This window comes from Giraffa tippelskirchi, chromosome 1 (assembly GCF_054371585.1).
Source record: "Giraffa tippelskirchi isolate mGirTip1 chromosome 1, T2T-mGirTip1v1.2.pri, whole genome shotgun sequence".
Classification (NCBI taxonomy): Eukaryota; Metazoa; Chordata; class Mammalia; order Artiodactyla; family Giraffidae; genus Giraffa; species Giraffa tippelskirchi.
Window position 1 is genome coordinate 182,453,314 of NC_137275.1, and position 576,716 is coordinate 183,030,029.

The window sequence follows — 576,716 nt, forward strand, 5'->3', positions numbered from 1 at the left end:
AGTAACAGTTCCAAGCCTGAATAAGGTTGGGGAAAAAAAGCAAGATGGAGAACACCACCAGAGGACATCCCCTAGGAGGGCAGGAAAATTCCTGAGTCCAGATGTGGCATTACCCAACTCCAGGGGGCGCTCTTCATATGAAATACAACGTGCATGGTGCCCATGGAGTTGTGTAACGTGGAATCCTCCCCACAGAGTCTGGTTTTGTCTTCCCCATCACACTAACTGAGGTGTATAGAGGGTATCTATGTTGGGGACTGTCAAGAGAACTGGGGACTCTCAAGATTTCTAACTCATGTGATGGTTTGGTGCCTGGCACTTTTATTTCGTTTTATGGCTTTCTATAACTTTGTATTAAAGACGTCTGTGAGGGGGCACGATGAGATTCTGTGGACAAGCTGATCAGGATTGTGAAAGCCAGGTGTCATGTCCAATGTGTGATTCATCCTACAGAAACTCAGGCACCTTGTGGCAAAGATTTCTCTGGGAAAAAAAGGTCAATTTCACTCAAACTGTGTGGCCCCATTCCTTTTTTTTTTTTTTTTTTAAATTTCTGGGAAAAGCATCAGCATATGTGAATTAGAAATTATTCTAGTTCACATATGGGGACTGGTAACTATTTCTCACATGCCCTTTAAGTCTATGATCCTCAAAATCAACCACACTTCAGAATTATCCAGAGAACTTTAAAAAACATATAGATGTCTGGTTCCCACGTCTGCCCAATTAAATCAGAATCTCCAAAGGTGAGACCCAGGAAATTATATTTTTTAAAGATCCCCAAGTGACTTTGTTGTGTGCCTCAGGTGGTGTTCTTATTCTTCCTCTGATCTCACCCTCAGTTACAAACTGAGCTTTAAGAAAATTTGCCCAGCTGGGCAAACTCAGTTGTGAAACTGGAGAAGACCAATGAGATCACAAAGGCGATGAGACAAACATGTTGTGTTTAAAACAAACAATTGTCAAACACCACATTCCAGGGCGTGTGCTGGGAACACACAATTAATGACACAGGTGCCTGCCTTCGGTAAGTTTCTGCTCTAGATGGAAAGACAGATATGTGAGGGACTCTACTGCAGAGTGAAATTAAATCAAGGTACTGTGGGCACAAGAGCGGGGAATAAGAGAAGGTTTCTGGGGCGAGAAGAGATTTGACGTGGGTCTTCAGGAAGAAGTCAGTTTTTGATAAATGGAAAGGAAGCAGAGGGACTTCCCTGGTAGTATAGTGATAGTTCGGGAGTCTGGTATCGACATGTACACACAGCTGTATTTAAAATGGATAACTAACAAGGACCTGTTGTAAAGCACTTGGAACTCTGCTCAATGTTATGTGGTAGTCTAGATGGCAAGGGAATTTGGGGGAGAATGGATACCATGTATATGTATGGCTTAGTTCCTTTGCTGTCCACCAACATTGTTAATCAGCTATACTCCAATATAAAATTAAAAGTTAGAAAAAAACACCCCCCCCCAAAAAAAAAGACTTTGCCTTCCAATGCAGGGGTTGTAGTTTTGACCCCTGGCCAGGGAGCTAGAATTGCACATGTCTTACAGCCAAAAAACCAAAACATAAAACAGAAACAATGTTGTAACAAATTCAATAAAGACTGTAAAAATGGTCCACATCAAAAAAAAAAAAATCTAAGAAAAAAAAGGAAAGAAGCAGAAAACATTTCAAAGAAATGAAGAGCTTGAACAAAGGCATAGAAGCAAGAAAGCGGATGGCATTTTAGGAAATTATAGGAACTTCATGGAACTTCAGGAAATGCTGGGCTATGAAGCTGGAAATTTAAATGAAAACGTGGAGGGCCACAGAAGCTCCCCTAAGAAATCAGCAAGTGTTGTGTGAGTCTGTATGATGTATGTCTCAGAAGGAGGGGCCACAGCAAAGGTTTAAAACTAACTGGTGCCATGAGCAGATCTGAAACAAATACGGACACGATCAACATGAACTTTGGTAAATATATCTGAGGTGGTTACTCATACCACCCTCTGGCAACCTTGTCCCTGCTTCTCTGCCCCTACACTCTGGGGAACTGGACACACCTTTGTTTCATCCTGTGTACCTTTTACATATGTTCTCTCTGTACAGAATGCCCTATCCACTTTTCTTTTTTTTGAAGATCTAATTGTTTTTTTCTGATGATGGATGAATTTGAGCAGCATCACATCCAGTGAACAGAAGGGCTTTCCTAGGGGTTTTACAAAATGGAAGGCTTTTCTAGACAGAAGGAGAGTGGGACCAGTATTTTATTAGCTTGAAAAAAAAAATCATTCCAGGCCAGGTCTTTTTTTTTTTTTTTCTTTTTTGGCACTTCAAGATGAATTTTTGTTTTAATTGGAGTATAACTGTTTTACAATGTTACATTAGTTTCTACTGTACAATAAGATGAATCAGCTATATGTACAAATATATCCCAAACTTCTTATTCTCCTTTCTTTAAAATTTCTATGTATTAACCAAACACTGAAGTTGCCTTCTCTGTGCTTCTTTCTGTAGCACTTGTGTAGGGATAGCTAATAATAGTGCTTGTTAATTGTATTGTATTTATTGACATGTCTGTCTTTCCCTCTGGGTTGTGAGCCCCCAGAAGACAGAAATGAGATATTTTTAAACTTTCAGTCACCAAGACTCAGTGCAGTGGCTGGCATATTGGTTGTGCAGACTAACTGATTGAATGAATGGGAAAGCATTTATCAGATGTTAGAAAGATTCAAACTTACCAATTATGTCTTGTAATGTTTAAGTACAGGGATTCGGGACATTTTTTCCATATTTAAAACCATTTGCTCAGGCTTGAAACATTTATCTTCTGAGGCATTCACTTATACAAGCAAAGTGACAGTTCCTGAACCTATCAATTTATTTCCATGGAGCAAGCAACATTTCTTTCTTTAGTAGTAATCTGCCAAAAAAATATTACAGTTAATGTGTCTTTGGCTAGAGGAAATATAAACACCATTCAAAAAACTCCTGTAATCCATTGAGGCCTACAGAAGGGAAAAATCCCCTAAAGGGTGTGACAATGAGATTTGGGCACTTGGTGAGAAGAGGGAGGGTGGCCTCTTTGTGAATTTTGTGGATTTCCAATCCCTTAAATGTATTTCACTAGTTGGAGGATTAAAAGGTTTACTGGTGAGAGTGTCAGTTGTCAAAGGATTGAGGATAGATTCTATGATCCTGTAAAAGAGAGCCCCAGCAGCTTCTCCAACAGGAATCTAGAAATATTTGGTGTCTTGGAAACCCTTTTGCCCTGTTATATTCTCTTAGTTCTTCTGTGACAATCCTGCTGCCCCTAAAAGATATGGCAACTTTCATGGACTTAATTTTTGCACTGTTGCTCTCATATGCTACTTATAAGGCATTGTATTTTTCCCTGCCTTTCTGTCAGGCTTTTGTCTCATGTATTTTGGTGCTCCATTTTTAGGTGCATACACATTAAGGACTGTAAAGAATTGACCCCTTATCATTAGGTAAAGTGCCTCTTTTTATTCCTGATAATTTTCCTTGTCCTGAGGTCCGCTTTGTCTGAAATTAATATAGCTACTCTTTGTTAGCATTAGTGTGGTGTATCTTTCTCCATTCCCTTGCTTTTAACCTTTCTGCTTCTTTACATTTAAAGCAGGTTTCTTGCAGAAAACATATAGATGGGTCATGTTTTTTTTTGTTTGTTTGTTTACTTGGACAATTATACTGACAGAAAACTGGATGTATTCAGAGCATTCATATTCAAAGTGGTTTCTGGGACTTTGCAGGTGGTCCAGTGGTTAAGACTCCAAACTTCCAATGCAGGGGCCCCAGATTCCATCCTTAGTTAGGGAACTAGATCCTGCATGCCCAACTAAGACCTGGTGCAGGCAAAACCAAAATAAAACAAACAAACAAACAAACAAAAAGAGTAGATTTAAAAGGTAAAGTGGTTAATAAAATAGTTGGTTGACCCTTTACCATGTTTATAACTGTTTTCCCTCTGTACTTGTTCTTTGTTTCTCTACTGCTACCTTTTCACCCTCTCTGGTATATCAATTACATTTTTTTTTAAGCTTTTAAAATAATTTTTCTAGAGTTTATAATACATATTCACAACTATATATTTCCTAAAGGAAATCAACCTTGAATATTCTTTGGAAGGATGATACTGAAGCTCCAGTACTTTGGCCACCTGATGCAAAGAGCTGACTCATTGGAAAAGACCCTGATGCTGGGGAAGGTCGAGGGTAGGAAGAGAAGGGGGCCACAGGGGATGAGGTGGTTGGTTGGATGGCATCATTGACTCAATGGACAAGGGTTTGAGCAGACTCCAGGAGAGAGTGAGGAAAGCCTGGTGCATTGCAGTCCATGGTGTCGCAAAGAGCTGGACACCACTTGGTGACTAACATGTTGCATCAGATATTGTGAACTGAGATGAACAGGCTTTTGGTGTGAGGTTTTACATTAATCTGGCTAGGAGCTGGGCTGCGTTTAATGTTTGCTGTACTGGTGGGTATAAGGCTTCAATTTCCTCCAGGGTCTTTGTTGTCTGAATTTCACTAAAAATTCCTTTAGAAATTGCACTTGCAGTTCTTTCAACTCTAATCTGCTGTTATTATTCTGGAGAACTATAGATGTGGTAGTAAGGCTGGGGGAGTGGAAGCATTCTATAATTATGATTTACCTATAATTGATTTTCAGCCTTTTAGTTGTCTCCAGTACTCTTGCCTGGAAAATCCCATGGACAGAGGAGCCTGGTAGGCTGCAGTCCATGGGGTCGCTAAGAGTTGGATGCAACTGAGTGACTTCACTTTCACTTTTCACTTTCATGCATTGGAGAAGGAAATTGCAACCCACTCCAGTGTTCTTGCTTGGAGAATCCCAGGGACGGGGGAGCCTGGTGGGCTGCCGTCTATGGGGTTGCACAGAGTCGGACACGACTGAAGCGACTTAGCAGCAGCAGTTGTCTTGTGTCCTTGGGCTTTGATCTTCACAAGTTTTTCTCAGCCCCTTCCCCAATTTAGGAGAGACAGGAAGGCTAGAAGACTTGGGAGATGGATAATGCAAACGACCCCGCCCCCAGCCCACCACCACTTTAAGCCTCTGGCTATAGAGAAGGTTTCATATGTTTCAAAATAGTTTATTTTCCCCTCCTCTACCAGAAACAGGAGGATTTTATCTTGGCTTTTCACCATGAGAACCTGATGAGTTTCCTGGAGGTAAAACTCATGAATCTATGTGGCTCCCCCTTAAGACTGCAAGCCCCAACAGTTTCTAACTCTCATTCTAGTCCACACTCCACCTCCAAGGATTTGTCAAAGTTACTATTTAAAGGCTTCCAGCAGCATAAGGCTCCAGGGGCTTCTGTTTCAGGTAAGCTAATCTTAGTTGAGGAGAAGGCAATGGCACCCCACCCTAGTACTCATGCCTGGAAAATCCCATGGACAGAGGAGCCTGGTAGGCTGCAGTACATGGGGTTATGAAGAGTCAGACACAACGGAGCGACTTCACTTTCACTTTTCACTTTCATGCATTGGAGAAGGAAATGGCAACCCACTCCAGCATTCTTACCTGGAGAATCCCAGGGACAGGGGAGCCTGGTGGGCTGCTGTCTATGGGGTTGCACAGAGTAGGACACGACTGAAGCGACTTAGCAGCAGCAGCAGCAGCAATCTTAGTTGTGATTATCTGTATTTTCCTGTCTCTCCAGATTTGGTGGGGGAGGGGCAGTTTGCCCTGAACCTCAATTCTCTTATGAGTCCAAGAAAGGTAATTTACTAAGTTTATTCACCTTTTTTTCTTGTTGTAAGGATGGAAGTAATGACCTTTAAGTTCTTTACATGTCAGAGCTGAAACTGGAAGCCCTCAGAACTCTGTAAAAGAAAATTTACATCTATTCAATTATTCATTCATTACAGGTACGAGGCATTGAACTGGAATCTGTAGGTGGAGACTGTGATAAGCAAACATGGAAACTATCCTCAGGGACCTTATGTTCTAACATGGGACAGTTCAAGACAGCTTTTCAACCCCTGTGCTTGAATATGTCATAGGTGTACAGAAGTATTAACTTTTCCAGCTCCCAGTGCAACTGAGCCAGTGGCAGAGGCTGAGAGTAGCTTTCTCTCTCAGTTTTGCTTTATAAATATCATTTTCTATTTGTGTCATGACAGTGAAAAGGGTGAAAAACACTGGAGGTGGCAACAAGATACCAGATTACTATAATAAAATGAAGACAGTGATGTGTCAAAAAAGGATCAGATTATAAGCTGGATGTTTAGTGGGTAGAGGCCTTAAATCTAGAAGTTCTAGAAAAATTAGGAGAGGTCACATTTGGAGGGACTATAGGAAATGAGTGGATTTCCTTTGGAGGGAAAGGAAATTAGTATAGAATATTTCAGGTGAAAAGCACAGAGTAGGACTGGGAAAAAGACTGGGATGAAGAATTCTAAGGAGTTCATTTTGGTTAGAACAGAGTATGCTTGAAGAGGAATAATGAGAGATAAAGTCAGAAAGCAAGGTTGGGTTCATGTGGAATATCTATCAAGTAATAACTAAAGTACTACAAAATCCAAGGTGCCTTGCAAAATGCCAAATGTTAAGGGGTCTGCCTGTAGACCCTGGTTCAGTCCCTGGGTTGGGAAGATCCCCTGGAGAAGGAAATGGCAACCCACTCCAGTATTCCTGCCTGGAAAATCCAATGGATGGAGGAGCCTGGCAGGCTACAGTCCATGGCATCACAAAGAGTTGGACATGACTGAGTGACTTCACTTCTCCACTTCTAATATGATTTTAATGCTAAGTAAGTTTACTGTGTTTTAGTTGTGAGCATAGTATAAATTTGCATCTTGAAAGTGAGTTGGATGGTAAGGGGTGTGCATATAAGGAATTAAAGTCATTGATAAAGCAAAAATGATGATGTTAAAACTACCCTTGAAATTTGTTTAAATTGCCCCTAAAGTTCCTTAAGCACAGTTTTATAAATACTACCTTGTGCAACAATTGTTGGATGCACTAAGTTCTGCGAATAATTAAGATAGCTAAAAGAACAAAAAAGTAGGGAAGGAGTCTTTAGACAGGTGTCTGGGCATTTAAGCTATTCTACATGTGAAATAATTATCAAATTCCTAAGTAGTTGAACTGTGGTGTTGGAGAAGACTCTTGAGAGTCCCTTGGACTGCAAGGAGATCCAATCAATCCATCCTAAAGGAGATCAATCCTGGGTGTTCATTGGAAGGACTGATGTTGAAGCTGAAACTCAATACTTTGGACACCTCATGCGAAGAGTTGACTCACTGGAAAAGACTCTAATGCTGGGTAGGATTGGGGGCAGGAGGAGAAGGGGACGACAGAGGATGAGATGGTTGGATGGCATCACTGACTCGATGGACATGGGTTTGGGTAGACTCCGGGAGTTGGTGATGGACAGAGAGGCCTGGTGTGCTGCAATTCATGGGGTCGCAAAGAGTCGGACATGACTGAGCGACTGAACTGAACTGAACTGAATAGCTGAAACCTGGAGAATCCTAATGTTGTTCTTTGCCTGCAGAGTTCACTCCTTTTGGTTTGCTGCAAGGTCTCTATTGGGTTTCCCCGGTAGCTCAGTGGTAAAGAATCCGCCTGCCAAGCAGGAGACATGGGTTCGATCCTTGGGTCAGAAAGATCCCCTGGAGAAGGAAATGACAACCCATTCCAATATTGTTGCCTGGGAAATCCCATGGACAGAGGAGCCTGGCTATAGTCTATGGTGTTGCAAAAGAGTTGGACACAACTTAGCGACTTATAACAACAAAAACAAGGTCCCTATAGTCTTAATGTTTATGGACAGATTGTTGGGTGACAGTGTGTGGATGGGGGGCAGGGGGAGATGCTAAAGCAGAAAGTGAAAAGATTTAAGTACTAAAGCTGGTGAACACTGTATATAAGTTTAAGATGATATTATAAGATAATAGAAACAAATGGAATTTTGTGTTTACAACAGAACTCTCTTGTCTGACAGTAGTTCACTTGAGCTAGTTTAAGCAATTAAAGAAAAAAAAAAAAAAAACCAGGCATGAAAGCTGGAGTCTGGCAGGGTATTAGGAGGCTTGGGGGTGTAACCAGACCTAAGTGATGGGGTTAAACTAAGCCTCAGGATTGAGCTGTATGTAACTAGAAATTTGAATGTGCTGCAAACTGTTTCTTTTTTGTGTATCTAATCATTGTCACCCACCTCTCTTTCAATCTCTTTTGTGGCTTTTCATTTTATATTCTAAGGGGTGAAGGTTTCTAAAGAGGGTGAGGATTACTGCTGCTATTTCACCACTATTTCAAAGAGAGATAATAGAAATGATATTAAGGAAGTATCGTTGACTACCTTTTGTTTGTTTTAAATCAAAGATTGGTAGCTCTTTCTATTTTATTGTGGTATAACTCACACAAAATAGACACATCTTTGATGAATTTTCACACATGTAATCACAACAGATCAATATACAGAACCTTGCCAGCACCCCAGAAAGTTACTTATGTTCTCTCCCAGCTAATCTCAGGCTAAGTGAAAGTGAAAGTCGCTCAGTCGTTTCTGACTCTTCGCGACCCCATGGACTATACAGTCCATGGAATTCTCCAGGCCAGAATACTGGAGTGGGTAGCCTTTCCCTTCTCCAGGGTATCTTTTCAACCCAGGGATCGAACCCAGGTCTCCCACATTGCAGCAAGATTCTTTACCAGCTGAGCCGCAAGGGAAGCCCAAGAATACCGGAGTGGGTAGCCTATCCCTTCTCCAGCGGATCTTCCTGACCCAGGAATCAAACCAGGGTCTCCTGGATTGCAGGCCAATTCTTCACCAACTGAGCTGTGAGGGAAGCCCCAATGTAACGCTAAAGGTAGCCACTATTATCACTTTATTTTTAACCTTTTTTCATCTCAGTTCACAAGATGGTTGGAATGTTAGAATGCACCAAGAAGTAGAATACATTTAGAACTGCAGTAGATAGTTCAGTAGTTCATGGCTAGAGAAAAAACTTAGTGAAGGTAATGGCTTCAAATGTTTTTTTGCACATGACCTACAGTTAAAAAAATCTTTTTAAACAACATGACCTAGGATATGCATACAATCATCTCTCCACAATTTTAAATGGACTCTATGAGCAGCATGGCTTCCTCTGATTCAGCAGTCTGTGGAGTCAAAAACACAGCCACCAGGAGCTCCTCTGTGAGCATTTTCTCCGTTCAAGACACAAACCATAGTGAAGCTAGAATCCTAGTCCCAATTCCGGATTCTTATTGTTCCAGTTTGGGTCAGGGGTCTGCTTCTGGGCCAATTTGCTATGGTCAGGAGCATATAGTCACCTGTATAAAGTGACCGCCAGATCTGCTGATGGCCTGCAGACCTGGGGTTGGGGGAGAAGCAGTTCCCAGAAAAGAAATGGGCTAGGAAGATAACCTAGGAGGTCTATATTACTGTGCCAAATCTGAATTTGATTCTCAGTTTCTCCATATACTTGCTCTATGATACTAGAAAAATTATGTGGTGGTGGTTTAGATGCTAAGTCGTGTTAGACTCTTTGTGACCCCACAGACTGTAGCCCCCGAGGCTCCTCTGTCCATGGGATTTTCTAGACAAGAATACTGGAGTGGGTTGCCATTTCCTTCTCCAGGGGATCTTACTTCATATAGTGTATATACATTGTTTCCTTAGTCTGTTTCAAGAAAGGTGCTAGGTTCTAAGTAAATGAAAATACACAACTTGCCTCAAGAAACAGCCTTATTCAGGTATAGTTGACAAGCCGTAAACACACATATAAAGTGGACAATTTGGTAAGTTTCAGCACATGTATACACCCATGCAGCCAGTACCACAAGCAAGGTAATGAACATATCCGTTACCCCCAGAGTTTCCTCAGGCCTTTTGGAAATTCCTCCCTTCTTCACTCTTACCCCATTTAGCCATTATTAATTCTTTAAATAGCTCCTGTAATTTCTTACAAATACAAACTAAATTCTGGTATTTGATCTTTTCTCTCATTACATTTTTAAATAGGTGATTGTTATTTAGGAAAGCTATTTTTCTAGCCACTTTACTTGTTTCAGTTAATTCCTTGGGTTTTCCAAGTAAGCAATCATAATACCTAAAAAGAATATTTTTCTTCTTTTCTGTTTATTTATTGCTGTTTTGTTTTGTTTGTCCTTCCTGGTTAAATTAAGACCTTAGGAAAATGTTGGCTAATAGCAGCAGGCCTGCTCCTAACAATTTCAGGGCCCAGGCAAGAGTACAAAAAGAGGTCCACACACCATATGTCTAAATATTTAAAGATCGTAAATCAAGCTAACAAACCGTTAGATTAAAAAGTTCTATCCAAGAAAAACAAATACTGTATATTAACACATATATATGGAGTCTGGAGAAGACTCCGGAGAGTCACTTGGACAGCAAGGGGATCAAACCAGTCAATCTTAAGGGAAATCAACCCTGAATACTTGTTGGAAGGACTCTTGCTGAAGCTGAAACTCCAGTATTTTGGTCATCTGATGCGAACAGCTGACTCATTGGAAAAGTCCCTGATGCTGGGAAAGATTGAGCGCAGAAGGAGAAGAGGGCATCAGAGGATGAGATGGCTGGATGGCATCACCAATGCAATCGATATGAACTTGGGCAAACTTCAGCAGACAGTGAGGGACAGACAGGCCTGGCGTGCTTCAGTCCATGGGATCGCAAAGAGTTGGACATGACTGGGCGACTGAACAACAACAACATGGAATCTAGAAAGATGTACTGATGAACCTATTTGCAGGGCAGCAGTGGAGACATAGACATAGAGAACAGACTTATGGACACGGGGCAGGGTAGAGGAAGGAGAAGGTGCAATGTATGGAAAGAGTAAAATGGAAACATATACATTACCATATGTAAAATAGCCAATGGGAATTTGCTGTGTGACTCGGGGAATTCAAACCAGTGCTCTGTAACAACCTAGAGGGGTGGATGGAGAGCGAGGTGGGAGGGAAGTTCCAGAGAGGGGACATAGGTATATGTATGGCTGATTCATGTTGATGTTTGACAGAAACTAACACATTATTACAGAGCAATTATCCTTCAATTAAAAATAAATTTAATTATATAAAAATTCTATCCAGCTACTCTGACATACCTGACTTATAGCAAACATATACATAAAAACCTAGAAGGCTAGGTTCAAGTTTACAATCCTTGTGTGTCACACCTCCCTAGCGTGCTTGAGGTAGCTGTTGCAGAACTTAACGCAAATGACCTTTACTTCAGTAGCTCTTGTTTAACTGACCCTTGCATAAAAAACAAATGAAAACATTTTCCCATGGTATTGCCTAAAATACTTTAATTTTTCTCTTTAGAATTAAAATCTTATAAGCACCCCATTCCTAGAGTAAAAACAACAACAACAAAAATCAGCATTCATGATACCCTCAAAGAAAACCTGAAATGCTTAGCAGATTTTCTGCTTTATTTTAGAAATGCCTTTCAAGGCAATTCTTACAGAGCCCTAATAGTCATTGGTCCCCAATTTCTACCTGTATCCTCACTCCACTAGAATATCCTAAAAGCTCTTTCCTAAGCTATGGCTTCTGAGGACGATATAATCAGTGGGTACATTCTGAGCAACTCATTTGAATATTCAAATACATATTGAAAAGGCTCGATCTGGAAGTCAGGAGATCCAGGGAGGAGGACCTGTGACCCGGACAGGGCTTCAAAGCCGACCATCTGCTTGTTCATTGGTAGCAGCTGGTATAACTGGAAGAACTTAAGAAGGAAATTAGGAAACACAGTTGAAGTTCCAACTCTGTCACTAACTGGCTGAACTGGAATGAGTCACTTTGTTGAGTCTCAGTCAACAAACTCTTTGTTGAGCCTCAGTCTCATTATCTATAAAATTGGAACAAGGAGGTTGGCATTAAGGGCCTAACCTATTTGGCAGAAAAAACACGACTAGTCTGAACTTCAGTTTCTGTTCCTTTTACATTTAAACTTGTGCCCTGTCCACCTCAGAGGGTTTGGGGGTTGGGGGTTGGGGGAAGAGCAACAGGGAGAAGGTACAACCTCTCTGAGCTTCAGTTTCTGTATGTGTAAAGAGGTAAAAACATCCGGCCAGCCCACCAGTAAATTCCTGCTGCTGCTGCTGCTAAGTCGCTTCAGTCGTGTCCGACTCTGTGCGACCCCGTAGACGGCAGCCCAACAGGCTCCGCCGCCGTCCCTGGGATTCTCCAGGCAAGAACACTGGAGTGGGTTGCCATTTCCTTCCCCAATGCATGTAAGTAAAAGTGAAAGTGAAGTCGCTCAGTCTTAGCGACCCCATGGACTGCAGCCTACCAGGCTCCTCCGTCCATGGGATTTTCCAGGCTAGAGTACTGGAGTGGGTTGCCATTGCCTAGACGAGCGTTAAAATGGGACAGAAAAAGATTGCAAAATGTAAAAGGCTATACATATGCGACTTGTCTCACACTTAAAACACAACAAACAGACTTAAAAAGCAATTGTGCTTCTCCTTCCTCCTAGCTCCAGTGTTAACAACACCACAACATAAATAAAGACCAGCTTGTAAGACAGTCCAGCTTTGCGACCGCGTTTGTACACTCTGGAGTGCCGGCCACACCCCGCAAGGCAGGACCTGGGCGGGAGGGGGAGTGGCGGAGCCCCTTCCGTCTATCGCGGCGCCCCGCCCCCGTCGCCCCCGCGCCTGCGCCCTGCGTACCTACCAGCCTCCAGCGCCCCGGCGGGAGGTAAGGGGCTCCTGGGAGGCCGCCTCGGGGGTGTCAGGCCGTGACTGAAGTGGTGGGCAGGGTGCCAGCACCGGGCGCGGGAGGGACACCCCGCAGGAAGCGGGTCGGAAGTGCGAGCGCTGTGGGGGCTCTACTCGACTTCTAGAAGTGGCGTTTTCGGTTGTGGAGGCGCTGTTCGAAGCGAGTGTAAGGAGGCGGCCGACCGGGCGAGCTTGACGGCCTCCCGGGTCTCGGGTGGAAAAGTTTCCGTCTTCTGCTCTGCCCGTTGACGCATTGTGGGTCCCAAATCATCAGGGTAGCCGGAGTCTCGGTCCAGAGGCTGGCGCGGGCACCCGTTCCTGGGCAGGGGTGAGGGGAGACGGCGTTTGGTTTCTGTGGCCCAGGTGCGCGGTGGATGTCACTGCGAGGGACGGTATGAGGCTCGAGGGAAGTGAGGCGAGGTCCTGGGGCTCGAGGTGGGAGCCAGCCTCCTGTCAGCCAGACCGGCGAGAGGGCGGTGGATCGCAAAAAGCCCCACATCTAAGTTTACCCCTTTTTAAAATTCGGAATCGGAGGCTCAGAAAACAGACCATATGGGAGGTCGGTCCAAGGGCCTCGACTTTTCTTTCCAAAGTCAGTACCCCTTCCCCCAGTCAGAAACACTAGGCGACGTGCTTGAGGGAATTTGGTGCCACCGGTGTGGGCAAATGTTGGAAGGTGTTCATCACTTTTTTGGAAGGGGGCATTGCCTGCAATTTTGGACTTTTCCTGAGAAACGGGACTTTTCGCTGATAAATAACCTTAAGTAATTTGGTTAATCTCCTAGTACTTTTTCCTTATTGATTAGTATGATACTCAGCTGGTAATAGTTGTAAGCACTCAAGGTTAAGTTTGTAAAGCACCTGGCACCCCCACCTCACCCCCACCGAAGTGTTAAGTGCAGTGAATACGGTTGCAGTTCTTTGACTTCTAGATGTTTGACCTGTCTTATGTGAAACAGTTCACATATTATTTTAAAAGACTTTTTACTTTGAAATAATTTTACAATTACAGAAAAGTTACAAAAGTATCTGAGTTGTCTACAGTTTCCTTTAATGTTAACATCTTATGTAACTATAATACAATTAGTTACCAAAAGGAGGAAATTAATTTTGGTACAACACTGTTAACTAAATCACCAACTTTCTTCAGACTTCATCACTTTTTATACTAAAGGCCTTTTTCTGTTCCAGAATCCAGTCTAAGATCCTGTGTTGCATTTAGTTGGCATGCCTCCTTAGTCGTCTCCAATCTGTGACAACTTGGAAGTCTTTTTCTGTCTTTCATGACCATTGCACTTTTGAAGAGTCCTGGTCAGTTATTTGTAGTGTGTCCTTCGGTTGGGCTTTGTCTTATGTTTTCTCAGAATGAGATTAAGGTTGTATATTTTTGTTGATACCACAGAAGTGTATTTGCCCTTCTCAATAGTTTATCATAAGGGAGTGCATGAAATAATACTGTTGATCACTTGGTTAAGGTGGTATCTGCTGGGATTCTCTAATGTAAAATAACTATTTTCCCCTTTGTATTTAATTAGTATCTTGGGGTAGAACTTTTAAACCATTCAGATATCCTGTTTCCCCTCAAACTTTAATTTGCTGATTTTAGCATCCATTAATGGATCTTGCCTTCAGTAATTATTACTGTGATGTTTTGTTTCCTCCATTCCTTCTCAATTTATTAATTGGAATTTTTTGGTAAGGAAGAGCTGTCACTTTATCCTATTTATTTATTAATTTTTTTTATCAGTATGGACTCATTTATTTTTCTATTGGTTATTTTCCTACACTTTTGTTATTTATTTTATGTCTCAAGTTGTTCCAGCTTCATCCATTGAAAGTTTTTTTCAGATTGCTTCCTGTGCTCTTTAAATAGACCCTCATCCCCTGCCTTTTTTTTTTTGAAAACTGCCTTACTTTTTGGCATCATAAGATGCTCCAGGCTTCTCTTAACGTTTTCCCTATTTGGAATCCACCAGTTCTCCAAAGACCCCTGGTTTCTCTTTTGGAGAGGACTATTTAAACACCAAAGGATCTGGGCTCTAGGCGTGCTCATTGCTACTGGCGTATCATTGCTTCTAGTACCTGGCAGAAGACATCTAGGAAGGGGTGTGTGTGTGTGTTTTATATATATGCACGCTTAGTCCTTCAGTCATGTCCAACATCTTGCAACCCTATAGACTCTAGCCCACCAGACTCCTCTGTCCATGGGATTCTCCGAGCAAGAATAGTGGCCTGGGTTGCCATTTCCTCCTCTAGGGGATCTTCCTGACCCAGGGATTAAACCAGCATTTCCTGTGTCTCTTGCATTGGTAGACATATTCTTTACCACTAGTGCCACCTAACGAAGCCTATTTTATATGTATTAATATATATATTTCTAGCTATCTAAACAATCATCCCTTAGTATCCAAGAGAATGGTTCTAGGACATGCAGCAGATACCAAAATCTGAAGTCACTCAGGTTCCATAGTTGACTTTTTGTATCTGCAGTTCTATATCTGCAGAATCAAGTAACTGTAGATCATGTAGTATTTATTGAAAAAATTCCACTGTGGGTAGATCTTTGCAGTTCAAATCCATATTGTTCAAAGGTCAACTGTATATCTGTATATGTCATGGAGATACAGGCATACACACACACACGCACACACACACCCATGCATCTACAAAGATTTTTATTTTATTTTTGTATTTATATGTGTATATATATATATATACACACACACATGTAATATATATACACACACACATGATATATATATATATATATATGTCTGTATATATGTATGTTTTTAAACTGGAGTTTATTCTGATACTTCTAGCAAAATACCACATTCTTCATTATAGTCTTGCCCCTCATTTGTAACTTCTCTCTTCAACAGTGAGAAATCTGGCTTTTGTGTTCTACAAAATGTTTTTTATTTGTTCAGTCCTAGTAATACACATAATGTATTGTTAGTTTAGAATTCCTAACCCATAGTCCTATGAGAAACATTTACGAACTAGAGAACAGTAGAGTTGTGTGTAGTTTTTTTTTTTTTTTTGTCTTTAACCTTGTGTTATCCAGTTTGTGCTGTGCTGTGCTAAGTCATTTCACTCGTGTCCGACTCTTTGTGACCCTATGGAGTGTAGCCCACCAGGCTCCTCTGTTCATGGGATTCTCCAGGCAAGAATACCGGAGTGGGTTGCCATGCCCTCCTCCAGGGATCTTCTTGACCCAGGTACCGAACCTGTGTCTCTTACATCTTCTGCATTGGCAGGCAGATTCTTTACTACTAGCGCCACCTGGGAAGCCCAGTATCTCATATCTAGACACTAGTGTCCAGCATCTGTTTTCCAAAGTTACCTATATTAGTTATTTTCTTCCACCACTTCTTTCAGTGTGGCTATGCTCATTTGTAATACAGTTTATTTTTTATAGCTTGTATTTCATTGTGGGTTCCCCCACATTTTGTTTTTTTGTTTTCTAATGTACAAAATTTCACCTTTTGTGGTATACACTTCTGTAAGTTTTGATAAATGTATTTAATTGTGTATCCACCATCATTGTCATGATACAATTCTGTTGCCCCACATATTCCATTACACTTGGAAAAAAAATCAAAAGTAATGCAACTCTGCAGAAGTTTGGGAAATTAGTAATTTTTGTGTTCCCACTAGCTTTTTCATAGGCATATTTTAAATATTTGTGATATTAATGTAAATATATTTTGTATCCTGTTTGAATTATACCAGAAATATTTCCCAGTTTTGTGACTGAAAAATCAAGAAATGCTGAAAATATTTTCAACTTGTTATTTAGTCAGACTCTTAAACCACATTTTGTATTGAATTAAGACCTTCCCTTAATAGCTTATAAATATTATTTGAGCTACTTTGTGATTAGAGTCACTGTTGGACAATTTTGTTGCGGTAACACCATACCTTATGCAGTTGTTTGAATGTTATGTTCTCTTCTTAGTTTTATATAGACATTTTATTATACTTTTATAGAAATGGAAATGGTGGAGAGAAGAAAAAAATACTCTCTAGAAGGAAACCAGGAGATAGAAAAGTTTCTTGGGGAGCTCTTGGGCCAGAACGTCTGCCCTGAAAGATGGCCCTTATGAGGCAGCAGGTTTTTCCTTCAGCACAAAATGCTAAGGGGCAAAGTCACGTACTCTGACCTGGAAATAGCACTTTTTGAATTCAAAAAAGAAAGCTGTCATCATAGTGTAGGGGAACAGTGAAAACAAGCCAAATAGTCAATAACTGGGGTTTGTCAAGTACACCGAAAACTGATTAATGGAAGAGAAAGCAGAATCATTTGAGTTGTATCTCAAATGCTACATACAGTTGAGAGGCAGATGGGCTATAAAAGAGTGACTAGACAGAGGGAGCACATTGCAAAGCCAAAAGTAGAGATTGGGTGATATTTCAATAGCGTGGGTGGACTACTTACAAACATTGTATTTTCTTGCTCAGATAATAGGGAACTGTTGGAAGTGTTTGTTCGAAGGAGGAGCATATTGCCTTTGGTGTTTCAGATATATTAATTGGTGGTAATCTATGGGGGGAAATTGGAGAGGGGAAAGAGACTAAAGAAAGGCCAAATAAGACACTTGTAATATGCTATGCATATTGTGACTAGAGTGATAGGATTAGAAGTAGTGTAGAAGAGACATGTGAAGACATGTTTTGGTTCCTTTAGCACTGGAATATCAGTTTGAATACCAGGTACTTTCAAAACCATTTTGATAAGAATAATAGTATATATAAAGATAGCTTCTTAAATAATCTGCATACTGAAAGAAAACACAAGAGGCAATGTGATAAACTAGGAAACGATGTTAGACAAGTAATAGATAATTTATGAGACTATTATGTGTTATATATAATAAGAGAAAGACATTCCTTATAGCACAAGCAGACAGTTGATGAAAGAAGACATGCAAATAGATAGTAAATCAATCTTAGTAATTGAAAGAATGCAAAATAAAACAATAAGGAGACACTATTTTTGTCACCAGTTGAATGTCTAAGAAGAATGATAATATGAGGTATTGGTTGGAGTATGGATAAATGGACATTTAAAATTTTTTTTAATTGAAGTATAGTTGACATAAAATGCTGTATTTGTTTCTGGTGTACAACGTAATGATTTGACAGTTGTATCCATTATGAATTTAACATCATGATAAGTCTAGTAACCATCTGTCATCCTGCAAGGTAGTTACAATATTATTGACTAAATTCTCTGTGCTGTACCTTCATCCCTATGACTTCATAACTGTAAATTTTACCCATTTCACCCACCATACTTCCTGCTTTCTGATGACCACCAATTTGTTTTCTGTATCTGTGTATCTGTCTCTGTTCCGTTTTGTTTTTAAAATTCCAGGTATTTGTGAAGTTGTATGGTGTTTGTCTTTCTCTGACTTATTTCACTTAACAGAATACCCTCTAGGTCCATCCATGTTGTTGCGAGTGGCAAGATTTCATTCTTTTTTTGTGGCTGAGTAATAGTCCATTGTGTGTGTGTGTGTGTGTGTGTGTATCACATCTTCTTTAGCCATTCATTTATCTTCGAACACTTAATGGTTGCTTCAATATCTTGCTAATGTGAATAATGCTCTATGAACATAGGGGTGCATATATCTTTTCAATTACTGTTTTCATTTTCTTCAGATAAACACCCAGAATTAGAATTGCTAAATCATATGACAGTTCTATTTTTAATTTTTTGAGTAACTTCCATGCTGTTTTCTGTAGTGGTTGCACCAATTTATATTCCCACCACAGTGCATAAGGGTTCCCTTTTTTCCACATCCTTGCCAACAACTGGCATTCATTATTTCTTGTCTTTTTTGATGATAGTCATTTTGACAGGAGTGGGGTGGTTTTGACTTACTTTTCCCTGATGATTAGTGATATTGACAATCTTTTCATGTGTCTATTTCCCATCTGCATATCTTTCCTAGAAAAAATGTCTATTTAGATCCTCTACCAATTTTTTAATTGGATTATTTTTTGATATTGAGTTGTGTGAATTCTTTGTATATTTTGAGACTTTCCTGGTGGCTCAGACAGTAAAAGCGTCTGCCTACAATGCGGGAGACCCGGGTTCGTTCCCTGGTTTGGAAAGATCCCCTGGAGAAGGAAATGGCAACCCACTCCAGTACTCTTGCCTGGAAAATCCCATGGACGGAGGAGTCTGGTAGGCTACAGTCCATGGGGTCGCAAAGAGTCGGACACGACTGTGTGACTTCACTTTCACTTTCTTTTCACTTTTGTATATTTTGGATATTAATGCCTTATCAGATATATTATTTGCAAATATCTTTTCTCATTTAGTAGGTACCTTTTTGTTTTGTTGATGGGCTTCTTCACTGAGAAAGCTTTTTAGTTTAATGTACTCCTATTTGTTTGTTTGCTTTTGTTGCCCTTTCCTGAGGAGAAAGATCTAGAAACATTGCCGAGACCAGTGTCAAAGGGTGTATTGTTTGTGTTTTCTTCTAGGAGCTTTATGGCTTCAGGTCTTTCATTTAAGTCTTTAATCCAGATAAATGGATACTTTGATATGTCCTTCTCCAGATATGTTGCTAGTGGGAATGTAAATAGGCACAACTGTTTTTGGGACTTCTAATATTAAAAGCCTTAAAAAAATGTGTCTACCTGTTAATTCTACTTCCAGGTATTTATTTTAAAGAAATAATCATAGATGGTTTTATGGACTTATGTGTAAGGAGGGTAATTACACTGTGGTGTAGTTTATAATAGGGGAAAATTGGAAACATCCTAAATAGCCAACATTAGATGATTAAATCATTGAACATCTATATAATGTGATACTATGCTGCTATAGAAAACATTATGGAAAAATAATTACATGGAAACATTATTATATTTAATCAGGTTGTTCAAAATGAATCTTATTTGTTGTTTTATTCATGCCTTCCTTTGTTCACCCAGTAAAGTATACTTTATTATATTTTTTTGCTCCTTGACATTCCTTTCCTTTGGGTTTATTTTCTTTGTTGTTAAATCATGCCTTTTAGTAGTTCTTTTAATAAAGGGCTTGGTAATAAAATCGGTCTTTGTAGATCTGAAAATGATTATTTTACTCTCACTTCTAAATAATAATTAATCTGGATATATATCACATCACCACTTTGAAGATATTTCTGTCATTTGCTATGTTGCTTTGATGAAAAGTTTGCTGCTTTTGTTGTTTTAGTTTGCATTTTAAAGTAGTTTTTCTTTTTCTATAATGTTCTGAAATTTCCCATCTATGTATTTTGGTAAATTTGTTTTTTTTTAATGCTACTTGGTGCTTATATGCATTTTCAATTTGAAATTTTACATCTTAATTCTCAGCATATTCTCTTTGAATAGTGCCTTTTCAGTTCAGTTCAGTTCACTCAGTCGTGTCTGACTCTTTGTGACCCCATGGTCAGTACGCCAGGCTTCCCTGTCCAACTCCATCACCAACTCCTGGAGCCTACTCAGACTCATGTCCATCGAGTCAGTGATGCCATCCAACCATCTCATCCTCTGTCGTCCCCTTCTCCTCCAGCTTTCAATCTTTCCCAGCATCAGGGTCTTTTCCAGTGAGTTGGTTCTTCGCATCAAGTGGTCAAAGTATTGGAATTTCAGCTTCAGCATCAGTCCTCCCAGTGAATATTCAGGACTGATTTCCTTTAGGATGGACTGGTTGGATCTCCTTGTAGTTCAAGGGACTCTCAAGAGTCTTCTCCAACACCACAGTTCAAAAGCATCAAATCTTTGGTGCTCAGCTTTCTTTATAGTCCAACTCTCACATGCATACATGACCACTGGAATGTGACTTCTACTTGTTATTGAGCTTCTCATTTTATCCTTTATGTTGCTTATTTTCTTTTTCCTTTGTTCTGACTGATAGCTTACAGCTAATGGTTCTCTTTTCAGTTACAAAATTTACTGTTTAACCCACCTTTGGAGGTTTTTATTTGTAAAATTTTCACTTGGTGTAGTTTCAGATTGACCTGTTAGTGTTTCATAATGTTATTGAATTTTTTAAAAAAATTCAGTTTCTTTCTTTATATTTTTATTTTAAAATATACCAATTTTAATTTCTTTTTTAGATTACTTTATTATCTCTAGACCCTGAGCTATGAATTTTCCCATTTTGTTGGGTCTGTTGACCAGCTCTTTCAGCAGTGAACTTCCCTGTGCACTCCAATGTCCACTAATCACTGTAGCTGTTAGACTCTTTATTTGTGGTGGCTCGAGATTTTCCTTTTCTGCTTTCAAGCTTAGATCAAATGTAAAGACCAAGTTTCTGGTGGATAAGATAATTTGTATAACCAACACTTCAAAGAGAGAAACATTATTTAAAGTAATAGTTTTTAATGTTTGTGGAGTGATAGAGTGTTTTGATAATTTCATGAAAGCAATTGACTCTATCTTCTGAAATAATTAAAAAATAGTCCTAGTTTTTTGTTAAGATTCAGTGACCCCTCCAAGTCCTGAATTCTTATCTCTATGCACCCCAGTCTAAGATACCATGACACAATGGGATTAACATAGTCAACTTATTTATTTTTAATACAGGAGAGGTTGTGGCTAATTAGATAGCATGAAAACATGATGTACAGCAGTGGTTTTCAACCTTGCTTAGGCAGTGGAGACCTTTATTTACATGAAATCAAATAAGTTCAAATTTATGGAATTAATGAAACAAAATTTTTTCAAGCTGAAGCAGGTGTGGGGTCCTGGAGCCTGCCCACTTGACAGCTTTTGTCATCACCTACCCTGACCCCAAAGACATAAGCCTAGACTCTGCAACACTGGTAGAAAAACTACTGGTAATTTAGAAAGAGCTTTTGATTGTACTCTCAGGAATACTGGGTTCTTATTCCATCTCTGTCACTGGTTACTTGTATTGATAATAGACAATGTTGATTACTCTGTAAGAAAGGGAAGAGGCAATTTAAAGAACATCAATGAGAAGAGTTCCATTTTATATTTCAAGTGTATAATTAGATATGATATTGGAAATAGAGTTTGATACAGCAGAAATGTTAAGAATAAAATTTTTTCTTCCAGTTTTGCAATTTGACACCTATTTAGAAAACATTATTCGCTGTCAGAGATACATTGGGAGATGAATACTTGAACAGTATGCTTCTGGTTTTCTGAAAAATGTTATTTAAATTTATGCATACATTATATTAAAAAGACCTGGAAAGACATACATCAAAATGGAAAGAATAGGAGGGTGGGAGGGGGAAAAAATGGAAAGAGTAGCTAACTATAAGTGAGATGATTGTTGATTTTGTTTTATTCTCTATTTCCTAGTTTCTAAACATTCTAAAGTGAATATACCTGACTTGTAGGAGGGATGGAGTGGGAGGGGGGTTCAGGAGGGAGGGGACACATGTATGCATATGGCTGAGTCATGTTGATGTATGGCAGAGGCCATCACAATATTGTGAAGTAATTATCCTCTAATTAATATAAATTAATTGAAAAACTTTTTAAAGTTTGTTAACAAGTTACTCAAGTTCAGCATCAAGTTGAGTATGTGTTCAGAATATATTATAAAATTACCTAATTGTTGCTTTTTAAAAATAATGGAAATTAATTTTTAAAATTCTTAAATATTTCCCTTTTAGGTTTTACTACATGACTGGAGAAGATAATTGTTGCAAGTAGGAGAGACACAGCATTTTTTTAGGATGTCTGAAGATGAAGAAAAAGTGAAATTACGGCGTCTTGAACCAGCTATCCAGAAATTTACTAAGATAGTAATTCCAACAGATCTGGAGAGGTTAAGAAAGCACCAGATAAATATCGAGAAGGTGAGTTTTTTCATTTTCTTTCTTTTTTTCCAGTTTTTTCTTTTTCTATTAAAGAAACAGTTACATATTCTGATTTATATTTGTTGTGCATTTCACCTACATTGAAAATACCAGATAAGAGACTTTGCTAAAACATATAGCTCCTGTTGATTTAACAACATTGTTCATTTTTTCTGTTCTACAAATACTCCTCTCATATTATTCCTTTTTTAATGAAAAGATATAAGAATAGAATCTATGCCTTTTTAGTTGTACATAGTGATGAATTAAGCAGCTAATAATTAGAATTTGTTTGATAGTTGACTATAATGTGAAGGTGATGGATTTCTGCTAAAGGGCTTGCCTTAATTTCATTCACCCAGTGGCAAGTTTCAGAGAAGGCAGTGGCAACCCACTGCAGTACTCTTGCCTGGAAAATCCCATGGACGGAGGAGCCTGGTAGGCTGCAGTCCAAGGGGCTGCTAAGAGTCGGATATGACTGAGCGACTTCACTTTCACTTCTCACTTTCACGCATTGGAGAAGGACATGGCAACCCACTCCAGTGTTCTTGCCTGGAGAATCCCAGGGACGGCGGAGCCTGGTGGGCTGCTGTCTATGGGGTCGCACAGAGTCGGACACGACTGAAGCGACTTAGCAGCAGCAGCAGCAGCAGTGGCAAGTTTTCTGAACTGTGAGGGTGTGTTCATCAATAACTCCTATCCTCTTCAAGTGCTGTTGGATTAAAGAGGTAAATCATTGTTTGATATGAGAGAATTTCCCGGCTTCATGGCTTCCCTTTGAGGAAACCCCAAAACCCAAATATTAGCTAGAGGTCAGCTTAGAAGATAGGTAGGGGGAAGTAGGGGGAAGAACTAGTGTTGAGGACTGTGGTGAAGGTTGCATAGAACCTGGCCTGGCTAGGGTCTGATGGAGTGGTTGTGGCATTTATGGGAACATGAAGTTTACTGTGTACTGAGCATGGATTTGGCAGGTTGTGTTGTCTTATTTGCTGTGGGACAAATCAGTGGTATTTGATCTCTCAGGAGAAACTCCCCCAGTACAAATTTTAAGTTGTGAGGTCCTCCATTAAATGTTTTTTGGCTGGGGGTGGGTGGGAGGCGGAAGTGGTCATTAAGCCTTTCAGTATAAACAGTATTTATCACCCTCAACTGTGTACCTTATACAAGTAAGAAGAGTGCCAGCTTTTTCTCCCATGGATACCAACTGTCTTTCTAGTACTTAAGTTTTTTGTAAAAGTTTAGAAAATAAGTGCCAAGAAAAATAAGGTGAAAATTTCAATGCAAATACAAATAGAATTCAAGATTAACATTTCATAATCTTTTAGTTTCTTTCTTCCTTCTCCATGATTAGTACTATGACTTTTAAGGATGAAGGGGTTGTCTGGTAAACTGGTTATTCTTGTCCTGAGCAGAAATAAAGATTCCATGCTTTGATTAATAAGGAAGGCTTGTTCTTTTAGCACTGTAACAATATAGAAATGGAGTTGTTTGCTTTTGATCAATCGTATCTGGGTGGGAGGTTTGATAAGGTGTGTTTCAAAGTCCTGAGCTTATGTTGAAGTGTTCAGTTAACAAGATGATAAGAATTTGGCAAATGAATTGATTCTGAAAGGAAGAAATAAGTGAACTATGGTCTATTAAGACTCTTTCTTTCTTTCATTGTCCTATTTTGCCTTTGACATTTTTCCCTTTGGCAAATTTCCCCTTTCTTGTATTTGTTCTACACAAACATGCCTGCTATCATTACCCTCAGACCCTAGCCACATGTACCATCTAATAATCTATGGAAAGGCCAGAACCCTGGGAAAAAGGTAGGTGGGGATAGAAACAGGTCTATTACTGATTTAATTAGCTATGCCAGACTTCAGGAAAAAATTATTCTAGAGTTATATAGATCTTTTTCTGCCAGAACATTTTTCCTCTAGTATTTTCTGAAAATTTTACTTTTTGAGAAACTTTTAGATGATATCAGAATAATTGTAACTTACTGTATAGGTGACGTCTGAAGCTAAGCTGTTAGACTTATACTGAGCTATGTTTTAGTCCATAATCTTGATCATTCTATCTCTAGGACTTCTAGTTTAGTTTTAAAGGTGATTTTTTTTGTCTATATAGGTTTGAATAGCATATTTTAGTGAATACTTTATGGCAGTGTAAAAACATTAAAAAGCCACTGCCTTTACTGTGGACAATAGAGTTAACTAGAGTCCAGGTGTCTAATAGTGCCCCATTTTCAAAAAGAGATAGTCTTCTTGAGGGAAGGGTGTAGAAAGATAAAATATTTATTATGTTAGCCATCAGTCATCCAATATGAATTTAAAAGAAAGTCAGACTGAAGGGAAATTGAAGGTAAGCCTTAGTACAGTGATTGTGCAACATCTGAAAACAATGGGAGTAGTGTGCTGTGGACACCTGGGACTATATTCCATAGGTCCTTCAGCATTATGTTTTATTACACATGATAGACTTGATTAGAATGTAATCCTGAAATTTGAAATGTTAGCATTTGGGCTTTCTTATCTAATATAGAATAGACTTAAGCTTAGTTAATAGGAACAACAACATAATAAGCTTAGAACATAATTTTCTTTGTTTCATTTTATAGAATTTTTGGGGGAAACTTACTGTGTAACATGCCCCACCATACACATCCTCCTGATTACCTGGTTGTGGTACCTCTAGTTACTGAGTCTTTCTGGAATAGTGCTGTTCCTTTGGCTTACTTCTCACTGCCTTTCTCTCCCACTTCCACCCCTTCTGCAACCCTGGGTTTCAACTTCTCTGCTCTACTAAGTCAGCTGCAACATGTCCATCCTCTTTCCAGCTTCCAAAATGTTGTTAAAGTTTCTCGTCAGTTAATATCTCCTGTTGTATTCTCATTATTCTTGTGGGTTGACACTTTTTAAAGTTCTTTACTGTCATTTTGGTTAAATTTTGAAAAAGGGCAGAGATGAGTATTTGTTCTATCTGCCAGGTTTAATGAGAAGGGAAATTATTACAGGATATAAATATATGTTAGCTTTTCATAAATGTTGGTGTTTGCTGTTTCTTATATTTTTAGCGTTGAAAGTTATGTAAAAACTTAGGTCTCTAATCTGCAAAAAGAGTACCCTCCAGTTAAAGAAATAAGATAGGAAATACTCAGATATGAGGCAACATATAATTAGGTGTGAAAATGAGTGGTATGCACTATTTAGGCAGTATGAAGCCTGAACTATGTGGTACAAAATCAGATATAATCAGTCTTGTTGATTTGTTACTTTTGATTTGGTTTCATTTATTTGTTTTTTTAACTTGTGATTACAACAAAAACTGTTCCCATTTCTCTTTTTAGTATGAGAATGTTTGTTTCAATCTTACAGTCACATTTCCCCCCTCATTGTTTTTTTCTGCTGGACCCCTGATTCAGTTTGCTTTCTCCTGTGTTACAGGATAGGAAAGCCTCAGCACAGATGGTGATGATAATGGGTCTAATGGTGATAATTTCATGCTTGTCAGTGTTTGGTTAGCAATGAAAAATAGACATATCCTGACATATCTGACTAATGAGACTTGAGGGAAAAGCCTGTTTGGGATATGGAACTTCTGGAAAAGACTTTTCTACTGTATAAAGATGTACACAGGAGGAAGCAGTTCTGCTGGTTTTATGTCTCCCTGTAGCGTATGTATCTATAGCCAGGAGAGGATAAGTATGAGAATGAAAACTCTCTGTTCTAATAAAGCAGACAGAACTTGGGTGCTTGACAACCTTGTAAGCTTCTGAACTAAACTACCCTTGAATTTATCATCCCACTTTTAGGGTGCTGTTTATGTGAGGTAATAAATATCTTTATTAGTAAAGACATTTCTTTAAACTTTGAGTTTTCTGTTATTTGCAACCAAAAACATCCTAATTGCATCAAGTTATAGCACAACTTTAACTTATCTATCTAGCGTCACTGTGCAAATAGACAATACAAAAAAATGACATTTTGTAAAACCAGTGCATTTTAGAAATGTTTGTCAGTGGTCCCAACTTAACTAATTCTTTAGGGGGTTATTTCTTGTAATTTCCCCCCCAACACACATTAAACCATTTAAAGCTTTTTCTCCTCTGCAAGTGTTTGGAATGATAGCCTTTAATAATGTAACCAAATTTAGGTTTAACATTGTGTAGCAAACATAGAGTCTGAGCTGTTTTCTTTTTCTTAGAATTTTATTGTGAGACATAAGGTTTCATCTATTCAATCTTCATCCAAGACACTAATCTCTTCTACAACTTACTTGACACGTGAGCAAATAATAATAATAATAGTAAAGACAGTAGCTATTGTGTTTATCTGTTGAATGCTGTATAAAGTTTTTGTATTTATCATATTTAATCTCACAACATCCTTATAGGTTAGCCTTATTATTGTCTTCCTTTTTTATGTGGGGAAGCAGACTTGGAGTGGTTAAATTACTTTCTTGAAATCACCATGCTGCTAAATATATTAATCTTCTAATATTGTGCCTGAAATATAGCATGATTTAAGTTTGTTTTCACTCTTTTTTGGTTTTTGCTTTCCTCTTAGTCTTGTCTATTGTGGACTGTTCTATTTTTAATGCTCATTTTCCAGTGAAGAAGGAAAATGGAAAAAATAGAATTGAATACTCTGGCTTTCCTACATTAATTAGCAGTATCCACTCCATTTGCTCACCTTTCAAACTTTGTTTTTTTGTTCAAATCCCAACTTAGTTACATCCTGTGGAACATTACCTGGTTGACTCCATCCTGGGTCACATACAAATAAACCATCCCCACACAGCACTGTGCAGGAGACGTTCAGGTTCACCACCATTTTAACCATTCATGGGGAACCTGCAGAGGCCCATGATTGATCTCTAGAGAGTTTTAAAGGTAACATTAAAATCTTTCTCATAGTGTTATTCTGAAGATTGAGATATTATATAAAGAATCCCTGAATGCAAGTTTGATACTTGGAAATGAGTTACTTAACAAGTAAGTTATTGTTTTCAGGTACTCAACATTGGTGCTGTCAGTTAATTGTTTATAATCATTAGGAGAGTCACAACATTCCTGAGATCCTTTGTGTTTGTTTTGAGTTTTACATTTTTCATATATGCTAAGATGAATTACTTTTAACCTCACTATAGGGTGGATATTATTTATCTTCATTACATGAGTAATCCTAATTTTATGGCTTACGCTCATTGGACTATCTGTTAATATTATATAGCTTTACTTTTTGAGTCTTTGATTTTTTTCTCTTTTATTGAGTTTAATAATTTATTTGAATTGAATACTTAAAACTTTTCATCATCTACAGTACTATCATCCTACCTGGTTAATCCTCCATAAAGCCATCATCTTCCCTACAAGGGGTTCTGATCATTTTGATCATTGAGATATCCTCTGATATCTGGCAAAAGAAGCTTTCATCTACTTTCTCTGCTGCTTTCTCATCACTCTTACCATCATACATCATACCACAAACACATTGATCTTACGTCAGTCCTTTGGATACCACGTATAATTTTACAACTCCATAGAATTTCTGGGTCTTTTTCTCTCCAACTGAAGCATCTTTTTTTTCCTACTATGTCTGTAAATTTAAATAAATCTTTTAAGTGTCAGCATAAGGTTTAAATTAAAGTGCTTTTATACCCTAAACTCCTAAATCCTGAACATTCTCTCTGTTACGCTGCTGCTAAGTTGCTTCAGTCATGCCCAACTCTGTGTGACCCCATAGACGGCAGCCCACCAGGCTCCTCCGTCCCTGGGATTCTCCAGGCAAGAACACTGGAGTGGGTTGCCATTTCCTTCTTCAATGCAGGAAAGTGAAAAGTGAAAGGGAAGTCGCTCAGTTGTGTCTGACTCTTAGCAACCCCATGGACTGCAGCCTACCAGGCTCCTCCGTCCATGGGATTTTCCAGGCAAGAGTACTGGAGTGGGTTGCCATTGCCTTCTCCATCTCTGTGTTATATCATCATAAAATTTCCCAAACCTATAATAAATAACTTGGGCTTCCCTGGTGATTCAGATGGTAAAGAATCCCTCTGCAATGTGGGAGACTTGGGTTCGATCCCTTGGTCGGGAAGATCCTCTGGAGGAGGGAACGGCTACCCACTCCAGTATTCTTACCTGGAGAATCCCCGTGGACAGAGGAGCTTGGCAGCCTATACAGTCCATGGGGTCGCGAAGAGTCAGATATGACTGAGTGACTGAGCACATAGTGAAAACATTATATAATTTTGGAAAATCGTTTTTAATGATTAAGATTAGCTTTTATGTTTTTATACTCTATGCAGTATGAGGCAGAATTACCATTGTTTTTCAATTTTGAATCAAAATATTCCAGAAGATGAAATGATATAAAATGTGAGCCTACAAATGTATAAAGTTGTTTAAGTAAATGGTGAGGCTTTCTAGAGAGAACTCTTAGCCAGGGTACTACTCTTAGAATATTTGTTCTCCTTGCCCAGCAGGCAAAGCGAAACTGAGAGACCTGGTGTCACTGCCAAAGAGCACAAAGGGATTAATGTTGGGAAGTCTGAAAACACCTGTGCAGAGGCATTCATCACACGGTGGTGTGGGTTCATAATCAGGGTTATCCAAATGATAAACTAGAAGAGAGGGTAAAAGGAGACAAGGTATTCACCAGAATGAGAATGGTGGACATGGCTTTTGTCTCACCAGGATAAGAATGTGCTTTGGTCTCTCTTGGGAAAGTCTAGGGGAAAGGCTGTTTCTGTGAATGTTGGATTCTCTGCTTGTGCCTGTTCCACTGGTATACCGTGAGGCCATAAGACATATGAAGAACAACATGAATGCATGTGGTGAGAGAAAACATCTTCCTGAAATGACTGAAAAACAGTATCTATATTTTTTTTCTGTAGTTGTTTTTCCTCTTTCTTGGTCCAGTTTATTCATAGCATTTAAAGGTATTTATTAGAAGTTGCAGTATCCATCAGAGGAAAATAGCAGAATCTAAATCACATTGGGGATGTCATTCTGAGTTCCACCCACCTTGAAATATTGGGGCAAAGCCTAGTGGCCTGGAAGCCACATAAGAGCAAATAGTGCTGAGACAAATCCTGCCCACTCTGTGAAGATAAAAGTGTATATCCAATAGCATCTAGAAAATATCTCCTTCCAAAGTTGCTATGTTTAAAAACCTTTTAGAGAGAAGCCCTAAGGAGAAGCCCTTGGCAAAGACAAACTGTTTTATCCAATCTCTTGACAGATAATCTCCCCATCATTCCTTTTCCGTATCTTTGAATAGAGTCTTTGATATTTTCTATGTAGACAGTCAGGATGACAGACTGTTTTATTTTTTCCCTTCTAATCTTTGCCTGCCTACTTCCTTCTTTCTTTTCTCTCTTCTGTTTCCTCTCTTTCCCCTCTCCTCCTCCCTTCCTTCCCTCCCTCCTTTGCTTTCTTCTCTCACTTCCTTTCTTACCTTATTGTCCTAGCTATGGCCTCCAGTGCAAGATCAGAACTCCTTACCTTGTTCCCAATATTAGGGAATGATCTTTTACCACCAAGCATGATGTTAACTGTAGAGTTTTTGTAGATGCTTCTATGAGGTTGAGGATGTTAACTTCTCTGTTAAGTTTCTGATAAGTTTTATAATGAATAGATGTTTATCAAATGGTTGTCTTTAAATCTACTGTCTTGCTCTTTTTGTCTATTTGTTCCGTCTATTCTTTCTCCTCTTTTTTTCATGTTTTACTCCCTTTTGGATTAATTGCATATTTTTAAGATTCCATTTTTTTTCTCTTTTATTGGCTTATTAATTTTACCTCTTTGTTTTATTTTTAAATGGTTGCTTTACAGTTCAGAGTATTCATCTTTAACTTATAATAGTCTACCTTCAAGTAATGTGTTTTATATATATCACTTCACATGTGAAAACTTTATGACTATACACTTCAGTTTCCTCTCTCAGAGTCTATGTAGTATTATTGTAATATAATTTTACTTCTGTGTAATAAAAATTATTTTTTATGTTTATATATTTACCATTTTCAGTGCTCTCACTTTTTTGTAGACCCCGGTTTCTGTCTGGTATCGTTTTCTCATCAACCTGAAGGACTTCCTTTAACATTTCTTGTAGTGCAGTTTTGCTGGTGATAATGAATTCTGCTTGCTTTTTTGTTTTTGGAAAAATATCTTATTTTGTCTTCACTTGAAAAAAATATTTTCTCTGGGTATAGAATTCTAGGTTGACTTTTCGATTGTTGTAGTACTTTCAAGATGTTGCTTCATTGTTTTCTGGTTTGCACTGTTTCTCACAAGAAGTCTTCTGTCATTCTTATCTGTGTTCCTCTGCACTTCACATCTTTTTTCCTCTTACTCTTTTTTAGATTTTACTATCACTTATTGTAAGTAATTTTGTGTGATATGCATTAGTATAATTTTCTTCATTTTTCTTATTTTTGGTATTCCTTGAGTTTCTTTTTTTTGAGGATCTGTGGGTTTATAGTTTTTACCAAATTTGGAAAAGATTTGGCCATTCATTTTTCTTTTTTTCCTCCCTTGTTGAGATATAACTGACATGCAGAACTGTATAAGTTTAAGGTGTACAACATAATGATTTGACTTACATACATCCTGAAATGATTATCACAAAGAAATAGTGAATGTCCATCATCTCATACAGAGATAAAATGAAAGGAAAAAAAATAGATTAGGATTTACTCTCTGTTTAACAACTTTTGTATGTAACATACAGCAGTGGTAATTATCTTAATCATGTTATACATTATCTCCCTAGTGCTTATATATCTTATGACTGAAAGTTTCTATCTTTTGTCCATAAACTATATGGTTCCTTCTTTATATCTTTAGTTGTGGAAAATCTCTTCTGGTAGCCTTTAAATTGTTCTCATCCATACTTGCTCTGAAAATAGTTGTAATTTCAGTGCACTTGTGGGAGGAGGTGAGCTCAGGGTCTTCTCACTCTACCATCTCAGCCACTGTCTCATTAATTTTTCACATATTTTTTTCTCTCCTTCAGGGAGTTCAACTGCATACATAACAATGTTGCTTTCAATCGGCCTTTGATTATTGATACTGTATTCATTTATTGGCCATCTTTTTTCTCTGTTTCATTTTGGATCATTTCTGTTTTACATCTTTAAATTTACTAATCTTTTCTTTGCGTGTCTTAACCTTCTGTTCAATCCATGCATTGCATTTTTCATTTCTGCTACCTTTATAATTTTAGGAATTGAATTTTTAAAAGTATCTTTCATATCTCCATATCTTCAGTTTTCTTCAGCTTTCTTAAACATGGAATACATCGTAACTTTTAATATCCTTGTCTATTAATTCTGTTATCTCTATCATATCTAAATCTGTTTCTGTTGATTGGTTTTTCTTATTACAGATCTTATTTTCCTGCTTTTTTTTTTGCATGCATGGTAATTGTTTATTGGATGCCAGACATTCTGAATTTGTCGGATACTGAATATTCCAAAATGTCTTTGAGTACTTTTGAACTTTATTTATTCTGAGACACATTTAAGTTATTTAGGAACAGTTTGATCCTTTTGAGACTCTTTTAAGCTTGCAGAGGATCAGAACAGCCTTTGTTCCAGGCCTAACTTTCCCTCACACAGTATAGTACTTTGGAGTACTCTGCCTGATTCCAGTATGTTGAGAGATTTTTCTGCTCTGACTGGTGGTCACATGAACTGTTTCTGGGCTTGTGTGATTTGGGAGGATGAGCCTACCCGGTATTTTCCAGTGATTCTTTTTCTGACTTCAGGTAGTTTCCTTATGTACTTGTGCTGCTCTGTACTCAGCTGAAGACTCAAAAGCAAAACCCTGCAGATCTCTGGAGCTCTCTCTCTGTATAGTCCTCTCCTCTTAATGTAGTTATATCCTCACATGCAGCTTTTTCTTCTCTGATACTCTGCTTCGTGAATTCTTGCAGCCCTGACTTCTCTGGATTCTCTGTTTCCTTAACATTAATTTTTATTAAAAATATCATGACAGATTAGTATTAAGTAATAAATTTTAAAGTGACTTGTTTTCAGATGTGTATCTTTGGCTTCCATTCCCTTCTTTTTATTAATATAACACTATCTTGCTAAGTTGCTAAGTCACTTCAGTCGTGTCCGACTCTGTGCGACCCCACAGATGGCAGCCCACCAGGCTCCCCCGTCCCTGGGATTCTCCAGGCAAGAACACTGGAGTGGGTTGCCATTTCCTTCTCCAGTGTATGAAAGGGAAAAGTGAAAGTGAAGTCACTCAGTCTTGTCCGACTCTTCGCGACCCCATGGACCACAGCCTACCAGGCTCCTCCGTCCATGAGATTTTCCAGGCAAGAGTACTGGAGTGGGGTGCCATTGCCTTCTCCAATAACACTATCTAAAAGAGCATTTATACTGAATCTGCTGGCATCATTCAATTTTAATTAGAAGTGAAAGTAGTAGATTTTAAATTTATTTGATTGGGTAGTCATTTTAAGTTTATGTTTGGCAAATATATTTTCAATGTAGTCTAGTTATTTTTAAGCTTAATGGCTATTGTTTAGTTCTTAGATGATGTAAAAAAATTCAGGAGTTATCAAGAGATTTTTTTTTTTTTGCTGCGTTGTGAACAATAGAGAATATAAAATACCCTGGAAAATATTTTAGTGCTCTACTTTTATAATCTGTTAGGCCTTCTATATATATATGGGACATTTTCGTGTTTATGTGCTTTCAGAATATTTCTAGGTTGATTTTGTGTGTGTGTGTGTGGGTGATATACCAAAAATATGTTTAATGTCATTATTCACATCTACTGAAATCTTAATTATTTGGATTTTTTTTATTTCAACCAAAAATAATATGTGATGTTTGACATTGTTTATATTTTGTGCAAATATTGTCATGATGTTCCCATATTTTGCTATGGTTCTTGTCAAATGAAAAATTTTCCATTATGCTCATTAAGTTTCTTAGATGAAACTCTGAAAAGTAAACATTATCTAGGTAAAAAGCTAAAATATAAAATGTTCATTCTCATTTTTACATACTTTCTAGTCTGTGATATCAATGTTCCTTTTTCTCAAATGAGGTTTTAGTTTTCAGTACTTGACTCTTTTTTTTTTTTTTTAGTACTTGACTCTTATCATTAACAGACATTTCAAAATCTTCATGTATAGTAAGAATATCTGATGAATGCTGTTAATCTCTTCATTTTTCACATTCTTTTACATTCTCAATCTTTATTTTTTTCACCTCCAAGGAGTATGCATTATAGACAAAATACATACTCTTTTTCAGTAAAAGAAAGTTAATAGTATTTAATGGGTTTTGTTTGTTTTACTGTGTGCCAGAATTTTGTGTGTAATGTTTTTGAAAACTTCCTACCTGTATGGTCTTTGGACAGTTAATTTCCACTACTAAGTCAGTAACTTTTTTAGCTGGCATGTTTAAGTTTGGGTGGGTGAGTGGGGATTTTTGTGGTAAACTGGGAATAATTACTTAGTGATTAAAAAAAAAATTCAGTACCTTTCCTTTTCTTTCGTACAGTATCAGAGGTGCAGAATATGGGACAAGTTGCATGAAGAGCATATCAATGCAGGACGTACAGTTCAGGTAAGTCTATTTTATTGTTTCAGGTAAATCAATATGGAAAAGACAGTCTTAAGGAAATTTTGCTAAAATAAATACTCTTGTAGCTGAATCCTTTTATTATATTTGTAACTATTTCCTTAAAGATGCATTTTTAGCAGGAATTATTGAATCAGATGTCAGACATATTTTTAAGGTTTTGATTAACATTACCAAAATTTTCTCCAGAAATGATATATTAACTTACACTTTCACTATGAATCCATTTTACAACATTAATACTACTCATTCCTCAAATTTTTGCTAATTAGTAGGTTAAAATAATGCTGCTTTGTTGTTTTAATCTGGACTTTTTCTTTCATTGCTTTGAAAGGTGAAACTTTTTATATGTACCTTGGATAGTAAATATTTTTTTAATGAATTGTCTGTTCATGTCCCTTGCATATATTATGTTGCCTTCTGTCCGAGTTCCTTATAATTTTAAGATAATTGATCTTTTTATAAGACTGTAATATAGGGTAATATAGGGTTACAAATATTGTTTGCCAGTTATTGGCTTTTTGATAAATGTTAATTATTTTAAATTAATTTTTGAAATTCATATATTTACATAGTTAAAAGCCAAGTAAAAAGACATAGCACCTACCCTTCTACATCTCCAGGTCCTTCTTTTAAGAAACTACTTTTAATACTTTTGGCCATGTTCCCTGGTATTTAGCTCTTTATTCCTAAATACCATGTGTAGACTGTTACCTCTTAATCAGGTTTAGACATAGTCTCTTCACTTCTTGCTATATGAGGTGCAGATCTAGCTTTCCACCCTACTCTTCTATTTCCTTCCCCCATAATTATATTATTATAATTTTTGGTTAAATTAGTGATTAGTATCTCATTGTTTTGATTACAAAGACATTGTTTCTTGCTAAGCCAAATAGTTATAAACAGTACAGACTTTTGCTTTGTTTTCTTTAAAATGTCGGTTTTACTCTAATGACTTCTAAAATGTGTTTAGTGTTCTTGCCTGGAGAATCCCAGGGATGGGAGAGCCTGGTGGGCTGCCGTCTATGGGGTTGCACAGAGTTGGACACGACTGAAGCGAATTAGCAGCAGCAGCAGTGTTTATTTTTAATTGAGATATAGTTGATATACAGTATTATATGTTATAGGTATATAACATAGTGATTCACATTTTTAAAGGTTATATTCCATTTATAGTTATTATAAAATATTCGCTATATTCCCTGTATTGTACAAGAATATATTTATCCTTGTAGCTTATCTATTTTCTACGTAATAGTTTGTATCTCTTAGTCACCTACCCCTATCTTGCCCCACCTCCTTTCCCTGTCCCTAATGGTAGTCATCAATTTGTTCTCTATATCTGTGAGTCTGCTTAGGTCTTCTGCACATTTTTTAGTTGGGTTGTTTGGTGATTTTGCTGTTGAGGTATACGAGTCGTTTATATATTTTGGGTATAAACCCCTTCTTGGTCATATCATTAGCACATATTTTCTCCCATCCAGTAGGTTGTCTTTTTGTTTTGCCAGTGGTTTCTTTTGCTGTGAAAAAGCTTTTAAGTTTGATTAGGTCCCATTTGTTTATGTTTGCTTCTGTTTCCTTTTCTGTAGAAGACAGGTCCAAAAGAAATATTGCTAAGATTTATGTCAGAGTGTTCTGCCTGTGTTTTCTTCTAGAAGCTTTTTGTTTTCTGGTGTTACATTTAGGTCTTTAATCCATTTTGAGTTTATTTTTGTATATGGTTTTAGAGAATTTTCTAATTGCATTCTTTTACATGTAACTGTCCCGGCACTACTTATTGAAGAGACTGCTTTTTTCCATCGTATATTCTAGCCTCTTTTGTTGTAGATTTATTGACCATGAGAAGGTGGATTTATTTCTCAGCTCTCTATTCTGTTCCACTTATCTATGTGTCTGTTTTTGTGCCAGTACCATACTGTTTTGATTACTGTAGCTTTGTAGTGTAGTCAGAAGTCAGGGAGCATGATTCCTCCAGCTCTGTTATTTCTCAAGATTGTTTTGGCTATTCAGGATCTTTTTTGTTTCCATACAAGTTTTAAAATTATTTGTTCTAGTACTATGAAAAATGCCCTTGGCATATTGGTAGGGTTTGCACTGAATCTATAGATCGCTTTGGGGAGTATGGTCATTTTAAGGATATTAACTCTTCCAATCCATGTACATGGTATATCTTTCCGTCTGTTTGTGTCATCTTCATTTCTTTCATTAGTGTTTTATAGTTTTCCAGGTATAGGTCTTTTACCTCCTTGGGTAGGTTTATTCCTAGATATTTTAATCTTTTTGATGCAGTGGTGAATGGATTATTTACTTAATTTCTGTTTCTGATTACTTGGTTGTAGTATATAGAAATGCAACAGATTTCTGTATATTAATTTTGCATCCTGCAAATTTACCAAATTCATTGAGCTCTAGTAGTTTGCTGGTGGTATGTTTAGGATTTTCTAAGTATCATGTCACCTGCAAACAGTGACAGTTTTTCTTCTTTCTTTTCAGTTTGGATTCCTTTTATTTCCTTTTCTCATCTGATTGCTGTGGCTGGGACTTCCAATACTATGTTGAATAAAAGTGCTAAGAGTGGACATTCTTATCTTGTTCCTGACCTTAGAGGAAATACTTTCTCCTTTTTACCATTAAATATGATGTTAACTGTCCTTTTGCTTCTTTTGAAGTTAATAATCTTTTTATTTAAAAAAATTTCCTATTTTTTTGTATATTTTTAGTTAATTTTTAAAAAATGCTCCACATTTCTGCCACAATGCTGTCAATATTTTTCATATGCTCAAATATGTCACTTCAATTCTCTATACTAAAGACTATCTCCTGAAACCCTTCTTCTGCCATTTCCAATCTGAACTCCTTTTCTAGGTTTGTTGCACAGCTGTTTTTCTGGGACTTCCCTCAGTTGTTCCTGTGTTGGGTTCCTGTTTTTTCTGGATATCATGTCTTCCTCATTTTTGGCTTATTCCATTGTTCTGTTGGAATATATCTTTCAATAGCTCTCAAATAAGGGTACCTTAGAGGTAAAATTTTAATTTATTATGTGTCTGATAAATACCTTTATTCTCCCCTCACATGTGATTGCTAATTTCAGTAGGTGTAGAATTCTCTGTCAATTTTGAAGGCTTTCTAGTTTAGTGTTGCTCTTAAAAAGTAAATATCATCTAGTTTCCCATTCTTTGTATAGGACCAACTTTTTTTTCCTCTTTGGGAACCTTTGTGATCTGTTTACCCTGGTGTTCTGAAATTTGATAATGTGATGTGCTTTGTGTTGGACCCTTTCAATTTAAAAACTCATGATTTTAGTTCTGTGAATTTTTCTTGCCTTTTTGTAAAATATATTTTTTAAAATAATTTACTTATTTTTGGCTGCACTGGGTCTTCATTGCTGCTCTAGGACTTTCTCTAGTTATGGTGAGCAGGGGCTACTCTAGTTGCACTGTGTTGGTTTCTCATTGCAGTGGCTTCTCTTGTTTTGGAGCACGGGCTTCAGGGCATGCAAGCTTCAGTTGTTGCAGCTTGAGGGCTCTAGAGTGCAGGTTCAGTATTTGTGGTGCACGGGCTTAGTTGTCTCATAGCATGTGTAATCTTCCTGGATCGGGGATTAAACCTGTGTGCCCTGAATTGGCAGATGGATTCTTAACCACTGGACCACCAAGGAAGCCCCTGGGAATTTTTCTTACTTATTGATTATTTATTCCTCTGTGTTTTCTCTTGTCCTCTCTTTTAAAAATATCCTTTTACCGCAAGGGTCAGCAATCTATAGCTCACAGGCCAAATTTTGCCTGATGTGGGCCCCATTTGTTTATTACTGTATTTGGCTGCTTTCATACTACAACAGCAGAATTGAATGGTTGCATCAAGAGACCACATGGCCTGCAAAGCCTAACTATTTACTGTCCGATCCTTTGCAGAAAAAGTTTGCTGATTTCTATTCGGTTGAATGGAAGACTCTTGGATTGCTTTTCTAATTTTCTGTTCTGTTTTCTGAGAGATTTCCTCAGCTTTATTTTCAATTCTTTCTGCTGAATTCTTTGTTTCTACTATTATGACATTTATTTCCCAAGAACTTTTTCTTATTATTTTTTATAGCATTTTACCTTTGGACATAATAATTCTTTCTGCTTTTCTGAGACAATAAAGAGCTGATTGCTTGTCTCCTGGTGGACTTCACTTAAATATTCTTTGATAGGCTGGCATTTTCCTTGGAACAACCTCCAAGTATCAGTGTCTAGAGGTTGTTGTGGTTTAGTTTTCTGAAGAAGAATCCTTGTTTTCCTCCTAGGGTAAGTAGGCACTTATTTCCTAATTACAGAAGCAGCATAGGTGTATTCTGCTATGCTTCCATTGTTCAGTCATGTGAGCCCTGCTGCCTCCCTTTTTTAGCCCTGTGCCAAATGTTTCTGAATTTGAAGTCTCACCAAAAAAGGCATCTTTAGTCCTCTTACATTTCAAAAAAGGTTACTATGGCTGCAGTATAGTCAGTAGATTGGGATAGAATATAATCAATGCAAGAGATTATTTAGGGAGTGGTTACAGAGATGGTGAAGGTATAGAAAAAAAGATTGATTTGAGACTTAGGTGGAAATTTAACTTGCCTCTCATATATATGTATTTTATCAGTATTTCTTGCTGCCTAGATTATAGCCCTAATATCAGTGACACTGTCTCCACTAATTATGTATCTCAGAGTGCCAGCTGCTCAGCAAGATTCAGAGTTTATGGAATGGTAGTGTGCATGTTAATGTCAATGAGGTTATTATGACTTTCATTTCTTACCATCTTCACTGTTTAACATGTCATTAAAAATCACTTATGACTTTCTTGAGACAGTGGTAGGGTCAAAGTGTTTGTTTACTGATTTTTTAAAGTATATATATATATTTACATTATCGATCTCCATCTGGCATAGAAGTTTTATGTGTACCATTAAAATAATGAGATTGAAACTGTTTTTGGATAGGTATTGGCTTAGTTTTATTCATATATGCCCTGAATTTTTTGTATAAGCTTATTCTTTGCTAGTTTGTGTAAAACATTTTTAGATAAACAGTTTCATGAACAGTTATTATGAATTTTCAGGATTTATCATTATTAGATTTGTGCAGTAAGAACTATCTTTTTACTTTTGTTACAATGTCTTTGTTGAAAAGGAGCTCTTAATTTAAATGTCAGTCTTTATTTATCAGTCTTTTCTCTTGTCGGTCATGCTTTTGGTATCTTCATCAGGGAATGTTCTGTGTCCTAAGATCAAGAAGATATTCCCCTATATTTTCTATTGAATATTTTAAATATTTTGCTTTTAACATTTAAGTTGTTAATCCACCTGGTATGAGATAGATATAAGTAAAATATTATCCCATTTGGAAAACCAGTTGTCTTTCATTATTAACAGATTTCTGCAGTGTTACTTACATACTGCAGTTCCATATATGCATGAGTCTGCCTCTGGTCTTTCTCTTCTGTTTGTCTATTTCTCCATCAAGGTCCACACTATGTTAAGACAACCTTGTTATAAGGCTTGATATCTAGTAGGACAATACTGTTACCTTATTTTTTCTTCCCATGAGTGTTTTGGCTATACTTGGCCATTTGGTAATGCATATAAAATTTGGAATCTGCTTTTCAAAGTTTATACACAATCTTGTTGGAAATAGGGGAATCACATTAGATTTATTCATCTATTTAGAGAAAATTGACATATTTACAATGTCCAGTTTTCCTACCTATGAATATATGATATTCTTGTACTTGTTTACAACTTCTCTATTATATGTGTATCTTTATAGTTTTATGCATAAGATTGTGGTAGATTGTACAATTTACCAAAATATCTACCAAGGTTTTTATCATCCTACATGGTCTTCTACAGTATGACCTTCTACAGTTACTCCCCATCAACAGGTGGAGTCTCATTCCCCTCCCTTTGAATCCGAACTGAGACAGAAGTAATGTCACTAGACTTCTGAGGCTAGATTAGAAAAAGCCAAATAGCTCCTAGTGGTTCTCTGAGGATGCTTGCACTGGAGGAAGTTAGCCATATGCGAAACATCCAAATATCTGAAGACCTCCATGCAGGAGATATCCACAGCCACAACTGAGCTCTTAGGAATTTCCAGCCTCAAGTGCTAGCCACATGAGTGAGCCATCTTGGACATCAGTGCAGCTGAGCCTTCAAATGAACACAACTTCAGCCAATGCCTGACTCAATCACATGAGTGACCCCAAGGAAGAACTCTTCAGCTGATTTCTTCAATGTCTGGTCTGCAAAATCATTAGCAAAATTAAGTGGTGGTTTTAGGCCTTTAAGTTTTGGAGGAATTTGTTATGCAGCAACAGATGACTGGAATACAGGACTTACACTTAATTTTATCTATTTCAATCTACTTCATTAATTTGTTCTTAAATACTTTATTGTTTTAGGGTGTGTCTTTGTGTTTGAGGGAGGTGTGAAACATTGTCCTTCTTTTAAATTATGTTTTCTAACTTTTGGTGGTATATATAGAAATAGTTAATTTTCATATATAGGTCTTATGGCCAATTATATTAAATAATAACTTAAAGCTTTAGGAAAAGAAGTATCATAAGTCAGTATGTGACTAATAGTCAAATATATTATGGAGACCAGTAAGCGATAGAGTGCCAGCTATTTGGATGCTGGATAAGGGCAGTATTATTCTCATTTTTCAGATTAAAGAAGGTTGAAGAACAGAGAAACTGGTGTTTGTCTAAAGCACAAGGCTGTCATAAGTTGAAGGACAGGGGTCCAATCTGGAATTATTTTTAATATTAACTCAGGTGGATAGACTAATCCAGGAATATTCTCAGAAATTCTGCACTTAATACCTAGATAGTAGGTCTTCATTAGATATTTGTTGAGTAAATGAGTGGAGGCCCTTTTCTCCTTTGGTTTTTATTCCTTTTGGTAGTTCATGTAATATATTTTAAGCTATATGTAATCTTTTTGGTGCCTTTTGATATTGAAATACGTGTGAAGTCATTAACTACTATTAATACCTTAGTGTAATACTTAGGTAATACAAGCAAGGGATAGTCCAGATTTATTTTAATTAAATAGTTATGGCTCTGGGGTCCTTAATAATAAATTGTATGACATCTAGAATGTGTTTACTCTAAGTTGTTTAAATGTTTCCCAGTGGACTTGTGCTTTATGTTTGCAAAGAAATCAGATTAATTATTATGATACCAAATGTTTTCTGCTGTGTACAATTTGCTCTCAAAATTACATGTTGTAAAAACACATTAGAAATCCTTAAATCAATATTTAACAAAGGCAAATATATGCATAGCCTCTCTTGTTTTAATCATTAAATACATAATTAGCCATTTTTCAGAATTTTAATTAACTCAGAATAATTACTTTTTACAATTATCAGTATAGATAAGTATACATTTAAATATATCTTTTAATCTATAGGCAGAAATTTCAGGATATTTCTGGAATAAAGGAAAAAGCCATAACTAGTTACTAAATTTAGATGCAGAACTAGAGAGAGAGGGATGTCACCTTTACTTTACTGAAAATTTGGCCATAGTTTGCAGTTTACTACTTGCTTATGCAAAATGTTTTAATTACTGAGTTGGTATACTTTTTGAAAAACTTATTTCCTTGATTATAGTACCATTTGTCAAACTTGATAGTTTTGCATATTTTCAGAACTTGGCATAATATTATTTATTACATTTTCAGGAGATTGTTGGGAGAACCTGATTATTAGGAGGACAGAAACACTTGAACATTTACTATGTCCTGGATACTGTTCTAGGGCTTCCCTGGTGGCTCAGCAGTAAAGAATCCGCCTGTAATGCAGGAGATGCGGGTTCGATCCCTAGGTTGGAAAGATCCCTTGGAGAAGGAAATGGCAACTCACTCCAATATTCTTGCCTGGGAAATCCCATGGACAGAGGAACCTGGCGGGCTACAGTCCATGCGGTTACAAGACATGACTTAGCCACTAAACCACCACCACAGATACTATTCTAGCCACTAGAGATACAGCTGTGAGCAAAACAGAAGAAACTTCTTTTCTCATTGAACTTATATTTTGGGGGTAGGAATGAAGACATATTTTTAAAATAAATATTTAGATGATTATAAGTACCTTGAAGTAAAAGCAAAATCAGGTTAAAAGGAACAAAGAATTGCTGGAGATGATGAGTGTTCTTTTGTATGAAGGATGGTTGTGGAAGGTTTCTAATGACATTTGAGCTGAGACCTGAAGGAAGTAAAGGCATAAGGGAAACCCAGTGTGAAGACTTTGAGGTGAGAGCATGTGTGGCATATTCAGGGAGTAATAAGGAGGTCAGTGTGATAGATGTGAGCCCAAGAGATGAGGTCAGAGAGATCAGCTGTCTCTAATTAGGGAAGGCCTTGCAGGATGTGGTAACTTAAAGTTGGATAGAAAACCTTTGGAAGGTTCTGAGCATATAATAATGTGATACGATTTAAAAGATCACCTTGACTATTATGAAAAGGATAGATTCTAAGGGAGCAAGGATTGAAGCAAGAATGCCAGATAGGTGGCTAATATAATAATCAGGGTACTATGGGTCTGCTTTTTAGAAAAATGCAGGAACACCCATGTACAGACAATTTGTATAGAACATCAGGGGCCTGGTATGTTAATTTTTACATACTTTCTGTAGCCCTGGGAAGTGGTTCTGGACTTAAAAGCTTGACAGAGGAATAAGGAACTATCCTGACAACAAATTTAACATTGAAGTACCATTTTGAGAAGTTACATACGCTTCAAATATACAAAATATACAAAAATGTAGTAAAGGAAATAATGAAAATATAACATTTATGTACTCATCACTCAACTTCGTCAACTCTTAACATTTTGCCCCAATTTCTTCCCATTTTTTTTTTTGAAAGAAAAATTTAGAAATACCACTGAAGTCAATTGTGTACCCTTCCTTGATTCCATTTGCTTTGTTCCTGTCTGCATCTGAAGGAAGTCTTTTCCCTTGTTTTAAGTATTTGTCATTTTTCTGCATATAACTGTATATAAATACCTGGAGAAGGAAATGGCAACCCACTCCAGTATTCTTGCCTGGGAAAATCCCATGGACAGAGGAGCCTGGAGGGCTGCAGTCCATGGGGTTGCAGAGAGTTGGATACAACTGAGCACTTGTCAGCAGCATATATAAATAATATGATATTGTTTTGCATCTTTGTTTCTGCTTTTTTTGCAAACAGCTTTCTTGAGGTGTAATTGACATATGATAAAGTACACAATTTGATAAGTTTTGATATATATACACACCATGAGACCATCACCACAATCAAGATACCATGAACCCTTCACCACAGTCCAGATAATGAAAATACATCCATTGCTCCCAAAAGTTTCCTTATACCCCCCTTGTAACCCTCTTTCTGACTTCCTCCTTCTCCATCCTCTCACATGTACATATACACTCCTACTACCCAAGCAACCACTGACCTGCTTTCTGTCACTATGCATTAGTTTGAATTTTCTAGAATTTTCTATAAATAGAAGCATATAGTATATACTTCTTTTTCGTGTGGTTTCTTTCACTTTCACTTTGCATGTATATTTTGAAGTTCATCCATGTTTTATTGTGTATCAGTACTTCATCACTTTTTATTTTCAATTATATATCTTTATTAACAAAAGATAAATAAAATACAAAATAGACGCTAATATCAGATTTTATGTTGAACCAGTCTATGTTAAGGTAGTAATATGAAAACATAAAATTTGACATTCTTAAAATAGTTAAGAATTAGATCTGTTTGCATCACTTTTAATTTCATACTGGTCTGAATTTAGATACAATGTATATCCACAGTACTTGACAGTTTGATTTAGTTACTTTCCCATCAGCAGTATTTCTGAGATGTTAACTTAATGCATTATTCTAGTGGGTTTTGGTAGTTTGGAAAAGCCAGTGAACTGTTCAAAGTTAATGTACTTGTGTCAGGGGTTTTAAACAGGCTGTTTTCACTGATCCCATTCTGTCAGTATTATCTTCACAATGTTATTAGAAGAAGCTAAAAAATCATGTCATTCTGAGTTACTAATAGCCCTACAGGCTATACTTGTAATATTTTGAAGAAACCTTCAACTTCAGGTTTCACTTTTTGCAAATTTTACCAAGAGACCCCTGCTGGCTATAAAGATTAGGTACAACAGATACTCTACAATCTTTAAAAAATCTAATATTCATGATTGTTATATAAAGGCAATCACAATTAAAATAGCAATTAGCATCACAAACCATATCCTCTGTGATAAAGGAGAGGATTTCGGTGTCTGAATATCCCTGTCCAGAATTGTAAAAGACCTAGGACTGATCAGTCAACACTGACTCAAGGGTGAAAAACATTTTTTTTCCCCCATTCAAAGGCTAACACATTTAGTTCTGAGTATAAGATACAAGGAAATGTTTTGAAAATCAAACTTTTATAACCAAGTGGAAAACAGAATTGTTACTACACAGATTGACATCAGGGATAAAATTATTCACATGTTCTACAGATTTCCTTCCGGTAACCCAAAGCTCAAGATAGGTTATCAGCTTTAGATCAGAAAAATCTGAGAAGGCAAAAAGAAATGATTATCAAAAACTACAGTTATAGTTACTACTAATTAAAAATAATTAAAAAAAAAACGAAGCCCTTGTTTCAAGAAAGAGTAACTAATTGCCTTCACAATGAGTCCTAACACTAGATAAAGGGCCATAAAAATTGAGGAAATAAAGTTTGAAACAATAAATAAATGTTGAGAAGATATTCATGATAGGTGGAGAACTAAGACCTTTTCCCACATCACTAATATAAAATCTCAAATAAAATCTTAATCTGCACTTAGTGTACCACTTTATTTCTTCTTCTTTGTTCTTCACTGTGTAAAGGAATGAATTTACTATGAGACTCCTGAATGCTTTATTAAAGTCAGGCAGTCTCCTTGCTTCCTGACTTTAACGAGAATAGATATGGATTTTTCCATCGATAATTAACAGCAAGAATCGACAAGAATGTATCAGCAGAGTTTATCTTGGGTCACCGTCAGTGATGAGTTACTACTGTCCAAGGAAGGAGGCCATGGGGTCATCTGGCCTCTGACATTTCATTCTGTAGGCCTCCATTTCCTCTTCAGTGGGTTCCCGAGTTTCATATATGCTGTTGTAAGGTTGCTTCCTCTCATCTATCTGCATAATCTCCTTGACGTAAAGACGGGCCTCCTCTGCATTCACTGCCTTTTTCAACTTTTCATGTTTCTTTTCTTCATCATCACTCTCAGCTGCTCTTTTGATGCTTCCTCTTCTTCTTTTTCTCCTCTTTTAGTTTTTCCTGATGCATCTCCATGAGAGTTTGAGGTTTTTTTCACAGATTCTTCTCCATTTGCATCATTTATAATACATTCCTGTGAATTAGCAATCTCCTTCTCAGCTTCTGCAGTACAATAGGAATACTTGAAAAAAGAGTGACAGCATTTGTATCCCCATTGGCCTTCTTTCCAGTAAGATCTCCGGATATGTGTATGATTGTTGATCTTCACGTCTTCCTCGTACTTGGAGCAGGCGACAGCCCACTCCTGTCCTTTGATGACTGTCCAGTGTCTTGAGTATTCCACATAGTCTTCAGTCTGAGCTAAAAGCAATGCGGCTGGAAGAGCATCCAAGTGTTCTTGACTGCCGTACTTTTCCAGGATGCTTTCTTTCTGCTGTTCTTTGAAGTCTTCTTTCTTGACTTTGAAGGACTCATACAATAGCTCTAGTTTTGTAGGATCTGCTTGTAGATGCACTTCACACCCCTTGTCATAGGCTTCCCAAGGAAACAGTTGTGTCTGAGCCATTGAAATGGTATCACCTGTGTATCTAACGAAGTTTATCCCCTGCATAGCTGACTTCATCTGGATTCTTTCCTGCATTCGCATAGGGATTCTCTCTCATTGCTCCAGTTTTGGGATCATAGTAAGCAGAATTTGGATCTAAATTCCACAAATATTTTGCGATATCTTCTTGAATCCTGAGATTCCGGACAGTAATTCATCTCTTAAAGTCAAAATTCTGTCCAGGCATGTCAATATCATCTGCATATTTATCTTCATCCTCATCTTCACTGTTATGATCTTTTTCCATCTGAGAATTCATTTCTTCTTCTCCCCACTGATGTTTTAGAGAATTAGCCTGTTCCACTAATTTTCCTGAGGCTAATTCTTCTTGGAGTTTTTGGGCTTTCAGCGTTCGCTTTGCTAGGTCAAGTTTGGCATCAGTTCAGTTCAGTTGCTCAGTCATGTCTGATTCTTTGTGACCCCACGAACCGCAGCATGCCAGGCCTCCCTGTCCATCACCAACTGCCAGAGTCCCCATACCCATGTCCACTGAGTTGGTGATGCCATCCAACCATTTCATCCTCTGTCGTCCCCTTCTCCTCCTGTCCTCAATCTTTCCCAGCATCAGGGTCTTTTCCAACAAGTCAGTTCTTCACATCAGGTGGCCGAAGTATTAGAGTCTGAGCTTCAACATTGGTCCTTCCAATGAACACCCAGGACTGATCTCCTTTAGGATGGACTGGTTGGATCTCCTTGCAGTCCAAGGGACTCTCAAGAGTCTTCTCCAACACCACAGTTCAAAAGCATCAATTCCTCGGCGCTCAGCTTTCTTTATGGTCCGACTCTCATATCCATACCTGACTACTGGAAAAACCATAGCCTTGACTAGACAGACCTTTGTTGACAAAGTGATGCCTCTGCTTTTTAATATGCTGTCTAGGTTGGTCATAACTTTCCTTCCAAGGAATAAGTGTCTTTTAATTTCATGGCTGCAGTCACCATCTGCAGTGATTTTGGAGCCTCCCAAAATAAACTTTTCTTAATTTTCGTATGTTCTTCTGGATTATAGCCATTCCACCAATCCCTGTTCCCATCATAGTCAAACATCAGCTGAGGCTGGACATGTTCATCTGGAGCTATATTAGTCTCTGTAAATTTTGCTCCAACTCACCTAGGTCTGTCAAAACAGTCTTTCTTTTTGTGTGTCATGGCTCCACAGTTTTCACATGCTCCTTTTTGGTATTTAGTAGTTATGGAATTCTCTTTTACGCCCCTCTTGTACCATTCTCCAGATGAGCCTATACTACTTTTATTTCTCTGGCTGTGGTCTCTGGTGTTTTAAAGTAGGCATTTTTGATGGATCAACATACCATGACACTGAAGAAATATACTGAGGAATATGAGGATTGATGTCTTTTCCTTCTTCATCAACTTCTGCAGGGGCATTACCCATTTTTCACTGTTCTTCTAGATCCTTCTTCTTTCTCCAGTCCTCTCTAGTCATCTTTGGTTTCTCCAAACTCATTTCTTTGGACCCTGACAAGGGGGCCACATTGGATCCACAGCTACAGCTGACATGGTTATCTGGCCTCCTGGTCCCAATGCTGCTGACCCTAGGACAGTTCGACATGAATAAACTTCACCACTTTTTATTGTTGAGTAGATACTATATTGTATGGATCTACCACAGTCTGTTTATCTATTCATCTGTTGATGAACATTTGGGTATTTGTAGTTTTTGGCTACTACAAATAAGTCTACTATGAGTGTTTGAATATAAGACTTTGTATGTACAAAGAATTTCATTTCTCTTGGATAAATACTTATGAATGGAATGACTGGGTCATATACTTTACCTTTTTAAGAACCACCAAAGTGTTTTCAAAAATAATTGTAGCATTTTATACTCCTACCAGTTCCTTCATATGCTTGCCAATACTTGATATGGTTAACCTTTTTAATTTTAGCCACTTTTTATAGGTCTGTAGTGGAATCTCATTGTCATTTTAATTTCATTTGACTAATGATGTTTACATTGTAAATTTCTTAAGTAGTAGAATCTTACTTGAAGATAAACTATAATAAGCAGTATACTATAAACCCTAAAATAACAGACTTATAGCTAGCAAGACAAGAAAGAAGATAAATGGAATGAAAAATACTGAGTTAATTCAATACAAAACAGAAACAGAATCTCCGTACTGTTCTCCATAGTGGCTGCACCAATTTACATTCCCACTAACAGTGTAGGCAAGTTCTCTTTTCTCCACATCCTCTCCAGCATTTAATGTTTGTAGATTTTTTAATGATGGCCTCCCCTCCCTGTCTTTATGCTACTGTTGTCATATATTTTACTTATACTGATACATGTGTTATATATTTGTTTAAATAGTTATCTTTTTCAAGTGATTTAGATATTAAGCAGGGGTGGTAAATCTTATCTATTTACTTCTGTTTTTTCCATTTTTGGTGTGCTTAATGCCTTTATGTAAACCCATATTTTTATATGATGTAATTTTCCTTTTGCCTGAAAGGCTTCCTTTAACATTTTTTAGAGTGCAGTTTTGCTGTTGTTAAATTCCTTTGTGTATATATCTGAAGAGTCTTCATCTGGCCTTTGTTTTCAGAAGGAATTTTGCTGTATATAGAATTCTGCACTGTGTTTTTCCTTCAGTACTTCAAAGATGTTCAACTGTCTTTTCAGTTGCATTGTTTCCAATGAGAAATCTGTTTTATTTTTATCTTTATTCCTCTATATGTAATATGTGTCTTTTCTCTCAATACTTTTACAACATTCATTTTATCAGTGGTTTTGAGCACTTTGATTATAATGAGCCTTGGTGGAGTTTTCTTCATGTTTCTTGTGCTTCAAATTTGTTGACCTACTTGCATCTCCTAGTTTATAGTTTACATCAAATTTGGAAATTTTTTGGCCATTATGTCTTAAAATAGTTTTCTGTCCCCTCCTATCTCTGTTCTCCTTCAGGGACTCTAATTACATATATACCATGTTACTTGAAGTTAGCTCACAGCTCACTGATGCTCTTTTAAATTTTTTGCATCCTGTTTTCTCTGTGTGTTTCATTTTATATATTTTCTATTTCTATGCCTTCATGTTCACTAGTATTAGCAGCAGCCATGTCTAATCTACTGTTAATCCATTCAGTGTATTTTTCATCTCATTATAATTTTCTACTCTAGAATTTTGATTTGGGTTTAATATCTTCCACGTCTCTACTTAACTTTTTGAACATATGGAATACAATTATAATAACTTTCTATATACTTCTCTGCTAATTGTCATGTCTGTGTCAATTCTGGGTCAGTTTCACCTGATTATTATCTTCTTTATTGGCCATATTTTTCTTCCTCTTTGTATGTATAGTGATCTTTGCTTGGGTTACCTTTGCATGACTGGATGCTAGATATTTTTATATTCCTGTAACTCCTCTGAGCTTTGTTATGGCACATAGTTAGGTTACTTGGAAAGAGTTTGATCCTTTTGGATCAAAAGGATCCTCACTTGGTGATTTATTATAAACTTGATTGGAACAATGCTTGGTCTAGGGGTACTTATTTCCCCATGACTGAAGTAAAAACTTTTCTGAGTATTCTACCCAATGCCCTATGAATTAAGAGTTCTTCCAGTTTATCTGGTGGGACACTTTCCAGCTTTGAAATGAGTGCTGAGCACTGTTCCTTCTAATCTTTTTAGATAGTATTTTTCTCCAACCTTGGGTAGTTTCCCCACATACATGTTCTAATTAGTTCTTTGCCAAATGCTTGAGGGTTACCCTTCTTCATATCTCCAGCATTCTTTTTCTGTACAGCTCTCTCCTCTTTAGTACTCTGTTTGACAAACTCTGCAGGGACAGAAGTCTGTCTGTTATTATGTTTTGAAACTGCAGGTATTGGGGTTGGCCAAACCAATAGAATAGGTTTAACAGTTTCATTCTTTGGAATAAGAAATCATTAAGAATAAGAAAGATTTTGTGATCAAATTTTGAAACTAAGTGAAAAGTTGAAATTGTTACTACTCTAATAATTCAATGAAGAACATTAACTTGGCTTTTATAGAAACTTGGTCAGCAGTGATGATGCAGAGCTTTTTGAGAACACAGATTTCTGAGACTCACCTTAAAAATTCTGATTCAGTAGATGTCAGACCACATTTGGAAAGAAACTGCTCTACGGAGAATCTGTCCCAGTTCCATAGGTAGCATAAATACAAAGAAAGTCAGGCATGGAACTGGTAGAAGTAAAATATGGCTTTCATGATTTTATTAATACTAGGAGAAATACAGGATACTTGAGCTACTTTTTAATTTTTTTAAGGCAAAATTACAAGGGAAAAGCAGTAGAAGAGAGAGGGAATGAGGAAGATATAGGGAGAAATGAGGATAGTAGATAAAAGCTAGGAAAAAAAAAAAAGATTAGGCAGAAGCAAGGCCAGGTATGTTAAGGGAGAGAAAGAAGTGTAGACTCCAAAATGAATGCGATTAGGAGGTAAATTCTTTTTAGGTTATTATGAGTTTAGAGGAATTTAAACTTAAATTTTGACTTGAAATATTTGTGAGCTGATTAGTCAGGATTTAGGATTCCTGCCCACTCCACCCTCCCCCCCCTTTTTTTTTTTAATACGTTTGGTACCTATGCTTCTACTCTGATTGGAATAGGTACTGTAGAACCTTAGGGAGGAAATTAAATCTAAGGCACCATTGCTTGTAAGATACACCAGTATTTTCCTCTAAGAGGGATAAAGTGCTGCCAGTTAAATACGCTTTCTTTTTTTAAAACCATCTGTTTTTAAGATATATTCCAGTTTCAGAGATGTTGGAAAGATGTGCCCTAAAAGTGATGAAATACAGTATTTCCACTCCACCTTTATCTTTTTCTGATTTATTCTGTTTTATTTTATTTTATTTTTTATTCTGTTTTTTAATATTAGTTATCAAGAATGGCGCAAATCTCACCTCTGTCATGAAGCCTGTGTAGATCCTTACAGTGAGATGTTTCAAGTTTCCTTTGAGCATGTTTCTTATGCCCCTTTCAGTTTTGAATATTTTTCTTAATGGAGAATCAAAAGCAAAATAGGAGTTAAGTAGTTCTGCTTTCTCTGTATCATCTGCTAACATGATACCATCTGCCCCAAGCAGTAGGCCTAAACCTTCTTTCTTGTTCCTCTTACTCTACATGTTTTTTAAATCTTTTTTATCATTCTTAACATTTTTCACCAGCCTCCGCTCATTCTGGGCTCTTACATACATGGTTCTTCTCTTTTCGCATCACTCTTGTGTTCATCCTTATTCACATGCCTTTCTTTTCATTCTTTTTTTTTTTAAAACAACTATCTTAAAATTCTGAACTTACAGCACACCTTACGCAGTCATATTGGATTTTTAAAGATGTCTCCCTTAACGTTTTCCCTTCACCCATAGTAATAGAATTCTTAAAGTCTGGCACTGTATTTTTGGCTGGGGATGTAACATCGTACAAGTTCTATAGAAGAGGGAGAAGTCACAGGCAAATGTTCATTAGCTGCAGAAACTTCTTAAAGCTTCTCCAAACTAATATTACCTAAAATACTTCTGTGAACCATGTAGCTGGTATGTAACCAAGCTTTGTTACTGTAGTGTAGAAAAAAATCACACAGCCAAGAGATGGTGTGTAGTGAACAATATTGTTCCAGGGTTTGAGAATTCTGCCTAATTCTAATTCTGCCTAATTCCAATTCTAATTAGAGTCCTAATTCTGCCACTGTGTTCAGCTGGACTCTGGTTTCCCTACTGTAAAATTGTGAGGTTGAATGAATGATATTATAAGCCCCTTAGAGTTCTATGATTTTTACATATAAAATGCTTAATATCATATACCTTTACTTTTTCCAGTTCATATTGGAATGGTAAGAGTGGACATCAAAGAAATATAAAGTCATGATAGGATAGAGGTACAACTTTTTGATTCACCCACAAAATCTTACAAGATGCTTTAGTGTAGCTAAACTGTTTTTTTTCCAGGATTGGCTTTAATTTTAATATAGTGCAATAGATACTTTAGATTGTATTAAGGTGCCATATAGCTAGGAATTATGTGTACAGTTTAATGGAAAGGTTGCTGACCTATAAGAATACCTGAGCTTTAACCTCAGCTATACATGAACCGTGAACTTCCAGATGTTCAAGCTGGTTTTAGAGAAGGCAGAGGAACCAGAGATCAAATTGCCAATATCCGCTGGATCATCGAAAAAGCAAGAGAGTTCCAGAAAAATATCTATTTCTGCTTTATTGACTATGCCAAAGCCTTTGACTGTGTGGATCACAATAAACTGTGGAAAATTCTGAAAGAGATGGGAATACCAGACCATCTGACCTGTCTCTTGAGAAACCTGTATGCAGGTCAGGAAGCAACAGTTAGAACTGGACATGGAACAACAGACTGGTTCCAAATAGGAAAAGGAGTATGTCAAGGCTGTATATTGTCACCCTGCTTATTTAACTTATATGCAGAGTACATCATGAGAAACGCTGGGCTGGAAGAAACACAAGCTGGAATCAAGATTGCCGGGAGAAATATCAATAACCTCAGATGTGCAGATGACACCACCCTTATGGCAGAAAGTGACGAAGAACTAAAGAGCCTCTTGATGAAGGTGAAAGAGGAGAGTGAAAAAGTGGCTTAAAGCTCAACATTCAGAAAACTAAGATCATGGCATCTGGTCCCATCACTTCATGGGAAATAGATGGGGAAACAGTGGAAACAGTGTCAGACTTTGTTTTTTTGGGCTCCAGAATCACTGCTGATGGTGACTGCAGCCATGAAATTAAAAGACGCTTACTCCTTGGAAGGAAGGTTATGGCCAACCTAAATAGCATTTTTAAAAGCAGAGACATTACTTTGCCAACAAAAGTCCATCTAGTCAAGGCTATGGTTTTTCCAGTGGTCATGTGTGGAAGTGAGAGTTGGATGGTGAAGAAAGCTGAGCGCCGAAGAATTGATGCTTTTGAACTGTGCTGTTGGAGAAGACTCTTGAGAGTCCCTTGGACTGCAAGGAGATCCAATCAATCCATCCTAAAGGAGATCAATCCTGGGTGTTCATTGGAAGGTCTGATGTTGAAGCTGAAACTCCAATACTTTGGCCACCTCATTGGTTGACTCATTGGAAAAGACCCTAATGCTGGGTAGGATTGGCGGCAGGAGAAGGGGACGACAGAGGATGAGATGGTTGGATGGCATCACCGACTCGATGGACATGGGTTTGGGTGGACTCCGGGAGTTGGTGATGGACAGAGAGGCTTGGCGTGCTGCAATTCATGGAGTCGCAAAGAGTCGGACATGACTGAGCGACTGAACTGAACTGAACTGATGCTGGTAGATAATTAAGTAAATCCTGAACAAATTTTATTTTGATTTCTCTGTGTGTAATAATGTGAAATGTAATTATATGGACTATATCACCTCACTGAAAGTAGGCACTTGGAACATTAAAAGAATCAATATGTTTTGTTCTGTCTACTGTGCAGGATTTGCATTAGTGTCTGTCAAAGTACATTAGGGGAAAATAATTTAAAATATATGAATAGAGATCTGCAGTTTTAAAATAAGCATCATATATAGATCATTCCAGTATTCTTGCCTGGGAAATTCCATGGACAGAGGAGCCTGCCAGACTATAGTCCATGGGGTTGCAAAGAGTCAGACACAATTGAGCTGTTGAGCACACATGCACAAATAGATCATTCTTACAAGTTCTGTTTAATTGTAAAAGAAAAATTGGATTTTATGTTTTCTAAGTATAGACCATTGAAAAAGATTAAAAGCTCCCTAGTTTACTTTATGAAGGTAGCACTTACCTGTTAGAGTAAGTTTAAACCTAGTGAAGTTAGTATAGACAAACACACTGGTCATGTATGCATCTGTGGACACATATACACATTCACATACTCAACACATACTAAAAATCCAAATACAGTATTAGCAAATAGAATCCTACAGTGTATTAAAAAATTGTATGTATTGACCAGGGAGGGTCTATCTCAGAAATATTCAAATGGCTCTATACCATGAAATTTGCCCATAATTCATTATATCAACACATTAGAGAAAAATTTATGATTATGCCAATAGGCGATTTTTAAAAGAGAGAAAAGCATTTCATAAAAATCCAGCAACTTCACTCAGAAATTCAAATAAAACAGCAACATAACACATAGTACTTGCAGTATATGGCGAAATGGAAACGCAGACATTAGTGGTAGTGTGAATTGTTAAGCCTTCCAGGGAAAAAGTGGTAATAGCTTTTGAAATAAAAGTGCATATTATCCTTTGAATAAGTAGTCTAACTTTGGGGAATCATTCCTAAAAAATATAGTATAATAGTATATACTAGAATACTAATATATACTGTTACTGTTTATTAGGATTTATGTGCATGCATCCGCAGTCACGTCTGACTCTGCGACCCCATGGACTGTGCCTGCCAGGCTCCTCCGTCCATGGGATTATCCTGGCAAGGATACTGGTTCAGTTCGGTTCAGTTCAGTCTCTCAGTCGTGTCCAAAACTTTGCGACGCCATGAACCACAGCACACCAGGCCTCCCTGTCCATCACCAACTCCCGGAGTCCACCCAAACCCATGTCCATCGAGTCGGTGATGCCATCCAACCATCTCATCCTCTGTCGTCCCCTTCTCCTCCTTCCCTCAATCTTTCCCAGCATCAGGGTCTTTTCCAATGAGTCAGCTCTTCACATCAGGTGGCCAAAGTATTAGAGTTGGAGCTTCAACATCAGTCCTTCCAATGAACACCCAGGACTGATCTCCTTTAGGATGGACTGGTTGGGTCTCCTTGCAGTCCAAGGGACTCTCAAGAGTCTTCTCCAACACCACAGTTCAAAAGCATCAATTCTTCGGCACTCAGCTTTTTTTATAGTCCAACTCTCACATCCATACATGACTAATGGAAAAACTATAGCCTTGACTAGACAGACCTTTGTTGACAAAGTAATGTCTCTGCTTTTTAATATGCTGTCTAGGTTGGTCATAACTTTCCTTCCAAGGAGGAAGTGTCTTTTAATTTCATGGCTGCAGTCACCATCTGCAGTGGTTTTGGAGCCCAGAAAAATAGTCAGCCACTGTTTCCACTGTTTCCCCATCTATTTCCCATGAAGTGATGGGACCAGATGCCATGATTTTAGTTTTCTGAATGTTGAGCTTTAAGCCAGCTTTTCACTCTCCTCTTTCACTTTCATCAAGGGGCCCTTTAGTTCTTCTTCGCTTTCTGCCATAAGGGTGGTATCATCTGCATATCTGAGGTTATTGATATTTCTCCCGGCAATCTTGATTCCAGCTTGTGCTTCTTCCAGCCCAGCATTTCTCATGATGTACTCTGCATATAAGTTAAATAAGCAGGGTGACAATATAAGCCTTGACGTACTCCTTTTCCTATTTGGAACCAGTCTGTTGTTCCATGTCCAGTTCTAACTGTTGCTTCCTGACCTGCATACAGGTTTCTCAAGAGGCAGGTCAGATGGTCTGGTATTCCCATCTCTTTAAGAATTTTCCAGAGTTTATTGTGATCCACACAGTCAAAGGCTTTGGCATAGTCAATAAAGCAGAAATAGATGTTTTTCTGGAACTCTCTTGCTTTTTTGATGATCCAGCAGATGTTGGCAATTTGATCTCTGCTTCCTCTGCCTTTTCTAAATCCAGCTTGAACATCTAGAAGTTCACCGTTCACATATTGCTGAAGCCTGGCTTGGAGAATTTTGAGCGTGACTTTACTAGTGTGTGAGATGAGTGCAATTGTGCAGTAGTTTGAGCATTCTTTGGCATTGCCTTTCTTTGGGATTGGAATGAAAACTGACCTTTTTTCAGTCCTGTCGCCACTGCTGAGTTTCCAAATTTGCTGACATATTGAGTGCAGCACTTTCACAGCATCATCTGGAGTGGGTATCCATTCCCTTCTTGAGGGGATCTTCCCGACCCAGGAATCAAAGTCATGTCTCCTGCGATCAGGATTTATAGTCTAGTACATTTGTTTCATAGTTTGTAATAGCTAAAAACTGGAAACAACATGAAAGACTGTTGATCACTGGAAGAGTGACTGAGTAAATTATATTCTATCAGTACTATGGAATATGGTATGACCAGGAAGGATATCCATTATAATATTGTTAAGTTGGGGTGTGAAAGTTTGTCAGTTATAGATTATTCTGCATAATCTACAATTCATTTTTTTGTGAAAAGAAGGTCTATATATGCTAATATTTGTATGAGCAGAGAGAAGTATGCAGAAGGACTGGGTTAAGAGAAGTTGTAGGCTTGATGAAGTGAGGAAATCATTGTTTTTCTTGATGTGTTTCTGCAGTGTTTCTTTTTTTTATGAAGACCATTTGTTACCTTTGTAATAATCACATTTAATGAAGGAAAAATGCTAAATTCAGAATATGAGGATGTGAGTTCTAAAGAAGCTGGATTTGGCCAGAGATATAGAAAAGTACTAATGCATACTGTCTGCTCTAGAGAATACTTGTAATCATTTCCATTCAAAGCCATTATCACAGGTTGGCTCTGAATGTAAAGATATTTTATATTAAGAGATGGTAGCTTTAACGATTTTTTTTTTCTTTTACAGCAACTCCGCTCCAATATCCGAGAAATGGAGAAGCTTTGCTTGAAAGTGCGAAAGGATGACCTAGGACTTCTGAAGAGAATGATAGATCCTGTTAAAGAAGAAGCATCAGAGGCAACAGCAGAATTTCTCCAACTCCATCTGGAATCTGTAGAAGAACTAAAGAAACAATTTAATGATGAAGAAACTTTTTTACAGCCTTCTTTGACCAGATCCATGACTGTTGGCGGTAATGTACTAAGTGTTACTCTTGATCATAGTATTGTAATGCAGCTAATTAAGTTCACTTCCTTTTACTGATATTGCAGATTTTCAAATTATATATAAATCTCCAGGGATACCTCCTAGTTCAGAATGCTGAATTCTTGGACCCTAAGTGTGACTGGAAATGCATACCCTAAACATTTCATGTGTATTAGTTGCTCAGTCGTGTCCGACTCTTTGTGACCCCGTAGACTGTAGCCCGTCAGGCTCCTCTGTCCATGGAATTCTCCAGACAAGAATACTGGAGTGGGTTGCTTTTCTCTTCTCCAAAACATTTTGTAGGATTAAAAAAAATAGAGGCTATGCTGTATAGTGTGAAACATAAAGGCTTCAAGTACCTCCTTGTTCATATATTAAAAATACGTTTTAAAATATTTCCTAAGGAGAATGTCGTCCTGGTGTGCAGAGTACTTCTCCCTCATCTCCAGGTGCAGGGGCAGCCTAGCCAGGCGTGCTTCTTGCTGAGGCATTCTAGTTTTCAGAGGGCATGTCAGGTCTATCTCCCATAAAAATCTGCATTGGGGAGTCACACCATTAATTGTTATGAAGTGATACTCTTAAGGAAGAGGCCAGTAAAACCTGTAATTATAGCTCCTCTAAGGATGTAATTGATAATTGTTGATTACATTAAACAATGTATGTATAAGGAAACCTGAAAAAAATTCTCGGTTTAATTAGTAGTACTTCAAAGCAGTTAATCTTTTTTATTCTTAGAGATACTGAATGGCATAACTAACAAAATTTCTCTGCTTGAGTTGTTTACTAGAATGTGAAAGTTGCTGTTGTGTCTGACTCTTGGTGACCCCATGGACTATAGCCTGCCAGGCTCCTCTGTCTGTGGAATTCTCCAGGCCAGAACACTGGAGTGCGTAGCCGTTCCCTTCTCCAAGGGATCTTCCTGACCCAGGGATAGAACCCAGGCCTCCCGCATTGCAGGTGGATTCTTTACTGACTGAGCCATCAGGGAAACCCAAGAATACTGGAGTGGGTAGCCTATCCCTCTCCAGTGGATCTTCCTGATGCAGGAATCGAAATGGGGTCTCTTGCATTGCAGGCGGATTCTTTATCAGCTGCACTACCAGGAAAGTTTACTAGAATACTTAAATATAAATTTTTTAACTGCCAAAAGCCTAAATTTTGAACTTTCCCGCTTGATTTTGTAGTTACTGCCCTTGTTTTTCCTTTGAATTTCTCTTTTTAATTTATGCATCCTGTTATATTTTATATATGTTCTAAGCCACCTTAAAACTTTATGGAAAAGATGGGGTATAAATTAATTGCTGTTGTTCAGTTGCTAAGTAATGTCCAACTCTTTGCAACCCCAGGGACTTCAGCAGCCCAGGCTCCTCTGTCTTCCACTATCTCCTGGAATTTGTTCAAATTGATGTCCTTTGAGTCAGTGATGCTTTCTAACCATCTCATCCTCTTCCACCCTCTTCTCCTTTTGTCTTCTATCTTTCCCAGCATCAGGGTCTTTTCCAGTGAGTGGGTCTTTTCCAGTGAGTGGGTCTTTTCCATTGAGTTGGCTCTTTGCATCAGGTGGCCAAAGTATTGGATCTTTAACTTCAGCATCAGTCCTCTCAATGATATTCAGGGTTGATGTCCTTTAAGACTGACTGGTTTGATCTCTTTGCAGTCCAAGAGTCTCTCAAGAGTCTTCTACAGCACCATAGTTCGAAAGCATCAATTTTTCATTGTTCAGCCTTCTCTATGGTCCAACTCTCACATTTGTATATAACTACTGGAAAAAGTGATGTCACTGCTTTTTAATATGCTGTCTAGGTTTGTCATATATATATATATGTTAGTCACTTAGTTGTGTCTGACTCTGCAACCCCGTGGACTGTGGTCTACCAGGCTCCTCTGTCCATGGAATTCTCTAGGCAAGAATACTAGAGTGGGTTGTCATTCCCTTCTCCAGGGGATGTTCCCAACCCAGGGATTGAACCCAGGTTTCCCACATAGCAGGCAGAATCTTAACCATCTGAGCCATCAGGGAAGCCCCGGTTTGTCATAGCTTTCCTTCTAAGGAGCAAGCATCATAATTTCATGGCTCCGATCACCATTTGCAGTGATTTTTGAGCCCAAGAAAATAAAATCTGTCACTGCTTCCACTTTTTCCCCCTTCTATTTGCCAGGAAGTGATGGGACTGGATGCCATGATATTAGTTTTTCTAATGTTGAGTTTCCCAGGTGGCTTTAGTAGTAAAGAATCCACCTGCCAATGCAGGAGATGTAAGAGATGTGGGTTCAGACCCTGGGTTGGGAAGATCCTCTGCAGGCGGGCATGGCAACCCAAACTAGTATTCTTGCCTGGAGAATACCATGGACATAGGAGCCTGGCCGTTTATAGTTCATAGGGTCGCAAAGAGTCAGACATGACTGAAGCAACTTAACATGCAGGCATGTCAGTATTCTTGCCGGGAGAATCTTATGGGCAGTGGAGCCTGGCAATCTGCAATCCATGGTGTTGCAAAGCATCTGAGGACAACAATAAATAAATTACAAATTAGAATACAATCCGAGAGATGTTACATCTGACCAGTTTTCCTCTTTTTATTTACCTAGAAGGTAGGAGGCTCCTGTATCACTCCCTGGCTCCAAAACCTGATTGTTTTAATGCTATATTTTCAGTGCTAATGATCCAATTTTACAGGACTTTTTTTTTTTTTTTAAGTAGAAGAAACATTTAGGCAATCATCCAGAGTTTCTGGATAATCTTACTTTTATTGTCTCCTCAGTACTTAAGCATATAGTACATAGAACTTGGCACATAGTGGACCATTAATAAATGTGTTATAAGTATGAATGAATAAAAATCTTTTTAGAGACAATTTTGTAATTTCAGATGTGCTCTAGTCACTTCACTGTGTAGATAAACCACTGTCTAAGAACACTACCCAAAGTATTGTTTTGGGTAGAAAGAAATCTTAGCACTCAACTTTGGTTGAAGAGTATTTAGGAAGAATTCTTTTTACTGTTTATATCATTGTGTTCATATCGAATTATCACCTCCATAATGATGTGGCTAAATGCTGTTCTAACACTGAGGTACAAAGCTATGCTTTCTGTTTATGTATAGAGAAACTGGACATTATGAGTTCCATGAGATTAAGGAGTCATCTTATTTACCAGACCCTGTGAGACAGTTGTGATTGTAGTAATAACAGTGAAGATGCTGGATTTTCTGGAAAGAATCACTGATATCAGTCTCTTCTGTTATTTAGTTTTCAATTCCCATCACCAGGAATTCCCTCACAAACAAAAATTTTGAGTTCTATTTAAGTATTTTAGCCTTAATTTGCATTTTAGTATTGCATTGTTTGTGTTTTTACTAGTAGAATTGTTTGGGCTCAACAAATTTGGTTTTACATGTCATCAGAGGAATTGGGTGATTATTAGAAAAAGGCAGTTTACCCAGTTTGCTGGCAATTAACTTTCTCTGTAGGTAGCTGACTGGTACTAAAAAAAAAAAAGTGATGGGAAAATTTGAGGAAGCATGTATATCTAGAAAGTGAGGAAGACTGAAGCAGAGCCAGAGAGTGAGGGAGAGGAAATAGCAGGTGAAATTTGTTTTCCAACTCGGTTGATTCTCAAACTTCTCAATTCATGGAGCACCAGATTAGCTAAAGAACTAATCACTTGCCACTGAGAGAAACTATGAAATTAAATCTCTGCGTCTAGTCCAGATTTGATTGAAGCAGTCATTCCATTTATGAGATCAGATACCTGAATGTCATAATGTAAAACATCTAAAAAAACTCATAATCTAAAACTGTGTAGAGTTTCAAATTCTGAACAATCTGCTGGTCGGATTGTGCTTTGACTTTGTATCCATTGCCAACATTAAGCAGTTAAAATTAACTGTCTCACTCAGTGCCTGAGTATTTCACCAAACATGAAGTTTCTACTAGGTTGTGTTAAATCCATAAATATTAACAAGTAATTGAGAGGGTGGGAAAGGAGAAGAATAATGAAAAGGAAATAACTAATTTACATAAGACTTGAATAGTGGGGAAAGAACTGGGTTTGCTTTATGTGTGGTCTTCTGCTGTAGACTCTTTTCTGTCATCTTACATGTTTTTATCCTGTGCTCTCTGGGTTTTTTTTTTCTTTTTTCCTATTTTTGCTTTTGGTATTCATAACACTAGTGACAGCTTATACAGAAAAAAAAAGTGATTTGCACAGAAATTTAAGTGCCTTAAAATGCTTTTTCCTTTAAAAATTCAATCCTATTATAAATAAATTGGTTGGAAACATGAGAGCAGAAATTCAGGAGCAATGCCACATTTCCATGACTGAGATCAAAATACAAAAATAGTTTTTCATTTACAGATAGAAATAACAAGTAGAATAGAATGTTATATGTTCTCTGGAGAATGAAAGAAGCCTATTACGTTTAGGGGGAAGCTGTGATGATTTTGCTGTATCTTTTGTCCAGATTCTGAGAGTTTCTAAAGCACATCTTCTCTGCCAATCTTGCTTGATCTGAGAAACTCCCTTCTGTCTCAGTTGTGTATCTAGTTTCATTTTTAGCATATTGCTTCCCACCAAGAGAAGTGATGAGCCTTCAAATTTGATTTGTATTTAGCAAGGTGTATCAAGTCATATAGAGCAAATCAGTGCTTCTCTCTGTCTTTGTCTTTCTTACTTCCCATCCAGCTGACACACTTCACCAGTGCAATAGGAACAGAATCTTATTACATTTTAAACAATATTCAACAAATAACAAATACTTATTACATTTTAAACATAAGAAAAGAGTCCAACATTAAAATTGCTGGGAACTTCAGACCAGCATTGAATTTGATGAAATACTAGATTTTATCACAAGTATATGTACACTTGTATTGAACACGTTGTGAATCATGTAGATGTTTTTATATATTATTTAGAAGGTGTCTTTTGAATTGGCTTTAATTTTCTTAAAAATGCTCCTTTGCAGCTAAGTTAAGCTGTGACTCCAAAGTCACTTTATCTTGATAGGTAGGTTTATGTAGATGATCAGTAAAATAATTTCACTATGATAAAGCTGTTAGAACATGAAAGAATTCAGGAAATGCTTTTGAATTAGATTTAAAATGGAAATTTTCCTAATGTAAAGTGTAGTGGAAGTTCCTTAAATATTGTGTTGTAATTCTTACTGGAATCGTTGCCCTTCCTGATATGTGGAGAAAGATGGGGGAGGGTACAGAGAGAATAGTTTAGACGCATAGAAGGAAAAAGTCTTATGTCCATGTTACTAAGCTTATTTTTCACATCAACTAAAAATATCTTAATGTTTGAGTTTATAGTCAATAATGTTTTAAAAAAATAGAATCTGAATAACATTGCTAAGTGATAACCATATTCCGCATGCACTTTACACTTTCATTTGTTTGCAAGTGAGTGAAACTGAGATTGTTATACAACGATAGCAGTTTTGACTTCAGTGGATAGGGTAAGAATTCTTTGGCCGTCTTTCCTGCAGCTGTAATCTCTCTGTGTTTTGCCTCATTATGTCTGTAGTAGTTTGTAAAAGTTCAAAGTCAGTGGATGAACACTGAGGTAGTGATTTTTAATACAAGCTGGAATAAATGAATTATGGAAGTTGTAGAAATTAAGAGGTTCCTTTCTTAATTGTTAGTCATGCCTTGAATTGATTAGCAATGTTCTGAGTTGTAAGTTTACAGCAGGATTTTCCATGGAAGAGAACAGATTTCTTTGTTCTAAGACTCCATTTGAACTAAGATGCATACGCAGTTTGGTTTCAAGTGAAACGTAAATGACTTAAACATTTAATTATTTTTTTCATTGAGGGAAATCTTTTATGTTTGCTTAAAATGTCAAACATTTCCCATCCCTTCATTTTTAGATCAAGAATTTTTGTATGATAATCTCTCCTCATTTTGTTATACATCCTGGCATACTGCATTGGAATCTTCTCTAATAGTACAATAATTATGGCTTTAAAAAGTCTTTTGAGTGATATTTACAAAGTTTTGCTTTACATTTGATCTGTTAATGAAAAGAGATATCATTATTTATCATCCTATTAAGGAAGTTGGAGTTCTTATTACAAATGGAATATTAAGTAGAAGAAAGACCTTAGAGTAATTAATTACTTTGACTGAAGTAAAAAGTTTTTTTATGTGATAACTTAGGACATGGAGTAAATAACTCTCCTAAACATTTGTAAAAATCAGAGCTTTTAATATGTTGGATATTTGCCATATGTTGTATGTGTTGTTTTTGCTCTTCCTTTAAGGTTGGGAAATATATTCATTTCAGTTAAGATTCAAAATTAAAAGAACACTGTCAATTCTGATAAACCTACAAATTAACTTTTTATCAACTGACTGCCCTTCCTAAACAATTCAAATAGGTTTTATTTCTTAAGAGGTAAAACATTCACAAACTTTGAAAGTAAAATAGTAATGCAGTTTTATAAAATACCATTCAGAGGGGGTTCCCTGATAGCTCAGATGGTAAAGAGTCCATCAGCAATCCAGGAGACCTGGGTTCAATTCCTGGGTCAGTAAGACTCCCTGGAGAAGGGAATGGCAACCCACTCCAGCATTCTTGCCTGGAGAATCCCATGGACAGAGGAGCCTGGTGGGCTACCGCCCATGGGATCGCAAATAGTTGAACATGACTGAGCGACTAACACAACCACATAGGCTTAGATGAAAAGAGAAATTGATAGAAAAGATGAACTTAAGAGTCATAATGACTTACTTTTAGGAATATATCGGGTCACATCACTATGTCACTTTCCTGCTTACAACCTTGAGTAGATTTCCACGGTCTTCCAAATAAAGTCCAAAGCCTTTAACTGGGCTGCAAGGTCTCTCCTAACCATCTGTAATGTCTTATACTTGTAGCTGTATGTTTTCAACTTTATGATTTGGCAAGACCGGACTGCTGATTTTATGTTAAGCTATTTTGGGTATTTTTTGAGGACATTTTTCATGTTGGTCTCTCTATTTAGAATTTATATTCCTGTCTTCCTAGCCTAGTAAGAAAAAATTAACCTCTTTTAGTAAGTTGTTCCATAAATTGCACACCACACCAAACTGGGTCAGATGCCATGCCCGGCTTGAAACTCCCATAAACACTGTAGATATCTGTATCTATTTATCTAGATATCAGTGCAGTCTATTATTGTTTTAGGATTGTGTGTTTGTATGTTTACTTTTTCTAGAATGTAAGTTCTTTGAGAACAGCTACTTTGTACTGTTCACTTTTTTATCCTTGATGCTCAACCCAATACATAATAGATGCTCAAAAATATTAAAGTGCTAGATGTTTTGAGCTTTCAGTAGGGAAGACAAAGGGAAGTAGACCTTCAGATCTCATCTTTCCATTTCCACTGCCACTTTTCTAGAGCACACCGTCATCATTTAGCACTAGACACATTGAAAAGCCTCCCAACTGGTTTTCACTCTCTAATTTTTTGCCTTTCAATTCCATCCTTAATCTGTTCTTCACACTACAGCTGTGGTTACCTTTCTAAATCTGAAATCTGATTATGGCACCCTCAATTTCCCAGTAGTCTCCAAATCCTTTTAAAAGTTCCATATTGATCTTAAGAGAAAGACAAAACTCTTTAATTTACAGTGCCATAAATGATGTCACCTTAGATTTCTAGTCTCAACTGTTGCTTTCTCTTGTCATAGTCTGTGCTTCAGCTATACTGACTGGTTTCAGTTCCTAAACTTATGCATGTTAGTCTTTCTGACCTGAATATTCTCTCCTTCCCCCTTCACGCTTGCCCCGGTTCAGCACTATAATTTCTGTTCATCCCCAGGCTTTAGCTTCACAACCTTGTCAGATCACTCTTTCTCTACAAGTCTCAGTTAAATACCTCTCTTCTGTGCTCACATAGCATACCATACTTACCCATATCATAGTTCTTTTCAGACTGTACTGAACTTGCCTGTAAACATGTCTATATCACACATTATATAGTAAACTCCATTAACAGTAACAGCAGTGACAGTATTCTTAATAGATAAGCCAGGCACCATATAAAATACACATCACCTTATTTTACAAATGAGGGAAATAAGCCAAAGAAACCAAAGAGCTAGTAAATAGGCAAACAAGGATTCTAACCCAGGTCTTTCTAACTAGGCCCATACTCCTAACCACTATGACTTCTTGGAATTGATTTACTTTAGCACATTAATTGGCATATAGTAGGCATTTTATAAATATCAGTTTAATGACATTGGTAAAACCAAAGAGGGAGGTAATAAGAAAGACTTGAAGGTCGAGTTTGGAGTATAAATTCATCTTTATAGCAGTGTTAATGAGGAAAAGCTTAAAGGGTTGATGAGTTTTTAAAATTCAGAAAAGACATAGAAGAATGAAGGCACAGGCCAGAAAAATTACTCTGAGGAGAAGGATGACAGTATGTGTAAAAAGATACATATGGTAAGAGATGTTTGATAACAAATTTACTATTACCAAAAATGATTGATTTTTCATTGCTAAAAATGCATCATTTCCCTACTTTTAAAATCTTGTGAATCTGATGTTTATTACTAAAATAGCCAAAGAAAATGTTAATGATTTAGCAATGAAAAATGTTATTTCTACTAGGTTATCTCTTCACAGAACATTGGCCAAATAGAATAGTTCTACTTTATGCTACTTCAGCATCTAGCCCTAGTTGTTCAGATTGGGTAAGTAGTATTTGTAGTAATTTTCTTAGATAATTTTGTAGAATAATTAAAGAAGTAGTGTTTGTTAACTAACCTCCCCATAGATAATCAATTTACTTTTAGCCTGAACTTAATTAGTAAGCATTTCACATGGTAATTGTTTCATGGAATTGATTCATGCTACCATCTTTCTAACAAAGCAGATATACTCTAAACATGAGGCTATGTTCATCCAGGAACATTTCACAGTACTGAAGATGAAGCTGATCCTCAGAGTATGACTCAGATATATGCATTGCCTGAAATTCCTCGAGATCAAAATGCTGCAGAATCATGGGAGACCTTAGAAGCGGTATGTTAGAAATGATTTTCCTTTTGGCAGCTGTGAGGAGTGAAAGTTAGTAACTTCCTCTTTCTCTCTCTTTTTAAGGACTTAATTGAGCTTAGCCAACTGGTCACTGATTTCTCTCTCCTAGTGAATGTAAGTATATAATTGTTTTTGACTCAGAGATGTTGGATTAATAGAATAAGAGGCTTTTATCAATTACTAGACTTCTGATTAGAATTTTAATAGAATTTACAATTTCTAAGACTGATATTGAGCCATGGACCGAAGGCTTAATTGTCCTCAAATCTCACTTCAATTTAAAAAAATTTATTAAGTGTTTTTTATATAGAATATACTGGGTATTGGGGTTCTGACAAGATTGGATATAGAAATAAATGAATCCTGCTCTCTGCCTTCAGGGATTTACAGTGGGTGGCCATAAACTTGGACCCCACCAAAACTGAAATTTCAAGAATTATTGTTAAATGCAAAAATAAGGTATGAAAAGTATTATTGGCTCCAAAGAGAAGTGTTTAATTCCAAGGGAAAGTTGCAGGTGTCGTGGCATATTAAGAATAGCGTAATAAGATAGGTAGCATTTGCTTGAGCCTTGGAAACTGAGTAAAATTTCCACAAGCAGGAATGAGGGGTGCAGTTGAAGATATCTAAACAAAAACATAGATTAGAAAAGTGTATGGGCTTCCTGGGTGGCTCAGCTGGTAAAGAATCCGTCTGCAATGCAGGAGACCTGGGTTTGATCCCTGGGTTGAGAAGATCCCCTGGAGGGAGGGCATGGCAACCCACTCTAGTATTCTTGCCTGGAGAATCCCCATGGACAGAGGAGCCTGGCGGGCTGCAGTCCATGGGGTCACAAAGAGTTGGACACAACTGTCCTTTCAGGAATAACAAGTGTTAACAATGTGACTAATGCATAAGGTACCATGGGCAAACTAAGCAAGGAGATTGAGATGCCATTGAAAGCCATACTGGAGAATTTGAACTTTACTTTGTAGATATTAAAGAGCCAGTAGATTTTTGAGCAGATAGAGCGATGTGATAGTCTGTGCTTCAGAAAGATCACTATTAGCAGTGTGAATAATTGCCCTGGGTGGGAGGAGATTATAGATGGAAGGACCTTTGGAATCAACTACAAGAGTTTCACTGAGTGCATGGCAATACAAATATTAATACAAAGGTAAAAGGCAGCCTAGAGGCATTTCTGGGGTTGACTTATGAGAAATTGAAGAAAGGTGGAAGAGTCAAAATAAATTAAGGCTTCATTCTATATAATTGGGTGGCCAGTGATACTGTTAACAAAGATTGGGAAACAAAAGTAGATTTGGTGGGAAAGATAGAACAGATTTTCTGTCATTATTTTTGTAAGTTACTCTAATTTTTCCTTCCCAGGAATTATGGGAAGGGGTGTGTGTGTGTGTACACAGGTGCATGTCTGTTTCTGCATATGCTACTGTCTGGGTTTAGTTCATTGTTCTTGATCAAACCATGAGTTAGGGGTTGTACATCTTTGAGTTACTGTTTCCCTGACATCTGGCTTTAAATTATAGGAAGTTCTAGGTCACACAATCTCAGGTTTGGAATTGGAAAGGACTTATGAGGCCTATTAATCTGATGCTTCTACTCTTGCTCCAGCTTCTCAAATAGATGATCTTTTGCCTCCTTTTGAACAATCACAAGAAAAACATCTATTTCTGCTTTATTGACTATGCCAAAGCCTTTGACTGTGTGGATCACAATAAACTGTGGAAAATTCCGAAAGAGATGGGAGTACCAGACCATCTGACCTGTCTCTTGAGAAACCTGTATTCAGGTCAGGAAGCAACAGTTAGAACTGGACATGGAACAACAGACTGGTTCCAAATAGGAAAAGGAGTACGTCAAGGCTGTATATTGTCACCCTGCTTGTTTAACTTATATGCAGAGTACATCATGAGAAATGCTGGGCTGGAAGAAACACAAGCTGGAATCAAGATTGCTGGGAGAAATATCAATAACCTCAGATATGCGGATGACACCACCCTTATGGCAGAGAGTGAAGAAGAACTAAAGAGCCTCTTGATGAAGGTGAAGGAGGAGAGTGAAAAAGTTGGCTTAAAGCTCAACGTTCAGAAAACTAAGATCATGGCATCTGGTCCCATCACTTCATGGGAAATAGATGGGGAAACAGTGTCAAACTTTATTTTTTTGGGCTCCAGAATCACTGCTGATGGTGACTGCAGCCATGAAATTAAAAGACGCTTACTCCTTGGAAGGAAGGTTATGGCCAACCTAGATAGCATATTTAAAAGCAGAGACATTACTTTGCCAACAAAAGTCCGTCTAGTCAAGGCTATGGTTTTTCCAGTGGTCATGTATGGATGTGAGAGTTGGACGGTGAAGAAAGCTGAGCGCCGCAGAATTGATGCTTTTGAGCTGTGCTGTTGGAGAAGACTCTTGAGAGTCCCTTGGACTGCAAGGAGATCCAGTCAATCCATCCTAAAAGAGATCAATCCTGGGTGTTCATTGGAAGGTCTGATGTTGAAGCTGAAATTCCAATACTTTGGCCACCTCATGCGAAGGGTTGACTCATTGGAAAAGACCCTAATGCTGGGTAGGATTGGGGGCGGGAGGAGAAGGGGACGACAGAGGATGAGATGGTTGTATGGCATCACTGACTCGATGGACATGGGTTTGGGTAGACTCCGGGAGTTGGTGATGGACAGGGAGGCCTGGCGTGCTGCAATTCATGGGGTCGCAAAGAGTCGGACACGACTGAGCGACTGAACTGGAACTGGAACAATCACAGTGCAGAGATACACTCATTCCACTTGGAGGCTCTAACCTGTAGAAGTTTTTTTCTTATGTAAAGTAAACTTTGCGCTTAATAACTTCCCTCTGGTACTTTTGCCCTCTGAAACCCTGTCCTGAAAAAGTCTTTTTTCCTTATAAAAGTTTTTCACCACAACCAACATAATACTCAACAGTGAAAAGCTGAAAGACTTCCCACTAAAATCTGGAGCAAGACAGGGAGGCCCACTCTCACCACTTCTATTCACCACAGAATTGGAAGTCCCAACCATGGGAATCAGACAAGAAAAAGAAAGGTATCCAAATTGGAAGAGAAGAGGTAAAATTGTCAGTGTATGTAAATGACATAATTCTGTGTTGATGGACATTTAGGGTGCTCGCATGTCTTGGCTATTGTAAAGAGTGCTGCTATGAACATTGGGGTGAATGTGTCTTTTCAAATTATAGTTTTCTCCAGATATATGCCCAGGAGTGGTATTGTTGGATCATATGGGAACTCTGTTTTTAGTGTTTTGAGGAACTTCCATACTGTTTTCCAGAATGACTGTACTAATTTACATTCTCATCAACAGTGTAGGAGGATTCCCTTTTCTCTACACCCCCTCTAGCATTTGTTATTTGTAGACCTTTTAATGATGGCCATTCTGACTGGTGGGAGGTGGTACCCCATAATAGTTTTGATTTGCATTTCTCTAATAATTAGAGATATTGAGCATCTTTTCGCATGCCTATTGGCTATCTGTATGTTTATTTCAGTCTTCTGCCCATTTTTAGATTGGATTGTTTGTCTTTTTTGTTACTGAGTTGTATGCACTGTTTGTATATATTGGAAATTAATCTCTTGTTGGTCACATCATTTGCAGATATTTTCTCCCAGTCTGTAGGTTTTCTTTTTTTTTTAAGTGATTTTCTTTGCTGTGCAAAAACATATAGGTTTGATTAGACCCCACTTGTTTATTTTTGCTTCTATTTCTATTACCTTGGGAGCCTGATCTAAGGAAACATTGCTGTAATTTATGTCAGAGAATGTTTTGCCTATGTTCACTTTATGGTGTCTGTCTTACATTTAAGTCTTTATGCCATTTTGAGTTTATGTTCGTGCGTGGTGAGAGAATGTGTTCTAACTTCATTGATTTACATATGGCTCTCCACCACCACTTGCTGAAGAGACTGTCTTTTTCTCATTGTGTATTCTTGCCTCCTTTGTGTGAGTTTATTTCTGGGCTCTCTAATCTGTGCCATTGATCCATGTGTCTGTTTTTGTGCCAATAGGTGCTGTTTTTGTTACTGTAGCTTTGTAGTATTGTCTGAAGTCTGGGAGAGTTGTGCCTCCTGCTTTGTTCTTTTTTTTTCGGCCCTGCTAGGTCTTCTTTGTAGCAAACAGTCTTTCTCTAGTTGCAGCCAGCAGAGGCTATTCTCTAGCTGTGGTGTGTGGGCTTCTCATTGTGGTGGCTTCTCTTGTTGAGGAGCATAGGCTCTAGGGTGCTCAGGCTTCAGTAGTTGTGGCACCAGGCTTAGTTGCCCCACTGCATTTGGGATCTTCTCAGAACAGGGATCGAACCTGCACTGCAAGCCAAATTCTTAACCACTGGACCACCAGAGAAGCCCTCTTGCTTTGTTCTTTTTCTTCTGGATTGTTTTGGCAATTCTGGGTCTTTTATGGTTCCATATAAATTTTAGGATTATTTGTTGTAGTTCTGTGAAAAATGTTATGGGTAGTTTGATAGCATTAAATCTGTAGATTGGTTTGGGTAGAATGACCATTTTAACAATATTAATTCCTTCAATCCAAGAGCATGAGATATCTTTCTGTTTCTTTGAATCATCTTTCCTTTACCAATGTTTTATAGTTCTCATCTCCTTGGTCAAGTCTATGCCTAAGTATTTTTTAATATGATTAAAAGGAATTTTTAAATTTTAATCTTATATCCTGCTACCTTCATGAATTCATTTGTCAATTCTAGTAGTTTTTATGTGGAGTTATTAGGGTTTTCTATATACTACTCAGCTATAAAGAAGAATGAAATAATGCCATTTGCAGCTACATATATGAACCTCGAGATTATACTAAGTGAAGTCAGAAGGAGAAAGACAAATACCATATGATATCCCTTATACTTGAAACTAAAATATAACACAAATGAACTTATTTACAGAATAGAAGCAGACTCACAGACATAGAGAACAGACTTGTGGTTGCCACAGGGGCAGGGGGTGAGGAAGGGATAGACTGGGAATTTGTGATGAGCAGATGCAAATAATATTATGTATAGAATAAATAAACAATAAAGTCTTACCCAATCACACAGGGAAATATTCAATATTCTTGTAATTGAAATATTCAATATTCTTGTAATAAAACATAATGAAAAGGGAAAAAATTGTTCAGCTTTTTGAGATCAATATTATCCTTCCTCACCCAACCACACCTCAGCATATTTTCTTCTCTTAAGAACCCTTGATTCTCTAATGTTTTTTCTAGAGTCTAATTTCTCAGCTTTTCAGTACTAGTTATTTACTCTAGTTTGTGAATTTATTTCTCGAAATGTGACATCTAAAATTGAGTACAGTAAATTGTTCGAAGCATTTTCCTTTTTTATGCTTCTGAATCAGAAGCAGCAAAATGCTTGAAATTTCTGAGGTATCTGTACAATCTGTTAATATAGTTGTGTATGAAAGAGAATTATAAAAATCCAAAAATATTTGTTTTTATAATCATGATTTATTCAATTTTTATAACTCATAATCTGATCTAATGCAGTTTGTAAAATCTGTACATGTCTGGTTATACAAATATTTACATTTGCTGAAAATCATCAATATTTACACAATAAAATGGATGAGTTACAATGTATGTAAGTTATACCTCAAAGTTGATATAAAAAGAAAACTAAACATGTGCAAGTTCTCATTCAAAATGAATGCATTTCTCTTCCACTGAGATAGGCACATGAAAGGGAAATTAAGGGTGTGTGGCCATTTAACAAGTTATATTTCCTATTAGGTTATGTAAGCAGCTCCTAACCCCTAATCTAAGGAAAATTTGTACAAGAAAACTTTGGGTATAGCCATGGCTCTATACAAATGTCCTATTTATTAATAGTCTGTGTAAGGACATGAGACGAATGCTATTAGGCGAAAGCTCAAAGGAGAACCCCTGATTACTGTTCCCAGGGTGACTGAGTTCTCATGACCACATGGTCAAGGACTCAACAGAAACTCCATTTAGACACGATATGATTTGGAAACATAACTAGAGTGACCACATCCTTTCATTATCATCACATGGACATGATAGTATTTAGGCTAATTAACCATGTATTTATGGAATGCTTTCTGTGTGCATAGTATTGTGCTAACCTCAGTACAATGAAGAATAGAGAATAATATTAAAAAAGAACCTATAGGACAGTCAAGATAGTTACACAAAATTGTGAAGGTGCTAATACCATAGAATTATACACTTAAAAATTCTAGATTTTATATATACTTTTACCATAATAAATAAGTACTTGCAAAGCCATTAAGAGATCCATGTATATTTCAGTAAATGTTAATTAATATCTACTAGGCACCCTGTTTTTTTTTCTTCAGCCTTATTTCTCAAGTGCCTTCTTCTGTTCCTGTAACTGTGGAACCAGCCCTGTTTCTAGTCAAGAGGAATTAGGAATACTCTGGGCCATTTGCTCAATAGCTTGTCACTATTGCTGCTCATCCAGTTTTGTCTCTACCTTTTGCCATATCCTGTATGGCTTTTATACTTAAGTTTTACTCCCAATGCATAAAAACTGAGTTGTAATTGATTAGATCAGATTCTTCCATTTATTTTTTATGTGACCTTCGTAATGTTAACAACACTTAGCTTTGTAAATTGATGGGAGGACTCCATGAGATATTGTCTTATTTCCCACTCCCTTCCCTACCCTTGGAGTAGGAAATGCCAACCCCCTCCAGTATTCTTGCCTGGAGAATTCCATGGACAGAGGAACCTGGAAGGCTATAGTTCATGGGGTCGCAAAGAGTTGGACACGACTGTGAAGTCAAGTGGGCCTTAGAAAGCATCACTACGAACAAAGCTAGTGGAGGTGATGGAATTCCAGTTGAGCTATTTCAAATCCTGAAAGATGATGCTGTGAAAGTGCTGCACTCAATATGCCAGCAAATCTGGAAAACTCAGCAGTGGCCACAGGACTGGAAAAGGTCAGTTTTCATTCCAATCCCAAAGAAAGGCAATGCCAAAGAATGCTCAAACTACTGCACAGTTGCACTCATCTCACATACTAGTAAAGTAATGCTCAAAATTCTCCAAGCCAGGCTTCAGCAATACGTGAACCATGAACTTCCAGATGTTCAAGCTGGTTTTAGAAAAGGCAGAGGAACCAGAGATCAAATTGCCAACATCCACTGGATCATCGAAAAAGCAAGAGAGTTCCAGAAAAACATCTATTTCTGCTTTATTGACTATGCCAAAGCCTTTGACTGTGTGGATCACCATAAACTATGGAAAATTCTGAAAGAGATGGGAATACCAGACCTCTTGAGAAACCTGTATGCAGGTCAGGAAGCAACAGTTAGAACTGGACATGGAACAACAGACTTTTTCCAAATAGGAAAGGGAGTACGTCAAGGCTGTATATTGTCACCCTGCTTATTTAACTTATATGCAGAGTACATCATGAGAAATGCTGGGCTGGAAGAAGCACAAGCTGGAATCAAGATTGCCAGGAGAAGTATCAATAACCTCAGATATGCAGATGACACCATCCTTATGGCAGAAAGCGAAGAAGAACCAAAGAGCCTCTTGATGAAAGTGAAAGGGGGGAGAGAAAAAATTGGCTTAAAGCTCAACATTCAGAAAACTAAGATCATGGCATCTGGTCCCATCACTTCATGGGAAATAGATGGGGAAACAGTGGAAACAGTGTCAGACTTTATTTTTTTGGGCTCCAAAATCACTGCTGATGGTGATTGCAGCCATGAAGTTAAAAGACGCTTACTCCTTGGAAGGAAAGTTATGACCAACCTAGATAGCATATTTAAAAGCAGAGACATTACTTTGCCAACAAAGGTCCGTCTAGTCAAGGCTATGGTTTTTCCAGTGGTCATGTATGGATGTGAGAGTTAGACAGTGAAGAAAGCTGAGCACTGAAGAATTGATGCTTTTGAACTGTGGTGTTGGAGAAGGCTCTTGAGAGTCCCTTGGACTGCAAGAAGATCCAACCAATCCACCCTAAAGGAGATCAGTCCTGGGTGTTCATTGGAAGGACTGATGTTTAGGCTGAAACTCCAATACTTTGGCCACCTCATGCGAAAAGTTGACTCATTGGAAAAGACCCTGATGCTGGGAAGGATTGGGATGCAGGAGGAGAAGGGGACGACAGAGGATGAGATGGTTGGATGGCATCACTGACTCGATGGACATGGGTTTGGGTAAACTCCAGGAGTTGGTGATGGACAGGGACGCCTGGCGTGCTGTGATTCATGGGGTCGCAAAGAGTCAGACATGACTGAGCGACTGAACTGAAGTGAACTGAAGCGACTAACACATACACACCATTCCCTACCCTGACCCACTGCATTCTTGCCTTTGTCCCTCCCTGTTTGATTCCCTCTTTGCTTAGAATTCTACTTTTGCCACCACAAATACCTTTAGACATTTTAGTACTATAGTTCCTATAGTCCCTTTCCTATTACTGGAATCCCCTAATGTCAACACCATTCTTACCCACCCTGCTTATTGCCTGCTCTAGGCCAGTAGAGTCTGCCTGTGTATCATAGCGTTTGTGTGTTTGTTTCTGGGCTTTTCTGTGTATATGAGTGCATATAATTAAGGTGAATATATTATCTATCTTTGGAGCTCAGAACCAAGATAGCTTCGTTGGTTGGGATCTAAGACTAAAGCTGGCCTTGAAAGCTGGCTGGAATTTAGAGAGAGAAGAATAGAGGAACATACTTGGAATTTTGGCATTAGTTTCTTAAACCTGTATCTTTCCAGGCACATTAATAAAACTGTACAACTACCAACAAGGGGAAAACAGTTCTTCATCGTTTTGACTTCAGATGCCCAAATTGCATTCTATTTGACAAATACTAACTTAATAAATCACATTTTCCCCCAGAATCTTAGGTGCTCTTATAACTGCTTATTAAGATTCTGTTATTTTTTTCAGGCAGGTAAGGAAACCTAAGTCAGTGTTAAATCCATAAACCTATTCTTAGATTCTTTGGAGAATTGTTTTCCTTTAAAAAGGAAAAGTCTATTCATTACTCTAGTTTGAGAAAACTACAGTGATCCTCATAAATGATTTAAATCATTGTTAAAGGGATGCTGAGAACAATATGAAGTGCCAGTGTTAAGTTGATGGTTGTCAGATTTGGGAGGCCTAGATCAATGAAAGCAAACATAAGTAAATCAGAAGCAAAAGGGAAGGTTGGTAGATAGAGATGAGGAGGCTTTCTTGTTTGGGGCTTGGTGTCCTGTAGTAGAATAAAGTTGTGTATGTATGTTTGGCCCAGCATAAAGAGCCAAGGTCACAGTGGACAAATAGGGTCCAGATTGAGCTCTGAATGGAGTCTTAGTTTGGCATTTAGCTGGGTTTGAAGAGGGATTCTCTTCTTTTTTCTGTGAATTAAAAAAAAACCGTCCAAACTAAACAGTATATATGTTGATGTGATCGTGCTTACATAGGTTTATACATGCGTGAGAACTAATCAAAGGATATGCCCTAAGAATTGGTTGTATATTATATGTAAATTCCATATAAATAAAGTTTTCTAAAAATGGGAATATGTTCCTCTGTCAAGTTGTTAGTTCTTGTCACTGGAGATGTTTGAGCTGAGATTCAGTGGCCACTTGTCAGAAGTGGTATAGTGGGGCTTCACACAGCCGAGGGGAAAATTGCACTTCCACCCAGAGATTCCGTGTTTCTGTTGTGTCAGCACAGGTGTTGCCATTTTATGTAGAAGGCTTTATTAATATGTTTGATCTGAAACATTTTAACTTGTCATGATTTTTAAATGTATTAAAGTGTACAGGTGTAAAACATGGGACAATAAATTCACTCACTGCTCCCTAGTGCATATCACAAATGGAACAATTTTATGGCAGATCAAGTCATATTATATTTTTATTCCCAAAACATAATAACTTGTGTTTATTGGATCAAGGGCATTTAACTCCTGAGACAGATTTGTCTGTTTTAAACTGAATCTTCAAAGAAGGTAAGTTAGAAAGGCTTTTTGGTTTGATTTTGTTTTTTTCCATCAAACATCACATGACATGTAAATGCAAATAAGCATTTGTTTATGTTTTTCCTCCTGGAAAGTAGATTCATTTGGAGAATAATATGTTTGTATGTTAGAATGGATTTTAGTGTGAGATGCTTTTTCCTATAAAGGTGTCACCCTTTTCTTGTCTAATAATTAAGTCACCCTCTTTTTTTCATACAAGTGAATTTGTACTTTCAACATGGTTTATCAGATGCTATTAATGAACCGCTATTAAGACGGCAAGGCTGCAGTACCCAGGGCTCTGATTACAGGAATTAAAATAGTGTGTATTGGCTGACTGCTGCTCCCCAGCAGGAACGTTCACTCATAATTCCTTTGCATCTAGTCTCAGCAGGAGAAGATTGACAGCATTGAAGACCATGTCAACAGTGCTGCTGTGAATGTTGAAGAGGGAACCAAAAACTTGGGGAAGGTAAGATTCTGCTCCTGCTGACAAATCAATGGTACTCTGGCTCTCAGGAATCCCTAGTATTAACCCAATTGATCTGCTCTCTTTAATGTTGAGGGAACCAGCAATTAAGAAAATCAGGAAGAAATGACACATAGGTAGTGCAGGAAATCAATGGCTGTTGTAATATTCTACTCTAAGATTTGTTCTGTTGGGAGAGAAATTTTTTCAGAGAGAGAGTAAACTGAAGCCCTGCTATATGGCACTTGGTGTTACAAGAGAATATTTTCAGGGGTTCAGGGAGAGGAGTAGAGAGGGTTGCCAGAATCCAGTAGGGGCCACAGTGTAGGGACATGACAGCACACATGGTGTGGGTCCATCTATTTCCCATAGAACGTGGCGTTTAACCCCAGGTACATAGCATGGAATAATCCGTGTGCAGCATAAAAGCTTTGGGAGTATCTGTGGCTACTGAAACTATTTAAATAATCAAGCTAGATAGTTAGTGGATTGACTGTTTTGCAAGTACAATCAATCTATAGCAGTCCACTCTTTGTAGCTCATTTCTCTAAGTTCTGAGATCTGGAGCAATTAGAGTACCTGTGGAATACTTTCTCTCCTCCCCCGACCCCAGAACAATCTCTAAGGTTAATTATGTACCACGAGTTAAAGAGGCATTGCCAGGAGTAATGAGAGGAAAATGCACATCACCACAGGGAGATATTCTCAACTCAGTTTCTAAATTGAATTTTTTTTTTTTTTACAGGCTGCAAAATACAAGCTGGCAGCTCTGCCTGTGGCAGGTGCACTCATCGGAGGAGTGGTGGGGGGTCCGATTGGCCTCCTTGCAGGCTTCAAAGTGGCAGGAATTGCAGCTGCACTTGGTGGTGGGGTGTTGGGCTTCACAGGTGGAAAATTGATACAAAGAAGGAAACAGAAAATGATGGAGAAGCTCACTTCCAGCTGTCCACATCTCCCCAGCCAAACTGACAAAAAATGTAGTTAAAAACCAAACTTCAGTATTATTGGCGCCAACATGTCTATCCTAATGACGACCTTTGCTGCTGTTGGACACCCAGTCAGCTTTCAGAATGTGATTATATCAAAATACTGGCTGTAGATGCTCAAGTGGGATTGAACTGTGATAAGAGGATATATTTTGTTGTTTGCTGGGGTATTAATGGGGATGTGAGAAATTGAGGAGCCTGGACTGAGGGTGTACAATATTTGTCAGGTAAAGTTTAAGAACTACCAGGGAGCAGATTTTCTACTTGGAAATGTGAAAACCGAACCTGTAACTTTGATCAGGACTTGTGACCTGTGGACATGTTGGGTTACGGAAGGACCGTTTTCAGAATAGTTTCTTCCATGACCCTGACCTGGAGACTCCAAGGCTAAGCATATTGTAAATATGCTGCTTTAACTCCTAAATATACATTAGACAGTTTAGCAGAGAAAAGAATGGAAGTTCAGGAGCTTTTCATACCAAATAGGGAAATCAGGATCTAGCAAGGGGCCCAAGTGAACTACACAATGGAGTCCATTTGGTGAGCCCTATTGCCGTTTGGTCTAACAATATTTTCCAGTAAAGGAAATAAATATTGTAAGAAAATGGAAAAAGAGGCCCAATTTCTCCTTCAGATATCTTAATCTGTGACACTAGCTTCTTCTCTGAACTCTTTCTTCTGCCTCTCTGTAAATAAAGAACACAGAGTCTCAAGTCAGCCTATCTCTTAACACCTCAGATATCTAGTCCCCTCTATCTTCCCACCTTCGTAATTTTGAAAAGTTCTTTGACTTATGGGATGAATTCTACCCATGTGTAATGAAGACTTTTCTCATAGTCGGTTTTTTTTTTTTTTTTTGTATTGTTTCCTATCTCTATTCATCCTCTCCTGTAACCTCTAGATAAAAAAGAGAGAGAGGTGTCAATCTCCAAACATTGTTAGAGTTTGAGCTAAAAAGTAAGCAAGGGGGGAATAACCAGATCATTTCTTGGGGCATCTTACAATTTCAAGGGGCTCATGTACTTGCCATGCAGCGAGTCTTTGACCCTATTTCTTTTGTCTTTTCAGCTGGCAATTGGAGGAGCTAAGAACTAGCTTTCTACCTCACTTTCATTACTACCATCCTTTTCCCTAGGTTTTACTATCTCCTGTGCTTTCCTTCACTTTGCACAGCTGCATTTCTTCCTGAGAATAGCATTCATGCTTGCCTTTTCTCACATTCAAGATTGATGATGGACAAGGCCTGGCACCAAGACTCAGTCCTGGTGGAGGATTTGTGGTGCTAATTTCAACATTTGACATTGATAGCAAGCATGACCCAGCCCAACCCAATGTCTGTCTCAAATAGCAGGGAAATTTTAAATTTAGGGAAAAAGAATTTAAGATTATGGGCAGCCTCATCCTGTGCCCTCAACTCATCTGAAGTAGGAAGGAACCACCTTTTGCCTTGTTCTTTATTCTTTTCTGAGGACAGAGGAAAGAGCACCTATACCACAAAAGAAGTGAGCTCTCTGCTCAGGAACCAGATGGATTCATCAGGTGGTTGAATGGTTTATCACTTCTCTCTTGCTGAGTTTAGTCTTAATAACTTTCAGTGATTGCTGCCTTTTACTTGTATGTCTAATCTAAAGAGACCTTTCTCTTTCATACTTTTTGCTTCTCACCAATGAATTCCAATGAGGCAACACACCATTTATTATCGTTATTGAATAACTGGAAAACATATTGCTCCCTGCTGACTTGTATCTTTAGTATAATACCAAGAAGGGAGTACTTTGAATAAGCGTCAGATTCTGATCCAGTATTTGATATTAGATACCTGTGAGGTTGGGATAATTACTTTTGAGCTCCACCTTTTTATGTTTTCTGATCATTGCTGTCCCTTTAACACAGGATGTTCAAGCCAGAATGAGGATCAGAATTGCCCAGGGTGCTAATTTAAAACAATTCCTATACTTCAATCCCATGAGTTCTAATAATAGCCATTCTGACCCTGTCAGCTAAAATTATAAATTTAAGATATAGTTACATCAAGATTCAGCTGAACTGCTGAATTCTGTAATTCAGCATAATTCTACCCTTCAGCGCAGCCCAGTCTTCATCACTGCATATTATTCCTATTCTGCCAATCTAAAATTGGTTAGCTCACCATCTTAACAGCACTAGGGATTCATTAACTGTCAGGCTGGTTTTACTCAAGACCTAGTGGAGGAGAGAAGCCTATTGTTGACCCTCACATTTTGTTTTGGGATCTTTCCTTTTCACTGAGCCAGTGTGGGACATCAATGTATGTGCTCATATAGGCCTTGATTTTTTTTTTTTTTTTGCTGCTCATCAGGATGGGAATATTACTCTAGCTAGAGTAATATTTTATGCTTAGGTAAGTTACAGTCCTTTTTTAAAGTTTTATAATTTAAAATTATTTAGAAATTATATCTAATTTCCTCATTAAGAGAGCCTAATAGCCAACTTTTTGTGGAAATTTCTATAAGTGTTTAATCAACTATGAATGATATACCCATAAACTGTAATGTGTTAGAAGTATAAATTAGTCAGTATGACATAGAAACCAGTCTTAAAATTGAATTTAATGCCCTGTAGTATCAGATTAAATTTATCTTCTATATGATTCATGTATTATTTTTACTGCAGCAAGTTAGAAGTAAGGAACATTTTAAGTTCTTAAAATTTACAGAGGCTTTTTTGGATACAGGCAGCATTCCTAAAGCCTTTTTAATATAATAATCTGAGAATTTCTCTGTAAAGCAGAGACTGACTTTTTGGTTGTAATCCATAGTTAAAAAAATGCATTTATATGAAAACTCAGCATATGCATTATGGAACAATACTTTATGTGCAGTGTACTTTGTTTTTTATTGTTTTGGTTTTTAAAATATGCTAGTTGTAACCTATGAAATTGATTTCATAATCTACCATAGGTGTTGACATTTAGTTTCTAAAAAGAAAAAAAAAAACCCTTATAGAGGAACTGATACTTATGGAATATTTTCTGTTGGTCAGGCACTTCACTAGGCATTTTATAGGTAAGGTAACTGGATCTTAGAGAAACTAAATAATTTGCAGACGGTTATTCAACTGCAAAAAGTTGAAGCCAGGATGTAAACTAGGTCTGTTGAACTGCAAAAACTTCTGTACTCTCATACTGTGCTGCTTCTGTATATAAAATTGTGATGGGCTAGTCACTCTACTTTACCCAAACACCCATATATTCTGTAAGATAGGCTTGGTTTGAAATTACATGTGCCATTCATTTACACTTTTCTTAAAATCTTCTTTTTCCTCACCAAGTGTCCAGCAACCTCAGAGTTTTTAATGGTTCAGACAGTAAAGAATCTGCCTTCAGTGTAGGAGACCATGGTTCGATTCCTGGGTTGTGAAGATCCCCTGGAGAAGGGAATGGCTACCCACTCCAGTATTCTTGCTTGGAGAATTCCGTGGATAGAGGAGCCAGGTGAGGCTGCTGTCCTTAGGGTCGCAAAGAGTTGGACACAACTGAGCGATTAACACACACACACACACACACACACACACACACACACATGTAATGCAGAAGTACATGGTGCTGAATCTGGTCCTTAGACTATAAAGTGTTTCCATCCCACACGTATCCTACATATTTCCTTATCTTTGTGGGTCATAGTCATCACTTAGTGTTTTTTATATTGAATTTTTAAATAAACTCTGAAGTAATATTTTAAAACAATTATAACTCATAGAGTCAAGTTATTATCCTTTACCATGGTACCCTTGGGAGGCCATGTACTTACTGTAGTGATACTAGTATTACTTAGAATATTTTTGAAACTTTTCTTTTGGAATTGGCTTTAAAGACATTTTACAAATCACGTAAAAAAGCCACCTCAGTGTTTATTAGTCACAGATTATGCTCCTTTATGCTTATGATGTCTTCTTTCCTTAGTTTTGCTTTTCTTCTGCTGATTTAGCTCTTCTACCCACCTGTGCAGGAGCCAATAACCTAAGAAACCCCAGAAGATGAGTGTGTTGGCTAGAGTTCCAGGAGCAAGAATTTTAGGTTATACAGAAACTGAGTGCTGTATAGGAAGAATTCTGTGAATCCAAAAACCATGCTCTGTTTGCTGCATGAGTGCCATAAGTAATTTGCACAGAAGTAAGGACTGAAGTATCTATGAATCACAAGAGGCTGTGGAAACTTAAATATAAACAATAGTGTACAACATTTTTCTCCGGTGAAAGTCACAGAAGCCAAACCAAGCCATTCTTTGTTCTCAGGGTCCCCTTTGCCCTTCATTGCTGCCACTCAAAATCTCTGGGAAGAAGGATGAAAAAGAACTTGGGGAAATGGTCCTCCTGTAAAACAGGGCATTTTCTTCTCTTGTGGTGAAGTATGACATGGTGGTGGCTATCAGTGCTCGAAACTTTAATTAGTGAGAGGCCTAATAAAAAATAGGGATGCTTCCCCACTAGCCTAAATTAATGTAAACAGGTTTTGTTTGTGTTTTTATCAACATGTCATGTTTCTAACAGGAGTTTCTTACTATTTATACTGGTTAGTTTGACACCATTTTACAAAGACACTTCTTGGGTATTATAAACAGTCAATGGTAAAAGATCCATATATTATCTATATTACTGCCCTCAGAAAGTATTGGTATAGACAAGAAAAACATATATGCAATATTAACAAAAATAAGTTTATTTAAAAACAAGAAAGGTGTCAAAGGCAAGTGATTTCACCAAGGTTAAAGCTAGTTAACACAAAAGTTAGAATTATAACCATGGTCCAAGAAAAAAAAATCCTCAAATAATTTAACTGAGTTTCTGTTATGCCATATCAACTTGCTTGCTGAAGTTTGTGGTGTTTCAGACCAACATTAACATTCCAAATCAGTCTACAGCTCTAGTGGAAAGCGAATTTGCTGGGGAATCAGGTCAGAGTTCTAGTTTTGTCTTTGTCTATTGTAGTAAGCTTTTTACTCAGGGTGGCTGCTTTCTCCCATTCTCTAGCCAGGGATTCCCCCAACCTGACATTCTCCATTCTTTGTATTTAGCCTCCTCCTGGGTCTTGTCAACTGTTTGAATGTTAGTTTTTTTTCATTTCTTAGATCTATTCATAGCCATCACTCTAGTAAAAGACTATATTACCTCACATCCCCTACCTCATCCTCCCCAACTTTAGACCATTCCTCACATCACCACCACAAAAGTCATCTTTTATTTTTCTGCTGAAATATTTTCAGCAGCTCCTATTGAATACCCGATCAAGTTTTTGCCTGCCGTATTTTGGCCCCAGCTTGTCTCTTCAGACTCACTACTCACCATATGACAGTGCCACTGAAAACCAGACATTCTATAAGAATGATTTTAAGGTTTTTCTATGGTGAAGGGACAAAATGGTTATAAACTATGTTTACATTTTTTCCAGACTAATTTCTGTAACATTACATTTTACAAAACTAGCCAGCTGAGTTTTGTTTAAGCTCTTGAACAAGCCTAAAAGTTGTTTCCTAAGGAGAAGAAATCTTTTGTCCACCCTCCTCCCTAAGAAGAAAGTATATTCAATTTCTTAACCTTCAAACAATGTCAGTCTTGCCACCTGTGCATTGGATAGCCAAAGCCGTGAGGATTTTAATTTAGCAGTATAGATACTCCAGACTGGAATTGACTATTGTCAAGCTCTTGTGAGAAACTTGACTGATCAATATTTGAGGAAAGCACTCAAGAGTACATTTCTCAAGTACTAGAGATTGGTTAATCACTAAAAAAGATGTTTACCTGGGTTTCATTAATTAACCCCCCAATGATGTCTTCCATTTTATTATTAAAACTTTTGGTGTTAGCAAGGGTCAGCACAAGAAAAGGCCCAACAGTAAGAATTTCTACAATTCTGTAAAGCCTCCTGAATTCACTTATTATGTTGCTGAGTGGTGCTTATATAAGGAAACATGCAATAAATTTACTTATTCAACAAACATTTAACTGAACGCCTGTTGTATGTTGGGTGCCAGTGCCATATGTAGAAAAACATTAGACCTATAGAATCTACCCTCGTAAACCATTCAGGCTAATGAATTTGGACACTCAAAGCAAGTAAATCACCGTAAAACATGGTAAGTACCCTAAAAGAGGAGAGCCAAGTATGAAGATACAGAGAATGGAGTGACTTGTTCTGCCTGGAAAAGAAGGGGAAGACTTTGTAGAGCATGTGGTATTTGAGCAGTGCTCCGAAGAAGAATATGCCTGACTGAAGACCGGATTTGTAAGCTTTCAAATGGCGAAGGAATTGCAGGTACAAAGGGTTCAAAACATGAACAAGTATAGTGTGCTTAGAGAAAATGAAGGAGTTAAATGTGAGTGATGAAGCTGGTTAGATAAGTATACAGACCAGGGTAGTTTTTATATGTGTGTGTGTGTATGTATTTAATATATACATTTAATAATTATTTGTTTAAATGGATTCTTTGTATCAGAGAAGACTGTTACAACCCTCTAAGTTCTTTGTTTTGCCTTTGTTGCCAGAGAAGTTAGTAATAAAACTCACATTTGCCTGGGCTCTTGGTACATTCAGCATATTTGCTTTTCTTCCCCACATGTAAAATGATTTGTGCTTTCTTGCCTGTGTTGTGAGATCCCCTGCTTGACACACAATGCCTGCTTTCTTCCTATCCTGTTATTCATTCCGTAAATATTTATTGAAAACCCACTGAGAAAATAGTCATGAAATTTACTTTTGCCTTTTAGTGTCCAAGACCTTCATGTTCCAGTTTCCCTTCTCTATGTGAATATTTCTTGACAACTGCAATTCATTTGGCTTTCATTTTCACTTGGGGCTAATTCTGTAGTGTTTTATACTTAATAGGTATAAAATTCTTTCATTTGTGGTAGTGTGATCTCTCCAACTAGAATGCTAGCTTCTTACAGGGCAGGGACTGTATCATCTGCTTCTTAAGAGTATTTTACAACACAAAGTACAGTGATGAGAAGGGGAAAAGAAGCTATACCCTTGTTAGTGACTTCTTGATGATGAGTAATGAGGTCATGGCATGTGTGTTTTGCTGTTTACAGAGATGTGTATTGAAATGTTAAAAAGCTTTCTAAGACATACCAAGCCTTTGCTCAGCCCTCACTTTTGTATATTAACATAGGAATGAATGATGAAACAGAAGAAATCTGGAAAACATCTCTGGGACTTGGATATCATGAACTGAAAATTTCAGAATTTGGAGGTAAAGGTATTTCTCTTTTTCCAATTAAAAGTCATGAGTTGGAAGAGAGAAGATAGAAATCACTGAAGGAATGATGTGGAAGAATTCGGTTATTTTCTGTCTTACCATAGCATTAGTGGTGTCAGAATAGTAGAAACCCAAGAATTTATAATCTGATGGTCTAGTATTGAAACAGAATAGTGGCAGGAATTTAATTGCTCTCTCCAGCAAGCAGAAATTGGAATTAGGTAAGGGCAAGGTTCAAGTTAGGAAATAGGCATTTGACAGTATTTGAACCAAGGTTTCTAGTACTGAGTCATGCCTCTCAGTTAACAGGAATGAAGAGGAATGAAGTGCTCCTCACTTACTAATTCTCCATAGGTCTTAGTTCCTTTTCTTTCCTCTCTAGGTTTTATTGTTTGTAACAGATTGCTGCCTCTTTTCTGGGTTACGGTGGGGGTCAACAATTCAGGACTTCCTTAGTGATCCTCTCCTTGCATCCCCAACTCCCCATTGGTAACTTAACCACCTTACAGTGTGGTTATGAAGATTTTAACATTTATACATATCGAGTGCCTAAATGGAGCCTGGCTCATAGTAACTACAAATGTTAGTTGCTACTGTTATTGTTGTAACTATTATTATTTTTCCCTGAAGTTTAAAAGAAAGGCAAATTAATGAAAAATTAATGTGAATAGTGTTAGGGAGACACCTAAAATGAGTGGAAAGTGGAAATGTTAGTCACTCAGTCGTGTCCGACTCTTTATGATCCTGCCAGGCTCCTCTGTCAATGGAATTCTCTAGACAAGAATACTGAGTGGGTAGCCATTTCTTTCTCCAGGGGATGAATTCTTAAAATAACTTTTTTAAAGGGCTTAGTTATTAAGAAGTGGTATAATGATGACAGATGCTTGATAGAAAGTAAATCTTAATCTCAATTAAGAATGATACCCAAACATGAAAAGGTGTGGCTCAGACGGTAAAGAACCTGCCTCCTATGTGGGAGGCCCAGGTTTGATCCTGGGGTCAGGCAGATCCCCTGGAGAAGGAAATGGTAACCCACTCTAGTATTCTTGCCTGGGAAATCCCACGGACAGAGGAGCCTGGCAGGCTGCAATCCATGCGTCACAAAGAGTCGGACTGAGCAACTGACACACACTTAGTAACCGGGTAATCATCTATTCCAATTTGTCTGGGACAGTCTTGATTTACATTGCTTGTCGTGGTGAAATTATTGCTTAATGCTCCCTTTCACTCTCAGATGATCTCAGTTGGATAAAAACATTACACTGTCAACCTAGTTACACCGGCAGTGGAAATAAGTGTGAGGTTACCAACAACAACAACAACAACAGCAACAACTGTGTTTTGAAAGAATTTATAGTTTATAGGCTCAGATTTAAAAAAATAAAAGGCATCCTAAGGTTAGTGGGAACCTGTATATGTGATCGTGAAGTACTACCAGCAGTCTGAGGAACTAGGAAATAAAACATGCCAGAACACTGAGCTTGGGCAAGTCTAAAATTTAAGGCATAAAACTGGATTCCAGAGAGCAGGGAATTTACCTCCTAATCCTAGGAAATTTCTGAAGTGGACTATTCAGCATTGTTTTAAATCAGAAAGCCATGCTCATCATGAAAGCATGAAGAATTATGAAGAACTGATTAAGTCAGAATAGAGGCCTTGTTTTTTTCCCTATGTACATAGCCAGGGATGCCCTGCGCTATCCCTCTTCTTGGGCAATGGTTAGGGCAAGATAACAATCACAGTGTCAGGCTTCCAAGACTGATCTGATCTTACTTAGGCAAGTATACACGTAGCGTCAGGAGAATGGGCATACAGCTTTCTGCCTGGAACTTATCCCAATAAGTAAAACACATGAGACACAGCACAGATGGGCTGTTATCTCTTACCTGAGTGGCCGAGTTGGGAAGGAAACAACAGGGCAGTAATTACTAGTAATACTTTGCTACTGAAGTAAGATACTAATAGAAAATAACAGCAGCCTCTATTAATGTAATGGGGCTTCCCAGGTGGCACAAAGAATCCTCCTGCCAATGCAGGAGACTTAAGAGATATAAGTTTGATCCGTGGGTTGGGAAGATCCCCTGGAGTAGGAAATCGCAACCCATTCCAGTATTCTTGCTTGGAGAATCCCATGGACAGTCCATGGGGTTGCAAAGAGTTGGACACCATTGAGCATGCACGTACATATTAATGTAATTCTCCTAGAGGGGAGAAGTTTAGGAAAGTATAGTTCTTTCTGTTCCTAGGCAAGAAAACCACTTCTTGTGGGAAGACTCCCTTGACCCCCAAGGCTGCACACACACCTCCAAGCACCGTGGTTAACTCAGAACAGCACCTAAAACATTCTAATTTTTACTTATCTGTTTTGCTCCTTCATTCAACTTGGAAGTCTGTGACAGTAGGGGCAGTCTCTTATTCACTGTTGTATCCTTATCCTGGCAACAGTAGATTCAGTTCAGTTCAGTTGCTCAGTCGTACCTGACTCTTTGCGACCCTATGAATCGCAGCACGCCAGGCCTCCCTGTCCATCACCAACTCCAGGAGTTTACCCAAACTCATGTCCATTGAGTCGGTGATGCCATCCAGCCATCTCATCCTCTGTTGTCCCCTTCTCCTCCTGCCCCCAATCCTTCCCAGCACCAGGGTCTTTTCCAATGAGTCAACTCTTTGCATCAGGTGGCGAAAGTATTGGAGTTTCAGCTTCAACATCAGTCCTTCCAGTGAACACGCAGGACTGATCTCCTTTAGGATGGACTGGTTGGATCTCCTTGCAGTCCAAGGGACTCTCAAGAGTCTTCTCCAACACCACAGTTCAAAAGCATCAATTCTTCGGTGCTCAGCTTTCTTCACAGTCCAACTCTCAAAACCATAGCCTTGACTAGATGGACCTTTGTTGACCAAGTAATGTCGCTGCTTTTTAATTTGCTGTCTAGGTTGGTTATAACTTTCCTTCCAAGGAGTAAGCGTCTTTTAATTTCATGGCTGCAATCACCACCTGCAGTGATTTTGGAGCCCCCAAAAATAAAGTCAGCCAGTTTCCACTGTTTCCCCATCTATTTCCCATGAAGTGATGGGACCAGATGCCATGATTTTAGTTTTCTGAATGTTGAGCTTTAAGCCAACTTTTTCACTCTCCTCTTTCACTTTCATCAAGAGGCTTTTTAGTTCGTCTTCACTTTCTGCCATAAGGGTGGGTCATATGCCTATCTGAGGTTATTGATATTTCTCCCGGCAATCTTGATTCCAGCTTGTGCTTCTTCCAGCCCAGCGTTTCTCATGATGTACTCTGCATATAAGTTAAATAAGCAGGGTGACAATATACAGCCTTGACGTACTCCTTTTCCTATTTGGAACCAGTCTGTTGTTCCATTAATGCTTGCCAAGTCGTATATCTATGTTTTGTAAACCACATGTGGTATTTCGTCAATTCATTCTAGTCTGTCCTTCCACAAGGCTGAGTGACTGAGCTAGGGGTCAAATCCACCTCACAGAACATTTGTCATGTTCATGGAAAAGTTTCCAGCACTTCTGCACGACTCTACACTGCCGAAATGGGCACTCCAGTGTCATTCTGAAAGTTATGTATCTGTGGGTTGGTGTAAGATTTTAATCTCTTCTAGAATGAAACTCTTAAGACTCCATAATCAATTTAGGATATAGGATGAAATGTGACTAGGTATCAGATAATTGGGATTCACAGATGATGCAACCAAGTCCATTCCAGTTATGGGGATGCTTTCTTGTCCCTTATTCATTCATTTATTATGTAATTTGACTTTTTTTTCCCCCATCACATAGTAATCACTTAACAGAGCTCTAGGGTGCTGGGAATCAAAGATGGAGCAGTTTGTGCTTCCAGAGCCTTCACATGGTGATCAGGAAAATGGATACATATACTTCCAACTTCTTTTATACTGGGTATTCTAAAACACGTAAGGGCTGTGGGACCACAACAGGTGGTAATGGTCCTGGGCATTGAAGGATGGATAGAAGGATTTACTAGGTGAGGTGGGGAAAGGGAGGGAGGGAGTAAAGGGAGCACTTTTGGGGCACAATTTGCAAGCTGCACTCTTCCTCCTCCAGTGTCTCCAAAACCTATTCTCTGAAGACAGGCTGGCCCTTCCCCAGTGTGCCCTGCAAGTGGGAGCTTTGACACTTTAGCTAAAGGCTAGGTCTGTTACCAGCACATGGATTCATACAGCTTCCCATGCTGAGTCAGGTACAATTAAATAATCTAAAAAATAACTGTAAAACTGGACCATCTTGTGACTCTGGTCATCTGAATTTTGAGTCAAATATTCATGACAAATTAGAAGTCTCAAACAGAAATATTTTAGAAATATAGTTTTATTACTTGGAAATACATACAAAAATTCAAACACAGCTAAAAAACAGTTGCCAAGCAGCAGTCCTATCCAACCTGTTTTAATGAACACATAAAACAGTTACAATCAGCATAAGACAATTTAAGTTCTAAAACAACTTACTGTCTTCAGGGTCTTTAAATATTGGGCTTAAAACTGATTATTCTTTACAGCTATTTAATTATTCCCCCAACTATAAACTACTAAGTGTAATGGTTTTGAAAACTGGAATATTGTTTGTCCATTTCTAGTCTTCTGTTACCTTATGATCTCCACTGTGTCTCAAAAATTCCCAGCAGTTGCTGACAGAAAGCATTTGCAACATCCAGCAGCTTTCTGTGATGCTGGAGTTGGGGCCTAAGAGCCCTAAAACTATTCAAGGTGGCAAAATTTTTACTTCCTATTTTTGCAGTTTTGCTTATGTCACTTTATTTTTTGTCCAAGCAGACTAGGTCTCTTTGTCAGAGAAAAAAAAAAAAGTGAGTTACTCTGTTTTTCCTGATTGTTGATCCAGTATACTCCTTTATCTATTTTTCTTTTTGCCATGATTCAGGTTTTAAAATCTTTTTTGGCAGTGTTAGCATTTTCTGCAAATTTAAGCTCATTCTGAGCTTTAACATATCTAACACTTTTTTATATTTCACTTTGCGCTTTTTGGGCCTTATCATGCCGATTTTTCCTTCTTTTATATGTAATCTTTGACAAGTTGACTTCATCAGAGAGCTCTCCATGAGATGCTTTAGTTGCCCATTCTCTGCCTTCTTCTCTAGGTTCATTTAACTTTTAAAACATGTTCAGAATTTCATCTAAATTAAGTTCACCCTTAAGTAAGTTCACCCTTTTATGGTTCCCCTCACTACTGTAACTATTAAAAAAAACAACCAAAACTGGAAAAGGTAGTGGGCTGACAAGCAGTAGGGCCTGCTTTTAATTTTGGTTTTACAACTTGACTGTGTTCTTCAGTCTAGTCTAGCATCCTTTCTTTCACAGCTGAGGAGCCTGAGGCCTGGAGTAGACTGGATATCCTCTGATTCACTGAGATTCAGAGGGGAAGAAGTCTAAATTTTAAGTTCTAGATGCCTGAAGTTCTCTCTCTACATCCAGCTGGTGACAAATCCCTATGGGACCTCTTGTATTTGTTCCTCTCCATGTCTGCTGTCCCTGTCTTAGCTCTGCCTTTCTCCTCCACTGAACTCGTTTAATTATCTTGAGACCTCTGCTACAGTGTTATGAACATACTGACTTGCTTAAATTTGTTGATGGCTCTCTACTGGCTGGAAGATACAGTAAAAACCTCTTCCTTAGCTTGGCATACAAGGCCCTACACAATCAGCTTCAACTTACTTTTCCATTGTCCTAGCCACAGGCCGCCTCCCCACCCCAACCCTGCACTATCCCTGTGGCAAGAACTTACTTTCTCTAATGCATTTCTGCTATTTTGCACTTGAGCTTGTTAGTGACTTTATAAAACTGGGCACCAAATCCTGATGAGTGCTGAGCATTTCAGGTATAAAAATTACCCAATGTCACTGCATATCTCATTTGTTCAGTAAACATTTATTGATGTTTATTGTCCGGATACAGGCATAAAATTTAGTATCCTTGCATGCCCTCAGTGGCTTCACACTCTGCAGAAGACAGTGACAGTGGCAGGGCTACAGTCTAATAAGCCCCCATATGCATAAATGCTAAATAAAGCCTCAAATCCACTTTAACAAGCCACTTAGATCACATTGTGTTATCTTAGATCACATTGAACATGTGTTCTTCGGGCCTTTATCATGACTACTCTCAAACCAATTCTATGCAACCCAATTCTTAAGTGTTATCTTCTGTTGACTGTTTTTTAAAAGCCAATTACAGGATTACAAATTTATCCCAGTCAATTGCAGATGCTGCTTTTGGTTTTGTATGCTTGCTTGTTTAATGTTTCTGAATTTTCATTCTGACCACCTCACATTTGGTCCATCTTCTGACCTGAAGGCTAGCTCTGATTTCAAAGTTACTGATTAAAAGCAATGGAGAGAACAGAACTAAGGCCCAAACTTTAGGAAGCTCTGTCCTGCTTTTCTAGCATTTTCTATTAAACATGCCCCATACTACCTTATTAACATTTATTAATCTAAATGAAATGATGGGTAAGTCATGCATAACAAAGAATTTTAGACTGATTTTTAAAAATAACAATCATTAAATATCTATTATAAATATTTATTTTAAAAGAATTGAAAGATGTTACATATATTACATACTACATATAATGGCACATGTCAGCCTTTTAAGCTTAAAAATAATCTTTCCCCAAACTGGGATTGACTTAGACTCCAAGTATAAAATGACTCTTGGCCTATAGCACCAACCCAGGCTCAGAGGAAAGCCAATTTTGAACCTATCCTCTGGCATTGGGCTTCCTGATATGACACCGAGGGTCTTCTCCCTCTGGTTTTGCTCCCTGGCAGTATTGAGGCCTGGCACAGGGACCCATTTGACTGAACGCTGCAGGCCTAGGAAATCAGGGAATCTAGAGGACGTAGGGTCCTCCTTAACAATTTTGCAATGAAAAAACAATGTGCCTTATTGTCTTTGCTTTTGATCTATACAACTAGAACAAGACTACATGATGGAAGAAGGTTAGAATTACTGAAATACATTTTCCTTGCTGGTTTTTCTCTTTGGAAATTTAAGTGTCATGATAGGAGGAGCCTTAAAAGTCATCAAGTTCAATACTGGTAATCTGTTCCACTAGTATCTCCTTTTCCTCAGATTTAGGTATAATTCAAAGTTTTAAATGCCATCCATATGCCACTTTGTTAGACAAACACACAGAAATTTAATAACACTTTTCATTTTTTTTCTTAATTCATAAGGACAATTCCTGCCAAATGTTCTGGCTTATGGCTCTCCTCCTCTTCATAGTATGTTTAAGTTGCACATTGAGAATCCAAAAAATACCACTATGGAATTTTCATAAGCAATATCCAACTAATCAGTAAAACACAGTACACAGTGTGAAAATTTTAATTTATTCCCCCTCCCCCCCGCCATCCAGAATATATACCCCTTTAGCTTTGAGAAATGTGAGAACTAAAAATACCAACAGAGTTGATCATATATAGAGAAAAGAATGAAAAACACATACTACACAGGAAACATCCCTAAGTCCTCCCTAGCCTAGTAGTGCAAGTTAATGGTATATATCTGGCAATCTCACCTTTCACTTGATTTATAAAAATTTTACAGGACAGATTTAAAGTAAAGATAGGCCTCTGATTTTTACTTTATTTTTTTAACCCTAGCAGGTTTTTTAAAAGAGGCTATATTAAATGACAATACATTTTGAGTCGGGGAGAAAAAAAATTTAAAAACCCAAAACTTCTTTCAGTTTATTCAAAATAAAAATACACATAGAATTATGAAAATATAGGTTTACTATTTCCACCATGTAAGTTGATGCTGCTGTTTGAAAGGCTTGCAAATTGTTTTTCCAAGTTTTTAAAGCTCATCTCGATCCCTCAATAGAGTATACCTATATTCACTGGGTGCTAGTTTCTGGAAGGAGCTCTCAGGTGGACTGCTTGCTACATCCTGGACTTCCTACATGGGAAAGAATGAAACATTTTTATATCAATATATTTTATAGTTATATTTTAATAGGAGTATTAGATGCATGGTAATTGCCCTATAATTATTTATTAGTAATAAACTATAGCTACTATGTGCCAAAGACAAAAGTTGAGTTTGAAATCTTGCTTTCCCTGTTTCAAATGTCCTTACTCAGATTCTCCAAGGCAGGGATGCCACAGAGCCATTAACCATTGATCTGATGACAGTTACTGAGGTGTGGTGGAGAAGCAAAACATCTGACACCTGGGTGCTTTCCTAGAATATTCTGTAGAGGCAGTAAAATCTTGAGTTGGCCAAAATCCATTTTACAAACGGCCTCTAAGATTATTAAAGGTACCTGCAGCCTGGCAGGCAACAGTCCATGGCATTGCAAAAGAGTTGGACACAACTTAGCAACTAAACAACAACAATTCTGCAGATAGAGATCTGGACGTCAGCAATTACAAAAACCTAGTTGACGTAATGAAGAAAACCACTTCAATACTGTTAAGAAATTTCTTTAGTATTTTACTTGTATACCAACGGTGCGTAAAAATATCCAGTGGAAATATAAGAGTGACGCCCAAGAATTTCAAAAGGACAGTGCAGTCTATCCTTTACATTGTGAGCTCCTCAAGAGTAAACATGATTATTATTGTTTTAATATTCCCTGTAGTTTACACAGGCACATAGTACATGTAGTACATGGGAAGCAGGCACATGGGAAGCAGTGTATCCACAGACTTCACTTTTTATGCTTAGTCACATTCCCCTTCCCCAATACATTTGTTATTTTTTGCTGAGATATGTTTGGTTTAATTAATCTGAAGCTATATTACTATGAAATGAACATGTATTTGGTGCCTACTATGTATTAGTATGCAAAGATAAATAAATACAAGAAGCTGAATGTCTAATATTGAAACAAATCAGGATAATACAATAATGGCAAGCCACATCTTTTCTTAATCTGATAAAATACTAAGCAGGCCTACTTTGGGTTACAGCCAACAAAGTTTTCCTGCATCTATAGTTGCTTAATTATCAAAGAAAATCTGATCTCAGATTGCAAGGAAAAATGCATGTTGTTAGATTCCTAAAAGTAACTTGTAACTCTGAACTTAATTTGACTCTTAAAAATTCACTTAGTTTTTATTTTTCTTCAATACTTGGTGGTTTTTCAGCAAAAACAGTGGATTGAAGTTCTGGGCATATGCAGTAAGTGTTTTGGTGTATATCATCTTCCCTCTCAATATAATGGTAACAGACATGATATAAATCAATAATGCATCAAAATGCAAATTAGAGGCGTTTAACAAAGCAGGTACTTATACAGAATTTACAAGGTAACTTGGAACAGAAGAAAATTCTCAGGTTAAAAATATGTATCTGTATATCAAGCAAATATAAAATTGTATTGGTAAATAGTTGTCAAGCATTCTACATCTCAAACAGAAAAGCTGCATTAAACTGTAAGTTTTGAGCATTATGAATACCATGGTGATGAAGGCTCTTAAGATATCAAATCATTATTTTCTTTATTAGTGTGGTGGTCACTCTCTCAGCCACAGAGTAAGGCTTAAGCAATTAATGCAAGCCACTGATTTCTTTGCTAGTCTACCTGCTTCTAATTCCTACCTCCTACTTCTATATGAAGCTAACTGTATTTAACTCTTTTATGGCTATTTCCCACCAAGGACTTACCAGACAACCTTTGTTTATATGATCAAGGAACTATATTGTAATGTTCTTGCAACTTTTCTGAAGGTTTAAAATTTTTAAATGAACATAATTTGTATATTATCTAGTTTGTTCAGAATTTCTTTACAAAAATATTCAGGCAGGACTGGAAACTCAAGCTTATACAAGAGCTTCAGAGTCTTTTCAAGACTAATTGAAAAAGAAAGAGTTCCCACTGGGAAACAAACAAGAGTCCTACCTGTCCTGGGGCTGTATCAGTTGGGTCAGGACCATGATGGAATTCTCTGTGTAGTTTTCCAGAATGTAAGTCAAATACAAACTGCTTGAGTTTTCCAGGAATTCTAAAACCAAAGTAAAACAAAAATTTAGCTTAAACTATTTAGATGGACTTATTTCTATTTTACCAACTGCACAACAATTTTTAAAAAATCTTACCTACAATCCCACCAACCCACCATAACTAGTAACACACAGGCTAGGTGCATCTCAAACACTTTTATACAGTTGTAAATCGTGATGTCTAGTACTCAATTTTGTGTTCCAATGCTTGCACTTGTTTTACAGAAATTTTTCTACACTTACTGGAACACATGCTTCAGAATCTTATCAAGATGGTGTCCTAAGACTTATTCCCTTATGTTGGGCATTTATAAATTTTCCTTAATATATATAACTGCAAAATCTTATGTTCTGCAAAATTACACTAAAAATAATAGAAGCTCAAGGGAAAAATAATGTTAGGGACTAATCACTTAAAACTATGTAGGTCTGTCCTGATTTAACTGAAGGAAGATTATATCACAAAGCTCCACATCCATTTGGCAAAGTATTTGGAAGGCAGAATTTTAAGCCATGGGAAATACAGAGAATCACACAGAAAACAGAGACTGATGTGAGCACTTCAGAATGACATGGTGCTTCCAAATATGTAAGGCTTCTCCACCATTCTACACGTTCATGACAAAGGAAATGAGACAAAGACTACGAAATAGAAAAAAATAAATTGGTTACAAGTCATAGCTGTGTAGGTTTGTAACCAGATTACTACTAAGAGCCTAGAACAAAAATATTAGCGCCCTTCAGCCTCCTCCGGCATTTGATCCCTGTGTCATTTGATCCCTGTGTCATTTGATCCCTGTGTCGGCCAGATGACGCCTTAACCTGGAGCTTAGCAGTCTTTTTTTTTTTTTTTGAGATGCAGGGCATTCACTGCCAGCATAACAAATTTTATCAAAATAATCTAAACCAGGGTGTAGCTCTTTCATGTTCTTAAACAGAGGGGGAACTTTCTTCACAACTTAAACCACACAGGCAGTTTCACTGGCTACCTTAACATTGTGAAAAGCAAAGCACTTCCCAAGGCCATCAAAGTGGCCTTTTTTTTTTTAAATGTCCTCATACATCACAAAGACAAAGACATTGTCTTTTATGGTGAAAAAGCTTTCCTTAGTGGCTTCAAACTATTCTGAGGAAAATAACATGAACCAACATCAGTTCAGTTCAGTCGCTCAGTTGTGTCCGACTCTTAGTGACCCCATGGACAGCAGCAGGCCAGGCTTCCCTGTCCATCACCAACTCCCAGAGCTTGCTCAAACTCATGTCCATTGAGTCGGTGATGCCCTCCATCCATATAACTCACTGTATATTTGACATCATTCCTGTAATTACCAATTATGGTATGAGCACATCTGCAGGACAGAAACATGCACTGTAGCAAAACAGACCAGTATAAAGCTAAGCAGATTTACACAGTACCAGCCTTTTCCTTCACAGTTATTTCCCTGAGATGTATCTGATAAAGAAGGAGTGATGAGTTAATGTGTAAGAACTTTAAACAAAGTGGGCAAATTATGGTTATAGAACATCAGTATTGACTACTGCTTGTCTACCTGTTTGTTCTCTGAGGTCTTGCCAGCACTTTTGTCTTTAATATTAAAATCTGTTTTGCTAATTGGATAAGTAAAAGACATCGGCATTTTGATTTCCATCTCTTCAGAAATTAAGCATTTTTTCCATTGTTTTAATTTCTATTTCTGCTCATATGAATTGTTTGTCCTCTGCTGAGATCCTGGTAGAGATCTGGCCTCTACTGAGATCAATTAAAATTCATTATATTTTTAAATAGAAACCTGTTTCTCCCCCTCCCCTCAATCCATTGCATTAATTAAAATGCAGGTCTACAAACATTTTATTTCCTTCAGTAGAACTGATTTTTTAAATCACTGTTTTGGTAGCATACCTGGCTTGTGTTAATATTACCAGTTTTTCTTTTTATCCTCTCCTGAGGTCCTGCAAGTGCTGTTTCTTCTCTTCAATAACTCCCACTGAGATTAACAGCCAATAACTTCATTGTACACCCATTTTGGCTCCCCACTAGCTCCAATGCAACAGAGGCCAGCAGGTGCCAAATGCACAGTTTAAAAATACAAATGGCTGTCAGGTAGCTGTATTGACAGAATGCCTCTGAAAGGGTCTCTGGTACAGAAGAAATTGCACATGCACCAGACACAAACATTGAGAGGCTATCAATTTAATCTGACACCATCTATTGTCACCCAGAGCAAAGTGCTCAAATATATTCAAAGAATTACAAATCTATAATGTTTAAGATAAAGCCCTTGCTAGTTTGTTATTTAAAAATGTTCAGATGGTCACACCAATACAATGTGAATTGCTTCTGCTAGTCAAGAAATAATTTATAATTAAATCTTAAGTGTAACAGATTCATAGAGGACACTCAAAGCAGATTTTTCCCCTACTTGATTTTTTCCCCTTTGTCAACATATGAGAGAACTGTGAGCAAAAGCAAAGACGAGAGAGAGGATGAATCTGAATTGATGTGGTAGAAAAACAGATGACAAAGAGCTCTTATCTAGCTTGTGGCTAGAAATTATCCAGTTATTAGGTAACAATCAGTGAATCAACAATACATTGTCAAGAAAACAGACTACACAGTTATCTGCTAAAAAGGAAGATAAATAGACCCTTACTATAATAAATTCAATTAAATTTTCATACTTAGGGTATACTTTTTCTAATTAGAACCCCTAAGTGTTTCTCTCTCATCCTCCACTTTTTTGTTTGCTTACAGTATTTATTTTTAGGTGATGCAAAATTTAGACATGGTGAAATGTACAAAACATAAGTGTATCATTTAAATAAGCTTTGACAAATGCATATGAGGTGAGAAGTATTTTTATTAAAAAATCTACATACAACAGAATTCATTTTTTAGGCTTAAGTTATATGAGTTTTAACATAAGCATGTAGCATCTTGTTACCATCTACACAAACAAGGAATAGAACAATTCCAACACTCACTCCTATCTTCCTCTTCCCTTTAACTTGCTGATCTGATCTATTCCCACAATTTGTCTTTTCCAGAATGTCATGGATATGAAATCGTGAGACTAGCTTCTTTTACTTAACACCCTGCATTTGAGATTCATCCACTCTGCTGCATGCATAAAAATGTCTGTTCTTTTATTCACTGAATAGCATTCAATTGAGTGGATGTACCACAACTGGTTTATCCATTCACCCACTGAAAGACACTGGTTCTTTCAAGACTTTGGTGATTGTAAACGATGCTACCACAAATGTCTGGGCATAGGTTTTTGTGTGAACATAAGTTTATTTCTCTAGGTAAAATACTAGGTTATATGCATGGTGTATGTTTGCATTTTTAAGAAACTGCCAAATTGTCTTCCAGAGTAGCTGTATCATTTTGCAGTCCCACCAGCAATGTATGAGAGTTCCATTTGCTCCATATGTCAATTATACCTCAAGCTGGAAAAAAATGGGGGGACATATAATTTGGAGTGGAGAGGGAATCGATTTATGTGGGTTGAGCCAATCAGATGTCTAGAGAATGTAGGCCAAGGGGTTTAAGGAATGCAATCAGATGATTTGATGAGAGTTAAAAAGTCATAGAGAGTTCAGGCTAAGTCCTGTCATGGTACATCAGAACCACGTCCAGGCAGAAGTTACAGCAGGGCAGAGGAAAACCTGCTCTCCAGAGAGGAGGATGGAGAAGATGTGAAGTGAGCCCAGAGAAGAGCTTCTGGGCCCCAGAGTAAGGGAAGAAGAGAGCAGCTGCCCAGCACTCGCAGTGGTGCAGCCTAGCTCCCTTCAAGCAGTTCCATTCCTTGTCATTTTCTTAATAGTTTTTCAGCATAAACCCCTTGGTTTTGAGCTTTGCGGGGTGAGTTTTTTGTTCCTTGAAACTGCAAATACTTAACAGCAGAACTATCCAACAGAACTTGTGTGATGACCAAAAAATACTGTATATCTATGCTGTCAAATACAGGAACCACTACCTGCATGTGGCCACTGAGTACTTGAAATGGGTTTAGAGTACCTGAGAAACTAAATTTTAAATTTATATCATTTAAATTAATGTAAACTTCAGTATCCATATAGGGCTATTAACTATCATATTGGATAGCACAGCACTATGACTTTTGACAAAGGGTCAAGAACAAGAAGCACAATCAGTAAAAGACAATGAAAGAGCCATTTCCCCCCTACCAACAAAGGGAAAGTCACGATGGGGAAAGTGTCCCATAGCACCGAAACTACAAGGATGCTAATGAGGATGAATCAAGTAAAGTCCCGTTAGTAGCAGTGTTATTTTTTCGTGGGAAAAACCTGGACTTCAAACAACAGAAGTTATTTAGACAAATCATGAAACAATCCATTCAAAGGCAAGCTATCTGGCCACTAGAAATAATGGAAAAATACTGATGAATAGGAAGATGTTTATAATGTGTGGATAAGTTAAAAAGAAAATTTATAAAATAGCATGGTTCCAATTTTATAACACATACATATATCTAGATCTCTTTTGTGGATTTATAGGTGATTTTTATTCTTTGGTATTTTATCAACTTTAAGAATTATCCACAAAGAAAATATTTTTATAATCAGAAATAAGGGACAAATTATATGCTTAACAGATACATAGAGAGCAGACATCTTTGCCTGGTTCTTGATGTTAAGAGGAAAGCATTCAGTCTTTTACCATTAAATATGGTATTAACTGTAGGTTCTCTGTAAATGTCCTTTATGAGATTGAGGAAGTTTCCATATATTCCTAGTTTCTTAAGCATTTTTGTCGTGATGGATATTGAATTTTGTCAAATGCTTCTTGCGTATGTTGATGTAATCAGTATATGCCTAATTACTTATTGATTTTTGAAGGCTGCACCAGCCTTACATACTTGGGATAAAGCCCACTTGGTTGTGATATATTATTCTTTTTTCACTAATTGCTGGATTCAATTTCCTAATATTGTTTACTACTTTTTAACTCTACTTATACAATAGTTAGAACTCATTCAATGTATTACAGTGTAAAAACACTGTATCTTGTCATTTAAGTTACTTAACTTCCTTGAGCTTCAGCTTTCTGATATGTGAAGTGAGAACAACTGCTTTATTTATCTAACTGTATTGTTTATAGTCACAGACTTGGATTTAAATCCAAATATATTAGTGCCTCGGAGAAGGCAATGGCATCCCACTCCAGTACTCTTGCCTGGAAAATCCCATGGACGGAGGAGCCTGGTAGGCTACAGTCCATGGGGTCGCTAGGAGTCGGATACGACTGAGCGACTTCACTTTCACTTTTCCCTTTCATGCACTGGAGAAGGAAATGGCAACCCACTCCAGTATTCTTGCCTGGAGAATCCCAGGGACGGGGGAGCCTGGTGGGCTGCCGTCTATGGGGTCGCACAGAGTCGGACACGACTGAAGCGACTTAGCAGCAGCAGCAGCATATTAGTGCCTATAATAATCATAGCTAGCCTTCTAAACACTAGCCATGTATCAGACACTGTTCTGAGAGTTATACACATTCATTTAATACTCACAACAACACTGTTAACTAGGTAAAATTATTATCATTCCTGTTTCACAGAGGCATAAAGGTCTTAGGAAACTGCCCAGGGTGATATAACTAATAGATAACTGACTGGGTCCAGAGTCTGTGCACGTAACCACTGTACTCCACTGCCTCTTTAGTGACTCCACTTTAGTGAAGTTTCTAAATCTTTCAGAGCTTAACTTCTTGATTGTAAAGTAGAAATAATATCTACCTTCTAAGCTTGTTATAGATTAACTGAAAACACATATAAAAGTATAAAGTAGGGCTGGTACAGTGCCTGGCTCTGTCAGTGCTTGATGTCTGTTTTGCTGGCAAAACCAAATAAGGTAAGAATATTTTGGAATGATCTGTAAAATAAAAAGTACTTACAAATACTACATATCAAGATCAGTTGTACAAAAAGTTTGTTACAGGAATATAAAAATGGTATTTAGGGACCTGGACCACTGTATATGTATCAGCCCAGTGGCTGATAAGAGAGACACATTCAGAGAATTAAAACTACAGAGATGAACAGGAGAGGTAGAGAACAGGGCAGATGAGTAACTGATAAATATTAGGATATATTCCAGATATATACATTCAGAATAGTCAAACTCAATCTTATAACAAGTGATGAAACTAAAAGCAAATTAAAAGCATTTAATGAACATCTACTAATGCCACCACAAAGCACTTACTTAGTATAGCAAAAGATAATGAAAACTAAATATTTGTCTTTTAAAATAAAAAAACTACACACACACGTATATATATATGTGTATATATATATACATATATATATATATATACACACATACATATATAAATACACATAAAAGATTTCGCAGCACCATTTTTTTTTCAATCAAGAAAAGCCTGATTTGGGTTAAAAAAAAAAGAACCCCTAGATAATGAAGAATGAAACCAGGTTGTCAGGGTTACAAGGGTAAACATTTATTTTACCTATCCCTCCAAGTTCTTTATCATCTCATTCAATTCCTGGTTTGTTCCCTCTAAGTTGAAGGAGACAGGCTAGTTCATCATAGTAGCAACCAAACTGCTAAATTAGGGAGATACCCACCCCTGTAGTTTTAGTTTCACATTGCCTCTCTCATCTCCTCACAACCATGCCCCCTGAGTAGTTTAAGGAATTATGATTATAATTTTCAGTGATGCAGTGATTTGGAATAAACGACCTAGATCCCAGAGTTGGGGAACTCCTTAGCCTTAGAGTAGCTTATTCATTTCCCTAGGAGTGATCTGACATCTGTCCTGCTGCTTTTTCCCGTCACTGGGGCTCTGGCAAGAGCTTACATAAGAACCCCTGAGCAAAGGAACAGATGGTGGGGATTTGCAGGCCACAATTTTTAGAAGGTAAGTTTCTCCTGAAAGCCCTTCAACAGTCTTGACGCTAGACCCCATCATTTATTCTCTTCTCTCAGGGCTGGCTAACATTTCCTAGACCTACCCCTATGTGCTTAGGCTTCAAAACTTCCCCCGATTCCACCTCCATATAAAATCTTTTCCTTTACGTTTGGCAAGAAATGAATCTGGTCAAACTACATATATATATGTGTGTGTGTGTATATATATATATATATACATACAACTAAGGATTCAGAGATGTGTGATTCAGTTTCAGGTATTAACAGTGCCTCTTCAAAGATCTTTCACATTCATGCTCACTGCTTTTGTATGTACTGAAAATGTAACTGTTTTGGTATCAAGTGTTATGAGCTTGAGGTTTGGGGGTTCAATATACTCTGACATGACTTCTAGCCCTGGCAGTGATTAGTGGTGTGGCCCTTCTGGTTATGTTACATCCCTAAACCTCAGTTTCTCTGAAATAAGACACGAACAGAACACTGGATAGCAGCTCCCCGCACCACTCTGCGATGCCTGCCTTTAGCATGGGAGGAGACTGTGCATCATATATCTGCTTTCCCTCTCCTTACCACCACATACTTCCACCAGTTGACTCCAGAACTGCTGAGTTATTAAGTAAAAGTAATAGTAATTACAGTAATTTATGGAAACGGCTTATCATTTAAGCGTTAATTACCATGCAGCACAATAACAATTACACAAGCCATTAAATGTGTCAGATTCACTTTGCTGCATGTCTTTTATTTTTTAACACTAACATCTATTCACATAGGCTCAGTTTGTAGCTCACACAGCATGTGCCTTCTTATAATTAAAAAAATATTAGAGGAAACAGTGCCCAGGAGGGGAAATCAGGCACCTAAGGGAGAAATTAAAAGTAGTTTGTTTCAGAGCTTCAAATATAATCACTTCTCTTATCTCCCTCCCTGCTCACAGGACTCAACACTTTCAGGATGGGAAAGTATCATTTCCCATTTCCATGTTTCTTTGAGGAATTTTACTGACTCAGTATCTTTTTGCACCAGGGCACAAGCAGAGAGAGTGCTGCCAGCTGAGAAATTAGCTTTCCTTGGTAACATGCCCATCTCTTGGTCCAGTGAACTATGGCTGGAGGATAGGGGGACTGGGTCATGTGATAAATAATATGACCATGGATCTTAGTTTGGGTACTCTAACAGACACCAAGATGGGATTGGAAAGGCTAGAGTGTTTTTAATCTGACTTCAGAACTGGAGGAGAAAACTTACAAGACAGCCAAGGTGAAATTTGTCACAGGTTTCCCTTCATGTGTAACAACGTTCCTGGGAATAAAAGCCAAAGCTGGGCATAGTTTGGTTTCTGACTAGTAAACCTAACCTGAGTCAGCATCCTCTTGACTTCAGCTAACTTGAGACTTCATAATTAGGGCTGTAAATTTACAGTGAAAGGAAGAAGTAAATAATCAACCCAAGATTTGCCCACTACCAGAGGTAGGGAAATATAAAACTTCATGCAAATAACCCATGAAAAGGGCAGCATTTTAATACCAAACATTGTCACTGCCTGGAAGCTCTTGAAGTGAACTCAGCCACTACGACAGCTGCCACCTCTCCTAAAAGGTCTGTACTTTTAGCTAGAGTTTACAGCCTCTGGAGGCAAGCCAATGAAGTAAGAGGAAGAGGATACGCAACCAGCTAAGACATTTCTGTCTAGCACAACAGTCAATGCTCACACAGTGCTCAGCCATTTCGATGTTTTCACTTTACCTACACTCGGAAGAATACTACTTAGCATATTAACTCACTGAATATTTATCTGGGTCTTCTATATGACAGTTGTATAATATAAACCATTGGTTTATATATAAAATAAACCAATGGTTTATATATAATATAAAAAGTTTACTAAGACTGGATCCCCGTCCTCCAAGAACTCACAACCAGGTAGAAAAAGGAGATAAGCTGGGAATAGGCAATTGGGTTTTATAATGTGGTTAAGTGCTCTGATAGGGTTCAGCAGAGGGGCACTGATTCAAGATTTCTGGAGATGTTAACACCTAAGGTAGGACCTAATGTTCTGGAGAAGTTTTTCATGGAGGAGAGGACACGGGGCTTGGAAAAAGGCGATGTTGGCAGGAACAAGTACAGATACTGTGGGCTGAATATAAGTGGACAGGAGGGGGATTGCTGAGGTAAAATAAAAACAACTAATATTTTTAAGTACTTAATGGTTCATAACACAACCATCATCTCTCATTCATTTTTATAACAATCTCATTAGGAAGGTTGTATCACCAACCACATGTTAAGTGTAAAGGAACAAGTAAAGAGAAGTGACCTGCCTGAAAGTGAAAGTGAAAGTCGCTCAGTCGTGTCCGACTCTTTGCGACCCCATGACTTGCCTGAGGGAGGACCCCAAATGGAGACCTCCTCTATGTGAAGACTGAGAATCTTCTATCAAACAACTATATCTCTATTAAAATATTTAGAAGTGAGTGAGGTAATTCATTCTGCAATAGGACTTCAAATCACCCTCAAACTGTGAAATTTAATCTTTAAACATTAAAATGGGGGATATTTAAATTAATTTTGAAAAGAAAAGGTCTATTTTGAATCAATCCCTGTATTGCTTAAATTTTTCATACATGAAGAAACATTTCCACTTTAACTGTTGTATCTAACATCTCAGAAAGCTGATATAAATAGTAATATCTGTGGTAGTTACTAGGTTTATGTTTATTAACACTATGGACTGGTGAGAACAGAGTCAGAAAGCATATCTGTTCTTGGAAAGGTTCTTAGCTGTATGCTTTTATAAATGCCTTGTCATAGCCATCTTATGGTCTTAAATACCAGTGACATTCTTGATACACAGTCACAAATGAGCACCAATATTATTCATTTTCTTTAACCTACCTACTCCCTTGATGTGCTGACAAAGACCAAACTCAATTCAAAACAAATTTCTCATAGGTCAAAAATTTTCTTTCGGAAATTAATTCCCAAGCATTTAAGATTACCTAATGCTGGCATTTTCTATAGGGATATATTATAATTCTCATTGTCATTTAACATTTTCTTTTTTTTATCCTTGGCTATGCTGGGACCTTAGTTCCCTGACCAGGAATTGAACCCAGGGCCACAGCAGTGAAAGCACCAAGTCCTAACCACGGAACCACCAGGGAAATTCCCCACAGTCATTCATACTACAGTCTGGAGTTCAAAACAAAACAAAACTCTTCCTTCCAAACAACAAAGCGTTACTGTTTCAACATAGGATTATTTAAAATATCCAGTCATTTTAAGTTCATTTTTGAGACACATATCAGTAATTTTAAAAAACCAAAATGAATACTTACAATACATCCCTGAAGTCTCCAAACACATACATATGCCTAAAGCTGTCGATAGCTATTACAGGACAATCTGCTGGAGTTTTCTGTATGTGCAGAAGAGGATGTCTAAATTTGTCACAGTCAGCATGTAAAAAGTTTATTGTACCTTAAAAAGAAATAGAATTTGGAGAGGTAGATTAGAATATTCTTGGTTATATTTTCATAAGTTTGCAAGTTCATAAACAGTGATATACTAAAAACTTCCCAACATGCTTTAGAGTAATATAGACCACAAACACTAAAACCTAAATATTACAACACTTCAAAGAGGTAGGATTTTAATTCTTAAGGCAGAGAGTATAATTTCTTTAGAAATGCAATAGTGAATTTTAAATTTTTCTGGGCAATCATTTGCCCTGCAGATTATCCTGGTCTGTTCTCATGGGAACATCTTCATTTCATCAAGGATGCCCTTCCAGTCCCTACAGATAGATTTTTAATCTAATGCAGCCCCCAAAATATTTACAGAGACTGATATGGGCATGGCTCTATACAAAGCCTTCAGTCTATTTTGTTTGACTTTCTTCTCCAACTATAGAGGGAAAGCTGGTGATAACTCAAATTCCCTTTTGATGCTTTGGAGAAGTTTGCCAAGAACTACTCAACTTACTTTCATTCAGAAATACAGTAAATGAAAAAAAAAAAAGAAATACAGTAAATGTTAATCAGGCTGTCTAAGTCCTCTCAGCAATATCTCTGGAACTATTAGAAAAGGACTAGACAAGCATCAAAGGTGCTGGAAGAAAGTGCCTAAAACACACTGTCCACCCATGACCCCACTTTTCATGCTACTTGATTTTAAAGAGCTAAGAAAATCGTGTTTTTTTTTGTTTTTTAAAGCTACTGCTTTGCATTATCTCTACTCATACCTCCCTTCCCCATATTTTCATGTAATTTTAGGAGTTGTGTTAAAATAACTTACGTTTTTAATCCAAATATGCTTATGTCAATATTAATGTAATGGAAAGGGGGGAAAGTAAACAGAGAAAAGAAGGATATAAACACCTTAATCTGTCTACCTTTTTCACTTATTAATTGTCGGGCTACTTCATTCTGGAATATTTCTAAACTTTCTGTATCTTCTTTCATGTGGAAGAGTATGAGAAAAGGCAGTCCTTCTTCTGTCAGTTCCTGTATAGAGAAGTATTCAATGAGAATTATCAGGCCTCTCCATTCAGCTCTAGCTATTTTCTAGGTAGGAACAATTTTAACTTCAGCCCATGCAACATAAAGCAGCTGCAACATTCCAGGAAAAAGAGACCAACAGTGTAAATAAATGCCTCAGTGGAAGAAGGAAGCACTGAGGATGGTCCCATGTGTCCTGCTGTACCTCGGGAACTGACCTACCTTAAGGTAACCACTGGGCTGACCTGTGACCTAGTACTGGATGAAGCCATGATATTTAAAAAATGAGCTGACCAAAGGAAGAACTGTGCTGTTCTTTTTCAAGATGTTGATTTTTATAAGGATAAACACTCTTCACAGATAACACTGGAAAACTGAGTGTGCAGCAATAAATAAATCTAACTGATTTGCAAACTTACGTTTATTCTAAGGTTTATTGCAAAAACCACTCCACTTACATGAGACCTACCAACAGCCGAAAAGTGTGATATAGAGCAAAAGACAAAAACCTCATAATATAGCCAGTTTTTAATCAATATACAATTTATCAACATTATTAACAAATACTTCCACTATATGTGTGTTTATATATATACCTTGTGCATACACACACACAAAATACCTTGAATCTGTTCTGAATTCTCAGAACATTTTCTCAGTGCCTCACATGTGGCATGGTACTTTTTAGAAAATTTAAGAGCTAAAAAGTTAAAAGTAGAAACAAATACATTACTTTATTAGTAATAAACAAAATTGCTAATTTTGTAACTAAACAAAATTTTTTGTTTAAACAAAACAAAAAACCCCCCTACAAATATAGATGAACTAACAACTGTTAAGAGAGAAGTAATAAATTATTAGTTTGAAAATATCTATGTGAATTAGTTTGCTAAACTAATTTACATACATTAACATAGTAGTTGGTAGTTTAATCTACTAGAGCCTCCAATGTACCCATGTCCAGATCTGTACCACTATATTCTTTACAAGTGGGTAGTCAAGAATTCAGGAGAAAGCAAGACAACCAGATTTACAGGTTAACAAATCTTTCCTCATATTTTAAAGGATTTGTGGGTAATTGGTTATGAAATGTAACAAGTCTAAAGAATTTCATTAAATGTGTCAACTACTACAGGACAAGAGGCAGGGTTGGGGGAGGAAGGCCAGACCTCTGTTTAACTGTTTAATATTTTCCAGGTCTATACCTTTAAATTCTTTTGAAACTAACCCTGTAAGAACTGCCAAAGCAGGTGAATAATCGTGACAGGTTACTAGATCTTTCTGAGTCTCTAAGGTCTAAATGAGCTGCTACCATAAAAATATTAATTAATTCAGATAAACATACCTGAAGCCCAGGGAACTGAGAAAGTAGAAAGGATGTTCACTTGATAAAAACTATGACAATAACCAAGCAAGCAAGCTTTACTGCAACACAACCACACTTATTTATGTACTGTCTAAGGCTGCAAGTTGAATAGTTGCAACACAGACTGTGTGAGCTGCAAAGCCTTAAAATACTGACTTTTTACAGAATTGCCAACTTCTGACTTGGTGGGAATTATATGAGAGTGTTTACTCTGTGATAATTTCTTGAGTTGTATATTTAATACCTGAGCTATGCACCTATAATTCCTTTGAAGCATATATACATATTGAAAGTTTTAACTTAAAAAATATTTTTTTTAAATTACATTCTTAGGCTGTGGGTTTTGAAAATGAAGGAGTAAAATGAAATGAAAGCCATGTTTCAAATACAGTAAAAAAACAGAGATGTTTTTTAAAAACAGAGATGTCTATTTAAAAACAGACACAGCTCTTTGTATTTGCTCCTCCAGCCTCCTAGGTTTTTATGGGAGTTGTTAAGAATTGGAGATGGGCTTTATTTCAGGCACATGGGATCACTGAGGATAGTTACATGGTAATAATAATTGCTTTCATTATTTACAATGGAAAGAGAACACAGTTTCATTCTTTTAGGAGAGAAATCAGAAAAACCTTTCAAAGCAAAGGATTATTCACTGTATATAATTAATTGTAACTAAAATCTGAAGAACATTGCTTCTAAAGGAATCTCCTTAAATAAGAATCTTCAACCAAGGGAGGGATAGGAATCACCTTCAAACTCATTTCCAAGGTGGTCATGAAACACTGCTGTTGCAGGAAATAAGACAGTGGGGTTCTGGGACAGCAGAAGTGGAGAACCACTGGCCTGTATTATGGAAATAGCTATGATGTGTTCACTGTAACAATAAGTTCTGTGTTAAAACAGTAAGATGGGTAGAAGAAGCTTGCTCTTTCGGAAATCTTAATTAAAAATAACAACATACACTAGAAAGCCCATACCTCTCCATTTTCAAATGTTATTTCTCTGACAAGAGGAACGCATTTATCTTGAATCCAATTGTAAGTCCCATCAAAATTTGTCATAGATCCCAAGTACACCATATCTGGAGCAGAATGCTGTTACAAAAACAAAGAAAAAAGTAAACATCTAACCTGTGCTAGCAAAACTGCATTCTTAAAGCCATCTATGAGCTCAGAAAATCTACACGGGATATAAAAGAAGCAAAAAATCGTGGAACTTCTGAGAAAGAGGACTACTGATGATAATAAGCTGCTAACTTTGATTATGAGGGACCTGATTATCCAATCTGTGATGCCTAAGCCTTCCGCTTTCCCTTGGATTTGCATCAAGTAAATGCTTATCAGTATCTTCATCAATAGCCGGCAGGTGTTGGGAAAAGAATTATCCTAATGATTTAATTGAGCTATCTCACCCTTCAAAAATGTCAGAAGAAAATTTGGAGACTTCCGGTGAAAGAGCCTTGAAAAATACAGGATACTATATAAATCTAAGGTATGGCTATCTCTAAAATTAACTGCTGTTATCTGTTTCCACATTCACTCAAAACAAGTACCTATGAAGTGCCTAAAATGATGATAAATTGCTAACATTACCTAAGCCAACTACTGTGACCAAGCATTGTTTTATCACCTGGTATGTGTTTTAAGCACCTTGTATGTGTTGACTCAATTAATCCTCCAAACATCCCCATAAAGCAGGTACTAGTATTATCATGGCTATTTTTACTAATGAACAAACTAAAGCACAGAGAAGCTCATGAACTTTCCCAGAGTTTTACATCTAGGAAGGTAGCTGATTGTATTATTTTAGTGAAGTATAGTTGATTTATGGGCTTCCCTGCTAACTGGAGACCCTGGTTCGATTCCTGGGTTGGGAAGATCCACTGGAGAAGGGATAGGCTACCCACTCTAGTATTCTGGCCTGGAGAATTCTATGGACTGTATAGTCCATGGGGTCACAAAGAGTTGGACATGACTGAGTGACTTTCACACACAGTTGATTTACAATGTTGTGTTAATTTTTTCTGTATAGTAAAATAACTCAGTTATACATACATACATATCTATATAAACGTATATAGATATGTATGTATGTATTTTGTTGTTGTTGTTGTTCAGTCACTAAGTCGTGTCCATCTTTTTGTGACCCCCGTGGACTGCAGCATGCCAGACATCCCTGTCCTTCACCATCTCTCAGAGTTCACTCAAGTTCATGTCCAGTGAGTCAGTGATGCTATCAAACCATTTCATCCTCTGTCATGCCCTTCTCCTCCTATCCTCAATCTTTCCCAGCATCAGGGTCTTTTTCAATGAGTCAGCTCATTGCATCAGGTGGCCAAAGCATTGGAGCTTCGCTTCAGCATCAGTACTTCTAATAAGTAGTCAGAACTGATTTCCTTTAGGATTGAGTGGTTTGATCTCCTTGCTGTCCAAGGGACTCTCAAGGGTCGTCTCTAGCACCACAATTCAAAACATTAGTTCTTCAGCACTCAGACTTCTTTATGGTCCAAATCTCACACCCATATATGACTACTGGAAAAGCCACAGCTCTGACTATATGGACCTTTGTTGGCAAAATGATGTCTCTGCTTTTTAATACATTTTCTAGGTTTGTCACAGTTTTTCTTCCAAGGAGGAAGCGTCTTTTAATTTCATGGCTACAGTCACTGACCACAGTGATTTTGGAGCCCAAGAAAGGAAAATCTGTCACTGCCTCCAGCTTTCCCCCATCTATTTGCCACGAAGTGGTGGGACCAGATGCCATGATCTTAGCTTTTTGAATGCTGAGTTTTAAGCCAGCTTTTTCAGACTGTTAGGTCAATTTGGGGTAATAATAACTGTGAGTTTTGCCATTCTTATTTGTGGTTACCATCACCTGGGCCTAAACAGCTACTTCTAAGTTCAGATACACTTAACTTCTTAGCCAAGGGTTAAAAGCAACCTAGCGCTCCTTAGTAGCTGGCAAGTACCAGATGAACGTGTATCCCAGGAGACGTAAGAGTTTGGCTAGAGTGATGACCACAGACCTCTGAAACATTGTTTTGAATATGAGTCCCAGACTGAAGATGAAATAGAAGTGGGAAAGGCCTGGGGATCAGGGGGGTCTCTAGTCCCAGCTCTGCCACTAAATGCCTATGTGACTTTAAGCTTGTGTCTTCATCTTTACTTTGAAAGGTTTGGATTAGCACAAAATGATGTTTTCAGGTTCCTTTCCATGCAAAAACTTTATGAATCTGTGAATATTAACGTACAAAACTACAAATTATAGTATACATATATTTACATTTTAAATTATCCACACTAAGAAATAGCAACTTACCCCTGGTGGCTTATAGATTATGTTGTCTCCACTGTATCTTTCTGGTTTTGAAACAACCCTAACAGAAAGAGCGAAACAGTGATAATTTTTTTTAAGAAAAATAATAGCAGTAATATGCCTAAAGTATCCCAGGTGGCACAGTGGTAAAGAATCTGCCTGCCAAGGAGATGCAAGAGATGCGGGTTTGATCCCTGGGTTGGGAAGATCCCCTGGAATAAGAAATGGCAACCTACTCCAGTATTCTTGCCTGGGAAATCCCATGGACAGAGGAGCCTGGCTAGCTCCATGGAGTCATAAAGATTTAGACATGACTGAGCATGGATGCATAGGAAATATGCTAGTTGTTCTGCAACAGATGAACTATAACTTGAAATACATACTTTTCCATCTTTCCTACTTATAAGATTATGCAACACCAATAAAAGCATACATTTGAAGGAAAAGTTTAGTACAAGGCAGATTTTTTTTAAGGGACATTTTAGTTAGCTGTTTTTGTGACTCAGTATGTTATCTTTGGATTAGAAGTTTTGGCAGTAAATGGCTGTTTTTGACCCCAGACTGTTTCTAGTAACTGAGGTGATATCTGGACAAAGCCCTTTGGATAGAGGCAGTAAGGATAAATGCTCTGCTCTGAAGTGTGATTGCAGTGTTAGAGGAATAGTGAGGGGCCTGCATGGCTAGAAACAGGAATGCAAAAAGCATAAAGGAGAAGTTCCTTCATTATTTTCTCTGTACAACTATCCTCATAAAACACTGATAATGTTTACAATAGAACACACATACAAACCTACAGAAGCATTTAAAATAAGGGAAAAGGTCACAAACTGGAGAGGAAATACTATGCGTGAAATCTGGGCTTTACTCAAGACTACAATTGTACTAGTCAAGGTACTACAATTGAATCTTATCAGTTGCAGGTCAAAGAAAACAGATAATATTGCAAAACATCAAAGGATGGTGGAGATAATTTTCAGTGAGAAGAGACTCAAGGACAGAACCATAAGAATGATTCCATTTTGAAAGAGAAAGAAAAAAAAAAAAGAAGATAAAGCCAGGGAAATCAGAAATATAAGGATCAAACCAGGGAAATTCAATGTGAAGTACAGACATAGCAGAAGGAGAGGGTAGTTCAGGGTCACATCCTTCAGAGAAACTGTAGAGAACTAAGACTGGAAAAAAGACCACTGGATTTGCTAATTAAGAAGTCACTTTGTGACTGCAGAGAGAAATTTCTTTAGGATAATGGAGGTAAAAGTTTTCAGGAGGTTAACATATTTGAACCGTTAGAGTATGAGAAATTCAGGGTAGTCAAGCATAACTAATCTTTGAAAAAAATTTAAGAATGAAAAGAAAGAGATGAGTTAATAGTTCAAGAGACAGAAGAGACAGATTAGGAATGAGAGAATCATGATTTTGGAAAAGGAAAACAGTTCATGAAAAGGGTCAGACTGAAAACATGAGAAAGCAAGGATAACTGATGGATCAAAGCCCCAGAGGATTTTGAAGGGACAATTGTAAGGCCACTAGTAGAGAGGTTAGCTGTGGAATGGAGCATTGTTCCTCTGAGGCAGGGAAAAGACAGAAGAAAAGTTGGTCCATCCTTTTCCTCTTACATACATTTTGAAAAATATAGTACAGAAAGAATAATTAACAGACTTTTAAACTCCTAAAAAGAGAGGTCAGAGATAGGCATAAAAACTTGTCAGTGACTTTAAGAGGACTGAGATAATCTTTATGAGAGGTCATCTTCAAAAAACCACCACACACAACAAGAATTTAACATGGCAGCTGAGCTGACCCAACCACCAACACACTATACCAATTAGGCTACTTACCCAAATGCAGCTAGGAAGGCACAATCATCATGCAAAATATTTGCTACTCTTTCAAAAACTCTATAGTTTTCTGAATCCTTCTGCTCAAAATATCCAATGATATTTCTTTTGCTGCGCTGTAAAATAAAGTAATGTAATTACTTTATAAACATATGTAGTTCTTTAAAAAACATTTTATTTCATTTACCTAGCTGCTGTTGAGTTATCTCCAAATGAAGTGCAACCGGCTTTTAACACCTAATCCAAAACTATTAAAGATTACATTAGGTTGAAAATAGTCCTAACTATCATCTAATGTAATAATTTCCTAATAACATTTTAAAATTTCAAGAAATAATAACTGTTTAATCGGTGACAGCTTTTTCTTAAATAAGATGACTAATTCTAAGGTGTGTTAAAATAATACATCAATTTGTAATGTGTGGCTGTTGGCAGAGACTCCATCATGGGTCTCTCACACTTCTACACATTTAGGTATACCCAAGATCCAAGAGTCTGACCATTCTCCATCCAGGTCTTCTCTCAAGATTGTGCTTATAGGGAGCGAGGCTCAAGTATGAGGTGATGTCTCCCTCCAGGACAGAGAGCAGGCTTACTGCTGGCTCTGAGACAGATATTTCCCAAGCCCAGAGTTCTCCTGTCACAACCCCCTGAGTGAGCAGAGATCCATCTGGGCCCTCTTTCACCTCCAGAGGACTTGGGGGACAAGGAAACAAATGCAATCATGCTCACACTGTTCGCTCTGATGTGAGCAAGAAAACCGTTGTCTCTGACCCAGGAGCCTTATGTCTTCTAACACCATCCATGAAATGAACTGGCTAACCTGTTCATTTGTAAGCAGAGTAAGAATTAAGTTGCAATGACAATTTAGCAATAACAATCTGAAGCCCAAATTCAATTGTTCTCGTTTGCTTTTAAAACACTTCTTGGTGTACAACGAAAAAGACCTGTTAATGTATCATTAAGGGCGGTTAGGTCAGAGGATACTAAAATTTATACAAATTGCTGCTACAGGAGTAATGAGAGGAGAGACCCTGAGGGTTACCACTAAGCAGAAAAAGGAAACTATGGTTGTGTGTGCCTGACATTAACTTCTATTTCTTTGTAATTCAGGCTACCCTTTGCCCTCAATTAAATTGAATTAGTGCAACTTTACTGTATTGCTTTATACATTTTATTCAAAGGTTCAGTAAAACATTAGCATTTCCCTTGAGAATTAATTCAAGAAAAATTCAACTTGTTATGTATATGTACACATCAAAATCCACTGCAGTGAACTTTAAGAAAATGTCTAGATTTTTTGATTTCCTAAGAATCTGTTTACATGAATCAAGCAGGCAATGCTCATTTGATCCAGCAAAAGTCAATGTCTTACGTCAAGAGTGGTGATTTCTGCCAAGTCATGAAGTTCTTGAATGGGGTCACTTTTTTGTTGCCTGATGTAATCTGCAAGTGCTTTCACTGATCGCTGACCCCTGTATTCTCTCTTCATCATCATCCCATTACGAAACAACTTGAGGGTTGGGTATTTGCTTATCCTATATCTCTGGGCTATATCAGCTAAAAGAACGAAAACAACAATTAAATTTACCTTCAAACTTAGTCTCAATGGGCCCTTTACCCCAGCTGTAAAAATCTTACAATTATTTAGGGAGAACATTTTGGTTCATGTAATACTTTTCCAGCATTAGAAACAAGAAACTAATCATGACAAGGTTCATATTGGTTAAGAGGCTAGGTTCCAGATGTATACTGCCTGGTTTAAACCCCAAAGCTATTTTACTGGGTGTTGAATTCGCAAGGTGCATCAACTCCTCATGCCTTATTTCTTATCTGTTATATAGGGATAATAATTTCTACCACACAGAATTATTTTAAGGACTATGTGAGACAATTCAAATGCATAAAAGAGTAAACTCTTAATAAATGTCAGTATTATTGTAGATGCAATCTAGAAAAAAAATTGGAATATGCAAAATTCCAATTTTGAAAATAGTCATTCAAGTTACTTTATATTATAAGGATCTTATAGTATTTAGTAAAAGAAAATTAAATTTAAATCACTCTCAAAGGCTAAAACTATTAGATTCATGGCTAGTAGGAGAACTTATAATCCCACATATGAAAATTTTGTGTAAGCTAATGCAATTAAAAGCAAAACTCAGAGTATACACCCCCAAAAAAAAAATCCCTTTACTATGACCTAAGGGTATATTCTCACACAAATCACTAAAATTAGTATTCAGTTTCAAAAGAAGAAACTGAGTAAAAATGTATGCTGATCTCACTTTTAGGAATCACAATACTAAGATACAGACTCAATCAGAATGGAAAAGCCTTTAAATTTTTCTGCTGTTACTTCTAAGAGGTAGCAAATAGGAGAAATCAATGGTTTCTAGACACTTGTTTTAATTCCTAAGTCGTCTCCAACTCTTTCTGTGACCCCCATGGACTACTACTTGCCATGGTTTCTCTGTCCATGGGATTTCTCAGGCAAGAATAATGGAGTGCGTTGCCATTTCCTTCTCCAGGGGATCTTCCTGACCCAGGGATCAAACCCACATCTCCTGTATTCGCATGGGGATTCTTCACTGCTGAGCCACCAGGGAAGTGCTAGTAAAGCTCAAATGCCATACTAGTCACATGTATGAGAATGTTAAAAGATGCACTACATTTTTAGACTGACGGACCTGAGAGAGCATAAGTGGCTTAGTTCAGTTCAGTCGCTCAGTCGTGTCCGACTCTTAGCGACCCCATGAATTGCAGCACGCCAGGCCTCTCTGTCCATCACCAACTCCTGGAGTCTACCCAAACCCATGTCCATCGAGTCAGTGATGCCATCCAATCATCTCATCCTCTGTCGTCCCCTTCTCCTCCTGCCCCCAATACTTCCCAGCATTAGGGTCTTTCCCAATTAGTCAACTCCTCGCATGAGGTGGCCAAAGTACTGGAGTTTCAGCTTCAACATCAGTCCTTCCAATGAACACCCAAGATTGATCTCCTTTAGGATGGATTGATTGGATCTCCTTGCAGTCCAAGGAACTCTCAAGAGTCTTCTCCAACACCACAGTTCAAAAGCATCAATTCTGTGGCACTCAGCTTTCTTCACTGTCCAACTCTCACATCCATACATGACCACTGGAAAAACCATAGCCTTGACTAGACGGACTTTTGTTGGCAAAGTAATGTCTCTGCTTTTAAATACACTATCTAGGTTAGCCATAAACTTCCTTCCAAGGAGTAAGCGTCTTTTAATTTCATGGCTGCAATCACCATCCACAGTGATTTTGGAGCCCAAAAAAATAAAGTCTGACACTGCTTCCACTGTTTCCCCATCTATTTCCCATGAAGTGATGGGACCAGATGCCATGATCTTAGTTTTCTGAACGTTGAGCTTTAAGCCAACTTTTTCACTCTCCTCTTTCACTTTCATCAAGAGGCGCTTTAGTTCTTCTTCACTCTCTGCCATAAAGGTGGTGTCATCCGCGTATCTGAGGTTATTGATATTTCTCCCAGCAATCTTGATTCCAGCTTGTGTTTCTTCCAGCCCAGTGTTTCTCATGATGTACTCTGCATATAAGTTAAATAAGCAGGGTGGCAATATACAGCCTTGACGTACTCCTTTTCCTATTTGGAACCAGTCTGTTGTTCCATGTCCAGTTCTAACTGTTGCTTCCTGACCTGCATACAGGTTTCTCAAGAGACAGGTCAGATGGTCTGGTATTCCCATCTCTTTCAGAATTTTCCACAGTTTATTGTGATCCACACAGTCAAAGGCTTTAAGACAGGTGGAAAAAAATTTTTTTAACTGAGTTCTAAAATTAAAGAATTTTAAAATAGCACAAAAACCATGAAAATTCTCTAGCACTACCTCCATTCCTAGCAATTACAAAACAAAACAGAATTGCAATAAACTGTTAACTATCTTAATTTTCTAGGAGATTAGATGGTAGAAACAACAGCACCAGAGGATATATACACGGATGAGTGCTGACAGTTTCATGCGTGTACACATAGGGCAAAACTTAATTTGTATGTTTTAGATATGTGCAGTTAAGTCATACCTCCATAAAATTTTTTAAAAATTAAAATGACCATTGACTTTACAAAACAACAATTATGCCTTGTGGAGTATGACATAAAATACATAAAATAAAAACAGCAACATATAAACTGGGGGGAGGGGAGGTAAGCAGAAGGTTAATGACTCTATATAAGCATTCTAATGTCTTTGCACTGCCTTGGAAGAGGTAAAAATACACTATTTTGGTAAGTCAAAGTTGCATTTTTTTTCTAAGATCAGTTCAGTTCAGCTCAGTCGTGTCCGACTCTTTGCGACCCCATGAAATTGCAGCACGCCAGGCCTCCCTGTCCATCACCAACTCCCGGAGTCCACCCAAACCCATGTCCATCAAGTTGGTGATGCCATCCAACCATCTCATCCTCTGTCGTCCCCTTCTCCTCCCACCCCCAATCCTACCCAGCATTAGGGTCTTTTCCAATGTTTCTAAGATCAAAGAATGTTAAAATGGTGTATTAGAAGTTAAGGATGGAATATAGGTTCTCAGAAGTAGGTTTGGAGAAGAGATTATGTAATTAAGATCATAAAACACTTCGTTAAACTCCATGGAGGATTTATAAAGGAGTAAATATGCTTGACTATTATTAATATAGACATCCCTTGTGGCTCAGCTGGTAAAGAATCTGCCTGCAATGCAGGAGACCTGGGTTCAATCCCTGGATTGGGAAGATCCCCTGAAGAAGGGAACCGCTTACCCACTCCAGTGTTCTGGCCTAGAGAATTCTCACGAAGAGTCGGACATGACTGAGCAGCTTTCACTTATTATTAATATAATTCTGAAAAAAGAAGACAAATATGAGCAAACAGAACCACTGGTTATATAAGACTGAGAAGAATATTTTATTCACCAAATCACAGATATTTGAAATAATATTAAGATATCTTAACATGCACATCTTTACTAGACATTAATCTGTTTGGCTTAGGAGTCAATACTTTCTGAAGCAGAATACTACAGGATGTATCAGCCATAAGCCCTTTATCAACCTGATAAATTAATGAGAAAACATGTCTTTAAGGTGTTATAAAAATGGTGGGTTTTACTACCTGATCAAAGAATTAATTAGACTAAATTAGTACTATAAATTGAGGGGTAAGTTCAGCTCAGTCGCTCAGTTATATCCGACTCTTTGCAACCCCATAGACTGCAGCATGCCAGGCTTCCCTGTCCATCATCAACTCCCAGAGCTTGCTCAAACTCATGTCCATCAACTCAGTGATGGCATCCAACCATCTATTCTCTGTTCTCCCCTTCTCCTCCTGGCTTCTATCTTTCCCAGCATCAGGGTCTTTTCCAATGAGTCAGTTCTTTGCATCAGGTGGCCAAAGTATTGGAGTTTCAGCTTCAGCATCAGTCCTTTCAATGAATATTCAGGACTGATTTCCTTTAGGATTGACTGATTTGATCTTCTTGCAGTCCAAGGGACTCTCAAGAGTCTTCTCTAGCACCACAGTTCAAAAGCATCAATTCTTCAGCACTCAGCTTTCTTTATGGTCCAACTCTCACATCCACACATTACTACTGGAAAAACCATAGCTCTGACTAGATGGACATTTGCTGGCAAAGTAATGTCTCTGCTTTTTAATATTATGCTGTCTAGGTTGGTCATAGATTTTCTTCCAAGGAGCAAGCATCTTTTAATTTCATGGCTGCAGTCACCATCTGCAGTGATTCTGGAACACCAAAAAATAACTGTTTTCTGTCACTGTTTCCATTGTTTCTGCAAGTATTTGCCATGAAGTGATGGAATTGGATGCCATGATCTTAGTTTTCTGAATGTTGAGCTTTAAGCCAACTTTTTCACTTTCCTCTTTCACTTTCATCAAGAGCTCTTTGCTTTCTGCCATAACGGTGGTGTCATCTGTGTATCTAAGGTTATTGATATTTCTCCCGGCAATCTTGATTACAGCTTGTGCTTCCTCCAGCCCAGCGTTTCTCATGATGTACTCTGCATAGAAGTTAAATAAGCAGGGTGACAATATACAGCCTTGACGTATTCCTTTCCCAATTTGGAACCAGTTTGTTGTTCCATGTCCAGATCTAACTGTTGCTTCTTAACCTGGATACAGATTTCTCAGGATGCAGGTTAGGTGGTCTGGTATTCCCATCTCTTTCAGAATTTTCTGCAGTTTGTTTTGATCCACAAAGTCAAAGGCTTTGGCGTAGTCAATAAAGCAAAAGTAAATTTTTTCTGGCACTCTCTTGCTTTTTTGATGATCCAATGGATGCTGGCAATCTGATATCTGGTTCCTCTGGCTTTTCTAAATCCAACTTGAACATCTGGAAGTTCACAGTTCACGTACTGTTGAAGCCTGGCTTGGAGAATTTTGAGCATTAACTTTGCTAGTGGTTGAAATGAGTGCAATTGTGCGGTAGTTTGAGCATTCTTTGGAATTGCCTTTCTTTGGGACTGGAATGAAAACTGACCTTTTCCAGTCCTGTGGCCACTGCTGAGTTTTCCAAATTTGCTGGCATATTGAGTGCCGCATTTTTATGGCATCATATTTTAGGACTGAAATAGCTCAACTGGAATTCCATCACCTCCACTAGCTTTGTTCGTAGTGATGCTTCCTAAAGCCCATTTGACTTTGCATTCCAGGAAGTCTGGCTCTAGGTGAGTGATCATACCATCACTCACCTAGATGAGGGGTAAGAGTGGTTGTATAAGAAAGAAGAAGTCTTTTAAGATAAACAGAAGCATTTGCTATAAGGAAAAGGCTACAGAGTCTTACGCTTACCCTAATACAAGAAAACCAGTCCAAAGAAATAATAAAAAGTACAGAACTTTACCTTTCCTAACTAAAAAACTCATTCAGTTCTCATCATACCACACAGTAAACCTAGCATACTGTAAAATGAATTTTTGCAGTAATACATAAATGAACAAGTTTTTAATAAAACTGCTGTTAAAATTAGGCTAAATAGTTCTACTACTCAATGCTACAATGCAGTGGACTGGAATGTGGAAAACACCTTTTTAAAAGTTACTGTTTTTCCTGAATATCCATCAGTAGGAGATTGGTTAAATAAAGTATTGTTATCACCCATACAACAAAGTACTAGGCTGTTATATAAAAGAATGAAAAAGATTCCTTTGTGCTTCTGAGGAACAATCTCTAAGACACACTGTTCAGTGAAAAAAGCCAGGTGCAGAGAAGATGAAAGAAATATGGAGAAGAAACTTAGAAAGTAAGTAGGACTAGATATATATATGTATCTTTGCCCCCTTACCTCCTCCAAAAAACAACATCAAAGAACAAAGATGCAAGGTGAGGTCAGGAATGGAATTTATAGTTCCCTGACTTTACCGTGGTTTTATAGTTTTGATTTGGGATCAAGAAAATATTTAATAGTAAAACAATTATATTAAGATGTTGAATACTGTAATTATTATTTTGAACTAAACATACACACACATTATAGATAAAGCCATGAGTAATCATGCTAATGCTATTAAAAATCAAGATTTTCAGCATAAGATACAATATAAAATTGAGGAAATTAAATAAAAATCCTATATTATTTAGTTGGAGTTGAAACCACTACCAAAAATTCATGTGTTTTTTCCCTTTCAAAAATATGTACTTCTAAGCACTTTCCACTGATAGCTTCATTGGCTAATTCTACCAAATATTTAAAGAAGAAATAATTCTATTTCCACACAAACTTTTCCCAAAAATTGAAGAGATTACTTTCCAATTATGATTACTTGCAGTAATTACTTTCCAATTACTTTCCACCATTATCCTTATATCAAAGCCAGATAATATTTGGGCATTTCTTATAATACCCAAACATCATTAAAAAAGTTACAGATCAATATACCCAATAAACAAAATTAGAGGACCTACACTAGTGGACTTTAACACTTAATGTAGGCCTCCAGTAATTTAGACATTGTGATACTGACATAAAGATAGATGAAAAGATCAATGGAAGAGTCCAGAATCAGACCCATATAGCCATGTAGAACTGACATTTGGCAAAGATACAATAGTAAAGTCTAACTAGACACTACTTACAAAATACATATCTAAACATAAGGATGCAAAAACCTTGAAATTAAAAGGATGAGGAAAAATATACCATATAACACTAATCAAAAGAAATCTCATATAGCTATAGTAATAGTAAATATGTATACATTAAAGCAAAAACCAAGAAGGACCCTTCATACTAATAAAAAGTTCAGTTTCCCAGGTAGATGTAACAATTCTGAATTTGTACGTGTCAAATAAAAACCTAAACATACATAAAGTAAAAAATGACAGAACTACAAAGACAAACCTGTAATTGTGGTGGGACACCATTATCACCTATTGTAGCAACTAATATAATAAAATCAATAAAATACAGAGAATTTGAACAACACAACTAAGAAACCTGAATTATTTGACACACAAACATTATTTACTATCCCAAAACTGCAACATACATATTTTTTTGCAGATACATGTATCATATAAAAAGCAAACATATAATGAATCACAGAAAAAGTCTCAACAACTTTCAAATGATTCAACTCATAATGAGAATAAAGTAACTTCTAAATGCCATGGATTAAAGATGAAATTGCAAAGGGAAACTGGAAATATTTTGAAATGAATGATAATGAAAATACATATCAGAACTTGCCGCATGCAGCCTAAGCAATACTTAGAATGAAATCTATAATACTAAAATGGATATGTTGGGGGAAATTCTACCAAACATTAAGGACACAATAATACTATTTATACAACCATTCCAGAAAAAAAAAACAACAAAAAAGGGACATTTCCCAAGTAATTTTACAAAACAAATTATTCATATTCAGAATATATAAAGAGCAGTAACAAAAGGACCATCAAAAAAGATAAGTGGGCTAAGATATCAATTTATGAAAGCAACCAATTTCTTTCATAAAGAAAGAATGACCAATAAAAATATGCTCAGTTGTAATCAAGAAGTAACAAATTAAAACTACCAGAGAATACATTTCGTCTATCCTATCAGCAAAATAGCAGTAACAAAAAAACCTTTTTAATCAATAATATCAAGTCCTAGGAAGGGAAAATATATCCTACTAGGATCAATTTAGGTGCACATTCAATGTTAAGCCTAATGTGCCAAGAAATTAAATCCCCAAAGGATTTGGCAAAAAGGATATGAGACAGATTCAGAAAGAAATGAACTAGTCTAATACAAAACATCTATTTTAAAAAAAAAAAAAACATCTATTTTCTATTTGTGGCCTAATGATCAGTATGAAGATGGATAGCAAGAGGCACTGCTTGAGATAGTATAATGCTTTCAACTTCCTTAACTTGGTGAATTAGTGGGCATAATGGGAAAAGAGTGTTTTGATAGCAAATACACATATACTAGAAGTAAAATAAATAAGGCTAGAGATGGACTCCAGAGTGTATTAAGTGCTAAATTAATGGAATTTGAATTTTATCCTACTTGTGATAAGCAGTCACTGAGCAGCAGAGCTGGGCTTTGAAAATATTCACCTGACAGTGTAGAGAACCAGGAAGATTAGTAAGGAAGCCACTACAGCAATCCCAGCAGAAATAAAGAGTGTTTTTACCAACTTAAACAGTACAACCTTTAGGCTGCCTTAAAATCCTAGTTACATATTTAAAAAAAAAGATTCAACAACACTTAAAGACAATTAGAGGGATAGACACTTGCTTGCTTAATTCTCAAACAACATCATGGCAGCAGGTATACAACATAACGAGGTGGCGTTTAATTATTAATAAGTAATAACCTTAAAATTGCATTGATCAATAATCTCAGACAAAAAGGTGACTTTTTACAAGCTTTGGTCAAAAGTGATTTTAGGATAATTACAAGGTGACATCTGACAGTACAATAAAGAATGACTTAAGGGGTATAATAAATAGAGGGTTTCAAAAAAAATTATTATTAACTGGATGGATCAAATGTTAAAATGGATGTCAAAGGAATTATAAACTTAAGAAGGTTAACAGCTTGCTGATTGGAAAATTAGCACATACTTCTGCTTCAATGGTCACTTACTGCTCCTTGATGTGTTCTGCCTGCCAGCCTCATGCCCAGCAAGGTTCCAAAAGGGGAAGTGCTCTTTGCTCTCGTCTAAGCAATGTCCCTGCCTGCTATGATTATCCATGTCAGAGAGTAAAAGAGGCAAATGATTTCAATAGAAAGGTCTTACTGTTCTGGTTCCAGGATAAGGAGCACTGCTGCCTGTGTGTTTTTCTATTCCCAAACTACGCCCTCCCACGATGTGGTAAAAAAATCCAAAACAAAACAGAACAAAACCACAACAATAAAATAAAACCCTAAACGTAAAAATCAGAAACAGCCTATAAGCTTACTCGGGATTTGGACTAAACCTGCTCATACAAGTTCTATTTTATGCACATGAATCCTTCACTGTATATCTTTTTTTCAGAACTGAAATACAGCTGACATATGACATGTTGACTTGATTCATTTCTGTACTGCAATATTACAGCATGATCCTCCTCACTGTAGTGTTAGCTAGTATTCCTAAATTTACATAATTATGATTCCTTTTTTGTGGTGGGAATAATTAAGATCCAGTCTCTTAGCAAGTTTGATGTTAATACAATATTGTTGTCTATAATTATTTTCCTATTCTTAATGTCTGACTTGTTTATAGCTCTTATAAAAACTTCTCAATTTCTTATGTGGAAGGTTCAAGTTGCACTGGAAGGCACACAGGTGGCAGTGACCCTGGTATTTGGGAGAGAGTGCTGCCTACTTCAAAAACAATCACAAAGCACTTTCCTAAAAGTGCTAGTGGGAATCTGAATGATCTGCACTGACCAGCAAATAATACACTCAACAAGACTATCTCTTGCTTGGAGAAGGAAATGGCAGCCCAATCCACTATTCTTGCTTGGAGAATCCCATGGGCAGAGGAGCCTGGTGAGTTATAGTCCATGGGGTAGCAAAGAGTCGGACATGACTAAGCTACTGACCCATCTCTTGCTCAGTGCCATACAGCCTACAGCCACTGGAGGTCAGCAGAGAACCTGGTCCCATCAGGGGCAGATGAACGAACTTCCTACATCTTAAGGCAGCATGACCACCAGGGAAAGTGATTCATTTTATCCCCAGTCTCCCCAAAAGAGGTTGAATAAGATGAGACCAAGTGATATCATGATCTGTAATTGAAGAAAAGGCAAGTTTTAATTGTGCATGTATATACAAATTTTGGAAGACAGACAATTACAAACAAAAGCATATGAGAATATTTTGTAATCCAGCTACCACTGGGGAAAATCACTATTAACATTTTGATTATATCTTGCTGAATTTGAATGAAAGTTGCTTAACTAGCAGTGACATGTTTCAACTGAGAAAAAAACAAAAAACAAAACTCTGAGGTTAGTCAAACAATAAACTGCCAGCATCAGTACTTACAGAACTGAGAATTAACAGATTGGAAGAAAATCCTAGAAACACTCAAAGTGGCACAGAAGTCGACATTGTGTGGAAAAACACAAGAATCAATGACAGAATTGGAAAGTGATTGCACAGGAGTCAGATTCTGAATGTGAAACTGTTTCAGGATTACTTGAATAAATTTGTTTCCCTTTTTAGGTACATAAATAAACGATGTGACAAATCTGGAAGTAATTCTAAAATAGCTCCTAGGATAGACATAAAAATCCTAAGTGGTAAGAAAACACTGTGCTATAGTTCTATTTTTGTTTTTCTGGTTTTTTTTCAGTTACAGATAGAAGTGTGCTTTATAATCAGTGACAAGTAAACTTGATAAAATACAGAAAAAAATACATTATCATATTGTTGAGAGGTAATGAGAGAACCTATCTGAAGTATTTAACAAAGTACCTACAAAGGAACAGTTCATAAATGCTGGCTATTATTTATCCATCCATCTATTCAGCAACTATAAATAAACACTGGCTGTGTGCTAGGTGTCAATCCAGTGCTAGACATACAAGGGTTTAGACAAGATACTTGCTCTTATAGAGCTTCCACTTTACCATTACTATTGTTGTAATTAATATTACTACTGCTGCTACTATTTCTCCCCACTCCAGTACTCTTGCCTGGAAAATCCCATGGATGGAGGAGACTGGTGGGCTACAGTCCATGGGGTCGCTAAGAGTCAGACACGACTGAGTGACTTCACTTTCACTTTTCCCGTTCGTGCACTGGAGAAGGAAATGGCAACCCACTCCAGTATTCTTGCCTGGAGAATCCCAGGGACGGCAGAGCCTGGTGGGCTGCCGTCTATGGGGTCGCACAGAGTCGGACACGACTGAAGCGACTTAGCAGCAGCAGCAGCAGCTACTATTTCTAATTGTTTCCACCCACTAGAATCTTTTTTTTTTTCCTAACATTTATTTATTCATTTGGCTATGCCAGGTCTTAGTTGCAGCCTGGGATCTTTGATCTTCGTTGCAGCATGTGGAATCTTTAGTTGTAGCATGTGGGATTTATTTCCCTGACCAGGGATTGAACCCGGGCCCTCTGCACTGGGAGCTCAGAGTCCTAGCGACTGGACAACCAGGGAAGTCCCCAGACTAGAACCCTAAATGAAATTCTTAAAACTCTTCATATATAACACAGGTAACAAAAAGATGTACCAGTCTGAACTTTCTAAGATCAGTATAAAAGAAATCCTCTAATAAGTCAATAATAAATATATCTTCACCAGAGATGTAGCAACCAGATGGGAGAAATTAAAAGGCAATTGTCAGATCTGTGAGAAATATGAACCCAGTCTCCCAGTCCTCTGCAGGACGAGTGAGGACACAGTGACCATCACAAGACATCAATGCCCTCTGGGTTGTGGGAAGAGATTGTTTCTCTATCTGTATCTTCCATCTCTCTTCAATTGCCCTGACGTCCTTTTCCTTTTCCTCTACTTCTATTCTACTTAAATACAACAAATGGAGAAGTTAGGGGATTAGCAGGAGAACTAAATTCTACCACTAGATGAGGGTTTTTCAAGCTACAAGCTTTACATTGGGATTTCAAAAAAAATATAGCTAAGCTTAAACAAAGTTGGAAGCTTCCTGATGTCACCCCAGCATCACTCTGAGTTTAAAATTCTCTAACAGTTGCAGGAAGAAAGTAGAGTCGGGAAGGGAAATCAAAGTTGCTATATCCAGCTTATACACAGGAACAAAAGGGAAGACGGAGTGAAATTAGCCTGTTACATCACTCTTGCCTTGTCTCCTTCTCTAGTTTCAGATTCTCAACCTATTTACCTGATCCTTTCAACCTTCAAATTAAGTCCTAAAAGGGCATACAAAGAGGTGAGATAAAGGTAAGAGAGAAAGCACTCCATGGGATGCTGCTAGGTGGAAAAGACAGACATAGAAAGAAATGTGGGCAGCAGACCTATAATTATGCCCTGAGATGGGTTTTCCTGACCAACTAGTAAACCGGAGTAGAGGACAACTCCAAACTAAGGGCGTCCACCAGGTTCTAAGGAATGAGTATGTGCACTGCCTCCCATAGGGACTACTTTGAAAATACTCACTTGGCATGTTTTTTGAAAATTAGTGCCATTACATTTTTGTATTATTATATAATTATGTTGTTTCTTAACTTTACGGTATCTCTTGTCCTCAGCTCTTAAGCAGGGCTGATAAAGAAAAAATACGTAACACCACATTGGCAGAAATTCCCAAATGCAAGACAATATACAAGATTTGTGGTTAAGATAAATAGGTAAGTTTTGACATGCCACACCTCAATTTAAGCTTGCAAAAATGTTACGAAGCAATACACAGTCCCTAAGATTTTAAAAATTCAATGCAAGCAAAGCGTGGCTCATTCATTTTGCCACATTAATTTCTTCCAATAATCTATCTTGAGTTTTATCAAGTCTTTCAGCATTTATTGATAGGATAAGTTGGCTTTCCCCATTTTAGATATTGATGGGATTTATTCTATTTCCTAACATTAAGCCATCTTTGTGTCACTGGCATAAACTCTTTTTTTTTTTTTTTTTGGCCGCATAGCACATGGGATCTTGGTTCCCTAACCAGGGACTGAACCTGCACTCTCTGTATTGGAAGCACAGAGTCTTAATCACTGGAATGCCAGGGAAGTCCACATAAGCTCTACTTGGTAATGGAAGAATGTTCACAAAGGGCACATCAACCTTCCACTGTACCTGGTGGTAACGCAGAGATGCTACCATCCAGGAGAAGGCAGTTCATGACCCACAAAATACCTTCAACTACCATCCCTGCACACAGGTTTTCACTGAGAAAGAGACAGCTACTAAGAGAACTTGGGCTTGGATTCCAAAAGCCATCGAGTGGCTCTAAGTATTCCTCGAAATGCCAGTAAATGTCTATTCAAGGACATCCTTTTTAAATTCAATCATCATGTTGAAAGTTACTTATCACAGTGAAAATAAACAGAAATTACAATTAACAGTATCACAGAACACCTGTAGAGTGCAGATTTCAAGCTGCTTTTACACATATTTTCTCAAAAAGTCTAAATCAACAAGGCTCTCCTCTCTCTTTTCTAAACTAGACAAATTATAGGTTCAGTGACTTTTTATAACCGCTTTCTATCTTGAAAATTTTCAAACTTCTAGAAAAGATGAGAAAGTAATATAGTGAGTACCTGTACTCCCTCACCTGGATTTAACATTTAACCTCACCCACCCCTCCTCACCCCTACACACACTTTTTATGGCAGCTCCTGAATCAAGTTCAGTGATTTTTTTGTTTTTTAAAGATAACTTGCCCAACTATATATGACTTAGTAAGTAGCAGGCCACTGGTACCACAACAAAGGCTTCTACCTTAGTAGAGGGTTGGGCCACATAGTACAGAAACAATAATAGAAACAATATCATATGTAAGTAAATACATTTTTATGTACACACTGACCAGCATAGATTATTTAAACAGACTATTGCATTATTCATAACAAACATTTTAAGTCATTTTAATATAGGAACTGGGTGAATTCTCAGTTTCTTTGAGAAATCTCAATTTAAATTACTTTACTTTGATTTTCAAAATCGAATAGTTACCTGATAAAAGCTGTATACTCCTGGGGACAGTCTGGCTCCCTCCATATACCATGTAACCTCGGTAAATCACTCACTCTCTCTAAGTCCTTCAGTGTCTTTATCTATATAGTAATATACTCCAGCTCTCTGGAAGTCCAATGTTCATTACCACCTCAGAAACTTCACACTTACTGCTCCTCTTGTCTGAAACACTCTTCTTCCTCTATTTCCCTTAAAAACTCCTACTCTTCCTTCTTTCCTTTTCCAAGGGGACCTCTGTATACCCTTAGACTAAGTTGGACTTATTATCTCATAGTACCTAAAACCTTCCCTTCAAAACAGTTATCCTGATGAGCAAATGTGTGTGTATTGCTCTTGCCTTTCTGGGTGTATCTGGCTCATTGCTGTATCTCTAGAACCTCCCACACTGCACTACAAAGGGCAGGCATATAGAAAAAAATGCTGAATAAGTAAACAACACTATCTAACTCAACGGGCTGTGGTGAAGATAACTGAAATAATACATGCAAAAAGCACGCCTAACTCCAAGTAGGTTTTTCCTAACAATTTGACTAGAATTTTTTACAAGATTTTTTTCCAAGAAATAACACTATTATTTTGAATGGAAGTTCTGGGTGACACACTGAGCCAGAAGCAAGACAGACTTAAGTATCCGAAGGTAGGACAGAGCAGGCTGCCACAGCACCAGACAGGTGATTAATAAGAACACCTATGTGGACAGGATGGTATTTTGATTCTGAGGTCACCTTCTGGTTTTGATAGGAAACTTTACATCCAACGTCTGCCTGACAGAAACTAATCCGAAAGCACCAAGTAGGTACACTTGGCTGGAAAAACTACTGTAAGGAAACAAAGACTGTAAGAAGTAAAACTTTTTATTTGCATACAGCATAACTGTCTAAGTAAAAACTCCTAAGGGATCTACATAAGACTTATTAGAACTAATAAGTACCAGTATACAAGATCATTATACAAAAATCAATTGCATTTCTATATACCAGCAACAAACATCAGAAATTAAATTTTAGTTTTGACAAACGTACCATGGAAAGGTAAAATATCAATCAACATTAGGACAAACTGGGTAAGGGGTAGAAGGAAGGTCACTGTATTATCTTCACAATTTTTCTACAATATATCTCTACATTTGTTCCAAAAATAAAGAGGTTATTTGAAAAATATCATTTACAATAGCATCAAAAAATAAATACTTATTGATAAATCTGACAGAGATGAGAAAGACATGTAGACTAAAACATTGCTGAAAACTGCAAAATACTAAGAGAAACAGAAAAAACCTAAATAAATGGGAAGGTATACAATGTTCATGGATTAAAAGATTCAATATCGTCAAAATGACAATTCTCCACAAAGTGGTCTGAGGATTCAAAGCCATCCTAGTCAAAACCCCAGTGCCTCCTTCAAGTGCCCTTTGGCTGAAAATTAACAAGTTGATTCTAAAAGTCTTACAGAAGTCCAAAGCAACTAGAGTAACCTAACCACTGTGAAAAACATTACAAACTTAGAAGATTTACACTACTTACTTTGAGACTTACTACAAATCTAAAGTAATCTAGAAAGTGAGGTATTGATATTAAGATAAACAGACAAATATATCCAGTACAGAATAGAGACTAGAAATAAATCCATATATATATGGTCAGAGGATTCTACCGCTGCTGCTGCTAAGTCACTTCAGTCGTGTCCGACTCTGTGCGACCCCATAGACAGCAGCCCACCAGGCTCCCCCGTCCCTGGGATTCTCCAGGCAAGAACACTGGAGTGGGTTGCCATTTCCTTCTCCAATGCATGAAAGTGAAAAGTGAAAGTGAAGCTGCTCAGTTGTGTCCAACTCGTAGCGACCCCCTGGACTGCAGCCTACCAGGCTCCTCCATCCATGGGATTTTCTAGGCAAGAGTACTGGAGTGGGTTGCCATTGCCTTCTCCTCACATGATTCTGACAAAGATGCAAAGTTAGTGAAGAAAGGATTGTCTTTTCAACAAATAATGTCAGAACAACTTGGCAACTATTTGTAAAAAAAAAAAAAAAAAAGGCATTCTAATCCAAACATTGTGCCACATATAAAAATTAAGTCTAAATGCATCACAGACTTAAATGTAAACTTCATACATAAAATTTATGAAAGAAAAAATAGCAGAAAATCTCTGTGATCATGGGTGAGGCAAAGATTTCTTAGATTGAGAATTAAAAAGTATAGTCCATTTTTTAAAAGGATAAATTAGACTCCATCAAAATTAAGAGTCTATATGCCTTTCAGAAGATACTCTCAAACAAAATTGGAGATCTCATACTCCTAACTTCAAACCTTATTACAATGCTACAATAATTTAAAAAACACCGTGTGATACTGACATAAACACAGACATATTGACCAATGGAACACAACAGATTATCCAAAAATAAACCCTCATATATATGGTCAAATGATTTTTGACAAGGGTGTCAAGATCATTCAACAGGGAAAAGATAGTCTCATCAACAAATGGTGTTAGAAAAGCTGAATGTCTACCTGCAAAAGAATGAAACTGGATCCTTACCTTGAATCATACACAAATTAATTCAAAATGAGTAAAAACCTAAACTTACCACCTAAATGATAATACTCTAAAAAGAAAATATAGGAGAAAAGATTCATGACATTGGATTTGCAATAATTTCTTGGCTATAACACCAAAGAAATTATTGCAAATCCAAATGTTGGCAGTTCCATGGTCACCTGAGGAAGGACAGGAGGAGAGACACATGACAAAGGAGCACAAGCAAAATTTGGGGGATGACAGTTATGTTGATATCTTGACTATGATCATAGTTTCACAGCTGTACATGTGTCAAAATATTAAATTTTTATAATTTAAGCTTGTGCAGTTTACTATATGTCAATTATACTTCAATAAATCTTATAAAAAAAAAAAGGCAAATCCTACCAAGGAATAATCTGCCTAACAGGCATTTTTCTCCAGACTACAGGACTCTTAAGGTCCTTGCAGATGAAAACCTCTGCAATTCAACTAGCATGTGAGGGATTACCCAAAGTACAGTCTATTGTACAATCGCTAAAGAGAGAGTGGAAAATATGAACAAATCATTAATAAGGATTTCATGATGTCACTTTAAAAAGGGAAGAATTGGGCTTCCCTGGTGACACAGTGGATAAGAATCCACCAGCCACTGCAGGAGACACAGGTTTGTTTTCTGGTCTGGGAAGATTCCAAATGCTGTGGAGCAACAAAGCCTGTGAGCTGCAACTACTGAGCCTGAGCTTGTGTGCTGCAAATACTGAAGCCCATGCACCCTAGAGCCTACATGCTACAACTACTGAGGCCCACAAGCTGCAACCACTGAGCCCACATGCTGCAGCTACTGAAGCCCAGGCACCTAGACTGTGCTCAGCAACAGAAACGATTGCAATGAGGAGCCTGCAAACTGCAACGAAGAGTATCCCTCCGCTCACTCCAACTACAGAAAGCCTGTGTAAAGCAATGAAGACCCAGCGCAGCCAAAAAAGGGGGAAGAGCTACACAGAAGGAAAAAAAATACTTAAATAAAACATACAATGTCTCGCACTAGTAAGAAACTAATTCTGTAGATGTCTCTGGTGGATCAAAAAAAATCTTAATTATGGCTATTTACTCCCATAAAAAGATTACTAGCAATGATGTTAATCTATGTTCACTAATCTGTTAGAATTAATGATATGTATTGCTCAACAAGTTAATTTTTCTTTCTAATGACTGTAAGCTTGAGAGCAGAATTTCAGATCTTATAGTCCAAATTCAATCAAAGTAGGGACTGTTGTCTGTTCTAATTAAATACATAAAGAATAGAAAATTCTGAAATGAGAGCCCACACCAAAAACCTCATGTTCTGTCAGGGAAAGGTAGGAGGAAAGATCCAAAAAGCAGTGTGGGAATGCAGGCCATGCTTGCACTCACAACCTTTTATTGCTCCCTTCCTCCTATACAGTTATGAACCTCAGCAGACAGATATGTGGGGCATGGTTTAGGAGATTTTGAAATACTTTGCTGTCAGCTGTTTCTGCCTAGCACAGGGCTTTACCAGAAAATCCCCAAACTGTTTGTTGAACTGAACGGAAAAGAAGTAAATGGGTCTGGGAAGGCATTTGGTCAGGAGATCTGGATTTGAATTCTGCCCTGACTAGACAGTAAGCTATATGACATTGGTTAAGTCACTTTTTAATTTCCATTTCCTCATCAGCAAAGTGAAAAGTTAGTGTATACAAACATGTGCACAGACACACACACACACACACACACACACACACACACACACACACACACACACACACACACACACACACACACAAAGTCTTGTCAGGTGAAATGTAAAGGATAGGAAATTTGCAGAATGGGAATGTTCTGTAATTCAGGCCAACTTACCAATAGCTCAACGCAACAAGCTTTTTTTAATGAGCTATCTTTGTCACCCAAAAACACTCAGATGCTTGAGATTCAAAGAATTAGTTTGGTCTCCACTTATTAACAAAAGGGAGATTTAAAAACAAAGCAAATAGTTCCTGCCTTTTAAGAACTGATATTACAATTGGTGAAACAACCAAGACACAGTGAAGCAGAACTATAAAGCACAATGACTTTGGCACTATGAGAGAGTTAAATTCACGGATAATGGGAGCACTCAGGACGAAACCTTAAAGTAAGCTCACTGGCTCACATTGGAGAAATCTGTCATGTATACAGAAAATTATAAGGATTTTTACAAAGAAAGCACCAGTGAGACAAATGAAATCCAAGAGGTTTGGTTCTAAGTAGGACTAACCTAAGTTTCTCAAAATTAATCAGTAACTAGAGCAAATTACACCTCAAAGATAGTTTAAGACATCTTAGTAGAATCTTTTATATAAGAGAAACCACACAAATACCTGAGACTGTTTTATTTGAAATGACTACAAATGGTATTTTTGCATGATTCTAAAACTAACAGAAATCATTTTCCTTCCTAAACCTATATATCAATTTTATTTATTGGTTTTGGTACTTGCTTTGGTAGAAAACCACAATGATTTACTACCTGCATGCTTGCCCTACTATAGTTTAATGAAAAAAAAATTTTTTTAATCCTTCACACAGGCAAATGGAAAGTAGTGTTGTATCAATACATAAAGATTAAATATTAATATTTTAACCAAAGTCAAGAGCATTTTTGGCTTGTTCTCTACTTAAAACAGAGCATTAAAAAAATAGTGCATGCCTGTGTGTGTGTGTGTAGGAGAGGTGGGGACAGAACAGTTTCTTCCAGACTTCCTATGAGGTACTTACAGTGCTGATCACAATCAACTCTGGCAAAGACTACTTGATTTGCATTTGGGTATTCTTCCTTAATGACATTGGAAGCTTCCTCAAAAATTGGGTGCAACATCTGGCTGAAACGACACCTACGCACAGAAAAGGATACCAATTAAAACTAAAAAGTAGAAGCAATGAAATTTTATTTTTGTTGTTATCTGTTTATATTTAGTATTTACTGTATGTACAATATACAGAGTTAACAATCACACTGTTAATTCAGGATTCCTGATGTCATTCACTGGAGATGAAAACAATTTGGAATTCAAAGACTATTCTATTTCAGACTGTACAAATAATTTAAAGATGGATCTCTCAGAGGCAAGGAAACAAGTGTGAAATAAGTCCTCTAAAATGTATCTACTTGGATCTGTAATTACTAAGTCTCAGGCATTTATAAAGGAAATTAGGTCCTCTAAATAATGAACATATTTTCAGACTACAAAATCTTTAAAATGATGTTTATTGCAAATATTAGACTGATTCACCTGACAAGTTCAAGCAAATCTCATAGGCAAGTTAATATGAAAATGGCATATGGTGTAGACTGAACTGCTTCCTCTCACAATTTAACCTCTTGTTCAAACAGGCTTTTGTATGTATAAGCTATTAAACATACTAAGTTCAGGAGCAAAATTTTTTAATTCTCAAAGGTGACTTCCTGTCCATGTTTCCTCTGTCTGTAGTTTTTTGCTCTGCTTTTACTTTTAAAAGGGGCCACAAACCCCACAATATTTTAGAAACATGAGACTTCTAATTCTGATTGCCCCTTGATCAAGCCAACTACTTTACAAATGTATTCTTTGAGTCATTAAAGGCACCTGATGAGAAAGAGAAGAATCAGAATCAGCACACAAGCAGCTGGGCTAGAATGGTCATTTTCATATGAAAAAGGTATTGAACATTTGTTAACAACAACAACAACAAGAACACAACTACAATTCCTACTATTGCTTCCAGAGCCCTTTTCCATCAAGAAATGTACCTAAATGAAGCCTGTGAACTCTAATCCACATGTAATTAGGTCAAAGAAAGAAAATGTTAGTCACTCAGTCATGTCTGCCTCTTTGTGACCCCATGGACTGTAGCCTACCAGGCTCCTCTGTCCATGGAATTCTCCAGGCAAGAATACTGGAGTGAGTAACCATTCCCTTCTCCAGGGGATCTTCCCAACCCAGGGATTGAACCCACATCTCCTGCACTGCAAGCAGATTCTTTACTGTCTGAGCCAGGGAAGCCCAATTAGGTCATACATATTAATTATAATTTAAGAAAAGTATAAAGTCTATGACAGGATACAAACTTTATACTTCCTCCCTATTTCTCTTTGTATGTAACTCTTCTAGCCCACTCACCTGACTTCCTAAGGAGATGTCCTAGAAAATACCAAGGAGACACAATCTGTATCTTCAATCTCTCGCTTTCAAGTGGCTCTTTCCTCTTTTAGCATTCTTAAATCTCTCCCATCTGGGATAGGTGGGTGGGGTCTGCGGACATCAGGGACCGTGTCTTATTCTTAGACTACATATTCTAATAAGCATTTCAGTAGATTTCTGTTAAATGAATAAACTGGTAGAATGGAGGAACTGGACAGGCTAGGGTCACAGGTTTCTGGGTTCCCACAGCTTGCTAAAGATAAGGGTTCTAGAGGGCCAGGGAGGTAAGGGGTAAGGATTGAATGATGATTTCTTGAAGAAATTAGGATATGGCTTAGTAAAGAATCCTGACTTAAGGGCAAGAAAAGAGAGATATTAAGGGCTCCTTTCTGGATTGTCCAGTTTGCTGCTCAATAAGCACTTATGCACAGATTCATGTTTAAAACAGGATCAGTTATAATACCAAAAGGTGAAAGGGGAAGATAAAATAAAACTTCAATTGCAATATAAAGTTACATTTATAAAAGTGACACAATCAAAGCAAACAGATCTATTAACAGGGCCTTAAGAGTCATCTGAACCCAATCTCCATATCTAGTACTTGAAATCAACCCTTTACAAATCAACCAAATGGGGCAAAAGTCTTTGAGGGGACAATTTAAGGACACTTACTGGTATAACCTAGTGGGGAAAAAAAATAAGCTTCAGAGTCAGACATACCTGAGGTTAAATCCCAGTTCCACCACTTACTAGCCGTATGACCTTTCTGAGCCTCAATTTCCTCAACCTAAAATGGAAATTATAATACCTACCTGGAGGGTAGTTCTGAGCATTAAAAACAATATATGTAAAGAACCTGGCACATAACAGCATTATTAAGTTCTACTGTGGTTTACTGTCCTTTCAGGTATATTTTTAGGCAACTCTATCAGAGAATTCTTCCTTAAACTGTGCCACATCCATAACTCCCAGAGGGAACTCAGAATCCTGACTTTGAGGCCACACAGTGTAAGTCTAAGTCCTATGTCAAGTTATCCATGTTTTTTTCCATTGAATAAAACAGCATTAATTTATGTACAACTCCAAGTATTCTTTGGTAATATGTTTCTCAAATAACTGCAGTTAGTCCACATTTCCAATCTGCTTTTTCTCAACAAGGTTGGTGGCATGTTCTATTATTTCTCTTTCTTACAACACACAAAACCCCTCCATCAAGGCAATTGCATTCTACTGGGTTAGCCAAAAAGTTAATTCGGGTTTTTCTGCAACATCTTATGGAAAAAACCCGAATGAACTTTTTGGCCAACCCAACAGTTTTAACTTTGCCACAGTCTAGTCATGTAAGTATGGCAAAATATTCCTCTGGATCTGTTTACTTTTAAAATGGACTGAATTCAATAATTTTCTACCACATTCTGTGGCTAATGTTACATCTGGACAATCCTAATTTACTTTGGAAACTGCTATCTTCTGTTGTACATTTTATAAATGGTATTTTTCTCTGTATATCTTCAACATTCTACTGAAGTTCTTCAAATGTGGATACTACACATTGTTGATCCGGTAAATATTTATCATGCACTTATCTATCAACTGTCATGCAAAGTGCTTGGTGATTCATGTTGAAAAAAAAGATAGATATGGTAACTTTTCACAAAGCTAATGATATAGGAGGGAGGCACCAACTAAACCATGGCACACAAGTGTTATGATTGGATAAGTATGCAGGGTTATGAGCAGATATAGAAAGGGTTCCTAACTGTACTTGAGAGTAGGGGTAGGGGTATGATGTAGGAAGGTGGCCTGGAGAAAATGGCATCTAATTTAAGACTTGAAGGATGGTTCAGACTTAATGAAGTAAATAAACAAGTGGGTGAGAGAAGAGAGATCCATTCAGACAGAGAAATACCATGATTAAAGGTCAGTGATGAAAGAATATAGAATATTACAGAAGCATAACAGAACAGAGTGTGGGAATGGAGAGAGGCAAGAGATAGAGCGGCAGAGGTAGGAAGGAACCGGGTCACCAGGGGCCTTCCAGGTCAAGGTAAGGGAGTTACCCAAAAGTAATGGAAAGCATTTAAGGTTTTTAAGATGAGGTGTAAACTAATCTAATCTGCACTTTAGGAAAGACTACTCTGGCTTACTTTGTAGAGAAAAGAATGGAGACATATAAGACCAGAAGCAGAGGAAATAAACTAAGACTGTTAGTAGATATCTAGGTAAACTGCAGAACTATGTGTGGCCTGAAGTAGGGGTAGAGGCACCTGCTAGGTGGTAAGCCTAAAAGGGTCATAGAAGATACAGACTGTCTAGGAATAAGGATGATGTGAGTTGTTTCAAACTTCTCTCCAGCTGAAGCGCCCCTCTTCCTATCCCCATGCCACATTCTTTAACATCTGCAATATACTGTGCCCTTGTGCTCAATGCTGGGAAAACTAAGAAAAACTTTATCTCTGCCCTCAAAATTGGTTTGCTGGAACAGAGATTGAAGACAAAACAATGTAGTAAGAAAAGAAATGTGGGGCATAGGGAACTATATGAACACACAAGACAGAATCCGATTCAGACAGGGAAAGGAGTAAATGGCTTCCTAGAAGTAGTAGTAGATGGTATGTGTTATAAAATATCAACATTATTTTTCCTTCTAAATCTGCCACACCCATATCCTCACCTCCAAACACTGCCCTACTTCCTCAGTAAGGAAAAATAGAGAACTGCAATATGTATGTGTGTGTGTGCATGTGTGAGTGAGAGACTGAGAGACAAAGAGAGACAGACAGACTGAGTAAGAGAGAAATCTGAGTTATTCTGTAACCTGCTTTTATTTTAAAATGTGGGATGATGGAATCAGGTATATTTTCTCTCTTAAAACAAATGCTCACCAAATTAAGTTGCTTCATCTGTGAATGAATGAACCTGAATTATGATTTTGTTTATGGAGCATTGTCTCACAGAAGAAAGAGGCTTCCCTACTTAGTCCTTTCTAGCAAAGAAAGATAACCTCTAGAAAGTTAAAAGCAAAAAACAAAATAACCCCAAAACCCTTAATGATGCACCCCTCCCCCCCAAAATAAGATACTACTTACCAATCAGCATAAAAATTTACTAAAGCAACATCAGCATTGTCTGAAATTGAAAAACAAAACCAAACAACCTAAGTTACTTGTGTCTACATAATTATGACATAATTCAAGATAATGGTTTTCATCATAACCTTTTCTATTTTAAAGGCTCACTAAAAATACACAGTAACTATTAAGTTATCTCTCACTTAGAAACCTGTACATAGCATCAAAAATGGCTTACATAATTTGTGGGAGACCCTATTCCTTTTCTCTACATCCTCCATCTTAATACTGTCACTGAATGAATATAAAATAAACAGAGAATCAAGCCCAGATCAGGCAAGTAAGCTACTAAATAGCCTACTCTCATAAAAAGTGACGTGGAGTGATCTGGATTTTATTAACCCATTTTTTGACCTTCCATATTCATGAATAACTGGGAATTAGCTCTGCAAATATTGCATTGGCCAAAAAGTTCATTTGGTTTTTCCTTAAGATGTTACCGAAAAACCCAAACAAACTTTTTCGCCAACCAATAAAATCCTATTTTAGAGAACAGACTTGTATAACTAAGCTATTTCTAAAACTCAGATGCCACCTAGTAGCAACAAGTAATCTACAAATAACAGTGTTGCATAAGATGTACCTTTTCTGGTTCCTACCCGTTTAACATGTATTCTCTGGTGCAAAATATAACTCGGTATTATTTGCATATCCAGATGTGAAGACAGAAGAAAGATATCTGTTCCTTTTGCCTAAATCTAGCAAAAACTCAGTACTCAGTAAACTGCACGCACACAAACACACACACACAAATCATACCCACAAATATATTCTAGAATGTGAAAGATGAAAGGAGTGAAGATGATTTGTGAGTTTCAATTCTCTTTTTCCTTTCTTATTTAATATCTTTGAAGCACTTTTTATCCACGTACTATTCACTAATGCAGTGTGATTCTTGAACTGTGATTCCTGGGACCAGAAGCACCAGCATCACACAGGAACTTGTAGAAATGCAAATTCTTAGGTTGGGTCTAGCGATTTCTATCAGAAACTGGGGGCAGGCCTATCAATACTGATATTAATAAGTCCTCCATGTGACACTGATACAGGCTAAAGTTTCCCCCAAGAAATCCCACAATGTGGGAATAGACTTTCTAGCGTTTAAAACCAGTTCCAAGGACACAAAACAACATATGATGGTCAGTGAATAACCCTTTTATCTCTCATTATTTTTAGTTTTGCTCAAACCAGTGAGTGAAATGCTTAAAAAAAAAAAAAAGACACCATTTATCCACAGTACATTTTCTTAAATCTCCTAAGTTGTGATTTTCCTATTAACCACGTCTTCACCTTCTCTCTACTTCTTTTAAAAACAAGAAGAAATGTCTTCCCCCAAATTAATTGACTCTACAATCACATTGTCAGCAAACAAGCAAAAACACTAAACTTAATTGGATCAATGACAAAAAAGAGCTCAGAGTATGTGATATAGTTAAAAACTAAAAAAGACACATACAAAAAAACTGTAGACTGTGTCCTAAGGTCATTAACATAATACTGCACAGTGGAAACTGTTGGTCTTTAAGCAACAAAATACACTAAGAGTGGTATTTTATGAAAAGGCAAAGAAACAAAACAAGACTAAAAGTTTACCTGTAACACAGGAAAGCAGACTTAAACATTTTAAGAAATTTTACTAAAAACTAAAATGAAAAGTGCTTAGTTAAATACATATGCACACACACACATACACACACACACAGAGACACCATGGAATTAATCAGAATGCTGGCTCCTCAACTGTTTTAGGTAACTGAGATATTATTTTGTTTTTGTATATAAAATAATTCTTAATAGAAAAGAAAGTATACTTTAAAAATATCAAGGTACTTACTTAAAATGTCATCTATATTCTCTGTATCAAGACTTGTTATTTCGGCTGTTACAGGAGTAAAAACCCAAGTTACCTGGAAATTTAAAAAACGTGAAATTAATAAATGTTTCTACAAAAGGCAAATGATGCTAAAAGTCTAAAAAGAAAATTTACGAACTAAGCTGGTTCCACTAGTTACAAAATTACCAGTTGGTTTTAATCTTCATTATCTACTCTTAACTCTTCATGGGTCACTGAAATAGGAGCAGTACAACTTCTCAAGCCTGGAAACAGGGTTTAACAGATTTCCTATACTTCTTTCTAAATACATAAAAGAAACTGTTTCTAAACAATTTTCAAAATTAAAAATGTACTCACTCTTTTAAATTAATATTCTCAACAACTTTATCTCTGCTGCCACTAGAAAAATTTTGCCAGATTATTAACAGTCTTGAAAGAATATAAAACCAAGGCTAAGTTTCCCGATTCTAACCCACATGCTTCTAAGATAGAACAAAATACTGAAAAGAAGAATTCAAGAAAGACTTTTCAAATTGTTAACCAAAAGCCCTTCTTGCCTGGTCTTCACATGCAGATGGTAACAATGTGAAGGTGAGAGGCTAATACAGAAGAGAGTAACAGTAGGTAAAATAAGTGTGTCCACTTTCACGTGTCTAAGACACTAAATTCAAAGAAAATTTCAGATTGCCATCTACAAAACAAAGAAAAGGCATGATTTTAAACTAAACTAACAACTGCTTACTTATTTTAAAAAGTTGTATTATTTAAAAAGTAATGTTTAGTGTACTTCATTTTTAGGTTCCATCTTTAATACACTATGTGTTTTTTTCTTTGTTTCTGCACTCAGAAAATTTACTGTCTAATGGAGAAACAAGCATTAAGTAACAAAGACAAAATCAAATAAATCAGGTATGGTCTCAAATGCAATAAGTAATTTGATAATATACAATGAGTGAAAGAGAGATGTTTCAGCATCATATTTGGTGGGATTGGTGAACAAGGCCATGAAAAATAAACTCAACCAAGGAATGAATACATATAAACATCAGCATAGAGGATAAAGGGAGAAACTGAGTATTTGATTTCAAAAAGAGACACACATCTACTTTGGCAGCAAGCTGTAAGAAAAAGTTTGAAACATTACATACGGCCCAAAAGTACAAACAGAGGACTGTGCATGTTGATGTGCATCAGTCTTTCCAATGAGTATTCAGGACTGATTTCCTTTAGGATTGACCAGTTTGATCTCCTTGCAGTCCAAGGGACTCTCAGGAGTCTTCTCCAGCACCACAATTTTTTTTTAAATTGATTTATTTATTTTAGTTGGAGGCTAATTACTTTACAATATTGTAGTGGTTTTTGCCATACATTGACATGATCAGCCATGGGTTTCCATGTGTTCCCCGTCCTGAACCCCCCTCCCACCCCCCTCCCCCCTCCCTCCCCATCCCATCCCTCTGGGTCATCCCAGTGCACCAGCCCTGGGCACCTGTCTCATGCATCGAACCTGGACTGGTGATCTGTTTCACATATGATAATATACATATTTCAGTGCTATTCTCTCAGATCATCCCACCCTCGCCTTCTCCCACAGAGTCCAAAAGACTGTTTTATACATCTCTGTCTCTTTTTCTGTGTCACATATAGGGTTATTGTTATTATCCTTCTAAATTCCATATATATGCGTTAGTATACTGTATTGGTCCAGCACCACAATTTGAAAGCATCAATTTTTTGGCACTTCGCCTTCTTTATCTCACAAACATACATAACTACTGGAAAAACCACAGTTTTGACTATATGGAACTTTGTTGGCAAAGTGATGTCTCTGTTTTTTAATATACTGTCTAGGTTTGTAATAGTTTTCTTTTCAAGGAGAAAGTGTCTTTTAATTTCATGGCTGCCGTAACCATCCACAATGATTCTGGAGCCCAAAATAATTAAATCTGTCACTGCTTTCATTTTTTCCCCCATCTATTTGGCATGAAGTGATGGGACCAGATGCGACAATCTTAGTTTTCTGAATGTTGAGTTTTAAGCCAGCTTTTTCACTCTCTTCTTTCACTCTCATCAAGAGGCCCTTTAGTTCCTCTTCACTTTCTGCCTTTAGAGTGATACCATCTGCATATTTGAGGTTGTTGATATTCCTCCCGACAGTCTTAATTCCAGCTTAAGCTTCATCCACCCTAGCATTTTGCATGATGTACTCTGCATATAAGTTAAATAAGCAGGATTGACAATAAATAGTCTTGACATACTCCTTTCCCAATTTTGAACCAGTCTGTTGTTCCATGTCTGGTTCTAACTGTTGCTTCTTGACCTGCATACAGGTTTCTTAGGAGGCAGGGAAGGTGGTCTGGTATTTCCACCTCTTTAATAATTTTCCACAGTTTGTTGTGATCCACACAGTCAAAGACTTTAGTGTAGTCAATGAAGCAGATGTAGATGTTTTTCTGGAACTTCCTGGCTTTCTCCATGATCCAACGAATTGTTGGCAATTTGATTTCTGGTTCCTCTGCCTCCTTGAAATCAGCTTATACATCTGGAAGTTCTTGGTGCACGTACTGCAAAAACCTAGCTTGAAGGATCTTGAGCATAACCTTGCTAGCATGTGAATGCTCATTTCACATGCTCTGAACATTCTTCAGCATTGGAATGTAAACTGCCTTTTTCCAGTCCTGTGGCTACTGCTGAATTTTCCAAATTTGCTGATGTACTGAGGGTAACACTGTAACAGCATCATCTTTTAGGATTTGAAATAGCTCAGCTTGAATTCCATCACCTCCACTAGCTTTGTTCGTAGTAATGCTTCCTAAGGCCCACTTGACTTCATACTCCAGGATGTCTGGCTCAAGGTGAGTGACCACACCATCATGGTTATCCAGTTATCATTAAGACCTTTTTTGCATAGTTCTTCTGTGTATTCTTATCATTTTTTCTTAATCTCTTTTGCTTCTGTTAGGTCCTTAACATTTCTCTTCTTTACCATGCCTATCCTTGCATGAATTATTTATTACCTTGATATCTCCAATTTTCTTGAAGAGATCTCTAGTCTTTCCCTGTTTCAGATTCTTTTTCCATATAAGCCATTACAGAGTATTGAGTAGAGTTCCCTGTGCTATGCATTAGGTACTTATTTGTTATCTATTTTTTTTTTTTTCCAATTCTTTTTTGGTTTTTTTGGCCATGCAGTGTGGCATGTGGGATTCTTAGTTTCCTCATCAGAGATCAAACCCATGTCCCCTGCAGTGGAAGTGGAGCATCCTAACCACTGTACCAGCAGGAAATTCCCTTAGTTATCTATTTTACATATATAGTAATAATGACAAAGAAAGGCAATGCCAAAGAATGCTCAAACTACCGCACAATTGCACTCATATCACACGCTAGTAAAGTAATGCTCAAAATTCTCCAAGCCAGGCTTCAACAATACATGAACGGTGAACTTCCAGATGTTCAAGATGGTTTTAGAAAAGGCAGAGGAACCAGAGATCAAATTGCCACTATCCGCTGGATCATCGAAAAAGCAAGAGAGTTCCAGAAAAACATCTATTTCTGCTTTATTGACTATGACAAAGCCTTTGACTGTGTGATCACAATAAACTGTGGAAAATTCTGAAAGAGAGGGGAATACCAGACCATCTGACCTGTCTCTTGAGAAACCTGTATGCAGGTCAGGAAGCAACAGTTAGAACTGGACACGGAACAACAGACTGGTTCCAAATAGGAAAAGGAGTACGTCAAGGCTGTATATTGTCACCTTGCTTATTTAACTTATATGCAGAGTACATCACGAGAAATGCTGGGCTGGAAGAAACACAAGCGGGAATCAAGATTGCCGGGAGAAATATCAATAACCTCAGATATGCAGATGACACCACCCTTTTGGCAGAAAATGAAGAACTAAAGCGCCTCTTGATGAAAGTGAAAGAGGAGAGTGAAAAAGTTGGCTTAAAGCTCAACATTCAGAAAACTAAGATCATGGCATCTGGTCCCATCACTTCATGGCAAATAGATGGGAAAACAGTGCAAACAGTGTCAGACTTTATTTTTTGGGGCTCCAAAATCACTGCAGATGGTGATTGCAGCCATGAAATTAAAAGACGCTTACTCCTTGGAAGGAAGGTTATGACCAACCTCGATAGCATATTTAAAAGCAGAGACATTACTCTGCCAACAAAGGTCCGTCTAGTCAAGGTATGGTTTTTCTAGTAGTCATGTATGGATGTGAGAGTTGGACGGTGAAGAAAGCTGAGTGCCGAAAAATTGATGCTTTTGAGCTGTGGTGTTGGAGAAGACTCTTGAGAGTCTCTTGGACTGCAAGGAGATCCAACAATCCATCCTAAAGGAGATCAGTCCTGGATGTTCATTGGAAGGACTGATGTTGAAGCTGAAACTCCAATACTTTGGCCACCTCATGCGAAGAGCTGACTCATGGGAAAAGACCCTGATGCTGGGAAGGATTGGGGGCAGGAGGAGAAGGGGATGACAGAGGATGAGATGGCTGGATGGCATCACCGACTCGATAGATATGGGTTTGGGCAGACTCCAGGAGTTGGTGATGGACAGGGAGGCCTGGCGTGCTGTGATTCATGGGGTCGCAACAAGTCAGACACGACTGAGCGACTGAACTGAACTGAACTGAGTATGTATATGTCAACCCCAATCTCCCAATTATCTTCCCCCACCCTCCTGGTAACCATAAGTTTGTTTTCTACATCTGTGACTCTATTTCTGTTTTGTAAATAAGTTCCATTTGTACCATTTTAGGTTTCACATATAAGTGATACCATATGATCTTCATCTTTCTCTGTCTGACTTACTTTACTTAGTGTGACAATCTCTAGGTCCATCCATGTTGCTGCAATTGGCACTGCTTCATTCTTTTTCATGGCTGAGTAATATTCCATTGTATACATGTACCACATCTTTATCCATTCCTCTGTCAATGGATATTTAAATTGCTTCCATTTGATATCTGGACAGCTTTTTGTTCAATCCTGTTTATGTATGGAAATCCATTCACTGAACCACTGCTCTTTATCAAATGACAACTAACATTAGACCCTGATCAAGGTACCAAAGACATTCTTCTCCCCACTCATTTCATGGATGCTTTTGGTACTCACAACAGTTACAATTTAAAATTTTATAACTCACCAACAACTCAATTTCTAAGTAATATAAAGATACATATTGATGTAGCTAAATAAGCCCATAATTATTTGAAATACTTCTATAAATTCTACATATTCTTTCCTTAGAAAAGCCTGAGGATAACACTAGTCTTATTTTCAAGTTACCATAACAGTAGTCAATAGCTGACATGACTTCTGTTAGCAACCAATAAATTAACCCTCCTGAAAGCAAGCCAGATAATTTAAATTCCCCGAATATTTTATTTTTATACTAATTTCACTATTTTCAATACCTTGAAAATCAACTGGAAAGCTCAGATTTCCCTCACTATTCGTTGCTTACTACCCATACCCCAATTAACAAATCTTTTCCCACATCAATGTATGACTAGCTCTAGACAACTATATGAACTTTCTCAAGATAAACTGAGGCACATTAAAATGTTTAAGGGTTTATTTTAGCAGAAATAAATTTGAATCATATAGCATCCAATCTAGCAGACAGAAAAGAGCTTCAAGGAGCTGTACAAAATGAAAGACTTTTATAGGCAGAGGGGAGAAGGCACAAGGACATTATACTAGGCAAAGGGAAAAAAAGTTGGGTTGGTTATTGCAAATTTACTTTCCTTTAGAGGATGGCAGGGGGTCTATCTGGCAGATCACCTAACAATTGCTGATCAGGTGACTCCTGATTGACTGGTTTAGAGTTCATTTCTGGAAGAGCCTCAACTGCAATTAAGTGAAGCCATGGTTTGGTGATGTGGAGCTTAGCATAAGTAACTCTACTTGGGATCTGTTGTCTTGTTTCTAACAACAGTATTGATACAGCAAGATTTTAGAATGGATTGTATGTTGAAAAAAATTAAAAATCACATAAAAATATCATAAAGCAACAAAGCTGGTCATTATCAAAGTCAAGTCATTAAATAACTCAACAGTCATTGACAGTGTCTGCTAGGTACTGAGGGCACAAAAGCATAAGGCATAGCATGCATGCTGTATCTCAGGAGCTCTCAAACTAGTGGTGGTGGTAAGGAGTGGAGAAAAAAGTGATTCATACAGATATGATCATGATCTTCAGCTGTATAAGCCAAGGAAGCCCATTTTTGAAGTTAGTCATTGCCTATCAAAACACATGTTTACAAAGAAGCATATTCTAAACTTAATTGCTTTTACAAGCTAGACAGTGACAAAAATTAGGCACTATCAATTTGGCTGTATTAAATAGATAACTATTACATAAGAAACATAGTGCTAATGAGCATGCAACTGCTAAGACAGATTCCGCTAACAGCTGTGTTTAAGGGAGCCCAAAGCAAAAACACTGTCTCTGACCCAGTAATCTTTCCTCACTGCAGGGTGTAAAGGAGGCAATTTATCATTAACATTTCTATTAATTAATACACAGTATGAAGGGAAAGACAGGTTGTTTATTTGAATTGTTAGCAAGCACCACTAGTCCTACAAATTGTTTCTTTTCATGTCAGCCATGGGCAGAAACAAGATTCTCTTGGGGAAACATCTTTATGTGTCAAATGCTATAGTGCTTAAGTAAAATATAAACTAGTAGCTCTAAATCAGGAAGGAAGGAGGGAAATCACTTTTTAAAATTTACACTTGAAGTTAACTTTTAATTTTTTCTTAAAGAAGCAACAAAAGCCTACATAGAAATCTTCACTAGATCTTAATAGTCTGGAGAATTTAGCCTCTGATGATGAAATATTACAACATATGTAAATATACAGACACAAATTTCTGAAATATTTTACAAATTCGTCATTCTCTCCAGTTCATTAGCTCATTTTCTTGCCAAGAAAATTAAGAAGCATTGCCAATCATCTTATATTGGTTGTAAGCTCAAGCTTAAGCAAGTTCAAGGACATATTGTACAACACAGGAAACACAGCCAGTATTTTGCAGTAACTGTAAATGGAAAGTAACCTCTCAAACTGTCTAAAATTTTTTTAAATTAATAAATAGGAGATTCTTCTTCAGCAAGTAAAGAATATTTTCTTCATTAGATGGTTTTTAAATACTGAGATATCTTTGGGAACTAAAAAAGCTAAAATCTTGCCTTTCCTTTAATGTCTCTGTACTCTTTATGACCACCTAACTGGCTGGTAAAACCAGTGCACCAGCTGTATTTCCAAAGCAATTTTTAAGCCACTCAGTAGCCAGTTACTTTTCTCTTTTCCACTACTGCATAATCAGTCCTTCAAAGATTAATTCCTTCTTCCATATTGCTTTGGCTGGTTTTCCTGGCAGAAAATGTCTTTTTTTCCCCCTGCAAAGCCAAACCTGCTCTGCAAGCACAGAAAAAGGAAAAATGTAGGTTAGGGAAATGGAAGTTACTGCAAAATTAAAATTCTGTGTAGATTAGATATCAATTTTTAAAAAGATACAACGAAAAGTTAGTTACATGATTTTAAAAAAGTATTTTAGAAATAAATCTTGGGAAGATTTATTATTTACCTTCTCTCAATGTGAGGTCAAACTTACTGTTACAGTGTTAACATGTAAACATGCTATAATACTAACACGTATAAAATGCTCTGGCACTCACTGCTAAGCCCCAATGCAATTCCTCTTTCGAAAAAAACATAAACTGAACAAGATGTCAACCCTACAGGATCTTCTTTAGAAGTACAACTAACATCAATAATAACACATGTTGGAAGTGAATTATTAAAATTCTCAGCGTAATTTTTAAAATAAATAAATACATTTTCCTAGTACATTAAGACCACTTGAGTGGTTACCATTTGAAAAGAGCCTTAAATGACACTTCCTGAATCAATATCTCCCTTCAATCCAACCTACCACAGAGTCCAGACTAATCTTTGTGCATTCTGCTTTGCATATATCGATTCCTCTGCCCCTAAAAAAAAAAATCTCCAATGTTTTTTCACTGTCTACAGCATAAAAGCCTAACTCCTTAGCTTGCATTTAGGACCATTCACAAAGTACCCACACTAGCATTCCTAAATCACATCGTACTGCTTCCTATTCATATTCTATACTCCAGGTAACATGAAGTATAGTTAACAGTGACCACACGTTCTAGTTGGTCATATACTCTAGGTTGCTTGAGACAAACCCAGTATATGCTTTTTGCCCTGGAATATTATTAATAGCACCACTCTCTTTCAGAAGGGTCCCAGTTTGGGCAATAAATTATATATTATATATGGTCAGCCTATTTGTAGTAGACTCTTGGTAATTGGGAGCACCTGTAACTATCTCTTCACAAATCCTAAACTATTAATAAGCATTAATAATGTCCTCCCATATAACATGTGGTAAAATGAGAGTGGAATGAGAGATGAATAGGGAAAAATAAAGATGGACCAAGATATGAATGCTAAGCTAAACCAATCACTAGCCTTAGGCACTGACTTGAAACACTGGGTTCTTAGGAAGGGAGTAAAATTAATAACTTAGAAAAATTATTATATTACTGTTCAAGGATCATTCACAAATGGTCCAAATCCTCTAAGCTACAAATCCAAGAATGCAAAGGGTCTTCAGTATTTGCAACTCCTAAAATGTGACATCTTAGTCTCTTGCTTCCATCCTTTGCACATGTAGTTTCCTCTGCTTGAAACAGCTAGGAAAGCATTTAGTTTTCAAGACCCAGTGCAAATGCTATCTTTTCTATGAAGACTTTGCTGATGATCCCAGACAAGAGTAATTAATTTCTCTCTCCTCTGAAGCTCCAGAGCACTTTCTTAGGGTGTTAACATATTAATTTTTCACACAGATTTGTCCTACCTTACCTCCTGTTAGGAGGCTTTCAGTACCTTGAAAGTAGAGATTGTACCTTATTCCATTTTGTACCCCACACATCACCTACTACAGTACCTACCAGTACATAATGATTACTCATATATGTACTAAGTGAATGAATGGGCAGATCGTGGTAATAAACTGAGAATTCAGAGGTAGGGTGTTAGAAGTGAGAACCAAGGAAAAGGGGTTCACAAATGGGAATAGTCAATAAATATTTTTAACATGTTGAAGGAAAACAAGGTTATCAAATAAGTCTATTTTAAAATTTGTTTTTAATAATGTAATGATGAAAAGCACAACACTAGGTGATGACACACACACTCAGATTTAGAAGAACGCTCAGAAGTGATCTTTCTAGTCACTACAGAAACCCCTCGCTATTGCTGTCTTCGAGCTGCACAAATCCCTAGTAATACCTTCTTCCAGTTCCCTCAGCTATTCCCTGGCATGACTTCCAGACACTTCAGCACAGAGAATGCTCACACTTACGAACAGCTCTGCTACAATAGTGGATAAAAATCCAGTATGTCTTGTATTTTAATTTTAAGGCTGTAAATTCAGTCATGAAAATAAATGATTTGGGACTTTCAGAACCAGAAGCTAATACAGTTTAATACCAGGAAGAAGAGGTTATTAAATATTATTTCTGTTGGCAAGATTTACAGTCACAAAAGCATTTCCTCGGCCTTACTGTGTTTTATTAGAATATTTTAGTAAATGAGTTTAGAAAACAGAAAGTATTTCCAGTGAGTGAGTTTGTCTTATAGCCCAGTGACTTCAAACTTTGCATTCAAATAGTGGTCCCTGAACCAACAGCAGTGGCATCATGGAAGAGCTAGGGAGAAATGCAGGCCCCATCCCACCTACTGAAGCATAATCTCCATTTTTATAAGATCTCCAAGTGACTCCTGTTCATATAAAAGTTGAAGTACCATGGCCTTAGAGAACAAAAGTTTTGACTCTGCAAACAAGCATGTAAATTCATTTTAAACTGTACAACATTTTTTGGCCCTCAAATATGAATACAGTAAGCTCATTCATGAGAATTTTGTATTCACATGCAAATTACCAATTTTAGAGAAACGGGGAACTAAAATCTCATTAGAAATCTACATTGATGTTAATTTTTAAAAGTATGTTCTGCTTGAATAGATACTTCTACACAAAAAATTGAAGCTTCAGTAGAGGATGTATCTTCTCTATGGCATTACTGTTCTCAACTGCCATTACATGTGCAAGGAGTTCTGCAGTAACAGCTTCTTGTATTTTTGCTGAATCTTTCATTTACCCGCCTTTCTTTTGGGAGATTCTCAAAGCCCTTCACAAACTACGTGTCTCCTATGCGTGCTAAGTCGCTTCAGTCATGTCCAACTCTGTGTGACCCCATGGACTGTAGCCCACCAGGTTCCTCTGTCCATAGGATTCTCAAGGCAAGAATACTGGAATGGGTTGCCATTTCCTCCTCCAGGGGATCTTCCCGAACCAGGGATCGAACCCGCGTCTCTTAAGTCTCCTGCTTTGGCAGGCAGGTTCTTTACTACTGGCACCACCAAGGACACCTGTGTGTCTCCTATTACAAGAAACAAGTAATGTACCAGGCACAAGGTTCCTTCCATTTATGATCCAGATTGACAAATCAGCCTCCCACCCGAAGTCCCAATGCCACGGGAGCAGAGTGCTTCTCCTCCCTGGGGCCAGTGCTCTCACTCTCAGTTTTGCATTAAGCTGGCAGGCAACAGAAACACAGAGGTCTGCAGTTAGCTGCCAGGAGCTAAGAGATATGAAAGATCCCCAGAGAAAATAAGCTGAGGCTGACAGGCACTGTAAGAGCCTTGAAGCTGAGTATCAATCAAGGCACATCTCACTGTTAGTATTCCCAGAAGCATTATAATGAACCACAAGTTCAAAGAGAGGGGAAAAACAGGCCTAAGTATAGAATAGCACTGGGAAGCTACTAACCCCTAACTCGCTCAGATACAACCTTCCTATAACATCAGTGCAACCCATTTTGGACAAGCCAGAACCAATCCGCTTTTATAAAGAAACACTAAAACAGTCACAACCTTCTTCATTAAATAACTCACAATATGGTGGGTGCAGACATGTTTGAGAAAACAAATTCTATGCAAAAACAAAGAATTCAAATATAAATAATACAATCCCTTAAATCAAATTGTCAGTAAAAACAACCAAAGAAGATAAAAAGAAAAAAAATGCTGTAATTCATACTTTTTCTTACATATTAGTTATTTGATCATGCAAGAATTTCCATTAAAAATTGATGTCATCTGTGTTTTGTTCTTCACTGTATCCTAAAAATGGATAAATCAATTTACCTGGAATAGACAATGCACTTCTCTGACCTTCAGAGAATACTCTTATTACAAACAATTCTTCAGGACTGAGAATGAGCTTATCTTTGTGTGGAAAGGGTTTTTTGATAAAACCACCACCTCTCTAAAACCCAGATTTCCAGAAATGAAAGTACCAACAGAGGATAGGAACTGGAAGAAAATTCAAAATGAGAATTGTTTTCTTCCTTTTCTGTACACCCTCTGGGACCAGGGGCAGGGGGAAATGTGTGAGAGAACGTTCCATTCATCACCATCTCCTGATTAGTACCTAGCACTGGATCTGGCAAGTAACAGTCCAGAACAAATATTCATACATATATGCCCAGAGAAAATTATGACTGCCCTCCCTGTGCTAAACTGTAATTCTTCCCCAGGATGTCTTATGAAAGAATATGCCCTTAAGAGAGTCTACAAACATGCGGTCCAAACATTCTTTTGTTAGGTCACTCATTCAATCCACAAATGTTTCACTGAGTCATTTATTACATGCTAGGCACTGTCCGAGGTGCTGGGGAAAGAGATGTGAATAACACTATATTGATATTTATATTATATCTGGCAAGATCAAACTTAACAATTTCACTTTCATATTTAAAAAGAGAAAGAGAATATTTTCTCTTAAGTATTTTAAGAGTCACCATAATTCCTGCAAAAAAAAAGTGTTAGTCGTTAAGTTGTGTCTGACTCTTTGCCACCCCATGGACTGTAACCCACCAGGCTCCTCTGTCCATGGAATCCTCCAAGCAAGAATACTGGAGTGGGTAGCAATTCCCTTCTCCAGGGGATCTTCTTGACCCAGGGATCAAACCCATGTCTCTTGCATTGCAGGTGGATTCTTTACTGTCTTAGCCATCAAGGAAGCCTAGATAACTGCTGGGCACTGAGCAATGAGTATTACACAGTAAGTCATAGTCCCTTTTTGCCTAGGCTATCCGGAAGCTTTGAATTAATCTTAATGTGAAACAACTGCATTGACACTGTTACTGAACAATCTTAACATCTCTACAAGTGGGACAACCACATATTGCTTTTTTCTACCTGTTTTCTTGGGGTATAATTGACACATAGCACCATATAAGTGTAACGGGTAAGCATAATCACTCAATGTATACACTCATGAAATGATCATCAAAGTTTAATAAACATCCATGATCTCATGTAGAAACAAAATGAACAAAATATGTATTTTCCCTGTGATGCGAACTCTTAGGATTCCCCCTCACAACAACTCTCATCTATAGCATACAGCAGCGTTAACTATATACTAATGTTTCTTGAAAGAATGCAATAGGAAATAAAAAGCAGCACTTATGAAGTAATCTTAATCCCCTAAAACTGAACCTGATTTCAATCTAATCAAGCCCAAGAACTCGTGTACAGGAAACAATTGTAGTTCAGTCACTCAATCATGTCTAACTCTTTGTGACCCCACGGACTGTAGCCCACCAGGCTCCTGTGTCCAAGGGATTTCCCAGGCAGGAATAACGGAGTGGGTTGCCATTTCCTTCTCCAGGGGATACTCCTGACCCAGAGATTGAACCTGCATCAGCAGGCAGATTCTTGACCACTGAGTTGCCCGAGAAGCCCACATAGGAAACAATGAATACACGTAATATGATACCATGAGGATGCAAGCAGTTATGTCAAAATAAAGGAAATTTTAGAGGAAAATGATAGCTTATCTGCATTTGGGCTCCTGCCAAAAGTAGATCCCTGAGACAAGCAGTTTATTTGGGAGAAAAAGTTAAGAACCCATAGATAAGTGGGGAATTAAGATGGGAAAGACAGACAGTACACAATATAATATAGTGAACTAAACACCAATGTTTTCACTTACATAATCTAAAGTTTTTAATTCTCTTATTTACAAGGTTCTTCTGGTAGCCCATGTATTCCTACAATGCAGAATATGAATATGAAGCAAATATCTCCTACATGTCAAAAAATGACTTTATTTCACTATTAAACATGTGAACTTGACTTTTTTTTGACAAGTCAACAGCCTTCAATGAAAAACTGTTCTTCAGTGAAACTTTTGGTTTCCTATTTTCTACCTTCACTCAGTTTTAGAATGAAATCAGGTTTTCTAGCTTCTTATTCTTCAGTACTATGTTTTAAGGTAAAAATATTTTTATTACCAAATCCAAGCATGATTCCATTATTATACAAGCCTAACATATTAATCCACTACTAACTTAAAAAATCTGTTACCTTCATAACGTCCTGTTACCTTCATAACGTCCTGTTACTTCTAACCAAACCAATTCTAGATGTCAGTCACATCCTTGAAAGGCCATATACTAGCTAAGATATCTAACCTAATTAAATAATCATTAGAAGAGAGACTCTTTAATGCTGCCTCATATGCTCCATAATATTTTAATTAACTTTTGTAAAGCAAATGGGTTTGTCTTTCTCTTATTTGGTCTAAAAGCCCCCCCAGAGATGGTCTCAAAGCTCTCATATATATTAAGGGTTATTATCTTATAACCTCCATCACCACCATGTAGTTTTTGTTTACTAAAATATTAATCAGGAAATGACTGTGGTTTGCTAAAAGGAAATTTGAATTTAAGAATCTATCTCCTTTGTACATTTTTGTCTCCTTTTTCTTAACTGCCATGAGATAGAGGTAAAGAAAGAAGGATAAAAGAATTGGCATAATTAGGAATTACTAACATCAGAAGTGAATGAGGGCACATCACTACAGATCTCACGGACATTAAAAGGATAATCAGGGAATACTAAGAACAACCCTATGCTCAGTTCAGTTCAGTTCAGATGCTCAGTCGCATCCGACTCTTTGCGACCCCATGAACTGCAGCACGCCAGGCCTCTCTCTCCATCACCAACTCCCTGAGTCCACCCAAACCCATGTCCATCGAGTTGGTGATGTCATCCAGCCATTTCATCCTCCGTCATCCCTTCTCCTCCTGCCCTCAATCTTTCCCAGCATCAGGGTCTTTTCCAGTGATTCAGCTCTTCACATCAGGTGGCCAAAATACTGGAGTTTCAGCGTCAGCATCAGTCCTTCCAATGAACACCCAGGACTGATCTCCTTTAGGATGGACTGGTTGGATCTCTTTGCAGTCCAAGGGACTCTCAAGAGTCTTCTCCAACACCACAGTTCAAAACCATCAATTCTTCAGTGCTCAGCTTTCTTTACAGTCCAACTCTCACATCCATACATGACTGCTGGTAAAACCATAGCCTTGACTAGACGGACTTCTGTTGGCAAAGTAATGTCTCTGCTTTTTAATATGCTGTCTAGGTTGGTCATAACTTTCCTTCCAAGGAGTAAGCGTCTTTTAATTTCATGACCCTATGCTCACCTAGATGAAACAGACCAATTCCTCAAATGATACAATCTACCAAAACTCACACACAAAGAAACAGACTATCTAAACAGACTGGTACCTATTAAAGAAACTGAATCAATAACTAATAACCTTCCAAAACAGAAAGCACCAGGCTCAGATGGGTTCACTGGTGAATTTAACCAAACATTTAATAAAGGAAAAAAAAACTATATCTATTCTCTACAATCTCAGAAGACAGAAGCAAAGGAAATATTTCCTAACACATTCTATGAAGCCAGCATTACCTTAATACCAAAGCAGACAAGTCATCACAAGAAAATACAAACCAATATCTTTCATGAAGACAGATGCATAAGTCCTCCAAAAGATATCAGTGAACCGAATCTAACAGTAAATAGAAAGAATTATACACAATGACCAAGTGGGATTTATTACAGGTATGCAAGACCAGTTCAACATTTGAAAATCATTTAAGGTAATCCATCACAACAACAGGCTAGAGAAGAAAAGTCATAAGATTATATAAATACATGCAGAAAATGCAATTTGACAAAATCTAACACCTACTCATGTAAATGAGGAACAGGGGAAGTTCTACAACTTGTTAATGAACATTTTGAAAAGTCTACAGCAAACATCATACTTAACGGTGAAAAACTTGAGCATTACCACTAAGATCAGTTTTAAGGCAAGGATGTCTCCTCACACCATTGTTTTTTAAGATCACACTGGACATCCTAGCTAATACAATAAGACAAGAAACGGAAATAAAACATATGCAGATTGGGAAGGAAAAAATAAAACTGTCTTTGTTTACAGACAACTTGATAATCCATGCAGAAATTCAAAACAAATGACAAAAAGCTGCTAGAACTAATAAACGATTACAGCAATACTGCAGAATACAATGTTAATACACAAAAGTCAATTGCTTTCCTAAATAAACAATAAACAAGTTAAACATGAAATTCAAAATACACCATCCAAAATAAAAATACTTAGTATAAATCTAACAAAACGTATACAAGATCTATATGAGGAAAACTACAAAATTTTGATGCATGAAATCAAAGAAGAACTAAGTACATATTCATGTACCAGAAAACTCAAAAAATTGTCTAGAGGTGAATTCTTGCCAACCTGATCTATACAGTTAATGCAAACCCAGTCAAATTCCCAGCAAGTTCTTATCTGGATATTAAGAAACTAATTCTAAAGTTTACGTAGAAAGACAAACGATACAGACTAGCCAACACAACACTGAGAACAAGAACAAAATTGGAGGACTGACACCACCGACTTCAAGACTAACTATAAAGTCACAATAATCAAGACAGTGTGGTACTGGTAAAAGATCAGTGGAAATACAGAAACAGATCAGTGGAAAAGAATAGACAGTCCAGAGACAGACCAAGAAAAACAGAACCAACTGACTGATCCTTGATGAAGGAATAAAGGCAATACAATGGAGCAAAGACAGTCTTTTCCAATAATGGTGCTGTAACAAACTGCACATGCAAAAACATGAATGTAGATATAGACCATGCACCTTTCACAAAAACTAACTCAAAATAGATCACTGACCTAAACGTAAAACACAAAACTATAAAATTCCTAGAAGATAACACAGGAGAAAATCAAGATGGTCTTAAGTTGATGACTTTTTAGATATAGCACCCAAGGCATGATCCATGAAAGAATGAATTGACAGGTTGGATATAATTAAAAATAAAATGTTCTGCTCTAAAAAATTTTACTTTTTTTTAGTAAAATTTTACTTTTGCCAATGAAGCGTAGCTTTTATACTGTTTTGTTCATTTATTTCCTTAGTACTTAGTATGTGCTTGACACGTGGTAGAGACTCCACAATATTTGCTTAATGAGCAAAGAGATCAACCAAATAACTTTAAAATTCTTCCATGTTTAGACATTCTACAATTCTTTGAGACCTCAAAAGAAGCCCATCTACTTAAAAGCTGGAAGAGGACATGAATGACATTTACCTGACTGTTAAAACAGAAGGCATTTTCTGAAACGTTTGCTTGGGGACTAGAACTCAAATTATGACAGTGAAAGGATCACTTTTAAGTAGGAAAAAGAAACATAATTCATCATACAGCAATAATTCTAGAGACCTCCCACTCACAAAAAGACTTGAGAAGAATATCTGGCCTGCCTTAGGACAAGCAGCAAGTAAAAAAGTGACAAGTCAATTCACAATCAAATGAAGAGAATGAATTTTAAAAATACTGTACTCACCACTGGATTTTATTTTAAAAGAGAGAGGAAAGCAAGTTTCAATCAGCTGAAGTTCACATTCTCTAGCCTTGTGGGGAGGAGTATAATTTTTCTATTTATCATAAACAAAATTAACATAGCAATTCCAATGAACATTTTGTTTTTAGTAATTCAAAACAAAGTTTTTGGATAAAGAGTAGGCTAAATAGTCTTCTAAATGGAAGTCTCTCAGTTGAGACTTCATAAGTTGAGACTTATAAGTTGAACAAATAATCAAATGTGAAGGTCACAAAAACGTATATGTAATTTTGAATTTTGTTTTCAACATCATGAGATGTAAACAGAACACTGAAAAACAGGTCCAAAACCTACAAAGATTACTCAGCTATAAATTATTAGTATTACTGTTTAACATCTTATTACCTTTGTCAATTCCTAAATTCCCATCAGTCTCCCTGGCCTCTTCTTTATTAGGTCAAAACAGTACTTATTTAGAATTACAAAGCTGAAGGGGACATTAATTTATCTGATTGAATAATACCCTCCCCTCCTAGGTCATGCACAACTCTGCTTAACAGCATCCTTGGCAGAATGGCCATTTAGCCTCCAACTGGAACACTAGATATGACAGAGAACTCACAGGATGAACCAATACACTTTAGAGTACAAAGTTTTACCCTACCAGGCTGAACATCTCCTCACCTTTTCCTTCCACACATTTATCAGACAACTCTATTATGTACAGCTCACCAAGAACATATCCGCCTGCTCTCCCACAAGCTCACTGAAGTTCTTCGATTATAGTCTATGGGGATGGAAGCACTGAACCGGTAGGGCCTACAGGGAATTCAATTAAAGGCACATTCTGTCCTTCAAGAGATTCATGATCATGCATGAAAGGTTAGCACACAAGACATACGATACCAAGTACTGTAAGGCTTACAGAAAAATTTAGGAGAAGGCAGAGAGCACAGGATGGGTAAAATGAGCAGAACAGTTTCCATGGATGAAGTAAGTGAAGAGAAAGCCTGGCTATGGAAGTTCACATAGTGCAGTACTGGGAGATGAACCTGGAAGCTAGAATGTCAAGGAAAAAAAAACCCACCAAGGTGTTAGGAGAGTAAGTATGTGCTGTGCTGTGTGATAAGCCGCTTCAATTGTGTCCGACCTCTTTGCAACCCTATGGACCAAAGCCTGCCAGGCTCCTCTGTCCATGGGATTCTCCAGGCAATACTGGAGTGAGTTGCCATACCTTCCTCCAGGAGATCTTCCCAACCCAGGGATCGAACTCGCTTCTCTTAAGTCTTCTTCACTTGCAGGGGAATTCCTTACCACCAGTGCCAACTGGGAAGCCCAGAGTATAATACTCTTGAAAGCTTGACAGAGGGACTGATATTCACTACAGCAGAAGTAAGAAGTCATGGTAGACTTCTCAGTAAGGAAGGAGCCCTAATCTTTACGTTCTGAAATCACTGTGCTCCTCTCTTTACTGGAGAGAAGTAAGATAATACAGCTAATTGAGTGAAATGGTAATACAAAGAAGAAAGGGAAATGAGGGCCTGGACTGGGGTGGGGGAGATTTGTAGAACTTTCAAAAGAAAGACAAACAGGTCATGGTGACAAACTAAAGGGATGCAAAAGTCAATGTGGCAAAGCTATAAATCCAAGTAGCTAGAGGTAATGAAAGTAAGACTATTTTAGAAAAGCAATTACTATGCAATCACTGATTTACTTCAATTTCACTAGGTATATGTCTTGCCTAGTCAATGAGGAAAACAGCTGACAGAAGATGAAGTGCCTTCTACCAACTAGCAGGAAGAGTCTGGAAACTGAATTTGACTACTTTTCACACCAGGACTAAAACACCAAGAAACTAACTGAGTCCAAGGCACTAACAAAACACTAATAGACGCCCAAGTCCCTCCAATCTTTAGAAGCAATAGGTAAAGCTGTGAGTTAGAATCACTGGATAACAAGATCTGATGAGAAGGGAGAAAAGCAGCTCTTCAACAGTACATTTATCTCCTTACTGTTCTCCTGTAACTTATATGAAGGCCTTTTCCCTTTCCCCAACCAGTGAGGTGGAGGGGGAGACAGAAAGAGGGACAGAGAGAGAAAACAGAGTGAACCACTGGAGCATAAAAAAAGCAGGGGAAACAGACTATGATTTCAGTACCTTCAACCATGAAATTTTTGCACCTAGTCTTATGTCCTTGGATACGTTCCATTGTCTCTTAGTTTACAGTCTATGGGAAGCTGAATAGAAGTCGTATTCTACTGTTATGTGAAACCTGTATAAATCTTAATTATGTTGAATTGGTTCATAGTGCTTTCAGGTCTACTATATCCTTCTACTTCTCTGTATAGTCATTCTGTCAATTTTTGAGAGTTCGATATTGAAACTCCAACTAAAAAACCTTAGTTTATCTACTTAAAAAGATAATTGTAATATATCATGGAACTATATATGTAACTTTGTTCTGTATTTTCCAAGTCTCCTGTAAATGTGATACCATATTTTCATAATTTGAAAAAAAATAAAGATGTAGGAGGAGAAAAGAGAAAAAAAGAAGTAAGGGGCATACTACTTCAAGAAGAAACAGGGTAGCTGACAGAATAAAATGTTATCAGGGTATGAGTGATAGGCTTACTAAAGGGTAGTCTAAAAACATCACAATTATCTTTTTTAAAAAGTTAAACCATGTCTGGTGCCACTAGTAAGGCAGACACAAACTCCTCTACTTATATACTTTCAGTCTATAAGCTTAAAATTTGTTTACACGGACGCAAATCAACAGAACCATACAGACTCTGCCTGCCACCAACAGATAATATTAGCCAACCGTTGTATGAGGTGTCACTGTAGACTTAGAAAGAAGTGAAGTGAAGTGAAAGTCGCTCAGTCGTGTCCGACTCTTTGCAACCCCATGGACTATACAGTCCATAGAATTCTCCAGATCAGAATACTGGAGTAGGTAGCCTTTCCCTTCTCCAGGGAATCTTCCCAGCCCAGGGATCGAACCCAGGTCTCCCACATTGTGGGCAGGTTCTTTACCAGTTGAGCCACAAGGAAAGCCCTAGACTTAGGAACTAAGGCATTAACAATATCATTTCAAAAGCCAAACAGAAATAGAAATGCTTCTTTATATTTTTTAATGATTTGCAGAAAAAAAGGAAAAACAAAGACACACTCGCACATATTTGGCTTGTGTGCATGGAATTGACTTAAATTACCTAAAACAACTTACTGATAGGAAATACGTCAGTCCTGACAAAGGGATGATAAACTTTGATAGTAATACTAGTATCATGCATTTCTCTTAGAAGAAAATGTGCCCAGAAGATACCCTTGTTCGTTCCTTAAACTAAAGACCATTTAAACAACCTGAATAAAAGTGCATTTTAAGCCATTAAGAAAATATCTTCTATCCCATTTTTAGACTATTCAGGGATATTTATTAACTTAGTCTTCAAAGTAATATTCCAGAATAAATAGTATACTCTTAGAAAATCAATTCATGTTGGAATATATACAACTTTCTGGTAATGTCTTCATATATCACCGCCTATTTTGTATAAGAAATAACAGCTGAAGATGATCAAGGGAAGTCAGTACCACTGTACATGTAAGTATTCCCCAAATAAGGTAAGCTAAGAATGACTTCTACTTAGGCATCCAACACTACACTGTAAGTACAGTTAACTACTTCCTGGATGGTTTCCCTTGCTCATGGGCCAAATGAGAAAAAGAAGACTTAAAATCTGATTATTCTGCTACAGAATATTGAATATTTCGCAGAATTAAAAGCTATTTCTTGAAGGCTCATCTTATATACCTTAAACCACCCTTTTGTTCAAGACAATGACCAGTGTATATTAAGGAGGTCTTTACAACTTAGTGTTGTGAACTGGGAAACATAATTTACCCTTCTCTTCTGACCAAGTACCCATCTTCCCAACTGGAAGGGTTTGAAGATGTATTCATGAGATTAGAAAAGGAAAACCATATGATGAGTTTTTCTTGATCCAACTTGAAATACTCTTTATAAACTATCTTAAATGCCAATAGGTTCTTACCGAGTACCTTCCTCACAGTTTCTAAACTCAAAAAGATCTGTTATATCCTCAGTTTTCATCAAATCTATAAGCAGATCTAGCTTAATGGCCAAAACTTACTAAAAGTGGTATATATTATACATGCTTATGTGTAAATAACTTCACATGGTGCTGGAAGCAATGTTTAAGGGATAACTACGGCATATGCAAGATAAGCTTATGGGAACATATGAAACTGTATAACCAGCAATTTGAAATCTTCCACACTTACACAAATAGGATTTTTATATTTATATCTTTTCAGTGACCAAAATATGCTGCAATAATCTTCTATTCTCTAGATTCTACTAGAGAAAGATTATATATTTCTAAGGAATCATCATCATTTTCCAAATATCTCATCAACTACAACAGTCAGGGATGTATTTTTTGAATGATTTTGAGAGTACAAAGTACTAGAAACGATGCCTTTCTGTGTGGAGCAAATGATACCTTTCTAACAGCAAAGCGTAAAGCATGTTTCCCACTTTCATTTAAACCACTTAAGGAATTTATTTGCTTTGTAGTAAAAGCAGAAATGCATATCAAGTGAGATTTTTATTTCTATCAATCATAGTTACATTTGTCAGGGGAAAGAGACAAGTTGATAAGCACTTTGAGAAACCAGTGTTTAGAATCAGACTTTTGAAATAAAAAGCCTCAGCCATTTGCTCATTTCAGAAGGTTGGAAAGGTAGCACAAGCACCGAAAGTTTATCAGGACAGGCACAATCCTGCTCCAAGGTACTTCCTCCATTTCATAAGCACGACTCTATCTTCCTCCTCCATTCATTACCTTACAGAACAAAAATCTCTTCTATATGCCAGACATGATGCAAAGTACTTTATATACACTATACCTTAAACACACAACCTTGGAAAATAATTATCCTCATTTTCAAAATATGAAACTTGAGGGTCAGAAAGATAAAGAAATTTGCTTAATTTCACACAACTACAAAGAGGGGTAGAGCTGAGAATGAACTAGGACTTTCAGTTATCCTGGAATTTCAGATCTTAGAACTACTTCCATAATGCATCAGCGCTCCTTGAAAGGGATGTACCACACTGTATACCTAGGCAGGAGGGGAAAATATAAGTAACAAATATATGTTTGAAGCACACAAGAATATTTCAATGTTACAACATGTAGATTTACTATTTACAAACACACAGCTCTTTTACATCATAGCAACTCCTGAAGTAGGAATTATCTCTGGTTTATAAAAGGAAAATGAAAGTTTGCAGTATATGACATACAATAAGTGCAAATAGCTGCTGAAGGATTAAGACTCAAATAGACTAAGTGACTTGTGCAAACTAGTGGTGGGACAGGGTTCAAACCCAAGTCTCTTTTAATTCTAAAACCAGTGGTCTGTGCAACAAAATACCACTTTTAATCCTAAAACCAGCAGTCTGTACAACAAAATACCACTGTTTCCACAAACTGTTTTCATCATTATATACTGAATTTAAGTACAAATCTAAGTATAGTTATAAAACAGAACTAGGCAATAATTTATTCACTGTATGGTCACATTTTTAAGTTTTTTTTTTTAGTATAATACTGACAGTGCAATCAGCATCAGAAGACCACAGGGGCTGGAAGCTTGTCATGCCAGCTCATTACTTCAATGCACACAATTGTAATACCACAGGACGGACAACTTGAAAGTTACCCAAAAGAGAAAATATACTCAATCATTCATTCATTCATTCACTGATTCCTTAAACTAAACAACATTTGTGGAGCACTTACAACATGACAGAAATCAAAAAATTTAAATGCCTACGATGTACCATGGACACACTCATAAACAGTCTCATTTTGCCTTCCCAGAACTCTTCAAAAGAGAGGACTGTATTCTATTTGATAGGCAAGAAAAAGGAAGCTCTTAAAAGCTAACTAACTTTCTAAAGTTAAGTGGTCAAGCTCAATGCCGTTTCCAAGTTCCATGGGCAGAAACGCATGTACACACGTGGGCAGCTTCTGTTCTCAGGTAGCCAGTAATGGTGACTACAGCAGGACCAAACAAGAGCAAGAGCCCAACACTACATTGTTCAAAACACACATTTCACTGTTAAAAAGTCCTTTCAAATATGCACACAAAAAAACTGGAAGGATGGGTATACACTAAAATGTTTTAGTGGTAGGAGTATGTACTTTTTTCCTTCATTATGCTTTTCTGTACTGTGAAAGTATATTGCATTTAGGAATCAAAAAAAAATATGTCAGGAAATCTTTTGTCTTAACAGCTTGAATTATTACAACTTCAAGTTGTGACCTGTTCTGTTACACACAGAGAATCTTTTCAATTTAGCAAACTGGGGGAACACTGGGGTAAACAGCCAAGGCTACTCCCAGCAGAGCCACCTGGGCCATGGGTGAGATCAATATTACCAGCAAGCCTGTTAGGGAGTTCTACCTTCTTGGGTCATGTCAGCAATTTTTAAAAAAATAAAGCACAGAATAGAAAATAAGAAAAAAGAAAATGTCAGCAATAAAGACAGCTTTGCAAAACGTGTTTAGGTACATGATTTAATCTTCTAATGCACTGCACCTTCTTCACAGCATGACACACACACTGTCCTTCTTGCTGCTCCTTCAATATGCCTGTGACACTCTCACATTAGGGACTGCTCTGGCTAATGCCCTTGCCTGGAAGGCTCTTCCCCTCAAGAAATTGCAAAGACTAACTCCCTCACCCAGTTCAAAGCTCACCTTCTTGGTGATGCTTACAAACTCCTACTCCTCTGGGCATTCCTATCCTCCTTACCCTAGACCTACCTTTTCTTTGTATCATACACTCAACAAAATTATTATTGAGCACTTAATCTGTGTAAGGTATTGTACCAGAAACTGATATCTGAGAATAAAAAAGTATGATACCTTTTTAGCACTTTTCCTTCCACAGAATCGTAGAACCATGCAAATAACACCTCCTATGACTCAGACACAAAACCTGTATTATTCCTCAGAAGTTAATAGGCAAGATAACAAAAGGTGAAAAGCAGCAGATCCAAGATTTGAGACCAAATCTCTGACTCCTGAATCAAATATTCTCCTAGAAATTTTCTCTTTAGTTGATATACTTTCAAGTTATTATTAAGGAAAAAATACTTCACTTTGCTTCTGGAAGATACTCAAGATCAGAGTGCAGGCACAATTAAATAATAAACAAACTGGACAGTTTCTGAAACAAATAAATAGAATGTGTTTAAAATGCAGCACAATTTTTACAGTTCTAAAGCAAAATTAGGGTACCTGAAACTGTTCATTCAAAGATTAAATTAAGAACCAAATATTCTGCAACACTGTGGTACTTGTGTTAATTGTGAACAAATCACAAGACTTCCTATGAGAATCAGAATCCATTTTAATAGTAAAAACTGGTGCTAGAAAAATTGAGGAATGAGTCAATTTGAGTAGCTGTTTTCAAAGAATTATTTTGACTACCAAAAAAAGTGTAGCTCTTCTTTATCTCAGCTCTTTCAGAATGTGAAGTCATTACAGAAATATGAGCTTTTACCAGCTAGCTGGGGTTTTACTGCAATTGGGTCAGATTCTCTCCTAGGGAATCCTCTACTGGTTATACTAGGGAATCTACTGGTTAGGGCTCTTCCACTGCAGGGGGCACAGGTTTGATCCCTGGTCAGTGAACTAAGATCCTGCATGCTGTCTGGCACAGCCAAAAAAAAAAAAAAAAAACCTGTCTCTTAGATCACACACACAATTGAAACCACTCTTCACTCACAAATAGACTTCCATATTGTTTCAGTAATATTTCAACAGTTGGCATTTTCCCCTACAAAACTTCAAAAAAAAAAAACCGGCTAAACAGCAGGCATGTAAATATGAGAGTATCTTGTCCAAAGGACCAAGAAATTTTAACTCCATTTACTATTTCACTTTATAAAGTTATTCATGATCTCTACTCCATCACTGGGCTCCCCTGGTGGCTCAGATGGTAAAGAATTCACCTGCAATGCAGGAAGACACAGGAGATGCTGGTTCGATCCCTGGGTTGGAAAGATCCCCTGGAGAAGGCAGATGGTAACCCACTCCAGTATTCTTGCCTGAAAAATCCCAAGGACAGAGAAGTCTGGCAGGCTACAGTCCAAAGGTTCGCAAGGAGTCAGACACACTGAGTGACTGAGCACACACACACGTGACCACTGTGCCCTTGAGAAACGGCTACTGTCACTGAGGAATGGAATTTTATATTTTATTCCATTTTAATGAATTTATGGTAGTTATAGATAATTAAACCTTCAGTCATTCTACTGCATGTGACCTACCTACTGAACTGAGCAAAACACTAATGGTAGAGTCCCACAGAAACTCCTTTTTTCCAGTGTTAAAAATTCTTCTGATGCCTAAAGAGCCTTTTCTAAAATCTCTTAAGTCCAATTACAACAGCTTCCTTCCACTAATAGACTCTTCTAATCTTAAGGAAGAAATGGGAAAAGTATTGGCACTCTACCTAACTTGACAGTTTTCTTTAGCTCCAATAAGCAAATATTTTTCGGAGATGATTTCTTCCTTCTTTTCCCCTTTTTTCTATTATTTTAGTAATGTTCATGTCTACAAATTCAGGTGACTAAAAATTAGATACATTAAAATATAATGTTCAAGGTTCTACATAATGAGAAAATCACACAAGTAGAGGAATCAGAGATCTTGATCACAACATCACTGAGGGAACCAAAGCAGTTAGAATCTGATTGCAGTCTACAAGAACAGAACCAAGACCTGAGATCCATGGCATTACATAAGAAATTTCTCCAAAGTCACGTTTTTGTCCTTCTCCTCCTGAGTGGAGTAATTGGAATGCTACTGAGAATCCACTAAAGACCATGATTTTTATTTTGGCTAAGATAATAATGAGCTGTTCTAATGGAAAGTGGCCAAAGCGTTTGCTAGCTTCTTTAGGGCCAATTCTGACATCTGGCCATGTCAGTGAGCCACACAGCAAGACTCCTTAAAAAAAGAAAAGGAAAGAAAACCCCCAAAACAGGTATCCAATTCATGATGCAGATTTATTAAGTCATTGAAGGATATAAGCTTTCTTCTTCATTCCACTCAAGACTGAAAATTAACTCATCAATTTAACCTTTTAGGCTCTGTTCTCATCTTCCTTCAAGTCTTCTGATTCTGCCAATGAGAAGAAATTTGCTTCTTTTTAGATGTCTACAGCTGTACTTCTCATACTTAATGGGCATATATGAATCAGCAAGGTACACTATTAAAGTACAGATTCTGAATCAGTATGCCTGGGGTGAAGACACTGGAAGAAGCAAGATCTACAACTCACTTTAACAAATACCTTAAGGGCACCTAACATTCTCATTTTGAAATTCTAATTATTTACATATAGGTTTTCTCTCCCTCACTGAACTATAAATTCCTTGAAAGCATGATATGAATTTCAATTATCTTTCTTTTCCATAGCAGACAGTAAACAGGCTCTCAAACGACAGGATGAAAGGAAAGAATAATACCAAGGAAATAAATTTGCTGCAGCCTGAAACCCAGGTAGATCCTCTCTATGGGATCAAAGGTAGGCTAACGAGCACTGAATGCTGTAAAAAGCCGAACTGTGTTTTTTCATTTAGTTAGTTAAGTGACACCGAGTACAGTAATATAAGAAAAGCTGTGACCAAAGTGTGCTCTTCCTCCCACTGTATAGCAGAGTGAGGGGGCCATAGACCTGCAAAGCCAGCAGATTTTTTTAGGAACTACCCAGTCAAATAAGAAATTTACTAATTAGAGAAGTCAGAGGAATATCCTTTTAAAAAACAAGATAGCCTACCAAAGAATCACTGAATTATCAAATCTGGAGTGCTTACCTTAGAGACTAAAAAATTTAGTTAGGTGATTTATCCAAGGATACAGTGTTAAGGATATGGAAGAGGTGGAACTTGGACATAGAGGCCCTGACAGCTAACCCTGTATTTTTTGCACTCTGCTACCTTGAGAAACCTGTATGCAGGTCAGGAAGCAACAGTTAGAACTGGACATGGTACAACAGACTGGTTCCAAATAGGAAAAGGAGTACGTCAAGGCTGTATATTGTCACCCTGCTTATTTAACTTATATGCAGAGTACATGATGAGAAACACTGGGCTGGAAGAAACACAAGCTGGAATCAAGATTGCCAGGAGAAATATCAATAACCTCAGATATGCGGATAACACCACCCTTATGGCAGAAAGTAAAGAAGAACTAAAAAGCCTCTTGATGAAGGTGAAGGAGGAGAGTGAAAAAGTTGGCTTAAAGCTCAACATTCAGAAAACTAAGATCGTGGCATCTGGTCCCATCACTTCATGGGAAATAGATGGGGAAACAGTGGAAACAGTGTCAGACTTTATTTTTTTGGGCTCCAGAATCACTGCTGATGGTGACTGCAGCCATGAAATTAAAAGACGCTTACTCCTTGGAAGGAAGGTTATGGCCAACCTAGATAGCATATTTAAAAGCAGAGACATTACTTTGCCAAGAGAAGTCCGTCTAGTCAAGGCTATGGTTTTTCCAGTGGTCATGTATGGATGTGAGAGTTGGACGGTGAAGAAAGCTGAGCGCCGAAGAATTGATGCTTTTGAACTGTGGTGTTGGAGAAGACTCTTGAGAGTCCCTTGGACTGCAAGGAGATCCAATCAATCCATCCTAAAAGAGATCAATCCTGGGTGTTCATTGGAAGGTCTGATGTTGAAGCTGAAACTCCAATACTTTGGCCACGTCATGCGAAGGGTTGACTCATTGGAAAAGACCCTGATGCTGAGTAGGATTGGGGGCGGGAGGAGAAGGGGACGACAGAGGATGAGATGGTTGGATGGCATCACCGACTCGATGGACATGGGTTTGGGTAGAATCCGGGAGTTGGTGATGAACAGAGAGGCCTGGCGTGCTGCAATTCATGGGGTCGCAGAGAGTCGGACGCGACTGAGCGACTGAACTGAACTGACCTTGTGAATGGATGCTAAATGAAGAAAGAACACTTTCTGTCATTCTTAAACTGTATCTTGTGAGCACATCTATTCTGAATTACTGCAATGAGTAAACAAGGTTTTGAAAAGGGGTAAATAACAAACACATAAAAACATATTCAATCAGGACTATAAATAGTCATTAATTATGAAGAAAACAAACCTTTGGTTGTAATCAAATAAATGTACATTTAAACCACATAATATTGTTGGTCTACTAAATTGGCACAGACTACAAAAACACCCATTGTAACTAGAGTGTGAGGAAGTAGGTATACTCATACACTGTTCACAGAAATAAACATCTGTACAACTTTACAGTAGGACAAATCTATACAATGTATCTGAAATCCTAAATAAAAGACATACCATAAAAGAAAAAAAAAAAGGATCTAAGATATACAATTCTAGAGAATTAACCTGAGAATATATTTGCAGATCTATAGTGAATATCACTGAATGTGAATCATCTGCACATTTTTTAAACAACTGTGGAAAACTGGAGATGACCAATAATCATATTTTATATTAAAAATATCATTTATATTAAAATAGTAATATTTTAACAAATGATGAAGTAAAATATAGTGCATCTAAAAGTTGAGTTATTACAAAGCTATTAAAAGTCAGAGTCTACAGAGTGGAACATGTTGTCAGTAATTGTGAGAATTAGACATTTTTTACAAGGCTTTTACAAGTTTTAACCCATCCAAAATATTACTGAGTTGAATAGTATGCTCCAGTGCTTCTCAATCTGACTGTATTCGAGAATCAACTAAGGTGATAAAGAGTTAAAAATCCCATGGCAAAGAATGCAAATATGAGAAAAGTCTGTTACCTTGTTGGTGAGAACTCAAAATGGAAAAACTCCTGTGGAACTTCCACTATTTAGCAACATCTACAAAGTTACAAATACATTTTTATTTGCCTGAGCAACTTCAATTACAGGAATCTGTTAATATCTCAAAGATACACTAGCAAAAGTAGTTCTGAAAGTAGTTTAACATATTTGTTAAAGCAAAAGAATGGGAACAATAGTAGCCACATCTACCCAGAGGAAAAATAAACAGTTTAAAAGAAATAAGGAATATTTCTATCCTGAGTACACTTTACACTCTAGGATACACTTTATAGAGTTTAAGAGGGGAGAGGGTGAGGTGGGCAGAGAAAGTATGAATAATATGCCAGAGTTTACGAAGGGGATGGAGAAACAGATACACAGATACAAGTAGGCTGCTTACATTTCTTTTTAAAAGAAAGAATTAAAAATTAAAAATTTTTTTAAAGGTTTCTTATATTAGGAGGAAGTTAAGAGAATAGAATAGACCAGGGATAGAAGTTAGCCTTCTTCCAGAGGGATGGGAGGGGGAGGGAGGTGGGTGGGGGGTTCGGGAAGGGGAACACATGTAAACCCATGGCTGATTCTTGTCAATGTATGGCAAAAACTATTACAATATTGTAAAGTAATTAGCCCCCAAGTAAAATAAATAAATTTATAAAAAAAAAAAAAAAAAAAAAAAAGAATTCCTTGAGTCAGATGTAAAGTTAAAAAAAAAAAAAAAAAAAAAAAGAAGTTAGCCTTCTGTAAATACAGTTTGTTTTATAGATTGCTTTGGAAGCAGGAAACCTTATATATCGATAATTATATATTAGAAAATAACTTTTTAAAAACTGAAAAACAAATGAACCTAACCTCTGAATTGGTGGTTAAGCCCACATAAAGTTAACTACAAATGTATAGGGAATAAATGGAACAGAGAAACATGAAAGCACACCACAAGGACACAATCAGCAATATTCAGAAAGTAAGAAATAATATAGGACAGAGGACCCAGTTTTCTCAACAATAAATTACAAGGGGAAAAAAAAATTGAGATTGAGAGAGAAGCCATAGATTTACAAGTTTTACAAGAGATGTATAATCCAACTGGGATGTATGGACCTTACACAGTTCCTGCTTTGAACATTCAATTTGTTAAAAAATTTTTTTCTCTTTGAAACAGGAAAATCTTAACACTAAGTGTTTGATGATATAAAGAAATTTCTGTTACTTTTTCTACTTGTGACAATGGTATTCTGTTTTTTGCTTTGTTGTTTAATTCTTATCTTTTAGAGAGACATACTAAAGAAAAAACAAGTGACCTGGGAATTAAAAACAAAGCAAACAAACAAAAAGCAATGTTTGGGTCCCCCAGATATAACTATCCTGGTAGAGGGCTTACACAGAATTGTATTAAAATTGGCCCAGATGGTTCTAACGAGCAACCAGGTTTTGTAAACCAGTGATCTGGAGCAAGCCATATCAATAGGATAAATAACCCACAAAGTTATAAATGGAACCACATGTATCCAGAAGTACTCTTTTTGATGACAGGAATCAGTATTTATAATAGCCACAAATGGCTAAAACTGACATCTCTGAATTCTACTGTACTTATTTTTTAAGGTACTTAAAGAGTTTAGTTAAATAAATATTTAATAATACTTGGCTCTCTGATTTACTTAGCTCCCTAAGCAAACACTTCTTGGCTTCTTATACATATTGAACAAACCAGGAGAACAATAATGTCAAAACCTTAATGTCCAGGCACAAAGCAATTAGGGCTAGTAACAACTTATGATCTATAAACATAACCATCAAGAGATTAATGAGAAAGCCTTTTCCATATGGTAACTGGAGCAGAATGTTATAAACCTGTGAACCACAGAAAAGGTGGTTTAGGCTATATCAGACAACTTCATTCCAACTTAGTCTTATTTCACTTATCTCACATTCTCAAAACTCACGTACAAAACCAATGCAGGAAGAACTATTAAGAAATAAATAATTTAAGGGGAAAATGATCACTTTTAATCCTGAGTAAACCCGTCTCAGAAAGATAAGCAGCAAAGAGCTAATTGATAAGTAACCGATTCTTTGGTTAGTGATAAATGAAACATCCCCTTAACTTAGCCTATGAGCTGCCAAGTAAAGATTGTCACATAGCAAAATGAAAAGATACTGCCATGATACATCTGGCCAGATGCCTTTTCTCTGCTTCAGGTAGCTCTCCTTAAAAGCACACACAACTGAGAAGGAATTTCCCAATCCAGACATTATATACATGGAGCTTTAGTAGAGAAATGTAGCTTCAGCATTCAAATCATCCACAAAATACGATAAACAGTTATAGAGGCAGAGATTATACAGTTTAGGACCTAAAGTTGTAATCGCACATCTAATGGATCAATTCAAACCATAACAGTAATAATATAATGAGGTACAGTAAAGGTATCAGGAGGATTATGCCTTTTTTGCATTTGCCAGGTGACTCAAATACTTTTCTGATTTACCCAAAATCAGTGTGCCTATAATACCTGACTTTGCCTAAGACATGTGGCAAATTCGGTGGAGTTTAAAAATAGTTTAAAGGCAAAGGGTGTGTTTCAAAAAGCAAGCCCAAAATAAAAGAACTCATTGTTTAAGACCCTGACTTTAAAGCTATCTATACATAAAAGCTCAGGGAAGAAAAAGTTGTCACATTGAACTTTTACGTTTAGTTACCCATCCCAGAAGGGCTTTTAAGGCATAGAATGATATATCCCAAAATGATTTTGAGATGGAGGTGGGGGTGAACTACCTGCCTACAGAAGTTTAGGATTTTATGTTTTAGCTGTTATCTCATGACCACCACTAAACAGATCTAGTTCTTTAGGGTTGAGGTATAGTTTGCCTGAAAAAATAATCATTGTGGTAAGAGAATATATAGCTTTTTAGAGCATGCCATTTAAGGGAGAGAAAAAAATGACCTCAGCTAAGTGAGAACTTGAGATATTCAATGGCTGAACGTGGGAGGGAATAAACTTGAAGTCTGAGAGGGGAAGTTGGAAGGAGGAGGAAGAAAGTACACTAGAGAAGATAAAGGATATATTTTTAGACAGGTGGGTTTCTGAGTAAGCAGGTTCCATCACAAGAACAGAACTGCCAATTAGATAAGTAATTCAAATTGTGATCAGACAGATGTTCTATAAATATTTGCTAACTGGCATATGATTATTAAAACTACTTTGGCAAACACTGTGTTCGAACTGAATTTAGCTCTACTTGTAACTCTGGCTTACTAAACCTTTTCTTGGGTTTTATTTTCCAGCCTATTAATCTTTACAGGTATTCTCTAAAATACCTTCTATTCTGCTACATTTATTTAGACAGATAAGCATACAAAATGTTAACTAGATTTTAAAAGTATTAGAAAAAAATGTTTTATGCTTAACAAGGTTTGTAGGCTTTCTGTAAAAAGCGTTGAGTTATTTCAAAACAAATTCTTTTTTCTTAAATTTAGCTCTACAGCCAAACAGTGAATCTGATACAGTTTCCCTAATCAGTATTTCACCTGTTCTTTCCAATCTCTTATGATTTTTGCCCTTCATATTTTTTGTAACCTAGAAGTAATTTCTGGCAAACAACTCATAATTCTGGCCATTTTTATGGATATGGAAAGATTAGTATCTATTACCCTTAAAGACAGAGTGGTCTTTGAGTATTATTCCAGTACTCCAGAAAAAAACAGACCCACAGGGTATGATGCAATTACCAAGAAACAGTTCTCTACAGAATATTTTCCTCTATAGAGAAGCCACTTGTTACTCTATGATTATAAGAAGTGACAACAGGACACTTCATCATGTAACATTACCATGTTTATGCAACTTTTAGTTCTCAAAAGTATTTTGACATACCCTTTAGTTTTTTAATAGCAGTTTTCCTCTGAAAAAGTCCAAGTACTGGGTATGGCCTTTGAATATGACTTGAAAATCACAGAGAAAAGAGGGAGGAGAGAGGAAGGAGAGGGGAGAGAAGAGAAAACAGGAAGAGAGGGGACAGGCAGAGAGAAACTATTTCAAACACAAACATTAAAAACTTAACATGATATGGCAGAATAAGCACTGTGAGTCAAGAGACCTGTTTCAAATCCCAGTTCTGCCAACAACTAGCTATATGACTTCCTGTGAGCCACTGAATTATATTTCTCACATTGTCAAGAGTGATTTTAACTTAATGTTCAACTTAAATTTAGCTTTATAAAAATCTACTACAATTAAAGTACTTTCAAATATCGTGTTATAACAACAGTTCAGTTAAAAATACATCCTTTTGCCACATGGAGTTACTCCTTCACTTTTGTCTCAATTTGACCTGCAGCCTGGATTACTCAGGTTGCACACTCAAGATGTACTTTGGAGGAAGACGGAGTGGGGAAGATTCCTTTGCAAGATGGGATGGTGCTGAGCCGGTGAGGGAGTTAAGGAATAAGTGCATATGTATGCAGAAAACCTGGTCATTCACCAATCAGGAGCCTGAAGAACTCTGCTTAAATTTCGGGGTGGAGAGGGGCAGTATAACCAGATGTGAGGGAGGCTCTGAGCTGAGGCTTTCTGGTAATCACAGCCTCCACCCTTCAAACCTTTCCTCCCCCAGTGGACACCAAACCAGCTTCCAGTTCCGGGTTCCCAACCAATCGTATCAAGCCACAACAGAGGGCTCCGCCGACCCGGGCACCGTTTCAGGGCTCAAGAGCGAGATTCACAAGACCCCAGCACCTGTCGGCCTCACACTGTTTCCAAAAGAAGGGGGTGGGAGGGAACAGAAGGTCTACGCCCCGACCTTGTGGACACAGACTACCACCAAGTTCATGAGCCCTCTGGACCGAAACAACCTCCGAAAGCCGGGGGAAGGGGCGCTGCTCGCCGTGACTCTCCCACAGACTCTTCTCCCAGGGCTAATTCTCGGGTTTACAGGTCTCACTCTCCGTCCGTGGTTTCTCAGGCCTCAGGAACCCGGGGCCTGGGAAGAGGACAGACGGATGCCGAGAATGAAGGCAGCGGGGGAGGGTACACTCCTCGCCACCAGGAGAAAAAATAGGAAAGCAAGGGTAGGAGCAGCTCTGTCCCCCGCGGCAAGGGCGGGAGCCCGACAGACCATCTATCGAAGGGTCTGTCATTCTTTCACTCACTCACCAGGAGCAGCAGGGAGCATCTGAGGTCGGGTAAGGATAGGAAGATGGCAGGAATCATGGTAACGCCGGAGTCCGCGGCAGGGACAGGAGCTGGCGGCTGGGACTGGAGAAGGTTGGGTTAGGATAGGAAAGGGCTGGGCTCCGGGCGCCTGCGGCAGTGGAGGATTCTCCCGGCAGCGGCACCTCGTCCTCTCGACCCGGAGCTCCAGCGGCGAACACCCGGGACAACTTCCAGAGAGGCCTCGCACACCCTCACTTCCGGGTCCTGCCTCTCTCAGAGCACGTCGGAAAATGTAGTCCTGCGCCATTCTCAAAGAGCACGTCATCAAGCTCACGGAACTCTTTTCCCATCAAGCTCTCGGGCCTGGTCCACCAAGTCGGCCGCGCGCGGGGCCTTGTGGGATAGAAAGGGCGTGGGCAGAGTTACTAGAGGACGCGAACTACAATTCCCAGAAAGCTGTGCCGTCAAGAGCCTCGCTCAGCCTTCCGAGGGGTTCCACTAGTTTTCAGCTCGGTGGGCTCTGTCCCAGTCGGATGTAGTGGCCTGGCCTGGCAGGAGGGGCGGCCCAGCGGGGGTCGTGCCTCCTGGAGCCGCCCCCAGGACTTGAGTCCTGGAGGAGGCGACGGTGAGTAAGAGGGGGCCTGGCTGGGGAGGCTCCTATCGGTCTGCAGTGCTTAGCCCCTGCCTCAAACTCTCGGCCCTCCTGGCCTGAGCTCTGGCCTGAACCTCCAAGCACTGGCCTCCTTGCCTACTTGCTCTTCTCTCTGCGTTAGTTCTAGCATTATAAAGTCAGAGCCACCCCCTTGGTGGGTTTCAGTAGAAGGTGTTAATGACTTACCCGTAATTGTCACTTTGGACTCCTGTAAGGAATAGTTATGGGATAGACTGGGGAAGCCCGCTGTAAACTGAAAAGCTCAGTGCGAGAGTGATTGCTACTGATGCATGGATCACTCCTACTGGATAATTACAACACTTGCTAGCCAAGCAGTTAAGGAACTTAACCTGGGCGCGGTTAAGCTCTCCAGATTCATTTACGAACACCTAGCCAGATCGCCGTGCCCCCAATTGTAGCCAAGCAATCTCAGCTGAGCTTGCCTGGTAGCTCAGCTGCTAAAGAATCTACCTGCAATGCAGGAGACCCCGGTTTGATGTCAGTCACCATCTCTGAGAACTTCCCAAACAACCAATCCTTTGGTCCTTATCACAATTACTCTTCCTTTGCTTGTGACTACAGCACCACTTTGGGCTTCCCTGGTGTCTCAAATGGTAGAGAATTCGCCTGCAATGCAGGAGACCTGGGTTCTATCTCTGAGTCGGGAAGAACCCCTGAAGAAGGGAATGGCTACCCACTCCAGTATTCTTGCCTGGAGAATTCCATAGACGGAGGAGCCTGGCGTGCTATAGGCCATAGAGTTGCAAAGAGTCAGTCATGGCTGAGCCACTAACAGTACTACTACTACAGCACCGCTAGTTTTCTGTAGTTGTTATTAGAGCGTTTATTACACTGGCTTGTTTTATAGTTAATGATGATGATACCTTTGCGTTTTATAGAATTTCATAACTAAGAGGTTTTGATCTATAAAAATTTATGAAAAACATTAGCGCTAAAAATTTTTTGTATACATTCGAGTTTTTGTTTTTTTTTTAAGATTTCTTAGACTGACAAAATTAAATACTGATGGAGTCAAGATTTTTATTTAGGTCTCCTCTCTCCTAGTTTGGTGTTCTGATCTCTTTACCACTCATCGATCTCTCTGGTAAATAGAAATGAGTTAATTACTCCAAGAAACTAAACTTTGACCCTGGTCACCCTCTGGACTTAGTACTCAGCCTATCACTGATTTTTCATTCAACAAGCATTCACTGAAAACCACCTATCTACCTGTTTCTGTACTAAGTTGCTAAGAATTATGAGATGAGATATATATAAATATATATAACTGAGATAAAATTTTTAGTTTATTTTCCAAAAGTTTTTTTGTGATTCTGATGTGTCCAAAACTCTGATCACCTGGAGTGATCTAAAGTGCAGAACAATGTCTAGAGTTCAGAACAGTGCCTAGCACATAGTTGGCACTCAACCTGTTGAATGAATCAGCACGGTGTACTGATTTCATGTTTCATATTTTACGGGAAGGCAGAGCTGAGGTAGCCTGCGTTTACACTGCATATTATTAAAGAACTGGACCTTGAGCCCAAGTACAATTACTCTTCTGTGTTTTAACCTCCAACCCTGTTTTGCAGCTTCTGTAAGTCACTTTAATTTAATCCTGCATATAACTGGTTTTTCTGACATGACAGACTTGCTCAGACATGACAGAAGTCTCTCAAAAGGCCCATAATTTCTGCCAACACGTTAGCTGAAATTGTCAGCAAAATAAAGCCATGAAGAGCTAAACTTTACAAAATTAAGAAAATACTTTCACTTTAAAATAACCAATAATCCTTGTCAACGACAGTCAAGCTCATGAACTGTAATAAATTTATTTTACAAAAGAGAGTCACAGGGATTGGAGTTTCACTTTTTGTTAAAATCTGAAGAGGCCTACTTACCCTTATGGTAGATATTAGCTGTAGCTAATTAACAGCTGCTCCCTTTAGATAGGTACACATGCTCCAGTTTGCCGTGTTACTTACCACTCCCCATGTTTCTTGTACTCATTATCTCCCTTATCCTTGTAGGTTCAAGTTTGAAACTTTGATAGGACATCTTAAGTTTAGGATGCAAGTTTATGATCATTGATGAAACTACTCCTCTTTCTTTCCATCTGGTGCTTGAATTCTTTCTGCTCCTTTTCTGATATAATCCAGTCTCTGCTTAAGCACTCTTATGATAGGGAATGTACTATTTTCCTATGCAGGTAATGCATTTCTAGAAGAGTCTATCAAACCATGTCAAATGACCAGTCAGCAAAATTTTCCTTAATGAAACACGGTTTATCCTAATGGTGTGATTTCCAAGTTAAGTTCCTGACGTCAAGATCTTTAACTAGGTATATTTCCCTGGTGGACACAAGAAGAGAACAAATAAAAATGCCTCCTTTTGTGGGCAAGAAAGAATGAGGTACCTTCTAATTTAGCACTTAAATCTAGGTAATTCTAACCTGACAAGTTTATATCATTATCTATTTTGTGACTTGGTCGTCACCTTTAGTCCCAATATCAGTTCTAATATTTAGTATTACGTGGAATCAAATCACTTGTATTAACTTAGCCAGTCACTGTGCCCTTTGAATCCTGGGTCTAATGTTAAATACTCAGCCTTTTTTTTTTTCCCCCTCACCCCCTGATAAGTGTCTTAGAAGCATCTAATCCTTTTATTTTACAGATGAGCAACTTGTACAGAAGTTCAGCTGATTTGCTCCTTATGTCTCTTCTAAAACTAGGACTGTAGATATTTTGAATCCTGGTGAAGTGTTTCTAGTAAGCCATATTTATAACATACCCATTTAGAACTGGTGAGATGGATTTCAAAAGTGTTTCCTACAGATATTTATTGGTTGCATCATCATTTCAGGTTGTTTCAGTTGTTGAGAAGACTATGAACAGGTCAGAGAACTTGTCCTTTCCTGGTTCTTCATTAGCATCCCAAGTTCATGCTGCTGCTATTAATGGAGATAAGGGTGCTCTTCACAAGCTTATTGTAGGTAAGCTCCAAGCTCCTCTTTAAGTACAGAAACTTTAAAAAATAACTCTTTTGTCCTAAGGAAATTTGTTCATTTTAGTTTTAATTTGCAGTTTACTTACACATTTTAGTGGAAATACATTGTTGTTTATATTTGGTTTCAAGACTTGGACAAGAAAGAAATTAAGTGCTGAAACTTAAAACTGTGGTTAAGATTAGATGAAGAGTACTTGAGAAATATCTGTGTATTTGGCATTGAATCTAGATAGGTACTCTAAGGTGCTAAAATAATTAATTTGTCTTTTAATAATTCATCTGTTATTAGAGATCTCTGTAAGTACAGAGATCTGGAATGAGATATTAGATAATGATCTATAACATGTAATATATTCCCAAAGTAATGTTTACAAATGATTTAAACTTCAGTGATTTTAAATTGATTAAGTGTTCTTATCATTGATTCAGCTGATTGAAGTTGATAGTGTTCACCCTGTCTTATATAGAGAGAAAGGTCCAACGTGGAGGTTCCAGAAGAACTTCTAGAGAAGTTCTAGAGAATAAAGTGAACAGGAAAAAGACAGTGGCTGAGAATTTTCCAGGACTGCAAAAACCACAAATCTACATAGTCACAAGTCATTAGTCCCAAAGAAAATAAATAATATAAAAATCTCTGTTATTTGTAATCTCGATACATACCACTAAATGTCTAGTGACATCATGATTGACAACCTAGTCTTTAAAGTCAACACTACTTGAACCTCCATACCTATTCCTTTAGAATTTATTTTCACTCTAAATGTCTTGTTTTTCTAGGAATTTCTACCCATGCACCCTAACTGATGACTAGGCTTTCTGTTCCTCAATATGACATAAATTTTGTCTTTGTTTCCTCTATACATCTATTCCCTCTGCCCTTTTTTACCTTCTACCCCATTACCTTTGCTAAGCAAACTCCAACTCATGTTCAAAGACAAAGTTCTTTTTACCACATTCTCTGTAAAGATTTCTCTTCTCTGTCAGAGATGTGATCCTCACTTCACCTCAGCTATCTACATTCAGTTTCTCTTCGAATTTGACGTCTTCCACCACTTCTGAATCTCTCACTCAGACACCCACCATTCAACTAAAACTCTTAGTTCCAGCTCATTTACTAATGAGAATGATAGTTTTTCAGTGTCACTGAGTCCTCCAATCTATCATCTTTTCCACTTTTGACTGTCATCCTTCTGTTATTACTTGCCTTTCTACTCAGCCCTGATTCCACAGTCTATTATTAAAATCCTTCTCTTGGAAAAGCTCCCTTTTCTTCTCACCTGTGACACCTGGCTGTTGCAATCCCAACTCTGGATGAACCTAATCCATCTACCTCTGTCAAGCCCTTGAACAATTTAACCTGTCTGGAAGATTGGTAACACCTTAAATTCATGCCTACCCACTTCAGAAAGGCACTCAAAACTCTCTGCTCATCATATTTCTCCATATGACTGTCCCATACCCTTTTACTCCACTGAAACTGACTACTGCCATATCTCCCTCCCTCCCTTTCTCAGCTAATGCGTTATGCTTCTTACTGAAAGTGAAAACACTAAATAGGAACTCTCCCAACTTTCAGCCCAATAACTACGTCAGCCTACAACTTCGCCCATCTTCTTCTCTCTTCCTGCTAAAACAGAGCAAATATCCCTTTCTGTCAAAGATAGTTTCTTCCTATGTCCTGTCTTCTCAGGGATCTTGTTTCATTTTTTTAACCTCCGATTACTGCATCATCAACCTTTTCTTCTATTCTAAGTTCTTTTATCAACATTGAAGATAAACATGCTCTGTTAGCTCCATTATTTAAAAATCCCTTCTCTGTTCCTTCTAGGTATCCCCCTCTAGGTATTGCCATATCTGTCAGCCTTCCTTTAGTAAATGTATGAGTACATGGGCTAAACTGCTTTAACAATGACTTAAATAAGATAGAGGTATATTTCATTCTCATAATAGAACAAAGGTTAAGTGGGCAGTCTAGGGTGGAGAGACATCTCTGCTTTACAAAATCATCATCCAGGGATGTTGCTAGGGCTTTACTTTGCCATTCTCAACACGTGGCTTCCATCTTTGGGTCAAAGGCAGATTCTTTCGCTGTTGTCAGAGCCCAGCCAGCAGGAAGAGGGAAGGAGAGAGTGCAGGGTAGCAATTTGTCATCCTGGAAGTGGGTGGAGTTAGAGCCACACCTAGGACAAAGAGGCTAAAAAAATTTCTCTCTCCCTGAATGGCATCACACCTAGCTAAAACTCAGGGTGCTCAGTTTCTAGAAAGAAAGAATGAGAGAGTGGTATGGGGGCAATTATCAACCCCTGTCACCAAAACCAAGCTTCTTGAGCCATCTGCACTCTTTATCCCCACTTCTTTATCTCCATCTATATTTTACTGAAAGGAAAGAAAATATACTTTCTTATTTTGAAATATATGTATAGAGAAGTCCATAGAACTTAAGTGTTCAATTTAACGAATAAATATGAAGCAAAAGTGCATGTAGTCAACATTAAGTCAGAGAACAGGACATTGTTCTTCCAGAAGCCCCAGTTCATCCTTCCTTCCCTCTTGGTGTAATATGCTGTCTTGACGTTTATGTGATAATTATATTGTGGTTTTGCCACCTAGTCATATGTCTTATACTCTATAGTTTAGTTTTGCCTTTTTTGAACTTTTCTCCTAAATGTTCCATGTTTACTTGTACTAAAAATTGTATATTCAGTTATGTCACTTTCGAGCTCAAAACACTTGAATTGCTTCCCATTGTATTTGGAACAAAATTTTGAAACTATACCTCTTTATCTCTCCAACCTCACATTTCACCACTCTCTTCCTAGAAAAACCTGCTTTATTTTCATTTCTCAAATCTGTAAGCCCTTTTCCATCTCAAAGCTTTTGCCTAAAATACTATTCTCCTCATTCTCTGTCTGGCTGACCTTTACTCATCCTTCAGATCTCATCATTGAGGTCACTTCTTCATAAAAGCCTGCTCTGCCCATTGAATCTCAGTGAAGTCTGTTCACTGTGTCTGCTCTTGGAATTCTTCAGTTTTCTTCATAGAATTTATCTCAGGTCATAACTATGTATGTGTATGTTTGACTATTTTAATGTCTCTCTCCTCTCTAATTTAATAGCCTCCATGAGTATAGACTAGGTCTGTTGAAGTCATCATTATACACACAAAATCCAGCAAAGTGCTTGGCACATAGTAGGCACATAAGAAATGTTTGTTGAAGAAGTGAATGAAAATTATTATCATTGTTTTAAGTATCTTTCCTGCCAATAAGTCTATAATCATTTAGAGGGCTGAGATTAAATCTGAATTGTGTTAAATTGAATTAAGAGACAAGTTAGGGCTAAATTTCACTGGAAAAAAAATTTTAAATCAGAATTCCTCAAGAAAACTTATTTTATAACTCATTATTTTAACATGAAATATAATTATCAAGGGGAACAAAGTGTGCAGTATGTTGTAAATTAAAAACACTTAAATAGGCTCAATCGTATAAATTAATGTGTAATGTAATAAAACTTGAAATATTTCTATAATTTTATATCTCCAAAGGAAAAAATTCCTTAAAGAAGCAATCATGATATGAAACAAATACAGAACTGATAAATGTAGTTATAAGTCGGTTCTATGTATTTGATCGTGTTGTCTAAGGAATCCCTTACTTATTACTGACTTTGAGCTGTAATATTGTTCACCTTTTAAGAATTCTGCCATTTTTGTCTTCTGTTCAAAGACAATAATACCTTTGCTATGTGGTATTTCCTAACATTTGTATATTCCCACCAAATAATATGTTATTTTTTAGTATTAAGATACATATTACATTTCAGTGTATCTTATATGTTCTTTTATATAGCATGAATGATGATCTCTTAAGTATATGCTGTTTCTCTTTTCTAAACTAGTAACATGAATTATTAACAGATGAATTATTTTTTTCCTTCAATCTTTGCTCACCAACTGCTTGGTGAATTCATTCACTTTAGCATTTTCTGTTTTCCCTTCTCTGTTTCCATGGAGAAGTGTGTCGTGATGTATTTGACTCCATGGAAACAGATGAGCATCTCTTTCTACATACACAGCTAATTAAATCGAACACTTTCTGTGCTGCCCATTGTCCTGGAGGAGGAGTGAAGAGGCTTTCCCTGAATGAGACATCATTTTAGTAGCGATTCTTAGTGTTTAACCTAATACAGTGGATTAATGTTTTAACATAGCTTATTACGTCCTAGATTCAGATGAATTATGACTCAGTACTGGGGCCTAAAAACATAAACATACATAGTAAAATCTTTTCATGCTATGACTATCATTTATAGATGTGTAGATTTTTCTATTAACATTAAGCTCAAATAATTTAATACCAGAGGTATTGTGGATAATGTATTTTAGTCGATTCATTTTAATACTGTACAGTGCAATATAGTAAAAAGGATACAGATTTTAGAGTCAGATAAACCTGGGATTTTAATTCTGGTCTTGTCTTTTTTTTAAATTAAGTAATCTGTTTATTTGGCTGCACTGGGTCGTAGTTGCAGCCGCAGGACTTTGATCTTTGTTGAGGCATGTGGGGTCTTTCAGTTGCCCAATTCTCATTGCAGCATGTGGGATCTAGTTCCTTGACCAAGGATGGAACCCGGACCCCCTGCACTGGAAACATGGAGTCTTAGCCACTGACGCACCAAAGAAGGCCCTGGCTTTGTTATTTATTAATTATATTACCTTGGCTTAAACCACTTAACCTTTTTGAGCCTCTTTCCTCATCTATAAACTGTAGATTATAATACTGTGCCTGTGGGACAGTTAAATTAGATAAGGAATGTAAAATATCTAGCATCACACATGGCAGACAATAGATATAAACTTGTTCTTGTTATATCAGGTTGAGCTTACAGTAAAATGATCAAATCTTGTGTAGTCTCAGAAATGTCTCAAAATGAAAAATCTCTAAATGCTAACAAAGAATGATCCTGCTTTCTTTGTAAAAACCAAACAAAATAATTTGTAAATACTCGCTGTGTGTAATGATGGATGCTGGCATCATTGCTAAAAGTGTTTAGGGTATTTGCAGTGGTAAGGTAGCCAGGCAGCACCATTTCTGATTCTTCTATAACTTTTGTTGACCTGTCCATGCTCTGAACTTACATAAATCTCTTTGAATCGTTGTTTCTCTTTGTTTATAACATCTCCCAACACAGTAGTTAGGTGTGGCAGGGAGCCTCATAAGTCGTAGAGCAGTGACATTATTTCAGGTTACTTCTTCCTTTACCCTGACTCTAAATGTTATGGTCATTAAAGGTTTTATAAATGGTTGCTTACATACATGAAAGTGAAAATGTTAGTCGCTCAGTCATGTCTGACTCTTTGCGACCCCATGGACTGTAACCTGCCAGGCTTCTCTGTCAATAGGATTCTCCAGGCAAGAATACTGGAGTGGGTAACCGTTCCCTTCTCCAGGGGATCTTCCCAACTCAGGGATCAAACCTGCGCCTCCTACGTTGCAGGCAGATTCTTTACCGTCCGAGCCACCAGGGAAGCCTACACACATATGTATTTACAAATGTACTTATAGGCATATGCATCTATACTAATAATGATAATAAAATTAGCCATCATTCATAAAGTTATGTTATATAAGCACCGTCTTAAATGTTTTGTAACACGTGAACTCATTTAATAGCAAAACACCACGAAGAGTTTGGGGTATTCTTACTTCCCTCATTTTATAGGTCAGGATACTGAGATGTGGAGAGATTAAGTAACTTGTCTAATAAAGAACTGAGATTGAAGCCTGCAAGACTGATTGTAAAGTCCATGCCTTTAAATACTAAACTATAGGGCCTCCATATATAGGTAGATATATCTACGTATACATGCACATTCTTGTGTATGAGAACGTAGAGAAAGACAAGCATAAGAGGAAGACAAGAAAGTTGATTAGTTCTAAACCTTGACTCATGAAATTAATGGTTATCTAGTTCAGACTTTTCTGAACATTTTTGTGCTATGAGCTCTTTTGGCAATCTGGTGAACTTTGTGAACCCCCTTCTCAGAAACATGTATTTTAAGAGCTTAAATATTATGTAATAAGAATTGAAAGAAAATAAGCTGTATCAAAATACAGTTATCAAAAAATTATGATGTAGCAATATACTTACATTCATTTTTTAACCAAATAGCAAGATCTAGTGGCAGATGTAGCAATTATGATAATTTGAAAATAGCAATGAGTGTAAATAATATTTTAAGATAGCTCAACAATGATAATGAGATCATATGTAAAAATATTTTATAAAATCTCAAGTGCCCTCAAAATATATGTCCCTCCCATATTGTTATTCTCATTTTATATCAGGACACTCAGACTCAGCAGTTAAGCAGTTTAGTTGCATAGCTAATAACTACAAAGTTGAAACTCAAACTAAGTCATTGGATTATGGATCCTATCTTTTTTCCATTGTTCCCATGTGGCCTCTATAAAAATAAGCAGATAGTTTTTAAATCACCACAAATGTCTTCCCAAGATTGTGACAATCTGAAAGGTATGAAGTAAGAAGAAGGTGAATAGAGATAAATACATCTTTGATGCCACACAAAGGTAATATTTTAGAACAAGCAAATAAGATATCTATAGAGAATGCTGAAGTCACTTGTGTTGGACAGTATGGCGCCATAGCTGTTGTGTAGAGTGGCACGACTGTCACTATGTGTAACAGTCATTGCCTCCAAATGCTGGAGTTGGAGCTCTGGCTTCTGCACGTACCAGTCTATACAGAGACTCTCCTGTTTCAGCTAGCCTTAAAATAACCGACTGCAGCAGAGCAGTGGGTTTCCAATCATGGTTCCGGCTCAGCTTCCTGAACTGTGTATAGACTGAGCACATGCAGAATGCCAGCCGCAGTTGGTGGTGGATTAGAGGCTACCTCCACAGTTGCCAGAATAATTAAAACAACACAGCACACTAGCCAGCTGCATCCTATATTAGCTGTCCCTGATAGGAATGCAAATTTAAGTGACTGCTGTCCATTGAATACTAGTTTACATCATAAGCCCTACATTTGTACAACATGTTGCAGTTACCAAACACTTCCAAACAATGAATCATCTCAATTGTTCATCAGAAGAAGCTGTGGTGGAGACTGGACAGGTATTAGCTGAATGTTGTAACTGAGGAAATGAAGGAAAGGAGTAGGGTAGCTAGATAAAGGAACAGGCCCTTTCTCAGCTACTCTTATTTAGCAGGAAGCTCAGAACCTAATGGGCTGCTCACCACTTGGAAACTAGCCATAGAGCCTCTATCCCCTTAAAGCAACTCAAAACAGGACCCAGGTGAGGAGGCTAAGAGCTGCTTTTTCTAGTCATACTAAGGGATACATGCTTTCAGCTGTCTCAGATGCAGAAATGTTCCTTATAGGCACAGCATATTGGATGGTGGTGACACAACCAAATTAAATCTTCCCTGTTGGGAAGTATAAATATCAACGACACAAAACCAAAGTATGTCAGGGGTTGAAGAGAAGGCTTGAAGTTTCCCTGTATCTTACAGCTGACTTTCTAAGAGCAAAGAGGCTGCCCTGGGATGCAGAGTGGCCTGTTAACCCTGTGGTTCTAACTCTACTTTGGCCCCGTGAAATCTAATCAGTCAGGATTACCCCGATGTGTGCCGATTGCCTCCATTTCTCACGTTCATTCTTATGACCACTGGTCCTGAATCCTCTCCCTCATTCAAACTTCTGAGGAAGGATGCTACTCTAGGAGGAAATTATTACATGAATTACCATTATCTGGCTAACAGTAAGTACTACTGTCTTTGCTTAATACTAACAAATAAGATGCAGATTGAGAGTGTCGGTCAATTATGAAAGACAATAAGCTAGAGACTAGCATTTTTTCTAGTAGTCATGTATGGATGTGAGAGTTGGACTATTTGAGCAGTGAAGAATTGATGCTTTTGAACTGTGGTATTGGAGAAGACTCTTGAGAGTCCCTTGGACTGCAAGGAGATCCAACCAGTCCATCCTAAAGGAAATCAGTCCTGAATATTCATTGAAAGGACTGATGGTGAAGCTGAAACTCCAATACTTTGGCCACTTGATGCAAAGAACTGACTCATTTGAAAAGACCCTGATGCTGGGAAAGATTGAAGGCGGGAGGAGAAGGGGAAAACAGAGGATGAGATGGTTGGATAGCATCACCAACTCAATGGACATGAGTTTGAGTAAGCTCCGAGAGTTGGTGATGGACAGGGAGGCCTGGCGTGCTGCAGTCCATGGGGTCGCATAGAGTCAGACATGACTGAGCAACTGAACTGAACTGATTCTCTGTAAGTGTCATTTTTCACTCTAGAGGGACTCAAATGATAAAAGGAACATGCTCTACCTGTAATACATTTCAGTTCTGTTAATGAATTTGGGTTTAAATGAGTCACAAGGAGATCCATCCAGTCCATCCTAAAGGAGATCAGTCCTGGGTGTTCATTGGAAGGACTGATGTTGAAGCTGAAACTCCAGTACTTTGGCCACCTGATGCGAAGAGCTGACTCATTGGAAAAGACCCTTATGATGGGAAAGATTGAGGGCAGGAGAAGAAGGGGACGACAGAGGATGAGATGGCTGGATGGTATCACCGACTCAGTGGACATGGGTTTGGGTGGACTCTAGGAGTTGGTGATGGACAAGGAGGCCTGGTGTGCTGCGGTTCATGGGGTCACAGAGAGTCGGACACAGCTGAGCAACTGAACTGAACTGGTATCTGTAAATGCAGTGATATAATCTCTGGAATCTTCTGGATTAGATATTGGAGGTCTTTGTATAGAGAATAATACCTAGCACTCCGTGACCACTCAGAAGACTTTTGCATAGAGGCTTCTATTATCAGATATGTTGAGTCAAATTCAAAACTTACCTCCATCTTCAAAACCAAGATTCTAAAACAGAACAAAAACCTGCCTCTTCCCGGAGTTGAGCTTCCCTGGTGGCTCAGCTGGTAAAGAATCTGCCTGTAATGTGGGACACCTGGGTTCAATCCCTGAATTGGGAAGATCCCCACTCCAGCATCCTGGCCTGGAGAAGTCCATGGACTGTATAGTCCATGGGATCGCAAAGAGTCAGACATGACTGAGCGACTTACACTTCACTTCTAGGAGTTACTGTACATGACCTGAGTATTTTGTAGTGAGTGAAGTGAAGTCACTCAGTCGTGTCCAACTCTTTGAGACCCCATGGACTGTAGCCTAACAGGCTCCTCCGTCCATGGGATTTTCCAGGCAAGAGTACTGAAGTGGGTTGCCATTTCCTTCTCCAGGGGATCTTCCCGACCCAGGGATTGAACCTGGGTCTCCCAGGATTAACCCTGGGTCTCCTGGGTCTCTCCCCTATTATTGTAGGCAGACGCTTTACCATCTGAACCACCAGGAAAGACGAGTATTTTGTAAGGCTCTTTCAAATTGCAAGAGCAGTTACTTTTCTTGCTTTATTAGCAGCATACGTGGAAACATGGTTCAACAAAATGAGTTATCAGAGAAGGTGTGAAGTACTTCTGGGTCCCAATACCTCCAAGATTCAAATATATATTGAAATATTTAGAGCTCAAACAGGTTAGTTTCAGGCAAAAATAACTCAGACCAAAGCATGACATGTTCTCTTTCTTCATTTAGCAATTGTATTTCCCCAAAGCAAATATTTCATGTGGTCATTTTTCTTGCTCCGTTAGCAGTTCATGCTAAAACACCTGAAAAATAACTGCCTTCCCTCATGCTCAACTCATATATGATTACCCTCAGCCAGTACGTGGATATCTGATTGTTTGTCATTAAAGTAAATTTTTTTCACTTAAAGGGTTTTGGTATCTTTTTTTGTTATTTTAAAGTAAAGTTTATGGAGTTTTAATACAGTAAATACAGTCAATTTTATGCTTTTTCACTCTGTAGTTACTTAATTTTAGCAAACATGAAATTACCACCACAGTCAAAATGTAGAACAGGTCCATCACACCCCAAAATTTCCCATGTCCCTTCGTCATTAATCCCTCCCCACATCTCAGCCCCTGGATGCCCCTGTATACCACTAGTCTGTCTTCTGTCCCATAGTTTTACCTTTTCTAGAAACCCATGTAAATGAATCATACACTATGTACCCTTTGAGACTGTTTTCTTTAACTTAGCATAATACATTTGAGGTTTTTCCATGTTATTGAGTAGATTAGTACTTCATTCCTTTTTATTGCTGAGCAGTATTCTGTTGTATAGGTGTACTTCAATTTCTTTTGTCATTTTCCAGTTGAAGGACAATTCAGATATTTCCAGTTTTTAGTTCTAATAAATGAAGCTTTCATAAACATCCACATGCAGGTTTTTATGTGAACATAAGCCTTCATGCTTTTATGTCTTCTGTGTACTAAACACTTGATGAAATTATTGGGCCATGTAGTAAGTGTATATTTAACTTACTATGCAACTGGCAAACAGTTTTCCATAGTGGCTGTACCGTTTATGGTTCCAATCTTACCAACAAAATCTGAGTTCTAGTTTTTCCACATCCTCACCAAGAATTTGGTATTGAGAGATTTGTTTTGGTTTTGGTTTAGCGTTTCTAATAGATGCGTAGTAGTATCACATTGTGGTTTGAATGTGTTATTTTCCTGTGTATTAATGATGTCGAGCATCTTTTCATATGCTTAATTGGTGAAATGTCTATTCAGACCGTTTGGCCATCTTATAATTTCATTATCAGCTTTATTATTCACTCATAAGAGTTCTTTATTCTGGATAGAAGACTTTATCAGATATGTGTTTTACAAATATTTTCTCCAACCTTTTGTGACTCGTGTTTTTATTAACAGTGTCTTTCAAATAGAATTTTAAGTTTGGGTGAAATTCAATCTATCGATTTTGTAAAGGACTATTCTTTGGTATCATCTCTAAGAAATTTTCGCCTACTCAAGGTTGCAAATATCTTCTTTCACCTTTGTTTGCTTCTAAAAGTTTTATGTAGTTACAGAGATTTTACATTTACATTTATTATTGATTTTTAGATAATTTTTGTATATGGTAAAAAGTATAGGTCGGGAGGTTTTGTGGGTTTTTTTTGTTTTTATATGTGGATGTCCAGTATTTTTAGTACCATTTGTTTAAAAAATTATCTATTGATTTGCCTTCACACCTTTATCGAAAACCAGTTGATCAGGGAGGGATAAATTAGGAGTTTGGGATTAAAATATACACAGTACTATATATAAAATAAATAACCCACAAGCATATAGTTAAGTCCTCTTTCTTTTTTTAAAAATCTTTTTATTGGTGTGCTTATACCATTTACCTATGTGTATGTATATGTGTTCAGTCACTGAGGCATGTCCAACTCTTTTCGACCTTATGGACTGTAGCCTGCCAGGCTCCTCTGTCCATGGAATGTTCCCAGCAAGAATACTATTTCCTCCTCCTGGGGATTTTCCCAATCCAGGGATTGAACCTGGATCTCCTGCATTGCAGGCAGATTCTTTATTACTGCATCACTGGGGAAGCCCCATTTACCTATTAGGTAATCATTAGAATTCTAATGTTAGAATTTAAGATTTCCAACTTATTATGTATTGTTTTCTGTTTTTCATTCCTCTTTTTTCCCATTCCTATCTTCCTCTACATTTCCTGAATGTTTTTAACCTTCATTTTAATGTGTATGTAGTGGAAAGTATTTATTGAGATCCACCATATCAGCATACATACCAATTTAAAATGTGCAATTCAGTAGTTTTTTTTCATATTCACAGAGTTGTATTGTACAAACATCACAACAATTGACTTTAGAACAATTTCATCGTACCCCCTGTATCCCCTATATCCTTTAGCTGGCCTCAAACACTTCTCTTTCTTTTTACTCCCAGTGTATGCAAGCACTTGATGTAGAATTCTGGGTTGACATTCTTTCACCTCCCCCTCAACACTTAGAAAATGTTGTGCCATTGCCTTCTGGCCTCCATGGTTTCTTATGAGAAATACACTATAATTTGAATTTAGTCTTCAGAAATTTGATTTTGACTGACTCAGTATGGATTTCTTTGGGTTTATTTTGTTGAGCTTTGCTCAACTATTTAAATTTGTAAGTCTGTGTCTTTCACCAGATTTGGGCCATTTCTAGTCATTATTCCTTCAAATATGTTTTTAGCTTCTCTTTTTCCTCTCTTTCTGGGGCTCTGATGATATGAATGGTAGAAATTTTGTTATTGTCCCACAGAGCCCCGAGACTCTGTTGATTCTTTCTCTATCTTTTCTATCAGTTGTTCAGACTGAATAATTTCTGTTGGTCTGTCATCAAGTTCTGTGATTCTTTTTCTTCTGTCATTTCCATTCTGCTATTGTGCCTATTTAATGTGATTTTTTATTTTGGTTATTTTATTTGGTTTTTTACTTATTTTAAAAATATTATTGTGATATTTTCATTGGGTTCATCTCTTTTTTATTTTTAGTTCTTTCTTTTTTTTTTTTTGGCTGCACTGGGGCTTTGTTGCTGCATGTAGGTTTTCTCTAGCTGTGGTGCACAGGCTTCTTATTACAGTGGCTTTTCTTGTTGCACAGCATGGGCTCCATGGCACACGGGCTCTAGTAGTTGCAGCATGCTGGCTCTAGAGTGTAGGCTTAGTAGTTGTGGTACACGGGCTTAGTTGCCCCACAACCTGTGGGATTTTCCTGGACCAGGTGTTGAACCTGTGTTCCCTGCATTGGCAGATGGATTCTTAACCACTGAACCACCAGAGAAGTCCCACTGGGTTCATCTTTATGTTTTCTCTCATTGCTGAGGCTTTGGATTTTTCCATTTGCTTCAAGAGCATTCATAGTTGCTTATCAGACTTTTTATGACAGCTGCTTTAAAATCTTTGTCAGCTAATTCTAATACCTGTACCATCACAATTTTGGTGCCTGTTTATTATCTTATTTAATATTTTCCTGATGTTTGGTTTGTCTAGTAATTTTGGATTATATCTTGAACATTTTGTGTATTATGGTAAAGACTCTGAATCCTATTTAAATCTCCTATTTTAGTAAACTGATAATCTGTTTAGGTTAGAATGAACATTTTGTTCCAATTTTGTGGACTGTGGTTCAAATGTCAAACTTTTTCAAAGCTCTTGCAAGTTATTTTCTGATCTGCCCCACTTTTGTAATACCCTGGCCAATTTAGAACCTGGGCAGTATTCCACCAAGAGTTCAATTCTCAAAGCTTTTTCTATTTTAACTTTGGTCTGTTCCATACATGGTCTGCTAAAAGTTATCCATGGCATTATGCATTGATATAAAGAATTGCTTTTTCTAGCTTCCTCCTTCCTTTTCTTCACTGTCTGTCTAGTTGAGAAGGGATAAGGTAACACCTCATTGCTATCCTTTGCCTAATTCAGGGCATAATACTTCATAGGGCTCCTCCCCCAGAGTCTCTGCAGTATCAGATGGAAAGGAAAAGAGGTTCAGTTTGTTGTCACATGTGCTTTGAATAGAGGCTGCTGCTGCTGCTGCTAAGTCGCTTCAGTCGTGTCCGACTCTGCGCGACTCCATAGATGGCAGCCCACCAGGCTCCCCCGTCCCTGGGATTCTCCAGGCAAGAACACTGGAGTGGGTTGCCATTTCCTTCTCCAATGCATGAAAGTGAAGTCGCTCAGTCGTGTCCGAATCTTTGCGACCCCATGGACTGCAGCCTACCAGGCTCCTCTGTCCATGGGATTTTCTAGGCAAGAGTACTGGAGTGGGTTCCCATTGCCTTCTCCGTTAAATGGAGGAAGTTAGTTAAAAGATTTCAGTGCTGCAGAGCTACTGTCGTCCTGATGTTTTGACTGGAGAGAACAGGCTTCTTGGGAAATTTTGTGAATGTGCCTCTTGGTGTTTCTGGTGTTCTGGCTACTTTAGCACCCAGGCTGTCTATATATATAGGAGGCAAAAAAACCCCAAATCTGAGAACTCAACACTAGGTTGTTCCTGGAGTTTCATTGTTCTCTAACCAATTTGCCTTCCTTTCACCACCTTTCATTTATTTTTCCTGGGGTGTTTAGTTTTAATTAGCAGGAGGATCATGGTATTATGTGCTTGTTCCTTATTGTCTAGAACAGGAAGTCAATCATGATTCATTTTTGTAGTTCTTAGAAACATACCACAATGCCTAGTGTATGGTCTACATTAAATAAATTTTTTTTTTTTTGACAAAGAGTAAGGGAGGAAAAAATAACCTCATATCTCAAAATGTTAATTTAGTAAATAACATAGTAGTTAAGAACATACTGCTTAAAGTCAACAATCAGTTTGAATTTTAGCTTCACCATTTACTTTCAGTGTAAGGTGAAAAAGTGACCCAACTCCTCTGAGTCTCAATTTCCTGTAATATAGGTGTGGTACTATCTCTCTCATAGGGTGAGTAAAATTGAGGTAGTATATTTAATGCATTTACCCCAGTACTTGATAAGAAACAGCTAGTAAATATAGTTCCTAGTTATATTAGTGATAACAACAATAATTATCAAATATCACTATTTGTTTCTTATCCTCACAGGGAACTCTGCACTTAAAGACAAAGAAGATCAATTTGGGAGAACACCACTTATGTATTGTGTGTTGGCTGACAGACTGGATTGTGCAGATACCCTGCTGAAGGCAGGAGCAGATGTTAATAAAACTGACCATAGCCAGAGAACTGCCCTCCATCTTGCAGCTCAAAAGGTGAGAAGTCAAATTACTGTGAAGAATAAACCTTTTTTGTGGTATTTGTAAATTGATTAGTGGAACTGTGTGATGAACAGATGGTAAAGAAATCTCAGGTTTATAACTTTATTTTCATATGTTTTCTCAAAAACTGCAGTCTTTAAACTTCAGAGAGTAAGCACAGATAACCATCACTTATTCAAGTTCCTCAAGCAATGAAGTTTATTTTCTTATCTAAGATAAAGCTGGGGAAAAGGAAATAAAATTATATGGATAGTATGATTGAACTATATTAAACTATATTACAAGTCAGTTTATGCATTGGAAAAGGCAAAGAAAGAAAGAAAACTACCACACACTGAATTGTCAGTAGTGGTTGGGTTTGGGAATTTCCTGGTGGTTCAGTGGCTAGGACTCTGAGCTTCCATTGCAGGGAGCATGGGTTTGATCCTTGGTCAGGAGCTAAGATCCCAGAAGCCATACACATGAAGCACAGCCAAAAATAATAATCGTCACTAGTGGTTGGATTGAAATAATGGGAATATATATGAATTTTAATACTTCTCATTGTTTAAAATGTTTTCCTTAGTGTTACTTTTACAATAAAAAGCTGTAATCTTGTAAAATATGTGGCATTAGAAGCATAAAAGAAATTTATTTTCTGAAATGTATTTTCAAACTTTTTAAAATCTAAAACTATATTGCTAGTATAAATTATTTCAAATTTTTAAAGGCTTGTTAAGAGCTCAGTTTTTTTAGGATTAAACATATCAAAAATTTTTTAAATGGGAAGCTTCTAAACTTATTTGAAGATTTTATTTACCTGAAAACAGGTTTTCTCACCATGAAATTTTGGTCTATAAAATGTATTTCTGGTGCCTGGTATTTTTCTCTTTGTTATTTTAGATACGTATTTTTGGAACAAAAAGCAATGAAAATTAGTTAGATCCAGCAGAAACTATTAGTTATTTCCCATTAAAAAAAAATGTGAACCAGATATAGCTGATTAATTGAGGGGTTAGAAAAATACCTTTTCATTAGTTGAAAGCATAAAAAGAGATTGACATTAAGATGTACTTCTGAATATGCTAGTTATATGCTCTTATCAATTGGGTCTGTCAGGTTATTTCCAAAGTTATTGCTCTTGAATTTGCTTTTCATTACAGTAATTTAAAAGAATTCTCCCTCATTTTCAATCTCTCTTTTAACTACTGCTAAGGTATCTATAACCTTTCACCTAAGCTTGTCAGCTGTTAAAAGTATTCAGTCAGAAAGGGTAACTCTATTTAACTTGTTATCATAAAAAAGTAAACATTTCGGAATGGGAATAGCCCCAGTATTAAGAATTTAATACACTTTAGATTTTTTTTCATTGTGATTCATTTAGGTTTAAAACTCAACTTCAAAAATGTAAGTTGGGGGAAACTAATTGCACATCAAATGGATCATGCGAGAAAAAAAGAGAGTTTAAGTTGATGATCCGCTCATAAGACATTTTTGTAGAGGTATAATGTAAAAAAAGTTGAAAGGGGAGTGCACAACCAGACGTGTGAATTGTTAAGTCTCTCAGTGAGATGCAGTACATTGTTTCCATTTGCTTTTTGTTTCTCCTTTATTTTTTTTAAGTAGTGATTTCTTTAGTGTCAAAGAATAAATAGAACTGTGATTTACATGTCACAGTTTACATAACTGATTTTATGAATAACAACTTTCACGGTCTCGTAGCTATCTCATAAGTATGCATTTCCCCCGTCTCTGTGTTGCTGTGTGTTTTTGTGTGTTTGCCAAAAGCCGTAAATCATCTTTGTTATACTAGTTTTAGTAGAATACTAGTTAAGTTACACTAGTATTAGTAGAATTTCCAGAACAAGGGTGATAATCATTCTTTAATACTCTACTCTGCCCACATTAAACCTGGGTATTGTGTTTGGTTTTGTGTGTCATGCAAAAGCACCGTTATTTAGAATCAGAGATAGTATAGTTCAAGCAGGAATAAGATGGTGGAGGATCTAGAAATAATTTTTCAAAAATGGCTGGAGATGTCCCAGGTCTGTAGCCCACCCTGCCTTTCAGCAGACACAGACACAAATTCTCTTTAGAGAAAATAGCTTCACCTTAAACTTCCCATATATATTCAGTTCAGTTCAGTCGCTCAGTCATGTCCGACTCTTTGTGACTCCGTGGACTGCAGCACGCCAGGCCTCCCTGTGCATCACCAACTCCCAGAGTTGACTCAAACTCATGTCCATTGAGTCGGTGGTGCCATCCAACCATCTCGTCCTCTGTCATCCCCTTCTCCTCCTGCCTTCAATCTTTCCGAGCTTGAGGGTCTTTTCTAATGAATCAGATCTTTGCATCAGGTGGCCAAAGTATTGGAGCTTCAGCTTCAGCATCAGTCCTTCCAATGAATATTCAGGACTGATTTCCTTTAGGATTGGCTGGTTTTATCTTGCAGTTCAAGGGACTCTCAAGAGTCTTCTCCAACACCACAGTTCAAAATCATCAATTCTTTGATTCTCAGCCTTCTTTATGATCCAACTCTCACATCCAAACATGACTACTGGAAAAACCATAGTTTTGACTATACGGACCTTTGTGGGCAAAGAAATGTCTCTGTTTTTTAATATGCTGTCTAGGTTGGCCATAGCTTTTCTTCCAAGGAGTAAGTGTCTTTTAATTTCATGGCTGCAGTCACCATCTGCAGTGATTTTGGAGCTCAAGAAAAGAAAGTCTGTCACTGTTTCCATTGTTTCCCCATCTATTTGCCATGAAGTCATGGGACCAGTTGCCATGATCTTAGTTTTTTGAATGTTGAGTTTTAAGCCAGTTTTTCACTCTCCTCTTTCACCTTCATCAAGAGACTCTAGTTCCTCTTCGCTTTGTGACATTAAGGTGTTGTCATCTACATATCTGAAGTTATTGATATTTTTCCCGGCAATCTTGATTCCAGCTTGTGCTTCATCCAGCCTGGCATTTCTCATGATGTACTCTGCATAGAAGTTAAATGAGCAGGGTGACAATATACAGCCTTGATGTACTCCTTTCCCAGTTTGGAACCAGTCCCTTGTTCCATGTCTGGTTCTAACTGTTGCTTCTTGACCTGCATATAGATTTCTCAGGAGGCAGGTCAGGTGGTCTGGTATCCCCATCTTTTTAAGAATGTTCCACAGTTTGTTGCGATCCACACAAGTCAAAGGCTTTAGCGTAGTCAATGAAGCAGAAGTAGATATTTTCCTGGAATTCTCTTACTTTTTCTGTGATCCAGCAAGTGTTGGCAATTTGATATCTGGTTCCTTTGCCTTTTCTAAGTCTATCTTGAACATCTGGAAGTTCTCAGTTCACGTACTGTTTGAAGCCTACCTTGGAGAATTTTGAGCACTACTGTGCTAGCATGTGAAATGATGGCAATCGTATGGTAGTTTGAACATTCTTTGGCATTGTCTTTCTTTGGGATTGGAATGAAAACTGACCTTTTCCAGTCCTGTGGCCACTGCATGTGAGATGAGTGCAATTGTATGGTAGTTTGAACATTCTTTGACATTGCCTTTCTTTGGGATTGGAATGAAAACTGACCTTTTCCAGTCCTGTGGCCACTGCTGAGTTTTTCAAATTTGCTGGAATTTTGAGTGCAGCGTTCTAACAGCATCATCTAGGGAGAATATTAAACAATGAATAATATGTCTGCTATAAATAAGTATTGTCAATACTGAGCCCTGTTAAACTTCACATCCCTTTGTTTAGTGAAGTTCTCTGATATTTTGGATACTAAATATTCTTTTCAACTATTGTCTGTCTTACTTAATTCTGTTATCTGTGAACTCAAAAGTGCTACTTATGTAACATTGATATTCATATATATGTGCATGCATGCATATGTTCAACATATGTTAAAAACTTACTGTGTAACAGGTACTGTGCTAGGCCTTGGAATGCAAAGATGAAAGACATGATTCCTGCTCTTAAATTGCTCACAAACACCATGGATAAAGATATTAAATAACAAAAAAAAAGATATTAAGTAACAAAGTTGGCCTATCTACTGTAAAGTACATATACTTACATGTGATGTTAATTTACCTAAGTGTTCTGTAAATCTCAACAACCATAACATGTAAGTGGTCATTGCTATTATCACTGATCCGAAGATTAACCATTTTCATATATTATTTATTATGGTTTTGGGTTTTTTGTGATAATGAACTATGTTATGGTATCTTAGGTTGATTAATAGGAAAAACTCATGTTTGCATAGCATTTCGTTCATATCTCTGTTGGAGCCCCACTGTCTCATATGTATGATAATTACTACTTACTTGCATCTTTCCCCCCAGATTGGAGTTCCAGATGAGAGACTTGTTTTATTTATTTTTGAATACCCCAGAATCTAGCACAGTGTCTGATTTGTCTAGGTTGAATGAATGAATACATTTTGTGTTACTTATATAGAAAGTCATTATTAATACAAATGCTAGCCGTTTTATTAGAAACATTTATCCAATTTCAAAATACATATATGGGAAAAGCTTTTGAACGGTGTTGATTGACTTAGTTATTCTGACACATACTCACTTCTTGGAAACAAATTACTATTAGTCCAAGCAGCTAAGGAAATGATACACATAAGAATAAAATTAATCTCAATATACTGTATGTCTGAACCTAGTTTGTTTTTCATTTAGCACACTCAGTTTAATCCAAGAAAGAAATCAATCATACCTTTTCTGGATTTCTCACAAAAGATATCTAACTGTTAGAAATGTTTTGCTTCAGGGAAGCTACTGTTTCTCTGATTTCAACAGATACATTTGTTTGTTGATAAGGATAAAAAAAACTTTAGCAATCTCACTAAATGTCAATAATTATGCATTTTTAATCTTCCAGGAGGTTATTAATTTGGCTTCAAGAAGATGAAGATTACCCACCCATTTTGAAAAATTACATCATGTTAAATACACAAATTAAAGACGCCTCAGGTTGTGGTTGAGTGTTCCTTTTTTATTCACAAAGAGAATTCTCAATTCATCTATGCAAACTAAATATTAATTTTCAGTTTTAAAAATATGTTTGCATGTTAATGATTTAAAAAGTAAAGGAGAAGAGTAGAATACCTCTGAAACTTTTCTGGAAAACTTAACACCAACCAACAGCATTTGGTTTCCTTATCTTACACTCATATACACATGTCTCTGTATACTTGAGACGTATGCACTATATGTGTTTTACCTCAATAAAAATCTTATTTTTAGTTCCTTAAGGAATCTCCATACTGTTCTCCATAGCAACTGTACCAATTCACATTCCCACCAATGGTGTAGGAGGGTTCCATTTTCTTCATACCCTCTCTATCATTTATTGTTTGTAGACTTTTTGATGATGGCCATTCTGCTCAATGTGAGGTGATTATCTCATTGTAGTTTTGATTTGCATGTCTCTAATAATTAGTGATGTTGAGCATCTTCTCATGTGCCTCTTGGCCATATGTATGTCTTCCCTGGAGAAGTATCTGTTTAGATGTTCTGTCCATTTGTTGACTGGGTTATTTGTTTCTGGCCTAGGCTTTTAAGCACTCAGGTCACATTTCCCCAGCCTTCACCTCAGGAACTATTTGGAAGCCTTGTATCTATGCTGTAATCCAGTGGTTCTTTAATTTGAGCACACATCAAGATGACCTGGAGTGTTGAGTGGGTACTTCCAGACATCTCTGTGGCTGTATTCACTCAGTCTGTTTAAAACCAATTTAGTAAGTGCTCACTCTCCCACAAACTGTAGCCAGTGGATATCTGAAGTGTAAGCAAATGGGGTTTTAGCTCTTGGTGTGCTTCAGGTGGCTCAGTGGTAAAAGAATCCGCCTGCCAGTGCAGGAGACACAGGTTCAATCTCTGGGTCAGGAAGATCCCCTGGAGGAGGAAATGGCAGCCCACTCCAGTATTCTTGCCTGGAAAAATTCCATGGAGAGAGGAATCTAGTGGGCTCCAGTCCATAGGGTTGCACAGAGTCGGACACTGCTGAGCCACTAAGTACATGCTTCTAAAAGAAGGCACCAAAAGACATTTGCAATGCCCACATTACCTAGAAAGTCTGAGCTTATAAAACCCTTATATTTTAATGAATTTTAATGATCGCTCAAGACTACCTCTGGACTGAGATGGGCTACGTTAACAACCTTTACGTTTTATTCCATTTGACTTCAGCCTTAGCTAAGCTGCCTTTTTTGGGCAGAGAGTCTTAACCTGAAAAATCTTTGCTTCATTACATTCTAACTTCTTAGGTTTCCAAGCCAGTATCAAGTTTGTCCTCTTCTGAGTATTTAGAAACTATATTTAAACCTGTCTGCTGGTTTTCCAGTTTAGAACGTTATTTCAAATAATTAGGGTCTTTGAATTGAGTTTTCCAACCAAATGATGTTTCAACCAAAACCAAGATTGGTCTATTTTTAAACAAATCTGAGAATTGAAATAAAAACCTATACATTCTTTAATACTTTGACTATAGTTAATGTATTTCTACTTTTATAGTTAAAAGGAACAAAATGTCAGCAAATCTTGATACATATCACTACTTCTGAGTTGTTCTAACATAGTACAGCTCCAATACTTTGGCCACCTGATGTGAAGAGCTGACTCATTGGAAAAGACCCTGACGCTGGGAAAGATTGAGGGCAGGAAGAAAAGGGGGTGACAGAGGATGAGATGGTTGGATGGCATCATCGACTCAGTGGATGTGACTTTGAGCAAGTTCCAGGAAATAGTGAAGGACAGGGAAGCTTGGCATGCTGCAGTTCATGGGGTTGCAAAGAGTTGGACAGGACTTAGCAACTGAACAACCATAACAACATAGTTCTAGTAAGAAAAAAAAAATTTGTAGTAGCTTCTTAGCAATTAGAATAGTTGAATATTAACTGTTTTCTATAGAAGTAAACTGAGGTCTGGTTTGAGCTCTTCAAGGTCACTTTTCACTTGCAGATTCAGGAATTATCTTGTTTTTCTGACTCCCAGCTCAGTGCTCCTGGTAATGCACCACTGAAGGAGAACTCACTCTTCTGCAGCTTACACTCTTCTGCAGCTTACTTTCTCAGACCTCTGGTTCTTCTGTCACAGAGAAATTCTAAAATCCAGCTTCACAGTCAACTCCCCCCAAAAGTACCTAAGTCTTTCCGTCTCTCTTCCTTCCTTCCTTTCTTTCTCGTGTCACAAAGCAAAAGACTTTATTGGAAAGGAGTGCTCAAGCAGAGAACCATGAAGTAAGGAAACCCAGGAGAACTGCTCTCCAACGGGCTTCTTTCTTATGGGCCAGATTCAGAATTTAAACCCAGAGCTAATGCCTGTACATTAATGTTTTTATTTTCTTCTTCTTTATGTTGTAATACCTCTCAAACACAGAACGGCCTTACAGATTGTGTTTTGAAAACTATGTCTCTTGTAGCATTTTGTTTTGAACATGATCGTGTTTCCTACGACCATATTCATTTTCTAATCATCTTTATCTCTTCACTGACCTCCACTTTTACTAAGCCATAAAAATTCAGGCATCTGCTTTCCACGACTAGATTAGAGATCCCCACAAACCTAGATTCCCATGGAAACCAATCAGAAACTAAAAGGAAAAGAAAGAGTATATATTGAATTTCCCTGAGACCTACAGCTTGTTTTTCATTAGACTCATGCTGATTTCTTTTAAACTCTGGGCACGGGGCCAGTGAATATTTTTACAGCTGATAAAAAGGAACTTCAGATCCATTTACTTTCATTTAAACTTCTAAAAATTAATTTTGTGTATAACATCGATTCCAAAGAAAATGTGATCATTAATTTGCTAATTACCTTCTTGTGTCATAGAACTGTATTTGTTCATATAATTTCCTCTTCTTGTTTTTTGTACATTTTACTGTTCAGAATTGAAATGAGAAGGAATCAGGGGGCTCATTATTCCCATAATATGAATATTCTCAGCCCCTGGACACAGCATTTTCCTTGTGACCAATCATAGACCTCTTTATAGCTCTTCTGACTATGAAGCTTTTCCAAAGCCCATATGATCATTTACTAATATAATAAGAGAAATATAACCAAAATGCTAAACTAAGGGGTATCAAGAAAACCAGGGAAGAGGCACCTGGGGAGAGCAAATTAGAACTGTAAATAAGGCAGTCAGAATAGTCTTCACTGAGGTGAAAGCAGTCACATTGGAAGCAAGACTTGTAGAAGGTGAGGAAGTAAGCCTTGTAAATGACTGAGGGAAGAACTTTCTTTCATTCCAGGCTGGAGGAACGGTCAGAACAAAGACTTAAAGTGGGAGCATGCCTGGAATACTGGAGGAGTAACAAAGAGGCTAGTGTGGTGATAATGAGTGAGCAAGGGGAGAGCAAGTCCGTCATGAGGACAAGACAGAAATGAGTGCTGGATCCACTAGGCCTTTCGACCATTGTCGGGAATATGTTTTTATTCTGAACCAGATGAAGGAGGCGTTGGAGGGTTTTGAGGAAGGAAGTGATATGATCCAACACGTCTTAAAAATAATCATTATGGTACTTCCTCTAGCGACCTAGTGGTTAAAACTCACTTCTTCCACTGCAAGGGACACAGGTTCAATCCTTGATCGGGGAACTAAGATCCCGCATGCCACGGGGCATGGCCAGCAACGTAATAATAATAATTATGATGGCCAAGTGAAGAAATTTTCCTCCAGTTTTGCTGTTCCTTCACTCCTTCTTCATAGAATGTTTTCAAGTCTCTGTTCCATCCTGAATCTTTCACCATATATGTATTTGGAGACCACAATCTAAAGGCTAGGGGTGCTTACTGTTACTGGGTTGATTGTTTCTAAGCCATAGCAGTAGACACTACTTGGAAATATTTTTTAAATAAAAATACAGTTTTATCATTTCCTGTTCTAATTCAGGACTGAGTTTGGTTGTTTGTGTGTGTGTGTGTGGTTTTTTTAGACTTACCTGCTTTTATCTTACACTTCTACTCCTTTTTCTTATCCAGCTGAGAATGATGGAATATCACATCATAAACACACACACACACACATACATACATACACACAGACATGTTTTATTTTTTACCTTGTTTATTGTCTTATACTCTACTGCAATGTAAACTCCATAAAGTTATGGCTTCTTTTGGTCTGTTTTATTCACCATTTTCTTCCTATTGCCTAGAACAGTGCCTGGTACATTGTTCATGCTCAAAAAATGTTCATTAAATGAATGAGTGTGTTTCTAAAGTTACAGCTTCATTAGCTTTCCAGCATTCCCTACATTATGTATGCATTCTCAACTAAAAACATGTACTGACTTTCCAGTTGTCTAACTTTAGAATATTTTTTAAAGGAACAATAGATCTGCTATCTTTCTTTTTCTCATGCAACCCTCCAACCCCACCCCAATGATTCTTGCTTGTTCTTCATAGAATACTTCCTCTCTTGAGACTGTACTTCTTTTTTCTTTTTTTTCCCTCTTCTGGTTAAATAGCCATAGACTGTCCATTTGAGCTGACTATCGTTGGAAAGTGAGTCAGTGTAGCCTAGTAGAGAGCGGAGGACTGAGTATTTGCATCTCCAGAATGTTTGTATTGACAAATGGTAGTCAGTTATTGACATTTATGTCCCTTGGTGATACTTCAATTGGCTTATCTTTGCTGGTCAAATGCCTTAATTGTTCTGGCCTTTAATTCAGTCAACGTTGGAGTTAGAGCAGAGGGGAAAGAGAAGGAGCAAGCCTAACAGAACATCAAGCTTGAGCTAGGAGGCTGCTGGCAACGATCAGCCTGTCATAATGTTATGATTTGTTCATTTTTATACCATTTATTAGCCTTTACTTGTTGTGCCATTTGGCCTCCAGGGCAGATAAAGTGCTGTCTAATTTGGTAGGTTTGCTTCTGTCAGAGCAGCCTCGACAGGGAAGGTGTTAGCTGCAGTGACAAGTAATCAATAGCTGTCGTTGTCATGAGGAACGTGAGCAGTTGGGCCTTTCATCTGGAGGATTAGAGGTCTAATTGGATTGAGAATAGGGAGGGTGGGCTGTTGGGTAACCCTGTCAGCCTTGTGAAGCTGTCAAATGTCGGCCTTATTCATGGTGAAGGGAATAAGGAACGTGTGCTTTCAGAATTGAGGGGGAAGGCATGTGAAAGCCCTTTATACAAAGGAACGGATCTTGAAGTCGACTTAGCTAACATAGGCTCCCTTTTTTATTTAATTAGAGATCCCTTTGGATAATAAATCTATGTAACTTTAAACGATATCTTCAAGCCTGGATGTGCAAACACACACACATACACACAATACAAATCTACATTGATTCTTTTTGTCTTTGATCACACTAGAAGGTAAACTGCTTAAGTGGAGATTAGAAATGAAACTATATTTACAATGCATAAATTGTCATCACATTGTCAGAACTAACAAGTGATAAAGATTTTAAAGTGTTATTAAAAGAAAATGACAGAGACATTAAAGGATAGATGAGTTAATAATGAAGTATGGATATTTGATAATATTTTTCTCCCATACTCATTTAGAAATATTGTTCCTTGTAAAACAAAATCTTTCATTTGCTCCTACATGAACTAACCCAAAAAATGAAGTTATGAATTAGCTAAATTGTTCCTTTCAAATAATATACAATTTTTTATTTCTTAGTGAATTAGAACAGGTGCTAGAATTGGATTTAAATGATACCAATGCTATCGTGTCAAATCAGGCTCAAAATCACTTCTCTTCTATATCTCTATATACTTATGCTATTCTTCTATATGTATCATACATTTGTAGTATGAATGGAGAAGGTATTTAGAAAAAATGAGTTTATTCTCTAATGTAGAGAGATCGTATTACCACCTCTTCAAGGCCAAGTGAATGATTTTAAATTTCAATAACGAACTATGAAATGCACTTAACAGTGATAAATGGTAAACATTTATGTTTCCTTATATGTACACTACGTACAAATTAAAGTCAATGCATTTTTGTCATTCAAAAGCATATATAATTTTTAAAAATGCTTTTGTAGTATACTAAGTACTGAGAGCATTTGTAAGCGTCATTTATACAGTATATCTTCATGAAAGCTTGAATAAAGGTGTGTTGACAGTAATGTCAAGAGTGTGTGAATAAGCATTTGTAAGTTATGGAATATGTCCTCAGCCCATCCCTATAGCTCCATGGTCTCTTTGCTATAGTCATTCAAAGCTCTGCTAACTAATTTGAAATGACTCAAAAAAGTATGCCAAAAGAACTGAATGATGTACAAACTAGACACCGGATAGATGAACCCAGTGACCCCACTGAGCCCTTCAAACTCTGAGAGTCATTATCATCATAAATATTTTGTTAAGTTTTTCCTGTGTAAGTGCTATCTTGAAGAGTCTGTTATAGTCCATAAAGATTCTATTCTTTATAGTCCATAATGAATATTAGCAAAATTCTCAATACTGTTGACTAAGCATTTAGAATTATTATCAAAAGTACTTGTTTTGTTTGATGTAAGTTAGGAAAATTTTTAAGTTTCAAAGCAACTCTCCAAAGGTTGCAGAAATCTCTCAGATTTCATGCAATTCTTCTATAGTTACATCTGTGAGAGTATAATTGTGACCACATTTTCTTAAGCGAAATTGGTCACAGGAAATGGTAGAAGCAAACTTGATGTCCTTGCAAAAGAAGTGTAACATTTAAGTAGCTAGATTCACATTAGGGTGTTTGATCAAAACACACTGTCTGTGACTTATAAGTGGCGTCTTTGCTGTTGAAGTCACATTAGATTACTTTGTTGCCTTGTAACTCCTTATGATCTTATTGATTCTTTCATTTAACAAGTGTTTATGCAAAAGCCTCTATGCTAAGTTTCAGAAATAAACCATGAACAGGACATGATCCTGCCCTCAAAGACTTCATAGTTTAATGGGAAAAACAGACAAGGTAAATAAATGGTACTTAGACTATATAATATGCTCAAAATTCTCCAAACTAAGCTTCAACAGTACATGAACCGAGAAATTCCAGATCATCAAGTTGGACTTAGAAAAGGCAGAGGAAAGTGAAAGTGAAAAGTGAAAGTGAAAGTCGCTCAGTCCTGTCTGACTCTTTGTGACCCCATGGATGGAATTCTCTAGGCCAGAATACTGGAGTGGGTAGCCATTCCCTTCTCCAGGGGATCTTCCCAACCCAGAGATGGAACCCAGGTCTCCCGCATCGCAGGCAGATTCTTTCCAGCTGAGCCACAAGGGAAGCCCAAGAACACTGGAGTGGGTAGCCTTTCCCTTCTCCAGGGGATCTTCCCAACCCAGGGATGGAACTCTCCTGCATTGCAGGCGGAGTCTTTCCAGCTGAGCCACAGGGGAAGCCCAAGGATGCTGGAGTGGGTAGCCTATCCCTTCTCCAGTGGATGTTCCCGACCCAGGAATCAAACTGGGATCTCTTGCATTGCAGGCGGATTCTTTACCAACTGAGCTATAAGGGAAGCCCTTAAAGGCAGAGGAACCAGAGATCAAATTGCCAACATCCATTGAATCATAGATAAAGCAAGAGAATTCCAGAAAAATATGTACTTCTGCTTTATTGACTACGCTAAAGCCTTTGACTGTGTGGATCACAACAAACTGTGGAAGATTCTTAAAGAGATGGGAATATCAGACCACCTGACCTGCCTCCTGGGAAATCTATATGCAGGTCAAGAAGCAAGTTAGAACCAGACATGGAACAACAGACTGGTTCCAAATTGGGAAAGGAGTATGTCAAGGCTGTATATTATCACCTTGCTTATTTAACTTCTATGCAGAGTACATCATGTGAAATGCTGGGCTGGATGAAGCACAAGCTGGAATCAAGATTGCTGGGAGAAATATCAATAACCTCAGATATGCAGATGACACCACCCTAATGTCACAAAGCAAAGAGGAACTAAAGAGTCTTGTGATGAAGGTGAAAGAGGAGAGTGAAAAAACTGGCTTAAAACTCAACATTCAAAAAACTAAAATCATGGCATCCGGTCCCATGACTTCATGGCAAATAGATGGGAAACAATGGAAACAGAGACTTTCTTTTCTTGAGCTCCAAAATCACTGCAGATGGTGACTGCAACCATGAAATTAAAAGACGCTTGCTCCTTGGAAGAAAAGCTATGACCAACCTAGACAGCATATTATAAAGCAGAGACATTACTTTGCCCACAAAGGTCCATCTAGTCAAAGCTATGGTTTTTCTAGTAGTCATGTATGGATGTGAGAGTTGGACCATAAAGAAGGCTGAGCATTGAAGAATTGATGCTTTTGAACTGTGGTGTTGGAGAAGACTCTTGAGAGTCCCTTGAACTGCAAGATCAAACCAGCCAATCCTAAAGGAGATCAGTCCTGGGTGTTCATTGGAAGGAGTGATGCTGAAGCTGAATACTTTGGCCACCTGATGAGAAGAACTGACTCATTGGAAATGACCCTGATGTTGAGAAAGATTGAAGGCAGGAGGAAAAGGGGACAACAGAGGATAACATGGTTGGATGGCATTACCGACTTGATGGACATGAGTTTGAGCAAGTTCTTGGAATTGGTAATGGACAGGAAGGCCTGGTGTACTGCAGTCCATGGGGTCGCAAACACTCAGACACGACTGAGCGACTGAACTGAATTGAGACTATAATATTCTTGCATTAAATGCTAGAAGAGGAATAAGCTTAGGGATATTGTGGAGAAAAGTGAGGGCACCTAAGCCCCCATGGTGTGTAAACAAATAGCAACTGTGCTAAGTGGAGAGAGAAAAGAGGTAGGGAGACCACTTCAAGAATATCTTGGAGTGTTCTTATAATACTCTCAAGGAGAGAAAGAATATATAGTCTAATGTATATAGATCATTGACTATGAGGTATAAAATATGGACAGATGATATTGGGCAAGTAAAATGGAGTGACCCTACATGGAGAACTGTGAAAGGACTTGAAATTTTATTGAAGGGTTACATTTAAAACTCAAACGTTGATTATATTGGGCTGAAGGAAATGGATTTGCGGCTAACTCACCAATGCCTTTCTAATCACCAAATTCAAATACCTTTCCTAAGTCCTCATCTTCTTTGACTTCACTGGTACATTTCACCTTCTTCATAACCCTCTCCATGAATTCCTTTCCTTTCCCTGAGTTGTATTACCTGCAACAGTGGCAAAAATATTGCACTAGACTCAGAAGTCAGAAAACCTAGATTTGTGACTAAGGTTCTACTCCTTTATAACTAAGTGATTTGGGGCAAGTTTTAAGCATGAACGCTCTGGGCTTCTGTTTCATATTCTGTAAATTTGTGATAATACTAATCTCAAATGATTCTGCTACTGCTAAATCACTTCAGTCGTGTCCGACTCTGTGCGACCCCATAGATGGCAGCTCACCAGGCTCCGCCATCCCTAGGATTCTCCAGGCAAGAATACTGGAGTGGGTTGCCATTTCCCTCTCCAGTACATGAAAGGGAAAAGTGAAAGTGAAGTCGCTCAGTCGTGTCCGACTCTTAGCGACCCCATGGACTGTAGCCTACAAGGCTCTTCCATCCATGGGATTTTCCAGGCAAGAGTACTGGAGTGGGGTGCCATTGCCTTCTCCCAAATTGTTCTAATGCGGGTTAAATCATGAATTTGAAAGGACCCTTTGTTTCTGTTAAGGGATATATAGTCTGAAGAGACCTGACTTGAATCCCAAAATGATAAGCCTGTTGAGTTAAGAAAAGCATGTATTCAAGCACATTAAATGAGTCACTTCGAAGCTAAAATTAAGAAACAACAACCAGAATAATCAGGTAACAGTTCTGAGAATCTTTTATTAGATCTTCCCTTATGAACCTTAGCACTTTTTATCCTGTATTGTGATTATTTATGAACAAATCATGTTCTGGACTACTCTCAAAGTTATCTTTGTATCCCCTTGCAATCATTTCACTAAATAAATAAGTATTAAATATTTGTGTATTGGGAGGAATGAAACAAAGAATTATTGTGTTAGTATAATAAGAATTCATTCTGGATACAGTATCATATTCAAATCCTTGAATCTATTTGTTCTTTAATTTTCAGTTTTGCAGACATATTTAAAATAGCATTTACTCTGTACAACCTTTTATTACCCAAACTTTAGGATTTGTTAACAGAATATAGCATACCCCCTTTGGCAGCACATATATGAAACAAAATGTAGCATTTGACTTACAGTGAGAGAGGAAAGGACAGAACCATGATACTGACCTCACCTGCTTGGTCAAGGAAAACTAAGAGAAGTTGTGTTACCCAGTTTGTTGTAAGGGTTCAGCATGAGGGGATGTTGTATTGTGTAGAGATTATAATTGATCTTTAATCAAGGATAGCTATTGTCTGCACAAGATCCAAAATAAAATAGTTAAGTGGTACTTATGTGAATGGTCAAGACTACCTAAATGTGTCTTCCATCATCAGGTTGGTACAGTGTCTGTCAACCATCTAGAGAGCTTTTTAAACGTACCAACGCCTTTGCCATTTGCAGCAACATGGATTATCGTACTAAGCAAAGTAAGTCAGAAGAAGAAAGACAAATACCATATGATATCATTTATATTGGAATCTAAAATATGACACAAATTAGCATATCTCCAAAACAGAAACAGACTTACAGAGATAAAGAACAGACTTATGGTTGCCAAGTGGGAGGAAGGGAGATTAGCACATGGATGAATAAACAACAAAATCCTACTGTATAGCACAGGAAACTAATATATTCAATATCCGGTGATAAACCATAATGGAAAAGAATATGAAAAAGAATATATATGTATATATAACTGAATCACTTTACTGTATATCAGAAATTAACACTTTACTGTACAGCAGAAATTAACATTATAAATTATACTTCAATAAAAATATTTTTAAAAAGGAAATGAAAAATAACAACACCTTCTGTTAATGATGGTATAGCTCATTTTGGATCATCCTTCCCACAAAATTAATTTTAATACTCTGGACAAAATTTAAAAACAACTACCTAGAGGAAGTGAAGAGTGAACAGAAGCAGGCTGAAGTTGGAGAGGAATAAACTCTTGGAATAAGAAAAGACAAGGAGGCTTTGAATGGGTTTCCGCTTTTATCACTGGGCCTAGTCAGTTCTTTAAGGAAGAGGAAAATTGAATACAAGTCTGCACTGCTACTTGTGAGGAATCACAGGACAACATTTATGATGATGGCTCCAAATCAAGAAAGGTATTACAGAATAAAGCGTTCGTTGCTCAGTCATGTCCGACTCTTTGTGACTCCACAGACCATAGCCCACCAGGCCTCTCCACCCGTGGAATTCTCCAGGCAAGAATATTGGAGTGGGTTGCAATTTCCTTCTCCAATTAGAGAATAAAGGTACCCACAGAAGTGGGGCTCTGAATTCTACATATAAGCTGCCAAAATCTTCAGCTGACCTGTTATCAAAACATATGTGGGGAAAACTTCAGGCACTCAAGTTAAGGCTAAAATAACTCATCAGAGATTTTTAATTGCTACCTGCCTATGCAAGAGAAATAGTTTAGAGTTTGAATTCAGACAAGTTAACTGCCTGCTTAAAAAAGAAATCAGAAAAAAAAAAAAAAAAAGAAATCAGTACAGGTGTACCTTGAAGATATTGCAGGTTCAAAGACCACTGAAATAAAGTGAATATCATAATAAAGCAAATCATGTGTATATTTTGATTTCCCAGTGCATACAAAAATTATGTTTACACTATACTATAATCTGTTAAGTGTTCAGTAGCATTGTATCTTAAAAAAAAAGTATATACCTTAATTAAAAAACAATTTATTGCTGAAAGATGCTAACCATCTTCTGACAACACAGAATTGCCACAAACCTTTTCTTTTTTAAAACACACAATATCTGATAAGCACAAAAAAGTGAAGTGCAATAAAATGTTATGTCTATAATATTTCACTAGTGGTAAAGAACCTGCCTGCCAGTGTAGGAGATGTAAGAGATGTGGGTTTGATCCCTGCATTGGGAAGATCCCCTGGGGGAGGATATGGCAACCCACTCGAGTATTCTTGCCTGGAGAATCCCATGGACAGAGGAGCCTGGTGGGCTGTAGTCCATAGGGTCACAAAGAGTCGATCATGACTGAAACGACTTAGCATGCACACACAGAATCCAGAGTTTCATTTACAGTGTGTAAAATGTTATCTAAAATTATTAGACATGTGGACAAATGAAAACTGTGATCCATACTCAGGAGAAAAGGAAATCTTTGAGAGCAACCAAAGATGATCCAGGTGTTGTAATTAGCAGATGAGGATTTTTAAAGCAGCTATTTTAACTCTGTTTATAAAAAATATACTCATAATTAATAAGCACAGAAAGTAGAAGCTGTAAAAAAAAAAAAGAACTAAATGGAAATTCTAGAACTGAAAAATATATAAATAAAAATTTTATTGTAAGAAATTATTGGTAGGTCAGAGATGACAGAGAGTCAGTGGGCTTGAAGATAGATCAATATAAATTTTATAAGCTAGAATAAGGAATATATTAAGGAAAAAGTTGTGTCTCAATGATTTGTTGGGCAATATTAAAAGATGTAACATACTTGTAATGAGATTACAAGTGTAATTATAAGAGGTGAGAGAAGAGGAAATGGGGCAGAGAAATAAAATTTTCTCAATGATGACCAAAACTTGCCCAAACTTGGTGAAAGACATGAATTTAAAGATTCAAGAGGCCTGGTGAACCCCAAAGATAAATACACAGAAAACCTTGCCTATAAATACTATAGTCAGTCTACTAAAAACCAAAGATAAAGAGAAAATCTTGAAAGCATCCAGAGAAAAAGACACAACCCAATAGAGGAAACCATGAATACAAATGACAGCATACATCTCAGAAGCAATAGACATAAGAGGACATTAGAATGATAGCATTAAAATGCTTGGGGGAAGAAACTGTCAACCTAGAATTCTATATGTAGTGAAACTATCTTAACATACTAAAAATAAGGACAAACAAAAACTAAGAATTTATCTTAAACAAACCCACATTATAAGAAATACTAGAGGAAGTTCTTTGAGCTGAAAGGAAATGGTATCAGATAGGAACTTACAGTGTTCCTGCTGCACCATCTACTGTTAAAGCCAAATTTTATGGCAGCTGGCAAAGGAGAAATGGTTATAAAGTCTAGCTCCAGTATCACTGTGTTTGTTCAGTCACTCAGTCATGTCTGACACTGCGAGCCCATGGACTGCAGCACACCAGGCTTCCCTGTCCTTCACCATCTCCCGGAGTTTGCTCAAACTCATATCCATTGAGTCAGTGATGCCACCCAACCATTTCACCCTCTGTTGTCCCCTTCTCCTCCTGCCTTCAGTCTTTCCCAGTATCAGAGTCTTTTCTAATGAATCAGTGCTTTGCATCAGGTGGCCAAAGTATTAGAGCTTCAGCATTGGTCCCAGTCCTTCCAGTGAATATTCAGGATTGATTTCCTTTAGGATTGGCTGGTTTAACAAGATAAAGAAGAGTTTATTTGGAGTTATAAGGCAAATAATTGGCAACTGCTACAATGATTGAGGAAATTTGTTTTGATTCTAGTTTGCTGAGAATGTGTACCAAGAGTGGGTGTTGAATATTGTCAGATGTCTTTCCCTCATCTTTTTGTTCAATATGACCATTTTTTCTGTTGTTACTGTTGTTGTTTAGATGCTAAATTGTGTCCAACTCTTTTGCAACCCTAGAGTAGCCCACCAAGCTCCTCTATCCAAGAGATTTTTCCGGACAAGAATATGGGAGTGGGTTGCCTTCTCCTTCTCCAGGGGATCTTCCTGATACAGGGATCAAACCTACCTCTCCTGCATTGGCCTTTACCCCTGAGGCACCAGGGAAACCCATTTTTTTTCTGTTAGGCTGTTATAATAGCTGCTCTAAAGTCCTTGTGTGTTAATTCCAACATCTGAGTCTTCTTGTTCAGTTCAGTTTAGTCACTCAGTCATGTCCAACTCTTTGCAACTCCATGGACTGTAGCACACCAAACTTTCCAGTCCATCATCAAATCCTGGAACTTACTCAAACTCATGTCCATCGAGTCGGTGATGCCATCCAACCATCTCATCCTCTGTCGTCCCCTTCTCCTCCTGCCTTCAATCATTCCCAGCATCAAGGTCTTTTCCAATGAGTTAGTTCTTTGCATCAGGTGGCCAAAGAGTCATCTTGAGGTCTGTATTAATTGTTTTTTTTCTATTTTATCCCAAATTTTTTTGTTTCTTTGCATGTGTAGTAATTTTTTATCATGTCCTCAGAGTTTTAGGTAGTATGTTATAGGGACTCCTCATTCTGTTGTCTTCCTCTAGAGAGTGTTGATTTTTTTGTTTTATCAGGTAGTTAAAACTGGTTAATCACACTGAACTTAAATGTTTTACTTTTTCCTATAGTCTTTTGTTGAATCTTTCAGACCTGATCCATAGCCCTGGTACATAATCTATGCTTTTAAGGCATGGCTCTTCGGCGATTTCAGTGGAAACCCTGAGAAGTGTATCAAGCCCTCTAACTAAGTGAGACTCAAAACTCCAAATTCCATCTCTGTGCTGGGTAGTAGCTGAAATCTCTGATCAACTTTTTCAGCCTTCAGTTTATTAGTTTCTGCAGACTTCTTGGAGTTTCTCCATGCATTTGCATTTCAGGGGTCAGCCAAGGATTTTAGATGAATCTGTGTGCATATCTGAGGTCTCCCCACTTTGGCTCTTTTTTCCATTCCTGTTATTCCATCATTGAATCCCATCCATCGTAATTTAATGTCTAAAGAACTAAAGTAGCCCATCAGCATTCTGGATTCAGTTCTTCCTTCTCAAACCATTCTCCATGCTGCAACCAGTTTTTGTTCATTCATTAACTCATTTGTCAAATAATTCATGAGCACACACTCGAAAGACAGTACAGTCAAGCAGGCAAGCTATTGCAGCTATAAGGTTGGCTTGCCTCATAAATTCAGCAGGTGAAGAGACCATAAGATCAAATTTATTTAGATAGTTTTTTATTTATGATACAGCAGGCAGCGTTGATTGTTCTTGCCCCCAAGTTCTGCGGTGATGCAGAAGCAAGTCCAGGTAGATGCTGCACAGGCAGTGGGACTGTGTCACATTTGAGGAAGCTTGAGCTTAGAAATCTTACATCAGGAATGTGAGCACACCTGCCCAAACTTTTCCCTCAAACAAGACGTTATCTTTGTTGTCCTTGGGCAGCAAGCAGATTCATCCTCATGCCTGAAGGGAGACACTATCTCTAGATTCCAAGGCCACTTACTGTGCAGACATCTTTGAAAAGACAGTCTAAGTAACCAGACAGGTAGAAAGACTATGAAGAGTCACCTCCAAACAAGTCCAGAAGCAAACCAAACTTACCTTAGGTTGAACTTTCAGAGTGATTTCAGAGATGATAGAAATGTGTCCATCTGTTCCCCTAAGTCCTTCCTCCTTCTTTTCATCTGCAAAGGAAAAAAGAAATCTCAGGGAGGTGATAGGTTTAAATTTACACAATATATATATATTTTTTAATAAATTTATTTATTTTAGTTGGGGGCTAATTACTTTACAATATTGTAGTGGTTTTTGCCATACATTGACATGAATCATCCATGGGTTTACATGTGTTCCCCATCCTGAACCCCCCTCCCACCTCCCTCCCCATACCATCCCTCTGGGTCATCCCATTGCCCCAGCCCTGAGCCTTTTTCTCATGCATTGAACCTGGAATGGTGTTTGTTTCATATATGATAATATACATGTTTCCATGCTATTTTCCCAGAACGTCCCACCCTCACCTTCTCCCTCAGAGTCCATAAGACTGTTCTATGCATCTGTGTCTCTTATTCTGTCTCACATATAGGGTTATCGTTACCATCTTTCAAATTCCATATATATGCATTAGTATACTGTAGTGGTGTTTTTCTTTCTGGCTTACTTCACTCTGTATAATGGGCTCCAGTTTCATCCATCTCAATAGAACCGATTCAAATGTATTTTTTTTTTAATGGCTGAGTAATATTCCATTGTGTATATGTACCACAGCTTCCTTATCCATTCGTCTGCTGATGGACATCTAGGTTGCTTCCATGTCCTGGCTATTGTAAACAGTGCTGCAATGAACATTGGGGTACACGCGTCTCTTTCAATTCTGGTTTCCTCGGTGTGTATGCCCAGCATCCACAATATATTTTAAATCTTTTATCCCACCACAAAATATAAGGCTGAAAATTTTAATTACCTTGGAAGTCTTAGACTTATTTTCTTTTACACTAAATTGGAAAGGTGTCTGCAAAGGCAGAATTTGTTTATAATTAGCAATTTATTAATCCTTTGAACAACTATATAAAGGAATTGGGTTAGATTTTATTGAAGAAGAAAGAATATATGTTGTGATTCTACCTGCAAGAGCCCTTTACCCAAGATGAGGAGAATGGGCCTATACTTGAAGAGGGTATCTTTCTTATAAGACAGTGTCAGTATACTGAGCGTCCCTTCTAAAGAACCCAGGCCATAAGGGTTTCTCGGATGGTAACAACTATCAAGGGAAGCTTCTGTGGCACATTCCAGTTTCCAGTGTTCTTCCTGCTAGGTACTGAGAGGCAGTTATTGGAGCAGTCCCCCCCTCCACCCCGCACCACCACTTCCTGATGTACGTACAGACTTGCATTGAACTTAATACTGTCGTCACAATGGCAACTTTGCATTGTTCGAGGAATCATTACTTGAAGCCTAGTTAGAGTCCTTCTGATTATTTTATAAGTATATAAATCCCTGTATGAAAAATTCTTCCTGCCTAAAATGACTAAAGGCAGTGGCACCCCACTCCAGTACTCCTGCCTGGAAAATCCCATGGACGGAGGAGCCTGGTAGGCTTCAGTCCATGGGGTCGCTACGAGTGAGACATGACTGAGCGATTTCACTTTCACTTTTCACTTTCACGCATTAGAGAAGGAAATGGCAACCCACTCCGGTGTTCTTGCCTGGAGAATCCCAGGGACGGCGGAGCCTGGTGGGCTGCTGTCTATGGGGTCGCACAGAGTCAGACACGACTGAAGCTACTTAGCAGCAGCAGCAGCAAAATAACTAAAATAGCTGTTTCCTATACTGGATAAACCTAATATATGGAGGGCCTGAAATTTCAGGTGGGCCTAGTGAAATGGTCAAACTTAGATAAAGATCAGAAATGAGGGATAGAATTTCAGATAGAAGGAATTGAGTGAGCCAAGACTGAACAGCAGAAATGGCCTTAGCATTTTTTTTTTTAAAGAAACACTAAGGAAGTTAATTATAGAAGAGAATGAGAGATGGATTCGTTTCCTGTAAGTTTCTTTCTTATTTAATCCTAATTCTTTTTGTATTTCACTTCCTTTCTGTCTGGTTTCCCCATACTTTTTTCCCCTATTTTACTTGTCTATAGCATAAACCTTTCAGTTTCATACATCTATAGGCATTATTTACTTATTTTGGGTGGCCTCCAGAATTAAAGTTGCCACACGTCCAGAGCTTGTCCTTTCCATTGAATATTCTACTCTTAAGTCATCAGAGTCATTCTTGAACTTGGCTGTATTACTGAGCAGACTCATTCATAAATTTAGTCTCCTTGGACTAACTAGATTTATTGTGGGCTACCAGAAATCCCCTTCAGATGTGCATGACTGCACTTGGAAGCTCTGAGCTTTACAGCCCTCTTTACTGCCATCTCTTCTAACCAGAGCAATATCTCTTATCCACTGGCCGAGGAGAGTTAAGGATGTGATTGGGAGTTTGAGCATGAAAGTAACGTGATGGGCTTGGAGAGCGTGAATGCAAGGTGTGTTGGAGGTAATAAGATAAGTACTTCAACACAGCTATAGGCAAATTCTGTCTCCCAAGGTATTAATACAAAACATAAAGCCCAATATATAGTTAATGTTTAGCATCTATTGCATTTGCTGAAGCATTATGAAGAACATATTGGTTACTCTGATAAATTAGGGTGAAAGGAGACTTGATTGGAAACACTCTCTGCTTCAAGTATTTTGTGGTTTGGGTGATTTTTATTTCTTGCTGCATTTCCTGGCATTTATTCCCAATGTTTTACATTACCCAGTAGCTTGATTTTTATTGTTGACAATTACAGTCTCAAGTGACTTTCTCCTTGACTTTGTGAGAGTTTTTTTCCCCCCAAGCATATTTCCCAGGTTTATTCTATCCAAGAAAAATGAGTGTAGTTAATAACCTGCTCTATGTTTCTTATTAAAAAAAACAATAAAAATTATAAAAGCTTAAAAAGGACCTTGAAAATCATTATGTACAGCATTTCCCAAAGCTCTTTCCTTAGGACAGGTAGTCTCATGAAATGTTGTGTGAAAAATGCATCCCATCGTCAGAGAAGTTTGGGAAATACTGAATGTTCTTTCTTGGAAATTCACAATACACACTAGCATCTTAAAGGCTCTGAAAAATGATACAGTAAAGAAACCTGTGTATTTTTTTTGAATCCAGGATTTTTCAAAATCATTTGATCTCAACAATTTTTAAGGCATAAACTGATAGCATCTTAACTGAAAGTGAAAGTCACTCAGTCGATTACTGACTCTTTGTGATCCCATGGACTATATAATCCATGGAATTTTGTAGGCCAGAATACTGGAGTGGATAGCCTTTCCCTTCTCCAGGGGATCTTCCCAACCCAGGGGATCAAACCCAGGTCTCCCACATTGCAGGTGGATTCTTTCCAGCTGAGCCACAAGGGAAACCCAAGAATGCTGGAGTGGGTAGCCTATCCCTTCTCCAGCAGATCTTCCTGACCAGGAATTGAACCTTGGTCTCCTGCATTGCAGGCGAATTCTTTACCAACTGAGCTGTCAGGGAAGCAACTTAAGGAATTGGTCAAAGACTTGGTAAATACAAGTTTATAACTTAATTGAATATCTTTATTTCAGAGCTGACGAAACGTGGGCCCTGTCTTAATCATCACATCTAAAAATAATATAAAAAGGCAAACTAAAAAGTGAATATTTTGCTGATGTTTGAAATAGTTTTAGACTATTGCTCTCTGTCTCTAGTCTATAACAATGTCAAATGTTGGTCCCTTGAAATTGGTTAGAGTGCTCTGGGTTTTGAAAAAACAGTTCAAGTCTGTTTAAAGCCATCTGAAAGGGGAATTTTCTGAAGCTTTTTCTATTCCCATGATTCTCACAAAATTCTCCAGTTCTTCCTAGTATAGAAAGTAATGGATCTTCCCTTAAAGAAGTGCTAATCCCAGAGTGATCATGTAAGACAGATTTTCCCACCTCTGATCAGGTTTTTTTTTTTTTTTTGCTATATGTGTGTGTGTGTGTATATATATATATATATATATATATTTTAGCATGCTTGGTGTTTTATACTCAAGGTGTTTCTTTTTCATGAAAATAGTGTACTGTATATAGGAAACACTCTTGGAATTTTTATTTTTCAGGACTCTATTTTGGTATATTTTTTGATCATTACCATACTTAGCTAAGTCAGATTTCACTATCATCAAAGAATATATCTTAGAATTAAAATCTCAAATTGCACTTGACCTTCCTGATTTGCAGTCAGTTTAAATTCGATAGTATCTCCCATCGTCTTAAAACAAGTGACCTCTTAGAATGCTACCATTTGTGGAGAAAGCAACTATAACAATAGGAAAAGGATGTGAAGTGAAGTAAAAGCCTGTATCATTTGTTTTAGCATCAAAAAAATCTATGAATAGTTTTTAATGCTAGAAATAAACAGGTATCGTAAATGGTGTATGGGGGTTCACATTAGTGTATCAGAAGTTTTTATGGGCACTCTTGCTGATTACTTGATGCAACCCTGTATATATTGTGCTGTGTTTTCTCAACTGCCTTTGTAAACACTGTGGCCTTAATAGATCATTTTGAAAGAAGCTACCATCCCACTGTATCTGTTGGTAGCCTTCTTTCAGGTTTCTGACATATCCTTAATCTGATGCTCAGCCTTGTCATTTGGATCAATAGTAAACCAGATAAGATGTCTTCTACTTGCAAGACTATGGCTATAAAAGGTATCTGAAAAATAAATTCACTTTTTATGTCCATGCCACAAACCTTGGGGGTACTAATTTGTCATTTGTCTCTCCATCTATCTGTAAACAGTCAGTTAAATTGGTTATTGATGAGAATAAGGTGAATTATACTTGAAACGAGTAATATAGAAATAAACTTCATAGTAAATTTCTTAGATTCCTACAAAAAGGTGACATCTTTTTAAGAGGTGGCATATCTTAACTTTAATCTCTATTTTAGAATGAGCAATTTGTTTTCTATATTGTTTTCTATTGTACATCAGCAATAATAATAATTATAATAATGTTGTACTTTGTAAAGCACTTTTAAATACATGATCTTATCTTCATAACCTCATAATGTATTACCAATTTTATAATTTGTAATGCATTTGTCAGTCATTCAGAAATTTTTATCTAGTACCTATTAATGCTATATGTATAATATATATATTATATGGCACCATGCTAGGCACTGCACATTCTGTATACAAAAAAATGTTGGTGATAATAGAAGAAATTACAATTGTAACGTTTTAGTATTAGAAGGAATTCCCCAAATCATCTCGAAACTTATTGCTTTACAGGAAGCTAACTTGCAGCTGGTTTGTGAATCATAGTCAACCAGCCATCCAGTAGCACTGGTTTTTTTCCTGTTATGTAAACTAATAATCTTTCTAAAGTCAACCCATAGTTTAAGTTTTTGAATCTGTGTTTCTTCGTCTATGAACTGACAATGATTCTGGCCTTCATGAAAGGGATATTATGAATATTAATAAAGGTATGATTATGGAGCATTTCAAAATGTAAATGCTCATTTGAGGATAAGAAACATGTCCCTTAGGGAAGAGACAGGGAGCGAGTGAATCAAAATGTAAGCCATGGTTCCCTCATGTTTGTGACGTGCAGGCTGCTCATTGTTTTTCTTTATATTTTTCTTCATCTTTGAAGTTTCTTTAATGAACATCTTGCTACTTTTATAATAAAATTAAGTTTTTTTCACTTGCTTCCCCTTCTAACTTTATATTTTGGAATAATTTCAGATTTACAGAAGAATTGCAAGAATACTGCAAAGAATTCTCATGTACCCTTCACCCAAATTCCCCAGATGTGCACATTTAACCACACGCACAGTGGTTTACTCTCAGTGTATATGAGTGTGAGACATTGTCTTCTCAACCATCTGGAGTAGGTTGTAGACACGAGCCTCCTTTGCTCTCACATCTTTAGTGCATATTTCCTATTAACAAGGACATCCTCTTAAATAACCACAGTTCAATTATTAAAACCAAGCAACTAACATAAATACTATTATCAAATCTTATTTAGATTTTTCCAGTGATCCAAATAATATCATCTATCTAAGAGAAAATCCAGGATTAGGCATTTCATTTGATTATTATATCTTTTTAATTTTCATTAATCTGAAACAGTTCCCTAATCTTCTCTCTGTGTGTTTGTGAGTGTGTATGTGTGACCACATATGACATTACATTCTAAGTGTACAGACCAATTATATTGTCTTTCATTTTGAATTTGTCTGATGTTTCCTCATAATCTAGATTATACATTTTTGGTAAAAATGTCACAGAAATGATGTATGGTATTCTTAGTGCACCATAGCAGAAACGCATTATGTTATTTGTCCCATTACTGGTGAAGACTTTGATCATTTGGATAAAGTGACATCTGCCAGGTTGCTCCAGTGTAACCTTACTTGCTTTCTTTTTGTGATTAATATGTATTTTGTGGAGAGCTCATTTGAAACTGTAAATATCTTCTTACTCCTCAAACTTTCACCCACAAGTATTAGCCTCCTCTGGCCACTCCACCTGAGTCAGTTATTATTATGATAGCTGCCAATAATAGTTTTTTTTCCATAGGCAAGAAGTGGATTTATTTAGAGAGAAACACACTCTGCAGACAGAGAGGAGCCCCTAAAATGTTATTTTTAATCAGTCACTGCTTGTTTCACATATGAAATTAGGTGTATAGTCTGATGGAAACTATAAAATGACCTCTCACGTTAAACAAAAAAGCTAAAAATAAGTGGAAGAGATTGTACCAAGAGGCTAAAAAAAAGCTTATATTAGACTTAGGGTAATGGAATTGTAGGTGATCTTTTTTCTTATTTTCCAAATTTTTAATAATTTTCCAAAGTTTTCAATACATATGCAATATGTAATTCATAATTTTTGAATTGCTTTCTAAAATGTGTATTTGTTTATATCTAATTGGTCCACAAAGAGCTTGACTGCTGCTGCTGCTGCTGCTGCTAAGTCGCTTCAGTTGTGTCCAACTCTGTGCGACCCCATAGACAGCAGCCCACCAGGCTCCGCCATTCATGGGATTCTCCAGGCAAGAATACTGGAGTGGGTTGCCATTTCCTTCTCCAGTGCGTGAAAGGGAAAAGTGAAAGTGAAGTCGCTCAGTCGTGTCCGACTCTTAGCGACCCCATGGACTATAGCCTACCAGGCTCCTCCGTCCATGGGATTTTCCAGGCAAGAGTACTGGAGTGGGGTGCCATTGCCTTCTCCGAGGGCAGTACTAAAATGTTGATTTAAGAATTGTGATGTGCTTGAATTTAGAAGGACTGTTAAACTAGAATTAAAACATAGCTGTGGCAAACAGGACACTTATCCTGGGATAAGTTATCAAATGGAACAATGAAAATAGTCTTTGATCTGCTGATGTTTCTTCCCCACTCTAACTGCTAAACTGCAGTATTATTTTTTTTTTTACCAACTCAGTTGCCTCTTTCTTAGTTTCAAGAGAAAAGGTCCCAGAACAGTGGAAGAAAGGTGAGGAACAGTACAGAGTTCAGGGGTTGATCTGTAGATGGAGGTGGTGTGTGATACGATATTTTGAAGATGGCTTAGATTTGAGACTAGAAGGCACATGTTTGAATTCAGGTATCACCATTCATTGTTGGAACCTTGGCTACTATTTTGAAGATGGGTCATAGTTATGAAGTCAGATAACTACTTAGTGCTCAGCATTTAATGAAACCCTTTAATGTGAAGCCTGAATGAGGTTCATTAAGGATTTCTGAGTGTAATTGAATTTATTTACATATTTATCTGTCATTTGTCTTTCCCACTATCTAAGAAATGCATCCATAGTGTGGGACTGAAGTAGAGAAGGCAACAGATGGATTCAATCAGTTGTTTGAAACAGTTTCCCCAAAGGAACATATCTTAGCCAAATAGATGAATTGATTTTTTTTTCAAACTGCATGTTAGGATCAATAGAAGGTATGTTGTTGAAAAACTAAAGATGGAGCCTACTACAAGACTTGGGGTGCTTCAAAGGAACCAGACTTAAGCAAGATTTGTTTGGATTTAGCTTCTAAATTTTGTACTAAAACAAGATTTTTTAAAAGTAACTGCTTTCAGTGCAACTCAGAAGACTGGTCAGGGTCAGTGAGAACAGACTAGGCAGATTATAGTGTTCATCAAACAATGAGAACACTAGGAGTAAATTCTTTCCTCCTTTGAAGGTTGTCATCCAACCTTCCTGGTATATTTTTGTATTTTTTATGCACTTGCCCCTCCTTGCTTGTACTACATTGTAATGTATAATGACTGTGCATATGTATTTTAAGTATTTTTAAAGCTTCCAAACCCCTTAGCAGAGTGTCTGATTCATAGTAATTACATAGTAAGGAACTGTTGAGTATCGAATGAATTATTGAATTAGCAAGTCTCACTCTTGATACCATTTTCAAATCACCTGCAGAGCATTTAGGAAATACTAATCCCAGAGTCTCAAATTCTGACTTCATTGACCTAGAATGAGACAGGCATTCTTTTTTGGTGGTTGTGGGTGCTTTTTTAAGTTCTTCATGGTTGAGAACTCTGATAATTAGGTTATTTGTTTAAACAATGATTCTCAAAGTGTGAACTCCTGGACCTAGCAGCACTGGTATCTCCCATAAACTTGTTGGAAATGTAAATTCTTACACCTCACACCAGAGCTAGTGAATGAAAAACTCTGAGGAAAGTCCCCAAGCAGTCTGTTTTCCAGCCCTTCAGAGATCCTGATGCATGCTAGAGTTTGAGAACTACTGATTTAAGATGAAATCAATATTTTCCTGTAAATAAAATGTCAACTATGAGAAACAAAATACATTTTATAATCAGCCCAAAAGGTTGTGCCAACTTAAAGCACCACTCTAAACAAATGAGGGTAGCTCACAAGCATGAGGGAATTGTACTTGTGGAAATAAGCATCACAGCATTTTACAGTTTTTTAATATTCATGTTTTTGTATGAAATGCTGTATACTGAAGGGACTAACTTTCACACTAATCTTAAAAAATTGTCCCTATCAAGCAGAAAAATCACATGAAAAATCCAGCATTGTATAAGGAAGCCTCAGAGTCAAGGATACCTTTCTATAGTTTCTTTTCTTAGAGAAAAGTCTGTCAACTTTTTTCTTGACAGTAACATTTTTTCTGTTGTGCTGTTTGACTATGTGCCACTTGATAGTTCTGTCTATTCCTATGGAAACCAAGTTAGTGGATGGAGCCAAGGCTTGGAGGAGGCATTGAAGAGAAATATTAGTAGAGTTCAGCCACAGAGCAACTAAAGATGTTGCCTTTCCTTCAGTCAAATCCTTCTTGAGAGCCAGAATCTGTTTTAAGCCAGAGAGATGTTCTTGGCTGATGTATTGTCTAGCTGCTCTGCCAGATGGATGAACATCTTAAACTTGAAAAGCGACAAATAGAGCTCCCATTCTGCCTTTGAAGTGCCATTCTTAGCCTTTGCTTAGAGGATTGTCAAATAGCTTTTTTTTAAAAAAAAATCAAGATTTGCTTAAGTTGACAGGTTAGTGATGTGGTTACCATCATAGGTGTTGAGTAATTAGAGATTTTATCTGTAAAACACTGTATTTAGGCTTGAAATCAGAAATTTAAAGAAAGAAGGAGAATGTCTGTGACTGGAAAAAGCAACACGGATTTCATTTCATTTCTGTAGCTCAGTAATTCCTGTAATCATTTCTGTAGCTCAGTCATTCAAAAACTTGGTTTTTAAAACTGTTTCCTGTAAGGATTCACATTAAATTAAAAAAAAAAAATGCATGAAACCAGAGTACAGTGAGACACCTAACTGGAGCCAAAAAATTATCCAAGCAGGCAATAATAATAAGGAAAGGCCCATCTTTTTTCCAGTTCACTTACACCCTGTATTTGATATGGTAGCAGTATCTCCTGGTCTAGGAAAAAGAACAGTATGGATCGCATTATACTAAGCTAAGCTATTTATATGGATACTTAAATTATGTTTATATTTTAGTTAGGATGTATAGATTGATTTTTCCAGTTTTATGTGCTTTCATTTGTGTGAGAAATTATGTTGATAAAACAGTTGACATAGCTATTAATATAGATGATTTATAACCTTGTATCTTGAATCCTAGCTGTCTCTTCCAATCTTCAGATGCGTATAGATTCTTTTCTTTTTCTACTTTTCTTTTTTGTTAGACGTCTCTGTATAGATTTCCCTCAGACACCCTAAACGCCACATGTTAAAAAAACAGAACTCAAAATCTACATCCTGAATCCTACTGTTCCTTCTGTCTTTTTAGTTGTTGACACCACTCTCCATTGGACCCATTCAGGAGTCCTCTTACATATCTCACAGCCCATCCTCTAATTTCCGCTTAGCTGCCAACATTTCTATTCTGATCGCTGCTGTAACCCCCTAACCAGTTGCACTGCCAAAGATTTGTTTGCCTCAAATCAATGCTTCACACTGCCTCCAGGGCATTTTCTAAAAACATAAATTTACTCACATCATTTCCTTAAACTCTTCATTGGTGCCCCATTACCTATATGATAAGTTTTAGACTCCATGTTGCTGTATTAGACTGTCCATTTTCTAGCCCCTACTCACCTCTCTAATCACATTTCACTTCTTATACTTCATTCATGTTGCAATAATATAGAACTATTTTCAAGGCCTAAGGTTTTATTTTACCCTATATACAAGATAAGAAGTTAGTCTGTTACTGCTTCATGGATGTTGACAATAGACACAAGCCTCCAGGTCAGGGACAAAGAAACTTATTATTCACGGCGTAGGAAAAAAGCAAGAGCACCCATCTGTTTGCACTGATTTCCCTTTCCCCAAAGAACCATGAGGGGGTTGCTGAAGGCCCAGATTGGTGCTGTACATGCAGTAGGTTTCCATCACAGTACAGAGGAACACTGAACTTCAGGAATCTACACTTTTGCAATGAGCAGTTAGTAAACCCAGAGGAAGAGAAGTCCTGTCCTTCAAATTGATTGCAGCAGACACAGCCCAGAGAAGCTGCCTAGGCCAAGAATGGTCAAGTCTCTGCATTTTGGGCATAAGAACATGCACGGCTGATTAGGACCCATGGTAAATTGCTTCTTCCAACAACCCACCACTTGGCCCGTCATGTTCTTCACGTGAGCATGCCATTCCATCAGCTACTGTGATTAATCTGACCAACAGAGACTAGGAACAAATCTGATTAATATGTCTCATAGCATTTAAGTGATAGAATTCTAAGCTGCAGGATGAGAACAACCTGCAGTATTGACTTCAGTGTCCTGGATTAAGTCCACTGTGACTAAGTACCAGGGGAGACAGCAGGTCTTACTTTGCACAGCCAAGATATACTCTAAGGCCTTTCTGTTATCTATTATGATACATGCAAGAGAGTTTGGCTGACCTGCTGATCTCTGTGTTATTGCCAGTAATTATAGGAGGCACTAGATGGGCTGAAAAACAACCCCTAAGCCCAGTGGAGAAATATTTCCTTCTCTCCTCCAGATATAACATAAAACCTGAAGAGGCACAAGTCACTTTAGTTCAGAGTTTGTTGTTAAACATGGATCACCATTGGCTTTCCAGGTGGTGCAGTGGTGAAGAACCTGCCTGCCAATGCAGGAGACGCAGGTTCGATCCCTGGGCCAGGAAGATCCCCTGGAGTAGGAAATGGCAACCCACTCCAGGATTCTTGCCTGGAGAATCCCATGGACAGAGGAGCCTGGTGAGCTACAGTCCATAGCGTCACAAAGAGTTGGACATGACTTAGCGACTGAGCATGTACACACACATGCCACCCAGCGGGTGTACCCACGAGGCCAGCCTGGGATTACTCTTAGGGTATGAATCTTACATTTTCAAAATAGGTGTGTATAATCCCCCACTCCTTTTGTCCTGATTATTTCCCAGGAGGCTGCCATGAGGACATGAACTCTTTCTGAGGGTGGCCATGTACAGTAACCAAACTACCTCTCTCTTAAGTGTGTGGATCAGGAAGAGGTAACAGAAGTAGAGTTAGAAATCTTTGTGAATTTGTTTTTGAGGAAGCCATGCCTGCTCCTGATTATTTCAGATTCCTGGAAAGAGTATGGGGCATAGAATGTCCATCAAATATCTTAACTATTGGCCCATTTTTGGATGGTCTTTGTGACAAAGGACACATCGTAGTCAGATGGTATGGAAACCCAAAACATGAAAAACACTTTAGGTTCATGGGCCTCAATGCTGTGGCTAGTATAGGCTAATCAGACTGGAACAGTGACATTGTAACCTGAAACATGTCTGCAATGATGAGGCATAAGGTGTCCCTGAAAGGGGTTGGTTAAAATCTCTGTCAAGAATGGGCAGGAGTGATACTCTTTTAAAGTGGCCTCCTTTATTTTAAGAGAAATTGGCCAACTTAGAAGAACAAGCAAGTCTGGTTTGCAGTGGTAGCTTCTACATCAAACATGTACCTTTTACTGTGGGTCCAATCTGTGATGATGGATTCATTACCATGTTTAGTGCAATGATGAACCCAGGAGGCAAATGGCCAATGACCTTGGCAATATAGGCTTATTCAGCAGCCTGATGCCAGCTGGTCTCATAAGAGAATAGGCCCTTACTGTGGGCATCTACATGACTGACCGAGACTGTTCAATTGGCAGCTGGAGTTTATCTCCATAGTTTGAAGCCCCATAGAGGGATGTCTTTAAACTATCATCTATAGTCTTCCAAGTGCCAGATCAGATGACTTGAACATTGACAACATTCCATGAGTTAAAAAAAGCATGTCCCATCCTTAAGAGTAGTGTCTAAGTTAAGGACAGTGGCTTTCACTTCAGCCCAGTGGGCTGACCCATCGTTAGCATAGTCAGTCTTCCAGAGTTGTCATTGAGATTGGACTGCCTCCCAGTTGTGGTTGGACTGCCTCCCAGTGGATGCCATCAAGTTTTAACTTAGCCAGATCATCAGAAAATCAGGCCAAGGCATTCAGGGGAACCTCTATGTATTGAGGGCACCAATAAACAAGCGGCTTTGCTTTAAACAGTGGCCACCTCTACACCCATTGCTTTGTTCTCATTACCAGACAAAGCAGACTATAGCAGGGATTGGGTACATGGCGCAGTTGGCTCTGCATTATTACAAAAGGCATTGCATTCATTTTCACTTTTGAGCCATTGCTCACTCAAATCTCAACCAAGGGAACGTCTACTGTTTTAAGTCCACCCAAAGTTTTATATCAAATAGCAGGGTCTCATTGCTTTCAGCATTTATTTCCACTTTGGAGATTCCTTGGCTCAGCAACCACAGCCACACTGCCTTTCAGCTTGCTGCCTCATTGTCATGCTGTCATCTCTTTCTCTGATTGCCCAGAGGAAGGTGAGCCAAAACCAAGGCATCATTTGGGCAGATTCTTTTAATCCTACTCCTCATCACTGCGTCAATAGACAGGTCAGCGTGGTCCCTTACCTCCCCAACCCTGCCCACCATGTGGGTGTGTGAAGATTCCGCATGGAATCTTCTCATCCCTGAACCTGACCTGCAGGGCCCTTGTCCTTACTCTTTGAGAAGACTATGTCTCTGTCAGCATCCCCTCCTCATTTCCTGTGATGTCAGGTGTTGGATTTAATTTATCCTGCTTCCCTGCTTTTTTCTTTGTATGTACCAACTTACTACAAGGTAATGAATTAGCTGTGAGTACTGGCAGAAGATATATGAATACCATCAGAGACAAAAGAGCTTACTACTGGAAACACAGTAGAAAGCATAATCACTTGGCATCTTTGCATCAGTTCCTTTAATGCCAAGAACCAGGAGGCATTGCCAAGGCCCCAGATGGACACAGAGCACACAGTGGGTTCACATGGCATCTGAGGGATGCTGAATTGGGGCATATCACTAGCTTTACTACTTACGTTAGTAAATACTAAGCAAGACTGCTCTTGATCTAATGTTCAAGGAGACATGAATGTCCCACAAGTTTGCTTGGTACAAAACCAACTCCAAGAAATGGCCCAGGTAGAGAAGTCAAGGCTTTGCATTCTTGGCACACTTAATAAGAACATGCAGGGACACTCCAGCCCCATGGCAGAGTGCCTCTCCTGACACTACTGTGGTATTTCTAAGACTGATTTGTGTCTGCAGCCATTACAGGAAAGCTTGATATAAAGAGGTTATTGATATTTGTGGCCTATATACTTCCTGCTGCTACTAAGTCACTTTAGTCGTGTCTGGCTCTGTGCAACCCCATAGACCGCAGCCCACCAAGCTGCTCTGTCCCTGGGATTTTCCAGGCAAGAATACTGGAGTGGGTTGCCATTTCCTTCTCCAATGCATGTTAAGTTGCTTCAGTCGTGTCTGACTCTGTGTGACCCCATGGACAGCAGCCCACCAGGCTCCTCTGTCTATGGGGTTCTCCAAGCAAGAATACTGGAGTGGGTTGCCATTTCCTTCTCCATATAATTCCTAGGGATAGTGATTTTTATTAAAAATTAATATTGTAAATGCCTTGAGAGTTTATAAATATGTAACTATATAGATATCATTAGAATTAATAATAACAAATCATGTTCATATTACTTCCATTTCAGTTTTAAATAATGTATCTTTTGGCGGTACAGAATGATTAGGATTTAGAATAAAATATGGCAGAATGCCTACCTTACGTTTATTTGTGCTATTTTATATAAATAGATAGATAGATATAATTGCAGTTATAATATTTCCAGGACAAAATTATACACAAACCTATAAATGAAAACAAAATATAATGAACATTTGGTGGACAGTTGTTTTCTCCCTCAACTACCATGAGAGTAAATATAAATGCTGAGGACATAGAACAAGAGTACATAAGGAAACATACAGGTTTGGGGAAAATATCTGGTCTCTTCAGTGTCCCAGTGGGGAAAAGGGCTGCTATATGCAGTCCTGTATTCACACTAAAGCAAAAAAGTTACTTAGAATTTGGGGATATTCTTTGTCTTGACATGAGGCTATAACTTTAGAGGAAGCTGTTTTAGAGAAGTGGCAGGAGCAGGACAAAGATCAAGTCTTGGGAGCAGGAAGCTATCCACTAGCTCAGTGACAGTACCTGTGGTACCCCTAATATCACTAGACGTGGGGTTGCAAAACATCATCATAAATACAGATTCTTAAATGGACCAGGAGCTGGGTGTTAGCAGCTATAAAGGTGAGCAGAGAGAAAAAAAGGAGAACAAAACAAATAAAAAATAACAGCAAACAATCTTCTCTGCAAAATGAACCTGCAAACAAAATATATGAAGAAATCTAATGCTGAGACAGCAAACAATATCATTATTTCAGATAATGAATTTACTCCTAGCAGAAGTGTGTCAACAAAGCAAAAAGAACAGCCACACAAAGAGAGAAAATATTTGCTAAATAAGTCAAGAATTAATATCCAGAAAACTCCTACAGATCAGTAGGGAAAAAACAAATAGCTCAGCTGTGAAATGAGTAAACAACACAAAAAGGCTGTTCAAGAAGAAGAAACAAATAGCCAACAAAGACATTCCATCTCAGGAAGGGAAGTGAAAATTAAATCCATCTCAGGAAGGGAAGTGAAAATTAAATCCATGATAAGACACAATTATGTACCCATCATATTGGCAAAAGTTAGCAAGTCTGACAAAACCAAGTGTGGAGAAGATGTGGGGAAACAAAATTTCTCAAACATAACTGGTGTGAAATCTGACAAAACCAAGTGTGGAGAAGATGTGGGGAAACAAAATTTCTCAAACATAACTGGTGTGAATGTAAATTGGAGTACCTACTTGAGAGAACAGTTTCAGCCCAGCAGTTTCAGAAATTCTGGTACATGTACCAAGAGATATATACGAGAAAATTCATTCCAATATTGTTTGTAATAGTGAAAAATGAGAAACCAGCTAAATATTCCCTTAGAGATAAATAAATATACTATTTTCATATGACAGAATGCTTTCTCCAGTGAAAAATGTATGAACCAAAGCAATATGGATATATCTCAAAAATATTGCTTTGAGTAAAAGGTGGCAAGTGATTCCTGGAGGGCTACTTATATAAAGATTGAAAACATACAAAATAATGCTGTGTAGTTCATGAATACATGTATTTGTAAGAAATAAAATATATCAAAACATTCATGGGAATAATAATCACCAATTTCTCCAAAGATAAAAAGGGAATAGAACTGGGGAAGGGCATAAAGGGAGTATTAACCATATATGTTATATATTTCTTAAAAATGAAAAATTAAAATATCAAAGTATTTCACTCAAAACATCCATATCTTTGTTATTTAGATTAAATGACTTTTCCTAAAAAAAGGAGTTCATCTTAGCAAATTGGACAGACAAAAATATGAACTTAAGTGGCATTTTGAGTTGATTTGTTTCTCAGATTCATTTCAAGTGCTGTTCTCCAGGTCAGAGAGCTTTTTCATTCTCTTTTACCCTTTCAGATGTTATACTCCTTTTCATGTATCTGAGGAAAATCCAAATGTCATAATCATTTACATGACAGACAAAAGAAGATCATCATGTTAATAATTATAGAAAGATTAAGATGAAGATTATTAGTACCTAACAATAACAGGAACAACAGAAAACCCCAAACCGAGAAACGACATCTTATTCAGTGTTTCAGAGCCATTAGGAAATATTTTCACATTTGCGTGGCATAATAGACCTCATCATATCAGAGTTAATATCATTTTACTGCTGAAATAGGACTTTTTTGTAACTTGAGTTCTCATTTCTGCTTACTTGCCTGCAGAATTTTCTAAAGAATATATACACTTTTGATCTATTATCTGCTTCACTCTTATACTATCTCCTACCCAGTCAGAAATTATAATAGTAGATCCCCTGTCTTCACCTCAGGATCGTGTCATGTGGCCCTAAGAGATGATACTAAATTCTTAGTATCAAAACAAAAGTCATTGTGTCATAATAAACCTGAAAACGAAAGAAGTCCTGATTTGGAGCAATAGTGAGGAAATGTTTAGACATTTTGTTTGTTTGCACTTGTATTGAGGGGGCTTTATGGGAAACAGAGTAACCTATAACATGGGTCCCCAAAGGCATACAGTCTTCAGGGGCTTATCCAAATAGCTTGCTGCCTGAAACTAGTATTTTCCTCTTTTCCACTGGTACTAGAAATACTCTCCTGATTTTAGCTCAAAGAGTTGTCTGTCCCCTCTGTTCATTCACCAGGCTTCCCTGGTGGCTCAGATGGTAAAGCGTCTGCCTACAATGCGGGAGACCTGGGTTCGATCCCTGGATCAGGAAGATCCTCTGGAGAAGGAAATGGCAACCCACTCCAGTACTCTTGCCTGGAAAATCCCATGGACGGAGGAGCCTGGTAGGCTACAGTCTATGGGGTCGCAAAGAGTTGGACATGACTGAGCAACTTCACTTTCACTTTCTGTTCATTCTCAGAATTGAGTTTGTATACACTGAGCATTTAACAGATGCTTGTTCATAAAACCAAGGAGGTTGATCTTGGTCCAGTGGATTATATTGTTTCTAGTCCCAGCATTTATCAATAGTATCTCAGTTGGTCTTATGTCCTTTGGAATAGGAGAAGCTAGCCTGATCATGCAGGAGACCCCGGTTCAATTCCTGGGTCAGGAAGATCTCTTGGAGAAGGGATAGGCTACCCACTTCAGAATTCATGGACTTCTCTGGTGGCTCAGCTGGTAAAGAATCCTCCTGCAATGTGGAAGACCTGGGTTTGATCCCTGAGTTTTATCTCTTGGTTGGGAAGATCCCCTGGAGGAGAGCATGGCAACCCACTCCAGTATTCTTGCCTGGAGAATCCCCATGGACAGAGGAGCCTGGGGGCCTACAGTCCATGGGGTTGCCAAGAGTCGGACATGACTGAGCGACTAAGTACAGCACAGCAACACTCCCCACTAAATTCCTATTGGGTGTGTTCTTTTTGGTTCTGTATCACCTTTATTTGAAGGTATAGACATTTTTCTCAATGTAAAAAAAAAAAATCAGAAAAGTCATTATATAGAACATTCCATCTGTTTTTATTTTCATCTGTTCCTAACCTTGGTTGTCTCCTTAATCACTAGCTGAGCTATGTATACTGTGTTCAGTCGGATCTTTCTATCTACTTGCCCTCAGTCATGGGCTATTCTTGGTTCTACTTGACCATCTGTGTTTTGTTGCCTCCTCCACATTGGAAAACTGTTTGTAATAAAATTAGCAAACACCACTGAGCATTTCCTTTGTGTACTGTTCTAAGTACAAATATTACCTTTATCATTTATGCATGATAATCTCAGGTACTGTTATTCCTCTTTTACAGATGAGGAAATTAGAAGCACAGGAAGATACTTTATTTGATATGTAAAAATTTCCCATGATACTTCTGTGAGGAACAAAGATGAAATCTATGTCAAAGTAAAGTACATTTTACTTTTGTCAGCTTTGTAACAAGGCTCCAAGAATGTTTGTTTAATGATTGAGTAATTATTACTGAAGTGTACCATGTTTTGTGTAAGTAGAACCCCCAGAATAATGTGGAGTGTAAATATAATAAGCACTGTGTCTATAACTCAGTAGCCACTCCCTAACATATTCTAGTTTCTTTCTTCTCCTTCCGTTTTCCCCTTAATTTCAAAATCACAGTGATTGTCTGATTGACTATCTTTAAAAGGTCATGATGAATTATTCTGTAATATTTGAAATGTTATGCTCAGAAAGGTCAAACCTTATTTTTTTGGTATGAAGTACCACATAGGTTTGTTTTTCTTGGGCATTTTCTTTTTTCAAAGAAAGATGGCAAGAGATTTAGAGCAGGGTGCCCTCTTGAGGAAATTTTAGTACCTTCTCAAAAACTGGAACTGGCATTGGGTGAAATGAAAAAATCCAGATAAATGATGTTCACTATGAATGAAGCTCTGATAAATATTTAAAAATAAGAGTAACCAAATACCACATATTTGAGAATTAATATTCTTAACTGTTATGCGCTAATTTAGCAGCTGTCAATAAGTTTTAAATAAAAACAAAAAGCTCTAGAAGATATTTTACTTCCTTTCATTCAATCCTTCAAGTAACATTTATTAAGCACCTAGTCTGTGCTAGGAACCATGCTGAGCACAGTGATCAATAAAACATAGCCTCTGCCTTCCTGATGCTTACTACTTGTGAGGAAGATCTCAGTAAAGAGAAATTAACATATATGTGTAACTATAAACTGGGGAAAGTGCTGTGAAGGAAATGAAAAGATTCTGCAATAAAGAAGAATAAAATTAAGTTCTCCGTAGGGTGGTCAAGGAAAACCGCTCTGAATGGAAATAACTGAGCGGCATCCATGTTTTTCAGTCCATTCCAGGTTTGCCCATCTAGTGTAGACAGCTTTATGGACCCTTTTCCTAGTTTTGTTCTCCCTTATTTCAGCCTCTACCCTGGAGCTGAGTTGAATCCTGCCTCTGCCCCTGTAGGCAAGCAGACAAGTCTCATTCTTCCTTCCTCACTTCCCTGTTGCCTTAGAGCCTCACATTCGTTACAGCGGGAGTGGGGTTGGGAGTGCTCAATTAAAAAGTGTCTTCCTTATTAATACTGATAGCCCCTGATAGTAGAACATGAAAGCATTATAATTATATTACTTAAAAGCCACATTTACAACAATGCTAAGGATGTAGAGGGTGTCAGTTCAGTTCAGTCGCTCAGTCGTGTCTGACTCTTTGTGACCCCTTGGACTGCAGCACTCCAGGCTTCCCTGTCCATCACCAACTCCTGGAACTTGCTCAGGATCATGTCCATTGAGTCGGTGATGGCATCCATTCATCTGTCATCTCCTTCTCCTCCCACCTTCAATCTTTCCCAGCATCAGGGTCTTTTCAGATGAGTCAGTTCCTCACATCAGGTGGCCCAAGTATTAGAGTTTTAGCTTCAGCATCAGCCCTTCCAATGAATATTCAGGAATGATTTCTTTAGGATGGACTGGTTGGATCTCCTTGCAGTCCAAGGGACTCTCAAGAGTCTTCTTCAACACCACAGTTTCAAAATCATCAATTCTTTGATGCTCAGTTTTCTTTATAGTCCACATCTCACATCCATACATGACTACTGGAAAAACCACTGCTTTGACTAGACGGACCTTTGTTGGCAAAGTAATGTCTCTGCTTTTCAGTATGCTGTCTAGGTTTGTCATAGCTTTTCTTCCAAGGAGCAAGCGTGTTTTAATTTCATGGCTGCAGTCACTATCTGCAATGATTTGGAGCCTAAAAAAATAAAGTCTGTCACTGTTTCCATTGTTTCCCCATCTATTTGCCATGAAATGATGGGACCGGTTGCCATGATCTTAGTTCTCTGAATCTGAGTTTAAGCCTACTTTTTCACTCTTCTCTTTCACTTTCATCAAGAGGCTCTTTAGTTCTTCTTCACTTTCTGCCATAAGGGTGGTGTCATCTGCATATCTGAGGTTATTGATATTTTTCCCAGTGATCTTTATTCCAGCTTGTGTTTCATCCAGCCCGTCATTTCGCATGATGTACACTGCATATAAATTTAATAAGCAGGGTGACAATATACAGCCTTGACGTACTCCTTTCCCAATTTGGAACCAGTCTGTTATTCCGTGTCCAGTTCTAACTGTTGCTTCTTGACCTGCATACAGATTTCTTGAGAGGAAAGTCAGGTGGTCTGGTATTCCCATCTCTTGAAGAATTTTCCACAGTCTGTTGTGATCCACACAGTCAAAGGCTTTGGCCTAGTTAATAAAGCATAAGGAGAGGTTTTTCTGGAACTCTCTTGCTTTTTTGATGATGCAAGGGATGTTGGCAGTTTGATCTCTGGTTCCTCCGCCTTTTCTAAATTCAACTTGAACATCTGGAAGTTCACGGTTCAAGTACTGTTGAAGCCTGGCTTGGAGAATTTTGAGCATTACTTTGCTAGCGTGTGAAATGAGTGCAATTGTGCAGTAGTTTGAACATTCTTTGGCATCTTCACATCTTGGAATGTGAAGTCAAGTGGGCCTTGGGAAGTATCACTACGAACAAAGCTGGTGGAGGTGATGGAATTCCAGTTGAGCTATTTCAAATCCTAAAAGATGATGCTGTGAAAGTGTTGCACTCAATATGCAAGCAAATTTGGAAAACTCAGCAGTGGCCACAGGACTGGAAAAGGTCAGTTTTCATTCCAATCCTAAAGAAAGACAATGCCAAAGAGGGTCTCAGAAGATGAAAAAGACAGGCTGCCCTGCCTGCCACTATGCTTTGAGTAGAGAAAGAGAAATAGGCATGAGGACAGCAGAGAATTTGACCATGGAATATAGTTTGTTCATGTTGACTGTGAAATATACATGGAATCTACAAAATGGTACCGATGAACCTCTTTGCAGGGCAGGAATAAAGACATGGACATAGAGAACACACTTGTGGACATGGAGAAGGGAAGGAGAGGGTGGGACAAATTGAGAGAGTAGCACTGACATATATACACTACCAAGTGTAAAATAGATAGCAAATGGGAAGCTGCTGTATAGCACAGATTGCTCCGCTCAGTGCTCTGTGATGACCTAGATGGGTGGGAGGGGGGAGGAGGAGCTCGAGAGTGAGGGGAAATATGTATACTTATAACTGATTCATGTTGTTGTCCAGCAGAAACAAACACAACATTGCAAAGCAATTATACTCCAATAGAAATGAAAGAAATAGAATTATCTGTGGTACCAAGCATATTGAAGTCTCCAATCAGAATTCGAAATATGGAAGTAGATCTCAGGGAAGAGTTCAAAAGCACTACTCTTCAAGGGTTTCAAAGCTCACACAGGCATACTGTATAATGGTTGACCTAAGTACCATTATGTGTTAGTGGTTCAGTCGTGTCTGACTTTTTGTGACCCTATGGACTATAGCCCACCAAGCCCAACCTGGGTTTCTTGCATTGCAAGCAGATTCTTTGCTGCCTGAGCCAGAAGGGAAGCCCAAGTACAATTACAGTCAGTCCATCTGGAGAAAGAAGTTTAGCTAGAACTTCTTTCTCCAGATGGATTGATTGTGCCAGATTGGAGGGTTTAACCCATGTGGACAGCACTGCCTGCAACTGGGTGGCCCACAGTGACTTCTGGGTTGGTGTTTATGTGACCATATGAGTCTGGGACCTGAACTGTGAGGAAGTTCCTTATACCTTAGTTGTAACTATAAATAGCTCTCTTCAAGAACACTAACCACCTTCTTATTAACCAGTTGCTATGGAAAAAATATTTAACCCCTTTGAATCTCACTTCTCTCACCTCTAAGTTGGGGCTAAGAATCTATTTACTTCACAAAGTTATTATACTTTGAATATAAATAATATATGCTGTGCTGGTCAGATTGTGCTGAAACTAATACATTCATACTTTGTTGCTACTAGGTAGCAATTTGAAAGATATACCCAAAACCATAAAATGCACAAACTCCTTTGACCCAGTAATTTTGTTCCTGGTAATTTATTCTATGAAAAAAAAAAAAAACTATGTGAAAAATCATATACATTGTAGCATTTTCTATTCAAAAAGTTATAAACAATAATAGAATGATTAAATAAAATATCTTGCCTTAACACAATGAAATATTGACCAACCCCTAAGGAAACTATAGGTATGTGGAAAACAGTTGGAAAAAAACATGAACAAAATAAAACAACTGATAGTATAGTAGAATTTTAAGTATTTTTCCTTTTATTAATTTATCTGAATGTTATTACTCTAGCAGAATAATTAAAATGCTTAAAGCATTTTAAAATTAAAAAAAAAATTTTTGGCTCCAAACTAAATTTCTTCTTACTGTCTCTTATTTTTCATTTAGGGAAATTATCGTTTCATGAAACTCTTACTTACACGCAGAGCAAACTGGATGCAGAAGGATCTGGAAGAAATGACTCCTTTACACTTGACTACTCGGCACAAGAGCCCTAAATGTTTGGCACTTCTGCTGAAGTTTATGGCACCAGGAGAAGTGGATACACAGGATAAAAACAAGGTAACAGACTATCAGAATCGAAGACAAGTAGAACAGAAAGCAAACACTTTATTTTATGATGTGAAGCCTCAAGGAAGAAGGCCTCAATTACCACTGGTACATGTAGAACAATTCCAAATCTCCACATGCCCCAGTAAAGGATTTCACTTAAACTGTGTCCTGCCAGCAACTGTAGTGTAGTGGGTAGTATCATCTTTTCACATATGGGGAAACTGAAGCTCAAGAAGATCAAAATTCTACCAAAGATCCAAGTGCCAGGACTAGAATGTGAACCCAGGCCTGTCTAACTCCAACTTGTTATTTGACTGCTAGTCATGATAGTTGCAATTTGTTGTGAAATTTGTGGTGACCAAATGCCCCCAAATAATGTACTTAGTGCATAATTGCTTTAATGTCCTGGGCTTTAGCATACTTCTTCTTGGGTTTCAGTGTAGAAGCCACTACTTGTTCTGTGCCCATCAACTTACTTAACCTCTGTACACCTCAATTTTCCCATATGCGAAAAGGGGATAACAGGGTTGTTGAAGATAAAATGAGATAATATATATCAAGTGTTTAACACAATGCCCAGTGCATAGTATGCTCTCAATAAATATTAGCTGTAAGATTATTATTAATTTCATTTTGATTATAGTATTTGCTCTGACATTGTTATTGGGATTCATTATCTTCCCTGCTCTTGAATTTGAACATGTTGTATACATTGGTCATTGTTTTGATAAACACTCTGATTATTCTTTACAGGAAAAAAATGTGGTCTTTAGTTAGACAAAGGCAGTCATCCTCTTCCTTTTCATCAGGCACTTAATCATAGAGTCTTGCAAACTCCTGTGCTCTCATGTAATTAAAACTCTTATAATGAAGTCCCTGGGTTGATACTCAATAATCTTTTCACCCCCATAGTATTCTTAATGTGATTTTTAAATTTTGTTTAGTAGTCACTCACATAACCTGAAGTTCTGAGATCAATTTTTTAATTTTACAACTACTGTAAATTGATGTTATTCCTAACTCCCAGCATTTGTAGTGCTAATATTTCACTGAGAATTCTCTGGGCATCCAGTGGTTGGGACTCTGATTTTCACTGCTGAGAGCACGGGTTCAGTCCCTGGGTTGGAGAACTATGATCCTGCAAGCCATGTGCTATGGCCAGAAAATAAATATTTCACTGAAAAAAGCACTTTTTTCAATCCACAAAGACCCATTAATCACTTGAGTAAAAGTCCTTTACTACCTTATGCCATTGAGCAGATTGCTTATCCTCCTCATTCTCAGTTTCCACATCAGTCACGTGCAAATTCAAGAGTACTCATCTCCCAGAGTTGTCCTGACATAGACTACAGGAGAGAAAATATCCAAAAGTCTTACAGCAGTACCTGTCATGCAGTAAGAATTTGGGAAAAGTTTGTTGTGTTGTCACTGTTCTGTTGTCAGTGTCGTTTTGAGAATCTCTCCATTTTGCAGCAAACAGCTCTGCATTGGAGTGCCTACTACAATAACCCTGAGCATGTGAAGCTGCTCATCAAGCATGATTCTAACATTGGAATTCCTGATGTCGAAGGCAAGATCCCACTTCACTGGGCAGCCAACCACAAAGATCCTAGTGCTGTTCACACAGTGCGATGCATTCTGGTAGGTATAATGGATGGCCTTACCCCCAAAAAGAAATTATGTTATGAATTATCCACTGTATGCAAAAGCATTTTATAGCACACAAGCAAATTATGATGCAAGAGTACAACAAAAAACGTGTGAGCTCATCAACAAGAAATAGAGCATTTTAATACTGTGATTTAAGACCACGTAGAAATTTTCTATGTGCCTGCTTCCAAAGGCGTTCTCTCTCCCTATGCCATGCTCATTTCTGTCCCCCATCAGCTATTTTTCTGAGTTCATATTTATCATCCCTGACTTTGTTTTATACTTGTTCTTATCAAATAGTAACTAGATGTAAGTGAATAAATACATTTAAGATATAAGGAATAAGGAAACAACAAATACTTTTGTACTCATCACTGAGTGGAGGAGCCAAGTAAATCACTGTTTAAGCTCCCTGGGTACCTCCAAGTAGCATTCTTTTCTTTCCTTTCGCAGAGGCAGCCACTACTGTCAATTTTGTGTTTATTATTCTACTGGTTTTCATTATAGTTTTGCCACATATGTTTGCATTCCTAAACAATGTACTGTTTCATTTTTAACATTTTTGCATTTTATAGTCATAGAATCATACTGTATGTATCCTGGAACATCCTTTTCTCTTGCTCAGTGTTAAGTTGTTGGTTTTAATCTGTGTTGGTATGTGTAGCTGTAATATATTAATTACTTTTTACTGTTATATGCTGAATAGTATTCCATTTTTTGAAGATTAAATGACACACATTTTTCATTCTGTTATTGACAGACATTTGGAACTGTTTCCAATTTTTTTGCTATTTACAACAGTGCTGCTTTGAACCTTTTTTAAAAAGTCTATCTAGGGTATGAATTTAACTGGTTGTTGCAAGTGTATAGAAATGCAGTTGATACTTTTGGCCATTAATTATATATCTAACCAACTTTCTATACTTAAGAATTTTGAATGTTTATCAGTAGATTCTTTGAGGTTTTTTAATCATTTCTTCTCAGATTACAACTTACATGCTGTGGTAGTCTAGTGTTTGGTCCTATTTGCTTATAACACACAAATTAGACTTTTGAAGATATTATTGTTTTATTTATACAATGATTAATTTATTTCTACTTGTATGTTAACTGACTCCTTTGCTGTGCATTTCTCCTTGGATCTCAAATTTTCCTTCTAGAGTTATTACCTTTTCCCCTGAAATACAATTCTTAGAACTCCTATTAGTATAGATGTATGGTGGTTAACTCCCTGATTAATTCAACTGTTAAGAATTAACAGTTTCTGCGTTTCTACAATGCTCTTGAATATGTAGTTTTTCTGTATACACAATTCTAGGTAGTTACTTTTATCAGCTCTTTCAGACTGTTATTTTGCTGCTTTCTGCCTTTCATTGTTCCTCTTAAATAGTCTGTTATTTGTCTAATTGTAATCCCTTTATAGATTATCTTTTCGCTCAGCGTGGTTTTTAAAAATTTTCTATATAGTATTCTACAGTTTTACCACAGTGTGTCTAGCATGCCTTTTTTTTTTCTTTTTTTTGTGTTTAGTATACATTCTGATTATTGCACCTCAATTCTGGAAAATATATATCCATTATCTCAGTATTGCTTCTCTTTCTTTCTCTCTACTCCTGCCTATGGGGTCTCCAATAATACATATTTTAGACCTTTCCATCTTACTTTCCACGTCTCTTAACTTTTCTTTTACATTTCTATCATCTTGTCCCATCTTGCTACATCTGGGTAATTACATCAGATCTGCCTTCCAGTTTACCAAGTCTTTCTTCAGCTGCATCCATTCTTGTTTACACTATTTGTTTAGTCTTCAATCTTAGTGATTGTGTTTTCACTTCTAAAAGTTCTCCTCGGTTCTTTTTCAGATCTGCCTGATCATTTTGAGAGCTTTTCCCTTGCTTACTTTTTAATTTTTTAACTGTGCTGTGTGGCTTCTGGAATCTTAGTTCCCCCACCAAGGATCAAACCCATACCCCCTGCATTGGAAGCACAGATTCTTAACCACTGGACTGCCAAGGAAGTCCCCATTTTTTATTTTCTTACATGTTTTATCATTAATTATTTTATATTCTTTATGTGTTAATTCCAAAATCTGAGGTCTATGAAGGGTGATTCTCACTTATAATATCTTCCTTACAGATTTGGCTTTTTTTCCTCTCCTTTATAAGTGCATTTAAGTCCTTGGGAGACTCAAGGTCCTAGAATGCCACCATGGTAATATTCTACTTCTTTTTTGAAGTGTTTTGTAATACCTTTCATACTCTTCTTTTGTAAAATAGGCTGACTGTATAGAGAGCTCTAAACCTGGAATGGCCCTTCAGAGAGTTCTTAAATTGGGACAGGCGGGCTTGACTTTGGGTATGACCTGATCTGTGAAGGGACCTGAGGTGGGTGAGGGAACTCTCTTGAGCTAAAGCAGTTCCAAAAAGCTGACAGTAGAAGATCGTCTGCTGGCAGCACTTTCAGCAGCTGTGGAGGTAGGGAAAGAGGGCCTAAGCAGTGCATCATATCTCCACCAAGATCCAGTAGAAAAACAAATAAATGTTGTGAACTGTCAGTTTAAACCAAAAATCTAATGACCATGTGATAAAAAATTTCAACCTCATTCATAAAAGAAATATAATTTAAAGCATCAGTGAAATGCTTTTCATACCTATAAGGGGAAAAATGTTTTAAGTTTGACAATATCAAGTGGTTAATTTGTGTCAGCATGTGGGGAAATAAAAGCTTTTACACATTGTCACGGATGTGTTAATTAGTACAGCCATTTAGAAAGCAGTTTGGCGGTACCTAACTGAAGATGCAGATATCTTTCAACCCAGCAGTTTCCCTTCAAAGTATCTGGGCTAGAGAAAAATCTCACATATATGCCACAAGGAGATATGTAAAGGAAGTGTGTTCATTGCAGTATTTTTGTTAATAGTGGAAAACAGTGTAAGTAACCTAAATATCCTTCAGTAAGGCCTTCCCTGGTGGCTCAGAAGGTAAAGAATCCGCCTGCAATGCGGGAGACCTGGGTTCCATCCCTGGGTTGGGAAGATCCCCTGGAGAAAGGAAAGGCTACCCAATCCAGTAATCTGGCCTGGAGAATCTCCATGAACAGAGGAGACTGGTAGGCTACAGTCCATGGGGTTGCAAAGAATTGGACATGACTGAGCGACTTCCAAGAGAATGGATAACTAAATTGTGGTTTAACAAATAGACTAGTATCATTACAAATACCCAAATGTATTGTGTTGAAATAAAAAAATTCAAAAATATAATTTTGAAAGAAAAAATTCAAGGATATACATGGTATAATGCCTAAGTATAAATATTGAAAACACATACAAAATTTATCTATTGTTTATGGACGTATACACATGAAGCAAAAATAAAAAACATATGGCTTTAGCTGAATCCATAACACATTAAAAAAGTGCATTAGGAAAAGTGTTGATTCCTATTTAATCTTGATAGTACAAGTATATTTATTTTTCTGTACTTTTTATAGTTAAATATGAAATTAAATTTTTTAAGATTTAGACTGTATACTTTTTTCTAAATTTTATCACTTCTGCTGAGAGAGAATATACAGGTTTCAAAAATTGCTCAGTTAATACTTACATCAATTGTGGCTTTTTTTGAGGATTCTATGTATGTCTGAAGTCTCTGGTTCCTTAAAAATAGGATGCTGCTCCAACAGAGTCTTTACTGAACTGGCAAGACTACGAGGGTCGAACACCTCTTCACTTTGCAGTCGCTGATGGGAATGTGACAGTGGTTGATGTCTTGACCTCATACGAAAGCTGCAATATAACATCTTATGATAACTTATTTCGAACGCCGCTTCACTGGGCAGCTTTGCTAGGTGAGTTGAACTACTTGAGTACAGGAAATTTTCCATGGCTTCTCCTCGCCCTGTCAACTCCCACCTCCTATTTAATTGTTTTAATTTTTAATTAATATGTAGTACTTTGTACCTAAATTCCTCTGTTGTATGCTTAAATTTTAACAATATAAATGTATTCTCTGTTATATGTTAATTTCAACGTCATGTCTTTTTAAATTTTTATTATAAAACCAATGTGCATTTGTTAACAAATGTAAATATAAAATAATCTTCACATTTAATGCCTTTGCTTTTTTTGGAGAAGGGCTTTAATTTTATGTTTCAGCTAATACTATGATATTTGATTTTCTTTTCTTCATATTTGCTGATGTGCCTTTTACTTAACATTTTTGGGGATCACTTTTTTATATGGGAGACTATATATGTGTATCTGTCTGAATTTTGGCAATCTGGGAGTCTTTCTCTTTTAGTGAAGGAGTTTTGCCCACTGACAGTCATTGTTACACATTGTACAATTTGATCTTTTTTCTGTTATTCTGATTTTTGAGGATTAGGTTTTTTTCCCCCTTAATTTGGGGTTTTTTCCTGATTTCTTTTGTTTTCTGCTTTGTGGTATATGGATTACATTGTAGCTATCTGGTTTTGAATTTCCTGATGTTTTAGGAGGGTTTCTAGGTTTTACTAGTAGTTACTTTTTAATTTATTAAAAACTTTCTTAAGCCTAAGCCTGAGTCAAGAGCAAAACTGCATTTACTGATTCCCTTCTATTTAAAATGAGGAATTTGGCATACTTTCACTTATACTCTTTGGGTGTTTGTTAATATGATCTGACAGTTATTATTAATATTAATGATTATAAAAAGATTATTATTATAGACTTAGTTTTTAAATTACATGTTATCTCTTTTTAAAATGATTCTTATGTTTTCATTTGCTTTTATAGTCAGATTTATAATTATTATTCAGTCTTCAGTGTTTAGTTTCATCCCTTTTCCTCTGCATTTTTGCAAATTTGTCTGCATAGCACTAAACTGAATTTTCTTTTCATGAATTCTGCTTTCTTTCTGCCTCTTATGATTATATTTTAGGCTATATTTTGATTTCCTTCTATCATCCATATTCCTTTTTATCTCAGCTTTTTGTATTTTTACCTCCTTCCATTACCCTTTCATTTTAGATTATCTTCTTCTTAGGATACTGTTTCACTTCATAGAGACCATCTCTTTGTAAAAGTCAAGAATGCCAAACTGTTGCCTGAAATTTTCTTCTGGATCCTTCTCTAGATCATTTTCTGAGGTATGCTCTTGTTCCTTCTGATGGTGTTCCTTTCCCCCTGTCTTAGAGTGTTCCATAAAGCCTTTTCTGAATTTTCCTCCTTATCTCTCAAACAAGATGAGAGGTATTTAGATTGAGTGTGTGGCATAAATTGCCCTTGGACCCTACTTTTGCCCATTTGTGTTATGGAGCACTCGATCTCAAACTGCAGCTGGAGAGCAGGCAGAGGAGCCCAACTCCCGTGCAAATTCCTGTTTTTCTGCCTGGCGTTCATGCAGTGTATTCTTGCTCTGCTAATGTGGCTTCTGTGTCATTGCCTCGCTTCCTGTACACTGAAGCAATGGCATGTATGAAATTCAGTTTTCCTAAATATACTGTTACCAGGTCTGTTCATTCTTTGATCCTTTCTACAGTCCTTCACTTGGGGAGACCTCCTCCACATCCTCCAAAATGGACTGCAGAGCACTCTTTTCTACCACCACCTCACTATTCCTGCCCACTTCTGGGGTTTGAAATTACTGCCTAGCTGTTCAAACATTGGGGGAAGGAGGTACGAAGTGATAGACAGAAGGCCTCACAGGTCACAAGAGACTGTCTTATAGCTGGTCCACCTGAATTGCAGAAGAGAACAACCATACAGCTCTGATCGGTTGTGCAGTAGAACCTGGAGACTAGAGATAGAGAGGGCCTGGGTTCTGACACCTTCCCTCCCTCTTGATGGGCAGTTTTATAAGGTGAACCAGGGGATGCAGTGAGCTGGTACCAAATACAGTTTTTTCTCAGTCTGGCAATTATAATAGTCATTTCCTTGTTTATCAAAGCGTTGAGTTTTTAGTATTTAAATTTTTGCCTTTGTGCTACCTAATCATAGTATTTTGATAAGAAGTTAGAAGAGGTTGCACTAGGGACTGCTCTTCGGAAACCCTTGTGAGTACTGGTTTATATACTAGTGATTTTTCTTACCCTTTTGCTTTAAATAGACTATAAATGAATCAGTCCTTTTGTGTGATAACTACCTTGTGTCTGCTTTCAGGCCATGCACAGATTGTCCATCTCCTTTTAGAAAGAAATAAGTCTGGAACCATCCCATCCGACAGCCAAGGAGCAACACCCTTGCACTATGCAGCCCAGAGTAACTTTGCTGTAAGTAAACCATGACAGTTATCTCCTTTTAAATTAAAATGTTATCAACACAGTATAATTCCATCTTCCTCACCTCCCCTAATGCACCATTGAATAGTACACTGAATACTCAGATTGCTAAAATACCTTAATTTCCCACTTTTCTTTCTCTCTGGTATCCACAGCAAATATAGCTATAGTTCTCTGTCCTGGCACTCCTAAAAATCTATTCTACTTACCACCTACAGTTTCGGTAAACCTTTATCTTTTATTATCTCCCAAGATCTCAGAAAAATACTAAGTATTTTGAGGTGGGGTTCATTCTTATTATGAATAGATAAGAAATTCAGTTGGCCCACTATAGTCAATCTATGGAAATCAGAATTCAATCCATAGTTCAACACAGGCCTATGTAAAAACATGTTATCCCTATTTAGAGATGAAGAAACCAAAGTTCCAAGAGATTAAATGATTTGCCCACGATGTTCTTTTTTAAATATACTTTTGTGTTTTTATAATTTTATTTATTTATTTATTTTTGGCTGTGCTGGGTCTTCATTGCCGTGTGGGCTTTTCTCTAGTTGGAGCAAGTGGGGGCTACTCTCTAGCTGTGGTGTGTGAACTTCTCACTGCCGTGGCTCCTCTTATTGTGGAGCACAGGCCCTGGGGCACGCAGGCTTCAGTAGTTGTGGTGTGTAGGCTCAGTAGTTGCAGCTAGTGGGCTCTGGAGCACATGCATGGGCTTAGTTGCTCCATGGCATGTGGGATCTTCCCAGATCAGGGATCGAATCCATGTCTCATGCATTGGCAGGTGGACTCTTTACCACTGAGCCATTGGGGAAGCCCTGTCTAAGATCTTGAACCCAACTCTTAGATTCCAAATTTAACTATGTACAGAAACTAGTAGTTAAGTAACTGTGCTAATGAAAGAAAGAAAGAATACTAGTACATTATAGACATTTTTTCAAAGAAACAGTTGCTTTAGATAATTTGCCAATTACAGAAATAGTTTTTTAATAATGATGCAAAATCTAAGCTCAGTTTCAAGTCCCTTGATCTCCTTTAGACTCTATTAACTTGCAAGAGGTTGTAATTCCCTTTTTAAAAAACACTGCCACCAACATCAAAACCCCATTAAAACCCTTGTAAGCATTCATCACTTAGAAGGCATACTCAACAAAAGAAATGTTTGCAAACCCCCAAAATCACCAACATTAAAAAAAATTTATTTTTTTATTCAAATCTACTTAATAAGCACCTACACTAGCTCCTGGGAGCTAAGCTATAATACCACAGTAGCTCAACAACTAGTTTTAAGACTAGGAATCAGTGTGTGTTGCAGTAAAAAGAGTGTGGTGATTTAACCCTGGATTCTACTTGTGTGTTTGCTACCAATGTTTATGTGGCCTTGAGCCTTAATCTCATCTGTAAAGTGAGGAGCTGGAATAGATGAACCCTTACATTTTTTCTTGCTCTAAAGTATTGAGCATCAACATTTTATACATTTTTAACCAACTCATAGCTTCCAGAAATTGTTTTTTCTGAAACTATTTTATCTCCATTCAAGCAAAAGTGTCTATGATCTTCCTAAAAGTTTGTAAGCATCTGAGTTTTGAGGAAAGATGCAATTTTAAATGCTATGAATATTGTTGTTATTTAGTCTCTTAAGTCATGCCTATCTCTTTTCAACCCCATGGACTGTAGCCTCCCAGGCACCTCTATCCATGGGATTTCCCAGGTAAGAGTACTGGAGTGGGTTGCCGTTTCCTTCTCCAGGGGATTTTCCTGAGCCAGAGATCGAACCCACATTTCCTGCATTGGCAGGTGGATTCTTTACCACTGAGCCACCAGGGAAGTAGCTATGAATATTAACTGCCATTAAAATTGTCAAGCACTATAAGAATTATTAAGGGTCCTCATTTTTGTATGATTCTATAGAGGAAGGACCTAGAATGCAGGAATTACCAAATAAATACTTGTTAGATGAATTGAACACTGTGCTTCTCAGTAGCCACTGCTCATCATTTGATAAATCCATTAACTATTTAAAAAAATAGTAACAAAGTACATAGTTTCTTCTCTGCAATTAAGTTTTTAAATTTAATTGAGAATAATTATTCTCAATTAGAATATTGAATGAGGGAATTAAGTTATATTTTGAAATGCTGTGAAAACTAAAACCAATACATAAGGACAGCAGATTGTTATTTTCAATGGAAATTATAATTTTATTATTCATAAAAAGATAATTTCATTTGATTCAAAAGTAGACAAAAAAATACTTTGCTTCTTAGTGGAAGTCACATATAACACAGGTTTTATTGCCATAGAAAATGCCACTCTCATGTCTCAAATTTTTAAATGTTTTCTTATAGGAAACAGTTAAAGTGTTTCTAAAACATCCATCAGTAAAAGATGATTCAGACCTTGAAGGAAGAACATCCTTTATGTGGGCTGCTGGGAAAGGCAGTGATGACGTCCTTAGGACTATGCTGAGCTTAAAATCTGACATTGACATTAATATGGCAGACAAATATGGAGGTACAGGTAAGAACTGGCAGACATATTCAGCTTTCATTCAGGCTTCAGAGTATAGATGGTGCTATAATACTTGCAAAATAGTAAGTTGAAACCATTGTTTCTAATCTAATATTATTTGACATTGATCTTTACTTTTTAAGTTTAGGTTGCCAGGATATCACTCCAACAGCTTTATTTTTCTAAATATTACAGCTAAAATTAGCCTATGTTTTTATCAAGGGAATTTTGGCATTTGATTTACAAGCCTTGTTGCTCCTTAGACGTAATTGCAGGAACTCTTCTGATCATTTATCTTTGCATAAAAAAGCATGAACTTGTGCTTTAAAAACTATGCATACTTAGCAGTTATTAACTAAATTTTCAAAAATTTAGAAGTATATTTTAAAGAATGTATACATCTATGTATGTTCTCACCAGTCTCATTTAATATGCTCTTTTCTCAGTTTTGAACAGCATTACTGTATCCTGAATCTCCCATTTCATAGTTAACCTCCCATGGCTCTAGAAGCTTCAAAGCTTCGAAAGCTCTTACTATATGCTTCCTTTAATCTCTTTTTCTAAGAAGAGAGCCCTCAAACGATGTGTTGATTACTAAGAGAAGTACTTGTTTTTTTAACACCCATTGTCACCTTGGGTGACACAGCTCTTCCTTGTGTACTGCAGTCAGCCCTCCATATCCAAGGGTTTTGCATCTGTGGCTTTGGAAGGCTGACTTGTACTGTACCATCTCATAGAAGGGTCTTGAGCATCTTCAGATTTTAGTATCTGTAGAGACTCCTGGACCCAATCCCACATGGATAACAAAGGACACCTGTATATACAAATTACAAGTCAGAAAGAAAAAGCACAGCGCAGAAACACGGAATGGAATAAAACCTCAGCTGCGAGCTTCTCAATGTTATGTTTTCTTATACATGAAAACATTCTAGAGCCATTTGCACCTACCTATCATCCTAGATAAGATCTTTCTATCTTTCTTGATCACCAAAAACAGTTCATATAGCAATTGGGGGACAGAGGGGAATGTGGTTGCTACACCTAATATCTCCCTCCCTATACCTAGACCATCACACCTTCTGATTTTTTAAAAAGAGTTTTTAGGTAATATCAATTTTGATAAAGGCTTCAACTTGTAAAAGTATTTGTTTATCAAAGTTTTGCCATAGACCTTAAGCTTCTTAAGGAGTATTATACAGACACATAAGGCATTGAGTTTATAAATGATCTGAGTATTTAATTTTTTTATCAGACTTTTATTATTATGCAGTCTTTATCACTGGCGTCGGTCTTTGTTTAACTTTTCATGTATTTTAATAAAGTATGGGCTAGGATACTTGCATTCTTAACCAAAGTTGTCTTTCTGATGTGCATCTTAGTTGGGGTTGAGACCTAAATTTTCATATTCATTCATTCCCTGGGCTCTTTCTCTTAAGGAGATTCTATTATATGTCAGTGATACATACCTTCCTGACATTTCTATGCCAGTGAGTTCCTTTCCATCATCCCTTTAGAGAGCTGTTTTTCCTTAATTAAAAATGAGTTCTTATCAATAGCGATCTCTAAGTATTATTTGGATCAAATAAATCAATTATAAAAAAATTTACAAAGCTATCAGGAAAATGTGAACACTCTCTGGGGTATATCTGATGTTACAAAACTTGTGTTAACACCTTTTAGATATGAAAATGAGCCTATATTTTCTTTGCATTGCTGGGGCTGGGGTTCTGCAAACCACATTTGCTTTTTGCCAGCAGGGGAGTCAGCCCACAGTGGGCAGTACAGGGAGACTGGAAAGCCAGAAGAGGAGCTTGGGATTACAGCTTCCTGTTTGCTTCCTATTCTTGTATTTGTTTTTGGTTCCTGTCAGCATATCCTAGTCAGTCTTACTCAGCAGAGCACTGATCGCTTATTCTAGTGGCAACTGTTAATTCACTTTGTGGTTTTTCCAGCACTTACAGGACCTGCCAAGCAGAGCCCCTCCTCAGAGGTCTGAGTCTCAGCTCTGCAGGGCGCCTCCTCTAAGCCTTTAAAGTTGTAATAATTCCATCCTCTTCTTTTTGTTCCCTCAGTCTTAGAATTGCTAGCCTCTGTGATACCTTAGTGTTTCCTTTTTGCTTTTTTAGCTCTTCAGTACAAGGCTGGCAATCCTTCATATTTAATTTTGTTAAAATATCTGAGAGATACTGTGATTGATACAGTGGCTGTGTTTTAAAAAAGAACCCTTGTCTTTCAGCCATACTTACTAAAATATTCGCAAACAGAAGGATGTGACTCTAGACTTTTCTTCAAAACAGTCAGAAGTGGGGGAATGGATAGCAGTTAAATGAAACAAGATTAGCCAACAAGATCACTGTTGAAGCTGGGTGACGGCAGTATTGAGTACACTAGACTCTTGGCTTTATTTATCTTTTTTTGTAGTCTTCCAAAAAGATACAAGCATCCCTTGTTCATCACAGCACTATTCACAATAGCCATACAGGGAAACAACCTAAATGTCCATTGACCAATGAGTTGATAAAGAAGATGTGCCTTTACATTTGAATAACAGTTGAAATTCTTCATAACATAAAGTTATTGAAAAGAATTTTTTAAGTTGCTATATAAACGTGTTTTTTTCAAAGAAGGAACGATGATTGTAGTCTAAAATTGTTTTAAAATAAATGAAAATAATCAGAATGGGAAATTTCCTTTAACAAGATCCTTAATTCTATCTTTTGCTCAATTGAAATTTTGTCTTTAAAAAAAAAAAAACTTGACATTGATATTTATCTGAAGAGTATCTGTTGCATACTTGATGCCACATTACACAATTATAGAATTTTAGAATTAAAAAGTACCTTAAAATTACATCTAATCCAGGGTTTTCTAAGCTGTGTTCTTCAGACCAGTACCTTCCCATATCTGTTGCATACTTGATGCCACATTACACAATTATAGAATTTTAGAATTAAAAAGTACCTTAAAATTACATCTAGTCCAGGGTTTTCTAAGCTGTGTTCTTCAGACCAGTACCTTCCCATAGAGGTACCTAAAGTGTTGCTGAGGGAGTGGGTGCTTGAATGGGTAACCCCTACACCTACACTAGCCAGAACCACTCACCTCTTAACTATTTTTTATGTTGGATGTTTTATAAAATTTCATTTGGGAGGGAGAAAAATAACATTCTTATGGTCTTAAATGTGAAAATCACTGAACTATCACAGATGTATCATGTGCCTTAATCTGCCTTATAACATTCTCACCAACATTTTTCACCAAAGACATCTCCTCACTGTCTTTCAACCTCCATTTGAACGGCTCCAATACAGAGAACTCATTACCAAAACTTCTGTCTTTTATTTTGGCTGTGCCATGTGGTTTTTATGATCTTAGCTCCCCAACCACAGATGGAACCTGGCTGGGCCCTTGGCAGTAAAAGTGCCGAGTCTTAACCACTCAACCACCAGGGAATTCACCCATTACTTCCATCTTAATCTCACTCTATTAGGATGTGCTGCCTTATACTGAGCCAATATTTTTCAAATTGAATGTTGCTTTCTGTGTTGTCTTCCACACGACATGCTTCAGATACTTGAAGGCTTTCACACCCATCTTGTCTAGGCCAATCTATCTTTCAGGCATTTAGGTCAGGCTTTTCAAACTCACGCATGCATAACAATTACTAGAGATATTGCCAGACTAAACAGAGATCCTACATCAACTCCTGTCAATAAGTCCTGTTGATTCCGCATCCAAAACATATTCTAAACTTTTTATGGTTCTCTCCATCTCCACTCCTATCACCCTAGTTCAAGCCACCACTATTTTCACCCAGTCTACTGTACTAGTGTTAACTGGTCTCCATGCTTACATTCTAATTTGCTTGAATGCATTCTCAAAATGGCTAGTGTGATCCATTTAGAACATAAATCAAACATCGCTCACCTACATAAAGCCCTTCAGTGTCTTCCATCACTCTGACCTGATGGCCATTTATGATCTAGCCTTTTCTACCTTTCTGATTTACTGCACTCTCACTCATTTGCTGCAGCTTCTTTGCCTTCCTTAAACACATACATTCATCCCTATCCTTGTTCTCGTTATTCTTTTTTGCCTGAACTAATCTCCCTTGAGAGCTCTGCTTTGCCTCTTTTTTTATGATTTAGTCTGAGCTTATATGTCAGCACCTTGACAAGGCTTTCTCTAACCACCAGTCAAAAGTAATCCCCAGGTCACTTCACGTATCAAAATAGTTTTTACTTCTTTAATTATACCATCTATCACCATCTAACACTTAAACATTAATCCAGTGTTTTTGTTTTGTTCTGTTTTGCTTCTTCTATGAAAATGTAACCTTAGCTATTTTGTTCCCTACTGAATTCACAGCATTATATTGTGTACCCAGCCCATAGTGGCATCTCAACAAATCCCCAGGAATCTGCATTTTATAGGCACCCCAGGTTTGGTCCATGGATCACACTTTATGATAAAAAAGAAAATAAACTAATTAAAAAAAAAACAAAACATTGTCCTAGACAGTATAGAGCCATAATTCTTAGATAGAACTGGCCTGGACCTCTAGACAGATACTCTGAAACATTGAGAAGAATTTAGAGAGTGATGACTTAAATAGAATTTAAAGAGTAATCTAAAGAGTGATGACATAAGCACCAGAGGGGAATAACATTGGCAGGAATCAGTGCAACGTGAAACTCACACATAGTCAAAACTGCTCTTTCAACCCCTTACCAGAGAGGAGACCACATTCCACTCGTTTTTTTCCTCCAATCTTGAAATGAATTGCTCTTTTTAAAATTGGGCCCTGAGGAAATAGCTGACTTGCATTTGGAATCGAGTTCTATGAATAATGCTCTCAAGGCAGTAAGATGCACACACTTTCAGTACCAGGTGGGTACACAGACCAACTGCAAGAGTACCACAGGTAACCAACTGAAGAACCAGTAGATTGATGGCTCCCATCACACAACCTCTCAGAGGCATATACTGATTGTGAGTGGGTTGGTGGGCAGAATTGCCTGCATCATTTAAATCATTTCTCTTTGTCATTTTTTGTTCTCTTGCTCTCTTAGAAAGAGGAAAAGATAATAAACTAGGAACTGAGGAGACCGTTTCAGACCAACAGGGTAGAAAGGAAGAAAATAGTGAGATGAGAAAGGTAAAAGGAAAGGAAAAGTGGGAGTAATAATACATACCAATAGAAAGGAAGATATAAAGAAGTGTATACAAGTGAAAAATAGAGAATCTTGAAGATTAAATTGCGTTTGGCCAAAATGATGGGAAAATCAAAAGAGGAAGACATACATAGTTAGGATAATAAAAAGGTAAAGTTGTTATTTAAAAGTTCTTCACTCTCTTTTGCTCCCTTTTTAGCTTTACATGCTGCTGCACTTTCTGGCCATGTCAGCACCGTGAAGTTATTATTGGAAAATAACGCTCAAGTAGATGCTACTGATGTCATGAAACATACTCCACTTTTCCGAGCCTGTGAGATGGGGCACAAAGATGTGATTCAGACACTCATCAAAGGTTAGTTATTAAGAGGGCTCATAACAAGTCAGTCTCAAAATGTAGGATTTCTTACATTCACCTTTTGAAATACAGCTTTACCTGGCAGAGAGCTGCCTGGGTGGAAGCATGGAGGGAAGAGCTTGGCATCAGGAAACTCAAAATTCACTCCTAGCTCCACCTATTAGTAGCTGTTTGATTTGGGGAAAGTCACTGTATCTGCCTGATCCTCAGTTTCACTTCATATAAAAGGGGAATGATTTCTATCCTGACCAACTCCCAGGCTTATTGTAAAAATCTGAAATAGATGATATACATGAAAGCTTTTTGCTAAAAGTAAAGCATTTAAAGGACTGTTATATTCTTTAAACTTTTCTTTTTTTTGATAAATTCTCTCTATATTAGACATTTTCACTATATTTTTGCTTTTTCAGGTGGAGCAAGGGTGGATCTAGTTGATCAAGATGGACATTCTCTTCTACATTGGGCCGCGCTGGGAGGAAATGCAGATGTTTGCCAGATCCTGATAGAAAATAAGATCAACCCAAATGTGCAGGATTATGCAGGGAGAACCCCACTGCAGTGTGCTGCATATGGGGGCTATATCAACTGCATGGCAGTGCTCATGGAGAACAACGCAGACCCTAACATTCAAGACAAAGAGGTAAAAGTTCTAGGTCTTTTCTCTATCGTTTGCTCCGAAGTGTTTGCAGCATTGCCTCTTTGTTAACTAAAATTAAGTAAAACAGTTTGTCAAGTGAAGAGATATCTCACAAATCTGTTAGTTAAAAGTGATTTTTATTTGTCCATGTTCTCTTCTAGTCCTTGTGCATATGTGTATATAATTTTTAAAAGTCATAGAATGGGGATAATTTTATAACTTTCATAAAATATATAGATACATGGCATATGTATATAGGTATATAAATATGTATATATGATATGATTTTACAAACCACATTTTGTTTTGCTTGCTTAAAATGATCACCAATATTTTTTCATTTGGTATAGAATCTTCTTCATAATCATGGATGCTTAATATTTCAAAGTTCTAAGAGCTTTTTGTTTTACAACTCATTCAGTTCTCACAGCAAGTCTATAAAATTGCCTTTATTTTCTATATTTGAAATTTTTCACTATTTCATTGGTATTTATTCTCATCTTTATTATTGCCTACCATCCACTTTTATAGGTTTGATTTAATATTCTTTAAAACATTCTTTTGATGAATTTTAAATCACTGGTTTTTTTCAATATATATATTTAAGCATGTTTGTTACTCTAAATGCTGCTTTAGCTGCATCTTACAAATTTGGATAAACTGTACCATCACTATCATTCAACGCAAACATTTTCTGATTTCCATTTTGATTTATTATTTGATTTATGAATTAGTTAAGTGTATTGTTCAATTTACAGGCAGTTGGGCATTTTCTCATTATCTTTTTGTTAATGATTATATTGGTGTTCTATTGCTGCTGTAACAATTACCACAAACTTAGTGTTTTAAAACAAAACAAATTTGTCATATTACTAATCTGAGTGTTAGAATTCCAAACTGTCCTAAAGATCAAGGTGTTGCCAGGACTTCATTCTCTTTGGGGGCTCTAGGAGAGAATCTGTTTCCTTGACTTTTCTAGCTTCTGGATGGTGCCCACATTCTGTGGCTTGTGGCTCCATTTCTCCAGCTTCAAATCTAGCAGTGACTGGTTGACTTTTTCACACTGCATCACTCTGACATTCACCTTCTGCCTCTCTCTTTAACTTACTCTAAGGACCTTTGTGATTACACTTGGCCCAACTGGATAATGCAACTCAAAGTCAACTGACTAACAACCTTAATTCCATCTACAACCTTAATTCCCCCTTTCCATTTAATATAACATAGTTACAGATTCCAGAAGTTATAAAGTGGACATCTTTGCAACAGATTGCCTTATTCTGCCTATTGCACTGATCTGTAGCTTAAATTTTACTTTAGTTTAAAAAAGTATTCTGCATTATTTTAATCTTTGAAAAGCTTTTGAAGCTTTCTTTATGTTCCAGCATGTGGTTGATTTTGGTAAATGTTCTGTGTACACTTGAAAAGAATATTAATCTTGTCATTGTCCAATACAGTGTTTTATATACATTTTACATTGTATTGTTCATGCTGTCTATACCTTTCCTACTTTTAATCTATTTCTGCTATCAACTATTGTATGATGTGGGTTAAAAACGTCCCACTGTAATTATAGATATGACTGTTTCCTCTCTTAATTTTGTCAGTTTTTATCCTGTATATTTGGAGGCTCTGCTGTTAGTGGCATTCAGATTTAGGATTGTGAGATCTTCCTCTTTGACTTATTTAACACTATGAAATATTCCTTTTTATCTCTAGCAGTGCTTTTTGACTTTTTTATCTTTCATGACAGTGAAATTTTTAAAGAGTACAGGCCATTTATTTTCTAGAATTTCACTCAATTTGTTGTTGCCTAATGATTCATCATAATTTGATTCAAAATTTATATTTGGGATGGAATATTACATAGATGACATTGAATCCTCAGAGTATCACTTTTGGAGACATGTGATACTTCTTAACATAGTATTTTTTATAATTTTGTTTATTTTTGGCTGCAATGAGTCTTTGTTGCTTTGCATGAGCTTTTTCTAGTTGCGACAAGAGAAAGCTCATGCAAAGCAACAAAGACTCATTGCTGCATATAAGTTAAATAAGCAGGGTGACAATATACAGCCTTGACGTACTCCTTTTCCTATTTGGAACCAATCTGTTGTTCCATGTCCACTTCTAACTGTTGCTTCTTGACCTGAATACAGATTTCTCAAGAGGCAAGTCAGGTGGTCTGGTATTCCCATCTTGTTAAGAATTTTCCACAGTTTATTGTGATCCACACAGTCAAAGGCTTTGGCATAGTCAATAAAGCAGAAATAGATGTTTTTCTGGAACTCTCTTGCTTTTTGATGGTCCAGCGGATGTTGGCAATTTGATCTCTGGTTCCTCTGCCTTTTCTAAAACCAGCTTGAACATCTGGAAGTTCACGGTTCACGTATTGCTGAAGCCTGGCTTGGAGAATTTTAAGCATTACTTTACTAGCATGTGAGATGAGTGCAATTGTGCAGTAGTTTGAGCATTCTTTGGTATTGCCTTTCTTTGGGATTGGAATGAAAACTGACCTTTTCCAGTCCTGTGGCCACTGCTGAGTTTTCCAAGTTTGCTGGCATATTGAGTGCAGCACCTTCACAGCACCATCTTTCAGGATTTGAAATAGCTCAACTGGAATTCCATCACCTCCACTCACTTTGTTCATAGTGATGCTTCCTAAGGCCCACTTGACTTCACATTCCAGGATGTCTGGCTCTAGGTGAGCGATCACACCATCGTGATTATCTGGGTCACAAAGATCTTTTTTGTACAGTTCTTCTGTTTATATATTTGAGTTAGCATAAATAACTATGTGTCCCAAAATACTGACACCAGATGTATTTGATTTCTATTTATGCTTGTAGGGAAGAACAGCTTTGCACTGGTCCTGTAACAATGGATACCTTGATGCCATTAAATTACTGCTAGACTTTGCTGCTTTCCCTAATCAGATGGAAAACAATGAAGAGAGGTAAGCCACTGGCAAAAAGAATGCATCATTGTTCATCTCATATCCTTTCTGTCATATTTTAAAATTCTCAAGTTTAGATGCTTGTTCAGAAATAGTATTTCATCAGGAAACACTACGCTAAGAAATCCTGAACCAGAAGAAAACAAAAGTTCCAGGTAGTGTTGATTTAGAATCATGGGATTTTAAAGTTACTGGAAACTTCAGGCATTACTTAGGGCAAGCTCACACTTTCCAGATGAAGAAACATAGGTCTTCTTTTGATGTGTGTCTAGCATCAAATCAGGGGAGTCCTGACTGACCAGGACTAAGAATTCAGTTAGGCCAGTGAGATGTGTTATATGTTCAAGAAGTTTCTCTTGATGAAGAGGATATTATCAGTTAATGGACAGAGATGCCAATGTAGCATGAAAAAATAAGGAGAAACTGAGGCTAAAGCTCAGGATTTTAATCTTAATACAGATTTCTTAAATAATATGAGATTCACAGAGTTAGGCTGGGGTTGCTATCCAGTGACCCAGACCCAATAAAAAGGACTCAACATAGTGTAAAGTCTAAGCAGGAGACATTCTTGATGGTCTTGGATCTAGGAAGACTCTAGTAATTTGCAGGTAACAACTAAGATGGTAATCAGATTTCCATATCTGCCCCCTGCCCCCTACCCAGATCTGAGCTTTAGTTTTCATTGTTCATGGATACTGTCACTAAAATGGCCCTGCAGTGGCACCATCCCTATGCTGTCAGCCACCACCAGCTTTTTCTTTCTATCAGGAGGTGGAACGCTATGTAGAAAAAGAGGGGTTTTCTCTAAGCCCACTGTCTCAGAGGAAACATGGGGCCAACCCCTTCATCTTTCCCACTTCTTTCAGAACCTTTCCCCATTATTTGTACCTTCCATCTGTTATTTTCCGAGTCTATTTTTTCTGAGGTTTGTCTTCTTTGCCCTCTCTCACACTGTCTTCACTGCCTCCATTTCTTCATTCTCACCATTCATGCCTTTGCAGTTTGGCATCCACCCTCCCATTTATACTGAAATCTGCATCTGAATGGTTCCTGACAGATTCCTAGTTGATAAAGCATATGATGTCTTCTCTGCCCCCCTCATTGGCCCTTCTGCATCTCCTCTCTATTGACTCCTCTTCTTCACCTTCTTGAGCCTGTATGTTCTCTAAGCTTCTGTGATAGTATGTTTTCCCAATTATCTTAGAATTAGGATTCTCTTCTAATCATGCTCCTTCTCTATTTTTTTTGGATTCTGTTGCATTTTTTCTGTTTTAAATATAAACAGTCTTCAAGGAGTGGATCTATTCTCTCAGCCTACCTCCTTTGGCAACCTGACCAACCACTGAGGCTTCAGCACTCACCTGGGTGCTGGTACGTTCTCATCTGTAGTTCAGACTCACACCCCTCCTTGGTTCACACTGTCATCTCCACTTCATCACTAGCATCAGTCTTGCCCTCTCTCACTCTTTCTGAAACCATTGCACTGCCTCCTCACTTGTTTTCCTTCCTTTGATCTTTCCCTCATTTAATTCATTACCTTCCAAAGTAACCTTTCTTAATTAGATCACTAATATAGTTGTTAACCTTGTCATTCCACTGTTCAAATGCAGTCTCATCTAAGAAGATTGTCCTAGTCCTGCAGTCATGTGTCCCAAACTGTGTTCTCCTCCCCACTGTGAATCTTTTTAACGCTTGGCACATTTCACTTTTTATTATGATTTTATAGAATTTGTCTTCCTTTTAGCAGAGAACTCATGGACATCTCTGAATTGTTCACAGTGCTTTTCATGAAGTAGATGCTCAGTAAATAACTGGTGAATTGTCAAATCAGTGTTTTGAGGCTCCTAGTAGCATCACGCTGATTCATACTTTCATTAGAAACTTATGTGGAATTCTTAGACCACAGGCAAACTTAAATAAAGCAGATTAGTATGCCTTACTTTGAGAGTGATTATATAAAGAACTCCACATCTCTATTATAGTCAAATGACAACTGCAAAACCAAAAAGATGAAGATAGGCATTTGGACATTTAAGGAAACTGGAAAGCCAGAAGAATCCTCAAAGCTGAGGATTTGACCTTAAAACAGGTATATGAGGGTGCCAGAGGCTTCTCCCTTTGAAACCCTGAGGAAGCAAAAAGATTAAGAATTCTAAGAATTAGGAATGATATATTTCTATAAAGGATATTTTCTATAAAACCACTTACTGCCTGAGTGCTATTTTTTAGAAAACAATCAAAAAAATAATTTTTTTGTAATTCAATTTCCATTTAAATGCTGAATTTTGAATTTCAGACCTAAGTAAGCTTATGAATTAAGGTACTTACCACGTCCTGGAGTAAGCATATGTTAATTACAGACCGAAAGACCAAAGGAAAAACCCTCCACAGTGTACTTGCCAGTCTATGGATGAAAAGAGACAGTGGCAATATCCCAGTCTGTTTTAATGTTTCATCAGCAATGCACCTTGATGTACAAATGTCAGAACTTGGCACTGCCTTTTATATTTATTGACATTCCAGTTTAGGCATTCTGCTTGTTCCATCAGACCATTCCCACATGGCAAGTCCAATTGTATCTTGTCTCTTGTCTTTATCTGCATTGTTTCTTGACTGGTTACCATCAATGTACTGTTAATTTTTGCTTCACATGCATTGACACAAACCACTTGATGTTCTCTGTATAGACATAATTTTTGCCACCTACTGCTGGCTTTCAGTCAATAACTATCTGACAGCCATACTCTGACATAGATGGGAATATTCACAGTGCTCGAATGTGTCTCAATCGAGTTTGGGATGAAGAAAGATTCAATAGTAATAATCACAATGTGGTCAGTTGGCTAAACACTAAGTATAGACTTTAGTCTTAAAGCTTTGCTAGATATTTAGTTTGTATCTCCTTGAATCAAAAATTGACCGAGAAGTAATTTGAAGAAACTAATTGTAAAAAAAAGGAAAAAGACATTTTTTTAAAGAAAATCAGGAAAATGTGTGTTTAGAGTAGGCATTAGATCTTGCTCAGGAATTCCTGTTAATTTTGTTAATACAATGGCATTGTAATTATGTTCACCTTATTATAGATGAATCTAAAATGCAGAGATTAAATGATCAGAATCTGGGATTTGTTTTATGATTGATTGATGGCTTGTGGGATCTTTCCCTACCAGGGTTTGAACCTGGGCCCACGGCATTGAAATCTCTGAGTGCCAACCACTGGATCCACCAGGGAATTCCTCTGGGATTTGCTTTTAAAATACTTGAGCAAAAATAAAAAAGAAAGGAGTAGATGAAGTGAATGTGGTAAAAATTTTGCTAATTATTCAATTTGGGTAATGAGTGTATAAAGCATTAGTGTGCTGTTCTCTCTGCTTTTGTTTATGCTTGAAGTTTCTAATAATAAAAATATGATTTTTTTAATAATAAAAATATTTAACATATTTGAAATGCAACTTTCCATCCACAAGCAGCCTGAGAAATCTAGTTCTTCTCCCCTTCCTTTCAACTTTTACAGATGAGGAAACAGAAACTCAGAGAAGTGAAGAGAATGCCCAGGGTCACACAGGTCTGCTGACCTCCAGTTCAGCATTCTTTAGGGAATATTATGCCCATGTCATTTCTTTTTGTCATATTTGTAAGTAAACACATAACTTGGGCCTCACTTTCATAAGCCATATTTTGATTATCCTTCTTGTATACTATGTGAAAGATACTACGTATTAATAATTATAGAAAAAAATTATCAGGCTTAATAAAAATACATATGTCATTTGCACATTGATTTAGAAGCAGTTTCATTCCATAGGAGACATATATTCAATGACTGAGAGATGAATTATGGAAGGATTACTGTGCTGAACAGGGTGTCGTGTGGTTACAGTCCCATCTAGGTTTTGCAGGTAACTAGTTACATAGACTTCAGCATGTTGCTTAATCTTTCCAGGACTGTTTGTTCATTTATACAATGAGGATGTTAAACTAAATCTGTTAAATTCACTGCAGTGGTTCTCTGACTCTGATGATTTTTTCTGTTGGGGAAAGTACAGTCACAAAAGGCATTTTACAATATATAGTGGATTTTGTAAAAGTTCTTCTGAATTTACAAAACGCTGTTTACATGTAAATAATGTTTTAAAGTTTATTCAGGCACCTCTACTTTATGGCCTTCTGGTTTCTGAACAGTATTGGCAGATCAAGCTGTTCTAAAACGGGGGTTCATTCATTTTAGCATTCAAGAACTTCCTTCTGAATTTAGAGTCTCCTAACTAAAGTGACCAAACTACCCTTTGCATTTACGGAAAACCTCTTCCTTTTGTATCTTACTGTGACTGTTATGTGAGTTTTGAAGAGTTTCTTTTCTATAATCATCAGCTGATTTTCTGAGTCTAATCATGTACCCATATAATCATCATTTTTCAGCTCATCAATCAGCTGATTATTTCCTCCCAACACCTGTGACTGCACTGACTCAGTGACAGTCATCCAGAGGAAGCTGATCCAGCAGTTGTTCAGCAGTCATAAATGCTAGTTTGGGTCTCGTGCAAATAATATTAGTGATAAGTGCTATCACCAACATATAAGTGCTGCAATGTGTTTCCTGTAATAGCACTAATTACTCTAACTTTTATGAGCTGCTTCCCTCCTGCCAGGTCCACTGCTGTCTTCTTCACACTGATTATTTTATTCTCTCATCATACCAAATCTGTAAGAGGATAGGTGGGGCATAAGTTGGTCAGGAAGTGACAACCATTGTTATTACCATGGTTGGATGGTAGAATTGGGGGTATTTTCTTTACTTCAAATTTTAGTACTTTTGGCATCATTTGAATTCTTAAACTGTGTGTCATCTTTACAAAGTAATTATTTTTCTTTAAAAAAGGAAACATACTTCCCAAGATATTAATATTAACAGTGGTTAACTCTGAGAGTGAGAGTATAGATGACTGTTATTTTCTTCTGTATATTTATCTGGTTTGTTTTATACTCCAAAAATAGAGAAGATATATTTTTTAAAAGAATCTGCCTAAAATCACAGATCTAGAAAGTAGTCAGTTGAAATTCTAATATATAACTCTATGACAATAATAATACCCATCTTTTCTAAATAATATACTTATCAACAAGGTATCTACACTGTACAATATTTAAAAAGCATAAAAGGGCATTTAGTAAAACTAAATATCCCTACTACCCCTGTCTCTGAGACAGCTAGCTTCCTCCCCAGAGACATCACTGTCACATTTTCTTGAGAAACTTCTAGAGAGTTATATCAATATTTTACATAGGTGAGCACATAAGGATATATTCTTTTTATATCAGTGAAGCACATCATAATACTGTTCTGGTTTCTTACTTTTTCTTTTTTCCTTCACTGAACCAGTCATGCTGGTGATTGTTCCTTATTTATTCATGTGCACGATAATGGCTGCTTTATGCAGATGGCTTTATGATGGGATGGCCTGTACTTTATTTAACCAGTCCTACGTTGATGGAGGGCTTCCCTGGTAGCTCAGGTGGTAAAGAATTCGCCTCAGTGCAGGAGACCCCAGTTTGATTCCTGGGTCGGAAAGATCTGCTGGAGAAGGGATAGGCTACCCACGCCAGTTTTCTTGGGCTTCCCTGGTGGCTCAACTGGTAAAGAATCTGCTGCCTGCCATGAGGGAGACCTGGGTTCAATCCCTGGGTTGGGAAGATCCCCTGGAGAAGGGAACAGCTACCCACTCCAGTATTCTGGCCTGGAGAATTCCATGGACTGTATAGTCCATGGGGTCACAAAGGGTCGGACATAACTGAACGACTTTCACTTTCACTGTTGATGGAATTGAGGTTATCTGCATTGTTTTGCTATTTCAAACTGTGCTTCTGTGAATATCCTTATACTTAAAGCACTTCACAGGAGAGCAGATCTATTGGATGAATGCCTATAAGTGAAAAGGCTATGGCAGAGGCCAGATACGTGAATAATTGTGGAATATATTGCCAGATTGCCTCCCTACTATGTAGAGAGCCTGTCTCCCTCCATCCTCGCAAGCACAGTGTGTTATTAAACTTTCTGATCTTTGCTAAATTAATCTTTAGATTGAAGTGCTCACTCATATTAGTCTTAAATTGTATTTCTCTTAAATGAGTGACATTGAACATATTTTTATATGCTAGTAGCCCCTAGTATTTCCTGTTTGAAGAACTATCTTTTATCTTTGTTATTGGTGTTTTTGCCCTATAAATATTTGTTATTTTTATGTACTTGGATTTATCAATCTTAAGGTTTCTGCATTCTGTATCTTTCTTTGGAAAAAACTTCCTACTCAATATTTTTAAAAATCATCCATGATTTTTTCTTCTACTTTCATGGGTTTTTTTTGGGGGGGGGGCCACACCATGCAGCTTGTGGGATCTTAATTCCCCAAGTAGGGATTGAACGTTGGCCCTCAGCAGTGAGAACACAGAGTCCTAACCACTAGACCACCAGGGAATTCCCTTTAAAAAAAAAAATTTAGATCATTACTTCATCCAGCATTCATTTTGGAGTGAAAATGATGTAAGAATCTTTTTTCTTTTCCCAGATGACCGTACAGTTGTCCCAACTCTGATTAATAATCTATCATTTCTGCAGGGGTTTAAAGGGCTATTCTTCTCACAGACTAACTCTCTCCATTTGGAGATATATTTTTCATTTCATAAACATTAACTATCAGTAATCATGGGCTCAAACTTAGGAACCTCACAGAATATTATTTGCAGCGTTTTAGTAAGGAATTACTTAGAACGTGGGGAGGAAGAAAAGTGATCATGTATTCTCAAAGCCCCTAATTTGTGAACAAGTGAGCAAAACTGAAGAGTAGACATGGTCAGCAGCGCAAAACCCCTGACGCCAGCTCTACCCTGGTTCTGTGCTCCTCAGAGAAAAAAGGAACAGCCCTGGAGGACAGAAGACAGCTATGCCTGAGGAGTATTCCACATTTTAGAATGAGGTTTCCTCCTACTGCCTAATGTCACCAGTTTAACTGTGCTCTGAATTACCTTTCAACACTTAAAAAAAAATCTCCCTACTTCAGGTACACCCCCCTGGATTATGCTCTGCTTGGGGAGCGTCATGAAGTGATCCAGTTCATGTTGGAGCATGGTGCCCTGTCCATTGCAGCTATACAGGACATCGCTGCCTTCAAGATCCAGGCCGTCTACAAAGGGTACAAGGTCAGAAAAGCTTTCCGAGACAGGAAAAATCTCCTCATGAAGCATGAACAGTTGAGAAAGGATGCTGCTGCCAAGTAAGTATGAGCTCTAGAGACGGTGTTCTCACAACTCAAGAGTCAGCGTGGAAGGGGGCATGGTGGTGGGAGTGGGCAGGAGAGAGAACCAGGAGGGAATCTGAAGTAATTGTGATCCCTACAGCCACGTCACCTCCCCACTTCTGCTCACCAGTCCTTCAGGGGACTGAGGCCAACAGGAAGGACAGCAGCCTCATCTCCACTTGGTGGCTGTTCCTCTAGGTTAGTCCTCAGGGTTCTAACTCTGGGACACATCACTGCCATACCCACCCATGCCGAGGAGCTGAGGGTGAGGGCACCGCCTGCAGTAAGCCACAAAGGAATATCTGGTCCTCTCACCCTTCCTACCTTTTCAAAAGAAACTCACACCAATATCTAACCTGCTTCTACTAGAAGAATATAGGTCTAGTTTTATTTGATTAAACCAACCACTTGTATAAATAACTTTCTCTCCCCCTACCTATTCCTTAAAAAAGTCCCTACTAACTAATGCAATTTATTCAAGAAATACTGATGGAATTGTTACTGCACATACAACACTCTTGACTTGAGCCTAAGGAGAAAATAGTGCTTGCTTCGAGGACCTGATACTTGTTTGGGTAATGATATAGTGTGTGAAATAGTCATTTGTGCCTATTATAAATCTGAAACTGTTAGTTGCTCAGCTGTGTCCTACTGTTTGAGACCCTATGGACTATAGCTCACCATAATTCTCTGTCCATGGGATTTTCCCAGAAAGGATAGTGGAGTGGGTTGCCATTTCCTTCTCCAGGGGATCTTCCCTGACCCAGGGATCAAACCTGGGTCTCCTGCATTGCAGGCAGATGCTTTACCATCCGAGCCACCCAGGAAGTTTATTATACATTGTGATTGTTTTTACTGTGAGTGATTGATTTTAGATTATGCTTTGGTTTGCCTTTTCTATTATACATGTGTTGGGTATTTTAAATAGCAAGAGAGTATTGCATTAGCAGGTATAAAACCAAAACCTCTGATGATAAAGATCACAGGAAGATTCTTTGTGTGTGTGTGTGTGTGTGTATGTGGCTATGCTGGGTCTTCCTTGCTATGAGGCTTTTTCTCTAGTTGCAGGGAGGTGGGCTACTCTTTTTGTGGTGCACAGACTTCTTATTAAGATGGCTTCTCTTGTTGCAGAGCAGAGGCTTAAGGATGCATGGGCTTCAGTAGTTGTGGCTCCTGGGTGCTAGAGCTCAAGCTCAATAGTTGTGGCACACAGGCTTAGTTGCCCCACAGCACGTGGGATCTTCCCAGAACAAGGATCAAGCCCGTTGGCAGGCAGATTCTTTACCATTGAGCCACCAGCGAAGCTCTGTTCTTAATTCTTAGTTTCTGAAATTGATTGTTAAAAAAATTGTACATGGGAGCTGTGCTTACTGTGATAATCATTGAAATTACCAAAACTGAAAAATTTTAGCTTCCTTTACCTTTTCTCAGTCACAGTCTTCCCTTTATGGGTCCTCATTATTGGAAGTAAATGAGTTTCTTACACTTCTCAACCATCACCTCCTATAGTCATTGTAGCATAGATCTCCAAGAGAAATGTTTGAATCAAGAATTACTGATTTAATATCTGTTCATTTTATTTCTCAAAAGTTATTCCTGAAAATGTGAGTGTTTGATTTTGGTTTTAAATTTGGTTTTAAGGAACAGAAATCAGAATGTTAAATTTAGTCTTTGCTACTGCCACCTCATTGACTAAGGTGGCCCAGGCACATCATGTTGCCTCAACATACCTGCCTCAGTTTCTCATGTTAGGATGGCAGAAATCACCTTCCTTAAAATAAGGGTGTCAAAGAAACTGATTAAACTTAAAGTGATTTCTATTTTGCTGGTAGAGAAATTGAAAGAGAGAGAAGTTTTAGTCATATTTTCTAAGGCTTTTTTTTTTTTTTAAGGAAATACCTATAATCCATTTAAAAAGCACTTTATAACTCATACTACACCTCCAGTGTGTTGCCAGAATGAACACTACTGTAATCTACCTGCCAAAGCACAGAGCTGAATGCACATGAAAATAAGACTGTATTTATGTTGATCGCTCTTTTTCCCTGAAGCTTCCTTTTTGCTGGCTTTTTATTCACTCTTTGAGCTCAGATCCCCTCTAACTTTCTGAACTGTTCCTTTGTACATCTTTTCAACTATACTGTCTCTACGTTGAAGTCAGCGCTACAGGCTAACCCCGTAGACTTCTTTTCTTGCCATACTTTTTACATTGAAAATATATCTACTCTTAAAACTTAAATTACTCTATCTTTGTAGATAACCCCTTCATCTCTCTGACATCTTTATCTCTTGGAACTCTAATCTTAGATCATCAGCTCTCTACCAGGCATTTCCACTTTGCTGTCCTTTTGTTACTTGCCAACATGTCAGATCATTGGACATTTCCATTTGCATGCCCTGTTGTCACTGTCACTTCAGGCTCACTGTGTGAACCATACAACTCATCACCACAACTGTCTCTCTTCTCACCTCCTGATCTCCCTGCTAGTGCTGCCATCACCACTTGTGCTAATTCCTCTTTCTGAAATGTCCTTTTGTTTCAATTCTTCTGTCCCACCACTCTATACAGGCATCATTCTTGAATAGCATTCGTGATGCTATGTCAGACCCTGTAACATTTTACTTCCGCTTATATCTCCAAGTCTCACCTTTCTCTACACTAATTCTACCCTCCTACCCTGACACTTGACGTCTCAACCACCTTGAACTTTCTTCACTTCCTCACTTACAGCTTTCCTTACATCCCACGCTCTTGGGAGACCTGAGCTTCTTTCTGAGTAGTGTATGAGACTGTTGTCTCTTAGAGTTATGTAATCAATCCAGTTTGGGTCACCCAGTTCAAACTCTCGTGATGCTCGAGTTCCTTCAATGGGACGTTGTTCTGTGTCCTCAAAAAGTCAAGTGACGAGGAGTTCTGTGCCTCTAAGGCAGCACCTTTCATTAGTGGGCAGTTCTGTTGCCAGTGTTCTTGCCTGGAGAATCCCATGGACAGAGAAGCCTGGTGGGCTATAGTCTGTGGCGTCACAAAGAGTCAGGCACGACTGAGTGACTAACACACACACTGTTGGCAGAGGTTCTTTTCTCCCTTTTGATCTAGAGCTGCCCCTTAAAGCAAAAGAGAAAAGTCTAAATCCTCTTCCATAAACCACCTTTCAGATAGTTAAAGAAGGTGCTCCTAATACTCGCACTCTGACCCCAGCTCTCCTTCTCACTTTGTAATAGATCCCCTTGCAGCCTGCTCCCCGAACATCTTCCATTTGTCAATGCCTTTCTTCAGGGTTGACCCTTAGGTCTGAATCTTCTGCTCATCTGCGGTCTGATGTGTGAGAACACTTCCATCATTCCACTCCATGCTATTCCACTTCTCTGAGCCTCAGTTTCTCATCAGTAAAATGAAAGAAAATTTCTTAGTTCGGGACAGGTTTTAGGGCTCCATGAATGCCCTGAAACTGTAGGCAGTATTTTGTATGTTATGAGCTCATGTACATTTGGTGGGAGGAGAGGATCTATAGATTTTTCTCACATTCTCTAAGATGGTTCATGAATCACAGAAGGATTTTTTTAAAAATTGGACTAAATGATATCTAAGGTTCCTTCCAGCTATAACATTCTATAAGTCAAAGGTCCTAAAATGCATGACATTTCTTATTCCCTTGAGAGGAAGTCAAAGACCAAATATTACTAAGCCTGTGCTTCAGCAACAATGAAGCGATAGAATCTGACAGACCCCTTCCACATCCAATGCAGTACCAACCGAAAAGATTAGAGCCAAACCTTTTCTGTCTTCTGAGGTAATCAGTTTCCTCTCACTGGAAATGTTCCAGGAGAAATTGAATTATCATCCCTCCAGGATAAATAGATAAGGAATTTTAAAAACTATATAAAAGAGCTGAGCTCTCAGATCTCTTCTGTGTCAAAGATTCTATGAGAGTTGTGCCCTCTGTCTATCTGAAATAACCTTCTCTCACTTCCCTCCTTTCTCACTTTGACATTATTTCTATGTAACCTTTTTTTTCTCTTCCAGTTTAATTAGTCTCCCACATCTCCAACCCCCAGCTCTGGGTTTATACTTCTGTTTTAGCATGCATCATATCTAGCATTCAGCATCTGCAGGAGGTATGGGTCTGATTTCCCAATTAGATTGTCAGTTCCTGGAGAGCAGGGATTGTGTTAGGTACCTCCATACTTCTGATGACTTAAAGCCCTTGATATGTTTCTTGTTGTTCAGTCACTAAGTCCTGTCTGACTCTTTGCGACCCCATGGACTATAGCACACCAGGCTCCTCTGTCCTCCACCATCTCTCAGAGTTCACTCAAATTCATGTCCATTGCATTGGTGATAACATCCAACCATCTCATCCTCTGTCACCATCTTCTCCTCCTGCCCTCAGTCTTTCCCAGCATCAGTCTTTTCCAATGAGTTGGCTCTTCGCATCAGGTAACCAAAGTATTGGAGCTTCAGCCTTAGTCCTTCCAGTGAATATTCAGTGTTTATTTCCTTTAGGATTGACTGGTTTGATCTCTTTGTTGTCCAGTGGATTCTCAAGAGGCTTCTGTAGCACCACAATTGGAAGGCATCAATTCTTTGGTGCTCAGCCTTCTTTATGGTCCAACTCTCATATCCCTATGTTGTTACTTGGTCAGTGATGTCTGACTCTTTGTGACCCCTTAGACTGTAACCCACCAGGCTCCTCTGTCCATGGGATTTTCCAGGCAAGAATATCAGAGTGAGTGTCCATTTCCTTCTCCAATATCCCTGTGTGACTATGGAAAAACCATAGCATTCACTATATGGACCTTTGTCAGCAAAATAATGTCCCTGCTTTTTAATAGCAAGCATGTAATAATAAAGAATCTGCCTGCAAAGCAGGAGACCCAGGTTCGATCCCTGGGTTGGGAAGATCCCCTGGAGGAGGAAATGGAAACCCACTCCAGTATTCTTGCCCAGAGAATCACATGGACAGTGGAGCCTGGCAAGCTACAGTCCATAGCATCATAAAGACTTGGACATGAGTGAAGTGACTTAGCATGCATGCAAGAGAGGCTTGAGAGATGTGATTAATATGGCTTCTACAGAAAAAGGGGTTGTGTGGTTTCAACAATGAGCATTTCTTGAGAATATCATCAGGCCCAACCCTGTAACTCCTAGATGGTGAGGCACTCATGCCACACCCACACTTCTTCACTTCCAACCAGAACCAGTGACAGCTTAATAGCTTTACCTGTCAATAAAATAATAATGATTACTTATATTGATATAGTGCTTTACAGCTTACAAAATTCTTGTACATTAAACCCTTACAATAACTCAGTAAAGTAAACAAGGCAACTGTCCTTAAACTCATTTCATGCAGGGGATGATAACATAGATTAACTTGCCTGAAATCACTCAGCTAGTAAGGGAGGAGGATGGCACATGGCTGTCAGTCTTACCCTAAGCCAGGGTTCCTACCATGGCTTGGTTCCGGGGAACATCCCCCAGCCATGCTCATGCTGGAGGCTCTCCAGATCCAGGCACTATCTGGTAGGCCAGCATGGAAGGGCCCTGCTTCTTTTTTCTGACTTATATGCAATATGTAACTGTTGGTGCCAAAGGGGGCTCAAAAGTCACCAGGCCCCTAAGTCAGCTTTAGTCTTAACCCAGCACTTCATTGTGCCTTGTTGTTTCCAGTGACTGTTAAGAGAGGGGTACCAAGCCACCACCATCAATTCTGCAACATAGTTCAGTAAAAATCTTATGACTCAGAGCTAACCTAGCAGAGCATACCAGTATCCTCCTAAATCCTTGAGAAAGTTAAGAAAACTAGTTGGCCCCAAGCCTACACCAGGACTATGACCAAGAAAGTCACCAGGGCAAATCCAGGTGTAATCAGTGCAACAGCAGGACACACTAACTTAACCTTCCTTTTCTGTGGAAACCATTTTAATCACATCTCTCAAACCTCTCTTAGTCCTGTATTCATGGTACTGGCAACTCATTAATGAAAATGAGCCTGCTTTATTTCTGTGGTGTCTGGCAGAATTATTTTCTTTTTGATAAAACTGGACAACTATTAATACAACTCTCTGTGGAAGCCACACAGTGGGGTAGGGAAAAAAAACTTCATCAACTTCCAGGACTTAAACTTTCCAGACCCAGAGGCAAGAATGTGCCATGTTGTGCAAACAGATGCATCCAGTGCTGAGATGCTAAAGCCATGGAACATTCAAGTAGTTGAAGTTACTGCCCTTGACCTAGTTCTCTACACGACAAGCAGTCTTTTGATCATTTGGTTTCTTTTTTCCTTCTTCTTTTTTTTTATTGAGGATAATTGCTTTACAGTGTTGTGTTGGCCTCTGCCACACAATAAGGCGAACTAGTCACAACTACACATTTTTCCTCTCCCTCTTGAGCCTCCCTCTCCTCTCCCATCCCACCCCTCTAGGTCATCACAGAGAGCCAGGCTGTGCTCCTTGTGTTATATGGCAGCTTCCCAATAACTCTATTTTACACATGATAGTCTATATATGTCACTGCTACTTTCTCAATTCTACCCTACCCTCTCTTTTCCCCACTATATCCACAAGTCTGTTCTCTGTATCTGCCTCTCCATTTCTTCCTTATAAATAGGTTCATCAGTATTGTTTTTCTAGATTTCATATATATGCGTTCATATACAGTATTTGTTTTTCTCTTTCTGACTTCACTCTGTATAACAGGCTCTAGGTCCATCCACGAGCTACAACTGACCCACATTCGTTCCTTGGAAAAGTTTTCAATTAGCAATAACTGCACCTTGGATGAACCTCATTGGCCATGATAACTGCCACAGTGCAGAGCTCACTTGGTTTCTTACTGGCCTTTTTTTTTCTGCAGTTGTCATCTAGGCTACTCATTTGTCAAGTCCCATCCTTGGGTCTTAGATCTGTCTTGGGAGAGCTCCAGGGTATATCTCTGCCCCACCACAGCCCTTCAGAGATTTGTACCAGCAAAGTGTGCCTCTGGTCTTTTTTCCTCTGGGTGAAACAACCCCTGTTCCTCTAGCCCATCCTTTGGAGACCCTCTTCACCCTGTGGTGGACAGGACCTGAAGCAGATATTGTCAGAGATCTGATCCCTGGTTGACTTTCTCACATTTTTATACTGTGAGCCTCTAGGGAGCTGTTCAAATTGCTCTAGAAAGACAGTACAAGCCAGACTAATTGGTGGCCCATCAGCTGTTGTCTGGCTGATTTCCCTTAGAGAAAAAGGGGAGGAAAATGTGGGACTGGTTTATACAATTAAGATTCTGCCATCTTAATAAATTTCTAGCTAAAATGTTGCTTGCTGTGTCATGGCCAGGATTTTTTTTTCTCTTTAAATTTTCATGTAAAGTAGAATAACTTTAGTTCATCCTCTTTTATTTGTTTTCTGAACTTTACAAAAATACGTCAAGTGTACAGCACAGCCCACCCTGAAGATTAAAGATCTTTGACATTCTGCAATAAATTAGAGAAAACACACTGAAATTTTAGGATAATTATTGAGTCTAAGAGTTTAGGACTAAAAGCTAAACTAGAAGCTAGCTTGAAATGCTGTTAATGGTTTCTTTGATGTGATGTTGCCACTTTCTTCTTATGACGCAATTCATGTTTTACATGATAGAAGAAGGTTGAAATTTTTAAAAATGACTTTGTGAGGTGAATTTTACAGGATGAAGTAAAGCTGCCAAGTCCAGCTCAGCTCTGTATATAGTTTAGCAGGTAACATTGGGCAAGTCACTAAGCTCTCTGCCTCAGTTTCCTTTTCTGCCAAATAAGAGCCTGGCCTTAGTAAACTGAGATTCTTTCAGCATCTTAGACTCTGAGCAGTGGTTCTGGACCTTTGTTTCCCAGGGAAACTAACACACACACACACACACACACACACACACACACACACAGGATCATGTTCTGTTCTCAGGAACTGTTTCCTCTGTGTGTGTCTCTATGGTGGTGGTTGTTGCTTTTTGTTTCAAGGTGGCAATATAGATAAAATAGGATGCAGGTCAGGCATAATTCCCAGTTCTAATCCCCCCTCCTTCTCAGTGATCACAACTTTTACATCAAGAACCACAGCTCTCGTGAAATGCACATTTGTGGAATGTGTGCATTGAAAGATTTTTTTTTAGTGCAAAATGCGTCAGTTTTTGAAAAACATTAATTATATATATATGAACAGCTATATTAATTATAGCTGTTCATCAGCTGAGGGTGTAATTATATATTCTCCTGGTTACATTCTTTCTCCCGGCTTACTGAATTCTAACACAATGAAAAACCAACCCCTTTGAAAACCTCCTCCTCTAGGGGAGTCTTAAAAAGGCAGAGCTCCCCACTTGCTGGCCAGCCTGATCACTCTGAAAGGCTGGGTCCCCTGTTTGTCCCATGGCTGCCCTCTTGGGAGGCCCAGAAAGGTCTGCAGTGACAAAGTTTGCCCCCCAGGGCTGATTGTACGGCGGCTTCTTGGAATTGAAAAAGAGAGCTGTTTGGTCTCCTAAAATGAAGAGAAATAAATGACTGCTCAAATAACAAAGTCTAGGTTATCACCTCAAAGCCCCGCTTGATGGCAGTGATATATTCATGCAGGTGCCAAGCTGGGCCACCCCGCACACCTGTCTGTCTGCAGGACCAACATTCTCGTAAATCAGTTCTATGCATCCAGCCTCGTAAAGAGAGCAGCTCCCCACCTCCCTGCCAGGAGCAAGGCTGTTAGATCAATTAGCAGCACCTCTGCCACCCAGATTCTTCCACCTTGTTCTGAAAGCAGGCTTCTCCCAGACGAATCACACTGAAATGGCACATGCTAGCGTCCATATGAATCCCAGGCACTGAGGATGACAGGCTATCCAGCTCGCCTGTCGATTGCAGCGCAGCATATGCTAGTGTCAGTGCTTGGAGAGGCCTGTAACAAGACTACAGTTGAATGAGAATGTTCGAGCTGTGCTGGAGTCAGCATGACCCACCAGACCACTTTCTCTGGGATGGCACTCAGTGGGAACCTGTCAGGAGGGCTTCACAACACAGGCCAAGAGACCTTCAGAAGGGGAGTTGAGTTGACCAGGCTTTATATTCAAGTGTGACTCAGATATCTGTCATCTGGTCTTCCCTGTCCCTTGAGATATAAATAAGCTTTACTTCGAATTGCACAGTCTGTGGAAATCTGAATTCTATGACTTCCTGAGGGGTTGGGGTCTCTGTCTCAGCTCTTGCTTCTGTGTCTGGGACCTTAGCCCCGCAACTTTCAGTTTGCTTATAAAAAGGCATGTATGAGCATGGAAGGCCTTCCAGAAAACTGGTGTCATCAAGAAGACTCCCATTTCATATCCCGTAATGGTATAATTAACAGTGCACCTGAGTATAGTTAACAGTCCACATGAGTATCAGTTCAGTTCAATCGCTCAGTCGTGTCCGACTCTTTGCGACCCTATGAATTGCAGCACACCAGGCCTCTGTCCATCACCAACTCCCGGAGTCTACCCAAACCCATGTTCATCGAGTCGGTGATGCCATACAACCATCTCATCCTCTGTCGTCCCCTTCTCCTCCCGCCCCCGATCCTACCTAGCATTAGGGTCTTTTCCAATGAGTCAACCCTTCGCATGAGGTGGCCAAAGTATTGGAGTTTCAGCTTCATCAGACCTTCCAATGAACACCCAGGATTGATCTCTTTTAGGATGGATTGATTGGATCTCCTTGCAGTCCAAGGGACTCTCAAGAGTCTTCTCCAACACCACAGTTCAAAAGCATCAATTCTGCGGAGCTCAGCTTTCTTCACAGTCCAACTCTCACATCCATACATGACCACTGGAAAAACCATAGCCTTGACTAGACGGACTTTTCTTGGCAAAGTAATGTCTCTGCTTTTAAATATGCTATCTAGGTTGGCCATAACCTTCCTTCCAAGGAGTTAAGCGTCTTTTAATTTCATGGCTGCAGTCACCATCAGCAGTGATTCTGGAGCCCAAAAAAATAAAGTCTGACACTGTTTCCACTGTTTCCCCATCTATTTCCCATGGAGTGATGGGACCAGATGCCATGATCTTAGTTTTCTGAACGTTGAGCTTTAAGCCAACTTTTTCACTCTCCTCCTTCACCTTCATCAAGAGGCTCTTTAGTTCTTCTTCACTCTCTGCCATAAAGGTGGTGTCATCCGCATATCTGAGGTTATTGATATTTCTCCCGGCAATCTTGATTCCCGCTTGTGTTTCTTCCAGCCCAGCGTTTCTCATGATGTACTCTGCATATAAGTTAAATAAGCCGGGTGACAATATACAGCCTTGACGTACTCCTTTTCCTATTTGGAACCAGTCTGTTGTTCCATGTCCAGTTCTAACTGTTGCTTCCTGACCTGCATACAGGTTTCTCAAGAGACAGGTCAGATGGTCTGGTATTCCCATCTCTTTCATAATTTTCCACAGTTTATTGTGATCCACACAGTCAAAGGCTTTGGCATAGTCAGTAAAGCAGAAATAGATGTTTTTCTGGAACTCTCTTGCTTTTTCGATGATCCAGCGGATATTGGCAATTTGATCTCTGGTTCCTCTGCCTTTTCTAAAACCAGCTTGAACATCTGGAAGTTCATGGTTCGTGTATTGCTGAAGCCTGGCTTGGAGAATTTTGAGCATTACTTTACTAGTGTGTGAGATGAGTGCAATTGTGCAGTAGTTTGAGCATTCTTCGGCATTGCCTTTCTTTGGGATTGGAATGAAAACTGACCTTTTCCAGTCCTGTGGCCACTGCTGAGTTTTCCAAATTTGCTGGCGTATCGAGTGCAACGGCTCGGCGCAGAAGCGTGGCCGAGAGGAGCTAGGCCACATGAGTATAGTTAATGGTATAGTTCACTTTCATGCATTGGAGAAGGAAATGGCAACCCACTTCAGTGTTCTTGCCTGGAAAATCCCAGGGACCGGGAGCCTGGTGAGCTGCCGTCTATGGGGTCGCACAGAGTTGGACACAACTAAAGTGACTTAGCAGCAGCAGCAGGAGCAGCAGCAGTCCACATGAGACTTGCCTGCTCTCTTAAGCTTTGCTTCTCAGGGTGTGGTCAGAGGCCCGATAGTACCTGTATGACCTGGGTGCTTGATAGAGATACAATATCTTGAGCCCAACCCCAGGCTTGGCAAGTCAGCATCTAGGTTTTACCAAGATCCCAGGAGATTCTGTTCCTTAAAGTATGTGAATCACGGATCTAAAGTCCTTATTTGTCCCCTCACCCTGGGCAGATTCTCTGTCCCACCCTTGCTCCACACGGTACCCAGTCTTTCACCTCCTCTTCCCGCTCCATTCTCTCTCTTGTTCTTTCATCTCTTCCCTCCCTGTCAGGAACTACAAATAGATTCTTTGTATCCTGACAGAGCAGGCCTCTTCTCTGGAGCCTCAAAGTCAGTCATCACCGAGGCCCTAAGGGTCTCACCTTCTACCAGCCCTCAATCCTGTCCTCAAGCTTATTAAAGTATTTGTCTAAACAAGGTCCCCAACTAAGAGGGACCCTGATACCAGATACTCTGATAAAAGAAATCTCTCCATCTCATTATAAAACATCCCCCTGATTTTATCAAGACATTCCAAAAGTGAGAAGTAAAAAACTATTGGTCACTCAGTCATGTCTGGCTCTTTGTGACCCCATGGACTGCAACCTGCCAGGCTCCTCTGTCCATGGCATTCTCTAGGAAAGAATACTTCCTTCTCCAAGGGATCTTTTCGACCCAGGGATCAAACGTTGGTCTCCTGCTTTGCACGCAGATTCTTTACCGTTTGAGCCACTGGGGCTTTCACAAGACATCCAAGCAGACTCTTAATTCAGTTCAGGATTATTAGCTATCATATAAGTGCTTCTCAGGTGGCGCTAATGGTAAAGAATCCACCTGCCGATGCAGGAGATGCAGGAGACTTAGGCTCATTCCCTAGCTCAGGAAGATCCCCTGGGGCAGGAAATGACAACCCACTCCAGTATTCTTGTCTGGAGAATTCCATGACAGAGGAGTCTGGTGGGCTACAGTCCATGGGATTGCAAAAGAGTCAGACACAACTGAGCACACACACACACACAGAGCTATCATACAAACCTTAGACCTGGAGAAACTGAGTCTTTGACAGGAAAGTGACTTATTCAAGGTCTTTTTGTGTAATTTTTTCATGTAATCGTTAAGGTTTGCCAGTGGTCTTTTTAATGAATAGAGAAGATTAAAGGTTATCCCTATGCTTGTCATTCTCAGTTGCATTCTGATGTACTTTCTTGAACAGGAGAAAAGAGTGTAGTTACAGCTCCAGGGATCACAAGCTTGGAGCACACACACCATGGGATCCTATTGTATCTCACCAAACAGTTTCATGTCATGTGTGTCCCAACCGGGCACAGGTTGATCTGTAAGGTTCTTTCCAGCTCCATCATCCTTTCAGATACAAAAGTCAGGAATCTGTGAAACTGTGAATTACCAAATCCCTCCTGTGTTGTGGTAGCTCCTTTTAAAAATCAAATCTCACTCAGGAATGCTTGAATAGGTAACGCTCTGAATGTTTTCCTCTTTGCCCTTGGTTTTGTTCCCAGGAAACGAGAAGAAGAAAACAAGCGAAGAGAGGCAGAACAGCAGAAAGGAAGGCTAAGCCCAGATTCCTGCAGACCCCATGCTCCTCTCTGTCTGCCCAGCACCCAAGCTGAGCCCCATAGACAGAGCCAGGCCCCCAGCAAACAGCCCCCCTGCAGCGATAAGGCCCAGGGCCCTGAGCGGAAAGCCTGCAGACGGTCTCCAGGTGGAGGGTCTCCAAGCAGAGCCCCCCAGAAGGAGCAGCAGCTCTCCCCAGACTTGCAGAGAACAGAACCCAGAAAACCAAATGGTAAGTGTATTGCCTTGTGATTTAGTGCTAACCCATGGACGGTGGGCTCTTTTGTTTCATGTATTTAGACCATTTACATTTAAGGTAATTATGTCAGCACTTAAGTCTGCCACTGTATCGTTTATTTTGTTTATTTCTTCTGTTTCTCTTTTCTTCCCTTCCTGTTGTATTTCCTCAAATTCTTTCTTAGCTTGGGATTTTTATAGCAGTCCCTTTACCCATGTTAATTAAAAATGCCTCTTATTTTTTAGCTCTCAGAGTGAATGCTCCTTCCTCTGACACTCATGCATTCCCACCAAATGAAGCTTTTTTTTCCTTCTATATGCTCCCACAGCTTTCCTGTGCATCCCTATTATAAAGATCACCACCTTGCACTGTTAATGGATTACTGGCTTACTTGTCTGTTTTTTCCACTAGAGAATACAGCCTGTAAAATCAGGATTGCTTCAGTTATCTAATGCTGTGTAACAAACTACCCTCAAACTAAGTGATTTACAATAACAGTTTACTATTTCTTGTGATTCTGTGGGTTGGTCTCGCAATTCCTCTTCAGGCATCATCTACACTCACTCATGTGGCTACATTCAGGTCGAGGTCAATTGAATTGGTTGGTCTAAGATGGACTGTCTTGAATATCTGGCACTTGATGGTGGCTGTCAGCTGGGATTCCTAGACTCTTTTACATGGCCTTTCATCCTCCCATAGGCTAGACTGGCTTCCTTACACTGTGGTCTTGGACATCATTCTAACAAAGCACAGGAAAAAGCTATCAGACTTCTTGAGGAATAGGGTCAAGAATGTGCACACCACATGTTGTTGATCAAAGCAAGTTGTATGACCATCTCAGACTAAATAATATAAAGAAATAGAATCCATCTTTGCGTACAAGATGGGAGTAACTTTTGGCTATTAAACAATCTATCACAGTTCCTTTTTGGTCACAGATTATTCACATTTCTCCCACATGTAAAATGTTTCACCCCTTATCTTAGGACCCAAAAATCTCATCCCAATTATCAAGTTTGAAGTCTGGGATCTTGAGACCTGTGTGAGATTCCCCACGTATGAATCTTTCTGATTTAGAGAGCAGTCAACAAAAACATACATTGGCCCACACATGCATCCAACAAGCAATGATGAGATAGGAACAGAATCCCAGGTGGCTCAGTGATAAAGAATCCACCTACTAGTGCAAGAGACTTGGACTCGATCCCTGGGTTGGGAAGATCCTCTATAAAAGGAAGTGGCAACCCACTCCAGTATTCTTGCCTGGAAAATTTCATGGACTGAGGAGCCTGGCAGGCTACAGTCCATGGGGTCACAAAGAGTCAGACACTACTGAACAACCGTGGATGCACACAAACCACAATAGATACTCCTGTTTCAAAAGAGGAGAAATTGGTACATAGCAGTCACTGCTGCTGCTAAGTCACTTCAGTCGTGTCCGACTCTGTGTGACCCCATAGACGGCAGCCCACCAGGCTCCGCCGTCCCTGGGATTCTCCAGGCAAGAATACTGGAGTGGGTTGCCATTTCCTTCTCCAGTGCATGAAAGGGAAAAGTGAAAGTGAAGTCGCTCAGTCGTGTCCGACTCTTCGCGACCCCGTGGACTGTAGCCTACCAGGCTCCTCTGTCCATGGGATTTTCCAGGCAAGAGTACTGGAGTGGGGTGCCATTGCCTTCTCAAAGCCAGCTGGTTATACATTAGCAAGGCCCCTATCTGAGGTATGAAATATGCCTTGATTAAGGTCTGGTTTCACTCCTCTCTGTGTTTTCTATTCCATGTTCATCTTGGCTCTGGGCTGTGCCACCTGGGTTCTTGGTCCTGCTGAGAAGTCTTCCTTTTCAATGAGACGTAGCCCATGTTTGCAACTGAGTAGCTTTCTTAGCCTGTTTCCAGCATAAGAGAAATTGAGGCCCCAGAGGCTCCTTTGTGTTTGAAACTGCCTCGATAGTTCAAGCTGGTGGTACTCTCAGTGATACAATTATTTCAGAAAATTCATGGGTCTCCTATGAATCTGATTGAGTTCACTTCATGTTCCAAAACCACATCAATGATTATTTTTCAAATAGGCCTTTCTCTACTTTAGGTGGCTCAGGCTAGTATGGAAAAATGCTCTTGAGATTCTTAGAAGTTCTTTTGTCTAGCTGAAAGGCCCACAATGTACCATCTTTAATATTTATGAGATCTAAATAAAGGGTTGCACAGCCATACTCTTGATTTGATCTTTATCTCTAGGTCATATTTTACTGTGAGACTTTTTGGTGGCTGGAAAAAAGGAAAATTTAAAACAGTTTTCTTTTTTAACCCAGCACTGGGCTTATATAGTTACTGTAAATTCTTCTTATAACCTGAGAAGTTCTTTCTTTATCTTATTTCTTTCTCTATGTGTGTGTGCTAAGTTGCTTTAGTCATATCCAGCTCTATGCGACCCTATGAACTGTAGCCTGCCAGACTTCTCTGTCCATGAGTATTTTCCAGGCAAGAATACTAGAGTGGGTTGCCGTGCCCTCCTCCAGGGATCGAACCTGAGTCTCTTATATCTCCTGCACTGCCAGGTAGGTTCTTTACCACTAGCACCACCTGGGAAGCCCTCTTTCTCTCCATACCTTAATCATATGCAGTTAAAAAATCCAGTTGATATTTTCTTCAACATTCCTCCTGGAAAGCTCCTAAGCCATATCTGTAAGTTCATTAGGTGTATTTTCTGCCTTCCAAGTTACTGCAGGTGACAGTTTTGCCAATTATCATACCACTGAACTACATGGTTCACTTTTTTCCAGACTCCTGTAGCAACTCCTATAGCAACTTCCTATAGCACTTCTCTTGTCTTCACTAACAGTTTCTTCATTGTCTTTCTAACCTCTGCTCACCAGCCAGTCCCAAAGATAGTGCTTTGGGTTTTTGCTAAGCCAGCAAGCCTCTTTTTTAGGTATCAGTTTCTGTGTTTATTCCCGTCCAAACTAAGTGGCTTAAAACAATGCTTTATTATTTCTCACAGTTCTGTGGGTTGGTTAGGCAGTTCCTCTCCTGGATCAGCTGGGCTTGCTTTTGTAGCTGCTAGAAGGATGGTCAGGCTGGAAAGTCCCAATGTCTTCCTTCACATTTCTGGTAATTGGTGCTGGCTATTGGCTATATATATGATATATGTGTGTCTCAGTTCTCTTCTATATGCCCTTTCATCCTCCAGTAAGTTAGATCATCTTACTTGCATACTGTTCTCAGGGAAAGCAGAAGCTACAAGCCCTTTTGAGGCCTGGGCTCCAGAACTATCACATCCCTTCTACCATATTCTGTGGATTAGAGCAATTCACAAGGCCAGCCCAGTTCAAGAGAGTGGAGACATAGACATATTGCAAAATCACATTTGAACGGTGAGTGGATCCTTGGATGGGAAGAATACTTGGCCATTAAACAGTCTATCAGAAGGACCAATATGTCTCTTACTTCTGTATCCCAGCAGGGTGTTGGGCACATAAGAGATATAATAAGCATTTGTTGAATATATATCTGTATGGTACTAGCTAAGTGCTTGAGATTCAGTGGGTATGACTGGTGGGAGTATCACTGGCCCTTACATTTGGAACATGCACAGTGACTAAGGCAGCAAATTCTGTTTGCTTACCTCTTTCCTTACCCCTCCATCCATGGGATTTTCCAGGCAAGAATACTGAAGTGGGTTGCCATTTACTGCACTTTCACTTTCACTTTTCCTTACCCCAGTTATGTATATTCAGTTATTTACTATGTCATCATTTAGATATCCCCAAGGCATCTCAGACTCAACCTGTCCAAGACAGAACTGATCATGATTTCATGTAAACCTGTTCCTGATATTGGTTAATGACATATTCATCCATCTGTATGTCCATCTCAGGAGTAAAATCTGATCATTATCTTCTTTTCCTTTACCACTCAAAATCCAGTCTGTCACCAGGTCTTGTCACCTTTACTTCCTAAATATCTTCCAGATCCGTTCTCCGTTTCTCATCTACTACCACCATATGGTCTACCTAACATTTGTTTACCTTCATCTCTGTCTTGGACTATTGCAGTAACTTCCCAACCGGTCTTACTTATCTACTCTGATTCCTCTAATCCATTTTTTTCTCAATATGTGAGCATGTCAGTTCCTTCAAATGTGAAATCTCATCAAATTACTTCCCTATCCAAAGCCTTGGAATCAACACTTCTCCAAGGAACCTGGTTCCTTTTGTTGGAAATGGTAATAGAAACCAAGATCTGAGTGCTAGGTGTGTATACCACTATTGGACTGTCATTGCTCCTAAGCCCTCTCAACAGAGAGAACTGAGAAATATTTTTATCTATTTGGCATCTCTTTGTGTATGTGTGTGTCACACACACACTGATTTCATACCAATACCTACAATTGCATTTGACACCACAGGTTTTATTCTAGCTTTTATCTTTTTTATTTGAGATTTTTTTTCTCCAGCTGACAGATCTGGCTTCAATTATCTGTGATATATATGCTTTTTTGTTCAATCCCATTATACACATACAGTAATTTTAAAATTGCCATCCCATACCCTTTTGAGAAGTAAATTTACTAACTAGAGCTCAGTATTTTCATACATTCCTTAGTCTTACAGTACTCAGCCAAAATATGATTTTACAAAGTTACTTTGGTAAGTTCCTTTCTCCACCTTTTAGTGTGGTTACCTCATCTATTTTTAATAGTGTTAGGTTTATTTGTTATTATTTTTATTCCATTTTGGGTTCTTTTCCAGATCCTGGCTGATTCTAATTGCTGGGTTTTGTTTTTGGTAGTGGGGTACTTTTTATTTAAACAGAAAATGACACTTTCTCATAATTATAAAATTAGTTAATGTATGTTACAAAAAAATTTAAATCAGAGAAAAGAACAAAGAAGAACAAATAAAAATCCTAAAAATAAACAAAAATCTTTTTAAATCTTAAAAGTAAACAATTATACAAACCCTTCTAATTTTTTTAAAATCAGAAAATTGTAGACATCCTGTTCTCAGGTATTCTTATATCATTTCTTTGTTTTCAACAAAAGCGTTAATAGCTTATTATTATATCAGATTATGAATACAGCATGCTTTGTTTAATCATGCCTGTGTTGCAGGAGATGTAAATCAAACAGCTTTTCATATAAAGTTTTGTGTTTATCTCTAATATTTATAGCTCTTTAAACTTGCTGCCAAACTTCTTACCAAGAAGGTTGAAGAAGTTTGTTCCACCCTTTCAAAAGCAAAAACCAAAAAACTCTCTCCAAACACTTAGGCAAATAATGGTTTTACTAAATCCTAGTTAGTAAATTTTGTCATATTTTTATTGGCTTTGTGTATTTATTTTCTGGATTATTCACTAGCATCCTCTGTCAATTTTTATATTGGTTTTTCATTTTCTTAATAGTTCTAAAATCTTTTTATATAATAAGGATAGTAACCTTTCTCTCTCATATATAATAAACTTTTTTGCATATCCTATAATTCTGTTTCATTTTTTCTTCTGAGATTTTCTCTTTGTGGTTTTATGCCAAGAAAACATTTTTCTCACTTTAAAATAAACACATATATTTTCTAATTTTTAATATCTCATATTTAATTTGTTGTATAGTGAGTTTGTAATTGAATGGTTTCTTTTTAGAGAATAAGTGGTCATGCTAGCCATAAACATTGAGCCGTCTGGAGCTACTGTGCTGGCAGTAGGCTTGTGAACAATGGCTTCTGGAGTGCATAGCGTTGCTCTCTGGGGTCATGCCCAGGGCCTGTGGGCACCTCATCTAATTCAAAATGCCATCTTTATTTTCGTAAATGGGAGTATTTTTAGCTTTCTGTTCTTTCTCACTGATCTGTCTCTGCCGCTGCTGCTGCTGCTAAGTCGCTTCAGTCGTGTCCGACTCTGTGCGACCCCATAGACGGCAGCCCACCAGGCTCCGCCGTCCCTGGGATTCTCCAGGCAAGAATACTGGAGTGGGTTGCTGTTTCCTTCTCCAGTGCATGAAAGGGAAAAGTGAAAGTGAAGTCGCTCAGTCGTCCGACTCTTAGCGACCCCATGGACTGTAGCCTACCAGGCTCCTCCGTCCATGGGATTTTCCAGGCAAGAGTACTGGAGTGGGGTGCCATTTGGGTATTAGTAGAGATCTGTCTCTACTAATACCCAAATCACATTATTTTTATCATTACTAGTTATTAGTGTGTAATAATATCTATTGATAATAGTCTCTTCATTATTTGTCTCTTTATGATAGTTTGCTTTTTTAAAAAGATTTTAAAATTGTACTTATTTATTTTTGGCTGTGCTGGGTCTCCATTGCTGTGTGGGCTTTTCTCTAGTTGGCGGCAAGTGGGGCGACTCTCTAGTTGTGGTGTGTGGCCTTCTCATTGCAGTGAGAGATGCACTGCAGTAGGCCATTGCAATGGCTTCTCTTGTTGTGGAGCACAGCTCTAGGGAGTGCAGGCTTCAGTAGTTGCAGCCCTCGAGCTCAGTAGTTGTGGCTTCCAGGCTTGAGAGTGCTGGCTCAATAGCTGTGGCACAAGGGTTTATTTGGCCCGCAGCATGTGGGATCTTCCCAGATCAGGGATTGAATTCTGTGTCTCTTGTATTGACAGGCAAATTCTTTACCACTGAGCCACCAGGGAAGCCCTAGAGTTTGCTTTTTAGAGCAGTTTTAAGTTCACAGCAAAATAGAGCAGGAAGTACAGAGAGCTCCCATATACTCCTACTCACAAATGCATATACTCCTCCATCATCAACACCCTACACCAGAATAGCACATTTGTTAACAATTGATGAACCTACACTGACACACCTACTTCTGCTTCATTGACTACACTGAAGCCTTTTACTGTGTGGATCACAACAATCTGTGGAACATTCTTAAAGAGATGGGAATACCAGACCACCTTACCTGCCTCCTGAGAAACCTGTATGCAGGTCAAGAAGCAACAGTTAGAACCAGACATGGAACAACAGACTGGTTCCAAATAGGGAAAGGAGTACGTCAAGGCTGTATATTATCACCCTGCTTATTTAACTTATATGCAGAGTACATCATGCAAAATGCCGGACTGGATGAAGCACAAGCTGGAATCAAGATTGCCAGGAGAAATATCAATAACCTGAGATATGCAGATGAAACCACCCTTATGGCATAAATCAAAGAGTAACTAAAGAGCCTCTTGATGAAGGTGAAAGAGGAGAGTGAAAAAGCTGGTTTAAAACTCAACATTCAGAAAACGAAGATCATGGCATCCGGTCCCATCACTTCATGGCAAATAGATGGGGACACAATGGAAACAGTGACAGAGTATTTTCTTGGGCTCCAAAATCACTGCAGATGGTGACTGCAGCCATGAAATTAAAAGACGCTTGCTCTTTGGAAGAAAAGCTCTGAAAAACCTAGACAGCATATTAAAAAGCGGAGACATCACTTTGCTGACAAAGGTCCATCTAGTCAAAGCAATGGTTTTTCCAGTAGTCATGTATGGATGAAAGAGTTGGACCATAAAGAAAGTTTAGCACTAGAGAATCGATGCTTTTGAACTGTGGTGTTGGAGAAGACTCTTGAGAGTCCTTGGACTGCAAGGAGATCAAACCAGTCAATCCTAAAGGAAATCAGTCCTGGATATTCATTGGAAGGACTGATGCTGAAGCTGAAGCTCCAATACTTTGGCCACCTGATGTGAAGAGCTGACTCATTGGAAAAGACCCTGATGCTGGGAAAGATTGAAGGCAGAAGGAGAAGGGGACGACAGAGGATGAGATGGTTGGATGGCGTCACCGACTTGATGGACATGAATTTGAACAAGCTCTGGGAGTTGGTGAAGGATAGGGAAGCCTGGAGTGCTGTAGTCCATGGGGTCGCAAAGAGTCAGACACGACTGAGCAACTGAACTGAACTGAACTGACTGACACATCATTATCATGCAAGTCCAGTTTACAACAGCATTCACACCACATTCACCCACATTCTGTGGGTTTTCACAAATGTATAATAACTTGTGTCCTATATTGTTGCCATACAGAATAGTTTTACTGCTTTTATCAGGGGTCTCCAGAGAAACAGAACCAATAAGATAGAAAAATAGACATATAGATAGGCAGGCAAGCAGGCAGACATAAAAGGAGATTTGGTATAGATTGCTTGTTTGGTTATGAAGGCTGAGAAGACCCACAGTCTGGCATCTGGAAGCTGGAGACCCAGGAAAGCTGGCAGTGTGACTCAGTGAGTCTGAAAGCTTAAAAACAAGGGAACAGATGCTCTGAGTCTGAGTCCAAAGTTTTGGAAATCGAAGGACTGATGGTTTAAGTCGTCTTGCTCAGTCATGTCTGACTCTTTGTGACCCCATGGACTGTCACCCGCCAGGCTCCTCTATCCATGGAATTTTCCAGGCAAGAATACTGGAGTGGGTTGCCATTTCCTACTCTAGAGGACCTTCCTGACCCAGGTGTTGAACCTGTGCCTCTCCTGCATCTCCTGCATTGGTAAGTGGATTCTTTACCACTGAGCCACCCAGGAAGTCTGGTACAAGTCCTGGTCCAAGTCCAAAAGCCTGATAAACAGGAACAACTGTGTCCAAGGGCAGGAGAAAATGGATGTCCGAGCTCTAGCAAAAAGAGGAAAATCACGCTTCCTCCACCATTTTTTTCTGTTTAGGCCCTAAATAGATTGGACTATGCCGACCTGCCTTGGTGAGGGTGGTCTTCTTTACTCAGGTTACCAATTCAAATCCTGATCTCTTCCAGAGACACCCTCATAGACACACCCAGAAATAATGTTTTACCAACTATCTGGGCATCTCTTGTACCAGTCAAGTTGACATTAAATTTAACTGTCATACTGCCTTAAAAATCCACTGTACTCTGCCTGTGCATCTCTTTCCTGAACCCCTGGTAACTGGTGAGCCATTTAGTGTCTCCATAATTTTGCCTTTTTCCAGAATGTCATATAGTTGGAATCATACAGTGTATGGCCTTTTCATAGTGACCTCCTTCACTTGTTAATATGTATTAGTACTATTCATGCAAGGATAGTAATATTTCACTTCATAATATTCTATGTGGCTGGGTAGCTCATTTCTTTTTGGTACACATTCATTTCTTTTAAAACTCATTTCCTTTTAGTTCACTGCTTTTTATTGCTGTATAATATTCCATTGTCTGGATATAGCACAGTTTATATGTTCACCTACTGAAGGACATCTTGGCTGCTTCAAGTTTGGGCAGTTATGAATAAAGCTACTATAAACACCCATGTGCAGGATGTTGGGTAGACATAAGGTTTTAATTCATCTGGCAAGATACCAAAGAGCAGGATTGCTGGATTGTATAATGAGAATATGTTCTGTTTCGTAAGAAACTGCCAAACGGTCTTCCAAAGCGGCTGTACCATTTTGCATCCCACCAGCAATGAAGGAAAACTCCTGTTGTTTCTCACCCTCATCAGCATTTGATGTTGTCAGTATTTTTGATTTTTACCATGTGTTGTGGTATCTCATTGTTATTTTAATTCATTGTGGTTTTTTTTAAATTTTGTTTTGGTGCATGTGAAACATTATAATGATTCTAAAAGAGTGGTACAGGAAGTTTTACTCAGGAAAGCATTTCTCCCTCTTCATCCTACTACTCAGTTTCCATTTCCCTCATCTCTGTATCCCTTTCCCACTCCATCCTTGTAGGGATCTAGTCTCTTCAGTTTCCAGATTATCCTTCTATATTTGTTTTGTACAAATGATCAGATGCAAGTCTGTTTTCTTATATACCTTTCCTTCATACATGAAGAGTATACATATTCTTCCACATGTAAGAATAGTTATTTTAAAGTCTGTTTCTGAAAACACGTTATCTGGATAACCTGTGTGTCTGTTTTATTGTCTATTCTCTCTCCCTCCCTCCTCTTCTCAATTTTGTCTTGTATCATTTCCCTGTATATTTTTCACTAAGTACTGGACCATTGAGTATAAAAAATTAGAGAAATAACTTAAAGCCTAGCATGGTATGATTAATAATTCCTCCAAGGCGGATTTACATTGACTTCTGTCAGGCATTCAGGAGAAAGAGCAATCCAAGGTTACCTTAATGCAGTCCCAGAACTGAGATGATGCAGAGTTGGGCTTTCAGTACCGACAAGGGTCAGTCCACTGCCAGTTCACCTTTTCTACCTGGAACAGCCACCCAGGGGCCCAATCCAAAACAATGCTCCTTGGCAGAATCTGGACTCCCAAGTTTTGTCCTCCAAACCTCAAGGATCTTATTTCCTTAGGGATATGTAGCCCCAAATGCCTTGTTCATCTCCTGGTCACCCGATTTTCTTGGATCTTGGCCTTGTTTTGTTTTGTTGTTTCTGCCTTGTTAGCTCTTCAGTGCCTCAGACAGGTGCATGCATGCTAAGTAACTGCAGGTGTATCTGACTTTTTGCAACTGCATGGACTGTGGCCCACCAGGCTTCTCTGTCCATGGGATTCTCCAGGCAAGAATACTGGAGTGGGTTGCCATTTCCTTTTCCAGGAGATCTTCCCAACCCAGGGATTGAAGCCATGTCTCGTACGTCTCTTGCATTGGCAGGCAGGTTCTTTACCACTAGCGCCACCTGGCAAACAGGTTGTTGTAATATTTTTGCTTTTTGATTGTCCTTATTGGTGAGTATGTGTCAATTCTGCCATTATAGAAGCAGAAGTTCCTTCACTGTTTATTACCTCAAGACTAACATTTTCATTTTAGATAATTGTATTTAGTTATTTAAAATTTTTTTCTCCAATTTTGTACTTCTTTTGTGTGTTTAATGAGTATGTTTTGTGCACATGTATGTGCACGTACACATTGTTCTATTAGTTGACATTTTTGTTGATCTAATCTTGTTATTTTTCTCTGTTAACTTTCCCTCATAGTAGGCTGTTTCCTTGTGTATTTTGTAATTTTGGATTGCAAAGTTATTTTTAGGAGGTCCCCTCTGTGCGGCCTGAAGCAGTACTGTGTTTGCTTCTATGAGGCCCCCTGCAATACCACCATCCTGAGACTAATTTTTATATTATTTTTTCCTCTGGGTTGAGAATAAATGAATACCAAACCTATGTGTGGCACCGACTTTGGTTTCAAACTCTCATGGATGACCCTTTACCCTATCTGGAACCTAGGCTGAGACAAATTTCTTTATCATCTTCTAGTGCTGGGAAGATATTTTTATCTGGATTATCATTTCCCAAGTGTTTACTGCCTCAAGAGTCCTGACTTCATGCAATGTCCTGTTTCCAGTTAACTTTCTGCCTGCAAGGCTTGTCTTCTGTTCTTATCTGGATGTTAAAACAATCCATTATTTAATAAGACCAGCCATTGCCCACTTCACCACTACCACCTGCCTGACAGTTGCTGGATCCGCTCACAAGCTTATTGTTAGAGTTCTCAGTTTTCTCTTTGTTTTTGGCCCGCAGGGATTTCTTTTATTTTTCTTGAAGGCACTATGGTGCTTTTAAAATAATGTTTATTATATTTTAGTCAGAATTTCTAGGTTTCTATAGGGGGGAAGGCTTTCAGGTTGTCTAACCTACCATTACTAGAAAAAGAAGTTAAATAATTTTTCCTAATCATACTATCACTATCATGGTGACACGAAAGGAAAAGTCTGAATATTTTTTTGGTGAACAAGTGAGCAGAACTGCCCTACCCTGCAAGTTTTGGACAATAATGGTTCCTCCCCTTCTTCCTTGTCTCCCCAAGAAACAGCCGGAGAACATTCTAAAGGCCGATCTGCCTGTGTCCACTTCAGCCCCAGCGAAGGCAGTAATGGGAACAGGTGTCCGGGAGTCTCCCCTGCCGAGAAGCCCAGAGGTGAGACAGCTGGTGAGCAGCACTGTGACAAGGGGAAAGGCTCCTCCAAGCAGCCCTCCCACGTCAAGGGGGCCGGGCCCAATGTGGAAGGCGAGGAGCCCAGCCAGGCAGCTGCAAGCCTTCCACAACAGGATGGCCACCGGAAGGCCAGCCGGCGGCAGGACACAGCACCCAAGGCCACACGTGCCTCCTCGAAGAGGCGCAGCCAGGAGCTCAGAGGAGGGAGGCGCTCCCCGGCCGGGTCCAGCCGGCCTGGCAGTGCCAAGGGGGAGGCAGTCCACGCTGGGCAGAGTCCTCTCCACCACCGGACGCCAAGGAACACAGTGACACAGGACAAGCTCGCAGGAGGGACCTCCTCAGATTTGCCACCAAGCACAGAGGTGTTGAGATCAGGAGTCAGGAAGCTGGGGACATCGGCCCGGTCTGAGGACACTCGGCTACCCAAGGAGACTGATCCGGCTCCTGGTCCCCTCCCTGGGCAGACTGTGAACATTGACCTTCTCCCCGTAGAGCTGCGGCTGCAGATCATCCAGAGAGAAAGAAGCAGGAAGGAGCTGTTCCGCAGAAAGAACAAGGCAGCGGCAGTCATCCAGCGGGTCTGGAGGAGGTATGAAGGCAGGCGCCACTGTAGCTCTGGCTCTGGCTGTCCTCCACCTGACGTGACACTCCCTCTGCTCTGGGACACTTTCTTTATATATGCAGTTTTATTTATTTATGGCTTCTTTGGGTCTTCATAGCCGCATGGGCTTTTTTCTGGTTGAGGTGAGCGGAGGCTACTCTTTAATTGTGGTGGGCAGGCTTCTCACTGCGGTGGCTTCTCTTGTTGCAGAGCCTGTGCTCTAGAGCACAGACTCAGTAGTGGTGGCGCACAGGCTCAGTTGCTCTGAGGCATGTGGGATCTTCCCAGACCAGGGATTGAACCTGTGTCTCCTGCATTGTCAGGTGGATTTTTTACCACGGAGCCATCAGGAAAGCCCTCTGTGATACTTTCTAGTGAATTGCATGTGCTGGCCTGACAAGGCCAATTTTACTGAGCCTACCTATGAGATTCACACATGTTTGCTGCTGCTGCTAAGTCGCTTCAGTCGTAGCCGACTCTGTGCGACCCCATAGACGGAAGCCCACCAGGCTCCTCCGTCCCTGGGATTCTCCAGGCAAGAACACTGGAGTGGGCTGCCATTTCCTTCTCCAACGCGTGAAAGTGAAGTTGCTCAGTCATGTCCGACTCTCAGCGACCCCATGGACTGCCGCCTACCAGGCCTCTCCGTCCATGGGATTTTCCAGGCAAGAGTACTGGAGTGGGGTGCCATTGCCTTCTCACACATGTTTAGATCTTAATAATTTATATTAAGCTATTTGGGAGGTGTTCTTACCCAGAAAGACAGGAAAGCACCCAAGATAGTGGGGTGTAAATGAAAATCCTGGAAGCCTGAGTTTCAGGTGAAGCTCTAACATGTTATCTGACCTTGAGCAATGGCCTCCTTGACCCTCGGTTTCCTCCTCTGTTAGGTGGTGTTTAACAATCGCTGCAACCTGTCCTGCTTATGTGACAGGTTGCTGGAATGAGATAATGTGTGCTTTGTAAGTTCTAAAGCACTGCACATGTAAGATAATTTTCCCTCTTTACTACTCAGGAATTAGATACAGTGCATTGAGTGATTGAAACTTATCATAGAAACCTGTGTGAGCTCAGAATGTGGAGTGGGTGCTGGGAGTGGTGGAGGGGGCTTCCTGAAGTCCTGAGATGAATATACCAGGGTGTAGTGTAAGTCTGGGACGACTGCAGAAGTCCTTTGCTTCAGGTTTTCACATCTCTCATAATCCCTTTCACACCGCAGGCCCTCCTAGGACCCCAGTCCAGATTAGGCCTTCCAGTGATGACCATACCCAGGGGGAGGGCCAGACCTGTCATGGAAAGGTGGGAGCCATGCGGTCTCCATCTTGGGAGAGAGGAAGCTTGATGGGGGAACAAAGCAAGCAGATCAGTGCGAGCACAGGTGTGCCACGTATCAACGCCCTTGTTGGGAGATAAAAGTGCCAGAGACCCTAACGCTGGCAGAGAGTGAGCTGAGTGTCTAAGGAGGTCCAGGGAGAGGCCTCAGGGATCTTCGTGCCGAAGTCTCCTAACCCAGAGCCCAGCGACCTGCCTGGGGCCTGCACAGTCATCACTGTAGGTCATCCTCACATCTGCTTAGGCTCGTGGCTGTTTACAGTCGCCTCATGCCTCATCTCCTTAGCTCTCCCAACCATGCCACAAGCTGACATGACAGGGATTCATATCCCTGTTTTTCAGACAAGCAGATGTTCTCAGGAAACAAGGCTGGTCCTAATGGTCAGATGCAGCACTCGAAGTTCTGTCTGACTTAAGTCCAGGTACCTTTCCCTTAGGTTTTCTGTGAAGGTAGTGTGTGCCGTGGTCAAAATAATGGAGGCACAGGCCGACCTCACGCTGTTCACCTCAGAACAGGCTGGAGGAGAACAGGCTGCCTGGATGGTCTCACCGCATCAACATGTCTTTATGATGTTATGCAGTTTGTTGTTATCACTGTTACTAACACCAGTAGTTGCATTCATCTGGCACTCCTGCCAGACACTGCCGTTAAGTAGTTGTACATGTATTAACTCATGTAATCCTCACAGTAACCCTGTGAGGAATACCAGGGACACTGTTCTTCCCCCAATTCCATGGTGGAGGCGATAAGCACAGAGAGGTTCATCAGCCAGCCCTGCTTACAGAGCTGGTATGTGCCAGTACCGGCCTCCTACTCAGACTGGTGGCCTCTGAAGCCACAGATAGGGAGGGTCCTTGCTCCCCCATCTTGGGTGTTCTGCCAGGACGCGCACTGGCTACCATCCCAGAGGAACTTCTTGTTAAGTATCTCAGCTGAAACCTGGGATGCAAACAAGCCTGTGAGGCTTGCCACGTCGGGCCCCACAGCTGCTCCCCAGCTGCAGGGCCTCCCCGTCAGACTGTCCTCTGGCTCCTTTGAAGAGTCAGCAGCTGACAGATCCTGTCAGCCAGTGTCCGCAGCAGCAAATGAGCCTTCAGTCATTCTCCTCAAGAACAGTGGACTCACAGTCTTTGCGCCCACCTGGGGAGGCATTTACACAGGCCCCTCTGGTTGCTCCCTGTGCATTTCTGAGTCCTGGGACATCAGCTCCCACAGGGCTTCTGGGAAGCCGCACACTGTGGCAAGTCCCATGACAAGCGACAGTTAAAACCCCTTTATTGATTCTGTTACAGCCATGTCTGTCTTCTGTTTGAAGCCCAGGAGCCCTCAGTGCCATCCAGGATGCCGTGGGGTGTCCGAAGTGTCGGCAGGGGTGGGGAGCAGGGCTTAGCACATGAGCGCCCATAAACTCAGGTCACCGTCCTAGGACATATGCCCAGGGAAGCAGGTGGGCCAGCTGAAAACACGCCGGACGGGGTGAGCAGATTGAACCTGGGGCCCAGAGAAAATGAAACTTCGTCTTAGAATGTGAGTTTTATTACCAGTCAAGACTTGACTATTTTAAAGGTTGAAACTGGATACTGGACAAGCTAGGCTGGGCTGGAAAGTTGCTGTGGTAAAGAGGAGTTGCTCTATAAGGCACTTCCCATCAGCTCCTCTCCAGCATTCTGAAGTAAATAAGCAAGGAGCGGCTGGTCCATAACAAAAGCCCTGCACCCAGGCCAAAAGGGACCGCTGGAGTGTGTTTGGATTCTCAGCAAACCAGTTCACACTCTCCTTGAGAACATGAGACCATCAGACAGACTCGGTCTCCACACCAGAGTCAATGAGGTGGCAACTTGTTACAGCTTCAGCCAACCCCTTGGTGCCCAGCCTCCACTCACAAAGCAGGGGATATGGAAGAATTGAACTGGGGAGCCATGTTGTCCCATAACTCTTACTTCTCTCTATAATTGGCTTTTTGGAAACAAGGTACATTCTTGTAAAGGGGTGCCGTGGTTTGTCATGCTCTGGGGAAAGAAAGGAAGAATTATGTAGTCCTACTGAAATCAGCCTTTAGGTCAGGAGGGAGGGGCTGCACCAAGCACTGCACAGAGCTTCGAGCACTTGGGAAGAAGGTTCTGTCCCATCTGGTGTATTTTAAGACTGGGCATGCAGCTCCCTGTGGGTGCACCAGGAGGAGTTAATCAGCTGCGGTTAATGAACCCTGGTGCAGCTTCCCTGGGAGGCAGCATAGTAGCCAAGGGCTCAATAACAGCTTTGGGAGTGCACATGGGATAAACACTGGAAGAAAAACACCAGAGGTAAATACGGCCATCATCCTGGTACCCCTCCCCTCTCTCCCACCCCAGGCTCCACCCTCCAGCAGAATGATCTTGGTAAAACTCAGCTCTTAACCTTTGCCACTGTTCTTAGAAATCTCTGAGCATCCCCACCAAGAACAGAGTAGAGACCAAGTCATTAGCAGTGTTTGGCTGCTGGACTAGACAAGCACTGATTTGAATGTTGGCTTCTCCTGGCTCTGTTAGCCTTTTCCCTCCAATTTTTATTGTGATATAATTGATATGTGGCACTGCGTTAAGTTTAACGTGTACAGCATAATGACTTGGTTTACATATGTTATAAAACCATTACCACATAAGTTTAGTGAACACCATCATCTCACATAGGTAAAAGGTTTTTTCCCTTATGATGAGAACTCTTAGGATTTACTCTTTAAAAACTTTCACTATAGTGTTAACTATAGTCATCACATTGTACATTGTATCCCCAGTACTTATTTGTCTTATAACTGGAAGTTTGTACCTTTTGATCACGTTCATCCAATTCCCCTCCCCAAATCTCCGATGACCACAAATCTGATTTCTCTATGAATTTGTTTTTTGTTTTTGAAGATTGCACATGTAAGTGAAATAATACAATATTTATCTGAAATAAGGTCTTCAGGGTGCGTCCATGTTGCTGCAAATGGCAGCATTTCTTTTTATTTTATGACTGAATAATATTCTATTGTGTATATATATAATACATATATATATTGGGAGAAACGCTATGACCAACCTAGGCAGCATATTAAAAAGCAGAGACATTACCAACAAAGGTCCGTTTAGTCAAAGCTATGGTTTTTCCAGTAGTCATATATGGATGTGAGAGTTGTACTGTAAAGAAAGCTGAGTGCTGAAGAATTGATGCTTTTGAACTGTGGTTTTGAAAAGACTCTTGAGAGTCCCTTGGACCGCAAGGAGATCAAACCAGTCAATCCTAAAGAAAATCAGTCCTGAATATTCATTAGAAGGACTGATGCTGAAGCTGAAACTCCTATACTTTGGCCACCTGATGCGAAGAACTGACTCACTGGAAAAGACCCTGATGCTGGGAAAGATTGAAGGTGGGAGAAGGGGACAACAGAGGATGAGATGGTTGGATTGCATCACTGATGCGATGGACGTGAGTTTGATGGCGATGGAGAGGGAGGGAAGCGTGGCGAGCTGCAGTCCACGGGGTCTCAGAGTCGGACACGAATGAGCAACTGAACTGATAATACATATATAATATACAGTATTCTATTGTGTGTATATGTATATATATATATATATAAAACAACTTCTTTATTCATTCATCCATCAGTGGACACTTACGTTGTTTCCATGTCCTAGCTATTGTAAAATAATGCTGCTATGTATATAGGGATCTCTTCAATGTACTGCTTTCATCTCCTTCAGTTATATACTCAGAAGTGGGACTGCTGGATCATATGGTAGTTCTGTTTTAAATTTTCTACATTTAAAGTAATTATTGGTACGTGTATGCTAAGTTGCTTCAGTCATGTCCGAGTCTGTGTTACCCTATGGACTGTAGCCCACCAGGCTCCTCTGTTCCTGGGATACTGCAGGCAAGAATACGGAAGTGGGTTGCCATGCCCTCCACCAGGGGCTTTTCCCAACCCAGGGGTCGAACCCACGTCTCTCACGTCTCCTGTATTGGCAGGTGGGTTCTTTACCACCAGTGCCACCTCAGCCCAATTATTAGTAGGTAAGGATATACTGTTGCCATTTTGTTGTCTTCTGTTTTATTGATCCATTGTTCCATCTTATCCTACTGCCTTTTTTTGTGTTTTGATGCCTTCTGGTATCAATCTGCGTTGACTTCTTTATCATGTTCCTTGGTATAATTAGTATAGGCTTTAACCCTGTGATTACCATGAAGCTTATATAAAGTATCTTAAAATATCATTATTTCCTTTGGTATCATATTTACCTGTGATTTTTCTTTTTCTTTTTTTTTTTTGGCAGGGGGCAGTTGTATCCTGGGTTCCTTATGTTGGCATCTATGCATTTGAATAAGCAGTCTCCTCTCCCAAGTTTGCTTTGGCAGAGATAGTTCTTCAACACTGAGCTCAGTTTGGGTTTCTGGGTGTGTCTGCTGATAATGTACTTGGGCAGGTGGGACTTGCTTTCTCTTTTGGGGCAAGGCCACTGCCTAGGCTCTAAGATTGTGTGGCGGGGGGTGTTGCCATTGCCAACCGAGAACAATTGGACAGGACTGCTGCTTTGGTTCCCTGCTCAAGTGAGGCTGTAGGTTGGGCTCTGCAAGTTGCCTGACTTCTCTGGTCAGGCTTACTTAGTCAAGACTGGCAGTAGGCAGAGCTAGGATTTACCTTCCTGCTCTGGTTGGATAGGAGGATGCCCCAGCAGCGGCACTGAATTCCCTGGCCAGACATGGCCGCTAGTTTTATTCTGTAGAGGGGGAAAGCCACGGGCAGCCCTCTCTTCAAGTGCTACTCTAGGGACTATGGGATGGGTTTCAAGGCTTGAGTGTACTCTGGTGAGTCCCGTGGTTGGATGGGCTGAAGGCTGTATTCAGCCATGGTGGGGCTTGGAATTACTTTCCCTACCCAGGCAGAGTGGCGGAACTGGTTCCAAAGGTGGCTTCTTTGTGATCTTGATTCAAGCTGCCCTGCTTCCCAAGGTCCCTGGCTGAACAATGCTGTTGGCTTTGTGGGTGATCAGCTCTGCCTGCTTTGCACTATTCTTGAGCATTGCTGGGCTACACAGCTTCCAGGTGGTCTGGCCAGGCTTTCTGGTCAGGAAGCGACCAGAAACTACACTCAGCCATTAGCTGGGCTATGACTCAGCTCTCCTGCCAGGGCAGGGTCAGACTAGGCTCCAAGGCCAGCAAGGTTTTTTGTAAGAAACTGGATCAGGGAAACTTGAACACCAGTGGGCTCCCTGGTCAGACTGTGCTGCCATCTTGTTTCTACAGAGTCCAAACAGAGCTACTGGTTTGAACTACTACTTGGACTCTACAGGTAGGCTCTGCCAAGATCCCCATGCTGGCTGTTACAGGCCCCTCATTCTTTCTCTGTCATCACTGGATTCCCAGTGGTTAAGCTCCCGAGTCCCCTGCAGTCCCCATGGAGTAAGACTGGAGTTGCTCCCAAGAAGCAACCTATGATGCTGGGGGAGCTGGATGTCCACCCTGGAAGAATAGCAGGCTCAGGGCAGACCTCTCCGTGTGGTGCTGTGCCAGCAATGCTGTCAGCATGGAGCTGCTTACACGGTTACCCTTCTCAATTTATCTCGGTCTCTAGAGCAGGGGGTGCTTTAGCCTCGTCCCCATGTTCCAGGATTTTCTCACTGGTGTCTTATCCATGAATAACTATTAGCTGCTGTTCTTGTGATGGGGAGCAGTCAAAATGGACTTATGTCACCATCTTGGTGATGTTCCCCTCTACTCAGCCTTTGTCAGCTTCATAATGTCTGCTTCACAGGTTTACTTTCAGACTTAACCATAGGGGAGGTGCCTGGTATACAGGAGGCCCTGACCAAATGCCGGTTCCTTCCACAGTGGGGCCCAGCCTCCAATCCTCCTTGCCTTACCAAATACGTAATCCTTTGCACACATCTCACTCCACTAGTAAAGATTCATGCACAAATGCCCACATCTCTAATATGCCAATTCATGCACAAATGCCCACATCTCTAATATGCCAATTCTGCTACCCAGAATGCCCTTCCCTGCCTCGCAAGCTTTCACTCATCCTTTAAAACCCAGCACAAACACCAGCCATCTAGCTCCTAGCTTTCACATAGTACTTCTCATACTTCATTTGTTTACACATTGGCCTGTCCCACATTGGCAAGGACCCATCTAAGTGATTCCTCGTTCAGGAAATACTGATGGACAGGGGCAGAACTCAGTATACAACATACTGCCACTGAAGTTAGGAATGGGAGTTTGAATGAATCTCACAAGAGTTCAGCAACTACTATTCCTATAGCTTCTAGGAACGTCAAGGGACACTGGTTTTCTCAGTACTATGACCTTAAATTCCCTGCCCTCCTCTGACTCCCCAGCTACCAGCTCAGGAAGCACCTGTCGCACCTCCTGCACTTGAAGCAGCTTGGAGCCAGAGATATGGACAGATGGAACCGAGAGTGCCTGGCTTTGATCCTCCAGGTTTGGAGGAAGGAACTGGAACTGAAACCCCCAAAGACCATGGCAGTGAGCAAGACCACCAAGAGTCCACCCAAGGGCAGCTCAGGCACCAAGCCCACCAGGCACTCGGTGCTCAAACAGATCTACGGTAACTGTCCTTCTGTGTACTTTATGGTCGCATCCCCGAAGTGTGTCGCCTCAGATTTTGAAACAGGATTTAATTACATTGGGCAAACCTCCATTTAGGTAGGAACTTCATTAAACAGCCAGGTACCAAGAGAATTCTCATCATATTTATGCCTCCCTTGCAGCATCTCTGGGTTGGAATTGGTTTCTGGGTTGGAATTGGTTTCACAAAGCATTCTGATCCCAACCAAGAGAGCCTTACTGCTAGGAGATCGTCTGCTGGGCTTCCTGACGGAAGCCTCACCACAGCAAGCTATCTAGACTGCTGCCTGTTTTCCCCTTAAATTCTCCAGTTAGAGGATCCCAGGTGCAGGCTGACCCTGCCTGCCTCATGCTGACCTTCTCTGCTCTTAGATAGCACAGAGCTGACTGTCTGTGGGAACACCCCAGATCCAAGCACTACAGTACATGCTTGTTTGGCAAATAAACTGCTGCATACTGAAACCCTTTCAGCTCTGGAAAAGTGCCTGACTTGCTCCTCAATGGTGGGAACAAAAGTTAAGGCACCTTCACAAACAGATCTGTGGCCCTGGCAGCAAAATCTCCAGACTTAACCCTGGACCTATGTGGTTCTCCACATCATACCTAATTTATCTTGGTGGACCTGCAAGCTCAAGCCTTCACCTCAAGTAAGAAATTCAGCACTTGGTCAGGCTACAGCTGTCATTGGTCAAAAATAGATAACTGTTGGTTGATTTCAGGTTCTCAAGAAGGGAAAGTACGTCAGCCCACAAGATCTTCAAAAGCCCACTCTGTGCTGGGTCTCAACTCAGGTAAGGCAGCCCCTACATGGGCAAAGCAGACAGGGGAGACCATGTGGGAAACACTTCCATTTTCTGTTTCATCCCCAAAGGTGGAGACATTAGAGCAGACTGCCAGGGGGTTCCAGTGGCCAGTTGATTTCAGGACTGCATGTTTTTCATCCCCCTTTCATGGCATTATCACAATAAACATCTCTTCTTCAGAAGAGACAAGTTATTTTTATAACCCAAAACTATTAACATTACCTCCAGTAGAAATAATAGATGGCACCTATTACTGATCACTTTACCATACTTGTTTACATACAGAAGGGCTAAATACAAATACTGTCATTCTTCAAAGTAATATCCTGGGAGTTCTTGTTCTGTTTTGGTTTCCCATTAAGATCCACCATCTCCTCCTCAAAGATGGGAAAAAGTCCCTTTACTACAAATTCTGGCTTTTGCCTTTTAGGGCCACCTTAAGAGGACATTTCGTATCTAATAGCAGGTCCAGCTCTGGTTCAACTGTCCACACTTTCACTGACACAGGAGCAGTTCAGGGAACTTTCTTTTTAGCCACAAAACAAGTGTCTTACTCAGGGCCCCTCCATTCATGCCAGCATTAAATGTGGGTGATAAGTTCAGTGCTGTCAGCAGTTAATGCCAGGTCTAGTGTTTCTCATAGGTGGCTATGGCAACACACTCCCCCCAGTCCCTGATCCACAGTCATCCGGCAGGAACAGGGTGCAGCTGGGGAGGTGAACAATGACTGTCAGCATGAACTTTAACATTCATTTAGTTTTTGATGGGGGAAAATCTGGAGATGGGGGGACAGTAATTACTACCAAAGCTTTAATAAGAGTTGGGCAGTTCATCTAACATAGGCAGGCTGATCAGGGCAATTAGAAACTCAAAGGAATCAGGCCCATAGTTCTAGGTTTAAAAGAAAGAAAAAAACACACACCTCTAGTTATCTTGAGTAAACTGAAGAATAGTTTCAAAAACAACTGTTAGACAAAATTACTTTAAGATGTAGCATTTTTGGTATTTTGGTATTTTACTCTCTCAAGAGAAAAGTCCAGGACTATCAAATCTTTAAAAATGAAGGTGTTTAACAGCATAAGAGGTTTTAAGTTAAAGGAATCACAGTTAAAGACAGAATAAACAAAATAAATAGCCAGTAGTTTCTTAGAACTTTATATGAATTATCAGCTTTATTCTACACTGGCTTGAAAATGGATGAGGACGGAAGAGAATCTTTTCCTGAAACCAACCTTGGGGGACAAAGGTTTTATGAGGCCCACCTACCTACCCACATTAATCATTAACCTGTGAATAAGGCTGATGGGCAGAGCAGCAAGCTAGTTAGCTGCAGCCCATGTTTTATTCAGAATACATGTCTATAAACTTCCATGAAATGGGCATGACTTGGACAGACATATTTGTTTCTGCAACATGGCATCACAGATGGCCAACTGAACCAAGGAAGACAGGCCATTTGTTTTAGTCTTTACCCTGAGTAGAAATTTTTGCTTTGAGGGACTTCCCTGGCAGTCTGCACTTCCATTGCAGGGGGCGTGGGTTCCATTCCCAGGTCAGGGATCTAAGATCCCACATTCCTTGAGGCACAGCCAAAAAGTTTAAAAATTTTTTAATTTTTTCTGCTTTGAGAATTCCATCGAGTTAAGGATGTCTGGCTTTTGTTCACTGTTTACTTAGCTCTAGTGCATTGTTGGACACATTGTAGGTGCTCAGATCTGAGTTAAGATTGTGGCTCCTAACCTTCAACTCAGGGAGAGATGTTAGTAGTGCTTTTCTCTCTTAAAAGGAATAGAAAGTTAGCTGGATAAAGCAAAGAAACAAACTCCTTGGACTGTTTCTTTACATGCATCCAGGAAACAAACAATTGCATTCTCCCTAGTCTTCCCACCCACCTGCAAACCACCTACACCCACACAGAGCAGCAGCATAGTAATGGATCAGAGAACATATATAGAGAGAGTGAGCGAGCGAGAGAAATGTCCCAAATTTGGGGGCCCATCTCATTAAAATAAAAACTTCCTCTAAAAAAATCCCATTCCAATGAATGGAATAACCAAGGCTTAGTAAAAATGGTACCCCCAGTATGAATGCAGAATATCCCTGCCCACCTATAGAGGGGTATGCAGATAAGAAGATGACTTGATATACAGCAAAGCAGCCAGAAAACATCAGAGTTCCAGAACAGTTCACTTCAGCTTTATTAACAGTAATAAAAACAGAAGAGAACTATTATCTTTGTAACTTTTTAAAACAACTACTCACCTTTCATGCTTGCTTCTTTGCTTCACAGCAAGTTAGGAGCAACACTCAGCAATACAGCCTCCGCAGGGTCTCTTAACTCCTTGGGGCCTCAGCATCCTCATTTGTTAAGTGAGAGGATTGAGCGCACCACGAGTTGTCCAACTGTAGCATCCTGTAACTCTGAGTTTAAAGTCATAAAAAGACCTATGGCTGATTCTTTTTGATGTACGACAGAAAGCCACAAAATCCTGTAAAGCAGTTATCCTTCAATTAAAAAAATAAAGTGGCAAAAAAAAAAATCCACTTGAAGTTTGATATGCATATTATTCTGACACATGAATTGTTTTCAAAGGAACCTGTTTTCTAGAATGGACTGTAGCCAAGTGTGTGGCACAGGGCAGGTTAGAAGAAAACAGGTATATATGTGTCATGTTAAGAGGAGATGCAAAGAAAGCAGCATCATAGTGGTTATTCCAAGCAAACTGAAGACCTACGTTCCAGTCCTAGCTCCTCAGGCACCTGCCCCCTCACAGTCAAGGTTCTTCCTTAAAAAGATGTCAGATATCTTTGAGAGGATGGAAAAGGAGGGGCTGATGTCATCCTGTCTCTGTACCATAAACCAGCCAGCACCTTATTAGGGCCCCATGGATAGTCCAAACCTAAACCCCTTTTCCTCCTCACCAATGAACTCTGCCCTTCGGCATTAATAATTTGAGTATCTATCTGTTATTTAACAGTGAGCAACTTGCAGTGTATTCACCTTCTTGAGAACAGTGGAAGATCACAGAATTTTTCTTACAACCTGCAATCAGCTAACCCATCAAGAAACAAACTAAAGCTTCGACTGCCTGAGGAGGAAGGCTGTGCCCAGAGGGCTCGAATAGCTAGTGCAGACTTCAAGTTCTCGGATTAGCTTTTACACTTTAGGCAACTTTACTATCCCAAAGCCTTATTAGCCTGAAAATGTGGTAACAACTGAAAGGAAATGTGTTTTCCTTCTGCTCTCACATAGCACTGTTTTGTAAATTCTTCACCTGCACTGAAAGGACCAGGGTACTCCATACCTGTGCAGAACTGCCCGTCTGCCTCCACCTCAGTAGGGCTGGAAAAGAAGACTTTATAGTAACAATGAATCTACGTAGAACCAAGAAAAGGGAGCACTGAAGATGCTGCTGGGTTGGGATTTCTCCTGCCAGCTGGTCCAAGCCTGGCTTTGTTGACTTCAGTCTGAAGAACCTAAATGAGATGGGGAGGACCCTGGCCCACAGCAACTGCCTTCAGCTCACTACTTTTCTGCAATCAAATGCAATGGACTTCATTACAGACACATCCTGTTACTCTAATATCATGTTTTAATTTTTAGACCAGAGTCATGACCCAGTGTTTGCTTTTAGAAATTGTAAGACTGTACTAGGTATACTGTTGATGGCTTACATTTTACAGTGTCCGTGTCAACCTCTGAAGGCCACAGGTTGCTGCCGTGTCGTCTCTGAACGGCGTTCCTTCTGCTGAGCACCAGCGGCTGCACCTCAGCACCAAGGCCTCAGTCAGCAGGCCTACAGACCAGGTCATTCACACACAGGGTGCCAGTTCGGGCCTTAACCTACTTCTATTTTCTGCCTGACCTGCAGAGGTGAGCCGTCGTGTCAAATTGCCATTCCTCTGGCACTGTGCGAACTATGCGTTCCAGCTCTTGAAGAACATCTGGTTTAAATAAAATCAGTGATTATGGGCTTCTTCATATCTTTTAAGGGCAAAGCTACTAGGAATGTGGACAGGCAGAAACAATGACATATTAGCTCACAAGTATTTCTAGGACTGCTTCTGTTTTAAGATTACTGCCACCCCTGTCCTGACAGTAAGAGATCAGAAACAATAAAGTGTTAAACTCTTGGATTTTTTTTTTTTTTACAGTTGGCTATCATTATTGTGAAAATGATTATAAGAAAAATTATAATCACTAGTAGAGAAATCATTTTTTAAGAGTTTTGCAGCTCAGACCAAATACCACTTAGGTATAGGAACATTCACAACAATGGGAGTACTGTCTTGAAATCCTGCTAGAAATCCTCTGTAAACAACACAACTCCATAGTGAGAAGCAACCACTCCCAAATCAAACCAAACCAAAAACTAGTCTGTTGCTGTCTGAATGAACTGGGACTGAAAACACAGAGAATGAAGTCTGCCTAGATGAAGCCACAAAGATTCAGCTGGTTTCTGAAGACTATAACAGAAGGTACCATATTATTGCTCTGTATTTTATATATACTTAGCTATGAACTGTGGTGTTGGAGAAGACTCTTGAGAGTCCCATGGACTGCAAGGAGATCCAACCAGTCCATCCTAAAGGAGATCAGCCCTGGGTATTCACTGGAAGGACTGATGTTGAAGCTGAAACTCCAATACTTTTTACTTTGGCCACCGCATGCAAAGAGTTGACTCATTGGAAAAGACCCTGATGCTGGGAAAGATTGAAGGTGGGAGGAGAAGGGGACGACAAAGGATGAGATGGTTGGATGGCATCACCGACTCAATGGACATGAGCTTGAGTAAGTTCCGCGAGTTGGTGATGGACAGGGAGGCCTGGCGTGCTGCAATTCATGGGGTCACAAAGAGTCGGACACGACTGAGTGACTGAACTGACTGACTGACTGATGAGGATGTATACACTTAACCACACATCACACACTAGTCCAAGAAGCCAGCCTGTGCATCAGTGGCAACTCCCAAGCATTCTCTTCCTGTTTCAGTGCAAAGGAATGTTCATAAACAGCTTCTTTAAAAGCTCAGCTTTAATGACAAACATTTATTACATCAGTCTCTCTTCAAAATTAGATGTGAATAAACAGTTTCGAACAGAGGTGCTGCAGTGCCTCTTCAATACACTGTACTCAATGCGTTGGGGCCCTGGGGATGCCCAGTTATGTACACATTGAAGCAATAATGTAAGTCCGTGAGCCACTGCTCCTGCACACCTCCACTCTTCAATGTCTGCAAAGAAAACAAGAATAATGTGAGACTGGTACCAAAACTGCTTCCTGATGCTTTTTATCACACCCAAACAAGATCTCAAGAGTCCCTTGCAGTAGTATCATCATCTATAAATCACCACAGGAAATCTCACTGAGAAGGGAACCTATTACTGGGGAATTACCACAGGGAGTTAAAACTCCTAGTTTCACCCTCAAGCACAAGTGCTACCAGTTTCTTGTTGGGTCTCTTCCCTCCCACCTCTGCTAGGCACTAATGAAACTGCACCGTTAACCACCCCTCGCTCGCTCTCTGCCCTTCGGCATCCTAGAACCTCATGATCTCTGCATTAACATCCACTGAGAATAATAATTCTACAGGACTCAATTTGTCACTCTCATACAGATGGGCTGACTCTCCCAATTCTTGACTTCCTTCTATTTCTGAATTCTGCTTCATCTTCCATTGCTGACGAGATTCAGAATACATCCTATGTTTATGCATGTATAAGCTCTATTACTCTGAAGTATTATTACATATACCAATTAATAACTTCCTCCAATCAAAAAACCTCATTTCAACTCTCCAAACCAAAACACCCAAATGAATCCTTAAGAAACAGAGCTGCCTGCCCCAGGTCAACAGAGAACCAACTGTTAGACAAAGCTGAAGCCTACAACTTCCAGCTTCTTCCCCCTCTCCAGTGATCTAAGTGACTAGAAATGGGTCTGCAGTTTATTCCTGCTAAATTTCCTTAATGACAGCTAACATTCGTTGGGTACTTAATAAATGTCAGTTACAGTATAAACTTTACTTGGATGATTTCATTTAATGGTCAACAAAACCCAACAAAGTTGCTACAGCTAGGGAAACAAGCTCAGATAGGTTAAAAAAAAAAAACTTGCCAAATCATCACAGTCAATCAATACAATCTGTATCACAATCCAAGTAGGACTGACTTTGATGCCTGTACCTTTTCCAACTAAGCTGCCTGCCACCTTAATTTAGTTGGAGTATTTTAAGGCATTTAGTGCTGATTCTGGAATCAGTGACAGTTACCAGACGCCAGGGGAAGTCCTAAGAAACCACCGCACTGGGCTTAATCCCAGGAGTCTGTCAAGGTGCAGGAGCCCTGGCCTCCCACAACCACTTCCGTGCCCATGAATCTGGTACGAGCAGTAGACAGTCCTGTACGTGCTTCTTACTGTGATATTCTTGATGATCTGCTGCACCAAGATGGCGTTGGTCAACATGTGAGTCCTGAGGGGTGCGTGCTGCAGCAACAGGCGGAGCAGCTGGCCCACCACAGGCAGCTCCTCAGGCCCAGCTCTGTTCACCCGCAGGCTCTGCAGCATCAACCTGAGGACTCGAGGCAAGAGGGCCAGCACGGAGACACAGACCCCCCAGAGCTTGTCCCTGCAAAATAAAGAAACATGTCAGTGAAAGGACACATACAGGAGAGGGGCCCTTTCCATACTTCCCAAGAATGAAAAATGTCCTTTTAATGAGAAAGTGTTTTCTGATAAAACCCCACAAACCAAAACTAGGAAGAGCTGAGTTTCATGAGAGCTAAGTAAGCAAATGCAGTGAAGAATTAGCTGCCTTCCCCTATTTTAGGGGTTTCAGAAAGCCTAGCAAGCAGCATTTTCCTAGGCAAGACATTCTTGAAGCCCTAGTGATCATTTTTAACACAGAATTCACCAGAAAACAGAAAGACCTGTACATACATATTATTCTCTACCAGTAGCATTATTCAACTGTTGTACAATACCAAAGGTCAAAGGGGAAAGAATATCCCACTGGTAAAAGAGAAAAGAAGCTCATGAAACTCTAAGCCTCTGACCTGGATTCTGAGCTTCTTCAATGTGTTAGAACAGGGCAAATTTGCAGAGAAATGTGTGCTCACAAGGAACCAAAAGGGATCTGAGAAAACAGCCTGTCAGGGAACTATCATGGGCCAGAGACAGTAAATCTAAATTTCAGTGAGCATCATTCTTTTGATAACTTTATAGAACAGGAACAAAAATGTTTTATGAGAGCAGTAAATGGTCTAACCACAGTCTAGAAAAGTGTCAATTAAATGGAGGGAAAGTCCACGGGCTGCTAAAGGCTCTGATCTTAGTCTGTTATGGTTTCAAGAGTGCATATCAAGAGTGCATAACTGTCCCAGTCCCAAGACTTTCTAAGAAAACCTGACTACCTCTAGACACAGAAGCAGCAACCCTTTCACCATATGACCTCCCTCCCAAGTCCACATACAACAACTGCATCAAAGGTGGATACTGAATCCATCCTAAGGCAACCAGATCCTCTCACTGGAGACTTTATTCAGCCTGTGGACTCATGTACAGCCAGGTCAGGACAGCCATGTGCAAGAAGAAAAGAGAAAGTCAGACTGAAAGACACAGTTAATGATGAGGCAAAGGCACAGAGATGATAACTACACAATCTAGAAGAGAAAAGACTAGAGAAAGCCACTTTGGTTCTTGTTGGGTTTCAAATTCCTACCTGCACAATTCCTACCCTTTAGGGTTTTGTGGGGGTTTTTGTTTTTTTAAAAAACAAGTCACTACTGTAATGACCCAATATAGTCATTTTCTACTTGAACTTGAGTGGATTTCAAATAACTGTGGGTCAAAACTTCTAAAAGGACTCATGGATTCTACATCATACCAAATTAAGTATACTGAAGGGATGAGTAGTTTAGAATTTCACCTTCATACACCACAATTAAAGAAAACTGTCAGGTCAAAAAGAAGATGACCTGGGGAACCACAAACGTTGGAAGCAATACCATTTGAAGAGTCATTCTTAGGTTTTAATGTCATGTACAAAAATAACTGTACTTAACCATAAATTTAAAGGACAGAACCGGGACCAATGAAGTTGAGATTTTAGCTCAACAGAGAACAATGGTTCTAAACCACTCTAAAGGAACTGATGAAAGTCCAATATTTCATATATAATTTTCAGGAGTTCCACTAACTGCAAACTTCTGATATATTCTTGTCAGATAATACCAACCAATCCTCCACCCCCTAAACACAGAGAAATATGGATAATATACTTAAAAAAAAAAAATACAGCCAAGCTCAAAAGCTAGAATGGTGAACTCTCTAGGTGCCAGAAACTGACAGAACTCCTATAGATACACAGGGGCACAGAACTGGATGTGGGCTTTTAGGACTCGTTTTCAACAGCCAATAGCGTTGGAAGATAAGGCTTCAGCCCCGGGTATAGAAGGTCGGGAGCTAGAACTGGCCTCCCTGCAGAGAGCTGGAAGCCAGGAAAAGGCAAATATGAAACTGCCCCATAGGGAGGTCTCCACAGACTCTCACAACAGATGAATTCAGAGAAAGTTACACAACCTCAAACATGAGGCTGTTTCTTCATCCCCACGAGACAATTTCTAGAGCCTGACCTGCTCCCCAAAACAAGGGAGAATTCCCACACCAGACAAACAGTGAACAAAACAGACAAGAAACTTAACACCAATGAATGAAGAATAAGCAAGAATGACAAAGAGCCAAGTAAAAACTCAAAACGGATCAAAGAGAAAATAATAGCTGACAAAATAAAAACTCGACAGAAGGGTTAAAGAATTAGCAAAATGGAAGATGTTAAGAGAGGACAGAATCAGATGCTCCCTGTGTTTAAAAGGAGTTTTTAGGAGAGAACAGAAACAGTGGGTGAGATAATAGAAATAAAAACAGTACTTCCCATACCTGAAAGAAAAAAAACAACAACACTGTCTTCAGATTAAAGGAGTGAAGTAAGTCTCAAGCAGGGTAAATAATAACAAACCTACACTAGGATATAACCGGACTTTCAAGACAACAAAGAGAAAAGAGTCAAAAACCATAGAAAAGAACAGACTACTATCTGCAAGACAAGAGGGCTCAGCTGAACAGCAGATCTTTCATTTATTAACAGAGTCCAGGAAACAATACAACAGTTTCTTCAGAGCACTGTGGCCACAGTTTTGAATACCTCAATTGGTCGAGCCCGATTTTTTGGTTAGCACTTGTGAAATCAAAAGTTCCCAGTAGTTTGACTGGCACTCTCATTATCTGTAATCTCACAATTACCTTGTGTAAGAGGGTAGGAGCAGCCCAAAAGGGAAACTTAAGTACCTAAGGCTCTGGCTGCCAGCCCTTTCTTGTGCCTAAGTAATGTCATCTGGAGATGCACATGGTCCTGGTAGTATCAAACTTTCCAATACCCAGCACAAAACACTTTTAAAACAGAATTTTTAAACAGGCAAAGTGTATTAAATACACTGAGTTTTGTTCAGTACAACCACATACAATCAAAGCAGAATGTTCTGTAAGAAACTAAGAAGACCTCTGAAACATCTTATAAGTGTATCACAAAGGGTCTATATTTCAAGTGACAGGAAATGACAAATAGCAAAATACCTATTTCATAAATGAGGATGCTCATTATAAAATTTTTATAACCCTGAGAAGTTCCTTGCTATTTACAAAGGCTTTTCTTGAGCTATGAGACCTAAAGTTTGATGATGTGTAAGAAAAGTACCATCAGATCTATTTATGTGTAAATTTTACAGGATATTAACAGTGAGATCTACCAAGTTTTAAAAACACACAACACTTTGTGGGAAAAATCCCAATCAGTAAGTTATAGTACATTCATAAAACGGAATACTACAGAGCAAGGGTACCAGACCACAGCCAATCCTGCTTGCAGCCTGTATTTGTAAATAAAATTTTATTGGAACACAGCCACACCTATTCATTTATGTATCATCTGATGCTGCTTTCATAGGATCAGGGAGTGCTGAGTAGTTGTGACAAGACTTTATGGTTTGAAAAACCTAAAATATTCACCATCTGACTTTACATAGAAAGAAGTTTGCTGACTCCTGGTAGAGAGAAACAAAATGAATTACATCCTTAAATCAACATGAGTAACTCTCACAATGATGATGAAAATCAAGTCACAAAAAATACACTATGATTCCTTTTATATCAAACTCTTAAAACATGCAAAACAAAAATGAATTGTTTATAAATGCACTTAAAATTTTTAAATAAAAAGGCAGGGAAGTGACTTACACAGAAGTGATCTCTGGAGGTGTAAAAGAGAAATGTAACTATAGAAAGGACATGGATAGAGTGCATGCTGACGATGTTCTATTCCTAAACCTCGAATTTGGCTAAATGGATGTTCAGTTTATACTCTTTAAGCTATTTTAATGTTTTATACAATCATATGTATGACATATTTCTATGACAATTAAAAGCTCAAAAAAGACTTGAAAAGCAAATGTCAAAATGTGACAGAATGATTTTTATTTTCTTGTATGTGCTCATCTCTTAAGACTGTTTAAAAACCTTCTTGCAATCAACTGTTAATAGCATACCAAAAAGAACGTAAGCATGAGAACACTTTTTGAAAATGAAAGGGAAATCTTCCATATTATCCTAGAAGCTTTAGTCTAAAACTTATATAGGAGCAAAAGTAATTAAAAACACCAGCATCTTAGAACAATTTCCTTAAACCCATGAATTTAAAATTTGACTCTGGCTAGTTCTAATGAAGCCCAAACAAAATACAAAGGCTCGTATTAATAAGTCCATCCTTCTAAAACATAGAATTTTTTTCTTGCCAGATCTATAGCAAAGTTAGGGAAAGCTCCCAAGAAACTCTGTAATACCATTTAACTTTTCAAATTTGTAGCTTACAAGAAAAAACAAAAACTAAGACTGCTATACCACATCACAAAGGGGATTCACAAAAGAACAAAGAAGCAGCTAGCTAGGGATATACAAACTCTAAAAGAGAATTAGATTCTGGAAATATCTTCAATGGATTGACTGACTGAAGGGAGTTGAACAAGTAGGAAAAAAATTAAAGCTTAAGAGTACAAAACTGTTACCTTTTTCTTAGATGTTCTGCTTCTCCTTTCTCTAAAGTAAGCAGAAAATAAAGAAGACTGTAGCAACAAGAAGCCAGAAACGGCAGCAGAGTTTCACTAAGCACACATGTATGATCCAGGAGCTTACAGATAACACCCAAAACACAGCCAGCTGTGCTGTCAGGAATTACAGTCAATCCAACCTAGGCAAAGAAAATGAGGTTAATGACCTCTTCACAACAGCCCTTCTCCCCAGAATAAAAACAAATACCATCACATGGACAGTTAACCTCCCATCACTACTAGTGGCTCAGATGGTAAAGAATCTGCCTGCAATGTGGGAGACCCAGGTTTAATCCCTGGTTTGGGAAGATCCCCCAGAGAAGGGAATGGCAACCTACTCCAATATCCTTGCTGGAGAATCCCATGGACACAGGAGCCTGGCAGGCTACAGTCCATGGGGTCACACAGTTGGAGATGACTTAATAACTACACTACTACTACTACTGGTGGAAATTAGTATAACCACAATACATGCCATGCCACCTACCACATCTTAAGGTCCTGTTTTCCTTTGACAACTTAACTGCTACCTGAAATGACTTTGAAAATATTTAAACTCAAGAAATACTATCAATCCAATCCCCCGCATCCCCTTCAAGACAAAGTCTCTTAAATTTTCTAGGTGTTACAATTTCTACTGTTGGTCAGAAATATTATTTAAAAAGATTATTTCATGAATCCAAAGAAAATCTTGATACTAACAATCACATTTACATGATCCTGAGTATTCAGACTAGAAAACGCTAATCTGGTACCACCCCCATCCCAGGAGATTAAATGCACAAGCCAGAGTTCATTTTACAATTATCCTTTCCCTGCCCTTGATTTAACCGGTCATTCAGATATAACCAAAGAAAATCATCTGCACTGGAGTAAGGTAATACTATACTTACTCTTGCCTGCCTCACTGCCCCAAACCCAGACACGGGACATCATGGTACACTAGCTCACCTGGACTCTACTGTATAAACAGTCATTAAGGTGGACTCTAACTTGTAACTGTAAGTATACATAGTTAAAATCTCCTGCAAGCAACTGTTGAGTAATCATAGTCTGCAGGCTCGGAGGTCTTAACCTTTCTACCAGGCTGTCTGAAGAAAGTGACCAAGACTGAATGGAATATGCTGATCTTGGAACAGTGAATGTAATCAAAGGAGGGCATACATTTCTAGAGTGGAAGTTAAAAAAAAAAAAAAAGATGGGGATCTTTGGAGATACAATGTATATAGATTGGAAGTTTGATAGCAGGAAGAAAAGGGTCCTGAGAATTCAAAGTGGTAGTCTTCCAACTCGAGGGAAGTAAAGAAAAGGGGGTACGAATGTGCCTATAAAATTATCCAAACAAGTGACAGTCCCTTGAAGAAAACCTTGGGGGCTCTCCCTTGCACTGTAATATATCATTATACTAAAAAGTCAAAGATCAAAGTGTAAAGGTTGGAAGAAGTTAAAAGCAAAACCCAGGCATACCTAATAAGAATTCAATAACAATGGGAACTAGAGACACCCACAGGCCAAAAGACAAGTCAGTTTCATGGCTAAGCTCACTGTTTCCAGTGACCAGGCCTTAAGCCTGTGAGGTGACAGGCCTACTCCACACCTCACCCCTTCTAGGTATGACACTAGGCACATGTTCATGAAAGCATTTCAAGTCAGAAAGACCCAAGGTATCATTTTAAGGTCTTTCATTGCTCATATGTAGAGTAAGGTCCTGGGAAAAGCAGGGGATTTCCCTAAGGTCACAGAATTAATTAGCAATAGCCAGCAAACAAACCAAGATTTCTCAGTTCTCACCACAGATGAGAGGCCGTGAAATTGTTAAGCTTAGATTTCTGTACACTCACTCTCTCCCCGATTATGGCAAACCAAATCTTAAAACAGTGAATCTCTATGCTTTTTGTGTAACAGAAAAAAATTTTAAGTATATTTACCAAATGCTTACTGATGGCACTCTGCAGGACGTCAAAGCTTTGGCTTCGGACAGGGACAACCAATAAATTGTGACAAACTGTCTGTCAGAAAGGAGAAAATCAGAACCAAATCAGTACCAAATCAGAACATTGTAGGTCAGAAACAAGTCCAATAGTTTTTTTTAAACCTATTTGCTATACATATTAAAAAGAAACTCAACAAAAAGTGACTCTAAAGATGCAAACATCAAACAATCAATCTTCATATATATGGGCTAATTTTCCAAATAATTCATTTATTAAATACTTACTGAGCACTGTGGAGAAGGAAATGGCAACTCACTCTGGTATTCTTGCATGGAGAATTCCATGGACAGAGGAGTCTGACAAGCTACCGAATATGGGGTCACAAAGAGTTGGACACGACTGAGTGACTACCACACAAACTGAGCTAGTCTTATCAGGCGCTACACATAGGAATGAAAGAATGAGAAACCTGTCTTACAGCCCTCGGGTAGCTTACAATCTATCAAGGTAGAGCCTACATTCCCATTAAGAAAGTGCTACAATAGGGAGGTCTCAGTGATGTAAACAAAGAGCTGACAAAAGCCTTTCTCCCATTTGGTAGAAAAATACATCATTGAAAAAAACATGATCCAGAAAACAGAAATACCATGTGCAAATTATGCTGCCTCTTATTCCCTAAAGGTAAAAGAACAGTCTATAAGGAAGAAAAATATGAATGAGATGGGAATCAAATCTCTAGTATTTTTAATTTTCTAAGATCTCAAGAAAACAAGAAGCAGAATGACAGCAACAAGTCCTTCGGAGAATCACAACACAACTCCAGAAGCTGATGGAATGCAGTACCAAAAATGAAGTATGTAGAAAAACCCCATGGGGAGACAAAGATAAGGCTAGTGGAAAGAAAAATATGACTCTAGGAAGAAAAGGAATAGTCAAGATAAATTCAAGAGAACTGTCAATCTCAAAAATCAACAGTATCTGCATTATGTCTCTGTAAAACCTCTTGCAGAGTGATACTAGAGTTGTCACAGGGCAATTGTCTTCTCTTTTAAACCTGTAGGTAACAATGTAAACAGGATATTTTCAATGCCATATTCCTACTTCAAAATGAGCACAGTGAATATTATCATTCATAAAAGGTAAATCATATTTGAAAGGCCCATTCAATAATAAATGATCACTCAATCCCCTCCTTTTTCCCTTCCGCCTCCCCTCCCCTCCTGAACGAATCAGTTCTAAAGCTACTGCGTGAGGCCAAGCTAGACATCAGCACTAGAGTCAATGGGAGAGCTTCAGTGGCCCAGAGTCAGTTATCTGTTAACAAATACAGGTGCTCTGTCCCCAAGAATTGGAGTTCAAATGTGATAAGAAAGATGTCCACAGGGGAAAAGGGTGGCACCGAAAGGAGACAATCACAGACAGAGGAAGTGACCAAGTAGGTAAATATATTAAGTAAATGGAAGTCGGGTGTCTCACCATCAGAAAAAGCAGGTACAAGAGGGAAAGGAGAAAACCACAATGAACCCCATGGTGCTGAATTCCTGATTTCTGTTCACTGATAAGGTCTGGGAACAGCAACATCAAATAGCAATGAACACGCTTATAAGAAGCCAGAATTGTTTCCTAAAATGCATTCTCCACCTAAAGGAAAACTGGGCTTCTTAAAGAAATACCTGATTGCTGGGCTGGGACAGGGAAAATACAACATGAATCTGAAACAATCTGTGATACAATAAAGGCAGTATAGCTAACCCTTGAATATCATGGGGAGGGGATTAGAGGTGTAGACCCTCCGTGCAGGTGAAAATCTGCACGTAACTTAATTGTGGGCCCTCCACATCTAAGGTTGTTCGTATCTGCAGATTCAACCATGGGTCCATGTAATGTAGTATTTACTACTGAGATAAACTGCATGTAAGTGGGCCTGCAGCACGGTTCAAACCTGTGTTGTTCAAGGTCAACAGTACTCAGAGAAACATGAGGACATGTCAAAAGAACAAAGACATTTGCTTCCAGGAGATGACCATGGCAAACATGAATATCAAAATTAATAAAGATAGTAAGGAATTTTAACCCACTGGAAAATATAAGAAACCATACTAACAAAAATAAATACATGAATAAAAGACCAAAAAGAAATGATATTTACACTGTTTCAAAACATCATAAAATATTACTAAAGGGGAAAAAATAGAGTGGAGAAAGTAACCAGATACCACTTACTCAAGTGGGCAAAATGAACATCTAATGGGACACATCAAAACCCTGCACCATCTGACAAGTTGCAATCAGAAACCCACAGCACCACTTGTGTCATATTCCTGCCACACCTGTATAACCTGATTTAACCATGCAGAAATAAACCCGAATTGAGAGAAATTTTACAAAATAACTGTCCTGCAAAAAAAGATGCTTATTCCTTGGAAGAAAAGTTATGACCAACCTAGACAGCATATTAAAAAGCAGAGACATTACTTTGCCAACAAAGGTCCATCTAGTGAAGGCTATGGTTTTTCCAGTGGTCATGTATGGATATGAGAGCTGGTCTATAAAGAAAGCTGAGTGCTGAAGAATTGATGCTTTTGAACTGTGGTGTTGGAGAAGACTCTTGAGAGTCCCTTGGACTGCAAGGAGATCCAACCAGTCCATCCTAAAGGAAATCAGTCCTGAACATTCATTGGAAGGACTGATGCTGAAGCTCCAATACTTTGGCCACCTGATGTGAAGAACCGACTCATTTGAAAAGACCCTGATGCTGGGAAAGATTGAAGGTGGGGGAGAAGGGGACGACAAGAGAATGAGATGGTTGGATAGCATCACCTACTCAACGGACGTGAGTTTGAGTAAACTCCGGGAGTTGGTGATGGACAGGGAGGCCTGGCATGCTGCAGTCCATGGGGTCGCAGACAGTCAGACACAACTGAGTGACTGAACTGAGTCTTCAAAAATGTCAGGGTCAGTGAATGACACTGCTTTATCAGCAAAGTTTATGTACTATTCTAAATCCTTTGTTGTCATTTCAACAATCTTTACAACATCTTACCAGGAGTAGATTCCTTTGCTCATTCTTTGCTTATTCATTAGAAGCAACTTTTCATCCGTTCAAAGTTTTATCATGAGATATCTGCAATCCAGTCACATCTTCAAGCTCCATTTCTAATTCTAATTCTCTTGCTATTTCCGCATCTGCAGTTACTTTCTCCACTGAAGCCTTGAACTCCTCATGAAGGTTGTAATCAACCTCTTCCAGAGTCATGTTAATATCGATATTTTGACCTCTCGCCATGAATCACAAATGATCTTAATGGCATCTACAAGGTGAACTCTTTTCCACAGTTTCCAATTTACTTTGCTCAGATCCATCAGAAGAATCACTAATCATGGCAGCTATAGCTTTAGAAAATGTATTTCTTAAATAATAAAACTTGAAGGTCTAAATGACTCCTTAATCCATGGATTGCAGAATGGATGCTGTGCTAGCAAGCATGAAAAAAACATTAATCTCATTGTGTATCTCCATCAGGGTTCCAGAATGACAAGTGTTTTGTCAATGAGTAGTAATACTTTGAAAGGAAGCTTTTCTTCTGTGCAGAAGATATCAACAGTGGACTTAAAATAATCAGTAAACCATGGTGTAAACAGATGTGCTGTCATCCAGGCTTTTTCCTTTATAGGGCACAGGCAGAGTAGACTTAGCATAATTAAGGGTCCTAGAATTTTCAGAATGGTAAATGAGCACTGGCTTCAACTTAAAGTCACCAACTGCACCAGCCCCTAGCAAGAGTCAACCTGTCCTCTGAAGCTTTGAAACCAGCCACTCACTTCTCTCTAGCTAAGACAAGTCCTAGATGGCATCATCTTCCAGTATAAAGCTGTTTTGTCTATATTGAAAGTCTGTTATTTAGTGTTGTCACCATTTTAATAATCATCTAGCTGGATCTTCTGGATAATTTGCTGAAACTGCACCATCAGCTTTTTCACCTTACACTTTCATGTCATGGAGATGGCTTCTTCCCTTATGCCTCATGAAACAGTCTCTGCTACCTTCAAACTCTTCTGTAGCTTCCTTACCTCTCTCAGCCTTCAGAGAACTGAAGAGACTTATTAGAGTTTTAGCGCTTCCCTTGTAGCTCAGTCGGTTAATCTGCCTGCAATGCAGGAGATTCGGGTTCAATCCCTGGGTCAGGAAGATCCCCTGGAGAAGGAAATGGCAACCACTTCCAGTGTTCTTGCCTGGAGAATCCCACAGACAGAGGAGCCTGGCGGGCAACAGTCTATGGGGTAGCAAAGAGTCAGACACGACTTAGCGACTAAATCATCATCAGGGTTTTGCTCGAGATTTGGCTTTGGCTTAAGGGAATGTTGTGGTGGTTTGATCTTCTATCCAGATCATTGAAACTTTCTCCATGTCATCAATAACGTTTCAATTTCTTATTATTCCTGGGTTCATGGAATAGCACTTTTAGTTTCAAGAACTTTTCTTTTGCATTCACAACTTGGCTAACCGGCACAGAGGTCTAGTTTTCAGCCTATCTTGGCTATCAACATACTTTCCTCACTAAGCTAATAATCATTTCTAGCTTTTGATTTAAAGTAAGAGATATGCAACTCTTCCTTTCACTTGAACACCTGGTGGCTCAGACAGTAAAGAATCTGCCTGCAATGCAGTAGGCTGGGGTTCAATCCCTGGGTCAGGAGGATCCCCCAGAGAGGGAAATGGCAACCCACTCCAGTATTCTTACCTGGAGAATTCCATGGACAGAGGAGCCTGGCGAGCTACAGTACATAGGATCGCAAAGAGTTGGATACAACTGAGCGACTAACACACACACACACACACACACTCACAGAAGCCACTGTAGGGTTATTAACTGCCCTAATTTCAATATTGTTGAGTCTCAGGGAATAGGGAGACCTGAGGAGAGGGAGAGAGATAGGGAATGGCTGGCTGGTGGGGCAGTCAGAACACACATATTTATTAAGTTCACTGCACTATCTCATGTGGGCACGGTTCATGATTACAATTAATTACAAACCCTGAAACAATTACAACAGTATTATCAAAGATCGCCAATCACAGCTCACTGTAAGAAATAACAATGAAAAAGTGTGAAATATTGCAGGAATTACCAAACTGTGACACAGAGACACAAAGGGTACAAATGCTATTGGAAAGATGACAGACATCCTCAATGCATGGTTGCCACAAAACTTCAGTTTGTAAAAACTGAATCTGCAAGTACAATAAAACATGGTCTACTTGTATGCTAAAGTATGGACTATAGGCATTTCGTCAAATAGTCTAAGAAAACAGTTCTTTGTACTGCAGTTGTAATTTTTCTCTAAGTTTGAAATTGTTTCAAAATAAAAGTGAACAAACATACAAACACAGAGACACACAAACATACACATATACAGGCAATCTTTACTTTTGCAACTACAGTATTAACCGAAACTTGCATACATAAAAATCCTGACCTCACAGTGCACAATTACAGAACAGGCATGGCAATTTGCTAGTGTGGAAATTAAGAGTTTTTTAAAAATATAAAACTTTATTTTTCTTAAAAAGATTTTGTATGTTTAATTTCTACATTGAAGTATTTTCTAAGCAAAACAACTAAGCAAACCCACTCCACTGACTAGTAACTTTTTCAAATGAAATAATAATAAATCAATTTTTACACTAAGGCTGTCAAAAACTACATATATTTCAAATAATTTCATATGAAAAGGCCAACTTAAAGGCAAATTTTATACAAAATTGAACTGGAATCTTCACTTAACTTCAAAAACTAGCAATGAAACTTTCAGATTTTTCCTAATTTATGTCTTAACATTTCAAAGACAGCATCCTTGAAGTTTAATACATGTCCTTGCCAATGTACACTCAGAAATATAACCGATCACATTTTCATGATATCTGTGTCTTCACATAGATGATGTGATTCTGAAAAATTAAAACTGTCAGAGCATGATTATTGGAGTTGTCCAAGATATCAAACTAGACACTTAACAAGTCTATGTCTGGAATCTGGGGCCCACTAATCAATCCCCATACCATGCTTTCCCCAAACCATAATGATGTAGTTTAAAAACATTAGAAACAATCTTACAAAACAACTACTAATACTAAACGCAATCCTTCCAATCTAGTAGTATGCAAGGCCTCAATCTCTTCATGTACTATATATTAAGATAAAATGCCAGATATTAAACATGCAGGTTGGCTACCCAACTCATTATAGTTTTCACTGTTTAAAATCCACTATTTTTTGAAAGCCTATATATGAACATGGTTAGGCACCAGGCAATAGAGAGAAGAAAGTGTCCCTGGCATGACTTAAGTATTGTGATCAGAGTCAAACAAAACCATGAGAGAAATGTGTTAAATGTCTATAAAAGGTGTAGCCCTAAGATACAGGAAGAATGTAAAGATTATTCTGGAAAAGAATGAAAGAAATAGTAAATAGATCAGCTGAATAAAATCAACCGGTATAGCAATAAAACAGATTTAGGTTCTAGAGACTACCCTGTTGAGAACACTGACAAAGGTTGTTTTTTGTTTGAAAAGGCTATGGCCTAACAGTTATAAGTTACAAGAAAAGAATATACAGTCAGTACCCTAACCAAAAACCTTATGAATCATTTAAAAAAAAAAAAAAGTTAGCTAGCACAGAACACAACCTCAGAATTTGCAAGAAAGGTTCCAACCAACATTATTTGGGAGGACACAATTGCAATCCTACTGGGCAAGTACCTTTCAATGCAAGGAAAGAAACTGAAGAAATAAAGAAATTAACTAATATATAAATATCTTACAGACTCAAATCCTTAGTACTAGTATTTATGATGCTTTTACATATTTATATATTTGTAACATAAAACAATTTTGATTATTAGCATAAAAGATCAGCCCTATAATTCCAATTTAAAACACAATTAACAGCTAACCTAGACTTGTAGTTTTAATTTGAATTTCACTATAAACAGTACTGAAACTTAAGATATTAAGATGTACCATGCTTGTAAGTTTATTAAATGTTTTAAGACTTACCATAACATTTGTGAAGGTTTGTCTGAAAACTGAACTACTTACCAAATAGAGAATATATTAAGTTATTTAAACTGTTTTTTAAAGTTTTAAATATGTTTGTAAGAGGGATAAAATATAATTAAAGTCTCCTTTTAAAATGAGTACCTAAACTTACTATATTTACCTAAAAAGATTTGTTAAGTTGAACTTTAAAATTTAAGGGAAATTTGGGGTTTAAAATGTAACTTTGATGAACTACATACTAATTCTTTAAAACCAAAGGAACTTCCAAATAATTTTTTCTGTTTAGAAAAACCCACCTTCAAGGATACAAAATCCTACTTAACTCTTATTCATCCTTCAATATCTACGTAAAATTCTTCCTTTTCCATGAAGCCTTTCCTCTTTTCTATAAATGGTTTTATCCTTTTTACCCTATACTAGCAAAAAGAAAATAAATGTGTATCATTCAAACGGCTAATTTATTCTATTCTAGTGGCATAACTTTTATGAACACTCTTCTTTTAGGCATCCACATTGCTTATCCAAGGATCAGATGCACTTTCAGATCAGGGACTGTGTTTTATACTACTCTAAATCTCTAAAAATATCTTACACAAGGCAACGCTAACACACAGTAACTACTGGTGGCTGATGAACTGAATTCTAACAATTTTGCTTGCCTTTTCAAATGGACCATTACCTCTGTTACGTCCCAATGGTGTAAAAACTGATCCAAGTCAGTGAGGTAAAGTAGCACAGGGGAAAGCTGCGTCTGGATGACATGAGGCACTCCTCGAAGGCTCTGAAGCCAAGTCAGTTCCTCTTTTGAAAACCCTAATTTGAGTATATAAAGAAAGCCAATTTAAAATAAATCACAAAGCAACTAACATTCTTAAGTAATTTTTAAAAAATAGACGACATGTATCTTCAAGTTAAATTCTTCTTCAAGCTGTTTTCTCTGAATTTCTGTACTTCATGTATTATTTTAAAAAATGAAATGCCAGCAATGTAATAAAATTCATCTAATTATGTACACAAAGATGTACCTGAATCAAATGTGTAATACATCAAGAAACAATATTATACCCCTTATACTGAGGGCTTTACCACCTTTATACTTAAATAAATGTGAAAGACATAATCATTCTAATTAATGTCAGGTTTAAAAAAGCAAATGAACAAGAAAAACAATATGCTCCTTCATACATATATCAAACTCTGTATTCTTACATAATAGCTTTTCAAATTTTTTAAAACTATTCCATCCCTCCTAAGTCTATCTCTTCAACAATTACTGTGTACTTCCTTCTACCTATCCTATAACAGTAAGATTTCTGATTATCTTACCACCTCTATTATACCTAGTCTGACCTATACAAACAACTTGCCAAAGTCCTTCCTGAAAGACAGCTCTTTGAATTATCAGAATAGCAGCACAATGTGGTCTGACCCTAGCTACCTGCTTTGATGTTTTCAGATCACTGTACTTTCATGAACATGCCCTAAAGAGGCATCATCTGGTTTGGAAGCCATATCACATTCCTGATTGATTCCTCTTGAGTTTCCTAAAACCACTAAACCCTTTGACAGGTACTACTAATTAAAACATAAAGCCCTCATATCCATCTCAAATCTATCCAAAACTATCAAACAAACACATACAAGTCTACTTGTTTCTTTTATACAATATTTATCTTGCTACATTCAGCTCCTTATCAGAAACTTTCAAGCTATTTTTGGATTCTGACTTAACATTAAATAAGTCTCTTAATTTTAAGTCTTCTGAAAATTTCAAACACTGTCATCTTTATCATCCAATTACAAAACAAAACTACTGAAGACAGTACAATCATTTAAAACAACAGTAATAATACTTAGCAATCTAACACATCAAGACTCATTTTACTAATTTTTCTTTGAAATCAATGGAAAGCAAAATATGGCTAATTAAAATCTGATGTTTTTCCTAACACATTGAACATTTTAAACATGTTTAAAATGAATATTCTGTTCACCATCTTATTCAACTATGCAGTGAGGTTCAAAACTTAGACCCAAACAGGTAAAACAGTAAATCTCAGGAGAATTTTCATACTAGGTTCTTTTCCTTTCCTTAATTTGACAGATCAGTGTAGTTACCTGTAAGTGTTGAAAATAAGAAGCTGAAATAGTCTGCATTACTGATGTTTAACTGAACACTTCCATTCCGTTCTTTCACTGAAGATTTCCATCCAGAAAATGATGATCTATAATAAACAATGGAGACCTAGTACTAGAAGTGACCAACTTGAAGACTCAGGAATAAAGCACAGAACATATGACTATTTTTCTTTATTGAAAACAAGTCTAATTTAAGAGCTCAGACAAAAATCCATAGTATGTATCATCTTTACATATAAGGGTTCAAGTACTATAATATGGAAAACATAACTTCTAACATATATTTATGTAAAGTTTTCCTGAAAAGCATAACTGGTCCACATATATGGTACAACTTAAAAAATTTTCCACACCACTCAAAACTCAGATTCAAGGAGCCAAGATGAAGTTCTGCTTTTCAGTAGTAGGTTCAGCTGCTATGTATTTACTACCTCATCTTTATTAAAAAAAAAAAAAAGTCTTACCGTGCTTATATAAATGAGCTAAGTTTAAACAAGCTCCTGCTTCCTACCTAAGCAAAAGCATCTTAACTAGGTAAAAATACTTCAATTTAAAGCCACTCTGCAATAACTATGCGTTCCTATACTTCGCAAAGCTTTATACTAGTCTACTTCACAATACTGCAGGCTAAAGTACTGGTAGGGGACTTAAGTGAATAGCTAAACATAAAGCAGCTTCTCATTAAATGAAGATTATCTGGTTCCTGCTATGAGATCAGTTTTCAGTGATACCTTTAAAAACTCTCTTCAAGGTAAGACTAAGAAGGAATACAGCAAATGTCAACCATGAATACAGCAAAAAAAAGAAAAAGCTGAGAATAATCAGATCCAAAAAGACTACAGTTTTTATCACAGAAATCTGAATAAATGTCAAGACAAAATTAGGAGTTTCTAATTCAACGAGAAGCACTTAAATTTTTTTTACCACTGAAATAACTATTTATTAACATTCTTAAAAGTTGGGGAATTAAAAATAATGGAAACATTCTTCTGAATCATTCCCACTTAAAGGACTTCTCTTTGCTTAAAGGGCCATGGAGAGAATATCACAAACTAAGAGGTTATAAAAAGTCAGAGATGCTCAACGGAAATGAGTACAAAATGGTGATCAGAAAACAAACCAACACCCTCTTGAACCCAGTGAAAACTGTGCCGTCCAGTAGCTAAAAGGGGGTAGCAAATCCATTTAAAAATCTAGTTTGGACAAAACTACAATGTCCTTAAAACTACAATGACCATATATACTGGCCACACCAGAACACTTCTGAGAATAGAAAGGATGCTGAGAATAGAAGGGATGCTAGTATCAATTATGCTTGGACAACAGAAGTAAACCAGACCTGCTCCTGGCAGCCCACCTCATATATTCACCCTGCTTCAAAACCAGGCTGAATTTCTCAGTAACTTCTCCCTTCTCTGATATTTTTATCTAACAGCGTAGATTACGTTTCCACATCCATGTCTTATGTTCCCCAAACCAGCTGTAAATAAACTAGGGGCAGAGCGGATAAGGCAAGAGTAAAGGTCAGCAGAATAACACAGGTAGATGGAGGGGGAAAAAAACCTCAAACTCAAAAAAGCTCTAAAGTGGATGTTAAAAAAGGTAGGAGCAGCAATTCCAAGTACAGTTTTTAAAAGATATACTAAACACCAACAGTTTTAAGTTGATGCGTTTTTCACACACTGAACAAACTTAGATGATCTGGTGGTAACCTGTTCTTAGATAAACTCCCTCTGCTAGAGACAACAGAGTGTTAGAACTATAGTACCCAAAGTGAACTAGATTGTAGAGCCCAATTAATATAACAGATGAAAATCAGGAATTATTAAAGGAATATTTCAGGAAAATTAACCTGGCAACAGTGCGTGAAATAGATGGAGCGAGAAGCAAGACTACTTGCTGTAATAGTACAGGTGGGAGATAGTGAAAAAGCTGGCTAGTTTACAGTCATGATCAAGGACAGAAGGGGATATTGTGAAGAGAAAACCAAAGATATGAAATAACCCAGGTGACTTCTAAGGAACCAAACATTATTCTTCAATTCTAAATCTAGAAAAAGTGACGCAATAATAATACCACTGGCCTGGGAAAGTTGAAAAGCCCCCATTTTGTTTTAATTTTTAAAGAGATTAGTTTGAATAGGGACAATACATCTACAGAAGGAGAGGTCTACTAAGACTCTGTGCAAATGCTAAAAGGCAAAATTTAACTTAGTAGACTTTTAACTACATGACAATTTGCTTTTGATGATTATAAACTTCTATCACCATTACTTGTAAATTAATATTTTCTCAGTACTCGCCACAAGCCCACAAAAAAAGGTAAAAAGAGACTTGTGAAAAAATCCTTGACAAAAGTTATTGAGCATAAGTCAATCATAACTGATGCCAATAAAGATACTAAATACAAGTTCTAAAGAGAATTAATTTTAAGGGGTGTTCAAAAGTTGCTTTTAAATGAATGTTAAAACAGATCCTCTACTAGTTCTATCATGGGAAAAGAGTGCCCTCTACTGGAAGTTAACAGACATGAAACCACTTAAGTTAAATTGTATTTCTTAAAGACCTGGCATTAAGTACTGAACTAAGCAAAGAGGGGTTTCACATATAGCCAACACATTGCAAACAGCTCTCTTTTGCTAAAAGGAAAAAGTTATTATCAATTGCGAAGCATATTTTGGGTGACAACATTCAAACACATGTCCTATCCTGGTATGAAGAGACTGGCAAACAAAGCTAAAGAAAATCTATGAATAAAGTAAGCTACTCCTGTTTAACTGGGGCAGAGGATCTGCACAAGAAGCCACAAAGAAGCTAGTTTTTAAATTTTTCAGCTACAGCCTAGATTCAATTCCCGCCTAAAACTGTATCAGACCCTGGCCTTCAGCCACAATCAGTAACAAATGGCTGAATACCAAAGTACTATACCTGATACAAACATTAAATTTTAAAGGATACTTTGAACACTCACAACATGAAACACTATTAGTTTTAAGACCTTTGAGGGTAAAACGGTACAGTCACATTCTGGAAAGTAGTTCCTCAAAAAATTAAACAGAATATTAATATATGATCCAGCAATTCCACTTCTGGGTATACAGCCAAAAGAATTAAAAGGATTCAAACAGGTATCTGTACACCAATGTTTATAGCTGCATTATTCATAATAGCCAAAAGGCAGAACAACCAAGTATCCATTAACAGATGAATACATCAAAATCATGAAGACAAAATAGTGGTAAACAGGGCTTGGAGAAGGGGAAATAACCAGTACCGAGTTTCAGTTTGGAATGCTGACAAGTACTGGAAATGAACAGTGGTAGTAGTTGCACAACAGTGTGAATGTACTTAATGCCCCCAACAGTTCTAACTGTATAACTAAAACTGGTTAAAATGGTAAGTTTATGTTATGTATATTTTGCCACACACACACACACACACCCACCCACAGATATTTCAACAATTCCTTGTCTGAGTGTGCAAGCTTTTATTTCACCACCTACATTAATCTGAACACCCTTCCAAAGAGGAAGACCTGTATTACAATTTCATAACACCAAAAGTTTTAAAGCACAGCACTCTCATCTGCCACTGAATCCTTACTATGGCTACGTACTTCTAATAATTTTAACCCTTGTTGCAATCCACCTACACAAATCACTGTATATTTCTACCTGATGGCTCAGCGGTAAAGAATCCACCTGCGGTGCAGGGGAACAAGGGTACAATCCCTAAGTCAGGAAGATCCCCTGGAGAAAGAAATGGCAACCCACTCCAGTATTCTTGCCTGGAAAATCCCATGGACAGAGGAGCCTGGTGGGCTACAGCCCATGAACTTAGTGACTAAAACCATGACAATGCAAACCACTGAACAAACAACCTGGAACAGTCGTCCTCTAGTGAACTTCCTCTATCTAGTAATAACATCAACAATTTTAACTGCTGTTTCAAGAGCAAATGAAGGGAGGGGGCAGTTACTTTAAAAAAAGTCAGTTCATAAACTGCCAGGGACAGGGGAAGGGTGCGGGAGAAGATTATACACTTGAAATACAGCTCACTTCAGCATGCTACCTCATGTGCAGTATCCCGATAAGCATGGCAGCCAAATTTGCACTGAGTCTTCCCATAATACAGCAGCGACTTAACCGAGAAAGCAAATCAGCAGGCAGACTGGGTAGAAAATACACAAGCTGGACCAAAAGCTGCTGAGACTCTGCTGGGAGAACCACCACAGTGCCTTCTTGTGGATCTAGTGAGGTAGGAAGACAAGTAAAATTTTAAAAGATATACAAACGAGAATAAAGCAGACTGATCATTTTCACTGTGCTATGTTGAATTCTAACATATCAATTACATGGAAAAAAGTTTTATCACAAAGCATATATGTAAGGCTTAAGGTACTGCCTAGAGTAAAAGACTAAATACAATCATTATTTAAAGATAACATTTAACACTCAATTTCATAAGATTCAAATATGTTAGTTGAAATAAAAACTGACGGAGTTAAAGGAATCAGAAACAAAGCAAAACAGTAAAAAAAAAAAAAAAACAACCACTTTTGCCAAACAGGGACAATTGCAATATCAACCTAATTTAAAACCAAAGACTTAAATTTGAGTATACACACACGCCCCTACATAAAAGCAATACCAAAAAATACAGATTTTAAAATACCACACACAAAAGGTAGACACAAACCAATGTTTGTCACCTAATAAATGGATAAATATAAAGTGGTGTATCTTCAACAATGGAATGTTATTCAGCATTAAAAAGAAATACAGTACTCATATATGCTATGACATGAATGAATCCTAAAAATAGTATGCTAAGTGAAATAAGCCAGACTGAAAAGATCCACATTATACAATTTCATCTATAAGAAATGACCAAAATAGGCAAATACAAAGAGACAGAAGTGGTGAGCAGTGGCTGCCAGGAGCTGAGGAAGGAAGAAATAAGGAAATAGGGACAGACTACTAATGGTAGAGTTTCTTTTTGAGGTGATAAAAATATTCTGGAATAAGATAATAGTGACTATTGCACAATCTTGGGAATAAGTTAAAAATTAATGAATTGCAGTGTAAAATGGCCAATTTTATGGCATATGAATTGTGTCCCAATAATAAATACTAATTATACATATGTATATATGTCAGTATGTTTTTACTGATATTTTTGCTTAAAAGAATGAAAAGGTGGGGAGGGTGGGCAGGGGTACTCAGGGACAGGGCGTCATAGGGGATTCGGCACAAAATGCAGCATTAAAGGTAACTCCTGTCCCCTAAAAAAAAAAACAAAAAAAGAATGAAAAGGTTTCAGGAGTGAATAAAAAATTAATATATGAAAGCCATACAAGATGTCAATAATGAGTAAATAAGTAAAATTTGTCATCAAAGTTTCAAAAGAATTCTGTAAGAATACCTGATCAGTTTTGAATTTGTGAATTTTGTGGCTTAAAAGACAATTTAAGATCTGAAGAAACATCTACAACCTTTAATTTTCTAAAACTATTGTATTAAGTAATACTATTGAAAATGAATTTACTGTTTGATATTGTTCATTTTACCATGGTATAATTAATGTATAATTTGAAGGAAAAGTAAAACCTAAAGGTCTCCCCTTTGAAACATTGTTCCTAAATTGGGGTAGACCGATTACGACTTACATAGGTAAACAAAACTCTTACCATAGATTCGAAGAGCAGTAATTTGTAAACTTTTGAGTAGCTCTTTATTTGCTCGGGCTGCAGCAGTATGGATGATGTCAATAAGCTGTGTTGAAAGCTCAGGGTTTCGGGAGCCGAGATGAGCAAGCTGCAGTGGTAAACTAGCCAACCAACGCGATAACACTTTACTGCGGTATCTAAGGCCATCAAAGACAAGGGAAATACACATTTATTTAAACATTTGAGAGCCTATAAGATGGCTGGCACCATTTATTCAGCTATAGCATTCTCTAAGGATTTTACCCACTGTATTTTAAAAGTTTATGTAATTTGGGGCACTATGTAAATTGTAATTTTATCTTAAAGGACACCGACTCAACTTAACTTCTTGTGAACTATTTACATTAATTCGTAATAATTATTTTACTATATTAAGTCATTGATGCACTCAGTATAGGGTGCACCCACATTAAGTGGCTTCAAACTTGTGTTATTTCAGTTCTTTCATATACTTGCTAATAACTCTCTCATGTCTCATCTAGGACACAGCAATCACTTTTGCTGTCCCCCAAGAGCTTAGTGATTTAAGCATGACCTTTGGAGTCTAAACTTCCCTGGTGGCTCAGATGGTAAAGCATCTGCTTACAATGTGGGAGACCCGGGTTCGATCCCTGGGTTGGGACAATCCCCTGGAGAAGGAAATGGCAACCCACTCCAGTACTCTTGCTTGGAAAATCCCATGGACGGAGGAGCGTGGTAGCTTACATACAGTCCATGGGGTTGCAAAGAGTCGGACACGACTGAGCGACTTCATTTCATTTTTGGAGTCTAAGAGACCTGAACTTAAGTCTCAGTCTGGCTGCTCTTTAGCAGCATGACACTCACCAACTTATTTAACCTAAGCTTCCTTCCATAAGGCAGAAACCAACAGTACATCAAAGTATGAGAATTACTGAAAAATTAAGAAAAGCACCTGACTCACAGTGAAGACTTGAACATGTTCTAATAACTACCTATGTATGCTGAGGTATCCCAAATCTCTTATCTTTCACCCAAACATCTCTTCCAGACTATCCCAAATAACCTCATACTCACCATATCTAAAGACTGATTCCTTAGTTCTACTCTTTGTGTTGTCTGTGTCACCAGACAGCACAAGACTAAGCCAGGAATTTTTTCACTTTAAAATGCTCCCATTTTTAAATAACTTATTGAAACATTTTTGACACACAGTATTATGTTAGTTTCAGGTATATATCACATAATAATCTGACATCTGTACACGTTACAAATGGTCACCACAAGTTTAGTAACCACCTGTCCTAATAAAAGTTACTGTAGTATTACTGGTCATATTCTTTATGCTGTATATTACATCCCCATGGCTTATTTACTTTATAACTAAGTTTGTGCCTTTTAATGTCCTTCACCTATTGTACACCTCTCCTCTTCTACTGCCCTCATTCTTATACCATATGTCCCAATATGTCACTAAGGACCAGAGGTTAAACCTCCGTAAGTTTTATGGGAAGCAAAAGAAAAAGCTGAAGCTGCTACAGGTGGTTCCAACTGTCCTTTAGCTATTAAGCAGCAGACAAGTGGCAATATATGCTCAAAGAGACTTTCACCTTCTCAGTTATGTGTATAAAGGTTTACTAGAACTATTATGTACGCCTCTTTATAAAAAAATTTTTTTAAATGAAACCAAAAAGGATAAAAAGAGAGAATTTCTCTGAAGATTTAATCACTCTATCATTTTACACAGATTTCAAAGTAACCTGGTAAGAAAAGCAAAATAACAAAAGGAACTGTACCGGATTCTATAAGATCTCAGTTCTTCTTTTTGATAGATTTTACTGAAAAACTTCAGTAACAAAGTCCGAACTGGAACGAGAAGGCCTCTCTGCTGATACAATGTATACACTGCCTTTATGAGAGATTCTGTAGCCACTAAAAACAAGAGAAAACAACTGCATATGAGTCAAAATGTTTCTTCACCGGCACTAATTCTTCTAAAAAGCACAGAAGCACCTTGTTCCTATGACAAAGCAGATTTTAGCCATGAACTGACGACTACCATCAAAATCCTACATCAGTGGCCTAATACAAGTCAAACCAACCAGAGATTACAGTACAAATTTTCCTAAGAGACAACAAACCTAGGAAAGGACAGCAAAAAGCAGAATACTAGAAAGGTGGATAAGCCAGGAACCAAACAGGAAAGTTCTGTTTTGAATGAAAAGAATTAGTAAGATACACTAAAAATTGACTTAATGCAACATAACTTCAAGTTACAAGAAAGGTAAAGAGATAAGGATCCATCAATTTCTAGTCAGATTAGATCAGAAAAGAGTATTTCTTCATCCTTAGGCTCAATGTCATTTCCTCTTAACAAAACCTACCTCCTTTCACTCCAACTATGTAATCTAGTAGAAAACCTACCCATCAGCTTCAGAGTGGACCTACCCACTGAAAAAGGGATGTTCTCAGCCATCAGGGTTCAAGTAGATATTCCTTCATGACTATGCTGCCTTTTATGGCTTGAACGTAAATGACTATGTGAAATGTTTGACAGTTATGAACTCAAAGTTAGACTCTAAATATTTATAGCATGCATAAGAGCTCCTCTATTAAATAAGGACAAAGCATTAACACCTACCTCTGTTTGGCTGTATCTGCATTAACCTCCAGGAGACTCCAAGCAATCTGTTCAGCTGCTTACTATTTAGCCTAGAGCCATCTTCAAGGGTCTCTGTTACAAATTTCCTTATCATTTCTATCCAACTGGAATCCTTCTGCAAAGTTGAGGCATTTGCCAGGGAGACCATGATATCAGACAGTGTTAAATTCAGTAAAAGATGATCTACATTATTCGAGAGAATCGTGCAATGCTTGATGCTAAAAACAAAGACACACATTAACTGTTAAGTGTTGTATCTACCATGCAGCCTTCACTTAAATACTTAACTATTCCTCCCAGAATGAACTGCCAAGAAAGTAGGTATATAAAAGTGACTGTAAGTAAACCATTCATTACAGAATCAGGGTTGTTAAGGCATAAATTAAGAATGCATACTGCTCAGTTCATTACCCAAGTTGCTCTTCACACAAAAAATACAGGCCCTTGAAACACTGCTTGGTAATCCTAGATGTAATGTAGGGATAAGAACACTTGAAAACTTCAACACACTTGAAGATTTTCTTTAAGCAGATCTTTATATTATGATGAAACTCACAATAAACCTTGATTCTTCTTCTAACTAATTTTGACTTAACAGAATCATTAATTTCTCCTGGCCACAACTTCCTTATGTGTGAAACAGGAGACTGGTCTAGATAAGCCCAATTCTTAAACAACTTAATTTTATGACTCACATATTAAAACCACTTTTCCTAGCCATATAAAACACATTTCTTTCAAAGCTTGAAAGAAATTTCAAAAAATGGTTCAAATAGATTATCTTAACAAAAACAAAATTTGCAACTTAGGATATAAACCACTAGATATATAAACAGTGCAGATTTCAGGCTACACTGCATTCAACAGCAAAGCCTATTTATTTTCATGTTCAGAAACATGTAAAGTTGATTAAACTAAAAAAATACCTGAAACTAACTTATTTTAAAAGAAAAAGTTAACCCTGGATTAGGCATGAGAAAGGACACAGTAGTAAGGAACCACAAATACAAGGGAAGGGAAACTTTTAATATTTGGTGTTATCAGGGTATCAAATATAGGGTTAGGAATGACAAATGGGACCAGATCACAAAGAGTTGAAAGCTAAGGGCACTAAAATCAATTCTGCAAGCACAGGAGTTAACATAGTTGAAAAGTTCTTTCATTTCTGCTGATGAAAAAGAAAAAATCAGTTACAAGACTCTAAACAAAGAAGTAGTTGTATGTCTATTTGAGCAATACAGGCCAGATGTGACAAGCGCAAGAAACAATGCTGGTACAGACTAGGAGAAAGGGGTATGTATACGAAGAATAAAAATGAGCTGGATTTGAAGTCTGCTTAAATGCATACAAGATACATATGTCCAAGAGACAGGAATCAAGAAAATCCCCATGGAAAAGAAATGCAAAACAGCAAAATGGCTGTCTGAGGAGGCCTTACAGATAGCTGGGAAGAGAAGAGAAGCGAAAAGCAAACGAGAAAAGGAAAGACATTCTCATCTGAATGCAGAGTTCCAAAGAATAGCAAGGAGAGATAAGAAAGCCTTCCTCAGCGATCAGTGCAAAGAAATAGAGGAAAACAACAGATTGGGAAAGACTAGAGATCTCTTCAAGAAAATTAGAGATACCAAAGGAACATTTCATGCAAAGATGGGCTCGATAAAGGACAGAAATGGTATGGACCTAACAGAAGCAGAAGATATTAAGAAGAGGTGGCAAGAATACACAGAAGAACTGTACAAAAAAGATCTTCATGACCCAGATAATCACGATGGTGTGATCACTCACCTAGAGCCAGACATCCTGGAATGTGAAGTCAAGTGGGCCTTAGAAAGCATCACTATGAACAAAGCTAGTGGAGGTGATGGAATTCCAGTTGAGCTATTTCAAATCCTCAAAGGTGATGCTGTGAAAGTGCTACACTCGATATGCCAGCAAATTTGGAAAACTCAGCAGTGGCCACAGGACTGGAAAAGGTCAGTTTTCGTTCCAATCCCAAAGAAAGGCAATGCCAAAGAATGCTCAAACTACTGCACAATTGCACTCATCTCACATGCTAGTAGAGTAATGCTCAAAATTCTCCAAGCCAGGCTTCAGCAATACGTGAACCGTGAAATTCCAGATGTTCAAGCTGGTTTTAGAGAAGGCAGAGAGTGAAGAAGAACTAAAGAGCCTCTTGATGAAGGTGAAGGAGGAGAGTGAAAAAGTTGGCTTAAAGCTCAACATTCAGAAAACTAAGATCATGGCATCTGGTCCCATCACTCCATGGGAAATAGATGGGGAAACAGTGGGAACAGTGTCAGACTTTATTTTTTGGGGCTCCAGAATCACTGCTGATGGTGACTGCAGCCATGAAATTAAAAGACGCTTACTCCTTGGAAGGAAGGTTATGGCCAACCTAGATAGCATATTTAAAAGCAGAGACATTACTTTGCCAAGAAAAGTCCGTCTAGTCAAGGCTATGGTTTTTCCAGTGGTCATGTATGGATGTGAGAGTTGGACGGTGAAGAAAGCTGAGCACCGCAGAATTGATGCTTTTGAACTGTGGTGTTGGAGAAGACTCTTGAGAGTCCCTTGGGCTGCAAGGAGATCCAATCAATCCATCCTAAAAGAGATCAATCCTGGGTGTTCATTGGAAGGTCTGATGTTGAAGCTGAAACTCCAATACTTTGGCCACCTCATGCGAAGGGTTGACTCATTGGAAAAGACCCTAATGCTGGGTAGGATTGGGGGCGGGAGGAGAAGGGGACGACAGAGGATGAGATGGTTGGATGGCACCACCGACTCGATGAACATGGGTTTGGGTAGACTCCAGGAGTTGGTGATGGACAGAGAGGCCTGGCGTGCTGCAGTTCATGGGGTCGCAAAGAGTCGGACATGACTGAGCGACTGAACTGAACTGAACTAAATGCATACATGTATGTGAGCTTTTAGCTCAGCTAGTAAAGAATCCACCTGCAATGCAGGAGACCCCAGTTCGATTTCTGGGTTGGGAAGATCCCTTGGAGAAGGGATAGGCCACCCACTCCAGTATTCTTGGGCTTCCCTGGTGCCTCAGTCGGTAAACTTGCAATGTGGGAGACCTGGGTTCCATCCCTTGGTTGGGAAGATCCCCTGGAGAAGGGCATGGCAACTCACTCCAGTATTCTTGCCTGGAGAATCCCCATGGACAGAGGAGCCTGGCCAATTACAGTCTACGGGGTCACAAAGAGTCGGGACATGACTGAGTGAGTAAGCACAGCACAACACATGCCCAGCAGAAAACTGGGAATTCTATCACAAAGAGAGAGATTGAATGAAAACTGGGACAGACGACTAGCAATCTATACTACAAACCCAAAACTACTGGTAGGTTCTTTGCCCAACTGTTCACTGCCCCAAACCAAGGCACATTTTTTACTAACCAGACCACGCAAAAACTCAACTCCAAGATTTCTTCACCACAGGTAGAGCTTTTGAAGATCTACTTAAGTTTATCTTAAGCAGTATAACCTATTACTGTCTGGAAGGTGTCAATAGACATTCAAAAGTTGGGAGAATTCATCCTGCTCCTCCAAGAATTTACATAAAATTTTAAAGTCTAAATACACTGACCACCAATTCTATGAGGGAGGCAGGAAACTGGGGAAACTCATCTTCAGCAATGATAGAGGAGGAAATTAGAACTGATTCGCTTCCTGAAAATAACTTTAAAAGCTGGATGAAATACTTTTTAACAACTCAAAAGCATTCAAGAGGTAACAAGATGATGAACAATTGCTGGGTCCCCAAATAAAGCAAGACCATAGCACTCAAGTTCCAAGGGCTGCTGCCAATTCCAACAAAAAGGCAGGAAAACGGAAACCTTTCAGAGGCCTCACAGGGAAAAGTCAAACCCCAGAGCCAGACAAACATGGGAACTCTGGTATATTATCCCTACTTCAAGCTGGACCCTTAGGGCTTTCCCTTCCAGAGTAAGGATGAACTGGAAGTAAAAAGAGCTCTTACATAAAACAATCCCAGTTATGCATCATCTCAGTAGTTAACGCAACAATTTTTCCAAACTAAATCTATAGATTCAACACAATTCCAATCAAAACCCCAGCCAGTTACTTTACAGTTATCAACAAAATGATTTCTGAAGTTTATACACAAAGGCAAACACTATACTACCCAACACAAGACCAAAGTGGAACAATGTTGGAGGACTAACGCCACTCAATTTCAAGACTTACTGTACTACAGTAATCAAGACAGCATGGTACTGGTGAACGAATAGACAAACATAGGTTAATGGAAGAGCCCCAAGACAGGCCTACAAGTACAGTCAACTGATGATTTTGACAAAGGAGCAGAAGCAATCCAAAAGAAAAACAATAGTCTTTTCCATAAACAGTGCTGGAATAACTGGACAGAAACTCTAGAACTGAAAAATAAAAACAAAACAAATTCAACATATGTATGTTTGAATGAGCTAAAGACAAACAGAAAATTCAGTAAGTGGGTCTTATATACATTCAATTAGTCTTTAAAGGGAAGGAGGAAAATGGCACTAATTTTTTTTTTAAAGATGAGAATTTTTCAGATGTGTTTAGACACTTCATTCAAGATCTCAGATTTAAGAAGCTCACTGAATTCCAAGGAAAATCAATAAAAAAGAAAACCACACCTGGATACATCACTGTCAAACTGCAGAAAATAAAAGACAAGGAGAAAAGTCTTATGGGGGCGGGGGAGGGAAGTAACTTTTATAAAGTAGCAACAGTTCAGACTCACAGCAGTGGAATCCAAGAGAGAGCGAAGTGTTCCTGTCAGTATGCTCAAACAAGGAAACTGCCAAACCCAACTACTGTGCTCTGTTAAAACAGTCCTTGGAGGTAAAGGAGAATACATACATTCTCCTTCATTATATATATAAGTATGTGTGTGTGTGTGTAAACCCTCTAGCAGCTTCTAAATAAGCCTAATGAGGAGAGATGAAAAAAATGAAGAGCAAAAAAGCAGGATATACAGATAAAACTCAGACGGTGGATATAAGTTCAAAAATATTCATTTTTGCTTGAAAGTTCAAATTTTATCTCTGGCACAGACACAATTTTCCTGGAACTGATAGGCCACTTTATTCATTTCTGAGAAAACATCTACAAATACCCAAGTCTGAATAATCATAGTCATTCAAATTAAAATCATGTCCATCAAAGAAAATACAAACAGAATGACAAATCAATTTCCTCGAGACAACCATCATTCTCTGGTATGCAGCCAAAATACTTCAGGCACACTTCCCATTTCACCACGCAGAATATTAAAAATATGTGTTTTCAAGGATTGTGACTTAGTAAGATTAGTAATTTTTACTTCATTATGACCAATTTTAAGTGAAACTGGCATGTTCTTTTAAACTGTGAATGCATGGTGGTGAAGAATACTGTTAGCCCTCCATACCGTTCTGCATCCACGTATTCAACCAACTGCAGATGGTGTATCATGCTTATGAATTGTGGTTTTCTGAGTCCGCAGATGCAGAACTTGCATATTTGGAAGGGAACTTGCTTCTAGGACAGTGAAAATACCACATATGACACCATGTCTTTACACAAAACTCAGACTGTACAACACCAAGAGTGAACCCTAACATAAACCAAAGACTTCGAGTATAAATGATATGTCACTTAAGTTTGTATTTTACAACAAATATACAACTCTGGTGTGGGATGCTGACAGTGAGGGAGGCTATGCATCCATGGGGGCAGAAGTACAGTATATGAGGACTCCATACTTTCTGTTCAATTTTACTATGAATTTAAAATTGCTCTAAAAAATAAACTCCATTAAAAAAACAGGAATGAAATGCTAGCAGTGCCACAACATGACTAAACCTTAAAGATATCATGCTAAGTGAAGTTAAGCCAGACACAAAACAATATTGTAAGTTTCTACTGATAAGTGGTACGTAAAACAGTCAAATTAATAAAGGAAGAAAAGTGCAAGAGTGGTTCCCAGTACGTGGAGGGAGGAGAGCATAGGAAGTTATTATTTAATGTGTACTGAGTTTCAGTTTGGTAACATGAAAAATGTGAAAATGTGAATGTACTTAATGCCACCGATCAGTACACTTTAAAAGTGGTTAAAATGCTAAATTTTATGCTATGGACATTTTATCACAACGAAAATAATATCTTTTGTAACTCCACAGTTCAACCCAAGATTAAAAAAATCTAGACATCAGGTCAAAATTGAAGACCACTGGCCTAGGCCACATTGGCTCCTCTAACTTGAACTTGTGAATTTAGCAGATAGCCTCCAAAGACTATCTGCGAAATATTCAACGCACTTCCTTATGGAAGTACAAGAGCAGCCTGCGGACCCTCAAAACAAATCACTAGGGAAATTTATGATAATACTGTCAATCCACTTTTGTTAAAAATCCCACAATTTCACCACCTCAGTCTCTTCATAGTTGATTCCTTTTTCATCTTTTATATCTCGGCACAAATCACTCCCTAAGCAGGCAGCCCTCCCTGGGACCTATGCCCCCCATGAAAGAGCAGGACCAGCTCCTTACTATATTGATATACTCCTATTTCCTACACTCTTTCCTAAGTGCCTTCAACGTATTAAGTGTGCAAGAAAGTGAATAATGACAGTACACCCATATGCTCGAGTAGTTTACTTACATTTAACAGTCTACCAAATTCCAAACATCCTTTTATTTAATCTCATTTTGATGAAAATTATATCTGAAACCTCTTGACAACATAAAAAACACATATAATTATATTCACATGTTGAAGGATATTCTGAAGTTTATCCATGACCTGATTAAAAACTTCTGTGTTAATAAGAAAACTGTATCTGGAGAAAACAAACCCTAATAACTTACTTGCTCAAGAAAGTATCTCCCTATCTGATTATCTGTCACCTCCAACTCCAGAAACTCTAACTTAATGGTCCTAAAACATGGTTTTGATCCAACCAATAGTCTTCCATGCCAAAAGGATCAAGGATGAAAGAGAAATGAGGGTCAGAGACAAAAAATGACTTTCAGCATTAAGGTTACTCATCAGTAGAAACCGACTTGATCCAGGTCTGTCCTGTGTTCCCCAATACGCAATTCTATGGCTTTCTCATACCCTATAATATCTCCTTCCATTACTGCAATCATCCCCCACTTCACTTCTGCCTGCTAAAATCACATTCATGTTAAAACACTACTCTCCAACATTGCTTTGTCTGTTTATCCTAACAAGGATGTCTCTTCCTATGAATTCCTATAGCATTTCTTAATTATAAAGTTCTAATGACACTTAAATATGCCTTGTGTTAAATATGTAGATTCATTTTTCTTCCTGCAAGTTATTGAGCTTTTGTTTCTCAGCCTTAAAACCACCCTTCCACACTCTTACTTTGTGATCCTGGGAGTGAGCCACATTTTTCCCTTTACAGTTTGCTTCTTGTTAGGCTCTGCCAATAAAGTACTTGTTATTGTTTAGTCACAAAGCTGTGTCAGACTCTTTTGCAACCCCGTGGACTGTAGCCCGCCAGGCTCCTCTGTCCATGGGATTTCCCAGGCAAGAATACTGCAGTGGGTAGCCATTTCCTTCTCCAGCAGATCTTACCAACTCAGGGATCGAATCTGTCCCCTGAATTGGCAGGATTCTCTACCACTGAGCCACCTGGGAAGCAAAGGGGTACTTGAGACAGGAAAGCTGTAGGAGGAAAATGTGGCACTTTCTGTTTGCTTCCTAGTCCTATTTTTTGCTTTCTTTTGCCACCAGTGCAACCCAACCACTCTTCTTCAGGCCAGCAGCAGTTCATTCTAGTAGCTAGAGTTGGTTCTGGTCTGTATTTTCCTGACACAGAACCAGCATCATCATGACCCTACAACACCAGCACCAGCCAGCCAGCCAGAACCCCCTGTGCTGAATCCTCTACCCCTATCCCACTGGGCCCCTCTCCTGATCTCAAAGACATTAGTCCCAGCTGAGTGCAAACCCCTTCCTAGAGGTCTGAGTTTGGGCTCCAGACAGCCTTTCCTTCAAGCTACTTGCCCTCTTCTCTTTGTTCTCCCAGTCAAGAGGCAGTGGCCGCTTCCTGTAGGTCTACCTCTACAATACCTTACTGTTCCCTTTTGTCTTTCCACTATTAAATGGAAATACCGTTTCCATTTTCCATTAAACTAGGAAATACCTAGTTTAATACCTAGTTAACAACTGTTTGTATTAAATTCTCTGTGAAAAGCACTGGTATGATTTCCATCTCATGACTAGAGTCTGATACACATTTTTATCAATTTTAAGATTTTGTATTGACTTTTACAATTTATGAAATCACTTAAGAGATCAGAGTATACCTTAGGACATCTAATTATCTGTCATAATACTTTACTTACAGTGAGAGACCAAAAAACTTTAGTGAATGAATGAAGTTTATCTGCCTACAACATACTTACCACTTCTGAGCACATCCTCTGAACTCTGCCCAAAGAGCCTCACTGATTCTCCAAGTAGTTTCTTCCTTTTGATAAATTTAAGACCCTTCTGACAGACTTTAAAATCTGTTCAAGTGTTTGCTCATTTGGGGAACTGCACCTTGAGTTTTCTAACTTGTATCTGCTTGTCAAATTTTATTGGGCAATTTGTTTTTACTTTTATCTGCTCTTACTTCACGTAAACATTTCAAATAACTTCCAGGCTTACACTTTTCCAGTGAAACTTCATCCATAATTCGTTCTTTCCACTTATTTTAAAAAAGAGAACTGCTGCTGCTGCTGAGTCGCTTCAGTCGTGTCCGACTCTGTGCGACCCCATAGACGGCAGCCCAGCAGGCTCCGCCGTCCCTGGGATTCTCCAGGCAAGAATACTAGAGTGGGTTGCCAGTTCCTTCTCCAGTGCATGAAAGGGAAAAGTGAAAGTGAAGTCGCTCAGTCGTGTCCGACTCTTAGCGACCCCATGGACTGTAGCCTACCAGGCTCCTCCGTTTATGGGATTTTCCAGGCAAGAGTACTGGAGTGGGGTGCCATTGCCTTCTCCGAAAAAAGAGAACTACTTTTCTCCAATTATCCCTCTTCCATCAGGATACTGATAATAGTTACATTACGCTTCCTTGAGTATATAAATGAGAGCAGAAACTAGTGATGCTATGCTCTCAAAGATTCAGTAATTACACAGTGCCTCTCACAAATAAACTATCCACTCTCAGCAAATTTTTATTAAATTCTTATCTATACAATTTGATAGCTGACACTCATTTAGCACAAAACATTCACTTTACAGATTAAAACTAAAAATAAAAGTTAAGTAAAATTCGAAGTCCAGGGCTTAAAGTGACTTGTTTAAGATCATATACTACAGCTTTTATCTTTACTTCACAAAGTCTAGATAAAAACACCTCACAGTGTACAAAGTTCAGTTTAAGACTGTTTTCTGAAAATGTCAGGTTAAACAGTGGAAGAGAATGGCAATACCTTTTATTGGTCTCCTTCCTTTTTTGCTTGGTTATTTCTTTTAAGGCATATGGAAAACTACTCATAAAATGGTGTTTGAAATCAATAAGGTAATTCTTTCGAAGCCATGACTCCTAGTAAAATAAGCACAGATTAGAAAATCTGTAAGAAACAATAACTTAAAATAGCAAATAAGACTTTAAGCAGAACTTAACAACTTGTCAATATTCACTTACAAATTTACCCTTATAATACACCTTCTGCTAATGATATAATATGTAAATAAATCTTAAAATCTGAATAAACTGTTAGGCCATCCAATTTTCACCCACAGTTCTTTTTGGTGCTTTTATTTTTACATACATTTCATCTACTTAAAAGGAGAAAAAAAGGGAGAAAGTAAGTAAGATTTAATAAAATTCTGAATTACAACTACTAATATGATATTTATAAAATATACAAGAAAATCTTATACCTAGTGTTCCATTTAAGTGTAACTACATTCTCTAGAAATTCTATTGCTCTTTCAAGGCATTTAACATCTTCACAAATCAATGTACTTGTCTAAAATTCTTCAGCAGTATTCTTCAATGTATCATGTTCTCCTACCTGAAACACTTATTTCCTACTATCCAGAGGACCAATCGTTCCAGTCTGCCAATGACTGAGGGGTTGCTTGGGATATGGGACATGAAATGCTACAATAGCTAGCTCCAGCTCTAGCAAAACTGGAGGCCAAACTCAGACCATAGATCAATAGCTAGCTATTGCAGCACATCTCCTCAGTTACCTTCACTGGGTTCTTCTCTTTTTCTTGACCTAAAAACGTGTACTTGACAACTCCTGGACTTCTAACAGGCATCTTAAATTTAACATAAATAAACTGAACTCTCCTATGGGTAATCACACCATCATTTGGACTGTAATATAGGCATCACCCCTGCTCCTCTTTTCTTAACTACATACACCAGCATTCCTGCTGGTTTCACCAGAATCTAGCTGGTTCTCATCACTTCAACCACTAGCTACCGTTCGACTCCAAGCACCATTACCTCTCACTTAAGATTACTGTTTTAGTGTCCCAATGGTCCTCATGTTTTTCCTCTTGCCCCCCTAAACTTAATTCTCTACACAGCAGCCAGGGTGATGTCTTAAAACATAAATCACATTTCAAAATATCACTGGAAAGGATAAAAGAGATACTGTATATAAAGGGAAGGACAGGTCATCCATGGGATCAATGATCGCAGTTGGGCCCCAGTTTTGCTAGAGCTGGAGAATGAGGACATCGGAGTTTGTTACTGTTTTATTTGTAAATCTGACATATTAAAGTCAAATAAACATAATTTAGATCATGCCACTCCTCTGCTCAAAACCCTCCAATGTCTTTTCACCACACTCAGGTTAAAATTCTAACTCTTTACCACAGACCACAAGGTACCGCATGATGTGGCTACTGTCACTTCCCTCCTCATCATCCACCATTCTCTCAGCACCTCACTTGCATAGGCCTTGCTGCCATTCCTCAAATACGTCAAATCTGTTCTCACTTCAGGGTTTTGCACTTGCTGTTCCCTGTGCCTAGAAGGTTCTTCCTACAGGTCTTCACAAGACTTGGTCTTTCTCTTCATTCAGTGACATGCAAATGTTAAGAAGGCACTTCCTGACCACCTATGTAACAGTTCCCTCCCTGCACACAGTTTCATTACATGGTCTCTCTTATCCCACTTTCATCTTTCTTCCTAATGATGACATGATGGACATCATCTATTTGTTTACCATCTCTCAACCCCACCAGGAGCCAAGTATTTACCTTGTCAGTCATGTTTATCTCTGTATTCCCAGAGTCTAGCACAGAACCTAACTCACTGCAAAGCAGTGCTATTCAAAAGACCTTTCTGCAGTGACAGAGCTATTTTATATTTGTGCTGTCCAATACAGTAGCCACTGCTACCTGAAGCTACTGAGCATCTGAAATGTGACTACTGTTTACTGAGGAACTGAATTTTAATTAAACAGCCAAATTTATAGATGCTCAATTAACCTTTGTACCTAATTCTTTCTCACAAATTGTGATCTTCATGGTAAAAACGAAACAATAAAGAAACATTTAGACTGAAAGTAGCAAGCATTAAAATACAAAGCTAAGACACAACAAAATCTCTATAGTGTATAAAACTATAATACTGACCTGAAGCTATTAATACAGGACTCCAAAAACTGAAGTTAATTAAAAAGTTAATGTTACATTGTATTTTAAAACACTGTGTGTTTTAAAAATATTAAACACAGTATACTTTAAATTAAGGATACTAAGGATACAAAGAGTGTATTAGAAATAAACCACCTCAGTCAGGATCTGAGTACTCAAGTACTGTGAATAAGATTTAGCGTTAACTTGAGATTTCTTTCCAAAGATGAAAAATTTCAAATTCCTAAAAAGGTTTTTTAAAAAAATATTTGGACAAAAATGAAACTTCTCAATTATGCAGCAAAATACAAACACACTATATGCATTTAGCAAAACTTTAAAGTAAGCAGTCAGTTACCCTAAGGTTGCACCCTAATACAGATGCCAATTTATCAACAGAAAACCTACAAGTTTTCTGAGAGAAAAGAGCTACAATTCGGCCTGTTGTGCATAATTAGAATTTAAGACCAAGGAACGTTATTTCATTCCTCCTAAAGTATGAACTTTGACCACTCAATACCTTAAGTACTAAGCTATAACTAAAGGTGAATGAGAAAGAGGAACTAACAGCAGGAATGGTGATGAAAAATAAACTAACAGGTATTTTAATGTCATCTGGAGTAACATACATATTTATACTTTGTCTGCAAGGTAACAGATTTACCTTATTCAGTTATTATAGTTCAAATCTGCCATGGTAAATTAGAGAATTCTACCAACGGATGCTTTTAAATACTATTTCTATTTGAATTAACCACTCTCAGTTTATTTCAATTTTATACAGTATCCCAATTTACTATTCTACACAACCTTGAACAGTCTGTGCAAAACAGTCTTCTGAATTTAGTATCCTATTTTAATGAACTGCTAATAAATAATTTTAGTTGTAATAGCAAAGAATATTTCTAAAACATATTATTTTAAATATTCATAAAACTAAGGCAGTGTTTAGATTCTGTTGGTGTTATCTGAATGATTGTAGATGATCCAAAACTAGCACAATTAATGAATCTGCATTTAGTCCTACCATTCTGCTGCTGCTGCTGCTAAGTCGCTTCAGTTGTGTCCGACTCGGTGCGACCCCAGAGATGGCAGCCTACCAGGCTCCCCCGTCCCTGGGATCCTCCAGGCAAGAACACTGGAGTGGGTTGCCATTTCCTTCTCCAGTGCATGAAAGTGAAAAGTGAAAGTGAAGCCACTCAGTCTATCTAATTACAAATACTATTACTAAAGCAATAATAAATATTAAGGTGCCCATGAATAATCAAACACCAAAATGCCTGAAATAAAAGAACAAAACTAAAAAACTGCCTTATCCATCCTGTACATATGTAAACAACTTCAAAGATTCACAACTTCCTAGTCAAGTCATTGCAGAAATTCTCCTATAAAACGATGCTCCAAGCTTTAAGGTATTGTTCCAGCAGCTGCCTTTTTTAAGATTAACCACATTAATCCAGCATCATTTAAGCATGTTCTTCCTTACTTGTGCCATGGACTATGTATTATATTCCCTATAACATAACATTTTTAAAAAGCCCACCAATACTCAAAATCTCCCCAAAGAGGAGGTAAATTCACTCATCTAGAAACATGTCTGCTAGCAGGAAACTGTTCTATGACTTGGAATTACTTAGGTTAACTTCACTCGCACCATACCTACAACTGTAGCTTACCTACAGTAAAGGTAACTTTAAGAAATGTTTTCCAATTTATATCCTTTATCAAGAAAAAAACAAAACAGCATACACCGAGCAAATTTAAATGTAGTTTCTTCCCTGAAATGTAGTAGTTTAAAAACAACTCATGGTTAGATATAGGAGCTTCAGTTTTGTCCATTTCTTGGCATAAACTCAGTAACGTGGCCCAAACTGGAAGAAACTACTTAATAACCAACTTTTTAAACCATTTAAGAGGTCTCTAGATACTAGAATCAGAGAAGGCAATGGCACCCCACTCCAGTACTCTTGCCTGGAAAATCCCATGGATGGAGGAGCCTGGTAGGCTACAGTCCATAGGGTCGCTAGGAGTCGGACACGACTGAGCGACTTCACTTTCACTTTTCCCTTTCATGCACTGGAGAAGGAAATGGCAACCCACTCCAGTATTCTTGCTTGGAGAATCCCAGGGACAGGGGAGCCTGCTGGGCTGCCGTCTATGGGGTCGCACAGAGTCGGACACGACTGAAGCGACTTAGCAGCAGCAGCAGCAGATACTAGAATGTTCCTACGTAATCAATCTGCCATAAATAATACAATGTAACATTATTACACCTTGTTATACATTTCACTTAAAAATTAAAACATACAGATAATAAACTCACAGAATTATTTTAATTTGCAGTTTTGAGCAAATGTAAGAAGTTAAGTTTATAGCTAAATCTTGGGAATTTTTTGGAAAATGCATAACCAGTTAGTAGTAATACAATGATTTCTAATCTGTCCAGTTATGATAAAAGGCATTACTCAGAAAATAACCCAGTAGTTCTCACCAATTTATGTGTTTCATCATGCTGTTTAGAGAGTTTCCACAAAAGGGAAATAATATTAAGAACTTGCTGCATGACCTGCAGAGGTTCTCGTTCTATACCATTTCCAACAGAAGCCACTAGTTGCGGAGGCACAGCTTCAATCCAGCATTCAATTAGCAATGGAATTATTATCTCAATAAATCCTTTCAGGTTTTCAGTAGATGACAGGCCTTCATCCACAGTGCCTAGTCCTCCAACCAGATACCTGGCAAGGAAAGGTAAGAATGAAAAAATTTTAATTTAATTAAAAATATTACTCCTTGCTTAATTTAAATCTTAATTAAGTACCAGCAAAATGAAGCACCATGAATTGATAATTACATTGATCAACACTAGCAAGAAAAACAGAATTCTAAGATGACAAAGCCAAAAGACTATCAATTTTTACTTTCCATTAGGCTTTGCTAGAAATGAGTAAATTAATATACTTTGAAATGACTCCTCCCATCAGTAAATAAAATCAAATTATGAGTAACTATATGAAACTGTGGAAGACAACTGCATGTCTCCCACCATTAGCCATCAATGGTCAGCAGTTATAATTCAATATAGGAAAACTGAGTGTGGACATAACTGAAATCCTTCTTACCGTAGCCTGAACTGTGAACTGACATTTGGCTGTGAACCCCCATTTTCATAAACCTGGATGTGTTGCTGGTCGTTGGCATGTTCCTTCCAGTTGATAAAAATAGTGGCATGGGGATTTTCTTTTTGTTCCTGAAGTCCTTCACTTTCTCTCAACCTACTGGATCCATCTGTCAAGGCCTGAAGGAATTTACTGAGTCTCACTAAGACTTTCAGCCTCCACTGCTGAGAAGTGAGTCTCCGATTAGGATTTACAGAAAGTATCCAGGACTGGGATCTGTCTCTATTTACCAGTCCTTTGGACGGCTGCTGATGAGAAATAAGTTCTACAAAATTCTTAAGCAATATACTGCTACGGTCAGTAATCAGAGCTGGGTACTGTTCCAGCAGAATGTCCAAAACTTTTAAAGAGTCCTCCTGAATTCCTTCAGTAATGTGAGTCATGGCACTAGAGAGATGGGCACTTACCAAAGGAAAAAATGGAGAAATTTGTTCAGCTCGTATTTTGGGGGCCAGGAATTGAAGAAGTTGAACTGCTGCTAATCGTACATTAGCATCTTTATCTGTAAACACAGCAGTCACTTCACTTAATATGTTTGAAAGGTGTGCATCAATTATATATGGGTATTGAGACAAAAGGTCTTTAAGTCCAAGAAGAGCACTTTGTTTAACCCCAGCATTGTAGTGATGCATCTGTGATAGCAAATCCTATAAATAAAAATACAGGTTTTAGGCATACACATATACATACACATTATATCATTTTCAAATAAACAGTGCTAACTGAAACTATGCTAATAAACTGACGCTTCAGTGGGTGTCCGGGGCTGCTTCAGAAGGTATTTTTCAAGTGTTACTTTGAGAAAAATATAGCTTTTGTTAAGATCAGAAACAGTTTTAGCTTTAACATAGCTTTGGCTTCAGAAAAGAATTATATAACTTTCAGTCAGTATTTTCTCATTTTGAAATTACACAGGATTAGGCACACTGTCATTTAAACTGCGAGCAATCATCATCACCACTTAAAGACCTACTATGTGCCATATACATATTTACACTATTTTCTGCCTATTTTAAGTGGTCTTTCAGGGTGTCTGTGTATTTTATTCAGAGTGTAACATATGGCAATTTTATTTGTAGAATAATTTATATAATCTGTAAAGAAATCATAACTTTAAATCTTTTTGATATTATTTAACCTGCAGAGATTAGGAAGCAAAACTAGAAAATGTGTATCTTCACAAAGATTTGTTCACAAATGTTTCTAACAGCATTATTCATAAGAGTCAAAAAGTGACAGTAAGCAAATCCCCATCAACTGTTGAGTGAAAAAATACAACATAGCTCTGCACTGGAATACTATTTGACAATACAAAGGTACGAAGTTGTTCTGATATGTGCTGTAATATGGATGAACCTCAAAAACATGCTAAGTGAAAGACCAGTAACAACAAACCACATTTCATATGATTCCATTTATATGAAGAGTCCAGAATAAGCAAATCTTTACTGACAGCTTAGTGGCTGTCTAGTGGGGGGAAAGAAATGGGGGCAACTTCTAATAGGTATAAGGTTTCTTTCTAAAGTGACAAAAATGTTTTAAAACTAGATTACTGTGATAGCAGCCTAACAATGTAAATATATTAAAAACCACTGAATTGTCTACTTTAAATAATAAATTTTATTATGTGCAAATTACATTTCAATAAAGCTGTTACATTTTTAAGCAAAACTACTGCTTAAATTTCAATTAATTTCACACATTTACTATGAATCTGGAATAGCTATGCATTGTAAAGGTTCAAAAATGGGTAAGACAGGGTCTTATCTTAATGAGCTATAAAAACAGCTGAAGACCTGTCACATCAAAAACTTGACACATCAAAAAGACATAAAAGTTACTTCCAGATGACATATTAAATTATCAAATGAATATACAAGGGAGAAATCACTTTGACTTTAGCTGAGCAAGTCTTTCTGGAGGAAGTGGGAAATAGTGGCAGCATCACCTCTGAAAAACAGATAAATTCCAATCTTCAGCCATTAATAAACCCTGAGTTAAAACAACTTTTCATAAAAGTACAGCATTCTAGATGACTTCAAGGAAAATCCTACCTTATCAAAAAAATGTTTATGATTTACCTTTATGTTAAGTTTTCTGTTGTTTGTTGGAAGTGTTACATCCTCTTTGAGCTGCTCAGGCAGATGTATAGTCTTCGTTTTAAAGTTTGTAAGAGTAGCATTTTCTGACCTGGGCTTCTTCTTACCAACTCTTAGTTTTACTTTTTGAAAATCATCTTGGCGTTTTCTTTTTTTGGTCATTCTTGAGTACTATGATGAAAGAATTAATTTAAAAACAATGAATACAGACCAAAGATAAATTATAAAAGAATAAAGAAGGTATTTTCTAACCTTTACATTACTATAACATTGTCAAGATCAACAATAACCATGCCAATGCATCAAGATATTAAATGGAAAATACCTTTATAAAGTAAAAAAAAGAAAACAGTTTACTCAAGATATTTTTGCTATGGAACCTTTTGTCAAGCAATGTTCTAAACAGGAATCTTGGGTCGAGCGATGTGCTAAGCAGAAAACTTGTGTATACTTCAATAAAAAAGGAAAAAAACTTCTGAAAATTTTTTGTTTTCACAGGACAAGAGGGAGGTAGCACAGAGTTGCTACAGGTATACCTTGCATCTACTGGGAAACTCCTGGCCCCCAGAAACCCCCAAGAAACTCTAGCGAAAAAAAGTCTAAACCAATATTATTATTGAATGTAGCCTGTAATAGCTAGGAAAAGTTTCATGAATCTAAGCTGGATGCCTGAAAATGGGGACGATTCAGATATGCAGCAAGGACAGTCACTGGGCATTTGATGAGCAAGGAAAACAGTAAAGATGAAGAATAGGGGATAAGCTTGGTATAGGCAAAAATGAAAGTATTAGCATTCTGAACACCAGGAAAAGTTCAGACTAGATATAAATCGGAAACAAAAAAAGGAGGAGAAAAAGCAATATAAAAGGAAATACAGTGTAACTAACAGAGGACTAAGGAACAAAGACCAGCTAGGCCACTATTATAATAAATAACTCAGGTATAACACTGTCATCCTGCACTTCTCTTTCTCCATCACATTCTTTCAATTTACACACAGATTATCCCACTTACACACAAAATCTTTGATTTGTGCCTTCTACCCATTCCCAGGCCCCTGCTTAAATCCTTTATTTCAACCCAAGACTGTTCAAGTTTCCCCACCAGTATTCCTGCCTTGTCACCAGTGTCCACGTCATGGTCCATTTGGTAATCACCAGAGGGCTCTTTCTAAACACAGATCTGATTAAGGCTCGCAAACTTTCAGCTGCTCCTTTTACTTGCTTACAGTAAAAACACCTGGGTTTGACAGATCAGCGATCCTTCCTAACTTCCTCTACAGCTTTATCTTCCCATCAACTAACCTCTATCTAAAAAAATAGCTTTCTATACCTGGAACTAGCTCAGCCCTTCTTGAAGCCTTTTCCACACAAAAATAATGAACCCTGCCTTGCACTGTATACCCACCGGAATAGGTGTCTCTGGAATAAATAAAACTTCTCCTGATCTATCATAATTATCCTATGCCTAGCTACTTTTTTAAAGTCACAATGCTATACGTGGGAGTTCAAGAAATTTGAGCAAAATGAAGGTTTGCATTATTTTAAGATTAATAAAATGGCTGGTACAAGACCTGAAAGTTGAAGTTTCAGGAATCCAGAAGCCAATCACCTACGACATTACATTCAAATTCACACGGTTACAAGGTTTTAACACATTAGAGCCCTATCACCTAGGGTTTGGCTACACAGGTTAAGAGCAGACACAAGAGAGCAACTAGTTCTTTTCCAGACTCTCGCACTTTGTAGCCAGAGTTAAATCACCATGTCTCAGTTTTTATCTACAAAATGGGGCTAATAATAATGCTTACCTCATACAATTGTTACTAGGTAAGATGAATGAGGAGCAAATGAGCTCATGTGTAAAATACTCAGAACTGTGCCTGGCACAGTAAACAGATATGCTATAAGCACAAACATGTATATTTTCTTAGTCTCATGACCAGTACATACCAAGCATAATAGTAGATGTACAAAAACATTCAATTCTCACAAGACCACGCAAGGAAGGTGATGCTAAAACCATTTTAAAGATGTGTCAGTCCTTTACTAAGGACTTGAAGAGGGATTCGTAAATAAGACTGAACTCCTCAAAACCAACTTTATGTTATATATACTGCAATCCTGGTGAGAATTAAGGGAAAAGTGGCAAAACAGCTTGCCTTATTTCATTTATCCCAATACCAAATTTTCAGCCCACCCACACCTCTAGTCGTTCTGGTCTAAAATATGAGTAAGTAAAAACTACAAAGAAGGCCCTAACACTCACTTGGCCTCTCTGAATTAAGCAAGCACAGTTTGAGAGCTTTCGCTACAATTACTCGGATAAGGCAATTACAACCCACTCCAGTACTCTTGCCTGGAAAATCCCATAAACGGAGGAGCCTGGTAGGCTGCAGTCCATGGGGTCGCTAGCTGTCGGACACGACTGAGCGACTTCACTTTCACGCACTGGAGAAGGAAATGGCAACCCACTCCAATATTCTTTCCTGGAGAATCCCAGGGACGGGGGAGCCTGGTGGGCTGCCGTCTATGGGGTAGCACAGAGTCGGACACGACTGAAGCGACTTAGCAGCAGCAGCAGCTACAATTAGTATCTAGTACCAGAGATGAAAACAAGTAGAACAAGATATTCAGAAAAATCGAATCAATTAACCCCCTACCCCCTAATTCTCTGCGCTATCTTTAGCCACTAACTAGCTGATCAGGGTCCAACACACAGTCAAGTTTGTACAAGCATTACCCATCTCTTAGTATTAATCACTGTTTTCCCTCTGTTAGGAAAGCTAACAGGACTGACCGCCCCTCCTTGACTTTTCAAGCTAGTAATACGATGCTGGGAAAGATTGAGGGCAGGAGGAGAAGGGGATGACAGAGGATGAGATGGCTGGATGGCATCACCGACTCGATGGACATGAGTTTGGGTAGGCTCCGGGAGTTGGTGTTGGACAGGGAGGCCTGGCGTGCTGCAGCTCGCAAAGAGTCAGACACGACTGACCAACTGTACTGATTATTATGGTACACAGGGAACATTTTTATACTAGGAACTCAAAGTTCTATAGCAATAGTTATTTTCGCTTAAAATCAAGATTTTCATAATACAGCAAACCACATGGCTTCCCTGGTGGCTCAGAGAGTAAATCTGCCTGTAATGCAGGAGACCCGGTTCGATCCCTGGGTCAGCAAGATCCCTGGAGAAGGAAATAGCAACCCACTCCAGTATTCTTGCCTGGAAAATCCCTTGGACAGCGTACGCTAAAGTCCATGGGGTCACAGAGTCGGACACGACTGAGAAACTAACACAAGTCACTTTTATAGTGCCTGGTATCGAATAGATGGCAGGAACACCACCCTCAGGGACTGAGCTCTCACATCACTTGAAGCAGGTGAGCCTCAAAAGTTTTCAAGCTGAATTTCACATGCTCCAACTACAGGCTTTCTAATTTCAACAAAAGGGAGAGTCTAGTCTATCAGGATTTCGACCGACTGAATTTGAGCTCGTTTGTCTGCCACCTCATTGCCCTCCAATTTCCAACTTCTTTCCACCCGCCAAAAAAAAAAGTCAAGAAGTCACATTGTACTCGGCCTTTGGTAATTTCCTCTCCAACCCTTCACGCTCACGAGTTCCTCCAAACTCTACCTAGGGGCCAATCGGAGACACCTGACTTTCCAAAGAACAAATAACCCAGACCAGGACCACTCGAGACGGCCGATGGTCCCAACCTGCTCGGTTGGTTACTCCACACCTGGAATGCGAGGGCTGACTAAGAGACAACTGCGCATCCTCAACCCCAGACTTCGGTCCCGCATCCCAGAAGTGAAGACGCCGCGGTTTTCAAGAAACTATCGTTCCTTCTTCCACCGGGGACGGCGGTCTGGACCACAGTCCAGGAAGCGGGGCCCAATCAACGCACACCGGCCTAAAAGTCTCCTAGACCCGAAACCGCGCGAACCCGCCCAGTCACTTGAAACGCTTCAAATGCCCGCGGGGCGCCCCGCCCCCGCGCTGCCCCTCTTCGCCCCCAGGCCCTGCTCCGCCGGAGCGCCAAGACCCAGCCCCGGGGGGACGCAGACTGGCCCCAGCCCGCCCAGCCCGCCTGGGCCGCGGACCGAGGGGCAACGGCCCCGCGCGCCGTCCCGCGCCCCGGGAGGGCCCGGCCCGAACAGCGGCGGCCGCTCACCTGCGGGCCCGGTCGGGACCCGGGCGCGGAGGCAGAGGGGAAGAACGTGCGAGGAAGAGCCCAGTGGGCAACGGCGTATGCCACCGGCCTCAGCCTTTCGCTCCCGGAGCGTGTTTTCAAATCGCCTAGACCTCACGCGGCCGCGTCTCCTTCCGCCGCCCGGAAATCAGGGCCCCTCCTCCGCCGCGCCGCGCTCACGTGACCACGGCCCGCAGCCGCGCGCAGCCGGGGAGGCGGGAGCGAGAGCGGCAGGCTCCGCCCCCAGGAGGAGGGGGCCCGCGCCGGAAGCCCCCCGCGCTCCGGGAATCCGAGATCGTAGAGCGCAGGATCCAAGGACAAAGCTTGGCCCTAGGTCCGTCCCTGAACTTCCCTGGCGTGCATTTACTGAGGGGATGTCGCCCTGGGCACAGCTAGTTGAGGGCTGGCGTCTTCTCTCCCTGCTAGAGCACTGTTCTTCAGACCTGGAGCCACATTCAAATAAGAGTATAAGTTGAACTGAATTGAGAAAGAGGAAAAGTTTGGAACTGCAAAAACCCTAGAATTCCTGGGAACTTTAACCTGGATGGAGCAATTAAGAATTAGTTGACAAGAGGGCAAAATACACCTACCTCCTGGAGTCCGAAAGTCTTGGTTGAGGATTTTCTCTAATATTTAGTTTCTCAGCACTAGCTAGGGTTCCTGCTACTGAAATCAAGTGGGCCCGAAGAATTTAAGAGAGAAATTTGAATGCCTAGAAAGGAAGTGGGAAAGCGAAGACAATGCGTGTTTGAAAGATAGCCTTGCCAAAGATTTGCGGGAGGCGTGGAGCCACAGATATGGATTTTAGAACTTGATTTAAATTTGTTTCTACTGTTTACCAGGTTATAAGACTTAGTAAAGCGAATAAGGAGTGAGCCTCAGTATGCTGGATAGGGATTAAGGGCAGTGACGTCTGGGAGCTCAGTGGAAGAAGCTGGTCCATGCCTCTCTCCAAGCTTAAGCTTTACATGTTTCTTCGCTTGTAGATGGCATTCTCTCTGTCTTCACATTGTCTTGCTTTCCTGTGTGTCTGTGTCCAGATTTCCTGTTTATAAGGACACATGTCATTTAGGGCGTACCCTAATGGCCTCATTTTAACTTGATTACCTCTGTGAAGACTCTTATTTCCAAATAAAGTCACCTGAGGTAGTAAGGGTTAGGACTCTAACAAGTCTTGTCAGAGGGACACAATTCAACCTTTAACAGTCAGCAAAATCTGTGTCCAGAAATGGCTTATATTTCTGAACATCTTTGCTTTCTCTATGCTCAGAAGCATCACAAAATTCTAACCTATTACCACAACATCTACCTAAACTTTGCATCTTCTCTGTTCTGTATACTGGGCTTCCAGTTAATATTTGCTTTGGAAATAGTGTACCACTGCTTAAAAGAAAATTAAAGCTCTATTAATCTAATAAACTTGATTTTACAATGTCATGTTAATTGTTCAGTTGTGTCCAACTAATTGTGACCCCATGGGCTGTAGCCTGCCAGGCTCCTCTGTCCACAGAATTCCCCAGGCAAGAATACTGGAATGGGTAAGCGATTCCCTTCTCCAGGGGATCTTCCCAACCCAGGGATTGTACCCAGGTGTCTTGCACTGCAAACAGATTCTTTATGATCTGAGCCACCAGGGAAGCATTTATAACGTCAAGACAAATAATAAAAGCGTAAACATGTTAACCTGGCTCTTACATTTCAGTCTACAACTAACATAAAACCAGAGACTCTCTGAAGAAATGTGAAAAGGACAAGTTCAAATTTGCTACAATGATTAGGAACTAGAGTGCATTCTCTAGGAATTAATCTATACACTATACGCAAATGACTTGGTACACTGCCTGGCACACAGCAAGCCTTCAATAAATGGCAACAGATAGTCCTGTTGATGATGTGTCATTGGACAGTGTTTGTGCAAAATGAAAACTTTTAGTCAAGTTTCTTAGATAAAGCAACCAGTTCTGACTTTAAATTAAAAGTAATTTATTCAGAGAATATTGACTAACACAGGTGAGAAAGGCTGCTGATCCAGGTTTGGATAAAAGGAAGGAGGGAAAATACTCAGGAGCCAGGAGTACAACCATTGTTACACTACAAAATCTGTCCAAGACACAAGAATTGAAAATGAAGAAGTAAAAGTATCTACATTTCTAGATATAATTGTATGACTAAAAAATAACTGAAAACTACTAAAAATAATAAGAATTAAAACAGGGTGAGGCAATATAAAATTAACACTCAGAAATCAATAGACTTCACCTACACTAATAATAACCAATTAGATAACAGGATAGAAAAGGAGGCACCTTTTGCAATAGCAATCAAAACCTATAAAATTCCAAGAACTGAATACAAAATTTGATTAGAATATTTAACTTCCTAAATATACCAGTTGCCCCTAAATTAATTGGTAAATTGAATGAGATCTCAATAAATACATCACCAGGGTTTTTTCCTAGACCTACACAAACTGATTAAAATTTGTATATGAAAAATTAAACAAGTAAGGATAGCCAACAAATTTTTTTAAAAGGAAAGCAACGAGGAGGACCAACCTTATTGGATATGGAAATATAAAACCTCAGTGATTCAAACATGGTTTTGGCATATGAATAAACAAATAAGTGGTGCAAAATACAAAATCTAGAAATAGAACCAAATAAACATGAGAATTTATAAGTTAAAAAAATTTATCTTTATATGTACATTATAAAGATAACACCTCATATCAATAGTATAAAGATAATCGGTTTGCACAATAGGGAGCCAGCCACTTAATAAAGATAAAGTTGGGCTCATATTTCATGTATTACATTCAAAGATGTAAATTTAAAAAACAAATCCATAAAAGTCCCAGCAAACAAAATGAGTGTATCATTTTACAGCTTTGGATTTCTTCTAGAACTTAAAACTTAAATACCAGGGGAAAGCTTTTAAATTGATTAGGGGCTTTTCCCAAAACCTTTAGAAATCTTCTTTATGACCAAAAAAAAAAGAGAGAGAGAGAGAAAGAAATCAAAAGAGAAGACAAATTCCGGAAAAAAAAAAAACTGCAACTCATATCATAGGTAAATAATTAATTTTCCTAATATACAAAGAATTCCTAGAAACAAGGGGTGAAAAATCAAGTACTCGATAGAAAAATATTTATTTTCAGCCAGTTTACAGAAAAAGAAATAAATATCATCCTTACATAAAAGATATTCAGCCTAATTCACAAAAATAGAAATATAAGTTAAAAGTAAGATTTTTTTCCCCTCGCTTTTAAGCTTTTCAAAATCTAAACTTCTTTTAAAATTATTTTTTTTTTTTAAATTGTTGGCTGTGCTGAGTCTTCGTTGCTGTGTGGGCTTTTCTTTAGTTGTGGTGAGCAGGGATTACTCTCTAGTTGCAGTGTGTGGGCTTCTCATTGCAGTGGCTTCTCTTGCTGGCTTAAAACTCAAAATTCAGAAAACTAAGATCATGATATCCAGTCCCATCACTTCATGGCAAATAGATGAGGAAACAATGGAAACAGTGACAGACTTTCTTTTCTTCGGCTCCAAAATCACTGCAGATGGTGACTGCAGCCATGAAATTAAAAGATTCTTACTCCTTGGAAGAAAAGCTATGACCACCCTAGACAGCATATTAAAAAGCAGAGACATTACTTTGCCAACAAAGATCCATCTAGTCAAAGCTATACTTTTTCCAGTAGTCATGTGTGAATGTGTAGTTGAACCATAAAGAAAGCTGAGCACCAAAGAATTGATGCTTTTGAACTGTGGTGTTGGAGAAGATTTTTGAGAGTCCCTTGGACTGCAAGGAGATCCAACCAGTCCATCCTAAAGGAAATCAGTCCTGACTATTCATTGGAAGGACTGATGTTAAAGCTGAAACTTCAACACTTTGGCCACCTGATGCGAAGAACTGACTCATTTGAAAAGATCTTGATGCTGGGAAAGACTGAAGGCAGGTGGAGAAGGGGACGACAGAGGATGAGATGGTTGGATGGCATCACCGACTCCATGGACATGAGTTTGAGTAAACTCTGGGAGTTGATAATGGACAGGGAGGCCCAGCATGCTTCAGTCCATAGGGTCGCAAAGAGTTGGACACGACTGAGCAATTGAACTGAACTGAACTGAGTATCTAGAAGTACAAAGTAGAGCAGAGAGGGATTGGTTTGAAGCCAAGGGATGGTAGCTTAGTAATCAAGCACTTCAACCCCATGGAAACTGTAAATCATTAAACAAAATAATGAAAGTTTAAGAAAAAATTTTATACAAGTATAATTTAAGGATTGGACGTTTTCATTAAGAAGACAGGAAACAGAAGTCACTGAAGAAAAATATAGATCTATTTCACAACGTTAGAAAAAATTAAATGTAGTATGGCAAATGATGCCATAAATACAAACCAAAAGTAACTTAGGAGAAAGATTTTCTATATATATATACACATGAAAGGTAAATTATTAGTATCTGCAATATACAAGGAGCTCTGACAAATTATCAAGAAAATGACAAAAAGAATTCAATTGAAAACAAGGCAAAAACTAGTAACAATTCACTCACCAAAAATCCAAATGATCAATAAACTTTGCAAGCCTGCTCAATCTTATTGTCAGAGAAAGGTAAAATTAATATAACAGTGGAATATAACACCTCATTTATCAAATTTGCAAAATTATAAGATAAAATAATGCCTACTGCTGGTAGGAATGAAGGGAGAAGTGTATTCTCATGCCCTGCTTTGTTTTTCATTCTTTGTTGGAAATATATAATACCGCAACCATTTTGGGAAGGAGTCTGGAAATATATTTTTAAAAGGTTTTAAATTCTTACTCTTTCAACCTAGTAATTATATCCCCTGAGAATTTATCCCATAGATACAAAAGCACCAGTCTGAAGTATATACTTATGAGGTATTTATTACAACAAAATTTGAGTAACAAAGCACTAGGGAAAAATGAACATGCGATCAAAAGGAGAATAATTGAATGAACTGTGATAACTGATCTTTTTGGCGCCATTGAAAAGGTTCAGTTCCATCAAGGGACTTCTCTGGTAGACTAGTGGCTAAGACTCTGAGCTCTCAATGCAGGGGCCCTGGGTTCCATGCCTAGTCAGGAACTAGATCCCACATGCTTCAACTAAAGATCACTTGTATGGCAACTAAGACCAGCACGGGCAAATAAGTAAATAAATATTTTTTAAAAGATTCAGTTCCATCTATACCAGTTAATTTGAAGAGTTTTTTTTCACAATGTATTTTCAAGTAAGAAAATGTGTATAATCTAATCACATTGTTATGAAATAAACCAAAAATATAAACATCAATATATGTCCATATTTGTATGTGACCACATAAACATGGAGAAAAATATGAAAAAAAATTCAGAATGTTATTAATTACCTGGGAGAACCAGAGGGAAAGAGGATATGGAAATAGCATAAATAGATGACTGAAAGGATGGCTATCAAAAAGTTAAATAAAGTAATATTTAACACCATAACGTCAAGCACTGTTCTGTTTTTTATTTTAACATAGTACATGGTTGAAACCAGGAAACTGGTATAATACTATCAACTCAGGTACAGCTTTTATTTGGACCTCAGCAGTTTTTACTACAAGTATTGATAATTTTTTTTCAGTTTTATTAAGGTATTGGGCTTCCCTGATAGCTCAGCTGGTAAAGAATCTGCCTGCAATGCAGGAGACCCTGGTTCAATTCCTGGGTTGGGAAGATCCACAGGAGAAGGGATAGGCTACCTACTCCAGTATTCTGGCCTGGAGAATTTCATGGACTGTATAGTCCATGGGGTCGCAAAGAGTCAGACACGACTGAGTGATTTTTACTTTCACTTTCTCTTAAGGTATAATTGAGATACAAAAAACTACAGATATGTAATGTATGCAATACAATGTGTTTGGATATATGCATGTACCCAAACATAACAATCAAGGTTATAAACATGTTCATCACTTTCAAAAGTTTCCTTTTTTCCCTTTACTTCTTTTTCAAGTTAAGAAAATACTATGATGAGGACATTTAACATGAGATCTACCCTCTCAGCCACTTTTTAAATGCACAACAGCAAATTGCTAACTATAGGCATTATGTTGTATAGCAGATCTGTAAGACTCACCTTGCATAATTGTAACTTTATACTCACTGACATCACTGACCATTTCTTACTCTCCTCATCCCCTGACAACCACCATTCAATTTTCTGCTTTTCTAAGTTTGACTGTTTCAGAGACCTCATGTATGTGGAATCATGCATTATTTGTCCAAGCATTGATTTTTAAATGCTTACTTAACCATATCCCCAAACTTGAGACATTAACATACGCTGTAATAACACATTTGTAAGTCCCATTACAAAGTTCTGGAGAAGATTCACCTTAATCAAAATTTTGTCTCTTAAAATGCCTGAAGAAGGAAATGTCAACCCACTCCAGTATTCTTGCCTGGAAAATCCCGTGGACAGAGAGGAACCTGACGGGCTGCAGTCCATGGGGTTACGAAGAGTCGGACACGACTTAGTGACTAAACCACTGCAACTAAGACCTGATGCAGCCAAATAAATAAATTAATAATAATAATAATCAAGCTAGAAAGCAAACAGACCACTTACATAAGAAAGTACATTCTTTAACAAAACTTTTTGAAAAAATCATGGAGTCATTATAGAGGTTAAAGTGTTACCTTGCAGATCCTACACCTCTTCATAGTCTCTGTAAATATTTTTCCACATCTGGATGTCACTTTTGCCCCTCTCACTACTTCTGCTAAACAGGAAAAGTTTGCAGTTTCCACAGCTAGAGAGTAAATAAAGAGCTCTGTGGGATATTCTTACCGGGAGAATCCCACGTACTGAGGAACCTGGCGGGCTATGATGCACAAGCTTGCACAGAGTTAGACACAACTGAGCAACTAAAACACACACACACAGCTAGAGAGTAAATAAAGGGCTCTGTAGGTATCCTTGATCCCATGTTGAAAGTCAGAAGGTACAAGTACCAGGTTAACGTTCTTATTCCCAAGGATGATAGAATGGTAGCTCACAAGTTTTAACAAAAGATACAGCTCAACACCAAACAATCCACACAGAGGCCAGCTCAAGACATCCATTCTAGTGCCATCCCAGTGCCATCCCAAGTGAACATCAACCCTGAGGAAATTAAGACACAAGGCTGTGCATGTAACTATAGGTAACTATAAACTCTGAATCCGGATATCAAAACCCCTACATTTACAGGGAAAGAAATGAGACCGTCTTCCTTATTATCCTCAACTAAAGAAAATGTTGAAATTAACAAATGGCTGTTACAGAGCCTGGGGCATTATTTCCAAAATATTATCCCTTAAAACAGCATTTTGCAGTTAACATACTATAGTCAGAAGTTTACTTTTTTAAAACTTTATTTCCATAACTTTAGAATGATTACACACACACACACACACACACACACACACACACAGCTATTCTATATTTGCCATTAGTTTCTGAAAACAATAGGTGAGAAGGCATGAGTGTCACCAGCAATATTTCAACAGTTCTCCATGGTTTTGAAACTGTACAGGTTAATTTTTTATTTTTTATAATGTGAGCAATTGTTTTTTCTTACTTCTGTGCATTCTATAAAATAAAATAACAAGCCTTGATTGCTCCTACTGTGCTTATAGTAAATATGTGTGAGAATGGTTAGGATATAGAGGAAAATCGGCCCTCTCATCTGTGGAGACAAAAAGCTGGTGCTTTTCACTATGCAACAAGAAACTACAAGACTTTTAGCTCTAAGACTTCCACTGCTAAGACTCCATTCTGAAAGAAAAACCAGATACATAAATGAAGGTTTATGTATAAGATATGTACAGGAATGTTTACAGAGTTGAAAATCAGAAACAGTCTAAAAGTGCAGCAGTTAGGGAATGGTTATACAAAGTATGGTAAATCCTTAGGAAGGAATACACTGAAGCCTTTTTTTGAAGTATTTTTGGGATTTCCCAGGTGTTCCAGTGGCTAAGACTCCACTCTCCCTGTGCAGGAGAGCACGTTCAATCCCATGTGCTGCAATTAACATCTGGCACAGCCAAATAAATAAGTAAATAAAAATTAAAAATACTTTTAAGAATATTTAGGGGTGTGGGGAAATCTTCAGTGGAAGGATCAGACCAAAAAATTGATCAGAGAACTTTTTTTGGTAGAAATATTCCAGCTAATAAATGAAGAAGGAATGAAAGGATTAAAACATCGCCATTTTCAAAAGCCCTTAGTAAACAAATGGCAGTGATCATAAACAGCTGCTTAAATCACAGAGGGTAAAACAAACATTACATACCTTATTAAAGAATGCAATACTATCTTTTAAAAAGACTTACCAAAAAATTCAAAGTTGAATCTGATCAAGCCTAGACCTATGGAATTTATGTAAATTAAGGGCAGAAACTACACCACGGCAATGTAATCAGCCCTCCTGGATGTAGGAAACAAGACAAACCACCTGGTTTCTTCTGGGGAAAAGCTGATTTGAAGGAATAAAAAGAGACTGAATAACTCTCTTAGTAAATGTCACATTGCACTTGAAAAGATGTGGGTTATTTTCAAATATCTTTTTATATTGGTTTCCAGCATAATTCCACAGTGATAAGAGAACAGACCCTGTGTGATTTCAATACCTTCAAGACCATGAAATTTTTGCACCTTGTTTTATGTCCCTGGATAAGTTCCAGTGTCTCCTAGTTTATAGTCTATGGGAACTTGAATAGAATTTGTGTCCTACTGTTGTGTAAAAATTGTATAAATCTTAATTATGTTGAATTGGTTCATAGTGTTTTTCAGGTCTAGTATATCCTTCTATTTCTCTATATATTCATTCTATTAATTATTGAGGGTTTGATACTAAAACTCCAACTAAAAATCTTAATTTATCTTCTTAAAAAATAATTGTAATATACAGTGTAGCTATATGTAATCTTGTTCTGTATTTTTCAAGTCTCCTGTAAATGTGTTATCGTACTTTCATAATTTATAAAATTAAAATTAAAAAACTACTATGTATAAAATAAATAAGCCCCAAAGATATATTACACAGCACAGAGAATATAGTCATTATTTCATAATAACTTTAAATGGAGTATAATCTATAAAAATATTGATTCATTATATTGTATAACTGAAACAAATATAATATTGTAAATCAGCTATGTGCTTGTGCGTGCTCAGTCGCTTTAGTCGTGTCTGACTCTTTGCTACACTATGGACTATAGAACACCAGGTTCTTCTGTCCATAGGATTCTCCAGGCAAGAATACTGGAGTAGGTTGCCCTGCCCTCCTCCAGGGGATCTTCCCGACCCAGGGATTGAACCCAAGTCTCCTGTGTCTCCTGCATTGCAGGCAATTCTTTACCGCTGAGCCACCAAGGCAGTAAATCACCTATATTTCAATATAAACACCCTCCTCAAAAAAGAGATTGAGTAGGAAGCTAAAGATCAGAGAATCTTAAGGATACATCACCCAAGAACCCTGATTTAAACAAAGAAACTAAATTATATATTATGGCAATCAAGGAAATATGAACACTAGATCTTTGATAATATTAAGGAATCATGGATAATGATAAAGGAATTTTAATTATTTTTTTTAAAAGACTTACTGTCTTTTAAGAAAACATGCTGAAACATTTATGGATGAAATGATGATATAAGATGATTTGCTTTGCTTTGGTTTAGGATTTGCTTCAACCATCTGTACGAGGGGTTGAGGGGTGAGGTGGGTTGAGCAGAAATAGAAAAAGTTTGTCCATGAGCTGAAAACTGTTGAAGCTGGAGGATAAGAGAATATGGAGATTTGTGTTCTATTTTTTGTGTGTGAAATTTTCTATACTATAATCTTTAAAAAAAAAAAGAAAAAACTAGTAGACCCATTGTTTTTTTTAAAAAAGCAAGTAGATCATAAGAGAGTAAGAAGATTTCCAATAATGAATAAACAACCTACACATAGCTATATATAATGGTTATCCTACTGGAGATTTTAATATAAATAAATTCACTTATTTGGGAAAGTTTCTTTCAGGTTTTATGTTGTATTTAGAAAATATAACAGTCATACCCAGGGGCAAGTGACAAGACTCGTCTGTGCACCTGGGTCTTCACTGCCAATGCCTGTGACACTTAACTACTTTACCATTCTCAGAATATAAGGCAAATCTTGCCTAAATCACTGTCACCAACCCCAGAGGGTCCTAGTCCAGAGCCTTCAAGAAGGTCTTCCTCCAGTAATTAGACACGGTCCTTGTGTAGTTCTGTCCTCTAGAATCTTTCTCCCAAGTAACATCAGAACAAGAGGAGAAAGGCAGAGATGGTCTGGGTTTTTTAAGAATCATCTGGGTGGATCAAGTTGTTTATTTCTTTCTTCAGTGCACATTTACAAAGTCCCTCACCTGTGACAAGCTTCATTGTTAGGTTTTGGTGACACAGTCCCTACTCAGAGACTGTCTACTGGGGGAGATAGAGAAGTAAGGAGACAGGTAGTAGTAAACAGCTTCTAAACCTGAAGAAGATCAATTTAATTTGAAAGAGAAAGTAGGTTTACAGCAATCCCTTTTCTCATCATTGCCAGATTACCTCATTGCTTTAAAAGAAAATGAACTCCTCCTCCTCAAGTGTTTGGCAAACAATAATCAGCAGATTTTCGTAAAAAAAAAAAAAAAAAAGTATACATAGTCAATTAGGGATGGGTTACAAATTCCTATTTGGGGAGTCTCCAAATTGGGAACTTGGGAGTAGGGTGGAAAGGAGATTTTTCCCTTTGAATACTTTATGCTTTAAAAATTTTGAGCCACGTGAATGTATTGCTTTATGTAATTAATTAGTTAACTTATTAAAAATAAAGATTAAATAAATAAATAAAAATAAAGATCAAAATGGAGACCATAATGCCTAAAAAGGGATAAAGAGATTAATATCACAGGGCCATTTGCTCCTAATGTCAAAACTAATACAAATCACTCTATTAAGAATCAAAAGGGCTATTATAATTAAATGACACATAATATCAGATTTTCTTTTGCAAAATAGGCCCTTATGGGCAAAGTTGGTGAATTCTGAATAAAATTTCTAAGTTAGATAACAGTATTGTATCAATATTAACTTCCTGACTTTATTATTGTGGTTATATAAAAGTCTTTTTTAAGAAACACACATCAAAACATTAGGGGTAAAGAGGTGTCATATCTGCAACTTTCTCTGAAAGAGTGGGGATGAGGTATATAGAGAAAGACAGAGAGAAAATAATAATAATAAAGTAGACTCGATAAAAAGTTAAAACTTACTGGCAAAGAGGGGGAGCGCCTGTCATACACTAACAGTAGAAGTAAAAAATTATGACTATTTTTGACTCCAGGCACTGCTTTAATAATGTTAAACATAGACTTATCATACGACCTAGCAATTACACTCCTAGGTATTTACCCAAGAGAAATTAAAACATAGAGATCCAAAACATGTGTATAAGAATGTTCATATCAACTTTATTCATAATAGCCCAAAGTGCAAACAATCTCCATGTTCATCAATAGGAGACTGAATCACGTTCATCAATAGGAGATGAATAAACAAATGTTTATCAATAGGAGAGTGAATAAACAAATATATTCCCACACAAATGTTTCACAAACATTACATTCCCAAACAAACGTTATCTACCTGCAAAGCGGGAGACCTGGGTTCCATACGATCCCTTGGCTGGGAGAAGGGAAAGGCTACCCACTCCAGTATTCTGGCCTGGAGAATTCCATGGACTGTATAGACCATGAGGTGACAAAGGGTCAGACACGACTGAGTAACTTTCACTTCACTTCATTCACACACTGCTGATGCTAAGTCGCTTCAGTCATGTCTGACTCTGTGCGACCCCAGAGACAGCAGCCCACCAGGCTCCCCCGTCCCTGGGATTCTCCAGGCAAGAACACTGGAGTGGGTTGCCATTTCCTTCTCCAATGCATGAAAGTGGAAAGTGAAAGTGAAGATGCTCAGTCGTGTCCGACTCGTAGCGACCCCATGGACTGCAGCCCACCAGGCTCCTCCGTCCATGGGATTTTCTAGGCAAGAGTACTGGAGTGGGGTGCCATTGCCTTCTCCACACTAGACACTGGGAAACAGTTCTCCATGGGTCCCTTGTGTTTCCACATGTCTTATGAACAGAGGCACTGACGGTTTTGCTTCAGATATTCTTCTTAAAAAAAACACTTGCATAGCAGATACCCTTGGAAGATACAGTTTCTCCATCTGGAGCAGAGGGCAAGTTTTTTGGAGTCCAGTATGATAAAGATAATGTCTCCTTCCGGGAACAAAGGTTGGGCAGATTTTCTTGCAGCCTCTTATTAAAGACTGAGGTTTTCTAATCTTAGGGTTCCTCAGCTATGACTCAAGATTTACTATGTGTGGACATTTAGGTTGTTTTTACCTGTATAAGTTTATTGAGGCATAATTTACATGCAACAAAATCACATTTGATCTGGTATAAGCATGACCCTGAGGCAGCCTAACTTTTTAGCTTGCAAGTAGGATAAAATCTCAGATTCTTCACAGTCCTTGACAGTGGAATGCTGCTCAGCAATAAAAAGGAATGAATCACTGAGACACACAGCAGTACAAATGAATCTTGAAAACATTATGCTGAGTGAAAAAGCCGAGCCCAAATCAAATATAATACTGTCTGACTTTATTTATTAAAATTCTCCATCAAGCAAAATAAATCTGTATTAATAGAAATCACATTAGCAATTGCCTGAGACAGGATTTGAGGCATGTTGACTACAGAGGTAAAGGATGAAGGATTTTCCTAATAGCCCAGTGGTTAAGAATTCTTGCAATGGATGGGACACAGGCTCAGCGAACTAAGATTCTACGTGCTGTGGTGCAACTAAGCCCATGCACTGCAAATACTAGGTGAGGAAGAGCCTGCATGATGCAACTAAGACCCGATGCAGGCAAATAACTAAGTATTAAAAAAAGAGGTGAGGGATGAAACTTTATAGCATGGTGGGAGTGGTGGAACTATTCTGTATCCTTGTTGTGTTTGCATGGATATATACATTTTTCAAAGTGTATCAAACAGTATGCCCTAAAATGTATAATTTTGTTACATGTGAATTATGCCTCAGTAAAGTTGCATAGATAGTCTAAATGTCTATCAACATATGAACAGATATGCAAAATATGGTATATACATAAAATGGAATATTATTCAGCCTTGAAAAGGAAAGAAATTCTGAAACATGCTACAACATGGGTGATCCTTGAAATCATTACACTAAGTGAGAGAAGTCAGGCATGAGAAGACAATTACTGTATAATTCCTCTTCTCTGAGGTACCTGGAATAGACAAATTCATAGAGACAGGAAGTAGAACAGTGGTTATCCAGGGCTGGGGAGTTGTGGTCTAGTGGGTACAAGGTTTCAGTTTGGAAGGATGAAATAATTCTGGAGATGGAGGTGATGGTATTGTACAACAGTGTGACCATACTTAGTGCCACTTAACTGTACACTTAAAATGTTTAAAATGATAAATGTTATATCTAATATATTTATATGTATTACAGTAGTGGTATGAAAAAATACTCTCTCTCTCCAGCAGTGTGCTGCAAAATGTATAACAACCAGCTCTGAGAGGGAGGCATATATTGGTAGCACTCACTTTGATAGAAACACTCCCGCAATGATCCAGTTCAAGCAACAGTGTGATATCACTGAATGTCGAGTTTGGAAAAGATGCTAACAACTGACTTTACAGAGTCAATAAGAGCTGGCTCAAGGACACTACTGTCTCTATCCAACTAACCAATCGTTAGTACACAGCAAGTCCGATAAAGAAAATACAACATGAAAGTTATAAAGAAAAAGGGGAAAAAATCACCCCACTGCTATTTATATGCAGTTGTCTATATGCCAGCCAGGGACGTTGATTGTTATTTGTGGGCTGATAACGTACAGGAACAAGAAGGTGCCAGTTCACTGATCCTTCAAGCTGGAAGGCATCAATTCTGGTTGGTTGGTGCCCATTGCCATATCATTTATTAAGTCTTGTGGCTCTTATTCCTGGTGGCAACATCCAGGAAAGGAAAACTGTGGGACCTTCTTGAATCATGTAAGTTTAGCTACCAGTAGGTAACCCTTTAAAATTTTTATAGATCTTCACTGTCATCATATTCCCTTTGTTTTGGCTTAAAATGGCTCCAAAAGTAGAGGGGATACAAAATTTTGAAGCCATTTCCAGAAGATTTAGGCTGTATTCTCAGTGCCAGTGACTCTCAGATTACTGTAATTACTTGGAGTAATCTTCAAAGAGAACTACAGGTGATTCTAATGCAGTTGGTTCATAGACCACATTTGGCAACATTGTTTGATGATGTAGCTATTTCCCTTCTCCCCTTTCATAATTTCACCCCACAACCACATTGCGCTAAGATACAAATTAGGGTAACTGATGTTATACAACATGTCCCAATGTGTGTATAACGATGTCTGAAATGATTTTAAGATAATTCGGCATAGACAAGGTGACATAAAAGTGTGCTAATTGATTTTACTGTCATTGGTGAAACAAGTGTTATTCAAACCTTTTGATGTGGCAGAAATAGTTTAAGACAATCCCTTCTATTCTTTGAACAGGAAATGAAATCTAGCAAACCGTGTAGCCAGTAACCTTAGGGATGGTACTTGAGGCTTGATCTCTAAAAGATCTTGAGTCCAAAAGTTGAACTTGACTCTGCCTGTGTTGTTAGTTCTGCCTTGAGTGACTCTTTCATGCAGGCTGTGATCAGTGCATTTAAAAGAGCAGAGATCTGAATTTTATTGATTTACTTTATGCTTTATTATTGTGGGCTTCCCAGGTGGCACTAGTGGTAAAGAACCCACCTACCAATGCAGGAGACATAAGAAATGCTGATTGGATTCTTGGGTCAGGAAGATTGAGGAGGGCATGGCAACCCACTCCAGTATTCTTGCCTGGAGAATCCTATAAACAGAGGAACCTGGCAGGCTACAGTCCACAGAGTCGCAAAGAGTTGGACACAACTGAAGCAACTTAGCATGCATGTACGTTTTATTAATAATGAATTTCTGTTTAATGAATGTTTAATAATTATGTGCCAGACTTGCTTTCCTTATAACCTGGTGGCAAGGTTAAGGAGGCATAGTTAATCTTCATCCACTCTAACTAATAAATGCTACATGAATCTACCAAAAAGAACCTTATAACTGTGCTTGAAAATTTGGCTTAGGGCAGCTCTTAACAGGGTGTTTGGGGGAACACTAAACCCCAAGATGCTCATTTGAAGAAAGAAGACTTGCATGATTAAATAAACATAGGAAATGTTGCATAGTTCAATATTTTATTTTTTCATTTAGTCCACCATTCACCAAAGTTATTGATTAAAGATTTTAAAATTTCATGAGAATAACATTTTGTGGAATACAAATTTAGAAAAGAATTCCCCAGTGCTCTGGTGAAAATCTTAGCTGTGAAGGGGAACATAGGGATAAAGAGGCAAATTAATTTGGCATTCCTGACTTCAAACTTACTTTAACCACATTTATTTGTATTACTAAATGTAAAGAATTTGAATGGATTTACCAGCAGTCATCAAAGATAGTCAGAAGGTAGCCTCCCTGGGTCTGGTGCAGACAAAAATTTTTACAAAAGGATAGTCAGAAGATATTCAAGTTCCTTCTTGAAATTGTATCTGCACTTGACAGCTCAGTGAACAATTCTTTACCTAGACTTCTCTTACATAACACAAACAAAACCTACCTTCAAAAGGCTGCATTTTCAAGTAAGCATCAGTTCTCTGGGACATACTGATGGTGAGAAGAAGCTCTGGAGTTAAGCTCTGTAGGTGAGAATCCTGGTCCATCACTTTTTAGCATTATGGGCAGCTTAACCTTTCCAGGTCCTTGGTGTCTCACATTATGTCAGTAAGGACTGTTGGAAGACCAAATTTCTAAGACAAATAAAGAAAGGGAGCATTATTTTTTTTTATTCTTTAAACTTTTTGTTTTGTATTGATATATAGCCAATGAAAAAGCAATGCTGTGACAATTCCAGCTGAACAGTGAAGGTACTCAGCCATACATATCCATTCTCCCAAACTCCCCTCCCATCCAGGCTGCCACATGATATTGAGCCGAGTTCCCTGTGCTATATAGTAGGTTCTTATTGGCTATCCAGGTGTGCATGTCCATTGAAAGGGTGCATTAATTTTAAATGTTAATTCACATTATTACTACTTCTTTCATTTTACCATTATGGTAAAATAGTAAAATTACCATTGCACTTCCACATAACTTCTGACAAATTTACTTTTTATCCAATGAACAGACCTATTATTCTCACGCAGAGTACAATTTATTATAAAAGATTCAGATTTTAATATTAGCCATTGGGATACATATAGAATATATTTAAAATAATCTTAAATTTTCTATATAGCAATTGCAAAATAATTTGATTTTGCTATTGCTCATCTGTTTGTTTCAAAACATTTAAATGCTTTTCAAAATCTTACCTCCCAAATAATTGATTTCTCTGTGGGGTTTCCATAGTTCTCATGAGTTTGAATATTTCATCAATTTTATCTTCATCTAATTTTTAAAACTATTTTAGGAATACAGTTTCTCTTTCCATCTTAGAGGTCACTTTATCTGAAGGACAGAAAAATATTTTAAAAGAGCAAAAGAAAATTATTTGAGTTCCTATTATTTTGATTCTGTAAAGTAATAAATGGAAACCTTAAGAGAAAAAGCTTTCCATAAATATCACTGTACTATATTTCAGTGGATTCATGAGATGAGCAACAACTGCACTGTTTTGAAAGGAAACTATGATGCAGAGGTCTTTGGAGGGAAAAATGCAGGTATTTTGTGGCATTACCTTGATAACTTTACTAAGGTGCCTGCAGGGTCTGATTCATCCCCTCTGAACGCTTAAAGGTTAGCTTAGCCAGGCTTAGAGTAAGCCTATACTAACCACACTCAAAGGAGCTAATGACCAAAGACTGAGTGTCAATGTTTGGATTTATAAAAGAAAAAAAAATAGACCTGCTGCAGAGCCCAGAACACTCAAGGCAATAAACCTAGCATAGTCTTATCCAATAGGCACAATTCCATGGGAAGAAAGAAAAACTATGACCACAAGGCTGAATAGTGGACATGGAAATAAAATAAAAGGAATAAGTTAACTTGAGCGATTACTGGTAAGTCACTTTCAAAATTGGGTCAGATTTGTCTCTAGGAAAGTGATTTCTGAAATTTTCCAAGTAAGTTTCTTCCCCTGAGCAGTGTTAAATGAGCAGACCAAATTTTTCTTTAGGAAGTTTCCATTTCTTTTGTTTAAAAGGCGCATTAATTCCTCTCTGATTGACACATTTTTTAGCTATAAAATAAATTCAGTTTAGCTTCAGTCTTGCAATCCAGAAGCCTGTCTTTCTTTTTAAGTGACACATCCCTAACTAAAAACTTATAGATATTGTGATTGTACTTTAATTCTAAAAAATTAAATTTTACTTCCTTTATTTATAATTTCTATTTGGGCCTCCCCATCACCACCACCTCCCCCACACATATAAATCTGCCCTTCTAATATGATCATCATCATTAATTATACAATTGTACAAAACCAGAATTAGGAATTAAAAAGTCTCCTTTTTAATACTCAAGAAAAACAAATTAATTTATTGTGAGACACACAATATGCTTGGAAATGTTGAGACCTTATAAAAATATCATCTTTTAATTTTGGTATCATTAAATCTAAATTCTAATTTTGATTCTGTTTTCAGTGTGGAACTCAGATAATAGAAAACACAAAGGCTGTTACTTGCCTTTTTGGAGTATAGGAAAGGAAAAAGAAAATATTCAAACAAATATAAATTTTTAGGTTAAAAGATAGATAAATACATTCATATGCTCACAAATTATGCATATTTCAATTTAAAATCAGAAAAATATTTCAAATTAAAATTTTTCCTTTTCTGTACTACTTAGTCTTTATATTATGAAATATTGTTACAGGGACTGATAATCACAAAATAAGAAAGCTAGCTTGTCTTTAATATCAGCCAAAACAAAGCAAAATGCAGAAGCCTACAAATAAGAAAAGAGTTTATGGCTCAATAGGGAAGGGATATAAATACATAGTTATGACTGATTCCAGTTGTTGTAAAGCAGAAACCAACACAATATTGTAAAGCAATTATCCTCCAATTAAAAAAAAAGAAGAGAGTTTATTTGGGGTCTTAATAAATGCAGTTTGGGAGACAAAGATTCAGGTAAAATCAAGAGTGTTTGGGGGCAGAGAAAGAGTCAGGGGCTTATGTAAGCAAAAGGCATGAGGCTGGACTCTGATACAAGAAAGGAAATATTTGTCCTTAGGGGGTGGCTGTCACCAGTCACCAGTCTTCCACCAGTCATTTTAGGGTAAAGGTCCAGTAAGTAGATAGGCTGTCACAAGTTATTCTAGGGTGAATGCACCATAAGTGTGCTGAGACTCTGACAAATGTTCTAGATGCCTTCGTTAGGACAGTAAGTAGTTAAAAGGTCAGATTCCATCCAGGTTGAGATTGCATAAGTTACACTATCTCAATGGGTTCCTGATTCCATTTTAGCAAGGTCTCTTAGCGATACTAACTCCATTTAAATTTTCCTCCCACATTAGCAAATGGTTCACAGATATTTCCTATTTGTACAGCAGTCAGTTTCTTCATAAAGCAGTAAATCATGTTTGGAGTTAGAAAAGATCTGACAGTGTTGTCACTTTACCCTAACACAACAGCTCTTCTTCAGTTCTCCCTTAATTCAACTGTGCTGTACTTAGTCACTCAGCTGTGTCAGACTCTTCGCGATCCCATCGACTGTAGCCCACCAAGTTCCTCTGTCCGTGGGGATTTTCCAGGCAAGAATACTGGAGTGGGTTGCCATGCCCTCCTCCAGGGGATCTTCCCAACCCAGGGATCAAACCCAGGTCTCCCGCATTGCAGGTGGATTCTTTACTGTCTGAGCCACCAGGGAAGCCTTTATAAAACACCTAAGCATCTAAAACTTTGAAAAATTATCAGGAAGTTTAGGAACAGCAAAGGGAACACCTGCCAAATTCACAAGATCATCTCTTGAGGCTTATTCTTTCCATTTGTACATAAGACTGAAGTACTAGATTATATCAAATATACATGTGTACACTATGATATCATATATGGTAAGGATATTTACTACAATTCTCTATATAAGCTATATCCGGAGAAGGCAGTATGTAGTGAGTGAGCCCAATGCTGAGGGCAGGCTACCAGATAAAATTTGCTGCACCACCATTTGAAAGTTGTACAACTTTGAGCAAGCCGTTTTATGTTTAAGTACTTTAGTTTCCTCATCTATAAAATGTGGGTAATGTTATACCTATTTTATTACATCATTGTGAGGACAAAATGGGTATATATAGACAGAAAGAGAAAGAGGGAGAATTGGACATAGTCCCTATTGTAAAAGAGGCAGAACCTGACACATCTTAGTTTTCAAGTGGGACTCTTAACAAAAAGACGGATTAACAAGAGAAAACCAGTTTACTAACACCTACAGGCACACATTACACATCATGTGTTAGAAATCTAAACAAAAAATAACTCAAAATGACAGCTTAGAATTCCTGCTTACAGAGCATCATCAGCAAAGAACAATAAATTTGTAGAGAGATGACAGGATAAAGGAAAGCAGTGTAGGCTTCCAAGGTCAGCCAACTGTGGGGAAGTATTGTATATACAGGAGGAAACAAATGGAGCAAGATTTGCAGTTTCCTCTGGGCTGATAAAAAAGGCTTCTTTCCTCCTGGCACAGGGAGGGACCCTTTCACGTGGGAGTTTTGTCTTCTACTTCCACAAAGTAAAAGGAGGGTCAGAGCATCCTACTTGCATCTGCTGTTTCTTAAGTGCCTTTAATCAACATGACAAAGGGGTATATTTTGGGGTGACTTATTCTGGTTTCCTTCACTGTTATGTAACATGACAATGCCAAATGGTAGTAGGAAGCAGAGTGACAGAAATTCTCATATTTTGCTGGGAGCTCTATAAAATGGTATAACCACTTTTGAAAACCATTCTTCATTTTTAAAAATTGAGTTTAATGTATACTTACTGTATGATGAAGTAATTTCACTTCTAGGTATTTCCAATTCTAGGTACTTACGCAGGAGAAATGAAAACTTACATTCATGAGAAATTTTGCTCAGGAATGCTCATCACAGCTTTATTCATAACTGGAAATAACCCAAATGTCCCTCAACAAAAGATCAAATAAACAAATTGTGATATGTTCATACTCAGCAATAAAAAGGAACAGTTGAAACACACAGCAACATGGATAATTCTCACAAACATTATTTTGATCAAAAGCAGCTACATACTACAGAGTACATATTGTATAGTTCAATTTTTATGAATTTCAACAATGGACTAAACTAATTTTTAAAAATTGAGTAGTGACTACCTCTTATAGGGTTAGAAGGAGTAACCCGAAAGATACACAAGGAAACTTCTGAAGTGACAGAAAATCTATACTTTGATAGGGATGTGAGTGGCACAGAGATGTACATTTGTCAAAGTTCATCAAACTATATTCTTAAGATGTGTGCAAGTCACTGTTTTAAAAGCTAAGAATTCTATATTTATGGAATAAGCAGCTAATTCATCTCTTTTATTTTAAGAAAATATTTATTTACTTAACATTTATTGATCATTTACTGTATGCTAAACAGTTCTTTGTTATACTATACACCGTATATATACTATCTATCTATCTATCTATCTATATATATATATATATAGACACAAACAATATGCTGTCCTGTGCTGTGCTTAGTTGCTCAGTCGTGTCCAACTCTTTGCTACCCCATGGACTGTAGCATGCCAGGCTCCTCTGTCCATGGGGAGTCTCCAGGTAAGAATACTGGAGGGGTTGCCATGCCCTCCTCCAGGGGATTTTCCCAACCCAGGGATCAAACCCAGGTCGCCTGCATTGCAGATGGATTCTTTACCATGGAAGCCCATATATATATATATACATATATACACTATACACTTTGTATATACATCTCAGATATGCAGATGACACCACTCTTATGGCAGAAAGTGAAGAAGAACTAAAGAGTCTCTTGATGAAAGAGGAGAGTAAAAAAGTTGGCTTAAAGCTCAACATTCAGAAAACCGAGATCATGGCATCTGGTCCCATCGCTTCATGGGAAATAGATGGGGAAACAGTGGAAACAGTGGCTGACTTTATTTTTCTGGGCTCCAAAATCACTGCAGTTGGTGACTGCAGCCATGAAATTAAAAGACTCTTGCTCTTTGGAAGAAAAGTTATGACCAAACCAGACAGCATATTAAAAAGCAGAGACATTACTTTGCCAACAAAGGCCCATATAGTTGAAGCTATGGTTTTTCCAGCAGTCATGCATTGATGTGCGAGTTTGACTATAAAGAAAGCTCAGTGCTGAAGAACTGATGCTTTTGAACTGTGGTGTTGGAGAAGACTCTTCAGAGTCCCTTAGACTGCAAGGAGATCCAACCAATCTATCCTAAAGGAAATCAGTCCTGAATATTCATTGGAAGGACTGATGCTGAAGCTGAAACTCCAATACTTTGGCCACCTGATGCGAAGAGCTGACTCATTTGAAGAGACCCTGATGCTGGGAAAGATTGAGGGCAGGAGGAGAAGGGGATGACAGAGGATGAGATGGCTGGATGGCATCACCGACTCAATGGACATGAGTTTGAGTAAGCTCCGGGAGTTGGTGATGATGGACAGGGAAGCCTGGTGTGCTGCAGCCCATGGGATCGCAAAGAGTCAGACACAACTGAGCAACTAAACTGAACTGAACTGAACTGATACATTTTGTTATAAGCACTCTCATATAATTTATAACTAGTCAATGGTTTAGGTGTTCACATTATCATTATTATATAGCAATGTGTAATAAGATAAATTAAAAATGAATTATTATAATAATATGTTGGTTTATAACAAGTTAAATAACTTAACCAAGTCTACACTACCAGTGAGAAGTATTGCTGGGGTTAGAAGTCTTATTGCTTGCAATGCTATCCTGTCTTCCTTACTTCAAAATGAATTTTTGATGTAATCTTATAACTAGATCAAACCACGTTAACTGTAGTTCAGTTCAGTTCAGGCTCTCAGTCGTGTCTGACTCTTTGCAACCCCATGAACCTCAGCATGCCAGGCCTCCCTGTCCATCACCAACTCCATGAGACCACCCAAACCCATGTCCATTGAGTTGGTGATGCCATCCAGTGATCTCATTCTCTGTCATCCCCTTCTGCTCCTGGACTCAATCTTTCCCAGCATCAGAGTCTTCTCCACTGAGTCAGTTCTTCCAATCAGGTGGCCAAAGTATTGGAGTTTCAGCTTCAACATCAGTCCTTCCAATGAACACCCAGGACTGATCTCCTTTAGGAAGGACTGGTTGGATCTCCTTGCTGTCCAAGGGACTCTCAAGAGTCTTCTCCAACACCACAGTTCAAAAGCATCAATTCTTTGGCACTCAGCTTTCTTTATAGTCCAACTCTCACACCCATACATAACCACTGGAAAAACTATAGCCTTGACTAGATGGACATTTGTTGGCAAAGTAATGTCTCTGCTTTTTATTTATTTATTTATTTTATTTTTTTAAATTATTTTCTTTTCTATTTTTTAACTTTACAATATCGTATTTGTTTTGCCATACATTGACAGGAATCCACCTTGGGTGCACATGATTTCCCCTTTCAAAAACCCCTTCCACCTCCCTCCCCATCCCATCACTGGTCCTTCTTCTATGCTGCCAGTTTGTTATATGACATCAGACCCACCATGAAGGACCTGTCAGTGGGTGGATACTCAGATCGTAAAGAACACCTGTGCGGTGTGTGCCTGGGAGGTCTCACGGAGAGGTCTCTGAGGGATGCTCTGAGCGGTTCTGGGTGAGATCTCTCAGAGTGGGTGTGTGGGAGGTCTCTGTGTGGAGACTCTTAGTGAGGGGACCTCCATTGCTGACTGTTCTGCCCCCTTACAGCAAGAGAAGGGCACAGGGATTTTCCCTTTCTGGTTTCTTGCTGTTCTGTTGATGTCTCTCTGTGTCGCTTTTCCTCACAGGTGTCTTCAGGGTCAGCTCCCCCAACCCTCAGCACTCACCTCTGGATGCCTCTGAGAGGACCAGGCAGCACCCAGGCTCAGAGTTTCTGCTTGGTGCCGTCCTTTCCTCCGAGCTCTGGAGGCCACTTTGTGCCCTGGGTCCCAGCCACTCCCTTAGACCCTGTCTGAGCCCCCACTGCTGTGCCCACTTTGAGGGATGGGGCCCAGAGGCAAGACCCGGCTCCGGGTAGACCCCTCAGCACAAGCAGACCTGTGCACGGTGCAATGCAGACCTGGACCTGGTCCCGTATGTCAGGGTCCTAACAGGGCTGGGGGCAGGGCCATTGGAGCTGTCACCTGGATCAGAGGCCCCTCCTGGAGCTGGTCTCTCCACCACTGTAGTGACTATGACACAGCCCTGAATAGTTCTAGAGAACTGCTCTTGTCTCTGTTGAGACCCTCCAGGTGGCCTCCCTCTGTCTGGGCTCAGGGAACTAGAGCAGAGCGGAGACTCTGGAGTGAGGCAACCATGAGCCACCAGGCCCCTAACTTCTTTCCTCTGGTCCTGTAGACGGTGGTGGGACACCAATGCTCCTTGGTAAATGCACCGTCTATGGGTGCCTCTGCCACTAACATCCTTCCCCTGCATCCCATCCTAGGGGCACATCGTCCCACCCTCAGACCATGAGGTGCCTACAAACACAGTCACGACCATGCTCATTCACTGGGGGAGGTGGGCGCTGTGAGCAGGGCTGTCCTCTCCTCAAGGGCAGGGTGGGACCAGCCCTCAGAGGCCTCCATGCGCCACACTGCACACTCTCAGAGCTGGGAGTGTGTGGTCCTCATTCTTGCTGCTGCTTCAGAGCACGAGAAAGGCAGAGGGAGGGTGACAAACCTGGCCTATCTTGTTCCAGCTACATCTGGGAGAGAAAGGGCCTTCCAGGGCAGCGTCGTCTATCCCACTGTGACATGGGGATGAGGTTTGTCCCACCTCTGGACTCGCCTCCTCATTCTGACATGTGAGTTTGTCCCTGACACTTCCTGAGCCTGAGGGAAATTTCAGCTTCTGAGCACACATCCCCTACCAGCTGCACAATGTCCAGGTGGAGAGAGAGTAGGATAGAACTGAGCAAGATCCTGAGAAGGGGGAGGTCTTTAGGTTTAGTTCACTGTGTCATGTTCTAAATGCTGTTGCTTGTTTGTGTCATGCTGTTATTAGGGAAATTGAAGGTGCAGTTAGGGAATTGGGGTGAGGCTGAGTACGCATGCTGGGGTCAACCTCCCTCCATGGCCCCATCCCATCTGGAAGTCAAAGCAGGCACTGGAAGAGTGGACCCTGATCCCTTCCATCCCCCTCAGGTACAGACAGGCTACTGCCCCTGCTCATGAGAAAAAACCATTTATTTTCTGAAAGAAAATTTCTGGTAGGAAGAAGCCTTTAGCACACAGAAGATGTGCTAACATGACAGAAAAATGTATTTATCTGCACGGTATGCATTTTTTTCTTGGAGAAGAGTTTTCCTCTCTGAAATGCTGTGAAAAGCATGTTCCACTTCGCCAGAAGAGGTGTATTTCTGAAGGAGACCGTGCCTTAGACAGCGGAGGGAATGGCCTGGGACCCTTGTCACTCTTGATCCATGTTGGCAGGCTCTGCCTGGAGGGGAACCTGACTCTCTGGGTGAGAAGGCCCACTTGCTGTTCCTGGGACTTGTCCACTTACTCTTATTTGGAGAGCTATGGCCCATCGGGGCAGCTTGGTGATAAGGGGGTGTATCTCTCCGCATTCTCCTTTGTTCTTGGTAGGAGAGAATTCTATGGTGGCAGTAATGTGGACCTAATGGGTCCTGTAATTCTGCTTTGTACCAATTTAACTCCGAGGCATGAGGTCCATAGTGAAGCACCATCTTCTCCTTTAGGATCTGGGAAACAGCTGTCATGAGAATCTGAGCCTCAATAGCACTGCTGTCCGTGGTCAATTTGCTTTTGATTGATTCTGGGCTCTGGATAGTGGCAGTTTCAGGCTTGCCTTTTTGCAGGAGCTCTTCTGGTTCTTTGTATTTATTGGGGAAAATCCACTGCAGAAAGAGCTTAATCCTTTTTTTGAAGTGGCTTTCTGAGGGAACCTGTCCCTTCTTTAGGATTAAATGTCGAAAGTTGCTTCTTAGGGATTCTGTTGATTCTTTTGTCTGGCCAGGATGGCTCATCCCTTGGGCTTGGTAAGCCCTCTGTTCTGCCAGTCCTTGATTAATCTGTCTTAATTTGGGCCTTGTATATTTCTCTCTCCCATCTTTGGGGACAGACTTCTTGCCCTGCCTCTTATATTTGAGCTGTCGCCTTATGCCCACCTTCTGCCCCTGGCTGCTCCCTTCACTTGATGTAGAATCATAGAATTTTTGGGAATTGGATGTGTCTCCACGGGATAACATCTGAGAATAGGACAGAGATTCCTGAGAAGCCAAGATGTTTGCGACAAGAAACATATTCGAGTGACAGTCTTTGAGGAGCGTATCAGTGGCACAGTCTTGAAGAAGTACACCAGTTTCACAGTCTTGAAGGAGCACACTGGTGACTCGGCCTTGAGCCTGATGCTGCTGGTCACTGAACCCTTGCAACGCAAGCTTATGAAACTGTGTCTCAAAGAGTAGATCTTCTGTATTTGAGGCAACAGATTTTGTATCCAGTGAGGGGCTTTTATTGGACCCTGGAGACCGTGATCTCCTGAAATCCATATTAATGGGTAGGGATTTGACCTGCTCACTAGGTTCCCTGGTGCCTTTCCCAGCAGAGTCTCCCTCCACAACCTCTTGGGCCCTGGAAGATGGGGAACATTCATCAAGGTCCACAACTATCACATTAGAGCAAGATTCTGGGGAGGCCTGCCCCCCAGTTCCCTTCTGTGGCTCATTCCAGGCCATTGTTGGACTTGGACTTGTCTCCAGGCTGCCTTGCTCAGTCTCCCGAACAGACTCACTGTGCCACATTCTGCCCACAGACTTGTATGTGGGGGCCTGAGAAGATAGCTTGTCTTCCTGTCCAGTCAGAGGGACATCTGAGGCCTTATGGGTGTCATCAGGTGTGGGTCCTCCCAGATCCCCCCGGGTTTCTTCAGTCGCCTCTGAGGGGACAGGGAGGGGACTCTCCAGTGGGGCAACTGCCTCTGTTGTTATCAGTTTCTCCCCTGCATGGGGCTGGGGAGGTTTTCCCAAACCCTGGGCTAATAGGGCTGTTGAACGGTCCCCAAACTCACAGGTGTCTTTCAATGTGGGCACTCGAGCCTTTTTCAACTTCAAGCAAAATATGAACTTGAGGACCTTGAAGAGTAGGCTCCACCTGTGCCTCACCCGAAACCTTGTTATAGCTGCTTCCAGCTCCTGCTTGGTATACGGACTGAGGACAAGAGACTCATGGGAGGTGATCATGGAGGCTTTCCCATCCTGAGAGGACTGTGGATTTTCTGTCTTCATGGGAGCATTTGTCTCTCCCAGAATGTCTAAAACAAGGCTGTCAGCAAGCCGCGAATGATAGACATTCACAGGGATTTCACTTTCATGGATTTGCTCTGCCTTCCTCTCTATAAGGACTCTTGAGACTACTGGATGCTTCCTGTCTGGGCTCCACTCGCTTTCTGACTCAGGTTTTGCTCTTGGATCCTCCACTGGAGGGTTGGCTGAGAACATGTGCAGATCTTTTAGGATCCTCCCCATATTCTGCCCCACATCATGGCACAAGTGTGTCCCTGGTAGGATTTGTGCTGGGAACTTGGACCTCATCTTCTGTGCATCCTGGCTGCTTTGGCCTAGGCCTGCAGAGGATCCGAAGGGCTCCTCCCTGCCCTGTGCCTGACTAGGCTTTGGGTATTGATCCTGAGGCTGCATCAGTTTCTGAGATACTTGGATTCTGCAGGGCAGGCCCCCCTGTTGCTGCATGAACCTTTCGGAAATGTGGTGCTCCAGTTTCTCCCGAACCTCAGGGCTGATCAAATACTCAGGAAGGATGGAGACAGCACTGTGGGTCTGGGACGACCTGTGGGCCTGGGAAGGCCTGGTCTCCTGGGGGAGGTTGGGAGTGACCTGGCTAAAGACTTGCTGACAATTTTTAACCAAAGAGGGTAGAGTTATCCCTCTTTCTAGTTGTTTTTTCCAAAAGTGACATTCGAGGTTTTCAATTGCTTTTGAACTGAAAGATGGTGCGTTATTTTGGACTGTAGGGCAAGATGTTTCAAAGGAGCCAATCCGGTATTGAGAAGATGATGACTGGACTAGGAGAGAGGGTAATAGATGGACAGTGGTTTTTAACTGAGCCTGAGGTCGTGGATGATATCGGGGTATGATTGGAGTCAAGGATTGGGGTTGGGCCTGGATCTCCACGTGAGCCCGAGGAGGTGGTTGAAACTGGGGCATGGTTGGAGTTGAGGGTTGTTGGTGGTCCTGGACCTCCATGGAAATCTCAGATGGTGGTGGACATTGAGGCATGGTTGCCCAACCTCTGTCCCTCCGGGGTAGGGGTCGGGCCTGGGTCTCCATGTGAGCCCGAACAGGTGGTTGAAACTGGGGCATGTTTGGAGTCCAGCGTAGGTGTTGGACCTGGGTCTCCACGTGAGCTTGAGAGTGTGGCGGTTGACACTGGGACATGGATGGAGTCCGGAGTAGGGGTGGAACCTGGGTCTCCATGTGAGCCCGAAGCGGTACTTGAAAGTGAGGCATAGTTTGAGCCAAGAGTTGGAATTGGACCTGGGTCTCCATGTGAGCTTGAGGTTGTGGTGGTTGATACTGAAGCATGGATGGAGTCCAGAGTAGGGGTGGAACCTGGGTCTCCCTATGGGCCCAAAATGGTGCTTGAAAGTGAGGCCTGGTTTGAGCCAAGAGTTGGGATTGGACCTGGGTCTCCATGTGAGTTCGAGGTGGTGGTTGAAACTGGGGCATGGTTGGAGTTGAGGGTTGTTGGTTATCCTGGATCTCCATGGAAACCTCAGATGGTGGTGGACATTGAGGCATGGTTGCAGTCCAGGGTAGGGGTCGGGCCTGGGTCTCCATGTGAACCCAAACAGGTGGTTGAAACTGGGGCATATTTGGAGTCCAAGGTAGGGGTTGGTTCTGAGTCTCCATGTGAGCTCGAGATTGTGGTGGTTGACACTGGGACCTGGATGGAGTCTGGAGTAGGGTTGGAACCTGGGTCTCCATGTGAGCCCGCGGTGGTGGTTGAAAATGAGGCATGGTTTGAGCCAAGGGTTGAGATCGGACCTGGGTCTCCACGTGAGCTCGAGGTGGTGGTTGACGTTGGGGCGTGGTTGGAGTCCAGGGTTGGGGGCGGGCCTGGTTCTCCATGTGAGTCTGAGGTGGTGGCTGAAAGTGAGGTATGGTTGGAGCCAAGAATTGCGGTCGGGCCTGGGACTCCATGTGAGCCCGAGCTGCTTGTTGAGAGTGTGGCATGGTTGAAGCCAAGCTTTTGGAGCTGGGCTGGGTCTCCATGGAAACATCAGATGATGGTTGACATTGGGGCATGGTTGGAGTCAAGGCTAGGGGTCGGGCATGTATCTCCACGCGAGCTCGAGGGGGTGTTTGAGAGTGATGCATGGTTGAAGCCAAGATTTTGGAGCTGGCCTGGGTCTCCATGGAAGCCTCAGATGATGGTTGACATTGGGGCATGGTTGGAGTCAAGGCTAGGGGTCGGGTCTGTGTCTCCATGCGAGCCCGAGGTGGTGTTTGAGAATGAAGCATGGTTGAAGCCAAGATTTTGGAGCTGGGCTGGGTCTCCATGGAAGCCTCAGATGATGGTTGACATTGGGGCATCATTGAAGTCAAAGGGAGGGGTTGGGCCTGCATCTCCATGTGACCCAGAGGTGATGGCTGCAACTGGGGCATGGTTGGAGTCAAGGATTGAGGTTGAGCCTGGGCTACAGGGTGGGTCAAGTGCTTGGCCAATGACAGTGGTGAAGTTACTTTAGGTGGAATTTGGAATGGTTTGGCTTTAGAGCGTTGATTAAATAAGACAGGGCATAACTCTAGAGCTGACCCAGGTACTGTGACAGCAGCTACGAGAGACTCACTGTGCAGAAAGGGGAGACCCCAGAAGAGCTGGCTGCTTGTCTTCAGTAGATGGTCCCCCAAAGAGTCAGGATATCGGGGCTTCTCAGCACCAAAGAGCTGTTCAAGTTTGCCTTTTATGCGCCAGAAGTGTTGGTGACCCAAGCTGTCCTGTTTGTGACTCAGTGATTCGATCCTCTTCCCCAAAGAATTCAGGTGGTAGCCTGTCTCCTCCTCTTCTTTCTCCTTTGAAAACTTCAGTACCACTCTCTTGGTGATTAGTATCTCCAGCAGCTCCTTGACATCAGGGTTGACAAAAGCGAGGCTACCAGCCTCTACCTGCCTGTTTCTGGGATTTCCCCAGAATGAGGCCTCTGGTGGGTAGAGGGGAAGACTTTCTTTCTGAGACTCTAAGTGTGTCAAGGTGGAGAAGCTCCAGGCTTTGTCTGCTTCCTGCCACCAGGCCAGGGCTGATCCAGGACTGTTTGAATGGACAAGCCCAGAGTTGGCTGGTCTCCAAGGGGAGTGTGGAGATGACCTGTGTCGGATGGTGCCCAGTGTGAGTGCCGTGGAGTCACCCTGAGTGGGACTCATCATGGAGCCTGATGGTGGTGGGGCAGAGCAGGGTGCTGGAGGTAGAGAGCAGGCTCTCGCATGAGGGGGGCTTGGTGGGGAAGGGGAAGGAGCCAGTGGCCAGGGTGAAAGGCTGTCCAGGGGAAATAAAGGCTCTGGTGTTGGAGAGGCACTCAGGGATGACTCTGAGTAAGTGGAAACTGAGCCTGGAGAAATGGTAGAAGCCCAAGGTAGAGGCTGCTTGGTCAGAGGAGCTGGGAAAGTGGTGGGAGCTGCCTCTTCCCTGCATGGTTGGTGGGCTCCAGCAGGCACTGCTTTGCAAATCTCACCAGGCGAATCTTGACATGAGACCTGATGAAAGCTGCCCTTGCCAGGGAACCTCCCCAGATGTCTGTAGGAGACATGAAGAACAAGCTTCAGCCAGGAGCCAGGAGGACCAGACAGGCCAGGCAGGGGTGGACATCTGCACCCCATAGCCCTGCAAGGCCCCAGTGCTGACTTCACAGTACTCCTGCTGCTCCTCACCCCAGGATGTTAGCCATACCCCGGCCCCGGGACTCCTCCTCCCAGCTCAGCCCCAGGCTGCCAGTATCCCTGGGTTCACACCATAGGCTCTAGGAGGAAGAATCACCTAGAAAGAAAGGGTAGATTCTCTACCTTTGCAGAAGTGAAGTCAGGTCCCACACCTCTTCCAGTGCGTCCAAGCAATCTCTGCAAGCTGGAAATCAGCAGACTGGGTCATGGTGGTGAAGATAGGAGCCTAGGGGTCTTATAGGAAGTTGAGTGCACTCTCTTTATGGGGACACCATTGGCATAGTGGAGCCCAAGCACCAGTGTCCAACACCACATGATCCCTGAGTGTGATGGTGAAGCTCGTGAAATGGTTTATCACTTAAAACTTTTTCCATATCCTTTACTCCTTGCTGCCCTCACAACCTACCTGTAGGCGAAATGTGCAGGCATCACTTTGCAGTTGAATGTGAGCCAAGTTAAACCATGTGTCCTACGTTTCCTGGAAGGCTCACTTCCCAGTCCAGGTGCTATTAGTCCAATGCACCCCACATGCCCTTTTGGTACAGAGTCTTTTCCAGGCCCCTCATAGCTTCACTCTACACATTGGTTCTGGGAAGTATCTGGATTCTGCTCTACTTCCCACAAGCCTCCCTGGGGGTTCTGTTTCTCAAGGGAGGAGTCCTGCCACTGGCCCCCCTCAGAATCCGTTCAACTGAGCCCCATGGCCAAAGAGATAGAGACTAGCACTTTAGGCCCTCATAGCTGGATGTCAGGACTCACCTTTCAAAGCTTTATTTCTCTTGCTGATCCTGCCTCTTTGCCTTCGTTCCATTCGAAGCTGAGAGAGAGAGAAAATGAGGACTTAAGACACAAATCTCAGTCCCCTCTCGCTAGACAAGCATCAGCCACTAGTGTCCATACATAATATGACTATCTACATTTCAGTGACAGAGCTCTGTGATTTTTCTTTCCTTTCACTCATTCTTAAAGTGGATAAAATATTTTCTGTTTTCCTTCTTTGAAGAACAAAAGATGACTTTCAATGTGAGATGCACTCTGTACTTCTTTCGTCACTGTTCCTCTGCTCAAGAAATTCACAGATTCTCAGACTGTGGGTGAATCTGAGTTCCATCAGGTAGATTTCTGCTTCCTGATACCAGCCCTGTCCCCCAGCCCCTGTTCTGAGGCTCTCAGGCTCTCAGCACTGCCAGCAGATCAGTCCTGAGACGCTGTTCATAGCTGCTGAACTAGGGCTCAGAGTCCTGCGCTCTGGCTGAGGTTGAACTAAGTATCCAGTCCTCAGCTTTTGTCGCTTTGTTTGGACATGCCCTGGAGCCCCTACCACACCTGGACAACTGATCTGAGATCTTTGGGTAGAAATCCTAGTGTTCACTCTATCTTCTGCCCAGCGTGGTTTGTGCCTAAAGGCATAATGTTCTATTCTTCCTTGAAAATAGATGTCCTGTTCTTTCCCACCTTAAGAATCTCTGGTTGATTTCACACCAGTCAGAATGGCTGCTATCCAAAAGTCTACAAGCAATAAATGCTGGAGAGGGTGTGGAGAAAAGGGAACCCTCTTACACTGTTGGTGGGAATGCAAACTAGTACAGCCACTATGGAGAACAGTGTGGAGATTCCTTAAAAAACTGGGAATAGAACTGCCATATGACCCAGCAATCCCACTGCTGGGCATATACACCGAGGAAACCAGAATTGAAAGAGACGCGTGTACCCCAATGTTCATCGCAGCACTGTTTACAATAGCCAGGACATGGAAGCAACCTAGATGTCCATCAGCAGACGAATGGATAAGGAAGCTGTGGTACATATACACAATGGAATATTACTCAGCCATTAAAAAGAATACATTTGAATCGGTTCTACTGAGATGAATGAAACTGGAGCCCATTATACAGAGTGAAGTAAGTCAGAAAGAAAAACAACAATACAGTATACTAATGCATATATATGGAATTTGAAAGATGGTAACGATAACCCTATATGCGAGACAGAATAAGAGACACAGATGCACGGAACAATTTTATGGACTCTGAGGCAGAAGGTGAGGGTGGGACGTTCTGGGAGAATAGCATTGAAACATGTATATTATCATATGTGAAACAGAACACCATTCCATGTTCGATGCATGTGACAAGGGCTCAGGGCCGGGGCAATGGGATGATCCAGAAGGATGGGATGGGGAGGGAGGTGGGTGGGGGGTCCAGGAAGGGGAACACATGTAAACCCATGGCTGATTCATGTCAATGTATGGCAAAAACTATTACAATATTGTAAAGTAATTAGCCCCCAACTAAAATAAATAAATTTATAAAAAAAAAAAAAAAAGAATCTCTGGTTGATTTAGAAAAGTAGAAATAATAATAAAAAAGATTCTATATGCTTGTGAGTCTGGATCAAGGGTTCCTTACCTTCCTGATGTTTCCATGTTTCCTAGGCGGAGGAAAGAATGGGTTATTCTCGAAGTAGGGAAGGATCAGGAAAAAAAGCCCCAGTCCACACAGAAAGGCGAGGATGGTATCGATCGCCCAGAAAGGGGAGCTGGAGTTCAGCCAGCTATCAAAAATGCTTTTCAGAGAAAAGAGAGGATTCTCCTTCATCTGAATCATACTGTTACCCTCAGGCAACTGAGCACAGGGTGTGCACTTGGGGACTAAAGTACTATGCTCACATCATAGAGATGTGGTCTGGTCACAAAGGGCCTTTGGGGTAAAAGGGAGTAGCAGAGGAGGAGGATAGACTATAGCCCCTCCCTAACCATCTGGCCCCACAGCTTCATTCATTTCCCTTCCTCTGAGCCTTCCCCTCCTACCTTCTCATCCTGTTAGGGACATTAGTCAAGTGTTGCTTCTTTCCACCTAGAGCTCAGAGAATTCCTCATGCCTTTGATATCATTGCTTGAGTCCCATCAATACTTTAAAAAAACTGGAGTTCTCCCTGTTCAGTTCAGTTCAGTTGCTCAGTCGTGTCCGACTCTTGCGACCCCATGAATCGCAGCACGCCAGGCCTCCCTGTCCATCACCAACTCCCCGAGTTTACCCAAACCCATGTCCATCGAGTCGGTGATGCCATCCAGCCATCTCATCCTCTGTCGTCCTCTTCTCCTCCTGCCCCCAATCCTTCCCAGCATCAGGGTCTTTTCCAATGAGTCAACTCTTTGCATGAGGTGGTCAAAGTATTGGAGTTTCAGCTTCAACATCAGTCCTTCCAATGAACACCCAGGACTGATCTCCTTTAGGATGGAATGGTTGGATCTTCTTGCAGTCCAAGGGACTCTCAAGAGTCTTCTCCAACACCACAGTTCAAAAGCGTCAATTCTTTGGCACTCAGCTTTCTTTATAGTCCAACTCTCACGTCCATACATGACCACTGGAAGAACCATAGGCTTGACTAGATGGACATTTGTTGGCAAAGTAATGTCTCTGCTTTTTATTTATGTATTTTTTAAATTTTTTAAAATTATTTTATTTTCTATTTTTTATCTTTACAATATTGTATTTGTTCTGCCATACACTGACGTGAATCCACCATGGGTATACATGTTTTCCCCTTCCAGAATCCCCCTTCCACCTCCCTCCCCATCCCATCCCTGCGGGCCTTCCCGGTGCACCAGCCCCGAGCACCCTGTATCATGCATTGAACCTGGACTCGCGATTCGTTTCACATATTTTAATTTACATGCTTCCATGTCATTCTCCCATATCGTCCTGCCCTTGCCCTCTCCCATACAGTCCATAATACTGTTCTATTTTTCTGTGACTCTTTTGATGTCTCTCATACAGGGTTATCTTCACCAATTGACTAAATACCATACATGTGTGTTAGTATACTGTATTGGTGTTTTTCTTTCTGGCTTACTTCACTCTATATAATAGGCTCCAGTTTCATCCACCTCATTAGAACTGATTCAAATGTATTCTTTTTAATGGCTGAGTTGTCTCTGCTTTTTAATATGCTGTCTAGGTTGGTCATAACCTTCCTTCCAAGGAGTAAGCATTTTTTAATTTCATGGCTGCAGTCACCATCTGCAGTGATTTTGGAGCCCAGGAAAATAAAGTCAGCCATTGTTGCCACTGTTTCCCCATCTATTTCCCATGAAGCGATGGGTCCAGATGCCATGATCTCTGATTTCTGAATGTTGAGCTTTAAGCCAACTTTTTCACTTTCCTCTTTCACTTTCATCGAGAGACTCTTTAGTTCTTCCTCACTTTCTGCCATAAGAGTGGTGTCATCTGCATATCTGAGGTTATTGATATTTCTCCTGGCAATCTTGATTCCAGCTTGTGCTTCCTCAGTTACATGTATTTTTAAAAATTAGAGACACCTGTTCCCCAATGTTCATTGCACTGTTTACAATAGCTAGGGCTTGGAAGCAACCTAGATGTCCATTGGCAGATGAATGGATAAGCAAGCTGTGGTACATATACACAATGGAATATTACTCAGCTATTAAAAAGAATGCATTTGAATTAGTGCTAATGAGGTGGATGAAACTGGAGTCGATTATACAGAGTGAAGTAAGTCAGAAATAAAAACACCAATGCAGTATATTAACACATATATATGGAATTTAGAAAGATGGTAATGATGACCCTATATGCAAGACAGCAAAAGAGACACAGATGTAAAGAACAGACTTTTGGACTCTGTGGGAAAAGGTGAGGGTGGGATAATTTGAGAGAATAGCATTGAAAAATGTATATTACCATATGTGAAATAGATCGCCAGTCCAGGTTCAATGCATGAGACAGGGCACTCAGGGCCGGTGCACTGGGACGACCCTGAGGGATGGGATGGGGAGGGAGGTGGGAGGAGGGTTCTGGATGGGGGGCGCATATGTACCCATGGCTGATTCATGTCAATGTATGGCAAAAACCACTACAATATTGTAAAGTCAGCAGCTTCCAATGAAAATAAATTAATTTACAAAAAAAATTATTGTTTTAACAATAGGTGAGGCATGGAAAAAACCTAAGTGTCCACTGATGGATGAATGGATAAAGAAGTTATGGCATATATATTAAACAAAATATTATTCAGCCATAAAAAAATGAGGAAAGCCTACTATTTGTGACAGTGTGGATAGAATTTGAAGACATTATGCTAAGTGAAATAAATCAGATAGAGACGGCAAAGACTATACAATCTCACCTTTTTGTGAGATCTAAAAGAAATATGAACAAAAACACCCAAACTCATAGAAAAAGAGATCTGACTCATGGTTAGCAACGGTGGAGTTTCGAGGGGGAAGCAATTGTAGAAAGGTAGTGAAAAGGTACGAGCTTTCAGTTATAAGATAAACAAGTACTAGAGATGTAACATACAACATGATGACTATAGCTCACCCTGCTGTATGATACATAAGAAACTTCTTAAGATGGTAGACCCTAAGAATTCTTATCACTAGGAGAAGCTCTTTTTCTCAATTCTTTTCTTTTTATTGTATGTGAGAATGGAAGTCAGTTGAACCAATTGCAGTAGTCATTTCACAACATACGTAAATAAAGTCATCATTCTGTATGCCTTAAACATATACAGTGATGTATATTAATTATTTTTCAATAAAACAGGAAATTAAAAGAAAAATCTGACACAATTGCAGACTTCCGACTTACAGAACCGAGATTACAAATGGATGTTTTTATAAGCCACTATGCTGTTCTCAGTTGCTAAGTTGTGTCAGACTCTTTGCGACCCTATGGACTGTAGACTGCCAGGCTCCTCTGTCCATGGGATTTTCCAGGCAAGAATACTGGAGTGGGTTGCCATTTCCTCCGCCAGGGGATCTTCCCAACTCAGGGATCAAACCCATGTCTCCTGCGTTGGCAGGCAGATTCTTTACCACTGAGCTACCTGGGAAGCCATAAGCCCCTATATATTTGTTGTAATTCCTTACAACAGCAATAGAAAAATACCTTATTTTAAGTAAAAATGAGAAGGCACGGGGGTAATGAGCAGGGAACTGGCATGACTCCTGCTTTAAAGCAAATACTCAGACAGCTATATGGAGAGTAACATAGAGCATATGAGGTGGGAGCTGAGATCAGTCTGGAGGTCTAGGGAAGAAGGACCAGGGGGTAGTAGTGGGAAACCTACCAGGTGCCAGGCCCAGCCAGGGGCATGGCCTGGGAAGTTAAAACAAGAAAGACAGGGTCCCTGTTCTCAAGGAGGAACTAGTCTGTGTGTGTGTGTGTGTGTGTGTGTGTGTGTGCGCACACACATGTGTGTGTCTGTGTGTGAACTGTGGTATACATTTGTTGTGTGTGTGTGTGTGTATGCATGTGAAGTTTGGTATACATGTGTTATGTGTGTGTGGTGTGAGAATTCTGGGGACCTAGTTGTTTGTCTTTGATTATTGAGTGTTAACTGATACACTAATAGGCAAGGAACAGGGATACTGGAACAACCCCTCCAATGAAGCAGCGTCTATTCAAAATGCCTGTAGCACCTCTGTAGAGAAATACCATACCAAATTACGACCCTACAAATAATTACAAATAAATATTCTTTCCCTCCCGAATTTGGCATCATAAGCATTTCACCAAGTCGTAAACTCTCCTTTCTTTAGTGAGGACTCTTCGCTCATAAGTTTTGGTCTATTTTTCTCCTCTTTCAATCTTAAGAAATACAATTTTTCCCTGTTACTCAGCTTGCCGAATAAGCCTACAAATTAGATAGATGACCTGAGCCGGGAGAAACCCAAAGTGAGCTCCGGAGAGTGAAACCCTCTAAAGTTGTAATCATTCTAAACTGATCGGGCAGACTCAGAGGTCAGAGGTCATATGTGAGTTTTCTTTCCACTTTTCCCAAGCGCCTCCTGTGGCACTGGGAAATCAGAGAGTTTGTCAGTGACCTGGAAGGAGCTGGGCCCAATCTTGACCTTTGAGTTGCATCAAGTCATCTCAGATCTATGGTTGATTTAAATCTTGGAATCAAGAACCAGAAAGACTTCAAGAACTGATTCTTGATTCCAAAGTCAAAGATTCCCAGACTTCAGAGCTTTACACTTAGGGAACACCAAAGCTTTAGAATCATACACTTTCAGAACTAGAACTAGAGTGGTCCAGCCCTCTGGAAATGAAGTATAGTGGGACCCCTCAGGTGGAGACACACCTCCCTTCTTTGCTCCTCTGTCCTTCTCCCCTTCCTCCTCCTCCCCATTCTCATCGCCCTCAACTCCCCCATACTTCCTCACTTTCCTCGTTGAGCATCCCCCAGCCAGTTATCCAGCAGGATGAGTTACTGGGGAGCTTCATGCCAGGGACTGGAAGGCAGGCAGGGATGATGTAGGGGGTGAAGTTCACAGGAAAGAGCAGCTGCAACATGGCAATATCACTCCCGAAGGGATGTAACTTCTCGAAGTCTGGGTGTGTGATAATCCGGCTCACGGATACCACCCGGGTCTGAGGGGTGTGCTGGTACAGCCTGGTGCTTCCTGACAGAACCCGGTAATTCCCCGGGGCTTTGGATTCCCTGGAGAAGGAAAGGCGCTCTGTCACCATCATCTCCAAGTGGGGACTAGCTCCTTCCCTGCATCCTCATCTAACTGCCCACACCCCTCTGGACCCCTCCACCCCACATGACACCAGACAGCCTTTGTCTCCCCATTTCTAATGTTCAGGAGCCCTTCTTTCTTGAGGCTAATTGATACCCTACTTACAGTTTCAGACATATGGCTGGCTTCTCCATGACACACTAGAATTGCAGAAGCACTGCCTTGTTCTGGAAAGGTCCTCGGTGGGGTCATCAAATGAAGGCCTTTTGATTGTACACAGCAGGCATTCTGGCTCAGTCCCAGCTCTAACATTACCCTTCCTGAGACTCCATACAACCTACCTTCTGGCCCCATACTCTTGCTAACCATCCCTTTTCTTTAAACTTATCCATGCCCAAGGCCTGCTTCTCCACTTAGTTCCAAGGACAAAAGATTTGTTAAATCAATGAGCAAATGGGTGCAGGAAACGGAACCTTGCCTGGTTCCTCCACCACAGGTGCTGAAACTTCCCACCTCCTTGACTGTCTTCATGGCTCATCTACTTGGAGACCCTCTCTCATGTTCCCCTCACCCAACACTTCCCCTCCAGCAAGCCCTCCCTCTCCACAGCCCTTCTCCTGAACCCCCCACCCCATTTGCTCTGCCCTTCTCATCCATGCTGGGCTTTCTCTTCCGACAGGATGGAGACATGGTGAGGTGGGATTTGCCATCCCTGATGCCACCAAGGGGCTTGCACGGAGCATGGCACAGAGTGGGCGCCAATAGACTCTGAGCTCTCAAAGCTCCAGTGCCCACACATGTGCTATGATGCCTGAACTCCCTGGTGACCCCTCATCTGTTCAGAAGCCTGGCACTGAGCCAGCCCCACAGGGCAAGGTAAATTGGACTCCTGAGCGGCCTTGTCACGCTCCCAGGGAGCCCACCTCCTCCTTATGCAGCCTGGCACCACGGCTGCCTGCATGCACGCCAGTGACCATGACTCCTCCCGTGCACACAGTTTCTCAGGACTAATAAGAAGAATCGCCCAGCTGCTGGTCACACATGAGGTCCCAGGCCCCTGCCGAGAGTTTGACACCTGGAAATAAGGGGACACTGAGAAGAAGCTGTGATCTGAGATGGGTCCACACCACAGGGCAGTGAGGATGGACACTGTCAGTCTCCTGAGGCACACCTGTGTTGCGGAACAGATACAGGGGCCAAGGGCGGAGCATGAGGAGGATCTGGGCAGGTGAGCGGGGAGGACAGTCCAGGTGGAGGGTACACAGGCCAAAGGCTGGAGTGAAACACCTCTGAAGGCCACACAGTGCCCAGAGGAAAGCCCAGAGGAGCTAACGTGGGACAACCATCATTCCTTTTCTCGTCTTCCCCTGCATCGCCCTCCCCTGCCAGAGCCTGTGCTGGCAGCCTAGGAAGGAGACTCACTTGACAAAGCAGTGGGCGGTGGTAAGGAGCCAGCTGGAGTTAATGAGGACAGCTCCACAGACGTGCGAGCCCTGGGACTGCAGGCTGGCCTGCCACGGCCATTGGCCAGCCTCCACGTCCCGGCCACCGTAGATCCTCCCCATCACCTTGGATTTCCCACACACTGTGGAAACTCCTCTGCCACCTACAATAGAGACACTGTTGGCGCCCCAAAAGTCACAACCAGGAAGGCCTCCCCGCTTCATAGATGGGAAACCAAGGCCAGGCGTCCAGTGGCCTAGCCAAAATGACAGGACTCTGCCTTCACTGGCCGCCACTGAGGAATGGAGAGCAGAGCACAACAGAGAAAGCCCTGTGGGGATGAGGACCCAGGGGTCTGGTGGGGTGGGGCAAGGAGGGACCAGCTCACAGGAGCATCTCCAGGCAGATGGACATCCTTGAGCAACGCTGCCAAGGGCTGGCTGCACACATCACAGACCTTATTTCTGTCAACTAGCTGCCTCAATGCCTTGTCTTGTAGATCAAAGAACTAAAGGTCTCAGAAGTTGCCAACATTACTTTCTCAAGATCATGGCTTGTAAGGGCCTGTGCTCCCTCCACTTTACCCCATGTCTTAGGGAGGGAGATTTGCAGGCTGATGTCTGTTGTGCTGTGTGATCTGGGGCAAGTCACACCCTTCTTTGACTCTGCAGGAGTCTCCATTTCTAAAAGAAGGAATGGGTTAATGAGGACAGCCCTGGTTCTAGGACTCACACCTGGGAGGGCAGGGGTTGCCCAGGCCCTCTGAGACCGGGCATCCTGGTCTAGGGCCTGGGCTCCCAGGGCCTCAGTGAGCGGAATGAGACCCCTGATCCCTGGACTCAGGCCCATTCACTCAGTAGTCCTAGTGCTTCCCTCCACCCAGCCTCCAACCTCAGGGCCAGACCCTGTTAGTCCCCACTCCCAGAGACCCACAAAGGGCCTGGGTCTTTTCCCACCCAGAGGCCTCAGAGTGGAGGGCCTGAGCCACCTGTGTGGAGGGGATCTCTGGGCTGCCTGGTTGGAAGGAAGGGCAAAGAAACGATGAGACTTACTGGCTCAGGACACCCAGGCCCTGGTCACAGCCGGCCACCCTCAGGCCCTGTAGCCTAGGGGATCTTGGCCCGAATGGAGGCCCCAACGAACCCGTAGCTTCCGGGGCCAACCGCTGCGCTCGCCAAGTCCGAACGCCGCCCCTCAACGCTCGCCCTTCGTCTGCAGTTGGGCCAGGGGCGGCCGTGGCTGGGGACCCTCGCAGCTCCGGGGCGGCCACGTTCAGCAGCAGCAGCCACAGAAGAGACGCAGACTTGCCAAGCACTTGGGTGAGTCCCGCCTCCCTGCCCATTGCCAGGGTTACTGAACCCACCCTGACCCCACCCTGCTCTGGCCCCGCCCCAGACCAACCCCAATCCCACCCTGATCTTCTTAATAACTTGATAAACAACTCTACTTCAACATAATTTTTAAACCATGAAGTTCATTTATACAAAGGACAAGTCAATGATTTTCACTAAATGTTTTAAAAACTTATTGATTTATACTTAAATAAACCTTTTATTTTAGAATAGTTTTAGATGTATGGAAAAACTGCGATGATAATACAAGGAGTTCCAATATTCCCCCTCACCCTGTTTCCCCTAATGATAAGATCTTTGTATTACTCTGGCACATTTGTCACAACTACTGAGCCAATACTGATACATTAATATTAACCTAAGTCCATTCTTTCTTTATTTTTTTTCAATCTTTTAAGTTTAAGGTGCATAGCATAGTGACTTGGAGAAGGAAATGGCAACCCACTCCAGTATTCTTGCCTGGAGAATCCCAGGGACAGAGGAGCCTGGTGGGCTGCTGTCTATGGGGTCTCACAGAGTCAGACATGACTGAAGTGACTTAGCAGCAGCAGCGGCATAGGTACAAAATTTAAGAAATAGGAAAAAAAAATGTGTTTCCCAGTGATGACAAGTCAGGAATTACTCTAACAAGTTTCCTGTATAATATAGAGCAGTGTTAATTATATTCATCATGTTGTGTATTACATTCCTAGTATTTATCTTATAACTGGAAGTTTGCTTCTTTGACTATAGCTATAATTCCTACCTCCCCATTCTTGGCTTCTCGTAACCACAAATTTGACATCTCTTTTTCTGTGAATTTGCTTGTTTTTGAAGTATAATTGACCTACAATGCTGTTAGTTGCTGGTACACAACATAGTGATTGGATATTTCTACGCATTTCAAAATAATAGGTATAGTTACGATATGTCACATATTCCCCACAGTGTAAATTGCTTACCCATTTCATACTCATTTATTGGCAATTGGAACTTCAAAAAAATACGTTTATTTATTTATTCTTTTTGGCTGTGCTGGGTCTTTGTTTCTCCACAAGGGATTTGTCTAGTTGTGGAGAGCAGGGGGTACTCTTTGTTGGGGTGGGCAGGCTTCTCATTGTGGTGGCTTCTCTTGTGGAGCACATTTTCTAGGGCGTAGAAGCTTCAGTAATTGAGGCGCACTGTCTTAGTTGCCCCATAGCATGTGTTATCTTCCTAGACCAGGGAGCGAACACATGTCTGCTGCATTGGCAGGCAGATTCTTAATCACTGGCCACCACGGAACTCTGGGAACTGGAACTTTGTACCTCTTAATCTCCCTCAGCTTTTGCTTTCTTCCTCCCATCCCTCTCCCTTCTGGTAAGCACGTGTTTGTGTCTACAACTCTGTTTATGTTTTGTTATGTTTGTTCATTTATCTTTTAGATTCCACAAGAAGTGTAATCATACAGTACTTGTCTTTGTCTGACTTATATCACTTAGCATAATAGTTTCTTGGCTTCCCAGGTGACACTAGTGGTGAAGAACCCACCTGCCAATGCAGGAGACACAAAAGAAGCAAGTTCTAACTTTGGGTAGTGACGATCCCCTGGAGGAGGGCATGGCAATTTACCCCCAGCTGCCCCAGCCCAGTGTTCTTGCCTTGAGAATCCCATGGACAGAGGAGGCTGATATGCTTTGGCACTCAGCTTTCTTTATAGTCCAACTCTCACATCCATACATGACTACTGGAAAAAGCATAGCTTTGACTAGATGGACCTTTGTTGACAAAGCAATGTATCTGCTTTTGAATGTGCTGTCTAGACTGGTCATAGCTTTTCTTCCAAGGAGCAAGTGTCTTTTAATTTCATGGCTGCAGTCACCATCTGCAGTGATTTTGGAGCCCCAAATAAATAAAATCTCTCACTGTTTCCATTGTTTCCCCATCTATTTGCCATGAAGCAATGGGACTGGATGCCATGACTTTAGTTTTCTGAATGTTGAGTTTTAGCCAGCTCTTTCACTCTCCTCTTTCACTTTCATCAAGAGGCTCTTTAGTTCTTCACTTTCTGCCATAAGGGTGGTGTCATCTGCATATCTGAGGTTATTGATATTTCCCTTGGCAATCTTGATTCCGGCTTGTGCTTCATCCAGCCCGGCATTTCGCATGATGTACACTGCATATAAGTTAAATAAGCAATATATGTGGACGGACCCTCATCATTCTGAATCATTGCATTGTTCCTACCAGGTGGGTCAAAGAATTCCCATCAAGGTTGGGGATTCTCAGCAGAAATCATGTGTATGGATAGAGGAGTGTGTGCACCTTAGGCTAGTGGGCACTCCTTCAGCATTTGTGTGGTCCTAGCATTTGGGCCCCTGGAAGGGTGGGTCTGGTGGACAGATGGCATGCAGAGGAGAACGTTTAGAGGTGTGTTGTTGGTGTAGCAGGCAGCAGTCAAAAGTCATGGTGCTTCCTGGATAAGAGGTCAGATAACCAAGTGCTCTCTCAGGAAAAAGCCCTGAGAGTCGGTTGGACAGCTCCAGGTTTTGCTGGCTATTCTATGGCACAGCTGATGGGCAAGGACAACTCCACATTGGGTCCAGGTGGTGAAAGTCTACACAGTCTTGTGTTCCCGAACCCAACTGCCCCAGGAGACGTGGGGGCTATTGAGTATCAATCTGGTCAGCTGTATCGCTAGGTCTCAACAAACCAGTGTATGTGTGCTCAGTCATGTCTGACTCTTTGAGACCTCATGGACTGCAGCCTGCCAGGCTCCTCTGTCCACGGGATTTCCCAGGCAAGAATACTGGAGTGCATTTCCATTTCCTCCTTCAGGGGATCTTCCTCACCCAGGGACCGAACTCAGGGATCCAGGGATCAATCTGCACGGCAGGTGGATTTTTTCTGGTAAGGTACCAGGAAAGGCCCTCAACTAGCCTAGCTCCATGGAAACCTAACTTCTCAGGACCTCTGGGGATCAGTGAACTGACAAGGACGAAGGTGGGTGTTTTGCAGAAAGTTTTCACTTTCGTCTCAGGTTCAAAGAATTTGTTAACAAAATAAGCCACTTGTTATACACGAAGAAACAATAACAAAATTTATTAGAGAATTATCTAGCTTTCTTTCAATATACTAATGTTACAAGAAAAGAGAAATAGAAACAGCAGAGGATATATCACCAAACTGGATTTTGACCAACATCCAGAATTAAACAGTACTGGGAAGTCCCTTGACATAGCACATCTGGAGTCCCCGTTAGGAAAAGTTCCCAGGCAATGCATCTGCTCCGAGTGAGACTTCAAAGATTGCACTTTGGGATTCCAGTTTATAATCCCAGGATGCAAACTGATACCGTCATCAATCTGTGAGCAATTGCAGCTAAATTTCATGTTAATGCTATTTGTTTGTCGTGTAAAACTTGGAATATTGTTAGGCCTGGGGCTTGGTTGACCTGTGTCCCTCGGGGGCTCAACAACTTCAAGACTTGTCTCCTATCTTGTCTATGGTTCTGCAATGCTTGCACTCACAATAGACAATCAGGGCACTCACAGTCAGGGCAGTGTCCAGGCAAGTTAGAAGCAAGGTCAGAGGCCTGATCTGCTTTGTCTCTGAAGCCTGAACAAGACTATTTATTTAATTTCCCTAGTAGTGAGGAGGCTTTGTCCCTGAGAGAGAGCATTGAGGACTAAGAATTGGGGAGCCTGGGGAGTCCCACTCTGAGGAAATACGGCTCTGATGTTCCCAAATCCTTTAGACATGTTCTTTGTTCTTTTGTGAAGGCTTAGGATTCTTCTAGCAGAGGGAAGCTCATCTCAGTTTCATGTTTCTTTGATAGGATGAAATGACCCCTCCCCCCTTTTTTTAACTATTCAACAGGAAGCTGCCACACCATCAGATGGAGCCATGTGATCAGTGTGGACACCAGCTGACCCAACAGCTACCTTCTGCCTCCCCTGGATTCACCCAAGAATTTCTGAACCATCTTAACGGTGAGTCTTCTGGCCTTTTCTCCCTCACTGTGAATCCTCCTGCTAACAAAACATGCTGTGAAAATTAAGAAAAGCAAACCTTCATAATTGGAGCCTGGAAGGTCTACAGAGGGAGCTCTCAGGCCCTGTCATTCATCCTTAATTACTGCAACAGGAAGAAGGCATTTACAGATCCCAACAGGAAGAAATATACCTTGTATTCGCAAACAAGTGCAGCCACATTACCACTCAAGGAGGAGGGAGGGAAGACTTCCCTTTTGGCCAGCAACAAACCCAGCTAATAGAAAATTCTGCAGTTTAGCAAATGAGAAGCCATTGTCACCTGAATGCTTCCTTTCCTCCACTGAAGTTACACTTGTTCCCGTGCTGATGACTTACCTCCTTGTCCTGCCCTCCTTACCTGAGAAGCCCTCCATGATGTGTAACTCCTTGAAGTATCTCCCTGTCTTCTGAATGAAATGCTGCCTGGTTTCATGAATCATTTACTAGAGTCAATTTATTTTAAATTTGAAGTAAATCTTCAAATTTACTTAGTCAACTTTTGTTTTTTAATGTACTGGTGGCAGCGGTGGGATCTCAAGGGAATTTCTGATGACATTTGGAGACAAGGAGAAACAACTGTGGTGCCCACACATCCTCTGAGTTCACTGTCTTTCTTGCCATTCGTGGAGGTTGTTAGTAAGCTCCTCTTGGTTTGGGTTCCATTCTCTTTGTATTTGTGCCCCTAATCTAGTTGGCTTTCTTTTCAGGGTAGATAGGCTCGGCTGGCAGATCATTCTGCCTGAGGCCAAACCTGTAGCTTATTAAATCAAATTTCCAGTGCACAGTAACATTTCTTGGTGGTTGCCAATCTATTTTTGAGTGGTAAACCCTAGCCCCTAATTTTGTTTGCTAGATTCCAAGTTGGGAACTGCTGACGATGCAGTCTCTATTTCCCCGTGTGTTTGGAATCTGTATCAGCCCAGATTCTGTGCTCAGAACTGTCGGTGGCAGCTATAGTTCCCCATTTTGATGGAGTCATTTTGTAGTCCCGTTTCTAGAGATTTGCTGGTTCTATCCTTTTACCTGATACAAGGTTCTCCGAGAATTGGTGGTTGTGCAGCCAGGACTCATTTTGGCCAGGTCATAGTAGCATCTCTCATGTAGTGCTGATACATTATGGCGCAGGTTTGTTTGTCTTGTTTTTGGGTGACAAACGCTAGCTAAGGAAATGGGAGCCTTACTCCACTGAGCATGCCACCTTTTGGCACACCTGCTTATTTTATATTTTATATGTAAGAACTGTAGACCTCGAGGCTATAGATATTTAGAAAGATGGCAAAATTTTACTAATACTGATCTAGAATGATAGTAGTCATTGTGGGGAGTGTTCCAGTTAGACAAGATTGTTCATTTAAGGAAAACCCTAGAGAGCATAGAATCCCAAATTGGACAAGGTAAATGAGATGCCTACTTTAATTGATATGTTAAAGCTTATAGAAGGTTTCAAGATTCCAAAATAGCTTCATTTAAGGACTCAGTACAAAAAGCTAATGAATGCATTGAAACATATGCATTATCATATGTAAAATAGTTAGCTAGTGAGAAGTTGCTATATAACACAGGGAGTTCAACCTGGTGCTCTTTGTCAACCTAGAGAAGTGGGATGAGTTGGGGAGGGAGGGAGGTTCAAGAAGGGGTGGAGATATATATATACACACACTCATGGCTGGTTCACATTGTAAAACTGTAGAAACCAACACAAGATTGGAAAGCATTTATTCTCCAATTAAAAATAAGTTTATAAAAAATTAAAGAGACAAAATGTACCTAAAACAAAAGACTATAAAGATTTAAATCCTACTGCCCACCCTACCCTGTCTTTTTTCACCTGAGTATGGGAACCCACTTGAGTGTTCTTGCCTGGAGAATCCCAGGGACGGTGGAGCCTGGTGGGCTACTGTCTAATGGGGTAGCACAGAGTTGGATATGACTGAGGCGACTTAGCAGCAGCAGCAGCAGCAGCATTCATGTTTTACTAATTCTCTGTCTGAACTACTTTTCTAATCTAAAGGGTATGTTTAATAATTATCGTTTAAAATAACTGTACCTGAGGTTGCAGGTGAGCCCCCTCAGGTGTTCGTTACTCCTTGGTCAAAACTGAACTGAGCGCTCTAGTCAAAGAATCCTTTAAACCTAAGAAGGAGCCCCCAAAATTCTTTGAAGAGCTAAGAGTCATTGTCAGGGCCTTGACCCCAAACTGCTAGATCTTTCTCAGCTTGTACACATGTTGGCAGGACCAGGGGAGGCCCCCAAAAGGATGGAGCAAGCAAAACAGCAAAATCCTAGGATAATATTCAGGGGTTGGGAAGAATTCCCTGGAGAAGGGCTTGGCAACCCACTCCAGGATTCGTGCCTGAAGAATCCCAAGAGACAGAGGAGAACCGTACTAAAAAGGTGGTGAGCTGCAGTTCATGGGGGCAAAGAGCTGAACACGACTGAGCGACCTAAGCACAGCACAGCAACCTTAAAAGGCTTGCAAAATAACAACTGACTTTTACAAGCCCTCTCTCAAATCTTCCCTGCTCACCATGATCAATGATCGACCTGTTATTCGAGCATACAAACAAAAGAGGGAAGCATCTGTGGCCGTTCGTCAGCTAGTTTGGAAGCTCTCTTTTTACAGCATTTGGGGTTCCGTGTAATAAAAAGGACACTCAGCCAACTTTAGCTGCCCTCTTTGTAAACATATTATCTTCTGAGATTGCTGTTGTTCAGTCACTAAATTCTGTCTAATTCTTTGCGACTTCATGGACTGCAGCACGCCAGGCCTGCCTGTCCTTCACTGTCTCCCTGAGTTTGCTCAAACTCATGTCCATTGAGTCAGTGATGCCATCCAACCATCTCATCCTCTGTTGCCCACGTCTCCTCTTTCCCCCAATCTTTCCTAGCATCAAGGTCTTTTCCAATGAGTTGGCTCTTCAAATTAGGTGGCCAAAGTATTGGAGCTTCAGCACCAATCCTTCCAATGAATATTCAGGGTTGATTTCTTTTAGGATTGACTGGTTTGATCTCCTTGCAGTCCAGGGGACTCTCAAGAGTCTTCTCCAGCACCTCAGTTTAAAACATTAATTCTTTGGCATTCAACCTTCTTTATGGTCCAACTCTCACATCTGCAGAAGACTACTGGAAGAAGTATAGCTTTGACTATAAGGACCTTTGTCAGCAAAATGATGTCTCTGCTTTGTAATACACTCTCTAGATTTGTCATAACTTTTCTTCCAAGGAGCAAGCATCTTTTAATTTCATGGCTTCAGTCACCATTCGCATTGATCTTGGAGCCCAAGAAATGAAATCCGAACCGTATTCACTTTTCCCCCATCTATTTGCCATGAAGTGATAGGACCAGATGACATGATCTTTGTTTTTGAATGTTGAGTTTTAAGCTAGCTTTTCCACTCTCCTCTTTCACTTTCATTAAGAGGAGCTTTAGTTCCTCTTCACTTTCTGCCATTAAAGTGGTGTCGTTTGCATATCTGAGGTTATTGATATTTTCCGAGCAATCTTGATTCCAGCTTTGAGTCATCCAGCCTAACATTTTGTCTGATGTACTTTGCATATAAGTTAAATAAGCAAGGTGACAATATACAGCCTTGACGTACACCTTGCCCAATTTGGAACCAGTCTGTTGTTTCATGTCCAGTTCTAACTCTTGCTTCTTATCTTACATACAGGTTTCTCAGGAAGCAAGTAAGGTGGTCTGGTATTCCCATCTCTTTATGAATTTTCCTCAGTTTGTTGTGATCCACACAGTCAAAGGCTTTAGTGTAGTCAATGAAGCAAAAGTAGATGTTTTTCTGAAATTCTCTTGCTTTTTCGATGATCCAACGGATGTTGGCCATGTGATCTCTGGTTCTTCTGCTTTCTCTAAATCCAGCTTGTACATCTGGAAGTTCTCAGTTCATGGACTGCTGAAGCCTAGCTTGCAGGATTTTGAGCATATTTTGCTGGCATGTGAAATGAGTGCAATTGTACAGTAATTTGAAAAATCTTTGGCATTGCCTTTCTTTGGGATTGGAATGAAGACTGACTTTTTCCAGTCCTGTGGCCACTAGTGCATTTTCCAAATTTGCTGGCATACTGAGTGCAACACTTTAACCGCATCATCTTTTAGGGTTTTAAATCATTCAGCTGAAAATCCATCACCTCCACCTGCTTTATTCATAGTAATTCATCCTGAGGCCCAATTGACTTCACACTCCAGGATGTCTGAATCTAGGTGAGTGACCACACCATCGTGGTTTTCTGGGTCACTGAGAGCTTTTGTGTATAGTTCCCTTCTGTTCACGGGGCTTCTCAAGGCAAGAATACTGGAGTGGGTTGCCATAACTTCCTCCAGGGGATCTTCCCAACCCAGGGATGGAACCCACATCTCTTATGTCTCCTGCATTGGCAGGCAGGTTCTTTACCACTAATGCCACCTGATCGAAATAAATAGGCCATATGAGCCCTCATATCAACCCTGCTTCTCTTTGAGGAAAGATGGTCATCATGCAGATAATTTGACTTAATGATAAATGCATGACAGCTATCATTAAGTCGATTTTAACAAAGCAGGGAAACTAGTTGGGTATGAGCAATGAGAAGTATGTCTGTGATATCAGAAGTCCCCCTTTGGAAAGGGCTGGATATACAATGTGGGATTTTGATGATTGCTGTACACTTGGTGTATGTTAATGCGCACTGATTATTTATGTAAACTTTTTTCGATTCAGATGTGAAGTCCCTTCTGGCCATTTTATTAGACCATGTGTATATATCAAGCATAGATTAAATTATATCTTTTGTAAGATTCCACAGTATTTGAGGCAGTGTATCCTTTTTTAGCCCTATAATGAACATAAAATGGAGCCTTTTGAATTTTGGAAATTGTACATTTTAAAAGAGTTATTTAAACACTGGATCTTCTTAAATAGTTAATCAGTTTAAGCTATGTTACTTAGACATTAAGATTATATCATATGTTGGAAATATGCATAATATCATTTAAGGGCATTACCGCATTTTGAGAAAAAGTAAGTATTTTTTGCAGGGGACCAATAAGGAATAATGCCAGATATAGGATTCATTCGCAAAGCCTACACATAATTTAAGGCTGTTTCATCTGAACATAAAACCCAGGCCTGTCGCAAGCTGTTATGTACAAAATGCTGTGTTAGTTGCACAGCCCCCTGAGAGGTGAGTGAAACTCCACACACCTTGCTGATGGTTTATTTTATTCCTAGAGCCCATTTGCTGCCATCCTTTACCTTGTTTCCAAAGGAAAGAAAGCTGAATCATGAGTTCAGATGATGAAAAGAAAAGAAAAAGAAAAGAAAAAAGTATGATATTGGCACCCTCTGACAGGAAGATGAATAAATGGGACAAATAAGACGCTTTCACTGGAGGTTGGCAGCATTTAACTCATGTTTGGAATTTGTGATTCTCGAAGCCATGGGACAGAGCTCAAGCTAATGAAGATCTGTGGAGGAAAGACTTTGCAGGTCTTCACGTGGAACACTGTGACTCTTCTGTTCAGAGGCAATGGTTACAAAGGACAGAAGGCATGAGCATTTCCCCAAGCAGAGAACACCATTTAGGATAATGCTGACAATGTCTGGATGTCTTCTGGGAGCAGGGGTCAGGGCTGGGCACCATCACTGGTCCTTCTCCTGTGCTGCCAGTTTGGTATCTGACATCAGACCCACCATGAAGGACCTGTCAGTGGGTGGATACTCAGATCCTAAAGAACACCTGTGAGGTGTGTGCTTGGGAGGTCTCACAGAGAGGTCTCTGTGGCATGCTCTGAGCGGTTCTGGGTGAGATTTCTCCGAGTGCGTGTGTGGGAGGTCTCTGTGTGGAGACTCTTAGTGAGGGGACCTCCATTGCTGACTGCTCTGCCCCCTTACAGCAAGAGAAGGGCACAGGGATTTTCCCTTTGTAGTTTCTTGCTGTTCTGTTGGTGTCTCTCTGTGTCGCTTTTCCTCACAGGTGTCTTCAGGGTGAGCTCCCCCTACCCTCAGCACTCACCTCTGGATGCCTCTGAGAGGACCAGGCAGCACCCAGGCTCAGAGTTTCTGCTTGGTGCCTCCCTTTCCTCCGAGCTCTGGAGGCTACTCTGTGCCCTGGGTCCCAGCCGCTCCCTTAGACCCTGTCTGAGCCCGCAATGCTGTGCACACCCTGAGGGATGGGGCCCAGAGGCAAGACCTGGCTCCAGGTAGACCCCTCAGCACAAGCAGACCTGTGCACGGTGCAATGCAGACCTGGACCTGGTCCCGTGTGTGGGGGTCCTAACAGGGCTGGGGGCAGGGCCATTGGAGCTGTCACCTGGATCAGAGGCCCCTCCTGGAGCTGGTCTCTCCACTGCTGTAGTGACTATGACACAGCCCTGAATAGTTCTAGAGAACTGCTCTTGTCTCTGTTGAGAGCCTCCAGGTGCCCTCCCTCCGTCTGGGCTCAGGGAACTAGAGCAGAGCGGAGACTCTGGAGTGAGGCAACCATGAGCCACCAGGCCCCTAACTTCTTTCCTCTGGTCCTGTAGACGGTGGTGGGACACCAATGCTCCTTGGTAAATGCACCGTCTATGGGTGCCTCTGCCACTAACATCCTTCCCCTGCATCCCATCCTAGGGGCACAGCGTCCCCCCCTCAGACCATGAGGTGCCTACAAACACAGTCACGACCATGCTCATTCACTGGGGGAGGTGGGCGCTGTGAGCAGGGCTGTCCTCTCCTCAAGGGCAGGGTGGGACCAGCCCTCAGAGGCCTCCATGCGCCACACTGCACACTCTCAGAGCTGGGAGTGTGTGGTCCTCATTCTTGCTGCTGCTTCAGAGCACGAGAAAGGCAGAGGGAGGGTGACAAACCTGGCCTATCTTGTTCCAGCTACATCTGGGAGAGAAAGGGCCTTCCAGGGCAGCGTCGTCTATCCCACTGTGACATGGGGATGAGGTTTGTCCCACCTCTGGACTCGCCTCCTCATTCTGACATGTGAGTTTGTCCCTGACACTTCCTGAGCCTGAGGGAAATTTCAGCTTCTGAGCACACATCCCCTACCAGCTGCACAATGTCCAGGTGGAGAGAGAGTAGGATAGAACTGAGCAAGATCCTGAGAAGGGGGAGGTCTTTAGGTTTAGTTCACTGTGACATGTTCTAAATGCTGTTGCTTGTTTCTGTCATGCTGGTATCAGGGAAACTGAAGGTGCAGTTAGGGAATTGGGGTGAGGCTGAGTACGCATGCTGGGGTCAACCTCCCTCCATGGCCCCATCCCATCTGGAAGTCAAAGCAGGCACTGGAAGAGCGGACCCTGATCCCTTCCATCCCCCTCAGGTACAGACAGGCTACTACCCCTGCTCATGGGAAAAAACCATTTATTTTCTGAAAGAAAATTTCTGGTAGGAAGAAGCCTTTAGCACACAGAAGATGTGCTAACATGACAGAAAAATGTATTTATCTGCACGGTATGCATTTTTTTCTTGTAGAAGAGTTTTCCTCTCTGAAATGCTGTGAAAAGCATGTTCCACTTCACCAGAAGAGGTGTATTTCTGAAGGAGACCGTGCCTTAGACAGCGGAGGGAATGGCCTGGGACCCTTGTCACTCTTGATCCATGTTGGCAGGCTCTGCCTGGAGGGGAACCTGACTCTCTGGGTGAGAAGGCCCACTTGCTGTTCCTGGGACTTGTCCACTTACTCTTATTTGGAGAGCTATGGCCCATCGGGGCAGCTTGGTGATAAGGGGGTGTATCTCTCCGCATTCTCCTTTGTTCTTGGTAGGAGAGGATTCTATGGTGGCAGTAATGTGGACCTAATGGGTCCTGTAATTCTGCTTTGTACCAATTTAACTCCGAGGCATGAGGTCCATAGTGAAGCACCATCTTCTTTAGGATCTGTCCAACAGCTGTCATGAGAATCTGAGCCTCAATAGCACTGCTGTCCATGGTCAATTTGCTTTTGATTGATTCTGGGCTCTGGACAGTAGCTGTTTCAGGCTTGCCTTTTTGCAGGGGCTCTTCTGGTTCTTTGTATTTATTGGGGAAAATCCACTGCAGAAAGAGCTTAATCCTTTTTTTGAAGTGGCTTTCTGAGGGAACCTGTCCCTTCTTTAGGATTAAATGTCGAAACTTGCTTCTTAGGGATTCTGTTGATTCTTTTGTCTGGCCAGGTTGGCTCATCCCTTGGGGTTGGTAAGCCCTCTGTTCTGCCAGTCCTTTTTTAATCTGTCTTAATTTGGGCCTTGTATATTTCTCTCTCCCATCTTTGGGGACAGACTTCTTGCCCTGCCTCTTATATTTGAGCTGTCGCCTTATGCCCACCTTCTGCCCCTGGCTGCTCCCTTCACTTGGTGTAGAATCATAGAATTTTTGGGAATTGGATGTGTCTCCACGGGATAACATCTGAGAATAGGACAGAGATTCCTGAGAAGCCAAGATGTTTGCGACAAGAAACATATTCGAGTGACAGTCTTTGAGGAGCGTATCAGTGGCACAGTCTTGAAGAAGTACACCAGTTTCACAGTCTTGAAGGAGCACACTGGTGACTCGGCCTTGAGCCTGATGCTGCTGGTCAGTGAACCCTTGGAATTCAAGCTTATGAAACTGTGTCTCAAAGAGTAGATCTGTATTTGAGGCAACAGATTTTGTATCCAGTGAGGGGCTTTTATTGGACCCTGGAGATCGTGATCTCCTGAAATCCATATTAATCGGTAGGGATTTGACCTGCTGACTAGGTTCCCTGGTGCCTTTCCCAGCAGAGTCTCCCTCCACAACCTCTTGGGCCCCGGAAGATGGGGAACATTCATCAAGGTCCACAACTATCACATTAGAGCAAGATTCTGGGGAGGCCTGCCCCCCAGTTCCCTTCTGTGGCTCATTCCAGGCCATTGCTGGACTTGGACTTGTCTCCAGGCTGCCTTGCTCAGTCTCCCGAACAGACTCACTGTGCCACATTCTGCCCACAGACTTGTATGTGGGGGCCTGAGAAGATGGCTTGTCTTCCTGTCCAGTCAGAGGGACATCTGAGGGCTTATGGGTGTCATCAGGTGTGGGTCCTCCCAGATCCCCCCGGGTTTCTTCAGTCGCCTCTGAGGGGACAGGGAGGGGACTCTCCAGTGGGGCAACTGCCTCTGTTGTTATCAGTTTCTCCCCTGCATGGGGCTGGGGAGGTTTTCCCAAGCCCTGGGCTAATAGGGCTGTTGAACGGTCCCCAAACTCACAGGTTTCCTTCAATGTGGGCCCTCGAGCCTTTTTCAACTTCAAGCAAAATATGAACTTGAGGACCTTGAAGAGTAGGCTCCACCTGTGCCTCACCCGAAACCTTGTTATAGCTGCTTCCAGCTCTTGCTCGGTATACGGACTGAGGACAAGAGACTCATGGGAGGTGATCGTGGAGGCTTTCCCATCCTGAGAGGACTGTGGATTTTCTGTCTTCATGGGAGCATTTGTCTCTCCCAGAATGTCTAAAACAAGGCTGTCAGCAAGCCTCGAATGATAGACATTCACAGGGATTTCACTTTCATGGATTTGCTCTGCCTTCCTCTCTATAAGGACTCTTGAGACTTCTGGATGCTTCTTGTCTGGGCTCAACTCGCTTTCTGACTCAGGTTTTGCTCTTGGATCCTCCACTGGAGGGTTGGCTGAGAACATGTGCAGATCTTTTAGGATCCTCCCCATATTCTGCCCCACATCATGGCACAAGTGTGTCCCTGGTAGGATTTGTGCTGGGAACTTGGACCTCATCTTCTGTGCATCCTGGCTGCTTTGGCCTAGGCCTGCAGAGGATCCGAAGGGCTCCTCCCTGCCCTGTGCCTGACTAGGCTTTGGGTATTGATCCTGAGGCTGCATCAGTTTCTGAGATACTTGGATTCTGCAGGGCAGGCCCCCCTGTTGCTGCATGAACCTTTCGGAAATGTGGTGCTCCAGTTTCTCCCGAACCTCAGGGCTGATCAAATACTCAGGAAGGATGGAGACAGCACTGTGGGTCTGGGACGACCTGTGGGCCTGGGAAGGCCTGGTCTCCTGGGGGAGGTTGGGAGTGACCTGGCTAAAGACTTGCTGACAATTTTTAACCAAAGAGGGTAGAGTTATCCCTCTTTCTAGTTGTTTTTTCCAAAAGTGACATTCGAGGTTTTCAATTGCTTTTGAACTGAAAGATGGTGCGTTATTTTGGACTGTAGGGCAAGATGTTTCAAAGGAGCCAATCCGGTATTGAGAAGATGATGACTGGACTAGGAGAGAGGGTAATAGATGGACAGTGGTTTTTAACTGAGCCTGAGGTCGTGGATGATATCGGGGTATGATTGGAGTCAAGGATTGGGGTTGGGCCTGGATCTCCACGTGAGCCCAAGGAGGTTGTTGAAACTGGGGCATGGTTGGAGTTGAGGGTTGTTGGTTATCCTGGATCTCCATGGAAACCTCAGATGGTGGTGGACATTGAGGCATGGTTGCAGTCCATGGTACCAGTCGGGCCTGGGTCTCCATGTGAACCCAAACAGGTGGTTGAAACTGGGGCATATTTGGAGTCCAAGGTAGGGGTTGGTTCTGAGTCTCCATGTGAGCTCGAGATTGTGGTGGTTGACACTGGGACCTGGATGGAGTCTGGAGTAGGGTTGGAACCTGGGTCTCCATGTGAGCCCGCGGTGGTGGTTGAAAATGAGGCATGGTTTGAGCCAAGGGTTGAGATCGGACCTGGGTCTCCACGTGAGCTCGAGGCGGTGGTTGACGTTGGGGCGTGGTTGGAGTCCAGGGTTGGGGGCGGGCCTGGTTCTCCATGTGAGTCTGAGGTGGTGGCTGAAAGTGAGGTATGGTTGGAGCCAAGAATTGCGGTCGGGCCTGGGACTCCATGTGAGCCCGAGCTGCTTGTTGCGAGTGTGGCATGGTTGAAGCCAAGCTTTTGGAGCTGGGCTGGGTCTCCATGGAAACATCAGATGATGGTTGACATTGGGGCATGGTTGGAGTCAAGGCTAGGGGTCGGGCATGTGTCTCCATGCGAGCCCGAGGTGGTGTTTGAGAATGAAGCATGGTTGAAGCCAAGATTTTGGAGCTGGGCTGGGTCTCCATGGAAGCCTCAGATGATGGTTGACATTGGGGCATCATTGAAGTCAAAGGGAGGGGTTGGGCCTGCATCTCCATGTGACCCAGAGGTGATGGCTGCAACTGGGGCATGGTTGGAGTCAAGGATTGAGGTTGAGCCTGGGCTACAGTGTGGGTCAAGTGCTTGGCCAATGACAGTGGTGAAGTTACTTTAGGTGGAATTTGGAATGGTTTGGCTTTAGAGCAATGATTAAATAAGACAGGGCATAACTCTAGAGCTGACCCAGGTACTGTGACAGCAGCTACGAGAGACTCACTGTGCAGAAAGGGGAGACCCCAGAAGAGCTGGCTGCTTGTCTTCAGTAGATGGTCCCCCAAAGAGTCAGGATATCGGGGCTTCTCGGCACCAAAGAGCTGTTCAAGTTTGCCTTTTATGTGCCAGAAGTGTTGGTGACCCAAGCTGTCCTGTTTGTGACTCAGTGATTCGATCCTCTTCCCCAAAGAATTCAGGTGGTAGCCTGTCTCCTCCTCTTCTTTCTCCTTCGAAAACTTCAGTACCACTCTCTTGGTGATTAGTATCTCCAGCAGCTCCTTGACATCAGGGTTGACAAAAGCGAGGCTACCAGCCTCTACCTGCCTGTTTCTGGGATTTCCCCAGAATGAGGCCTCTGGTGGGTAGAGGGGAAGTCTTTCTTTCTGAGACTCTAAGTGTGTCGAGGTGGAGAAGCTCCAGGCTTTGTCTGCTTCCTGCCACCAGGCCAGGGCTGATCCAGGACTGTTTGAATGGACAAGCCCAGAGTTGGCTGGTCTCCAAGGGGAGTGTGGAGATGACCTGTGTCGGATGGTGCCCAGTGTGAGTGCCGTGGAGTCACCCTGAGTGGGACTCATCATGGAGCCTGATGGTGGTGGGGCAGAGCAGGGTGCTGGAGGTAGAGAGCAGGCTCTCGCATGAGGGGGGCTTGGTGGGAAAGGGGAAGGAGCCAGTGGCCAGGGTGAGAGGCTGTCCAGGGGAAATAAAGGCTCTGGTGTTGGAGAGGCACTCAGGGATGACTCTGAGTAAGTGGAAACTGAGCCTGGAGAAATGGTAGAAGCCCAAGGTAGAGGCTGCTTGGTCAGAGGAGCTGGGAAAGTGGTGGGAGCTGCCTCTTCCCTGCATGGTTGGTGGGCTCCAGCAGGCACTGCTTTGCAAATCTCACCAGGTGAATCTTGACATGAGACCTGATGAAAGCTGCCCTTGCCAGGGAACCTCCCCAGATGTCTGTAGGAGACATGAAGAACAAGCTTCAGCCAGGAGCCAGGAGGACCAGACAGGCCAGGCAGGGGTGGACATCTGCACCCCATAGCCCTGCAAGGCCCCAGTGCTGACTTCACAGTACTCCTGCTGCTCCTCACCCCAGGATGTTAGCCATACCCCGGCCCCGGGACTCCTCCTCCCAGCTCAGCCCCAGGCTGCCAGTATCCCTGGGTTCACACCATAGGCTCTAGGAGGAAGAATCACCTAGAAAGAAAGGGTAGATTCTCTACCTTTGCAGAAGTGAAGTCAGGTCCCACACCTCTTCCAGTGCGTCCAAGCAATCTCTGCAAGCTGGAAATCAGCAGACTGGGTCATGGTGGTGAAGATAGGAGCCTAGGGGTCTTATAGGAAGTTGAGTGCACTCTCTTTATGGGGACACCATTGGCATAGTGGAGCCCAAGCACCAGTGTCCAACACCACATGATCCCTGAGTGTGATGGTGAAGCTCGTGAAATGGTTTATCACTTAAAACTTTTTCCATATCCTTTACTCCTTGCTGCCCTCACAACCTACCTGTAGGCGAAATGTGCAGGCATCACTTTGCAGTTGAATGTGAGCCAAGTTAAACCATGTGTCCTACGTTTCCTGGAAGGCTCACTTCCCAGTCCAGGTGCTATTAGTCCAATGCACCCCACATTCCCTTTTGGTACAGAGTCTTTTCCAGGCCCCTCATAGCTTCACTCTACACATTGGTTCTGGGAAGTATCTGGATTCTTCTCTACTTCCCACAAGCCTCCCTGGGGGTTCTGTTTCTCAAGGGAGGAGTCCTGCCACTGGCCCCCCTCAGAATCCGTTCAACTGAGCCCCATGGCCAAAGAGATAGAGACTAGCACTTTAGGCCCTCATAGCTGGATGTCAGGACTCACCTTTCAAAGCTTTATTTCTCTTGCTGATCCTGCCTCTTCGCCTTCGTTCCATTCGAAGCTGAGAGAGAGAGAAAATGAGGACTTAAGACACAAATCTCAGTCCCCTCTCGCTAGACAAGCATCAGCCACTAGTGTCCATACATAATATGACTATCTACATTTCAGTGACAGAGCTCTGTGATTTTTCTTTCCTTTCACTCATTCTTAAAGTGGATAAAATATTTTCTGTTTTCCTTCTTTGAAGAACAAAAGATGACTTTCAATGTGAGATGCACTCTGTACTTCTTTCGTCACTGTTCCTCTGCTCAAGAAATTCACAGATTCTCAGACTGTGGGTGAATCTGAGTTCCATCAGGTAGATTTCTGCTTCCTGATACCAGCCCTGTCCCCCAGCCCCTGTTCTGAGGCTCTCAGGCTCTCAGCACTGCCAGCAGATCAGTCCTGAGACGCTGTTCATAGCTGCTGAACTAGGGCTCAGAGTCCTGCGCTCTGGCTGAGGTTGAACTAAGTATCCAGTCCTCAGCTTTTGTCGCTTTGTTTGGACATGCCCTGGAGCCCCTACCACACCTGGACAACTGATCTGAGATCTTTGGGTAGAAATCCTAGTGTTCACTCTATCTTCTGCCCAGCGTGGTTTGTGCCTAAAGGCATAATGTTCTATTCTTCCTTGAAAATAGATGTCCTGTTCTTTCCCACCTTAAGAATCTCTGGTTGATTTCACACCAGTCAGAATGGCTGCTATCCAAAAGTCTACAAGCAATAAATGCTGGAGAGGGTGTGGAGAAAAGGGAACCCTCTTACACTGTTGGTGGGAATGCAAACTAGTACAGCCACTATGGAGAACAGTGTGGAGATTCCTTAAAAAACTGGGAATAGAACTGCCATATGACCCAGCAATCCCACTGCTGGGCATATACACCGAGGAAACCAGAATTGAAAGAGACGCGTGTACCCCAATGTTCATCGCAGCACTGTTTACAATAGCCAGGACATGGAAGCAACCTAGATGTCCATCAGCAGACGAATGGATAAGGAAGCTGTGGTACATATACACAATGGAATATTACTCAGCCATTAAAAAGAATACATTTGAATCGGTTCTACTGAGATGAATGAAACTGGAGCCCATTATACAGAGTGAAGTAAGTCAGAAAGAAAAACAACAATACAGTATACTAATGCATATATATGGAATTTGAAAGATGGTAACGATAACCCTATATGCGAGACAGAATAAGAGACACAGATGCACGGAACAATTTTATGGACTCTGAGGCAGAAGGTGAGGGTGGGACGTTCTGGGAGAATAGCATTGAAACATGTATATTATCATATGTGAAACAGAACACCATTCCATGTTCGATGCATGTGACAAGGGCTCAGGGCCGGGGCAATGGGATGATCCAGAAGGATGGGATGGGGAGGGAGGTGGGTGGGGGGTCCAGGAAGGGGAACACATGTAAACCCATGGCTGATTCATGTCAATGTATGGCAAAAACTATTACAATATTGTAAAGTAATTAGCCCCCAACTAAAATAAATAAATTTATAAAAAAAAAAAAAAAAGAATCTCTGGTTGATTTAGAAAAGTAGAAATAATAATAAAAAAGATTCTATATGCTTGTGAGTCTGGATCAAGGGTTCCTTACCTTCCTGATGTTTCCATGTTTCCTAGGCGGAGGAAAGAATGGGTTATTCTCGAAGTAGGGAAGGATCAGGAAAAAAAGCCCCAGTCCACACAGAAAGGCGAGGATGGTATCGATCGCCCAGAAAGGGGAGCTGGAGTTCAGCCAGCTATCAAAAATGCTTTTCAGAGAAAAGAGAGGATTCTCCTTCATCTGAATCATACTGTTACCCTCAGGCAACTGAGCACAGGGTGTGCACTTGGGGACTAAAGTACTATGCTCACATCATAGAGATGTGGTCTGGTCACAAAGGGCCTTTGGGGTAAAAGGGAGTAGCAGAGGAGGAGGATAGACTATAGCCCCTCCCTAACCATCTGGCCCCACAGCTTCATTCATTTCCCTTCCTCTGAGCCTTCCCCTCCTACCTTCTCATCCTGTTAGGGACATTAGTCAAGTGTTGCTTCTTTCCACCTAGAGCTCAGAGAATTCCTCATGCCTTTGATATCATTGCTTGAGTCCCATCAATACTTTAAAAAAACTGGAGTTCTCCCTGTTCAGTTCAGTTCAGTTGCTCAGTCGTGTCCGACTCTTGCGACCCCATGAATCGCAGCACGCCAGGCCTCCCTGTCCATCACCAACTCCCCGAGTTTACCCAAACCCATGTCCATCGAGTCGGTGATGCCATCCAGCCATCTCATCCTCTGTCGTCCTCTTCTCCTCCTGCCCCCAATCCTTCCCAGCATCAGGGTCTTTTCCAATGAGTCAACTCTTTGCATGAGGTGGTCAAAGTATTGGAGTTTCAGCTTCAACATCAGTCCTTCCAATGAACACCCAGGACTGATCTCCTTTAGGATGGAATGGTTGGATCTTCTTGCAGTCCAAGGGACTCTCAAGAGTCTTCTCCAACACCACAGTTCAAAAGCGTCAATTCTTTGGCACTCAGCTTTCTTTATAGTCCAACTCTCACGTCCATACATGACCACTGGAAGAACCATAGGCTTGACTAGATGGACATTTGTTGGCAAAGTAATGTCTCTGCTTTTTATTTATGTATTTTTTAAATTTTTTAAAATTATTTTATTTTCTATTTTTTATCTTTACAATATTGTATTTGTTCTGCCATACACTGACGTGAATCCACCATGGGTATACATGTTTTCCCCTTCCAGAATCCCCCTTCCACCTCCCTCCCCATCCCATCCCTGCGGGCCTTCCCGGTGCACCAGCCCCGAGCACCCTGTATCATGCATTGAACCTGGACTCGCGATTCGTTTCACATATTTTAATTTACATGCTTCCATGTCATTCTCCCATATCGTCCTGCCCTTGCCCTCTCCCATACAGTCCATAATACTGTTCTATTTTTCTGTGACTCTTTTGATGTCTCTCATACAGGGTTATCTTCACCAATTGACTAAATACCATACATGTGTGTTAGTATACTGTATTGGTGTTTTTCTTTCTGGCTTACTTCACTCTATATAATAGGCTCCAGTTTCATCCACCTCATTAGAACTGATTCAAATGTATTCTTTTTAATGGCTGAGTTGTCTCTGCTTTTTAATATGCTGTCTAGGTTGGTCATAACCTTCCTTCCAAGGAGTAAGCATTTTTTAATTTCATGGCTGCAGTCACCATCTGCAGTGATTTTGGAGCCCAGGAAAATAAAGTCAGCCATTGTTGCCACTGTTTCCCCATCTATTTCCCATGAAGCGATGGGTCCAGATGCCATGATCTCTGATTTCTGAATGTTGAGCTTTAAGCCAACTTTTTCACTTTCCTCTTTCACTTTCATCGAGAGACTCTTTAGTTCTTCCTCACTTTCTGCCATAAGAGTGGTGTCATCTGCATATCTGAGGTTATTGATATTTCTCCTGGCAATCTTGATTCCAGCTTGTGCTTCCTCAGTTACATGTATTTTTAAAAATTAGAGACACCTGTTCCCCAATGTTCATTGCACTGTTTACAATAGCTAGGGCTTGGAAGCAACCTAGATGTCCATTGGCAGATGAATGGATAAGCAAGCTGTGGTACATATACACAATGGAATATTACTCAGCTATTAAAAAGAATGCATTTGAATTAGTGCTAATGAGGTGGATGAAACTGGAGTCGATTATACAGAGTGAAGTAAGTCAGAAATAAAAACACCAATGCAGTATATTAACACATATATATGGAATTTAGAAAGATGGTAATGATGACCCTATATGCAAGACAGCAAAAGAGACACAGATGTAAAGAACAGACTTTTGGACTCTGTGGGAAAAGGTGAGGGTGGGATAATTTGAGAGAATAGCATTGAAAAATGTATATTACCATATGTGAAATAGATCGCCAGTCCAGGTTCAATGCATGAGACAGGGCACTCAGGGCCGGTGCACTGGGACGACCCTGAGGGATGGGATGGGGAGGGAGGTGGGAGGAGGGTTCTGGATGGGGGGCGCATATGTACCCATGGCTGATTCATGTCAATGTATGGCAAAAACCACTACAATATTGTAAAGTCAGCAGCTTCCAATGAAAATAAATTAATTTACAAAAAAAATTATTGTTTTAACAATAGGTGAGGCATGGAAAAAACCTAAGTGTCCACTGATGGATGAATGGATAAAGAAGTTATGGCATATATATTAAACAAAATATTATTCAGCCATAAAAAAATGAGGAAAGCCTACTATTTGTGACAGTGTGGATAGAATTTGAAGACATTATGCTAAGTGAAATAAATCAGATAGAGACGGCAAAGACTATACAATCTCACCTTTTTGTGAGATCTAAAAGAAATATGAACAAAAACACCCAAACTCATAGAAAAAGAGATCTGACTCATGGTTAGCAACGGTGGAGTTTCGAGGGGGAAGCAATTGTAGAAAGGTAGTGAAAAGGTACGAGCTTTCAGTTATAAGATAAACAAGTACTAGAGATGTAACATACAACATGATGACTATAGCTCACCCTGCTGTATGATACATAAGAAACTTCTTAAGATGGTAGACCCTAAGAATTCTTATCACTAGGAGAAGCTCTTTTTCTCAATTCTTTTCTTTTTATTGTATGTGAGAATGGAAGTCAGTTGAACCAATTGCAGTAGTCATTTCACAACATACGTAAATAAAGTCATCATTCTGTATGCCTTAAACATATACAGTGATGTATATTAATTATTTTTCAATAAAACAGGAAATTAAAAGAAAAATCTGACACAATTGCAGACTTCCGACTTACAGAACCGAGATTACAAATGGATGTTTTTATAAGCCACTATGCTGTTCTCAGTTGCTAAGTTGTGTCAGACTCTTTGCGACCCTATGGACTGTAGACTGCCAGGCTCCTCTGTCCATGGGATTTTCCAGGCAAGAATACTGGAGTGGGTTGCCATTTCCTCCGCCAGGGGATCTTCCCAACTCAGGGATCAAACCCATGTCTCCTGCGTTGGCAGGCAGATTCTTTACCACTGAGCTACCTGGGAAGCCATAAGCCCCTATATATTTGTTGTAATTCCTTACAACAGCAATAGAAAAATACCTTATTTTAAGTAAAAATGAGAAGGCACGGGGGTAATGAGCAGGGAACTGGCATGACTCCTGCTTTAAAGCAAATACTCAGACAGCTATATGGAGAGTAACATAGAGCATATGAGGTGGGAGCTGAGATCAGTCTGGAGGTCTAGGGAAGAAGGACCAGGGGGTAGTAGTGGGAAACCTACCAGGTGCCAGGCCCAGCCAGGGGCATGGCCTGGGAAGTTAAAACAAGAAAGACAGGGTCCCTGTTCTCAAGGAGGAACTAGTCTGTGTGTGTGTGTGTGTGTGTGTGTGTGTGTGTGTGCGCACACACATGTGTGTGTCTGTGTGTGAACTGTGGTATACATTTGTTGTGTGTGTGTGTGTGTATGCATGTGAAGTTTGGTATACATGTGTTATGTGTGTGTGGTGTGAGAATTCTGGGGACCTAGTTGTTTGTCTTTGATTATTGAGTGTTAACTGATACACTAATAGGCAAGGAACAGGGATACTGGAACAACCCCTCCAATGAAGCAGCGTCTATTCAAAATGCCTGTAGCACCTCTGTAGAGAAATACCATACCAAATTACGACCCTACAAATAATTACAAATAAATATTCTTTCCCTCCCGAATTTGGCATCATAAGCATTTCACCAAGTCGTAAACTCTCCTTTCTTTAGTGAGGACTCTTCGCTCATAAGTTTTGGTCTATTTTTCTCCTCTTTCAATCTTAAGAAATACAATTTTTCCCTGTTACTCAGCTTGCCGAATAAGCCTACAAATTAGATAGATGACCTGAGCCGGGAGAAACCCAAAGTGAGCTCCGGAGAGTGAAACCCTCTAAAGTTGTAATCATTCTAAACTGATCGGGCAGACTCAGAGGTCAGAGGTCATATGTGAGTTTTCTTTCCACTTTTCCCAAGCGCCTCCTGTGGCACTGGGAAATCAGAGAGTTTGTCAGTGACCTGGAAGGAGCTGGGCCCAATCTTGACCTTTGAGTTGCATCAAGTCATCTCAGATCTATGGTTGATTTAAATCTTGGAATCAAGAACCAGAAAGACTTCAAGAACTGATTCTTGATTCCAAAGTCAAAGATTCCCAGACTTCAGAGCTTTACACTTAGGGAACACCAAAGCTTTAGAATCATACACTTTCAGAACTAGAACTAGAGTGGTCCAGCCCTCTGGAAATGAAGTATAGTGGGACCCCTCAGGTGGAGACACACCTCCCTTCTTTGCTCCTCTGTCCTTCTCCCCTTCCTCCTCCTCCCCATTCTCATCGCCCTCAACTCCCCCATACTTCCTCACTTTCCTCGTTGAGCATCCCCCAGCCAGTTATCCAGCAGGATGAGTTACTGGGGAGCTTCATGCCAGGGACTGGAAGGCAGGCAGGGATGATGTAGGGGGTGAAGTTCACAGGAAAGAGCAGCTGCAACATGGCAATATCACTCCCGAAGGGATGTAACTTCTCGAAGTCTGGGTGTGTGATAATCCGGCTCACGGATACCACCCGGGTCTGAGGGGTGTGCTGGTACAGCCTGGTGCTTCCTGACAGAACCCGGTAATTCCCCGGGGCTTTGGATTCCCTGGAGAAGGAAAGGCGCTCTGTCACCATCATCTCCAAGTGGGGACTAGCTCCTTCCCTGCATCCTCATCTAACTGCCCACACCCCTCTGGACCCCTCCACCCCACATGACACCAGACAGCCTTTGTCTCCCCATTTCTAATGTTCAGGAGCCCTTCTTTCTTGAGGCTAATTGATACCCTACTTACAGTTTCAGACATATGGCTGGCTTCTCCATGACACACTAGAATTGCAGAAGCACTGCCTTGTTCTGGAAAGGTCCTCGGTGGGGTCATCAAATGAAGGCCTTTTGATTGTACACAGCAGGCATTCTGGCTCAGTCCCAGCTCTAACATTACCCTTCCTGAGACTCCATACAACCTACCTTCTGGCCCCATACTCTTGCTAACCATCCCTTTTCTTTAAACTTATCCATGCCCAAGGCCTGCTTCTCCACTTAGTTCCAAGGACAAAAGATTTGTTAAATCAATGAGCAAATGGGTGCAGGAAACGGAACCTTGCCTGGTTCCTCCACCACAGGTGCTGAAACTTCCCACCTCCTTGACTGTCTTCATGGCTCATCTACTTGGAGACCCTCTCTCATGTTCCCCTCACCCAACACTTCCCCTCCAGCAAGCCCTCCCTCTCCACAGCCCTTCTCCTGAACCCCCCACCCCATTTGCTCTGCCCTTCTCATCCATGCTGGGCTTTCTCTTCCGACAGGATGGAGACATGGTGAGGTGGGATTTGCCATCCCTGATGCCACCAAGGGGCTTGCACGGAGCATGGCACAGAGTGGGCGCCAATAGACTCTGAGCTCTCAAAGCTCCAGTGCCCACACATGTGCTATGATGCCTGAACTCCCTGGTGACCCCTCATCTGTTCAGAAGCCTGGCACTGAGCCAGCCCCACAGGGCAAGGTAAATTGGACTCCTGAGCGGCCTTGTCACGCTCCCAGGGAGCCCACCTCCTCCTTATGCAGCCTGGCACCACGGCTGCCTGCATGCACGCCAGTGACCATGACTCCTCCCGTGCACACAGTTTCTCAGGACTAATAAGAAGAATCGCCCAGCTGCTGGTCACACATGAGGTCCCAGGCCCCTGCCGAGAGTTTGACACCTGGAAATAAGGGGACACTGAGAAGAAGCTGTGATCTGAGATGGGTCCACACCACAGGGCAGTGAGGATGGACACTGTCAGTCTCCTGAGGCACACCTGTGTTGCGGAACAGATACAGGGGCCAAGGGCGGAGCATGAGGAGGATCTGGGCAGGTGAGCGGGGAGGACAGTCCAGGTGGAGGGTACACAGGCCAAAGGCTGGAGTGAAACACCTCTGAAGGCCACACAGTGCCCAGAGGAAAGCCCAGAGGAGCTAACGTGGGACAACCATCATTCCTTTTCTCGTCTTCCCCTGCATCGCCCTCCCCTGCCAGAGCCTGTGCTGGCAGCCTAGGAAGGAGACTCACTTGACAAAGCAGTGGGCGGTGGTAAGGAGCCAGCTGGAGTTAATGAGGACAGCTCCACAGACGTGCGAGCCCTGGGACTGCAGGCTGGCCTGCCACGGCCATTGGCCAGCCTCCACGTCCCGTCCACTGTAGATCCTCCCCATCACCTTGGATTTCCCACACACTGTGGAAACTCCTCTGCCACCTACAATAGAGACACTGTTGGCGCCCCAAAAGTCACAACCAGGAAGGCCTCCCCGCTTCATAGATGGGAAACCAAGGCCAGGCGTCCAGTGGCCTAGCCAAAATGACAGGACTCTGCCTTCACTGGCCGCCACTGAGGAATGGAGAGCAGAGCACAACAGAGAAAGCCCTGTGGGGATGAGGACCCAGGGGTCTGGTGGGGTGGGGCAAGGAGGGACCAGCTCACAGGAGCATCTCCAGGCAGATGGACATCCTTGAGCAACGCTGCCAAGGGCTGGCTGCACACATCACAGACCTTATTTCTGTCAACTAGCTGCCTCAATGCCTTGTCTTGTAGATCAAAGAACTAAAGGTCTCAGAAGTTGCCAACATTACTTTCTCAAGATCATGGCTTGTAAGGGCCTGTGCTCCCTCCACTTTACCCCATGTCTTAGGGAGGGAGATTTGCAGGCTGATGTCTGTTGTGCTGTGTGATCTGGGGCAAGTCACACCCTTCTTTGACTCTGCAGGAGTCTCCATTTCTAAAAGAAGGAATGGGTTAATGAGGACAGCCCTGGTTCTAGGACTCACACCTGGGAGGGCAGGGGTTGCCCAGGCCCTCTGAGACCGGGCATCCTGGTCTAGGGCCTGGGCTCCCAGGGCCTCAGTGAGCGGAATGAGACCCCTGATCCCTGGACTCAGGCCCATTCACTCAGTAGTCCTAGTGCTTCCCTCCACCCAGCCTCCAACCTCAGGGCCAGACCCTGTTAGTCCCCACTCCCAGAGACCCACAAAGGGCCTGGGTCTTTTCCCACCCAGAGGCCTCAGAGTGGAGGGCCTGAGCCACCTGTGTGGAGGGGATCTCTGGGCTGCCTGGTTGGAAGGAAGGGCAAAGAAACGATGAGACTTACTGGCTCAGGACACCCAGGCCCTGGTCACAGCCGGCCACCCTCAGGCCCTGTAGCCTAGGGGATCTTGGCCCGAATGGAGGCCCCAACGAACCCGTAGCTTCCGGGGCCAACCGCTGCGCTCGCCAAGTCCGAACGCCGCCCCTCAACGCTCGCCCTTCGTCTGCAGTTGGGCCAGGGGCGGCCGTGGCTGGGGACCCTCGCAGCTCCGGGGCGGCCACGTTCAGCAGCAGCAGCCACAGAAGAGACGCAGACTTGCCAAGCACTTGGGTGAGTCCCGCCTCCCTGCCCATTGCCAGGGTTACTGAACCCACCCTGACCCCACCCTGCTCTGGCCCCGCCCCAGACCAACCCCAATCCCACCCTGATCTTCTTAATAACTTGATAAACAACTCTACTTCAACATAATTTTTAAACCATGAAGTTCATTTATACAAAGGACAAGTCAATGATTTTCACTAAATGTTTTAAAAACTTATTGATTTATACTTAAATAAACCTTTTATTTTAGAATAGTTTTAGATGTATGGAAAAACTGCGATGATAATACAAGGAGTTCCAATATTCCCCCTCACCCTGTTTCCCCTAATGATAAGATCTTTGTATTACTCTGGCACATTTGTCACAACTACTGAGCCAATACTGATACATTAATATTAACCTAAGTCCATTCTTTCTTTATTTTTTTTCAATCTTTTAAGTTTAAGGTGCATAGCATAGTGACTTGGAGAAGGAAATGGCAACCCACTCCAGTATTCTTGCCTGGAGAATCCCAGGGACAGAGGAGCCTGGTGGGCTGCTGTCTATGGGGTCTCACAGAGTCAGACATGACTGAAGTGACTTAGCAGCAGCAGCGGCATAGGTACAAAATTTAAGAAATAGGAAAAAAAAATGTGTTTCCCAGTGATGACAAGTCAGGAATTACTCTAACAAGTTTCCTGTATAATATAGAGCAGTGTTAATTATATTCATCATGTTGTGTATTACATTCCTAGTATTTATCTTATAACTGGAAGTTTGCTTCTTTGACTATAGCTATAATTCCTACCTCCCCATTCTTGGCTTCTCGTAACCACAAATTTGACATCTCTTTTTCTGTGAATTTGCTTGTTTTTGAAGTATAATTGACCTACAATGCTGTTAGTTGCTGGTACACAACATAGTGATTGGATATTTCTACGCATTTCAAAATAATAGGTATAGTTACGATATGTCACATATTCCCCACAGTGTAAATTGCTTACCCATTTCATACTCATTTATTGGCAATTGGAACTTCAAAAAAATACGTTTATTTATTTATTCTTTTTGGCTGTGCTGGGTCTTTGTTTCTCCACAAGGGATTTGTCTAGTTGTGGAGAGCAGGGGGTACTCTTTGTTGGGGTGGGCAGGCTTCTCATTGTGGTGGCTTCTCTTGTGGAGCACATTTTCTAGGGCGTAGAAGCTTCAGTAATTGAGGCGCACTGTCTTAGTTGCCCCATAGCATGTGTTATCTTCCTAGACCAGGGAGCGAACACATGTCTGCTGCATTGGCAGGCAGATTCTTAATCACTGGCCACCACGGAACTCTGGGAACTGGAACTTTGTACCTCTTAATCTCCCTCAGCTTTTGCTTTCTTCCTCCCATCCCTCTCCCTTCTGGTAAGCACGTGTTTGTGTCTACAACTCTGTTTATGTTTTGTTATGTTTGTTCATTTATCTTTTAGATTCCACAAGAAGTGTAATCATACAGTACTTGTCTTTGTCTGACTTATATCACTTAGCATAATAGTTTCTTGGCTTCCCAGGTGACACTAGTGGTGAAGAACCCACCTGCCAATGCAGGAGACACAAAAGAAGCAAGTTCTAACTTTGGGTAGTGACGATCCCCTGGAGGAGGGCATGGCAATTTACCCCCAGCTGCCCCAGCCCAGTGTTCTTGCCTTGAGAATCCCATGGACAGAGGAGGCTGATATGCTTTGGCACTCAGCTTTCTTTATAGTCCAACTCTCACATCCATACATGACTACTGGAAAAAGCATAGCTTTGACTAGATGGACCTTTGTTGACAAAGCAATGTATCTGCTTTTGAATGTGCTGTCTAGACTGGTCATAGCTTTTCTTCCAAGGAGCAAGTGTCTTTTAATTTCATGGCTGCAGTCACCATCTGCAGTGATTTTGGAGCCCCAAATAAATAAAATCTCTCACTGTTTCCATTGTTTCCCCATCTATTTGCCATGAAGCAATGGGACTGGATGCCATGACTTTAGTTTTCTGAATGTTGAGTTTTAGCCAGCTCTTTCACTCTCCTCTTTCACTTTCATCAAGAGGCTCTTTAGTTCTTCACTTTCTGCCATAAGGGTGGTGTCATCTGCATATCTGAGGTTATTGATATTTCCCTTGGCAATCTTGATTCCGGCTTGTGCTTCATCCAGCCCGGCATTTCGCATGATGTACACTGCATATAAGTTAAATAAGCAATATATGTGGACGGACCCTCATCATTCTGAATCATTGCATTGTTCCTACCAGGTGGGTCAAAGAATTCCCATCAAGGTTGGGGATTCTCAGCAGAAATCATGTGTATGGATAGAGGAGTGTGTGCACCTTAGGCTAGTGGGCACTCCTTCAGCATTTGTGTGGTCCTAGCATTTGGGCCCCTGGAAGGGTGGGTCTGGTGGACAGATGGCATGCAGAGGAGAACGTTTAGAGGTGTGTTGTTGGTGTAGCAGGCAGCAGTCAAAAGTCATGGTGCTTCCTGGATAAGAGGTCAGATAACCAAGTGCTCTCTCAGGAAAAAGCCCTGAGAGTCGGTTGGACAGCTCCAGGTTTTGCTGGCTATTCTATGGCACAGCTGATGGGCAAGGACAACTCCACATTGGGTCCAGGTGGTGAAAGTCTACACAGTCTTGTGTTCCCGAACCCAACTGCCCCAGGAGACGTGGGGGCTATTGAGTATCAATCTGGTCAGCTGTATCGCTAGGTCTCAACAAACCAGTGTATGTGTGCTCAGTCATGTCTGACTCTTTGAGACCTCATGGACTGCAGCCTGCCAGGCTCCTCTGTCCACGGGATTTCCCAGGCAAGAATACTGGAGTGCATTTCCATTTCCTCCTTCAGGGGATCTTCCTCACCCAGGGACCGAACTCAGGGATCCAGGGATCAATCTGCACGGCAGGTGGATTTTTTCTGGTAAGGTACCAGGAAAGGCCCTCAACTAGCCTAGCTCCATGGAAACCTAACTTCTCAGGACCTCTGGGGATCAGTGAACTGACAAGGACGAAGGTGGGTGTTTTGCAGAAAGTTTTCACTTTCGTCTCAGGTTCAAAGAATTTGTTAACAAAATAAGCCACTTGTTATACACGAAGAAACAATAACAAAATTTATTAGAGAATTATCTAGCTTTCTTTCAATATACTAATGTTACAAGAAAAGAGAAATAGAAACAGCAGAGGATATATCACCAAACTGGATTTTGACCAACATCCAGAATTAAACAGTACTGGGAAGTCCCTTGACATAGCACATCTGGAGTCCCCGTTAGGAAAAGTTCCCAGGCAATGCATCTGCTCCGAGTGAGACTTCAAAGATTGCACTTTGGGATTCCAGTTTATAATCCCAGGATGCAAACTGATACCGTCATCAATCTGTGAGCAATTGCAGCTAAATTTCATGTTAATGCTATTTGTTTGTCGTGTAAAACTTGGAATATTGTTAGGCCTGGGGCTTGGTTGACCTGTGTCCCTCGGGGGCTCAACAACTTCAAGACTTGTCTCCTATCTTGTCTATGGTTCTGCAATGCTTGCACTCACAATAGACAATCAGGGCACTCACAGTCAGGGCAGTGTCCAGGCAAGTTAGAAGCAAGGTCAGAGGCCTGATCTGCTTTGTCTCTGAAGCCTGAACAAGACTATTTATTTAATTTCCCTAGTAGTGAGGAGGCTTTGTCCCTGAGAGAGAGCATTGAGGACTAAGAATTGGGGAGCCTGGGGAGTCCCACTCTGAGGAAATACGGCTCTGATGTTCCCAAATCCTTTAGACATGTTCTTTGTTCTTTTGTGAAGGCTTAGGATTCTTCTAGCAGAGGGAAGCTCATCTCAGTTTCATGTTTCTTTGATAGGATGAAATGACCCCTCCCCCCTTTTTTTAACTATTCAACAGGAAGCTGCCACACCATCAGATGGAGCCATGTGATCAGTGTGGACACCAGCTGACCCAACAGCTACCTTCTGCCTCCCCTGGATTCACCCAAGAATTTCTGAACCATCTTAACGGTGAGTCTTCTGGCCTTTTCTCCCTCACTGTGAATCCTCCTGCTAACAAAACATGCTGTGAAAATTAAGAAAAGCAAACCTTCATAATTGGAGCCTGGAAGGTCTACAGAGGGAGCTCTCAGGCCCTGTCATTCATCCTTAATTACTGCAACAGGAAGAAGGCATTTACAGATCCCAACAGGAAGAAATATACCTTGTATTCGCAAACAAGTGCAGCCACATTACCACTCAAGGAGGAGGGAGGGAAGACTTCCCTTTTGGCCAGCAACAAACCCAGCTAATAGAAAATTCTGCAGTTTAGCAAATGAGAAGCCATTGTCACCTGAATGCTTCCTTTCCTCCACTGAAGTTACACTTGTTCCCGTGCTGATGACTTACCTCCTTGTCCTGCCCTCCTTACCTGAGAAGCCCTCCATGATGTGTAACTCCTTGAAGTATCTCCCTGTCTTCTGAATGAAATGCTGCCTGGTTTCATGAATCATTTACTAGAGTCAATTTATTTTAAATTTGAAGTAAATCTTCAAATTTACTTAGTCAACTTTTGTTTTTTAATGTACTGGTGGCAGCGGTGGGATCTCAAGGGAATTTCTGATGACATTTGGAGACAAGGAGAAACAACTGTGGTGCCCACACATCCTCTGAGTTCACTGTCTTTCTTGCCATTCGTGGAGGTTGTTAGTAAGCTCCTCTTGGTTTGGGTTCCATTCTCTTTGTATTTGTGCCCCTAATCTAGTTGGCTTTCTTTTCAGGGTAGATAGGCTCGGCTGGCAGATCATTCTGCCTGAGGCCAAACCTGTAGCTTATTAAATCAAATTTCCAGTGCACAGTAACATTTCTTGGTGGTTGCCAATCTATTTTTGAGTGGTAAACCCTAGCCCCTAATTTTGTTTGCTAGATTCCAAGTTGGGAACTGCTGACGATGCAGTCTCTATTTCCCCGTGTGTTTGGAATCTGTATCAGCCCAGATTCTGTGCTCAGAACTGTCGGTGGCAGCTATAGTTCCCCATTTTGATGGAGTCATTTTGTAGTCCCGTTTCTAGAGATTTGCTGGTTCTATCCTTTTACCTGATACAAGGTTCTCCGAGAATTGGTGGTTGTGCAGCCAGGACTCATTTTGGCCAGGTCATAGTAGCATCTCTCATGTAGTGCTGATACATTATGGCGCAGGTTTGTTTGTCTTGTTTTTGGGTGACAAACGCTAGCTAAGGAAATGGGAGCCTTACTCCACTGAGCATGCCACCTTTTGGCACACCTGCTTATTTTATATTTTATATGTAAGAACTGTAGACCTCGAGGCTATAGATATTTAGAAAGATGGCAAAATTTTACTAATACTGATCTAGAATGATAGTAGTCATTGTGGGGAGTGTTCCAGTTAGACAAGATTGTTCATTTAAGGAAAACCCTAGAGAGCATAGAATCCCAAATTGGACAAGGTAAATGAGATGCCTACTTTAATTGATATGTTAAAGCTTATAGAAGGTTTCAAGATTCCAAAATAGCTTCATTTAAGGACTCAGTACAAAAAGCTAATGAATGCATTGAAACATATGCATTATCATATGTAAAATAGTTAGCTAGTGAGAAGTTGCTATATAACACAGGGAGTTCAACCTGGTGCTCTTTGTCAACCTAGAGAAGTGGGATGAGTTGGGGAGGGAGGGAGGTTCAAGAAGGGGTGGAGATATATATATACACACACTCATGGCTGGTTCACATTGTAAAACTGTAGAAACCAACACAAGATTGGAAAGCATTTATTCTCCAATTAAAAATAAGTTTATAAAAAATTAAAGAGACAAAATGTACCTAAAACAAAAGACTATAAAGATTTAAATCCTACTGCCCACCCTACCCTGTCTTTTTTCACCTGAGTATGGGAACCCACTTGAGTGTTCTTGCCTGGAGAATCCCAGGGACGGTGGAGCCTGGTGGGCTACTGTCTAATGGGGTAGCACAGAGTTGGATATGACTGAGGCGACTTAGCAGCAGCAGCAGCAGCAGCATTCATGTTTTACTAATTCTCTGTCTGAACTACTTTTCTAATCTAAAGGGTATGTTTAATAATTATCGTTTAAAATAACTGTACCTGAGGTTGCAGGTGAGCCCCCTCAGGTGTTCGTTACTCCTTGGTCAAAACTGAACTGAGCGCTCTAGTCAAAGAATCCTTTAAACCTAAGAAGGAGCCCCCAAAATTCTTTGAAGAGCTAAGAGTCATTGTCAGGGCCTTGACCCCAAACTGCTAGATCTTTCTCAGCTTGTACACATGTTGGCAGGACCAGGGGAGGCCCCCAAAAGGATGGAGCAAGCAAAACAGCAAAATCCTAGGATAATATTCAGGGGTTGGGAAGAATTCCCTGGAGAAGGGCTTGGCAACCCACTCCAGGATTCGTGCCTGAAGAATCCCAAGAGACAGAGGAGAACCGTACTAAAAAGGTGGTGAGCTGCAGTTCATGGGGGCAAAGAGCTGAACACGACTGAGCGACCTAAGCACAGCACAGCAACCTTAAAAGGCTTGCAAAATAACAACTGACTTTTACAAGCCCTCTCTCAAATCTTCCCTGCTCACCATGATCAATGATCGACCTGTTATTCGAGCATACAAACAAAAGAGGGAAGCATCTGTGGCCGTTCGTCAGCTAGTTTGGAAGCTCTCTTTTTACAGCATTTGGGGTTCCGTGTAATAAAAAGGACACTCAGCCAACTTTAGCTGCCCTCTTTGTAAACATATTATCTTCTGAGATTGCTGTTGTTCAGTCACTAAATTCTGTCTAATTCTTTGCGACTTCATGGACTGCAGCACGCCAGGCCTGCCTGTCCTTCACTGTCTCCCTGAGTTTGCTCAAACTCATGTCCATTGAGTCAGTGATGCCATCCAACCATCTCATCCTCTGTTGCCCACGTCTCCTCTTTCCCCCAATCTTTCCTAGCATCAAGGTCTTTTCCAATGAGTTGGCTCTTCAAATTAGGTGGCCAAAGTATTGGAGCTTCAGCACCAATCCTTCCAATGAATATTCAGGGTTGATTTCTTTTAGGATTGACTGGTTTGATCTCCTTGCAGTCCAGGGGACTCTCAAGAGTCTTCTCCAGCACCTCAGTTTAAAACATTAATTCTTTGGCATTCAACCTTCTTTATGGTCCAACTCTCACATCTGCAGAAGACTACTGGAAGAAGTATAGCTTTGACTATAAGGACCTTTGTCAGCAAAATGATGTCTCTGCTTTGTAATACACTCTCTAGATTTGTCATAACTTTTCTTCCAAGGAGCAAGCATCTTTTAATTTCATGGCTTCAGTCACCATTCGCATTGATCTTGGAGCCCAAGAAATGAAATCCGAACCGTATTCACTTTTCCCCCATCTATTTGCCATGAAGTGATAGGACCAGATGACATGATCTTTGTTTTTGAATGTTGAGTTTTAAGCTAGCTTTTCCACTCTCCTCTTTCACTTTCATTAAGAGGAGCTTTAGTTCCTCTTCACTTTCTGCCATTAAAGTGGTGTCGTTTGCATATCTGAGGTTATTGATATTTTCCGAGCAATCTTGATTCCAGCTTTGAGTCATCCAGCCTAACATTTTGTCTGATGTACTTTGCATATAAGTTAAATAAGCAAGGTGACAATATACAGCCTTGACGTACACCTTGCCCAATTTGGAACCAGTCTGTTGTTTCATGTCCAGTTCTAACTCTTGCTTCTTATCTTACATACAGGTTTCTCAGGAAGCAAGTAAGGTGGTCTGGTATTCCCATCTCTTTATGAATTTTCCTCAGTTTGTTGTGATCCACACAGTCAAAGGCTTTAGTGTAGTCAATGAAGCAAAAGTAGATGTTTTTCTGAAATTCTCTTGCTTTTTCGATGATCCAACGGATGTTGGCCATGTGATCTCTGGTTCTTCTGCTTTCTCTAAATCCAGCTTGTACATCTGGAAGTTCTCAGTTCATGGACTGCTGAAGCCTAGCTTGCAGGATTTTGAGCATATTTTGCTGGCATGTGAAATGAGTGCAATTGTACAGTAATTTGAAAAATCTTTGGCATTGCCTTTCTTTGGGATTGGAATGAAGACTGACTTTTTCCAGTCCTGTGGCCACTAGTGCATTTTCCAAATTTGCTGGCATACTGAGTGCAACACTTTAACCGCATCATCTTTTAGGGTTTTAAATCATTCAGCTGAAAATCCATCACCTCCACCTGCTTTATTCATAGTAATTCATCCTGAGGCCCAATTGACTTCACACTCCAGGATGTCTGAATCTAGGTGAGTGACCACACCATCGTGGTTTTCTGGGTCACTGAGAGCTTTTGTGTATAGTTCCCTTCTGTTCACGGGGCTTCTCAAGGCAAGAATACTGGAGTGGGTTGCCATAACTTCCTCCAGGGGATCTTCCCAACCCAGGGATGGAACCCACATCTCTTATGTCTCCTGCATTGGCAGGCAGGTTCTTTACCACTAATGCCACCTGATCGAAATAAATAGGCCATATGAGCCCTCATATCAACCCTGCTTCTCTTTGAGGAAAGATGGTCATCATGCAGATAATTTGACTTAATGATAAATGCATGACAGCTATCATTAAGTCGATTTTAACAAAGCAGGGAAACTAGTTGGGTATGAGCAATGAGAAGTATGTCTGTGATATCAGAAGTCCCCCTTTGGAAAGGGCTGGATATACAATGTGGGATTTTGATGATTGCTGTACACTTGGTGTATGTTAATGCGCACTGATTATTTATGTAAACTTTTTTCGATTCAGATGTGAAGTCCCTTCTGGCCATTTTATTAGACCATGTGTATATATCAAGCATAGATTAAATTATATCTTTTGTAAGATTCCACAGTATTTGAGGCAGTGTATCCTTTTTTAGCCCTATAATGAACATAAAATGGAGCCTTTTGAATTTTGGAAATTGTACATTTTAAAAGAGTTATTTAAACACTGGATCTTCTTAAATAGTTAATCAGTTTAAGCTATGTTACTTAGACATTAAGATTATATCATATGTTGGAAATATGCATAATATCATTTAAGGGCATTACCGCATTTTGAGAAAAAGTAAGTATTTTTTGCAGGGGACCAATAAGGAATAATGCCAGATATAGGATTCATTCGCAAAGCCTACACATAATTTAAGGCTGTTTCATCTGAACATAAAACCCAGGCCTGTCGCAAGCTGTTATGTACAAAATGCTGTGTTAGTTGCACAGCCCCCTGAGAGGTGAGTGAAACTCCACACACCTTGCTGATGGTTTATTTTATTCCTAGAGCCCATTTGCTGCCATCCTTTACCTTGTTTCCAAAGGAAAGAAAGCTGAATCATGAGTTCAGATGATGAAAAGAAAAGAAAAAGAAAAGAAAAAAGTATGATATTGGCACCCTCTGACAGGAAGATGAATAAATGGGACAAATAAGACGCTTTCACTGGAGGTTGGCAGCATTTAACTCATGTTTGGAATTTGTGATTCTCGAAGCCATGGGACAGAGCTCAAGCTAATGAAGATCTGTGGAGGAAAGACTTTGCAGGTCTTCACGTGGAACACTGTGACTCTTCTGTTCAGAGGCAATGGTTACAAAGGACAGAAGGCATGAGCATTTCCCCAAGCAGAGAACACCATTTAGGATAATGCTGACAATGTCTGGATGTCTTCTGGGAGCAGGGGTCAGGGCTGGGCACCATCACTGGTCCTTCTCCTGTGCTGCCAGTTTGGTATCTGACATCAGACCCACCATGAAGGACCTGTCAGTGGGTGGATACTCAGATCCTAAAGAACACCTGTGAGGTGTGTGCTTGGGAGGTCTCACAGAGAGGTCTCTGTGGCATGCTCTGAGCGGTTCTGGGTGAGATTTCTCCGAGTGCGTGTGTGGGAGGTCTCTGTGTGGAGACTCTTAGTGAGGGGACCTCCATTGCTGACTGCTCTGCCCCCTTACAGCAAGAGAAGGGCACAGGGATTTTCCCTTTGTAGTTTCTTGCTGTTCTGTTGGTGTCTCTCTGTGTCGCTTTTCCTCACAGGTGTCTTCAGGGTGAGCTCCCCCTACCCTCAGCACTCACCTCTGGATGCCTCTGAGAGGACCAGGCAGCACCCAGGCTCAGAGTTTCTGCTTGGTGCCTCCCTTTCCTCCGAGCTCTGGAGGCTACTCTGTGCCCTGGGTCCCAGCCGCTCCCTTAGACCCTGTCTGAGCCCGCAATGCTGTGCACACCCTGAGGGATGGGGCCCAGAGGCAAGACCTGGCTCCAGGTAGACCCCTCAGCACAAGCAGACCTGTGCACGGTGCAATGCAGACCTGGACCTGGTCCCGTGTGTGGGGGTCCTAACAGGGCTGGGGGCAGGGCCATTGGAGCTGTCACCTGGATCAGAGGCCCCTCCTGGAGCTGGTCTCTCCACTGCTGTAGTGACTATGACACAGCCCTGAATAGTTCTAGAGAACTGCTCTTGTCTCTGTTGAGAGCCTCCAGGTGCCCTCCCTCCGTCTGGGCTCAGGGAACTAGAGCAGAGCGGAGACTCTGGAGTGAGGCAACCATGAGCCACCAGGCCCCTAACTTCTTTCCTCTGGTCCTGTAGACGGTGGTGGGACACCAATGCTCCTTGGTAAATGCACCGTCTATGGGTGCCTCTGCCACTAACATCCTTCCCCTGCATCCCATCCTAGGGGCACAGCGTCCCCCCCTCAGACCATGAGGTGCCTACAAACACAGTCACGACCATGCTCATTCACTGGGGGAGGTGGGCGCTGTGAGCAGGGCTGTCCTCTCCTCAAGGGCAGGGTGGGACCAGCCCTCAGAGGCCTCCATGCGCCACACTGCACACTCTCAGAGCTGGGAGTGTGTGGTCCTCATTCTTGCTGCTGCTTCAGAGCACGAGAAAGGCAGAGGGAGGGTGACAAACCTGGCCTATCTTGTTCCAGCTACATCTGGGAGAGAAAGGGCCTTCCAGGGCAGCGTCGTCTATCCCACTGTGACATGGGGATGAGGTTTGTCCCACCTCTGGACTCGCCTCCTCATTCTGACATGTGAGTTTGTCCCTGACACTTCCTGAGCCTGAGGGAAATTTCAGCTTCTGAGCACACATCCCCTACCAGCTGCACAATGTCCAGGTGGAGAGAGAGTAGGATAGAACTGAGCAAGATCCTGAGAAGGGGGAGGTCTTTAGGTTTAGTTCACTGTGACATGTTCTAAATGCTGTTGCTTGTTTCTGTCATGCTGGTATCAGGGAAACTGAAGGTGCAGTTAGGGAATTGGGGTGAGGCTGAGTACGCATGCTGGGGTCAACCTCCCTCCATGGCCCCATCCCATCTGGAAGTCAAAGCAGGCACTGGAAGAGCGGACCCTGATCCCTTCCATCCCCCTCAGGTACAGACAGGCTACTACCCCTGCTCATGGGAAAAAACCATTTATTTTCTGAAAGAAAATTTCTGGTAGGAAGAAGCCTTTAGCACACAGAAGATGTGCTAACATGACAGAAAAATGTATTTATCTGCACGGTATGCATTTTTTTCTTGTAGAAGAGTTTTCCTCTCTGAAATGCTGTGAAAAGCATGTTCCACTTCACCAGAAGAGGTGTATTTCTGAAGGAGACCGTGCCTTAGACAGCGGAGGGAATGGCCTGGGACCCTTGTCACTCTTGATCCATGTTGGCAGGCTCTGCCTGGAGGGGAACCTGACTCTCTGGGTGAGAAGGCCCACTTGCTGTTCCTGGGACTTGTCCACTTACTCTTATTTGGAGAGCTATGGCCCATCGGGGCAGCTTGGTGATAAGGGGGTGTATCTCTCCGCATTCTCCTTTGTTCTTGGTAGGAGAGGATTCTATGGTGGCAGTAATGTGGACCTAATGGGTCCTGTAATTCTGCTTTGTACCAATTTAACTCCGAGGCATGAGGTCCATAGTGAAGCACCATCTTCTTTAGGATCTGTCCAACAGCTGTCATGAGAATCTGAGCCTCAATAGCACTGCTGTCCATGGTCAATTTGCTTTTGATTGATTCTGGGCTCTGGACAGTAGCTGTTTCAGGCTTGCCTTTTTGCAGGGGCTCTTCTGGTTCTTTGTATTTATTGGGGAAAATCCACTGCAGAAAGAGCTTAATCCTTTTTTTGAAGTGGCTTTCTGAGGGAACCTGTCCCTTCTTTAGGATTAAATGTCGAAACTTGCTTCTTAGGGATTCTGTTGATTCTTTTGTCTGGCCAGGTTGGCTCATCCCTTGGGGTTGGTAAGCCCTCTGTTCTGCCAGTCCTTTTTTAATCTGTCTTAATTTGGGCCTTGTATATTTCTCTCTCCCATCTTTGGGGACAGACTTCTTGCCCTGCCTCTTATATTTGAGCTGTCGCCTTATGCCCACCTTCTGCCCCTGGCTGCTCCCTTCACTTGGTGTAGAATCATAGAATTTTTGGGAATTGGATGTGTCCCCACGGGATAACATCTGAGAATAGGACAGAGATTCCTGAGAAGCCAAGATGTTTGCGACAAGAAACATATTCGAGTGACAGTCTTTGAGGAGCGTATCAGTGGCACAGTCTTGAAGAAGTACACCAGTTTCACAGTCTTGAAGGAGCACACTGGTGACTCGGCCTTGAGCCTGATGCTGCTGGTCAGTGAACCCTTGGAATTCAAGCTTATGAAACTGTGTCTCAAAGAGTAGATCTGTATTTGAGGCAACAGATTTTGTATCCAGTGAGGGGCTTTTATTGGACCCTGGAGATCGTGATCTCCTGAAATCCATATTAATCGGTAGGGATTTGACCTGCTGACTAGGTTCCCTGGTGCCTTTCCCAGCAGAGTCTCCCTCCACAACCTCTTGGGCCCCGGAAGATGGGGAACATTCATCAAGGTCCACAACTATCACATTAGAGCAAGATTCTGGGGAGGCCTGCCCCCCAGTTCCCTTCTGTGGCTCATTCCAGGCCATTGCTGGACTTGGACTTGTCTCCAGGCTGCCTTGCTCAGTCTCCCGAACAGACTCACTGTGCCACATTCTGCCCACAGACTTGTATGTGGGGGCCTGAGAAGATGGCTTGTCTTCCTGTCCAGTCAGAGGGACATCTGAGGGCTTATGGGTGTCATCAGGTGTGGGTCCTCCCAGATCCCCCCGGGTTTCTTCAGTCGCCTCTGAGGGGACAGGGAGGGGACTCTCCAGTGGGGCAACTGCCTCTGTTGTTATCAGTTTCTCCCCTGCATGGGGCTGGGGAGGTTTTCCCAAGCCCTGGGCTAATAGGGCTGTTGAACGGTCCCCAAACTCACAGGTTTCCTTCAATGTGGGCCCTCGAGCCTTTTTCAACTTCAAGCAAAATATGAACTTGAGGACCTTGAAGAGTAGGCTCCACCTGTGCCTCACCCGAAACCTTGTTATAGCTGCTTCCAGCTCTTGCTCGGTATACGGACTGAGGACAAGAGACTCATGGGAGGTGATCGTGGAGGCTTTCCCATCCTGAGAGGACTGTGGATTTTCTGTCTTCATGGGAGCATTTGTCTCTCCCAGAATGTCTAAAACAAGGCTGTCAGCAAGCCTCGAATGATAGACATTCACAGGGATTTCACTTTCATGGATTTGCTCTGCCTTCCTCTCTATAAGGACTCTTGAGACTTCTGGATGCTTCTTGTCTGGGCTCAACTCGCTTTCTGACTCAGGTTTTGCTCTTGGATCCTCCACTGGAGGGTTGGCTGAGAACATGTGCAGATCTTTTAGGATCCTCCCCATATTCTGCCCCACATCATGGCACAAGTGTGTCCCTGGTAGGATTTGTGCTGGGAACTTGGACCTCATCTTCTGTGCATCCTGGCTGCTTTGGCCTAGGCCTGCAGAGGATCCGAAGGGCTCCTCCCTGCCCTGTGCCTGACTAGGCTTTGGGTATTGATCCTGAGGCTGCATCAGTTTCTGAGATACTTGGATTCTGCAGGGCAGGCCCCCCTGTTGCTGCATGAACCTTTCGGAAATGTGGTGCTCCAGTTTCTCCCGAACCTCAGGGCTGATCAAATACTCAGGAAGGATGGAGACAGCACTGTGGGTCTGGGACGACCTGTGGGCCTGGGAAGGCCTGGTCTCCTGGGGGAGGTTGGGAGTGACCTGGCTAAAGACTTGCTGACAATTTTTAACCAAAGAGGGTAGAGTTATCCCTCTTTCTAGTTGTTTTTTCCAAAAGTGACATTCGAGGTTTTCAATTGCTTTTGAACTGAAAGATGGTGCGTTATTTTGGACTGTAGGGCAAGATGTTTCAAAGGAGCCAATCCGGTATTGAGAAGATGATGACTGGACTAGGAGAGAGGGTAATAGATGGACAGTGGTTTTTAACTGAGCCTGAGGTCGTGGATGATATCGGGGTATGATTGGAGTCAAGGATTGGGGTTGGGCCTGGATCTCCACGTGAGCCCAAGGAGGTTGTTGAAACTGGGGCATGGTTGGAGTTGAGGGTTGTTGGTTATCCTGGATCTCCATGGAAACCTCAGATGGTGGTGGACATTGAGGCATGGTTGCAGTCCATGGTACCAGTCGGGCCTGGGTCTCCATGTGAACCCAAACAGGTGGTTGAAACTGGGGCATATTTGGAGTCCAAGGTAGGGGTTGGTTCTGAGTCTCCATGTGAGCTCGAGATTGTGGTGGTTGACACTGGGACCTGGATGGAGTCTGGAGTAGGGTTGGAACCTGGGTCTCCATGTGAGCCCGCGGTGGTGGTTGAAAATGAGGCATGGTTTGAGCCAAGGGTTGAGATCGGACCTGGGTCTCCACGTGAGCTCGAGGCGGTGGTTGACGTTGGGGCGTGGTTGGAGTCCAGGGTTGGGGGCGGGCCTGGTTCTCCATGTGAGTCTGAGGTGGTGGCTGAAAGTGAGGTATGGTTGGAGCCAAGAATTGCGGTCGGGCCTGGGACTCCATGTGAGCCCGAGCTGCTTGTTGCGAGTGTGGCATGGTTGAAGCCAAGCTTTTGGAGCTGGGCTGGGTCTCCATGGAAACATCAGATGATGGTTGACATTGGGGCATGGTTGGAGTCAAGGCTAGGGGTCGGGCATGTGTCTCCATGCGAGCCCGAGGTGGTGTTTGAGAATGAAGCATGGTTGAAGCCAAGATTTTGGAGCTGGGCTGGGTCTCCATGGAAGCCTCAGATGATGGTTGACATTGGGGCATCATTGAAGTCAAAGGGAGGGGTTGGGCCTGCATCTCCATGTGACCCAGAGGTGATGGCTGCAACTGGGGCATGGTTGGAGTCAAGGATTGAGGTTGAGCCTGGGCTACAGTGTGGGTCAAGTGCTTGGCCAATGACAGTGGTGAAGTTACTTTAGGTGGAATTTGGAATGGTTTGGCTTTAGAGCAATGATTAAATAAGACAGGGCATAACTCTAGAGCTGACCCAGGTACTGTGACAGCAGCTACGAGAGACTCACTGTGCAGAAAGGGGAGACCCCAGAAGAGCTGGCTGCTTGTCTTCAGTAGATGGTCCCCCAAAGAGTCAGGATATCGGGGCTTCTCGGCACCAAAGAGCTGTTCAAGTTTGCCTTTTATGCGCCAGAAGTGTTGGTGACCCAAGCTGTCCTGTTTGTGACTCAGTGATTCGATCCTCTTCCCCAAAGAATTCAGGTGGTAGCCTGTCTCCTCCTCTTCTTTCTCCTTCGAAAACTTCAGTACCACTCTCTTGGTGATTAGTATCTCCAGCAGCTCCTTGACATCAGGGTTGACAAAAGCGAGGCTACCAGCCTCTACCTGCCTGTTTCTGGGATTTCCCCAGAATGAGGCCTCTGGTGGGTAGAGGGGAAGTCTTTCTTTCTGAGACTCTAAGTGTGTCGAGGTGGAGAAGCTCCAGGCTTTGTCTGCTTCCTGCCACCAGGCCAGGGCTGATCCAGGACTGTTTGAATGGACAAGCCCAGAGTTGGCTGGTCTCCAAGGGGAGTGTGGAGATGACCTGTGTCGGATGGTGCCCAGTGTGAGTGCCGTGGAGTCACCCTGAGTGGGACTCATCATGGAGCCTGATGGTGGTGGGGCAGAGCAGGGTGCTGGAGGTAGAGAGCAGGCTCTCGCATGAGGGGGGCTTGGTGGGAAAGGGGAAGGAGCCAGTGGCCAGGGTGAGAGGCTGTCCAGGGGAAATAAAGGCTCTGGTGTTGGAGAGGCACTCAGGGATGACTCTGAGTAAGTGGAAACTGAGCCTGGAGAAATGGTAGAAGCCCAAGGTAGAGGCTGCTTGGTCAGAGGAGCTGGGAAAGTGGTGGGAGCTGCCTCTTCCCTGCATGGTTGGTGGGCTCCAGCAGGCACTGCTTTGTAAATCTCACCAGGTGAATCTTGACATGAGACCTGATGAAAGCTGCCCTTGCCAGGGAACCTCCCCAGATGTCTGTAGGAGACATGAAGAACAAGCTTCAGCCAGGAGCCAGGAGGACCAGACAGGCCAGGCAGGGGTGGACATCTGCACCCCATAGCCCTGCAAGGCCCCAGTGCTGACTTCACAGTACTCCTGCTGCTCCTCACCCCAGGATGTTAGCCATACCCCGGCCCCGGGACTCCTCCTCCCAGCTCAGCCCCAGGCTGCCAGTATCCCTGGGTTCACACCATAGGCTCTAGGAGGAAGAATCACCTAGAAAGAAAGGGTAGATTCTCTACCTTTGCAGAAGTGAAGTCAGGTCCCACACCTCTTCCAGTGCGTCCAAGCAATCTCTGCAAGCTGGAAATCAGCAGACTGGGTCATGGTGGTGAAGATAGGAGCCTAGGGGTCTTATAGGAAGTTGAGTGCACTCTCTTTATGGGGACACCATTGGCATAGTGGAGCCCAAGCACCAGTGTCCAACACCACATGATCCCTGAGTGTGATGGTGAAGCTCGTGAAATGGTTTATCACTTAAAACTTTTTCCATATCCTTTACTCCTTGCTGCCCTCACAACCTACCTGTAGGCGAAATGTGCAGGCATCACTTTGCAGTTGAATGTGAGCCAAGTTAAACCATGTGTCCTACGTTTCCTGGAAGGCTCACTTCCCAGTCCAGGTGCTATTAGTCCAATGCACCCCACATGCCCTTTTGGTACAGAGTCTTTTCCAGGCCCCTCATAGCTTCACTCTACACATTGGTTCTGGGAAGTATCTGGATTCTGCTCTACTTCCCACAAGCCTCCCTGGGGGTTCTGTTTCTCAAGGGAGGAGTCCTGCCACTGGCCCCCCTCAGAATCCGTTCAACTGAGCCCCATGGCCAAAGAGATAGAGACTAGCACTTTAGGCCCTCATAGCTGGATGTCAGGACTCACCTTTCAAAGCTTTATTTCTCTTGCTGATCCTGCCTCTTCGCCTTCGTTCCATTCGAAGCTGAGAGAGAGAGAAAATGAGGACTTAAGACCCAAATCTCAGTCCCCTCTCGCTAGACAAGCATCAGCCACTAGTGTCCATACATAATATGACTATCTACATTTCAGTGACAGAGCTCTGTGATTTTTCTTTCCTTTCACTCATTCTTAAAGTGGATAAAATATTTTCTGTTTTCCTTCTTTGAAGAACAAAAGATGACTTTCAATGTGAGATGCACTCTGTACTTCTTTCGTCACTGTTCCTCTGCTCAAGAAATTCACAGATTCTCAGACTGTGGGTGAATCTGAGTTCCATCAGGTAGATTTCTGCTTCCTGATACCAGCCCTGTCCCCCAGCCCCTGTTCTGAGGCTCTCAGGCTCTCAGCACTGCCAGCAGATCAGTCCTGAGACGCTGTTCATAGCTGCTGAACTAGGGCTCAGAGTCCTGCGCTCTGGCTGAGGTTGAACTAAGTATCCAGTCCTCAGCCTTTGTCGCTTTGTTTGGACATGCCCTGGAGCCCCTACCACACCTGGACAACTGATCTGAGATCTTTGGGTAGAAATCCTAGTGTTCACTCTATCTTCTGCCCAGCGTGGTTTGTGCCTAAAGGCATAATGTTCTATTCTTCCTTGAAAATAGATGTCCTGTTCTTTCCCACCTTAAGAATCTCTGGTTGATTTCACACCAGTCAGAATGGCTGCTATCCAAAAGTCTACAAGCAATAAATGCTGGAGAGGGTGTGGAGAAAAGGGAACCCTCTTACACTGTTGGTGGGAATGCAAACTAGTACAGCCACTATGGAGAACAGTGTGGAGATTCCTTAAAAAACTGGGAATAGAACTGCCATATGACCCAGCAATCCCACTGCTGGGCATATACACCGAGGAAACCAGAATTGAAAGAGACGCGTGTACCCCAATGTTCATCGCAGCACTGTTTACAATAGCCAGGACATGGAAGCAACCTAGATGTCCATCAGCAGACGAATGGATAAGGAAGCTGTGGTACATATACACAATGGAATATTACTCAGCCATTAAAAAGAATACATTTGAATCGGTTCTACTGAGATGAATGAAACTGGAGCCCATTATACAGAGTGAAGTAAGTCAGAAAGAAAAACAACAATACAGTATACTAATGCATATATATGGAATTTGAAAGATGGTAACGATAACCCTATATGCGAGACAGAATAAGAGACACAGATGCACGGAACAATTTTATGGACTCTGAGGCAGAAGGTGAGGGTGGGACGTTCTGGGAGAATAGCATTGAAACATGTATATTATCATATGTGAAACAGAACACCATTCCATGTTCGATGCATGTGACAAGGGCTCAGGGCCGGGGCAATGGGATGATCCAGAAGGATGGGATGGGGAGGGAGGTGGGTGGGGGGTCCAGGAAGGGGAACACATGTAAACCCATGGCTGATTCATGTCAATGTATGGCAAAAACTATTACAATATTGTAAAGTAATTAGCCCCCAACTAAAATAAATAAATTTATAAAAAAAAAAAAAAAAGAATCTCTGGTTGATTTAGAAAAGTAGAAATAATAATAAAAAAGATTCTATATGCTTGTGAGTCTGGATCAAGGGTTCCTTACCTTCCTGATGTTTCCATGTTTCCTAGGCGGAGGAAAGAATGGGTTATTCTCGAAGTAGGGAAGGATCAGGAAAAAAAGCCCCAGTCCACACAGAAAGGCGAGGATGGTATCGATCGCCCAGAAAGGGGAGCTGGAGTTCAGCCAGCTATCAAAAATGCTTTTCAGAGAAAAGAGAGGATTCTCCTTCATCTGAATCATACTGTTACCCTCAGGCAACTGAGCACAGGGTGTGCACTTGGGGACTAAAGTACTATGCTCACATCATAGAGATGTGGTCTGGTCACAAAGGGCCTTTGGGGTAAAAGGGAGTAGCAGAGGAGGAGGATAGACTATAGCCCCTCCCTAACCATCTGGCCCCACAGCTTCATTCATTTCCCTTCCTCTGAGCCTTCCCCTCCTACCTTCCCATCCTGTTAGGGACATTAGTCAAGTGTTGCTTCTTTCCACCTAGAGCTCAGAGAATTCCTCATGCCTTTGATATCATTGCTTGAGTCCCATCAATACTTTAAAAAAACTGGAGTTCTCCCTGTTCAGTTCAGTTCAGTTGCTCAGTCGTGTCCGACTCTTGCGACCCCATGAATCGCAGCACGCCAGGCCTCCCTGTCCATCACCAACTCCCCGAGTTTACCCAAACCCATGTCCATCGAGTCGGTGATGCCATCCAGCCATCTCATCCTCTGTCGTCCTCTTCTCCTCCTGCCCCCAATCCTTCCCAGCATCAGGGTCTTTTCCAATGAGTCAACTCTTTGCATGAGGTGGTCAAAGTATTGGAGTTTCAGCTTCAACATCAGTCCTTCCAATGAACACCCAGGACTGATCTCCTTTAGGATGGAATGGTTGGATCTTCTTGCAGTCCAAGGGACTCTCAAGAGTCTTCTCCAACACCACAGTTCAAAAGCGTCAATTCTTTGGCACTCAGCTTTCTTTATAGTCCAACTCTCACATCCATACATGACCACTGGAAGAACCATAGGCTTGACTAGATGGACATTTGTTGGCAAAGTAATGTCTCTGCTTTTTATTTATGTATTTTTTAAATTTTTTAAAATTATTTTATTTTCTATTTTTTATCTTTACAATATTGTATTTGTTCTGCCATACATTGACGTGAATCCACCATGGGTATACATGTTTTCCCCTTCCAGAATCCCCCTTCCACCTCCCTCCCCATCCCATCCCTGCGGGCCTTCCCGGTGCACCAGCCCCGAGCACCCTGTATCATGCATTGAACCTGGACTCGCGATTCGTTTCACATATTTTAATTTACATGCTTCCATGTCATTCTCCCATATCGTCCTGCCCTTGCCCTCTCCCATACAGTCCATAATACTGTTCTATTTTTCTGTGACTCTTTTGATGTCTCTCATACAGGGTTATCTTCACCAATTGACTAAATACCATACATGTGTGTTAGTATACTGTATTGGTGTTTTTCTTTCTGGCTTACTTCACTCTATATAATAGGCTCCAGTTTCATCCACCTCATTAGAACTGATTCAAATGTATTCTTTTTAATGGCTGAGTTGTCTCTGCTTTTTAATATGCTGTCTAGGTTGGTCATAACCTTCCTTCCAAGGAGTAAGCATTTTTTAATTTCATGGCTGCAGTCACCATCTGCAGTGATTTTGGAGCCCAGGAAAATAAAGTCAGCCATTGTTGCCACTGTTTCCCCATCTATTTCCCATGAAGCGATGGGTCCAGATGCCATGATCTCTGATTTCTGAATGTTGAGCTTTAAGCCAACTTTTTCACTTTCCTCTTTCACTTTCATCGAGAGACTCTTTAGTTCTTCCTCACTTTCTGCCATAAGAGTGGTGTCATCTGCATATCTGAGGTTATTGATATTTCTCCTGGCAATCTTGATTCCAGCTTGTGCTTCCTCAGTTACATGTATTTTTAAAAATTAGAGACACCTGTTCCCCAATGTTCATTGCACTGTTTACAATAGCTAGGGCTTGGAAGCAACCTAGATGTCCATTGGCAGATGAATGGATAAGCAAGCTGTGGTACATATACACAATGGAATATTACTCAGCTATTAAAAAGAATGCATTTGAATTAGTGCTAATGAGGTGGATGAAACTGGAGTCGATTATACAGAGTGAAGTAAGTCAGAAATAAAAACACCAATGCAGTATATTAACACATATATATGGAATTTAGAAAGATGGTAATGATGACCCTATATGCAAGACAGCAAAAGAGACACAGATGTAAAGAACAGACTTTTGGACTCTGTGGGAAAAGGTGAGGGTGGGATAATTTGAGAGAATAGCATTGAAAAATGTATATTACCATATGTGAAATAGATCGCCAGTCCAGGTTCAATGCATGAGACAGGGCACTCAGGGCCGGTGCACTGGGACGACCCTGAGGGATGGGATGGGGAGGGAGGTGGGAGGAGGGTTCTGGATGGGGGGCGCATATGTACCCATGGCTGATTCATGTCAATGTATGGCAAAAACCACTACAATATTGTAAAGTCAGCAGCTTCCAATGAAAATAAATTAATTTACAAAAAAAATTATTGTTTTAACAATAGGTGAGGCATGGAAAAAACCTAAGTGTCCACTGATGGATGAATGGATAAAGAAGTTATGGCATATATATTAAACAAAATATTATTCAGCCATAAAAAAATGAGGAAAGCCTACTATTTGTGACAGTGTGGATAGAATTTGAAGACATTATGCTAAGTGAAATAAATCAGATAGAGACGGCAAAGACTATACAATCTCACCTTTTTGTGAGATCTAAAAGAAATATGAACAAAAACACCCAAACTCATAGAAAAAGAGATCTGACTCATGGTTAGCAACGGTGGAGTTTCGAGGGGGAAGCAATTGTAGAAAGGTAGTGAAAAGGTACGAGCTTTCAGTTATAAGATAAACAAGTACTAGAGATGTAACATACAACATGATGACTATAGCTCACCCTGCTGTATGATACATAAGAAACTTCTTAAGATGGTAGACCCTAAGAATTCTTATCACTAGGAGAAGCTCTTTTTCTCAATTCTTTTCTTTTTATTGTATGTGAGAATGGAAGTCAGTTGAACCAATTGCAGTAGTCATTTCACAACATACGTAAATAAAGTCATCATTCTGTATGCCTTAAACATATACAGTGATGTATATTAATTATTTTTCAATAAAACAGGAAATTAAAAGAAAAATCTGACACAATTGCAGACTTCCGACTTACAGAACCGAGATTACAAATGGATGTTTTTATAAGCCACTATGCTGTTCTCAGTTGCTAAGTTGTGTCAGACTCTTTGCGACCCTATGGACTGTAGACTGCCAGGCTCCTCTGTCCATGGGATTTTCCAGGCAAGAATACTGGAGTGGGTTGCCATTTCCTCCGCCAGGGGATCTTCCCAACTCAGGGATCAAACCCATGTCTCCTGCGTTGGCAGGCAGATTCTTTACCACTGAGCTACCTGGGAAGCCATAAGCCCCTATATATTTGTTGTAATTCCTTACAACAGCAATAGAAAAATACCTTATTTTAAGTAAAAATGAGAAGGCACGGGGGTAATGAGCAGGGAACTGGCATGACTCCTGCTTTAAAGCAAATACTCAGACAGCTATATGGAGAGTAACATAGAGCATATGAGGTGGGAGCTGAGATCAGTCTGGAGGTCTAGGGAAGAAGGACCAAGGGGTAGTAGTGGGAAACCTACCAGGTGCCAGGCCCAGCCAGGGGCATGGCCTGGGAAGTTAAAACAAGAAAGACAGGGTCCCTGTTCTCAAGGAGGAACTAGTCTGTGTGTGTGTGTGTGTGTGTGTGTGTGTGCGCACACACATGTGTGTGTCTGTGTGTGAACTGTGGTATACATTTGTTGTGTGTGTGTGTGTGTATGCATGTGAAGTTTGGTATACATGTGTTATGTGTGTGTGGTGTGAGAATTCTGGGGACCTAGTTGTTTGTCTTTGATTATTGAGTGTTAACTGATACACTAATAGGCAAGGAACAGGGATACTGGAACAACCCCTCCAATGAAGCAGCGTCTATTCAAAATGCCTGTAGCACCTCTGTAGAGAAATACCATACCAAATTACGACCCTACAAATAATTACAAATAAATATTCTTTCCCTCCCGAATTTGGCATCATAAGCATTTCACCAAGTCGTAAACTCTCCTTTCTTTAGTGAGGACTCTTCGCTCATAAGTTTTGGTCTATTTTTCTCCTCTTTCAATCTTAAGAAATACAATTTTTCCCTGTTACTCAGCTTGCCGAATAAGCCTACAAATTAGATAGATGACCTGAGCCGGGAGAAACCCAAAGTGAGCTCCGGAGAGTGAAACCCTCTAAAGTTGTAATCATTCTAAACTGATCGGGCAGACTCAGAGGTCAGAGGTCATATGTGAGTTTTCTTTCCACTTTTCCCAAGCGCCTCCTGTGGCACTGGGAAATCAGAGAGTTTGTCAGTGACCTGGAAGGAGCTGGGCCCAATCTTGACCTTTGAGTTGCATCAAGTCATCTCAGATCTATGGTTGATTTAAATCTTGGAATCAAGAACCAGAAAGACTTCAAGAACTGATTCTTGATTCCAAAGTCAAAGATTCCCAGACTTCAGAGCTTTACACTTAGGGAACACCAAAGCTTTAGAATCATACACTTTCAGAACTAGAACTAGAGTGGTCCAGCCCTCTGGAAATGAAGTATAGTGGGACCCCTCAGGTGGAGACACACCTCCCTTCTTTGCTCCTCTGTCCTTCTCCCCTTCCTCCTCCTCCCCATTCTCATCGCCCTCAACTCCCCCATACTTCCTCACTTTCCTCGTTGAGCATCCCCCAGCCAGTTATCCAGCAGGATGAGTTACTGGGGAGCTTCATGCCAGGGACTGGAAGGCAGGCAGGGATGATGTAGGGGGTGAAGTTCACAGGAAAGAGCAGCTGCAACATGGCAATATCACTCCCGAAGGGATGTAACTTCTCGAAGTCTGGGTGTGTGATAATCCGGCTCACGGATACCACCCGGGTCTGAGGGGTGTGCTGGTACAGCCTGGTGCTTCCTGACAGAACCCGGTAATTCCCCGGGGCTTTGGATTCCCTGGAGAAGGAAAGGCGCTCTGTCACCATCATCTCCAAGTGGGGACTAGCTCCTTCCCTGCATCCTCATCTAACTGCCCACACCCCTCTGGACCCCTCCACCCCACATGACACCAGACAGCCTTTGTCTCCCCATTTCTAATGTTCAGGAGCCCTTCTTTCTTGAGGCTAATTGATACCCTACTTACAGTTTCAGACATATGGCTGGCTTCTCCATGACACACTAGAATTGCAGAAGCACTGCCTTGTTCTGGAAAGGTCCTCGGTGGGGTCATCAAATGAAGGCCTTTTGATTGTACACAGCAGGCATTCTGGCTCAGTCCCAGCTCTAACATTACCCTTCCTGAGACTCCATACAACCTACCTTCTGGCCCCATACTCTTGCTAACCATCCCTTTTCTTTAAACTTATCCATGCCCAAGGCCTGCTTCTCCACTTAGTTCCAAGGACAAAAGATTTGTTAAATCAATGAGCAAATGGGTGCAGGAAATGGAACCTTGCCTGGTTCCTCCACCACAGGTGCTGAAACTTCCCACCTCCTTGACTGTCCTCATGGCTCATCTACTTGGAGACCCGCTCTCATGTTCCCCTCACCCAACCCTTCCCCTCCAGCAAGCCCTCCCTCTCCACAGCCCTTCTCCTGAACCCCCCACCCCATTTGCTCTGCCCTTCTCATCCATGCTGGGCTTTCTCTTCCGACAGGATGGAGACATGGTGAGGTGGGATTTGCCATCCCTGATGCCACCAAGGGGCTTGCACGGAGCATGGCACAGAGTGGGCGCCAATAGACTCTGAGCTCTCAAAGCTCCAGTGCCCACACATGTGCTATGATGCCTGAACTCCCTGGTGACCCCTCATCTGTTCAGAAGCCTGGCACTGAGCCAGCCCCACAGGGCTAGGTGAATTGGACTCCTGAGCGGCCTTGTCACGCTCCCAGGGAGCCCACCTCCCCCTTATGCAGCCTGGCACCACGGCTGCCTGCATGCACGCCAGTGACCATGACTCCTCCCGTGCACACAGTTTCTCAGGACAAATAAGAAGAATCGCCCAGCTGCTGGTCACACATGAGGTCCCAGGCCCCTGCCGAGAGTTTGACACCTGGAAATAAGGGGACACTGAGAAGAAGCTGTGATCTGAGATGGGTCCACACCACAGGGCAGTGAGGATGGACACTGTCAGTCTCCTGAGGCACACCTGTGTTGCGGAACAGATACAGGGGCCAAGGGCGGAGCATGAGGAGGATCTGGGCAGGTGAGCGGGGAGGACAGTCCAGGTGGAGGGTACACAGGCCAAAGGCTGGAGTGAAACACCTCTGAAGGCCACACAGTGCCCAGAGGAAAGCCCAGAGGAGCTAACGTGGGACAACCATCATTCCTTTTCTCGTCTTCCCCTGCATCGCCCTCCCCTGCCAGAGCCTGTGCTGGCAGCCTAGGAAGGAGACTCACTTGACAAAGCAGTGGGCGGTGGTAAGGAGCCAGCTGGAGTTAATGAGGACAGCTCCACAGACGTGCGAGCCCTGGGACTGCAGGCTGGCCTGCCACGGCCATTGGCCAGCCTCCACGTCCCGGCCACCGTAGATCCTCCCCATCACCTTGGATTTCCCACACACTGTGGAAACTCCTCTGCCACCTACAATAGAGACACTGTTGGCGCCCCAAAAGTCACAACCAGGAAGGCCTCCCCGCTTCATAGATGGGAAACCAAGGCCAGGCGTCCAGTGGCCTAGCCAAAATGACAGGACTCTGCCTTCACTGGCTGCCACTGAGGAATGGAGAGCAGAGCACAACAGAGAAAGCCCTGTGGGGATGAGGACCCAGGGGTCTGGTGGGGTGGGGCAAGGAGGGACCAGCTCACAGGAGCATCTCCAGGCAGATGGACATCCTTGAGCAACGCTGCCAAGGGCTGGCTGCACACATCACAGACCTTATTTCTGTCAACTAGCTGCCTCAATGCCTTGTCTTGTAGATCAAAGAACTAAAGGTCTCAGAAGTTGCCAACATTACTTTCTCAAGATCATGGCTTGTAAGGGCCTGTGCTCCCTCCACGTTACCCCATGTCTTAGGGAGGGAGATTTGCAGGCTGATGTCTGTTGTGCTGTGTGATCTGGGGCAAGTCACACCCTTCTTTGACTCTGCAGGAGTCTCCATTTCTAAAAGAAGGAATGGGTTAATGAGGACAGCCCTGGTTCTAGGACTCACACCTGGGAGGGCAGGGGTTGCCCAGGCCCTCTGAGACCGGGCATCCTGGTCTAGGGCCTGGGCTCCCAGGGCCTCAGTGAGCGGAATGAGACCCCTGATCCCTGGACTCAGGCCCATTCACTCAGTAGTCCTAGTGCTTCCCTCCACCCAGCCTCCAACCTCAGGGCCAGACCCTGTTAGTCCCCACTCCCAGAGACCCACAAAGGGCCTGGGTCTTTTCCCACCCAGAGGCCTCAGAGTGGAGGGCCTGAGCCACCTGTGTGGAGGGGATCTCTGGGCTGCCTGGTTGGAGGGAAGGGCAGAGAAACGATGAGACTTATTGGCTCAGGACACCCAGGCCCTGGTCACAGCCGGCCACCCTCAGGCCCTGTAGCCTAGGGGATCTTGGCCCGAATGGAGGCCCCAACGAACCCGTAGCTTCCGGGGCCAACCGCTGCGCTCGCCAAGTCCGAACGCCGCCCCTCAACGCTCGCCCTTCGTCTGCAGTTGGGCCAGGGGCGGCCGTGGCTGGGGACCCTCGCAGCTCCGGGGTGGCCACGTTCAGCAGCAGCAGCCACAGAAGAGACGCAGACTTGCCAAGCACTTGGGTGAGTCCCGCCTCCCTGCCCATTGCCGGGGTTACTGAACCCACCCTGACCCCACCCTGCTCTGGCCCCGCCCCAGACCAACCCCAATCCCACCCTGATCTTCTTAATAACTTGATAAACAACTCTACTTCAACATAATTTTTAAACCATGAAGTTCATTTATACAAAGGACAAGTCAATGATTTTCACTAAATGTTTTAAAAACTTATTGATTTATACTTAAATAAACCTTTTATTTTAGAATAGTTTTAGATGTATGGAAAAACTGCGATGATAATACAAGGAGTTCCAATATTCCCCCTCACCCTGTTTCCCCTAATGATAAGATCTTTGTATTACTCTGGCACATTTGTCACAACTACTGAGCCAATACTGATACATTAATATTAACCTAAGTCCATTCTTTCTTTATTTTTTTTCAATCTTTTAAGTTTAAGGTGCATAGCATAGTGACTTGGAGAAGGAAATGGCAACCCACTCCAGTATTCTTGCCTGGAGAATCCCAGGGACAGAGGAGCCTGGTGGGCTGCTGTCTATGGGGTCTCACAGAGTCAGACATGACTGAAGTGACTTAGCAGCAGCAGCGGCATAGGTACAAAATTTAAGAAATAGGAAAAAAAAATGTGTTTCCCAGTGATGACAAGTCAGGAATTACTCTAACAAGTTTCCTGTATAATATAGAGCAGTGTTAATTATATTCATCATGTTGTGTATTACATTCCTAGTATTTATCTTATAACTGGAAGTTTGCTTCTTTGACTATAGCTATAATTCCTACCTCCCCATTCTTGGCTTCTCGTAACCACAAATTTGACATCTCTTTTTCTGTGAATTTGCTTGTTTTTGAAGTATAATTGACCTACAATGCTGTTAGTTGCTGGTACACAACATAGTGATTGGATATTTCTACACATTTCAAAATAATAGGTATAGTTATGATATGTCACCATATTCCCCACAGTGTACATTGCTTACCCATTTCATACTCATTTATTGGCAATTGGAACTTCAAAAAAATACGTTTATTTATTTATTCTTTTTGGCTGTGCTGGGTCTTTGTTTCTCCACAAGGGATTGTCTAGTTGTGGAGAGCAGGGGGTACTCTTTGTTGGGGTGGGCAGGCTTCTCATTGTGGTGGCTTCTCTTGTGGAGCACATTTTCTAGGGCGTAGAAGCTTCAGTAATTGAGGCGCACTGTCTTAGTTACCCCATAGCATGTGTTATCTTCCTAGACCAGGGAGCGAACACACGTCTGCTGCATTGGCAGGCAGATTCTTAATCACTGGCCACCACGGAACTCTGGGAACTGGAACTTTGTACCTCTTAATCTCCCTCAGCTTTTGCTTTCTTCCTCCCATCCCTCTCCCTTCTGGTAAGCACGTGTTTGTGTCTATAACTCTGTTTATGTTTTGTTATGTTTGTTCATTTATCTTTTAGATTCCACAAGAAGTGTAATCATACAGTACTTGTCTTTGTCTGACTTATATCACTTAGCATAATAGTTTCTTGGCTTCCCAGGTGACACTAGTGGTGAAGAACCCACCTGCCAATGCAGGAGACACAAAAGAAGCAAGTTCTAACTTTGGGTAGTGACGATCCCCTGGAGGAGGGCATGGCAATTTACCCCCAGCTGCCCCAGCCCAGTGTTCTTGCCTTGAGAATCCCATGGACAGAGGAGGCTGGTATGCTTTGGCACTCAGCTTTCTTTATAGTCCAACTCTCACATCCATACATGACTACTGGAAAAAGCATAGCTTTGACTAGATGGACCTTTGTTGACAAAGCAATGTATCTGCTTTTGAATGTGCTGTCTAGACTGGTCATAGCTTTTCTTCCAAGGAGCAAGTGTCTTTTAATTTCATGGCTGCAGTCACCATCTGCAGTGATTTTGGAGCCCCAAATAAATAAAATCTCTCACTGTTTCCATTGTTTCCCCATCTATTTGCCATGAAGCAATGGGACTGGATGCCATGACTTTAGTTTTCTGAATGTTGAGTTTTAGCCAGCTCTTTCACTCTCCTCTTTCACTTTCATCAAGAGGCTCTTTAGTTCTTCACTTTCTGCCATAAGGGTGGTGTCATCTGCATATCTGAGGTTATTGATATTTCCCTTGGCAATCTTGATTCCGGCTTGTGCTTCATCCAGCCCGGCATTTCGCATGATGTACACTGCATATAAGTTAAATAAGCAATATATGTGGACGGACCCTCATCATTCTGAATCATTGCATTGTTCCTACCAGGTGGGTCAAAGAATTCCCATCAAGGTTGGGGATTCTCAGCAGAAATCATGTGTATGGATAGAGGAGTGTGTGCACCTTAGGCTAGTGGGCACTCCTTCAGCATTTGTGTGGTCCTAGCATTTGGGCCCCTGGAAGGGTGGGTCTGGTGGACAGATGGCATGCAGAGGAGAACGTTTAGAGGTGTGTTGTTGGTGTAGCAGGCAGCAGTCAAAAGTCATGGTGCTCCCTGGATAAGAGGTCAGATAACCAAGTGCTCTCTCAGGAAAAAGCCCTGAGAGTCGGTTGGACAGCTCCAGGTTTTGCTGGCTATTCTATGGCACAGCTGATGGGCAAGGACAACTCCACATTGGGTCCAGGTGGTGAAAGTCTACACAGTCTTGTGTTCCCGAACCCAACTGCCCCAGGAGACGTGGGGGCTATTGAGTATCAATCTGGTCAGCTGTATCGCTAGGTCTCAACAAACCAGTGTATGTGTGCTCAGTCATGTCTGACTCTTTGAGACCTCATGGACTGCAGCCTGCCAGGCTCCTCTGTCCACGGGATTTCCCAGGCAAGAATACTGGAGTGCATTTCCATTTCCTCCTTCAGGGGATCTTCCTCACCCAGGGACCGAACTCAGGGATCCAGGGATCAATCTGCACGGCAGGTGGATTTTTTCTGGTAAGGTACCAGGAAAGGCCCTCAACTAGCCTAGCTCCATGGAAACCTAACTTCTCAGGACCTCTGGGGATCAGTGAACTGACAAGGACGAAGGTGGGTGTTTTGCAGAAAGTTTTCACTTTCGTCTCAGGTTCAAAGAATTTGTTAACAAAATAAGCCACTTGTTATACACGAAGAAACAATAACAAAATTTATTAGAGAATTATCTAGCTTTCTTTCAATATACTAATGTTACAAGAAAAGAGAAATAGAAACAGCAGAGGATATATCACCAAACTGGATTTTGACCAACATCCAGAATTAAACAGTACTGGGAAGTCCCTTGACATAGCACATCTGGAGTCCCCGTTAGGAAAAGTTCCCAGGCAATGCATCTGCTCCGAGTGAGACTTCAAATATTGCACTTTGGGATTCCAGTTTATAATCCCAGGATGCAAACTGATACCGTCATCAATCTGTGAGCAATTGCAGCTAAATTTCATGTTAATGCTATTTGTTTGTCGTGTAAAACTTGGAATATTGTTAGGCCTGGGGCTTGGTTGACCTGTGTCCCTCGGGGGCTCAACAACTTCAAGACTTGTCTCCTATCTTGTCTATGGTTCTGCAATGCTTGCACTCACAATAGACAATCAGGGCACTCACAGTCAGGGCAGTGTCCAGGCAAGTTAGAAGCAAGGTCAGAGGCCTGATCTGCTTTGTCTCTGAAGCCTGAACAAGACTATTTATTTAATTTCCCTAGTAGTGAGGAGGCTTTGTCCCTGAGAGAGAGCATTGAGGACTAAGAATTGGGGAGCCTGGGGAGTCCCACTCTGAGGAAATATGGCTCTGATGTTCCCAAATCCTTTAGACATGTTCTTTGTTCTTTTGTGAAGGCTTAGGATTCTTCTAGCAGAGGGAAGCTCATCTCAGTTTCATGTTTCTTTGATAGGATGAAATGACCCCTCCCCCCTTTTTTTAACTATTCAACAGGAAGCTGCCACACCATCAGATGGAGCCATGTGATCAGTGTGGACACCAGCTGACCCAACAGCTACCTTCTGCCTCCCCTGGATTCACCCAAGAATTTCTGAACCATCTTAACGGTGAGTCTTCTGGCCTTTTCTCCCTCACTGTGAATCCTCCTGCTAACAAAACATGCTGTGAAAATTAAGAAAAGCAAACCTTCATAATTGGAGCCTGGAAGGTCTACAGAGGGAGCTCTCAGGCCCTGTCATTCATCCTTAATTACTGCAACAGGAAGAAGGCATTTACAGATCCCAATAGGAAGAAATATACCTTGTATTCGCAAACAAGTGCAGCCACATTACCACTCAAGGAGGAGGGAGGGAAGACTTCCCTTTTGGCCAGCAACAAACCCAGCTAATAGAAAATTCTGCAGTTTAGCAAATGAGAAGCCATTGTCACCTGAATGCTTCCTTTCCTCCACTGAAGTTACACTTGTTCCCGTGCTGATGACTTACCTCCTTGTCCTGCCCTCCTTACCTGAGAAGCCCTCCATGATGTGTAACTCCTTGAAGTATCTCCCTGTCTTCTGAATGAAATGCTGCCTGGTTTCATGAATCATTTACTAGAGTCAATTTATTTTAAATTTGAAGTAAATCTTCAAATTTACTTAGTCAACTTTTGTTTTTTAATGTACTGGTGGCAGCGGTGGGATCTCAAGGGAATTTCTGATGACATTTGGAGACAAGGAGAAACAACTGTGGTGCCCACACATCCTCTGAGTTCACTGTCTTTCTTGCCATTCGTGGAGGTTGTTAGTAAGCTCCTCTTGGTTTGGGTTCCATTCTCTTTGTATTTGTGCCCCTAATCTAGTTGGCTTTCTTTTCAGGGTAGATAGGCTCGGCTGGCAGATCATTCTGCCTGAGGCCAAACCTGTAGCTTATTAAATCAAATTTCCAGTGCACAGTAACATTTCTTGGTGGTTGCCAATCTATTTTTGAGTGGTAAACCCTAGCCCCTAATTTTGTTTGCTAGATTCCAAGTTGGGAACTGCTGACGATGCAGTCTCTATTTCCCCGTGTGTTTGGAATCTGTATCAGCCCAGATTCTGTGCTCAGAACTGTCGGTGGCAGCTATAGTTCCCCATTTTGATGGAGTCATTTTGTAGTCCCGTTTCTAGAGATTTGCTGGTTCTATCCTTTTACCTGATACAAGGTTCTCCGAGAATTGGTGGTTGTGCAGCCAGGACTCATTTTGGCCAGGTCATAGTAGCATCTCTCATGTAGTGCTGATACATTATGGCGCAGGTTTGTTTGTCTTGTTTTTGGGTGACAAACGCTAGCTAAGGAAATGGGAGCCTTACTCCACTGAGCATGCCACCTTTTGGCACACCTGCTTATTTTATATTTTATATGTAAGAACTGTAGACCTCGAGGCTATAGATATTTAGAAAGATGGCAAAATTTTACTAATACTGATCTAGAATGATAGTAGTCATTGTGGGGAGTGTTCCAGTTAGACAAGATTGTTCATTTAAGGAAAACCCTAGAGAGCATAGAATCCCAAATTGGACAAGGTAAATGAGATGCCTACTTTAATTGATATGTTAAAGCTTATAGAAGGTTTCAAGATTCCAAAATAGCTTCATTTAAGGACTCAGTACAAAAAGCTAATGAATGCATTGAAACATATGCATTATCATATGTAAAATAGTTAGCTAGTGAGAAGTTGCTATATAACACAGGGAGTTCAACCTGGTGCTCTTTGTCAACCTAGAGAAGTGGGATGAGTTGGGGAGGGAGGGAGGTTCAAGAAGGGGTGGAGATATATATATACACACACTCATGGCTGGTTCACATTGTAAAACTGTAGAAACCAACACAAGATTGGAAAGCATTTATTCTCCAATTAAAAATAAGTTTATAAAAAATTAAAGAGACAAAATGTACCTAAAACAAAAGACTATAAAGATTTAAATCCTACTGCCCACCCTACCCTGTCTTTTTTCACCTGAGTATGGGAACCCACTTGAGTGTTCTTGCCTGGAGAATCCCAGGGACGGTGGAGCCTGGTGGGCTACTGTCTAATGGGGTAGCACAGAGTTGGATATGACTGAGGCGACTTAGCAGCAGCAGCAGCAGCAGCATTCATGTTTTACTAATTCTCTGTCTGAACTACTTTTCTAATCTAAAGGGTGTGTTTAATAATTATCGTTTAAAATAACTGTACCTGAGGTTGCAGGTGAGCCCCCTCAGGTGTTCGTTACTCCTTGGTCAAAACTGAACTGAGAGCTCTAGTCAAAGAATCCTTTAAACCTAAGAAGGAGCCCCCAAAATTCTTTGAAGAGCTAAGAGTCATTGTCAGGGCCTTGACCCCAAACTGCTAGATCTTTCTCAGCTTGTACACATGTTGGCAGGACCAGGGGAGGCCCCCAAAAGGATGGAGCAAGCAAAACAGCAAAATCCTAGGATAATATTCAGGGGTTGGGAAGAATTCCCTGGAGGAGGGCTTGGCAACCCACTCCAGGATTCGTGCCTGAAGAATCCCAAGAGACAGAGGAGAACCGTACTAAAAAGGTGGTGAGCTGCAGTTCATGGGGGCAAAGAGCTGAACACGACTGAGCGACCTAAGCACAGCACAGCAACCTTAAAAGGCTTGCAAAATAACAACTGACTTTTACAAGCCGTTTCTCAAATCTTCCCTGCTCACCATGATCAATGATCGACCTGTTATTCGAGCATACAAACAAAAGAGGGAAGAATCTGTGGCCGTTCGTCAGCTAGTTTGGAAGCTCTCTTTTTACAGCATTTGGGGTTCCGTGTAATAAAAAGGACACTCAGCCAACTTTAGCTGCCCTCTTTGTAAACATATTATCTTCTGAGATTGCTGTTGTTCAGTCACTAAATTCTGTCTAATTCTTTGCGACTTCATGGACTGCAGCACGCCAGGCCTGCCTGTCCTTCACTGTCTCCCTGAGTTTGCTCAAACTCATGTCCATTGAGTCAGTGATGCCATCCAACCATCTCATCCTCTGTTGCCCACGTCTCCTCTTTCCCCCAATCTTTCCTAGCATCAAGGTCTTTTCCAATGAGTTGGCTCTTCAAATTAGGTGGCCAAAGTATTGGAGCTTCAGCACCAATCCTTCCAATGAATATTCAGGGTTGATTTCTTTTAGGATTGACTGGTTTGATCTCCTTGCAGTCCAGGGGACTCTCAAGAGTCTTCTCCAGCACCTCAGTTTAAAACATTAATTCTTTGGCATTCAACCTTCTTTATGGTCCAACTCTCACATCTGCAGAAGACTACTGGAAGAAGTATAGCTTTGACTATAAGGACCTTTGTCAGCAAAATGATGTCTCTGCTTTGTAATACACTCTCTAGATTTGTCATAACTTTTCTTCCAAGGAGCAAGCATCTTTTAATTTCATGGCTTCAGTCACCATTCGCATTGATCTTGGAGCCCAAGAAATGAAATCCGAACCGTATTCACTTTTCCCCCATCTATTTGCCATGAAGTGATAGGACCAGATGACATGATCTTTGTTTTTGAATGTTGAGTTTTAAGCTAGCTTTTCCACTCTCCTCTTTCACTTTCATTAAGAGGAGCTTTAGTTCCTCTTCACTTTCTGCCATTAAAGTGGTGTCATTTGCATATCTGAGGTTATTGATATTTTCCGAGCAATCTTGATTCCAGCTTTGAGTCATCCAGCCTAACATTTTGTCTGATGTACTTTGCATATAAGTTAAATAAGCAAGGTGACAATATACAGCCTTGACGTACACCTTGCCCAATTTGGAACCAGTCTGTTGTTTCATGTCCAGTTCTAACTCTTGCTTCTTATCTTACATACAGGTTTCTCAGGAGGCAAGTAAGGTGGTCTGGTATTCCCATCTCTTTATGAATTTTCCTCAGTTTGTTGTGATCCACACAGTCAAAGGCTTTAGTGTAGTCAATGAAGCAAAAGTAGATGTTTTTCTGAAATTCTCTTGCTTTTTCGATGATCCAACGGATGTTGGCCATGTGATCTCTGGTTCTTCTGCTTTCTCTAAATCCAGCTTGTACATCTGGAAGTTCTCAGTTCATGGACTGCTGAAGCCTAGCTTGCAGGATTTTGAGCATATTTTGCTGGCATGTGAAATGAGTGCAATTGTACAGTAATTTGAAAAATCTTTGGCATTGCCTTTCTTTGGGATTGGAATGAAGACTGACTTTTTCCAGTCCTGTGGCCACTAGTGCATTTTCCAAATTTGCTGGCATACTGAGTGCAACACTTTAACTGCATCATCTTTTAGGGTTTTAAATCATTCAGCTGAAAATCCATCACCTCCACCTGCTTTATTCATAGTAATTCATCCTGAGGCCCAATTGACTTCACACTCCAGGATGTCTGAATCTAGGTGAGTGACCACACCATCGTGGTTTTCTGGGTCACTGAGAGCTTTTGTGTATAGTTCCCTTCTGTTCACGGGGCTTCTCAAGGCAAGAATACTGGAGTGGGTTGCCATAACTTCCTCCAGGGGATCTTCCCAACCCAGGGATGGAACCCACATCTCTTATGTCTCCTGCATTGGCAGGCAGGTTCTTTACCACTAATGCCACCTGATCGAAATAAATAGGCCATATGAGCCCTCATATCAACCCTGCTTCTCTTTGAGGAAAGATGGTCATCATGCAGATAATTTGACTTAATGATAAATGCATGACAGCTATCATTAAGTCGATTTTAACAAAGCAGGGAAACTAGTTGGGTATGAGCAATGAGAAGTATGTCTGTGATATCAGAAGTCCCCCTTTGGAAAGGGCTGGATATACAATGTGGGATTTTGATGATTGCTGTACACTTGGTGTATGTTAATGCGCACTGATTATTTATGTAAACGTTTTTCGATTCAGATGTGAAGTCCCTTCTGGCCATTTTATTAGACCATGTGTATATATCAAGCATAGATTAAATTATATCTTTTGTAAGATTCCACAGTATTTGAGGCAGTGTATCCTTTTTTAGCCCTATAATGAACATAAAATGGAGCCTTTTGAATTTTGGAAATTGTACATTTTAAAAGAATTATTTAAACACTGGATCTTCTTAAATAGTTAATCAGTTTAAGCTATGTTACTTAGATATTAAGATTATATCATACGTTGTAAATATGCATAATATCATTTAAGGGCATTACCGCATTTTGAGAAAAAGTAAGTATTTTTTGCAGGGGACCAATAAGGAATAATGCCAGATATAGGATTCATTCGCAAAGCCTACACATAATTTAAGGCTGTTTCATCTGAACATAAAACCCAGGCCTGTCGCAAGCTGTTATGTACAAAATGCTGTGTTAGTTGCACAGCCCCCTGAGAGGTGAGTGAAACTCCACACACCTTGCTGATGGTTTCTTTTATTCCTAGAGCCCATTTGCTGCCATCCTTTACCTTGTTTCCAAAGGAAAGAAAGCTGAATCATGAGTTCAGATGATGAAAAGAAAAGAAAAAGAAAAGAAAAAAGTATGATATTGGCACCCTCTGACAGGAAGATGAATAAATGGGACAAATAAGACGCTTTCACTGGAGGTTGGCAGCATTTAACTCATGTTTGGAATTTGTGATTCTCGAAGCCATGGGACAGAGCTCAAGCTAATGAAGATCTGTGGAGGAAAGACTTTTGCAGGTCTTCACGTGGAACACTGTGACTCTTCTGTTCAGAGGCAATGGTTACAAAGGACAGAAGGCATGAGCATTTCCCCAAGCAGAGAACACCACTTAGGATAATGCTGACAATGACTGGATGTCTTCTGGGAGCAGGGGTCAGGGCTGGGCACCATCACTGGTCCTTCTCCTGTGCTGCCAGTTTGGTATCTGACATCAGACCCACCATGAAGGACCTGTCAGTGGGTGGATACTCAGATCCTAAAGAACACCTGTGAGGTGTGTGCTTGGGAGGTCTCACAGAGAGGTCTCTGTGGCATGCTCTGAGCGGTTCTGGGTGAGATTTCTCCGAGTGCGTGTGTGGGAGGTCTCTGTGTGGAGACTCTTAGTGAGGGGACCTCCATTGCTGACTGCTCTGCCCCCTTACAGCAAGAGAAGGGCACAGGGATTTTCCCTTTGTAGTTTCTTGCTGTTCTGTTGGTGTCTCTCTGTGTCGCTTTTCCTCACAGGTGACTTCAGGATGAGCTCCCTCTACCCTCAGCACTCACCTCTGGATGCCTCTGAGAGGACCAGGCAGCACCCAGGCTCAGAGTTTCTGCTTGGTGCCTCCCTTTCCTCTGAGCTCTGGAGGCCACTCTGTGCCCTGGGTCCCAGCCGTTCCCTTAGACCCTGTCTGAGCCTGCAATGCTGTGCCCACCCTGAGGGATGGGGCCCAGAGGCAAGACCTGGCTCCAGGTAGACCCCTCAGCACAAGCAGACCTGTGCACGGTGCAATGCAGACCTGGACCTGGTCCCGTGTGTGGGGGTCCTAACAGGGCTGGGGGCAGGGCCATTGGAGCTGTCACCTGGATCAGAGGCCCCTCCTGGAGCTGGTCTCTCCACTGCTGTAGTGACTATGACACAGCCCTGAATAGTTCTAGAGAACTGCTCTTGTCTCTGTTGAGAGCCTCCAGGTGGCCTCCCTCTGTCTGGGCTCAGGGAACTAGAGCAGAGCGGAGACTCTGGAGTGAGGCAACCATGAGCCACCAGGCCCCTAACTTCTTTCCTCTGGTCCTGTAGACGGTGGTGGGACACCAATGCTCCTTGGTAAATGCACCGTCTATGGGTGCCTCTGCCAGTAACATCCTTCCCCTGCATCCCATCCTAGGGGCACATCGTCCCCCCCTCAGACCATGAGGTGCCTACAAACATAGTCACGACCATGCTCATTCACTGGGGGAGGTGGGCGCTGTGAGCAGGGCTGTCCTCTCCTCAAGGGCAGGGTGGGACCAGCCCTCAGAGGCCTCCATGCTCCACACTGCACACTCTCAGAGCTGGGAGTGTGTGGTCCTCATTCTTGCTGCTGCTTCAGAGCACGAGAAAGGCAGAGGGAGGGTGACAAACCTGGCCTATCTTGTTCCAGCTACATCTGGGAGAGAAAGGGCCTTCCAGGGCAGCGTCGTCTATCCCACTGTGACATGGGGATGAGGTTTGTCCCACCTCTGGCCTCGTCTCCTTATTCTGACATGTGAGTTTGTCCCTGACACTTCCTGAGCCTGAGGGAAATTTCAGCTTCTGAGCACACATCCCCTACCAGCTGCACAATGTCCAGGTGGAGAGAGAGTAGGATAGAACTGAGCAAGATCCTGAGAAGGGGGAGGTCTTTAGGTTTAGTTCACTGTGTCATGTTCTAAATGCTGTTGCTTGTTTGTGTCATGCTGGTAATAGGGAAATTGAAGGTGCAGTTAGGGAATTGGGGTGAAGGTGAGTACTCATGCTGGGGTCAACCTCCCTCCATGGCCGCATCCCATCTGGAAGTCAAAGCAGGCACTGGAAGAGCGGACCCTGATCCCTTCCATCCCCCTCAGGCACAGACAGGCTAGTGCCCCTGCTCATGAGAAAAAACCATTTATTTTCTGAAAGAAAATTTCTCGTAGGAAGAAGCCTTTAGCACGCAGAAGATGTGCTAACATGACAGAAAAATGTATTTATCTGCATGGTATGCATTTTTTTCTTGGAGAAGAGTTTTCCTCTCTGAAATGCTGTGAAAAGCATGTTCCACTTCGCCAGAAGAGGTATATTTCTGAAGGAGACCGTGCCTTAGACAGCGGAGGGAATGGCCTGGGACCCTTGTCACTCTTGATCCATGTTGGCAGGCTCTGCCTGGAGGGGAACCTGACTCTCTGGGTGAGAAGGCCCACTTGATGTTCCTGGGACTTGTCCACTTACTCTTATTTGGAGAGCTATGGCCCATCGGGGCAGCGTGGTGATAACGGGGTGTATCTCTCCGCATTCTCCTTTGTTCTTGGTAGGAGAGAATTCTATGGTGGCAGTAATGTGGACCTAATGGGTCCTGTAATTCTGCTTTGTACCAATTTAACTCCGAGGCATGAGGTCCATAGTGATGCACCATCTTCTCCTTTAGGATCTGGGAAACAGCTGTCATGAGAATCTGAGCCTCAATAGCACTGCTGTCCATGGTCAATTTGCTTGTGATTGATTCTGGGCTCTGGATAGTGGCAGTTTCAGGCTTGCCTTTTTGCAGGGGCTCTTCTGGTTTTTTGTATTTATTGGGGAAAATCCACTGCAGAAAGAGCTTAATCCTTTTTTTGAAGTGGCTTTCTGAGGGAACCTGTCCCTTCTTTAGGATTAAATGTCGAAACTTGCTTCTTAGGGATTCTGTTGATTCTTTTGTCTGGCCAGGATGGCTCATCCCTTGAGCTTGGTAAGCCCTCTGTTCTGCCAGTCCTTTTTTAATCTGTCTTAATTTGGGCCTTGTATATTTCTCTCTCCCATCTTTGGGGACAGACTTCTTGCCCTGCCTCTTATATTTGAGCTGTCGCCTTATGCCCACCTTCTGCCCTTGGCTGCTCCCTTCACTTGATGTAGAATCATAGAATTTTGGGGAATTGGATGTGTCTCCATGGGATAACATCTGAGAATAGGAAAGAGATTCCTGAGAAGCCAGGATGTCTGCGGCAAGAAACATATTCGAGTGACAGTCTTTGAGGAGCGTATCAGTGGCACAGTCTTGAAGAAGTACACCAGTTTCACAGTCTTGAAGGAGCACACTGGTGACTCGGCCTTGAGCCTGATGCTGCTGGTCAGTGAACCCTTGGAACTCAAGCTTATGAAACTGTGTCTCAAAGAGTAGATCTTCTGTATTTGAGGCAACAGATTTTGTATACAGTGAGGGGCTTTTATTGGACCCTGGAGATCGCGATCTCCTGAAATCCATATTAATGGGTAGGGATTTGACCTGCTCACTAGGTTCCCTGGTGCCTTTCCCAGCAGAGTCTCCCTCCACAACCTCATGGGCCCTGAAAGATGGGGAACATTCATCAAGGCCCACAACTATCACATAAGAGCAAGATTTTGGGGAGGCCTGTGCCCCAGTTTCCTTCTGTGGCTCATTCCAGGCCATTGCTGGACTTGGACTTGTCTCCAGGCTGCCTTGCTCAGTCTCCCCAACAGACTCACTGTGCCACATTCTGCCCACAGACTTGTATGTGGGGGCCTGAGAAGATGGCTTGTCTTCCTGTCCAGTCAGAGGGACATCTGAGGGCTTATGGGTGTCATCAGGTGTGGGTCCTCCCAGATCCCCCCGGGTTTCTTCAGTCGCCTCTGAGGGGACAGGGAGGGGACTCTCCAGTGGGGCAAGTGCCTCTGTTGTTATCAGTTTCTCTCCTTCATGGGGCTGGGGAGGTTTTTCCAAGCCCTTGGTTAACAGGGCTGTTGAGTGGTCCCCAGATTCACAGGTTTCCTTCAATGTGGGCCCTCGAGCCTTTTTCAACTTCAAGCAAAATATGAACTTGAGGACCTTGAAGAGTAGGCTCCACCTGTGCCTCACTCGAAAACTTGTTATAGCTGCTTCCAGCTCCTGCTCGGTATTCGGACTGAAGACAAGAGACTCATGGGAGGTGATCGTGGAGGCTTTCCCATCCTGAGAGGACTGTGGATTTTCTGTCTTCATGGGAGCATTTGTCTCTCCCAGAATGTCTAAAACAAGGCTGTCAGCAAGCCTCGAATGATAGACATTCACAGGGATTTCACTTTCATGGATTTGCTCTGCCTTCCTCTCTATAAGGACTCTTGAGACTTCTGGATGCTTCTTGTCTGGGCTCAACTCGCTTTCTGACTCAGGTTTTGCTCTTGGATCCTCCACTGGAGGGTTGGCTGAGAACATGTACAGATCTTTTAGGATCCTCCCCACACTCTGCCCCACATCATGGCACAAGTGTGTCCCTTGTAGGATTTGTGCTGGGAACTTGGACCTCATCTTCTGTGCATCCTGGCTGCTTTTGCCTAGGCCTGCAGAGGATCCTAAGGACCCCTCCCTGCCCTGTGCCTGACTAGGCTTTGGGTACTGATCCTGAGGCTGCATCAGTTTCTGAGATACTTGGATTCTGCAGGGCAGGCCCCCCTGTTGCTGCATGAACCTTTCGGAAATGTGGTGCTCCAGTTTCTCCCGAACCTCAGGGCTGATCAAATACTCAGGAAGGGTGGAGACAGAACTGTGGGCCTGGGAAGACCTGTGGGCCTGGGAAGACCTGGTCTCCTGGGGGAGGTTGGGAGTGACCTGGCTAAAGACTTGCTGACAATTTTTAACCAAAGAGGTCAGAGTTCTCCCTCTTTCTAGTTGGTTTTTCAAAAGTGACATTCCAGGTTTTCAGTTGCTTCTGAACTGAAAGATGGTGCCTTACTTTGGACTGTAGGGCAAGATGTTTCAAAGGAGCCAATCTGGTATTGAGAAGATGATGACTGGACTAGGAGAGAGGGTAATAGATGGACAGTGGTTTCTAACTGAGCCTGAGGTCGTGGATGATATCGGGGTATGATTGGAGTCAAGGATTGGGGTTGGGCCTGGATCTCCACGTGAGCCCGAGGAGGTGGTTGAAACTGGGGCATGGTTGGAGTTGAGGGCTGTTGGTGGTCCTGGACCTCCATGGAAACCTCAAATGGTGGTGGACATTGAGGCATGGTTGCCCGACATCTGTCCCTCCAGGGTAGGGGTCGGGCCTGGGTCTCCATGTGAGCCCGAACAGGTGGTTGAAACTCGGGCATGTTTGGGGTCTAGCGTAGGTGTTGGACCTGGGTCTCTATGTGAGCCTGAGGATGTGGTGGTTGACACTGAGATACGGATGGAGTCCGGAGTAAGGGTGGAACCTGGGTCTCCTTGTGAGCCCGAAGTGGTGCTTGAAAGTGAGGCATAGTTTGAGCCAAGAGTTGGGATTGGACCTGGGTCTCCATGTGAGCTTGAGGTTGTGGTGGTTGATACTGAAACATGGATGGAGTCCAGAGTAGGGGTGGAACCTGGGTCTCCCTATGGGCCCAAAGTGGTGCTTGAAAGTGAGGCCTGGTTTGAGCCAAGAGTTGGGACTGGACTTGGGTCTCCATGTGAGTTCGAAGTGGTGGTTGAAACTGGGGCATGTTTGGAGTTGAGGGTTGTTGGTTATCCTGGATCTCCATGGAAACCTCAGATGGTGGTGGGCATTGAGGCATGGTTGCAGTCCACGGTAGGGGTCGGGCCTGGGTCTCCATGTGAACCCAAACAGGTGGTTGAAACTGGGGCATATTTGGAGTCCAAGGTAGGGGTTGGTTCTGAGTTTCCATGTGAGCTCGAGGTTGTGGTGGTTGACACTGGGACCTGGATGGAGTCTGGAGTAGGGTTGGAACATGAATCTCCATGTGAGCCCGCAGTGATGGTTGAAAATGAGGTATGGTTTGAGCCAAGGGTTGAGATTGGACCTGGGTCTCCATGTGAGCTCGAGGTGGTGGTGGTTGACACTGGGACCTGGATGGAGTCTGGAGTAGGGTTGGAACCTGGGTCTCCATGTGAGCCCACAGTGGTGGTTGAAAATGAGGCATGGTTTGAGCCAAGAGTTGAGATCGGAACAGGGTATCCATGTGAGCTCGAGGCGGTGGTTGACGTTGGGGCATGGTTGGAGTCCAGGGTTGGGGGCGGGCCTGGGTCTCCATGTGAGTCCGAGGTGGCGGCTGAAAGTGAGGGATGGTTGGAGCCAAGAATTGGGGTCGGACCTGTGTCTCCATGTGAGCTTGAGTTGCTGGTTGAGAGTGAGGCATGAATGAAGCCAAGATTTTGGAGCTGGACTGGGTCTCCATGGAAACTTCAAATGATGGTTGACCTAGGGGCATGTTTGGAGTCAAGGCTAGTGGTCGGGCCTGTGTCTCCATGCGAGCCCGAGGTGGTGTTTGAAGGTTAGGCATGGTTGAAGCCAAGATTTTGGAGCTGGGCTGGGTCTCCACGGAAACTTCAGATGATGCTTGACGTTGGGGCATGGTTGGAGTCAAAGGTAGGGGTTGGGCCTGCATCTCCATGTGACCCAGAGGTGATGGCTGCAACTGGGGCATGGTTGGAGTCAAGGATTGAGGTTGAGCCTGGGCTACAGGGTGGGTCAAGTGCTTGGCCAATGACAGTGGTGAAGTTACTTTAGGTGGAATTTGGAATGGTTTGGCTTTAGAGCGTTCATTAAATAAGACAGGGCATAACTCTAGAGCTGACCCAGGTACTGTGACAGCTGCTACGAGAGACTCACTGTGCAGAAAGGGGAGACCCCAGAAGAGCTGGCTGCTTGTCTTCAGTAGATGGTCCCCCAAAGAGTCAGGATATTGGGGCTTCTCGGCACCAAAGAGCTGTTCATGTTTGCCTTTTATGCGCCAGAAATGTTGGTGACCCAAGCTGTCCTGTTTGTGACTCAGTGATTCGATCCTCTTCCCCAAAGAATTCAGGTGGTAGCCTGTCTCCTCCTCTTCTTTCTCCTTCGAAAACTTCAGTACCACTCTCTTGGTGATTAGTATCTCCAGCAGCTCCTTGACATCAGGGTTGACAAAAGCGAGGCTACCAGCCTCTACCTGCCTGTTTCTGGGATTTCCCCAGAATGAGGCCTCTGGTGGGTAGAGGGGAAGTCTTTCTTTCTGAGACTCTAAGTGTGTCGAGGTGGAGAAGCTCCAGGCTTTGTCTGCTTCCTGCCACCAGGCCAGGGCTGATCCAGGACTGTTTGAATGGACAAGCCCAGAGTTGGCTGGTCTCCAAGGGGAGTGTGGAGATGACCTGTGTCGGATGGTGCCCAGTGTGAGTGCCGTGGAGTCACCCTGAGTGGGACTCATCATGGAGCCTGATGGTGGTGGGGCAGAGCAGGGTGCTGGAGGTAGAGAGCAGGCTCTCGCATGAGGGGGGCTTGGTGGGAAAGGGGAAGGAGCCAGTGGCCAGGGTGAGAGGCTGTCCAGGGGAAATAAAGGCTCTGGTGTTGGAGAGGCACTCAGGGATGACTCTGAGTAAGTGGAAACTGAGCCTGGAGAAATGGTAGAGGCCAAGGTAGAGGCTGCTTGGTCAGAGGAGCTGGGAAAGTGGTGGGAGCTGCCTCTTCCCTGCATGGTTGGTGGGCTCCAGCAGGCACTGCTTTGCAAATCTCACCAGGTGAATCTTGACATGAGACCTGATGAAAGCTGCCCTTGCCAGGGAACCTCCCCAGATGTCTGTAGGAGACATGAAGAACAAGCTTCAGCCAGGAGCCAGGAGGACCAGACAGGCCAGGCAGGGGTGGACATCTGCACCCCATAGCCCTGCAAGGCCCCAGTGCTGACTTCACAGTACTCCTGCTGCTCCTCACCCCAGGATGTTAGCCATACCCCGGCCCCGGGACTCCTCCTCCCAGCTCAGCCCCAGGCTGCCAGTATCCCTGGGTTCACACCATAGGCTCTAGGAGGAAGAATCACCTAGAAAGAAAGGGTAGATTCTCTACCTTTGCAGAAGTGAAGTCAGGTCCCACACCTCTTCCAGTGCGTCCAAGCAATCTCTGCAAGCTGGAAATCAGCAGACTGGGTCATGGTGGTGAAGATAGGAGCCTAGGGGTCTTATAGGAAGTTGAGTGCACTCTCTTTATGGGGACACCATTGGCATAGTGGAGCCCAAGCACCAGTGTCCAACACCACATGATCCCTGAGTGTGATGGTGAAGCTCGTGAAATGGTTTATCACTTAAAACTTTTTCCATATCCTTTACTCCTTGCTGCCCTCACAACCTACCTGTAGGCGAAATGTGCAGGCATCACTTTGCAGTTGAATGTGAGCCAAGTTAAACCATGTGTCCTACGTTTCCTGGAAGGCTCACTTCCCAGTCCAGGTGCTATTAGTCCAATGCACCCCACATGCCCTTTTGGTACAGAGTCTTTTCCAGGCCCCTCATAGCTTCACTCTACACATTGGTTCTGGGAAGTATCTGGATTCTGCTCTACTTCCCACAAGCCTCCCTGGGGTTGCGGTTTCTCAAAGGGAGGAATCCTGCCACTGGACCCCCTCAGAATCCGTTCAACTGAGCCCCATGGCCAAAGAGATAGAGACTAGCACTTTAGGCCCTCATAGCTGGATGTCAGGACTCACCTTTCAAAGCTTTATTTCTCTTGCTGATCCTGCCTCTTCGCCTTCGTTCCATTCGAAGCTGAGAGAGAGAGAAAATGAGGACTTAAGACCCAAATCTCAGTCTCCTCTCTCTAGACAAGCATCAGCCACTAGTGTCCATACATAATATGACTATCTACATTTCAGTGACAGAGCTCTGTGATTTTTCTTTCCTTTCACTCATTTTTAAAGTGGATAAAATATTTTCTGTTTTCCTTCTTTGAAGAACAAAGGATGATTTTCAATGTGAGATGCACTCTGTACTTCTTTCGTCACTGTTCCTCTGCTCAAGAAACACACAGATTCTCAGACTGTGGGTGAATCTGAGTTCCATCAGGTAGATTTCTGCTTCCTGATACCAGCCCTGTCCCCCAGCCCCTGTTCTGAGGCTCTCAGGCTCTCAGCACTGCCAGCAGATCAGTCCTGAGACGCTGTTCACAGCTGCTGTACTAGGGCTCAGAGTCCTGCGCTCTGGCTGAGGTTGAACTAAGTATCCAGTCCTAAGCCTTTGTCGCTTTGTTTGGACATGCCCTGGAGCCCCTACCACACCTGGACAACTGATCTGAGATCTTTGGGTAGAAATCCTAGTGTTCACTCTATCTTCTGCCCAGCGTGGTTTGTGCCTAAAGGCATAATGTTCTATTCTTCCTTGAAAATAGATGTCCTGTTCTTTCCCACCTTAAGAATCTCTGGTTGACTTAGAAAAGTAGAAATAATAATAAAAAAGATTCTATATGCTTGTGAGTCTGGATCAAGGGTTCCTTACCTTCCTGATGTTTCCATGTTTCCTAGGGGGAGGAAAGAATGGGTTATTCTTGAGGTAGGGAAGGATCAGGAAAAAAAAGCCCCAGTCCACACAGAAAGGCGAGGATGGTATCGATCGCCCAGAAAGGGGAGCTGGAATTCAACCAGCTATCAAAAATGCTTTTCAGAGAAAAGAGAGGATTCTCCTTCATCTGAATCATACTGTTACCCTCCGGCAACTGAGCACAGGGTGTGCACTTGGGGACTAAAGTACTATGCTCACATCGTAGAGATGTGGTCTGGTCACAAAGGGCCTTTGGGGTAAAAGGGAGTAGCAGAGGAGGAGGATAGACTATAGCCCCTCCCTAATTATCTGGCCCCACAGCTGCATTCATCTCCCTTCCTCTGAGCCTTCCCCTCCTACCTTCTCATCCTGTTAGAGACATTAGTCAAGCGTTGCTTCTTTCCACCTAGAGCTCAGAGAATTCCTCATGCCTTTGATATCATTGCTTGTGTCCCATCAATACTTTAAAAAATCTGGAGTTCTCCCTGTTCAGTTCAGTTCAGTCGCTCAGTCGTTTCCGACTCTTTGTGACCCCATGAATCGCAGCACGCCAGGCCTCCCTGTCCATCACCAACTCCCCGAGTTTATCAAACCCATGTCCATCGAGTCGGTGATGCCATCCAACAATCTCATCCTCTGTCGTCCCCTTCTCCTCCTGCCCCCAATCCTTCCCAGCATCAGGGTCTTTTTCCAATGAGTCAACTCTTTGCATGAGGTGGTCAAAGTATTGGAGTTTCAGCTTCAACATCAGTCCTTCCAATGAACACCCAGGACTGATCTCCTTTAGGATGGAATGGTTGGATCTTCTTGCAGTCCAAGGGACTCTCAAGAGTCTTCTCCAACACCACAGTTCAAAAGCATCAATACTTTGGCACTCAGCTTTCTTTATAGTCCAACTCTCACATCCATACATGACCACTGGAAAAACCATAGCCTTGACTCGATAGACATTTTTTAGCAAAGTAATGTCTCTGCTTTCTATTTATTTATTTTTTTAAATTATTTTATTTTCTATTTTTTAACTTTACAATGTTGTATTTGTTTTGCCATACGTTGACATGAATTCACCATGTGTACATGTTTTCCCCTTCCAGAACCCGCCTTCCACCTCCCTTCCCATCCCATCCCTCCGGGTCATCCCGGTGCACCAGCCCCGAGCACCCCGTATCATGCATTGAACCTGGACTGGCGATTCGTTTCACATATGATAATTTACATGCTTCCATGTCATTCTCCCATATCATCCTGCCCTCGCCCTCTCCCATAGAATCCATAATACTGTTCTATTTATCTGTGTCTCTTTTGATGTCTTGTATACAGGGTTATCTTTACCAATTGACTAAACACCATACATGTGTGTTAGTATACTGTATTGGTGTTTTTCTTTCTGGCTTACTTCACTCTATATAATAGGCTCCAGTTTCATCCACCTCATTAGAACTGATTCAAATGTATTCTTTTTAATGGCTGAGTTGTCTCTGCTTTTTAATATGCTGTCTAGGTTGGTCATAACCTTCCTTCCAAGGAGTAAACATTTTTTAATTTCATGGCTGCAGTCACCATCTGCAGTGATTTTGGAGCCCAGAAATATAAAGTCAGCCACTGTTTCCACTGTTTCCCCATCTATTTCCCATGAAGCGATGGGTCCAGATGCCATGATCTCTGATTTCTGAATGTTGAGCTTTAAGCCAACTTTTTCACTTTCCTCTTTCACTTTCATCGAGAGACTCTTTAGTTCTTCCTCACTTTCTGCCATAAGAGTGGAGTCATCTGCATACCTGAGGTTATTGATATTTCTCCTGGCAATCTTGATTCCAGCTTGTGCTTCCTCAGTTACATGTATTTTTAAAAATTAGAGACACCTGTACCCCAATGTTCATTGCAGCACTGTTTACAATAGCTAGGGCTTGCAAGCAACCTAGATGTCCATTGGCAGATGAATGGATAAGCAAGCTGTGGTACATATACACAATGGAATATTACTCAGCTATTAAAAAGAATGCATTTGAATCAGTGCTAATGAGGTGGATGAAACTGGAGTCGATTATACAGAGTGAAGTAAGTCAGAAAGAAAAATACCAGTGTAGTATATTAACACATATATATGGAATTTAGAAAGATGGTAATGATGACCCTATATGCGAGACAGCAAAAGAGACACAGATGTAAAGAACAGACTTTTGGACTCTGTGGGAAAAGGTGAGGGTGGGATAATTTGAGAGAATAGCATTGAAACATGTATATTACCATATGTGAAATAGATCGCCAGTCCAGGTTCAATGCATGAGACAGGGCGCTCAGGGCCGGTGCACTGGGACCACCCTGAGGGATGGGATGGGGAGAGAGGTGGGAGGAGGGTTCTGGATGGGGGGCACATATGTACCCATGACTGATTCATGTCAATGTATGGCGAAAACCACTACAATATTGTAAAGTCATCAGCTTCCAATGAAAATAAATTAATTTACATAAAAAATTATTGTTTTAACAATAAGTGAGGCATGGAAAAAACCTAAGTGTCCACTGATGGATGAATGGATAAAGAAGTTTTGGCATATATATTAAACAAAATATTATTCAGCCATAAAAAATGAGGAAAGCCTACTATTTGTGACAGTATGGATAGAACTTGAAGACATTATGCTAAGTGAAATAAATCAGATAGAGACGGCAAGTACTATACAATCTCACCATTTTGTGAGATCTAAAAGAAATATGAACAAAAACACCCAAACTCATAGAAAAAGAGATCTGACTCGTGGTTAGCAGCAGTGGAGTTTCGAGGGGGAAGCAATTGTAGAAAGGTAGTGAAAAGGTACGAGCTTTCAGTTATAAGATAAACAAGTACTAGAGATGTAACATACAACATGATGACTATAGCTCACCCTGCTGTATGATACATAAGAAACTTCTTAAGATGGTAGACCCTAAGAATTCTTATCACAAGGAGAAGCTCTTTTTCTCAATTCTTTTCTTTTTATTGTATGTGAGAATGGAAGTCAGTTAAACCAATTGTGGTAATCATTTCACAACATATGTAAATCAAGTCATCATTCTGTATGCCTTGAACATATACAGTGATGTATGTTAATTATTTTTCAATAAAACCGGAAATTAAAAGAAAAATCTGACACAATTGCAGACTTCTGACTTATAGAACGGAGATGACAAATGGATATTTTTATAAGCCACTATGCTGTTCTCAGTTGCTAAGTTGTGTCAGACTCTTTGTGACCCTATGGACTGTAGCCTACCAGGCTCCTCCGTCCATGGGATTCTCCAGGCAAGAATACTGGAGTGGGTTGCCATTTCCTCCTCCAGGGGATCTTCCCAACTCAGGGATCAAACCCATGTCTCCTGCATTGGCAGGCAGATTCTTTACCACCGAGCTACCTGGGAAGCCATAAGCCCCTATATATTTGTGGTAATTCCTTACAACAGCAATAGAAAAATAATACAGAAGTCTTGCTTTTCTTTCCACTGGGCACCAGCCACCGCCAAAGAACTTTCCAAGCAAGATGATATGATAACCCTCAAACGTTTAGTACCATTTGATACCCACATTAGATATTAAGTACACTTTCCAAAAAATAAAAAAACAATTTACTGATGGATCTTTTGATGACTAGGAGCAGGAAGCTAGTCAAGCTACTCAAATGAAAGGGAGTTTGTTGTAAGAAAAGGAGAGGAAATTTCCTGGGCCACCAGCACAGCTAACGAACCTAATCATTCCACAAAAGAAAAAGAATCCAGTAAGTACTCCTGGAGAAGGTTTTCTTCACATCTTCAAGCCAGAGCACAGTCAGAATAAACACAAAAATAGATCACTGTCTACAAATTAGTTCAAATTAAATGCTTCATCTCCATGCACACTCTGCACATTTATGGTTCATTTGATAAAGCCCTCTATGTGTTGTGTGCTGTGCTAAGTTGCTTCAGTCGTGTAGCCCGCCAGGTTCCTCTGTCCATGGGATTTTCCTGGCAAGAATACTAGAGTGGGTTACTAGGCCCTCCTCCAGGGGGTCTTGCTGGCCCAGGGATCAAACCTGCATCTCCTATATCTCTTGCATTGGCCAGTGAGTTCTTTACCGCTAGCGCCACCTGAGAGGCCTAAAGCCCTCTGTGTGCCTGACTATATAGGAGCTGTGTAACTTAGGATTTAAACAAGTATCTACAGCAGTGGCAATGGTGGGAAACAGAGGAGGTGGGGTGCAGAGAGTTCATAAGTAGTAGAATTCCTGGGTCTCCATGATGGATTGGGTGTAGAGGGATAGAGAAGGAAGAACTGCATGATTCTCAGGATTTTAGCTCCTCTGTAAACTCCAGGAGGACTGCCAAAGTCCAGTCTCCTTTCCGTCTTTAGCCTACAACCAGACTACATTTCCCAGCCTCTGCTGGGTTTGGTATGGCCATGTGAGGATGTTCTACTTTATCATATGATTCCACTTATATGAGGTACCTAGAGCAGTCAAATCCATAGAGACAGAAAGTAGAATGGTGGTTGCTGGGGGTGGGGGGTGGTGTGGAGAGAAGGGAATGAGGAGTTATTTAATGGGTATAGAGTTTCAGTTTTGCAAGACAAAAATCATTCTGGAGATTGATTGCACAACAATGTAAATGTATTTAGCACGACTGAACTGTACACTTTAAAATGATTAAGATGCTTTGTGTATTTTACCAAATTAAAAAAAGTTAATTGAAAATAAACCCAAATGCAGGAGTTCTTCAAAGGAGAGTGAGCATAGGAGAAAATGACTCACAGCTAACATTTCAGGAAATTTTCCTGACCAAGCCAGCTCAGCTGTGATTGTTCTTCTCTGTACCTTAATCTATTTATTTTGTGTTTAATCACATTGATCTTTTGGATAAATAACTGATTTCTGTCATGATTTTGCATGAATTTAGATTATGTGCTGTGTGTTCAGCCACTCAGTCCTGTCCAACTCTTTGTGGCCCTGTGAAATGTAGCCTGCCAGGCTACTCTGTCCATGGAATTTTCCAGGCAAGAATACTGGAGTGGAGTGCCATTTCCTCCTTCAGGGGACTCTTCCCAACCCAGTGATTGACCTCTCTCTCTTGCATTTCGTGCATTAGCAGATGCTTTACCACTAGCACCACCTGGAAAGCCCCATTTATTAATAGATTATAAGCCCTTTCAGAATAGACATTCTTTTCTATTTCTCTGTAAATAGTAAATGTTTAACTTTACTTTAGAACTACACAGATTTAGGAAATTCAAGTTTTCATTGTGAATTACTCGTAAGAATGATTAAAAACAAAACTAGTGGATGCACTGACTGCAAGTTCTGTATTTTTACAATGTCTAGTTCAAGACATTCTTTCAAGGTCTTCTCAGCTGTTATTCAGGATCACGGTAAACAGAACAAAAGATATAATTCACACACAAAAAATCTCAGCTCTCCCTCACACAATCAACTAGTGTGATGAATAAAATTACTTCAGGATGGTCTTGGAGAGCAGGTTTGTTTTCTCTGGCTGCAGCACACAGCACGTGGGATCTTAGCTCTCTGACCAGGGGTCAAACCTGCACCCCCTGCATTGAAAGTGCAGAGTCTTAACCACTGAACTGCCAGGGAAATCCCTGGAGAATGGGCTTACATTCCTTGACTTTTGCCTGCAGCTTGCCTGAGGCTTGGTTGAAACAAGTGCTTGACCTTCTACAGTTCACTTCCCCTCCTTGCTCAGACATCAAATTGTGTTTCCTTCAACTGGGGTCATCAAGGAGTGTTCAAAGACTGGGTAAGAATCATATGGGTACTCAATGCTGGCTGAAATTTTACTTCTTTAAATAAACAAAAAAATACCGTATTTAATAAGAAAAATTCAATATAGAAAAGCAGGGAGGAAGGAAATTGACATTTGCTGAATGTGTACTCTGTGCCAAATTTCATGTAATAGTCCGCTTCAGTGACAAGTTATTGTTCTGTAACTTTTAACCTTAAGATTAGAATGCCTGTTTTTTTGTTTGATGTAGGAAATTTTATCTGTTCATTCTATATGTATGAAGGGAAATTAAATTTGTTCATAAAATTTGTATTATTTAACTAGCTACTATGACTTCACAGATCCTGGTTATAATTAACATAATCAATATAAGACTATTTAGACTATCTCTCATTGAGGAAAGAGGCACTTATATTTCTTTTAGAATCAATTATGGTTCACATAAAAATAAATGATGATTATAAGAGAAATATCTTTAAAACACATTTTAGAACTAGACTTCTGTGACTCTTTCCTGAACCCCAACCCTTCCTAATGCAATAAACTTATCTATTAACCCTTATTTGAAATTTGTTTAATTATTTCATCACAGAATTCTTGTAGCAAGTATTTTAATGAAGTGGGAATATTGCCTTTCAGTGAAATTTATGTGCCAATTAGGTGTTATGGGGTATGCTAATGCAAATGCAACTTATTTTTTGTTACAACTAAATCTTCACCATAATGGAAATTTAAAATGTAACTTGGAGAAAAAAAAAACTCCTAAGTGGAAACTATTTGTGCAACAATTTTCTAGAACTTCCCTCCTCAGACTAGTAATCGCCACATTAGCGCACATCTAGAACAGCAGCATCTCAAGTTCTTTCTGGTGCCTTTTGGGAATCACACAGCTGCATTTTTCACTTAGAAATCCCATTAACCCAACTATCCTAAAGGATTTTTACATTGTCCCATTTCAAGTCCCTTGTACATTGTACAAACATTCACAAAATGAACAGAGGATATCTGTCTTAAATCTTACGCATTTGATCTTCACAAAGCAATCATATGTGGTATATTTACTAATACCTGATAAGGCATTTAACTTTTCTTTTTAAATATTTATTTACTTGGCTGCACCAGGTCTTAGTTGCAGCACGCAGAGTCTTTAGCTGGAGCATGTGGGATCTTTTAGTTGTGAAACGTGGGCTTTTAGTTGCAGCATGTGGCGTCTAGTTCCCCATTCAGGGATTGAACCCAGGTCCCCTGCACTGGGAGGATGGAGCCTTAGCCACTGGACCACCAGGGAAGTCCCTAAAAAGTATTGTTTGATTATTAGATATTGTAGCGAATCACTCATGGAACATATTTATAGACCAGGCTTGCATGAGGTGTACATTAATTCTGAATACCTATGAGTAAATACAAATCTAAAATATTTAAAAATTGATTTAATTAAAATTCCTCTTGTGCCCAAAGGGAAAAAGAAAATTTCCCATCTTCCTTCACTTTAGCATTTCATTTTAGAAAACTTGAAGCTGTAATTGCTTTCTCTGTCTCCTGGAGATGTATGTAAATCTTTTTTAGAACTAAGTGAGCATCTTGCCAGTTCAGCATCTCAAGAATCTCTTTTTTGGAGCTACCTTTTTGAAACTGAACCCCCAGAAGCACGGTTTCCTAGCTACCTGGTCTGACCAGGGATGCTTGGCTACAAGATGGGACTCCTCGCTTGTTGAAAAGATATGAGAAAAGAAAAGGTATTTTTCCCCTTTGGTAAAGATAGTGTGTATATATAAAAGTGTGAGATTTCTTTTTGATTTTACATCTTTTTAGTCATTAACTGTGATAGGCATGGTGTAATGCTTATTCAATAATAAAACTTTTTTCTATTTTGAGTATCTTTGTGGAAATGTTTCCTGGGTTGTCAGTAAATTTATTTAAAATTATTTCCTCAACACTCATGTTCCATTGACTAGTGCTCAGTTACAGGGCCACAGCTACAGAGGGAATACAGAGAATATAGCTAAAGCGTGTGTCCAGGTAAATAAGGGAAGGAAAACTTCAACAATTGAGGTCAAACTGATCACAGGTTGTCGGGGATGGGGGGTGGGGTGGGGGGAGTGGGGGAGAAGCTGCAAATTAACTAACAATAGATTAACAAAGAATAATTTATTACGCTCAAAAGAGTACTCAGTAGTGAGTAATTCCCTGAATAGTCAGAGATAAATGTTCATATACCAGCTTAAAAAAAGGAGGATGATTTAGGGCTTCAAAGGGAAAGTATGTTTCCCATTGAAAGGAAGGTTCTATTGAGTTTTTTTATACTAATGTCAGCTGAGTTTGGGCTTCCCTGGAATCTGCCTGCAGATGCAGGAGACCCAGGTTTGATCCCTGGGTCGGTAATATCTGCTAGAGATGGAAATGGCAACCCACCCCAGTATTCTTACCCAGAGAATCCCATGGACAGAGGAGCCTGGTGGGCTACGGTCCATGGGGTTGCAAAGAATTGGACATGACTGAGCAACTTCACTTTCACTTTTCACTTTCAGGCATTGGAGAAGGAAATGGCAACCCACTCCAGTGTTCTTGCCTGGAGAATCCCCAGGACGGGGAAGCCTGGTGGGCTGCCGTCTGTGGGGTCGCACAGAGTCGGACACGACTGAAGCGACTTAGCAGCAGCAGCAGCAGCAGCAGAGCGACTAACACACCTAAACGCAGCCGAGTTTATACTTTCTTGTGCTGAGGGTCAGTCTTCTTCCAAGAAGGAAAATTTCTTGGAGGAGGGGAAATGGCAGCTGTATTTTCTAGAGGTTCTGCTTACGTTCACATAACAATTTTTTTCTGTGGCTGCTGACTGCTGAGATGTTTCCAGTGTAAAATAATTTCCAGACCACTTTCATACCACTTTGGTGAGCTGTTAATGCCTTCAGTTTGATAACAACTAGCTAGCTTTTGCTTCTGCAGAAGATCAGATTCACATGTCTTCCCCAACACAGAACACGTTCAACACTTACCCAATGAAGAAATTCTAATGTTCCATCCTGTCAATGCATTCAGGAGGAGAGTGACTTAGTGCATAGCTCCTGTTGAAGATCTTGTCTCCTCTCAGCGACAGAGAAACCAGCGCAGGTGTTGGATTTTTACTTACCCTTAGGTAAGCAGAAGTACTGGAGAAGGCAATGGCACCCCACTCCAGTACTCTTGCCTGGAAAATCCCATGGATGGAGGAGCCTGATAGGCTGCAGTCCATGGGTTCGCTAAGAGTCGGACACGACTGAGCGACTTCACTTTCACTTTTCCCTTTCATGCATTGGAGAAGGAAATGGCAACCCATTCCAGTGTTCTTGCCTGGAGAATCCCAGGGACGGGGGAGCCTGGTGGGCTGCCGTCTATGGGGTCGCACGGAGTCGGACACGACTGAAGCGACTTAGCAGCAGCAGCAGCAGCAAGCAGAAGTAATGTATGCCTCCTTCAGGCCTGGCCCATAAAAATGTTCCACGGGTGATTCTCTATATGTTTTCTCCATCTCATATCTTGAGATAGCGAAACTAGATGCCACACTTATATGGCTTTTCCAGTTTTTCATTGCTAACATATAGAACACATGCTGGTTCGAATAGGTTAATATGCAAGTGGACAAAATTTTTCACACACTCAGATATCTAGGCTGGAAGGATTCCCTGGTGGCTCACATGGTAAAGCGTCTGCCTGCGATGCGGGAGACCCAGGTTCAATCCCCGGACCGGGAAGATGCCCTAGAGAAGAAAATGGCAACCCACTCCAGTACTCTTGCCTAGAAAATTCCATGGATGGAGGAGCCTGGTAGGCTACAGTCCGTGGGGTTGCAAAGAGTTGGACACAACTGAGCGACTTCACTTCCACTTTCATCTGCTGGTCTTGGAGAGCCTCCCACAGATGAGGGAGGCAACTGGTACTCCACTGGGGACATAGACTCTGGAAGCAGCCATTCTGGTGGGTTTGTTCCACCATGAGGATGCTGATGCTGTCAAAAGCCATTTTGGAATCCTCACTCTTGTTTATTAGTGCTGACGCGGCCCTGCCCATCAGGCAGTTGGCACCAGTGCTGGGATACCCCAGACCAAGCAGCTAGCCAGGCAGGGCTGTACCATCACCTATCAGCAGACCAGTTGCCATAGGAACCCCTCAGCCCCCAACCAGCTGGGGACAAAACCCACACACTAGTGGGCCAAAGTCAACTCCAGGAACCCTAGAACTCTGCAGCCAGAGACCCCAGTACCCAGCTCCACCCACCCCTGGGGAAACGCCAGCCCTAGGGCTATCCCAACCCATTTTAGCTAGCCAAGACCAGGCCCCACTCACTAGCCAGTCAACACCAGCCTCAGGACACCTTCAGCCCCTCACCTAACTTGCTTCAGGGTCTAGCCTCTCCTACCAGGGGGCTGACACCAGCTTTTCCCTGGTGGCTCAGATGGTAAAGCATCTCCCTGCAATGTAGGAGACCCTGGTTCCATCCCTGGGTTGGGAAGATCCCTGGAGAAGGGAATGGCTACCCTCTCCCGTGTTCTTGCCTGGAGAATTCTATGCACAGAGGAGCCTGGTGGGCTACAGCTATGGGATGGCAAAGAGGCCAACACAACTGAGTGATTAACACACACACACTTGGAACACCTCAGAGTCCACAGCCAGCTGTGTCAGGAACCAACCTCACCTATCAGCAGGCTGACACCAGCCCCAGGGACCCCATGGGCCAGGTCTTGCCCACCAGAGGGCTGACACTGGCTCTGAAATGCCCTACCTTGCAGCCAGCCATCTGGCTTCACCCACAGTGAACCAGCAATAGCCCAGGGACCCACCTGAGGGAGGCTGCTTTGTGACCCAACCACCTCACCCACAGGCTAATATTTTATTAGTCTCAGGTACATAACATAGTGCTGGGTGGGGTTGATACTGGCACATAGGTCAATGGAGCAGAATAGAGAGCCCCAAAATGAACCCACACGTACATGGGCAATTAACCTATGACAAGGGAGGCAAGACTATATACAATGGAAAAAAGATAGCCTTTCAATAAATGGCATTGGGAGGACAACCCTTGTGGTCCAGTGGCTAAGACTCCTTGCTACCAGTGCAGGCGGCCTGGGTTTGATCCCTGCTCAGGGAACTGGATCCCACATGCACACCACAATAAAGAGTTCACATGCTGCAACTAAAGATTCCGCATGATGCAATGAAGATTGGAGATCCCATGTGCTGCAACCTAGACCTGTGCAGCCAAATAAACAAACATTTTAAAAAATAAAAATAAATGGTGTTGGGAAAACTGGACAGATACATGCAAAAGAAACAAACTGGACTACTTTCTCACACCATAGACAAAAACAAACTTAAAATGGATTAAAGACCTAAATGTTAAGAACTGACATCATAAAACTAGAAGAAAACATAGGCAGTACACTCTTTGACATGTCTTAGCAACATTATTTTAGATCTATCTCCTCAGGGAAGGGGAAAAAAAGCAAAACAAGCAAATGAAACTACATCAAACTAAAAAGATTTTGTACAGCAAAGAAAACAATAAACAGAATGAAAAGGCTGCTACTGAATGGGAGAGGATATTTGTAAATGATATATCTGGTAAGGGGTTAATACCCAAAATATACAAAGAACTCATACAACTCAACATCAACAAAATAAAAAACAATCCAATCAAAAAATGGGTGAAGAAACTGAATAGACATGCTTCCAAAGACATACAAATGGCCAAAGGGCACATGAAAAGATGCTCAACATTATTAATCATCAGGAAAATGCAAATCAAAACCACAGTGAAATATCACCTCAAGAATACTGGAGTGGGTAGCCATTCCCTTCTCCAGGGGATCTCCCGGACCCAGGGAATGAACCTGGGTCTCCTGCATTGCAGGCAGACTCTTTACTCTCTGAGCCATCAGGGAAGCCCTTTTTAAAAAGAGTAAATCCTAAATCACAAGGAAAAAATATTTTTTCCTTTTTATTTTGTGTCTGTGTGAGATAATGGATGTTCACTAAAATTATTGTGGTTATCGTTAAAAAAGAAGAACAAGCAAAGAAAACAAAAACTCAGGAAAAAGTCGAAGCAAAAGTGCAAGACCTATATTTACAAAAACTGTAAAAGCTGACCAGTGGACATAAATTTTTTTCCTTCTAACTAAATGGAAAATCACTGTACACGGACTGGTTTGGAAGACCCAAATATAGTGGTGTTTCTTTTGCCCAAATTAAATCTATAAATTTCAAGGCAAGTCCACTTAAAATCCAGTTGGATTAAAAAAAAAAAGAACTTGACAAGATGATTCTAAAGTTCCTTTGATTCATGGTAGCATTCTTTGTTATAGCAAGGGACTGGGAACTACTTAATATGCATTGGGAGGGAACAATAGGATGCTAAATAGTTATTAAAAAGAATGAAGCTGAACTATAAATATTGACATTGAAAGCTTTCCAAGATCTATTGTTAATGAAAAAGCAAAGTACAGAACAGAGTGCATGCTACACTACAATCAGGGCCAAGAAGGAAGGAATGTATGCATGTATACATATGCACACATGCTTGTGTATATCTAGAATACTTGTGGAACAATACAGAAAAATCGAATAAAGATAGTTTCCTCGGAGAAGGGAATTTCTGGAAATGAGGGTTACAGATGGGAGGGGAAACTTACTTTTCACATCGCCATTGGTTATCATGTACATGCATTAATTAAAAAGAAAAAAACATTTATCAAGCAAGTTCAGTTGGAGGCATATGCATAAGAATAGGCAGATTCTGACAAAGAAGACAATGTAGGGGATTTATTCAACTGAATTTCCAAATATACACAAAGTTGTAGGAATTAAAATTCTGTGATAGCAGACCTAGAATAGACAGATTGATGAAACAAGGAAAGCCAGGTATACTGTGTTAGTCCAGATCCTCTGAGAACCAAATTATGAGATATTGCTGCATTGTTGGTGGGAATGTAAATTGGTACAGTCACTGTGAAGAACGGTATGGAAGTTCCTTAAAAAACTAAAAATAAAACTACCATATGACCAGTAATCCCACTACTGGGCATATACCCCGAGGAAACCATAATTCAAAAGGACACATATACCCCAATGTTCATAGCAGTACTATTTACAATAGCTAGGGCATGGAAGCAACCTAAATGTCCAACAGAGGAATGGATAAAGAATATACACATATACAATGGAATATTACTCAGCCACTAAAAAGAATGAAACAGGGCCATTTGTAGAGATGTGGATAGACATGGAGTTTGAAGTAAGTCAGAAGGAGAAAAACAAATACAGCATATTAACCTTTATATGTGAAATCTAGAAAAATGATACAGGTGAACCTATTTCTAGGGCAGGAATAGAGATTCAAGTGTAGAGAATGGACATGTGGACGCAGAGGGGGAAGGGGAAGGTAGGACTGATGGGGTATTAGGACTGATGTGTATACACTACTATGTGTAAAATAGATAGTTAGTGGGAACCTGCTATTAAGCACAGAAAGCTCAACCTGGTGCTCTGTGATGACCTAGATGGCTGGGATGGTGGGGAGAAGGATAGAGGGAGGCTGAAAAGGGAGTAGATATATATGTACACATATAACTGATTCACTTCATTGTACAGCAGAAACTAACACAACATTGTAAAGCAATTATATTCCAACTTTAAAAAAAAAAAGAGCTCTTATGTCACCACTAAAGATCTTGTATGCCCCAACGAAGATCAAAGATCCCAAGTGCTGCTGCAACTAAGACCCGCCACAGACAAATAAATAAAAACAAATATCAAAAAAGGAGAATATTAAAGGAACATCAGAGGATGTAAGTGACTGTGATTATATACAATGTATTCCATATAGAGTAAATGGTTGTGCTTTTGTACAATATATTGTTTTATGCAAAATTGTGAATCCATTAAAAAGAAAAGAATACTATAACTTGACATAAAACTAGTATGTGAAGGTCTCTAAGATCTCTTTCACTATTACGTGAAAAATCAATGTTCATAATGACTTCTTTTGTGTTAACTTTTAAAACAAAAGAAAAATCTATATGGATAGTATATGTTAATAAATGCAATTTTTTCTAGGAAGAATCACATGCTATCATGTTTTTCTTTTCTGAACTGTTTCTATTCTCTAGCCATGAATGATTATTGCTTTTATTATTTAAAAATATCCATAGATGGAGAGTGAGATTATGGTCTCCTCTGTCTTTTGCTCTGAATTTGAAAAAAACAGCAAGCATTATTTTTAATTTACTTTTAAAATTTAGGCCGCAATGCAAGGATGTGAAATCTTAGTTCCCTGATCAGGGATCAAACCTATGCCTCCTGCAGTGAAAGCAGGGAGACTTTCCCAGACTGCCAGGGATGTTCCAGGAATATTATTTTTAAATAACATTAAAAAAAAGAAAAACTTTACAATAAAAACGTTGAATCTGATGCCTATGGTTTTTTGTGGCATGAAAAGAGAAAGTTGTACAGCAAATGTATTATAAGATCCTCTTTATTAATTAAAAACAAACATATGGAACTATATAATATACTTGTATAAATATGGATAAATAGTATAATAGATATTGATACACTAAGGATATAGATGTACACCCATACACTAAGCAGTTAATAGGGCTAATAGGTGGAGAGGGAAGTGATATTGAGGGTATAGATGAAGGAGATCTTCAACTGCATATACTTTTTACTTCTGTATTGTAGTCTGTAAAGTTTTTCTTATTCCTTATACTTTTACAGAGTCACTAGGCTGTATCTAGGACTTTCTCTCTGAGAACTTAGATTTTTTTTTAAGTTCTAGACAATTATCAGTTGCTGTCTCTTCACTAACACTTCACTAGCATACTTTCTATTCTCTTCTGGAAGTCCTATATATCTAGATCTAGATCTCTCTTTGAATTTATTTTTAGGCACCTTTACCGAGATAGAATTCACATAACACATAATCATTCACATTTGAAATGACTTAAAGTGTCTTCCATGTTTCTCAACTGCTTTTTCAGATTTTGGAAACAAGCCTTTTGACTGTGGGTACTCTGGATGAACTTATCCATACTATTTCCCAAGTCCTTGGGAACATTGCTTCTTTCCTCATCCCTTGTCCTAATCATCTCTACCACCTAGCTGTGTCTAAGTTACATCCTTTTGCAGTAAACCAGTAATATATTAAGAATCAGTAAAACAGAACAAATGTCACTACACAAGTATCAACGAATGAAATAAATTTTTATCATATATGTCAGGATGAAGAAAACTGAAATAACCAATGAAAGAGAAAATAACTTAGGTAAAAAGAATTAGTGTAAAACAAGAAAAAAGGGAATTCAAAATTAAGATCTCTAGAAAAGAAAGTGGGAGAGAAAGATTTATGGACTCAAAACATTGCTTAGTGCCCTGAGTGTCATGTCATTTCCCGAACACGTGGACCCTGATCTATACCACCTTAGTCTTCCCTGATGGCTCAGCAGGTAAAGAGTCCGCCTGCAATGCAGGCGACACAGGAGATTCAGGTTCAACCCCTGGGTTGGAAAGAGCCCCTGGAGGAGAAAATGGCAACCCACTCCAGTATTCTTGCCTGGGAAATCCCATGCGCAGAGAAGCCTGGTGGGTTACAGTCCATGGGGTCGCAGAGAGTCAGACACGACTGGACGCACTAGCACCTACACCATCTCATCATGTAAACAGCTCCTTGCTGGATACCGCCTTCAGCAGAAAGCCTCTGTCCTTGCTACTTTAGCAAGGCTGTATGGTACCTAACCTTCAACCAGGCACTCAGGCCAGAGCACACCTTTCAGATCTTTTAATCACGCAATCCCTTGCCTAACTTGTCAGTATGGCAAAGAAGTTAGAATCTAAGAATAAATAATTAACAGATGACCAGATTTCTTTCCTAGATTCCCCTTCACTAATTCCGTAAACAAACTGTGTGAACAAGATAAGGACTAGAGGAAGATCACAAGAAGTCCTGGAGCCTGCATGCATCTCAAGGATTAACTGAGATTACTTCTCTCCTTTCCCTAGTAGTTCAGCTGGTAGAGAATTTGACTGCACTGAAGGAGACCCCGGTTCGATTCCTGGGTCAGGAAGATCTGCTGGAGAAGGGAATGGCTACACCCTTCAGTATTCTGGCCTGGAGAATTCCATGGACTGTATAATCCATGGGGTCGCAAAGAGTTGGACACAACTGAGCGACTTTCACTTTTCCTTTAAAATTTTCATGATTGAGCAGAATTTCCAGAAGTAGTTTTTTGGGGGACATTAAGTTTACCATCTTCCCAGATTGCTGGCACTCTGATTAAAGACAACTTTCCTTTCTATCAGTGTTTATAAATTTGATTCTGTAAGTGGTAAGCAGTGGGCCTTGATTCAACAATTCTGTAATCCCCCTTCTCTATCTCTCACCCTCACCCTGACATCCCCCCCAACTCAAGATTTTACTCTTTTGTTGTAACTCAGTTCAGTGTACTATGTCCCTTCTTCACCTACAAATGAAAACAGGGACTGCAGCTCTCTTGCGTGTTGGGGGCCTGCATATGGTAGACATGAATGCATATTTCTTTTAAAAAAATATTTATTTATTTGACTGCATTGCATCTTAGTTGCAGCATGCAAGACCTTTAATTGCAGCATGGTAACTCTTAGTTGTGTCATGTGGGATCTAGCTCCCTGCCCAGGCATCAAACCCAGGAATCTGGGGCAGTGAGTTTAGGACCATGGGGGTGGGTGGGGGGACGTGGGGGTGGTGAGGGATCGTGGGGGTGGGTGGGGGGACCTGAGGGTGGGTGAGGGACCATGGGGGTGGTGAGGGATCATGGGGGTGGGTGAGGGGACATTGGGGTGGGTGAGGACCATGGGGGTGGGTGAAGGGACATGGGGGAGGGGGAGGGAACATGGGGGTGAGTGAGGGACCATGGGGATGGGTGAAGAAGATTCTGGGAATTACTCTAGGATCAGAGATGTGAGGACTGCCAGATTGGACCTCAGCTCACAGCCTGACACGGGCCTCTTCATTCTGTCTCCAGCTCAGTCTCCTAGATCCCCTACATTCAAGAGCCTTTTGTGCTACAGGCTGGAACTCCCTTCTTCATGGCCTGGGTCATATACTCCAGTTCAACTCAATTGTCCTGGACACTGGGAACCTTCCTTTACCTCCATCGGGAGGAGGTCCTCCCTCCTCCAAACCTGGAGAGTGACGCTTCATTACTTTGAGAAAGATCGTTCCTCCTCTGCACTACAGACACCTGACAAAATGTCTTACTTCCTATTATGGGCTGCATTGTGTACCCCAAATTCTTACGTTGAGTCCTAACCTCCAGCACCTCAGAATGTGACTTTCTTTTGGCTGCTCTGTCCAGCAAGTTGGATCTTGGCTCTCCACCCAGGGACTGAACCCATGCCCCCTGCAGTGGAAGCCTGGAGTCTTAACCACTGGACAACCCCCAGAATGTGACTTTATTTGGAGTAGAGCTTTTAAAGAGATAATTGAGTTAAAATAAGGTCACTAGGTTGGGTCCTAATCCAGTATAACTGGTGCCCTTATAAGAAGGGGAAATTTGGACAAATACACAGAGGGAAGACAATGTGAGGACACAGGGAGAAGATGGCCGTCTATAAGCCAAGGTGAGAAGCCTCAGACTTCTGGCCTCCAGAGCCGTGAGATGACAAATTCCTGTTGTCTAAGCCACATTGCTTGAGATATTTGTTATTGCAGCTGGAGCTGACTGATATACTTCCTCCCAAGTCTATGCACTCCCATAGCAGGAGTGGTGTCTGCAAGAGAAGACACCCTTCTCTCCCCCCAGCGGGACCCCTTCAGTGTCCCCACCCCTGCCCTCCTCCTGCTGTAATGTTCCTGCCAGTTCCTATTTCCTTGTCCGGGAAATCAGATGACAGACCTCAAGTGAAGGGGTGAGTGCTGAGGATCAGGAGGAGCAATAGGGCCCCAAGACAGAATCAGGATGAGTCTTTCATTTGTTTTTATTTGGTTTTTCAAGCTTGGATTGTGGGGGTCGCAGCTGGTGGACAGGAAAGCCAAGAAGGGACCACTGAGAGCTGATGGGGCTGGGGGAGGGGAGGGGGGAGGTTCCAGTAAGGAGGCTGGAGCCTGAGGCCCAGAGCAGCAGCTGAGGGACTTGGCGGATCACCACATGGCTTGCCTCGGGGAACCAAGCAGGAACAGCAGCAGGGGCCAGGCCTGTGGAGGCACAAAGGCTGTGCCCGACATGGATGAGGCGGCAGCCTGCAGAGACTGGTGTGGAAACTGGGTCTGTGGAGGAGTGGACGTGGGCTCAGGGAGCGGTGTAAGAGCAGAGGTGGGCTCAGGGTGGGGTGTGAGTCTCTGGATCTCATCGATCCAGTCGGTGAAATAGGTGACGTTGGTGAAGATGCTGGGGTAGACGGGATGTCGGCAGTCAAAACCCCAGCTGGCCAGCCCCATCAGAACCCAGGAACTGGTGAAGTCACAGACCAGGGGGCCCCCGGAATCGCCCTAGGAAAGAAGTGGGAGTTCAGGTGGGTGACTGAGCCAGTTCTGAGAAGGTCAGGTAGCAGGGTGGGGCTTATGAGTCTCTGCCCTCCGGCCTCATTCTGTGAAATTCCAAACACCAACTTCCCACTGCAGATTAGCCCAATTAAGCCATGCAGGCAGGCACTGGAATTATGTTTCAGGAAGTCCTGATTGACCCTCAGAACAATCACAGATCTAAACCCATCAATATATGGATCCTATGCCCAGGGAGGGTGTGGTGGCCCAGGACAAAGCACTGTCCAAGGCTGAGAAGGGACAGACAGCTGCAGGATTTGAGCTCAAGAGGGTTGGTCTGAGAGTGGAACCTAGCCAGCTGAAGCTGCTGCAGACCTGGCTCTTACAAACTCTGAGCTGCAGCAGCACATTCCCACCCAGGTTCTCCTCCTTTTTCATTCATTTAGTCAGTCCTTTAGTTTTCTCTCAAATTCTTGGTTGAGCATCTTCAGAAAGTGCCCATACTGGGGTGGCAGCCTGTATTGGTCAGGGAGCAGCTGAGAGTCCCCTGAAAGCTGCTAGGAGTTATTGGAGTCCTGAAATGCTGTCAGGGTAGGACCACTTGGGTGGAAATCCTCTCACTTCTTCACCTAAAGGGAAGGTGTCATCCTTGGAGGCAGGGTGAGAGGAGCAGAATAGCTGTGCTTGCTGCCTTCCACATACGCGTCCAACAAGCCGCATCCAGGGCAGCTTCTGCCCTCAGGCATAGGGGTGAAATGTCAAGGTTCCTCTTTCATGGAGTTATTGTAAATAAGGCAACCAGCCTGCCACTGTCAGATGTGATGTGTGGAAACAACGCATGGAAGGGACAGGACAGGAAGGGAAGGACATTTCATAGGGTGGAAACACGGAGCTTTCCCGAGCTGAGATGCCAATTAGGACAACCCAACATTCTGATGCTGGAGCAGAGGGAGCAGTGAGTGCAGATGAGGAAAGGAGGGATGGCCAGGTGGGTGGGAGGAAGAGCAATGACATGTGGGAAGCAAGGGGGGTAGACAGGATTCAGGTTCCCAGGGCCTTATGGTGGGGGTTGGAGTTGACTCCCATGGAGAACTGCTAGGTCATGTCTAGCGCCTGGATCACTCTGGTGTTGTGATCTGATGTTGTATGGAGAAGGAACCTGTTTGGAGGCAGCTATAGGAGAGAAGGTGAGAGATTATGGATGGGAGGGGCCAGGGTGGTAAGAAACAGTCAGATTGGGGACAAGACGTTGAAGGAGGCAACAGGAACTGTCAAAGATGAGCCTGTCTCAGGGAGGCTGTGCAGAGGGCTAAGCATGGAGCCCTGGGGTCTCCAGCATTTAGAGGTGGGAGGTGAGGGGACCAGGTGCAGAATGGAGTAGCTGGCTGGTCCTGGTGCCCAGGAAATGGCAGTGAGACTTGCTCAAGTGCTGAATGAGAGGAGGACTTGGGGCCACGGGTATCTCTGACAAGACAGGTTCCTGGGGACGTTGGCCATGTGGCTCTGGTGGTACTGGGGACACTCCTGGGCAGAGTGAGTTAGATTCAGGGCTGTTAGAAGGAGTCTTTGGGGGAAAGGAGGCAGAGAAACTAGGCAGTAGCAGGAGGGAGATTGCTACTGCACATTTATACAAGAGCTGTGAAAGCGGAGACAAGACACGGAGCAAGGGAGCTTCTGGACACCTCGAGCCCCAGGAGGAACTGGCTACAATGGACCAGGAGGCTCAGGAGAGATGGAAGATGCCTGCTGGACTGGGAAGACGAACGGTATCTAGTCTGTTTGAATGCTTTGACATTCTCAGTGAAATAGAAAGCAAGCTCTCCAGCTGAGAGGGAGGGGTGGGGGAAGGGTGACTTGAAGGAAAGAGAAGGGTACATGGTGTGGCTAGCCAAAAGTAACCCTCAAAGACGGCCATCCTCATCAGTAGAACCTGGGGTTATGTCACCTTATGTGGCAAAAGGGACTCTGCAGCTGTGATGGAGTTGAGGATCAGGAAATAGGAAGATTATCCTGGATTATCTGGTTGGACCCAACATAAACACAAAGGTACTCAAGAGGAAAGAGGGAAGCAGGAGGTCAGAGTCAGAGGAGGAGATGTGATGACAGGAGCAGAGGGAGGAGCAATGTGATTTGGTGACATAGGAAGGGGACATGAGCCACGGAATGCAGGACCTCTAAAAAGATAGAAAAAGCAAGAAAACATTTTCTCTTAGAGCCTCCAGAAGGAAGCAGCCAGGCCAACACATTGACTTTAGACTGTGACATCCAGAAATGTAACATAATACATTTCTGTTGTCTGAGCTACTAATTTAAGGTGATGTCACCAAAGCATCAAGAAAGTCATACCAGGGGCTTCTTGGACATTGGGAATGTGCCATCATCACCTCAGATCTTCCCCTCTGGGGTCCCCACCTGGGGTGCCCTTGGTCCTCCCCACAGTGTACCCACCCTGAGCTGTTCAAGGCCAGGGGAAGGGCTGGTCCCTGTCTACCACAGGCCTCCAGGATTCGTGCAGATGAGCCTCGTGGTTGCTGATATTATGGTAGAATCTGGGCCAGTCTGAGGGAGATGGGAAGGGCTCCAGTAGCCTCCTGCCCCCTGGAGAGCTCTCAGAAGGCAGAGGAAGCCCCAACACTAGTGTATCCCATGGAAAGTGAGCTGTGGTTTGCACTATTGAAGAGACAGAGCAAACCAAGGCAGTGTGTGTGTGTGTGTGTGTGTGTGTGTGTGTGTGTGTGTGTGTGTGTGTGTGTGTGTGTGTGTGTGTGTATATGTGTTGGATGGGGCCAGGGCAGTGAATTCTACCTTTGGTGAGAGGACAGGTCTAAGACAGGCCCAGAAGAACAGGTACAATCCTGGTAGAAGGAGAGAGACCAGGCCAGGAGATTGAAAGCCAAGACTTGCTAAGTACCTACTGAATGTCAGGCACAGTATTAAACTTTCTATAGGGACCTTATTAAGAGGAGGCTGTTAGCAATCCCATTTCATGGGTGAGGAAACTTAGCTAAGGTCACAATCCTAGTAAATGACAGATTGAACACTGAAACCAGGGCTCTCCTGCCCCCCAGTCTGAGCACTGAATGCCTCTGTGGTCTGTCTCTCCTCAGACCCGTTTCTGGGTGCCCTGTGCAGGGGGAGGGGTACTTCCAGGGAGAGAAGAGGGACCTGGGTTTCAGGGTGGCAGATGTGGCAGCAGGTGATGTGGCAGAAGATGAGTCTAGATGGAGTGTCTCAGGTCGGCTGTGGTGACTGAAAGGGTCAGAGAGGGAGGAGGGGGGTCATCTGATGCCTTGGCTCTTGGGGGTCCATCTCAGTGCTGTCCTCAGCCTGGGAAGAAACGAGAGGAGGAGTGGGCTGAAGGGCCACTATGGATGTCCGGCAGGCAAGGAGACAAAGGGTTCCAGCCCTGAGCTCCGCGGGCATGACCTCTGGAGGCTGGAAGGGAGGTCTAGGGTGACAGCAGATGAGGACTCAGGGGACTGAGCCCTTTGTTTCACCTTCAGGTGCAGCTGACTCTGTGAGAAGGACAGGCCAGGCCAGACAGCCAGACAGTTCATACCGCTGGCTGTGGACCGGGAACCAAGAAACCTGGGTCTACCTCCTACAAGGAGGGCAAGGGGCCAAGCTTCTCCCCTCTGGCTCAGCAGTTCACTGGGCTGCGATGAAAACAGCTGTCTGTGAGGACTTCCTGTGGGCCAGGTGCATCTCATCCCTTCTGTGTGCATTTTCTGGTGTGCCAAAGCGTATTACCACAGACTGGGTAACTTGGAAAACAACAGAAATTGATCTCAGTTCTGGAAGTCAGAAGTCTGAAACCAACTATCTGTGTCTCTCCCTCTTTCTATAAGAAAACAAGTCATTGGATTTAGAGCCCACTTCAAATTCAGCAAGGTCTCATCTTGAGATTCTTAACAATCGTATCTGCAAAGACCTATTTCCAAATAAGGTTATGTTCTGAGATTTAGAGGACACGAATTTAGGAGACACTATCCAACCCACTACACCATCCTTGCAACAATCCCATGACAGAGGCCTCAAGACCCTACACTATGAATGAGGACACAGGCTCAGAAGGTGACAAGACCACCCAAGGTCACATGGTAGCGCAGCGTCTCTAACTCCAGAACTCTTAACCCTTCCCCTCCACTCCACGACACCATCTGTGGAAGAATCAGCACATGATGCCAGCTTGGGAGCCTGGGCCCTGAGGGGGATGTGGTGGAGGTCAGGTTAGGCTTGGAGTCAGAATACAGGGGCCCAAGTCGTGGTGCCTCACTTTAGGGTAGCCACTTTCCCTCTCCAGGCTTGTTTTCTCACCTATAAAAAGGCACCACAGAGAGTGGTAAAAAAAAGCTTCACAATCAAATGTCCAACAGTGGGACTTCCTTGGTGGTCCAGTGGTTATGAATCTGCCTTCCAGTGCAGAGGATGCAGGTTCAATCCCTGGTCAGAGAACTAAGATCCCACATACCACGAGGCAACTAAGTCCACGTGCTGCAACTGCTGAGCCCATGCACTCTGAAGCTCGCATGCTGCAACTAAAGAGAGGTCCACACGCTGCAATGAAGAGCCTGCCTGTCACAACTAACACCCAGCCAACACAGCCAAAACAAAACAAACAAAGCAAAACCAAAAACCCCAAAAAACAAATATCCAGCAGTAGACTGATATCTGGAATATGTAAAATACACAAAGAGCCCCTAAAGGAAGAGACAGGCAAACCAACAGAAAAATAAGATGGGGGGAAAATCCTGAAAGGAAACGTTATAGAAAAATATGTCCAAAGATAATAAATATGTGAAAGTACATTTAATTCGTCACTGGAAAAGTGCAAACCACAGTAAGTTATTAAAATGAGAAACGATGGAAAGTGCTGAGTCCTGGTGAGAACATGAACTCTCATCCACTGCTCGAATGAATGGAAATGGTGAACCACTTTGGAGATGTTTGGTAACATCTGCCAAAGTTTAATATACACATACCTTTTAATCCAACAAGTCTACTCAAGGGTTTCTGTGAAATAGAAGATAAACCATTTGGAAGTGAAATGAAATGAAAAATTTGGAAAGTACTAGGATACGCATTAAAGTGTAACTGATCATAGGATTCAATGCACACAGGAGAGTCCTATAGAGTAAGGAGACTGAACACAGTACAACTACAGGTAATAGTATGGATGAATCTCACAAATACGACGTTAAGACAAGAAAGATTGACAACTGGAAATAAATCTAATCTAATCTAAGGTGTTAAAGGTGAAGACGGTGGTTTCTATTGGGTGTTGGTGAAAGGAAGGAGGTGTGATTGGGGCCTCTGGGGGTATTGATCACATGTTGCCTCACTATGTGAAAATTCATCCAACTTACGAAAAGAGCATGGATATATTCTTTTGTATGTATGTTACACTTCAATAAAAACTTTAATTTATCCCTCAAGAATAGATGCTGTAGATGCCTTCATGTGCAAGGGGCTTAGGAAGGGGGTGGCCTGGGGGACACTGCCAAGGGATGGAGCCCAGGAAGACGCACAGAGGAGGAAACGGGAAGTCCCGGGGGCTCCACAAAGAGAGCAGAGGCAACACAGTCCTTCCCCCAGAGAAACTGAGGCCCTGAAAACAGCAGGGGAAAACAGAAAGGGCCTTACTTACTAGGCAGATGGACTTTCCTGTGGAGAAGTCCCCAGCACACAGCATGTCCTCGTGCACAGAGAAGTTTTTGCCTTTCGCAAGTCCGTATAACATATTACAGAACTTGTTCTCAAAGAAGCTCACCTTACCCTCCTGGAGATGGAAGGGTTCAAGCAGAGGTGCTGCGAGGATAAGGAGGAAATCAGGGAAGGGTGCTGTAGCCTAGTTACAGAGCTCTGCCTTAGCGGTCAGCACTGCCCCTCAACATGGGGTTTTCTCTGCACAGCTGAGTGTTCACCCTTGTTTCAGTCTTCTACTTAACGTCTAATAAGCCCTCTCCTGTTTCTCAAACTTTTCCAAACTCATCCTATTCCCTCCACCTCTTTCATAGCAACAAACAACACTCCTCCTATTCCACAAAGGAAAAAGGCAAATCCCTCCAACACATGCCACTCACTGGTGCTTAGCAACCATCCATCAACCTATCTACCCTTTCACAAACCATCCCATCCACTCACCTTTTGTCTATCATTAACCTTGCTTTCCATCCACTTGTTCCTCCATCCATCTACCTAGCTTTCCTCATGCCCCATTCACCCACTCATCCTTCCATTCCTTTGCCTATACACTCATCTTTTGATACATCTCTCCATTCTCCTCTCCATCAATAGACCACTCACTACATCTCTCCGCCCACCATCCTTTCACCTACCCGCCCAACCATCTTCTCTTCCACCCACTCATCCTCCCACCTTCTCCCATCCATCCTCTCATCCAATCACTCATTTATTCATCATTCAATTACTCATTTATTCCTCTATCCTTGTGTTAAGTATCTTGTAACTAATGATACCGGGGAACATTTTAGTTGGGCAGACAGGGTAAGTGAAGTAAATAAGTAGCATTACTTTAGATCTAATAAGTGGTATAAAGGAAATAAAACAGGAAGATGTGCTATTGGGGGTTGCCTGTTTTAGCTCACATGATCAAGTAAAACTCCTCAGAGGAGTAGCTGAGTTGCATATGTAAAAAAATGAGTCATGAAAAGTTAGCGGGAAAGCAAATGAGTCCAGGGAGACAGCCACGGTGCAGACCTGAGGTGGGAATGGCCTTGGCATAGTCAAGGCAGGAAGGAGGCCTGCTGGCTGGGGTGGTGTGGGTGAGGGGTGCAGTAGGAGATGAGAGAGAGGAATGGGGCCGGAGAGCCAAGGCAGGGAGTTTCGACCTTATTTTAAGTAAAAATGAGAAGGCACAGGGGTAATGAGCAGGGAACTGGCATGACTCCTGCTTTAAAGCAAATACTCAGACAGCTATATGGAGAGTAACATAGAGCATATGAGGTGGGAGCTGAGATCAGTCTGGAGGTCTAGGGAAGAAGGACCAGGGGGTAGTAGTGTGAAACCTACCAGGTGCCAGGCCCTGCCAAGGGCACGGCCTGGGAAGTTAAAACAAGAAAGACAGGGTCCCTGTCCTCAAGGAGGAACCAGTCTGTGTGTGTGTGTGTGTGTGTGTGTGTGTGTGTGTGTGTGTGTGCACGCATGTGTATGTGTCTGTGTGTGAAATGTGGTATACATTTGTTGTGTGTGTGTGTGTATGCATGTGAAGTTTGGTATACATGTGTTATGTGTGTGTGGTGTGAGAATTCTGGGGACCTAGTTGTTTGTCCTATGATTATTGAGTGTTAACTGACACACTAATAGGCAAGGACCAGGGATGCTGGAACAACCCCCCCAATGAAGCAGCGTTTATTCAAAATGCCTGTAGCACCTCTTTAGAGGAATACCATACCAAATTATGATCCTACAAATAATTACAAATAAATATTCTTTCCCTCCCGAATTTGGCATCATAAGCATTTCACCAAGTCGTAAACACTCCTTTCTTTAGTGAAGACTCTTTGCTCATAAGTTTTGGTCTACTTTTCTCTTCTTTCAATCTTAAAAAATACGATTTTTCCCTGTTACTCAGTTTGCCTAATAAGCCTACAAATTAGACAGATGACCTGAGCTGGAAGAAAACCAAAGTGAGGTCCGGAGAGTGAAACCCTCTAAAGTTGTAATCATTCTAAACTGATCGGGCAGACTCAGAGGTCAGAGGTCATATGTGAGTTTTCTTTCCACTTTTCCCAAGCGCATCCTGTGGCACTGGGAAATCAGAGAGTTTGTCAGTGACCTGGAAGGAGTCGGGCCCAATCATGACCTTTGAGTTGGATCAAGTCATCTCAGATCTATGGTTGATTTAAATCTTGGAATCAAAAACCAGAAAGACTTCAAGAACTCAGATTCTTGATTCCAAAGTCAAAGATTCCCAGACTTCAGAGATTTACACTTAGGGAACACCAAAGCTTTAGAATCACACACTTTCAGAACTAGAACTAGAGTGGTCCAGCCCTCTGGAAATGAAGTATTGTGGGCCAAGGGGACTTTTGCCTGGGGACCCCTCAGGTGGAGACACACCTCCCTTCTTTGCTCCTCTGTCCTTCTCCCCTTCCTCCTCCTCCCCATTCTCATCGCCCCCAACTCCCCCATACTTCCTCACTTTCCTCGTTGAGCATTCCCCAGCCAGTTATCCAGCAGGATGAGTTACTGGGGAGCTTCATGCCAGGGACTGGAAGGCAGGCAGGGATGATGTAGGGGGTGAAGTTCACAGGAAAGAGCAGCTGCAACATGGCAATATCACTCCCGAAGGGATGTAACTTCTCGAAGTCTGGGTGTGTGATAATCCGGCTCACGGATACCACCCGGGTCTGAGGGGTGTGCTGGTACAGCCTGGTGCTTCCTAACAGAACCCGGTAATTCTCCGGGGCTTTGGATTCCCTGGAGAAGGAAAGGCGCTCTGTCACCATCATCTCCAAGTGGGGACTAGCTCCTTCCCTGCATCCTCATCTAACTGCCCACACCCCTCTGGACCCCTCCACCCCACATGACACCAGACAGCCTTTGTCTCCCCATTTCTAATGTTCAGGAGCCCTTCTTTCTTGAGGCTAACTGATACCCTACTTACAGTTTCAGACATATGGCTGGCTTCTCCATGACACACTAGAATTGCAGAAGCACTGCCTTGTTCTGGAAAGGTCCTCGGTGGGGTCATCAAATGAAGGCCTTTTGATTGTACACAGCAGGCATTCTGGCTCAGTCCCAGCTCTAACATTACCCTTCCTGAGACTCCATACAACCTACCTTCTGGCCCCATACTCTTGCTAACCATCCCTTTTCTTTAAACTTATCCATGCCCAAGGCCTGCTTCTCCACTTAGTTCCAAGGACAAAAGATTTGTTAAATCAATGAGCAAATGGGTGCAGGAAACGGAACCTTGCCTGGTTCCTCCACCACAGGTGCTGAAACTTCCCACCTCCTTGACTGTCTTCATGGCTCATCTACTTGGAGACCCTCTCTCATGTTCCCCTCACCCAACCCTTCCCCTCCAGCAAGCCCTCCCTCTCCACAGCCCTTCTCCTGAACCCCCCACCCCATTTGCTCTGCCCTTCTCATCCATGCTGGGCTTTCTCTTCTGACAGGATGGAGACATGGTGAGGTGGGATTTGCCATCCCTGATGCCACCAAGGGGCTTGCACGGAGCATGGCACAGAGTGGGCGCCAATAGACTCTGAGCTCTCAAAGCTCCAGTGCCCACACATGTGCTATGATGCCTGATCTCCCTGGTGACCCCTCATCTGTTCAGAAGCCTGGCACTGAGCCAGCCCCACAGGGCTAGGTGAATTGGACTCCTGAGCGGCCTTGTCACGCTCCCAGGGAGCCCACCTCCCCCTTATGCAGCCTGGCACCACGGCTGCCTGCATGCACGCCAGTGACCATGACTCCTCCCGTGCACACAGTTTCTCAGGACAAATAAGAAGAATCGCCCAGCTGCTGGTCACACATGAGGTCCCAGGCCCCTGCCGAGAGTTTGACACCTGGAAATAAGGGGACACTGAGAAGAAGCTGTGATCTGAGATGGGTCCACACCACAGGGCAGTGAGGATGGACACTGTCAGTCTCCTGAGGCACACCTGTGTTGCGGAACAGATACAGGGGCCAAGGGCGGAGCATGAGGAGGATCTGGGCAGGTGAGCGGGGAGGACAGTCCAGGTGGAGGGTACACAGGCCAAAGGCTGGAGTGAAACACCTCTGAAGGCCACACAGTGCCCAGAGGAAAGCCCAGAGGAGCTAACGTGGGACAACCATCATTCCTTTTCTCGTCTTCCCCTGCATCGCCCTCCCCTGCCAGAGCCTGTGCTGGCAGCCTAGGAAGGAGACTCACTTGACAAAGCAGTGGGCGGTGGTAAGGAGCCAGCTGGAGTTAATGAGGACAGCTCCACAGACGTGCGAGCCCTGGGACTGCAGGCTGGCCTGCCACGGCCATTGGCCAGCCTCCACGTCCCGGCCACCGTAGATCCTCCCCATCACCTTGGATTTCCCACACACTGTGGAAACTCCTCTGCCACCTACAATAGAGACACTGCTGGCGCCCCAAATGTCACAACCAGGAAGGCCTCCCTGCTTCATAGATGGGAAACCAAGGCCAGGTGTTCAGTGGCCTAGCCAAAATGACAGGACTCTGCCTTCACCGGCTGCCACTGAGGAATGGAGAGCAGAGCACAACAGAGAAAGCCCTGTGGGGATGAGGACCCAGGGGTCTGGTGGGGTGGGGCAAGGAGGGACCAGCTCACAGGATCATCTCCAGGCAGATGGACATTCTTGAGCAAGACTGACAAGGGCTGGCTGCACACATCACAGACCTTATTTCCGTCAACTAGCTGCCTCAATGCCTTGTCTTGTAGATCAAAGAACTAAAGGTCTCAGAAGTTGCCAACATTACTTTCTCAAGATCATGGCTTGTAAGGGCCTGTGCTCCCTCCACTTTACCCCATGTCTTAGGGAGGGAGATTTGCAGGCTGATGTCTGTTGTGCTGTGTGATCTGGGGCAAGTCACACCCTTCTTTGACTCTGCAGGAGTCTCCATTTCTAAAAGAAGGAGTGGGTTAATGAGGACAGCCCTGGTTCTAGGACTCACACCTGGGAGGGCAGGGGTTGCCCAGGCCCTCTGAGACCGGGCATCCTGCTCTAGGGCCTGGGCTCCCAGGGCCTCAGTGAGCGGAATGAGACCCCTGATCCCTGGACTCAGGCCCATTCACTCAGTAGTCCTAGTGCTTCCCTCCACCCAGCCTCCAACCTCAGGGCCAGACCCTGTTAGTCCCCACTCCCAGAGACCCACAAAGGGCCTGGGTCTTTTCCCACCCAGAGGCCTCAGAGTGGAGGGCCTGAGCCACCTGTGTGGAGGGGATCTCTGGGCTGCCTGGTTGGAAGGAAGGGCAAAGAAACGATGAGACTTACTGGCTCAGGACACCCAGGCCCTGGTCACAGCCGGCCACCCTCAGGCCCTGTAGCCTAGGGGATCTTGGCCCGAATGGAGGCCCCAACGAACCCGTAGCTTCCGGGGCCAACCGCTGCGCTCGCCAAGTCCGAGCGCCGCCCCTCAACGCTCGCCCTTCGTCTGCAGTTGGGCCAGGGGCGGCCGTGGCTGGGGACCCTCGCAGCTCCGGGGTGGCCACGTTCAGCAGCAGCAGCCACAGAAGAGACGCAGACTTGCCAAGCACTTGGGTGAGTCCCGCCTCCCTGCCCATTGCCAGGGTTACTGAACCCACCCTGACCCCACCCTGCTCTGGCCCCGCCCCAGACCAACCCCAATCCCACCCTGATCTTCTCAATAACTTGATAAACAACTCTACTTCAACATAATTTTTAAACCATGAAGTTCATTTATACAAAGGACAAGTCAATGATTTTCACTAAATGTTTTAAAAACTTATTGATTTATACTTAAATAAACCTTTTATTTTAGAATAGTTTTAGATGTATGGGAAAACTGCGATGATAATACAAGGAGTTCCAATATTCCCCCTCACCCTGTTTCCCCTAATGATAAGATCTTTGTATTACTCTGGCACATTTGTCACAACTACTGAGCCAATATTGATACATTAATATTAACCTAAGTCCATTCTTTCTTTCTTTTATTTTTTTTCAATCTTTTAAGTTTAAGGTGCATAGCATAGTGACTTGGAGAAGGAAATGGCAACCCACTCCAGTATTCTTGCCTGGAGAATCCCAGGGACAGAGGAGCCTGGTGGGCTGATGTCTATGGGGTCTCACAGAGTCAGACATGACTGAAGTGACTTAGCAGCAGCAGCGGCATAGGTACAAAATTTAAGAAATAGGAAAAAAAAATGTGTTTCCCAGTGATGACAAGTCAGGAATTACTCTAACAAGTTTCCTGTATAATATAGAGCAGTGTTAATTATATTCATCATGTTGTGTATTACATTCCTAGTATTTATCTTATAACTGGAAGTTTGCTTCTTTGACTATAGCTATAATTCCTACCTCCCCATTCTTGGCTTCTCGTAACCACAAATTTGATATCTCTTTTTCTGTGAATTTGCTTGTTTTTGAAGTATAATTGACCTACAATGCTGTTAGTTGCTGGTACACAACATAGTGATTGGATATTTCTACACATTTCAAAATAATAGGTATAGTTACGATATGTCACCATATTCCCCACAGTGTACATTGCTTACCCATTTCATACTCATTTATTGGCAATTGGAACTTCAAAAAAATACATTTATTTATTTATTCATTTTGGCTGCGCTGGGTCTTTGTTTCTCCACAAGGGATTTGTCTAGTTGTGGACAGCAGGGGGTACTCTTTGTTGGGGTGGGCAGGCTTCTCATTGTGGTGGCTTCTCTTGTGGAGCACATTTTCTAGGGCGTAGAAGCTTCAGTAATTGAGGCGCACTGTCTTAGTTACCCCATAGCATGTGTTATCTTCCTAGACCAGGGAGCGAACACACGTCTGCTGCATTGGCAGGCAGATTCTTAATCACTGGCCACCACGGAACTCTGGGAACCTGGAACTTTATACCTCTTAATCTCCCTCAGCTTTTGCTTTCTTCCTTCCATCCCTCTCCCTTCTGGTAAGCACGTGTTTGTGTCTATAACTCTGTTTATGTTTTGTTATGTTTGTTCATTTATCTTTTAGATTCCACAAGAAGTGTAATCATACATTACTTGTCTTTGTCTGACTTATATCACTTAGCATAATAGTTTCTTGGCTTCCCAGGTGACACTAGTGGTGAAGAACCCACCTGCCAATGCAGGAGACACAAAAGAAGCAAGTTCTAACTTTGGGTAGTGACGATCCCCTGGAGGAGGGCATGGCAATTTACCCCCAGCTGCCCCAGCCCAGTATTCTTGCCTTGAGAATCCCATGGACAGAGGAGGCTGGTATGCTTTGGCACTCAGCTTTCTTTATAGTCCAACTCTCACATCCATACATGACTACTGGAAAAAGCATAGCTTTGACTAGATGGACCTTTGTTGACAAAGCAATGTATCTGCTTTTGAATGTGCTGTCTAGACTGGTCATAGCTTTTCTTCCAAGGAGCAAGTGTCTTTTAATTTCATGGCTGCAGTCACCATCTGCAGTGATTTTGGAGCCCGAAATAAATGAAATCTCTCACTGTATCCATTGTTTCCCCATCTATTTGCCATGAAGCAATGGGACTGGATGCCATGACTTTAGTTTTCTGAATGTTGAGTTTTAGCCAGCTCTTTCACTCTCCTCTTTCACTTTCATCAAGAGGCTCTTTAGTTCTTCACTTTCTGCCATAAGGGTGGTGTCATCTGCATATCTGAGGTTATTGATATTTCCCTTGGCAATCTTGATTCCGGCTTGTGCTTCATCCAGCCCGGCATTTCGCATGATGTACACTGCATATAAGTTAAATAAGCAATATATGTGGACGGACCCTCATCATTCTGAATCATTGCATTGTTCCTACCAGGTGGGTCAAAGAATTCCCATCAAGGTTGGGGATTCTCAGCAGAAATCATGTGTATGGATAGAGGAGTGTGTGCACCTTAGGCTAGTGGGCACTCCTTCAGCATTTGTGTGGTCCTAGCATTTGGGCCCCTGGAAGGGTGGGTCTGGTGGACAGATGGCATGCAGAGGAGAACGTTTAGAGGTGTGTTGTTGGTGTAGCAGGCAGCAGTCAAAAGTCATGGTGCTTCCTGGATAAGAGGTCAGATAACCAAGTGCTCTCTCAGGAAAAAGCCCTGAGAGTCGGTTGGACAGCTCCAGGTTTTGCTGGCTATTCTATGGCACAGCTGATGGGCAAGGACAACTCCACATTGGGTCCAGGTGGTGAAAGTCTACACAGTCTTGTGTTCCCGAACCCAACTGCCCCAGGAGACGTGGGGGCTATTGAGTATCAATCTGGTCAGCTGTATCGCTAGGTCTCAACAAACCAGTGTATGTGTGCTCAGTCATGTCTGACTCTTTGAGACCTCATGGACTGCAGCCTGCCAGGCTCCTCTGTCCACGGGATTTCCCAGGCAAGAATACTGGAGTGCATTTCCATTTCCTCCTTCAGGGGATCTTCCTCACCCAGGGACCGAACTCAGGGATCCAGGGATCAATCTGCACGGCAGGTGGATTTTTTCTGGTAAGGTACCAGGAAAGGCCCTCAACTAGCCTAGCTCCATGGAAACCTAACTTCTCAGGACCTCTGGGGATCAGTGAACTGACAAGGACGAAGGTGGGTGTTTTGCAGAAAGTTTTCACTTTCGTCTCAGGTTCAAAGAATTTGTTAACAAAATAAGCCACTTGTTATACATGAAGAAACAATAACAAAATTTATTAGAGAATTATCTAGCTTTCTTTCAATATACTAATGTTACAAGAAAAGAGAAATAGAAACAGCAGAGGATATATCACCAAACTGGATTTTGACCAACATCCAGAATTAAACAGTACTGGGAAGTCCCTTGACATAGCACATCTGGAGTCCCCGTTAGGAAAAGTTCCCAGGCAATGCATCTGCTCCGAGTGAGACTTCAAATATTGCACTTTGGGATTCCAGTTTATAATCCCAGGATGCAAACTGATACCGTCATCAATCTGTGAGCAATTGCAGCTAAATTTCATGTTAATGCTATTTGTTTGTCATGTAAAACTTGGAATATTGTTAGGCCTGGGGCTTGGTTGACCTGTGTCCCTCGGGGGCTCAACAACTTCAAGACTTGTCTCCTATCTTGTCTATGGTTCTGCAATGCTTGCACTCACAATAGACAATCAGGGCACTCACAGTCAGGGCAGTGTCCAGGCAAGTTAGAAGCAAGGTCAGAGGCCTGATCTGCTTTGTCTCTGAAGCCTGAACAAGACTATTTATTTAATTTCCCTAGTAGTGAGGAGGCTTTGTCCCTGAGAGAGAGCATTGAGGACTAAGAATTGGGGAGCCTGGGGAGTCCCACTCTGAGGAAATATGGCTCTGATGTTCCCAAATCCTTTAGACATGTTCTTTGTTCTTTTGTGAAGGCTTAGGATTCTTCTAGCAGAGGGAAGCTCATCTCAGTTTCATGTTTCTTTGATAGGATGAAATGACCCCTCCCCCCTTTTTTTAACTATTCAACAGGAAGCTGCCACACCATCAGATGGAGCCATGTGATCAGTGTGGACACCAGCTGACCCAACAGCTACCTTCTGCCTCCCCTGGATTCACCCAAGAATTTCTGAACCATCTTAACGGTGAGTCTTCTGGCCTTTTCTCCCTCACTGTGAATCCTCCTGCTAACAAAACATGCTGTGAAAATTAAGAAAAGCAAACCTTCATAATTGGAGCCTGGAAGGTCTACAGAGGGAGCTCTCAGGCCCTGTCATTCATCCTTAATTACTGCAACAGGAAGAAGGCATTTACAGATCCCAATAGGAAGAAATATACCTTGTATTCGCAAACAAGTGCAGCCACATTACCACTCAAGGAGGAGGGAGGGAAGACTTCCCTTTTGGCCAGCAACAAACCCAGCTAATAGAAAATTCTGCAGTTTAGCAAATGAGAAGCCATTGTCACCTGAATGCTTCCTTTCCTCCACTGAAGTTACACTTGTTCCCGTGCTGATGACTTACCTCCTTGTCCTGCCCTCCTTACCTGAGAAGCCCTCCATGATGTGTAACTCCTTGAAGTATCTCCCTGTCTTCTGAATGAAATGCTGCCTGGTTTCATGAATCATTTACTAGAGTCAATTTATTTTAAATTTGAAGTAAATCTTCAAATTTACTTAGTCAACTTTTGTTTTTTAATGTACTGGTGGCAGCGGTGGGATCTCAAGGGAATTTCTGATGACATTTGGAGACAAGGAGAAACAACTGTGGTGCCCACACATCCTCTGAGTTCACTGTCTTTCTTGCCATTCGTGGAGGTTGTTAGTAAGCTCCTCTTGGTTTGGGTTCCATTCTCTTTGTATTTGTGCCCCTAATCTAGTTGGCTTTCTTTTCAGGGTAGATAGGCTCGGCTGGCAGATCATTCTGCCTGAGGCCAAACCTGTAGCTTATTAAATCAAATTTCCAGTGCACAGTAACATTTCTTGGTGGTTGCCAATCTATTTTTGAGTGGTAAACCCTAGCCCCTAATTTTGTTTGCTAGATTCCAAGTTGGGAACTGCTGACGATGCAGTCTCTATTTCCCCGTGTGTTTGGAATCTGTATCAGCCCAGATTCTGTGCTCAGAACTGTCGGTGGCAGCTATAGTTCCCCATTTTGATGGAGTCATTTTGTAGTCCCGTTTCTAGAGATTTGCTGGTTCTATCCTTTTACCTGATACAAGGTTCTCCGAGAATTGGTGGTTGTGCAGCCAGGACTCATTTTGGCCAGGTCATAGTAGCATCTCTCATGTAGTGCTGATACATTATGGCGCAGGTTTGTTTGTCTTGTTTTTGGGTGACAAACGCTAGCTAAGGAAATGGGAGCCTTACTCCACTGAGCATGCCACCTTTTGGCACACCTGCTTATTTTATATTTTATATGTAAGAACTGTAGACCTCGAGGCTATAGATATTTAGAAAGATGGCAAAATTTTACTAATACTGATCTAGAATTATAGTAGTCATTGTGGGGAGTGTTCCAGTTAGACAAGATTGTTCATTTAAGGAAAACCCTAGAGAGCATAGAATCCCAAATTGGACAAGGTAAATGAGATGCCTACTTTAATTGATATGTTAAAGCTTATAGAAGGTTTCAAGATTCCAAAATAGCTTCATTTAAGGACTCAGTACAAAAAGCTAATGAATGCATTGAAACATATGCATTATCATATGTAAAATAGTTAGCTAGTGAGAAGTTGCTATATAACACAGGGAGTTCAACCTGGTGCTCTTTGTCAACCTAGAGAAGTGGGATGAGTTGGGGAGGGAGGGAGGTTCAAGAAGGGGTGGAGATATATATATACACACACTCATGGCTGGTTCACATTGTAAAACTGTAGAAACCAACACAAGATTGGAAAGCATTTATTCTCCAATTAAAAATAAGTTTATAAAAAATTAAAGAGACAAAATGTACCTAAAACAAAAGACTATAAAGATTTAAATCCTACTGCCCACCCTACCCTGTCTTTTTTCACCTGAGTATGGGAACCCACTTGAGTGTTCTTGCCTGGAGAATCCCAGGGACGGTGGAGCCTGGTGGGCTACTGTCTAATGGGGTAGCACAGAGTTGGATATGACTGAGGCGACTTAGCAGCAGCAGCAGCAGCAGCATTCATGTTTTACTAATTCTCTGTCTGAACTACTTTTCTAATCTAAAGGGTGTGTTTAATAATTATCGTTTAAAATAACTGTACCTGAGGTTGCAGGTGAGCCCCCTCAGGTGTTCGTTACTCCTTGGTCAAAACTGAACTGAGCGCTCTAGTCAAAGAATCCTTTAAACCTAAGAAGGAGCCCCCAAAATTCTTTGAAGAGCTAAGAGTCATTGTCAGGGCCTTGACCCCAAACTGCTAGATCTTTCTCAGCTTGTACACATGTTGGCAGGACCAGGGGAGGCCCCCAAAAGGATGGAGCAAGCAAAACAGCAAAATCCTAGGATAATATTCAGGGGTTGGGAAGAATTCCCTGGAGGAGGGCTTGGCAACCCACTCCAGGATTCGTGCCTGAAGAATCCCAAGAGACAGAGGAGAACCGTACTAAAAAGGTGGTGAGCTGCAGTTCATGGGGGCAAAGAGCTGAACACGACTGAGCGACCTAAGCACAGCACAGCAACCTTAAAAGGCTTGCAAAATAACAACTGACTTTTACAAGCCCTCTCTCAAATCTTCCCTGCTCACCATGATCAATGATCGACCTGTTATTCGAGCATACAAACAAAAGAGGGAAGCATCTGTGGCCGTTCGTCAGCTAGTTTGGAAGCTCTCTTTTTACAGCATTTGGGGTTCCGTGTAATAAAAAGGACACTCAGCCAACTTTAGCTGCCCTCTTTGTAAACATATTATCTTCTGAGATTGCTGTTGTTCAGTCACTAAATTCTGTCTAATTCTTTGCGACTTCATGGACTGCAGCACGCCAGGCCTGCCTGTCCTTCACTGTCTCCCTGAGTTTGCTCAAACTCATGTCCATTGAGTCAGTGATGCCATCCAACCATCTCATCCTCTGTTGCCCACGTCTCCTCTTTCCCCCAATCTTTCCTAGCATCAAGGTCTTTTCCAATGAGTTGGCTCTTCAAATTAGGTGGCCAAAGTATTGGAGCTTCAGCACCAATCCTTCCAATGAATATTCAGGGTTGATTTCTTTTAGGATTGACTGGTTTGATCTCCTTGCAGTCCAGGGGACTCTCAAGAGTCTTCTCCAGCACCTCAGTTTAAAACATTAATTCTTTGGCATTCAACCTTCTTTATGGTCCAACTCTCACATCTGCAGAAGACTACTGGAAGAAGTATAGCTTTGACTATAAGGACCTTTGTCAGCAAAATGATGTCTCTGCTTTGTAATACACTCTCTAGATTTGTCATAACTTTTCTTCCAAGGAGCAAGCATCTTTTAATTTCATGGCTTCAGTCACCATTCGCATTGATCTTGGAGCCCAAGAAATGAAATCCGAACCGTATTCACTTTTCCCCCATCTATTTGCCATGAAGTGATAGGACCAGATGACATGATCTTTGTTTTTGAATGTTGAGTTTTAAGCTAGCTTTTCCACTCTCCTCTTTCACTTTCATTAAGAGGAGCTTTAGTTCCTCTTCACTTTCTGCCATTAAAGTGGTGTCGTTTGCATATCTGAGGTTATTGATATTTTCCGAGCAATCTTGATTCCAGCTTTGAGTCATCCAGCCTAACATTTTGTCTGATGTACTTTGCATATAAGTTAAATAAGCAAGGTGACAATATACAGCCTTGACGTACACCTTGCCCAATTTGGAACCAGTCTGTTGTTTCATGTCCAGTTCTAACTCTTGCTTCTTATCTTACATACAGGTTTCTCAGGAGGCAAGTAAGGTGGTCTGGTATTCCCATCTCTTTATGAATTTTCCTCAGTTTGTTGTGATCCACACAGTCAAAGGCTTTAGTGTAGTCAATGAAGCAAAAGTAGATGTTTTTCTGAAATTCTCTTGCTTTTTCGATGATCCAACGGATGTTGGCCATGTGATCTCTGGTTCTTCTGCTTTCTCTAAATCCAGCTTGTACATCTGGAAGTTCTCAGTTCATGGACTGCTGAAGCCTAGCTTGCAGGATTTTGAGCATATTTTGCTGGCATGTGAAATGAGTGCAATTGTACAGTAATTTGAAAAATCTTTGGCATTGCCTTTCTTTGGGATTGGAATGAAGACTGACTTTTTCCAGTCCTGTGGCCACTAGTGCATTTTCCAAATTTGCTGGCATACTGAGTGCAACACTTTAACCGCATCATCTTTTAGGGTTTTAAATCATTCAGCTGAAAATCCATCACCTCCACCTGCTTTATTCATAGTAATTCATCCTGAGGCCCAATTGACTTCACACTCCAGGATGTCTGAATCTAGGTGAGTGACCACACCATCGTGGTTTTCTGGGTCACTGAGAGCTTTTGTGTATAGTTCCCTTCTGTTCACGGGGCTTCTCAAGGCAAGAATACTGGAGTGGGTTGCCATAACTTCCTCCAGGGGATCTTCCCAACCCAGGGATGGAACCCACATCTCTTATGTCTCCTGCATTGGCAGGCAGGTTCTTTACCACTAATGCCACCTGATCGAAATAAATAGGCCATATGAGCCCTCATATCAACCCTGCTTCTCTTTGAGGAAAGATGGTCATCATGCAGATAATTTGACTTAATGATAAATGCATGACAGCTATCATTAAGTCGATTTTAACAAAGCAGGGAAACTAGTTGGGTATGAGCAATGAGAAGTATGTCTGTGATATCAGAAGTCCCCCTTTGGAAAGGGCTGGATATACAATGTGGGATTTTGATGATTGCTGTACACTTGGTGTATGTTAATGCGCACAGATTATTTCTGTAAACTTTTTTCGATTCAGATGTGAAGTCCCTTCTGGCCATTTTATTAGACCATGTGTATATATCAAGCATAGATTAAATTATATCTTTTGTAAGATTCCACAGTATTTGAGGCAGTGTATCCTTTTTTAGCCCTATAATGAACATAAAATGGAGCCTTTTGAATTTTGGAAATTGTACATTTTAAAAGAGTTATTTAAACACTGGATCTTCTTAAATAGTTAATCAGTTTAAGCTATGTTACTTAGACATTAAGATTATATCATATGTTGGAAATATGCATAATATCATTTAAGGGCATTACCGCATTTTGAGAAAAAGTAAGTATTTTTTGCAGGGGACCAATAAGGAATAATGCCAGATATAGGATTCATTCGCAAAGCCTACACATAATTTAAGGCTGTTTCATCTGAACATAAAACCCAGGCCTGTCGCAAGCTGTTATGTACAAAATGCTGTGTTAGTTGCACAGCCCCCTGAGAGGTGAGTGAAACTCCACACACCTTGCTGATGGTTTATTTTATTCCTAGATCCCATTTGCTGCCATCCTTTACCTTGTTTCCAAAGGAAAGAAAGCTGAATCATGAGTTCAGATGATGAAAAGAAAAGAAAAAGAAAAGAAAAAAGTATGATATTGGCACCCTCTGACAGGAAGATGAATAAATGGGACAAATAAGACGCTTTCACTGGAGGTTGGCAGCATTTAACTCATGTTTGGAATTTGTGATTCTCGAAGCCATGGGACAGAGCTCAAGCTAATGAAGATCTGTGGAGGAAAGACTTTTGCAGGTCTTCACGTGGAACACTGTGACTCTTCTGTTCAGAGGCAATGGTTACAAAGGACAGAAGGCATGAGCATTTCCCCAAGCAGAGAACACCATTTAGGATAATGCTGACAATGTCTGGATGTCTTCTGGGAGCAGGGGTCAGGGCTGGGCACCATCACTGGTCCTTCTCCTGTGCTGCCAGTTTGGTATCTGACATCAGACCCACCATGAAGGACCTGTCAGTGGGTGGATACTCAGATCCTAAAGAACACCTGTGAGGTGTGTGCTTGGGAGGTCTCACAGAGAGGTCTCTGTGGCATGCTCTGAGCGGTTCTGGGTGAGATTTCTCCGAGTGCGTGTGTGGGAGGTCTCTGTGTGGAGACTCTTAGTGAGGGGACCTCCATTGCTGACTGCTCTGCCCCCTTACAGCAAGAGAAGGGCACAGGGATTTTCCCTTTGTAGTTTCTTGCTGTTCTGTTGGTGTCTCTCTGTGTCGCTTTTCCTCACAGGTGTCTTCAGGGTGAGCTCCCCCTACCCTCAGCACTCACCTCTGGATGCCTCTGAGAGGACCAGGCAGCACCCAGGCTCAGAGTTTCTGCTTGGTGCCTCCCTTTCCTCCGAGCTCTGGAGGCTACTCTGTGCCCTGGGTCCCAGCCGCTCCCTTAGACCCTGTCTGAGCCCGCAATGCTGTGCACACCCTGAGGGATGGGGCCCAGAGGCAAGACCTGGCTCCAGGTAGACCCCTCAGCACAAGCAGACCTGTGCACGGTGCAATGCAGACCTGGACCTGGTCCCGTGTGTGGGGGTCCTAACAGGGCTGGGGGCAGGGCCATTGGAGCTGTCACCTGGATCAGAGGCCCCTCCTGGAGCTGGTCTCTCCACTGCTGTAGTGACTATGACACAGCCCTGAATAGTTCTAGAGAACTGCTCTTGTCTCTGTTGAGAGCCTCCAGGTGCCCTCCCTCCGTCTGGGCTCAGGGAACTAGAGCAGAGCGGAGACTCTGGAGTGAGGCAACCATGAGCCACCAGGCCCCTAACTTCTTTCCTCTGGTCCTGTAGACGGTGGTGGGACACCAATGCTCCTTGGTAAATGCACCGTCTATGGGTGCCTCTGCCACTAACATCCTTCCCCTGCATCCCATCCTAGGGGCACAGCGTCCCCCCCTCAGACCATGAGGTGCCTACAAACACAGTCACGACCATGCTCATTCACTGGGGGAGGTGGGCGCTGTGAGCAGGGCTGTCCTCTCCTCAAGGGCAGGGTGGGACCAGCCCTCAGAGGCCTCCATGCGCCACACTGCACACTCTCAGAGCTGGGAGTGTGTGGTCCTCATTCTTGCTGCTGCTTCAGAGCACGAGAAAGGCAGAGGGAGGGTGACAAACCTGGCCTATCTTGTTCCAGCTACATCTGGGAGAGAAAGGGCCTTCCAGGGCAGCGTCGTCTATCCCACTGTGACATGGGGATGAGGTTTGTCCCACCTCTGGACTCGCCTCCTCATTCTGACATGTGAGTTTGTCCCTGACACTTCCTGAGCCTGAGGGAAATTTCAGCTTCTGAGCACACATCCCCTACCAGCTGCACAATGTCCAGGTGGAGAGAGAGTAGGATAGAACTGAGCAAGATCCTGAGAAGGGGGAGGTCTTTAGGTTTAGTTCACTGTGACATGTTCTAAATGCTGTTGCTTGTTTCTGTCATGCTGGTATCAGGGAAACTGAAGGTGCAGTTAGGGAATTGGGGTGAGGCTGAGTACGCATGCTGGGGTCAACCTCCCTCCATGGCCCCATCCCATCTGGAAGTCAAAGCAGGCACTGGAAGAGCGGACCCTGATCCCTTCCATCCCCCTCAGGTACAGACAGGCTACTACCCCTGCTCATGGGAAAAAACCATTTATTTTCTGAAAGAAAATTTCTGGTAGGAAGAAGCCTTTAGCACACAGAAGATGTGCTAACATGACAGAAAAATGTATTTATCTGCACGGTATGCATTTTTTTCTTGTAGAAGAGTTTTCCTCTCTGAAATGCTGTGAAAAGCATGTTCCACTTCACCAGAAGAGGTGTATTTCTGAAGGAGACCGTGCCTTAGACAGCGGAGGGAATGGCCTGGGACCCTTGTCACTCTTGATCCATGTTGGCAGGCTCTGCCTGGAGGGGAACCTGACTCTCTGGGTGAGAAGGCCCACTTGCTGTTCCTGGGACTTGTCCACTTACTCTTATTTGGAGAGCTATGGCCCATCGGGGCAGCTTGGTGATAAGGGGGTGTATCTCTCCGCATTCTCCTTTGTTCTTGGTAGGAGAGGATTCTATGGTGGCAGTAATGTGGACCTAATGGGTCCTGTAATTCTGCTTTGTACCAATTTAACTCCGAGGCATGAGGTCCATAGTGAAGCACCATCTTCTTTAGGATCTGTCCAACAGCTGTCATGAGAATCTGAGCCTCAATAGCACTGCTGTCCATGGTCAATTTGCTTTTGATTGATTCTGGGCTCTGGACAGTAGCTGTTTCAGGCTTGCCTTTTTGCAGGGGCTCTTCTGGTTCTTTGTATTTATTGGGGAAAATCCACTGCAGAAAGAGCTTAATCCTTTTTTTGAAGTGGCTTTCTGAGGGAACCTGTCCCTTCTTTAGGATTAAATGTCGAAACTTGCTTCTTAGGGATTCTGTTGATTCTTTTGTCTGGCCAGGTTGGCTCATCCCTTGGGGTTGGTAAGCCCTCTGTTCTGCCAGTCCTTTTTTAATCTGTCTTAATTTGGGCCTTGTATATTTCTCTCTCCCATCTTTGGGGACAGACTTCTTGCCCTGCCTCTTATATTTGAGCTGTCGCCTTATGCCCACCTTCTGCCCCTGGCTGCTCCCTTCACTTGGTGTAGAATCATAGAATTTTTGGGAATTGGATGTGTCCCCACGGGATAACATCTGAGAATAGGACAGAGATTCCTGAGAAGCCAAGATGTTTGCGACAAGAAACATATTCGAGTGACAGTCTTTGAGGAGCGTATCAGTGGCACAGTCTTGAAGAAGTACACCAGTTTCACAGTCTTGAAGGAGCACACTGGTGACTCGGCCTTGAGCCTGATGCTGCTGGTCAGTGAACCCTTGGAATTCAAGCTTATGAAACTGTGTCTCAAAGAGTAGATCTGTATTTGAGGCAACAGATTTTGTATCCAGTGAGGGGCTTTTATTGGACCCTGGAGATCGTGATCTCCTGAAATCCATATTAATCGGTAGGGATTTGACCTGCTGACTAGGTTCCCTGGTGCCTTTCCCAGCAGAGTCTCCCTCCACAACCTCTTGGGCCCCGGAAGATGGGGAACATTCATCAAGGTCCACAACTATCACATTAGAGCAAGATTCTGGGGAGGCCTGCCCCCCAGTTCCCTTCTGTGGCTCATTCCAGGCCATTGCTGGACTTGGACTTGTCTCCAGGCTGCCTTGCTCAGTCTCCCCAACAGACTCACTGTGCCACATTCTGCCCACAGACTTGTATGTGGGGGCCTGAGAAGATGGCTTGTCTTCCTGTCCAGTCAGAGGGACATCTGAGGGCTTATGGGTGTCATCAGGTGTGGGTCCTCCCAGATCCCCCCGGGTTTCTTCAGTCGCCTCTGAGGGGACAGGGAGGGGACTCTCCAGTGGGGCAACTGCCTCTGTTGTTATCAGTTTCTCCCCTGCATGGGACTGGGGAGGTTTTCCCAAGCCCTGGGCTAATAGGGCTGTTGAACGGTCCCCAAACTCACAGGTTTCCTTCAATGTGGGCCCTCGAGCCTTTTTCAACTTCAAGCAAAATATGAACTTGAGGACCTTGAAGAGTAGGCTCCACCTGTGCCTCACCCGAAACCTTGTTATAGCTGCTTCCAGCTCTTGCTCGGTATACGGACTGAGGACAAGAGACTCATGGGAGGTGATCGTGGAGGCTTTCCCATCCTGAGAGGACTGTGGATTTTCTGTCTTCATGGGAGCATTTGTCTCTCCCAGAATGTCTAAAACAAGGCTGTCAGCAAGCCTCGAATGATAGACATTCACAGGGATTTCACTTTCATGGATTTGCTCTGCCTTCCTCTCTATAAGGACTCTTGAGACTTCTGGATGCTTCTTGTCTGGGCTCAACTCGCTTTCTGACTCAGGTTTTGCTCTTGGATCCTCCACTGGAGGGTTGGCTGAGAACATGTGCAGATCTTTTAGGATCCTCCCCATATTCTGCCCCACATCATGGCACAAGTGTGTCCCTGGTAGGATTTGTGCTGGGAACTTGGACCTCATCTTCTGTGCATCCTGGCTGCTTTGGCCTAGGCCTGCAGAGGATCCGAAGGGCTCCTCCCTGCCCTGTGCCTGACTAGGCTTTGGGTATTGATCCTGAGGCTGCATCAGTTTCTGAGATACTTGGATTCTGCAGGGCAGGCCCCCCTGTTGCTGCATGAACCTTTCGGAAATGTGGTGCTCCAGTTTCTCCCGAACCTCAGGGCTGATCAAATACTCAGGAAGGATGGAGACAGCACTGTGGGTCTGGGACGACCTGTGGGCCTGGGAAGGCCTGGTCTCCTGGGGGAGGTTGGGAGTGACCTGGCTAAAGACTTGCTGACAATTTTTAACCAAAGAGGGTAGAGTTATCCCTCTTTCTAGTTGTTTTTTCCAAAAGTGACATTCGAGGTTTTCAATTGCTTTTGAACTGAAAGATGGTGCGTTATTTTGGACTGTAGGGCAAGATGTTTCAAAGGAGCCAATCCGGTATTGAGAAGATGATGACTGGACTAGGAGAGAGGGTAATAGATGGACAGTGGTTTTTAACTGAGCCTGAGGTCGTGGATGATATCGGGGTATGATTGGAGTCAAGGATTGGGGTTGGGCCTGGATCTCCACGTGAGCCCAAGGAGGTTGTTGAAACTGGGGCATGGTTGGAGTTGAGGGTTGTTGGTTATCCTGGATCTCCATGGAAACCTCAGATGGTGGTGGACATTGAGGCATGGTTGCAGTCCATGGTACCAGTCGGGCCTGGGTCTCCATGTGAACCCAAACAGGTGGTTGAAACTGGGGCATATTTGGAGTCCAAGGTAGGGGTTGGTTCTGAGTCTCCATGTGAGCTTGAGATTGTGGTGGTTGACACTGGGACCTGGATGGAGTCTGGAGTAGGGTTGGAACCTGGGTCTCCATGTGAGCCCGCGGTGGTGGTTGAAAATGAGGCATGGTTTGAGCCAAGGGTTGAGATCGGACCTGGGTCTCCACGTGAGCTCGAGGCGGTGGTTGACGTTGGGGCGTGGTTGGAGTCCAGGGTTGGGGGCGGGCCTGGTTCTCCATGTGAGTCTGAGGTGGTGGCTGAAAGTGAGGTATGGTTGGAGCCAAGAATTGCGGTCGGGCCTGGGACTCCATGTGAGCCCGAGCTGCTTGTTGCGAGTGTGGCATGGTTGAAGCCAAGCTTTTGGAGCTGGCCTGGGTCTCCATGGAAACATCAGATGATGGTTGACATTGGGGCATGGTTGGAGTCAAGGCTAGGGGTCGGGCATGTGTCTCCATGCGAGCCCGAGGTGGTGTTTGAGAATGAAGCATGGTTGAAGCCAAGATTTTGGAGCTGGGCTGGGTCTCCATGGAAGCCTCAGATGATGGTTGACATTGGGGCATCATTGAAGTCAAAGGGAGGGGTTGGGCCTGCATCTCCATGTGACCCAGAGGTGATGGCTGCAACTGGGGCATGGTTGGAGTCAAGGATTGAGGTTGAGCCTGGGCTACAGTGTGGGTCAAGTGCTTGGCCAATGACAGTGGTGAAGTTACTTTAGGTGGAATTTGGAATGGTTTGGCTTTAGAGCAATGATTAAATAAGACAGGGCATAACTCTAGAGCTGACCCAGGTACTGTGACAGCAGCTACGAGAGACTCACTGTGCAGAAAGGGGAGACCCCAGAAGAGCTGGCTGCTTGTCTTCAGTAGATGGTCCCCCAAAGAGTCAGGATATCGGGGCTTCTCGGCACCAAAGAGCTGTTCAAGTTTGCCTTTTATGCGCCAGAAGTGTTGGTGACCCAAGCTGTCCTGTTTGTGACTCAGTGATTCGATCCTCTTCCCCAAAGAATTCAGGTGGTAGCCTGTCTCCTCCTCTTCTTTCTCCTTCGAAAACTTCAGTACCACTCTCTTGGTGATTAATATCTCCAGCAGCTCCTTGACATCAGGGTTGACAAAAGCGAGGCTACCAGCCTCTACCTGCCTGTTTCTGGGATTTCCCCAGAATGAGGCCTCTGGTGGGTAGAGGGGAAGTCTTTCTTTCTGAGACTCTAAGTGTGTCGAGGTGGAGAAGCTCCAGGCTTTGTCTGCTTCCTGCCACCAGGCCAGGGCTGATCCAGGACTGTTTGAATGGACAAGCCCAGAGTTGGCTGGTCTCCAAGGGGAGTGTGGAGATGATCTGTGTCGGATGGTGCCCAGTGTGAGTGCCGTGGAGTCACCCTGAGTGGGACTCATCATGGAGCCTGATGGTGGTGGGGCAGAGCAGGGTGCTGGAGGTAGAGAGCAGGCTCTCGCATGAGGGGGGCTTGGTGGGAAAGGGGAAGGAGCCAGTGGCCAGGGTGAGAGGCTGTCCAGGGGAAATAAAGGCTCTGGTGTTGGAGAGGCACTCAGGGATGACTCTGAGTAAGTGGAAACTGAGCCTGGAGAAATGGTAGAAGCCCAAGGTAGAGGCTGCTTGGTCAGAGGAGCTGGGAAAGTGGTGGGAGCTGCCTCTTCCCTGCATGGTTGGTGGGCTCCAGCAGGCACTGCTTTGCAAATCTCACCAGGTGAATCTTGACATGAGACCTGATGAAAGCTGCCCTTGCCAGGGAACCTCCCCAGATGTCTGTAGGAGACATGAAGAACAAGCTTCAGCCAGGAGCCAGGAGGACCAGACAGGCCAGGCAGGGGTGGACATCTGCACCCCATAGCCCTGCAAGGCCCCAGTGCTGACTTCACAGTACTCCTGCTGCTCCTCACCCCAGGATGTTAGCCATACCCTGGCCCCGGGACTCCTCCTCCCAGCTCAGCCCCAGGCTGCCAGTATCCCTGGGATCACACCATAGGCTCTAGGAGGAAGAATCACCTAGAAAGAAAGGGTAGATTCTCTACCTTTGCAGAAGTGAAGTCAGGTCCCACACCTCTTCCAGTGCGTCCAAGCAATCTCTGCAAGCTGGAAATCAGCAGACTGGGTCATGGTGGTGAAGATAGGAGCCTAGGGGTCTTATAGGAACTTGAGTGCACTCTCTTTATGGGGACACCATTGGCATAGTGGAGCCCAAGCACCAGTGTCCAACACCACATGATCCCTGAGTGTGATGTTGAAGCTCGTGAAATGGTTTATCACTTAAAACTTTTTCCATATCCTTTACTCCTTGCTGCCCTCACAACCTACCTGTAGGCGAAATGTGCAGGCATCACTTTGCAGTTGAATGTGAGCCAAGTTAAACCATGTGTCCTACGTTTCCTGGAAGGCTCACTTCCCAGTCCAGGTGCTATTAGTCCAATGCACCCCACATGCCCTTTTGGCGAAATGTGCAGGCATCACTTTGCAGTTGAATGTGAGCCAAGTTAAACCATGTGTCCTACGTTTCCTGGAAGGCTCACTTCCCAGTCCAGGTGCTATTAGTCCAATGCACCCCACATGCCCTTTTGGTACAGAGTCTTTTCCAGGCCCCTCATAGCTTCACTCTACACATTGGTTCTGGGAAGTATCTGGATTCTGCTCTACTTCCCACAAGCCTCCCTGTGGGTTCTGTTTCTCAAGGGAGGAGTCCTGCCACTGGCCCCCCTCAGAATCCGTTCAACTGAGCCCCATGGCCAAAGAGATAGAGACTAGCACTTTAGGCCCTCATAGCTGGATGTCAGGACTCACCTTTCAAAGCTTTATTTCTCTTGCTGATCCTGCCTCTTCGCCTTCGTTCCATTCGAAGCTGAGAGAGAGAGAAAATGAGGACTTAAGACCCAAATCTCAGTCTCCTCTCGCTAGACAAGCATCAGCCACTAGTGTCCATACATAATATGACTATCTACATTTCAGTGACAGAGCTCTGTGATTTTTCTTTCCTTTCACTCATTCTTAAAGTGGATAAAATATTTTCTGTTTTCCTTCTTTGAAGAACAAAAGATGACTTTCAATGTGAGATGCACTCTGTACTTCTTTCGTCACTGTTCCTCTGCTCAAGAAACTCACAGATTCTCAGACTGTGGGTGAATCTGAGTTCCATCAGGTAGATTTCTGCTTCCTGATACCAGCCCTGTCCCCCAGCCCCTGTTCTGAGGCTCTCAGGCTCTCAGCACTGCCAGCAGATCAGTCCTGAGACGCTGTTCACAGCTGCTGAACTAGGGCTCAGAGTCCTGCGCTCTGGCTGAGGTTGAACTAAGTATCCAGTCCTCAGCCTTTGTCGCTTTGTTTGGACATGCCCTGGAGCCCCTACCACACCTGGACAACTGATCTGAGATCTTTGGGTAGAAATCCTAGTGTTCACTCTATCTTCTGCCCAGCGTGGTTTGTGCCTAAAGGCATAATGTTCTATTCTTCCTTGAAAATAGATGTCCTGTTCTTTCCCACCTTAAGAATCTCTGGTTGATTTCACACCAGTCAGAATGGCTGCTATCCAAAAGTCTACAAGCAATAAATGCTGGAGAGGGTGTGGAGAAAAGGGAACCCTCTTACACTGTTGGTGGGAATGCAAACTAGTACAGCCACTATGGAGAACAGTGTGGAGATTCCTTAAAAAACTGGGAATAGAACTGCCATATGACCCAGCAATCCCACTGCTGGGCATATACACCGAGGAAACCAGAATTGAAAGAGACGCGTGTACCCCAATGTTCATCGCAGCACTGTTTACAATAGCCAGGACATGGAAGCAACCTAGATGTCCATCAGCAGACGAATGGATAAGGAAGCTGTGGTACATATACACAATGGAATATTACTCAGCCATTAAAAAGAATACATTTGAATCGGTTCTACTGAGATGAATGAAACTGGAGCCCATTATACAGAGTGAAGTAAGTCAGAAAGAAAAACAACAATACAGTATACTAATGCATATATATGGAATTTGAAAGATGGTAACGATAACCCTATATGCGAGACAGAATAAGAGACACAGATGCACGGAACAATTTTATGGACTCTGAGGGAGAAGGTGAGGGTGGGACGTTCTGGGAGAATAGCATTGAAACATGTATATTATCATATGTGAAACAGAACACCATTCCATGTTCGATGCATGTGACAAGGGCTCAGGGCCGGGGCAATGGGATGATCCAGAAGGATGGGATGGGGAGGGAGGTGGGTGGGGGGTCCAGGAAGGGGAACACATGTAAACCCATGGCTGATTCATGTCAATGTATGGCAAAAACTATTACAATATTGTAAAGTAATTAGCCCCCAACTAAAATAAATAAATTTATAAAAAAAAAAAAAAAGAATCTCTGGTTGATTTAGAAAAGTAGAAATAATAATAAAAAAGATTCTATATGCTTGTGAGTCTGGATCAAGGGTTCCTTACCTTCCTGATGTTTCCATGTTTCCTAGGCGGAGGAAAGAATGGGTTATTCTCGAAGTAGGGAAGGATCAGGAAAAAAAGCCCCAGTCCACACAGAAAGGCGAGGATGGTATCGATCGCCCAGAAAGGGGAGCTGGAGTTCAGCCAGCTATCAAAAATGCTTTTCAGAGAAAAGAGAGGATTCTCCTTCATCTGAATCATACTGTTACCCTCAGGCAACTGAGCACAGGGTGTGCACTTGGGGACTAAAGTACTATGCTCACATCATAGAGATGTGGTCTGGTCACAAAGGGCCTTTGGGGTAAAAGGGAGTAGCAGAGGAGGAAGATAGACTATAGCCCCTCCCTAACCATCTGGCCCCACAGCTTCATTCATTTCCCTTCCTCTGAGCCTTCCCCTCCTACCTTCTCATCCTGTTAGGGACATTAGTCAAGTGTTGCTTCTTTCCACCTAGAGCTCAGAGAATTCCTCATGCCTTTGATATCATTGCTTGAGTCCCATCAATACTTTAAAAAAACTGGAGTTCTCCCTGTTCAGTTCAGTTCAGTTGCTCAGTCGTGTCCGACTCTTGCGACCCCATGAATCGCAGCACGCCAGGCCTCCCTGTCCATCACCAACTCCCCGAGTTTACCCAAACCCATGTCCATCGAGTCGGTGATGCCATCCAGCCATCTCATCCTCTGTCGTCCTCTTCTCCTCCTGCCCCCAATCCTTCCCAGCATCAGGGTCTTTTCCAATGAGTCAACTCTTTGCATGAGGTGGTCAAAGTATTGGAGTTTCAGCTTCAACATCAGTCCTTCCAATGAACACCCAGGACTGATCTCCTTTAGGATGGAATGGTTGGATCTTCTTGCAGTCCAAGGGACTCTCAAGAGTCTTCTCCAACACCACAGTTCAAAAGCGTCAATTCTTTGGCACTCAGCTTTCTTTATAGTCCAACTCTCACATCCATACATGACCACTGGAAGAACCATAGGCTTGACTAGATGGACATTTGTTGGCAAAGTAATGTCTCTGCTTTTTATTTATGTATTTTTTAAATTTTTTAAAATTATTTTATTTTCTATTTTTTATCTTTACAATATTGTATTTGTTCTGCCATACATTGACGTGAATCCACCATGGGTATACATGTTTTCCCCTTCCAGAATCCCCCTTCCACCTCCCTCCCCATCCCATCCCTGCGGGCCTTCCCGGTGCACCAGCCCCGAGCACCCTGTATCATGCATTGAACCTGGACTCGCGATTCGTTTCACATATTTTAATTTACATGCTTCCATGTCATTCTCCCATATCGTCCTGCCCTTGCCCTCTCCCATACAGTCCATAATACTGTTCTATTTTTCTGTGACTCTTTTGATGTCTCTCATACAGGGTTATCTTCACCAATTGACTAAATACCATACATGTGTGTTAGTATACTGTATTGGTGTTTTTCTTTCTGGCTTACTTCACTCTATATAATAGGCTCCAGTTTCATCCACCTCATTAGAACTGATTCAAATGTATTCTTTTTAATGGCTGAGTTGTCTCTGCTTTTTAATATGCTGTCTAGGTTGGTCATAACCTTCCTTCCAAGGAGTAAGCATTTTTTAATTTCATGGCTGCAGTCACCATCTGCAGTGATTTTGGAGCCCAGGAAAATAAAGTCAGCCATTGTTGCCACTGTTTCCCCATCTATTTCCCATGAAGCGATGGGTCCAGATGCCATGATCTCTGATTTCTGAATGTTGAGCTTTAAGCCAACTTTTTCACTTTCCTCTTTCACTTTCATCGAGAGACTCTTTAGTTCTTCCTCACTTTCTGCCATAAGAGTGGTGTCATCTGCATATCTGAGGTTATTGATATTTCTCCTGGCAATCTTGATTCCAGCTTGTGCTTCCTCAGTTACATGTATTTTTAAAAATTAGAGACACCTGTTCCCCAATGTTCATTGCACTGTTTACAATAGCTAGGGCTTGGAAGCAACCTAGATGTCCATTGGCAGATGAATGGATAAGCAAGCTGTGGTACATATACACAATGGAATATTACTCAGCTATTAAAAAGAATGCATTTGAATCAGTGCTAATGAGGTGGATGAAACTGGAGTCGATTATACAGAGTGAAGTAAGTCAGAAATAAAAACACCAATGCAGTATATTAACACATATATATGGAATTTAGAAAGATGGTAATGATGACCCTATATGCGAGACAGCAAAAGAGACACAGATGTAAAGAATAGACTTTTGGACTCTGTGGGAAAAGGTGAGGGTGGGATAATTTGAGAGAATAGCATTGAAAAATGTATGTTACCATATGTGAAATAGATCGCCAGTCCAGGTTCAATGCATGAGACAGGGCACTCAGGGCCGGTGCACTGGGACGACCCTGAGGGATGGGATGGGGAGGGAGGTGGGAGGAGGGTTCTGGATGGGGGGCGCATATGTACCCATGGCTGATTCATGTCAATGTATGGCAAAAACCACTACATATACTGTAAAGTCAGCAGCTTCCAATGAAAATAAATTAATTTACAAAAAAAATTACTGTTTTAACAATAGGTGAGGCATGGAAAAAACCTAAGTGTCCACTGATGGATGAATGGATAAAGAAGTTATGGCATATATATTAAACAAAATATTATTCAGCCATAAAAAAATGAGGAAAGTCTACTATTTGTGACAGTGTGGATAGAATTTGAAGACATTATGCTAAGTGAAATAAATCAGATAGAGACGGCAAAGACTATACAATCTCACCTTTTTGTGAGATCTAAAAGAAATATGAACAAAAACACCCAAACTCATAGAAAAAGAGATCTGACTCATGGTTAGCAGCGGTGGAGTTTCGAGGGGGAAGCAATTGTAGAAAGGTAGTGAAAAGGTACGAGCTTTCAGTTATAAGATAAACAAGTACTAGAGATGTAACATACAACATGATGACTATAGCTCACCCTGCTGTATGATACATAAGAAACTTCTTAAGATGGTAGACCCTAAGAATTCTTATCACAAGGAGAAGCTCTTTTCCTCAATTCTTTTCTTTTTATTGTATGTGAGAATGGAAGTCAGTTGAACCAATTGCGGTAGTCATTTCACAACATATGTAAATCAAGTCATCATTCTGTATGCCTTGAACATATACAGTGATGTATATTAATTATTTTTCAATAAAACAGGAAATTAAAAGAAAAATCTGACACAATTGCAGACTTCCGACTTACAGAACCGAGATTACAAATGGATGTTTTTATAAGCCACTATGCTGTTCTCAGTTGCTAAGTTGTGTCAGACTCTTTGCGACCCTATGGACTGTAGACTGCCAGGCTCCTCTGTCCATGGGATTTTCCAGGCAAGAATACTGGAGTGGGTTGCCATTTCCTCCGCCAGGGGATCTTCCCAACTCAGGGATCAAACCCATGTCTCCTGCGTTGGCAGGCAGATTCTTTACCACTGAACTACCTGGGAAGCCATAAGCCCCTATATATTTGTTGTAATTCCTTACAACAGCAATAGAAAAATACCTTATTTTAAGTAAAAATGAGAAGGCACGGGGGTAATGAGCAGGGAACTGGCATGACTCCTGCTTTAAAGCAAATACTCAGACAGCTATATGGAGAGTAACATAGAGCATATGAGGTGGGAGCTGAGATCAGTCTGGAGGTCTAGGGAAGAAGGACCAGGGGGTAGTAGTGGGAAACCTACCAGGTGCCAGGCCCAGCCAGGGGCATGGCCTGGGAAGTTAAAACAAGAAAGACAGGGTCCCTGTTCTCAAGGAGGAACTAGTCTGTGTGTGTGTGTGTGTGTGTGTGTGTGCGCACACACATGTGTGTGTCTGTGTGTGAACTGTGGTATACATTTGTTGTGTGTGTGTGTGTGTATGCATGTGAAGTTTGGTATACATGTGTTATGTGTGTGTGGTGTGAGAATTCTGGGGACCTAGTTGTTTGTCTTTGATTATTGAGTGTTAACTGATACACTAATAGGCAAGGAACAGGGATACTGGAACAACCCCTCCAATGAAGCAGCGTCTATTCAAAATGCCTGTAGCACCTCTGTAGAGAAATACCATACCAAATTACGACCCTACAAATAATTACAAATAAATATTCTTTCCCTCCCGAATTTGGCATCATAAGCATTTCACCAAGTCGTAAACTCTCCTTTCTTTAGTGAGGACTCTTCGCTCATAAGTTTTGGTCTATTTTTCTCCTCTTTCAATCTTAAGAAATACAATTTTTCCCTGTTACTCAGCTTGCCGAATAAGCCTACAAATTAGATAGATGACCTGAGCCGGGAGAAACGCAAAGTGAGCTCCGGAGAGTGAAACCCTCTAAAGTTGTAATCATTCTAAACTGATCGGGCAGACTCAGAGGTCAGAGGTCATATGTGAGTTTTCTTTCCACTTTTCCCAAGCGCCTCCTGTGGCACTGGGAAATCAGAGAGTTTGTCAGTGACCTGGAAGGAGCTGGGCCCAATCTTGACCTTTGAGTTGCATCAAGTCATCTCAGATCTATGGTTGATTTAAATCTTGGAATCAAGAACCAGAAAGACTTCAAGAACTGATTCTTGATTCCAAAGTCAAAGATTCCCAGACTTCAGAGCTTTACACTTAGGGAACACCAAAGCTTTAGAATCATACACTTTCAGAACTAGAACTAGAGTGGTCCAGCCCTCTGGAAATGAAGTATAGTGGGACCCCTCAGGTGGAGACACACCTCCCTTCTTTGCTCCTCTGTCCTTCTCCCCTTCCTCCTCCTCCCCATTCTCATCGCCCTCAACTCCCCCATACTTCCTCACTTTCCTCGTTGAGCATCCCCCAGCCAGTTATCCAGCAGGATGAGTTACTGGGGAGCTTCATGCCAGGGACTGGAAGGCAGGCAGGGATGATGTAGGGGGTGAAGTTCACAGGAAAGAGCAGCTGCAACATGGCAATATCACTCCCGAAGGGATGTAACTTCTCGAAGTCTGGGTGTGTGATAATCCGGCTCACGGATACCACCCGGGTCTGAGGGGTGTGCTGGTACAGCCTTGTGCTTCCTGACAGAACCTGGTAATTCCCCGGGGCTTTGGATTCCCTGGAGAAGGAAAGGCGCTCTGTCACCATCATCTCCAAGTGGGGACTAGCTCCTTCCCTGCATCCTCATCTAACTGCCCACACCCCTCTGGACCCCTCCACCCCACATGACACCAGACAGCCTTTGTCTCCCCATTTCTAATGTTCAGGAGCCCTTCTTTCTTGAGGCTAATTGATACCCTATTTACAGTTTCAGACATATGGCTGGCTTCTCCATGACACACTAGAATTGCAGAAGCACTGCCTTGTTCTGGAAAGGTCCTCGGTGGGGTCATCAAATGAAGGCCTTTTGATTGTACACAGCAGGCATTCTGGCTCAGTCCCAGCTCTAACATTACCCTTCCTGAGACTCCATACAACCTACCTTCTGGCCCCATACTCTTGCTAACCATCCCTTTTCTTTAAACTTATCCATGCCCAAGGCCTGCTTCTCCACTTAGTTCCAAGGACAAAAGATTTGTTAAATCAATGAGCAAATGGGTGCAGGAAATGGAACCTTGCCTGGTTCCTCCACCACAGGTGCTGAAACTTCCCACCTCCTTGACTGTCCTCATGGCTCATCTACTTGGAGACCCGCTCTCATGTTCCCCTCACCCAACCCTTCCCCTCCAGCAAGCCCTCCCTCTCCACAGCCCTTCTCCTGAACCCCCCACCCCATTTGCTCTGCCCTTCTCATCCATGCTGGGCTTTCTCTTCCGACAGGATGGAGACATGGTGAGGTGGGATTTGCCATCCCTGATGCCACCAAGGGGCTTGCACGGAGCATGGCACAGAGTGGGCGCCAATAGACTCTGAGCTCTCAAAGCTCCAGTGCCCACACATGTGCTATGATGCCTGAACTCCCTGGTGACCCCTCATCTGTTCAGAAGCCTGGCACTGAGCCAGCCCCACAGGGCTAGGTGAATTGGACTCCTGAGCGGCCTTGTCACGCTCCCAGGGAGCCCACCTCCCCCTTATGCAGCCTGGCACCACGGCTGCCTGCATGCACGCCAGTGACCATGACTCCTCCCGTGCACACAGTTTCTCAGGACAAATAAGAAGAATCGCCCAGCTGCTGGTCACACATGAGGTCCCAGGCCCCTGCCGAGAGTTTGACACCTGGAAATAAGGGGACACTGAGAAGAAGCTGTGATCTGAGATGGGTCCACACCACAGGGCAGTGAGGATGGACACTGTCAGTCTCCTGAGGCACACCTGTGTTGCGGAACAGATACAGGGGCCAAGGGCGGAGCATGAGGAGGATCTGGGCAGGTGAGCGGGGAGGACAGTCCAGGTGGAGGGTACACAGGCCAAAGGCTGGAGTGAAACACCTCTGAAGGCCACACAGTGCCCAGAGGAAAGCCCAGAGGAGCTAACGTGGGACAACCATCATTCCTTTTCTCGTCTTCCCCTGCATCGCCCTCCCCTGCCAGAGCCTGTGCTGGCAGCCTAGGAAGGAGACTCACTTGACAAAGCAGTGGGCGGTGGTAAGGAGCCAGCTGGAGTTAATGAGGACAGTTCCACAGACGTGCGAGCCCTGGGACTGCAGGCTGGCCTGCCACGGCCATTGGCCAGCCTCCACGTCCCGGCCACCGTAGATCCTCCCCATCACCTTGGATTTCCCACACACTGTGGAAACTCCTCTGCCACCTACAATAGAGACACTGTTGGTGCCCCAAAAGTCACAACCAGGAAGGCCTCCCCGCTTCATAGATGGGAAACCAAGGCCAGGCGTCCAGTGGCCTAGCCAAAATGACAGGACTCTGCCTTCACTGGCTGCCACTGAGGAATGGAGAGCAGAGCACAACAGAGAAAGCCCTGTGGGGATGAGGACCCAGGGGTCTGGTGGGGTGGGGCAAGGAGGGACCAGCTCACAGGAGCATCTCCAGGCAGATGGACATCCTTGAGCAACGCTGCCAAGGGCTGGCTGCACACATCACAGACCTTATTTCTGTCAACTAGCTGCCTCAATGCCTTGTCTTGTAGATCAAAGAACTAAAGGTCTCAGAAGTTGCCAACATTACTTTCTCAAGATCATGGCTTGTAAGGGCCTGTGCTCCCTCCACTTTACCCCATGTCTTAGGGAGGGAGATTTGCAGGCTGATGTCTGTTGTGCTGTGTGATCTGGGGCAAGTCACACCCTTCTTTGACTCTGCAGGAGTCTCCATTTCTAAAAGAAGGAATGGGTTAATGAGGACAGCCCTGGTTCTAGGACTCACACCTGGGAGGGCAGGGGTTGCCCAGGCCCTCTGAGACCGGGCATCCTGGTCTAGGGCCTGGGCTCCCAGGGCCTCAGTGAGCGGAATGAGACCCCTGATCCCTGGACTCAGGCCCATTCACTCAGTAGTCCTAGTGCTTCCCTCCACCCAGCCTCCAACCTCAGGGCCAGACCCTGTTAGTCCCCACTCCCAGAGACCCACAAAGGGCCTGGGTCTTTTCCCACCCAGAGGCCTCAGAGTGGAGGGCCTGAGCCACCTGTGTGGAGGGGATCTCTGGGCTGCCTGGTTGGAGGGAAGGGCAGAGAAACGATGAGACTTATTGGCTCAGGACACCCAGGCCCTGGTCACAGCCGGCCACCCTCAGGCCCTGTAGCCTAGGGGATCTTGGCCCGAATGGAGGCCCCAACGAACCCGTAGCTTCCGGGGCCAACCGCTGCGCTCGCCAAGTCCGAACGCCGCCCCTCAACGCTCGCCCTTCGTCTGCAGTTGGGCCAGGGGCGGCCGTGGCTGGGGACCCTCGCAGCTCCGGGGTGGCCACGTTCAGCAGCAGCAGCCACAGAAGAGACGCAGACTTGCCAAGCACTTGGGTGAGTCCCGCCTCCCTGCCCATTGCCAGGGTTACTGAACCCACCCTGACCCCACCCTGCTCTGGCCCCGCCCCAGACCAACCCCAATCCCACCCTGATCTTCTTAATAACTTGATAAACAACTCTACTTCAACATAATTTTTAAACCATGAAGTTCATTTATACAAAGGACAAGTCAATGATTTTCACTAAATGTTTTAAAAACTTATTGATTTATACTTAAATAAACCTTTTATTTTAGAATAGTTTTAGATGTATGGAAAAACTGCGATGATAATACAAGGAGTTCCAATATTCCCCCTCACCCTGTTTCCCCTAATGATAAGATCTTTGTATTACTCTGGCACATTTGTCACAACTACTGAGCCAATACTGATACATTAATATTAACCTAAGTCCATTCTTTCTTTATTTTTTTTCAATCTTTTAAGTTTAAGGTGCATAGCATAGTGACTTGGAGAAGGAAATGGCAACCCACTCCAGTATTCTTGCCTGGAGAATCCCAGGGACAGAGGAGCCTGGTGGGCTGCTGTCTATGGGGTCTCACAGAGTCAGACATGACTGAAGTGACTTAGCAGCAGCAGCGGCATAGGTACAAAATTTAAGAAATAGGAAAAAAAAATGTGTTTCCCAGTGATGACAAGTCAGGAATTACTCTAACAAGTTTCCTGTATAATATAGAGCAGTGTTAATTATATTCATCATGTTGTGTATTACATTCCTAGTATTTATCTTATAACTGGAAGTTTGCTTCTTTGACTATAGCTATAATTCCTACCTCCCCATTCTTGGCTTCTCGTAACCACAAATTTGACATCTCTTTTTCTGTGAATTTGCTTGTTTTTGAAGTATAATTGACCTACAATGCTGTTAGTTGCTGGTACACAACATAGTGATTGGATATTTCTACACATTTCAAAATAATAGGTATAGTTATGATATGTCACCATATTCCCCACAGTGTACATTGCTTACCCATTTCATACTCATTTATTGGCAATTGGAACTTCAAAAAAATACGTTTATTTATTTATTCTTTTTGGCTGTGCTGGGTCTTTGTTTCTCCACAAGGGATTGTCTAGTTGTGGAGAGCAGGGGGTACTCTTTGTTGGGGTGGGCAGGCTTCTCATTGTGGTGGCTTCTCTTGTGGAGCACATTTTCTAGGGCGTAGAAGCTTCAGTAATTGAGGCGCACTGTCTTAGTTACCCCATAGCATGTGTTATCTTCCTAGACCAGGGAGCGAACACACGTCTGCTGCATTGGCAGGCAGATTCTTAATCACTGGCCACCACGGAACTCTGGGAACTGGAACTTTGTACCTCTTAATCTCCCTCAGCTTTTGCTTTCTTCCTCCCATCCCTCTCCCTTCTGGTAAGCACGTGTTTGTGTCTATAACTCTGTTTATGTTTTGTTATGTTTGTTCATTTATCTTTTAGATTCCACAAGAAGTGTAATCATACAGTACTTGTCTTTGTCTGACTTATATCACTTAGCATAATAGTTTCTTGGCTTCCCAGGTGACACTAGTGGTGAAGAACCCACCTGCCAATGCAGGAGACACAAAAGAAGCAAGTTCTAACTTTGGGTAGTGACGATCCCCTGGAGGAGGGCATGGCAATTTACCCCCAGCTGCCCCAGCCCAGTGTTCTTGCCTTGAGAATCCCATGGACAGAGGAGGCTGGTATGCTTTGGCACTCAGCTTTCTTTATAGTCCAACTCTCACATCCATACATGACTACTGGAAAAAGCATAGCTTTGACTAGATGGACCTTTGTTGACAAAGCAATGTATCTGCTTTTGAATGTGCTGTCTAGACTGGTCATAGCTTTTCTTCCAAGGAGCAAGTGTCTTTTAATTTCATGGCTGCAGTCACCATCTGCAGTGATTTTGGAGCCCCAAATAAATAAAATCTCTCACTGTTTCCATTGTTTCCCCATCTATTTGCCATGAAGCAATGGGACTGGATGCCATGACTTTAGTTTTCTGAATGTTGAGTTTTAGCCAGCTCTTTCACTCTCCTCTTTCACTTTCATCAAGAGGCTCTTTAGTTCTTCACTTTCTGCCATAAGGGTGGTGTCATCTGCATATCTGAGGTTATTGATATTTCCCTTGGCAATCTTGATTCCGGCTTGTGCTTCATCCAGCCCGGCATTTCGCATGATGTACACTGCATATAAGTTAAATAAGCAATATATGTGGACGGACCCTCATCATTCTGAATCATTGCATTGTTCCTACCAGGTGGGTCAAAGAATTCCCATCAAGGTTGGGGATTCTCAGCAGAAATCATGTGTATGGATAGAGGAGTGTGTGCACCTTAGGCTAGTGGGCACTCCTTCAGCATTTGTGTGGTCCTAGCATTTGGGCCCCTGGAAGGGTGGGTCTGGTGGACAGATGGCATGCAGAGGAGAACGTTTAGAGGTGTGTTGTTGGTGTAGCAGGCAGCAGTCAAAAGTCATGGTGCTTCCTGGATAAGAGGTCAGATAACCAAGTGCTCTCTCAGGAAAAAGCCCTGAGAGTCGGTTGGACAGCTCCAGGTTTTGCTGGCTATTCTATGGCACAGCTGATGGGCAAGGACAACTCCACATTGGGTCCAGGTGGTGAAAGTCTACACAGTCTTGTGTTCCCGAACCCAACTGCCCCAGGAGACGTGGGGGCTATTGAGTATCAATCTGGTCAGCTGTATCGCTAGGTCTCAACAAACCAGTGTATGTGTGCTCAGTCATGTCTGACTCTTTGAGACCTCATGGACTGCAGCCTGCCAGGCTCCTCTGTCCACGGGATTTCCCAGGCAAGAATACTGGAGTGCATTTCCATTTCCTCCTTCAGGGGATCTTCCTCACCCAGGGACCGAACTCAGGGATCCAGGGATCAATCTGCACGGCAGGTGGATTTTTTCTGGTAAGGTACCAGGAAAGGCCCTCAACTAGCCTAGCTCCATGGAAACCTAACTTCTCAGGACCTCTGGGGATCAGTGAACTGACAAGGACGAAGGTGGGTGTTTTGCAGAAAGTTTTCACTTTCGTCTCAGGTTCAAAGAATTTGTTAACAAAATAAGCCACTTGTTATACACGAAGAAACAATAACAAAATTTATTAGAGAATTATCTAGCTTTCTTTCAATATACTAATGTTACAAGAAAAGAGAAATAGAAACAGCAGAGGATATATCACCAAACTGGATTTTGACCAACATCCAGAATTAAACAGTACTGGGAAGTCCCTTGACATAGCACATCTGGAGTCCCCGTTAGGAAAAGTTCCCAGGCAATGCATCTGCTCCGAGTGAGACTTCAAATATTGCACTTTGGGATTCCAGTTTATAATCCCAGGATGCAAACTGATACCGTCATCAATCTGTGAGCAATTGCAGCTAAATTTCATGTTAATGCTATTTGTTTGTCATGTAAAACTTGGAATATTGTTAGGCCTGGGGCTTGGTTGACCTGTGTCCCTCGGGGGCTCAACAACTTCAAGACTTGTCTCCTATCTTGTCTATGGTTCTGCAATGCTTGCACTCACAATAGACCATCAGGGCACTCACAGTCAGGGCAGTGTCCAGGCAAGTTAGAAGCAAGGTCAGAGGCCTGATCTGCTTTGTCTCTGAAGCCTGAACAAGACTATTTATTTAATTTCCCTAGTAGTGAGGAGGCTTTGTCCCTGAGAGAGAGCATTGAGGACTAAGAATTGGGGAGCCTGGGGAGTCCCACTCTGAGGAAATATGGCTCTGATGTTCCCAAATCCTTTAGACATGTTCTTTGTTCTTTTGTGAAGGCTTAGGATTCTTCTAGCAGAGGGAAGCTCATCTCAGTTTCATGTTTCTTTGATAGGATGAAATGACCCCTCCCCCCTTTTTTTAACTATTCAACAGGAAGCTGCCACACCATCAGATGGAGCCATGTGATCAGTGTGGACACCAGCTGACCCAACAGCTACCTTCTGCCTCCCCTGGATTCACCCAAGAATTTCTGAACCATCTTAACGGTGAGTCTTCTGGCCTTTTCTCCCTCACTGTGAATCCTCCTGCTAACAAAACATGCTGTGAAAATTAAGAAAAGCAAACCTTCATAATTGGAGCCTGGAAGGTCTACAGAGGGAGCTCTCAGGCCCTGTCATTCATCCTTAATTACTGCAACAGGAAGAAGGCATTTACAGATCCCAATAGGAAGAAATATACCTTGTATTCGCAAACAAGTGCAGCCACATTACCACTCAAGGAGGAGGGAGGGAAGACTTCCCTTTTGGCCAGCAACAAACCCAGCTAATAGAAAATTCTGCAGTTTAGCAAATGAGAAGCCATTGTCACCTGAATGCTTCCTTTCCTCCACTGAAGTTACACTTGTTCCCGTGCTGATGACTTACCTCCTTGTCCTGCCCTCCTTACCTGAGAAGCCCTCCATGATGTGTAACTCCTTGAAGTATCTCCCTGTCTTCTGAATGAAATGCTGCCTGGTTTCATGAATCATTTACTAGAGTCAATTTATTTTAAATTTGAAGTAAATCTTCAAATTTACTTAGTCAACTTTTGTTTTTTAATGTACTGGTGGCAGCGGTGGGATCTCAAGGGAATTTCTGATGACATTTGGAGACAAGGAGAAACAACTGTGGTGCCCACACATCCTCTGAGTTCACTGTCTTTCTTGCCATTCGTGGAGGTTGTTAGTAAGCTCCTCTTGGTTTGGGTTCCATTCTCTTTGTATTTGTGCCCCTAATCTAGTTGGCTTTCTTTTCAGGGTAGATAGGCTCGGCTGGCAGATCATTCTGCCTGAGGCCAAACCTGTAGCTTATTAAATCAAATTTCCAGTGCACAGTAACATTTCTTGGTGGTTGCCAATCTATTTTTGAGTGGTAAACCCTAGCCCCTAATTTTGTTTGCTAGATTCCAAGTTGGGAACTGCTGACGATGCAGTCTCTATTTCCCCGTGTGTTTGGAATCTGTATCAGCCCAGATTCTGTGCTCAGAACTGTCGGTGGCAGCTATAGTTCCCCATTTTGATGGAGTCATTTTGTAGTCCCGTTTCTAGAGATTTGCTGGTTCTATCCTTTTACCTGATACAAGGTTCTCCGAGAATTGGTGGTTGTGCAGCCAGGACTCATTTTGGCCAGGTCATAGTAGCATCTCTCATGTAGTGCTGATACATTATGGCGCAGGTTTGTTTGTCTTGTTTTTGGGTGACAAACGCTAGCTAAGGAAATGGGAGCCTTACTCCACTGAGCATGCCACCTTTTGGCACACCTGCTTATTTTATATTTTATATGTAAGAACTGTAGACCTCGAGGCTATAGATATTTAGAAAGATGGCAAAATTTTACTAATACTGATCTAGAATGATAGTAGTCATTGTGGGGAGTGTTCCAGTTAGACAAGATTGTTCATTTAAGGAAAACCCTAGAGAGCATAGAATCCCAAATTGGACAAGGTAAATGAGATGCCTACTTTAATTGATATGTTAAAGCTTATAGAAGGTTTCAAGATTCCAAAATAGCTTCATTTAAGGACTCAGTACAAAAAGCTAATGAATGCATTGAAACATATGCATTATCATATGTAAAATAGTTAGCTAGTGAGAAGTTGCTATATAACACAGGGAGTTCAACCTGGTGCTCTTTGTCAACCTAGAGAAGTGGGATGAGTTGGGGAGGGAGGGAGGTTCAAGAAGGGGTGGAGATATATATATACACACACTCATGGCTGGTTCACATTGTAAAACTGTAGAAACCAACACAAGATTGGAAAGCATTTATTCTCCAATTAAAAATAAGTTTATAAAAAATTAAAGAGACAAAATGTACCTAAAACAAAAGACTATAAAGATTTAAATCCTACTGCCCACCCTACCCTGTCTTTTTTCACCTGAGTATGGGAACCCACTTGAGTGTTCTTGCCTGGAGAATCCCAGGGACGGTGGAGCCTGGTGGGCTACTGTCTAATGGGGTAGCACAGAGTTGGATATGACTGAGGCGACTTAGCAGCAGCAGCAGCAGCAGCATTCATGTTTTACTAATTCTCTGTCTGAACTACTTTTCTAATCTAAAGGGTGTGTTTAATAATTATCGTTTAAAATAACTGTACCTGAGGTTGCAGGTGAGCCCCCTCAGGTGTTCGTTACTCCTTGGTCAAAACTGAACTGAGAGCTCTAGTCAAAGAATCCTTTAAACCTAAGAAGGAGCCCCCAAAATTCTTTGAAGAGCTAAGAGTCATTGTCAGGGCCTTGACCCCAAACTGCTAGATCTTTCTCAGCTTGTACACATGTTGGCAGGACCAGGGGAGGCCCCCAAAAGGATGGAGCAAGCAAAACAGCAAAATCCTAGGATAATATTCAGGGGTTGGGAAGAATTCCCTGGAGGAGGGCTTGGCAACCCACTCCAGGATTCGTGCCTGAAGAATCCCAAGAGACAGAGGAGAACCGTACTAAAAAGGTGGTGAGCTGCAGTTCATGGGGGCAAAGAGCTGAACACGACTGAGCGACCTAAGCACAGCACAGCAACCTTAAAAGGCTTGCAAAATAACAACTGACTTTTACAAGCCGTTTCTCAAATCTTCCCTGCTCACCATGATCAATGATCGACCTGTTATTCGAGCATACAAACAAAAGAGGGAAGAATCTGTGGCCGTTCGTCAGCTAGTTTGGAAGCTCTCTTTTTACAGCATTTGGGGTTCCGTGTAATAAAAAGGACACTCAGCCAACTTTAGCTGCCCTCTTTGTAAACATATTATCTTCTGAGATTGCTGTTGTTCAGTCACTAAATTCTGTCTAATTCTTTGCGACTTCATGGACTGCAGCACGCCAGGCCTGCCTGTCCTTCACTGTCTCCCTGAGTTTGCTCAAACTCATGTCCATTGAGTCAGTGATGCCATCCAACCATCTCATCCTCTGTTGCCCACGTCTCCTCTTTCCCCCAATCTTTCCTAGCATCAAGGTCTTTTCCAATGAGTTGGCTCTTCAAATTAGGTGGCCAAAGTATTGGAGCTTCAGCACCAATCCTTCCAATGAATATTCAGGGTTGATTTCTTTTAGGATTGACTGGTTTGATCTCCTTGCAGTCCAGGGGACTCTCAAGAGTCTTCTCCAGCACCTCAGTTTAAAACATTAATTCTTTGGCATTCAACCTTCTTTATGGTCCAACTCTCACATCTGCAGAAGACTACTGGAAGAAGTATAGCTTTGACTATAAGGACCTTTGTCAGCAAAATGATGTCTCTGCTTTGTAATACACTCTCTAGATTTGTCATAACTTTTCTTCCAAGGAGCAAGCATCTTTTAATTTCATGGCTTCAGTCACCATTCGCATTGATCTTGGAGCCCAAGAAATGAAATCCGAACCGTATTCACTTTTCCCCCATCTATTTGCCATGAAGTGATAGGACCAGATGACATGATCTTTGTTTTTGAATGTTGAGTTTTAAGCTAGCTTTTCCACTCTCCTCTTTCACTTTCATTAAGAGGAGCTTTAGTTCCTCTTCACTTTCTGCCATTAAAGTGGTGTCGTTTGCATATCTGAGGTTATTGATATTTTCCGAGCAATCTTGATTCCAGCTTTGAGTCATCCAGCCTAACATTTTGTCTGATGTACTTTGCATATAAGTTAAATAAGCAAGGTGACAATATACAGCCTTGACGTACACCTTGCCCAATTTGGAACCAGTCTGTTGTTTCATGTCCAGTTCTAACTCTTGCTTCTTATCTTACATACAGGTTTCTCAGGAGGCAAGTAAGGTGGTCTGGTATTCCCATCTCTTTATGAATTTTCCTCAGTTTGTTGTGATCCACACAGTCAAAGGCTTTAGTGTAGTCAATGAAGCAAAAGTAGATGTTTTTCTGAAATTCTCTTGCTTTTTCGATGATCCAACGGATGTTGGCCATGTGATCTCTGGTTCTTCTGCTTTCTCTAAATCCAGCTTGTACATCTGGAAGTTCTCAGTTCATGGACTGCTGAAGCCTAGCTTGCAGGATTTTGAGCATATTTTGCTGGCATGTGAAATGAGTGCAATTGTACAGTAATTTGAAAAATCTTTGGCATTGCCTTTCTTTGGGATTGGAATGAAGACTGACTTTTTCCAGTCCTGTGGCCACTAGTGCATTTTCCAAATTTGCTGGCATACTGAGTGCAACACTTTAACCGAATCATCTTTTAGGGTTTTAAATCATTCAGCTGAAAATCCATCACCTCCACCTGCTTTATTCATAGTAATTCATCCTGAGGCCCAATTGACTTCACACTCCAGGATGTCTGAATCTAGGTGAGTGACCACACCATCGTGGTTTTCTGGGTCACTGAGAGCTTTTGTGTATAGTTCCCTTCTGTTCATGGGGCTTCTCAAGGCAAGAATACTGGAGTGGGTTGCCACAACTTCCTCCAGGGGATCTTCCCAACCCAGGGATGGAACCCACATCTCTTATGTCTCCTGCATTGGCAGGCAGGTTCTTTACCACTAATGCCACCTGATCGAAATAAATAGGCCATATGAGCCCTCATATCAACCCTGCTTCTCTTTGAGGAAAGATGGTCATCATGCAGATAATTTGACTTAATGATTAATGCATGACAGCTATCATTAAGTCGATTTTAACAAAGCAGGGAAACTAGTTGGATATGAGCAATGAGAAGTATGTCTGTGATATCAAAAGTCCCCCTTTGGAAAGGGCTGGATATACAATGTGGGATTTTGATGATTGCTGTACACTTGGTGTATGTTAATGCGCACTGATTATTTATGTAAACTTTTTTCGATTCAGATGTGAAGTCCATTCTGGCCATTTTATTAGACCATGTGTATATATCAAGCATAGATTAAATTATATCTTTTGTAAGATTCCACAGTATTTGAGGCAGTGTATCCTTTTTTAGCCCTATAATGAACATAAAATGGAGCCTTTTGAATTTTGGAAATTGTACATTTTAAAAGAGTTATTTAAACACTGGATCTTCTTAAATAGTTAATCAGTTTAAGCTATGTTACTTAGATATTAAGATTATATCATATGTTGGAAATATGCATAATATCATTTAAGGGCATTACCGCATTTTGAGAAAAAGTAAGTATTTTTTGCAGGGGACCAATAAGGAATAATGCCAGATATACGATTCATTTGCAAAGCCTACACATAATTTAAGGCTGTTTCATTTGAACATAAAACCCAGGCCTGTCACAAGCTGTTATGTACAAAATGCTGTGTTAGTTGCACAGCCCCCTGAGAGGTGAGTGAAACTCCACACACCTTGCTGATGGTTTATTTTATTCCTAGAGCCCATTTGCTGCCATCCTTTACCTTGTTTCCAAAGGAAAGAAAGCTGAATCATGAGTTCAGATGATGAAACGAAAAGAATAAGAAAAGAAAAAAGTATGATATTGGCACCCTCTGACAGGAAGATGAATAAATGGGACAAATAAGACGCTTTCACTGGAGGTTGGTAGCATTTAACTCATGTTTGGAATTTGTGATTCTCGAAGCCATGGGACAGAGCTCAAGCTAATGAAGATCTGTGGAGGAAAGACTTTTGCAGGTCTTCACGTGGAACACTGTGACTCTTCTGTTCAGAGGCAATGGTTACAAAGGACAGAAGGCATGAGCATTTCCCCAAGCAGAGAACACCATTTAGGGTAATGGTGACAATGTCTGGATGTCTTCTGGGAGCAGGGGTCAGGGCTGGGCACCATCACTGGTCCTTCTCCTGTGCTGCCAGTTTGGTATCTGACATCAGACCCACCATGAAGGACCTGTCAGTGGGTGGATACTCAGATCCTAAAGAACACCTGTGAGGTGTGTGCTTGGGAGGTCTCACAGAGAGGTCTCTGTGGCATGCTCTGAGCGGTTCTGGGTGAGATTTCTCCGAGTGCGTGTGTGGGAGGTCTCTGTGTGGAGACTCTTAGTGAGGGGACCTCCATTGCTGACTGTTCTGCCCCCTTACAGCAAGAGAAGGGCACAGGGATTTTCCCTTTGTAGTTTCTTGCTGTTCTGTTGGTGTCTCTCTGTGTCGCTTTTCCTCACAGGTGTCTTCAGGGTGAGCTCCCCCTACCCTCAGCACTCACCTCTGGATGCCTCTGAGAGGACCAGGCAGCACCCAGGCTCAGAGTTTCTGCTTGGTGCCTCCCTTTCCTCCGAGTTCTGGAGGCCACTCTGTGCCCTGGGTCCCAGCTGCTCCCTTAGACCCTGTCTGAGCCCGCAATGCTGTGCCCACCCTGAGGGATGGGGCCCAGAGGCAAGACCTGGCTCCAGGTAGACCCCTCAGCACAAGCAGACCTGTGCACGGTGCAATGCAGACCTGGACCTGGTCCCGTGTGTGAGGGTCCTAACAGGGCTGGGGGCAGGGCCATTGGAGCTGTCACCTGGATCAGAGGCCCCTCCTGGAGCTGGTCTCTCCACTGCTGTAGTGACTATGACAGAGCCCTGAATAGTTCTAGAGAACTGCTCTTGTCTCTGTTGAGAGCCTCCAGGTGGCCTCCCTCTGTCTGGGCTCAGGGAACTAGAGCAGAGCGGAGACTCTGGAGTGAGGCAACCATGAGCCACCAGGCCCCTAACTTCTTTCCTCTGGTCCTGTAGACGGTGGTGGGACACCAATGCTCCTTGGTAAATGCACCGTCTATGGGTGCCTCTGCCACAAACATCCTTCCCCTGCATCCCATCCTAGGGGCACAGCGTCCCCCCCTCAGACCATGAGGTGCCTACAAACACAGTCACGACCATGCTCATTCACTGGGGGAGGTGGGCGCTGTGAGCAGGGCTGTCCTCTCCTCAAGGGCAGGGTGGGACCAGCCCTCAGAGGCCTCCATGCGCCACACTGCACACTCTCAGAGCTGGGAGTGTGTGGTCCTCATTCTTGCTGCTGCTTCAGAGCACGAGAAAGGCAGAGGGAGGGTGACAAACCTGGCCTATCTTGTTCCAGCTACATCTGGGAGAGAAAGGGCATTCCAGGGCAGCGTCGTCTATCCCACTGTGACATGGGGATGAGGTTTGTCCCACCTCTGGCCTCGCCTCCTCATTCTGACATGTGAGTTTGTCCCTGACACTTCCTGAGCCTGAGGGAAATTTCAGCTTCTGAGCACACATCCCCTACCAGCTGCACAATGTCCAGGTGGAGAGAGAGTAGGTTAGAACTGAGCAAGATCCTGAGAAGGGGGAGGTCTTTAGGTTTAGTTCACTGTGTCATGTTCTAAATGCTGTTGCTTGTTTCTGTCATGCGGGTATTAGGGAAACTGAAGGTGCAGTTAGGGAATTGGGGTGAAGGTGAGTACCCATGCTGGGGTCAACCTCCCTCCATGGCCCCATCCCATCTGGAAGTCAAAGCAGGCACTGGAAGAGTGGACCCTGATCCCTTCCATCCCCCTCAGGCACAGACAGGCTACTGCCCCTGCTCATGAGAAAAAACCATTTATTTTCTGAAAGAAAATTTCTGGTAGGAAGAAGCCTTTAGCACACAGAAGATGTGCTAACATGACAGAAAAATGTATTTATCTGCATGGTATGCATTTTTTTCTTGTAGAAGAGTTTTCCTCTCTAGAATGCTGTGAAAAATATGTTCCACTTCGCCAGAAGAGGTATATTTCTGAAGGAGACCATGGCTTAGACAGCGGAGGGAATGGCCTGGGACCCTTGTCACTCTTGATCCATGTTGGCAGGCTCTTCCTGGAGGGGAACCTGACTCCCTGGGTGAGAAGGCCCACTTGCTGTTCCTGGGACTTGTCCACTTACTCTTATTTGGAGAGCTATGGCCCATCGGGTTAGCTTGGTGATAACGGGGTGTATCTCTCCGCATTCTCCTTTGTTCTTGGTAGGAGAGAATTCTATGGTGGCAGTAATGTAGACCTAATGGGCCCTGTAATTCTGCTTTGTACCAATTTAACTCCGAGGCATGAGGTCCATAGTGAAGCACCATCTTCTCTTTTAGGATCTGTCCAACAGCTGTCATGAGACTCTGAGCCTCAATAGTACTGCTGTCCATGGTCAATTTGCTTTTGATTGATTCTGGGCTCTGGACAGTAGCTGTTTCAGGCTTGCCTTTTTGCAAGGGCTCTTCTGGTTCTTTGTATTTATTGGGGAAAATCCACTGCAGAAAGAGCTTAATCCTTTTTTTGAAGTGGCTTTCTGAGGGAACCTGTCCCTTCTTTAGGATTAAATGTCGAAACTTGCTTCTTAGGGATTCTGTTGATATTTTTGTCTGGCCAGGATGGCTCATCTCTTGGGCTTGGTAAGCCCTCTGTCCTGCCAGTCCTTTTTTAATCTGTCTTAATTTGGGCCATGTATATTTCTCTCTCCCATCTTTGGGGACAGACTTCTTGCCCTGCCTCTTATATTTGAGCTGTCGCCTTATGCCCACCTTCTGCCCCTGGCTGCTCCCTTCACTTGATGTAGAATCATAGAATTTTTGGGAATTGGATGTGTCTCCATGGGATAAGACCTGAGAATAAGACAGAGATTCCTGAGAAACCAAGATGTTTGCAGCAAGAAACATATTCGAGTAACAGTCTTTGAGGAGCATATCAGTGGCACAGTCTTGAAGAAGTACACCAGTTTCACAGTCTTGAAGGAGCACACTGGTGACTCGGCCTTGAGCCTGATGCTGCTGGTCAGTGAACCCTTGGAACTCAAGCTTATGAAACTGTGTCTCAAAGAGTAGATCTTCTGTATTTGAGGCAACAGATTTTGTATCCAGTGAGGTGCTTTTATTGGACCCTGGAGACCGTGATCTCCTGAAATCCATACTAATGTGTAGGGATTTGACCTGCTGACTAGGTTCCCTGGTGCCTTTCCCAGCAGAGTCTCCCTCCACAACCTCTTGGGCCCTGGAAGATGTGGAACATTCATCAAGGTCCACAACTATCACATTAGAGCAAGATTCTGGGGAGGCCTGCCCCCCAGTTTCCTTCTGTGGCTCATTCCAGGCCATTGCTGGACTTGGACTTGTCTCCAGGCTGCCTTGCTCAGTCTCCCCAACAGACTCACTGTGCCACATTCTGCCCACAGACTTGTATGTGGGGGCCTGAGAAGATGGCTTGTCTTCCTGTCCAGTCAGAGGGACATCTGAGGGCTTATGGGTGTCATCAGGTGTGGGTCCTCCCAGATCCCCCCGGGTTTCTTCAGTCGCCTCTGAGGGGACAGGGAGGGGACTCTCCAGTGGGGCAAGTGCCTCTATTGTTATCAGTTTCTCTCCTTCATGGGGCTGGGGAGGTTTTTCCAAGCCCTTGGTTAATAGGGCTGTTGAACGGTCCGCAAACTCACAGGTGTCCTTCAATGTGAGCCCTCGAGCCTTTTTCAACTTCAAGCAAAATATGAACTGGAGGACCTTGAAGAGTAGGCTCCACCTGTGCCTCACCCGAAACCTTGTTATAGGTGCTTCCAGCTCCTGCTCAGTATACGGACTGAGGACAAGAGACTCATGGGAGGTGATCATGGACGCTTTCCCATCCTGAGAGGACTGTGGATTTTCTGTCTTCATGGGACTATTTGTCTCTCCCAGAATGTCTAAAACAAGGGTGTCAGCACGCCTCGAATGATAGACATTCACAGGGATTTCACTTTCATGGATTTGCTCTGCCTTCCTCTCTATAAGGACTCTTGAGACTTCTGGATGCTTCTTGTCTGGGCTCAACTCTCTTTCTGACTCAGGTTTTGCTCTTGGATCCTCCACTGGAGGGTTCGCTGAGAACATGTGCAGATCTTTTAGGATCCTCCCCATATTCTGCCCCACATCATGGCACAAGTGTGTCCCTGGTAGGATTTGTGCTGGGAACTTGGACCTCATCTTCTGTGCATCCTGGCTGCTTTGGCCTAGGCCTGCAGAGGATCCTAAGGGCCCCTTCCTGCCCTGTGCCTGACAAGGGTTTGGGTATTGATCCTGAGGCTGCATCAGTTTCTGAGACACTTGGATTCTGCAGGGAAGGCCCTCCTGTTGTGGCACGAATCTTGCGGAAATGTGGTGCTCCAGTTTCTCCCGAACCTCAGGGCTGATCAAATACTCAGGAAGGGTGGAGACAGCACTGTGGGTCTGGGAAGACACTTGGATTCTGCAGGGAAGGCCCTCCTGTTGTGGCACGAATCTTGCGGAAATGTGGTGCTCCAGTTTCTCCCGAACCTCAGGGCTGATCAAATACTCAGGAAGGGTGGAGACAGCACTGTGGGTCTGGGACGACCTGTAGGTCTGGGAAGACCTGGTCTCCTGGGGGAGGTTGGGAGTGACCTGGCTAAAGACTTGCTGACAATTTTTAACCAAAGAGGGTAGAGTTATCCCTCTTTCTAGTTGTTTTTTCCAAAAGTGATATTCGAGGTTTTCAATTGTTTTTGAACTGAAAGATGGTGCCTTACTTTGGACTGTAGGGCAAGATGTTTCAAAGGAGCCAATCTGGTATTGAGAAGATGATGACTGGACTAGGAGAGAGGGTAATAGATGGACAGTGGTTTCTAACTGAGCCTGAGGTTGTGGATGATATCGGAGTATGATTGGAGTCAAGGATTGGGGTTGGGCCTGGATCTCCACGTGAGCCCGAGGAGGTGGTTGAAACTGGGCCATGGTTGGAGATGAGGGTTGTTGGTGGTCCTGGACCTCCATGGAAATCTCAGATGGTGGTGGACATTGAGGCATAGTTGCCCGACCTCTGTCCCTCCAGGGTAGGGGTCGGGCCTGGGTCTCCATGTGAGCTCGAACAGGTGGTTGAAACTGGGGCATGTTTGGGGTCCAGCGTAGGTGTTGGACCTGGGTCTCCATGTGAGCTTGACGTTGTGGTGGTTGATACTGAAGCATGGATGGAGTCCAGAGTAGGGGTGGAACCTGGGTCTCCCTATGGGCCCAAAATGGTGCTTGAAAGTGAGGCCTGGTTTGAGCCAAGAGTTGGGATTGGACTTGGGTCTCCATGTGAGTTCGAGGTGGTGGTTGAAACTGGGGCATGGTTGGAGTTGAGGGTTGTTGGTTATCCTGGATCTCCATGGAAACCTCAGATGGTGGTGGGCATTGAGGCATGGTTGCAGTCCACGGTAGGGGTCGGGCCTGGGTCTCCATGTGAACCCAAACAGGTGGTTGAAACTGGGGCATATTTGGAGTCCAAGGTAGGGGTTGGTTCTGAGTCTCCATGTGAGCTCGAGATTGTGGTGGTTGACACTGGGACCTGGATGGAGTCTGGAGTAGGGTTGGAACCTGGGTCTCCATGTGAGTCCGCAGTGGTGGTTGAAAATCAGGCCTGATTTGAGCCAAGAGTTGAGATCGGAACAGGGTCTCCATGTGAGCTCGAGGCGGTGGTTGACGTTGGGGCATGGTTGGAGTCCAGGGTTGAGGGCGGGCATGGGTCTCCATGTGAGTCCGAGGTGGTGGCTGAAAGTGAGGGATGGTTGGAGCCAAGAATTGGGGTCGGGCCTGTGTCTCCATGTGAGCTTGAGTTGCTGGTTGAGAGTGAGGCATGAATGAAGCCAAGATTTTGGAGCTGGACTGGGTCTCCATGGAAACTTCAAAGGATGGTTGACATTGGGGCATGTTTGGAGTCAAGGCTAGGGGTCGGGCCTGTGTCTCCATGCGAGCCCGAGGTGGTGTTTGAAGGTTAGGCATGGTTGAAGCCAAGATTTTGGAGCTTGGCTGGGTCTCCACGGAAACTTCAGATGATGCTTGACATTGGGGCATGGTTGGAGTCAAAGGTAGGGGTTGGGCCTGCATCTCCATGTGACCCAGAGGTGATGGCTGCAACTGGGGCATGGTTGGAGTCAAGGATTGAGGTTGAGCCTGGGCTACAGGGTGGGTCAAGTGCTTGGCCAATGACAGTGGTGAAGTTACTTTAGGGAGAATTTGGAATGGTTTGGCTTTAGAGCGTTGATTAAATAAGACAGGGCATAACTCTAGAGCTGACCCAGGTACTGTGACAGCAGCTACGAGAGACTCACTGTGCAGAAAGGGGAGACCCCAGAAGAGCTGGCTGCTTGTCTTCAGTAGATGGTCCCCCAAAGAGTCAGGATATCGGGGCTTCTCGGCACCAAAGAGCTGTTCAAGTTTGCCTTTTATGCGCCAGAAGTGTTGGTGACCCAAGCTGTCCTGTTTGTGACTTAGTGATTCGGTCCTCTTCCCCAAAGAATTCAGGTGGTAGCCTGTCTCCTCCTCCTTTTCTTTCTCCTTCGAAAACTTCAGTACCACTCTCTTGGTGATTAGTATCTCCAGCAGCTCCTTGACATCAGGGTTGACAAAAGCGAGGCTACCAGCCTCTACCTGCCTGTTTCTGGGATTTCCCCAGAATGAGGCCTCTGGTGGGTAGAGGGGAAGTCTTTCTTTCTGAGACTCTAAGTGTGTCAAGGTGGAGAAGCTCCAGGCTTTGTCTGCTTCCTGCCACCAGGCCAGGGCTGATCCAGGACTGTTTGAATGGACAAGCCCAGAGTTGGCTGGTCTCCAAGGGGAGTGTGGAGATGACCTGTGTTGGATGGTGCCCAGTGTGAGTGCCGTGGAGTCACCCTGAGTGGGACTCATCATGGAGCCTGATGGTGGTGGGGCAGAGCAGGGTGCTAGAGGTAGAGAGCAGGCTCTCGCATGAGGGGGGCTTGGTGGGGAAGGGGAAGCAGCCAGTGGCCAGGGTGAGAGGCTGTCCAGGGGAAATAAAGGCTCTGGTGTTGGAGAGGCACTCAGGGATGACTCTGAGTAAGTGGAAACTGAGCCTGGAGAAATGGTAGAAGCCCAAGGTAGAGGCTGCTTGGTCAGAGGAGCTGGGAAAGTGGTGGGAGCTGCCTCTTCCCTGCATGGTTGGTGGGCTCCAGCAGGCACTGCTTTGCAAATCTCACCAGGTGAATCTTGACATGAGACCTGATGAAAGCTGCCCTTGCCAGGGAACCTCCCCAGATGTCTGTAGGAGACATGAAGAACAAGCTTCAGCCAGGAGCCAGGAGGACCAGACAGGCCAGGCAGGGGTGGACATCTGCACCCCATAGCCCTGCAAGGCCCCAGTGCTGACTTCACAGTACTCCTGCTGCTCCTCACCCCAGGATGTTAGCCATACCCCGGCCCCGGGACTCCTCCTCCCAGCTCAGCCCCAGGCTGCCAGTATCCCTGGGTTCACACCATAGGCTCTAGGAGGAAGAATCACCTAGAAAGAAAGGGTAGATTCTCTACCTTTGCAGAAGTGAAGTCAGGTCCCACACCTCTTCCAGTGCGTCCAAGAAATCTCTGCAAGCTGGAAATCAGCAGACTGGGTCATGGTGGTGAAGATAGGAGCCTAGGGGTCTTATAGGAACTTGAGTGCACTCTCTTTATGGGGACACCATTGGCATAGTGGAGCCCAAGCACCAGTGTCCAACACCACATGATCCCTGAGTGTGATGGTGAAGCTCGTGAAATGGTTTATCACTTAAAACTTTTTCCATATCCTTTACTCCTTGCTGCCCTCACAACCTACCTGTAGGCGAAATGTGCAGGCATCACTTTGCAGTTGAATGTGAGCCAAGTTAAACCATGTGTCCTACGTTTCCTGGAAGGCTCACTTCCCAGTCCAGGTGCTATTAGTCCAATGCACCCCACATTCCCTTTTGGTACAGAGTCTTTTCCAGGCCCCTCATAGCTTCACTCTACACATGGAATCTGGGAAGTATCTGGATTCTGCTGTCTTCCCAGAATCCTCCCTGTGGGTTCTGTTTCTCAAGGGAGGAGTCCTGCTACTGGCCCCCCTCAGAATCCGTTCAACTGAGCCCCATGGCCAAAGAGATAGAGACTAGCACTTTAGGCCCTCATAGCTGGATGTCAGGACTCACCTTTCAAAGCTTTATTTCTCTTGCTGATCCTGTCTCTTCGCCTTCGTTCCATTCGAAGCTGAGAGAGAGAGAAAATGAGGACTTAAGACCCAAATCTCAGTCTCCTCTCTCTAGACAAGCATCAGCCACTAGTGTCCATACATAATATGACTATCTACATTTCAGTGACAGAGCTCTGTGATTTTTCTTTCCTTTCACTCATTCTTAAAGTGGATAAAATATTTTCTGTTTTCCTTCTTTGAAGAACAAAGGATGATTTTCAATGTGAGATGTACTCTGTACTTCTTTCGTCACTGTTCCTCTGCTCAAGAAACACACAGATTCTCAGATTGTGGGTGAATCTGAGCTCCATCAGGTAGATTTCTGCTTCCTGATACCAGCCCTGTCCCCCAGCCCCTATTCTGAGGCTCTCAGGCTCTCAGCACTGCCAGCAGTTCAGTCCTGAGACACTGTTCATAGCTGCTGAACTAGGGCTCAGAGTCCTGCCCTTTGCCTGAGGTTGTACTAAATATCCAGTCCTAAGCCTTTGTCGCTTTGTTTGGACATGCCCTGGAGCCCCTACCACACCTGGACAACTGATCTGAGATCTTTGGGTAGAAATCCTAGTGTTCACTCTATCTTCTGCCCAGCGTGGTTTGTCCCTAGAGGCATAATGTTCTATTTTTCGTTGAAAATAGACGTCCTGTTCTTTCCCACCTTAAGAATCTCTGGTTGATTTAGAAAAGTAGAAATAATAATAAAAAAGATTCTATATGCTTGTGAGTCTGGATCAAGGGTTCCTTACCTTCCTGATGTTTCCATGTTTCCTAGGGGGAGGAAAGAATGGGTTATTCTTGAGGTAGGGAAGGATCAGGAAAAAAAGCCCCAGTCCACACAGAAAGGCGAGGATGGTATCGATCGCCCAGAAAGGGGAGCTGGAGTTCAACCAGCTATCAAAAATGCTTTTCAGAGAAAAGAGAGGATTCTCCTTCATCTGAATCATACTGTTACCCTCAGGCAACTGAGCACAGGGTGTGCACTTGGGGACTAAAGTACTATGCTCACATCATAGAGATGTGGTCTGGTCACAAAGGGCCTTTGGGGTGAAAGGGAGTAGCAGAGGAGGAGGATAGACTATAGCCCCTCCCTAAGCATCTGGCCCCACAGCTGCATTCATCTCCCTTCCTCTGAGCCTTCCCCTCCTACCTTCTCATCCTGTTAGAGACATTAGTCAAGTGTTGCTTCTTTCCACCTAGAGCTCAGAGAATTCCTCATGCCTTTGATATCATTGCTTGAGTCCCATCAATACTTTAAAAAATCTGGAGTTCTCCCTGTTCAGTTCAGTTCAGTCGCTCAGTCGTTTCCGACTCTTTGTGACCCCATGAATCGCAGCACGCCCGGCCTCCCTGTCCATCACCAACTCCCCGAGTTTACCCAAACCCATGTCCATCGAGTCGGTGATGCCATCCAACCATCTCATCCTCTGTCGTCCCCTTCTCCTCCTGCCCCCAATCCTTCCCAGCATCAGGGTCTTTTCCAGTGAGTCAACTCTTTGCATGAGGTGGCCAAAGTATTGGAGTTTCAGCTTCAACATCAGTCCTTCCAATGAACACCCAGGACTGATCTCCTTTAGGATGGACTGGTTGGATCTTTTTGCAGTCCAAGGGACTCTCAAGAGTCTTCTCCAACACCACACTTCAAAGGCATCAATTCTTAGGCTCTCAGCTTTCTTCACCGTCCAACTCTCACATCCATACATGACCACTGGAAAAACCGTAGCCTTGACTAGACGGACCTTTGTTGGCAAAGTAATGTCTCTGCTTTTAAATATGCTATCTAGGTTGGCCATAACCTTCCTTCCAAGGAGTAAGTGTCTTTTAATTTCACGGCTGCAATCTCCATCAGCAGTGATTTTGCAGCCCAAAAAAATAAAGTCTGACACTGTTTCCACTGTTTCCCCATCTATTTGCCATGAAGTTTTGGGACCAAATGCCATGATCTTAGTTTTCTGAACGTTGAGCTTTAATTGAACTTTTTCATTCTCCTCTTTCACTTTCATCAAGAGGCTCTTTAGTTCTTCTTCACTTTCTGCCATAAGGGTGGTGTCATCTGCATATTTGAAGTTATTGATATTTCTCCCGGCAATCTTGATTTCAGCTTGTGTTTCTTCCAGCTCAGTGTTTCTCATGATGTACTCTGCATATAAGTTAAATAAGCAGGGTCACAATATACAGCCTTGACATACACCTTTTCCCATTTGTAACCAGTCTGTTGTTCCATGTCCAGTTCTAACTGTTGCTTCCTGACCTGCATACAGGTTTCTCAAGATACAGGTCAGATGGTCTGGTATTCCCATCTCTTTCAGAATTTTCCACAGTTTATTGTGATCCAGGTATTTTTACTTTTATGTTATATATATATTTTTAATTTCAGTTAAGTTTTACTATATTCAACTCCTGGGAATTAAAAATTAGTTAAAAATTATTTGAAATTTACAAGGCTATGAAATATAAAGCAAATTGAAATAAACCTTCAGAGTAAGTTTTTCATAATTTCCCAGCTTCCTTGATTTCTGAACTGAATACACTGAACAAAAAGTTTTGGAACACTCTGTACAGATACACACACACATCCTTTATTTTTTTTCTTTTAAATTAGTTTATTTATCTATTTTTTAACTTTACAATATTGTATTTGTTTTGCCATACCTTGATATCCTTTAAACAGATCAGCCCAGTGTTTTCAAATCTAAGAACCAAGGTGTTTTTTTTTTTTTTTTTTTCAGTTCAAACGTTATCTTTCAATATTTGTTATAAGTTAGACTGCTAGCAGTAAATTCTCCTAGTCTCTGTTTATCTGGGAATATTTTTATTTTGCTTTCTTTTTTGAAGCATAGATTTTATAGACATCGAATCCTTAGGTGACAATTTTTTCTTTCAGTTCTTTTCATATGGCATCTCACAGTTTTCCCTCTGCTGTTTCTGACTGGAAGTCAGTGATTAATCTTATTGTGGTCTCCTCATATATGGAAAGGAGAAGGAAATGGCAACCCACTCCAGTATGCTTGCCTGGAGAATCTCATGGACACAGGAGCCTGGTGGGCTGCCATCTATGGGGTCACACAGAGTCGGACACAACTGAAGCGACTTAGCAGAAGCAGCAGCAGCATATATGGAGAACGGTTTTTCTCTGGCTACTTTTAAGATTTTTCCTTGATTTTTCCACAGTTTGACCATGATGTGTGGATCTGTTTGCTTTCATTTTTCATTTTTCTAGAGGTGAACTTTGAATCTGCAGATTGTTTTCCATCAAAATTTTATAAACTTTCAGCCATTATGTCTACATGTAATTTTATTCTGTCCCCTTTCTCTCCCTTCTTTCGGAGTCTCTTTCCTTCCACATTTGATGGTGTGCTGAATGGATGCCATAGATTGTTTTCCCTCAACATCTTTTCTCTTTGTTTGTTACACTGATTTCCTGAATTCATCTTCAAGTTTATGGATACTTTCTGCTACCATCTCAAGTGTGCTATTGAACCTATTTTTCATTTTAACAATTATAGTTTTCAATTCTAGAATTTATATTGGTTTCCTTTTAAAAATAATTTCTAGCTATTTATTAAGTGTCTCTTTTGACTTAGTATCATATTTTCATCTAATTCTTCAAACATGGCTCCTTTAGTCCATCTTGCAGTTATCATTATTTTGATATTTTTGTGTTTTGACTTTTGTACTGAATTTATAAGTGATATATGAGTTATATGTGATATAGTATATAAATGCTTTACTCACCACCATTTCAACACTATAGAGTTTTCTGATTTTAACTTTGTACTCATCTGTCCCAGGGAGTTTTATACTTTGATATATTTTCCTTTTCCTAATTATCATCTTTTCATTTCAGCTTGTAGAACTCCTTTTAACATTTCCTATTAGACTGATCTAATGGTGATGAACCCCTTCTTCTTTCGCTTGTCTGGAAAATTCAATGTCTCCTTCAGTTCAGAATGACAGTTTTGGTAGGTATTGTTTCTTTGAATTAACTTTCTGCCCTTTGCTCTGTCTCTTGTCCTTTCTCCCTTATAATTCATATCATAGGTCCACTTGATGGTGTCCTTTAATTTAGTGTCCTTAACTTCACTATTTTTATTCTTTTTTTCTTTTTCTCTGATGAGGTGAATTCCACAGTGTTGTCCTTAAGTTTACTGATTCTTTCTTCCACTAGTTTACTGTTGAATCCCTCTATTGAATTTTTCAGTCCAGTTGCTGTATCCTTCAGATTTGTGGCTTCTGTTTGGTATTAAAAAAAATTTTTTTTTTCTATCTCTTCATTGAAATTCCTGCTTTGTTCGTGTATTGTTTTCCTGATCTTGGTGAACATCTTTTTAACAGTTATTTCAAACTCTGTATCAGGTAAATCACTTCTCTTCATATGAATAAGGACTGTTTCTGATCTTTATTTTATTTTTTTCATTTGGAACGTTGTCCTCTGTTTATTTAATTTCCCTCACTCTCTTTGTTGGTTTTGTACATTAGATAAGAAAGCCATCTCTCCCAGTTTTGACAGAGTAGTTTCACATTGAAGGTGAGACTCACCAATCAGCTCAGCCTGGGTTCTTGATTGTTCCTCAAATTTTGTGAGGTTTTTTCAGCCACACTCTTTGTTCTTGGTACCTCGCAGTAGTTGAGGATGTTCAAGGGCCCATCAGTGTCCCAAAGGGGAGAATCACAGTCAGCACATGGAGGTAGAATGACTGGAAGCGAGGAAAGTATGCAGTCAGACCCCTTTCAAAGACAAGTTTCTTATTGGGAGACCTAGCAGCTTGGTGTAGGTTTGAGGAAGAAGGTAGAGGGACACAGGCTTCTCAGGTTTCTGGTGAGGCTCTCAGTCAGCTCATGTGCGTGTGTACTCAGTCACTAGGTCATGTCTGACTCTGAGACCCCATAGATTTAACTCTCCAGACTCCTCTGTCCATGAGATTTCCAGGCAAGAATATTGAAGTGGGTTTCCATCTCTTTCTCCAAGGGATCTTTCTGACCCAGGGATTGAACCTGTGTGTCCTGCCTAGGTAGCTGGATTCTTTACCACTTGAGCCACCTGGGAACCCCTCAGTCAGCCCATAGAAAGATGTGAAATTAGAAGCTTGACACTTGCAGTGAATTTTAAAGTATGCAAATAGAGCCCTTTCAAGAAAAGTCCAAAAGATGGTATTTCTGTTTACACCCTCTGTTCTGAGACCCAGGAAGTTAGCCAGTTAAACACTGCTTTGTTTGCTGCTGGTCTGTGGAACTGGTGAGTGCAAACCTGGTGGATATCAGAGCCAGTTAATCCAAGGACCTATCTATCAGTTAGGAACCACTGAAGCAAGGACATAGACATGTGCACAAGCTTCTTCCAGGAAGATAACTGGTGATTGTTGTCGTTTAGAGGAGGAGGCCAACTTTAGTTCTTTAATTATAGTTGAAATGGCTGTTTCGATTCTTCATTTGAAAAATACAATATCTAAGAATACTGAAAAAGTATCAATTTTTATTGATTTTTTTCCACCCTCATATGAATAAATTTTCATGTTTCTTTTTATGTCTTGTAACTTACTTCTGGACACCAGACATTTTAGATAATACACCAAAGATATCTCTGCCCAAATATTTTGCTTGTTTTATTTTTATTCGTTGATTTCCAAGCATAACTCCTCTTTCTTTTTTTATATTTTTAATATTTACCCATAGTTTTCTTTTTTTTCTTTCACTTTTATTGGGATATAATTGACATATAGCACTGTATTAGTTTAATGTGTACAGCATAATATGACTAACATTCATCATGGAATGATTTACCATAAGGTTTAGCAACATCCATCATATCATATATTATAGATAATAACTAATGAAATAGAAAAAAATTTTTCATTGTACTTAGAGTTCTTAATATTTACTCTCTTAATAACTTTCATATATAACATGTGTGTTAGTCACTCAGCCATGTCCAACTCCTTGCAGTCCTTTGGACTGTAGCCCACCAGGTTCCTCTGTCTATGGAATTCTCCAAGCAAGAATATTAGAGTGGATAGCCTTTCCCTTCTTTAGGGGATCTTTCCAACCCAGGGATTGAACCCAGGTCTCCTGCATTATGGTCAGATTCTTTATCATCTGAGCCACCAGGGAAGTAGTGTTCAGTATAGTTATCATATTGTACATTACATCCAGAGTTTGTATTTACCTTGAAACTGAAAATTTGCACCTTTTGACTGCCTATGTCTAATTCCCCCTCCACTTACTCTCCACCTCTGGTAAGTACAAATCTGTTCTCTTTTTCTATGAGATTTTGTTTGTTTTTGAAGTATAATTGACCTGAACACTGTACTAGTTTCTGTTATACAAAACAGTGATTCAATATATCTAGACATTTCAAAATGATCACAATGTTAACTTCATTACAATCAGTAATACAGAGATATTACCTAATTATTGATTACATTCCCCACATTGTACAATTTTCACACATATGACTCCAACCAGAATAAATGTCCATATGTATGACATTTATTTTCCAACTAGAAATTTGTACCCTCACCATTTCTCTTCTTTGAACCTCTTCTCCTCTGGAAATCACTTATTTGTTCTTTGTATATATAAATGTGTTTTTGTTTTGTTATGTTTGTCTCTATTTTTGTTTTTGGATTCCTCATGTAAATGAACTAATAAAATAATTATCTTTCTCTGACTTTTGTCTCTTAGCATAATACCCTCTGGTCCATCCAGGTTGTCACAAATGGCAAGATTTCATTTTTTTATGACTGATTATATATATATGTGTGTGTGTGTGTGTGTGTGTGTACACACACACACACACACACACACATACACACAGATACCATATCTTTCTCCAGTCATCTATTGGTTGGAACTTAGGTTGCTTGCATATATCAACTACTACAAATAATACTGTAAATATCAGCTACAATGAACACAGCAGTGCATATATATTTTTGAATTAGTGTTTTCATTTTCTTCAGATAAATGCCCAGAAATGAAATTGCTGAATCGTATCGTAGTTCTATTTTAAATTTTTTGAGGAATATCCATACTATTGTCCATAGTGACTTCACCAGTTTACATTACAATTTACATTATATGGTACAGTGTACATTGTTTGGTTGAATTCTCCTTTGAAGTTGTCAGTCCTGGATTTTTATTTGCTGGGATTGTTTCGTTTACTATTTCAATTATACTATACTACTAGTGATCAGTCTTCTCAGATTGTCTATTTCTTCCTGATTCAGTGTTGGATGATCATGTTTCTAGAAATTGATTCATTTCTTCTCACTGTTCAATTTGTTTACACATAAATGTTTATGGTATTGTCTATGATTTTTTAAGTTCTATGGTATCAGTTATAATTTCTCCTCTTTCATTTCTTATTTTGTTCAGTCATGTTCTATGATTTTCTTTATGAAACTGGTTTTGAATTATGTTTATCTTTTCAAAAACCTAGCTCTTGGTTTCATTAATCTTTTCTATGAAGATTTTGGATTTTCTCATTATTGCCTCTCTGATTTTTATTATTTTCTTCTTTCCTCCCAATTCCTGTAGATAGTAGGTTAGGTTTTCATTTAAGATTTGTCTTGTTTCTTAAGATAGGCCTGTATTGCTCTACTCTAAAAACTTCTTTTGTTGCATCCCATAGATTTAGGGAAGTTGTACCTTTATTTTCACTTGCTTCAAGTTAGTTTCTGATTTCTTCTTTGATTTCTTCATTGACCCATTGGTTTCTTATTAGCGTGTTGTTTACTCTCCATATGTTTTGTTTTTTCTAACTTTTCTTCTTATGATTAATTTCTAGTTTTATACTGTTGTTGTAAAAAAGCTTGACATCATTTCTATCCTCCTCAACCTGTTGACATGTGTTTTGCAGCCTAGCACTTGATCTGTTCCATGTGCACTAGAAAAGAATGTACATGCTGCTGTTTTTTCATTCAGTGTCCTACATCTGTCTATTAAGTCCAACTTGTGTGTGCATGCGTGTGTGTTAAGTTGCTTCAGTCATGTTCAACTCTTTGAGACCCTATGAACTGTAGCCTGCTAGGTTCCTCAGTCCACAGGGCTCGCCAGGCAAGAAAATTTGATGAGGGCAGGTATGACCTCTTTGTATGTTTGATAGAAATCACATGTGAAATTGTCTATTCCTGGACTTGTGTTGCTTAGAGGTTTTCTTCTTTTTATTACAAATTCAGTACCATTACTAGTGATTGATCTGTTCAAGATATGTGTTTTATTTTGATAGTCTTGGGAGGTTCTATGTTCTAGAAATTCATCCCTTTCTTCTAGGTTGTCTAATATGTTGGCATAGAGCTGTTCATATTATGCTTTTATGATATTTTGTATCTCTGTGCAATTGGTTGTTATTTACCTTCTTTCATTTCTTAATTTTGTTTATGTGACTTACCTCTTTTCTTCATGGTGAGCCTGGCTATAGGCTTATCAATTTTATTATCTTAAAAAAATCTTGATTTCATTGATCTTTTCTATTATTTCCATCCTTTATTTCCTGCCTTCTGTTAGCTTTGGGCTTTTATATTTCTTATTTTTACAACTACTTTAGGAGATAGGTTATTTTTCTGAGAGTTTTCTTGTTTTTTGAGGAAGCTTTTTATCATTATAAACTTTTCAAACTGATTTTGCTGCATCCCATATAGTTTAGAGTAATGCATTTCCATTTTCATTAGTCTCAAGGTATTTTCCAATTTTCTCTCTGAGACCTTCATTGACCAATTTTTTTTGGTAGCATTTAGTCCCTCATGCTTTTTCCCATTTTCTTTCTGCAATTTACTTTTAGTTTCATACTGTTGTGATCAGAGAAAAAAGCTTTCTATAATTTCTGGCCTCTCAAATTTGTAGGGATTTGTTTTGTGGCCTAGCATGTGATCTATCCAGATAAATATTCCATGTATACTTAAAAAGAATGTATATTCTGCTACTTTGGGATGCATTGTCCTATACAGTATATGGAGTTTAGTTGGTCTACTGAACCAATGAAGGCCATTGATGTAATTGAGGTGTTAAAGCCCCATACTCTTATTGTATTAGGTTGGGGCCAAGTTGGCTCTGTTTCCTCCAAGTGTATTTTCTTCTCTTCACCAGGTCCCTTGCCCAAGAGGGGGTAAAGCGCTGAAGCAAGCTGAGGCCTTTGGTATCTCTTTACTTACAGCTTCTGCAGACAGAGGCTGCAGGTGCTCTGCATGGGCAGGCACCCTGATCACTTCTTTCACTTTGCACAGACTCAGCCTGTTCCAGACCGTCTTTGATCTTCACAGCTGATCACTGCCCCTAGTTTCTGCCATTCCTGTACAGTTGTGGAGCCGCAGGGCCTTTGTGATCTCTTTGCATGTACTGAGCGGCAAGATGTCATGGAGTGGCTGCTATCAGAGATCTGGGCTGCTTCTGATGCCCTGTTGAGTAAGCACCAAGCATAGCTGCTCTTTCTGCCCCACCCAAGCTCTACCCCAAGAGCAGGTTACTTCTGCCTTCCACAGTCAAGTCTTATCTCTGGTTGTCATTGCTCCAGGTTCAATGCCACACCTTGACATGGAGTGAGCAGTACCAGAATATGCTAGGTATAGGGCATGTTCTGAGGTGATCATGAGAACATCAGCAGCTGGTAGAATAGGATTCTCTACACCCTGACTCAGGAACAAGCCAGCACATACTGTCCTCATGAGCAAAGTCCAAGCTTCCCACTGCCTGTCTGTTCGTCCCAATAGTCCATCCACCAGCAGAGGGCTTTGTCTCCCCTGCATCAGACCCCACGAGTAGGAATCCAATCTTTGGGTCTTAGGAATCCCTCCCCAGGGTGGGTGTCCTGCTGTGTATTTCTAACCCTAACCCTTTTCTTCTGAGTGTCCTTTCAAAGCACTAATGTCAGCAAGAGTGTTTTTCTTCACTTCCTGCCTGATTACCTGTGCTTCTTTCTGATAGTCTTGGTTGTATTGGAAACTTTCACCCAATTTCCTGTTACATTCATTGAGAATTATTCTGCATGTAGATGTATTTTTGATGTTTTTATGGTGAGCTCCACATTTTCTTACGGTCATTTTGAATGATCCTTCCTTAAGGTATTCAGTCAATAATATTACGTTATCTGAAAATAGTGACAATTTTGCTTTTTTATTTTTAATGGGATGATTTTAATATTTCTTTTTCTTTCCTAATTTCTCTGGCTAGAACTTCCAACACTGTATTGAATAAACTGGCAGAAGTGGGCATTTTTGTCTTGTTCCTCATATTAGAGGAAAAGCTTTAGTTATTCACTATAACTGTGAGCTTGTCATAAATGGCTTTATTTCATCTTGTTATTTTCCCACCATGCTCACTTTATTGGATTTTTAAATCATAAATGCATACAGAATTTTGTCAAATGTTTTTTCTACATTTGTTGAGATGATCATATGTTTTTACCCTACATTTACAATGTATGTACATCACATACACTGATTTTTTGAGGTTGTACCATTCTTGCATTCCTGAAATAAATCTCAGCTGATCATGGTGTATAAGCCTTTAATTGTATTGTTGAATTTACTTTGTGACTATCTTGTTGAGGAGTTTTACATCTATGTTTATCAGTGATATTCATCTGTATTTTTTCTTTTCATGTTCTTGCCTCTTTTTGGTAACAGGGTGATGCTAGCCTCATAATATAAGTTTGGAAGTTATCCCTTTTCTGTTTTTTAATAAGTTTAAGAAGGATTGGTATTAATTCTTTTGTGAATATTTGATAGAATTCACTAGGTAAAGTTGCCTGGTTCAGAACTGTTGTTTTTAGATTCCTGATTCAGTTTCATTAGTAGTAATGAGTCTGTTTAGGTTTTCTGTTTCTTTATGATTTAATATTGGTAAAATGTATGTTTCTAGGGATTATTCAGTTTCTCTAGGTTGTCAAATTTGTAGACATATAATCTATCATAATAGTTTCATGATCCTTTGTATTTCAGTGGCATTAGGTATTATATTGCTTTTTTAATTCTTGATTTTGTCTATTACAGTCCTTTTTAAAGGAGTCTAACTAAAGATTTGTCAATTTTGTTTATCTTTTCAAAAACAAGCTCTTAATTTCACTGATCTTTTTATTGTATTCTTAAGTCTCTATTTTATTTCTGTTCTGATCTTTCTTATTTCCCTCTTTCTACTAACCTTGGATTTCATTTATTATTATTTTTCTAATTCCTTGTGATGTAATGTTAAGCGGTTGATTTCAGTTATGTATAATTTTTAGAAGGCCATTTTGCTAGGAATTTTCTCCTTATATCCTTGTTTTTTTTTTTTTAAACAACTAGAATTTCAGTTCAGTTCAGTTCAGTCGCTCAGTCGTGTCCAACTCTTTGCGACCCCATGAACCGCTGCACGTCAGGCCTCTCTGTCCATCACCAACTCCCGGAGTCTACCCAAACCCATGTCCATCGAGTCGGTGATGCCATCCAACCATCTCATCCTCTGTCGTCCCCTTCTCCTCCTGCCCCCAATCCTTCCCAGCATCAGGGTCTTTTCCAATGAGTCAACTCTTCGCATGAGGTGGCCAAAGTATTGGAGTTTCAGCTTCAACGGCAGTCCTTCCAATGAACTCCGAGGACTGATCTCCTTTAGGATGGACTGGTTGGATCTCCTTGCAGTCCAAGGGACTCTCAAGAGTCTTCTCCAACATCACAGTTCAAAAGCCTCAATTCTTCAGCGCTCAGCTTTCTTCACCGTCCAACTCTCACATCCATATGTGACCACTGGAAAAACCATAGCCTTGACTAGACGGACCTTTGTTGGCAGAGTGATGTCTCTGCTTTTAAATATGCTATCTAGGTTGATCATAACCTTCCTTCCAAGGAGTAAGCGTCTTTTAATTTCATGGCTGCAATCACCATCAGCAGTGATTTTGGAGCCCAAAAAAATAAAGTCAGCCACTGTTTCCACTGTTTCCCCATCTATTTCCCATGAAGTGATGGGAGTTATTGTGTATCAGGAACATTGTGTATTAAGTACATCATGTATAATCCCATTTATTTTTTGTAGCAAAGAGGGAGGTATTAATATGCCCTGTTGGTGCTAAGAAAACTGAGACATGGAAAGTTAGTAACTTGCCCAATTTACAAAAACAGTAAGGCATGGGGTAGTTATTTCAAGTCTAGAATTTGAACTTTTATGCTGTACTTTATTTGTGGCTATACGGAGGTGTCTGTATTACAGTTGAGCCAAAATAAGAGACCCAAATAGCCAAAGCAATCTTGAGAAAGAAGAACAAAGCTGGAGACATCACATTCACTGATTTCAAATTATACTACAAAGCTACAGTAATCAAAAAAGCATGGTGCTGGAACAAAAACAGAGATGTAGATCAGTGGAACAGAATAAAGAGCCCAGAAGTGAACCCATTTTTGTATGGTCAATCAATTATGAAAAAGGAGGGAAGAACATACAAATGGGAAAAGATTCCCACTTCAATGAACATAGTTGAGAAAATTGGACAGTTACATCTATAAGAAAAGAACTGTACTACTTTCTCACTGCTGCTGCTGCTGCTGCTAAGTCGCTTCAGTCGTGTCTGACTCTTGCGACCTCATAGACAGCAGCGCACCAGGCTCCCCCGTCCCTGGGATTCTCCAGGCAAGAACACTGGAGTGGGTTGCCGTTTCCTTCTCCAATGCACGAAAGTGAGAAGTGAAAGTGAAGTCGCTCAGTCGTGTCCGACTCTTCGCGACCCCATGGACTGCAGCCCACCAGGCTCTTCCGTCCATGGGATTTTCCAGGCAAGAGTACTGGAGTGGAGTGCCATTGTCTTCTCTGCTACTTTCTCACACTATATAGAAAAATAAACTCAAAATGGATTAAAGACTTTAATAAAATACCTGAAACCACAGTGACATTTACACCATAAAGAAAACTATGAGAAAAATGAAAAGCCCAATTATTGACTGGGGGAAGATATGCCCACATACTGTATCTCATAAGGGATTACCATCCAAAATATACAAAAAAGTTCTACAACTTAAGATCAGAAAGCGAACAACCCAAATAAAAAGTGGACAGAGAACCTGAATAGACATTTTCCCCAAGAAGACATACAGTTGGCCAAAAGGCATATGAAAAGATGCTCAACATCACTATATCAAAAAGTCACAAAGAGATGTCACCTCACAACTGTCAAAATGGATTTATCAAAAAGACAACATATAGCATGTTGGCAAAGATATAGAGAAGAGGGAACACTTGTGCACTGTTGGTGGGAATGGAAATTCATGGGGCCACTGTGGAAAATAGTATGGAGATTCCTCAAAAAATTAAAAATAGAAGTACCATATAATCTAGACTGTGTATTAAAATGCAGAGACATCACTTTGTCGACAAAGGTCCATATAGTCAAAGCTATGGTTTTTCCAGTAGTAATGTATGGATGTGAGTGTTGGACCATAAAGAAGGCTGAGCACTGAAGAATTGATGCTTTCAAACTGTCGTGCTTGAAAAGACTCTTGAGAGCCCCTTGGACAGCAAGCAGATCATTCCAATCAATCCTAAAGGAAATCAACCTTTAATATTCATTGGAAGGGCTGATGCTGAAGCTGAAGCTCCCCCTAATGTGATGTGCCAACTCATTGGAAAAGGTCATGATGTTGGGAAACAGTGAGGGCAAGAGGAGAAAGTGCAACAGAGGATGAGATGGTTGGGTGGCATCACTGACTCAATGGACATGAGTTTGAACAAACTCAGGAAGATAGTAAAGGACAGGCAAGCCTGGTGTGCTGCAGTTCATGGTGTCACAAAGAGTTGGACACGGATTAGTTACTGAACAACAACAATAACAACATATAATCCAGGGATTCCACATCTGTATATTTTTCCAAAGGAAACAAAACACTATTTCAAAAAGATATATGTACCCTTATTCATTGCAGAATTATTTACAATAGCCGAGATATGGAAACAATCTGTGTGTCCATTGATATATGAATAGATGAGTAGTATATAGAGAGAATGGAACACTACTCAGTCATAAACAAATGACATCATGCCATTTGCAACAATAGGGATGGACCCAGAGGCTATTAGGCTGAGTGAAGTAAGTCATACAGAAAAACACAAACATCCCACGATTTTACTTATGTTTGGAGTCTAAAAAACAAAACAGAAGAACACACAGAACAAAACAAGAAACACAGTTACAGATCAGAGAATAAATAGGTAGTTGCCAGAGGGTAGAAGGGAAGAGTGAAATTGTTGAGGGAGATTAAAAGGTACAAACTTCCAGTTAAAAAATAAAAGAGTCTTGGGGATGAAAGTATAACATGGGGAATATACGTGATTATATTGTAATATCTTTGTGTGGTGACAGATGGTAACCAGACTTATTGTGCTGATCATTTTGTAATGTGTAGAAATATCAAATCACTATGTCCTGAATCTGAAATTGACATTATGTTAAAGATCAGTTACACTTCAATAAAAAACAAACAAACACCCTATAACACCTAGAGATTTAGTACATAATTCTATATTAATGAGATGTGTACAGAAATATTATAGACTATTTTTTAAACTCATATGGTTGAATTATTCATGCAGCCAACAAACCTTTATTAAAGAATCAATGTCACCATTTGTCTATGGAAACAGGGTTCGATATCTGTGTCTGTGTATTTCTATAGAATATCTTTGTTGTGTGTTCTGTAGATGAACACAGTCCATACTGAATGAAGGTATATGCACATATATGTGCAATCACAGATTTTGATTTGTCATGGCTGTCCCCAGGAATCACAATGCTAGGTTAGCATCATAAACTCTTTGACATTCTGCCTTAAAGTTATAAAAGGAAATTTCATAGATATTACTTGGTTTCATCTGGTCAAAAACACTTTTCATTCACTGCCTGAATTTTAAATACATGTTTAATCATACAAGTAACATATAAAGATATTTTCTTTGTAAAAACGCCAGGTGTTAATGTTAGACAGAAGCTCCCCCTTAGACTATCCTTGATTCCAATTCCCTCCCCAGGGGGCGATCACTGTTTTCAATTTGATGTGTAGAATAGTAAATCAGTGCTGCTGGTTATATTGTCCCATTTATTGGCGAGAAAATAGGGAATCAGCAGTGTCATTTGTTTAACGCAATTTGCAACCAATTAAACATGGGGAATCCTTGTTTTGGTTCCAGGCCTCTGAGTTGCAAATATATAGTTCTTTCTCCTTCTCCCTGATCTTCTCTAGAGAGGTAGACCACAGTCCACCCAGATCAGCTCTTCAAATGTGGGGAAGCTGCTTGCTTTCTCCACTTTCCTCACATGGTGCAATTCCCAAATCCCACCACTGCAGGCCAAGTGCTCTAGTGTGTGGCTGGCTGCCTGTGCACACTGACCAGATCTACATATAGTTCTCCAGCTGGTTTCCTTAAGGTGCAGAGGCACCCTTGCTTCATTAGCTAGTACCCCACACCTTTGTCAGTGCAGCCAAAGTCAGCATTAGGATAATCCTCCATTTCTTACTGATCAGCACTTGAGACACACAAAACTTGGAGGCTTCTCTATTTACCATCCTATGTCTTCATTCAAGTCCCTGATAAAATATGCACTCCAGGGCCAGCTGGAAGCTCTGGTTTTGGTGAATGTGCTAAATCGAAGAGGGTCCCTTGTTCAGCACTCCTGCTTAGGCTGTTATAAGTTAGTCACCCCACCAGCACTTAGCCAGGAGTCCTTCATCTTTTTATATAGTTATGAAATACCTAACGAATGCCTTGATGACAGGAAGATGTATTTTTCCATCATTTCTCTAGATATCTAGTCTGGTAAACCAGACAAAAAAAATTAGGAAATAAATGTAGATTGGAAAATATTGTTCCTATGAATCATGTGAATCTTGGGGCTACTTCTTAATTCTCTGTAGCCCTGTTAAGAGCCAGTTGGTGCTCATCCCCCCCACCCCACCCCCATCCATATGTTGAAGCCCAGCTCCCAACATGACTGTATTTGGAGACAGGGCCTTTAAAGAGGTAATTAGGGTTAAATGAGGTCATAAGAGTAGAGTCCTCATTAGTATGGTTTGTGTTCAAGGGGAAGAGACGTCAGGGATGCAAACCCAGAGGAGAGACCATTATAACCCCAGGAGAGAGGCCTTAGAACCAACCCTGCAACACCCTGATCTTGGGCTTCCAGTCTTCTGAACTGTGAGGAAATGAATGTCTATTGTTTAAGGTCCCAGAATGTGCTATTTTGTTATGTTAGCCCTAGCAAATTAATATAGGCCTAAAAGTTTATACCGTATGCTTTAATCTCACCCCAGTCATCTTGAAACCAAGTGAGACACTTTGGCGCTCCTGGGCATGGAAGCATCTCTGTCCCCCATGTCTTGTTTGTAGGAAATGGACCACAGCCTCCATGACCTTCCCTGAGTCCTGAAGGACAGATTCAAACAGTTGCTAATCAGGGAAGGGAGTGGGTGCAGAGACAAGGGAGGAGCAGCCAAGAAACAATAGTGCAGCCTTCCGCCTCAAGGGATACACATAACAGAATCTTTGAGCTCTTCTGCAGAACTGAAACCCCTAACCAAAGGAAGATGTTAGCATTCTTCATTCCAGAGAAGACTACCTGAGGCCAGATTAAAGGAACCAGAGAAACTCAGCAAGTTTAGGAGACCACCTGAGGTCAGATTAAAGGAGTGAAGGTGCTGCACACACGCTAATCCCTATCACAACCCTGCCCTTGAACCATTGCTGTAAAACTCCTCACTAAATCCTCCCAGGTTGGGCCACACAGTTTTGAGGGGCACAAGGCCACTGTGTCCTCCTTTGCCTGGCAAAGCAATAAAGCTCTTCTTTGCTACTTCACCCAAAACTCTTGTCTTCAAATTCAATTTGGCACCAGTGCAGAGATGCTGAAGTTTTGGGCATCCACCCTATATTTAATTTTCATTACCTATACTATTCTTAAACCTTGGTCTGTTCTATCAGTGATCACTTTCCTTGGGGTGACCTTGATTTCTTCACAGGCTGATGGGAACCACAGTGTCATGGCTTCATCCCACATCTGGGTTACTGCACATGGTCCAGCTCACAATGGCAGGTACCAGCAAAGGACTATTAGGTTGTTTCCTCCAAATATGTGGAAGGAATAGCATCTGGCATGGAGACCTTGAGCACTTTCCTTTTGCTCTCATTAATTAAGTTCATTCACCTATTGGTAATGAGATTTTGATGAAGGTCTGCAGTGACAACTGGGCTTCCCAGATGATACAGAGGTAAAGAATCTGTCAATGCAGGAGACAGGAGATGTGGGTTTGATCCCCAGGGCAGGAAGATGATCTGGATGAGGGCATGGCAACCCACTCAAGTATTCTTACCTGGAGAATCTCATGGACAGAGGAGCCTGCCATGCTTCAGTCCATAGGGTCGCACAGAGTCGGACATGACTAAATAGATTTACCATGCACGCACGCACTGCAGTGATAACTGTGCACATGGCTGTCAGCCCGAGGTTCTAGGGTTGGCCCATCCCACCATCCCTCTTCCCTGGAAGGACAGCTAACTCCTCAGAGGACTGTCTTGGAAATGGGCACAGACATCTCTTGGGAAGTGATTCAGTGTTCTCAAGACTTGAACCTCAGCTAAGGGAAGTGTACAGGCTCATTTAATTATAGTATAAAAGTCCTGTATATAACATTGGCCATAATCACATAGACACACTAGTAATAATAATCACACAGTAATCAGATAACAATCCATAGTGATGTGTCTCTCTCTGTAATTTTCATACGCACATGCATATGCACACCCATGCATATGCAACAAACTTTTTTTTTTTTTAAATCATTCTATTCAGCAAGATGTAGAAAATAAAAGTCACTTGAAATCTGAATGGTTTCATGTTGTTGTATGGCAGAAACCAACACAATACTGTAAAGCGATTGTTCTCCAATTAAAAATTTTAAAAATAAAAAAAAATCATGAACAAATTGAAAAAAAATCAGACTTGATTAAAAATATACTTGTTTTCAAAGTATGTTTCAGAGGACATGCCACTGGGGTCTCTCCTATTTAAGTTGCTTTATAATGAAGACTTAGATAAGCATTTTGATTAAAGATCCCCTGGATCCACCTTAAACTGGTGAGAATATACTGTTCTCTGGTGAACTGTTAAGGTAGACATCTCATCCTGAAAAATTAAAAATCCAAGACAGACTTGTGTGTACAGAAATTATGACAGGAAGGAAGTGATGTACTTTTACAAAATGGGATAAGATGCTATCCAGAAATTAATTTGGATTAATATTTACATTTAACTGATGATTTGGACAGGATGACATGGCCCTAAACATGTGATGTTGTGTTTAATTTTCCTTATCATACAGTTGTCTTTCCATTTTAAAAAGTCTCTCATCTTCCTTGTGCAGGTCCTGGGTTTGTATTTAGGGATGTGTACATTGAAAAGGCACAATAAAGAGATAAGCATGCCTCAGACTGGGACACATTTCCACCACTGAGTCTGCACTTTCCCTTAAGTTGAATGAGGTAAATATAGAATGTCTTAGTTTTTTTTTTTAACCTCAAGACAATACAAGTTTATTTCTGCTGATACTGTATATCTAATGTGGGTGAGGTGGAGGGTCCCTTTGGGCAGAAGCTTCCACAGTCATGGTGGCAGAGAGAGAGAGAGAAGTAGCAATTCGTACCTGGGCTCTTTTTTAAAATATACATAGTTTAATTTTATGCTCAGAGCTGGTGCACTGGGATGACCCTGAGGGATGGGATGGGGAAGGAGGTGGGAGGGGGGGTTCAGGATTGGGAACCACAGGTACATCCATGGCTGATTCAAGTCAATGTATGGCAAAACCCACTACAATATTGTAAAGTAATTAGCCTCCAATTAAAATAAATTAAAAAAATTAATTAAAAACATACAAAAAATAAATAGTTTAATTTTATCGGAATAGCTGAATCATAAAGAAGGCAGAATGCCAAAGAATTGATGCCTTCGAACTGTGGTGCTGGAGAAGACTCCTGAAAGTTTCTTGGACAGGAAGGAGATCAAACCAATCTTAAGGGAGATCAAACCTGAATATTCACTGGAAGGACTGATGCTGAAGTGGAAGTTCCAGTATCTTGGTCATCTGATGCAAACAGACAACTCATTGGAAAAGTCCCTGATGCTGGGAAGGATCAAGGGCAGAGGGAGAAGAGGACGTCAGAGGATGAGATGGTTGGATGGCTTCACTGATGTAATGAACATGAACTTGAGCAAACTCTGGGAGATGGTGAGGGACAGCGAGGCCTAGCGTGTTGCAGTCCATGGGGTCACAGAGTCGGACATGACTGGGCAATTGAACAACAATAATTGATTTATTAATATGATACCATATTGGTTTCAGGCATACAGCAGTGATTCAGTTATGCATATACATATATTCAGAATATCTTAGAACTGAAGTGTTTGAGCTGTACTTCAGAAACAGTTTGGGGATGTTAGGAAAATGAGTGCCAGCGAGAAACACTTCAGTTCATTCTATTGCTGATTGCCTTCAACTCGGTGCTGTCAACTACAAATTGGCACTTACCAAGGGCATTGCCAACAACTGAACAACAAAGGCATTTGCCATCTGCCGCTATGGAGGTTGAACCCCACGCTGCTATAGCTGTTGACCTTCAACAACCCCTGAGGGAGTTCAGGGTGGAGTGAGGCACTCTGTGCTCCAGGGAATCTGGTGGGACAGGTCTTTAAATAGTTGGATGCTTTTAGGAAGAGATTTTATGATCTCAATCCTTGCATCTCCTCATATCTAAGTGAAAATGAAAGTCGCTCAGTCGTGTCTGACTCTTTGCGACCCCATGGAATGTACAGCCCATGGAATTCTCCAGGCCAGAATACTGGAGTGGTTATCCTTTCCTTTCTCCAGGGGATTTTTCCCAACCCAGGGATCGAACCCAGGTCTCCTGCATTGCAGGCGTATTCTTTACCAGCTGAGCCACAAGGGAAGCCCTTATATCTAGAGAAGCACTAAATCCCTTCATGATGACATCAGATCCTCATGACTAACAAAACCCTTTTGTAAAATGAGTGCTTCATGGCATTGAACTCCCCCTTCACCAAAACGTTATATATTGACTTTCCCCCATTGCTGCTTAAGAGCAGCCTCTCAGAGCTATCTGAGATGCTGCCTCCCAGGCTGCAGTCCTCATTGTACCCCAAGTAAAACTTAACTTGCAAGTCTCAAGTTGTACATCTTTTTTATTTAGTCGACAGTGCCCAGCCTGTGATGGCCAACAGACAATAGAAACTATCTTTCTACTTTATTCCTGTACATTCAGAATTCCAGCAGGCTGAAATGACTGTGTTTTCTCTGAGTTCACTCTGATGTTAGCCACACTGACCTGACAGTGAGTTACTGATGAGAACAGTGAACTTCCTGTGGTGAGACTTCAAGTGAAGATGCCGTGTGGGCAGGACTACAGCTCTGACCGCACATCTGTCTAAGTCAGGGGTGACTGGAGCCGTATGGATTCTTAGTCTTGTCCCTGGGCCTGCCACCCTCCCCCTAATCTTCAGGCCAGGCTTTCGGAACCAGTGCACACATATAATAACCAGCCCCCTCGGCTTTCAGTCCCCGCTCTGGGCTTGGCCTGTGGCCTGTTTGCACAGATGTGTCTGGTCACTGGAGCCATGTGATGAGGGTCACAGTCCAGCATCAAGAGAGAGGTGCTCTTTCACTCTTGACCTTCTGCTGTTAGGATCTGAAAGCTGCAGAGCCTGGAGTCCAGCTAATGACTAACTCTCTCAGTTTAGGAACCTGGGATCTCTAAAGGAGTAGATTCATCCAAGGTCCTGCTCCTCTAACTGGCAGAATCTGGAAGGGCACTAAAGTTCCCCTGACCCTCAGGTCAGAATTCTAGCAGAAACACCCAGGGCACTCACTTCCCACCACTTGCCCATGGTCTTGTCATTAAGGTGGGCATCCAAAACTGGTGTTGCCTTGTGCTCGGGCCTTGGGAAGCCCCTGAATGACTTCAGTAATGATGGGCACAGTATGGCCATGGGGGCCTTGCTGGGGAAAGACAATGACAAAAGACCCATCCTCTGTACAGTATAGGGGTGGGGGAGAGAGATAGAAACAGAAAAACAGTGAGAGCGAAGGAGAGAGAGACCAATTGAGGCAGAGGTTTTATTATAGAGCAAGCATGAATTGATTGCAAAGTGGAGTGAGACTTTCATGCAAACGCGTACAGGAAAGGGGAACAATTAAAGCTTTTGTTATCTCCTTGAGAGACAAGTGGCTGCCTTTGGGATGTCTCTGGCACACCTTAGGAGTTAATTTTGGAGGTGCATGTGTTTACAGTTCCAGGGGTCACAAGCCTTTGACCTTGGAGCTGTACCATTGAGATGTCAGTTTCTTACTGAGCCTCCTGCTTACAAGGAGATACCCTGAGGAGGGGAGAAGGGAAGACAGCTGCCTTCCTCCCCTCACTGAAGAGCGTCCATCATTTAACCCTTTCATGCCCGTGTTAGTTTCTGATTGCTGCTGTAACAAATTACCACAAGTCCAGTGGCTTAAAACCATACAAACGTATTGTCTTACAGTGTGGAGGTCCGAGCCTAAAATGGGCCGGCAGGGCTGTGCTCCCTCTGGAGGCTGCAGGGGGCAACCTGTGCCTTGCCCTCTCCAGTCACCAGAGCCCACCCACATTCTTTGCCCATGACCCCCCTTCCCCCTTCAAGGTCAGCAGCACAGCATCTTCAAATCTCTTTCTCCCTGTTGCTTGCCTTCTGTCATGTCACTTCCTCTGTCTGTAGTCAGCTCCTGCTCTGTTTCCTCGTATAAGGACCCTGATGACTGCATGGGGCTAATCCAGGTACTGCACCGTCAAGTCCCTACAAGATCCTTACCTTAATCATGCCTGCCCCCTGAGAGAACAAAGCCTCATGTCCCAGGGATTACGATGCCTTTGGGTCATGACTCAGCCTTCCACATTCCCCGGGCTTAGTGCTCCGATGGATTCCACTGGGGCCTGATATGGGCATCACCCCAGGGTCACTGCCCCAATAGAGGTGATAGTTTGGGCTGTGTGAACACTTGTGAGGACAGGTATTTTTTGTCTCCTTGTAGGCAAAGAGGAAACGTGGCTATGAGGTTTCAAATTTGGGGCTGGAGCTTAATAGCATGATAATAATTAGAAAGATTGTTTTAAAAATGTTTTAATCTCTTGCTGGAGTGCATGTATGCTAAGTTGCTTCGGTCATGTTCAACTCTTTGCAACCCTCTGGACTGTAGCCTGCCAGGCTCCTCTGTCCATGGGATTCTCCAGAAAAGAATACTGGAATGGGTTGCCAGGCACTCCTCCTGGGGATCTTCCCAACCCAAGGATGGATCTTAAATCTCTTATGTCTCCTGCACTGGCAGACAACTTCCTGCACAGGTTTTTTACCACTAGTGCCACCTGGGAAGCTCGTTGGAGTAGCATTGGAAAGTTCTCTGAACCTCTATGGAGAGAAGGATGCAGCCAAAAGAAACAGTCTGCACTACAGGGACTCGGACTTCTATTTCATGGAGTTTGTCTCTTGGAGAATTAAGATTCATTTCTAAGGGTATCATAACCAGAACTGCCATGAATTATTCAGGGTTTGATTTTGGCCTCTGTATAACAGAAACGCGAATCTGGCTTTCACCGAGGGAAATGGTTGCTGTGCAGAGATTGTCCAGCAGAGGGAGCCAAAGGCTTTCAAATGTGCCAGGAGCCCTGCGCTGATTCTAGGGAACAAGATGCAGCAGCCCCACAAGGGATCAAGGGTCGCCTCGCTACTTGCTATGGGTGCCTGCTGCTCTCATACTGCGTGCTCAGCTTGGCCCCATGTGCTTCCTTGCGAATCAGTCATGCAGGACCTGGGACACCTAGGCCCCACCTTCTTCCTACTTCAGGATCCTTGCTTCGGTTCATCAGGATAATATAAATTATGAATACTTACTTTAAAAAATTGTAAAAGAAATATACACATTGAAAATTCAAAATAGCAGTTAGTAGTGCTGAAAGCCCTACTGTAGCCTGCCAGGCTCCTCCGTGGAATTCTCCAAGTAAGAACACTGAAATGGGTAGCCATTCCCTTTTCCAGGGAATCTTCCCAACCCAGGGATCGAACCCAGGTCTCCTGCCTTGCAGGCAGATTCTTTACCATTTGAGCCACCTGGGAAGCCCTTAAAAAATTTGTGAAAGAAATATACACACTGAAAATTCAAAACAGCAATTAGTAGTGCTGAAAGCTAACGATCTTATTATCTTCCCATAGACATAAATACTATTATCAATTTGGTCAATAGACTTCCAAACATTACATATTTACATTCTTTATTTGAATTGCTCACACTCACCATTTGTTTGGAACTCACAGCCTGTGTTGACTCATCAGGGTATGTTTGTGTGTTGCCCTCTCCCAGCATCGTCTTTGCAGGTTGGCTTCTTTGATTATGGAGTTTTGGTTGTGGGATGTGGAGAGGTGCAAAAAAGGTAAGAATTATAAGAGTGGACCTAGACACTGATGAGGAAGAGAAGAAAACAGTGCATCCCAGTTCAGGGAAACACGGGGCTCCTCTCTGTTCTTGTTTTATTCCCGAAAGCCAACCCAAACTGTAATAGAAACCACCTTCTTCTCAAGGACCCCTGTGATCAAAATACCAGATGACCTTGTGTGTGGAGGGTTGGCAGAACCCTCTCCTTTGAGGGCACATTTGACCTCAGGCTGACCTTGTAATTTTGTTCCCCTGAACCCTGAGAAAGGGGGCTGGCAGCGGAGCCACCAGGCAGCACCGACTGTGGTGAAATAACCCTGACCATGTAAATTGCATCTGACTTTGGGGCTCCGAGAATGTATGGGCATGTCTGGCGGGAAGCTGTGGTTCTCCAACTGAGGTGACTCATTCCTGGGACTGTTCCTTTTAGGAAGCGAGGAGCCAGGTCTGTGGCGACAGTAGGAGAGAGCTGGACTCCTGTGGGGTTGGGGCTTCTGAGCACACAGGTGGACCTGCTGTCACCTCATTCACCTGCGCTGTGTCTGGGGCACTGGACTGCAGCAAGGACTGACCCTGAAAGAGGTCCTGGGTGCTACCCTGCCTGCTTGTGACACTTCCTGGCCCAGGTCCTTCTCCATGAGTCTAGTGCCAAATGGGACCCAGATTATCCTGTAAGTAATAAGATCTCGAGACAGTGAAAAGGCTGCTAGAAAGTGGGTGGTAAGTTCAGGGTTCCCCGAAGTAGTGGCTGCTGCTTTTCCCCAAAGTGGTGGCTGTAGGGGTGTCTGCTCTCCAGATAGCCACAGGAGAGTGGGCTGTCTGGCCAGTTGTTGGGACATGAGCCAAGTGGATTAGAGAGGATGGAGGGATTTGATTCCCCAAACAAAAGCTGTGGAAAAACCAGAGATCCAGGGCATTACCTCTCCTTTAGATGTGTGAAAGGATTTTAATGTGAAATGGAACTGGAGGATATGAAATGGAGAATTGCATGAATGTACCCTCAGAAGAATAGAGAGACTGATTTCCTGTAAATGCCTGATTTACAGAACACCTAGAGATATCTCTTGATCAATGAACATTCACCAAGAACCTCTTCCCATCCTCAAGCCAAGGAACTTACTGCTTGGATTCTACATGGACGTACCACTTTTTGCACTTCAGGCTCATAAATACAGCTGACCCCAAGCCCTCAGTGAATTCACCTGTAGCACTAATGCATGCATTTCCTGAATTATAATTCTTCTGCTAAACCAGAAAAAAACTGCCTCAATTTACCTCTTTACTCAGGTTGACACTCTTCATCTCATCTCACAAGCTTATATTAATCTTTCTTTCCTCTGAAGTCTCTACCCAAGGACTCAACCTTAGTCTGGGCAATACTGTCATGACCTCTAATAGGGTCAGAACATATTATCTTTTAAAGGTTTAAAAGACTTTCTGCACACTACTATATTTAAAATAGATAATCAATAAGGACTTACTGTATAGCACAGGGAATTCTGCTCAATATTTTGTAATAAACAAAATGGGGCAAGATTTTGAAAAATAATGGATACGTGTGTATGTATAACTGAATCACTTGCTGTACACCTGAAACTAACACAACATTGTTAATCAACTATGCCCCAATATAAAATAAAAAAAGAAAAAGACTTTTTGCACAATTTTAGCATCCAGTAAATGGTTAATTGATGCTTAAAATGATTAGTCTTTTGCAGTTTATGCTTTTGTTTTGTTTTGTTTCTCCAGACAGCCCACTTCACCCTGGCTTGCCAGCTGGCATTGTGGTAACTAAGATTTCAGGAGTAGGCATCCCAGCTTCCCTTTCTATTACTGCTTTCAGATTTTGTTTCCATGAATGGTTTTACTTTTCATGAACGTGTTTTCTCAGGGAGAGATTACTTTCTGAAATGATACCTACATTCTGGGACAATGAAACTCCATGTCTATTCAACAAAGCATCTCCTATTTCTTTTCTAAAACTCCACTCTTGTGCCAAGAACCCATTAATCAACAAACAAGTAGTACAGAAAGTCCTGGTTGAACACCTGTCATCTAATCCTTCCCAAAAGTGAACTGGGAGACACCAAATCGTGTGGTAAGATGAATCAAGTTTTTTGTTCTGAATGAATTGGCAGGCCTTTTAAAAATGATTTTGTTTTCAACTGGTAACATTGGAGAAATGTGTTAGGATTTTTTTTGTTTTTGCATCCACTGGGTAAAAATTTTGATTTTTGAGGTGACATTTTATTTTTGTTTTGCAACCAAATAATTTATAATAACTCTATAATATTTCTTAAAATTGCATATTATTTTCTCCAAGTGGTTTTGGAAATGAGCCCTATATTATTATTATTGCTATCCATATAAAATACAGGAAAACTAGATAACTATAAATGGGATTTCCAGTCATGCCATCTTCATTAAAAGTACAGCTATCTATTTATCAGACCTGATCCACCCAACACATTTCTAATCTCTATTGTTCCCTTTTGTTCCATTTATTACTGGCCTAGGAAAGCATAAGGCTCAATAATTTGTAAACACAGTAGAAATCCCTAAAAGAGAAAAGCTCAGAACTAATTTTAGAATAAGAAGAAAACCGCCATGTGCTTACTCTTAGGTCCCTAGATTGCATGGCTGACTTAATTCCATAAATAAACAGCCTGCCCACATTTTCAGATAATATTATCAACTGAATTCAGTTCAGCACAATACTCATGTCCTGAGTTGGTGAATTTAGGGGAGGGCATTTGCTATGGTGGCCTGAGATGATGAGTCAGGCTGCAGAGCCCAGCTGCCTGTAGCCTTGCTGTCACATCAATTCATTCTCCAGTGCCCAGTTTCTTCACATGTAAAGTGGAGATAGTAATATTTATTGTGTTATAGGTTTATTAAGAGGATCAAACCATGTCTATAAAGTTCCTGCCTCTTTGGGAACCCGTTATAAAGGTTAGTCAGGCTGATGATCATTACTACCCTGGCCAAGTTTCCAAGCTTCCCGACAATGTTGGAAATTTAAGAGCTCCTACAATAAAACAATTCATTATTGACAAAAACACAGACCCAAGAAAGGACTAGGTGGTCACAAAAAGGGTGAACCTGAAAGATGTAACAATCAGTGGGACAGTCAGCCCCAAATTATTTCTGATCACTGAAGCTGTAGCATCTTCCATTCAGAAAATTAAATGTACATCAGAGACACCAATCAAGGCTTCATAAAAAAATGAATAAACAGAAACCTCAATTAAATAGAATTGGGAGACCAGAAGGGCAAGTTCTCATGTCCTGGGAAGCTAGCAGACCTTACCAGGAAGAAGAAAGACTCCTCTTTGTTCCTGGCAAAGAGTTAGCCAATGAAAGCCATGGACTCTTTGCTTATATACCTTTTCCTCTCTGTAAAATTGTTATCCTTCTTTTGCTGCTTAGGTATTTGTACATGGTTTACCATAGTTGCAGAACTAGAATTGCAATTTTCTGTTGACCCCAAATCCATCTTTGCTAAAAAAAAAAAATCTGTCATTCTATTTGTTTCAAGTCAACAGCCTGGAGACTTTTTACTGAGTGTTGCAAGTCACAAGCTCTCATGGCTTCCCAAAGCTGCCGGGGTTTTATTGGACAGAACATTTACATATAAACCAGTGAGCCAACGTGGCTACATCAAAGGTTAATGCAACCTCACACTCCAGCCAATGAAAGTGTTCCAGTTAAGGTTAAGTTCTGGCCCCTGCAGTCTGAACCAGTCCATTGACAGGGGAAGATGGCCATAAGAACCATCTAAAAGTGATGCTCCCAGATGCTCCTTGCACCATGATGCTGGAGGTCTGTATGCTTTCCATAAAAAGTTGGAGAAGAAGAAAAAGATACTGGGGCAAGGAGGGGAAGAGAAAATACAGAACTATCTGCTGTAATTCTGTGAAGAGTAGCAAGGAGGGGGATGGGTTTGGCTGCTATAAGGGAAATCTCACCAGGGACTGAGAAAAGAAGGCCAGAAAATGTGCTGCCTCCACAATCACCGAGTGTTCTGTCCCCACGAGGACTGAGGTCACATTTGATGGCCCTTTTCATAGAGAGTGCAAGGGAATTCCTATTCTGGGTATCAGGCTGGGACGACAGCGTCTCAAGTCAATTCCTTTTCTACTCCGAGGCTATCTTTCTAAATTACCTAGGCTAGACATAATGCACCTTATTGTTTCTTTCTACCCAGGAGTCGTTTGTATGACAGCCATACTGCCACACCCTGCCTAACAAGGGCCTAACTAGGAAACAGAAACCAACTCAGCTTTAAGGAGTAACTTTAAGTTGTATGGGAAAGTATTGTACATAATTGCAGAACAAGAAGAAAAACAAAGCAAAAGCCCAACATATAGCACAACATCGATAAAATAAATTTTGTCAACATGCCAAGGGAAAAAGGGGAAGAGATGTCATTGCAGAGGTAGGGTATACATGGAACTGACAAGCCAGATGGAACACTGAGGCCACCCAGAGGTGTAACTGGGAATTACTAACCGCAGATCACAGGGCCCAGGTCGGAAGGAGTGTCCCTGATGACCAGGACCGCTGCTGGGAGCTGGCACCACAGGTGGGCCTCTTCACCAGGACCTGCGGCAGTGGAGGAGCAGCCAGAGGGCACTGGCATCTCCTTTCTTCATGCTTCTCAGTCTCCCAACAATGTCTTCACTGTCAGACTCATCCAGAAGCCAAACCTGGGTGCCTGGGAAATGCAGCCTGCAGGAGCCAGCCCCCCTGTAATGCAGAGGAAGCGCAAAGAAAATATGAGGATGAATCTGAGAGCAATCTGGGTGAAGACTGGCACAATCCACCCTAGATCAGTTTGTTGGTCAAAAAATAATGCAGGGGATCATTTTTTTTTTTTTTTTTGAAGGATCAGTCTCAGAACAGATAAGAAACATGCCTGTCCTCTATGCCAGAAGATTTTCCAGAGGTCTGCCCATTTAGGTCAGGCTTAACTCTGCTTGACAACTTTCGGGGTTGCATTAGGGCCTCCTCCAATAATCTGACTTCTTACTCTGATTGGGAGGCTGGTCTGGGCACGCTCTGCACCTGGCAATTGCAGAAACACAAGAGGGCAAGCAGAAAATGGGGATCGCTTGAGTCTGGACCTAGAAGGAATAAAAGCAAGTCACCAGCTGAGTCCACCATCAACAAATGGGGAAATGCACTCCATCTTTTATGGGAGGAATTGCAAAATTGAATGAGAAAGGACATGACCATAGAGAGAGTTGAGTATTAAGGTCAACAATTTCATCTGTAGCTCAGCCTCTCAGTGTATATGTATGTGTGTGTTTTCCACACCACCAAACAATTCCCTGACACCAGTTGGGTGTCCTTGATTCTATTCCATTTGATAATATTAACCCAGAAGTTTCAGCTCCCACAGGTTAAGGGCTCAGTCCCATGAGACTCCTTCATGTTTCTTCTTAGGAGGAAGGGAGGATTGATTTTGAAACTATTGAATATGTGTGTCATTTTCATATTATGTTTTACCTGGTTGGTATACCTATTATGCCCTTATTTACTCATTTGCAGCTTTAACCCGTTTTTTGCTGTTTTTGTGGGGACTGACGATCAAGATTGGCTGGGTTCAAGTAGAGATTGAGAGGGACATCATTGTAAGATAAATAATAAGATACAAAAGTCTAGTAGGTTGGATGGCATCACCTACTTGATGGACTTGAGTTTGAGAAAGCTCCGGGAGTTGGTGATGGACAGGGAAGCCTGGTGTGCTGCAGTCCATGGGGTCACAAAGAATCAGACATGACTGAGTGACTGAACGGACTGAGGAAGCCCTTCCCTGATGGCTCAGACGGTGAAGAATCTGCCTGGAATGCAGGAGACTGAAGTTCGATCCCTGGGTCAGGAAGATCCCCTGGAGAAGGGAATGGCTGCCCACTCCAGTATTCTTGCCTGGAGAATTCCACGGCCAGAGGAGCCTGTGAGCTACAATCTATGAGATCACAAAGAGCTGGACATGACTGAGTGACTAACACTTTCAGGGGATTTCAGTAGAAGTAGCAAACATATTTACACTATTCATAAAGTTAAAAATTGAACTAGCACTATCAAAGTACAGTAATAAATTCACACGCAAAGTAGAGGAGCTGTAGTGTTCAGGCTTACAACACTCAGGCTCCACACTTAGGTCAAAGCAGCAATGCACCAGCCACTGTCCTAAACTGCCTATCATGGTGGCGACATCAGCCAGTGGTCAGGCAGATAATCTTTGCCATGACCATTTGACACCAAACATGGAGTTACTTTCAACCCTTCTTTTCTGAGCTTTCCCTACAACCTCCACAACCACCCATCACTGAAATTAGCACTTTCACATCCCAAGGAAGGATGCAAAGCTTTCCATGCCAAGACCAGGACAGTCACAGGAACGTAGACCCATGGTGCCTGACATGTTCACCAATAAGGACACTTCCACCTCAAGAAGTTTGGGACTGCCATGAGTTTTAACCATAAAGCCAGCAAGTGTTAGTTACAACTTGGAATTAAAAAGGAAAGAATTAGCTGAGGGATATTAAGAGGCACAAATTTCCAGCTGCAAAGCAAATGAGTCCTGGGTATGAAACGTACAGTGTAGGGAATATTGTCATTAACTAATGATGTCAAGCTTATTGTGGTGATTAGTTCGGGATATAAAGAAATAACTAATCACTATGTTGTATGATAGGAAATAATTATACTTCAAAAGCAAACAAATTCAAAGAAAAAGTGAGCAGATTTGTGGTTACCAGAGATGGGGGTCAGGAGAAGGCCAAATCGATGAAGGCAGTCAAAAGGTACAAACTTCCAGTTATGAGATAAATAAGTACTATGGATGTAATGTACGACCTGATAAATTAACACTACTCTATATATGTAAAAGTTAAGAGAGTAAATCCTAAGAGTTCTCATCACAAAGAAAAAAATTTGTTTCTTTAATTATGTATCTATATGAGATCATTGATGTTCACTAAACTTACTGTGCTAATCACTTCATGATGTGCATAACTCAAATCATTGTGCTGTATACCTTAAACTTATACAGTGCTGTGTGTAAATTATATTTTGATAAAGCTGGTGGAATGGAGAAGGCAATGGCTACCCACTCCAGTACTCTTGCCTGGAAAATCCCATGGACGGAGGAGCCTGGTAGGCTAGTCCATGGGGTCGCTAGGAGTCGGACACAACTTCATTTTCACTTTTCACTTTCATGCATTGGGGAAGGAAATGGCAACCCACTCCAGTGTTCTTGCCTGGAGAATCCCAGGGACAGAGGAGCCTGGTGGGCTGCCGTCTATGGGATCGGACAGAGTCGGACACGACTAAAGTGACTTAGCAGCAGCAAAGCTGGTGGAAAAAAAGACTCAAAGAAAGGGGGAGAAATAAGTCAGGATGGCTGGTGATTCTATTCCACAGGCATAGCCTAGAGAGGGAAAAACATACTTGTGAAAATATGAGTGAAAAAGGCCATTCTTGGAAGATCTCAAACACTTCCCACATGTAAAGTTGGAGCACTCATGAACATTCATTGGTTCTGACCTTCATTCTTTTGAAACTGTGAGGCTTTGTATCAAGGTGAAGGAAATTAATCACTTAATCAACATAAGTGATGTTGAGCATCTTTTCATGGGAATAGTATATTCAACGAGAATTCAAATATTTTTGTCTTTTAGAAGCAGTCAGCACATATAGATATGTTAATTTTGCCCATTCTTAATTCTTAATTATTCTTTAAAGAGTGCACTTCCTTGGGAAGTTGACTTGCTCAGTGAGTGTCTGAAATAAACCATTTCTTCGAAGACATTTCTGGATTCAGACTGTCCGTCCATTCATGTTAGGTTCCCGTAGGCCAGGCTGGTCAGAGGGCTCTCCCCAGTTAGCCTCAGAGGTAATGGGTATTCACCCCTATCATGTGTTTATAGAGCCTTGGTGACCTCTGCCCCATGTTGGGGAAGTGATGTGACTAAACGCCACAGTGCTGCTCTTGAAGTCTCATGGACAGGAGGCATCTAAGTGTCTTTATCATTATAGATTCTGAATTTCCTCATCATCACTCAATTTCTGCATTTTATGGGGGAGGATATACAAGTCAATACACTTTTCTGGCTCCCCACCACCAGTAATTGATGTGTTGAGGATTTTCAAATCTGAGGCTTTAAAAAAATGATTCCTTTTTCTTCATATTATGAATACTTGATCATACATTAAAATTTCAAAAAGATGGGAACAAGAAATAAAGAAAAATTCACTTTTCTTTTACCAAGTGTCATCCATACATGATAACTTTAAAATGAACTTTGTATTTTGGAATAATTTGAGATTCATTGAAATGTATTAATAGCAAAGATGGTACACGAAGTTCCTGTGTGACCCTTCACCCAGTTTCCCATGATGTTAATAACTTACATATTTCTGTTATGTCTGTTATAACTAGGAAATTAACATCAGTAAATTATACCATTTAAAAATATTTACTTCAAGCTTTATTTTCTATTTTTGAAGTTGATATTTGCTTTATTTACAATTTTATTCTTTTTAACATTCTGCCATAGTAATTTCTCATGTAATTGAAATGCTTTATGCAAACATTAAACATCTTAAATATTTCATCTTATTAGTGTTTTCATAATTTACTTAGCATTTTCCTATTTTGCACAAGATTGTTTACAGTTTTTTTTTTATCATAACTCATGCATCATTCAAAGTTCTCACTATTCTTTTATTATACTCTCCTAGAAGAAGAATTGGGCTCCCCTGGTGGCTCAGACAGTAAAGAATCCACCTGCAATGAGAGAGACCTGGGTTCGATCCCTGGATTGGGAAGATCCCTTGGAGGAGGGCGTGGCAACACACTCCAATATTCTTGCCTGGAAAATCTGCATGGACAGAGGAGCCTGGCAGGCTGCAGTCCATGGGGTCACACAGAGCTGGACACAACTGAGCGACTAAGCACAGCACACACAGAAGCAGAACTATCTAAACATGCTTAGAACTCTTCAAGTACATGACCAACTTCCTTTCAGCAGAGTTACACTTTTCAGTTTATTCCTTTTTACTACAATGTTCTTGAGCACTTCGTCACCAGTACTGAATCCTGTGGGTGTCTTGTGTCTTTTCACTGTTATTGATTAAAGAAAAAATACACTTGTTTTATAGTTTTAATTTTATTTACCCTTTTGAGGCAATTTTTTAAACATATTTGCCATTTTTAGTGCAGATTTTGTAATTTGTCATTTTTTTTTGCTGATTTATGTATTAGGATCATTATAACTTTTAATTGATTGGAATGGTCTTTTTATACATCCCTCTCTTGGCTGTTACAAATACTGCCCCATATGTTATAATTTAACTTCGTGTATTATATTTCCTCACTTATAAAATTTATTAAATTTCATGTAATCAGATAGATCCATCTTTTTTCCTTCTCCTCTCCTTTGTTTTAATGCCAAGAATGCTCTCACTTTGAAAAGTTGGTTGTAGTTCTTAACTTACTTGAATTTGACTTTTAAAATGTGCTCTACTTGTGGAAAAAGTCCGAGTGTATGTTGGTCCTTGTTCCTTTGTTAGAAAGTGTGCTGTCTTTCACTCACCTAGAGCCAGACATCCTGGAATGTGAAGTCAAGTGGGCCTTAGAAAGCATCACTACGAACAAAGCTAGTGGAGGTGATGGAATTCTAGTTGAGCTATTTCAAGTCCTAAAAGATGATGAAAGTGCTGCAGTCAATATGCCAGCAAATCTGGAAAACTCAGCAGTGGCCACAGGACTGGAAAAGGTCAGTTTTCATTCCAATCCCAAAGAAATGCAATGCCAAAGAATGCTCAAACTATCGCACAATTGCATTCATCTCACATGCTAGTAAAGTCATGCTCAACATTCTCCAAGCCAGGCTTAGCAATACGTGAACTGTGAACTTCCAAATGTTCAAGCTGGATTTAGAAAATGCAGAGGAACCAGAGATCAAATTGCCAACATCCGCTGGATATTTAAAAAAGCAAGAGAGTTCCAGAAAAACATCTATTTCTGCTTTATTGACTATACCAAAGCCTTTGACTGTGTGGATCACAATAAACTGTGGAAAATTCTGAAAGAGATGGGTATACCAGACCACCTGACCTGCCTCTTGAGAAACCTGTATGCAGGTCAGGAAGCAACCATTCAAACAGGACATGGAACAACAGACTGGTTCCAAATAGGAAAAGGAGTACCTCAAGGCTGTATATTGTCACCCTGCTTATTTAACTTATACACAGGGTACATCATGAGAAACGGTACATCATGAGAAACGCTGGGCTGGAGGAAGCATAAGATAGAATCAAGATTGCCAGGAGAAGTATCAATAACCTCAGATACACAGATGACACCACACTTTTGGCAGAAAGTGAAGAAGAACTAAAGAGCCTCTTGATGAAAGTGAAAGAGGAGAGTGAAAAGTTGGCTTAAAGCTCAACATTCAGAAAACTAAGATCATGGCATCCAGTCCCATCACTTCATGGCAGATAGATGGGGAAACAGTGGAAACAGTGGCTGACTTTATTTTGGGGGGCTCCAAAGTCACTGCAGATGGTGATTGCAGCCATGAAATTAAAATATGCTTACTCCTTGGAAGGAAAGTTATGACCAGCCTAGACAGCATATTAGAAAGCAGAGACATTACTTTGCCAACAAAGGTCCATCTAGTCAAGGCTAGGGTTTTTCCAGTGCTCATGTATGCATTTGATAGTTGGACTATAAAGAAAGCTGAGGGTCGAAGAATTGATGCTTTTGAGCTGTGGTGTTGGAGAAGACTATTGAGAGTCCCTTGGGCTGCAAGGAGATCCAACCAGTCCATCCTAAAGGAGATCAGTCCTGGGTGTTCATTGGAAGGACTGAGGTTGAAGCTGAAACTCCAATACTTTGGCCACCTGATGCAAGGAGCTGACTCATTTGAAAAGACCCTGAGGCTGGGAAAGATTGAGGGCAGGAGGAGAAGGGGATGACAGAGGATGAGATGGCTGGATGGTATCATTGACTCGATGGACGTGGGTTTGGGTGGACTCTAGGGGTTGGTGATGGACAGAGAGGCCTGGCGTGCTGTGGTTCACGGGGTCGCAACGAGTCGGACACAACTGAGCGACTGAACTGAACTAGGTTGGTCACAACTTTCCTTCTAAGAAGTAAGTGTTTTTTAATTTCATGGCTGTAATCGCCATCTGCAGTGATTTTGTAGCCCCCCAAAATAAAGTCAGCCACTGTTTCCCCATTTATTTACCATGAAGTGATGGGACCGGATGCCATGATCTTAGTTGTCTGACTTTATCCTACACTAAAATAAACCCCCTTTCCCTAAAAATTGCATTTCTTCTTCATACATTTCCTCTTCTCTCATCTTGGCATTCCTATAGGACACCAGTTCCTTGTTCCTGGAGCTTAGGAAGGGACCAACTGACAAGAGGGAGTAATGGAACAAATGATACAGTAAGTTGTTTTTAGTTGGAAAACACATTGACTTTGTTGTGTTTTGCAAAACTTGGGACCTGAAGCTGTGATTTTAGTGTGTGTGCTAAATGCTCATGTACTGTGCACACACCTTGACAATAAACACAACTCAAGGCTATTTCAGAGGCAGGGAGCTAGCCCATGAACACTTGAAGGGCTTTCTCTTCTGGTAGATACACCAAAAAAAGTGTGGATGAAATCCTCCATCACTCTCCCTATTTCTTCAAACTGGCCACAGTATACTTATGTCTTGCATGCTTTAGTCTGATTGTCCTTCTATAAGATTTTTAAAAAGTAATTTTCATCTATATTCTCTTCTCCACCTTAACCAATAAAGACTGATCCCCCCACCCTCCTGCATTTCCAGTGACTCACAGTTTAGCAAAAGGATCCCACAGGCTTGAGGGTGAATTGTACTGTGAAACACAATGAGTGGTAAACACAGTAGGGAGGACACATGTTCTTGTTAAACCTCCACTATATAGAGAAAGAATCAGTGGGGGAAATCATTGTCTGTAAATAATATCCATAGAACCTGATGTGGCTGAAGTGTTTGGGTGTTTAGATATGAATGGGGCTTCCCAGGTGGTGCTAGTGGTGAGGAATTTGCCTGCCAATGCAGGAGACTAAGAGACAAATGGAACTGACCTGGGAAATATTCTTTCTCAGCTTGTAACCCAGACTGAAATTGAGGAAGGGAAGAGCATGGAACTATCTAGGCTGATGGGGCCATCCAAGATGACAGGACATGCTATGCATCCCTGTGCTGTACAGTAGGACCTTGTTGCTTATCCACTCTCTATATAATAGCTTACATCCACTAACCCAAACTTTCACTCCAGCCCCTCCCCACCCCCCTTGGCAACCAAAAATCTGATCTCCATGTCTTTGAGTCTGTTTCTGTTTTGTTACACTTCACTCCAGTATTGGCTTCCCTGGTGGCTCAGATGGTAAAGCGTCTGCCTGCAAAGCGGGAGACCCGGGTTCGATCCCTGGGTTGGGAAGATCCCCTGGAGAAGGAAATGGCAACCCACTCCAGTATTCTTGCCTGGAGAATCCCAGGGACGGGGGAGCCTGGTGGGCTGCCATCTATGGGGTCGCACAGAGTCGGACACGACTGAAGCGACTTAGCAGCAGCAGCAGCTGTCTTGTTAAAGTGAAAGTGTTGGTCTCTTGGTTGTATCTGACTTTTTGCAACCCAATGGACTGTATAGCCCACCAGGCTCCTCTGTCCATGAGATTTTCCAGGCAAGAATACTGGAGTGGTTTGCCATTTCAGATAGGTTCATTTGTGCCATATTTTATATTCCACGTAGAAGGGACATTGTATGGTATTTGTCTTCCTCCCTTCTTTGTGAGGACACAACGAGAAAATGGCTGTCTATGCACAAGGCCTAACCAAACTGATCACGTGGATCACAGCCTTGTCTAACTCAGTGAAAGTATGAGCCATGCCGTGTAGGGCCACCCAAGATGCACAGGTCATGGTGAAGAGTTCTGACAAAACATGGTCAGCTGGAGAAGAGAATGGCAAACGACTTCAGTATTCTTATCTTAAGAACCCCATGAACAGTATGAAAAGGCAAAAAGATATGACACTGAAAGATGATTGAAGGTAGGGGAAGAGAATGACAGAGGATGAGATGGTTGGATGGCATCATCAACTTGATGGACATGAGTTTGAGCAAGCTCTGGGAGTTGGTGTTGGACAGGGAAGCCTGGTGTGTTGCAGTCTATGGGGTCGCAAAGTTGGACACAACTGAGCGACTGAATTGAACTGATGCACAAGGAAGTGGGCTCTTTCACCAAACACCAGATCTGTTTTAATCTGAGACTTCTCACTCTCTAGAACTGTGAGGAAAAAATTTGTTGTCTAAGCCACTCGACTAGGATATTTTGTTATACTTGCTCAGGACAGCAGGTATTTTTGTGTCCACTTAGACATTTTGCCCCAAGTTTTCATATATTGTTCCCGGGGAGTGGTGCTCCTTTCTTAACGGCCATTCCTGTTACTAACAGGTTACTAACCCTGCAATGAGGTTAGCAGAGAAGCCATTGGCATATACCTCCTACCCCAATTAAACACTTCTTTTCCAAAATAAGTGAATGATGCCTCTCTACAAGAATATAAAGTGTGGTACTTTGTGGTTGCATTAATAATGATTATTTACTTTTTCTCCCTGGTGTCTGTGTGGCAGTGGTGGTAGAAGAGAGAGTTCAGGGCCCAACCCTCAGGGGATTCTGTCCCAATGTGCGGTCTCTCTCTCTTCCTTTTGAGTTGAGAGGTTTCTATTTTAAAGAAAAACACTATGTTGAGCTCCACAAGTTCAGTAGTGAAATGTACAGGGCAAAAGAGCACAACACAACAGTAACACACACTGAAAATGCTTCTGATAACGAGACGGAAGGGCTGGGGCTTATTTTTCAGTTAGTTAATGAACTTGTGAATAAATGCCACTCACTGCTAGATTGAGACAGGGTTCAGGATTGACTTTCTTCTTGTTTTTCAGTCTAATACCTGTAAGTGAAGTGAAAAGTGAAAGTGTTGGTCTCTCAGTCTTGTCTGACTCTTTGCGACCTCATGGACTGTATAGCCTGCCAGGCTTCTCTGTCCATGAAATTCTCCAGGCAAGAATACTGGAGTGGGTAGCCATTCCTTTCTCCAGGGGATCTTCCTGACCCAGTGATCAAACCCACATCTCCCACATTGCAGGCAGATTCTTTACTATCTGAGCCACCAGGGAAGCCCAAGTACAGTGAACTCTGACTCAAAGAACTTGAAGACAGCACGATTTTGTTATGGAAACTTCCTTCATTGTTTTTAACTCCTCCAAGTTTTCATGTTGAAAATCATGGCATTATCTAAATCAAAGATATTTTAAATGATCTATCAGCTGACATGTGGTTAAAATTAAAAAAATTGGGAGCAGCTTGACTTGGGAGAGTAATACTCAATCACTAAAGTTATAAACGTTTTTAATTTCTGGGAAGTTCACCAACATGCCAATGAATTATACCTTTTTGTCTCCCACACAGGTTTCTTGATGATCCAATAAACTCAGAATTAAATATATTATAAATTGCAATATATTTAACATATTCACATAATATAAAATAGTGCATTCTTAGGGGAAGCAGGGACTTTCTCTCTAGTTCCATCATGAGAAATTCCATCTAGATGAAGAGAAAAATCTATTTATTTCAGAAACAAGTTTGGGCATTTCAGATGAATGTTATTTAAATGCTATATAGATTTTACCAAGAAAGATCACACTGTGCTATTCAAGTTCATAGGGCACTAATTATTCACCATAATATCCCAGATGATAATGCTATTTCATCATTATTTTACTACAAGTAAACTTTTATGAAATGAACTCTAATCTAGTATTTGAGTAATCAAAATGAAAACAAACCAGCTGACTGCCAGGCTGGGGAATATAGCTTCAGCAGAAAGCTGGTTTTAGCCCTGTGGCATTTCAACTCATAATCTAACTGACAAAATATTCCGATGAACTTTAAGATTTTCTCATGACCAGAATGAACAAAGAGGAAAAAAAAAAGTGTGCTCACAGGTTTTAAGCTTCCTGCATTATTAGTTCTTCAATGGTAATCAGCCCTTTAAAAGAAAACGACTCTTGCTTATGGAAATCAGCAAGCCCACAGAAATCCACGGAATCATTCACTCAGCTCCAGGGTTACTGGGCTCACAAAGGCAGCCTGGATGGTTGGATAAGCAGATGTTTAAACCACAAATGCACGCGTGGACTCAAAGGCTTCTCCCAAGCAGCATTTTTCTTCTCACTTGCTTCCTTATATGTTTCCTTTTAAGGGCGTCAAAGGAGCCTGTAGTGTAGGGGGCTCTTGTGGGACTTTGAGTGCTTTCTGGAATATTTAACACTTCTTCAAACAATGATATTATAAGGCAACACTAAGTCACAGGATGAGTGAATAGTTGCATGTGTGGTAAGTTGCTTCAGTTGTGTCCATCTCTTTGAGACCCCATGGACCATAGTCTGTCAGGCTCCTCTGTCCATGGAATTCTCCAAGCTAGATACTGGATTGGGTAGCCCTTCCCTTCGCCAGGGGGTCTTCTCAACCCAGGGATTGAACTCCACTCTTATGTCTCCTGCATTGGCGGGTGGGTTCTTTATCACTGGTGCCAGTTCTTCAAATAATGATATAATATGGTGATACTAAATCACAGGAAACCATTTTAAAATAAATTATGCTGCTTTTTTTTTGTTTGTTTACTCTTTAGTAGACTTTCTACTGGTCATAGCAAATACTCTCTTCCAACAAAAGAAGACTCTACACACAGACATCACCAGATGGCCGACACTGAAATCAGATTGATTATATTCTTTGCAGCCAAAGATGGAGAAACTCTATACAGTCAGCAAAAACAAGACCGGGAGCGGATTGTGGCTCAGATCATGAACACCTTATTGCCAAATTCAGACTTAAACTGAAGAAAGTGGGGAAAACCACTAAACCATTCAGTTCAGTTCAGTTCAGTTGCTCAGTCATGTCCGACTCTTTGCGACCCCATGAACCACAGCATGCCAGGCCTCCCTGTCCATCACCAACCCCCAGAGTCCACCCAAACCCATGTCCATTGAGTCGGTGATACTATTCGATCATTTCATCCTCTGTCGTCCCCTTCTCCTCCTACCCTCAATCTTTCCCAGCATCAGGTTCTTTTCCAGTGAGTCAGCTCTTCGCATCAGGTGGCCAACGTGTTGGAGTTTCAGCTTCAACATCAGTCCTTCCAATGAACACCCAGCACTGATCTACTTCAGGATGGACTGGTTGGATCTCCTTGCAGTCCAAGGGACTCTCAAGAGTCTTCTCCAACATCACAGTTCAAAAGCATCAATTCTTCGGCACTCAGCTTTCTTTATAGTCCAACTCTCACATCCATACATGACCACTGGAAAAACCCTAGCCTTGACTAGACGGATCTTGTTGAAAAGTAATGTCTCTGTTTTTTAATATGCTGTCTAGGTTGGTCATAACTTTCCTTCCAAAGAGTAAGCGTCTTTTAATTTCATGGCTGCAATCACCATCAGCAGTGATTTTGGAGTCCTCCAAAATAAAGCCAGCCACTGTTTCCACTGTTTCCCCATCTATTTGCCATGAAGTGATGGGACCGGATGCCATGATCTTAGTTTTCTGAATGTTGAGCTTTAAGCCAACTTTTTCACTCTCCTCTTTCACTTTCATCAAGAGGCTCTTTAGTTCTTCTTCACTTTCTGCCATAAGGGTGGTGTCATCTGCATATCTGAGGTTATTGATATTTCTCTTGGCAACCTTGATTCCAGCTTGTGCTTCCTCCAGTCCAGCGTTTCTCATGATGTACCCTGTGTATAAATTAAATAAGCAGGGTGACAATGTACAGCCTTGACGTACCCCTTTTCCTATTTGGAACCAGACTGTTGTTCCATGTCCAGTTCTAACCGTTGCTTCCTGACCTGCATACAGGTTTCTCAAGAGGCAGGTCAGGTGGTCTGGTATTCCCATCTCTTTAAGAATGTTCCACAGTTTATTGTGATCCACATAGTCAAAGGCTTTGGCATAGTCAATAAAGCAGAAATAGATGTTTTCTTGGAATTCTTGCTTTTTTGATGATCCAGAGGATGTTTGCAATTTGATCTCTGGTTTCTCTGCCTTTTCTAAAACCAGCTTTAACATCTGGAAGTTCACGGTTCATGTATTGCTGAAGCCTGGCTTGAAGAATTTTGAGCATTATTTTACTAGCATGTGAGATAAGTGCAACTGTGCTGTAGTTTGAGCACGTACTTCAATAACATAATTAGTTCCCCCAAAATTATTGGGAGCAAATATCACAGATTTCTTGCTAGCCCAGTGATAAACCCAGGCACCTTTGAGCATATCATTTTTGAAGAAGATGCAAGAATACACAATGGAGAAAAGATGGTCTCTTAAATAAATGGTGCTCAGAAAACTGGACAGCTACATGTAAAAGAATGAAATTGGAACATTTCCTAACACCATGCACAAAAGTAAACTCAAAACAGATTGAGAACCTAAACATAAGGCCAGATACTATAAACTCTTAGAGGAAAACATAGGCAGAACACTCTATGACATAATTTGCAGCAAGATCCTCTTTGACCCACCTCCTAGAGTAATTGAAAATAAAAACAAAAATAAACAAATAGGACCTAATGAAATTTAAAAGCTTTTGCATAGCAAAGGAAATCATAAACCCATAAACAAGATGAAAAGACAAACTTCAGACAGAGAAAATTGCAAACAAAGCAACTAACTAAGGATTAATCCCAAAATATACAAGAAGCTCATGCACTTCAATATAAAAACAAACAATTCGATCAAAAAATGGGCAGAAGATCTAAACAGACATTTCTCCAAAGAAGACAAACAGATAGCCAACAAACACATGAAAAGATGCATAACGTTGCTCATTAGTAGAGAAATGCAAATCAAAATTACATTGAGGTAACACCTCGCACTAGCAGAATGGCCCTCATCAAAAAATCTACAAACAATAAATTCTGTAGAGAATGTGGAGATATGGGAACTTTCTTGCACTGTTGGTGGGAATATAAATTGATACAACCATTATGGAAAACAGCATGGAGATTCCTTTAAAAACTAGGAGTAAAACTACCATGTGACCCAGAAATCCCACTTCTGGGCATATACCCTAAGAAAACCATAGTTCAAAAAACACACATACTCCAATGTTCATTGAAACACTATTTACAATAACCAGGACATGGAAGCAAACTAGATGTCCATTGACAGTTGAATGGATAAAGAAGTTGTGGTACTTATATACAATGGAATATTACTTAGCCATGGGCTTCCCAGGTGGCATAGTGGCAAAGAATCTGCCTGCCAATGCAGGAGATGCAAGAGACATGGTTTCAATTCCTAGGTTGGGAAGATTTCCTGGAGTAGGAAATGGCAACCCAGTCCTGTGTACTTGTCTGGAAAATTACATGGACAGAGGAGCCTGGTGGGCTACAGTCCATGGTATCCCAGGGTCAAGGTTGGACACGACTGAGCAACTAAGCACACACATTACTCAGCCATAGAAAGTAACAAAATTGGGTCATTTGTAGTGACGTCAATGAATCTAGAGTTGACTGTATACAATGACGTAAGTCAGAAAGAGAAAAATATCATATTAATGCAAATATATGGAATATAGAAAAATGGTACTGATGAACATATTTGCAAGGCAGGAATAGAGACACAGACATAGAGAATGAACTTCCTGACACAGAAGGGGAAGGAAAGGTGGGAGGAATTGAGGAAGTAGCACTGACATACATACACTGCTACTGCTGAGTCACCTCAGTCGTGTCCGACCCTGTGCGACCCCACCAGGCTTTCAGTTCAGTTCAGTTCAGTTGCTCAGTCATGTCTGACTCTTTGCGACCCCATGAATCGCAGCACGCCAGGCCTCCCTGTCCATCACCAACTCCCGGAGTCTACCCAAACCCATGTCCATCGAGTTGGTGATGCCATCCAACCATCTCGTCCTCTGTCATCCCCTTCTCCTCCTGCCCCCAATCCTTCCCAGCATTAGGGTCTTTTCCAATGAGTCAACTCTTCACATGAGGTGGCCAAAGTATTGGAGTTTCAGCTTCAACATCAGTCCTTCCAATGAACACCCAGGACTGATCTCCTTTAGGATGGACTGGTTGGATCTTTTTGCAGTCCAAGGGACTCTCAAGAGTCTTCTCCAACACCACACT

At 40.9% G+C, this 576,716-nt stretch overlaps 17 protein-coding genes, 1 long non-coding RNA gene, 1 other non-coding gene and 1 pseudogene across 45 annotated transcripts; 5 read left to right on the forward strand and 15 right to left on the reverse strand.

Moving 5' to 3' along the window:
- The first annotated feature begins 12,677 nt into the window (after positions 1-12,677).
- STX17 (syntaxin 17) lies at positions 12,678-83,297 on the forward strand. 2 transcript variants are annotated; one of them, XM_081512507.1, is made up of 8 exons: positions 12,678-12,895; positions 22,365-22,550; positions 34,062-34,127; positions 56,599-56,824; positions 65,744-65,859; positions 65,938-65,988; positions 76,256-76,342; positions 77,085-83,297. In XM_081512507.1, exons 2-8 carry the CDS (start codon positions 22,428-22,430, stop codon positions 77,322-77,324), a joined length of 909 nt encoding a protein of 302 aa, XP_081368633.1. In that variant the 5' UTR covers positions 12,678-12,895; positions 22,365-22,427; the 3' UTR covers positions 77,325-83,297. The 2 variants fall into 2 exon arrangements, with proteins under 2 accessions (XP_081368633.1, XP_081368622.1); XM_081512496.1 differs by having other exon boundaries at positions 12,678-12,709.
- LOC145514514 (pre-mRNA-splicing factor SLU7-like) lies at positions 45,213-54,607 on the reverse strand (annotated as a pseudogene).
- Positions 83,298-91,925: 8,628 nt separating the features above from the next.
- Positions 91,926-173,483, reverse strand: ERP44 (endoplasmic reticulum protein 44). Of its 5 annotated transcripts, XM_081512456.1 has the most exons (14): positions 173,213-173,483; positions 139,296-139,368; positions 137,420-137,459; positions 135,051-135,117; positions 134,310-134,441; positions 132,928-133,043; positions 113,873-114,057; positions 112,498-112,613; positions 110,663-110,720; positions 108,322-108,438; positions 105,873-105,984; positions 104,818-104,959; positions 94,464-94,566; positions 91,926-92,515 (listed from the first exon to the last, which is right to left on the reverse strand). In XM_081512456.1, the coding sequence occupies exons 6-14, from the start codon at positions 133,025-133,027 to the stop codon at positions 92,414-92,416; spliced, it is 1,035 nt and encodes a 344-aa protein (XP_081368582.1). In that variant the 5' UTR covers positions 133,028-133,043; positions 134,310-134,441; positions 135,051-135,117; positions 137,420-137,459; positions 139,296-139,368; positions 173,213-173,483; the 3' UTR covers positions 91,926-92,413. The 5 variants fall into 5 exon arrangements, with proteins under 5 accessions (XP_081368582.1, XP_081368592.1, XP_081368573.1 ...); XM_081512466.1 differs by having other exon boundaries at positions 134,310-135,117; XM_081512447.1 differs by lacking the exons at positions 134,310-134,441; positions 135,051-135,117.
- Positions 173,484-173,610: 127 nt separating this feature from the next.
- INVS (inversin) lies at positions 173,611-299,801 on the forward strand. Of its 7 annotated transcripts, none has more exons than XM_081512327.1 (18): positions 173,611-173,837; positions 176,730-176,859; positions 191,397-191,563; positions 234,657-234,830; positions 236,295-236,462; positions 240,138-240,318; positions 242,609-242,718; positions 245,073-245,244; positions 250,609-250,764; positions 251,178-251,407; positions 254,254-254,360; positions 261,416-261,628; positions 274,199-274,485; positions 286,193-286,315; positions 286,814-286,910; positions 294,612-294,841; positions 295,581-295,652; positions 298,643-299,801. In XM_081512327.1, the coding sequence occupies exons 2-18, from the start codon at positions 176,754-176,756 to the stop codon at positions 298,816-298,818; spliced, it is 2,769 nt and encodes a 922-aa protein (XP_081368453.1). In that variant the 5' UTR covers positions 173,611-173,837; positions 176,730-176,753; the 3' UTR covers positions 298,819-299,801. The 7 variants fall into 7 exon arrangements, with proteins under 7 accessions (XP_081368453.1, XP_081368455.1, XP_081368461.1 ...); XM_081512329.1 differs by having other exon boundaries at positions 286,193-286,303; positions 294,612-294,847; XM_081512335.1 differs by having other exon boundaries at positions 286,193-286,303.
- Positions 299,802-300,684: 883 nt separating this feature from the next.
- TEX10 (testis expressed 10) lies at positions 300,685-347,522 on the reverse strand. 8 transcript variants are annotated; one of them, XM_081512414.1, is made up of 17 exons: positions 346,934-347,370; positions 345,547-345,784; positions 343,171-343,359; positions 341,497-341,736; positions 341,033-341,208; positions 340,405-340,648; positions 335,744-335,856; positions 326,281-326,519; positions 325,436-325,571; positions 323,643-323,818; positions 322,025-322,202; positions 317,934-318,040; positions 316,495-316,628; positions 308,750-308,830; positions 306,780-306,961; positions 302,083-302,293; positions 300,685-300,898 (listed from the first exon to the last, which is right to left on the reverse strand). In XM_081512414.1, exons 2-17 carry the CDS (start codon positions 345,589-345,591, stop codon positions 300,785-300,787), a joined length of 2,565 nt encoding a protein of 854 aa, XP_081368540.1. In that variant the 5' UTR covers positions 345,592-345,784; positions 346,934-347,370; the 3' UTR covers positions 300,685-300,784. The 8 variants fall into 8 exon arrangements, 7 of the variants coding, with proteins under 7 accessions (XP_081368540.1, XP_081368528.1, XP_081368517.1 ...); XM_081512402.1 differs by lacking the exon at positions 345,547-345,784 and having other exon boundaries at positions 347,369-347,522; XM_081512391.1 differs by lacking the exon at positions 345,547-345,784 and having other exon boundaries at positions 302,076-302,293; positions 347,369-347,522.
- A 24,412-nt stretch (positions 347,523-371,934) lies between these two features.
- On the reverse strand, positions 371,935-380,571 carry LOC145514540 (spermatogenesis-associated protein 31A6-like). Of its 2 annotated transcripts, XM_081512529.1 has the most exons (5): positions 380,090-380,371; positions 378,441-378,498; positions 377,805-377,865; positions 376,080-377,538; positions 371,935-375,935 (listed from the first exon to the last, which is right to left on the reverse strand). In XM_081512529.1, the coding sequence occupies exons 1-5, from the start codon at positions 380,285-380,287 to the stop codon at positions 372,009-372,011; spliced, it is 5,703 nt and encodes a 1,900-aa protein (XP_081368655.1). In that variant the 5' UTR covers positions 380,288-380,371; the 3' UTR covers positions 371,935-372,008. The 2 variants fall into 2 exon arrangements, with proteins under 2 accessions (XP_081368655.1, XP_081368644.1); XM_081512518.1 differs by having other exon boundaries at positions 371,935-377,538; positions 380,090-380,571.
- A 2,536-nt stretch (positions 380,572-383,107) lies between these two features.
- LOC145514567 (putative serine protease 47) lies at positions 383,108-387,982 on the reverse strand. Its single transcript, XM_081512650.1, has 3 exons — positions 387,760-387,982; positions 386,596-386,779; positions 383,108-385,151 (listed from the first exon to the last, which is right to left on the reverse strand). Exons 1-3 carry the CDS (start codon positions 387,956-387,958, stop codon positions 384,851-384,853), a joined length of 684 nt encoding a protein of 227 aa, XP_081368776.1. The 5' UTR covers positions 387,959-387,982; the 3' UTR covers positions 383,108-384,850.
- An 11,307-nt stretch (positions 387,983-399,289) lies between these two features.
- Positions 399,290-407,054, reverse strand: LOC145514546 (spermatogenesis-associated protein 31A6-like). Its single transcript, XM_081512549.1, has 4 exons — positions 406,773-407,054; positions 405,124-405,181; positions 404,488-404,548; positions 399,290-404,221 (listed from the first exon to the last, which is right to left on the reverse strand). Exons 1-4 carry the CDS (start codon positions 406,968-406,970, stop codon positions 399,364-399,366), a joined length of 5,175 nt encoding a protein of 1,724 aa, XP_081368675.1. The 5' UTR covers positions 406,971-407,054; the 3' UTR covers positions 399,290-399,363.
- A 4,400-nt stretch (positions 407,055-411,454) lies between these two features.
- Positions 411,455-414,603, reverse strand: LOC145514578 (putative serine protease 47). The gene is made up of 3 exons (XM_081512672.1): positions 414,356-414,603; positions 413,283-413,466; positions 411,455-411,838 (listed from the first exon to the last, which is right to left on the reverse strand). Exons 2-3 carry the CDS (start codon positions 413,423-413,425, stop codon positions 411,538-411,540), a joined length of 444 nt encoding a protein of 147 aa, XP_081368798.1. The 5' UTR covers positions 413,426-413,466; positions 414,356-414,603; the 3' UTR covers positions 411,455-411,537.
- LOC145514585 (uncharacterized) lies at positions 412,540-459,935 on the forward strand. Of its 8 annotated transcripts, none has more exons than XR_014060255.1 (6): positions 412,540-412,736; positions 412,858-413,088; positions 414,522-414,622; positions 417,452-417,616; positions 418,493-418,605; positions 423,870-424,030. XR_014060255.1 is itself a non-coding variant. In XM_081512683.1 (4 exons), the coding sequence occupies exons 2-4, from the start codon at positions 412,976-412,978 to the stop codon at positions 418,543-418,545; spliced, it is 267 nt and encodes an 88-aa protein (XP_081368809.1). In that variant the 5' UTR covers positions 412,540-412,736; positions 412,858-412,975; the 3' UTR covers positions 418,546-419,083. The 8 variants fall into 8 exon arrangements, 1 of the variants encoding a protein (XP_081368809.1); XR_014060260.1 differs by lacking the exons at positions 412,540-412,736; positions 412,858-413,088; positions 417,452-417,616; positions 423,870-424,030 and adding exons at positions 444,133-444,297; positions 445,174-445,286; positions 450,551-451,066; positions 458,205-459,935 and having other exon boundaries at positions 414,514-414,622; XM_081512683.1 differs by lacking the exons at positions 417,452-417,616; positions 423,870-424,030 and having other exon boundaries at positions 418,493-419,083.
- Positions 425,977-433,741, reverse strand: LOC145514558 (spermatogenesis-associated protein 31A6-like). The gene is made up of 4 exons (XM_081512575.1): positions 433,460-433,741; positions 431,811-431,868; positions 431,175-431,235; positions 425,977-430,908 (listed from the first exon to the last, which is right to left on the reverse strand). The coding sequence occupies exons 1-4, from the start codon at positions 433,655-433,657 to the stop codon at positions 426,051-426,053; spliced, it is 5,175 nt and encodes a 1,724-aa protein (XP_081368701.1). The 5' UTR covers positions 433,658-433,741; the 3' UTR covers positions 425,977-426,050.
- LOC145514565 (putative serine protease 47) lies at positions 436,478-441,347 on the reverse strand. Its single transcript, XM_081512635.1, has 3 exons — positions 441,128-441,347; positions 439,964-440,147; positions 436,478-438,519 (listed from the first exon to the last, which is right to left on the reverse strand). Exons 1-3 carry the CDS (start codon positions 441,324-441,326, stop codon positions 438,219-438,221), a joined length of 684 nt encoding a protein of 227 aa, XP_081368761.1. The 5' UTR covers positions 441,327-441,347; the 3' UTR covers positions 436,478-438,218.
- LOC145514560 (spermatogenesis-associated protein 31E1-like) lies at positions 452,659-455,426 on the reverse strand. Its single transcript, XM_081512592.1, has one exon. The coding sequence runs from the start codon at positions 455,424-455,426 to the stop codon at positions 452,733-452,735; it is 2,694 nt and encodes an 897-aa protein (XP_081368718.1). The 3' UTR covers positions 452,659-452,732.
- Positions 452,659-458,161, reverse strand: LOC145514561 (uncharacterized). Its single transcript, XM_081512604.1, has one exon. The coding sequence runs from the start codon at positions 458,159-458,161 to the stop codon at positions 455,840-455,842; it is 2,322 nt and encodes a 773-aa protein (XP_081368730.1). The 3' UTR covers positions 452,659-455,839.
- A 17,769-nt stretch (positions 459,936-477,704) lies between the features above and the next one.
- Positions 477,705-489,506, reverse strand: LOC145514564 (putative serine protease 47). Its single transcript, XM_081512619.1, has 5 exons — positions 489,278-489,506; positions 488,114-488,297; positions 486,392-486,669; positions 483,875-484,035; positions 477,705-478,233 (listed from the first exon to the last, which is right to left on the reverse strand). The coding sequence occupies exons 1-5, from the start codon at positions 489,474-489,476 to the stop codon at positions 477,886-477,888; spliced, it is 1,170 nt and encodes a 389-aa protein (XP_081368745.1). The 5' UTR covers positions 489,477-489,506; the 3' UTR covers positions 477,705-477,885.
- On the forward strand, positions 489,338-507,027 carry LOC145514596 (uncharacterized). Its single transcript, XR_014060264.1, has 6 exons — positions 489,338-489,453; positions 492,290-492,454; positions 493,331-493,443; positions 498,708-499,223; positions 505,689-506,393; positions 506,521-507,027. It is a non-coding gene; the product is annotated as an uncharacterized LOC145514596 (long non-coding RNA).
- On the reverse strand, positions 500,816-508,706 carry LOC145514553 (spermatogenesis-associated protein 31A6-like). Its single transcript, XM_081512563.1, has 4 exons — positions 508,425-508,706; positions 506,777-506,834; positions 506,014-506,074; positions 500,816-505,747 (listed from the first exon to the last, which is right to left on the reverse strand). The coding sequence occupies exons 1-4, from the start codon at positions 508,620-508,622 to the stop codon at positions 500,890-500,892; spliced, it is 5,175 nt and encodes a 1,724-aa protein (XP_081368689.1). The 5' UTR covers positions 508,623-508,706; the 3' UTR covers positions 500,816-500,889.
- A 2,737-nt stretch (positions 508,707-511,443) lies between these two features.
- On the reverse strand, positions 511,444-516,303 carry LOC145514572 (putative serine protease 47). Its single transcript, XM_081512664.1, has 3 exons — positions 516,092-516,303; positions 514,928-515,111; positions 511,444-513,483 (listed from the first exon to the last, which is right to left on the reverse strand). The coding sequence occupies exons 1-3, from the start codon at positions 516,288-516,290 to the stop codon at positions 513,183-513,185; spliced, it is 684 nt and encodes a 227-aa protein (XP_081368790.1). The 5' UTR covers positions 516,291-516,303; the 3' UTR covers positions 511,444-513,182.
- An 11,318-nt stretch (positions 516,304-527,621) lies between these two features.
- LOC145514543 (spermatogenesis-associated protein 31A6-like) lies at positions 527,622-535,135 on the reverse strand. The gene is made up of 4 exons (XM_081512542.1): positions 534,759-535,135; positions 533,975-534,032; positions 533,340-533,400; positions 527,622-533,073 (listed from the first exon to the last, which is right to left on the reverse strand). Exons 1-4 carry the CDS (start codon positions 534,954-534,956, stop codon positions 527,697-527,699), a joined length of 5,694 nt encoding a protein of 1,897 aa, XP_081368668.1. The 5' UTR covers positions 534,957-535,135; the 3' UTR covers positions 527,622-527,696.
- Positions 535,136-569,897: 34,762 nt separating this feature from the next.
- TRNAC-GCA (transfer RNA cysteine (anticodon GCA)) lies at positions 569,898-569,969 on the forward strand. The gene has a single exon. It is a non-coding gene; the product is annotated as a tRNA-Cys (tRNA).
- The last annotated feature ends 6,747 nt before the right edge of the window (positions 569,970-576,716 follow it).

Excerpts from the sequence above, each read along its gene's own strand:
- STX17 (XM_081512507.1), top strand. The coding sequence starts at position 22,428 with ATGTCTGAAGATGAAGAAAAAGTGAAATTACGGCGTCTTGAACCAGCT. Across the intron at positions 34,128-56,598 it reads ATGCAGGACGTACAGTTCAG|CAACTCCGCTCCAATATCCG; the intron begins GTAAGTCTATTT and ends TTTCTTTTACAG. Across the intron at positions 56,825-65,743 it reads CAGATCCATGACTGTTGGCG|GAACATTTCACAGTACTGAA; the intron begins GTAATGTACTAA and ends ATGTTCATCCAG.
- ERP44 (XM_081512447.1), bottom strand. The coding sequence starts at position 173,269 with ATGATTCCTGCCATCTTCCTATCCTTACCCGACCTCAGATGCTCCCTG. Across the intron at positions 139,369-173,212 it reads GATGCTCCCTGCTGCTCCTG|GTAACTTGGGTTTTTACTCC; the intron begins GTGAGTGAGTGA and ends TTAAATTTCCAG. Across the intron at positions 94,567-104,817 it reads GGAGACTTCAGGGATGTATT|AATTCCTGGAAAACTCAAGC; the intron begins GTAAGTATTCAT and ends CTTTGGTTTTAG.
- INVS (XM_081512303.1), top strand. The coding sequence starts at position 176,754 with ATGAACAGGTCAGAGAACTTGTCCTTTCCTGGTTCTTCATTAGCATCC. Across the intron at positions 191,564-234,656 it reads TCCATCTTGCAGCTCAAAAG|GGAAATTATCGTTTCATGAA; the intron begins GTGAGAAGTCAA and ends TTTTTCATTTAG. Across the intron at positions 250,765-251,177 it reads GATTCAGACACTCATCAAAG|GTGGAGCAAGGGTGGATCTA; the intron begins GTTAGTTATTAA and ends TTGCTTTTTCAG.
- TEX10 (XM_081512359.1), bottom strand. The coding sequence starts at position 343,350 with ATGACCAAAAAAAGAAAACGCCAAGATGATTTTCAAAAAGTAAAACTA. Across the intron at positions 335,857-340,404 it reads ATGATGAAACACATAAATTG|GAGTCATGGCTTCGAAAGAA; the intron begins GTGAGAACTACT and ends TTATTTTACTAG. Across the intron at positions 318,041-322,024 it reads ATCGGGATACTGCACATGAG|ATCATCATTTTCTGGATGGA; the intron begins GTAGCATGCTGA and ends TGTTTATTATAG.
- LOC145514540 (XM_081512518.1), bottom strand. The coding sequence starts at position 380,287 with ATGATTCAGATGAAGGAGAATCCTCTCTTTTCTCTGAAAAGCATTTTT. Across the intron at positions 378,499-380,089 it reads AACATGGAAACATCAGGAAG|CTTCGAATGGAACGAAGGCA; the intron begins GTAAGGAACCCT and ends TCTCTCTCTCAG. Across the intron at positions 377,539-377,804 it reads CTGACTTCACTTCTGCAAAG|ACATCTGGGGAGGTTCCCTG; the intron begins GTAGAGAATCTA and ends TGTCTCCTACAG.
- LOC145514567 (XM_081512650.1), bottom strand. The coding sequence starts at position 387,958 with ATGGGCAGGGAGGCGGGACTCACCCAAGTGCTTGGCAAGTCTGCGTCT. Across the intron at positions 386,780-387,759 it reads GTTGGCCCCGGAAGCTACGG|GTGGCAGAGGAGTTTCCACA; the intron begins GTTCGTTGGGGC and ends TCTCTATTGTAG. Across the intron at positions 385,152-386,595 it reads ACCGCCCACTGCTTTGTCAA|GGAATCCAAAGCCCCGGGGA; the intron begins GTGAGTCTCCTT and ends TTCCTTCTCCAG.
- LOC145514546 (XM_081512549.1), bottom strand. The coding sequence starts at position 406,970 with ATGATTCAGATGAAGGAGAATCCTCTCTTTTCTCTGAAAAGCATTTTT. Across the intron at positions 405,182-406,772 it reads AACATGGAAACATCAGGAAG|CTTCGAATGGAACGAAGGCG; the intron begins GTAAGGAACCCT and ends TCTCTCTCTCAG. Across the intron at positions 404,549-405,123 it reads GAGAAATAAAGCTTTGAAAG|CTTGCAGAGATTGCTTGGAC; the intron begins GTGAGTCCTGAC and ends GCTGATTTCCAG.
- LOC145514585 (XM_081512683.1), top strand. The coding sequence starts at position 412,976 with ATGGGTCCACACCACAGGGCAGTGAGGATGGACACTGTCAGTCTCCTG. Across the intron at positions 413,089-414,521 it reads CATGAGGAGGATCTGGGCAG|TTGGGCCAGGGGCGGCCGTG; the intron begins GTGAGCGGGGAG and ends CTTCGTCTGCAG. Across the intron at positions 414,623-418,492 it reads CAGACTTGCCAAGCACTTGG|GAAGCTGCCACACCATCAGA; the intron begins GTGAGTCCCGCC and ends ACTATTCAACAG.
- LOC145514578 (XM_081512672.1), bottom strand. The coding sequence starts at position 413,425 with ATGGGGAGGATCTACAGTGGACGGGACGTGGAGGCTGGCCAATGGCCG. Across the intron at positions 411,839-413,282 it reads ACCGCCCACTGCTTTGTCAA|GGAATCCAAAGCCCCGGGGA; the intron begins GTGAGTCTCCTT and ends TTCCTTCTCCAG.
- LOC145514558 (XM_081512575.1), bottom strand. The coding sequence starts at position 433,657 with ATGATTCAGATGAAGGAGAATCCTCTCTTTTCTCTGAAAAGCATTTTT. Across the intron at positions 431,869-433,459 it reads AACATGGAAACATCAGGAAG|CTTCGAATGGAACGAAGGCG; the intron begins GTAAGGAACCCT and ends TCTCTCTCTCAG. Across the intron at positions 431,236-431,810 it reads GAGAAATAAAGCTTTGAAAG|CTTGCAGAGATTGCTTGGAC; the intron begins GTGAGTCCTGAC and ends GCTGATTTCCAG.
- LOC145514565 (XM_081512635.1), bottom strand. The coding sequence starts at position 441,326 with ATGGGCAGGGAGGCGGGACTCACCCAAGTGCTTGGCAAGTCTGCGTCT. Across the intron at positions 440,148-441,127 it reads GTTGGCCCCGGAAGCTACGG|GTGGCAGAGGAGTTTCCACA; the intron begins GTTCGTTGGGGC and ends TCTCTATTGTAG. Across the intron at positions 438,520-439,963 it reads ACCGCCCACTGCTTTGTCAA|GGAATCCAAAGCCCCGGGGA; the intron begins GTGAGTCTCCTT and ends TTCCTTCTCCAG.
- LOC145514560 (XM_081512592.1), bottom strand. The coding sequence starts at position 455,426 with ATGTCACTTTTGAAAAACCAACTAGAAAGAGGGAGAACTCTGACCTCT.
- LOC145514561 (XM_081512604.1), bottom strand. The coding sequence starts at position 458,161 with ATGCAGGGAAGAGGCAGCTCCCACCACTTTCCCAGCTCCTCTGACCAA.
- LOC145514564 (XM_081512619.1), bottom strand. The coding sequence starts at position 489,476 with ATGGGCAGGGAGGCGGGACTCACCCAAGTGCTTGGCAAGTCTGCGTCT. Across the intron at positions 486,670-488,113 it reads ACCGCCCACTGCTTTGTCAA|GGAATCCAAAGCCCCGGAGA; the intron begins GTGAGTCTCCTT and ends TTCCTTCTCCAG. Across the intron at positions 478,234-483,874 it reads CAGGAAAGTCCATCTGCCTA|GGCGATTCCGGGGGCCCCCT; the intron begins GTAAGTAAGGCC and ends CTTCTTTCCTAG.
- LOC145514553 (XM_081512563.1), bottom strand. The coding sequence starts at position 508,622 with ATGATTCAGATGAAGGAGAATCCTCTCTTTTCTCTGAAAAGCATTTTT. Across the intron at positions 506,835-508,424 it reads AACATGGAAACATCAGGAAG|CTTCGAATGGAACGAAGGCG; the intron begins GTAAGGAACCCT and ends TCTCTCTCTCAG. Across the intron at positions 505,748-506,013 it reads CTGACTTCACTTCTGCAAAG|ACATCTGGGGAGGTTCCCTG; the intron begins GTAGAGAATCTA and ends TGTCTCCTACAG.
- LOC145514572 (XM_081512664.1), bottom strand. The coding sequence starts at position 516,290 with ATGGGCAGGGAGGCGGGACTCACCCAAGTGCTTGGCAAGTCTGCGTCT. Across the intron at positions 515,112-516,091 it reads GTTGGCCCCGGAAGCTACGG|GTGGCAGAGGAGTTTCCACA; the intron begins GTTCGTTGGGGC and ends TCTCTATTGTAG. Across the intron at positions 513,484-514,927 it reads ACCGCCCACTGCTTTGTCAA|GGAATCCAAAGCCCCGGGGA; the intron begins GTGAGTCTCCTT and ends TTCCTTCTCCAG.
- LOC145514543 (XM_081512542.1), bottom strand. The coding sequence starts at position 534,956 with ATGATTCAGATGAAGGAGAATCCTCTCTTTTCTCTGAAAAGCATTTTT. Across the intron at positions 533,401-533,974 it reads GAGAAATAAAGCTTTGAAAG|CTTGCAGAGATTTCTTGGAC; the intron begins GTGAGTCCTGAC and ends GCTGATTTCCAG. Across the intron at positions 533,074-533,339 it reads CTGACTTCACTTCTGCAAAG|ACATCTGGGGAGGTTCCCTG; the intron begins GTAGAGAATCTA and ends TGTCTCCTACAG.